The sequence below is a fragment of the Micropterus salmoides genome, unplaced genomic scaffold (genome assembly GCF_014851395.1).
Source record: "Micropterus salmoides isolate LMB-PRFRI ecotype aquatic unplaced genomic scaffold, ASM1485139v1 Ms_hic_scaffold_11, whole genome shotgun sequence".
Taxonomy (NCBI): domain Eukaryota; kingdom Metazoa; phylum Chordata; class Actinopteri; order Centrarchiformes; family Centrarchidae; genus Micropterus; species Micropterus salmoides.
This window is the reverse complement of record NW_024040152.1, coordinates 8319544-8893873: the sequence shown is the minus strand read 5'-3', so window position 1 is coordinate 8893873 and position 574330 is coordinate 8319544. Positions and strand designations below refer to the sequence as shown.

The window sequence follows — 574330 nt, the reverse complement described above, 5'->3', positions numbered from 1 at the left end:
TTGTTAGTGGGAGTGCTTACACGATTCCGTAAAGAACCTGTAGTGCTCATGGGAGATATTGAGGCCATGTATCATCAGGTCAGAGTGCCGGCTGAAGACTCTGATCTGTTAAGATTCTTGTGGTGGCCTGATGGAGATTGCAGTCGGGAGCTGGTGGAGTATAGAATGACGGTACACCTGTTTGGTGCTACTTCCTCTCCCAGTTGTGCCTGTTTTGCCCTGAGGAAGTGTGCTGAAGACAATCAAAAGTGCTTCAGTTCTAATGCAGTTAACACGGTCTTGCACCATTTCTACGTTGATGATTGTCTGGTGTCTGTTGGCTCTGAAGAGGAAGCAGTTTCTTTATGTCGAGAGCTTAGTGCCTTGTGTGCGGAAGGTGGTTTTAAGCTCACAAAATGGGTTAGTAACCGACGCTCTGTTCTCGCTACTATTCCTCAGGATGAGCTCGCCAAGGAGGTGAAAGATCTGGATTTAAATAGTGACGCTCTGCCTGTAGAGTATGTTTTGGGTGTACAGTGGTGTGTCCAATCTGACTCATTCAAGTTTAAAATTACGCTTAAAACACACCCACTCACAAGAAGAGGAATCTTGTCTGTGACTAGTTCGATCTATGACCCTCTTGGTTTCTTGGCACCTGTTGTTTTGTCTGCCAAGAAAATCCTTCAAGACCTCTGTAGGAGACGTTTGGGATGGGACGAACCTTTGCCCTCTTCAGTGATTAGAGAATGGACGGCTTGGTTGGAAGAGCTTCATGAGCTTGAAAGTTGGGAAGTTAGTAGATGTTTAAAACCTGTGGACTTTGGTTTTCTTGTCTCTGCTCAACTTCATCACTTTGCAGACGCAAGTGAGGAAGGGTTTGGGACTGTGACTTACCTGTTGCTCCATGATGATAGCGGGCGAACTCACAGTGTATTCATAATGGGAAAGGCACGAGTAGCTCCTTTAAAACTTGTCACCATTCCTCGGATGGAGCTGACTGCCGCGGTGATGGCTAGCAGAATGGACAAGTTGTGGAGGAAGGAGTTGCAAATGGACCTTCAAGAGTCTGTCTTTTGGACAGACAGCACTTCTGTTTTGAAATACATAAACAACGAGACGTCCAGATTTAAAATCTTCGTATCAAACAGAGTGTCTGAAATATTGAAAATATCTAATGTATCCCAATGGAGGTACGTGAATACGTTAGCCAACCCTGCAGATCTAGCCTCCAGAGGCGTTAAAGTTCAGTTATTTCTAAAGACTGGTGCATGGCTCGTGGTCCTGACTTCCTTCATGAGCCTGAGAGCAGTTGGCCCCAAATCCTGAGACCTTGGAAAACACTCTGATTGGAGACCCGGAGGTCAAGGCTGTGATGGTGAATGCGGCTCAGGTTGAGCAGGTCAGTCCAGTGGAGAGGCTCATTGATTACTTTTCCTCCTGGTTCCGTCTTAAAAGGGCTGTTGGTTGGCTTCTCAAGTTTAAGACCTTACTTCTGTCTCTGGTGCGACATCGAAAGCTGCTGAGAGGACCCTTTCTGAATCGGAACAAAGTGCTGAGCAGTGGAAAAACAGCTACAGGTCCAGATGAAAGCTTTAAGGCTCAAGTGCCAAAGGATTTTCTGTCTATGGAGGATATGGTTGTAGCGGAGTCAAATATTATCTGTTTTTGTCAAAAAACAATGTTTCCGGAGGAACTGGCCAACTTGAAGAAAGGAGAGTGTGTAAGGAGGACGAGCCACCTCTACAAGCTCAACCCGATCCTGGATGGTGATCTCATTAGGGTCGGAGGACGGCTTAGTAGAGCAGCTATGCCAGTTGAAGCAAAACATCCAGTTATACTGGCTAAAGATAAACACATCTCCAATCTTATTCTCTGTCATGTACACAAAGTAACAGGCCATGGTGGACGAAACCACATGCTTTCTCACCTACGTCAGAAATATTGGATTCCTGGTGCTTGCGCCGCCATCAGAAGGGTTTTGGCCAAGTGTGTCATCTGTTGTAGATTGTCCGCTTCACCTGGACATCAGAAAATGGCTGACCTTCCTTACAACAGAATAACTCCTGATGAGCCTCCTTTCAGTCGAGTTGGTTTGGACTGTTTTGGACCATTTGAAGTTAAACGTGGAAGAGCTGTGGTCAAGAGTATGGGCTAATTTTTACGTGCTTAGCGATGCGAGCCATACATCTTGAAGTTCTGTCTTCTTTGGACACAGACTCCTTCATTAATGGTTTCAGAAGGTTTTTGGCGAGACGTGGTCAAGTTTTGGAAATCCATTCGGATAATGGCACTAACTTTGTGGCGCTGAGCGTGAATTGAGGAACGCCATTGAGAATCTGAATCTGAACCTCATCAATGACATGCTGTTACAAAAGAATGTGAAATGGGTTTTTAATCCCCCAACAGCATCCCACCATGGAGGTGCTTGGGAAAGGCTAATTCGGTCAGTCCGTAAGGTGCTAAACTCTATTTTGAAGACTCAGACCCTGGATGAAGAAGGCTTGGTGACAGTGTTCTGTGAGGCTGAAGCTATTGTTAATAGCCGCCCTTTAACAAAGGCATCAACAGATCCTCAAGACTTGGAGGCATTGACTCCTAACCATCTTCTTCTGCTTAAGTTGCAACCTTCGTTGCCACCAGGATTGTTCGAGAAGGAGGATGTTTACAGTCGTCGTCGCTGGAAACAAGTGCAGTATATGTCGGATTTGTTCTGGAAGCGCTGGGTGAAGGAATATCTTCCTGGACTTCAGGAGCGCCAGAAGTGGAATACTGCCAAGAAACTTTGTCCCAGGAGATCTTGTGGTGCTAGTGGATGAGATGGCACCTCGTAATGCTTGGATTATAGGAAGAATTGTGGATACTGTTCCGGACAAAAATGGACTGGTGCGAAGTGTACGGATTAAACTAAAACCAGCTATTTGACAAGGCCAATAACCAAAGTCTGCCTTCTGCAGGAAGCAGAGGAGCAGTGAAGATCCTTGGATATAGCAGACTTGAACTTTGGCATTAACAGACCTTTTAAGGGAATATTTCACTTTGCATTTCTAACTGGTGTTTGTCTCCCACAAGAGGGTTGTAGTGGTGGTCAATTATTACTATAAAATAATTGGGGGCCGGAATGTAGGAGCCATACACTGGGTTTGTTTGGGTTTTTATTGGGTTTCCTCTCTTTTCTTTGCACTGTAGTGTACATGCACGCGCATCGTCACGTCATCAGTTACTGTGGGTGTGACCGGGGGCGTGGTGTCTGTATTAATGTGTGTGTGTGTGTGTGCTCACCTGTGAGGAATCTTGGGTTGATCATGGCTGCAGGGTGAGCATGGGAAGAACTTTCTGTTGACCGTTACCATCGTCGTCAACATCTTTCACTGATGTCTCTGAGGTACCTTTTGCACTACTTAAACATGCATCACTCAAAGTAAGTGATTGGTTTTCTATGTATGTGAAAGCGTAATAAGAGACTCAATATGTACGATGGTTCAGCGTGACGCGTCTTCAGTGTAAATCCTCATGTTTCAGCCTGCTGTGGCGTTTTAGTTGTTTTGGTGGGTCTGGTCTGTTTGTTTTACTGGTATACGCCGCAATAGTTGGTGTTGAGGAAAAAAGTTGTTGCTGTCTTGTGAAGAGAATAGGCATCTTGTTTCATGAGCCAGTTTTCTATATCTGAATCTGCACACTGAACTCCAGTACTGGCAGTTATGGCCTTTTTAAGTTTTTGCTTGCCTCCATAACCCCCTGCATTGTCATATAGTATATATTTCGTATCACCACCCCATGATCTTTGTTACAAACACTGACCCTTCAATGTCTGTGCTCAAGTATTTTATTTCCAAGGACATACACAACATATCCGTCAGTGAGGATATATACACTTTTATATACAGTATAAGCTTTTCAGAAAATCGATACAAGCATCTATGTTTTTACAAATCAAAGACTCAGTTAAGCAATGCATCACATCATCAACATGTTGGTTTCTGGTTACCATTAAACACACAAATCAATACTAAAAGTACAAAAACAAAACACATGACCCATATGAAATTCATTATCAGGTAGCCTTTTTGTTGCTCTGGGGTCCCCATCCTTGCATTATGAATGACAGAATCGTCCTTGCATGATCTACAAAAAAGATGTAGGATTCTGGATCGTAGACTTCAAGGTCTGTCTCTACTCGGTAGAGCTCTCCAAGCAGACCCACACCATCGTGTGGTGTAGGCACTTTTTGAAGCACTCAAATCTTTAGACTTTGTTTCTCAGTCTTTGGCTGAAAAACTAATGTGCGGTGTGCTTTAACATTGAAAATTTTACCAAGCTCTCTTGTATAAAGATGAACTGATCCTTACTCAAACAAGAATCCTGACAATCTAAAATCTTCCACTGCCCATTCAAACTGAGGCGCCAGAGCCTTTTGGTCCAGAAAATCGGCCATTGTTGTTGGGGGAGTCTTCTTTCTAGGAGCCATACTCATTGCAACAGGATCTATAATTATACATTGTTTTGGAGTCATTACTCCCAATTGATTACCTGTGGTGTCCATGATTGTGATGCAGCAAAGATGGCGCTGTTGTTCTGCACGAAGATAGCTCTGTCCGATGCGGATTCACCCAAAAATCGTTCAGTCACCCCGTTCCGCGCTCTCGGCCAGCACAACTGACTGCCAAAGCCACTCCCAAACCTCAACCACCACTTTTAGAGGATAAGATCGGACATGCCCAAATACAAAGCCCCTTTTCACACCCCTCTTCACCTTTTGTTGTTCAACCTCACTATGACCCCCAACTTTTTTTTTTGTTTTTAAATACAATAATTAAAATCAAGGTAGTTGGTTCCTTAAACAGCATTTGCAGGAAACATTCAGGACTACTACATTCTTGCAGGCATGTGAAAAAATCCTGCGATACGCAGGCATCAATTTATACTTGAATATTTCCCTATTGACACAAATAATTGTGGTCAATGTGCACATTTTAGAAAACCTAGAGAGAAAGACGAGCACATGATTTCTAAACTCTCACATAATACAATAATACAATTTTTAAGACACTCCCTTCACTCATAGTGTAAGAACAACACATAGCAATCAGAAGATTTAATTCAATTTATGTAAATTTCAAAAATATAAAACATTTTCAGTGACCTTCCAAATATAAACTAAATCTTATTGGGCAGAATAAAAGTGATAAAACAATCTTTTAGCATCTGTTATAATTTACATAAAATAATTAGGTTAAAAACAGACTCTTAATCCATTTGCTATTTGTTGGATAAAAACATTACATGTCTAGGGAGATCCTTAATTAATTTCTGACATGATTATCTGATAACCATTAGCTGAATCTGGTTTTAAACCGTACATGAAATCACATCTCATTTAAATGAAGCAAGTAAATGAGCCTCACTGATCAGGGCAGGCAAGGCACCACATACCATACAAATTTCAAGTAATTTAAGAGGGGGCAATAATTAGGGGCAGCTTAAACATAAACATGCATGGAAATATATTTTAAAGAAAACCCCCACATAGAATTAGCATTAACAATAAAATTTCCACAGAGTTAATGTATAAAAACATTTTGTGTTCAGGTAGACTAAAAATGTTATGAAATCTGAAAATGGATTTCTACGGAAGAGAAAAAAAATTGGAAGCCTTATCTCATAATTACGAGAAAAGATGTCATAATTACGAGATAAGATCTCGAAATTATGAGATCCGGATCTCGTAATTACTAGATAATGGTAAAGTTGGAAATAGCCTATATTTACAGATTCAAGCTTCCGGGATCAATAACTCATAAGCAAAGTGACGCCTCTTTATTATCGTAGTTAAGTAGACAACAAGCACAAGTACATTGTCACATAAATGAGTCTTCCTCGGAGCTGCATAAATAACATTGGTTTCTATGTGCAGCCAGCTGTGAGAAGTGCGCAGGGACCGTCTACAAAGTGCACATTTTATCACATCTGCAGAATTAACACATTCTGCAGAGATATTCAATAACTTCACACTTATACAATATAGTGCCCCCCAAACCACCTTACACATTAATGATATACTGCTGGTTATACTACAACACTTAATTTAGGGTAAAAAAGACTTTTGCATACCCATATTTTTAATATTCAATAACTTCGCTGTTAAAGGCTGTAGAGTCTCAAAAATCACCCCACAAATCATTGATATCCTGCTTGTGATACTACACACTTAGTTTATAGAATATAGTTTTGCATGATTTGGGGAATTTTAATATTCAATACTTCACTGGTACTGCTAAGGGGTGGTGATGGGGCAGTGGATAAGACAAATGCCTTTGATGTGAGAGACCCAGGTTCAAACCCCTAGTTGCTCCAGAGGCGTGCGACCTCTGACATATATAGCGATTGTAAGTCGCTTTGGATAAAAGTGTGTGCTAAATGAATAACTTTCATGTTATAAGCAGTAGTGTCTCCAAAATCACTTCAATCATCAGTGGTCTTCTATTGATGATACTACAACACTTAGTTTGAAAAACTTTTCTTTGAGGTAATTTTGGGGGATTTTAATAATATGACTTCACTGTTATACAGATACCCAGCTAGACATTTTACTTTCCTAGAACATTTTGATAACTTTCCTGCTGGTGTCAAGGACATTGCCTTATAATGTTCCCAGATTGTTCCCAAACAGACACGATGTAAAGTTCTTTAAAGTGTTGGGGGATGTTATTTGGCAGACCTTCAGGGGAAGTTGTCCGTCTGCCTTATTGGTGGCACCTGTTCTCAACATGAGACCATTGATGATTGTAGTATCACAAGCATTAGATCACTGACATGTAGGGTGATTTTGGAGACAATACAGCTTATAATAGTAAAGTTACTGAAGATAGAAATTCTCCAAAATTATGCAAAACTATATTTCTACAAGTGTTGAACTATCACAAGCAGAATATCAATGATTTGTGGGGTGATTTTTGAGACACTAAAACTCTTAAAAGTGAAGTTAAACAATATTTCTACAAATTAAGTTTGTAATCATCAACATGAGATCACTATACCTGGGGTGATTTTTGAGACTCTACAGCCTTTAACATTGTAGTTATTGAATATTAAAAATCGACTACCTAATATTAGGTATGCAAAAGTCTTTTTCCCCCCCAAACTAAGTGTTGTAGTAAAACCAGCAGTATATCATTAATGTGTAAGGTGATTTTGGGGGCACTATATTGTATAAGTGTGAAGTTATTGAATATCTCTGCAGAATGTGTTTTCGGTGTTGCACTTTGTAGACGGTCCCTGCGCACTCGTCTCACAGCCGGCTGCACGTAGAGACCAATGTTATTTGTGCCGATCCTAGGAAGACTCTTTATGTGAAAATGTACTTGTAGCTTGTTGTCTACTTAACTACGATAGTAAAGAGGCGTCGTTTGTGTTTTTAACACGTTTTGCTTACGAGTTATTGATCCTGGAAGCTCGAATCTGTGAATATTTCCAACTTTACTGAACTCAGTAATAAATGGCACCTTTCTAGTCATCTCTAATTACGAGATCTTTTCTCATAATTACGACATCTTTTCTCATAATTACGACATCAGGATCTCGTAATTATGAGATAAGGCTTCCAATTTTTTTTTCTTTGTGAATGCAATGTGCTTCCGTAGATTTCACCACAACATTTACTTCTTTTCCTTGAGGTCAGCAATTAGATATGGCTCATTTCTCTCAAGGATTTCATATAAGATGTTTTTGCAGGCTTCACCACCTTTCAGGCAACATAGGTAGATTTCTCTCATCTTCGCCTGAGAGGTAGGCAGAGCCCTGATTGTTTCATAAATCTCTGGTTGGAGGACATTTTTGTCGAATAGCTCATCCAGAATGGGTGCAATGTTGCTCACTCTCTGAAACAACTCCACTTTATGTTTCTCCACAAACTGTAAAGAGGCTGAGGAAAGAGGATAAAATTACTACAGTGACTAACTGGATTTGTAGATAACATGAAGCTGATATAACATTTCTTTTGAAAACTAGGGATGCACCAAATGTTCGGCCACCGAAATTAATTGGCGTAATAAGTCAAAAGACCGAATAAATATTACCGAACAATTATGTTGCTAATCGGCAGTGTGGAAGCATTTTAAAGTGTAAAGTCTCCTAGAAAGACCTAAAAATCTCTGTTTGCAGACACGGTTCTGCTGAATTGTCTCCTAGCACATCCACTCCATCTGTGGCTGACTTTTTAGGAAAGGTAACAAACGGTCTGACTCACTTTGAGTGTATCAGTCACTCGTTTCTGAGAAGGCGATTAAGCTAGCCGCACCTAAATTTGGAGTGCACACGTATTCAAGCCTTTATGGTAAGTGAAACGGACCAGTGCGAGCTGACAGACAGGTGAGCGACTTTATCCTGTCATTTTCTCTTTACAAAGACAAGTGTTTCAGTATGAGTGTCCTACCTGAAGAGAGGCTATGAAGTCTGTATGTTACGCCATACGAGAACCACCTACAATGTTGTTTATCAAATTGGGTCGGACTTAGCGCGAGGATACACATGACAACGTCCGTTTTTCAATATAAGATGTTTATACTGTATGGAAATAAGATTAGGCTAATTGGATTATATTCACAAAAAGTATAAAACATTTTACATGTGTACATTAAAAGTAAATGGACACATGTAATTTACTTTACCGCACCCACCCACCATAGTCTCTCCAAATCATGTGGGAAACACTGGGTAAAAAGCACATTTTGACTATTTAATTTATGGTAAAAAAAGGCCAAATAAATGAAACAATGTAAATGTACTTGTTCGGTGATTTTTTTAATTATATTCGGTTTCAGCTTCAGCCAAGAATTTTCATTTTAGTGCATCCCTGTTGAAAACAGTTTCATAACAAGATTCTATATCTTTTACTCACTATATTCAAAAATAGATGACTGAGATTCATCAAATGTTAAAAACACAGACAACACAATCCTTGGATTTTTCTGAGAAAAGGACTTAAGATTCTCTAACAGTGATTTCTATGTGCATTAAAATCCACAGAAGCATTTAAACTGCATGTGGGTCCCAGGACAAGTACTTACTGTTGTTACAGTTGCTAATGAAGATTAAATAAAACACAAACATGACTCATACAACAGTGTTTTAGAGGAAAATTGACGCATCAGGTATTAATTTTGATGTTTTTGAAAAGAATTTAACATTTTCATATAGTGGATTTATAACTTTAGAATTAATCTGAAAGACTAAGGTCTACATTTTACAGTTATGACGCATTCTCCAAATGCCATTTAAAGCTCTGACAATTTGGGAAACACACTGGCTTTCTTGAGCTGAACTGAGATGACAAGATTGATACTAGATCAGTACACTAAAAATTAAGCTAGAGACAGAAAACATGGGGGAACAGTTGGCCTGTCCAAATTTTCAAGTTTTTGAAGGGATTAAACAAAAAGATAATGTGTAAATTAGTGAGCTTTAGAGGTGGCGGTAGAATTAAAATTTGGACAGAGCCAGGCTAGCCGATTCCCTTGCTTCCAGACTTTATGATAACCATCTCCTGGCTCTAGCTCTATTTTTAACGCACAGACATGAGTGGTATCGATCTTCTCATCTAAAGGTAAAAACACAAAAAGGCATATTTTCTCAAAATGTCAAACTAATAATTTAAATCCAACACACCTACAGCGCTTATCAGTGGCCACTGTTTCTTTCACTACTCTGGAGCCTGTAGTCTGTAGAACAGGTTAGGCCTGTTCTTAATAGAGTACATGGCATTTACAGAGAAGACATCAACTACTGTCTGCCATGGTATTTACACTAGTTGCTCCAGCTGAGGGTCTTGCTGCTGAAATCAATTTAGTATATTGGTCTCAAGACTAGTGTTTATGCATAGATTGTGTTTCCATACACATGGCAAAAAAAAGGCTTTCTTTCATGGTAAAAAATTAAAAGTTAATGATGATGTTAAATTTTTTTCTTATTATCATTGAAATGACTAAAATGAACATTTCTTTCATTTATACTGCAATTATGTTTTGTTACTATTTCTTCAATATCTAAAGACGTTCTTGCGCTGCTTTAATATTTTGATGAGCCTAAGACTCTCTGTCAAAGTTGTATTCTATTCTAGTCTTGTATAGTACTGTAGATAGATAACCTATTGTTGATGTACTTGTCTGACGGCTTAACGTTTACATCGTACAACTTTGAAGGATAAAGCTTAAAGTTAAATAAAAAAAACAATGCAACTCATCTACAATGGAAAATCTGTAAAAAAAATCTGTAATCTGGTTTAAAAAAGAAAACTAAGAAAACAACTCACTGTCACTGGGACCAGGTTGTGAGGGTGGTGGGGTTTCTTCACATACATCATCCTCTGCAAAAATAGGAAGAAAAAAAAAAAGGATAATTATGATGTAATAATAATTTGAGATACAGGATTAATGTGGGACACATTAACTCTGGACTAACATTCATCCCTCCCAAATGAACCACTGAGTGTCAAACACATGGTCTCTTGGTGACTTGGTAATGTGTGTAATATTATCTGTATTAATATTCTTCTTCAATATTCTCTGCTTCAATAGGCCTACTCTGGTTACTCTGTCCCAATACTGTAGTTTTTAAGATTGTATCCATTCCATATCAGCTCTACCAGTTCGCTACTCATTATTATTATTGGTATTTAATTCACTATTACTATTACGCTATTAATCTGCAAATAATCGTTGAATGCATGAACACATATGCACAGGTTTGAACGCCTGTAATACAGACTGGCAATTCCTACTGCAGAGCAGAGCAGAAATGTGGTCGCCATACGTGCTTGAAAGTGAAAGTAAAAAAAAAGCAGGAAAGGTAAAATGTTTCAGTTTGATGTTCAACTTCATCAATAGGCCTATACAAAAAATAGCCATTTCGATGAAATGCTGACAATTAGCCTATTGCTAATTTGCATGCAAGCGGACATAAATAGTTTAATGTTCTGCATCAAACAAGTAGGCTAGCTGTAAGATATTTACCGAGTGAGTCTGCTTCACAGTGGCAATCAATCTGTTTCAACAGCTCGGTGGTAACGGTGACAGCTCTGCGTTCGGTAAAAGTGGAAACCAGGATGTCTGCGATGTCTAAAAAGCTTTTACCCTCCACCTTATTTCTTCTGACCCGGGGTTCTTCTCTGCGGTCCAAGAGCTGGCGGCAGAACTTATCAAAGTTATCTTTTGATAAGTCCTCCAGCGCGTCTGCTATTGCCTTTCTTATGGTTTTGGGGGCCATTTCTCACCCAGAGATCCCAAACTGACCGTCCTAGTAATCAAAAGTCTTTCTTCTAGACCAGCTCTCGAAGAAAACGCCCAGAGCTCACTTCTTCTAAACCTGGTTTAAAAAGGAAGAAAAATATGGTGCATTCAAATGCTGTGGGAAATGATACAATTCATACTGTGGCTGGACCTACATTTTCCCCAGTCCCCATTGGTTAGTGTGCATTCAGGTTAAAGTCCCCTCCGGAATATAAAAACATGCAACGCACACACGCACGCACACACACAAATATACACATCGTACACTTATCAGCCACAACATTATGACCACCTGGTGGGCTCCCAGCTAAAGACCCGTGAAGGAATGGATTCCACTATGACTCGTGCGTTCTGACACCTTTCTATCAGAAAACCTTTTCAACACAGTTCACAGCTTTTCCTTCTTCGGACCACTTTTAATAGGTTTTGACCACTCCAGACCTTAGGTTCTTTGACCCAGTGGTGTAGTCTACTTTTTTGTAGTGAGTATACTGTGCCTCATACCCGTCCCAGAGTGCATCCCATAAGCACCACTACGCTCACTATGTAATAGAGAGCATTCTGATGGACTGCTTAGGCTATGTGTTATGAACACTGCAAAGACTTTAACAGCCAATGACAGTTACAGGTGGGCAGGGCGTCACTTTGTGTTGAAAAGTGGTGGGGACATTTTAGGGCTCAGATAAGAGTTTACACTTAGCAATCAAGACGCGGCAATCCAGAATATTGGGGTCACGAAAACAAGACTTTAAGATATTTTACTATTTTAATAAATATTCCTTGATGAAATGTACGATCGGGGGATCTGGGAGTCCTCCCCTGTAAAAGCATTTGAGCATTAAACACTTAATTTTCTGTATTCTGGAGACATTATTGCACCAATTTATGATGGAAATGTCTTTTTTTCTACAAAGGTGAACAAAGTTCAGGTGGCAGGTGTTCAGAATATAATTATATAATGCAGTAATCAGTTAATTGTTGTTTTTTTTTACTTAAGTAATTGTTTTTTGTACAATGCAGATCTGTTTCTTTTCTATATTTACATTGTGTTGCACGTTTTCTTATTGTGCCAAAAAAAAACCTCTCATAGCACTCACATTTATTTAACATTTCTTGTTTTGTTTCAGAACATTTATAACAAATGCTTTCAAAAATGTCTCCAGTGTCCCCAGTTTAAATGACACCTGCAGGTGGGGAGAATAGACTAATTTTCTAAAGTTTAGTATTACTCAGTTAGGAGCTACATTTAACCTTAGATGTTATATGAATCTGGTTTTATCAGCTTGCAATTTTCAATGCACATTTATGTAACTTGCAACTATTATTCTAATTAAACTCATTCATTACAGAATATTATGAACAGTGAGGACCCAAAAAGTGGTCCACATCATCTCAAGCACATCTTCCAAAACCATTGTCAAACTTAATTAGCTACTGTATCAGCTTAAATGCATGAGCAAGCTTCCAGGAACTGCTACTTCTACTACTGCGAATAAATTAAGATGAACATCAAAATAAGTGGGTTTATAGTTTGACAAACAGGACAATATAATATAGCATAATATACAGTTTGTAACTCACTAGCAACTGGAGCAGGAACGCTTTCCTGAGAATCCTCCGGTTTTTAAGATTTCTTCAGTTTAAAATTAATTCACTGATAGTGGTCAGTACATCCAATGGTACACAGCAAACATGAGCTATTATTAGTTAATTCGGCGAGCTTGTATATTAACCAATCATACATGGATTAAAAGGTTCGGGTAATTTTCTTTTCGTTCAGCCTCTCTAGGCTACACTGTTTCAACCTGACCTTTATTTTCCACTGGCAACACAACCCATTGGTCTACCACCGGAGAGGGAGCGGGCCGGGCGAGAGAGAGGAGGTCGCGGGGATCACTCTGGCTGGACGAAGCCTGGCGCTACTGATTTACGCATGATCCATGATTATAGGCTACAGAAAATGAATGGCAAAAACAGCATATTGTCGATATTTTAGAGACCCCCCAAAATATTACAAATCATGTTTTCAGGGGAGCTCATGTCTTAATAAGAGGAGTAAAGCTCCCCGTAGTTCACACCCTGGCTGTAGCCTCGAGAAAAAGCCTTGATAAGCATATTCGGGCCCTGTAATTGGGCATAATCAAACCCTGTAATTGGGTATTTTCTTAGATCGCTCAGGTAACCAGCTGCTTCAGATCAGCCCAAAACAAAATGCTTCTTTGATGCTGATGTACTTAATCTAGAAATGGGAGGCTTTTGAGTGCTTGAGTGGCTCCTCCAGCTTGACGCGATCTTGCAAAACAAGTAGCCTACATTCTCATATTTCTTTTTTCTTATGTGGCTATAATGGGCCTATAGTGCTCACTGCTACAATCATGTAATATTGACTTTGTTTCACACTGTACACGCACAACGTTCTCCTGGTTCAAAGTCCGTTTTCTGGCCCTCCATTCACCCCAACCACGATCTTACTTTGTCTTTTCTATAAATATCATATAGGCCTAACAGCCTTTACCGTCACAAACTGACGCTATAGGGATCCCCAGTGCATTACAGACAGACATGATGGGCCTTGACGATGCCATAAGTCACGAGTCGGGGAGTGAGAAGGAGTTGTAGGGATACAACAACGGTCAAAGATCAAACAAAACGCAGCTCCTTTGTTCTCAGCTGTGGGTTTACATAAAAAACATATTTTCCGTTTTTTCCGATATGGTTTTGAAACGAAATAATGAAAGAACGAACCATACATGGATTGGAGAAGTGCTGGAAAGGCAACGGTCCTCCCAGCAGGGAGATGAGGAGAAAGCATAGGGAGCAAGAGAAAGCCATCTTCTTCTTCGAGTTTTAATGGGGGTTGGCATCCAGAAAAGTTGCATTACATTACGTTTCCCAGTGCAACAAATGTGTCCACCCAAGTATTCCCATTCAAAACCTTGTCCATTATATAGGCTAACCCAGACTCAATAGTCTGATATGGTGCAAATCCTTCCATCACTCTAATGTCCATCTCTTCTCCCGATATGTCAACAATGTCTAGGAATCGGTTTGCAGCATCCAATTCCATCTTAATCCTCTCCGATTGACTCTTTATTTCAACAGCACAATTTACTACCATAGCAGTGATTGCCAAAAATCGTTTCGTAGCCATGCAGGTATTCTGATCGCCTCTATTCCTTTTCGGCTCCTGCACCCTGTAGCGTAATATACAGTAGCCTATATAGTCCAAATAAATCCTTTCTGGCAATTCCCCCTCAAAGGCCAGACACACCTCCTCCTTCTCCCCTTGTCGAAATCGTGTCAGTCTTCTTGCCTCACAAACATCTTCAATAGGCCTACTCCAAAATGATTTCAGTGGTCTTTTTACACACGTATAGGCTACACTTTCATCCTCGGTGCATTATCTCTCTCCACCTTGACACACAATCAATGATAACCATACCACTTCTTGTTATCGTGATCGACCGATGAAAGTTTCCCACCTTGTGTAAATATATGAAGATCCCTGGCCTACAACCTGGCCAAGATAGATCAGTCTTACTTCTAGCAAACCTCGGCTCGGTTCAATAAAACTGCTCTTTTTAAGGGGGCGCTGCTGAGGGTTCAATTGTGTGCAGACTTGACAAATAAACATCAATTTGTCCAAACCATTTTCGTTTACTTTTGGCGTCATACACCCATCATGCACCTGTAACTCTTTGAGGTTGGAATTTTCAACTGGGAAAGTTCCCAGGTGTCTCAAACGCAGCATTGGGTCTCATGAGGCGGAAGGAAGGCACGGACTTTTTAGGCGCGTAATTTAACCTGGATCTATACGTGCTGAGCCCCACTGAGTAGCCTACTAAGCAGACTATGGTACTCAGCCACCACTATTACCATAAACCTGTAATCGGCTGTAATCCGATGAGAAATAATGGACCCGACAATCAAACTGGCTATAGTGCATGTGCTGGAGGATCTGAGTGAGATACATTTTCAGAAGTTTTGTCACCAGCTGAGAGACCGCAGAGAAGAGCCGCGGGTTAGACTTAGAGCCGTGGAGGGTAAAACTGTATGCCATATCGCAGACCTCCTGGTTTCAACCTTCACCAAGATTAAAGCCCCTGAAGTGGCTGTGGAGATATTGAAGCAGATTAACTGCCACGAGGAGGCAGAGACACTGTGTGAGTGAACACTGATGAAAATATCCGATAGAAACGTTTAGGATTCAAGTGTAATTTAGCTGTGGTCGAAAACGCCAACAATTAATCCACCTTTGGATTAGACATTGTCTGCCCTTTTTATGTATTATCTGCAGCCTGTTTTCCTGGTCTACTGTGATGACCCTGTTATTTGCCTGTAAGTAGACCTATCCGGTCTAGCCTGCAGCCTGGTGGACTCTGCCCCTCTAGATAAGATATATAATAAACATGGTAATATATAAAACTTCAGGATGTGTTAAAGTAGCCTTCTCACTAATCTTTCATGTGGTCATGACCATGGCACATGAAACAATAAACACAACTCGTCATTCAAAAAAAATAAAATAAAAGATCGCTTGAGTGAATTTTCTTTCCGTGACTGAAAACAGCTTCTTTCGTATAACTCCGTGAAAGCGTGACGTATCCACCTGATTTTTCCCGGTATTGTGGACTGTATGTGCTGAGGTAGTTTGGCATATCAGACTTGTAGGGAAAAATCGCTGTGTTTCATTCGTCCCGCTTTTCAATCGTCCCGGCTCTCCCCCTGCTTTACGGTTTAGTTACTTTACACTTTAAATTATATTGGTATGGTAGGTCAACACAGACTACTGGCGAACTAGGCCTACTGTAGATGCGAAGTTATGGAGTAACGTTAACTATTTGATCTTACAAAGACCTTATAGCCTACTGCAGTTTTTTAATTATCATAGGGCATGTAGGTCTATGACATAGCCTACAGAGAAATAGTCTGAACGTTTGGGAAGAACTTAGAGAAAGAATTTATAGCCTATCTATTTCACTACTGGGTACTTATCCTATAACTATTACAGGTTACAGTATAACCATAAACTGAGCTAAAATCTGGACATTTCAGGAAAGGAGGAGTCATAACTTCAGCATCATTTTATAACATTACATTTAGTCATTTAGGCTAATTGATGCTTTTATCCAAAGCAACTTACAATTGCTATAATTACATGTCAGAGGTCACACCACTCTGGAGCAACTAGAGGTTAAGTGTCTTGCTCAGGGACACTTTGGTGGATGTGTCACAGTGAGAATCGAACGTTTATGTGATTTTATTTTATTTATTTTTTTATTTTACTTATTACCAACAAACAGCAAACTGCATTGTTCCTTTCTAATTTAGGAGTGCTTAACCCTCGTATTGTGTTCGAAAAGGGTTTACACTGTTCACAAGTCAAATTTGACTTGGTTAAAATGTATTACCAAACACTAAAAAAAATGTTTAATCTGCTAAGTAACTTATTATTCATTCATAACCATAATAGCCACAGCTGTGGCCATAGATATTTTAAGTGCTCTAAAATGATAAAGGAACAATGTAGTTTAAAAGTCTAAAAAAGTCAATACTGCAGGGCATTAATGTTCATACTGGTGGAGTGTATAATGTTCCACTGTGTCTTATATTAGCCTTTGACCATACTGTTATCTTATTCTACAGATTCAAAAACCAAAGCCTGTGTGGATGTAAGTTTAACTTTACACAATGAAATTCAAATATTCACATTGACATGTGGCTGGTCGTTAAAAATTATACTGGCAGTGGTGTGTTTATTTTTGTTCCTTAGAGAGGTGACCCTATCTTCCCCAAGACCTCGACTGGAGAGTTGGAGACAAAGCCCTCAGAGGAGGCTCGGAAACAAGCAGCCGGCCAGCGGATCTTACGAGCTACTCGAAGTGGTGTGAAGAAGCCAGAAGAAGTGAAGGCTGAAGCGAAGGCCCGCGTCATATCTGAGGGAGGGGACCCTTCCAATGATTGGCTCGTACTGAGCAGGTTTATGATTCAGTTTGGCCAGTACAAAGGTCAAACCTTCAAATGGCTGTTGGAGAATGATGTGGGGTACACTGCTTACATAGTGGCTGGCCACCAAAAGCAGCGAGAGCCCACTATGTATCAGAGCCCACTGATGGCTAACCAGGTACTGCAATGCAGAGGCTGCCTGCATGCTGAAATTCGCAAGTTTCCAAAAGTTTTTAATAATGCAGCCTTTTCCACCTTCAAGTTCCCCTCGTTATTTTTAGATTGTTTGTTTATTTGTATTTACCTTAAATTTCCCCTTGTGGGACAAATGAACTGTTTTGAATTTAATTGAATTAAATATGAACAGGTGCAAAGAGTAAACAATTCTTTTCATTGAAGGATTCCTTGACTCAGTACGCGTCTGCTTACTGTGAGCTTAAAAAAGAGGTCAGATTTCATCGTGGGTACAACAGATCTCTCCAGTCAGGCCAAGAAGGAAAGGCCCTGGTTGGCTTTGGTCTTCACCGACTGGACACGCTGCAGGATCTGTACGAATCGAAGGACCCAAACAAAATTAGGTATAACAGAATGCATTAGTGAATTGCAGTGGATTTAGGTGTAGGTACACTAGCAGACATTAAAGGCCACCACTATATCCTTTGTACATAGCTATGTCAGTTTCCTCCGGACCAAGAAGTCAACCTGCGATCCAGGGTCCAAAATGGAGGTCGCCATCAGGTACATTTTGAAGCGTGACCAAAGGCGGGGTGCAGCTGCCACCAGGAGGCCAACCCCCAGCTTTGCCCCTAGAGCAGCCAGAAAACACACTAGAGGCCAGCCTACCACTGCCTCAAGGTATGGGTTGTGTATTGAAAAAGTTAACTTGTACTGACTAGTAACGCTGTATGTAGTGCAAGACCTGTGCTGTTGAAGACCTCTGTGTCCTTCACATGTTTACTGCAGGCTCGCTAAAGATTTGATATTTGCTTTGATATTTTATACATTTACAAAAAAAAAGCTGACTGGTACCTTGATGCATCTCACCACCAGACATTAAATACTTACATACATACTTTTAAACTTAACATTACAACACATATAACCGTAGATATACAGCATATCCATCTCCTCAAGGATTAGGTAAATATAACTGTAGTTTACTCCACACACATTTCTTATTTATTTCATTCTCTGGCATTTTGATTAATCAAAGAGCCCATGTATCCCTGTGTTGCCTATAGACTATAGAAAGAATATATAGCTTTATAGCATCTTATAAAGTTTGCAATTACTGAACTCATTGTGTAAGTTAGAGTGCCCATTTAACAGTGTCATTTGTAGATAATTTGGTGATGCATTAATGTTTCCTCTGCCTCCCCTCCAGACCCATAGTGAGGAAGCAGAAAAGGAGCTTGACAGGGAAATCATTCCGCCCTCGATAAAGACAAAAACCTTCTTTCTCTTTGGAATACAGTGGCCTGTCCTCCTGTGGCACCCATGGAAAAATAATGAAGGTGCTAAAAGTTTGTACACATTTTCCCAATTATCAATAAAAAACATGGATTAAGAGGTTTTTCAGTAGTAGTTTCTGTCATAGTTTCTCCTTATCCAAATGAAGGGTCTAAGAATAGAGGCTGTCATACACTCTACTGGTTGTGTAACCCCTTGAGGTAATGATTTTGTGCTATATCAGTAAAATTGACCTCACTTGACTAATACATTATTTATCAACAATAATATACCCCTTTAAATACAACTCTTATAATGTAAATGATGCCTAATAATTATAATAACAATATATACACTAACAATAACACTCATACAGCTATTTGTTGACAGAGCATTTTCTACGGGCATATGCAAAGGCCTCTTCCTAGGATAAGAATATGTAAAAAATGCATAAACAGGTCAAACAAATGAATGTGTTAGCATCTAAATATAGTCTGCAGTTAAATATGACGAGATCAACCATGTCTCAATGGGTTCAAATGCTCTCTAGTTGAACTTTAATTTACAACCTCTGATTTAAACACATTCTAGCACCACTTGCAATTAGGCTTAACAGTTAACACACTATTGACACATTCATACCCAAGTACCCAAATTAATGCCGATAATAAATCTTTGAGGCAAAATATCACAATAAAAGGTCAATTTATGTAGACAAATGTATTGTGGAAATATACAGTATGCCCACATATCTATTATTTCAAATCCCTGCCAGGACTAATACTGATAAATTCTTATGTTCTGCTTTTGAAACTGTCTGAAGTGACTGAGGTTATTCACGTATTAAAGATGGTGAGTCACAGAGGAAAAGTAACCCAAGAAAGTTTATTAAGATGACAAAATATAAAACACTGACTCCCTTAGTCTTTCATCTCGGGTTCAGCAGCTAATCCCCTTTTTGCTGGGCAGTTCATTTGAGATGATGGATGCAACAATTTTCACATCCTGAATGACAGCACACGTGTCGAGTGTTTCCCTGAGGAGAAAGAGAGCAACATTGATGAACTCATTAATGAATAATCTTGGAGTTGATGGTTTACGTCTTTTATCTGGATTTATTGCTCTTTGAATGGTTATGCAGCAATTTTCTTCATCTAAAATGTTGTTTTGTGAAACATATTGAAGATATGAATACTGATAATTTAACCCTTGGAACTGAAACAAAAAATTTTGAGGTATTACATGCTGCATCTTTTCCTGTGAATCCCTTGTTCTTGTTCAGGGGATTTAAATTCAGCAGGGAAGTGGTGGACCCCACCATAAACAAGCAAAATTGCTATACAGGTAAGCTATATAAGTACTGAATGTTTATACATAAAATGGCTGTTGCAGAAATAAAATTGTATCAAAAGTGGTTTTGACTAGTATAGCTTTAATGTGACAAAATGAACAATGAACAATGAACTGACTATGAAATAAACTAGATACCATTAAAAACAAAATAATAGCCAACATCCGGCCTCCAGGCACTAAAATATATTCTCAGAAGGAGCATTTCTATCAATGTGTACCTTTTCCCACCATGATGGCTCCTGCTGATGGTCTTGCAGCTGTAAAACATTTAAGAAAACTTTTATTTGCATAACAGCTGTACTCTTTACATGTTGACATCTTCATAGCATGCAGGAAAAAAAAACAATACTTGGTAGGTCAACTCACTGTCAAGGAGATGTCTAACATTCTCCAGCTGTCTCTTTGACTGTAAAAACAGAAACACATAGGTTGAATAGCACTGACACATTTTCTACATAGACAATAGCGTACAGTTTCCACTTTAGTAGCTAAAACATTAGTTTGGGCCTCAAACAGGGTGTTGGAGTGTGGGTTAATTTTACAACTGAAAAGATTAGGCATGTTGGGTTGAAATAATTGTGATTTCTGTGTAACTGATATCTAACAATAATTTGTCTTAATGATTGTCAAAGAATTATGTGTATTTTGATGATGTACAGTATGTATATTGCTGTTGCTACTGTTTCAGTCTTGTGTTTAAATCAAAATAACCTACAATGTTTCAGGTGAATGGATGATGGTACTAACATGTTTCTCCAATAGAAAAGGTAGGGTATATGCTATATAAGAAGCCTAGTCAACTATATGTTTGAGGTAAATTAGAAACAGTGTTACACACATTTGGTTTGTGCACTTGAGAGCACTTTTAAGTTAATTTTTGGTACCTTAATAGTTTGCTGTCCTCTATAGCATGTTATAGCCTAGGCCTTCTGTATGTATTCCAATGTCGAAATAAACCGCGGAAATTAAAGTAGCCTATGCAGAAGGTGATCTCACCGAGTGTCTGTGCCTCCTCGTTGCAGCCGATTTGTCTCAGTATTTCCACAGCCACCCGAAGAGCTCCGGACTCGGTAAAGGTTGAAACCAGCACGTCTGTGACATCTAAAAAGTTTTTATCTTCCACCATATTGCGTCTGACCCGCGGCTGTTCTCTGCGGTCCAGAAGCTGGTGGCGGAACTTTTCAAAGTCCTGCTTACTCAGGTCTTCCAGTGTGTTTGCTATATACATCTTAACAGTCCTGGGGGGCATTTCTTAGCAAATCAACAGCTGAAAGACCTAAAAAAAAAAAGTTTGTGTTTGTGTTGCAGGTAGTCGTATTTCCCCTCCCTTTATAAGAAAGTTACAGCAAAGAGTACAGTACTGATTCAATACAGGAAGGAGGCATTCAGGGCCGCTGGAAATGATCGAAATCACGAGTTGCTCGTGTATTCAACAAAGTAGGCAAATACAGCACTGACAGGTGGATTTTGTTTTACGCTCCAATGAACACAGGTGGCAATGTAACATCTGACACACAAAAAACACACGCACCAAAAATGCAAAAATGAAACTAATCCTGTAGCCTTTCCAGTATTACCCATAAATTTGAATAACACAAAAATCTCTCTATTGAATGAACATAATTATTGTGTGCATATACTGTTTTCAACAAAATAAAATGGTATGCATACCATCTACTGTAGATACGAGTATCACTCGAAAGCAGCACCAGATAAGGAAGTAAAGCCTGTAGCCCATACATTATGCAATATGCTTAACAATTCACTCACTACTGCCGGATTCATACCCCTAAAAGCACCAAAATAACTATGATAAATGTACATTAACTATAAATCCTTCAGGCAAAATATCACAGCATGCAGCAGTTTCACACTTATTGATTGTATCAGTAAATGGAAATTGTCTGTTTAATTTGATTAAACACTAAAATTATTCATTTATATCATACCTTTGTTAATAAGTTTCTTTTTTAGGCTTTTATTTCTTTTTCAATATTAAATATGTCTCATCTAATTCTTCCAAATATGTGTCTAATATAAAACTTAAATATATAAAACCTATAGTAATACCTTAGCTATTACAAATAATATAACCCAAACTGAACACATTTTAATATTTTCATAATCAAAGCCAGATACCAGATGGAGTACTACTAAACAAATTTTGCCTAGAATGAAAACATATTTATGGATTGAGACACTTCACACAGATCCATGTTTATATACAGTTTATTTACACATAATCACCACACAGGCTAAAACTTTCACAGCGAGTGACTGAAAATCATCTCAGTTTATGTTATTCTGATTAACAAGGGAGGTAGACATGAGTTTTGCATAGAAAAAATATATATATATAAATGCAAAAAATTCTACATGGAAATAATATACACACTATTTACAAATCAATTCCTTCTTAGAAACACAACACATGAAAAAATGGCCCCAGAAATTGCAGAAAGTATCTATTGATATAGTGCTTAAAATGCCCCGAGCTAGTTCCTGTGCAGCAGTTATTTAGCCCTGAGGTTAAGGAGCTATATGTTTTTGGGTCAGGTATTGGAAGTACTGGACGTATTAAGTATGATCTATTATTTAAGAAAAAGCAACATATTCTCTTTAAAAACTGGTTACTTTTTCTCCCTGAAATTCTGCATTTATAAATGGACTCCTGGTCTGCCTGCAGCAACATCCCCCTGTGAGGATACTCTTCAGCCGGGGCTTGAGGAGTCAGTGTTGACTTTGTAGGCTGTAGTACTCCTTTAAAATGTGCTGATCACTCTCAGCCAGCAGCACTAAGAGTCCTGGCACCCTTTCTCTACTGTGACGCCCACGTTTCACTGCTGAGCTCCGACGCCGCACCTCCAGGACACTGCCATGTCTCTGTGTTTGTGGGCAAAACGTTCAGACTGGTCAGGACCTCCTGCGCTGTCTTTCCCAGCATGCCCTGCACGTCACAGACAAATCGGTAGACGTAGCGTTTGCCTGCAGTCTTGTGGATGATGTTCTTGTGGTAGTAGTAACGCAGGCCACGGCTCAGCTTCTCATAGTTCATCTTGGGTTTGTTCTTGCACTGGCCCCAGCGCTTGGCCACCTGTGGGATCAACAAGAACCATCAAGAGTTGAACTGTGTTTTTAAATCTAAATAAACCCTCCATGTAGCAACTGTGGAAGAAGTAGTCAGATCCTTTACTTGGGTTAAAGTACCAATATGGCAATGTAAAGTATCAAAATATGTAGAATGTAGTACTTTACTGTTGTAGTTGGTTGGCTAGTTTTAACTGCTTTATATACTGTTTGGTAGTTTAGTTCAGTGGTTCTAGGGGTCAGGCCCCTCCAAAGGGTCACAAGAGAAATCTGTCATGAGACGGAAAGAGACTAACTAAGTAAGGCTTGTTTTTGCTGACCTCCAGTGGTTGAACTTTTCACCTAGCTGCAGAGAAGTACAAGTGGACTCCAGACCCCGACATCATCACTGGGCGTGGTTACAGGTGCAACAGAGCACATTTCTGTCCACACCAAGTTGATGCTGAGTAAAGGTACAAGGTACGAGGTTGTTTGTTTGTCATTATACGGCTGCATAACGAAACCAATTTTGTAGTTTGTTCGAGCTACACACAACAAATATTTAAGTATAGGTCTATATTAAAATTGGGTCAAAGGTGAAACAGGCTTAATACTTTAACACAAAGCTCTGCTACAAATGTTGCTCTTTCTGTTTAGAATTTTTGTCTAATCTTTGCTTTTTGTGAATTATTTAGGCCTCAAATGGTTATTTACATGTAACCATTTGAGAAGTTCAGTGGGGAAATGTCTCTTTTGGTGGACCTGCTAAAAACTCTGAAATGTGACCTGGGGCCCCAACTAGTATTTTATAAGCTTATATGTGTTTCCCTCTGAAATGAGACCCCCACACCAGACTGTGGACTTTTGGGGACAGAGCCTTCAGTGTCGCAGCCCCCACCCTCTGGAACTCCATCCCCACAGAGATCCGAAATGCTCCCTCTCTGGACACTCCTAAAACTCCTAAAAACCCACCTCTTCACAAAGGCATTCAACCCTGAATGACTTTTTATTGCTCTGTCTCTGCAATTATGTGTAAAGCGTCCTTGGGTCTTGTGAAAGGCGCTACTAAGTTATTAAATGTCATGGTACAAGTATAAAGTAGCATAAAATGGAAATACTCAAGTCTAATTCTGTAAAATTGAAAAGTACCTTTAAAATTAAAAGAACCTGAGTATATGTTTTTAGTTACTTTCCACCACTGCCATGTAGTACTCAGCAGGCACCCAAATCCAAAACAAGATATTTCCTTACCTCTGTAGGGTCAGACATCTTAAACTCCCAGCCATCTCCCGTCCAGGAGATGAAGGTTCGGCAGGCAGAGTCCAGAAGTAACTCCAGTAAAAACTGCCACAGCTGGATTGGACCAGAACCTGAATGAATGAATGAATAAATACAATGATTTATTCGGTTACAGAAGGCAACCTAGTTTTTATTAACTTGTAATCATCAGTAAACAGAGGTAGTTTGTCAGAAATGTCAACTCTTTTTAAATAATCCAACTGGGATTTTAATACATTTTAATATTCTTATTCTCATCCTGTAAAGACCAATCAGAGTTAAAGAGCAACTCAGACAAGATAAGAGAGCAAATTCTAACCTGGATACGCTGACATTCCTGGCATCTGGCCCTCCCTGTCTGGCCTCTGCGGGTGTGTGTTTTTGCGTTTGGCCACACGGGGGCAGTACTGCTCTGAGGACAGAGGGCCGTGGTTTGAGGGGCAGGAGGACAGAGGCGGGTGTGGTATGGGGGCAGTGAAGCTGGGAGAGGAATATTCAGGCCAGAAGGAGGACGACTGCCTCTGTCTGTCAGAGTCGTACAGTTCAGCCGAGTGGCACGAGTAGCTCTGATCTGTCTCACCTGGAACAAAGAGAAGAATTATACACTGAAACAAAACAAAACTCAAAATTAGGCCACCGGGACTATACTTTAATATCCATAGCCTAGGTGAAATGTCTTACTTTGTAATGTATTTGATCCTTTTCCAGTTAGAAAAGGGCTGTGGCTGCTTTCTACGGCCGGACTGAACTGTCCGTTCTGGGTCACCAGGCTCTGGTATGTCTGTGGAGACTCCTGGTATCCAGTTCGCGACTGGTCTACAGTCAGCCCATCTGCTAATAAAACAGAAAGTTAGTCACAAAAAGAAATTCCTTTAAAAAGGTCTTTAACACAAAGAATGATTAAGACTACAGAGTCAGAGGCTCACCATGTGGATATGAGGCCCACCAGTTGAACTCCTGGTATGAGTCCAGGTTGAAGAGGCCAGTGTCGCTAGCACTCACTGAGGAGGGAAAAGAACAAAAATTGTGATATGGCAAAAACATCATCATGTGATTCATTAGTCAATTGGTGTTTTCTTATATTTTTAAGTTTCACCTTTAATGTCATAAGAGTGAGACACTTTTGGTGGCTGACAGTAGCTGCTCTCTGTAATGTTCTGTCCGGGTGTTTTGCTGTCTAACAGAAAAGACAGGTCTTCACCAGGGTAGTCTGGAGGTTAAACACAATACAGACAGATGGAGTTAGTAAATGATGATGAAGGCAGGATAGAGGCAAAGTTTGTGCTTGTAAAGGACCACACCAGTGGTTTTATCTGACATATTTTACATTAGTGCTTAACATTTTCCAAAACAAAGTTGTTCTTTAATGATTTCATCTCTACTGGGCAGCTGTTGGTTACCATTAATTTCAGTTCAGTATTAAAATTCACTTGCAGAGACTTGAAGAAATAATTCATGGCATTAAACACATGTCCACCTGTTCTTTAATTAGTTTTTGCAGGTTTCATACAGTTTACATCTGTGTGGAGGGCCTATTTAGAAAAAATCTTCATTTTGATGCATTTAGGTGCTGTGGGGAAAGTCAGCCATGACAATCATGAAAGTAGGCTGCTGCACAGCATCAACTTAAATGTACATGAACTTTTCCCAGATGTTGATGTTTGATTACCATCTGTCTTTTTAGTTTGATTCAGTGTATTCAGTGTCAGATTTTAGGAACATCATTGAATGCACCAACCAGCTCCTGTTCACAGTTATATTACAGAATATTAAGATCATATAACTTTGACAAACAATAAAAGCTATCTACAGCATCCCATTTCAAGTCTGCAAGTTGATTTTATTACCGTGCTGACCAGAGGCTGTTTTTAGGGTAGAAAATCTAAAGATGCAAAATCATTGGTATGGTCCTTTAAGCAGGAGGTTAATTACAGCTCAGCAAAAAAAGACATTAAAAAGGAAAAATGGGATGAATTTGTAAGTTTTGGTTTTAAATCTTGACAGTGGATGTTAACAATAAAAAGGCGTTTGTTTACTGTTGAATCACTGAAACCCATGCACCTCTGATTTTTTTTTCACTTCAATGGATGGAGGTATACTTGGAGGAAACAAGGGAGGGAGGGGGAGGAAGAGAGAGGAGGAAACGCCAGCGGAGGGAGTGTGACAGAGTAGTGATGGAGGGATGGGGAGGGGGGACTCTAAATCTGTTGGAGGAGGAAGTCTGGAGGAAAGGATTAGGGAAGACAGAGATGGGAGTGTCTTTAACCTGACCACCCTGTTTCTCTCTGTCTTTGCCTACCTCAGCCCATTCAACCATGCATTCCCAGCAGCTCCACATTATCATGACGCAGCCCCTCTGCATTTGAGCGAGACCCCCCCCCCCCCCCCCCTGCACACACACACACCACCAGAGTGTCAAGGTCTTATTGAGAAAGTTCTGACAGATGTGATGATACTGTCTGCGCAAATATTTCCTCTGTCCTTCAGCTGCTCAGGTTCAGCGGAAACAGATCGCACACTAGTACAAAAAAAGTTTAAACCTTGTACCATCACCAGGAGTCATGAGGTTTAACTTGTGATGGAGAAAACATCAGTCAAGTGATTCTCTAAACTCACCATAAGATGCAAAGTCAAAGCCAGCTGGCACTTCCTGTGTCCTGAAGTCTTCTGTGTAATATCCAGTCTGACAAACCTCCATCTGTGTTGAAAAGGGTAGTGATTACAACTTTTCATCTTTGTTGCAATTTTAACCCAACCCTCATCCTTGAACAACAACATACGGAGCAAACACAAAAAGCCTTGCACTTTGTTATTTTGCAATGAAAACTAACTGTACTGTCACAGAAATAAGATGCAACTTACAATTTCATTATTTTTCTTATTAAACAATTATTTACTTTTGGAGACAATGTCAGAAAACAATGAAAGTCTATGTTATTTCCCAGAGCCAACCAAAACTCTGCAATATTTTTTTTTTAAGCTATTCAGTGAAATAATCTGTTAGAGATAACTTTGGCTAACAGACTCTGAATGAATGACATGATTTTCTTTATTGTGTATAAATTACCAAATAAAAGCCAAGTGAAAAACCTACCTTTATTTTCGAGTCTTTGCGGTCTGTGTTTCTGTCTCCGGGTTTGATGACAGTCTCCCAGTGCATCTCCTTCTTTCCTGCTCTCTTTGTTTGTCGCTCTTTCCCAGATGCAGAGACTTTGTTTACCGTTTCAAACCGCACAACAAGAGTGGTCAGTCTCCGGCCGAAACGGTCCCGTTATAAACGCAGCGGAGGGTGGGAGGGGCGCGTGCCAACTCTGCGTCGTGACAAGGTTTGTTTGAAACAACGTGACGTCAGACGGCGCCCCCACCCCTCAGTAACAAGAGACTAAACATTCATTCATAAAAGACTCACTGACTGACGACATAGTCCTCTGGTAAAATATCACGAGTTTAAATCGAGTGTAGATACCTTAAAGATTCATTTAGCCTTAGAGTAGGCTATAGAAAAATATGCACTGCAGGGTAGGATTCATTACTAACAAAAAGGAAAATTATAAAAGGAAAATACAAACCCCAATATCAACTCACAAGGTTTCCTATGTTATAATAGCCTATCTTAAAAAGAACACAGTTTAAAACATAACAAAGTCATGAATTTACTATTGAGTAGGTTACCACAGTCACTACTAAATCTTACACGTGTAATTGGGATGCTGAATAAATCCCAAACCAAACCAATAATGTCACAAGGCCTATTAGGTCCCACTGTAGGCTATATAGGCCCACAGTTTGAGTCCCGCAAGTAAAACTGTAGGCCTACCTTCATAATATTTCTGATTATTTTTAGTTAGTTTTATTTTAGGCTACAAGTTATTTTGTCTGGCACAATGCTGAGTGAAGGCCCTGAATGGCATCTGTTGTCCCTCAGTTGTTAAAGAGCTTCTTTTGGCAAACATCGGACAGTCGATCTGACAAACAAGACATCTGAAGAGGAGGCTTGACTTGATTATCCAATGGGCCTTTATTTTCAGACTTTTCAATTGTTTGATAAGGAATAAAATGCTTAATGCAAATAATCGTTAGTTGCAGTCCTTAAAACAGTCTAGCCTGTGAGATTACAACATGATAACATCATTCACAAGACAGTAGGCTATAGCCAACAGGCTTAGCCTACACATTCAACATGCACAGTAGCCTCTAACACGTGTTAATCAGCTCTAACATATCATACAACTTTTTTTATAGACCAGGTCTAGAGGCTACTCTTTGTAATATTATAAATATTATAATATTTCTGGCTAGCCTACATCTTTAAACCTATTGAGGCTGATATACAAAACTATATGAATAGGCCTATTGATTAAGTGGCTGAATATTGGCAGCCGAACCAATAAGCAGCCTATTTTAAATCTATCGCTGAATGACCTTAACATATTTCAAAGCTGCGGTCATTCTGATTGTCTGACAGGCGGGACTAAATAACTGAGCCGCAGTTTGGGTGGGGATGAAGTGCAGGCTTTTGAAATCAGAGTAGTCGGCTTCTAATGAGTTGGGAGGAAGAAAAAAAATATCTCTGTATCTTTAGAAACCATTCGACAAAACAATGGCCCTTAAAAAAACACACAAGTGCTCGCCGAAGAAAGTCTGAAATCACGGCGTGAGTGGCTGCAGCAGATAAGGCCGAGCCCAGGGCCTTGTGTAAACAAACATCTCTGCTATTCTCCTCCAACTGCGAAGAAAACACACGCACACACACGCGCGCGCGCGCGCACACACACACACACACACACACACACACACAGTGAGGGCCAACTCCATCTGGAAAAGTGGAGCTGGGTGAAATCGTGCGCGTCGGAGGGAGACGGGAGTCGTGATTGGGAGCCCCACCTCAAGACAAGGGACACAACCAGGATAAAGTTACACAACACGAGGTGATTAACAACCGTCTGCAGTAAACTATCAGGAATCCACCTGGGATAATCACACAGGGGGTCGCAGATAAAGTAAACTGCCATGGAGCAACACAAAAGCACCAAATTTGCCAGAAATTAAAATGATAAAAAAGAATTTTAACGGCACTCTAGGGTGCCTGTGTCTGTATGTAGGCCTATGTATCAAGATTTTCAAGAAATCAGCATTATGGCAGTTCAGCAGACAACTCAGTGGGAAGTAACAAATGATATTTAGTCTTGATATCCAAACTGTTTTTTTTAAACCACTTAGGCTACTACTTACTTATCAACTTATTTTATTCATTTCTGCATGAACTTGTGTGGCCTGTTATTTCACAAAGACCCAAACATTGTCAGCTCTTCCTAGGCACTCCACTCCCAACAATTGTTGGCTAAAAATGTTTTAATTAAATTGTTTTGGCAGAATCAAAGGTCCGTTGCTAACCCTTTAAGTGCCTTTACTTGTCTGTTCCCTCTTTCTACCACTGATGTAAGCACTGAATGAAACAGGAATTCTCATTAACTGGTTGAAATAATAATAATAATAATAATAATAATAATAACAATAACAACGACCTTGCTGATGTATTCTTTATTAAAAGGCAAAAGGAACCAGAAGACTTGAGCAGCAATAAAATAGTTACTTGATGAAAAGCCTGTAGTATTAAGCTATTTTCATAAACATTCAGGAAGCTGAAAGATATGTTCACAAAGTCTGTCTTAAAATCATAATCCCTTGTGAAGAGACAGGTTTTACTTGCTGTCATAATTCATCTTGTTTACACTGGTCATTCATTAATGCACTTTCAGTGTGAGTGATTGGGGATAAAATCCACAGTCCTTGTTTTGTGCACAAATGTCTTTGTGAATGAAAGCTTATGAGGCTTCAGCAGTCGGAGCTAGACAAATCAAATATTTTTTAGGATAAAATCCTTTTTGTGTGTCCCTGCTGAGCTGCAGATAAAACAAAAAAGGAAATTTTGTACTAAAAAGGCTGTAACTTTGAGAGCTCTCCGCTTGATTTGACTAACAGCGGACGTCTCATAAGAAGGGATGTTTTAGAGGCCAGCATCAACAGGAGGAATAATTACAGCAAGCAAAGCCTGTTTCAAGGTTCATATCGAGACCTGATTGTTGCTATAGGGTAGACTTGACAAATTGTGAACCTGTCCTTTAGAGCTGAGTGGGGAACATCCTGGTTGTCCATGAAGGAAAGGCTATTGGACAATAACCTATCATTTAGTAGTTTGAGGATGAGGTGCTCACACAATTTTGATTAAGGTGATAAAAGGATAACAGTTAAACAACAATTTTGCTTGGGGCCCAGACAGCATAAAAGCATGGCTGCAGTTTGTGAACCTCAGATCTCTTGTGTCAGAGGATCAGAGCCACAACAAGAAACACAGATTCAATCCTAGACCGACAAAACCATAGTCTAAAACAATACATAATCTATATAATAATACATGTGCTGAGAGAAAGCTGTTACATACAGGCCTCATTTTAACACATGCTACCCATCCCTTAAATTTCCATTTCCTTCAATAAAAAGTGTTTACACCTACACACTGTCTACACTGTAATAAACTCTGAGTATCTCACTTTATCTGAAGCAGTTCCAAATGTTTGCCCCAGCACAATGGTGAAGGACCATGTTTATGAATTTTGACCTTTTTTTTTATATATATACAAGGGTATGTTATAATATGCTGAAAGACCTCAAACAAAGATATAATATGCTGAAACAACATGGTGCCTGGCATGTTTCCAAAAGCACACATTTTGTAGAGCTTTTTACAGTGTTTTTAACCACAAAAGCTATTTTTGTTATGACACTTTACACTCTTTCATTTTCACTGTGGTTAACCTACAGCAAAAGGCTGAAGAATCTGATGTTTTAGATGAAACTCTACACCTGAATCTAAAGCACACAAACTACAGAGCTTTTTGTTTTTCCTTCTGAGCAGTAGCCAAAGTGTTGGTTTCATGAGAAGCAGCTTCTATGTTAAAGAGTGACTTCACTTCCCAATTTAGAGAGCGAGAGCGAGAGAGAGAGCGAGCTAGAGCGCGCAAGAGAGAGAGGGAGAGAAAAAAACTTGCCATCCGGTTATGGTCTGTGAGCAAAAAATTGTAACTGCAATGGTTTGCGACATATAGAGCCAATGCACCCCTGCATGTATTGAAGTGAGGTTAGAAGGCTACATTAACGTTAACATTTACAAAATCGACTAAATGACAAAGACCGCGAGGCTGCTGCAATGGACTGTACGATAAAGGTATGTATTTGAATTGTTTTTTAACGCTGCTGCTGGTGGTGAAAATGACAGGCGGCCACCCACATCAGCCCTGAGTCTGCTGAGTGAGAGAGTCAAGGCGGTGATGCGAGCTCCCCACTCTTTCCTTCTTGTACAAAATTTCCTCTTCCTTCCCGTTCGTGGTTGTATGTCGGCTCTATAATAACACAACTAACCACTACATCTTTACACTCAGATAAAAACACTAATTGGTGGCCGGCTATACGCGTAAAAGAGGATTTCTAAACGCACGCGTTTCATTTTTTTCCCCTTAATTGCTGCGTTTAATCGAGTTCAGTCCGCGCTATCCACGGAGCCGCAAAAGCAACACCAAAAGTAACGCACGGAGAGTGAAATTACTTAACATTTAACAGGTTTACAAACTGCTTTCTTTTTCTTTAACGACGTTAATGAGGGGATGCAGGACTTTATTGGTGCGCACCAGGCAGGTGTCCCTGAAGGCGCCATGGATCAACTTGGATACGTGAGCCCGTTTTTAAACAGCAGGAGGATCCATTTCCATCAGATGACTGGTATTTCACATTTCATACTGTTACAGCTGTACCTGTTGACCTTCTCCGGAAGACCATGCAGTAATTCTTTCAATTCTTAACTTCTAAAAAATGCAGAAATGAAGGCCTTCATGTCAGGAATTCAAATCGAAAAAGCACGTTTTCATGACATTCACATTGAAAACGGATGATTGCGCAATGAGAAAAAGAGAAAACTTTACCCGATGATGTGGCCTAGGCCACAAAGATGCAAAATCGCGATATTTTTTAACGAATGTGTGTCTAATATTCAGCACTGGCCTGTAGGCTTTTCTTATTTATGCTATAAAATATTCTTGGTAACTCACGAACCATCTCTCCAAATTAAACGCAATATCAATACTGACATTCCTAATTTGTTACAAACGATTTACTATAACAAATGTCTTTATCTTTTATAATTCAGCCAGTTTAAAACTAGAAAAGGGCCTTTGACCATATTAGATTGAGGAGCTCATTTCTCATTTCTCTGTTATTAAAAATGTAACCTATGGATAGCCTATATGTAGGCTACAGTAGGCCCACATTAATGCATTTTGGACGGTAAAGTCTGGCGAGTTACATTATTTTCGTTATGCCATAAAAAAAGAGTGATTTATTAAAGAGCCAGTGCAGGAAATGAGGATATGCTGAAACGAAACTTGCTTCAATATATAAAGTAGTCTGCTATGTTTTATTTTTGGTTAGGAAATATTTTAGTTTCTTTCTTTCTCTGTTTAAAATGCTGGCACACATAGTCCTAGGGGATTATTCGTTGATAAAAGGTAATTAGGACTATTATTATTCAGATATGATTATTCTCTTCTGCTGTGTCGCAGCAGATTGTGTGTTTGAGGTTATTTTAAGTATAATTTATGGCTGCAAACGGGAGCACTTGTCAGGTGTCGTTATCTGAACTCAGCAGGCTTCCTGTCTCAAACCTCAGACTTTCCGCACACATTTCCGCTCCGTGGACTAGAAAAAATGTAAAAAAGCAACAAAGCCTCGCCAGAAAGAAACTAAGTGGACAAACTGCATTGTTTTAACTTTACAGTGTCCGCTCACATAGGCATGGGAGGTGAAGGAGAACCGGGCCTGGCTCTGTGTTCGGGGCCTGCAGAGGCCTGCGCGCTGCCAGGCTCATAGCTGTGAAAACCGCACCGTTGTTTGTGTGGCAGAAAGCGCAGCTGCTCAGGCCTTTGCAAAATCAGCTTGCCTCAACTTTTACTTCTGCTTTCTGCCACTTGCCTCAGACATGGCGAGCACACACAGGGCTGTGCCTTTGCACAACTTGATCTCTGGCCTGTTATTTTAGGCTACATCTTGTTTTGTGTGATTGTAGTGCTTTTAATATCCTCAGGCCTTGACAGGAGCAAACACTCATTTAGCATATTTACTAAAATATTCGTAAAGTATCTGGATGGCAATTGTGGTGTAGGCCTAAACAGGAGCTCAGTAACACCTTAAACTGATTTGATTTTGAGAAACACACAGTGAAGAACATGATAAGAAATAAAAGACCCATAAATCAAGTTTCTTATTTTTAAAGACCTTTACTATAAATCATTGTGAATGGGGCTACTGTTAATAGTCAAATAATTTCAGTACCAATCTCAGAAGTTTAAAATCTGAGATTTCACTTCCACAAGTTTTAAGAGGATCAAAACAACCTGAATGAAATGAGGATTGTTTATCAGCCTACAGTGCACTTTGCTGCAGGAGGATGATGAAGGCCCCAAAACATGTCATCAGATCAGCTTATTTTCTCTAACACATTACAAAAAAAGAAATTCATTGGCATTTCAAAAATGGTCTTAAATGATATAACTGCTTAATGCAACAAAGTAGTTGTTAACCACATCCTTGGTTGAAGTTTTGGGCAGTGGTTGCCAAACTTTTTCGGCTTGTAACCCCATTCAACAAAGCAATATCTTCTTGCAACCCCACAGGCTGCATGCAGTATGTCTACTTGTTGTTACAAGTTCAAACAAAGAGCTCTGGAGGTCCAGAGAGGTCCAAAAAGATTGGATAAAGATGATTTCTGTGCAGCTTTGTGCTTTCTTATGTTTCTAATAATTGTGTGATGCCTCAGATTTATCCTGGGACCTATTGGAAACCACTGGTTTTGGGTTACCAGTAGAGCTGAAATGATTAGTAACTACTGTCATAATCAATTATCCATTTTCCAGCAAAAATGCCAAATGAATAGATGTTCCAGCTTCTCAAATGAGATAATTGGTTGCCTCATCTTACATCCTAAACCACATATCTTGGTGTTTTCTGACTGTTTTTAAGACTAACGCCACCTTGGCCTCGAGAAGATTTTTCACTGACACGGAAGTTACAGACCAAATGATTAATAGAGAAAATAATCAACACATGAACCGATTATGAAAATAATCAGTAGTGCTAGTTACTAGATGTGGCTCTTAAAGTGCCCAGACAGCACAAATAAAATATTTAATGATTGATTATTGATGAATTGATGAAAATTAGTAAAATCACTAAGGCTGCTGCTGACTACATTGAGTATAAAATCATATCCAACATGGAGAAAAATATATTAGCTAAATTAAGTCTCTGGCATTGAAGAGCCCTTGGTAACAGTATACCAAAACCCTCCATGTCTGATTCATAAGATGACTACTTTATTTTATCACATGCAGGCTGTGTTGCAATATCCCTTTTGATTTTCCACCAAAAAGTACTTAGAAACAGGTACATGATGGAGCTATTCAACTGCATCTTGGGTTAAAGAATCCAAGTCAAACACGCTTGTGGTGGTGGTGTTCTTTTTATTTGTTGCCATTTCCTGTGGTTAAACTGTTAATCTAAAATGTTATTCCATAAAGATATAAGAAGTATGAACGTTTATTTCGTAAACAGCCTGTGATCATGCTCTCTTCAAGCTCTTGGTTTGGGCAAGACTGCATGATGCAACCTGCAAAGCTGCTGACTTAAAGCCATGTCAAAAGTTTCCACGCAGGACTTGTTTGTGCTCTCGCAGCAAGGGAGGAGGTTGAAGTGTTTACTATAAAATTGAACACAAACGGTGTAAATTTTAGGACATCGAGGCACAAGGTAGCGTTAGCCTCAAGAAGGTCATGTTTTTAAAAGTTGTTTTGTATCACTGAGCAACAGGCTGAAACACATTGAACAGGAAGTCAGTTGTGGCATTAGCGGTCAGGCCACATTTTAGTATATTTGTATCACTGTGCAGAGGAGAGAGAGAAAGAGAGGGAGAGAGCGCAAGGGGAAGATAAAGAAAGAGCGGGAGTGTGTGTTTGTGGTTGTGAAAGCATCAGCTTGTCACTTAATGTACGGTGCTGAAAACTGAACGTGATGATTGGCAGTGTGTCACGATAACATCAACGGTTGGAGTGTTAAGCACCGAAAAACTTTAAAAAATCCTACTTAACCACAGAGTTCAACTATTTACTATTCTTTTTTATTCCTCTCATGAGAATCTGTTGTCAGCCGTTTGTTTTATCCTACTTTCAGCCAACTGTTTCACTTCTGCACAGAGAAAAGGGCCTCTGAAGGCACTTAGTGTGAGAGAGGAAGACCGGAGAGAAGGGACAACAGCAACAGAAGTAAAACAGAGCAATCAGCTGAAGAAGAAAACAGGGAGTGCGGTCAAAAGAAAGCTGAGCAGGAAAATATGAAGCCCTGCAAAGCACTTCTGTCACGTGCAAAAAAGCACATTTTTTACTTTATAAATATAATTTAGCTTTTAGTTAGCATGCAAAATTAGATATCGATCATCTAAAAATGAGAAACCTTTATTTACAGCCCTAAAATTTGCAACATAATGTTTTTATTAATTTACAGCTCTTAACATTTAAAGGGGACTCCCCCACATTTTACACATCAAAGTCTGTTTCCAGGTCTTGTGGAGTACAATTGCATATTTAAAATAAGTGTTTTTTGTGGCTCCAGAGTCTGATAAATTGTATCGGTTGGGGCTGAAGACTACAAGTTTCAAAACTATAAAAATATGTGGGTGTTGAGTGAAAAAGAAGTGAGGTCACCAGACCTCAGCCCGCTGTAGCCCGCTCCTCATATGTGCCTACATTAGCCGCTATTAGCATAACACACCCTCAGACCAAACTGTCAGCAATCGAGTTGCATTATGGGTAATGTAGGCACCAGGTTTTGATAAGACAAATGACTATATCTCTTATTCCGCTGCATCGCTTTTGATCCTTTTATTTAAACTGTCCGTCACAAATTTGACAACAGCCTATTATAGGAGTACAATCTTTTAATTCACAACATAACATTTTATGTTTTTTTCACCTGTGTCTATTGGTCTTGAACAATCAATATTGGGTAATATTGTTTGATGTGAATTCAAACAGTGTGTGCAATACTAAAACCTTTTGCCTGTGTGTGCATAAAAAAAGGGCGTATCCAGTGCTCAATGCAACAGCAGCAGCAGGTTGCTGAAATCCCGCACACTGCTTGTGTATCGGTTTGTCTGCAGCTTCGAGGAAATGCCAAACTGTGTGCCATGCATTAAAATGTGGTTCACAATGCTCAGGCAACAATTGAGCTAAAAAAAACACAGAGGCAAAAGCACAATTCAAAGGCGGCACTTCAATCAAGGCTGTACTCTTCTTCTCTTCTCTTCATCCCCTAACCACAGGCCTTTAGGGTTGTTTTCCAGCTTTAAAATGACCCACATTTTTACACTGTGCCCCCCTCCTCCACCATTTCCTCTCCCTTGGCCTGTGCCAAAAGGTTCCTCTGCACATGGCGGCCAGGTTTCCTGTAGGCCACTGAAAAAGCACGCCACTGACGTACAAGGTCCAAAGACAATGCTCAACTCCTCTAAACAAACACGCACTTACACCCACTCAAGCTGCCGTGGTCGCATCCCACATGCACACACTTAATTTGAGCAGACAGAACAACAGGTCCGGCGCTTGTGCTCCCAAATGCGTGGGATGAAAATGCCATCTTGGGGTGGTTTTGAGGCCTTGCTGTAGGTGATGAACCCAGGAAGGCGACGGACTAAATCTCGATTAGACTCCACCTTGAGCAACCCCCACCCACCAACCCCAATCCTAACGACAAAATAAGGTGGTTAAGGTTGCTGATGTTCTTCAAAGATTAGAACGCCTACTGACTGCCTATACACCATTTCTGTGCAGTTTACATGTCATTTTTCTAAGTGGATTGTCCTCCTGTCTCTGATTGTTTAGATTAAACACACACTTAGTTTAAATCAATCCAGGGCAATATCACTGAATTTCAAACAAATCAATATGCAATATTTTGTGGAAGCGAAAATTTGAAGGCTAGAAAGTAAAGTACGTGACCAGAGGATTGCCAGTTTGGATCTCGACAGAAGAGAAAGAAGAAAAACTTGAGGTGGAGAAAACTGAACGTGAAATGGTCCCAGCTCTCAAAATCTCCTGCTGAAGTACCTCATAGCAAGTCACTAAACCCTAAAGAGGACTGGCTCATTAGCACTGCTAAAAACAAGTCCGTACATCCAATAATAATTACATCTGAATAAAATGAAATGGAATACAAACACAACAACACATTCACAGTCACAAAACAAGAAACAGCAAATCTTTATGTAGCTCTGAACATGTATAATATATCCAATAAATGAAAAAGTAAAGTACATAGAAATCAACTTTGTCAATTTGTTTAACAGCTCATTTCTCAGTCAAAGTATTAAAGCCAGTCGTTATAATTCTTGTATCTTTTTAACAATTTCAAGACAATTATCTATTGTTGGTGAATTATTCTGTTGCCACTTATGGAGACTTTTTTGTGTTTTTTTGTTGTTGCAGTGAATATTTTTGACTGATTTGATAATGATATATTATCTCCTGTAATTTCTTTTGTGATAACTTCTGTAAACTATGGTAATTGATTTTGTTGATTCACAACCAAGTTCTATAAGAAAAAGGAACAAAATGTAGTCAATAGAAATTCTGGATGATACTTACTTTGAATGATACTGTTTTACAAAGAGTGACCTTTAAAAATGTTAGTTATGTCTACTGTTTAAACTTCAGATAAAAATCTGAAAATTTCTGCTGTGCTGTTGTTACACCTATATTTTACTAAAGCATCCTAGGTGGGGTCTTTATGTGGAAAAAGAGTTTCCACAGGTTGTGACCTGACACATTAATGGCAGACACTGACTGCTGTGGCTCTGTTGGACAGGAAGCGCTGTCAGTGGTGAGTGAGGATCAGCCCATATTCGAGCCGCCCTACACCGCAGCCCCGGCCATGCACATGAAGACCGAAATGACGTCACCCGGCGGGTATAGCCAGGCCTCCAAGCAGAGTCCCGAGCACACCGAGTCTGAGTGGGTGGGGTCAGCGGCACAGAACCCTGGGAAAAGAGGCGAACACGTCAATGGAACCAGGTGAGTCAGGACGGGCCAAGGCCACAGGGGAGTGCAGGTTCCCGGATTATCTGACTCTAGCTTTGTCACGATCCATGTCAACATTTCGGTTTTTCCCAGTCCCTAAAAATGTTTATTGTTCACCATTGTATTGTTGTTGCCAAACGCAGCCCAGTGTCCCTTATTGTTTTCCACCACTGATGGAAAAGTCTGAATTCCAAACGTGGTAATTTGTGTCTCAACTTTAATTGAAGTGTTATAAAGTATTGTAACTGGTGAAAAAGTCACCAAGTACTTTTACTCAACTGCTACACTTAAGTAACATTTCAAGGTATTTACTTGAGTATTTCCATTGTTTGCTACTTTAAACCACTACATTTCAGAGGGAAATTTGGTACTTTTTACGCCACCATATTTACGTGACAGCTGTAGTTACTAGTAAGGTTTCAGAGTAAAATTTTACATTTAAAAAATTATATGAGTGACTTATAAAATACAACACACAATGTTAAAGATTAAACCAGTGGTTGGTGTATCATAACTTTGATTTCAATGCTTTCCTGTCTCATTAATCATCTCTTGACCCATAGGAGTGGTCCAACACCTAGGTTGGGAACCACTGGACTAAACTGCCAAACAATGTATATAAAGTAGTTACAACTAGCTCCATATTAACCAGCTTTAACAGTAACATGCTTTATGAGCATTAATGCATCAGTATCAACAATTTAATATTGTAATTTAATATATAATGTTATGTCAGTCACAGGGGACATATTTCTGCAGAATCAGTATTTTTACTTTTTTTAGTTAGTTTACATTTTGCTGATAATTCTTCTGTACTTTTACTTAAGTAGGGTTTTGAATGCAGGACTTTTTCTCCTTACTTTGTAATTGTAAATTGTTGTATTGGTCATTTCTTCTACCACTATTAGAAGGTTTTTCATTGTTTATCTGTTGATTAAATGAAAGTGTAATAACACTTACAAGGTTACAAGATATTTTAATTATCAAATAACCCCTCTACTTTTCCAGCCATGTGAAGACAACCATGACCAAATGCTTTCTCCTCTGTCTGTTGTAGCCGTGAGTCCCCTGTGGATTGCAGTGTCACCAAACGCTCTAGACACATGAGCAACGACAGCGCCCCAATGCCATACCAGGCCTCATATCCGGAGCCTCGCGTCAGCCCCCAGACGGCAACCCCACCCAGCAACGCCACAGAGGAGAAGAGGGTCATCGTGCCGGCAGGTGAGCTAAGTCACTCTATCACCCCCCATCCTCACACAAGACCCTCACTATCACAAGTCAGTTTCCCAAGAGCCGGGACACTGGTGTAATATCGATAACTGAACCCTTCTTTCCCAAACTACCACAACCACCACCACCAGTCACTACTCTCCAGTGCCACAGATAAGCAACAACAAGTTTCTGGTTGTCTGGTTGTTCAGGGTTTAAAATGAATTCTATTTAAAATGTGTGAAGTAAGTGTAAATTTAGCACTCATGACTGTGACGTTAACAAGAAAAAGAGCAAGCAGGAATAGATGTGTTATGACTTGGTGAGATCATTACAATTTTTTACCATTATTTAATCATCCTGCTTCCTGTTTTTTATATATATATGTTTCTAATTGTCAAAAAATCCCAGTATACAGTAAGCTTACGTTATTCCTGTTCCATAGAGCTCCATTGTTGTCCAAAAGCACAGCAATAGAGCCACACCGTTTTACCTGTAAACATGGACACTGTAGTCTATTGTGACTCAATCCCACATACACCTCTGCTGTAAATACTCACTAATCTGTATGTTTCCACAGCTGAAAACAGTCCCCAACAAATGCACTATTTTCAGTTGTTTTAGGAAGTTATTAAGCCTTTAAGAAAAAAAAAAATGGAACTATGTATTTGTACCCAAGCACAGGACAGGGAAGTCATTTAGTAATGAGCGGTTTGGTCTTTTCATGGGATTTTTTGATTATATGAAAAGTATAGAATAACACAGTCTCATCCTTTAAAACATAGAAGACACAGAATATCCTTCAATATGAATGTGACAACAACACAAAAACAGGAAGTAGATGTGTAATTGCTTCATAGACATTAAAAAGGTAACATTTGTCCAAAATGACACCATGACATTCGAGTTCAAGTGTTGTTAAAGTTACACACCCTTATACCCTAATATCAGCAATGCTGGCACTTGTGTGTTTCACTCAGCAATATGTAGAGCGAGAGTTGTCCCATATTTGATACTTACCTACATATTACTTTGTTGAATGTTTATCATAGAAGACTCCAAGCTTTTTAACTTTTGCTACAGCTCTTTTTCTTTGCTCTAAAATCACTAATTAAAGACAGTGATGTGTCACTACAATCAGAGTAGTCGTAGTCAAGGTTTAGACAAGCTACAGTAATTAGGTCCATTTCATCTTCGCTATGAATCCGTGGTCCAGACATCTAAAAACATTTTTTTGCACAGTTCCCAGACATTTATCATCCTGTGAGAATCATAAGCGTGTTTGTGTGCACGTTTCGGTGAGTCAGTCTATGGAGGGTTCCCACAAGAGATGATGGGATCCCTCCAAACGGGCAGTGATTTCAAAATTCAGCTCTGAGGCGTCCAGCGAGATTTTTCAATGAGTCACAAGCGCAAAGTTATTCTGCTTCATAATACACGGACGTTGCATCACAGTGGCATGTGTTAAATAAGGACAATCAGGACCTGAGGGTGTGGCAACTAAAACTCCTGCCTACTGTTACAGGCAATTCACGGTCATAGTTTAATACTGGAAATGAGCTTACCTTCCTAAATCAGACAAAGTACTGTACCAAGACAATGAGATCAAATACAACCTTCAGTTATCATTAAAAGCATACAAATGACTATTTCTTAGGATAAGAAACTATACAAAATAAAATTTTAAAAAATACAATGTCTTTATTAATTACTTATAAAACTTGAGTGTATAAGAATGTTTTTAAAGAAGAGCAAAGTTTTAATATTGTTCCTGGAAAAAGTTATATAGTGCCTCGGATCTAGTAAGTAATCTACAAAGCATGCAAATGTAGAAATGTAAAAGTATTCAATTTAAACCCTGTCTCCCAGAAATTCTGATTATTTAAACACTATTAATAGAATCTTTACCTAACCTGAACCAATTCCTGAGAGTTGCCTTAACATAACCATAAAAACATGCTTTGGTTGAAATGTACATATATTGTATTGCAAGCAGAAATTTCAAAGAAAACAAATGATGTTGTTAAAATGTAATCTTTTTCTAACATATTTGCTGTTACCAATTAGTAAAATGTAAACGTAATTTATATTAGACAAGGTAAATGTGTAAAGGATTTCTAATGTAATATGATTTGCGATACAAATTGTATATCAACAGAATATAATGCAACTGCAAATTGTTTATTTACATTATTTATTTGTTGTTTATTTTGATTTTTGGTGCCTTACATGAAACAAAAACCTTCCATGACAACCCCAGATGGGGCTCACTTTAGCTTAGCATTTTCGGTAATTATTTGCTTACTTCCTGAATCCTGCTACCTTTAGGGAAATCGCGAGAGCAGGTGGCTGCCTGTGGAGAAGCGGGGTAAACGTACAATAAGCTGCAATAAAATAAGAAAAACACTAGATTTGTTGATATGTAACTTTAAAGTGTCCTAGGCATCATTTTATAATTGAAGACCTATCATAATTTTAAAAAAGCCTTTTAAGACTTTTAAGATTTGCTGATACCCTGACAATAGGCCCACAGTTCAGCAACCAGAGGACTTTAAAACTTTTGAAAGACACACATAAGGAGCACACGTGTCAAAAAAAGTAAGAACTGGTAAACTTGTATTCACTTCAACTAAAACTAGCAGGGTTATACACCACCCACCACCCGTTTCAAAATTAGTATCACAATTGGTATTCATATCAAAGTAGTTTCCGGTGTTACTCAGCCCTTTTACGTCCTACAAAAAAATCATGTTTGCCCCAGGGTTGTTCAGACTATTTTTGTGTGACACTCCTCCCTCCATCCCCTCAACTTTTTTCTTGTAAGAAACCAGAAAAATAGCACCTCTCACCATGTGAAAGACTAGATAAAATGTCCTAAAACTTGAAAGCTAAAACATCATTTACCTTTTTTCATCAAACGGTTTTAAACAGTCAAAGCACTCCCATCTCATATTTGGTAGTATTACAGTCAGCCACAACTGGTACATGAAGATAAAGTTTAACTGCTAGTCACAAGATGTCTCATACTCCCATACTCTCCAAAGTCAGTTCGCGGTATGTGTGCGCGCACTGGAGCTTTCAAGTTGCATATTGGGCAACGACTTAACTATTTTTGTGCATGTCTTAAACTGAGATTTAAGGTAAGCACAGAGATGCCTTCCTCTGCACACACACCAATCTGCACAATGAAGCTCTAATAAAGTGAAGCAACAACAAGAAAAATACATTTGAGTGTAGGGGGACATATTTGCACTGGAAATCCGTTATGTAAATAAATCCGTTTGAGCAGAGTAATTTATGATCATTTCTGTATGACTCCTTGCCCTGCAACTTCTATAACTTCCTGTTTGTGACTTTCTGAAAGCCACAACAGCATCTACTTCAAATAAAAGTCCAGATAGTGTGTAGCAAACTCTAGCCAGCTAAAAGATTTTCATAAAATCCAACAAAAAACACAAAAACACTGTGTTATAATTCAAGACAGATTATTCTTCTCTCCTCCCTACACCCTCTTGATGCCAGATCCTGAGGTTTGGACACAGGACCACGTGCGGCAGTGGTTGGACTGGGCCATTAAGGAGTACGTCCTAGAGGAGGTGGATGTCATGCTCTTCCAAGCACTGGATGGCAAGGCCCTGTGCAAGATGACCAAGGACGACATGATGCGTCTCACGTCGGCCTACAACGCAGACATCCTGCTCTCACACCTCAGTTACCTCCGGCAGAGTAAGGCTCGCCTCGTGTTGAGATCATTCTCTCTCCAGCTGATAATATTGTTTGGTTTCGACAACGTAAAAAGTTTTCATTGTTTTGCAGCTACCAAATATTTAACCTGTATGTTAGCAGGATCAGAAATAAAATCAAAACATAAACCTCTCTGGAATTTTCACTGGGAAGCATGTAGCCCTGAAACGATTCAACAATAAACCAACTAGTTCTTTTTTTTTTGATAAATGACTAAAACAGTTATTTGATTAAACAAAAAACCCAATCATTTGCTGGTTTCCAGCTTCTCAAATGTGGGATTTGCTGCTTTTTCCCTTTTTATCATGGCAAAAATGTTTTGAACTGGTATTTTCTTTATTGTCACTTTGGCCTCTTGGAAATTGTGATGGGGCATTTTCACTATTGTCTGAAAGTAAACAAACTTGATGATTAATCTATTACTCAGACAAATATTCTAATATAGAAAAATCAGTAATTGCAGCACTAAAAATATTTCTGCATGTGAATTTGTTGTTCCCTATACTTTATATTAAAATAAAGTATCTAATCATAAATTGATTTATGATATCTACATCCCACCCAGGTACTGAGGTCAGGTCAGAACAAAATAATACAAACACCTTGCAATACAGGGGCACTTAGGAGTTCCTCATAATGTAATTTGTTGAGGCTGGAAGAACGTCGCTTGAGGCTGAAGTTTGTAGTGTTGTTTACCGAATTTGCATTCTTCATTAACTTTGCAGTGTATGTGACTGTAGCTGCAGCTGTTTAGTTTCTGCAAACACATGACAACATATGGGGAAAATGTTTTTATATATTTTATCGATTTTTTTTTCAAACTTTACTACCAGTTCGCCGTGGATAGCTAACATTTTATTTTCTGTCCTTTAAAAAAAAGTGCACTGAAACCACCACCTAGCCTATTTGCACTACTGACATTACTGTAGACAAACAGCACAGTACTGTTTTAGGCTGTAGCCTAATTACAGTTTCAACTACAGTAAGCCGTTTTTTATTTACTTTACTGCATTATTTTATAATGTATTTGAATTATACACAGTACAAGCCGTAATGTATTTTGATGCTGTCTGTAATATTACTTTATATTTACATAATAAACACAAATATCAATTAGATGGTAATCTGCATGAAAAAATGAAATTTTATCGTAATAATCATCCACATATAGTGATCAATTTAAGCCAGACAGACGTGATTATTGTTAGAGATTTCCACTTTAGAAAGGATGGACAAAATTACACCAAGATTACAATAGTATGCGATCCAGTACTACAGCATCACCACAAACTGAGTTCTCAAAGGTCCTCACAATATCTTTGATGTCTAGGTTTTACTATTCACAGCTCTCAGAATCTACCCTGGTATGATTGATCTAAGGAGAAAGTAATATTGACTTCTTTTCGGTCTCTGCTTCAGGTAGCCCTACGTTCACATACTCCACAACTCCTACCAGCAACACACCACCACAACAACCCAGACTACAGGTGAAAGCAGGTAAGATCATCCACTCTCCTCCATCACCTCCTTTTCTCAATCAGCTTCTTGTGATAGGGTCCAACATGAGCACACAATTTTTGCTAAAGTTGGAACAGTTTTGGTTGTTTTACATGACAGATTTGTTTATTTGTTTTACTTTTTTGGTACTACTTTTCACACAAGTTGTGAGTGGACTACGTGCTGTCACATAATTATGCACCAATCAGGATTTAGCATTTAACATTTAAATTAAAACATGACAACAGTTGGCTTCCTTTGTGGAATTATTTGCCTCAAACTATTTGGTTGTTACTTATTTAATAATTAACATTTAATGCTATGGAGAAATACGGATTGTTTGGCTACTGTTTGGGCAGCGAAAACAAGTTGAGAACATTGACATATTGTCACATTTTTAAGTTGATATGGCTAATTTATTAGCAAACTTTTGCTTATTTGTACATCCAGCAGTTATAGAGCAATAACAGCATTCCTTTGGAGTTGTGTTTCTGGCAACCTGGTGAATGGAAGTCTTATATTTACTCATTTAGCTCTATTTTTGGTCTTTACCAATTCCTGAAGGAAATAGAGTTCATTGCCACTTCTAGATGGGGCTTCTATGCTTTAAAAATGTATACCCAGTTTAGACAGGAAGAAGGGGAGCTATAAGCTTGTCAATGTTTTTTTTTGTTGGAATTTATACATAACTACATTGATTTGACAGCTGGAGTTACAAGTTACTTTTCAGATTAAGATTTTACATAACATATGTTAAGTGTATAAAAACACAAAGCATTGTAAACTTAACCAGTGGTTCCCAACCTTTCTGGCTTACAAAAGAAAAAGTAACTGTGTTAATGGGGCCCCTTGTCACATTTCACATGTTTGTTAACAGTTCCACCAGAGAGATTTCCCCTCTAAACCTTGCACATGGTTTCATTTAAATAACTTAAGATTTGAAAAAAAGTCTAATAAATTAAGATAATATTGGATATCAGAACTTTTTTTGCCTCTGTCCTATCTCATTAATCATCACATGATACCTGTAGGATGGGGCCTGAACCCTAGATAGCAACCACCTTGACCAGCTATAACAGTAAAATGATACTTGCATGTTGATGCAACAGTATTAACGATCTAATCATGTTAAATTAATCACACAGGGTTAATTTTTCTTTTGATATTTAAAGGACTTTTTGCTGATAATACTACTGTACTTTTACTTTTAAATTTATGTGAATATTTCTCCTACCTGCCACATGATACACAACCCCTAAAAAATGGTGAAGGCCACTTTTCATTTAATTATGACTTCAATAATTTACTCTACATGTTTTAAATAGATGAAACAACAATTTATTGAAAGAAACACTTTTATTTTAGTCATGTTTGATTGCCTCAATTTCCCATTATTAATATCTAAATCAACCTTGTACTAAAATTGTCAAGATCTGTTTGAGTGTTTCTGGGTGTGCCTCAAAGCTCAGAATTCAAGGTCACATTCTCATACCTTTCAGAAAAGAGTAAACTCCTTGAATGATTTAGGGATTCAAAAAGAATGTGTTGAGTTTCAGAAACATATTACATAGTTTCAAGAGTCTAAAAAGGTTCCATAGCACAACACTAACCTCAGTTGACAAACTTTGACAAGTCCAAAAGTCTCAACAGCCAGTTTCAGACAGGAAACAGCTGCACCGACACAGGAAATGGGGGGTATGGGTCCTGCTCCTGGGACACAATTCACAATCTTGTGGCAACAGGGGTGGCCTGAACAAAAGAATGCTTGCCCAAGAAACTCTGGGTCATCTTCAGACCTGCAAACTCTTATCGTGTCGGTCTCCATTTAGTGACTTCCTTCCCACTATAGCTGTACTGTCCACTTCAAAGCCTTTTTATGCCACGTGCCTGTCAATGTCTAGTCTCATCCTTGTTTTTTTTGTGCAGAGAGCAGCTTTGATGAGATCAGCCGCAGGAACAGCTGGCCGGCAAACACCATGAACACAGTGCCCAAAGGTATGACAGCAGACACAAGGAAGATATGAAACCAAACCATGAGTAACTTTTCATGCATGAACAACTACTGGTTTGCATACAAATTGGCTCTTTGTAAATTAAAAACCAGGTCATACCTGAGGTTCAATCAAAGATTTTTGTTTTTTTAATATTTGTAGGTCCCTCCATGGAGCACCAACACAGCACAAGAGTTACCGAGCCTTCTCCAAGAATTGGACCAGGTAGGAAGGCCACTCGTACCAAATATTTTCCTAATCAATCAATCACTACAAACTCACATCGTATTAGAAAGGATTGTTCAAAACTCAGGAGCTTTATTTGAAATTCCAGTCAAGATCCCCATGTTTCCAAAGATCGGTTAAGATATTAGGAGATATGTAAACAATAAGAGATACAACCACAATAACCGCTCTGTGAGTCAGTACAATGCTAACGTACTTATGTCACTTACGTCAAGCAGTTATAATGTTCACAATCTTATGTTAGCATCTTAGCATGACAACCTTTTCTGATTAGCTCTAAACACAAAGTTGAGGCTGAGGGGAATGTCACAAATCTTGGAGGTATTTAGTCAAACACTGAAGTATTATGACATGATGGTGTTAGATGAAAAGTTAAGGGATCACCAAAGTTGTTACAACTCATCCTGAGCATGAATGACTGTACAAAATGTCATATTTTGTATTGACCTAACCCATCAGTAGAGTGTGGCAAATTTGTCCCTCTGACTTCATCTTCTGCCAATGCAGAAGCTGTGGTAGCAATTGCTAGGTCCAGCCAGTATATTTCATAGTTTTCATGACAATCAAAGACATTATAGAGGTTGATATTTTTAAGTCCATTCACATAGGCTTTCTTGATTCCATCTAGATAGCAGATTGGGTGACTGTTTATCTAACCGTTGGTTATGGCAATCAATGCACAACACCAGAGCTACTGAACAAACGAGAGATGTGGGATGTGATTTAAATACTTCACTCCATCAAAATTAATGGAACAACAGATACAGACTCATGATGAATGTGATGTCAAAAACATGGAAATACGTTTTATCTAATCTTGAAGGCACAAAAGATGGAATTTAGGAGGGGATTTACAAACATCTATGCTCTACAGATTAATATAAGTAACATCTACAAAAAGATATTAAAATCATCATATGCTTTTTCTTTGTTACAGACCCGTATCAGACATTAGGGCCCATTAGCAGTCGGCTAGCCAACCCAGGTAAGAAATGTAACTACTACAAGATAAACCAACAAGGATGATACAAATGAGGCCTTTACACTGTCTGCTTTGGGAACATAAGGGAAAGCAAGCATCATCTTGCACACATGCACTTAATTTCCAAAATGGAGTAACCGTCAAGCAACACCTGTTGTGTCAGCAGAATTGCATCACGCTTACACTGAGACAAAATCTGGCTTCCCTCTCACCAAAATGACTATTTGCCCTGCTGTTTCCTCACAGAAGGCCAAGCCCTCAGCTCATCCAAGAACCGAACAGGCAAACAAAGTCCATACAAGCTCCCTGACCCCAGCGCTCACAGGCCTGTGGGTAGGTTTTGCCCCGATGTCTGTCACTTCCTCCAAGCCACACAGTGAAAAGGTCACATTTGGTGGGAAAAAAATTAAGCTGACTGAGAAGTTGTGTGTGTCATACTACTACTATGAAAGAAACCCACACAAAACTCTTAGTAGTTTGTACTTTGTAAGAGTATTTTGTTAATATAAAAACTAAGGAGCTGTCCAAGGTCCTGGATCCATTGGGAGGAGTTTAATGTTTTGGATCTTTTCCTTTTTATGCAAAATTCTAATGCTAATTTTAAAAGTCTACCTGGTGCTCATTTCTTGATATTGATACACAAATGATTACATCCAAATTGTTCTAATATTACCAGTAAAAGTATAAAGATGCTATGACACAAACATTTCACACATTTACTACTTGTAATTCTGTATATTTTCTGTCTTGTTTTGTGTCACCAACCAATGAAGTCAGCACCCGATTCCTTAACTCTTCATTTCTCCTCCAAGGTTCGGGGCAGATCCAGCTGTGGCAGTTCCTGCTGGAGCTGCTGTCTGACAGCAGCAATGCCAACATCATCACCTGGGAGGGCACCAACGGCGAGTTCAAGATGACTGACCCAGACGAGGTGGCAAAGCGCTGGGGAGAGCGCAAGAGTAAGCCCAACATGAACTATGACAAGCTGAGCCGCGCCCTGCGCTACTACTACGACAAGAACATCATGACTAAGGTGCACGGCAAGCGCTACGCCTACAAATTTGACTTCCAAGGTATCTCGCAGGCACACCAGAATCACTCAGCAGAAGGGGGACTTGTTAAGTACCAGACTGAGATGTCTTACGTCCAGTCCTACCACAGCCACCAGCCCAAAATGAACTTCATGAGTGGCCATCCTGCATCTATGCCTGTCTCCCCTGGCAACTTTTTCAGCCCTCCGTCGACGTACTGGAACTCACCCAACAGCCCCATCTATCCTGGGTCAGCCATGACCAGACATCCCACCTCCCACTCCCACCTTAGCTCATACTACTGAGGACGCCGCCGTTCAAACCTGAATGGGATAACACAGGAAGGGAACCTAAACGTGCTATAAAAAAAACAAAACATGCACATTCCATCGAGGATGCACCTGAGCTGAACCCTGTCTGAAATGAAGGTGATATGACGCTACGGTCTGTTTTTATAAGGGCATTATGGTGTCTTTGTCGCATTCCTTCTTAAAACGGACACAATGTGGAGGGTAAATTAACTCTGATGAATGCAGAAGATTGGTATTGTACTCTTCCAAAGGTTTTAAATAAATGTACTTAAGACAATGTATTCATTGATATGTGATTACGATGTTATGAAACCAAGTTTATTTTGTAAAGTACTACTAAAGTAGTTTGATAGTACTTGTTGTAAAGACCAAAGTCATAACCTTTACTGTCTGAGTAGCATAACCGTTTTAAAACTGTTCTTTTTACTTCATAGGTCAAAACTGCAGTTATTACATTCAATGACCTGACATTTGTAAAAGTGGAATTGTACAGAATGATTGTCATGTAGCAATATACCATTTACTCACAATGTAAAGCTAATAAATGATGCTTGTACCTGAAGATGAACTCATGAGTTTTATCATTTACAGATTCTGTATAGAAACTTGGCTTTTTGAGATTTAATCCATGTAGCGCATTATATATTATTAAGTAATTCGTAGCAACAGTTAGTACTAACAAGAGCTTTCTCAAACAATACAGACATCATGTGCACACAAAAATATACATGAACCTTTTGATTATTGCTTTGAGCTTTTTAGGAATCATGTAATGAGCCACCCAGATTTAACTACACTGTACAAACATCAGCTTTATTTGTCCAAACCAAAGATATCTTCAAATATTGAGTGAGATTCTGGGTCCTCCTTCTCCTCCTCAACAACAGCAGATCCCTTCACCTGCATCTCCTCACCTTCCTCCTCAACCCACGTCACTCCACCTCCGAACGGCAATTCCAACTCCTTCGCTGCGTCACCCACTGGTGTCGCTGCTATCGCTTCAGGTTGTAAATAGGTCTTCCATTCAGTCACCTCTCTGGTCGTCTCTCGTTGTGGTGATGCTGTCGTTGTGGTGGAGGAGACAGTCTTCCTCTTGGGGGCTGTGGTATGTTTCACTTCAGGCTCTATTATCCATGGCCTGCTGCTGATCATTTTGGTCACTGGAAAATGTTTATTAGAACATATTTGTATGCGTTTTTTTTTCCTTCTTCTTCACCAAAATGAATTTAAAAAGACTGGGATTAAAAATACATAACAGTATCAATCCAGTGTCTTTTAGTAATGGCACAGTTATATTTAATAGGGTGGCTTATTTTTTTCATATTGTTCCCATGAAGAGACTAAAAACAATGTGTTAGTTGGTGCCTCTATACTTTGCATTTTGACTTATCTACCCAGGTCACAAATGGTCACAGTATGGCTTGATTTTCTTTTGCCAATAATAACTAGCTATATCCTATAAAAAACGTGTTTTATTATGGAAAATGAGGAAGCATTGACTCACCTGTGGATGCAGCAGAGCTGCAGGTGGAGTCGCAGCAGTTGCACACAGAGTCTGATCCATAGAGCTCAACCCATCTGAGAAAGTGAGGAAGACGTGATCCATTGTGTGTCAATTGTACAGCATGTTTGAACTTTATTTCTCATTCAATTTCTTAAAGAAAAAAAAAAAAGAAAGAAAGGCAAACCTTCTTGCTTGCGTGTTGTAGTTGCAGGACTTTTCTGTAGGTGTTGGGACAGAACTGCTCACAGACATGGCGCAGTGCATGTAGAGCTCCTACAAGAAATCAGATCACAAGATCTCCCTTCATTTAAATGTTTTGCACTCTTTCAGTGTATTCAAACCTGAAACTCAATTTATAGCAAAGAAATTAGCAAAGGCTGCAGAAACTTTTTTCTCAAACTTTGCTCAGGTAATGAAGCATCTTTGCTCACTTGGCCAATCATTCCCTCGAACAAGAAGGCATCCACAGAGAATCTCACAGAATTGTTTTTGTATGGGATGAACCTGGAGCGATTGTCCTTGCTTTCAACCATACACCTTAATCAGAAGGAGAGAAAGTTATCATAAGCGTATACATAGTTACATTTTTAAAAACAGAGTTAAAATAAATCTGACGCTCATGAGTTGTTTATTACCCAAAGTTTTTCACAACTGTATACTGAGGAGTGGAGGTATGGGACCTCTCAGGAGTCGCGTAACACAAGTGGACATACAGTCTTTCGTCTTGGGACACAGATGCGGCCTCAGCCTCAAAGAACATGGGCTTCCCTAGCATGTAGTGAGCTGGATGAAAAATCCTTTCCCACTGAGCTAAAAGACAGAAGAAAGCAGTCAAGCATCAAGCACATCAACAGCTTTAAGAATCCCCCTCATCCATGCAGTCAAAAGAAATCCAGATTCAAATACAAGGACTCAAAGGCTGAGACACAAGATACTGACCAGAATTGCTGTCAACCCTAATTTATGTTGACATTTTTTAGTTTGAGAGGATTTAGCCAACATAATAATGTAAATGTATGCCCAACAAAAAATAAATAAATTCAGACAACTTTGTCATAATTTTCTAAAAACATGATAAATCAATTGAGACATCAATTGTAATTAAATTGTTTTCCAAAAGCAGAATATTTCCCAATTCTAAATGTTTTTATATTAATACAAATTATATTGGCATGCATTTATATTTATATATATATATATATATATATGATTTTTTGTTTGCAATGACAAATCAGATACTAATCAGGTAAATCTAGGGTGATACTGTTTATTAGTAATGATTTGAAGAAAAAAAAAATTCTTAGCGGCTATAGGAAATAAGAAATGCAAAATAGTTCATTGCATTACACTGGGTGGGACCATTGGGCTAAAGCCACAAGTCAATTTCCTGTACGTTCTAAATACATTACCTGTATTTGAAAACAGCCTACTATACCGGTATAGTACTAGACTGTTTCTTCAGTTCTCAAACTAACTCTTAAAGACTTATAAGAGTTCACAGAAATCAGTTGGGGGCTGATAGATTCATTTTGCAGGTTTTACCATTTCGTGGAGTCAGAATGAATTCTGCTCTGTTCTTCATTGCTTTGAAGACCTTGCGCATCCGCATCTTTGGTGTGTAGCCAATTTTGTAGGAGTACTGGTACCTAAACCATTAAAACACATTGATCATATGTATAAAGTGTTAATAAATGATTTCCGTTAGAAAGAACTTCCAGTGCCAGTCTTACCTGTTATAGTAACATCTAATGGGAACGACGAAGGGCACAGCTCGCCTGATTGGTCCTTGGAGACTTGGCGGGTCATATCGTAGTATGTTTGAATAGACGACTTGGTTATTACTTATCTGCCAAGAAACAGATCAGTTATAAATTTTGCTTCAACAAGACTCAGAGTCTACAGCCATGCTAGTGGCTCTGCAAGGCCAAGTTGCTTTGTGCTAAATGCTAACATACTATGCTGGCATGCAGATGTTTAGTACATGTTTACCATGTCATCTTATTTAGCATGTTAGCACACTACTATTCTCTAATTAGCAAAGTACAGCTGATAGAAATGTCATTACTTTTGTTAAGTCATGAATTTATGTTGCACAAAGTGAAATTTTGACCTAATGATGGCACTAGATGAAAAGTTAAGGAGTTACGAAAGTTATTGTGAACTCAATTAAATGTCAATCCATGTAACAGTGGTTGAGAGATGTTGCAAATAGTAGACAAAGCGTTTAAATTAAAACCACAACTGGCATTAGAGGTCAGGGGATCATCAGAGTCAGTAGGATTCATCCTCTGGCAATCATGAATGTCTGTACAAAATTTTGGGCCAATCCATCAAACAGATGTTGAGACATAACGTTACTTTATTACAGGATAAATGAAAACACTGACCTGTCAGGGCGCCTGGCTACCGTGGATGTCTGTCCAACATTTCATGTCAATCATACTGAGATTCTTTAGTTTGGACCACAGGGTGGAGCACCCAGCAAACAGAGGTCACCATCAATCGAGAGAGGCCGCTATCATTTCTAAAAACTGTTAGCATGGCTAAAACTTACCGTCCGTTTGGTTCCACACATGTCGAGGTCATATTCAAAATAAAGGTAACCCTTTGTGGATTTACTGACTTGGCATGTCCCCAGTTTGAGCTGAGACTGTGGGTCACCGCTACCAAAAACGCTCCTCTGCACCTGCACGCGTATTTTTCTTTGCTTGCACGAAGTCTTCACAGAAACGTCCGAAACGCGGTGCGGACTAGTCTTAGGCCGAACGGGGTGCAAGATTTTCCTAACAAGCTCAGGGACAGGCTTCAGTCCGGTGCCTCTGGCTGGAGACAAAAACTCCTTCTTCACCAGCGGCAGCCTCGAGTCCACAAACACGGGGAGGTGGAGGTACGGCGGCGGCAGAATCGTTGTTTCCGTCCGGGAAACCTTTCTTATCACCTGGGATGTCTGATTCAAAGTCTCAAACCTCGGTATTGTTCCTCCATCAGTGGACAACAGCAGCAACGCAGTAAACAGTAAAAGGTAATCCATGCCTGGAACTCTTGATCAAAAATAAAGTCTAATTTGTGTTTTGAGTTTTAGTCACGGTACAGAGTATCATCTCTAATGTTCTCTTTAGTTGGGGCCAAATCAACTGCACCTGCTGGTTAAAAAGACGCAGACAGAAACAAAATGGCGCCACGCCCTGGTTGTTTCACGAAAAACAGCCTCATCGTAACGTTACAAGTTGTCCTAAAAAAACACCTGTGGAAGGTGTTTTTTATTTACTTATCCAAGGCTCAATCAATTTAACGAGTAAAACAGCAGGTGGGATGATTGTGTTATTCTGTACAGACCACTTTAACCCATGTCATATGAAGAACAAGTGGAACTAATAGCGTCAATGATACCTGATGGTTTTAGCTACTGCAATTAATGTTAACACCTGTGCATTTTATGACAGGTCAAAACACCTGCTGCGGAAAAAAAGATCCAAAGACATTATATTAAAAAAAAAAAACTTTGTATACTGCATATGTTCTTTATTTATTTATTGTTTTTTTATTAGTCATATTTAGAAAAATTTCTGATGGGCTCCTGGTTAGTTGACTTTTGACTTGAAAACAAAATACTTTCATATGCTCAAATAAAAACCATGGTCCAAACAATGTTCCTTATACAATTCTGTCAACACAATAAAAATACTAATAAACAGCATGTTAATAGCCCAACATTTTCAGGCAAATATGCAACATATGACACACTCTGTACCTATAAATAAAACTATTATTTAAGTTAGGTTAAATTTTACAAAGATCCGTTTTGACACGGTAGTGCCAGTGCCACATGAGCGCACACACATTGTTCAGATGGTGTACTACGTAACCTATGTGATGATAGGAGAAATTTAAATGTATGTTAAAGTTTTAATGTTTGTATACAGTTGGTGAACAATCGATTAATTTAGTTGATTGTTTGCTTCCCCCACTTTCATCATACTTTTTAAAATAATTTCTTCTTAGTCTGTCACTTCCATCACTTTGATGTGTGTTCATAACACTGGACATAATTTTTTTGTCTAGTCAATCCAAGTACATGAGACACCTTAAAATACAAATCAAGCTGATGCATCATATACCTAAGAACCTGATATTTTCTCTTACTACAAATAATTGAAGCGCTGCCTGCAGGTCATATACTGGTCAGGTCAGGGTAGGAGTTCCTCACTCAAAGCAAAGCTTTCACGTCTGTTCATGTAGAGGGTCTTAGTGATACATTATCCACCACGTAGTCTGAGGTCTGAAGTGATACTATTTCAACTTTTGTCACATGAATACAGCTAAAACAGCATTTGATTTCATTTGTTAAAATCACTGAAAAATACAGTTCTGCTTCTTTACACTGAATTCTACTTCTGCTGCTACGACCTACTCTGTACACTCACCTAAAGGATTATTAGGAACACCTGTTCAATTTCTCATTAATGCAATTATCTAATCAACCAATCACATGGCAGTTGCTTCAATGCATTTAGGGGTGTGGTCCTGGTCAAGACAATCTCCTGAACTCCAAACTGAATGTCAGAATGGGAAAGAAAGGTGATTTAAGCAATTTTGAGCATGGCATTTCACAATCTGCGCAGTTAATGGGATTTTCACGCACAACCATTTCTAGGGTTTACAAAGAATGGTGTGAAAAGGGAAAAACATCCAGTATGCGGCAGTCCTGTGGGCGAAAATGCCTTGTTGATGCTAGAGGTCAGAGGAGAATGGGCCGACTGATTCAAGCTGATAGAAGAGCAACTTTGACTGAAATAACCACTCGTTACAACCGAGGTATGCAGCAAAGCATTTGTGAAGCCACAACACGCACAACCTTGAGGCGGATGGGCTACAACAGCAGAAGACCCCACCGGGCACCACTCATCTCCACTACAAATAGGAAAAAGAGGCTACAATTTGCAAGAGCTCACCAAAATTGGACAGTTGAAGACTGGAAAAATGTTGCCTGGTCTGATGAGTCTCGATTTCTGTTGAGACATTCAGATGGTAGAGTGAGATGTTTTCTTGGCACACTTTAGGCCCCTTAGTGCCAACTGGGCATCGTTTAAATGCCACGGCCTACCTGAGCATTGTTTCTGACCATGTCCATCCCTTTATGGCCACCATGTACCCATCCTCTGATGGCTACTTCCAGCAGGATAATGCACCATGTCACTAAACTCCATCGATTGATATATCTATTATATTGTAGGGTAATGTATTCCCCTGCACGCTCCTCTTGATGAAGAGGTAGTGACCCCGTCGTTAGTCCTTACCAATTTTGAGACCAAACCTACCAACACATTCTCATCCCAGGGCAGGAAATACTGACACAAGGAACATATCGTTTTGGTTAGGCTTAGGAAAACATTGTTTGTGTTGAAATAAGTACATTACATGACAGCGGATGAGTTACATCGGAGTGAGATGAAAGGCCAGGCATCTCATACAGATGCTGTAGGGTAACTTGTGCGTCAAATACAAACAGTTTGCAGGCTTTTTCAAAGTGTCTGGATTTTAAGCTCTGGGATGAGACTGGACTAAACCTGCAACCTTGAATCAAATACTTGACTGATAAGTGGATAGAGGTAGTTTCTTTGATCACAGTTTGTATCAAGATGCTAAACCATGGGAATATAAGCTAAACTACACTTACACCGATCCCCACTCCAGAAAACCAGTCATGTCTTTAGATGTTGTTAGAAATAATCAGAGAAATATATTCATGGTAAAACAAACCTTGGTTTAGCACTGATTAGTAAACCGTTACTAAAAGGAAGTTGAGTGCATCCTTATGCAAGAACATTTGTCTTTTTATGTCAACTTTCTCTTAATTATTTCATACATTGGGCTCGAATTAGTGTGCCTCACCAGATTCAGCAAACGCTACTAACTTCAGATAACTGTGTAAGTGACCCACGTTAACATAATGAATGCCTTCTTTACGTAATTGAGGTTATGTTCATGAGATTTGTAAATTAGCATAATTAGCACCCCAATTATAAGGCTATGCATCTCGCCCAATATGTCAGGACATGTTCATTCATGTAAAAGACATTGAAGAGTAAAAAGAATTCCTGCTGTTGGAGAAGGAAAGTTTTACATTTGCAACAGTGTCAGCAGTGGAATTAAGGGAATAAGGTTGGATCGGTCTGTCGGTCTGTGGAGTTGTGGCTCTAACAATTTCACATTTGCAGAAGCACAGCACGTGGTAATCTAAACTGTGACAACAACCATTTATCTGTCCCTGCCAAAATATCAGCTCACTGTCACTCTCTTCCACTGGACTGATGCGCTAAGGCATCCAAAAGATTACACTTCCAGTTGACCTTATTATATACAGAGACAAGTTAACCTTCAGTTTGTGCATAATAAGTCATTTTGCAGTTTGAGATGTTCATATTCATATTGTAGTGTTCTACAATAGCCAATTTAAATGAATGAGGATTAAAATTATATTAGATATTGAATTGTACAGTCAAACAGGATAATATCATCAACATAATTATGAAGTGTAATTCATACAGGAATAATTGCACGAGTCCTACAACAGGTCTGGACCACTCCTAAATTGTGTTTTTGTCTAAGAGAAAATTGGCAAGTTCTCCTAAATCACTCATACAAGCCACTTAAGAATCCTAAGTAATCTGTTCGTAAGAGTGGTTCTTGCATAAAACCCAATGTCAGTCCATTAGAAGGTGGAAAAGCCAACTCATGGCACTTCATGTTTGTCAAACTACTTCTCTTTCACATTGCTGTAATATTTTTCTAGTCGCTAAACTGAATAGGAAATAAGTACTGTGAGTAATGTGGCAGTCCAGTAGGAGGTAGCAGGTGTTGCAGCTCCGTTGCACAGGTGTGTGTTGCAGCATTCATTGGTGAAGGTGAAGTTGAGTCCCATGGTGTATTTTTCACCCGTGAGTCCACACAGGGAGGAAAGGACGCAGCTCTTCTCATACAACACCACGCGGAAGTCTCCTGAAAATCAAGAGTTCATTAGAAACATAACTCTGGGAGAGACTCAAAGTAAACCACACTGACTCATCTCCCTCCTTGGCACTGCCTTTCTCAGTTGTTTTTCTCAGTTTTGAATCATTTAAATATCTTTAAGTGACTTGAGGCGCCCTCACCTTTCTCGCCTACAGCTCTGCTGGACAGACAGACCTGCCCAGGTGGACACATGAGAGGAAATTTGATGCAGTCCAGAGGTGAGATGGCGGGGAACACACAGGTGTAACAGAAGAGGGGAACTGAAGGACAGACATGTTTGTTAAAACCACTAAATTGCTTTTAAAAGTTTAGTTTTGAAGAGGAGCTGTGTTACACCATGAATATGATACAAAATGTGGTGAACCATTGCTCTGAATTTAAAAATAGACAATGAAACTGTGTTGACATTTTTTTAATTGATGAGCTATAAGGTATTTTAGTGAAAGCTAAAACAATGTAGCTGATTTTCCTTGTCTTATATTGGTTTTTACTGTAAGTCAAACAAAACGACATTTGAAGACTATCTTAGGCTCTGGGAAGTTGAGATGCTCAATTTTCACTATTTTTGAACTTTTTATAGACAAACAATTAATGATGAAAATAATCATGAGTTGCAGTCAGACTATAGTATTAGCAAAAGCGAAAGAATTTATGTTGCATGCGTGTTTTTTTACATTCATATGCACAAGCAAACACAAACACACACTTGCGTTCTGTTCACTTACCCACAGCTGGAAGTAAACCAAGGACAATCAGAGGGCAGACCAGCTTCGACATTACTGACTCTTTCTGTCTCACAAGGAGAAAATATTCTTGCAGCTTGACTGTTCAGCTCTTCACTTAGTCTCTTTCTTGTTATTTTCTAGAACAAAACAGCCATTTTCATCTAAAAAAAACAAAAGTCTCCCTCTTTGTGACTCAAGTCAGTTTCAGATTACCTTTATCCAGGCTTCCTCAGCCAGCCCAGCTGCAGAGATCTGAAGGTAAATCTCTTCTGGTTTCTCTTGATATTGTGTCAGTTAACTCCTGGAATCTGCACAGTACTTCAGATTCAATTAGGCTGTTAGCTTCCCAGTGACAGCCAAGATTTTACAGCGCTACCCGCACTGCAGAGAATAGCCTCATTCAGATTTAAGAGAATCAATAGAGCTTTGTGAGGAAACCGCTCACTAGGTTAAAATCTATAGAAAATGGGTCATTTGAAGCCAACTTGTCATTTATTTCTTTTACAGAACGAGAAGACATGTGGCGCATACTAAGGTTAAACAGGTCAGGTTTATTAAATTTTGTCTTGGCTAATGAAAGACGTTGAGTTTGGTGGGAGGGCTGTCAAGTGACCTGCAGTCCCATGACTAGAAGTCGTAGGATATAGAAATAGTGTTAACTCAAAATATTGAAAATATGTTGAATTCACAGGTATTTTAAGTGGTTTTGGTTCATAAAGAATGCAGTCGGTCAGTTTCTATCTTAAAATAAACAAATACCTTAGTTTAATAAGTAACCCATTTTTTATGAGAAATTTGATTGTCTTGTGGATAAGATAATTATATTAGACACTACTATATCTCTATCCAGTCTTTTTTTCTGTTTCTATTTTCCAGCCATATAGAAGGCTATTGTTCCTATCATGGTCATGTTTTACTGCAGTAAAGATAACAAAATTAAACCATGATGAAATGGTTACAGCACATAAATCTTAGCATTTATTTTAACATTGAACTGACAGTTGCCTGGGTTTGCTGCATGAGGAAAGTTCAGATTGTGTCTGTAACAAATAAATACAGGCCATCAAAAGTGATTTTCTAATACTTTATTGCATTTGTCTATGTATTTTGGTGGCGATGGGCAGAGGATGACATGTGCCTTTGGTATGAGAGACCTAGTTTGATTCCCACTGTGACATCACCAATGTGTCCCTGAGCAAGACACTTAACCCCTAGCTGCTCCAGAGGCTTGCAAAATCTGACATATATAGCAATTGTAAGTTGCTTTGGATTAAAAAAAGCATCAGCTAATTGAGTAAATGTCTAAGCTTTCCTATGTTACATTAGACAAATCCTCAGTTTGCTTTCTTCATGAACAGGAAGATTTTAACACAAGAGTCTTGCACATTGTTTTGTAACTCGTTAAGAATTTGTTTGAATTTGTATTTCGGTGTTTAAAATGTTGCTGCACAAAGGGAAAAAAACTGTGTGCAGCTCAGTGTAGGAACATACTCTATCTGACAAAGTATGTGGACACCTGAACATTCTACCCTTATGTGGTGGTTGAGTTCCTTCTGAAACGGTGGGCATTAGTCTTTGCTATCACAGCCTCCACTCTTCTGTGAAGGCTTTTCACACTGCAGGGATTTGCTCCAGTTCAGCCAGAAGAGCATACGGCCTGGATCATGATCTGCATTTCAGTTTATCTCAAAGGTGTTGCATGGGTTTGAGGTCAGGGGTCTATACAGGCCAGTCAAGTTGGTCAAAACCAATTCTTTATAGACCTGACCTTGTGCATGGGGTAATTGAAATAGGAAAGGGCTCCACAAACTCTTGCCACAAAGCTAGAAACCCCACTATTCCCTTAAATAGCATTAATTCTTCTTAATCCAGCACATTTTGCACACAGCTTCTCCCTCTTTCTCAAAAAACACTTAACACTATCATCCCTCTCTACTTGCATGCTTGCTTCACCCCTACCGAACACAAGACAATGTGAGTTGGCTCCTGCACGCCCCTGCTGGAGGAAAGAAGGCATGGCTCGCACGTCGACCTGCTGGCGCCTCATGCGGACAACAGCTGCGTCCACCTGAGCTGCTGCTGTCTTGCCATGCTGGTCGTCCAGCATCTGTAGAAAGGCACGCTGCAGCCTCGCCAGCTCACCCTCAGAGGACATGAGACATCGCCTCAGCACTGCACTGCCCTGAGAGACACACAGGAAACCCTTTTAGCCTGGTTTGGTTTGTTTGAGACACTCAACAGGTGACAAAAGGGGAGGCAAACCAGGTTAAACCACTGCATGCTTTTTTGAATAAATGGTGAGGAAATGTTGCCAGCATATTTGAATATGAAGAAATCATTTTACCCACTTTTAGTTATAAGTTTAGATTAGTCATGAAGATGGAATTTCTGTTTTCCTCAGATCCCTATTTAGCAGTGTTTTAAAATTTCAGTACCACTTTCTAACAAGGCGTACTTTACATACAATTTATGAGTTGAAACTAATGGCTTTACGAATGCTCAACACATAATTTCTTTATTAAAACTTTATACATCAGTAATAAATTGTTATTGTTAAAATATACTAGGCTGCAGTTGTAAATATTAAAGCTGCACTAATCAATATTTTTATTTTATCACTGTGTCAAATAGCTATATGTAATGTGAAAGGTGCAAAAAGCCCACAGAAAATTAGTGTTTTAGCATCTTTTAGCAAATTGTTTTGGTTTCATGGCCTGTAGCTTTACAGTTTTGGCTCACTGTCATAGCTGATCAGCTCATCAGTGTTAATTCCAGGCACAGCAGGCTCCAAAAAACTCACTGTACACTACCTGCTCAGCAGATAGACTAGCTGGTGAACATAATGGAGCATCTGTTTTTTCCAGAAGTTAAGGTGTTGGAGGGTTCTTCCTCATTAATTAAAGAGCTAAAGGATAAAAAGACAAAATATGTTTTACCTAATGTCAATATACACCAGCTAAATGGTATATTCATTATTACTGAAAAAAGCATTGATACTTTTGCCTTCTGCCATTAGTTCCAACTCAGAACCCTGTTATGAAATATGAAGAAGAGGGAGGTAGCCAAATGTCTGTCACCTTCATTTATGAGTGTATTTGAACATGTATGGATAGACATTTGGAAAGCAGTAGATACCTGTATGAGATGAGCAGCCTCAGGTAACTGTGTCCCTGGGTGTCTCTGATAAACCTGCACCAGAGGCCTGTTGAGTTTCTCTCTGGACAGAATGTCACCGCTGTACTCTGGACCCTGTAAACAGAATAACACAGAATAACACTTTGTGCACATTGTCACTGACTCAAATAAAGTAACTGATCATGTTCCACATACACACTAACCTGCACTCTGTCGTGGCTGTGCCGAATACAGTTAATTTCCCTCTGCTTGCGAAACATGGCCTGTCTGGTGGCTGCTGACATCAAAGTTAGGTTTTGCTACAAAAGAGATAACAAAATGGAAACTATGTTTTGTTATTCTGATATCAAAATGATTAACATGTTGTTTTTGTGTCTACCTGCAGACCGATTGTCTCACTGATTTTCTTCACCAGGCCATCATTGACTGTATGGTGAACAGCTTTCTGCCTGGAGATGGCACTGGTTAGCATCTGTCTGATGTTTTCCCTCAGTAGCTGTGACTGGTTGACTGTCAAACTGGACGACTCTAAAATCTGTTTACATTCTGCAAGAAGACAAATCAGTGATGTTAAACATTGTGTCATTTAAACAGGATATACTGCACTGTTTTTTCAAACATCAAGAGGTCACAAGATCAGTTTAACAAGTGGAGATCATCCTAAAATAACCTTTACTGCATTTTCTGTTACCATTTACAATACTACACCCATTTTACCTCTGAGCACACTGTGGGTCACCAGGAAGGTCAGCAGTACCAGATAGGATCTTTTTCTGAGTGTAAGCAGGTACGTTAGAGTAAATTAAACTGTTACAGTAATGCTCACATACAGTATTTGCACTCTGTACTTTGCCTATTGTAAGACATATTAATGGACAACTACTTATGCACATACCAAAATTACATTTTCAGTGAGCAATTAAGTGAAAGCCTCCAGTCTTGCACAGTTTTTAGCCATGTCCGGAGTGTGCCTCCTAGGAATGTCAATGTACTTTGTGTTTAGTGCTAATTCGTAAATGTTAGAATGCAAAAACATGGTAAAGATGGTGAACATTATACCTACTAAACACTATCATGTTACTTTTTCAAGTTCCATTATTCGTATACATTTTTCGTAATTTATTTAATTTTTTGTTTGTGTGTTATTTGTTCATACACACAGCATCAACATTGGATGTGTGTAAAATGACGCCCCATTTGTGCTTTGTGTAATTTGTCTTTTCTCCAAGTGAGCTGCTACAGCGGCATGACTGCCTGCGGGGACTGATACAGTTTTACTTTGTGTCCTGAGTGTACCTGGTGTAAAGGGGCTGACGGGATCTGCTTTGGTGAAGGTCTGAGCAGCGCAGCGGTGTCCTCCAGCAGAGCTGCTATGAGGCAGCAGCTCCAGGACACGAGCCCTTTCACTGGCGCAGTCCAACAGGTGTTTGCTGCTCTGACCCAGGGCCTGGAAGAGACAGAGGTGAGGCTTAAAAAGCACACATTAGGACTGCAACTAACGATTATTTCCAATGTTGATTAATCTGCAGATTATTTTCCAAATTGATCGATTCAATGTTTTTCTCAAAAAAATGCCAGAAAGTCAAAAAATGTCCACCTAAAGCCCAACGTAACATCTTGAAATGTTTGGTCCAAAACCCAAACAAGTTAAATTTGATTACATCTGTAAGACAAAGAAAACCAGCAAATTCTCACAGTGAAAAGGCTGGTGTGTTAAAAAAAAAACAAACACTTAAATGATTAATCAGTTTCCACAGTAGTTAGAACTATAGTTTAATTGATTTACTGACTAATCGTTTCCGCTCTGGTACAGGTGGTGATATGAGATGATTATAGGATTCTTAAAAAGGAAAATGAGTCAACAGGTGAAGACAAAACAGTGACACTGTATATCACCTGTAGCTGGGTCAGTGTGTTTCTCAGCGCTCCTTCCAGATCCTGTTTCAACTGGGCCAGCTCTTTTCTCTCACACAACAACAAGTAATCAGCTCCATCTCTCTCCTGCAGCAGAGCAGACCTGTCAGTCAACACATCTCCTCTCCTTGACAAATGAAATTCGCAATACAGAGCTTCATGAATTAATCCGTAGGCTGTTGTATCACTTACAACACGTCTGGTGTTGGATTTAAGCTGTAATGACTGTGAAAACGCAACATACTTCTCAGACATTATTGAAAGGATTTAAGAAGCATTTGAAATTAGCAGTATTTAGTAATATAGTGTTATTGTGTTTAATAATGATTTTAACAAAGTTATTACATGCATGTTCCTGCAGGTGAAATCACTAAACATGTCCTGTGCAGAAAATAAACAAAAAAACTGGCTGGTTTTTTTTCTCCTTAGATAAACATTAAAAAGTCAGATTCTAGACATTGAGACCAAATGTCCAAACATTTAAGACAAGTGCAAATGTCATCCCTGTGGAGAAGTTCAGAAGTCAGTAAGAAACAGCAGTCCCAAGTGATAAATATTCTGTGTTTTCCTCAAGGATTTCCTGGTTTATCACACGATGGCCCAAAAAAAAAACAAAGCACAGTGTAGAGAAGTCACTGTTTATAATATGCATTTTGCCTCTTTGGGTAAATGCGATAACAGCCAAGATGTGTAAACTTACTGTCTCAGCAGTGGACGGCCTCCTAGTCCTCCCCTCTGAGCTCCTCCTGTTGACGGTCAGATCAGTCCTGAGGCTGCGCAGCATCCTCTCAAGGTGACCCCTCTCCCTCTCCAGCTTGATGCCCTCCTGGGTCACCCTGCCGGCTTGCCTGCGCAGCTGGCCCTCCACCTCCCGCACCCTTCGCATGTACTCACCGGCCACGGCAATGCTGGCCCCAGCACACCGCTCACGCAAGCTGGTAGGTGGGAACGGGGCCACAGACATCCTCTGGGAGCCACTTGGAAACTTAGGAAAATTAAGAATAATAAGTTAGATTGGAATTTCCAAATGCCTGAGTCAGTGGTGGAAAGTTACAAACGACATTTACTTACAACTTTATACTTTTCAGAGGAAAATATTGTGTATTTTACTCTACAGCTTTAGGTAATAGTTTACATTTGATCAGCTTCTAAAATATGTTTAGCAACATACTGCCCAACAGTAAAGTAGTTAAAATCATCTTTTTTAATAATTTTATTTTAAATGATTTTACATTTATACTGTGCTATAGCCTACTTTTGCTTAAGGAGATGAATTCTTCTTACACCACTGTTTGTCAAAACAAAATAGTCTTTGTTGTATTGCAGTCTAATATAGCCTATAAGATGTTCAAATTGGTCAGGACATTTGTAAGTTTTAGTGTTAGTTTTATTTCGTTTGAAAACATCTCACCTGGTCTCAAGTAACGTTAGCCTGCTTAGATCTCAACACAAATATTTTTGGTGTTTTTTTCTTTTTATCGTTGAGGTGAATAATCTGCAAATGTTTAACCTACTTGTATTACATATTGTTCTTTATCTTTATCACGTTGTTTCGTCAGTTATCAGTCAATTGTCCTCAGTTCGGGTTCTGTCTGCAAGCCTGTGTGTCTCTCACCATCGCTCCTGTTGTCTGGGGCCTCGACATCTTATTTTTGCAGATGGAGTCACGATTCTCTCCGCATTCCTCCTCTGTGATCTTATCTTCGGTTGTTTCCGCTGTGCAGTCTGTGCGCTTTGGGGTAAAACTGGCGGCGGCGCTGCAGCTAGGGGGCCGGCTGGAAGTCCCGGACAGCCCGGCCCGAGTCTGCCGCACCAGGCGCTCAGCCCGCCGGATGGAGCGGACCGTCCCATCGTGCCAAGACTGCGGACCGATGGTGACAGAGCCGAGGGGCACCGACTGGATCTGCATTAGGCTACTTTCACATGCACTTCCCCCCTAATTTCTTTTTTGCTATCAGCTGTTTTTACCTCACTGAATATGATGAACCCCAAAGCTATTTTGTGTCCACTGTGAAGCAAACAGTGGTTAACTTTGTGTTAAGTGTTATCAACCCCTTAGCAACAGTTCCTTAAGTAACTACAAACTCAAAGCTATTTGATGATTGGACAGTGAGGAGGTGAGGGACACTGTCATTCAACACTGGCTTTTACAGAGTTGAGACTCAGGTTCCCGGAAGTTAATTCCCACGTATTTTTATTCTCAGCTGAATCACATGCTAGAGTGTTAACAACTGCGTTAAAATACATTTTACAAGCATATGAATGTTAACACTTCAAGATAAGTTAACTACTACTCCCAAGGTGCATTTCGGCAAAAAAAGAAATTACATTAACAACCATCCAATCACAAAGCTTAAAATGACACGCAACCGCAGCAGTCTCTGTGAGTAACACAATGCAACATAAATTTATTTCTGTGTGACTATTACTGGACGAGTTCGGCAACTGTGGCACTGTTTTTGTTCACTAACTCTGCTACGAAGCGTTTTCAATTCACCATCGCTCTGATTCGTGCCTCGGCCTGACATTGCAACGGCGGCAGAGGCTCATGGGTATTGTAGTAGTTAGAGCCGTACGCCATGCAAAAAAAATGGGACAAAACATCAACTCTGAAACGAAGTTAAAATAAATTAGAAGTGGTGGTCATAAAACAAATCTGTATGATACATTATTATTACTATTAATCTACTGATCGACTCCAGACTGTCCAGAACTCAGCTGCCAGGCTTTTAACCAGAACAAAGAAATATGACCACATTACTCCTATTTTAGCTTCATTACACTGGCTCCCAGTATGTTTTAGAATTGACTTTAAAATTTTATTGATCACTTTTAAAGCTCTTCATGGCCTCTCGCCCTGTTATATTTCTGACCTTTTAGTCCCATACGCACCAGCACGTACCTTGAGATCCTCGGGCAGAGGTCTGCTGTCTGTTCCAGAGTCTCGACTGAAAACTAAAGGGGACAGAGCGTTTGCTGTCAGGGCCCCGAGGCTCTGGAACAGCCTGCCCGAGGAAATCAGGTCGGCTGAGTCAGTGAACTCTTTTAAGTCCCTTCTTAAAACATACTTTTATAGGAGAGCCTTTCCCGATCTTATTTGACTTTATTTTATCCTTTTTATTTCATTGTATTTCACTAGTTTTATATTCATCTTAAACGTGTATTTTAGTGTTTTCATGTTTTTCATGCTTTTATCTTGTATTGTTTTTGTATTATTGTCTCTTGGGTATTATTGTCTTTACACTTGTTAAAGCACTTTGTAACTTGTTTTTGAAAAGTGCTCTACAAATAAAGATTATTATTATTATTATTATTATTATCATCCCCGGGAGTCTTGAGATATTGATATTGTCAAAAGTGGAAATCTTAGATATTGTTTAAAGCAGTGGTTCCCAGAATGTATTTTCACTATAATTCCATCCATAAATAACACAATGACAGAATGTATGGAGGGTTTCATCCACTTTCTGTAATCCTATTAGGGACAAAAAGAAAATCAGTTTAAGGGTCCATGACATAAACATTTGAGAACCATTGGTTTAAAGAAAGTTATTAAATGGGAATACCATGGGGAATACAGAATTGGAAAACATTTAATGAACTTCGGCCCTCCGACTTTGATGGTCATATTTCATCAGGAAGCATGAATGATGTTTAATAAAATAACAGCATCTGTAGATATATTGTAATTTGGATCAGAGTGTTTAATTCTCTTGAGCTAAAAGAAAGAAAATGTCTCCAATAACAAGTCCAAGTCTAATAAGACATGTAAACATTAAAGATAACTGAAAATACTTCAAAAAAAAATTTGAGACAAAAGCAGAAAATGATCCTACATATTCCCCTCCTCAAGTGCTAAGATAGTACAAAAACTTGGCAGATCTGTACTGAGAAAGTAAAGAAAAACACAAGACACCACTCATAGACCTTCACAGAATAGAGACAACAAATTTAGATGGAAAGCACCATCGTACCCAAATCACACACAAATGTTAGATCCACTAACAATACCATTCAAAAATGTTGTATCAGCAAAAATCCCACTGCATAAAATTATATCACTGACTAACCATTAGGCCTGTTACATTCAAAAAATTAACTAATTACAGTAATCTGGTGATTTTTAAATAATGTATTAAATATCCAGATAGAAGATGCTAGACCCGACGCTGTCTGACTCTCTAAATATGAATTTACTGATTCACTCCAGAGTTCAGTAGTAATTGTGGAAATTAAACCTTTCTTCAGCCAATGCCAGAACAAGACAAGTAGACATATAAATAAAAACAGACTTAATGTACACCACAATAAATACGCTGAAGTGTCAAAAAGGTGGTGCAGAAAGTGCAAAAGTAATCTTCCGCCTGTGCAGTTAGTTTGCGTTGTGTCAGTACATCAGCCCTGTTGTCTTATCACAGTGTGTGTTTAATGGCGGTCAGAGGTTCACGTTTGTTCTGCAGATTCTGCTGCAGCTCTGTGAATAGATGGTCCCGCTCCTCAGCATCCAACAGGATTTGCTTTATTATAGAAAAATAAAAGATGTCAGTCAGTCAAGTATTCATAATGGAGCTCAGATTATCACACTCTAAAAAAGGGATTCTGTTACATATGTCACACAGAATATTCAAGTCATTTTTATTTATATAGCACCAATTCATTACAGAAGTTATCTCAGGGAATTTTCCAGGTCTAGACTGTACTCTGTAATATTATTTACATAGACCCAAAAATTCCCACCATGAGCAAGCAGTTGGCAACACTGGCAAGGAAAAACTCCCTTTTAATAACAGGCAGAAACCTCAAGCAAAACCTAAACTCGGGTGGGCGGCCAACTCTCGACTCTCTGGTTGAGTGAGAGAGGGTGAGAGTGAAAGCACAAGAAAAGAGGACACTCAGTAGCACAACTTGTTAGGAGGATCAAACATATAATGTCCACAACCTCTAAGCTTGGCACTTTACTTTTTTGTTGATCAACTTTTCTCTTTTTAGAATTAACTTCTCACTTTAATCAGAATACACCTTGTGGCTGCATTGCATTATGGTCTACAGAAGCACTGCTGGTGAGAAATTAATCACCGTTTTCCACAATATATTTTTCTTGGTATGACTGAGTCTATAAAAAGTGCTTCAGGGGTGTATTACTTTGTGCTCAGTTGCTCTTTTGTCCCCCCTTTTGTTGTCTTCCTAAAGTAATTGTTTTCAGACAGGTCAGCGTGGTATGTGGAAGTATGACACTGTGCACAAAAGTAACTTGATAAATTATCTAGCTACTGTTCTGATCACTAAAGGCAGAGCAAACCAAACTGGCATGACAACATTTGTACTTTGAGCTCCTTGGACCCGTGACAAATGTCAACTGATATATTCTCAACAAAACAATCTGTTACTTTCACTCTACGTCAGCGTTTAAGCAACTTCACACCAGTGCAATTTTTCAGTTGTTAACAAATTAATGTAGATAATTTTACTGTAACATTTACTTGGTGTTGATAAGTGTTTGGCCTTCAAATTAATCATGTTTAACAAAATAAATCTGCCTTTTTTGATAAATATTGGAGTGACTGTAAGACAGTAAGTAGCATATTCTAGCACTTTACCTCTATAAGTTTGTCTCTCTTCTCCAGGCTCTCTCTGAGTTTCCTCTCCTCTCTCTCTCTGTCCTCTCTGTTGTTCTGCCAGGCTCTATGAGTCTCCTTCTTCTCCTTCTCCTTCTCCCTCAGCTCCTGCCGAGTGTCTCTGAGTTGAGCTGTCAGAGAAGACACCGTCTGACTGTGACTCTCCTGCTGGTTCTGGTGAAAAAGCAAAAGAAATAGTTAGAAAGGCTGAGATTTGTTTTTGCTATGTTGTGTGTGTTGTCTTTCAGCGTTATGAAAAATCTACGAAATGTTAAAACATCCAACTTCCCAGATCTCAATAACACATCTTCAAATGTCTCGTTTTATTTGAACAAAAGCCCAAAATCCCAAAATATACCCTTGTTCATGTTTGGCATTTTTCACTTTATTGTTAAGTGAAAAATTACTGAAACACTGAATCGATTATAAAAATAGATTATTTTTCTGTCGATTGACTAATTGATTAACAGACTAATTGCTTCAGCTCTACTCCAAACAATGCAATCATGGCCTTGAGTCTAAATAAATCTGATCCATTTTTATATTTCCTAAAAGTTATCTAAAATCAAAGTGTAAATTTTTTATCAAAGTGTGTTTAAAATACTTAGCAGGCGAGTTTCAGTTTTTTCTTTAATGTATTCAACTTTTAATGCTAATAGCTCACCTGCACCATGTCCTGGTATTCCTGCAGGGCTGTGGTGAGTTTGGTGACCTCCTTGCACAAGGTTGCGCTGTTTTCCTCTCTGTCCCTCAACAGGACTGCCAGCTCAGCCCTGCCTCCTGCCAACCCCTGACCAGTCACAGTGTCAGAGACAGCCTGGAGGAAAATGACATGTGAGCAAAAAGCAGTGGTAAAATTCAGTATTTACTGACAAACCTCATCTGAGGCCAGAAGGAATGAAGACTCATTCAATAATACACAGAGAATGAAAGCTCTGCAGCTTTCTTTTAAAAAGGTAGTAGAAGTTCAACTTTCACTTAGTCACTTTAAACCCTGTCACACTGCAGCTATCAGAAAGATTAAAAAAATATTTTTTATATATATATATATATAAACCAGAACAGTGTCCAACAGCTAGCACCCTAATATTATAAAACCCCACCAGATATCTTCAACTGTGTGTTTATGATTCACCTATTATTACATATAAGTACTTCTCAAAAATGTTGGTGTTTTTAAAATCAGATAGCTTATCTTATTTTTTGTTCAAATAGTAGATCATAATATTGTAGACTGATTTGTAGAATGGACTGTGTTCATCATCTCTCCGTAGAATTTCTTGCACTTAGTTTTTATTATATAAAGTGAAGTGCCGTTCATATTTATCATAATGATATATTTACCTCAAAAATAGAGCAGCTAGCATTTTAAGAGACAAGTAAAAGATTACAAGATTTCCACTTTTGACAGTTCGACAGTTTAATTTATAATCTTTAAAATGAACTACCCCATCCCCAGATGAAATTACTCCCAGGTGTACATATGTTACCTGCACATCTTTCTGATGGCTCTCCAGCTCCTCTTTGAGGTAGTGGATCAGAACCTCCTTCTCCTGCAGGACAGTTGTGAGGGCCTGGTCCCTCTGTCTCCACATCTCCTTCTCTTTCTCCGCCTCCTTCAGTAGTCTCTCCTTCTCCCCCAGAGCTACTCGCAGGTCCTGGAGCAAAAATGAAAGACAAGTCTATTTAAATAAAACTTTAAGTACATGTAGAGTGAACTGTGCAAGGGACGTACAAATGTACACAGTGCCTAAATGTAGTAAGATTTGTGTGTTAAACTAAACCACAATGTTTGTAATACCATCCCTGGTTCACTGTGTGTGTTCTCTTACGTTGATAACATCCTGGTTGCACTGCAGCACAGTGTTGAGTGTGTCAAGGTCTCTCTCTCGGTCTCTTCCAGCCTTCCTTAGACCCTCGATCTCTTTCTCCATCTCCTCCTCTTTCTCAGTCATTTCAGTCCTCAAAGTCTGCAGGGCTGCCTGCACATCACAAAACATATTACATGTTAGATTTAAATACATATGTAAAGTTGAACCAATCAGTTGACTGGGATTTGATACTTTGTTGTCATGCATGATAGTAAACTGAATATATTTCAGTTTTGGAATACTGATCAAGTCAAAAGGACAGACGACACCAAGGGGAACTGGTGTTTTCATTAAGAGTCCAAACAATTAATTTTAATAATATTCGGCCAATTAATTGAAAAATGAATATAATCATAAGTTGCAGGCCAACATGGTTTGATTTTCAGCTGTATTAAAAGGTGTTTGCAACAGTCTGTCTGAAAAGACAAATTCAAACATTATCAATGTGACTAGAGAGTCATGATGTCAGTAGATTTGTAAAATTTTAGTCTCTACTCATCTTTATTTGCCTTCTGAGAGGCACCGGATCAGTACTTAAATCAAGTAAACCTCACCTAACCCCATTTTACAAGCTAAACTGTCTCTATGACTATAGCATTAAAGGCCTTTGAATATAACATGTCAAGGTGGTCAAGTCAAAATCTCCATGAAACACAAGATGATGATATGTGTGATTTAATGACAGAAACAACAGAGTTAACTCAAAACAGTGTTTGTAATTTCAGCCATGTTTCCAAAGAACTAGAGGAAATTGCTGACATGCTACTGCTAGACTGTTAAAATGTCCTGCAGGCGGGAGGAAGAAAAAATTCCTCATCACAAGACCAACACTGCTAACGTAAAAGCCTTCGGGGACACAACAACTGAGTCTGATGACTATCAGCAAAAAAGTCTGTCTGCTCATGTTGATAACTGCTATGCTTCAGTGAGTCATACTCGTCATCATAAGCAGACCCAGCATTACTTATAACTTATCACTTAATGTCAATACTCAGGACAGTGTCAGCTCTAACCTTGTTGTTAGAGAGAATTTCCTTCAGATTCTCTGTCAGTTTCTCAATCAGCTCGTTGGCCAGCTCAGTCCCTGCTCCCTCCTCCACACACAGTCTTCTGATCAGACCCATGTACTCCTGGAAGAGAGGAAATATCTGTCTTCTCAGTGCAAAATTAGAAACCTACGCATCTAAAAGCACTGTTAGGGCATCTTTTTTTGACATCTTTACTTGAGTTTAAAGATTTAAGGTTTATCTAAGTGCAGATTTTTAGAGAGTTTATGAAGCAATTTCAAGCATGAATATTACACAGGTTCATAATAACTAGAGCCAAGTGTTCATATAGTGTAATTAAAGCTGATATTTATGAAAATAAGAACCACTGCAAACATCAGAAAGTGTATTCACAAATCTACAGATCCATTAAAACAAAATAAATTATACAAAATAAATTTGCTATCTAACTCAATATTTACTGCCTATAAACAGCTTATCCATGATGTAAGCATACTGCATTGATAATCTTTAATAGGTTGTATTCCATTCAAGCACCCTTTGGTTCAGATAAGGAAGCCTTGGCTCATCTTTCTGATGGACAATCCTATTTGCTTTAGCCATTTAGCTGTCGCGTCTCTGCTGTGTATCATCAGCGTAACAAGCACCTAATAAAAAAGTGCTGTCCTGATCAAAGCTTAATAAAACATACTTCAGCGTCACTGGTACAGTGTGGTGAACAGACAAAAGCAAATGCAGTTCTGGCACTGCCACTTTAAGAGCGTGCAATGCCTTCAAAGACAAACAACATTCCAGTGAACTCCCCGGCAGCAGCAGAAGATCCAACTGCTGTGTGCATGACTGAGTCTTGTCTCCATCACCTCACCCACCTGGATCAGACGCTCCCTGCTGTGCAGGGAGTGACCAAGGCTCTGCAGCACGGAACTGCCACCCTCCTGCTGGACCAGCTGGAGGAAAGAGGAAAACAAATGACAATGGTTTCTTTTAAAAGTCAGAGCAGTAGATCAAACTGTGGTGTTAACTATTCTTGGTTATGGCTGAGGAAATATACTCCATATACTAAGAGTTTTAGGGTTTATTTTTATTAATCGTTCAATCGGTAGATTATTTTATCGATTAGTAGTCTATAAAACACCAGAGAATTGTAACAAATATGTGCAATATATCCACATCATCCCAGAGCATGAGGTGACATAAAATGTTTGTTTTTTTTTCTAACAAACAGTCCAAAACCTAAATATATTGCATTTACTACAACAAATCCCAAAAAGCTACAAATTTGATAACCTGAAACATTTGACATTTTCGTTTAAGAACAGTTTAAACAATTAATCAATAACCCTAAAACACTTTAGTTAAAATAGAATATTTAAATTAAGCTAGGGTAGGCAATTTATTTTATAAGCATTTCGTTATATTTTTTGAAGTTCTATTTACATCCCAACACCAATCAATAAATGAAATGCTCCGACTGTGCATGAAAATGTGTTTTGGAGGGAGAAGGTGGGATCTTTTCTCTTGCTAGTTCTTCAACGTTGACTACCCCAGTTTTAAAGCTGATCTGATTAGTCAATCAGTGGAAAATGAATTAGCAACTATTTCAATACTTGTCTAATCGTCAGCCAAGCAAAAACATCAATCATTCTCTGGTTACAGTTTCTCAAACATGAGGATTTGAAGCTTCTCATAGTTTCATATCATAATAAAGACAAAATAAGACATCTGAAAGTCAAGTTTAAAAAAATATTTTCTGACATTTTATAGAGAAAGCAATTAACTGGCAAATTGATTAGAATAGGTATAAATAGTTGAATAATGAGGGGATTTATACAACTTTACTTCAATTACTTACTACAGTAGGTGAACGCACCACTGTTCAAAGGCACTTCAGTGCATACAACAGTAGGTGAACACATCATTGTTCATACAGTGTGACAGTCTTCAGTTCAGTGGTACGTTTAGTCTGTTGCTTGTTCAAGCGGTCACATTCAGAAAAAGCCTAAACAAGCACTGCATATAAGGTTAATAGCTCAGCATCTTATTTACGGTTACCAAATTATGATTGTTTCTGTGGCTTTCACTGTCTTTTAATAAGTTTACAAGGAAATAACATAGTGGGAATCACAGCTGAGCTGACAACAGCGCTCTCAATCACTACTGAGGAGCTCCACTGATTCAATCAGTGACAATGGTGATTTAGTATAGTCAGTTCATTTTGAAAATGTGTTGATATAGATTTGTTCGTACATGTACTGAACTACTCCCACAGATTTCACATGAATTCTTACTAATATTCAAAACAGTGGCCCTCATTGTGACAGAGATGAGGTCATGTGGACTCTACAAAGCAGCTGGGAGGTTTTTTAATGATATCCTCCATCATAAGACTACAGGGCCTGGGGCAAACTCCACTGGTGGGGTAGATTCCAGAGAGAGTGTGTTTGTGTGTCTTTATCTGCACCTGTAAATGAGAAACTGGACACACCCTTCCACAGGCACAAAACACAGTACACCCACCCCTGAATCCTTTCATAATCCTATATTTGCACTCAGTCAACATTCACATAGTGGTTTATGGAGCTGTTTGGACATGTGACTGAGGAGCTGCTGTGCAACGTTGCAAACCTGTTTTTCTTGGGTAAAAAAATGGTTAGAAGTAATACCTCTTATGTGATAACCTACATCGCAATTCAATCTTCATTGATTTTATTCATTTATGATTATTTTTTTATTAATAAATTGTAGGGCTGAAACGATTCATCGATTAAATTGATTAATTCGAGTACTAAAATGCATCGACGCAAATTCTTTGCATCAACGCTTCATTTAATCCATACTACATAGCACAGCAGTGTTTTGGACACTGTCGCACATCGCGCTTACCTGAGTGAAAATGACGTGATTATGATGGCGCTGTTTGCAAAGTGGAGGAAGAGTGAGAAAATAGTGAGGGACGAAGAAGAAAGTGTATAAAGTATGTGATTATTTCAAGCTAAAAGAAATAGAAAAAGAAAAGAAATTCTGTAATGTTACAGTCCGTCCACCGTAAAACAAAACTTATGTCGCCTCGGCATCTGATCAGAAAGCATCCGGTGTTCTGACAGCGGACCACAGACAAGGTAACAGTAACAACAACTTTAGCATTTAACTGAAATCATGATTGATTGTTGAGCTGAAGGCTAGCCAAAGTAAGCCGCAATCCTCAGCTGAAAATGTACACATGTGTTTGTTGTTCTCCTGATTGGGCCTCGAGTTTGGGTTGTAACGTCACAGTCATGAGTTAACTGGGTGTCGGGGAACTGCACCTTAGTATAACTTGTATAGCACTCGGGTGATGTTTGTGTTTGTATGCAGCTGTCTGGTTGTCGGTCAGTTGATATTGTTGGTCTGATGTTTGCTGTATGACACACTATGAATTTCCAGAGGGACGAATATATATCTATCATCTATCAACGTACATAGCAGATCCTGTTACCGGGGAGGGGGCACTGCCGGCAAGCAAAATTACTTTTTAAACGATGCATAGACGAATCGATAAATAATCTATAGAAGCTTCGAGTACTAAAATCATCATTAGCTGCAGCCCTAATAAACTGATACCACTCTCTTCAATCATCTATCTCAAATAGGATGCTTCAGCTAGCAGCCAGTTAGCTTAGCTTAGAAAAAAAGACTGAAAACAGTTCACTTATGATCACATTATATCTATATCATGACAAATTAGGGTTTTACTAAATGTCATGAGCTGGACTATTTCTTGTTACTATTTGTCCAGGATTAAACAAGTTATAACTTGTTTAAGTTTAGGTTCACATTTTGTCTGTCTTATAATTGTTAGGTGTCCAAAGGTACAATGAAACAGGTTTAGTTTGCTGTAATCATTCTTCCTGTTTGACCATTACGAAAATACTTCCTAATGTGGCATCAGTGCAAGTGATGGGAGACAAAATCCACAGCCCTGATTCTACAATACATCCTAAAGTTTATTTAATGCTAATGTGATGCTCCAGCAGCCGGCGTGAGACAAATCAAGAGGGTAACAGTTATAATCTTTTTAGTACTAAATTCCCTATTTTTGTTTCTTGGACAGTGTTTCTGTGTTGAGATGCAGTGGAGAGACAGAACCACAAAGAGGTTAATTTAATACTACAAAAACTAACTGTGGAAAATACGTACTTTGACTATTTGACTAACTGAAGCCTCATATTAGCTTTCCATATCTTTATGCTAAGCTAAGCTAACTGGCTGACAAGAAAGTGAATAAACATACTTTCCAAAATGTCAATCTAATCTTTCTGCATTTAACTGTTCCAAAAGAGTGTGGGAGACAACAAACTGAATACTTACAGGGGTCCAGTCTTCTGATCCGTTGACTTCCATTGGTTTGCTCTTCCCATGTTTCAGCTCGGCCTCCAGAGTCCTGATGCGGGACATAGCTTGGTCCAGCTGGCCTCGCAGGTGCCTGACAGCTTGGTGAATCCTGCCAGTAGTGCTCTGAAATCACAAATTATTCTATAGTAAACATTCATTGTGAAATTTTTTTAGTACAAATATCAAGAGAAATGTGCAGTTCTAATCTTGTTGGACACCTGGACTCTGTTGCTCCTGGATTATCAACTACAGTACATTGTGTCAATATTTGCAGCCAATAGCACACACAGAGCATCTTGTCAGAGTTCTTCTCAAATATACAGACGTTACAGTTTAATTGTCTATAGCATGCTCAGACAGGAATGAAAACACTCACCTCTCGTTGAAGAGGCATGTACTCGTCCCTCAGCTCTGTTAGCTCGTCCCCATCCTCTTCATTCATTTCATCGCCCCCGTTCTCCACATCACCAAAGTTCAGCACCCTGTTCACTGAGGGTGACGCCACCTCTCCAACTTTTCCTGAATACCTCCCGTCCTTCCTGCCCAGAACTGGGATCCTACTCCCTGATGGCGAACTGACCGGCTTCCCCTCAATACTTCTCAGCTCCTTTAGCACAAAGTTGGCTGACTGCACACCCGGCGAGTCAAACGGGTCGTTGTCATTAAGAGAATCCAGAGACTGAATGGACTCAGTGCGGTAAGACGCTTGTAAAGAGAGAGTGGACCCTGCCGGTGAAGACAGGCTGGAGCTGATGGATGGCACTCTCTGCCAGTGGAGGGGCATGCTCCGGGATTTGTCCCGTGACAATGCCAACGGGGAGAAGGGTTGGACAGGCAATCGGCGAGGAACCCCACAAACTGACTCATAATCCGAGTCGGACACTCGTAAGGAATCGCAGCCTTCACATCCTTTGCTCTTGCTGCATCTTTTACCCGTTCTTATAAAATACGGACACGTGTCCCACTTCTCGGACCAGCACTCATACTCTGAGAGTGCCATATTCTCTTTAAGCATCTCCCTGTAGCCCTCCCGCTCGGCTTCTCCATCCTCCTCGCTGGTGCTGCCCCTGCTCTGGAGTCCTGTAGGTGTCTCTGGTGGTACTTTTGGCGCACCCACTGTCTGATCTTGTCCCTCTCCTGCATCAGCTTCTGAAGCCTCTCGGATGAAAGCACCCTCACCCTGGCTATCACCGAGTCGAACTTGAATACCCGCTCGAGGATGCATACGCATTTGCCACAAACAAACTCCCCTTGCCCACTGCCACGTGGTACGGACTGCCCCAGTATGTGAGTCAACACAGAGAGCAGATCCATCCCTTTGGACGGGGAGTTCAGGGACACCTGGGACTTGGAAAGAGACACTGAGGAACCCAGTGATAATGTGCTGCCTGTGAAGAATAAAAAAAAAGGTTACTTCAGACCCAAGAGGCATAAAGTATGTGACCAAAGTTTCTTTATTTCCTTATGCTCCAGACTGACCCCAGGGGCTGCTCTGCGAGGACCGGGACAGGCTTCCTCCTCTCAGGGACTCTGTTGGGGTCTGAGGCTGACCGGTCTTCTTATTTTGGACCCCAAACAGCCACCTCCTTTGGTTTCCCTGGAGACCTCCGCCACATATTCGGCACAAGTCAGTTTTCCCTCTGTAGGACATTGTGGACAGAAGGCCGATACAATCCCCCTTGTTGTCAGCCAGATGTTGGAAATTCTCTGTGAATTAAAGCAGAACATTTTATTTACAGCAGTTATTCTTATCTGGGAGTCAGAAACCCACGACTTAAAACTTTTGTCTTTGTTTTTTTTACTCATGCCAGCAGCGTGGCTCCAGGGATGGTAATGTCAGTCGGTGCACCACTTTAGTCAAGACAGAAATACTCAACAACTGCTGATATGGTTTCCCATAAAATTTTGTACTACTGACTTAAGTGATCCCCTGACTTCTCCTCTGGCAGAATCAGCAGGTACACATATTATCCATGTCCCCTTCAGGATGAATTAGTAAACCTTTCACTTTCATCAGCGCCCATCATCAGATAAATATTTTACTTTGTACAGTATACGCATGCACATGCGCAGAACGAAAAGCATTTAGAATAAATCATGATGTTATGTCAGACCAACTGTCCAAAAATGTAATTTTTAATGCAATGATTCACCTTTTTTGAAAGGAATTACTGGCATTATTGGTAAAAAAAAAAAATAAATAAAAAAACAGATACTCAAACGATTAATCAATTATCAACAATGGATTATTGGGCAGAACAAAACAAGACATCACCTTTGCTCATCGATTAATCAGATTAATCAATACTGAACATATTGATTAGTAATATTATCGATTAGTATCGTTAGTTGCTGCCCTAACATGAAGCAACTTCTCTTTGTTTGACCGTCATCACAAGGTTAATATGTTTACAGGTTGTGAGCAGTTCAAGTCACTTTGTTCCAACACTGTCTGTACTTCAGAAGAAAAGGGGGGATTATTAACTACGCGTTTGAGTAAGCAAGATGGCTGCCACGCGTATCCTGCCTTCCTTTGGAGCGTAGGTTGTGCACGTCCCCAGGAATTAACGCTTCACGTCCGCGAGATGCAATTCTACACATGAACGCGGGGGCAGTATGTCGATCTGACCAGCACGTCAGCAGCAATTTTAAAAAAGGAGATTTATGGCGGGATGTTTCCAATAAAACTCCTGGAGCTAGTCCGCAATTACCGAAATCGTTATGATGTCTAATTAAAATCACAACCTGCTCGAGTGTCGCAATGTTTGGTTTGTTGACAACGTGCAAATTCGGAGGAAGATAATCCGGTGTCTGCGAGGGATGACCCGATCCTAGTCTGCCCCCTAGCGGATACAGGTTTAATCCTCCAGGTACACGCAGAGTACGAAGGCAAGTATGTGAACAATGCCGTTTGCATCGTCTACGCCTGCACATTGTTAAAGAGCAAGTATATCCAGGGCTTCACAGTCAGAAAAGTGACCCTGCAGATTTACCTTGTGACCACTTTGGTGGGTCCCAACCCTTAGATTGAGAACCACTGGTTTGACACCTTTATTGTCACAGTATTCATTATAGCAAAGTCAGCATGGCTTGTAGCCTAAGAGCTGGCTTCATTTTCCAGCTCTAATCACAGTGAACAGGAGGGAGGAAGTTTATTTGAGCCATCTAATCTGACCAGTTTGGCGTTGACATTTTCTCCCTGGTGCTTTGAGTAGTGATTTTGTTGCATTTCTTCCCTGCATGAGTGTTTTGGCCGGTTTATTGCAGCCTACAGCTGCTGTGTGTTTACAGTAGCTCCCCACAGGGCGGGACACGTCGACCTTGAGCCACGCTCACAGTGAATTCAGTCAGACTGTCAATGAATGAAACTTTCTCTTCAATATTTAGTCTCTCCTTTAACCTTTGCCACTCATAGGACGCCCGCAAATGTTTTTATATCAAATGTAACACATTCTTCAGTCATTTCAGCCTATGTAAGAAGAAATAAGTAAGACTGCGTTGGCAAATTGTGCTCTTTTTTCTTTTTCACATATGGAAATCCTGAATTACAACCACAAACGTGATACATTGCCTGTGTCCTTGACCTTTGCTGTTTAAAAACAACAGTTTAAAGCAGTGATCTTTTTTCGGGATCCACAAACAGCACGCCACATGTTTCCAAAAGGGAAACTCCTCATCATCCAGTGGAAAACAGTTCGTCAATCTGATGCTATTTTAAGAAACTGACGTTCAGCGATTCAACGTGAAATAACGCCAGCCTGTGAAAGTGGAGCTGCAGTCGTTTTTCACTATGCACACAAGGATACCGCCAGCTTTCACCGCTTACTTCAGTCTGACTTAAGGTAGCTTCACAAACACACAATTAGCTTTCCTGAAGTATTTTGAAGCGCAGTCTTACGTTTGAGTCTCCCCGGGCTTCACGCGCTGAACAGGATAAAAGTTAAAGTCCGTCAAGCGAGGAAGAAATCTTCATTGTCGTCTCCCAACAGGCGGCTGAATGAGGCGAAGTTACCAAAAAAAAAAGACATGGAAGCGTAAGGTAGGTAACAACCTTCTTACAGGAAAAAATCTCCACCGGGAACTGAGGTTGCAACACGGAGCAGAAGAAGAGAGGTGGGTGTCACCTTGCTTGCGTCATCAGTCATACCTGTTTGGAGCGGCGCGAGCGAGAGGGAGGAGGTCTGCAAACATTGAGAGACTGTTTTTTTTTTTTTCTTTAAACAGCACACAGTTCATCAGCACAGAAAGGGAGACCTGTCATGTTGTCACTCCGCACTGCACAGCAGATTGTTTATTAACAGCTTTTCAGAACAAAACACTAAGCTAACAAACATATTAGAGTAATTTCTGCTACTAAAATAATCACAACCTCACAATTATGACTTGTTTTTTCCCATTATTATGAGAATGAGAAAGTGCCATTCAGGCTGGAGGTGATTTGATAGATGGGTGATTTTGCTGGGTCAGTGATTTATCAACTACCGGTATGTAGTCTACTATTTTGAGCCCGGTGTTTTTAGCCTATATTTGTTTACATTTTGGCAAATTAGCATCATTAAAATAATGCCGAACTAGCTTTTAGGAGTTCCCACTTGCATTGCACCCATGAATGTACAGACAACGATCACAGGATCACTTTGATCATGAAGACGACGTAGAAAGGTGATGATTCTCAAGTTATGAAGCGTCTTTTCTCAATCACAGTGGATATATGGACGTTTATTCGCGATGGACGTCGCAGATAACGACATATTCAGCAAGTATAGGTTACATTCAATGATGTCAATATGTTTTTTATGTCTGTGTGTTCAGATTTGACTGAGTTATAATGAAGAACTTTATATAATTATGAAAGCGATGAATGTGATTAATAAGTCATTTGATGAGATAATTATTGTATGTTCATATTATTTTGTTGTGTTTTAAGAATCAGGAACAAGGGAAAATAATGGCATAATGAATATTATTAATAATTACAGTTTGTGGCACACTAATTAAGTTTTGCATTGAACACATTTTCTTACCAAATATTATGCCAAGAATTTAAATTAGAAATGATAAGAACCAGAATTAATTTGGGAAATACATCATATGCACATGTTTTAAAGTCCCCTTTTTTCTATTATCTCTGAATCCATAATTCAACCCCTGTGGATCAGTTCAATGAGGGAAATCAATTTGTTTAATTGATTGATTGCTGCTTTAATCCAATCATGTGTAAAGGAGTCAACATGCATACTCTACAGTCAGGAGCTGATGCATGCAATACAGGTTATCAGGACAAGCTGCATAAACAGCTTAACTCTCAATAATGAAACAGGATAGACATAAATCAATGAAAATATTTATCAAAACAAAAGGCATAAACATGTACAGACAATCACTAAAAATGACTGACTTATAGTTAAAAATGTTCTGTTTCTGTGTTGACTCAATTCTGTGGTCAATTTTGAGGCTGTACTTAAAAGGTACAAAGCAGATTTATTTGTCACAGTACAACAGGTTGTAAAATCTTCTTTTTCCTAAAGTCAACGATTAGCTCCTTTGTTTTGCTGACATTGAGCAGCAGGTTATTCTCTGTGCAACACTCTGGAAGATTTTCAATTTCCTCCCAAGATGAAGTCTTATCTTTGTTTGAAATCCGGTCAATGATGGCGGTGTCATCTGCAAACTTCATAACAGAGTTCTCTCCGTTTCGGGGACTGCAGTCGTGGGTGTACAGCATGAACAGGAGGTGAGGGGCGATTTATATTATATTATATTATTATTATTATATTATTATATATTTATATATATTATTTTGTTTCATGGGGGAGATTGTGTTGAATGCTGATCTGAAAATCACAAACAGTATTCTGATTTTGTTTCTCTATGGTGTGTGATGGCTGAGTGGAGGGCAGTGGAGATGGCATCCTCTGTGGATCTGTACTTCGTGGTACTGTTTGTATTTGACTGTATAATATTTACATTTCAGGGTTCTAGTTAAAATCTTATCTTGAAGGTTAGCGCCACAAAAAAGTGCCTTTTGGAATGACTTAATTTTTTGAAAGGAACAAGTGAAAATTAGACATATATATATTATTTGGTTTGGGCAAAAGTGTAAGTGTAAAATTGTCAAAGGATCACTTAACACCAAATCACATACATATCACATACCACTAAGCTTCTCTCTGTGGGTTTAAACTCTCCAACCTGTTGCATTTGTATCAGAAGAGCAACCAAAGTTTCATCCCAAAGCATGGAGAAATCTAGTAAAGGGACTAAGACTAAAGGGCAGAACTGAACTCAGGTCAGTTTTTGTTTTGTATATTGTTGTTTCACATGCTGATTCTGTAACAGTGGAGACCCACTAGAAGGAACGAATCGCCTCCACCTCTACTCTCTTATTAATGCGGGTGTGTCAAATCAAGCAAGCTCGCCAGTAGCTTGCTTATTTTCAAAACATTGTGTAAATAAGCAAGGTGCACTTTATCCAACAATTTGCGTGAAGTTATGCAACACTTCTGTTTGTATCTGTGGAGGCCAAGGACATAGAAAAGAGGGACTGCAGAATGCACAATAATGGTCTTCTTCTCCACAGACATCTCTCCACAGCAGGTAAAGACTAAACTTCCTGACCCACCATTGCAATGCTTTTTGTCAAAAAAACTGCATAGCGGTTGAAAACTTGGTTTAGTTTTCAAGTTTATGCAATTGAGAATGAATGGGGGCAAAGTCTGTGTCGCATCATGCTGCCTTCAGTGTGTCTATACCTTAGGCACAGGTGCTTTGAGCTAAATTAAACATCAGCATGCTAACATGCCCACAATGATAATAACATGCTAATGCTAAAAATGTTTACAATCTTGTTTGGCTTGTTAGCATGCAACATTTGCTAATTGGCAATAAACACAAAGTACAACTGAGGCTGATGGTAATGTCATGAAATGATTTTGGCCTACTAAAAGTGGTCCGCACCCCGCCACACAACACTGTTTCAGCCAGCAAAACCACTAAGCGACCTTTGCGGTAGTATAGACCCCATGACCAGCATAGGGGCCCCGTGGCCAGCATAGGGGCCCCTACAGTCACTGCTTGCCAGTGGCGGAAAAATTCACTGAAAAAACAAACATTAAATAATAAAATAAAATGAAAGACAGCCCTCTATATTACCATAACCACCATAATAAGCATAGCATTAGTGATTTTTTAAATTTAGTATACTATGGAAAATCAGATGAGACTAAAAGGCTATGACCTCTGACTCCTGCTGGGTCAGTCAGGCTTGTTTGATCATATTTGTCTGGACTTGTAAAAAGACAACAGAAGAGCCTCAAAGACGAGAGGAAGCAAGAAGATAAAGGTATGTAAGCCCACGGGCTCAGTTTTCCTATGCCTGTATTTTTAGATAATCTGAACATTAACTAGCCTTGGTTAGCCGCGCTGGTATTAACAATGCTAACGCTATACTTGCTAACCGCGATTAGCATCACAACTTTTACAAATTGCATAAAATTGGTATAGTATTAGTATTATACCATAGTTTAGGATTGGGCAGTTGATTTAATAGTGTCATTAGGAAATGGGTCTTAATTCAGTTTAAACCATTATCTTTTATCTATCTAACGTTAACATTATCTATGGAGCTGTGCTGTTCACTTCTGGAGTTACAAAGCACAAACTGCCAGATTGTCTTGCATTATAAAATCCTCCAGATCTAAGCTAAGAACACAAGTCATTTCAATTCAGTCAATTTATTTATTTTGTTTTATTATTTGATAGCAGGTCCATCAGCCTCCAACTCTACCTCCATCATTGCTATCATCCAAGAAGCTGACAATGCTGGTAAGTTTAGGCCTACATCAACAATAAATGAACTTCTAGGAACACCCAGTGTATGAACATGTCAACTTACTAAAATTAATTATTTTCTGTGTTAATCTGACTCATAGGTCTACCTGTGCCTACTGTAGTGGAGAGCAGTACTATCGTGCTTACTACCACACCTGGCTCTCCAGTTTGTACTCCTCCAGTGGATCCAGCTGACTGAATAATAAAGATTATAGTCCAGTTATTGTTTTTAATCAGAACCAACTTTATTGCCAAGTAGATTCAAGAAATTTGCTTTGGTGAATTTGTGCTAAACAAGCATGGCAGGTTTAAGAATGTAAAAAAGATTCGTCGGGTCTTATTTAAAAACAAGAGATGTTGTTTCTGTGTCATATATGGGGACAACGCCCGACAGTCAGAGGGGCCTTCCAACTAAATTTTGATTAGGGTCCCCGAAGGCCCTGGGCCGGCTCTGCGTTCCAGCGATGATTTGTGTGTCAGGTATCTTTAAATGACTTGCCCACAAACTTTCAGCTTACTTTCCTGTTTGCCAAGACATGCTTAGAGTTGTGATTGGTTGTGATGTTTGCTATATAGCAGGAGAGTTGTGAGTTTCATTGATCTGGTGTGCTGGCTCCGGGACCTCCTCGTCCTCTCTGCGTGTTAGCTAAACAGCAGTAACTGTAGCGACAGTGTGCTAACACACAACTTAGCTAATGTTCGTTACAGTACTTGCTGTGTCATTTTTCACTCTGTATCATTGTAGGCCATTTGTCATGGTACTGGATTTCTCAGGAATCGCATACCCAACCTTTACACACCAAAGGTATTGTACTGTCATTAATTCTGTGGGAATTAATAGTTGTTGCAACATTTCACTCAAAACTAAAATTGTGAACCTCATGGTAGCGCTAGAGGAAAATTCAGGGTCATCACGTTTCTTCTCTAAGGGAATGTGAATGTTTGTATTTCATGGGTAAATATTCCTTTTTTCTTCTGTTTCTAAAATGCACACCTTTGCACAAACGTGAGCTATTTCTGCAGTATTCACAAGGTGTGTGTGTAACCAGTTTTGATTATATAGTTTATTTCAGTTAAGTAATGTAGCACAGTAATTAACATCTCTCACACTCTGTAGTAAGGTAAGTTGGTTTTTTTATGTGAGCCACTTCTCTATGCAGCTCTCGAACACTGTGAAGTTGGAGTGCCAGTGAACGTGCTTCACTCCAGAGTGAATGCACACAGACACGTCCCCACGAGCGTCCAGCATCTTCAGCCCAAACGTATCGTTCCTGTAAAACTTTCGAAAGAAGAGAAGGACAGATTATTTCAAAATAGGAGGAGAGACAGATGTCTACCACTTGACAGAGGGCCTGAAGTAAAAATGAAGATTTGTTTCCATGTGATGTAGAAGTGGTACAATTTACCATAGATGTGTGGTTTGACAGATTTGAAATAGACACATTAGTTGGCAACTCACCTCCTGGTTCCTCATTTCTACAACATTTTCGTTGCTGTCATAGAATCCAAAGTGGCTGTGCAGAAAAGAGGAAACAGTCAGTTCAGGTAAACAGGTCTTGAAACCTCTGCTGCTGTTTTGACCAGAAACAGTTCACTCAACACACAGAAGAAGTTAGTAACTACTTCATTGTCTTGCACCTGAGTATCTATCGAAGCAGTGTATATTCCACTGGAGATGACTTTTTATATATATAATGATTTTTTTTTTTTTAGTGTATTACAGTATTATTAGACTACTGTTAATTTAAAAACATTATGACATGTTATTGTCTTGACTGATATGCAGGAAAAAGTATTCACATATTTAAAAGTTTTGAATTTCTCTTTTTTTGCGGAAGAACCTCTGACTTCATGTGCCACCCCTCTCCCCACTTCTGAAACCGAACCTACAGCCTTGATCTAAGCTGAAGGATATCCTGATGTGTACACTGTAGTTCTCTTTTTCTGTCTTTACACTGGCACATCACAAAATGCTTATCATGTAAACAATACATTTGTTGTAGTGATTGCATCGTTATATGTGAGGAACATATATAACAAGAAGGCTGTTATATCCACCACTGATTAATTAGGCTTTTTATGACAGATACAATAAGATAACAGAGAATCAATAGTGTTTATATGAATTATAAAACTTGATGACAGTGAAACCTGGACTGCCATGGTGTGATGACGCCATCATCTGGTCCTCCAATTAGCACAAGCTTCTTGATGCGCAGGAAGTTTCCCCTCCATGCTGAGGAGGTGAAATGGAGAATTTTGTTTTGTTTAACAATGCACATTTTTACTGTACATCCACAAGTACATAATGACCAGGATAGTTAATGATTCCATTACCTTTCATGTTGCTGTGAGGTTTTTCACCATTAAGGACCGGCAGAAAGCTGTTGCTCTGCAGGTAGCGGGACCTGTGGTGAGGGTCTACGGAGAAAAGATAAATAAATATTTGTTTTTGTATGTTTTCAAGTGGAATTGTAATTTCATGTTTGCTGCCTTTCAAATTTTTGTCGCAAATCATTCTCACCGTTCCAGTAGTCGCAAATAGATACTTTCTGTCCCAGCTTGCTGTAGCAAATACAAAACAGTGTCTTCTTCATGGAGCCTGGAAATATATGCCTCAGGTACTCTGTGTCTGTAGAGTAAGACAGTGAGAAATCCAGACTTTTGCAATGTAGGATCTCAAATCAATGCTGTTTGTTGCTGTATATTAAAGGTTCTGGTGAATTAACTGAGAGTTGTAAAATATCCTCATTCCCTGAATGGCAAGGGATATTTAGACACGCTTAAAACATCTGACCTCCATACTGCCCAGCCAGTGGTGAAGACAGCGAAATGAAGGTGTGCACTTTGTGGTCTGGAGTCGTGGAGAGAAGTGCTCGACAAATTAGACCACCTTAGAAAAAAGGAAGAGGACAACGATGTCAAAACACAAGAGTTCTGACAAACCAATACGTAGTATGTGATCTGCTGCGTTATTAGCAGATACAGGCCTAATATTGTATGTATGCTAAGAGTGGAGAAGAAATGACAGTGGTTACCAAGTGGGTGACTCCCTCTGAATGTAAAGCATCAAATTAGACATGTTCTAACAAGACTGTTTGTTTCCCTGCCAATATTACAGCTATGCTAGCAGCTGTGAGACTGACAGCAATGCTTTTTAGATAAATGCTAACATTAACATGCTAAAATTCTTGTTTACCGGATATGAAGTTTACCCTGTTCACTTTCTGAGTTTTGCGTGTTAGGATGCAAAGCTTTGCTAATTAGCATTAAAAGCAGCGGAGGTTGATGGGAATGTCATTAGTTTTGCAGGTATTTGGTCATAAATCAAAGGACAAACTGATTTTGTGATCTAATGATGGTTAGAGGAAATGCATCACTAAAGTGATTACAGTTCATCCTGAGGGGTACACCTAATTTCATTTCAATCCAATAATTTGCAATCTTCATTCCAGCTGTTGTTCAGACATTTCACCGGAAACCACAACCTCAGGCGGCATCAGAGGAAAAGTCGGAGATCACCAAAGTCATTATCTGACAACCATGAATATCTGTAATACATTTTGAGCCAATATATCTAGTAGATGTTGAGCTATTTCACAGGATTAGTGGAAAATGTCAGTAGGATTTATGTTCTAGGGACTATGAATGGCTATAAAAAATGCAATGGCAATCCATCCAATAATTGTTGAGATATTTCCACATGGACCAAAGTGGTGGATTGACAAAGCAGCCTACAATGGGATCCATATTGCATGTCACTAGCATGGCTAGTAAACACATCATCATTGTCGGTTGAGAGTCTCATGTATTTCATACATTGAAAAATGTTTTTTTCAAAGTGATGTTTTCAAAATGTCTGCTATGAAAAAGACTTACTGGAGGAGAGTATTTGAATTAATAAACATACATGAAGATCTATTTTTGCTGATGAAAATTAGAAAATGTGTACACAGCTGTATGTCCAACCTCAGGTTAAAAGTTTTGACATTCCTGTTTTTAATTTGTTTTCTGATTTGAAACTTTTGAGTACATAAGTACATTAACTGCAGAATTGTAAGAAATGCGATACACTTATCTCAGTATGCTAGAAATGTGGAAGTGTGTGTGTGTGCACGTGTGTGTGTGGGTGATTGGTGTGCATGTACTTGAAGAGATATGTGTGTGTGTGTCAATGTGGTTTTTATAATTTGCATTGCATTGTGCAGCTATATGTGTGAATTCAGTCTTTGTGAATAAACATTTGGCCACAATTTTATCAGCTGTATTGCTTTATATAGGCTGTATGTGTAGTGTGTGTGTATGAATGTATGAATGTGAGACCTTGTGAAAGACAGACAGATTAAACATCATGCCATGAACAGCCTTTTCACAAAACCGTAACAACTGTACTGTAAGTTATTTAGTTAAATAAACCTTCAGTGTCCTTTCACTTTGGAGTGCTCTGCGTGAACTTTGGTTGTCCTTGTAGTCAGCATGCACAAATTATACATATTCATCATTATATCAACATCCACGGTCTAACATCATCTCACAGTGAGAATTTATCTTGGTCTCTGACAGACTAACTGACGCCTCTTCTCATTCACCACATTATTGGTTTTTAAGTATGAATGCAGTCTAATACAACAATCCTGCAATAAATCCTACTGTCATGTTCTTCTGTCATTATAATGTTCTGTTTTTGTTGAAACTGTTTTAGAGTCGTGTTGATTCAATTAAATTGTTCATTTTGCAGGATGTAGTTTGTGGTGCTGTTTAACTGTATTGCATTGACCTGCATGTGTTTGGACTGTGGTAAGAACCCGTAGCATCTTGAGCAGCCATTGCGTAGTTCTCCCTGTTTCATGCAAACATGTAAAGTTCCACCAGCTTATTTGGCATTATTCGGCAATAGTGTTAACCACTGAACCACTGCGCCCCTGTGCAGTGAGTGCATTCATTATATTAAGACATTAAAAAGACCCAGAAACCAACCAGTACAGTTTGTGGTAATTAATTAATTAAACACATTTTCATTTAGGAATATGTACCAAGTGAAACAAAAAAATATTTGATTTGTCTAAGATTTGTTTAAATTTTAGATTTTGTCACTTGGGAAGACAGAATCACAAGATTGCACAATAATGCAGGATCATGTTGACATTGCACTTAAGTGGTGCAAATTCCCAGACAAATTTGAAAGTCAAATAACCAAAAAGCAAATGAAACATGGTGAACCTGGGGCTTCTGGGTTCAACCACTGCAAACTTTCACATATCTGTGTCTCTTTAGTGCTTTAATCATTAGATAAATGTATTTCACCTTGGTCCTTATGAGCTCCTATTTTTTCCAAGCTCCTCAGTCTTGAACTGGCAAGACATTTTAACTCACAGACTTTTTGTTACATGGCGAAAGTATTCGCAGTGTTCGACGTGTGTGTATGTTTAAAAGTGTGCACATGTGTGCATACAGCGTCTATGTGGGTGTGTGAGTGGGAGAGAGGACCTTGTGAGAAGCACAGAAGATGGACGCCATCAGGGGCCTTTTGCATTATGGAGTCGATGGCTTTCTTGAAGCCTTGGACCTGCTTCCACAATGGCTTGAGACTGGCCATGTCGTCAAACAAGTCAATCACTGTCACCTCAGTGCCTGGATGCACCTGGGAATAACATACAAAAGAAATTGAGTAGCAGAGGAGGAACAGATTACACAAATCAATGTAGTAACGACTGATTAAATCAACTGAGGAAAGTATCAGCCTGATGACTGATAATGTTATCAGTCAGTCAGATGTGGGTGCTGATTCCAAAACAAAACTGATCCTGAGGAATAGAAAATGACAGGGGAACAGAAATCATTACCTTGAAACCGCTTTCTGATTTTCACTTCACTGGAAACTGACTGCCTTTAAAATTATCTATAAGGTCAGCTTCAGTAGATCTAAAGTCCAAAATAATTAATGGCTAAGTCAAATGGGAGGTTTGACAGCTTGTGAATATGAAAAACAGGTTTTAAATACATTTCTTTAAATAAAATGTGTAAAGTTTCAGCAAAAACAGACAGACCAAACTTACAATGTTCATTATATTTTAATAATTTTGAGGTATTTGTACTTTACTTGATCATAACCATTTTATGCTACTTTATACTTTTACTCCACTACATGTCAAGGAGAAATATTGGAGCCTACTTTTTACTCCACTACATTTGTTTGATGACTTTATAGTTACATGTAACTTTGCAGATTTAGATTATTAATATACAATATAATCAAAGAATAAATGATGATTATTAGATTAGATTACATAATCAGTTTAAATCAGCACCATGCTTACACCTAATGCATTCATTTTAATAATCCAATAGTGTAATATAAAATGAGCCATTCTACATAAGGAGTACATTTACTTTAGTTAAATTAAGTGCTTTTTATGGTAATACGTTTGGAGTTTGATTTATGTAACATTTAGAAAGCAGGACGTTGTTAGGTTTACTTCAGTAAAATATCTGCTATTTCTCCCACCACTGATTTTAAAACTGATGGGCTACAAAGAATGACGTAGCTTCATAAAGAAGTCACTTCTACCTTGTCCTACCTTAGTTATGAAATTAGACAGGTTTTCGAACTGTTTTGGTCCATCGAAGATCCCATGCACGATGATGACTGGCTTGTACCCGTTGGCGTAAACCCCTTTCAGCAGCAGCAGCAGCAGCAGCACCGGTGATCCTCGAAAGGTCTGCGGAGTCTTCATCTCTACCCGGTCACAGGTGACACCTCTAGCCGAGCAGAATGGGGGATTGAGACCGCAGAGAGCCTCATGAGATCTTTATAGTGCTGATGAGCAGCCCAGTAATCGATTTCATTCAAAGTTAGTTTGTAGACCTGGAGACCTTGTGTGCGCTTCCTTCCTGATCTAGCAATGTAGCCTATCTTATGTTTACTCTTCAGTGGTGTTTAATTTCACATCCGTTTTTAACATACAGTTTGTGTGACCTCGAGCCTCGCCATCCTACCTAACACTCACCAGCTTTTAAAACGACATCATTATTAAGTTACAGGCCTAATCTAAATGTAAAAATTGCATCACTTATTCATTTAACATTTTACTTAAATGCTAATACCCTACCACGAATAACAATAATAATGTATAAGCTTATCATATTTGTTTTTAATGTAAAAAGTACAAAGTAGCATAGAAGAGAAATACACACATAGCCTAAAATACATGTATGTAAAAATTAAGTAGTAAGTGTAGGCCTACTTAATTACATTCTATCACTGACAACATAAGCTTACAATGCAAGTTATCTCTGCAGCAACACTTCTTTAGCCTACTTCTCTAGGCTACTATGTGTGGAAATGTGAAGTTAAAGGATTGTATTCTTTTTTTAAACGCTATTTTTCACGTGTTTATGGTTTGTCATTGGGTGGAAAAGTGAACATAGTGTATTACAATACTGTGATGTTGCTGTATTCCTCAAAATGTGTAGCCTAAATGTATAATGTGTCCTAAAAACAGTCAGCAGGAAACAACACACAGCCGGTGTTATAGGCAGCCTATAGATAACTCATATATGGTGAGAAAAGAGGTGGATTCAAATCTCTGCAGGTAGCCTATACATCTGTTCTGCCGAATAATACATCCATCTCTTTCAGATCAAATTTTTTGCTGAATCTCAAGGAACTAAAATATTGATGACTCTAAACATTCATAAAATATATACTTAGAATCATTGATCACCATTGATGAACCCCACAAAGAATATTATAGCCTATCTTTTTTTTTTTTTTTAAGTACTGTGAGAACTCGGCACAAGTTGTTGTTTTTCAGATAACCGCACGGGGGCAGAAAGCGCTGCAGGCTCTGATGCAGCTCTGCTCCTCGGTAATTTGAAATGACGTATTTCCGCTTTCGACGTCAGCGTGCGTTAAGCTAAGTTAGCACAACATGGATTGATAATTTCTTATTTGTGTGGTGTTTTTTCTGGAGAAATAAAGCCACAAATACATGTCTAAGCACCTACGGAGGGATGTTCGTATCCATTAAGTGTCCTTGAGAGACAGCTGAAGTTAACACCTCATTTGTAGCTGTAGTTAGCTGAGTTAGCTAACTCACAGCCTGCTACTTCTAGCATAACAACAACGTTGTTTGAGCGTTTTTATAAGCGGTAAGTGAAGTTCATGAGGGTTTTATGTCTCAACGAAAGTATAGGAGCGCCTTTCTTTACAATGCTCAATCTGAATTAAGAAATGTAAGATTACAAAAAAAGTAGTCCACGAAATTACCTTGCGTATCACATGTTAATCTGGCAGAATATAAAGTTAACTGCCAAAAAGTATTAACGTTATATATTAACAACCAAGTTTGTATAGTAACTTAATGTGTCGCCTTTTTACTTTCCAGGATGTGACCCAACTTTATTGACTAACTAACTGTTCTCAATAGCTCTTAGTATTCACACAGTGCAGATGAAACAGTTGAAGTATGACACCGATATATGTAACGTTGCAGGGTTGTGGTACATGCAGTAGTACGAGAGTTCATGGTATGGCGGGGCAGCTTGTACTGTACTCTGGTTGTACACAACAGCTTGGGTGACTGTAGTCTGGCTGTGATTCCCAGGTCGAGAAAACGAAGCAACGTCTCTCATTCAGATAACGTATTTATTTCCAATGTATTCATTTTGTAATTTATCATAAAATGCAGCAACTCAATATATGCAAGGCATTAAATACAAATATTACTAAATATTGTACTGTATATAGCTTTTGAATGTTTCTTATTTTTTCATGTCTTTATTTATTAATTTCAAGTAGTTCTTTAATGTGTTTCCCTTCTTGGGCTGGGCGATATGGCCAAAAATATTATCATGAATTTTTTTCCCACGTCATTTGATATTGATTATTATCACAACAAATGTCTAATTGTTATTTCTTTGAAGTTTAAAGGCAAAGAAACTAGATGGTTAATTGTAAATTAAATTAAATTATTCTTTATGGTTATAACATGATAAACACTTGCCAGTCTGTGGATCTGAGGTAGAACATTCAAAACAAATATGATGAAATATTTTTTAAACAAATATGCATGAGTAAAATTAAGTGAAATCTTTTTCAGTCCCTTTTCCTCAACAAAATAAATATCTTAATAGATTAGTGCTAATTCTTTCTTGATTCAGATTAATTAAATCAAACATTTATTGAACAGTTTTTATATTGTTATTGAGGAAAATTATATCGCATTCATTATTTTTATTGTTTTTTTGCCAAGCACTATTTCCTACTTAGTTTCTTTCTTTTCTCTAGAAATGTTGAAAAGGCCAACCAAAGTGATCAGGTCCTGAAGTAATGTCTCCTCATCTCTTACATAGTCTGTAGAAAATGCAAAAGAAAAGAACGTATTATGCAATAATAATATGACACAGATGGGAACAGTATATGAGAAGCTTTAACCAGTTTTAATATCAACAATTTTTTTTCATTAAACAATAAATCCTCAGTTTTTAAAAACTGAAACCAACTCTATGTTAACTCACAAGCTTGCAAAAAGTTTGGTTGTCGCCTGCATTTCTGCAACTACATGGCTTAAATCTAAAAAATCTAAACCTGGATTGCTGATAATCATGTTTTGTGTTATGACTGCTCCCTCAATAGGCGCCATGGCCAATCTAGAGCAGTGGGTGAATGACCGTCTCCATGACATCCTCGGGTTAAGTGACCGATATGTGTCTCAATTCATGATCGGCACTGCACGGAAAGCATCGAGTTCTCAAGACTTTGTGACTCGTCTCGAGCAGACAGGCACGATTGACATCGACCAGAGTGTGATTGCTTTTGCGGAAGAGCTCTTTGACAAGGTATATTCGTAAAATTTGTCTTTCCTTGTGAAAACTTGCCACAACATATTTACATAAACTTTAAATCATACATCTAACAGTACAGTTGTAACGTTTTAAGTTTTTGGTGGGAATGACACCCTTAACAATCTTTTACATCTGTGTGTTATAGATTCCTCGTAAGCAGGTTATTGAGAAACCGTCCCGTGCGATAGAGAGGGAAGCCATTGAAATGGACAGGAAGAATCGGACGTACACGTTACTGGAGGACAGCGACAGCGATGGAGACGCAGTGAAGGAGAAGCAGAAAGGGAAAAAGAAAAGCAAAGACAAGGACAGAGGAAACAAGAGGAAGCACATCAGACAGAAGAAAGTGAGCGAGTCGTCCAGTGAGGAGGAAACACCTAAAAGGTAGTCCAAATATTTTGCACTTGCTTTATTTTGCTTGCTTGGTTTTTGCTTACCATTTGTTGTTTGTTTCATATTGTTCCATGAAATAACGTTTGTGTATTGTGTAGAGCATGACAGGCTGTCTCATAGCATTTGCTGATAACAGTTATAGCTGAATGATTTTCCAATTTATTTTGAGTTTATCATATTTGTAAATGCTGTTTCGGTTGCAGTTATATCTTGTTCTGTGTACCAGTTTTTGCACGGTGGGTGGTCATATTCAAACAGTGTTGAAAATTGGGACAATTACAGCCACCCTTTTCATGCAGTCTCCCCGATAATGAAACAGTCAGTTAAAATAGGAGTAGAACTTCCACCACACATAGAAAGGAATTGTATTTTTGCATATGAAAAGACCAGACATGTTAAAAGCCATAATATGAGTACCATGTACCATAGCTGGTCATGTAAAATCTGAGAGTAATCGCAGAGAAAAGAGTAGCAACCTGTAAATAATCATCATCACAGTACCACTCAGTTAACCTTTGGTACTTTTAATAATTTGGTGCTTGATTGATTAAGGCAGCGATTGGGAGAACAGAAGGAGAGATAGTCAACCAAGTGTGGAAGTGCTGAATCATTCTTTATTGGTCACCAGAGTCTTAAACTTGTAATAAAAACTTTTTTCTAATATCAGGGGTAATTCAGGCCAAAGGGAACCGATGTCTGCCAAGAAAGAAGAGGAGGAAGAGGAAGAGTGGGAGAAAGAAGAGAGAGAACGACAGCAGGACATTGATGAGAGAGATGCTTTTGCAGAGCGAGTGAAGCAGAAAGACAAAGACAAGACCCGCAACATAACAGAGAGGACTGACAAAAAGGTGGGAGACCAGGCAACTACAACACCTTTTTTTAAGAATGAGCCATTATGTCAAGAAGTTAAACACCTTTGCCTTTTGTTTGTTTTTCTGCAGGCTTATGAGGAAGCTCAAAAGAGGCTGAAGATGGCTGAAGATGATCAGAAGAACATGGTAGGTGCTCAAAGTTGGGAGACAAGTTTCGGTTTGTGCTTAATCATACCATGTGTGTCAGAATATGTTTGGGGGTGGGGGGATACAGTAAAAATCAGTTTCCAGAGTTCTAACTGTGTTTTTACGTTATGTTCCTTTTCTAGGTGCCAGAGTTGAGGAAGCGCTCTCGCTGGGAGTATCTAAAGAAGAGAGAGGAAGAGAAGCTGGAGGACCTAGAGGCAGAGATCAAAGACGACGAGTACCTTTTTTCCACTGAAGAGCTGACGGAGAGGGAGAAAAAGGAGTTGGAATACAAACGCACACTTCGGGACCTGGCTAAAGATTACAAAAAGGCCGGTGCCAAGGAACAGGAGGAGAGGAAGAACAGATACTATATGCCAGAAGAGAAGAGAAGCAAAGTAGGAACAATGGATGTCACACACTGACACAATGTGTAGAGACAGTCTCCTACTAAAGTGTGCATAGGTTCAGTTGTTCAACTTGTTCCCCTCCTTCTACCCGCTGACCAGGAGGTGCCCCAGAAGGACCTGGAGCTGGAGGAAACTCCTATGGAGCTGGGTGGAGAGCAAGGCCGCTGGGAAGAGGAGAGGCTGAAGACGGCCTCCCTCAGCTTCGGTGCCAAGAGGGAGCGAGAGCAAGGGATGAGGCAGGAGCAGGAGAAGTACCAGCTGATCCTCGAGGAGGATGAGATGATAGACTTTGTCAGCACTGCCATCACCATGAAAGGAACTCGGGCGGAAAAGGTGGGGTTCATGTGGTACCTTCTACTTTTTTATTATTAATATTTGTATCTCAAATTTCTTTTAACTTTCCTAATGATGAAAACCTGATGAAACACTTTGACTAGTATTTATTGAGTCTAGGGATGCAACGATTACAGATTTTGTTGGTACGATTATTGTCAGAGAAATAATCACGGGTTCACGGTTATTACAATTATTATGCATTAATTAATTTCACAACACTAGTAATGACTTAAGTTGATTTTTAATATTTAATTACATTAACAATTATATTTCTATAATATGTAAGTATTATTAATATAAGAGGAATATTAACTTCTATCCACCAGGGGAAATTGTTATAAAGGAGGGGAATAAACTGTACTGTTAATGTCATCAACTCTGATCCATACATATGTTTTAGTGAAAATGAGAGAAAGAAATTGAGTGCAATGTTAACTGAAATGCAGTTAATTGGTAGCCTATAGTCCCGAAAGTCTATAAGCTCCTGATGTATGTTAAGCTGATGATACACCGGGCAATTTTTTGAGCAATGTTGCTGGGCAATCTTGTTGGTGGCATGTCCGACTATGTTTCGAACGGATAGCGGCGGGGTGGGGCGGGTGACGGAGTGATGACGGAAGGGGATTACGGTAGTAATCTTTACTCATGACCAGTGACCGCAACATTGCCCAGCACCATTGCTCTAAAAGTTGCTCCATGTATCATCAGCTTTAGTGTCTTAAACCTGGCAACATTTTCTCAACACAGACCGAAGGATGTAACGATAAATGTTCTGTGACTGAAGGTCTTGAGAGAACTACGTTCTGTCTTCCATAAAGGCCCTTTCAGAAAGGAAGCAATTTGCACCGCGTGGAAGCTGTTCAGCGCAAAAGTATATCCATATGTCTTGTCAATACGTCTTGGAGCATCTCCTTCCCGCTTCTCATTGCAGACCACAGTGGAAAAAGATAATCTGGTCAAAGAAATTTGTGAAATTTGCTTTGTGTTCTGACCTTAATGTGTTTAGGATCAGGAGACCCCGGCTCTGTCTCAGGCGGAGCTTAACAAACAGTCCATGCAGGAAGTCCGACGCAGCCTGCCCATCTTCCCCTACAGAGAGGACCTGCTTGCTGCCATCCAAGAGCACCAGATCCTGGTCATTGAGGGGGAGACGGGCTCCGGAAAGACCACCCAGATCCCACAGTACCTCTTGGAAGATGTGAGTGCAGAATCTAAGAATAGCATTATACACTCACATATTAAACATGTTATACTCACTATGGAACATTGAGCAGTCTAACAAAAGTCCAACAAAAGACAACAGAATTTGCTGCAGTAGAGCATGACTGCATTGTAACAAAAGTAAAGGTTAAAAAGCTTCACATTTTTCTTAAATTTTCTATTTTCAATTCATTTTTAATTAAATAGCGTTGATTTATAACAGAAGTTATCTCATTGCACTTTTCAGATAGAGCAGGTCTAGACTGTACTCCTTTTAATTTACAGAACTTCTTAGGCTCTACAGATTAACCTTACACAGACACTCTTTTCTCATAATCTTTACTTGATCCTTTTGTAATTGTGATCATCGGTTGACATCAAGAAGTCAATGTGGCTTAAACCAACATGTGGAACTGACTCATACAAACTAAAGATGTGGGTGGGGGGCTTTGTCTGAGGGGAGGCCTGCAGTCTCAGACTTTGAAAACCTCTGTTTTAGTACATTTAAATTTTGTAACCTTTGGACAAAGCCAGGCTACCAGTTTCCTCCCTTTTATCAGTCTTTATGCTAAGGTAAGCTAACAAGCTGCTGGCTGTAGCTGCATATTTACCGTATAGACATGAGAGTGGTATTGATTTTCTTATCTAAACTCTTGGCAAGAAAGCGAATAAGTGTTTCCCAAAATGTCTATTCCTTTGACTTTCACTGTAGCTCCTTAAGACTATTGCCTATTATTTATGGATTTTCCTGAGTAACCAGGACAATGAGTCTCTGGAAAGACGTTCTGCTGTTGGATATTTGGGAAAAAAATCAATTTGTCCCCATTGTACAAGCATGGTGGCAGCAGTCTCAAAACCTCTGCAATTAAAACTAAAATGATCTGCACAACAAGATGACGCTAGTTGGGGAACTGTATGAAAATAATCTATCTTTCTCTCTCAGGGCTACACTGAAGGAGGCATGAAGATTGGATGTACACAGCCTCGCAGAGTTGCAGCTATGTCAGTAGCAGCAAGAGTGGCACAGGAAATGAGCGTTAAGCTTGGGAATGAGGTGAGTTGGACAAATTATCATACAGATCCCATTTCATATTTACCTTATTACAAACAATTTTATTTATTGGGACTAAAGGATGCAATGTAAGAATGAATTCTGTATTACACTGCATCATGGTTTTGTATACCACTACTGGCTAGTATTAAACATCTTTTTTTTTAGCATTCTTTATTTATTAAGTATTGTTGACTGTTTCTTAAAACCATTTGAAGTGGTTGAAAATTCTTGAATCAGTATTTTCAGATTAACTTTATTGCTTCATCCAGGTGGGTTACAGTATTCGTTTTGAGGACTGCACATCAGAGAGAACAGTGCTCAAGTACATGACAGATGGCATGCTGCTCAGAGAGTTTCTCACCGAGCCAGACCTAGCCAGCTACAGGTAATGCAAAGAAGGGAAACACTAAAAGCTGAGTAGCTCTTTAACCTGTTATTAAGCAGGTAATACACAGGTATAAGATGATTTCTTTATGTTTTCATTTGATCATTCATTTTTTCAGACAGAAATTCATTATATTTTCTTGAAAAATTAGTGGCTTTCTACTTTTTCCCACATTTTTGTGTTCCTGATCACACTTTACAAGTTCAACTTTCAATTTGGTTAAGTTGTCTTTGAATTATCAGGTACCATATTTATTTTATTAAGACTTCTACTGCCTGACACCCTAATGTCTCATGCCATTTGTCATTTGTATACTCCTCTTTGCAGTTTCACATTTCAGATGAATATGTTCATGTACATTTATTGAATTCCTGTAGGTATTACCTGTTCAATCGGCCCCTATACCCATTCTCTCTCTCCCTCCAGTGTGATCATCATAGATGAGGCCCATGAGCGAACCCTCCACACAGACATCCTGTTTGGTCTGATTAAGGACATCGCCAGGTTCAGACCGGACCTGAAGGTGCTAGTGGCCAGCGCCACTCTGGACACAGAGCGCTTCTCCTGCTTCTTTGATGATGCCCCTGTCTTCAGGATCCCCGGCAGGAGGTTCCCCGTCGATATCTTCTACACTAAAGTAGGAACTAGCATGCTATTTGAATGCTTAATAAAGGGTCTCAGGTTCAAGTGAGTGTAGACGACCCCTGTCCCAAAAATCTAACTCTACTGTTGATGTACATATTTGTATGTTGTGTTGTCAAGGCTCCAGAGGCAGACTACCTGGAAGCTTGTGTGGTGTCGGTGCTACAGATCCATGTCACCCAGCCTCCGGGAGACATTCTGGTTTTCCTCACTGGACAGGTATTGATTGTTTATATCAACCATGGCATGTTCAAGATTTATGTCAAAGTTTTGGACACAATTGTAATGGGAGATTGTTGGTCTCCTTATTTTGTGCAATACGATTTTGGATGAGATCACTTAAAGATAATTTTGTACAGCTCATAATTTCTTAGCATGTATGTTGGAGACAAGTGTTTACCTTGTAATTACATTTAAGAAGTGGGTGTAACCACAATGTTGTCTAAGGGTGCTTTAGCTCCTGACCTGTTTGATTCGGTTCAAAACAACTCTGGTGCGTTCACCATTCAAGTTCACTTTGTTTAGGCTGAGGGGTAAGTTGCCTAACAAATACATTTGTGCAAATCATTTGGTTACCATGGTAGCATGGAGTGTTCCTGATCAATCAAAGAGGAGTTTTGTGCTTTCATCCTACTTTGTGTATTTTGACAGTTGCTCATTAAGCATAGCATCTTTTACCATACTGTTACGCTAAATAATTTCTCTCTTGCGGCACTTGCGCCATGTAACACCAAAACTGTTCAACTGCTGAGTTACCTGTCAATCCTTAAGCTTTATTTACCGCTCAGTGTTTATATACATATTTTATGTTTAAAAAGCCAGAAGAATCAGGATCATCTTTATTGGTCAAGTATGTGTACACGTACAAGAAATTTGACTGCAGTTTCTAGTTGCTGTCAATGTACCTACACACAGTTCAAAGAACATTGTCTAGGAAGATAAAAAATTTACATTAAAACAAGGACAACAAAGCTGAACGAAAATAAGTAAACATATAACCACTATGTAGCCCTTCAAGTAAGCGAAAGAATAGATGCCTATTGTTGCCTATTTTTAAAGGCAACAAGGAACAACAACATACAGTGTCTACAAATGCAACAGTGTGTCTTTTTTTTACTGAACTACAGGTGTGAAAGCGGCCCAAGTAACCTTGTTTTCTTCAACGGTATTCCCTGAAGGATATTGCGACAGGGGTAAATGTATCCGTGTGTGATGGCTGACTCTTTAACCTCTTGTCTTTGTGTGTCTTGCAGGAGGAGATCGAAGCATGTTGCGAGATGCTCCAAGAGAGATGCAGGCGCCTTGGATCGAAGATAGCAGAGCTGCTGGTCCTTCCTATCTACGCCAACCTGCCGTCTGACATGCAGGCAAAGATCTTCAACCCTACTCCGCCCGGAGCCCGTAAGGTGAGATGATGTCTTATTTGTGTGCAGAATACATGAGAAACTGTTATTGTTTCCTAATACAATTGCCCTGGATGTAGTAGGTCACTGTAGGATTAATGTTTCAACTTGGCAGACACAAAATGCGCAGTGTAGACTATGACTACAACTTTATTTCTTGAGCAATATAAATGAAGACAACAGCTTGCTGCTATCTATTTACTGTATCAGTTATGTAAAAAGCAAGAGCCTTCTCATATTTAAACAGATTAAATGTCCATGCACCAATAGAGGCTGCTGTAGTACAATGAGATTAGTAGAGCGGATTCGTATTTGTTTTTAACACTATTGAACGGAATAAAGCCTTGTTTTGATCTTTTGGTGTATTTCTTCCCATTGTTTAACTGCTTGATTTAATCTGCATTTAATCTGCATTCTACTTTGGACAGTGCTTCCTCACTTTAACTCTTGGCACCGTGATCTCTGTCTGTCAATCCCAGGTGGTGGTGGCTACCAATATAGCAGAAACCTCTCTGACCATAGATGGCATCATCTACGTCATTGACCCAGGCTTCTGCAAACAGAAGAGTTACAATGCCCGCACCGGCATGGAGTCACTCATCGTCACGCCCTGTTCACGGGTGACTGCTCACTGTTTTTCTTAATGTTTAACAAGCTGGGTGCCAGCGTTGACGTGTAAAAGTAATTTTATCCAGGAGCGGAGAAATCGCATGTTTTCAAAACGCCAATATTCAAAAACTCTGGCACAATCATTGACATTTTATTGGTGCAGTCGATGAGGCAGCTATTACTGTTAAACTATATGTGTGAATTGTTAGTGGCTGAATTGATTTATATAAATGTTTGCCAACTCGCGCTGTGTGTTTGTTTCACTTTTCAGGCTTCTGCCAACCAGAGAGCAGGCCGTGCAGGTAGAGTTGCTGCTGGGAAATGTTTCAGGCTTTACACAGCCTGGGCATTTAAACATGAGATGGAGGAAACGACTGTGCCTGAGATTCAGAGGACCAACTTGGGAAATGTAGTCCTGCTGCTGAAGAGTCTTGGTGAGGGGATGAAGCGCTCTTGGGTGGGATATTAAAATGATGATATTTCATACACTTAAGTCATTAAGTTGGAGCACATTAAATCACTGTTTGGTGGCCGTGACTGTGCAGTAAGCTAATAGTTTTTGCTTCCAGGAATCAATGACCTGATTCACTTTGACTTCATGGACCCACCTCCTCATGAGACTTTGGTCTTAGCGCTGGAGCAGCTCTATGCCCTGGGAGCACTGAACCACATGGGAGAGCTCACCAAGGTACAAACTCAGGGCCTGCATTCATCAAACTACACTTTATTCTTTTTTTACTTTAGCATTATAATTGATGTTTTTATAATAACAACATATCAAATGACAATGTGAAAACATTGTGGAAGAGGTTGTTTGTACTGATTATGTACTGAATTATCATCTGAATCTGCAAAATGTCCCCAGCTTTACAAATAGATTGATAGATAGATAAAAATACAACAATAAAATAAAAGACAGTTTATTTCATGTTTAAGACTTACAATGCTTTACAGTCTTAACATTTTGGTGGGATCGCACTGCCATGAAGACTCCTCTGAAAGAGTGAGTGAGAGTGTGTTTCAGCAAATTTTTTAGCTGTCCAGCCCACAACTTTATTGTTTACGTTCACTCTCACTGCTCTCATAGCATCGTTTCCAGCCACTGCCGGCAGCTGTTTCCAGCCAACAAAGACTAAAAACCCCACTGTACACTACCAGTTAGCGACACTGATGAACACAGTGGAGCATGCAGCAACATGAATGAAGTCAGTCATTTGTTTAACACCTGTTTCTTCTTTTTTGTCTGGGTTCAGCTGGGTCGCAGGATGGCTGAGCTACCGGTGGACCCCATGCTGAGCAAGATGATACTGGCCTCTGAGCAGTAAGTCTCCAGTGTTATATTAGCACGAGCCCTTCAAATATATGTCCGTATTACAGGATGCATCACCTACTGTAATAATACTGTAGCATAAGATGTATTGAATCAGTTGGAGACATTGGTTTTCTTGCGTATACCAAACTCATCCAGGATGGTGTTTGTCCAGTTTTGATTATGCAGCTGGGGTTTGAGGTCAAAGAAGCATAGAGGAGTGAAACTATTCTTAATCGAGCTATCCAATACGGGTTGATAGATCAATTCTTCAAGCAGGAGAAGATTGATAGCTTATCTATATAGTAGAGGGTGAATCACAAGGTCAAACATGCCTGGCCTAACGAGATCTGGAGTAAACCAAAAAGGGGTATTTGTGCTCAGATTTGAGCTGATATACAGTACTTCTTCTTAATATTGACACGGGTCAGTATGCTGCTTTGGAAGCAGGAAGTCAAGTCTGTCCAGTATCTGAGCTGGGAGAAATACAAAATGAATATGATTAAATTTTTTCACTGCCCTCTCCTCTTTTGTGTGATGATATAAAGGATACAAATGTGTTGCTCATATAGACCTTCATATTGTCAACTTATTTAGTGAATGGCAACTTTCTCAGCATAGCTCTTGCTTCATAGCTCTTTCTCTGCATCTTTGTAGATTTCCTTTGTATTATTTCCCTCTCTGTCTGCTTCCAGGTACAAGTGTTCAGAAGAAGTGTTGACGATAGCGGCCATGTTGTCAGTAAACAACTCTATTTTTTACCGGCCCAAAGACAAGGTGGTTCATGCTGACAACGCCAGGATGAACTTTGTGGTGCCAGGGGGAGACCACCTGGTGCTTCTCAATGTCTACACACAGGTATAAACACAACAGCTAGAGTTAAAGATACCCTGAGTTACAATCGATTCACAGTTCAGTTTACAGTTCCCAACCTCTTTGATTTGTGACCCCTGAAAACGAAGCTATAGCATCTCGCGTCACAGGTTGTAAGTTTACAAATTGAGACTGTCAACCAAAGAGTGATTAAAACCACCCGCCCTTCCTACAAATTAAACGGCTGACCCAATGATGGTGCTAGAGATAACATCAGAGGATCGTCAGAGTTATTACATTTCATCCTGCTGTGAACTTAAATGTACCAAATTTCAGTCCATCCAAAACTTGTTGAGACATATGTCAATCCGCTGGTGGCGCTAGAGGAAAAGACAGAGGATCACCAAAGTCAGTATGATTGATCCTCAGGGGACAATGAATGTCTGGGCAAAATTTAATCTAATCCATCAGGAGTCCAGATATTTCACTCTGAACCAAAATGGTGGACCGACTGACCAACATTGCCATCCTTAGAGGAAAGACAAAACCGCTTTCCTCTCCTGTCATGCATCAAACCCTCTGATTTATCTTACGACCCCTTGTGGGGTCCAGACCCCCAGGCTGGGAACCACTTTTTCACAGCTATGACCTGCAGACAGCTATTTCCTGGATCCCAGGTGTCGTACTAACTGCAGTCATGATGTCTGTCTCCCTCAGTGGTTGGAGAGCGGTTACTCCACACAGTGGTGCTATGAGAATTTCATCCAGTTCCGCTCCATGAGAAGAGCCCGAGACGTCAGGGAGCAGCTGGAGGGTCTGATGGATCGTATTGAGGTAGAGGTTGTAAGTTCCCATGGAGACAGCTTGCCAATTCGCAAGGTTAGTGACACTGAGAAATTCACCCAGAGTTTTAGCACAGTTTCCTGATGAAAACATGGAATCTGAAAGTTGGTTCCTGATATTAATAGAGTGGAAATGTTATACTGTACAAGTATGTGTTTGTGGCTCCATGTGAACTTGGGTATTTGGTTTGTCTAAGTCTGATGGGCTATGAAGTCATAGCAACTACAAATACAAGAATAGAAAGCAGAAGTAAGAACACTGAAGAGCTAAACCTGCGGCAGACAAGACCCACAGAAAAATACCATTTTCTAAATAAAATAAACACAGCTGGCATTCAGTATTTGCTTTTTTTTGAAAATGTTGTTCAACCACAGGTGTAACAGTGGGTTCAAGATAAACAACTTTAGAGATAAGTGGCAAGTGTTTGAAACTTGACCCAGTAGAAGGCATGAAATACATGGAAGCCCTCAAGGTGCTTAATTTAGCATTTTTTGGAATAGCCTGCTCCTGCTCAAGAACACTTCAGGTGAATGGATGCTTAACCAGGCTCTAGATAAAGTATACAGTTCTGCGAATTTGAAAGTCTAAGAAAATGAAAGAGGAAACCTCAGATCCTCACTGAACGTAGGCTGTGTGATAATTCTTCCCATATCACGGTCTACGTGTGTTGTGAGCACACCCATAAACCACTTGAGATAGCGGCAAGGGCGTTATTAGTTGGGTTACACCTTTTTTCATCACTTGATGCCTTTGTCTGTGTCAAAACTGCAGCCAAAAAGCAATCCCATTACTTATTTTCTTATTATGAATTAATGTTCAGTAAATAATTGACAATAAATGTCCTATAATATTTACTTATAAAGTGGCTTTAGTAGCATTATGTGAATTCCTTGTTGTAAACCGGGGGGGAGTGAATTAGTCATTTGAAGATGTTTATTATATTTTAATGTGAAATGACAGACATTTGTAGATTTACTTTTCCCATGGCATGACTAGTGTGTGACAGATGCTGTCTGTCAGTATTAATTCTGTCCATTCTAGCGTTAGTATTGTGAACACACCCAACACCACTTGGCCTCGATTACAGAAGGTGTGAACAGTCTGTGTGCATCTGTGACAACAAGAAAAGCAGGTCTGGATGTTGATGTTTGGAATGGTACCTGTTGGCAAATCCTTCATAAAATCTACCCTCAGTTTAAAACTTCTGACTAGTTATATTCTCAGGAGTCAATGCTGATATTTAAATTACAGTGTGAGTTATCTGATTTCCCTGCTTTAATTGTAGTTTCCTTGAGTAATACACTGATTTCTACCAGCACCACATTAGAAAATACAATATATTATTTCTGCATTGTCATAGTGATGAAAGCTGAAAACACTTTTTTCCTTAGTCTCTCCAGTTAATACAAAATGCTGCTGCACGTATACTAACTAGAACTAGCAGGAGAGATCACATCAGCCCTGTTTTAGTAACTTTGCAATGGCTCCCGGTAAAATTGAGAATTGATTTTAAAATACTTCTTCTTACATACAAAGCCCTTAATGGTCAGGAACCATCTTATTTAAATAACTCCTTACACCATACTGCCCCACTAGAACACTGCTAACACTCCCAAAATGCAGGGCTACTTGTAGTGCCTAGGTTCTCTAGACGTAGAATGGGAGCCAGAGCACCTTAGCTGTGGAATCAGACCCCTGTTTGGGTTTGGGAATTAACCAACATTTCCATATTTAAGAGTAGGCTAAAAACCTTTCTTTTCAGTAAAGCTAGTAGTTAGGGATGGTGTTTCTTTATTTTGTGTGGAGGCTTATAGTTGGGGCTAGGGTGTTTTATGAATTTTAAATGATTTATTTTATTTATTATTAGTTTTATAATTATGTATTGTATTGTTTTTTTAATATGTGTATCTTGTTATGTGTTCTCAGCCTTTTTATCCAATTCTGCGATCTTTATGTGTCTGTTTTGCACTGGGACCACGCAGCTGGTGATTTTACACTTTAAATAAATTTGACTTGACTTGAGTTGGCCTTGAGTTGGTCATTAAGAGAGGAGAATTTGGAAATGCGTGGTTTCCACGGGACAGTAAAATATGCAGTACATAATGGACTGAAAACAAGCGAGTTACAGCATGTTAGTGCAATCTCTCTTTAAAAAAAGTTATATCTCATTTATATGTCATTATATTGCATTTACAACCAAACTGAACTTCCACAGTGTCTAATTTATACAAAGCTCTGAGTGGCTGATTGACGCTATATAATGTGCAGCATGCAGGAGAAGAGGTCCATCTTAGAATTCTTCTTGTTCCTGTGAACTTAACTTGACTGAGTTCTCCTCCAAATAGTTTCCACTTACGGCTTATTAATCAATTTCTTTGGTTTAGTAATTACTTCACACAAATTTCCACATCAATATATGTATATGATATGTACATATTCTCTTATTATTATATTGCTCTTTATTCTTACAATGATCTTTCTGTCACTACTTGAGGTCTTCTATAGCTATTAATCACCGAACACCCTGTCCCATCTCCTAGGCGGTGACTGCTGGATATTTTTATCACACGGCACGACTGAGCAAAGGTGGCTACAAGACGGTGAAGCACCAGCAGACAGTCTACGTCCACCCCAACAGCTCTCTGTTCGAGGAGCAGCCTCGCTGGCTCATCTATCACGAGCTTGTCTTCACCACCAAGGAGTTCATGAGACAGGTCTGCCTGCTCGGGATGTGATACTGTTTACTTTTAAAGAGTCTAAATCTCTGCAAATATTTGCAGCGTTAGCAGTCGTAGTCTGTCTTTCAGCAGCTAGTCTGCTGATGTGGAAGACTCGTTAAACAGAAAAACTATTGTTTAAAGTGTAAATAACATAATCACACATTTCAGTCCAGTATGAAGGTCTCAGAATTACTGCTTGTGAGAATAAGACAGCACACTAATGAGGAAGTATGACGAGTGTTCCTGTAAAATGTTTTAACTGTATCCCTCCCTGTATGTTGACACATTAATTACCATCTCTCTTCCGGCAGGTGATTGAGATAGAGAGCGGCTGGCTGCTTGAAGTGGCTCCTCACTACTACAAGAGCAAAGAGCTGGAGGACAGCAGCAGTAAGAAAATGCCCCGCAAGCAGGGTAAAACAAAAGAGGAGCTGGGCTGAAGAGAAGACCTAGGCTCCAGGGGACAGATGGCCAAAATAAACATTCCCTTCCTCTCTCAGGGCAGGCTAAAAGTAGAAAAAGGACTGAAAGTTTGGAAATTGTGTAATAATAAAGAGGAAAGGTGTGGAAAAGTACATAAACAGCTTCATGGTTCCAACCTGTTTTCACATGTGAAATTGTTTTGTGCTGTAGCTTGATATGGCAGTTTTGAGTTTGGACCACATTAGCCTGAACACATGACACATGGAGCAGAGAGACGTGGATCACAAACTTACTGATTTAATCATAAATCAGCCGTGTCAGCTGGGCCATAAGAGAACATTAATGTACTTGGATTGGAGTTTCATTGCATCAGTGCAGACTCACTGGGTGGGTTTTTCAGCTCATTAATAAACATGAGACTGTTGGTTTGTTTTTCAGGTGCTTTCTGTTGACTTTCCCTAAATAAATAGGCTTTGTCAAATCATGCATTTGTGTTGAAGTGTAAAATGTGCAAATTGACTATAACAGACTGATATCCAAATAATCTTTTTAATTAAAATTTGAGGCTCCTGGTTTATTTTCATTTTTTTATGACAATAAAGTTTTACAACCACTTGTTTTTGTCATTTGGTTTGTAGCTCAATAATTATTTAGCACATTATTTACTATCTGTAAAGATCTACTCATTTCTTTCTGGTTTTGATTTCACTTGGATGTTCACTCTAGTTCAACAAGTTATATTTAGATGTATTTGGATAGCCTCCTAACTTCTCGTCATGCTCGTTTAGTTTTACAACAAAGGGACTGTGAGTTTGTTGACTTTAGAAATATTTGATAAAAAACGTATTTGTGCATAAAAAAGCAGATGTACCCAGATACAGATGTGTCATCTTTTCTTTTTTTTTAGTTTGGAATACCTCCACTATTTTAATTAGCAAATAAACTTTTAGCAACAAAGCTTTTGTGTTGTTTGATGACATTGTATTGTTAAACACTGTGGTGTATTCTCAGATACTCAAAAAAGCCCAGATGAAAAGGAGTAACCAGTGAGAAAACATAGCTGATCTTGTGTGGGTGGTAAACTCAGTGGTGAAGGTATTACAGGTATGAGGTGCTTATACATGCAATGTTGACAGAACTGTACCCGTCTGTCTGTTTATGCATTGACAGTGTTTTTTTTTTCTCACCATTTCATAATTCACATTACAGATACATATCATTCCATATTGTCATACCTTCATGCCACTGACATCATATGTGATAGTGAATACTTTCTTGAACAACAACAGCTGACAGATATTTCTTTGATTCTTAGTAGAATTTATTAATCAATTCAGCTGTGATCAGTGGCAGAGCTGCCTCTGAGTCAAACTATGATACCAGATTGATATGTGTTCTGCTGTGTGTGCAGACAGACATGAGATTTATCCATATATCACACAGACGGTAAAAAGCACTGACTCACTACTCCTGGACTAACTGGTTTGACGAGAGGAGAGGAAAAGCGATTGGGGTGGGAGGTGGAGGCAGACAGGAGGAGGGTTCAGAGGAGGCAGTGCTGTGTTAGTATTAGAAAACAAGATATGACAGGAAGGATAACAGAAGAGGAGGACGCGGACTGCAGACAGACCAAAGAAGTTCCAGAGTAAAGTTTTTAGTTGTTTTGTTAGTAACCTAATGAAGTTTGGCGATGTTAAGGATAAAAGGATTATTGTACTTACATCATTTTGTGGTTTCGGCGTGATTCGACATTCATCTACCTCAGCAGGTCAGTGCGTGTGTGTACAAATTATCTCTGCTGCTCTTGGCTGCCAAACTTGCAAATTGTACACTTATAACTAAACTTTTACTTAAGCAATTTCTACACTTGAAGGAACTCTGCTGCTTCACTGTTTATTGTGTGCCTCCGATGGGTTAAAAACTGAGTTAATGGCTGACTATGTAAAATGGAATGTTTGCTATGAAATTTCAAAACAATGAAGCTGTGTCACACACCGATGACACCCTAGATTTAGTTTTATTTAACAGGTCTCAGCCCACTAAGACAGCAAGATCATACAAATTCCCATTACGTCAAAAATATTTGAAGCAGTTCTGCAGTTCTCACATTAGCAGATAATTTCTGTGCAGAAAAGCCTATTAAACAAATACAGGAAGTCAATATCAAGGTACAAGCATCACATGAAAGTTTATTAGGCTTAAATGAAAAAAAAACACATAGCATTTTAATACAATAGAGATGTTAGATAGCAAGAGATTAGAAATTATTGCTTCATCATCATGAAACAGCAGTGGTGACTGTGCAGGTAAACTCCAACAGTCTGTTTCCTGCTCTCTACTTTCTGGGAGCCAGTGAACCCATCTCATCTTTTATTTTCCACAGCTCCTGTTGAAAACTTGTGAAAAAGGATCCCAGCTGGCACTCTAACATCATCCGTCCAACATGAGCGAAGACGGGGAGAGACGCAGGCCCGAAGGGAGCCAGGGCCATGGAGCCAGACAGACCCCCAATGTCAAGCCGAAACTCAGCCAGATAGGGACAAACAGAAAGGAGGACCAGCAGAAGAAGAAGCCTGCAAAAGTGAGGAGATCAAAGAGTACAGACTCAGAGAGGGGCAGGAGGAGGGAACAAGACAGGCACCAGGGAGAGAGGAGGCAACGGGGGAGGAGTGAAGAGGGCCGGGGGGGTGACAGGAAAGACAGAGGGAGCGACCGGAGAAAGGTGAAGTCCCCTGTAGATGATGTGGAGGACACTGAGTGCGCTGTGTGTTTCTGCACCTACGATAACGTCTTCAAGACCCCAAAGCTGCTGGCGTGCGGACACACCTTTTGCCTGGAGTGCCTTGCTCGTATCAACGTGACCTCTCCTGAGCTCAAGACCCTGTCCTGCCCTGTATGTCGTAAGCTGACCGAGCTCCCCCACGGCAGGGACCTGCCCCGCCTGGGAAACAATCAGGACATCATAGGCAAACTCCCACAAGACATGCAGAGGGCACTGTCCATCCGCTTCAAGCGTAGTAAGGGAAAACTTCTCCTTAAGAACCCTCCTCCTAATAGCCTGACCAAGCCTAATGTCCTCACTCTGCCCAAAAGGAGTCAGGATGCCCAGGTGACAGCTGGTGGTGACCTTCACTTGAGTGCAATGGAGCAGGGAATAGTCCCAGCCACAGTGGTAAACGTTGGCAGGCCTCCAAACAGGGTCAGAGGTCACCTATGTAATTTGTTCCGCTCAAACCAGTGCTACTACGCCGCAGTGGCGTCCATCATCACCATTACTGTGGCACTCATGCTGGTGGGGATTCTGGCCTTTGTGATCGTACCAAATGTGGTGATTCACAGACCAATGAACCAAACGTCACCGCATCCCCAAGGTGAATACGGCAGCGCTGAGACCCCTTAAAGGGGGCCGGGGATGGACGGGCAGTAGCAATGAAACAAAAGTGGAGATCGAGAATATCACACAAAACTTGTTACGATTCTCAGCGATCTTTTTACCTCCCTTTTCCTCTTGGTGAGCAATGGTGAAGGACAAACTAAGCACTGGGACACTTTCAAGCTGGTTCGGATGCCAAATGGGGAGAACAAGGAGAGCAACATTTTTAAAACAAAGGACACACAGGCTCCAAGTTACTGCATACGGAAACAGGGGAAACTTGTATGTTTGGATTCTTCTCTTAATGTGTTTGTGATTACTGTGAAAGCCAGAAATAGTGTGTATGTAAAGTAACTGTTCATAATGATTAACAAGCTGCAAAAGCTGAAATGCACTAAACTCTGTGAAGAGTATCTTTTGATTGGATCAGGTTGATTTCTATAGCTAGTTCAGGGTTTCTAGTTCTTATAAATTGTGTTTATAGACCAACCCATTGTACATAGCCATTAACAATTTATATATGTGTAAAATATTTTCTCTTTTCCCTCTAAAGAATGGACGTTTCCCCCATAACATCAACAAATAAAGCATTACTTGAGACATTCAAAGATCATTGCTCAGTATTTCCAAAACACATGATGAGAATACCTATACCTATAAACTAATTTGAAAAGTCAACTTGCTTTAACCTGTCCAGAGTTCTTAATATTTGCCAGATTACAGTATAGTAGGAGCGTCCTGTCCATTTTCTGCACAGGTGTCCTCTGAGTCAGAACAGGTCTGTTGCCTATTTCCTTTCAAAAACCTGCATGGCTTCTTTAGACACTCGATACCCTCTAGTGGTGTTAGCAGACCAGTTAACAGGGTGGCTTGAATATTATGAAGACTGGTGCAATGCAACTGGGGACCTGTGACAGTTCAATTTGTACACATATGTGTGTCAGTAAATTCTAAGTCACAGAGAAAAATACCTTAGGAGTAGCAAACTTTTTATGTAAAATACATTAATCTCCAAAGTAACTCCAGCTGTCAGATAAATGCAGTGGTATGCATTATTTCTCTCATGCTGAGGCTGACTCCTGTGTCGGGCTTTGAGCAGAGCAAATGGTGGCTGCAGTTTTCTGAGTCTCTCAGCTCCCTCCGACTTAGCCCAGTGCCAGCTTCGGAGGGTGGGATGGCTTGATCCAAGCTGTAGGCCGACTCTATACTACTACTACTCATATGCCTCACAGAGGTTTGGTCCGCTGCCTACCTTTTTCAGACCCTCAGCAACCTGTTTTCTAAAAAACAACAACACAAATCTGGTGAGTTATTGAGATCATCAGGGGGAAAGTGAGAAATATAAAAAATGCTATTATATTGTAGGCTAATTTATTTTCATGCATCTCAGTCAGTAGCTTATTTGGCAGCAGCACAGCTTCGCTCAGTCTCCTCTCGCACCGAGCAAACGCAGGCAGGATTAAGTTACTATGCTTATGGGGACGTACTGAGTCTCTGTCCTCTGAAACTTTGCATCAACCCAGGATGAGAACAAGCAGACAATAAAAAAGGAAAACAGGGTTCAAGCTTTGCAGTAATAAGATAGTTTCCACCACTCCTCCTGCTGGGAGAAGTTTTTATTGTCCCCACCAACTGTTACATGAAATATCTGCCCTTGGCGATGAGACTATAGTGGAGGAAGAGAATATCACAAAAAACTTGTTATGATTCTCAGTAATCCTTTTGCCTCCTTTTTCTCTTTGTGAGTAACGGTGAAGGACAAATAAGCACTGGAACACATTCAAGCTGGTTCAAATGCAAAATGGGGAAATGAAGAAAAACAAGGAGAGCAACATTTTTAAAACAAAGGACACACAGGCTCCAAGTTGCACATAAAGAAACAGGGAAACGTGTATTTTTGGATTCTTCTCTTAATATGTTTGTGATTACTGTGAAAGTCAGAAATAGTGTGTATGTAAAGTGACTTTTCATAATGATTAATAAGCTGTAAATGCTGAAATGCATTAAACTCTGTTAAGAGAATCTTTTGATTGGATCAGGTTGATTTACATAGCCAGTTCAGGGTTTCTAGTTCTTACAAATTGTGTTTTTAGACCAATCCATTGCACATAGCCAGTAGTAGTAGTTGATTTATACATTTGTAAAATATTTTCTCTTTTCTGTAATGAGAATGGACTTTATTTTCCATACCATCATCGAATAAAGCATTATTTGAGACATTGAAATGTCCTTGCTCAGTATTTCCAAAACACATGATGACAATAATATTTCTATAAACTAATTTGGATTTTGTTTAAAATTTAAATTTAAAATGATGGTCAGCTTGCTTTAACCCGTCCTGAGTTCTTAATATATGCCCTATTACAGAGTAGCTGGGGCATCCTGTTAATGTTTATGACACGTGTCCTCTAAAAAAAACAGGTCTGTTGCCTAATTCCTTTCAGAAACCTGCATGGTGTCTTTATACAACCTATACTTTCTAGTACTGTAAACAGGCCTGTAAACAAGGTGGCTTGAAAACTTTAAAGGTATCATTGAGAAAAATAGTAGTCAGACTTGTATGTAGGTGACATAAAGGGGAAAGCAGACAGTGGACCAAACCACAATGGACTCACAGTGTTGTTGCCCCTTTTGCGTTTGTATTGTTTTACTACTTACACAATTATTTTAATGTGTCATTATAATATTTAATATAATTTTTTTTTCAACCCCCAGATGGGGTAGATCCTGAACCCCTGACCCCCTTGCGATTTCTGCCTATGGGTGGGGGATAAGTGGTATAGCAGACCTCCTCCCCTGCTAGTTTCTCTACTTTGGTGTAGACAGCTTCTTTCACTCCTCTTTCATACTATCTGTCCTGCCTTTGCAAATATGTACATTGTTTTCATCGAAAGAGTGTCCTGTATATTGACCTGAGGAGTTGGCCCTTCTGTGTTAAGCCGTGAGTTTTTGTAGTGGTTGTTTAGTTTCCCCAATATAGGCTACAGGTCTGAACATTCCTCACTGCATTGGACAGCATGTACTAGATTGCTTTTCTTGTGTTTGGGTGTGCAGTCTTTCGGGTGATAAATGATTAAATACGAAGCATTTGCAAAAAACATCAAAATATAAATTGTTAAGGAAACCAGTGAATTCCCAGCTGGCATTCTGATAGTGTCCACAATGTCCCCATGATTAATGAGAAATGCAGGACAAATACTGTCTTTTGTGTTAACTGGCTGGTCATCACTGAAGAGCACCTGCTTATGTTTGACTGCTCTGGTGTAATTAGATATTTTCGACGATGTCAGTGTTGTAAAAATCAAGAAGCCCTGATGATGCACTATAGTATCTGCTGAGCAAACAGGATCAGAAAAATGTCTAAAATGTTGCCCTGCAGGTGAGCGTTATAAGACTTAATTGGATTCTTCTAAATTGAGCACACGCAATTTATGTTTAAGTTATTACAAAACGTCCTCTTTCAGACAAATCCCACTGATCTAACCTGCACAAAGGACAACTCCGGCTCTGGACAATGGATTACAGAGGACAGACATGACTGAGAGAGTCCAAGGCCTCAGCACCAAAAATACACACTGTGATCTAACCTTTACTTGGCTTTCACAAAACACAACCCACATTTGGACTTTAACCCGGTGATATAAGACAACTGGTTGATTTTAGAGCATTTTTAGTGTGCTTTAGTACTTGAGGATAAGCAATGCTGTGACAAGAAATACCAGTAAAACATGAAAAACAAGCAGTGTTCATAGTCTCACATTTATGTAAGGTATTCTAGGCCTCCAGGAGGATAGTTAAAATAATGGAAGTCCATTTCATTTGCTAACCCTTCTGTTTTCCCCAAAACTTATTTTGCCAAAATTGTGGAATAGACTTCCATTTGTAATGGTGGCTATAAAACCTCACAAAATGGAAATATCCAATTGCACGTTTGTTTAACTGTGAAATATATATATAATAAATAAGTATTCAGAGCTAGTATGAGGACACTTGCATCAATCCAGCTTTCTTTTATATTTTCCAGTTGTATGAAAGGCATGACTGCTCTCTGCTGAAACAGTGGTGGAAGAAGTAATTCAGATCTTTTAATTAAGTATAGCAGCAGTACAACAATCTAAAAATAATCTCTTGCATTCGAAATTCATCTTCATCTTCAAAGTGAGAGTACATACATTTTATCAGCAAAATTCACTTAAAGTATCACACGTAAAAGTACCCATTATGCAGCAGAACTGTGCCCGTCAGTGTTACATTAATATATTATATATATATAGTATTTAATATTTTTATACTTCTACTCCACTACATTTTGGAGGCAAATACTGTACTTCACTTCATTTACTTTTACCGGTTTGAGCATCTCAAACATGTATGTTAAGGTAATTCACCTGTCAGTCCGGGCACCAAGGCACTGGCTAGAAGGACTTGTTCACTGGGCTCTGCACAAACTAGATTTTATTTTGAAATGGGCCATTTGGCATATTGAGTAGGATACTTTTGGTAATTTCAGTATATATAAGTACATAACAGTAATTTTGTGGGCTATGACCTACTTTTACTAATGTTTTCAATGCAGGACTTTTACTTTTAATAGAGTATTTCTGCGCTATGCGTAAAAGATTTTAGCAATGGTGACCAGCTGATTAATTAACTAAGCTTAAAGACTGGAAACAGGGGGAAACAGCGATCTGTCCAAAGATAAAAACCCACCTGTCTGCATTTCTAAAGCTCACTGAAGCTAACACATTTTATCTCTTTTGTGTACAAACGTTATAGCCTACATTAAAACCTTGCCATTTAAATCTGTGCCCAACTGGATGGACCCAGTTACTTCCGTAGCTGCTAGTTAAATGGTAAATTGTCCTTGTTACACTTACACAAGTTAAAATGTGTAGTGAGTTTAAAGTTCAGACATGTGATTGGCAAAGGGCAAAAAAGCAGGAAAATATATAGCAGCAGGACCCATATCAACAACTTATTTGGTGGATGTGTTGCAGTGGAATCAAAGACAAGTGTCTAATCCACTGCGCCATCGCAACCTCTCAACAGCTAAATGTGCAACATGAAATAATTGAGTCTATAACTAAATAATATAACTACTAACTTTCAAATTAGTTCAGTAAAGGTTAATAGGTTATTTTTAATGAATAAGAGACAGCAGCAAAGGTTGTCACCTGTTAAAACCTGGTGGCCTAACTGTTAAAGAAACACTTATATTATTCAGGAAACTCTGATCAAACAGTCAGATCAGTCTCTGTCTGTTGATAAACTGTAGGAAAAAGTTTGACATTTCAACTCTGGCAGCGTATAGATAGCCTATAACAAGCAATAATCAAAACATAGGCCAACCCAATTTATCCGATCCTTATTGTCAACTCCGTTTTGGGTGTTGAGTTTTAAAAGGTTACAACAAACTTAATGTATTCCAGTGTTGTCCTTCAAATGTAAAACTGCAGGGTTTTAAGCCAGACAATTGCATTAGAAAGTTAATTAAACCATTGTTTATCTCCTCTTTGTAATGTGAAGGAAACTGACACCTCTTTGTTTAGTGTCAGAAGGATCCTTTTGTCTAACTTCTTCATAGACTCCTAAGATTGGGAGTCGACCGTTTTGGAGACAACCCCTGTTGCGCTGTATGACTAGTTGGTAGAGCAAGGACTGTGTATTCCTGTAGATCAAAAGGGGTTCTAAGTCTGGGGTCAGCGCTCTTTTGTTCGACCAAAAGCAACGTAGAACAGTAAGGTACACCCTTCCTAATTGGGTGACGAAGAAGTAAAAGTAGGTGGTGGCGCATGGTGCAACCGGCTCCAGATGTTCAAATTCAGATGTGTGGGAGACCTGGGTTCGATTCCCACTGTGAGACATCCACCATTGTGTCCCTGAGCAAGACACTTAACCCCTAGTTGCTCCAGAGGCGTGCGACCTCTGACATGTATAGCAATTGTAAGTGGCTTTGGATAAAAGCGTCAGATAAATGTAAATGTAACCAAACGACCAATGGCTACGGTCCTGAGCCATTTGGAGGAAAAAGGACCCGCCCACATACCTGGAGGATATTAACAACCTATTTGATAGAATGGACTGTAAGCTGTGAATTTGTGAGGAAAAGCAACTTTCCGGTCCACTGCTGGGGGCGGCAGTAACCTCATGACTGGAAACTGTACATCTTTACAGAGAAACTTCTTCTGTAATGTCATCTCTTTATTCACTAATTTTGTAATTAAATATTTTTGTTAATTTTAATTTGGACCCAGTTTCTCCTTTCTCAAAATCTGAAAACGCAACATGGGCAAGGTACTCTGAAATAATGTAGTTATTACCAACTAGTTACTTAGCATATACTCCTTAAAAAAGTAATATTAGCTACTCTACTTATTACTGGGTGATATAACGCAACTCTCTCCCGATGAGTCCAAGCATCACTGGCAGCAGCGGCCGTAGTTTCATTCTAAGTTTCACGTTGCTGTTGCTTTAGCTGATGCTTCAATAAGCCTAAGTAGAAATGTGGAACTGTTCGCGGTCAAAAACATTTTTGCTGGTCGCACAAAGTTTACAACGGACGACAATGTTCTTTACTGGGACACAATAATGGCGTTACTTACGTTAACGTTACTTACAGCTGTTGAAAAACAGACTGTGACTGTGGTACACACTGCGCAGGTGTGGAATTGGCAGCTGAACACAAAGGAACATCCTTGTTGATACTTGGAAAGGAAGAAAACTTTACACACGTCAGCCTATAGATGTCCTTTCCATTTCACTCGGCCAGCTCCTGTACCACCCACCCTTCTTTTTTTAAAATTACAGATCTGCATGATTCACGTGGGTTAGATTTTCAGGTCGTAAAAACTGGAATTCCGGATTGCTGAAATAGTGTAGGTTACATTACAGATAATATTATGCAAAAACAGGATCACAGTTCCTATTCGTTTGTCCTACTTCAACCTACCAAACCAAAAACCAAATACACATTTGCCTATCCACACTCCCTGAAACCAATGCAAATTACATGCACTTCCTCTGCAAGGTGAAGCTGAAAAACATATTGTCGCATTAGCTAGGTCTCTATTAAATTAAAATCCACATCTGAAAAACTCTCTGTCTCTTCATTACAATATTTCAAACAGCCACAGTGTGTAAAAGCGGAAAAATAACTCTTTACAAAGACACCAAAGGCAGCTTAATTACATAGCTTAATTAGCTCAGCAGAGAGCAGTTCAGACGAAAGTGTTGTGTAATTTCTCAAGGTGACAGTTAGGGCGGGACTTCCCGTGACTGCCTGCTAACCAGGAAGTCGTCGTGTTAGTTTATCTCCTCCTCCTCTTCCAGTTTTGCGAGAAACGGGAAAAACTAAGGGGCGTTAAGTTGTTTTAATAGCGGGGAAACTAGCCGGAGAATAGTTTTATTCTGGCTCCACAAGGCCTCACGACCCCTGTCGTTTAACTTTGCCGGTTGTCATCGAAGAAACGGCGGAGAAATGGCCACAAGAGGAAGAAGTAGTCACGCTGTCAAGGTATGGGCTAATTTCAACACTCTCCTTCTCAAGCTACAGTATTTACAGTCTGTCGAGTATAACCTGTCTGACGAGCAGCAGCGAGGGCTGCAGTCAGCGTTGGTAGATGTTTTTCAGTCTTACTAAAACGCTGTTTGGCTTATTTGACGAGACAGCCACAGGTGATAAGAGAAAAATCGATCAGAGACAGTTGGGTGAATCAGCACTCCAGTTTATACAAAGCAACTTCCTACGAAATAGAAATTAACGCACACTTGCATGATTTCTTGATTTCATTAAAAAATAAATGTGGCTCAGTATTATTTCCACTTTGTAGTCACCTTTATTGCAATCTCTATTTTATTTTAAGTGTGTTCTTATTATTTCAGGTGGAAGTTAAAAGTTGAGGATCTGCCAGAATCACCACTTTTCTCCAAGATGAGTCCTGCCCTTCCTCATATTTCATCCATTTTAGTCTTCTTTGACACTGTATTGTGTCCTTATAACTTTAGTTACAGCCCAGTTTGCAAACAAGGTACAACCTCAGATCTTTGATTATGCGCTTGTGATGATACACAGGTTGCCCTTAGCAAATCCCATACCTATTGTCTGTAGCAAGGACACGTCTTTCTACTCAGACCCTGTCCTCTTGAACCCACCTCCCTCCCTTTGAGTTACTGGGCCATGATCCGTAAGAAAGGCTCTCTCATTCTCTGTGGTACGTTCCTGTTTGTCACCTGGAATGCCATACTGGTGCTTCTGCTCTGGGGCAGACCCCTGCCTGGCCAGTTGGGCGAGTCTGGCCAAGTGGAAAGACCAACCAGTGATATTTTGGGAGATCTGCTCCAAATGGCAAAGTCGTTCGAAACAGAGCTTGAAATGCAGAAAGAAATCCTGGAGGAGATCCAGAATCATCAGTCACTGTGGCAGCCATCAAACAGAGACAGACCAAAGGTCGTCGCCCCCCCTCAGCCTGTCATTCCTATCCTTGTAATCGCCTGTAACAGGGTCACGGTGCGGCGCTGCTTGGACAAACTCCTGCAGCACCGTCCTTCATCAGAGCTTTACCCAATCATAGTGAGTCAGGACTGTGGACATGCAGAGACTGCTGAGGTGATTCGTTCGTATGGAAATCAAGTAACTCATCTGAAACAGCCGGACTTGTCAGATATCTCTGTGCAGCCACAGCACAAGAAGTTTCAGGGTTACTACAAAATATCCAGGCATTACCGATGGGCTCTCAATCAAGTGTTCAAGACCCTTTCTCATTCCTCTGTTGTGATTGTAGAAGATGACCTGGAGGTAATCACATCATCAATTAATAAATTATTTTTTTTAATAATTCAATAACACATAGGTTCTATATTTCACAGCCTTTAAGTTATTGTATCATTAAAACAGCTGATTTGATTTGGTGAGAGGGGTCATGTAAACTGAAATTAAATTATTTATCTCCTACTCTAGGTGGCGCCAGACTTCTTTGAGTACTTCAGAGCCTTGCTGCCACTCCTGAAATCTGACTCCAGTCTGTGGTGTGTGTCAGCGTGGAATGACAATGGCAGGGATGGCTACGTGGATCCAGGAAAGGCTGACCTCCTCTACCGAACAGATTTCTTTCCCGGTCTAGGGTGGATGCTCCTCAAGGAGGTCTGGGAGGAGCTCGAGCCCAAGTGGCCTGCTTCCTTCTGGGACGACTGGATGCGTCAGCCAGAGCAGCGCCAAAACCGTGCTTGTATACGCCCAGAGATCTCCCGAACTTTAACCTTTGGCCGGCAAGGAGTGAGTCTTGGTCAGTTTTATGACAAGTACCTACGTTACATTAAACTGAATACCGAATTTGTGCCTTTCACCAAGTTAAACCTGAGTTACCTGCAGGAGGTGACATATAGAAACGCTTTTGAGAAGGAAGTTTACAATGCTCCTGTGGTTTCGTATGAAGATGTTAAGCAGGGGCAGCTAAAAGGACCTGGGCCCTTCCGCCTGCAATACTCAAGTAAGGACAGTTTCAAAGTGATGTCCAGAAACCTGGGAATCATGGATGACTTGAAGTCTGGAGTCCCGAGGACAGGATACAGAGGGGTTGTCAGTTTCATCTCAAGAGGACGGAGAATCTACTTAGCCCCTCCTCCAGGATGGACCCAGTATGACACCACCTGGAGCTGATGATCCAGAAGACAGCCTATGTGCAGTTGCCTTTTTGTAATCTCTAAATGTCAGTTCGGGAAAGCATTCCAGACCAAAGACTGATGTTTTTTGTCCTTTTTGATTAAATGATATGTGCTCTAGTTTATTGTCCTTGACAATGCGGAATGGTTTGCCGCTCTTTATGGTTTAGGGTTATTGCCAATGCCACTCAGGTCTTTTTCATTATTCCAAAACATTTAATACAGTGTTGGATACAGCCTAAACATTTTGTGAGACATAACTGCTGAGACTGCAAAATCTATTTTTATATTATGCTAATTGTGCACATGACAATTTATTAATGCATTCAATGCAATCACCTGCATTTTCTGGTAGCCTGTATGTTTGTCTTGTACAAAGATGAAAACATCTGTGGTATGATTGCTTATGGTGGTAGTGACTGGTCATTACTGAAGCATAATCTTTCATTTCATTCTCAGTGTTTATGTTGCGTTTATGAAAATCATTTCTTGCTTACATTTAAATGTCAAATAATTTTGTTTGATGATTCTCCAATGTAGTACTTGTTGCAGGTGTTACCTTGCAAACTATGGCATTTGTGTGTTTGTATATTTTCAGAATAAAAAACAATATACAATTTTGCTTTTTAATGAGTTGCTTAATTCAATTTTACAGAAAGCCTTTATCTAATACACTACAGTATTACCCAGCAATTTATGCCCACTTAGGAAGTTATTACAAACTTAATCTGTGCAGCAAACGTTAAAACCCACTGAACACTATATGTGAGGCTGAATTTGGGGAAATTTGTAATTATAATCCACAATTTTCATAATGGAATGGTGCAACCATAAAAATATGGAGTCGGATCAAGCAGACATAATATACGTGGGTGATACTGTCGGACAGTGTGGAATAAAGGAGAATTTTGTGCTACGTGGGGGGGAAACAAAATGGAAATGAGACACTAGATTTATAAGAAGATGGTGATAACACGGCGTTTTCATAAGTCATCCATGACAGGAATGTTTAATTTTACATATGAGCGTGTTGGTGGTCGCTACGGTAGCCGCCCTGGGCCAAACGTAGCGCTTCCTTTCACCAAACTCGTCTGTTTACTTCATTTGTAATGATGGTGTGAGACCGAAACCGCTAGCTAGCTAGCCTAGCTAAAGTATTGGAGAACCCGGTAAGAGATGGGGGAAAAGACACATGTGATGGGTGGACATACTGATTGGCCACCTTTTACTTTTGATCCCATGACAGTTATTTGTTCTAACCTGTTTGCTATCAACAAAGCAACCGTTCAATTCTAACTGACGGTGTTTAGCGTGCTAGCTGCAGGCGAGGCTAGCTTCAGTGGGTTCGTGTTTCGGGGTGATTTTGATATGGCAGATTGCACAACAGTCGCCACCACTGGAATTATTTTCTAATTTAACCCTGTAAAATAAGTCTCAATTGTTGTAAATAGGATTTTTGGGTTAATTAGCCTTCACGTCTGCTGGGGTAGCTAACGCTGCTGCTAGCGAAACTGTCCGGCCTGGAATGGAGCCAGGCGACTTGCGAGAGAGCCCCGCCGGGTCCGGGGAGTCAGATGCTGGGGATTGGAGGGAGGTTATTCCCGGTGGGGATGAGGAGGTCAAAGCTGCCGAAAGTAATGGAAACACACTAGAGACGGCCCTTAGGGACACCTGCGAGGAAGTCGAAAATGACAAACAAAAAAATGTGGGAGAGCAATTGCACAGTCCATACGAGGAGGAACTGGACCCCAGAATCCAGGTATGAAAGCCAACGTCTGATTTCTGCGCTGGTAGTAACGGTAGTCATTTAACCTGCCCAACCTTAAAATAGACTGACATATTAATTAGCCGGCCTGTATAATCATTGTTAACGGTACCTGGGTAGGTAATACTGGATTGCTTTTGGTTAAGCCTAACTGAGAGGTAGCTATGAATAAGAACATTTGATGATTTGTTTTTGTGGTAAGTGTTAATACTATAATCTGAGCAAATCCGGTTGTCAGATCATAAGTGATTATCTTGTCAGTTGACACAAAACTGCCCAAACATGTCCTTTGCATCATGGTTAACATATATGTGAAGTACATGTCATTCCAGTTCTTCACATACATTACAGTAAAACAATTATATACAAACTGGAGCTAATTTCACCCAGACCATATATGTTAGAGGAGTTAAAAGTTAATAAAAGCCTAAAGCAGTATATTATTTTTTATTTTTTCCCACAGGAGGAGTTGGAGCATCTCAATGAAGCCAGTGCAGAAATAAACAGACTAGAACTGCAGTTGGATGTAAGTAAAAATACACTTTCCACCCAATTAGGTACGATTGTTTAGTCTTTGTTCAGCACATGACAGAAAAATATGGAAAACAGATTGAAAAAAATTGCTTTGATTTTGAAACAAAACTCATGGGAAATATGCAAGAACATGTACTAACACTGTGGGAATTGCTGGAGTCTGACTCTGTTGTTAAATATTTTAGTAGTCTACCCAGAAGCTGCTAATCAATATGATAATTTTGTTTTCTCTAAGCATAAGCTCTCTAAAATGGAAAATGTATCGGTGCTCATAGTGTGATACTCAGTGAAGTGATTGCTCACTTGCAGCCATACTTGTGTGTGAAACCTAATCAGTCATAAATCTAATCTTGTCATTTTTATGCATTAACCATTAAGGATGCCAGATCAGGGTACCGGAAGATCCTCACAGAGTCTGCCAGGAAGCTTAATGCTCAGAGCTCTCAGCTTGGTGGCTGCATAGAGAAGGCAAGACCCTACTACGAAGCTCGTCGCCTTGCGAAAGAGGTACACACAAATAATTTGTATATAAAAATTTTTACATACATTTATGTACCCCACATGTTTAAAATATTGTTCAAAGGGTAAACTTGAGTATGTGTGCCTCATAGAAATATTCTCTGTCAGAAATATAGTTTATTATATTGAGACACAAGAGTTTACAATACTTAAATTAATGTATTGCCAAGACATGCTGTCATTTATCCTGGTACCAAAAAAATTCTAGCCTCTGTAAGCAAGGCCTTCTGAAGTCTTCTTAGAGTAGGTACTTTGTTAGTACCAGATCCAGGAGTTCTGCTCCGAGCAAGAGAATTATTTTACTTGTTTTAATTTGGAATTAACTAGCGCAAATCATTATGAGCCAAATATAAACATGCATTAACGAGAATTTTATGTACAGCTGCTCGACGTTCTCCCGGATCTATTCTTCATATGTGTTAAATTCTATTTATAGCTTTGTCATCATGATTGTCCATGCTGTAATTTTGTGTTAGTCTATTCTGTACACATCACCACTATTGTGTGTCTGTCCTTGCTGGAAGAGAGATTCCTCCTCTGTTGCTCTTCCTGTGGTTTCTTCCATTCTTTCCCCACCACGTTAAGTTTTTTGGGGGCAGTTTTTCCTTCTCCGAATGGATGAGGACAGAGGATGTCGTATCCTGTACAGACTGCAAAGCCCCTTGCGGAAGATTTGTGCTGTTGGGCTATATAAATAAAATTGACATAGCTATTTTATTGCTTTGGTTTGGACCTGCAAAAGCAACCTTTGGTCCTCTTCCTAATTCATCTTGGGTTGCGCTGATCACAAGTGGAAAGCTCCCAAATACAGGAGTAGCTCGTAGTCGTTTTCATTGTGCATATAGCCTTAGAAAATCCTGTATACATTGTTCTTTACATATGCCAAGCAACATAGACACAATGTTGATTGTTCTCCATATTGCTGTGATTTCAGTTGCAGTGTTTCCCCTAGGGTGGAGTTGTAGCAGCAGAGTTGAAATTTTGTTTGTGCACGTAGTATGTCTGAATATAAAACCCTAACACAACATGTCGGGAGCATCGTTCTTGTGTCCAGGAGCATGCGATGCACATTGGAATAGCTTAGGGCTGAACGATGAATTGCTTTTGCAATATCGCAATATTATGCTTGCCTATTAAACACGAGAAGCGTCACTTGGTTTTATTCTCATTGGCCTACTTTTGAATTGAACCTCAAACTGAATATCTTTTGAGTTTTTTGTTGAGAAATGGACTCATAGGAGATTTGAACTGAGATAAAGATGCATTAATTGGTGGTTAAACTGTGGGTTTTGTATTGAGCGCTGTATAATACACTGTGGTGAACTTTGTTTTTCTTGTGGTCTGTAGGTAGGCCTACCTGATGATATAATATATTTAATGCCATGACTTGACTCTCAAATTATTTTTCTTATATTATTATAATTAGATTTTTTTTTCTCCACCATTGCTTATAATAATAATTCATGCGTCACCTAATTTCATCATAACACAGGCCTGACCCACAAGAAAGAACAGTGTATGTGTATATCAATATTGTTTTAGTCGTGCACTTGATTTATTCCTTTTTCCGTTTTGAATAATACAGAAGGTAAGGAGCTTAAAAATGAATCGCATAATAAATCGCAATATGTGGGGGGGGGATTCACAGGTTGATTATCTTCCAAAATCAGCCCTAGAATAGCTTAAAATTTAAGTGTTTTCCCTTTTTTATGTGAGCTTTACATGAATGTTTAGGTGGTGGTGGTTGTAGTCATGGTTTGGTTACGTTTTCCAATGAAAATTCATCATATTGGGCCATTATTTTCACCATATCTCTGAACAAATACTTGGAAAAGCTAGAGCAGATAATAAACAACACCCAAAAATCAGTCTGCTGGGGAGGAACTACAACCATTAGATTTGGGGAAAGTCATTTGGTTGGTTGTGATGTTCTCCACAGTGATTTTACATTTATGGCACAGCATGTTTTGGGCAACACCCCCTAAACCCTGTTAATATGACCTCAGAATCATTATAGATAGGATTGTTCATGTTTGCCTTTTGTGTCTTCATTTTACTGCTTTAGACATTTATCTGTATAGACATAAATATAGGCAACATGAAAAACCTCCTCCCTCCTGAGGTGCATTTTATTTGCACATCAAAATCGCAAAAGAAACGTCTCCCCATTAACTTAAAAGCATTAGTTTGTATCACTGATTAACTTTTGCTAACCTCAGCTCCTCCAGTCACCACCGTCCTTTCTTTTCCTAACAACCACTCTAAAGTATTTTTCACCTGAAAAATACTTTTGGATGAACTAGTCTGTACAGGACAGAGCTGTAGGCTGAACTAGTTTAGTCTAAGTGTGTACCTGATGTTCTCAACATTGGACCAGTGGGTAGTAAAACAGCTACCAGTTACTTTCTGTATATTGAGCTAATGTTAAGTTACATAGCAGCTAAAGACGCAGTCTACTGTAGAAGTGTTCCTGCTCAGCTGCGCAGTCTAAAGGGGAGGGGAGATGTTAGCTAGCACAAACAGGCTTCACTTTTCCAGCAGGTGGGGAAACATCAAACAGACTTTTCTTGGTCTTGAGAAGCTGGCACACCGTAACAGGCAAAGAAATTTACTGCCAGAATATTTTCCTCTGTTCGCGTTCACCGTCAGTTTCTGCTGATCGGAAATCAAAGTTCGAAGTTACGCTGCTCTTTTAACAGCACCTGTCACGTAGATGTCTTTTGAAGAATGAGAAGAGGAAGCAAGCCAAGCGATGAGTGTTACTGTGCTCACATAGTGTGTGAGTGAAAATTAGTAGCGCATTGATATAATAATGAATGAGTGAAATTTTAGTAGCGGTGCGTCGCTGCCCGTGAATGCACATAGGGGATACACTGAGTTTTCAACATCTTAGTCATCTAAGTAAAGCTGAGGGAAGGGGACTCATTCAATATGCTTGTGAAATTCTTTCTGAACTGTGACCCATCTCGATGTAAACCTGCACACAATTTGGATACAAGATACTTGTTTTGTTCCTTCAGGAGCTCTAGTTGTGTGATATTTGCCTCATGGGAAATTGTTAACAATTTATACAAATTTAAATACAATTTGTAAGGCAATTAATTGTTTTTTGCATTTACCTTACCTGTTCTTATATTTATTTTCCTAATGACTTAATTACATTAAACATCAAGTTTCAAATCAAGTATGATGGTATTACAAATACAGTTTGACAGAGATCTGATTGTAATTGGACTTAACAGAACACAGGGTCATGTCCCTGTCATATTCCACTTCTGTAGGCTGCAAAAGTTTTGTCTGCTCTCTGTAGGCACAGCAGGAGACCCAAAAGGCAGCTTTGAGCTATGAGAGAGCGGTTTCTATGCATACAGCTGCCAGGGAGATGGTCTATGTGGCAGAGCAGGGCCTGATGGCTGATGGCAAGAACACCCTGGATCCCACCTGGCAGGAGATGCTCAATCACGCTACCTCCAAGGTAACACAGAGGAGGCGGCACACATGAGGTTATATGACATCAGACCTGGGTTTAGTTGGCCACGTACAGTAGGTGCAGGATAGTTCTGGTGTCCCAAATTGGATGATACATAATTTCCAGGAAGGTTGAACACTCACTGGAATGTACAAAAAATGAGAGTGCGTCTAAACTGTGGTGGATAGTGACCATAGAAATAAAACGTGCAACTTAATCAGTGTAAGTTCATTATCTTGTTTATTTGAGCATTTTTACATTCAAGAGCACGCCACCGATTTAGCATTGCATTCCTATAACACAGACTTACAATTGATATTTATTAAAGGATAAAAGTCAATGCAGCAGGACCAGAGATATCATCTTTTTTTCCTCACACATTCTTCATTGACAAAATCTGCCACCGACATTTCTTTCAATGCAACTTGACTGCCGACAGTTTAGTCGGGGATTGGGGTGTGCGGCTTATGTAGTCTTGAGCAAATTTTCCCGTACTCCCCAAGAATTGTAAACAAACTTTGATGTATAAAATCGGTGGAGTTCCCCTTTAGATTCAACAGCTTTGCAGAGAGGTGACATGGAACTCGGGGGGGGGGCCTAAACACCCTGCTGCTGCATGTCTCTCACAGGTGAACGAAGCCGAAGAAGAGCGACTACGCAGTGAGAGGGAGCACATGCGTGTCACACACGCTTGTCAGGAGGCTGAGGCCCGGGTTCAGATGCTGCAAAAGTCCCTCAAAAGAGTCATTGTGAAATCCAAACCTTACTTTGAACTCAAGGCCCAGTTCAACCACATACTGGAGGTAATGCATACATACAGAGTGCACATGTTCTGTGCAGTGGACCATGTCCTCTCTCATTTACAGTTTCCTATTCTCACAAGAAGAATCCCGTTCTGCTTGTTGTGAATATGCTGCTGAGTTGGCAAACAATGCTGTAATATAATCTGTATCTTATGGATTTACGGGAGGTCACTGGTAGGTTGTGGCATAAAATCAATATTGAAATTGATGATGTGCCTTCTGTGTGACTCCAGGAGAACAAGGCCAAAGTGCTGCAGCTGGAACAACACGTAGCCAAAGTGAAGACCCGCTATTCCATCGCCCTACGAAACTTGGAACAAATTAGCGAGCAGATCCACGCTCAGAGGGGAAGGGACCAGGCCGAGGGAGGATGCCCCACGTCTGTGGTGGGCGGAGTTCCCCCATTGGAGCCGAGTCCGACATCAAAGTTAAACGAGAAGGTGGAGCCTGCAGCGGTGGTGCGACGGGGACAAGTCGAGTGGATGGAGCCATCGACCTGGTGGAGAAATACAAGGAGAAGGAGAATGAAAAGGAGAGGGAGCGGGCGGGGTCTGATTCCCTTTCAGTGTTCAGCCTGCAGACAATCGCTTCCGACTTGGAGAAATATGACTCCATTGAGCATCTCGGGAACCTCAGCGATGTAGGCAGCATGACTGGGGATGAGGGGGAGAAAGAGAGAGGCCCAGTAATTGATAGAAGAGACAAGCTGACGGAAACATCCGCCAAGGAGCGCCAGCAGCAGTTCTACAAGCAGCACCACCGAAGCTTCAGTTTGTGAGGCTGTTACAGGTGTAACGGCTATAAACAGCGCAAAAGTACAGTGTGAGTGATCAATAAAGTACAAGTTAGGGTAAACATCCCTAAAACATGGGTACCAACCAAAGTATAAGACAGCGGATTAGCTGCAAAAATAAAACTGCAGCGATGCAGTTCTAGGTGTAAATAAGCACACATAAGTTAACTGACAATTCTAAAGCGGGCACTGATCTATAGTTAACATTGCAGCATAGTTAGAACACTACTTGAATCTAAAGAGCTTTCAACCCTTCAGGACAAGTATACTGTATATTCACCCCCCTGTGAGGGATTCTGAGTAGAATTTGTTCCTCGAGCGCGAAGCATGAAAATTCAAACGCCCCGTTTGAACAGACATATTTAGAGAAGGTGTCATTTCTTACTTTGATACGTTGATTTAATTTGGTGAGACTGGTGAAACAAGTTCTGCTATTGTTTCTACTCCAGTCGTGTCGAGTCTTATCAGCGATTGCTTCAAGGTAGAGAGGGGTGGCAGGGTCTCTCCATACACACACTGTATGTAGATCCACACTCATGTCCACCATCAAGTTAGTGTGTAGGGAAAAATGACAAAAACGATTCTTTCAGCGGAGAGTGAAAGCATGTTCGTATTTACATTTCATATATTTATTTCCGGTAACATGCTGAAAGTAGTGCTTAAATTATTTTTGGCACGAGAGAATGCGTTTTTTGAAAATTCCTGAAAAGATGAATGGAATCAATAGAGTCTGAATATTGATAAGAGTCTATTTGACTCTCCACTCCGAGAGCATGCACTCCTGTGTGGCTATTAACGCGGACATTTATGACGTGTATTCAGGGCTATATGCTGAAACAAACACTGACACCATTAAAGCTAAGATGATGAAGCTCAGCCAATGTGTATAATTTGGATATTGTTTACATTTGTAGAAGTGGATTGCATTGGCAGCTAATGCATTTCCTCCTTGTTTTGCCTTTTTAAAGAAATTGCCCTGTAATTTGAAGTGTGCCTTGACACAGAACAAGTAACACATTTAGCATGAGTAGTACTTTGTTGTAAACTCATCTGTAGTTCTGTTTAGAACAATTTAAAGAACAAGTGTGTGCCCTTTCATGGTTTGTTTTTAAAATATATCTTTTAATAATCACCCAGGCACTGTTCCCGACAAGACTTGAAGAGTTATGATTTCTTTTTTGTGTTGATTTCTGTATTTTCTTTTATGATATTGTACTTTGATTGTCAAAGTGTATGATGCAAAACAATGAAGTCAAGAAATGACTTGTAAATGTATGTAATTATTACAAAGCTGGAAAATATTGACATGTACAGTTACACGTGTCACTGATTTGAATATTTGACAAGATTGTTGTACAGATGTTCTGGATACCCACAGGTTGTCGTATGTATTTAAATCATTGTTGTTGCAGTTTATCTGAAACACCTCACCATTACTTTTTTCTTAACAATTAGTCTTCACCATTTTAATTGCATTTGTGAATTAGCCAGAATGCCATTGTTTCCAATTAATGCATCTTCATACCTAACAATCAATAAACCTCATCATACTTCTTGGGCTTATACTTCCTATATTTTGATATTTATGTGATATTTTGTAGGGCTTATTGTAGAATTGTATGTCAACAGGCAGGGTAGGATGTGAGTTTCTGTTTTACTGACTCAGGAATAGGGATGGTAGGAGACAGAGGGAGAGGTTATGTCTTCCCCAGCCTTCCTTCAATTATTCAGCAGATGTATAAATATGAAGCAGGATGCTGATCTCAGAATAGATGGCAGAAGAGGAGCAGAGAATGGTGGGAAAGGCACAAAAGGGGGACATGGAGGAGTCCATGGACTTTGATTTAATAGATGGCCAGTGTTGTAGAAATGACTGACAACTGCTTGGTTGACTTAACTCCAAAGAGCTTTAGAAAAAGGCTTAACAAAGTAGTCACTATTAATACCACAGCACCATATCTGCACCTCCATCCGTGTCTAGTCCTCCTGTCGCGATATAATTATTCACCGTGGGATAAATCCTCAAGCTTATCATAAACCCTATGCCTCCTCGTAAGATTCATTATGATATTTTCTGTTGTGGGCCTGCACGTTAACGTGTTTCATCTGGGGTGTGTGTGTGTGTGTGTGGGGGGGGGGGGCTGTTACGCACGGTGCGTCTCCATCATGACGTCGTGAATTAGCTCAAGATCGTAGAGGGGGAGAGAAAAAAAGGAGGGGAGTGTGTGGTGTATCGGTGTTTCGTCGCTTATGGGGATGCGTTTGTATATAGTGCATGTATATTTTTTTGTATGGACCTGTCATTTCTTACCTTTGCCATGCCTAACTGCAATACCTGGAAAAACCCCGAATAAGATACGTTTTGTTTTTGTAACATTCTGTTTTACGAACGGAGCAGCTTGCACATTTATAGCCATATTAATACAGCCATAAAAATCGTTGCAAAGATGCATATTTTTACCAAATAATCCGACACCGGGCTTTCCCTGGCGGGTCCCATCCGGAGGACGCACTGTTATCTTGACCGAGCGCTTCGATACTAATAGTAAGTACACATGCTACGGCTTTGCTTCAGGGGGCTATATGCTACTGTTACTGTAGGTTGCAATATTAGACTACATCTATTCAGAAAATGCCCCATTTCCCATGAAATAATGTAGACTATGCCAAATCCGTTCTTCATTGAGTATGCAAAGGCCATACATTCTCGATGGGCACAGGCCAGATTTGTTTTGAGTTCCTTAAACCATCACCATCCAGTCTGCATTTACCTTTTTGTGCGTTACGAAGAGAGGATAGCGGGATGAGATTTTACACCTTTTTGAACAACACGCCGCCGGTTTAAGCAAATGACATGTTTTTCTAGACGCTAGTTTTGAGATCCATCATATGGGGACCATACGGGCTTGTTAATATGGTCGGCCTTCCTCTACAGGCCATGACGGATTCTCTTGTCAACAGCCGACAAGTAACTACCGGCTGCATACGGTTGGTGGCACCCTTACTGTGACCCTCACGTCTCAACAGTTCATGCTCAGCCATGCACAAATGTACAGCATCTGGGTCTATGTGCAAGTACCCCGTGTGGAAATAGCCACTACATGCATTTCAGTAAATGTGAGTTCGGTGCTGCAATGGACAGGTACATCCCTTTCCATCGCAGCTTCCGGCATTATGAACACACAGGGAAGTAGGCAGCAGTGACATTAGAGGAGGAAGTGAACGTGGATGGGCTGTAGGTGTTTTTGTAATATGGCGTTTTTACAAGGCTGCAATGTTTGGGAGCGGTGAAGACGCTGTCCGTGGTGCTGAAGCCTTAATTGCATTTAAAGCTTGAGGCTAGTTGACGGCCCCCTTCCCCCCTGTCTGCTTGGTGCTGCTGCAGCCACAGTGCTGATGGAGTTAGCTGGCTTCGTGCTGGTCAGGCTGCCTCGCCTGTGCTACACTCACTCACGTATAGTTTGCTTTTATCCGGCTCAGTGTGTGTTCGCTGATATTAATGACTCCTGCTGGGCTGTCCTTTTTCTCCCCCATTTCTCTCTACTGCCTCCCCTCCCTCCTTCCCACACAGGACAAAAGCACACACTGTACGCTGCCAACACACACACACACACACACACACACACACACACACACACACAGACGTAATACACACTCTCTGGTGGTGTCTACCTCCTGCATGCTTCTTGTCAGTGAACTCTAAAAATACACTGGATAATGCTAATGAAGTATCCAGCCGAGTTTGTCTGTCTTCCACAAGCAAGCCTCGCTGCCATCTGTCTCCCTCACTGCCTCAATGTGGGCCCCAAACTTCACCACACAAGTGTGAGAGTGTATGGATATGTTTATGTTTGTGCATGTGTGACAACCTCATAAAGCAACATTTATTATTCAAAACTGCAAATGAGCAGCTAAATACAGTAGTGTGTTTATCATTGATACTACCAGCACTGGATGTTCTGTGGCCTAAAGGACTAAATGGTGTTTTGATGTTTTGCTTGTTAGCATAGCACACTCATTCTGTGCTCATGAAATGTGCACATTAGTCAGTGAGATGGCTAAGTGGCCTGTCGTTTCACCTTCCTTGTAAAGCAGATGGAGTCCTTGTACTATTGAGTTAATGTAATAGTTTGCTCTATTTGCTATTTGTTGATATGGCAGATATTATTTATTGATATAATTGTAGATCCACTCTTCATTTAAAGGGTGATGTTGCCCAAAGTGTGTTTACAGGTGGAACACTGTTGCATATGTGGCTAATAAAGTTATGTTATGCCTTTTGTGGCTCCAAAGGGAGCTGTGTGAAGTCTGATAAATTGCCTTAACTGATGTCACTTGAGGCGGTGTCGGTTGGGGCTGAAGACTACAAGTTAGACAATAAAAAAATGTGTGGAGTTAGAACATGTGTTAGCTTACCAGACCTCTGTAGCCCACTCCTCATCTCTGCTTGCGGCTAGAGATTCGAGACTACATTAGCCACTACTAGCATAACACACCCAAATCTCCAGACAAACTGTCGGTGGCTGAGTTGCATTGTGGGTAATGTAGGCACCATGTTTTGACAATGAAGACAAATGCTTGGAATTAAAAAGATGATGTATCTGGTTCAGCTGCATGGATTTTGATTTATAAAATATATGACACTTTACACCATGAGTCTGACAAGGTTTTAGGAGTGCAATGCTAAATTGGTGGAGTACACTTTCAGAGAAAGTCTCAAGAGTTTTCTTGCGTCCGATTAGGTGGAGTAGGTCATTGCCTGAAAAAGCTATGAAGATACCTAAAAACACATTTTTTTGTAACCATAGTTTATAAGCTGTTCCAAATACTTTTCTAACATGGCATAAAGAAAACTATTCTAAGCTAAGTCTGCCCTGGTGTGAAATGTTTCCATGGGCAGCTACTTAAAATAATAAAAACCATCAAAAACTCGGCTGAAACCTTGTATACATGGCCTTTGAAATTAAGCCAAGCTGGCAATCAATGGAGCCCGGGCTGTCTGCACTGTAAATACAAATAGAAGCAGAGAGAGAAAAGTGGACTCATCTTGATTCTCATCCTCTCTATGCACAGTCAGGCATGCTGAAAAGGGAGCTATTTTGCCAAAAAGTTGATGCATCTCTTTTAGAAGGACAGACAGCAGTGGACCGAAAGTGACTGTATCTGAGGACTGAGAGTGTAGCATTAATACTGTAAGAATATTTTCTCAGTAACCTTTTTCTTTTTGTCTCTTGTTTCCTCTTCTGTCTTTCTCCCAAACCCCAAACTCCTGTCACACATTCCCACTTTCTTTTTAAAACCTTCTCTCCCTCTCTCACCCTTCTCTTTAGATCCAGAGATGGCACGCCTATTGCTTCTGATTATTCTCTATGCTCTTCCATCTCTTGTTGTGCCCATACATAATTCATCAACTGGAGGTAATTTTGTGTGTATTTGTGACTGAATCCGTGTGGGATATCTGTCTGTGTGTATGCTGTCTGTGTGTGTTTATAATATGCATTAATGGACAGATGTAACGCTGCAGAAATTGCTAAGTGACCCGAATGAAACACTGTAATCTGTGCAGCAAGGAAGGTGTCAATTAATTGACAATATATCATGTTGTTGTTATATATCTACATTATCTGGAGACAGAGCTTTCCCTCTCTGCTCTTGTCATCTTCCTTTTTTCATACTTCTTCCTCTTCTCTTGTTTTCAGGCTGTGCCATAATCCGGCCTCCAAGGGATGGGGGGATCCGCTACAGAGGCCTGACACAAGAACAGGTACAGAGAGAACTGTTACTGTGCTGGATCTAAAGATTCAACATTGAATAATTTATTATCATATCAACCGCAGAAATTGTTTCAGTGCGCTCAGAAACAACAAAGCACAACATATAAAACGTATAATCACCATTAAAAATGACACCATTATTAATGAATTACAGAACCTCACCTGTCAAACACCTCAAACACATTAAACACAGTTGGCTTGAAGATTTTCCAAATAAAAAACACAGAATTGGAAGTATTAAGCAGCTATCCTTGTATCTGCTAACTGGAATGTAATTATTTCTTCCTTATTATTATTATTATTATTATTATTATTATTATTATCATCATCATCATCATCATCATCATCATTATTATTATTATTATTATTATTATCGTTGTTGTTGTTGTTATTGAAAATATAAAACATGTCAGCCTGAGATAAAGTGGTGCCATTACATTAATTCAAATTAGTTGGTGATGATTACTCCATATGATGAGGGATATGTTAGTTAATTATATAATAAAAATAATAAATAATAATAATAATATTGACAAATTATGTAACAACGTCTAAGAAGGGTATGTTGAGTTGTCACAATATCAGCTGACATTATTACTGCACCATCAGTAGAAATGTAAGTTGCATTAGTGCATGTTAAACTACTGTAACTAAAGGAACAGTTGGACATTTTGGAAATTTGCTTTCTTGGTGAGACGAGAGGACTGATGCCATCATGTCCTGTAAATATGAAGCTACAACCAACATCCAGTTAGCTTAGCTTAGCATAAAGACTGAAAACAGGGGGAAACAGCAAGCCTGGTTCTGTCCAAAGGTAACAAAATCTGCATATCAGCATCTCTAAATAAATGACATGTGTGTGAGAATGACATGATAAGTTGAGGTTTTATGGGCTGTGTACAAACAGTCCACCACATAACCCCCTTTAAAACACAGTTTCTATACGGATTAAAAAAAGTAATATAGATAGATACCATCTGCCCGATGGTAACAGCTAGTGCAGGCTAAATAGGGGATGTGATACATCTCTAATAATTGCCTGCCTTTTCCTCACCAATCAGGACTCACAGGTCATCGTCATGCAGTTTTGCTGCTGTCCAGCAATCTTACAGAACATCTTGACTTGCAGTTTATCTTTATTATTCACTCACAATGTAAAATACCAGGCAATGGAACAAAAGGTTAATACGTTCTCCGTGAAGGAGCGATAGAAGAGGACCAATATATCTCTGTCCACACCAAACTGTCTCAGTTTCAGACCTGTGTTAAAATTTCCTGACAGTTTCACATCTATTATTGTTCCTAAGTATTTGTGATCATCCACCAGTTCAACATTCCTGAAGCCAAACAAATATTTCTTTAGTTTTCTTTGTGTTCAACTGAAACTTGACCTACACCAACCAACAAACTGCTCTACCCACCACCGGTAGCTAGTTTTATCGTCATCTTGAACCAAACCAACGACTGCCATATTGTAGCAAATTTAATAGTAACATGCTCAGAGGTGTTGCTTCTACATTCTACCATATTTTGTTAAGTGAGCTTTAGAGGTGCTGGTAGGCAGATTTTTTTCTACCGTTGGACAAAGCCAGGTTACATGTTTTAACCTGGTTTCCAGTCTTTATGCTAAGCTGATTGACAAACATGACTATGGTTATCAGTCTTGTCATCTAAATGTGTTTCCCAAAATATCTATTGCATTAATTAAAGGCACATTTAATTATGGAGTGACATTGGACTAAAAATTAACATAAATGTATATTACATGATTTACAAATGTGTACAACAATTTGTGCGCGATTTGAGGTACTCACAAATGCATGTCCAATCCACACACAAATACCAAGCAATTTGAACACATGTAGTTTTACAAATGCACAACATCATGCATCAGGTTACATTTGTGTATGGAGCTTTGAGACTCCTTTGGTGGTCTCCAGCTCCACAGATCCACAAATGCATGTAAAACTGGGACATCTGGGCTTTCAGTGAATTCATGTGTGTCAAGTGGGAAAGATGTTTTAATAAATAAATGTGTTACATGCAATTAGTTGCTACAGATCAATCTGTTGGCTCTGATGGCTCATGTGCTTACCAAAACCATGTCTCAGGATCAGCTAAAACCTTTGACCTTTGTCACATGACATCCAGCTCTCTCCCTCTAATCTTTCCATGTCTCATTCAGCTGTGAGCTGAATAAAGCAGATATGTCAAACAAACACCACAGGATTAACAGATCAGACGAAAAGAGATTCACAAAAATTTGAACAAGCATGCAAACAGAGCATGAAATTAAAGAGGCAATTCTAATTGTTCTGATTCTAATCTAAGATTCTAAACATGAACATCGGTTAACTAGACTTGGGGAGTACTGGTCTGTGTAAACAGTTGCACAATGTCTCCTGTGGCTCTCAGTGGAGCTTTGTCAAGTCTGGGGGGGGATAAAACCCCAGTGATGTCATCAGGGTATTTCAGATTGGGCTTGGAGACAGCACATTTTAACAGAAACCCTGTGTTACAAACTGAGGGCGCTGAGTGAAATGGGTGCTTCCCAGGCAGGAAGGGTCTAATGAAGCAACACTATAGAGTTGTACCATGGGAAATGTAGGACGTTTTGGAGCTTGACTGATGTTTGGGACTTTAATCAAGATGTCTTGGCATCTTCTGCATCAATTTTAACCTTGGAAATGTTAAATTTAAATCAAGGTTCAATTATTAGCTTTTTCCTGTGTTTTCTGTGTTTATGTTTCAAGTTTGTTTTGATGCTCTTGTGGGACAATAAACATCTGAACTGAAATGAAGCACAGTGAGAGAAAAAGTGCCAGAAGAAGTAACCAAATACACGTAACAGAGTTTTTGCAATGAACAGTTTTACAGGTGGAAAAATATTGTATCCATATACTGTATATACACCTGCACCAGTGCATCAAATGTAAATGATATAAACATGTGTTTGGAAACTTTGGGATCTCAGTTAGAATTTAAATTAAATGTTCTGTGGGTTTAAAACAAAGTTTGAACAATGTTTAAATGACCCAATGGCAGGCAATATTATAAACAACTTTGTCCTTTGCAAATCCCCTAACTTTATGGATGTGCTGGAGTACCCCTTCATTTTTTGGCTCGCCTTGGCTCACCAAGTTGTAATACAACAAACAAGAGAGATTGATGTAGTTTCAAAGTGTAAGAACCATCAAAACCTCCAAAACCAAGCAATTTAATATCTGAATCTCTGGATGTATCCACACACGAGTCCATCACACATACAGTACACGCAACACAACATTACATTGAAACATAAAGCCTGGGCCTATTTGCTTCCTCTCCCAACCAGAGTGAGGGTTTAATTCAGAGTGTGAGAGCCCATCAATTCAGACAAGATTGCCATAAAATGCTCTTCCTAGTAGAGCTATATTGTCACAACCATATGGCACAAGAGTGTACGGCACTGAGTGTACTGCACTGAGACGGAATAAAGAGGGTCCCTAAGTGAATAGGAAATACAAGTATGAGGGCATCAATCACACTTTAATGGCTGTCTCTCCTCCCAATCTCTTTCTCTTCTGTGGTTCTCTTACAGATTCGCAGTGTGCAGATCCTGCCAGTGGATTATGAGATAGAGTATATCTGCAGAGGAAACCGGGTGATTGTGGGACCCAAGGTCAGGAAGTGCTTACCCGACGGCACATGGACAGACATAACGCACCACAGCAGATGTTGTAAGTCCTTTTGGTCTAATTGTCAGACTCTTTTTATCCTTACCTCCACCCATTTCTTATCTTATCACATTTTACAGACAGTTCTTGTGTATAATAATCAGTTCTTACGCGTTCTGTCTGGTTAATCAACATATAAAAAAGCCACCGTTAATAATATAAAATGTCAGTTGTTTTGACAGCATGTTACCGCTTTCCCCATTTATACTACACACAAAGGAAAGTGTAAAACATTGTGCAACCTTCTCACTTTTTTAAGCACTGGTATTACAGTCGTTTTTATCATCTACAGTACTAATATGAAAATCCACAGTGAAGAGCTAACATGAAATCAAACCACAGTTTTTATTGTTATGGTTTCCTACATTACCGGCTCCCATCACTGTTTGAGGGGGTAAAAACAAGTCATTAACACAACATTGACATATTGTCTCTTTTAAGTTGATACGGTAAACTCGAGCAAACATCCAACATTTACTGAGCAATATTATCAATCATTTGGTGTTGTTTTTCTGTCCACCTGACGAATGTAAATCCAATATTCACTCTATTTTAGTTCAGTTTTTGGTCTCCTGAACGAATAGTGCGTTTTTAGAGCTTTTTTGCTAAAAACAGCTAGCTGCTGTTGCTGCTTAAACGGTGCTATGAAAGCAGTGAGACAGAGTGAACCCAAACAGAAAAGATGCTGGCCGTATAGCTAAACAATGAGCTAAACAAACTCGCTTTAAAGCTCTGTAAAGCCGAGGGAAGATGCAGATTCAGGTGAAAATTCTTTGTAGGTTCATAACTACAAGCAACCCTTTTTGCATTATCACTGTTTACATTGTCATTTGACACATTGTTATTGTAAAGATATTGATTATATCTGCTTTGAAAGGAATTAAAGTAAATCTTGTAAATGAACATTACCGACATTAACACGTTATCTGATCAATTACAGTTCGATAATTAAATTTGAACTTTATTCTTGACCTTATGAACAGTATAGGTAACAAAATCTCAACTCAAAGATTTGTTAACTAGCTTTTTGGGAGCTTTCAACCACATCTCATGGTCCCTGCAATAAACACAATTTACACAGAGAATTAATAGATGGCCAAAAAAAGATCAAGGAGGCTGTTCACAATTAACCAGAAAGACCACTATTGAACAGTGACATGGGTTACGATCTCCCTCCCATTTATGACCACTTGTTTTCATGCGACGGCAGCTGAGCCATTTGCTGATGAAGATTGTGAGATGCAGTTTAAAGTTGTAAAAAAGATTGATTTTGACACACATTTTGGTTGAAATTCGTCTCTTACTGTGCTGGTAATATGTTGCAAAACCAGAGCTTGTAAACATAACCTTGTTTTGTTGAATTCTGATCTATGAATAGGTTTTTTATTTTACTGTGTCCTGTTGATTGCTGATTAGCTTTTTTGTATGTATCCTCTGAGATATGTGTGCCTAAAGAGGGGCTATATAAATAAATAAATGTAAATGTGAAATTATTTGTGACACTTCCATAGAGAATAGTTCAGGCTGATGCTGGGTATTGCTTGCATTTAGATCTAGGTTAAAGAATAAATGAGATAGCTTGTTTAGCTTCCACGTGTATTAATTTTGTTTGTATGATATTCAATTTATTATACAGCATTAAATTGTTTTACTTAACTTTGCCTGCAAACCAAAATGTAATCTTATTGGACAGTGCGGCCTGAATGTAATTTCTACTCAGATCACATCCACAGTGCCTCTGCAAATACTGAAAATAAGGCCAGCGATCCAATCAAATCACAGTTACATCTCTGTTTTTGTTCTTTCAGTTCACATCTAACATCAGTGGAATTTATTTTTCCCAAGAGTACATTCTCTAAAGCCGGGTTTTTGTTTTCTCTGGCTTATGTAAGAGCACAAGCTGCAATGTGCAGATTTGAGCTTTATAATGTGCTCCCAATGCTGGAAGGAAGATTCACAAAACTTGGCAGCTAAACAAATTATATTCAAGAGCTTGGCCATTTTGTCAGGAAATCAAACCAAGAGGAAAACGCTAAACCATATGGAGGCTGTAGCATTGCAAGCTAACATCACACATGTGGGCTAAAGTGTAGTATAATGTATTTCTTACTGGTAACTAACACAAAATTGGCAGAAGTAATGACGTTGGCAAAGCACTTTTACCGTTTTGCTCATTTGTATCCAGTTTGTTACCTAGTGCTTGTTCAGCTGTTGGAGAAACATGTTAGGCCAACATCATCCATTAATTTGTACACTGTAGAAAAGCTCTGTATTTTCTCAGTAGCCAATGTCAGCAGCAGCAATAACCAGAAGTTACGAAAAACCTTGAAAAATAGGAATCTTTTTAACCTATTGCCTTAGTAACTGAGGCTGGAGTGTGTGATTGCTTTGTTAAAAGACATATTATTTAAAGACATAATATTTTACTTGTGAACTATAATGACTAATAGTTGACAAACTATGTTTGACAACTTTGGTCATGGTTAAAGATAACTAGAGGCTTAGCTGGAATAATTACATACCAGTTTGTTAGTAGCATGATTGTAATTGAGTCCAGCAACAACTTTTCACGATAGTGTAGGTACAGTAGGTCTGGTATGTATTTTTCCATGTTTCAGTTGGCCATTTGTTTGGATTAATGGATTTCATTCCCGCAGTTCTGATAAACCCACTGTACACTACCTGATGAGAAAGTTAGCGACTAGCTGGTGAACACGGTGGGGAATTTAGTAGCTAAAGTAGCTAAAGAGCTAGTTACGTCCCTCTGTTGGTTGAGTTGGTGGTGACCAAAACAGAGCTAAAAGAGAATGAACACTGAACATATATTAATCAGAAACATGACTTAAAAATGAATGCTAATGTTCTTTGCTATGCTGGACTGCAACTGCTTTCTAACATGTTTAACTACTTTATAATATGTGTTAACACTTCGTTCTGCTGCCCTCAAGCTGCCACCACCAACAGTTAGGTAGTTAACTTGCTAGCCAGTTAACTAACATAATGCTGGTTCTTTGGCCACTGAGCATTTGGACAACCAGTAACATTATCCATCCAAAGCACGTTTACCTCTGAGAAATGTGTAACGGTATGAATGCATGGATTCACCTTTTCTAAATTCTCCTTCTCTTTTGTGGTCCTTGTGGTTCCCAGTGCTGCTGTGCCCACGGGTGTGGACTTCCCTGGAGAATGGTCGAGTGATGGTGAAGCCCCCCGGGCAGCCAGTGGAAGGGACAGTGCTCCATTACAGCTGCCATGCCGGCTTCATCCTGGAGGGCAGAAACATCAGCCATTGCACTAAACTGGGAAAGTGGGACGCGCCTAAACCCACCTGCCTCTGTAAGTGTCAAGCAAGTCTGACTAAATGACATTTTACATTAAGCTTCCAGTTATGGTAGGTTTAAGAAAATGATGTTGTTTGGTGGGAGGATTCAGTCAGTTATCTCAACAGGCTAACTGACAACACAGATGGTAATTAATAAGATTTACATCATTATATCATTGCAGCCAGTCCAGCAGAGATGCTAGTAAAGAAAATTGGTGCACAGTCAGACATACAACATTGATACCATAAATGTTTCTGATATAAATTAATAATATCCATCATAACAAGTAGTAGCAAGTAAATCTACTCAAATATTAAAATGTTTCTAAAAATGAGGATTCATTGCGTTATGAGAATCACAACTGGAGGTTATAATTTACGTACTTTTTTGCTTACCATGATTTTTCTTTTTAAGATTTACTATAAATTGTAGAGTGTTAACGTCTAATCCATTAATAGACAGGCACTTAATCAGCAATTATTTTGATAATCAATTAAGTGTCAACTTTTCAAGCAAAAATACCAGTCATTATCTGGTAGCAGCTTCCCAAATGTCAGGATTAGATGCTTTTCTTTGTCATATATGATACTAAACTGAGTATGACTTTGAGTTGATGATACATTAGCCTCTGGTACTATTATAGGCATATTTTATGACATTTAACTGTCAAAATAAATGAATCTTAATCTAATCTGTAATCAAATAAACAGAAAACATCCTATCCCATTTCAGCATATAGCCACAACCCACTTCAGCTTTAGCAGCCTGCCTTACAAAAATGGGAACATAAGGCCTTTAAGATGACAGATAATTACAAACACCTGCTCTCCCAAGGGTGAAGCACAGTTGCTAAGCAATAAATGATCCAACCAATCACAGTGTAATCCATAGAGGGCAATCTGCACTGTTGGCACAGGCAGGTAAAATGAATCATGAGCACAAGTTAAAACCTTATGTCCCGTACATTAAACTGTACACAGGGTAAACACTCAATGACTATAATATCACAGCATCAGTGGATATTTGTGATATCACTGACACCCAAAAGTGTTGTTATGAGTTGGCATGTTTACAGTTTGAAAAGATTTGTCCAAATGAGTGCAAATATTGGAGGATTTAAGAAACAAAACACACACAGATGAATCAAAGAACTGAAAGAAATGAGACTCGTTATCAAAGGAGTTGGCATGGCAACCAATAAAGTTGCTATGGGAATGGTAGTATTAAAATGGATGAAAGTGGGAATTATCAGCACAGTTAGACTGGGCAACTAAAAGTAGGCTACTTGTTGTGTAATGAAAACATCTCGAAGATCAGTAAAAAGCTTTGTGGTTCATTCATATTTGTAAATAATTGCTTATAATGTACTCTGATTATATTTACAACTCTACATGTTGTTACTAACAGATTTTTTGTGGTACCTACACTATGTAGGCCTAACTATATGAAATTTAAAGGTAACTATCTATTTTTATGGCATGCTGGTAAAACATCAAAGCATTACATAATATTTCCCACAATTACTGCTCAGCATCCAACCAACAGTGCATCACTCAATACAACTACAATGTTGTGTCACTGCCATCTAGTGGAGGGAAATTATTAGACTTTTGAGCTTAACTGCACCAAGTTTTTACAAATTATACATTATAAAGGTAAATAATTTACTTGGAAAACACCAAAGCTGTTTTTGTGAAATGCTGAAACCTTCTAGTTAACTGTCCTGTTTCCACTTGAATTTCATCTGTTTTCTGTTCTTCTCTTTTTTGTGTTTGCTGGACAAAGATGACAGAAACTATACAGGTAGGAATTTTTCATTTGTATTATCGTGTCCATGCTAACCAAATCATCACAATAGTGTATATATATTTATATATATCTCAACAAAACTCAACAAATAAAATCTGCCACAAGCAAGGGTCCCTTCCCAAAGTTTCCATCAGAAATGAAAGGTGTAGCCCTTAAATCATTACATATATGTACTATAGCAACAACCACTCTCCCTGGGGCCCATACCTAATTATTATTAATAGAACATGAAATCACTCGCCTCACATAACAAACAGTCTTCTGTCTTCAGGGAGACCATTAAACCTGCCTGTTTCTTTAGCTAATGGTAATGCACCTGAATGTAACTGTGCAGAGATCTTTGATCTTTTAATTAAATTCTGCTGCACAGAAGGCTTTGCAACACTGTGCTGCAGATGTAATGTGTACTGTCGCCACAAGAGAGCAGCAGTAGCCTAAAGCACTGACAAGTGGTTGTTCTGCACATCCAAATCCCCACAACAGCTGGGGAAATCTGACTTCTTGGGGAAAAGGAAACTTCTTCTACCTACAACTTGTCCAATTAGAGAAACAAGATTATAGTTTATTATAGTTGCATTTGAAGCTGTAAACTCAATTAAAGAAGTTAAAGAAATTAGTTTCCATTTCTAATATTAGAACACATACATATTACAGGGCTGACAGCGTTTCCCCAGTTCCTTACCAGCCCATTACAAGAGGAACATTATTTTTCTATCCCTGAGTATCACGCAAATGCTTCTTTCATGAATCAAAGAACTGAGAGAGAAGATTAAAACTATTTACTTTGCTCATAAGCATCATTAGTAGCATTTTCAACTCAACTCCAAACTTACCCCTGTGTGTCTTATCTGAATGAAAATTGTGCATTCTTATTGGTTTGGTGCTAATTGTTTTTACGATGCTCCTGCCCTAAGATGGATTTTGAAAAAGGCGAGGGTTAATAGCATTACAAGAGCAGCTGCAGGTATAAATATAATCAGGTGTGGGATATTCTGCTCACTTACCCCAGTCCTACATACAGTGCTATTAGAACTGTGGTGCTGTTGCTGTGAGTGTAAAACTGCATGAGTTTGCAGCAGGTCATTTCTGAAAATGAACTAATGTGCTTAGCCAGCCTTCCCTAGGAAAATAAAGGTTCAAAACATCTACTAGTACAGCCATTTTATCTGATCCCTGGCAAGGATGATGAATACATGGGTTACTGTTGCAGGATGGCTCATCCTCTTGCACAGTTATGTCACCACGTTAGAAATTGGCCAGATATTGAATCATACGCTTGCTACAACCCTTGGAAGGCTCACAACACTGCACAGTTACTCTAATGAATTAGACATAGACCTACGCTAGCCTTTCATAAGCCAAATACTGTTCACACACACAGACACTTGTGTGTGCTCACGCAGTATGCAACACTAAACTCGATACATAGTTATAAAGCAAGTAATCCCATAAAACTTTCCAAATGTCACTGACAGACTTGACAAACACATAATTAACAAAGCAGGAGAGAACACGGGTTCCTCAAATAGATATTCCCATTTACTGTCACAATACTGACCTCCTTATGGCTCTGCTCTCTCTCTCTCTCTCCTCTCCATGTGCCATCACCACCCACTTACTGCCTCCTCAGCAGGAGAAAGGTTAATACCCTGCCCCCGTCTGTGTCTGCTCTACCCTGTGTATGTGTGGTGTGTGTATGTGTGTGTGTGTGTGTGTGTGTGTGTGTGTGTGTGTGTGTGTGTGCACATATATGCAGTAGGAGTGCATCTCTCGTTTCTGTTTTCTTCAAGTACAGTATAACAAAACCAGGTACACAGTGAATACAAGCAGCAAACAACCGGGACATAACAAGCTAACACAGTACCAACAACACACATCTAAACTCTGTATGTATGCACATGTACATATGTACATACTAAGTATTACATTTTTACATTATAATATTTAATAATGGATTTCATCCTTTAAAGATTATTGTATTTTTGAAGTAGGAGGTCGATCAGGCATTAAAACAAAGGGGAGGCATTATTCTATATATTTTTTTATCTTTCTATCCAAAACCAAAAATTCATTCATTTAATGTTAATAGATTAATTTAATAAAAGACAGTTTTCCCTTTTTCATAGCTGCCTTCCTAATAATACACTATAGGTTACCAAATGCTGTCCCTCATGCCCTAGTGACAGGACATAGTTGAACAATGAACTTATTATTCTTAACTCCCATCCACCCTTACACTTAGCCATGATATATTAGCCTAGCAACTGCTATGCTGCACAATATTGCAAACAAGCAAGTGTGTAGTGGACAAATTATGTAATGATCATACTGAACCGAAGTTGCATTTATTAACTGTATGTTCTTGCATGCTGGCCACATTCACACTCCTATAAATGGCTGTTGTTCAAATAATACCATCCCTGTAATATATAAATGAGGTTTTCAACTTGCCCATCTGGTACTACATGCAAAGTAAAAAACCCCACAAAGAATGGACTTTAAAATTCACTTTGACCAAAGTCTGATCTCTGCACAAAAAATTAGATGCGACTTCTATTGTCAGCATTCTAGAAAAACCTTACGTCTACAAAATATATGCGTCTTGGGAATTGAAACAGTCTGATTGATTTTACACAATATATTTAGGTACAGCATTTTCACAATGTTTTGGATTGCTCCTTGAATAAAATGTGCTCTGCAGGTGGAGGACAATGTAATCTGGTGATGTGTAAAAAAGGGAACATTCAAAACAGTATTTTTCCACTAACGCATCTGCCAAGAGAAAAACAGGCCATTATCCTGAAGGATGCCCAGCGTGCATACTGCAGACACACACACATACAGTACAAGACCCTCATTAAAGCAGCTCAGCAACATGTTACAGCACACTGTCTCCACTGCATCTTTTCCAGGCTGTTCCACAGCTAACGTTTTCTCTGAATGTGGCATTTGCCACCATGGGGGATGTTAACACTGCAATGCCCAATGCTCGTGCGTCTTTCCTGTGTTGGCTGCAGGCTTATGGAGCGAAACAGCACATAAAGTTCACGGCTGAATAATTGATTGTGCGTTGGATGGGTCATGGGGTGGCAGCGAGGATGAGGAGGTGGAAGTGGAAGTCAAATGCCAGCCATGATGCCAGCAGATGATCACTACACTCACCTCAGCCTGTGAGGGCTTGTTAGCAGCTGGATCTGAATAGCTCTCTGCTACATGGAGATATCCAGATAATGAGATTTGGGTAATGAACCAGGGTTATATAATAGTCATATTCCATCGCACAACTACAGAGGGTTTTTAATTTAGACTGGAGAAATAATGGTCTTCTTCTCAATTGCCGCAATAAGTAATTTTCAAAAGGGAACTTTAACACAGACATTACATTGCAATTAAAGCGCTTACACAGGAACTGCAAAAACATGAGCATAAAATGGAATAAAAGTGTAGTCAATAATCCAAATAGGCTGCATTGAAAATGGCAAAAAGTATTGGCACCCCTGTGACTTTCTATTTTGTTTTTAGATAACGAGCTTTACTTTAACATTCCTCAAAGAATTCATTGATATCAAATGATGTTGGCAGATGTATCTCCAAAAATATCAAAAGTTTATTTTAGAAAAGGACACAAATGAAAAACAGCTTTATGATCAGTGTATGAATACATGGTGCATGTGTGTCAGAGTTACAGATAAGGGCTGTGCTGCATGTGAGGGTTCGGAGGGGCACAGTGGGAGTCCAGTATCTCTCACTACATTTCTCTCTTGAAATGGACGCAAATAAAAAACAGCCATGACTGATACTGCCTGCCATATTTTTTTGCTGATTTCTCAAAGCAGCTTCTGTAGCATTTTATATACTTAGCCGTGGAGGGAAGTAGAAATGAAATGGTCTATGGATTAGCAGAGGTGGTTACAGAGTAGAGCTGCATACTGCTGGTGTGTGCTAGCACAGTAAGCATGGAGTTATTGATTTGCAGGTCAAACAGCATCTAGGTATCTAGGTTAAAACCAGGCTAAATCTGGTTTAATTTGAAAATGTACATGTGACTGTTGTTTCAGCAGCATTTAAAAAGCATTACAGTTGATTGTGCAGGTCCTAAGAGAGAAACCAGTGTTTGATGATGATCAATTTATATAAGATTATAGATTAAACTACCCATGAAGTTGTTGTTGTTGGAGTATTGCTACTGGTACACTTAAGTAAATGATCTCAGTACTTCTTCTACTACTGTTGGTTGCAGGTCCACCTCTTTGGTCCAGACTAAAATATCTGAACACATACTGGATGGGTTGGCATGAAATTCTGTACAGACATTCATGGTCCCCAATGGTTGAACCCCTATGATGTTGTTGATCTCTGGACTTTTCCAATGAAGTCTATGAATGTCTGTACAGAATTTCATTGTCTTCATGGATCAGTTTGCAACCCTGCTCTAGTGCCACCATGAGGTTTACATTTGTGCTTTTTAGTGAAATGTTTCAATAACTGTTGAATGGATTGTCCTATCATTTGAACAGTCATGCCCCCTCATAATTAATTGTAAAAATGTTTCTTATTATTTAGCTTTTCCTCTAGCGCCACCATCAGGTCAAAATTCTAATTTGTTCAATACTTTGATTTATGACAAAATACGAAAAAACTATTGACATTTCCATCAACCTCAACTGTACATTGGATTCAGTGGTAATTAGCATATGTTAGCATCATAACACGGAGAACATAGCAAACTTTCTACCTGCTAAACATCAACATTAACATTCTAACTGTGAGCATGTTTTTTCTCAAAGTACCGTTGTGCCTATGTGCAGCCTCACAGAGCTGCTAACATTTATTTACATACTAGCTTGATGTTTAACCTTGCTGCATTCACTCATACTGTACATTTTGTATATCGGTTTATTGTTCAATTTCTACACATCACAGTTATATCCCTTTTCATTATACTACCTCCTTGGGTTATTTTACATGTTGTACATTCATTAATCCTTATATATAATATAAAGTGTATAGGGCCTAACCCTATCCACTTTGCGCTTGGTTACACTGATCTGATAAGAGGCTACACATGTTGTGCACAAATATAGTCGACACAGAACACGTGCACAATTGTCATTTGATAACTGGTTGAAATAGATCTAAAGGTGGGATTTGCCAGTCCCACACCCCATGCACTATAATCACAACAGCAACAAAATACCACAGATATATCTTAAAGTTACAAAGATTGAGTAAAAAATGTACAAGTAATGCACCAATCAAGTGCAATGAATTAGAGGAAACATGACATATTCAGTTATTCAAATAGGTTAACAGGCTCAAATGTGTTAAAAGTATGAATCCAATATGTCTCTCTGCGGTGGAGTGAATTGACTATGTCACCACAGTCGAAACATTGGTCTGTTTGCACTATTAAAGGCTGCAATCAATCAGTGTGCTCCAATCCCTTCTTTCCCCTTTGGAAATATATTGGCACCTATTATAACAGTGGAGTTTATTTTCAAGTTTAAATGCTAAACATTACCTAATTTGAGCTGACTTCTTTTCTTTGTCCTAAACTGAATATCTTTAGATTTTGGACTGTTGGTTTGACAAAACAAACAATTTGAAGATGTCAGTGAGCTTTAGGAAATTGTGATGGAAGATTGTTTGATTATGAAAAAATGCAGTTATTGAAATTACATGAAGCATTCATTATATGTACCCTATCTGAAACACATTTATTTCTCAAGAGAATTCAGTCCAGTTTTAATGTAGAGAGGAAGGGCTGAGCCATTAGTTTACTATTCATTTATTTATTCTATTCATTTATTTTTTAATAACATTTAGTGAAACTGAATTGGGACAGCACTGTAGGCTATATGATCATATTGCATTACTGAAAACTAATCAAAGGAGTTACTGAACCTTCTGTTGTTTAGAGTTGAGTCATAACACAGAACAGTGGGACAGATTCATGCATTGCATCATTGCTTTGAACATCAGTTTGATTATTTTGTGTTACTTACCATACAGTTTTAAAAATCCTAATAACAATAAATATTTAAAAAAAAGTCTTCATTATTGATGTTTTTACCACATGGCCCAGCTCAATGCTTACTTAGAGAAAACAAATCAGACTCTCTGGGTAATTTATAGTTTTCATAGTTTGCCTTTAAGGTCAGTATTTAGCCTCTTGTACAGATGCATTGGTCAGAAATGAATTGTGAATGCTGTAGCCAGCAGTGTAAGCCGGAAGCTGCAGCAAGTGATGAGAGTAAGAAGAAGAAAATGTGACAAAATGAGGTTGTGTGGGACTCTTGTGGAATGGATGTACTGTATAAGTTAAGCTCAGCGTGTAACTCATTAGAAAATCTTTGAGGAGATTTTGCCCAGAGCCCCCTCCAAACCACTCATCTCTCTCCCTCTCCATCTCTCTCTCTCTCTCTAGCGGCATACATTTCAGACGTGTCCTGGCACTCTCTCTCTCTCTCTCTCTCACACACACACACACATACACACACACACACACACACACACTCTCGGTGCTGCAGTGGATCAGACGCAGAGCTCTGGCGCGCCTGCTTTTCCGCGGCAAATCGTTTCATCTGTTGGAATACGGCAGCGTTAAAGAGGGGAGATGTTGCCTGCTATTTCCGCTGCTCCATCTCTCAGTTCACACTCCCGTCGTTTTTTTTTAATAGCTGCAGCTCCCAATCCACGCTCATTTGACCCGGTTGACGTGTTCTGCGCGGACTCCAGCGTCTAATTCTCGCGTCCTGTTTGCGTAAAAGTCGTGAGTAAGGGACGCGCTGTCCAATATGCATGCTTTATTGCAGGCATGATCTATGATTTATTGCAGGATTTAGTCACGCCGAATGTGTGGAATTGCAAATAAACGAGTTGGACTGCAGGACTGTGGTTCGTTTGAAACTTGACTGATCTCGAGGCGAGCAGCAACTTGTCCTCGCATGAGCGCTACGCTGTCTGCAAAGTAAAGGCTGCCTGAACTGTGTTTGACTCTGTCCCCGAAAATATCCATCATGCCATGTATAATTAACCATGCATTATGCTAAAGTATAGGCCTCCGCTGACTAAATTATTTACTCGATTCGCTAAACACTTGCAATTAAAAGTAAATAGGCTAGTTGGTTTAGGCTACACAATATCTGCAGCATAAAATCCAAAGACAGTCCTGCCTAAAGGAGTCGGACACGTGTCGACTTCACTTAAATTTAAGTTGCAAAATTCGCACATAAAATAACCTTTTCCCCGAATTGACTCCGCTGCGGCACCGGGGCCAACCTGTTCAGCTCACCTTGAACCATGCTGGTAATTTGCAGAAGACCTCCGCGGGTAACTCGCGCAGCCCGCGGGCATGCGATGTTCCTCCGGGCATCTCTCATCGTCCTTCTCCTCCTCTGGCCACGGCCGTCCGCAGGCAAGAAGAAGCTGTACATCGGAGCGCTGTTCCCCATGAGCGGAGGCTGGCCGGGTGGTCAGGCGTGTATGCCCTCCGCTCAGATGGCTCTGGACCTCGTGAACAACAGGAGCGACATCCTGCCCGACTACGAGCTGGAGCTCATCCACTTCGACAGCATGGTGAGTGCATGTGGAGGAGAGTCAGAGGAGGTGCGCACTTAAGTGATGTGAGGTGTCAGTCAGTGAGGGATCTAATGATCTGCCTCTCAAGTTATCAAGAGGAGTAACTGCCTCTGTTGTGTCATTTTCAGTGTGCTGAGTATTATTTGTCATCACTGTTTTGTTTCATTTTGATATTTACTCTTGCAACCAAACAATGTTTTCTGACTGTATGGAGCTTATTTTATTTCCCACTCTGGATTCTGAAGAGTCATGGCAGGTATATTACATTTTACTTTGCCACAACAACAGCACAGTTCCTCACCGACACCTGCCTTGTCTCGCAGTCCGAGATCTCTAAGAAGAGCTTTCCTAAAAGGTCACCCCCATAAAAACTAACCCTCAGGTCCTCACGCCGCTGAACAAAAGAGGCTGCCATGCCATGTACTGTGATGGTTTGTGCTAAATGAACAAACACACCTCCTGCTTGTTGCTCATCAATCATTAATCATGGCGGTATTTTAAAATGTCAGCATTATCAACCACTAGAAGTCCAATATCCGCCCCCTGACTGGTTTCATTCCCCCCGCTGCCCCAGTTTACCACCCCCTACACTGACATAGACTTTAATCAAAAAACACATTATTTATCTTTGTAAAAAAACGGTTCTATTTGGGCCTTGTTGCTGCACGTCCCAATTGTTACTCTGACAGTTTTTACCCAAAAGGAACCATTTTTCCCAACAATGGGATGAGTGGAGACACATGAAAACAATTACTGGATATCCCCACTGCCTCTTCTTCTGAGGGTTATTATCAATCATGCTGCAAGACAGATGCCTGCAGAGTGGCCGGGGACCCAAACAGTTAAGTGTACTGGGACTGGTTAGAAATTTGCTTCAAGCTTTATTCTGATTGGTGTACAAGGCTCTGCATTGGAATCCTGTTAAACAGAATAGCAGGGAGAGAGAGTGAGTAAGTGTGTGTGTGTGTGTGTGTGTGTGTGTGTGTGTGTGCCCGCACGGCTGTGTGTGAGAGAGAGGGAGAGTTGGCATGGCAACACAGTTACTCTTGAAGCAAACCACAGAAACAAATAAGGCTTCAGCTCTGTGAAAATATGTGTGCAAATTCATATGCTGGATGTATGCAGAGACGATAGTACAGTGCATGCTTATTCACATTCTGTTATTCATAAACCTTGTTCTTTGCAATCAAATGCTTAACAGATGTAAATGTATGTCTGTGCATCCTATGATTACAATTGTAGTGAAGCAGGCGGCTGCAGATGTAGCAGCCATAAACATAAAGCTAAAGCTGTTGCATGAACAGATTTCATAGGGATTGGAAAAAATCACTCCTCGTGCTTCAGGAGTCGCTTGCGCCTCCGGCTCGAGAAATAGATGCAGATCCTTTGAATAGAGCAGCTCAAGGAGGCTGGTATAACATTGTCTGAGTGACGCTGGCTAATTCCTTGAATTAAGTGAAGGGGGGATGCTATTGCTCCTGCTCTGGGTACAGTGTGTCTGGAATGTGGTTTTCTTACCTCCTGATTGCAAGCGTTCTTCACCTGGCTGGAATAGTAATGAGGCTCTTACCCTTTGAGAGGGAGAGAAAAGCAAACATAAGAAAAGACATTAATTAGCGATCATTTTTACATCCAGTTATTACTACTCACTCGTCAATCTTGTTTGGTCAGAGAACAAATCTCCACCTTCTCTTTGTTTAGCTGTGAGATTAAGACAAGGGCGTAACCGGCCCTTTGTTTGCTTGCGTCTTAAGATCCAGGCTGGAGTAGCGTGATTATACAGCTGACTCTATTGACCTGAATTTATTATGATGACAAACTTTTAGTGCGTCTTTAAAGTCAAACAGCAGCATTGAATACAAGATATGCATGCAAGTTGGCAAACAGGTGCCTAAACACACACAGACACACGCTCATACACACACACACACACACACACACACACACACACACACACACACACACACACACACACACACCAGTTTGTGACCATAGAGTCGGGAGTATCAAGCTATGTCCTCAGCTTGTTCAACATCATACAATATTCATGAAGCTCAACACTTAATCCCAGCCTGTCCTTTTAATGGATGCAGATACCCTGTGGTAGCAGAACGGCTTGTTTCTATGGCTATTCTGGCGACAGCATCAGACTATTTACAGCCTTCTGAGATCTACACACGAACAGACGCGCACACACACTCGCACAGTATGTGCAGACACACACTCTCTGCGCAGGCCGTTGCCATGGATATATCAAAGCCGAGACTGCAAACTTTGATCAATTATTAACAGTGATGGAGTGAGACAGTGGAGATACAGAGAAGTGGCGAAACAAGGTGCTTTCCTCACTTCCGCCCTTTACTTTAATTGGCAGCCGTGCCACAATTCCTCATCCACTGTGGCATAACCAGTATTCGTCACTGGTTCCTCATGCATGTCCATTGGCATATGAGACCGGAGTAGGGTGCCAGATGTAATTATGAGGAAATTAGGAGATGTAGCTGAGCGTGCTTTGAGATTCAATACATAGGCTGTCCCCCAGGCCCTTATCTTATCCCCTCCTCACACTTTTTATATCATTCAATCTGGAGTGTAATTAGAGTGTATTATGAGGAGTCAGTGTCTTCTCCCGTTCTTCCCAGCCCAGGGAACCTTCACTTGCTTTCAGAAAGTTCTCTCATGCTGGGTTTGACTGATTGAAAAGGCTACGTAGGCATGTTACCATCAACACTGATGTTGGCTCAGGGAATTTCAGCACCGATGACAGTGACAGAAGTGGTGGTACAATGTCATGTATGTGTAGCTGTATGTATTTTTATGACTGTGTACACACACTTGCACTAATCTGTATGTGTGTGTGTGTGTGTGTGTCCGTGAACATGAATGGCATCGGGGGCCATCAACCCAGGCACTCTCATGAGCCGAGGAGGGCTAGAAATGAAAGTGGAAATACTGATGACCCCAGGGGGTTATAGAAGACAGACCTCTAAGAATAGCACAGATTCCTCAGCCTTTATTGCACACCTGCCAACACCCCTATTTTCTTTTAATATTTTTCATAACGGAGACTGTGTGCTTTTTCACCTCTTACTGCACCGTGTTCCCATTTTGTTACCAAAGGTTTAATTTCTTACGCATGTTGAAACATGAATGACTGAAAGGTTCAACTATAGAGTCTGAAGCTGTTTTGCAGTGGTGTTCAATAATAGACCACCTTCATTATATACCTTAACAGCCTGTTAACCTTTTCATTTTTAGGTTAAGGTGGGAACATGGCATAAGTAACTGTAAGGGGTAAAACAACTGCTCGTTGAAAGACAAAGTCAAGTTCAAGTTCAGTTGTTGCTTTTGCTCCGAGCTGCAATGGATGGTATTAATGGCAAAAAAAGTCTTTGTTTTAGCATAATGTTCCACATTTAGAATTCTGAAACACCCTTATTTTATACGGGATGATTAAGGCACATTTAAGCTTTTTAAGGGATGTTTATCTGCTAGTGATTTGCAATGATTATAACCCAATTAAACTATCTGACTGTGCTTTTTCACCTCTTAATGCACCGTGTTCCCATGTTGTTACTGTTAAACCAAAGGTTTAATTTATTATCCTCATAGAAACACATGACTGATTAAAAGGAATGCTAACTATGGCATCTCATACGGTTTTGCAATTGTGTTCAAGAATAGAACCTCTTCATTAACACTGTATAACATAACAGCCTGTAAGTAATTGTAACAACCTAATTGATTCCTTGAAACACCAAAACCAATTTTAAGCTGTTGCTTTTGCTCTTCTTGTTGCTGTGACATAAACGATAAAAGGGTTTAATTGCAATATTTAAGGCTGTGTCTGAAATCACCCACTACTCGCCCTTTTGTAGTGCTGTCCGAATGTATAGTGAGAATTATTATGCCCTATATAGTCCACTCAATGTATCCCAGAATGCATTTTGCAAAGCAGTGTACAACCGATGGTCACTAACCAAGCCCTATATACCATCATGCATCGTGATGATAGAAAAAACTGATTAACAGCGCCGAAGTAATGGGAAAGTGTTGTTTTAATAATGCGAGTGAGCTCATAGGGGGTAGGGAGTATTGAATTAGTGGGGATTTCGGGCACAGCCTAGGTCTTTATTTGAACGGCCTGTTCCGTAATCTTACAAATTAAAGAAAATGTTAGCCATTACATTCAAACATCTAATGGAGACTTATACAGGAGGGATTTTAAAGCTTTTTGTGGGTGTTTGTCCACTAGTGATTGGATTTGGCGTTACTTAACCAATCAATAAAACAGTTTTTCTCAGTAACGCATGCACTTACCTATAATACTATTTTTTTTAATTGAACCTCTGCGCCAAGCTGCTTCTGTGACTATATTAAATCTTAGAAAAACATTAATCAAAATATATAAAACATTCTAAAATATTTCTGTCTAATGGCAAAATTATCTGTAGAAAATAACACTGACCGAACAAGTCAAGGGATAACATTTTGTCTTGGTGAAAATACTTGCAATTTGTTCTATGTCTGTTTTTTGTCATGTTTGTTGAAATACTCAACAATCAATAAATCAAATGCTCTGGCACAAAAACGAAAAAATACGGCATCTGTGGCTGTAGGACTGTAATAAGAACAGCTTTATCTGGTCTGAATGAAATTAATGACTTGCCTATGTTCCTGTCTACTGCCCTGCCTACCTACCTGTGTGCACTTTGTGCACTCCAGGCACATGAAAATGTGTTTTGGGGGAGTGGCTTTGGAGTGAGGCCTAAAGGGATTTTTTTCAGTTGAATACTTTAAATATTTAGCTGTGTCTAGTTTCTCCAACCTTGCATACCCTAGCTTTAAATAACCATCTCAAGGTCAGAATCTGCCCTTTTTAAAAATTCTAATTTCTACATGTTATAAGTAGCGCATAATGTATTAATCAAGCTGTTATTAAAAGCTGTGATGTTTGGTGGTAATGATAGATTGATTGTGTGATTCAAAGATAATCAGCATAGGCAATGAATTACCACTCATCAGGGTATGGTTAAAAACACTGTTAACACCAGAAAGCTAACAACCTTCTTGTCAGCATGCACCCAGCCCACAGCCACAGTGACAGAGAACACAAACAACCTTCCGGAAAGACAGTATTTAAAAAGGTCTGTTTATCAGTCTGCATCCCCCTCATACGAAGATAACACAGCTAATCGTTTTATGAGGAATAGGCAACTGTGTTGTGTGGATGCTCAACAGGCTGCAGGTTTGAATCCAGCTGAACACTACAGCGGCTGATTTTTCCCAGGATCACCAGAGAGGAGGAAGTGATCCATAAGATCCGCTTGTGTTGTGATTGATTGTAAGAAAAATCTGCAGCCTCTCAGATCTGCTATTCCTAAGTGACATAAATATTGTGGCGCTGCATTCCCAGTCAATATTAATGCTATTAACACAGTGAATTGAAAATGGTCAGCAGTGCATGGAGATAGACTTGATGTCAACGACTAATGGGATTCCCTTACAGATTTGTTTTGTAGGTGGTCATTGAGTTCAAAGACATAAAAGCCAGCTTTTTGTAAAGATTTATTACACTGTTGGACTGCCAGACAGCTTTGAAGGTACAGAGCTAATATATATTCATTTGTATATTCTGCTATGCATTGAATATTGTAGAGTTTTTTTTATAGTAAAAGGCATTCTTGTTTGAAATGAACACAGTGACCAAAAAGAGACTGTAATTTATTGATATGTACATGACATGCTCATGATCATGTAACTTGCTATGGTACTGATAGTCCATGAATGTTCTGCTTGGAGCTATTGTCCCAAGGGTCAGTGGTTTATTCATCGAAACTTCTCAAACTTCTCCTGCCGCGTAATCCAGCGCAATTTTGCACTATCCAGCTGACCAAATTGAATACTTACTACTAGGGCTGTGGGATATGGCAAAAAATTCAGATCCTGATACATGTTATTTCATATCCCAATAACGATACATATCCTGATATAGAACATTAGAACGTTTTTCTAGAGGTTTTTCTATCGTCAAACGATAGATATCGTCATATCGTGTGTCCCTTTAATCAAATGTAGAGTGGAGATTCATTCTTGACCTTGGAAAGACAAAATATTCTAAAGGCCACCATTAAATCAAGCTGACCAAAGTCACAATTTTTGGTGAAGGAGTAAACTGCCATCTTTTAACAGCCACCTTTAAACATATCAAGAGTGAATATTTGATTGTAAAACGTAGAATAGCACTTAAGATACAGTTCCACTGATCACTACTAGATGCTGGACTCACACAATAATCAGACTCAGTCAAAACCCCAGAATCCCGATTGTTTTTGTTCCACTGCTTGACTGTTGCTTCACCTTAACTCCAACTAGGCTTAACCCTGTAGGCCAAATGTAGCTCTAATCAATGACTAGAGTAGTAAGCCAATAAAAAGGATGGGTTATACTGGTTCCACCGGTTACTGGTTTTTGGTTTGAAAGGTATTGTACGCTTGTAGGGCCATGGAGCGAATTAGTCAGATGCAAGCTGTCCACAAATACTTTAGAACTGTACTATAAGAAATCCCTAAGGGATCAAATTTAAAGTGGACTGTCAGGTCACCAAAAAAGATTAATAAAGGAATGGATGCAGGTTCAGCTCAATTAAAACTCTGCTATGCCTTTTTTCTCCTGATATGGTCACATCACAGTATTCCTTCCCTGTGGGTGCTCACAATTGCCCGAGCTCCTGATTACCCACCGAAATGGTGCCTATGCAGGAGACATTACAGATGCAATGACCTTGTAGTTTTCTGCAGTCTACAGTGATCTCCATGATGACATGCACAGTTTAAATAAACATGTCCTAAAGATCTTTATATGGCTGAATAAGAGTCAAAAATATAAGTGATAGAATTTCTTACATGCTTTGGACCAATGAAGAAAACTATGTAGACACTTTTATGTGGGGAAGTCAACAGTTGGAGTTCTACTTTAATGGGGTTCAGAATAAATTATCTAGTGCATGTAACATCCTGATTTTTCCTGTGATGGCATGACACCTCTATAATTCCACCCATTCTTGAGTTAATGGAAAACATATCAATCAATAAGAAGCCCAGCAATTGAGTGGTGAGTACCTCCTCAGAAAAATCACAGGACTGCCTCAAAGAGACAAATCAGCCGTTGAGATGAACACCCTAATTAGGAGCCATATTGGTCATCAACATCATCGGCCGCCGTGCGATTGTTTGTGACACTCATCTGTAGTGTAGTTTTTTTTTTTTAAATGAGCATGTGTGTGTATGTTTTTGTGAGCCGTATCTCCTCTTCCATGCTGACTCATTACATGTGTCAGGCCAGTTTATCTGTGACTCTGATGAGCAGTGCGGTGGTGACGGCCTGTCGGTAATCTGGCTGACAGAGCAGTGATAGATCATTCCAGCCACACTTTCGCCACCTAGACATGCTGTAAATGACTTTATTGGGGGGTTGTAATGACTTGTGATGGCTGCTGTTTTGCTCGTCAGGCTCACTTTTGTTTGGTTTCTGCCTGTCTTTCTGTTTTTATGTCTTGATCTGTGGACAGCGTGTTGGTTTTTGATGATACATTCTGGCTGTGTTTGGACGTGAACTCTTCTGGGGATAATTTTTTATTTTCTTCTCCCAGCGTGTCTTTTCTATTCACATTTGCATCTGCTTTTTTGCTGCTCCCTGTTGCTTTTGTGCTATTATCCTTTACTTCATCTTGACCCCGTCTGTTTTGTTCTTTCCATTTTCCCTTCCTCGTCCTTTTCTTTCTCCTACTTGTCCTTTCGCTTCACATTTGCATTGGCCTTTGTGCTGCTCCCTTCCACTTCTATGTCATTTCACTTTCCTTTATCAGTTCTTTTCTATTTTCTTCTTTCTGTTTCTGTTTACAGTCACGTCCATCTCCTGCACTTCGTTGCTTATTTGTTTCTTTTCCTCACCCTCTGTTCTCAGTCCATCTGTCTCACTCACCCCTATCCTTTCCATTTTCTCCCTCCCCCCCTTTTCTCTCTCACCTCGATTAATTTCTCATTCTTCCTTATTATCTAGCCACCCATCCATCTGTTCATCTGTCCATCCATTAAACACTTTATCATTTTGTCCTTTCAGTGTGACCCAGGGGAAGCCACCAAGTTACTGTATGACCTTCTGTACACCGAGCCCATCAAGATTGTCCTGATGCCCGGCTGCAGCGGCGTGTCCACGTTGGTGGCCGAAGCTGCTCGCATGTGGAACCTAATAGTGGTGAGTGTATTTTACTGTTTGTCCCCAAGTATTTTTTTTTCAATCTCCAGTCACTTTAACCCAGAGGTCTTGAGAGACGTGAGCCACAATTTGCTTCATAATTCAGTCAAATCCGAATACACAGACTTGATACACATACATTGTACTTTTAGATTCAGCTTGGCTTACACTTCCTGAGGACATCATTTTATTTCATCTCTAATCTACATTGCGAATAAACATCTATAAATCAGCTTAGAAATCTTAGAATTTTTAAATGTTCTTCAGAATCAACTATAAAAATAATCCAGTGCTTATTGTGTTTACCTCCATAGGTACATTGCAAATATGAACTCCTAATAGCTAATTCAGCAGATTATCAATTATCAAAAACGTATACAAATATAACCTATAGCTAACTAACTAGGGCGGTCTTGGGCGTACCCCTGTGTAAACCCAACTGTACTGCTTGAAAAGCAAGTGATCATCTTGAAGGATCAGTTCACCCTGATTTTTACTTAACTTTGGTAGTATCCAGTTATGCAGATAGTTTTGGTTTTGTGGGTTCATCTTTTGAGATTTCTATCTGCCGCTACCCCAAAACAATGGAGGTAAACTGAATTTAGTTTTCAGGATTCACAGCATTGAGAAATGACATTTAGAAATTCAACATCTCTTTCCAGTGTGTCTCTTCTTCTGGAAAAACCACAGAGCACACTGTCATTCCATTTATAAAGATCTTAAAACCTGAACACATGAAATATCTGCAGTGCTAGACATCACTAGGGTTAAATGAGCAAATACAATATTTTTGTAATTTGGGTAAACTGATCATTTAAGTCAAATAAGATTACCAGACTAGCTGATATGAGATAAAACAGAGCAAACAAACTCACCAAAAGCACATCTGACCATTTTGAATCTGACTTGGTTAAATGTATTTAACAATCTTGAAGCAACACTATTAGACACACATTCATCTTTTACAAATAAAATGTTTAAGCCGTAAGCAATAAAATGCACACTTAATTTAATACACTCACAGGGGTTTTGCTGCTACAGCTTGACTTGATCATACATCATCATACAGTATTTTGTGCAGGCAAACAATATAAAATGTACTTTAGATGCAGTTGGAAGCTGACATTAATCTAAATGATGATGTTTTGTACTTTGTGCCCAAAATCAATGCTGTAGTTGTTTATTGATTTTCAAATATTTCATGCAGCACTTTTAATAAGTGATGACACTATACAAGGCAGTTTCACAAGACTGTATTGACAGCGACACTACGTGCAGGACAAAACATATTGTTTGACCTCACATACTGCATGATAATACATTGATAAGCACAAACACATCCCAGATCTCTAAATCAGCAAGATGCTGTCTGATGCTGTCTTATGCTGCTGTTTTTTTTCGAAAATATTTCAGCTTTTTACGCCTTCATCAGTTGATTTATTTTGTTTATCTCATTCTCTGTCATCTCTTGATCTGCCTCTCTGTCACTCACAGTGCTCTGCTTATTAGCTTCGTCGTATAATTGAAGTTTCATCCAGAGATTAGTCATCGAGAACAATCAGTTCTAGTGGTTGGCATAAGCCCCGCTTTCTCATTTCTGGTCTTTCTCTCTTTGTCACCCTTTCTTTCCTCATCATTAAAAACTCTTTTCCACTTTTTGACTCTTTGCCTTCCTCTTTTCTCTGTCTGCTGTCACTGCCTGGAGCTGGTCTGCTCTATTTCAGCCCCTTTTTCTTTCCTTCCTTCCTTCCTTCCTTCCTCCTTTCCATCTCTGCCGTCTTTCTCTCCCACTCTTCATTTCCACCTCGCTTCCTCAACTCCAGCAGTCGATTCTCCCCACACACAAAGAGATCTGTCTCTCTTTACTACACGCCACCACTGGCACACCCTCGTAACCGCCACACTCAATTATTTCTGTATGCTGCCTGCCTGCAGGAGCCTCCTCACATGTCAAACAGCCTCATCAGAGTGCCGGGGAGCAAATGCAACCTCCATTTCTGGACGCTGATCAAGGAGGGGCTCACAATTGGCTCTTCTTGGCACAGTGTTAATTTGATCCCCCATCTTCCTTTCTAAAAGCACTGTAAGCCACAGACGGCATTGATGTACTACTGCTTCGGGAGAACTGACGAACTGAGAATCAAGAGATATTGTTTGTGGTTTTTGGGAAGCTTCGATGTGGAACTTTGCCCGTCTGTTGCAGAGTGCTGCTACATTGGTCTATTTCTGCCACAGCAGCTTTTTGCTCCGTTTTAGTTTTGTCACTGTTTTATTGTCTTGTAAAGGTTTATAGTAGTGTTACCATGGGGATAGCTTGCAGCTCCTAGTTTGATTTTCATAATTTGACTTAAATTATTACATTCTACCAGGCATGTAGCTAATGAAACCCTTGCAAAAAAACAGATTGGACAGACTATACAATGTGTTTTTTTTTCTCTAGTGGTGTCTTGCCATTTTGGTTTTTTCTTCGGCCTCTGCTTAAAATTGAGTTTACTGGAGTTACATTTGTTATGTAACATGAACATGTCAAAAGACATGTGTGTCTGAAATTACTCCCTATAGAATAAACAACAATTTACTCTATTTCTATTACTGAAATTTTGGACTTTTACGAATTTATGTCCCCAGCTCCTAGTCAAACTACTACAGCAGGACTTACAACACATTGCATTGTGGGATTTTAAGCATATCAGTGTCACTCACTTATTCTCACAATGTGATGGCACTACTTGTTTTCATTCCGTTGTGTCAATTTTGAGGGTACTATATAGACCATACATTTCTCACTCAAAATACTGACACTCAAATAAAGTGGTGAACTGTAACTATAGTTCACTAGAAGCTAGTATTATATGGATTATCTAGATTAACCAGGACACAGTTGGAAAAATAAGTTATTACAGAATTTTACAACTGTTATTTTTAGTCACGCTGTGGCAATCTCCTGACTTTTCCTCTTGCACCACTAGCAGGTGAAAGTTTTCACCCATACAGTTAAATAGCTTGACATGCAATAGATGGATCGGCACAAGATTTTGTACATATATTCATGGTTCCCAGACAACATATCCTAATGACCATGGTGATCCCAGGCTTAATCTAGTGCCAGCATCAGGTCAAACTTTCAATCAGGAAAGACTTCCTCTGAGTGAATGATGAATAATTTCTTCATCATTTGTCATTTCTACAATGAATATGAGAAATGTGAAAAGTCTTTGGTGATAAGACCCCATTCTAATGACATGGTATTTCAAGTGGGTGGTGAAGCTGTAGAGGTGTTGAAAATCCCTCCGATGGAGTTTAGACACTGGTGATGAAGAGATGAAGAAAATGCTGACGATCTGGATGTGATAGGGAGAAGACTTCTGCTGAGCTTGAACTGGACCTGGTTCTGATGAGCTGGAGGTGAATAGGGGGCAGGAGGTCCGCAGCGATTTTTTTACTAAAATGACAGCTGAAAGGAACGGATTTTAAGGTTTGATAGTGACTACGTGATTGGCTGTGATGATTGTGGCAGCAACTGAATGAATGAAGCATAAAGATCGTCTTCCTGGTTGAACTTACACTGAGCTTCATTTCAATTAATCCAATACTTTGGTTTATGTCCAAATATTTACAAAGCTAATGTCATTCCCATTATTTCTAATTAGCAAATGTTAGCATGAGAACATGCTAGACTAAGATGGCGAACCTGGTAATTATTAACTGCTAAACATCAGCATATTAGCATTGTAATCATGAGCATGTTATGCTGACATTTAGCGGCCCTGACAATAGCTCTTTCCAAGCTTTGCCTGCCCCATGCCTACTTAGTTTACCCTTGGTGACTGATTACCAGTTGCCAAACTCTGCCATGAACTCTTACCAGGTAAATGATTGATTGCTTTCAACTTCTCTGCTTCTGAGTCCTGCTTCTGAGTCCACATCTCTGTGTGCAGAACTGTTATAGTTGAGCACAGGCGCAGGAATAAGCTATAAGGCTTGTCTACACAGGCAATACTTATTAGTAGGATGAATTCATTTTTAGTTTTGTTCATTCCGTGTGATGAGGTAAATAAAATAATATAGAATATAGCTAGCCTTAGCCTGTCATTTGACCCCCGCCGCATGTCTGCATGTGCTCATGGATGTTATGAACACCTATCACATTTATTATTGATCATGCGTGATCTACTAAAGCTGCATCTGGTTTCTCCAGATCTTTTCACTACTACGCCCAGATCAGCTGTCCCTTTTTGTTTCCCTTCTTTCGTTTTGATGCCTTCGTCTACCTGCCTTTTCCCACAGGGATTTGTTATTGTGGGGAGCCCACATTGTACATGACATTTGACATCCATCATCAAGCTCCCTCTCACTCCCAGTGGTGAACATCCCAGAATTGTATAGGTAATGGGTCTGAGATGAGGGCTGGGGAACAGGATAGGCTGTCTCTATCGGTAATGGTTCCCTAAACGCCAGGTTCCTCATTTTAAAGGAGGATTTTTTCGTCAGTTGTCACTGAAAGTAATTGTTAGAGGAACAGTGTTCTCCCTGTTTCTGCTGGCATTTTCCACCATCCGTCTTCCCTGCTGATTTGGACATACATCTTAGCAGTCTGCCTCTTTGGGAATTGTGCCTGAGAATTAAAATTATGTTGGTCCAAGTGAAAGAAGCAGATGATCACGGGGGCTACTATTTGCAACAGCAATAATTAGTTAATGTTTTTGTATTTGTTCTGTTTGTAATTGTAGAATATGTCATCACAATTTCATGGCAATGTCTGCATGGAAAATCCTGCATGCAGTGTTTTGTGTTTTTGTTGAAATTACAGAGTTTATCGGCATACCTGATAAGCCGGAGGGAAGCTACAAGGAGCTAGGGAGGGAGGGGGTGTGGATGAAAATGAGAAAATGGCAACAAAGATTGTTTCTCTGGTTCTCTGTCTTTTTGCTGGCTTTTCTCTGTGTTGTTTGCTGTTTGAACCAGTCACCATCAAAGAACACTGTGTACAGGGGAAGAACAAGAGAGTCCTGATTACGATACATTTTGATTGAAGTCTGTTTTCTACTGATGCCTTGAAGGACCTTCAGAAGTATATTTTTCTCTGTTTCTGTATTTCCTTCCCCCCTAAACTTCTATATCCTTTATTCCTTCCTGCTTTAGTCACTGTTTTCCTCCTATTTTTCTCTTTTTCTCTCTTATGTTTCCCAGCTGTCCTATGGCTCCAGCTCGCCAGCCCTGTCAAATCGCCAGCGCTTTCCCACCTTCTTCCGCACGCACCCGTCGGCCACCCTTCACAACCCCACCAGGGTGCAGCTCTTCCAGAAGTGGAAGTGGACCCGCATTGCCACCATCCAGCAGACCACCGAAGTCTTCACCTCAGTCAGTACTTTTAATCTTCTTCATCTCTCCTTCAATTTTACACCATCGTTTTATCTCCAACTCTCCATTTTCTTTTATCTCACACACTTTTATCACTTTCTCCATGTCCTTACTTTGGCCCCATTACTTTTGGTAAAGTGTGGTTTGCTGGATTGCCTGCCGGCCTCTGTGTGTTTGTTTATGAGAGCTGTTGTGTTCTACTCCTTCAAGAAATCCCTGCTGGCGATTGATGGAGGATTTTTGAAGTAATTTGTTGAGTATTGGTTGTGAGAAATATTGATCAAGCAATACATCTCTCCCAGGCACGGCGGTCGATACCATGACACTTGGATTGGTTCCTGTAATGGAGGTTAATGGTCCCGCTCTCACATTCTTTCCTCTCCCATCTCCCATTCTTCTTTTCTTCTTTCCACTCCTCTCTCTCTAAAAATCTATTCTCTCGCATGCTGCCTTTTTTGTTTATCATACATCCCCACACTGTCCATCCCACTCTTGACGTTTCTCATATGCACTTCAGATTTTCTTTATTCGTTTTTTTTTAAGTCTCTTTGGACATGGTTGCTTTTCTTTTGTCTTTCTTATAATCTCAACCTCACACACTCTCTGTCCCTCTTTGTTCAGCTGCCTCTCTGACCTCCTCCTCTCTCCCCCCTCTCCCTGTCTGTCTCCTTCTGTCCCTCCCTTTCATCTTGCAGACTCTGGACGATCTGGAGCAGAGGACGAAGGAGGCAGGCATCGAGATCAGCGTTCGCCAGAGTTTCCTCACCGACCCGGCTGTCGCTGTCAAGAACCTCAAGGTGCTTTGATTAAAAATTCAACTCAGCTGCTGGTCGTCTCTCTCTCCTCCTTTCCTTCCTTCTCCGGCTCACAGCTGCACATGATACCATTAGCATAGAGGCGATTTGATAGAGGAAATTAATGCGCCATGCTAATTAGCAACTCCTGAACAGCAGTACGTGCCGTCCTGCAAAGCAGCAGGAACTTTGGCACGCTGCGCTGCCACATCAAGCTGTGCTATAGTGAAGTTATATTGTTGCTGCTGATATAACTAAGCAATGTATTGTTTTGTTTTCATGTTTTGACGCAGCGCCAGGATGCAAGGATCATTGTGGGGCTCTTTTATGAGACTGAAGCCAGGAAGGTGTTTTGTGAGGTTAGTACCATTTCCCGCTCAATTGATCCCAATAGGCTGAACCTGACTGGCTATTAGTAGAAATTGAGCTCTGTAATGAGCTGGTTGAATTTCCTTGTTTGGCAGTGGTACAACACATTCAACACATCTCTGGGAATAATTCTCCTCATGCTTATTTATCATTCTCTCCCTCCCTTCAACCACCTTCCATATCTGCCTCCCTCCCTCCCTGCTGCAGGTGTTCAAGGAGAAGCTCTATGGGAAGAAGTATGTATGGTTCCTGATAGGATGGTACGCTGACAACTGGTTCAAAATCAAAGACCCAGCTATCAACTGTACAGTGGAGAACATGACAGAGGCCGTGGAGGGACATGTAACAACCGAGATTGTCATGCTGAATCCTGAGACTGTCCGCGGCGTCTCCAACATGGTGGGAACACACAAAACACTATGTTTCTCCCACTGTAATAATTATATTAAAGATAATTAAGTCAGCTTTGATGTTAATCAGAAACAAGGAATTGCAACATCAACAGCTTGAAACAACCGCTGATGTGTCCTGTAATTGACAGTTAATAAGTAACATTAGAGAGTAAAGTGAGTAAAACGTCTCGGGAAGAATACATCACAGTGCAAAATACTTCCAATGCAAGTGTTTAATGAGCTTATAACAATTTTTTATTATATGTCCCAAAGACCCCCTGTACGCAGGATAAGAGGTTGACGATGGATGAATGGATGCATGTCCCAAAGACCAAATACAACATAAAAAAAACTGAGGATAAATCAATACAGAACGCAATCGTAAATCAGAATAATTATGTTTTGAGAAGTAATAAAAGGGAAAAAAATATTGCAGAAACACCTGTAAGTCCATCATGAAGTGCAGTACATACAACCCACAAAATATTCAGATACAGGAGGAACATTTTGGTTTGCGCCAAATAATCACCTGTATTTTGCACCAAAAGATGAAAAGAAAAATTGGGAGAAAGTGCGAACGTGACACTGATTATGTACTAGAGTCTCTCTAATTAACACCCCCCAACGAAATATTGTTTGCAGCTTTATTTTGTACTTTTAAAATCAGTTTTGATCAAAACTGAATAAAATGTTTTTGTGTTTGTATCATTCTAATATGCTCATAATGACAATGTTGTCATTGTCATTATATTAGATATAATATTACATATTAGAATGATGATGTTAGCACTTTTAGTCTTGTTCAATGATTAAAATATAATAATAATTACAATGACAATGACCTAGACTTTTTCCTAAAATAATTTCTGTGGTGTTCCTGCATTGCATTTTCCAGTGATCACTGGTTAGTCAGTTAAAAGAATGTACCGGTAGTGTAGTTTGAGTTTTTTGTCTTTTTATCAATCATGGTTATGGCTACTCTTTTCAAACTATTCAGCTCTTCTTCCCTAACAAACGTTTTCTACCATGCATGTAAAATGGACAAATCGTTTTTTTTTTCAGGAAAGACAAAAGACTGAGAACAATAATGTCATAGCTTCAATGAACTGCGTATGACCTGAATCAATATTATGTTTCATAAACCGCTGATGTGTAAAACTGTCACACTCTTCTTAGGAGCTTCTCAGTACCAGTCGTTCTCTGCTTCTCTTTTGCCCATTGCTCTCTTCTGTTCACCTTCTCTAATCCTCTTAAACTGTCTCTTCCTCTCTCCATTTCTCACATTGTTCGACCTTCTCTGACTCTGCTGGTCTACGGTGGATCATCCTTTTATTCTTCTTGTTTACCCACCTCTCTTCCCCTTCTCCTTATCATTTCCTCACCCCCACCTTTTTTTACCATACTCCCTCCCCCCGTGACCCTCCTTCCCTCTCTCGCACTTCATCAGCAGCTGTTGTTTATTTTCATACAGCACCTGCCTCTACCTGCTGATTTAGCTGTTGACGTGCTGCTCACCGGGTGATAAGAATTACAGCAGAACTCCTGCTCATAGTCAATCTATTTAAATTCAATTTCCAAGTTTGAAATTGACATATTTCATGTATATAGAGCACTCAAATTAAGCTGGTGTGTCGATACTGCAGGGTCTGCAATAGCACATTGTCAGCTAGTTCAGTAGGTAGTGGCAGATTCAAATGCCAAATGCCAAGGTGGAATTTCAATAAGATGATTTTGACATAACTGAATTGGGGGCGTGTAGGCCTAATTGGCCTCAGAGAATCTACAGGGACACCACGGTGATTAGCAATAATCTCCAGCTACACATTTATCCCCGCTTTCACAGGAAGATAATTTTTATTGGTGTTTAATTAAACAGTTCTAAACAGCTAAATAGTGCACTTCTGAGAAAATGAATATGTTGGTATAAAGTTGAAAATAACCTACCTAATATGACTTATATTATTTAGCCAAAGCAAAGAGATGATTAGATTGTGTCAGTAATAGGTATCAGTTAAAAGCAAGAAAATAATCATCTCCAAAAGAGCCAATATTGAAACAGCACTTTTAACTGTAATCCAAGGACCTCACTTAGGTTAATTTCCTAAAATAAAGTATTATTAGAAGAAAACTGCCTCTGTATATAAAAAAATGTTCTGTCAAATATTTTTGATCCCTCCTTAGGTCAGTCAAAAATATTTAAAGTAATACTTTTACATATTCTGAAACCCGCTTATTTGCTTTCTTGCTGAGATTTTGATGAAAAGATGAATACCACCCTCATGTAGCTACAGCCAGCAGGTGATTAGCTTAGCTTTACGGGGGAAAACACCAAGCCTGGCTCTGTTGAAAGGTGTCCCAGCACCTCTCACATTATATCTTGTTTGTTTAATCTGTATTAAAACCAAAGTGCAGGTATAATTATTTGTGGTTTTACGGGGAGTTACGTTTAGGGACTGCCAAGGTGACTGCCTGGACAAATGGAAATGTGACTTTGGATACAGCTGGCTAGCTGTTTTCCCGTTTTTTCCAGTGTTTATATGCTAAGCTAAGCTAGTCACCTGCCACCTCCAGCTTCACATTTAGCATACAGGCATAAGAGTGATATCAGTCCTTTCATCTAACTCTCAGCAAGAAAGCAAACAAGTGTATTTAACAAAATGTCTGAACTTTCAAAAATGTCACATTGCAGCAGTTAGCTTAGCAGGCACAGCTCTATATGCTAAAGGGATCTTTCGTTAAAGAAATAACCGTTATTCAGGATATGTTCTAATAGGACATACTGTCCACATGAGGGGCACTTCAGTGGTCCAAGTGTTGGCATCTGGTCAGCTCGACTATCCCTCAATCACCCCTCAGGCTGGCCCAAGAGCCCTCTAGTCAGCTCAAGACGTCCTGTGGCCCAAAAGCCCCTAATCTGGTGTGACCTTGAGTCAAACCTAACCCTAACTTTAAATTTAGAAACTGTGCCCCCTCCTGACATGGTGCTATTTTCTATGCACCATTTTCCTTCTTGGTTTTGTCAAGATTTGTATATATTTTGGTAAACAAGATACTGTTCATGAACTGTGAATTGTGTGTTCATAAAAGACTTACCCCACTGATGAATCATATGGAGGATGTGGGTCCATATGATTCACCAGAGCTTCCTTTTTACAGTCTCCTCCTCTTTGGTATTGAATAAGAGACATATTAATCTAATAATAGAAATATGAAAATGTCCATAATATTATCCTTGTTCACAGCATTGCATTTCTTCAGGACTTCTCTTTGATCCTTTCTGTCCTGTTTCTATCAGACATCACAGGAGTTTATAGCCGCCTTGATGTCTCGTCTGGGTGGGAAGAACCCAGAGGAAACCGGTGGGTTTCAGGAGGCCCCTCTTGCATATGATGCAGTGTGGGCTCTGGCCCTTGCCCTCAATAAGACAGTGGCACCACTGAAAGCCAAGGGTCGACGACTGGAGGATTTCAACTATAACAACCATGACATCACCTCTGAAATCTACAGGGCGCTCAACACAAGCTCCTTTGAAGGTGTTTCGGTAAGTGAGAGGGCAGATGAGAAAAAAATATGGGAAAACATCTACAGATAATAATGTTTATGTGCTAATTTTAGTGCCCCATAATTATTTATCATTTATCAATATTCAGTGTTTCGTACTGTCTTTTGACTGCTGTGTTTTTGACCCTTACACTTCCAGTTGTTGATTTTCATGGTGATCAAACTATGCTTACACACTTCAAATCTCTGTGCAAAAGCCTGAAATGTATATCTGTGGAGGGGAATGAACAAATGAAAAATAGTGTTTGATATCACAAAGTCACTGATATAGCAGTTAACGAAAATTTTCACAAGAGTATAAATCTTTCTGATAGAAATATATAATGTTAACTATTCCAAATTAAATAATTATTTTTATTGGAGATAATAACAATAATAATATGGGGACCAGTGAGAGCAGATCATGGGTCTTTGTGCTAAGATGAGATAACTGGCTACAGGCTGTAGCTTTATATTTAGCATACAGGCATGAGGTGGTATCAATCTTCTCATGCAACTTTTGGCAAGAAAGCAAAAAAGTGTATTAATCAAAATGTCTGTTCCTTAATGGAAGGAGTTTAGCTTGTGCAGTAAAAAAAAAACACTCCTCCCGTGTGTGTCTCAGGGCCAGGTGGTGTTTGACGCCCAGGGCTCCAGGATGGCAATGACTCTTATCGAGCAACTGCAAGGTAAAACACTCCCACACAATCCTCCCACAGATGTTGTATTGCAGAATCAGGTCCAAAAAGTAAAATGTCACTCATTCATCAAAAAAATCACTGCTGACTGCACTCACACATGTATCGATTGTTGCTTTCAGCTCCATTCAGAGCAAAGCCACGGGTTGTTGCTGGCTTCACTGCCATTGGTCTCAATGTCCTTTAACTGCACATGTGAATGGGCTTCATGCAGGAATGTGTTGACTCTAGGCTTTGCTCTAATTGGGCACAAGCCTTCGGTTTAAGCTGTTTCTGGAAATGGCATCCTATTTGTCACCAGTGACTTAATGAGTTTCCCCGCACAGGATAAGGTTGAGGATTATTTTCTACCTCTGTTCTCTTTGGCGTCCTAAAGGATGAGAATTTATAATCCTGCCCCTTTCCCCTCACAGTCTGTCTCATATTTCCTGTTGTGGTGTCGAGGTAATTTGACATCCACAATGAGACGACCTGACTTGCATCCCTGAATCACTGTGGGACCTCATCAGTATTCCTGGTCAAGACCGCCACATAAGACCTTTTTTTTTCTCTTCCTTTTCTCCTTCTTCTCCCCTTGGTACTTCTTTGTTTGTGCTTCTTCATGCACCTTTCTATCCCTCATTTCTTTTATCTATTTATTGTGTGTATATTTCCCACACATTCCATTAATATGAAAGCACAGGAATGATAGAAAAATAGCTTAGTAGTGGTTGTAGTGTAGTGGTTGTGAATATGAATGTTAATCAGTTCTCTCATGTTTTGTTGTATTGTTTGAAAATGTGATCCCCCACAAAACACCAGGGAAGGAACTTAAGTACGCAAGCAATACTAATTAAGATTTATTTTTCTCTCTGACTTTTGTGCTTTTATTTCACTCTCTCACTGCAGTTTTCTTCTCCTTCAATCATATACTGTAGGAGGCAGTTACAAGAAGATTGGTTACTATGACAGCTCTCAGAAGAACCTCTCCTGGTTCGGCAATGATGTTTGGATAGGTAAGATGGAGTTCATGACACTGTCTTCCCCCAGCTTCCTGTGTCTGTATTTGTGTCCTGTCTGTCGTGCTGTGAGTCAACAGGGTCACACATGTTTGTGCTTTGACATTAGACCTCCTCAGTGTGGCTTAATTTAGACTTTCTTACTGTCTAAACAATATATAATCATGCTGGATTTTCTCTAACCGCTAGTTTGGGTGAAGCTTGTTATTTGGATGCTGACGCTCACCCAAAATTGGCTGCCAGCACACTCACTGTCTAACATGTGTTAAAATGTTGGCGCAGCAGATGCACTGTAATCAAACCGGGCAACAACTAGGTTTGATTGGCTAACCCAGGAGTTTTCAGAGTCTAACATACAATAACTTCCTGTTGATTTAAGAACACTGTCAGGCGCCTGTCTCTTTCGCCTCATCTTTGCCTCACATCTCTCAAGCCTCGCCTCAAGCCTCACAGTTTAAATACGCCTCTGGTCCAGCCAACCAAACTAGTTTGTTTTTCCATCATTCTGCTACATGAAGAATGTCAAGCTTACGTTACACAAACCAGAACCTACTCTCTAACTTCTGCTGCCCATATCCTAGATTGCTGTGAAAACCTATTGCTGCTGATTTGCTTTAGACACCAAGACCAACTCTTCGGTTGTTTACTGCCCGTCTCTCCCTGGAGAGGTGACATACTTGTGCCTGGACAGAGTGTGCCACTAATCAATCCTGCATGCCTCAGTGGACCGTAGAGAAACGCCTTTTTTAGGCTTTTATAGAAATTATCTGTTGCCAAGGCTTAAATGAACCCAGAAGAGGTAGTGATTCCAGGTCAGCATCAGTGGCAAGGGACGGGTGACCTGTATGCATGTAGGCAACATGTTCTTCACCAGGCTGGCTGCCAGCTCTTTAGTTTGGCTTGTTGCAATGTGACAGGCTCGATGTTAGCCCAGTTAAAACCCACTGAGTTGAAACTAACTTGCTCTCCAGTTTGTCAGAGGTGAGTTTTCTTGACTTGGTTATTTATCCTTGCTTCCTCTTCTGGAGCCCGTTTGTTCTGTTTTTATTACTGTTTACAAAATATAGACATCTACTTGTTGAGAGGAAATGAGTAATTTACTGCTCTCTGGAGCTTACTCAGTTCGGGGTTTCTTTTGACAGGGGTGGTGCGCTTAATTTGCTCCTCACTGGGTGGAGTATACATGGGGTTGTCAACTTAACCTCTCCGCTTGTTTTCCTGTGTGTTTACCATGCGCCTTCCTGCCTCACTTTCTCACTCTCTTCACGGTTGCCCTAACAACCACTTCAGCTTAGCTCTTCTTCTAATCGCTGTGGCAACTGTTATAGAGATGGGTCTCCATGGCAACACCCTGTCCCGATTCCCTGATCAAGGACGGAGGAGGGTATAAATGGTTCAAAAGCATTGACTGAATGGACATGCACACGCATATGTACACACACACACACACACACAAACACACACAAACACACACAAACACATACACGCACACACTGTTCTATATTGTCCATTCATTCATTCATATATACTATCTTTAATAACCTTTTTTTATGCATTTATAAACTTGTGCTTTACATCACATTGTATATAACATTGAAATACAACAAAACAGGATGGAACAATAATAAGACATTTTTAAATGAGATTAAATCAAGGGCGGCATGGTGGTCAGTGGTTAGCACTGCAAGAAGGTCGTGGGTTCGAACCTTGGTCGTCCCAGACATTTCTCCCACTGCCAAAGACATGCAGGCACCTCACAATTTACCTTAAGTGTGAGTGGTTGTTTGTATATGCGATGGGCTGGCAACCTGTCCAGGGTGTACCCGCCTTTCGCCTGATGTCAGCTGGGATTGGTTTCAGCCCCCCCGACCCTGTACACGGTAAGCGGTAGATGGAAGATTAAATCAAATAAAAATAGATCTTTAAAGGTTCAGTCTGTAATATTTCTGAGCATCTATTGACATAAATGCACTATAATAAATATATATATATATATTTATGTTTTCAGTGGTGCATAAAGACCTTACATAATTACCCGTTATGTTTTTATTACCTTAGAATGAGCCATTTGAATCTATATACACGACGGATCCTCTTACATGGACGTCGCCATGTTGTGCCGTCATGTTTCTACAGTAGCCCTAAAGGACAAACGGCTCTACAGAACACGTTGTCACTATGTTGAATACGTACTAAGAAGAAGGAAGAAATAGTAGAAGCAGTAGTAGTCATCTGGTTAATTAAAATTCAGGACCACACGTATTATTTAGCACAAGAGCCAACAGAGCGTGTCGGACACCGTAACTTCTCCGTGCTTGGAAAGGGAGGGGAAAGGCGGGCACTGAATGATTGCATTCATGTGGTATCGGAAAAATTTGATTTTTTTTCCTCCTCTTTAAATCTTATCTTTATTGCAAAAAGAGGCATAAACTGTACATGGGACATAAAGAAGTATACAGAACAGTATACAAATATATATGAAGACACAAACAATAAAATCTTTGCCAGGAATAGTATTTATTATATAAAGATATTAAAGCTGTTTTCACAGCCTGTTGGATTTAGAAAAATTATTTTGATAATTGATCAATAAATTAATATAATGTACAACCTCATGGAGAAAAGGTAAAAAGTTAGTTTTTTTACAACTGCCATTAGAATTAATACATTTATTATAAAGTAATTATTTCTTCAAAGGAGCAAGTGAATGCACAGTGAACCGTTTTTTGCAATTCGCAAACTTTACCGCAAGATGCAACTAAAACTTACCCATTTTAAGTCAAAAAGCAATGATACAGAAAATATTTTAAATGTAAGACATTTCTTGAAAGAGTACTTTAGTGATTTAGGATTGCACATAATATTTTTTTTATTACTTTATTATCAAAACCTCATGCCTACGTCACCCACAATGCAACTGTACTGACAACAGTTGGGCTCAAATATTGAAAAAACAATTTTAGATTTTCAAAAAACGGCCGCCCTTACTTAAACATATGAAGGGGCTCACACAACATACTGTTGAGAAAGGCTGTCAACATGTAAACTCCATTTTCACTTTGGCTCTCTGTATGCTCTCTTTTTCTTGTTTTTGTTAAAATAAATAATTCTTGGCCATATTGTCTCTACTGTTTTTCCATCAAACTTTCATACTTTGGCCGATATGAACAGTGGCAAACACCTCAGAAACCCTCTTATATTATCATTCCTCAGTCAGATGTTACCAGATACACAGTATCGGTTGTGTGACTGCAGTGACAAGCATCCAAACATCCCAAGATTGGCGCCTTGACACCCTGCGACCCTCGAGGGGGCGGCACTCTGACACTTTCCTCTGACATCTGACACATCAGCTTCATGCAGTGCTGACACTCCTGCTCTGCTTCCCCTCTGACATGCACACACTCTGTCTCCCTCTATTTCTCACAAACACACACACACACACACAGACACACACTGTATTTAAATGCTCACCTGCCTCCATATGCACCCTCTTGAGCATATTCACGCTCATGCTTAATGTATAGGTCAACATGCATATCATGCCTACAGTATACAGTCCTTATGGCATATGCATAGTTGGGAGTGCACGCACACACGGACACACAAACCTACAAGCATTACCAGATTCACAGAGACAGATAGTCAGAAGCTGTTTAGGGAGAAAAAGAGTCTCCCTGCCCATCTGCTGCTCTTTGAACCCTCCTCACTGAGGAATTCTCCTTGTTTAAAGCTACAATAGCATGAATAATTGGGTTAGTGTATAAACATACACTTCCTAAAACCTTAAAGCTTCAACTCTTAACACCAAAATTGTCTAATTGCTTAAAGTACTACATTACATTATAGTATATGATAACTACTGAAATTTAAATGTAAGTATAAATCATTGTCAACAGATTATCAATTTTTTATGACGGTCATGGAGTTCATACGCTAATAAAATTCGGGTTATGCTGGAACAGAAATAGTTGCAATGATGTGTTATGTGCTGTCTGAAATCAAAAGTGTTTATAGTTATAGTTTATAGGTGGTGAAAAGCTGGCTGTCATAGAGACAGGGGAGGGTGTGTAATATTGTTTAAATATGGGGATAAAAGAGCACATTTTCAGACAGCCTCTACTGAAAGACAGTCTTGGTGTTGCGTTTGGTTGCAGCTAGCTAGAGAAGTTCAAACACTGGCTCCTTTCTCACCTCCGCAGATGGTTTTGGTAAAAGTTACAGAGATGGCAGTCACTTCTGAACAAGCATACAGGCTTGTTCAAAGTGTTGTTCAATGTGTACAGAGCAGTTTGCACAGGTTCATGTAAATTGTGTTATGTTTGTATCATGAATCCCTTTCAGCCTAGATTCACGACCCTCCTACTGACCTGGGTTAAATGCATGACACACTGAACAGGCATTTTTTGACAGCAATTTCATTTAATGATATTAATATTAAAACAACATTTAACCAACTCCCTGACTTGTTTGAAAAAGTAGCAAGTGAGAGAGGAGAGAGAACACGAATGCAGCTTATGACTTTATGTGGAACTGACATTATCTAATGTAAATCTGTGTAATTCTGTGCTTAAGCATTGTGTATATTGTGCTACAGTTGCAGGCTTGAGTCTCTGTGAACTGTGATAACCAGATATTGCATGCATCAGTCTCTTATGAATCAGACAAATGTGCATCAGATCAGATGAGCGTCTGCTGAAGCCTCAAAGGGCTCAATGCCTGAATCATTATGAAAAGTTATGTGGAGTCATGCAGTTTCTACTTAATTGCAGTAATTGGTAATCTCATAATTAGATGCTAATTCCTTATATTTAACATTTTTTACTCCTGAGCAGTCATATAGAGAGAGATTCATTCAGTAATGTTAGTCAGAAGGCGGAAGGTTGCTGGTGTGATCCGTGGACCAGCAAGATGAACATGGGTGGGTAAAGTGAAACAGCAGCACTCGCCCCTGCCTCATACTCCCTAACTGCTCCAGTGGCACTGCTTAGTGTCCGACAGATAGGATTGTGTGAGTGTGAACAAGGCGTTGCTGAAAAAGATGGACTGCCTCTAAGCGACACTTTCCTAGTTAAATAAAAAATTCTGTATATTCAGCTGCAAAACGTGGTTACTCTCTTGGCTAGTACTGATTTGCCTCATACCAGTCTTGTTCAAAGTAGGGCTGCAACTAGGGATTATTTTTGTTATCAATGTCCACATTATTTTCTTGATCAATTTATTAAACGTTTAGTTGATAAAATCATACATTTTTGCTTGAAAAATGACTGAACCGATTAGTGGATTATCAAAAATATAGTAACAGATACATTTACTTTCAGTCGATTGATTAATTGACTAATCATTGCAGCTTCTAGAAGACAGAACACTTCCCATTCCAATCTAATTTAATCTTGATTAATTAAGTTAACTCTAATGATAGATAACCCACCTTTTATTACATACTATATACATACTGTATACTGTACATAATATATATACATTCTTTTTGTCAACAAATTCCACCAAAACATGAAATATGTTCTGACTAAGAAGTACTGTCTATGTTGCCACAGCCTGATACATGTTACTCCCCTTTTCCGTAGAGTTCCTTTGTTGACCAAAGAATGCTACAAACACATCAGAGAGCCACATTGTTGCATCGGGTGACTTGTTCCTTCATTACCACGAACACACGCAATGTTCTTTGTTTTGAGTCAATCCCATCCTGCTGCTGGAAACACCAATGTGTATTAATCTGCTGCAGAAAATAGCAACAAATCAGCAAAGCAGTACTCTCTCATGTTTAAGTAAAGTTTGCAAAAAAGTACAGTGACCAGCTGTTTTAGGAAATAATGTCTTTAACAGACTTTTTGGCTGGGGAAGCTGGAAAGTATTGAGAGGCCAGTTAAGACATTTTTGTTTTTGGTCTTTTCATGGGAGTTGTTTACAATAACAAAAAATCACCAGCATTAATCTCATAACCTTATTGTAGTTTTGGCCAGTGTATGCTAGCATACCATTGTATCCATTATCACAATTCAGCCCTCACTTGTCACTTGTAGATCTCTTATTGTGTTGATGCTTTATTGATGCTTGCATTTTGTTCCTTAAATGTAATTCACTTTGGATAAAAGCGTCTGCCAAATGAGTAAAAGTAGAGACGATGGCACCAGAAGCGTTTTCTCTTTTAACAATTCTTTCTCTGACTGTGTCCGTTTAGGTGCTGAACCTCCGGCTGATCGGACAGTTGTGATTGAAGAGTACAGGTTCTTGTCTCGAAAGCTGTTTGCTGCTGTGTCCGTCTTCGCTGGCCTCGGCATCCTGCTCGGCATCGTCTGCCTAACCTTCAACATCTACAATGGCAATGTCCGGTGAGTTCGCTAACACTGAAAGAGAATGAACGCATACTTACTCATTTAATTCCCAGGCCCACACTGATGAATGTACAATACTGTCTTGTGCATTCATTAGAGCTGCAACAATTAGCTGATTAACCAATTAGTTGATTGACAGAAGATTAATTAGCATGTATTTGAAATTATTATGAAAATTAAATTTTTAAGCAAGATGCCAAAAAGTTAATAGTTTCAGCTTCTCAAATGTAACAATATGACTCTTTTCATACAAAATTTACATTGTTGTAATTGAATATCTTTGGCTTTTGGACTGTTGGTTGGACAAAAGAAGACATGATGACACGATCTTGGGTTCCAGGAATCAACTAATCAACTAATTGAGAAAATAATTGGCAGATTAAAATGGAAATAATGAGTAGTTGCAGCCCTAGTACTCATTATTATATTCTGAAATTTTGTTGTCATATTTTATATTTCAGTGGGTGTTTACTGTATGTTTTTGTCAACACATTGTAGATGGATTCTATTTATTTTTTTGCTGTTCCACTCTTCATGTTTGGCCTACCAAGAGGCAAGGGTGATGAGTGATATCTCAGACAACTGTGAAAATAAAGTTGCCCTCCAAAAAGGGAGGTCATGGTTAAAAGGATTGATAGATGGACTAAAAGGGGGTGGCAAAAGTTAAAGACACGGTTTTGTTACATGAAGGTCAATTGTTTGAGGAGCTACATTTGCTCTGAAAATCTGAGCAGAGAGTGGAAATGACTTCCTGTAACAACCTCCAGATGCTCCGGCAGAGCTGATCATTCGCTGTGGTTGCACTCCAAGTGTGAATGTAAGTATTTGTAGGATGTGAGGAAAAAATAAGTTCAAAAAGATATCCTTCCCCCGTTTGAGGTTAATGTAAACGCTAATGGCACTGCTGCTTCTCGAGTTTAGGGACTACAAAGTTAGTGATTGGGGTGTTGCTTTTCTCACTCTAGCAGCAGGTTTCATTGTCACAGCTTAAGCACAGCTCTAGACCAAATGCAAATAGACTTCCTTTAAAAAATGCCTTTTGATCTTGGATTTCTAAGCTTAATGCATGTCTGTGAACCCGGCGCAGCATATCTCTGATGTCTTTTTAACATAGTATTTTTATGTTTGACCTGGGTCAAAGTGATTTAAAGTCCCATAAGTCCATGAGCTTATCAGGAGTTTTTCAGAAAGCTGGAAAGGTTTGTTCTTTTGGGGATCTCTGGCTGACTCCAGTGTGCCAGTCAGTCCCTCCTCTAGCTTTGATTATATTTCAAACACAGTTTTACCGAAGGCTGCTCTTAGCAGCCAAAACACTGTGAGTCAGATCAAATCAAATTTATTCAGTAAGCTGTTTTTACAAAACAAGTTTGCCACCAACTGCCTTGTTAGTAGACAAAAATACATAACAGATCCACTTTTAAAACAAGAAAAAGTCAAACGCAATCAGTCTCAAAGGAGCAATCCTTTGGAAACTGAGACACTGTGACACAAGGAATTTCCCTCCCTCCACGGAGAACTGAGTGGAATATCCCTGACCTTTGTTTTTATAAGACATCTGGGTAAAGAGACAGAGTCTGTAGGACTCACGGAGGATGAACAACGAAACCCAACCATTAAAGGTGCAGTAAGCGATTCTGGAGAAATCCAACACTATGACATATACTATGATATAGAACGAATAACAACACAGCAACTAATGTAATTAACATTAGATAAGTTGTGGGTAAGTATATTGTTGTTACATTTGCTGCTGTGAAGCTAACATTAAGCCAACAGGCAGAGATGACGAGAGGGTCCCAGAGCCAGCACAACAGCTCCAAACAGCAATATTCACAGCTCCCCTGCTGTTATAGCTAACATCACAACAACAGCATGTCTTGGTAAACTAGAAAGTAAGCTGAATGTCCGTGGGCAAGTCATTTAACATTACCTGAAACACAAATCATGGCTGTAACGGCTGGAATAGTGTTGTGTGACTCGTTGTGAGCCACTTTGTTTCCCATATATATAGCCAGGGCTGTGGACAAACTTTTTTTCAACACACACAGAATAGACAGCTTGTGGACCCTGAGGAGATATTCGTTTAATTTAACACAAAAATTGTATTTTGGATTAGAATTGCTTTCTCCACCTTTAAAGGACCAGTTTACCACGGTCAAAGATTTGCTCTGGAATCCATCAAGTCACTTCTCGGACACAAAGGCACTGACTATATAATGCAAAATTGGAAGTACACTACCTCATATGCGATATTTAGTTAACAATACAGGAAAAATGGGAAGTTTTGCTGGAACAATAGAAACTGAACCAATAGGAAAAGTTTACACATATCCACTAATGTATGAAAGATACAGACAATGTGTTTAGTCTTGTTCAGTAGATAATAATCTCTATAAACTGATCTCTGCATATAAATGCATGGAATGGACAATATTTTGGTATCGGAACCGACCTGCTAAGCACCAAACAGCAGACAGACACAGTTATTGACTAGCTGGTGAACATAGTGGAGCATTTAGCAGCTGAAGAGCCAGATATTTCCCTCAGGAGTTTTTGGAGACAAACAACAGCTAAAAGAGAGTGCTGTGACTTAAATTCACCAGGTGGCCAGAAACACAACTTAATGTTAATAATGTTGTTCTGCAACTGCTGGATGTGTAAATAAGCAACTCTTCGCTAACAAGTTCGCCAAATCAACTTAAAAGGTGGCCGAAACAATCTGTTGTTTCAGATTCAAGGATCAGCTATTGTTATTTTTGGTCAGTGAGGTGACATTTTGATGTCTCCAGTGATGCTACAGGAAAGTTTCATCACAGTATATCTTCCGGTGATCTAAAACAGTACTAGCACACATCAGATTTTGGTCCCTCAGAATCACACAAAAACTCATTTTATTTAAAAAATATTCAACAACCATTTAGGGAGAAATCATAATCAGAAATTCACATCCACATACAAGAGATAAAAATGCCAATTATTCTTTGAATATTAGCCTCAATCAACCATAATTCAAAGCAATCACAAGACATGGTGCATAATAAGGGAAGAAAGCAGCACTTCACCTCACCTCACATCATATTCATGGTATGTGACCTTCTTATATACAGTCTATGTATGTAACAGCATTAAAGGTTTTTCAGAGGTATCTAAGGTTGGATTGGGGCCAGTGTGCATGTGTGAGTGTGTGTATATGTTAATGTGTGTTTGCATTCTGCATGATTGTGTGGTTGTACAGTAAATAGGCAATGTGGCCTCAGGGCAACACAAGGTCAGGTCAACTGGATGAAAGAATAAAAGACACACCTACTGCTGCAGGAAGACCGTGAGCTGGAGAGCAGAGGAAAGCTTTGTGGGTGGCTGTCATGGTTCAGTGCAGATTATGTTAAAGTCTTAAATCTCGAGTTTTTGAGAATATTACTGAGATTGTCTCTAACGTAGCATTTATACAAACACATTGTCTTAACTGGATAGAAATCTCTGTACTTATTTTTTCTTATTATAGTAAGTACTTTTTGCTTTAATATCCTTTAAGCTAATGTCTTTACTTCCACATACAGCACTGTGATTACCACAGCTGTGCTTTAGTTTAATGACAAGATCAATCAAAACTTCCATCTGATGTCAAATATGTAGGCAGCAGAGCAATGTGAGAATGAAATATCTCAACAATTATTGGATTCATTGCAACATGAAATTTGCTACCAATATGTTCCTGTTAGGATGAGTTGTAATAACTTTGGTATGGCCTTAATTTTTCATCAAGTATCATCATCAACTCATGTTTTACCTGTATTTTGGATTATGACAAAAAACCTGCAAAAGAAATTTATGTATTATTGATAATATTCCCTTCAACTTTGTTTTTAATGCTATTTAGCAAATGTTAGCATGCTTAAACCCTAAACTATGATGCTCATGAGCAGTGGTGGGCAAGTTACTGAGAAATTGTAATAACTTACTTTTTACTGATTACTTCTTAATAAAATAATATTAAAGCTTTTATAACTTTTACTTATTACTAGGGATTAATAATAATAATAATAATAATAATAATAATAATAATGATCTTTATTTGTAGAGCACTTTTCAAAAACAAGTTACAAAGTGCTTTAAGAAGTGTAAAGACAATAATACCCAAAAACAATAATACAGAAACAATACAAGATAAAAGCAAGAAAACATTGAAAAGACTAAAATACACATTTAAGATAAATATAAAATAAGTAAAATAGAATAAAATAAAAGGGATAAAATGAAGTCAAATAAGTTCGGGAAAGGCTCTCCTATAAAAGTGTGTTTTAAGAAGGGACTTAAAAGAGTTCACTGACTCAGCCGACCTGATTTCCTCGGGCAGGCTGTTCCAGAGCCTCGGGGCCCTGACAGCAAATGCTCTGTCCCCTTTAGTTTTCAGTCGAGACTCTGGAACAGACAGCAGACCTCTGCCTGAAGATCTCAAGGTACGTGCTGGTGCGTATGGGACTAAAAGGTCAGAAATATAACAAGGTGAGAGGCCATGAAGAGCTTTAAAAGTGATCAATAAAATTTTAAAGTCAATTCTAAAACATACTGGGAGCCAGTGTAATGAAGCTAAAATAGGGGTGATGTGGTCATGTTTCTTTGTTCTGGTTAAAAGCCTGGCAGCTGAGTTCTGGACAGTCTGGAGTCGATCAGTAGATTTTTGCGTTAAACAAGTGAAAAGGCTGTTGCAATAATCCAGGCGTGATGAGATGAAGGCGTGTAAAATGGTCTGTGTCCTTAAAATTTTAACATAGATTGAATTTTTGCTATATTTCTAAGTTGATAAAAACATGATTGAACAAGCTTTGTGGTGTGTGCTCGAAATTTAAATTACTATCAAACCAGACACCAAAGTTCTTTGCCACAGGCTTAATGTGATTTACTAGGGAACCAGCAGATGGCAGTATTTGTTTTGCCATCTGCTGGGACCCGATGACCAGGATTTCTGTTTTGTCTGAGTTCAGCTGGAGGAAATTATTTGACATCCATTTTTTAACTTCACAAAGGCAGTTGTTAAGTGAACTCAGCATTCCAGGGTCTGAGGATCTGACGGGCAAGTATATTTGTGTCATCAGCATAAATATGAAAAGAAATGCCATGTTTATGGATAATATGTCCAAGGGAAGCAGATACAAGGAAAACAAAATGGGTCCTAAGACCGACCCCTGAGGCACACCATATTTAACTGGACAGAACAAAGAGACATAGTTGTTTACAGACACGCAAAACTTCCTATTTCACAGGTAGGATGAAAACCATTCTTGGGCAGTACCAGAGATCCCCACCCAGTGCCTCAGTCTGTCTAACATGATGTTGTGATCAATGGTGTCAAAAGCAGCGCTAAGGTCCAGGAGTACCAGGACTGAGCACATACCTTCATCAGCAGACATTAAAAGGTCATTGGTGACTTTAAGCAGGGCAGTCTCGGTGCTGTGGTACTTCCTAAAACCAGTAAAACCAACTTTTCAAATATTTTGTTATTTTCCAGTACAGTGAGCAGCTTTTGGACACAATTCTTTCTAGAATCTTTGCAATAAAAGGCAGTTTTGAAATTGGTCTATAATTTTGATGAAGGGAGGGATCTAAACCAGGTTTCTTTAAAAGTGGTTTCACGTAAGCCGCTTTAAAATACTCAGGGACACAACCAGTAGATAGGGAGCTGTTAAAAACAGAGATCAAATGGGGCCCAACAGAATCCATTACTTTCAGTAAAAACTTTGTAGATATTACATCAAGTGGGCTGGAGGACACTCTCATTTGTGGTACTGTTTTTAAAAGCTCAGACAAGTCGATGGGATAAAACTGGTTAAAACTCTCTTGTTGCTGGTGAGGAACCTCTGAGTAAGAGGCCATGGGGGTAATAGAGGCTTTGATTGACACCCCCTTATTGGTAAAATAAGATAAAAACAATTCACAGTCATGATTACTTCCAGCTGAGGCACAAGGAGGGGTTGGGTTTACCAGCTGATCCACAGTCTTAAACAGAAAACTGGGATTGTGTTTATGTAGTAATGAGTTCAGAAAAATAGTGTGTTCTCGCATCCTTAACCATGTTATTGTAGTTAATTAATAAATCCTTCAGACTGTGGTAATGGACTTGGAGACTGGATTTTTTCCATCTGCGCTCTGCTTTCCTGCATTCCCTTTTTAGGCTGCAAATGCTGTCATTTATCCAGGGTTGCTTACTAGCTTTAGACGTAGGCCTAACCTTTAGAGGAGCAGTAATATTTAGTGACGACAAGCAGATATGATTGAAGTGATCGACCAGATTGTTGGTGTTGGAATCAGACAGGTGCTGGCTTTGGCTCTGAAAGAATGTGCAAAACTTTGAAACACTTGGTTGGAGCTTGGTGAGGCGGCATGAGTAATAGGGGAATCGCAGCTAAAAACAATACATCTGTGGTCAGATATGGTCATGTCCACTAATTCCACCGAGGAAATGCTGACACCCAGGGTAAAAACCAAGTCCAGTGTATGACCACGGTTATGTGTTTGCCCTTTGACATGTTGTTTGAAGTTAAAAGAAGTGGCCATATTTAAAAAGTCAGTTGCATTAACATTGGTGGGGTCATCAACATGAATATTAAAATCGCCACAAAGAACAATTCTGTCATAATTTAAAACCAGAGTAGATAAAAATTCAGGAAGTTCTGATAAAAATCCTCCAGGCGGTTTTGAGGGGGCGATAAATTATAACAACTATGACAGGTTGCAGCCCTCCAACTTTAAGAGTGAGAACTTCAAAGGAGTTCAATTCATCACAGCGTACTTGATGACATTTAAAATTTTTCCTATACACGCTGACCCTCGGTTGACTAAAACAATCATATTGAGGCGGACACAGTTCAGCTAGCTGGCTATAGTCATTCATTTGTAACCAGGATTCAGTTAAAAACATAAAATCTAGATTTGCAGACAAGATAAAATCATTTAAGATAAAAGTATTACTTGAAAGTGATCTCACATTGAAGAGAGCCATTTTAAATGAGTTTATTCTGGGTGCTGGAGTTGGTGCAGTTGTCCTAATCCTTAAGAGATTACTATTATTTCTGTGTGGGTTGTGCACATTTCGATTTACTGGTCTATGCGTGATGATGACAGGAATAGAAGTCTGTGGAACAGCGCTGGGAGCAGACGGCTTTACATGCCAGCAGGTGGAGACAGTTGTTTGTGGCAGTGAGGCAGATATTATGTTCAGTGACCGGTGGTGTGTCCAGGTGTGCTGCATGAATGATTAGTCATTAAAAGTAATGAGTTACCCAGCCCCATCCTTTTCTAAAAAGTGATGGACAACCTTTTCATCAGCCAAACTGAAAACATTGCAGCCTCTCAAACCAGATGATGCTAAACAGTAAAGGGGAAAAAACAAAGAAAGTCTCTCCTAACTTTTTAACTAATGTTTGAGCAGTGTTCAATAAATTAAATTAATTTTTCACAACACTGGTCGTGAGTGAACATGGTAAACATTAGCGCTGTGTGCTCCAAATCCATGCTACATACTAATTCTATAAGTAAAGCATTCAATCAGTACATAATAGATACTAATTGTCAGACTGTTTAAGTAGTATCCAAAAGAATCAACATACTTTATTGTTTTATAGCACTAGGAAAATATAGAATACATGCCACATCACATTACATACATTAAACTTCTTCTCCTGTCTTCCTTAAGATTTAATTCTTGGTTGTTGTTGTTGTTTTTGTTTTTTGTTTTTTTTAAGCATTTAGCTTAAAGCAACGGTGTGCCTATGTATGGCTGTAGACTCTTAGATTTGTTATCCCGAAATTAGTAAATACTGCTAAAACCTTTGACTGCATGATCAGTCCAAAGAAATCAGCACATTGTTTTTATGCACTTTTTGGTATTCCCAATTAATTAGAACTCACCTGCTGTTTGACTTCACAGAACTGAGCAATGGTTTCACCTGCACTTAATTGTACTCCAGTTGTTTTGTATTCAGTTCTGCTGAAATTTACACTACACACAAATTTCCTTTCTTTTTTGTCACTTGAAATTTTTGCACTGTTCAGCGCTTCACACTAATTAGACTAATGAATGTCAATCACTCATCAAAGGAGATCCCAAGGAAGAGCAGTGTTCCATATTTTGAGCCTTTTATTTATCAGTGTGACGAAACACTGCCAGACATTCTCAACCAGGAGATAAAGATGATAAGGTTTAAATTAAAAACCAACAGGAGAGCAATTAACAACAATTGATGACATTTGTAAGAGCTAACAGCAAGACCACCGCCACATTTAACGCCTATTTACCTACAAATACACCAATTATACCTTTAAGCATACATAAATAATAACAGATAATTGCCAGTGTTTTTCTAAATGTGTTTGTTTTTTGTTTTTATATGTGTATCTGTCACTGTTTCAGCTACATCCAGAACTCTCAGCCGTACCTGAACAACATGACAGCGGTGGCTGCATGATGGCTCTGGCTGCAGTGTTCCCGCTGGGGATTGATGGTCACCACGTCCACAGATCCCAGTTCCCTGTCGTCTGCCAGGTAACAGGAGAAAGAGACACACACAGGGAGAGAGACAGAGAAGAGCCAGAGGGCAGGATGAGGAGTAGGGTTGGGTACTGTCTGCAAATATTTGGTTTCAGTGATTTGATGTGAGTATTATTATTATATTATTTGCAATATGTGTTGAAATGAATCTTATTAAAGCTGGGGTGGGCAGAAGCATTTTTTGTTATTTGTTGAATTTTCTTTACATCCCGACAGCAATCAATAAATGAAATGGCCTGGCACCGAAAATGAAAAATCTAGTATGTATAGCTTTTGCAGGACTATAATAAGCATTGCCAATCATTTCATTCGGATGAAATTATTGCCTAGCCCGCTATCTACCTGCACGCACTCTTCCTGTGCACTCTTTCCCATGAAAATGTGATTTGAGGGAGGCGTGTAGTTAGGGGGTGAGATTTTTCCAGTTGGACACTTTCAAAATCTAGTTGTTTCTTGCTGGTTTCCCATCATTATTCATAATTTCTCAACATTAGCTACCTCAGTTTTATGTATAGAATAAATTAAATTCAAATTTTTTTTAAAGTGTATTCATTGTTCTTTTTCTTTACCTTAAAAGTTGTAGTTAGAAAGAAAATAATAATTTCAGACCTTGGTTTGATGAAGCTAACTAGCCTGAAAACTAAGCTAATGTGGGTTGTTGTCTTTGGCTCTTTTGTTGTGTAGCAGGCTGCTGTCTGGCTGTTAGTCAGTGTGACACCTGCTCTGCTCATGATATACTACTGACGTTACTGCTTTATGCAAATATGGCTTAAAATGAAGTGGTGTGATTGGCTGTATGGATGGAAAACTTGGGGGTGCCATCATAAAACCAAAAATATAAAATATATCTTTCTATCTTTCGGTCTGTTGCAGTTTAATTTAGTTGGACATTATTCCTCTTCTTTTTGTTGTAATTATCTTAAAGGTTGGGCATATTATCTTATTCCACAGTGTCACATTCTGTACATAATGCGTTTCATCTTGTTCTAGTTTTTAATTTAATCTATGTGATGTGTACGGAGTGAAATACATATAAACCCATGTTATTTATGGCTGTAATTATTCTTGATATCTTGTGCATCATATTATACACATTTCCCAAAAATTCCTCACAATATATTTGCTGTCTTTGGAAAATTCTGGACCTCAACTAGTCTCTAAAATAAAGATCTGTGGGTTTTAAACAATGTTTAGCTGCACAGCATGAATATGTTATTACTGATCCACCTACAGGTCAATTACAGGTTCAAGTTTACTATATATGTTGTTCTCATTAACTCATTGTATTTGATTTACAGTGTTGCAGTTAGTTCTTTGCCACAAATATTGCAGTTTGCAGTTACTGTAGTCAGTTTTACTAAAGCGCTACCCTACTGAGAAATTATGTACCTACTTTAGGCAAAACTACATTCAGGTGTTGTGAAGCTCTGACAGTTTTGATGTTTCTGCCTGTGGCAAGCAGACACCTGCAAACCAATCAGCCATTTCAGGATTTTTATCACGTACACTTAGTGGATGAAAGACGAAGAACATAAACATGAAAAAAATCTGACATTCTTCAATAGCTATTTTAAAGTATTTTGGTATTCTGTTGTACAGACATGATTTGCTGGGTGCTAGAATAGCACAGATGATGGGATCCCAGCACTAATGAGTGGGAGTACTTTTCTGTCACCCATATTGAGGTTTTTTGGTGTGGAGGCAAGAGGGAGATTTCCATTTCTGTCGCTTCTTTGCTGTTTGTCCCTGTCCAGTTATTCTCTGCCATCTATATATCTACACTGAAAAAAAATATAAATGCACAACATTTTTGTTTTTGCCCCCATTCATCATGAGCAAAACTCAAATATCGAAGACTTTCTGTATGTACACAAAAGGCCTATTTCTCTAAAGTAATTTTCACAAATCTGTCAAAATCTGTGTTAGTGAGCACTTCTTCTTTGTTGAGATAATCCATCCACCTCACAGGTGTTTCATATCAAGATGCTGATCAGACAGCATGGGTATTGCACAGGTGTGCCTTAGGCTGGCCACAATAAAAGGCCTCTCGAAAATGTGCAGTTCCATCACACAGCACAATTCCACATAGGTTGCAAGTTTTGAGGGAGCGTGCAATTGGCATGCTGACTGCAGGAATGTCCACCAGAACTGTTGGCCATGAATTGAAGGTTCATTTCTCTACTATAAGCCGTCTCCAAAGGATTTTCAGAGATTTGGCAGTACATCCAACCGGCCTCACAACCACACCAGCCCAGGACCTCCACATCCAGCATCTTCACCTCCAAGATCCAGCCAGCCACCCGGACAGCTGCTGCAACAATCACTTTGCATAACCAAAGAATTTCTGCACAAACTGTCGGGAACCATCTCAGGGTAGCTCGTGTGCATGCTCGTCGTCCTCATCGGGGTCTCGACCTGACTGCAACTTCGCACAGCCGTTGAAGAGGAGTGCACCAACATTCCTCAGGCCACAATCAACAACCTATACAACTCAATGCGAAGGAGATGTGTTGCACTACGTGAGGCAAATGGTGGTCACATTAGAAACTGACTGGTTTCCTGACTTCCCCCGGACCCACCCAATACAGTGAAACTGCACATTTTAGAGGGGCCTTTTATTGTGGCCAGCCTAAGACACACCTGTGCAATACCCATGCTGTCTGCTCAGCATCTTGATATGCCACACCTGTGAGGTGGATGGATTATCTTGGCAAAGGAGAAGTGCTCACTAACACAGATTGTGACAGATTTGTGGACAGTATTTGAGAGAAATAGGCCTTTTGTGTACACAGAGAAAGCCTGAGAAAGATCTTTGAGTTCAGCTCATGATGAATGGAGGCAAAAACAAAAGTGTTGCCTTCATAATTTTGTTCAGTCTATCTATCTATCTATCTATCTATCTATCTATCTATCTATCTATCTATCTATCTATCTATCTATCTATCTATCTATCTATCTATCTATCTATCTATCTGTCTGTCTGTCTGTCTGTCTGTCTGTCTGTCTGTCTGTCTATCTGGCTGTCTTTCTATTCGTCTGTCTATCTGGCTGTCTTTCTATTCGTCTGTCTATCTGGCTGTCTTTCTATTCGTCTGTCTATCTGGCTGTCTTTCTATTCGTCTGTCTATCTGGCTGTCTTTCTATTCGTCTGTCTATCTTTCTATCTGTCTGTCTTTCTATTCGTCTGTCTATCTTTCTATCTGTCGGTAATTATCTGGGTGAATGGAAGAAATTAGCATATTGTTTTTTTTCTGAATTTGTTGTAGTTTAATAATGGCAAGAGCTTAATTTGCTCTTGGGAAAACTTTTTTTCAAAGTCTATTTCTGTCCCCCTCACTTTTACAGTTTCAAATTGATTTTCTTACTGAAATCTCCTTAAACTCTTAGTGTCTAGCCACCACAGACCAGATGAGAAAAGAGAGGAGTTGATAAAAATGTTGGCATTTTCATCTCAGTCACCTTCAGTTATTACTGTGCACTCAGATCAATAAGTTTAAGGAGCTGCAACGAGTGGTGCAGCGAATGATTTGTGGACTGTTTTTTGCATCAGGTTTCACCTCTAAGGCTACTTACAGGCTGCCCTAGCTTGTTGGTGGAGGTTCAAATAATCCATGTAATCTTCATTTTTATTTACAGTAAATATTCTCTTCTAAAAAGTGTTTCAATAAAATACAAGTTAAAGAAAGGCAGTAAATCACAGGGCTCCTCCTGGTAAAAATGCAAATACAACATAATAACTATTCTATAGGGAAACTAAACTCAATTTTTAGTAGGGTTACTACTACAGTTTTCAATATAACACTCTGCACTCTGTGTTTTCTGATGTAAACTATGGCTAACATTTTGATGACAAAGACTGAAAATGCACAAGGCTGCACTTTTTCAATATGTCATATCAATTTCTATAGTATAAAGTTAAACATGGCAAGAGATTGGACAGGATTCAGTTACGTTTTTACTGTTTGTACTATAATTTGTTGACAGACCATGTCATTGTGATGCAGAAAAGGAAAAAGAAAGGACTGTTTTACAGCACTGTAAATCTCCCTCTCTCTCTCTCTATATATATATATATACTGTATATACACACGTGCGCACACACACAAGCAAATATAAGTATACATCTACTGCGGTATATGCACTATTCACTGCTCACTGTGTATTGTGTTACTGTTCACTGTGTATGGTATTGTGTGTATCGGGTGAATGGTCTGAGGGCTGTGTTGCTACTGTAGTATATTGTGATTTGTTGTTGTCTATTCTTACTTTGTTTATGCACCATGGTCTATACGAAACAACATTTCGTTCAGCTGTATACTTGAATGTGAAGAATGACAATAAAGTTTGACTTTATTTAACTTTGATTTTGACAACGTGTTCAGCCATTTTGCATAAAGTGACTTATGCAATGAACTTGTGCCTAGATGTTTTGGGGGGTAAGACTATTCCACAAAGAACTGGTATAATTCATTGTGATCAGCATGACATAACCAATTGATAATGGAGGAAATAGCAGACAATTGTACATTTGCTTCACTGTGTTAAAGCATTTGCAATATGTTCAAAACAATGAGAAATTGCTTTTATGATGTGCACAAGTAACGAGATGATGTGAAGGTTGAACAAGTAGTTATGAGTATTTCAATTCTGATGTGAGAAATGCACCAAAGCGAGTGAGAAAAACTGTAATAATGGCAAGGGCTTCATTTCCACTTGGGGAAACTTTATTTCAAAATCTATTTCTGTCCCCCTCACTTTTACAGTTTCAAATTGATTTTCTTACTGAAATCTCCTTAAACTCTTAGTGTCTAGCCACCACAGACCAGATGAGAAAAGAGGAGTTGATAAAAATGTTGGTATTTTCATCTCAGTCACTTGCAGTTATTACTGTGCGCTCAGAGCAATAAGCTTTAGGAGCTGCAACGAGTGGTGCAGCAATGAATTTTGGACAGTTTTTTGCATCAGGTTTCACCTCTAAGGCTACTTACAGGCTGCCCTAGCATGTTGGTGGAGGTTCAAAAAATTAATGTAATCTTCATTTTTATTTACAGTAAATATTCTCTTCTAAAAAGAACACAAATTAAAGAAAGGCAGTAAATCTACTGTAGTGTACTGTAATACAATACAAGTTAAATTAATTTTTTATGTACTGAGAAATTAGGTTGATAGATGATATACATTTATATTTACACATAACAAAACACCTATGAAACAAAACCCACACATTGAGTAAAGTTATTTTTTAATTAAAATTCTCCTCTCCTTCACACCTTATCCCCTCCTCTCTCTCTTTTTCTTTCTCCTCCCCTCTCCTGCAGTTCCGCCTGTGGCTCCTTGGCCTTGGCTTCAGCCTGGCGTACGGCAGCATGTTCACGAAGATCTGGTGGGTCCACACTCTCTTCACGAAGAAGGACGAAAAGAAGGAGAAGAAGAAGGTAGGCAGAGTCAGGGGGAGGGATAAGCCTCTCAGCGGTCTCAGGAGAGTAGAGAAAGGATGGGAGAGGGAGGCTGGGCCGCGCAGCATGTGTGGCGCCGGCTGATAAAAAAGTTCCGTTAAAAACTTCCTAGTAAAATAAGCTTCTAAGAGGCCAGCTCGGCATCATTCACTGCAGGAGGGTTGTAGCAAGAGTGCATGGTGTTGGACACACACTGGCATAGATACTGTACTTTACACACACATGCAACATTTATGCATAGAAACATGCAGGTGCATATTTTGAGCACACAAACACACATAACCACCCCTGATACCTCCGTCATCAGCTTTATTTGCATGCTGGTGTGTTTAAGAGTGGATGTGTGCGTGTGTGTTTGTGTGTGTTCCACCCCTTGAAGATAGTGTATCCTGGAGCCAGCAAGATACTGCCAGTTTGCGTGTTGTGGGAATTTCTAAGACCTAATCAGTAGAATAAGAGATTAAGCCATTTATGGAATATTTATGAATATGGATGAGTATTAAAGTTCTATGCAGAAATCCATCCTTTAGGGGGTTTATTATTTGAGCCAAAGCACAACGAATCGGGTTGACTTTCAACTCTCTTCATGTCCACAGAAGGGCATTTTGCCAGAGAGCTCTGTGAGTATTTAACGAAACTTTCATAAATCGAGGGAAGAATGAGCGCTGTTCAGATCATTTTTCATGCAACTCAAGTGAAGAGGAACCCAGGACTGTGTAATGTGTTTTCTTCTTTATTTTATTTTTCAGTTTTAGTCATTGCACGCTTGAATGGCTGTTACTATGTTGGAGGTGCTAGTTATAATCCAGAGTGGTCAAATGAAATAAAAAAAGATGTGTGGAAAGAGAGAAGGGGAGCCCAGTAGGAGAGCTCATTTTGGTTGCTTGTTTTCGGTTACGGCTGCATTGCTTCCATTATAACTTAATTTAAGGATAATAAAAGTGATATCAGCCGCCTCAGAAACTGTCCACACAAAATCGGTGTCATCTCAGTGTGTATAAATGATGATTTCAGGTGGCAGCACAAATATAGCTACTACAACTCTCTGTGTGCAGACACACACACACACGCAAACTCCTACTGCTCCTAAAATATACTTGGACACACACACACTGAGAGAGACACACACTCACACTATTCGCGGCCAGTCATCCAGAAATCACAAGGACGCCTGTCATATTATTTGTCCTGGTTGTTTGTCTTTGTTTGTGGAGTAGCTTGTGATGCCCTTGGATAGTGATGACTTGTGTGTGTGTGTGTGTGTGTGTGTGTGTGTGTGTGTGTGTGTGTGTGTGTCTTTGCTCAAACTCACACAGCAACACTTGGAGCCATGGAAACTCTACGCAACAGTTGGAGTGCTGCTGGCTATTGACTTCCTGTCACTCATGATCTGGCAGATTGTGGATCCTCTGCACATTACGGTTGAGGTAGAGTATGAAAGACAGATGAGATCATTTGTGTGTCATGGCCCATTTGGCTGTGCAGCCACTATCATCAGTCAGTAACACAGTAATGAGACACTGGGCCTCATTTGTCGAAATGTTCTTTCATTTTGATTCATCTTACACTTAAAGAGCACAATCTAAAACAAGGATAAATACCATGTCATTTCACAAAGCACAGCTCAACAGCAGCACTGTAACTCTGACATTTTTAACTTGAATACCTCCTCCTCCTTAAGCTCATTGTTTTGTTTTGTTTTAGCATATTTACTGTATGGTTCAGTCAAAGCTAAAGTCAAACTTTATATGCAGTAATTTCCCAAAAAAAGAAAAATAGTCACTCCTTTTAGCTCTGTTTTTGGTCTCCTCCTCCACTACTGCTAAATGCCTCAGTCTGTTAACTAGTTAGTGGCTAACTTTAACTGTCAGCTGTTTGATTCTGACCAGGTAGTGTACAGTGGATTTTTGATGCTTTTTTTCACTGAAAACAGCTGCCTGCTGTAGCCGAAAGGGGCAGTATGCGGTGGAGTGAACCAAAACAGTAAAGCTGTGGTGCTGGAAAACAAAAATAATAAGCTGAAAGATGCTAAAGTACTTTGCTGCTGAAACAGGTGAGAATTCTCTCTGCGTCCATAGTACACAAGAAGTGACGCTTTTCATGTATAAGTAGACATGTGGTCTCTTATTTGTTGACTTGAAAATATTTAGATATAGTTGCTTTAAAGTTCTAAAAATTGCATTGTTTACATCAGTTTGCGCTCCTCTTCTTCTTCTGTTTTTTACCATTTAATTTCTACATTTTACTGCCACCAACATTGAGTGCGTTTTCGTGTGCACAAGTATCCTGGTTAGGTGTTACAGTGTGGTTTCAGAAACCATGATAAGCATGTATCCTGGTTTTGAGATGCTAGCTGGTTAGAAACTGTGGCATGTAAACACCTCATCCAGGTTTCTGACCATTCTCTGCTATGTTTGCAGGTGTGACAGTTAACTCAAATTGCATAGTTGTTAGTTGTAAAATACTATATCATGATAAATGAGGAAGTGATGACTTCAGTAATGCAGATCATGAATTAAATTATCACGCTTGTTTTCCATTACCAGTGATCAGATGTAGAAGCTTCATCAAGCGAAGTGGTAAAAAAATAATCATCAGCCCTAATCTGCATAGCATTTACTTTAACTACAGTTACGGTCACCTTATATGGAGTTTTTAAATTGCCAAATTTCATATTTATTGAATATCTGATAGTATTTTAATTCAGTCTTCTATATCGGACTTATGGGAAAGACCTATTTACCCGAGGGGATCAACCGTGCAGTCTCTGGGGCTTATGCTTACTGTGCATTTTTGCCTCCTTCTCCAGTCTGCTGCTGCCTCATCGTTTCTTATTATCTCCACTTCTCTCTTTTCTCTCTCTTTATCTCTATCTCTTTATCCTTCCATTCCTCTCCCCCCTTCTTCGGTCTGCCATGTGAGTAGAAGTTCACTAAAGAAGACCCTAAAGAAGATTTGGATGTCCTGATTCAGCCCTTGTTGGAGCACTGCAGCTCAGAGAAGATGAACACGTGGCTCGGTATTGGTCCTGTCTTCTTTTATAAAAAATCTCAATCTGTTTCTCTTTCACTCTTTACCCTGCTATGGTTTTGAATATTTTTGTCACACATGGACATATGCAGACACACACCCACACACACACACCCACACACTCACACACTCACACACACGCCATTCACTCTGAATTAAACAGGTCTCATATCACAGCCGCCTCCCTCAGCCCCCACCACCCCCTTACGTTTGATTCCTTTTTTCTCCCTATTTTCTTTTTGTTGGCCCACGCAGTCCCTCTCTCTCCCTGTCTATTTCTCTTCTGTCTTTCGTAGCGTGGCAGCTCTCATGAAAGTATAATGGTGCTGAAATTCAAATAATGTGGGTCACAAACTGGGCCATTGCCCCATAGCATTTCCTTTCTCAGAGAAGAAAACATGGTGCTTTAATATCAGGGGGTATAAAGAAACAATGGACAGTCTGAAGAAGTGTCGAACTTACTCAGTCACAGATTCTCTTTTCTTCACTGCTTTACTCTCTTTCACAGTTATATTCTCTTTTCTCTGTCAGTCTGCCTGGCTCTGACTGTCTTTCAACATATTCAACCGTTTTGCCACTGTATCTATTTTTGTATCTACATTTGTGGTTTTCTACCTCTGCACAGCTCTGTCATACTCAGGTACTCCCTCAATGGCCACACTGAGCTGTTCACAATGTTACTATCTCCTACGCTAGAAGCAAACAATAGTCATGTTAAGCCATTTACTTGATTCCATTATTTGACAAATTCCCACAATGAGTTTGTTTTATATGTTTAAAAACTAAAGAAATAAGTTGCAAGTTTATTTAGTGTTACACTTTCATCGTCAACAGCCATGCTAGCAGTTCGGTGAAGCTGTACTTAGCTACAATGATGCTTTGTTAAATTCAGCAGCATGCTACACTGCTTGTGAAAATGCTATAATGCTGATTTTAAGCAGGCATAATGTTTACCATGTTTACCATGTTAGATTAGCATTTCAGCCAGCTAAAACTTGATAATTAGCACTAAAAACAGCTGAAGCTGATGTGAATATCACAAGTTTTGCCAGTAGTCAGACCAAATGAAATTTTGACCTGATGAGGGTTTGTACTGGGGGTGCATTGAATGTCTACACCAATTTTCATGGCAATCCAACTGCTAAACCTAGAGCCATGCCAATTCTTTTAGGAATGCTCACAATTGATGTAAAGCCAAAGCCAAGAAATCCAGACTTTTAGTCCCTAATATGGTTCAAGCTCCAAGAACAACCCTACAATTCCCATAATGCAACTCCCTCTGTATGCCAAATGCCCACATCTTTGAAACTTAACAGTTTGAAATGCAGACTTTCTGTAATGAATTTGTCTCCAAGCCAATTATTTAACCATTTTCACAGGATGTGTAGTTCTCCCTCATATCTTCTGTTGTCCCTCAATATGTCACTAAGGTTGCTATCACTAGATCCTACAATATGCTCAGCATATTCTGTGGTTCTTCAAAGACTTGGTCCAAAATATTATTAAGAACACTCTCTGTCTGCATAAAAAACGTGGTGCTGAGCACACAAGCAACTAGACCAGAATTTAAAAAATACAACCAAAGTGTTAATGCTGTGTGTCCTAACAGGTGTGTGTTTGTCTGCTGTTACAGTTTGATTATGCTCACTTTAATTAAGATCTGGTTTACATAAATGGAAACACATGAAGCCAAATGTTTTGTCAATTTAAAAGACAAAATTGTAAATGAAAAGCTAAAACTAAATGCCAAAGTATAGAATAACAAAATAACAAAACATACACTTATTTATAGTTTGGTTAATTTCTGGATCAATTCTTTAGCTTTAGCTTTCAGTTTCAGATTTTAACTTGCCATCAATAATTTTGTCTTTCAGAACTACAAAACATGTGGCTTCCATTTGTTTCCATACACCATTATATACATGGGCTCTGCATTACTTAAATTAGTGCCTCAGTAGCATTGTACAAATCATATTATATTATTTTCATGTTCATGCAAACATGGCTGCATACTCACCTACATTCTCCCACTGTGTCCCTCTTTCTGTAGGTGTGGTTTATGGCTACAAGGGTCTGCTGCTGCTGCTGGGCATATTTCTGGCTTACGAGACCAAGTCTGTCTCCACAGAAAAGATCAATGACCATCGGGCCGTGGGGATGGCTATTTACAACGTTGCTGTGAGTCCAAAAAAGAAATGACACCGTCACGCCTGAACTCCTGTTTCTTGGTGCTGCTGTCTGCTGTTTTGCTTTCTCTGCAAAGACCAATCTGTAGCACACTGAATAACATTCAAGTGGCAATAAGTACAATTTTTATTACCCCCTAGCACAAAATGGAGTATATCTGTGGGGAGTTAATCAACGCCAAGGCCTCCATGATTACTTTGCTTGGTGCTGAGATTTCTGGCTTCCAGAAGCCACTTTCCTGCTCATTTCAGTGCAAAACAGGCAACAGAACAGCATGTAAAGACATTTTAGCTGCAAGGGCTTAAAAACCACATTCTCAAGGGGCTGCTCTTTGCAGCTTATAAAAGTTAATAGAGTTCATAAATAACTTGATGCTCCCTTAGTGCCTCTGTGGTGTATTTTCCTTATTTGAGTAGATGACTGGCTAAACCTGACAGAACCTTGCATTGAAATACTTACCGTGCAGCTACAATGGAGTGTAAAAATTATGTAGTTTCAAGGTTTCTTGATTCACCGTTTAGCATCAATCTTCAAAAATCATTCAACAATAAGTCCATTGTGGGCACAGTGGAAAGAAATTACAACTTTTTCTCTCCAAACAACCTTTGGGATGTGATGAATATCACAGATTGATGATCTAGTAGAAAATACTGAAAAGTACATGTTGGTACAACGATTGGTTGGAGCAGACACACAGACAGACTTTTATATAAAATATTCAAGGTTTTCCGCAAGTACCTCTTGAGATTTTATACTCTAAAATGCAGATCCCTGGACGCATATCTGTGCCAATCATAAAACTGCCAGCAAAAGCTGCTGCTTGTATAAATTATATATTTGATGCTTATAGTGTTGTTGTGCCATGATACCAACAGTCATATTTCAGGTCTCCTTCATAAAATGAAAACTTCTTGTCAGTGGGATGTACTTGTGAAATTCAATAAAATAGGGGCGCCCTGGTAGCTCACCTGGTAGAGCGCATATCACATATCAAGGCTGAGTCCTCACCTCAGTGGTTTGAGATTGGGCCCTTTGCTGCATGTCATCCCCTCCCTCTCCCCTGCCTTTCTGTCTCTCTCTAGTGTCACTGTCAGTAAAGGCAAAATGCCACTAAAAAAATATCCATAAAATATGAAAGGGTACATCACAAATTATTATTGTGGCACCATCTAATGCAACTCAAGGATACCTTAGTTTTGTAGTTGAGTGCTTTGTACTTTAGCTTTAATACTGACCATATATAGACTATGGGATGCAATCTGTGACCAATATGAGTTATGCATTTGTTTGTATGCATTTTTGTGTCTGGATCACAGATATGATATACACAGTGTTTTGTATGAAGCTTTTACCTTGCGCTATAGCAGGAATAGGTTTACCCATGTAGACCCTAAAGTACAGTGGTGAACGCTGCTGTCAGTCATAAACATTTTTCTGTGGCTGTTAACAGCAAGTGAATCATCCTAAACTGAGGCCCCTAGGATGCACTTTACACTGAAATGGCTGTCATTATGTTCGCTTTAGCCACTTTCACGTTCGCTTTGCTGCCATTTCCTGATATGCTTGACACAGGGTAACTTTGTAATTGATGTAATATGTCTGAAAAAAGTGGTTTGTGTCACTGCCAGAGGAGTTTTTCTGTTTTGATCAAAATCAGGAAAACATTTTTTTTAGTCTTTAACAGCCATTTTACTAAAATCTCCTTTGCTTTCATGGATTCCTAATAATAAATAAAAGATGAAGCATCTTAATGAGCATTCTAACATTTATTAGCTTATACTTTGTGGATATGTAATTAGTAAATGGATTGATCTCGCCTCCTCCATCAAGGAGAGGATTTATCATTGATCATTATTCATGGTTATTTATGAGAGCGTTAAATGCAGTTTGCATGCTCATTTCATCACATAGTTCCATAATGTGAGACAAGTCTAATGTTATTATTTAATGTTATGATATACACATCACAGTTTTATGATGATTTCAATAGTTAATGGCATCTGTAAAGGGACCTCCTTCCTCTTTGCTAAGCTGCGAGCTCTAGGCCCTGATGAGACGACAATGTGGTGATTGTCAGCGCGCTGTTGCCACTTCAGTCATGACTTTTTAATGCTGTTTTCACATGGGAGCCCTACCCGGAATGATAAACAGATGCCTAATGCTTTTATGGATGTGATTTTCCTCCCCTCTCGTTCTCTGGATCTCTCGTTCTCACACTTTGCTTTATTCTGCACCTCCACTCCTCTAACCCCTCCTGCCTCCTTCTTTCTCTTTACTTTAAACCTCACTTTTCCTTTTCCTTATCCTTTGTTCCAACTCTCTTTCTTTCCGTTTCTCTCTCTCTGTATTGGTCTTTCTCTCTCTCTACAGGTGTTGTGCCTGATCACGGCTCCAGTGACTATGATCCTGTCTTCACAGCAGGACGCCGCCTTTGCCTTTGCCTCTCTAGCAATCGTCTTTTCTGCCTATATCACTCTGGTGGTGCTTTTTGTACCCAAGGTACTCGTCAGAAACACCTTTAGGAACTGTTGCACACACTGAAAAGTTCACTCATATTGCAGTTAAACCAAAGGTCAAACCTGCCAGTCTCACTGTCTATAGGAAGAAAGTCCAGCCTGTAGTGCATGTTGCATGAAAAGTTGTTCTGCATTTTAAAAACCGACAAAACTTGCTTTTATTTTTGTGTGCAGTGGAATATTGGATTGGCTGTGACATCAAATAAGACGGCTACTAAAATGATCAAATATTTAATCTGTGATTCCGCCATTACAACAATAATCTGTTAAGTTAGATAGTTAATATAACAAGTTTTTATATGTTTAGCTGCTGTAAACTGCTGTTTCGTGTTGTTAAAAAAAATACTCTAGCACAAACAAAGTGAGACATTTTACATGTCTGGCAGCACCTACAATGAGTTGTTTGAATAAATAGTGCACATGAGCACTGCTGCACACTGTGCAGACAGAGGAAAGAGTGCCACCTACAGAAATTCAAACTTCATTTGCTGAAAATCCAAGGAAATAAACATTACCCCCTATTTCTGGGAGCGCAGTGCAGAAACCTAACAGGAGTGAGCATTAAGTGCCAAGGATTTCGCCATTGTAATGAACATATAATTTCAGTCATGAAAACATCTTGAAGCCTGCAGACATGGCTAAAAGGGCTGCAGATTTTAAAAATGCGTTCTCAATAAGTGTATAATTGTATATAGCTGCAATATTCATTCAGCACGCCAATACACTCAGGCCTGATTTTGCTCTTTACTGACTTCCTGTCCCTGTGATGGTCCAGATGCGGCGTCTCATCACTCGTGGCGAGTGGCAGTCGGAGCAGCAGGACACTCTGAAGACCGGCTCGTCCACCAACAACAATGACGAGGAAAAATCCAGGCAGCTGGAGAGAGAGAACAGGGAGCTGCAAAAGATCATTCAGGAGGTGAAGACATTATATATGCTACATTATAGAGACACATACACATTAGTAAGTGCCAGACACATTAAGTACATTTAAATTCATTTAGGAGGCAGATGTTGTATAATACATATATTAATGGACATATAGGTAAGGTAGGTAGGTTTTCCATCGCATAGTACCCAGAGATGGCACCCCTCTATGTAGCTAGTCGTCATAGCGACGCCACACACAACTGCCGCGACGAAATGTTCAATGCGACACACACACCAGAGACCCACAAACAGCTGTCTCTTGATCTAAGTTAAAACGTTTCAACATTACTCAGAATGTTAAGACAGATAAGACGGAGGTGATACGAAAAAAAAAGGCGAGGCAAGTCGAGCTCGTACCTTGCAGACGGTTTTACCGTCTCTCTCTCCCTGTATGTCCGCTTCGGTGACTTCTCCATCAGTAGTAGGCTAGGCTGTATAAAGTCACTAAAAAACCGAATAACATCTGACTGGTGTGTTCACTGTCTCTTTACCTGGTCCGCTCTTGTAAAATATCCACATTGTCGAAACCATAGACTTTTTATAAAAAGGTCGCGACTTGTAATGTCACACTCATTTGTGCTAGGAGATCCTTCTGCTCTAAAACCGTGAATGGCTTCATAAAGCTATTGTGCTAGGCAGGAAGTTGGTGTATGTGCCATTGTTGGCCACATATGAAAAGGATTTCATGCAATATTTTCTTCCAAGGAAGGTAGTGGAAAAGGGTTTTGCTCATATTAGGAACATTTCTGGTTGTTTATTTCTAACTGCAATGCACTACAGGAAGTGCTGGGGGCAGTATCGCTTCCATTGTCTGCCATGACTGCTTGACTGTAAAACTACTCAGGAGGAAGAAGCTTTCCTGCAAGAAGCGTAAAGCAACGGAGAAAGACGCGAACAGCAGGACAGCTTTCGTTTTTACAAGTTTTGTATGCTATTTAATCACTAAGTACACTTTCGAGCAGTTTTGAGGTGAGAAATCAACTTTGTAGAATTTGAATATGGGGAGTTCTACCAAAGTTGATGGCGAATCGAAAATGTGCTCAAACGTTTTCGGGCTGTGAATCTGTGACTAAACCCAAACGACAATGTTTTCCTGACCATAACCAAGTACTTTTAGTACCTAAACCCAACCAAGTACTTTTAGTACCTAAACCCAACCAAGTATTTTTGGAGGCTAAACCTAACCAAACTGCAGCTGCTTCACATCGTCAACAAGTTTGTGTAAATCTGTGAATTATAGTAGTAGCCTACGCTGTCTTGTCTACTTCCCTGGTTTCCCCCTGGCGTTGATACTGGTGTTCATTCTGAATAGTTAGCTAGTTAGGCCGTGTGTTAGAGATCAGTAATTCACTTGAAATATATTTAATTAGTTAAATGGGTTAATTAAGGTTGGGGGGTGACAAAAATAATCGTGACTAGTCGACTAATCCAATAAAAAATTAACAGATTAGTCGACAACAAAAATAGTCATTAGTTGCAGCCCTACTGTTGTGGCACACAGATTTTCTCATCTTAGATGGGTAACACTTTACTTCAACCCCCTATTAGCGTTTCTACAGTACGCACTATATAAACATTTAATACATGGTTTATTATAACACACCATAATGTAGTTGTAGTTGATATAAGGATATAGTGTTTATTAATGTCCAGTATTTGGTTATAACTTCTCCTATGAAGACATATATTATTACAACTGTGTTTTACTATATTGTCATTCACTATCTGTTTATACACTAGCCTCCACCTATGGGTGACCAGAGAAGGAGGTCTTGTTGTTGTCAAATACATTAATAAACACTTATATCTGCTTACAACCACATTATAGTGCCTATCCAACCACATTAAAGTGTGTATATATAAACCCTATAAACCCATATATGTGTTACATACTGCTTATTAGGTCTGCAACTAGCTATCATTATTGATTAATCTGCAGATTATTTTCCAGATTAATTGACTAATTATTTATTCTATACAATGTTTAAAAATTGCTCATCATAGTTTTTAAGTGGCATCTTCAGATGTCTTGTTTCATCTGACCAACTGTCTAAACCCCAAATATATTTATTTACTAACATATTTGGCCTGAAAACTCTGGAACTCAAAATGATCAAAATGGTATTTCGATCAACATGCTGCTAAAAATGCTTATGTGTTAAATGTGCATGTGTTAAAAAAAGTGTGTTAAGTGTTACCCTTGCGTTATTTTAATGTGCGGACCGACATCGCTACAACAATCTCCCTCTCCTCTTGTGTCTTTAGAAAGAAGAGAGGGTATCGGCGCTCCGCAACCAGCTGGCTGAGCGACAGGCTCTACGCAACCGCCGCCGACCATCCACGGGCCAGAATCAGAACCACAACGCTCCACCACCCTCGTCCCAGCCAGATCCCAAGTCCCTGCTTCCCCCGCCCGGCTACCCCAACCCCACCACGGACAATCACTCCCTCCCGCCTTCCTTCTCCAACTCCTCCAACCTGTATCCGGCCGACAGCAAGATGAGCCGCAACCACTGTCACAACAGCCAGATCCCACTGCTGTACAAATAGGCAAGACATGGGTTTGGGGTGGTGGGATGGGGGGGTGGGGATTTTTGCGAAATGCACATGGGGGACACAAAGCACAAGGAGACACTGTGACTTTCACTTGTTTCTGTGATGAGCACAGCTGTGTTGTGACACTGTTTTAAAAAGAAAACAGCGTGGAAGCACAAATAAGTAGAGGGGAGTGTGTCTCACTTGGCAGCTTCGGGGAGAGTCACGCAGGTAACACCTGTCCTCATAGTTTTGATCTCACTGTGTTCATCCCAGCAACGACGCGGCAACAAGCACATCTCAGATTAACACCACTTGAGGTTCTTTTCAAAGGTCAAGTGAACGGATAGATCCCTTAATCATTCCTCTCCCTCATTCGTTATCTCGTTCTGTTGTGGAGACGCCGCGTCAACGATCTCTAAAGGAAACGTTTGTGTTTATGTCTTTGCTATATCGTCTCCACCTTTTGTCTCTCGAGTTTGTTGACTAGGCAAGCACATACAGTAGTGATTTATATTGTTCTGTAATATCTGATCTGTTTTGTCATGGAGTTGTTAAATTATTTGTTTACTTTTCAGGAGAGTTGTAAAAACTGAAATTTATAAAGGGACAAAACTATGTACAGTTTATTTCCAATGAGTCCTCTCAAGAGCAGCTGAGCTCAACTGTGTGGAACACTGGTTTCACTGAAAAGTGATAATGTGCATTATTAAAGAGCCATAATTTAGAAAGGCCAGTGAGCTTGGCATGTATGGATGTCTGTTGTCAGGACTGTGTATTCAAGTACAACACTGCATCTTAAAAATCCAGTCCTTTGCTGATGTACGAATATTAGACCCATTTTAAAGGAGAAAATGATCAACACTTGCTGATGTGTAAGAAAGATTTTGATAGTTTTCCCATTTGAAATAATGTTTTACAATGTATTTTTTAAGATTTGGGTTGTATCTTTTTAGTAGTATAGTACAGTAGTAGCCATCAAATAAATCCCTCATCCTGAATCTAATGCAGACCGCTGTAGGTGATTGATCACAGTTTGTAGGTAGTAAGTGTTAGGGGATATTTTAATTCAAAACTGGAAAACTCCAACTTTTCAAAGTTTGTACTTTCTCCTGAAAATAAAAGCCAAATAATATTTCTACAGCAGCAGTGCGGTGTGGGGCTTCTACGATGGCTATTTCTGTAGATATTCAGAGAAAGCACAGTTTTTTCCTCAAGATTTTTGTATATGTGAATCTGTTACACATCATTCTTGTAAACCTTTTTTATTTTATGAGGATTATTTGTTATGTTTTAACAGACAATCTGAATGGATGCTATTTTTTAAATTATTTTTCTTTCCCATTTTGCCTTTGGATAAGTTGTAAATGAATCAAAGAAGGATATATGGAAAGTAATGTGACATTTATTCAGCAGTTAATCTGGACTATTTCATTCATGAGCTATTTCTAGGTAGCTACAGCACAACCCTGCTATAAAACAATGATACCACAGCTTTACCATCAGGTAAAACAATACTTTGTCAAATATTTTTAAACATATATATTTCAGTGTGCACTTTAAACTGAAGAAACTATGGTTATTCCACTTTATGTTTCTGTTATTCTAATACGTTTTAGCTCAGGGTATGGAGAGTCACAGGACATAAATGAATGAAATAGGCCATATTTATTAACTGTACAGTACCTGGATCAGACAGTGTAACATATGAATGCAGAAATAATTTAGGATGTGTTCTATTATCTTGCACATATATGACAATATACATGGATTTGATGATATTTGTATTCACCATATCTAAGATCTTAAATGTTAATATATTTATGTCTATGAGTATGAAAGTATGTGTATGCAAATATATGAGTACCATAAATAAAATAACTGTTTTTTCATTGGGAATTTTTGTTTGTTTCAGTGGTACCTTTTGCTTCAGTGTAAGGACAGGTTCAATAAACAATAGGGAATTACAGGGTTAATTTCCAAAACACTGCACTCTTGAACAAAAGTGATACTTACTTACTAATTACCTGAAAATCTAAAATATATTTGTGGACTTTTCATCAGCTTTTTTCAGCCCAGGTAACTCCTGATATAATATATATGGAAATTATATATAAACCCACTATTCCATGATTAATTTTCCAGCATTTTATCTTTTTAGAATTTTTTTTTTCAAACAGCTTCCTTATCTTGTGTCTCAGTATCCCATGGCTACCACAGCTGAGCATGTTTACATTATCCACTAGATGTCACCAGCTATTTATTGCTTTTCTGACTCACAATGACCTTTTGAGCAATTAACTCTGTCAGGTTGAGTTTATTAAGAAGAGATCATTAAATGAATGTGGGTAGTGGTTTTCAACACAATAACCAGCTGTGAAGGCCTGCGGGAACCATGTTACTGAGACAATAAGTGGATGTTTGTAGATAAAAAGACAAATTCCTCCCAAGTACATCTGACATTTGTATAACGTGTTTTTAGATGTGGCAAAACCAGCTGTGCTACAGTCTCATGATCCCGCAATACACACACACACACACACATATATATATATATATATATATATTCACTAAATGCAGTCACATAAACACTGCAGTCTCTCTCACACACAGACAGACACAAACTATCTCCCATGTCATGCCTCTTTCCAGCTGACTGAAGATGAAGAATGAGGTAACAGAGTGAAGGGGCTGGTGGTGTGGAAGAGGAGGGAGGATGTAGGGTGTTTGTGTGTGTGTGGGTGAGAGGGTGTGAGGGGTGGGGGTGGGGGGTGTCACTGGGGAAATCCCGCTCTGGGCTGAGGCTTCTGTGGGCCTCCACCTGACCAAGCTTTCAGCAAGACTTAAAAAGTAGGAAATTCCCCTCGTCTTGTCTTTTCTAACAAAGGAAGTATTTGCTGTCTGGGGAGGAATTTCAAGAAACGTTTGCCAAATCATAGAAGGAGCCAGATGCAGTATGTGTGTGTGAGCTACTGCCCTGGATGGCTGGAGCTGTTTGCCAGCTCAACTGTAAAATTCTATTTGGTATGAAATAAGTCCATTCCTCGAGGTAGCACAACATTTTTGTTTGTGGTCTTGCATTTTAATTAAGTATATAAATATCATCTTTAACCCAAAGATTTAAATATAAATAAATACAAATAAATACATACAAGTTGTAAAAGTACATGATAGTAGCTCTGACCATTATCATCATAACCCTTGAACTAAACTGTGTCATGATCTGATAGAGCAGAAAAAGTCCAGCATACTACAATCTCAGGTCAGCATAAATAATGTACAAAAAGTGCTCAAAGTAGAAATAATGTTGCAAACTGTTACAGTTTATAGGACTTTTTAAAAATCCGCAGCGCCTGCTTGGCTACAAGCTTTATCTCCTTTGAGATTTAAACATTTCTACTTCACCATGAAGATGAATAATAATAAACAAAAAAAAAACAATGTTTTAAAAAAAGCCAAAATGAATGGCACTGTGCAGAGTTTTGTATCTTTCCTGTTAGTATCACATAGATACAAGAGTCATTTCATAGTGCAAACGCACCGAAGAAAGTCTCGCCCTCTTCGGTCTCCAGCTCTGGTGACTGGTTGGTTTCCGTCCACAGTTTGTCTCCTTTATTTAGCTGAAACACTGCACCCAGATAAATTGCGTTGTACCAGCCGTGTCCGGATGTGTTGTCCTCCTTAGCTGTGTTTTGGCACACCGACCTCACCGCGCTCATCAGAGAGGCGTTGCCTCCTATGGAGTCTGAGTAACGCGAGACCCTGTGGCTGAGAGGAGTGAGGCGTTTTCCCGCTCTTTCCTCGTCGCCATTGCTGCAGGAGACTCTGAACGATGCCTGGCTGTAGACGAAGTAGAGGCCAGTTTGTGGGATAACAATCTGGTTCTTCACTAGTTGGAAACCTCCCTGAGCAAACGCCTGGCCTTGATCGTTTCTCCACTCCAGCTCGTTTTCCGAACTCTCATCGTTGTAGGTACCTGGAAAAAGAGCAAGAAAGCGCTGTTACAGCCTTGACTCATCTTGGTTCTGCTCTCCACAGGAGGGAATAATTAACAGGTATGTTGTTGGAATGCGTGAAATGAAAGATTGTCTGAAGCCAATAAATAACTTAAGCAACAACCTCCTTATTTTGCTTTTAAAACAGAAACTCCAAGTATCACACAAGTGGAAGAAAGAGTCTGAAAAGTTCTTCTGAAAGCCGAGATCATGAGCCCATTGTTTGCTGAGGATCAAATCAAGGTTGGCTATGACTCACCTTCTAAATGGATGGCTGCCTTGGCTTTGCTGCTGATTCGGCTCAGCGTGTAGTGGGGATCTGAGAAGAGGAAGACAAATGTGAGCTTGTCTTAAAACATCTACAAATACTCAAATATGTCTCACAAAACCAGCCTGTTAAAAAAATTAACACCCATGCATGTAATCACCTGTTTTCTTCGATGTGTCCTCCTTTATTTGTGCTTCTGTTTGGCCTGATTGCATCTGTATGGAGAGAATAAAACAGATTACAGAAAGAAACACAGACATTTCCTTTTTTTCTCAGAAAATACAGGGTTTTAAAAGATTCCTTACCATAATTTCTGGCCTTCCATTCCAGCACCAAGCAAACAGCAGGACCCCTCCCAAACAAAGGGCCACAATGAGAAGGGCCCCTGACGCCTTCCATATCTGCCCTGTACATGACTTCTTTTCTACCAAAACCACCGTCCTGTCCTCAAGACCCATCTCCACGTCACCCAGTGTGGTTGTGTACGCAGCCATGCTGTTCACAACTGCTTGCTGTTTTAAAATATCTACGAACTAAAAACTTTACTGGATGCTGTGTCTGTGTCCTCAAGTGCTTCTAGAGCTCTTTGGTGGTACTTCTCTCTTTGTGTTGCTATTGTGTTAGAGTGAACCTCTGCGAGAGAGCTTGTAGTATTTATGCAGTGGAAGCTGCTTCTGCAGAGGGAAACTCCAGTGATGTCACTCTGAAAGTGGAGACAGTGCAAAAGGCAGCAGCAGCGCAACCTAAGGGAAAGAGAAGTCACAGAATTTTTAGTGGAGTTTTACCAGAGCGCAGAACCCAACAGGAGCTGTGGTTTCAGGATAGGAAAGTGATATGCACACACACACACATTGTTTTACAGACACAAAAACTGTACACACACACTGAGGCAGACACAAAGTCATGAAACCATAAACACATATTGAGTTCATTACTGACTTGAGCCACCCACCGAATGTAAGCTCTGTCTGTAACTGCTGAGATTCACACATGAATCCACGGCTCACCAACATTTTGAGGTCACCTCAGACCAGATGTTTTGAAATACCACAAAAATGTGAAATTGAGTAAACAATCCACCTGTTCATGAGCTTTTTTGACTTGTCTAAGCACTGTATAAACCTTTAATAAGTGGTTTATAATCCCATATAATGTAATTGTAAACAGATACAAGTACATTTTAAGTGTTTATGGTATGTGTATGGTATTTGTGAACAGTTATAACGTCTCCTATGAGGACATATTTCATGTTATTACAGTTGTGTATTACTATATTATCATTCATACTATTCATTTTAGTACAAGCAGAGGTTCAGTAGCCACATACCTAAACTGTAAACCCATCTGCCTTACACAGGTGATATACAACATTACCTAAAATAGTATACATACAACCTTTAATTTATATGTCATATTTGTAAATTGTAAATATTTCAGTCAAGGAAACATTTACACGACAAGATACCTAGAAACAAAATATATACATTAAAAGATATGGTCATCAAGTAAGAAATTATAAAAATATAAAATGTCAATAAATTACTGATCATTGCAATTTAATATATTATTCCTAAAAGCATTGATGTACCATAGTGGGGATTTAGGATATTGTTCCATTTTCCTTATGACATCTTTGAATTTACATAAAAACACAGATTACTTCTGAAAACTACCTCGGCAGCTCTGGTCTTTCTGTTTCAGAACTGGGAGATGAGGCAACTCACTCGACAAACAGGTTTTTAAACTTCTCCTTATTGGCCACTGTCTATACCTTGGTTCCTCCTTTTCACTTTCACCTTACTTTTTTTGGTTTGAGATGGTATGTTGTAATACGTGGACTTTTCGTCTCACACATGCCTGAAATGTCCAGAATGTTCTGTTATTATTTGGCAGTTATTTTTAGCAACACTTAAGCATCCCTTTCTCATTCTGTTTCCCTTTTTTATTGATTGCTCTTTTTGCTCAGAGTGCAGAGTGGCTTTGAGTGAATTGTGTGTTTGTGTCTCTTGGAAACATGTCAAGTACTGCGGCGTTGAATATGAGCACTGTAGTTTTAAGTGTGTGTGTGTGTGTGTGTGTGTGTGTGTGTGTACGAGTGTGAAAATAGCAGTGAAATCGCACCTCCCGGCTTTGACTGTTTTATTCCAACTTGTAAACACTAACTGAGCAAGATGCAGGATGATTTCATTGTCACAATGATCATATGCACTCACATGACACACAAACAAATACCTACATCACTTCCTTGAAGTTCGTCTCACCCATCACCTCTCAATTAATCATAAGAAGATTCACTAAATGAAGTTCTTGGTAATGATAGCCTTTGAACTCAGACTGTACTCCAAGCTCATACACAAGCTACATTCCCAACTTTATTCTTTCAAAAATAACCATGATAGGGTTTACAGATCCATAAAGACATTAGTTTTCTTTATGTAAAAGTAAAGTGGAAATCGGACCTAAATGTAGAAATAAAAGAGGATTGGCATTCTACATGCGTAACACAACACACATCTACAAACTCCAGGAAATGGAAGAAATCTGGTTGAATTAAATTTACTTTTCATCACACCTCACGTTAAAAGCAGCATTAATGCTAATGATTCCCACATTTTCATGTTAAAGGATTACCATATTTTAGAAGAAAAAATCTTTAACCCTTAGAGTCATTTTAGGTTATGAAATTCTCAAGGACAGTAAGATATTCCAACTTGAATTGATAACAGAATAAATGATCTGTATCTCTGTAAAATTCTTCTGCAAAAAGTGATAACAATAATAATAATATCAAAAGGAAGCCTTACAGTCTTAAACAACAGATGGAGGTAGTAAAGGATATACAGTATATGTAATGGAAAAACTAAAGTAATGTGATTTCCCTGATAAAAAGGGAGAGACTTTACCTAGAAAATGGGAGAAATGGATCACCTTCTCTGCAAATAACAAAGACTTTGTCTGGTTCTTACCACCTCTTATACTGTAATGTTTATCATGGTGTACAATCTGTTGAACCTTTCCAAGCGGATAATAAAAAACAAATTTTCCCAGTCAGAGGTCATATGTAACCATAGATGTAACTCACAAACTCCCACTGGATTCCTCCATGAGACAAATACCTCTCTTCATGGAGCCAGAAACTAAAACTCCCCCTTTTGATCCATCATATCTAAGTGCCCTTGCCCTTTCCCTGTGCTTGAATCATTATTGGTCCTCTCCTAATCATATGGTGACATATTCCCCACATGTAACTCCCCCTGTGATATCTGGAACACTTTGAAAAAGCCCTCTTTTGTTCTTTGCTGATTTTGCTCATGGGTTGCATCATGAAATCCCAGGATTGTGTGGCCCCCACGCAGTGGAGCTCAACCACAATGCCGACAAAGATTACCTCGGGGCAGGAGGGGGAGGAAGGGAAGAGGAAGGGTGGAAGGAGGGTGGGAGGCGAAGGAGAGAGGAAGTGGAGGAAGGAAGCTGTTGTATACAAACAAAGTGCCGCGTTTATGTGAGGAGCTTCATTTTTAGATTTGTCTGGTGACACAATCACAGGTGCCAGTTTTGAAGAAGCAAAAACTCAACATCACATGCTTTTGGTTTCCATCTCATCATTCACTCTTGTTGCCATGTGTGGGCTCAGAGTGAGATATGTAAGGGAATAAACTGGGCCGGAATGAGGTTTAACCACAAATGCAAAGTGGCTTCCGCTGTCACTAGAATGTATAGTATGGTGGCCTGTAAACCTCCGGTATGCCTGCAAGAAACTACGCTTTAGCTTTACTTACTATTAGGCGTTTAACTTTTTTGTTTCCTACTGTATGTGTCTGGAGCTTATTTAAAAAACCAATAGATCACTACTGCTACTGTTATATTATCATATATTACAACTTGGGTCTTATTTTTGTATTTTTGGCCATCATTCTTATCAGCAATAATGAAATATTCAACAAGTTAATTTCTGATGTCAGAGAACATGGAAACTGCTTATGTCTGAAGGGGCAAGAATTTCAAGTAGTCAGACAATCATACAGGTTTAAAAATATATCTGTAGTCAAACCTATTTGAGAAAATGAAGGTCAATTGTAAAATTGTTTCTCAGGTGTATACTGTCAACACTCATTACAACAGACATCTGACGCATACTAACTTCCTGCTTCAACTTTTACCTACAGTGCTTGCTGTAGTTATGCATGCATTGCACACGTTTTTTATGTACAATAAGGGATCAATACCAACATTTTGGGTGCTCTTACATTCGATTTTACCTCCAAATAAAGTGGTTAAGATGATCTGAGTCATCTCCTGACTTGTTTCCAACTTCTCTGATCTTGTTGGCCTTTGTTCGGCGATTCAGTGGAGATCTCAACTTTGGTAAGTACAATGTTACCATAACAAGGAGAAATTATGATAATAATTTAACAGACATGAATGGCTATAGTGCATTAAGCCTATAGGCATATTGATGTGGCCACTTGGGGGCAGTGCAGTAAGGTTTATACAACTGTGAAATATTATCACCTTATAAAGTTGCTATGGTAAACGTATTAGCTTCCGTTTTACACATAGTTATGGAGAAACTTTAGCTTTGGAATGTTGTGACACATTTAAGTCCAGCATTCACACTCTTATTAGCTCTAATTACATCCCTGCCAACTCTGTCTCTTTAGCATTTAAATGCTATGTTCACCATCTAATGCTAACGTTGTGTGAACGCTATGTCATGTACCAACAAGTGAGATTAGCGGGTTAGCCACATGGATGTATTATTACAACTGGATTCCAGACCCAAAGATGGCTGTTCAGTTTAACAAGAATTGCTCGCCTGGTCCATGGTACTACAGGACACGCCTACTACCCCCTTAAATGGTCGCACGGTTTAGGCACCAAAAACTACTTGGTTAGGTTGAGGAAAACATCATGGTTTAGGTTAAAATAAGTACACTAATCCAGGAAGTTATCACAGGGGGCGTGTCAGGTAGTAAGGTGGGTGTGTCATGTAGTTTGCAAGACTGCCATGGCTGTATTATTAGAAGTGGATACCGGATCCAAAATAGAATAGATAGAAAATTTAAAAGATAAGTTTGTCCTAAAACTGTCCTAAAAATATGACGTAGTTGAACTCTCGTGATATAAGCACCTGGAAGGCAAGGGTCGGTCGCGTGACAAACGGGGGGCTAGCAAAATTGCAAGCAAGCTAAAGCTAAAGCTAACCTGTCTACTCCAGGTTGACCACTACTAGCCATGACAGCAATGTTATCACAATGTTGTTTTATGAGTTGTTATTAGAAAAAATTATGCAATGGCCACAGTTCAGTAGGAAAAAATTATTGAAAATACTTTTGTTTTCTTTTACTAGTTATTGAGCTGTTCACTTTTCATTATCTGATGTATTCCCCAGACATTTTGTGAATTTGAGAAAAAATATTTGTTAGTAGAACTGTAAAACAAAATCGAAAAGTAACTTGATTTAAAGGGATTTTTGTGTGTTTTTTCAAAATCCGATTAAGCAGACGTTTGCAGCAATAATCATGTATATAATGTCATATTTTGACCCTCTCCTTTCAGGTAGTAGCTGTTTGATGCTGGCCAGGAAGGGTAAAGTAGGTTTATCAGAGCTTTGTCAATAAAAAACTAAGTAGATGAGAACTGAGAGACCTGTCAAAAGAAACAATGTTTCCCTAATCCTTACCAAACCTCAAGCATAGATTTGTCAGATCATAAAACAGATTTTATTATTATTTATTATTATAAATGGGGTTGTCTTGCTGACGTCAGATGAGAAAATCCTTCTATGTGTTGCTCTAAAGGGCACTTACAAACTACATATTTTGTCATGCAATTTCAAGGACTTGCTAGAATCAAATAAACATTACACCTTTCACATTACCCAGTCATTTGATCCATTGTTCATATAAAAATATTGATAAGAGCATTAAAGCAGCTTTGATATATCATAATAACACTAGACTCAAGTTTCAAAACCAGAAAGAACATGACAAAGCCCAGATAACCATTACTGTAGATAACCTTGGATTAAAACTGCAAATTAAATCTGTCCAGACTGTGTGTGTGAGACAGCTGCAGTTTGCTGACAAATGCAGTCCACTGTGACTAAGAGATGCAGTACTGTTACAGTAGAGTTTACTCTCGTTGATCTATATATGGGCACTTGCAGAGCATGCAAGCTCTTCTTCAGTTTCACATATTGTGCTTTTAGCAGAAGTTGGAGGTACAGTGGCTAGCTAAAGGGCAGTATTTTTTGAGAGAGGCAGAAAGCAATGTTTTCAGATCTTCCCAGTTGCTGGGGAATTAAATGTCACAGTCCAGTCCTAGGTCTACTTCTCTAATCTTCAGGGAATCAATTCCCACATTTCATACCTTTCATGTTTGTCTGTGGATTCCTCCTAAACTTGTTACCTTGACCTTTGTTGCTGCAAAGCAAAAACAGCTGTAGTTGACTTTGCAAATGATGCAGTGTCTGAAATGAGTGAAACTTAATTTCCACATACTGGAAACTCAAAAAAGCACAATTTAAAAAAACAACAACAACAAAAAAAGTTTTCCCCACAAGGCCAGCTATTAGTATTTGGCCGCTCAACATTAGCATGCACATGTGACCAAAGCTACAATTCCACAGCACAAACCTCAAACATATATACAGAAAAAATAATCACACTGGAATATAGGAAGTACACAGTCAAGTGACTGACATTTGATAATATATCATCACTGCCAAGACAGAGGAAGTAATGATCATGTTTTTCCCCATTTGTTGTATTATTACATAAAAACACATAATCACATATAATAACAGCTAATTTCATCTAATGGTGGCATGCATGAGACAGGAAGTGTGAGTGACACATCAGGAAGTGTCATTTTTTTGTGTTTACTCTCTTTGCAGAAAAGCAATAAGGTATCTTAACTTTTAATATTATTACCTACCTGTAAATACACTGATGAGATTAGATAGCTTAATGCTGAGAGGGAATTTTCTTAATGGTGATTTGCATTTTCATGAAATTTATATGCAAAATACTTTTACATATTTGTTTTATCTTCTGGATGGTTTCAAAGCATTCATACTGTAGATCACAACTTAAACCCACATATATGGTGGAATGTAACTAAGTACATTTATACAAGTACTATACTTAAGTGCATGTTTGAGGACTCACTTACTTTGCAGATAAGGACGTCACATACAAAACATGACTGAGATGATAAAATATGATGCATTAAAATGAATTGAAACCAACCACCAGTTTGTAAAGCAGTCATTTAGCTCTACCTTGATAATTAATCTGCCTGTATAATCCAAAAATTATTAAACAATGGTAAGTACTCTGAGAGGGGCTATTCAGCCACAGAATAACTGCCTCTTTCTTTTGATAGTTTAAGTACAATTTGTCAATAATATGCCTGTTCTTCTCCTTTAGTAAATTTCTGAATATAGGACTTTTACTTGTAATGGGGTATTTAGATGTGAAAATATTGTGGTTTTTAACCATTCAACTTGGTAAGGAGATTTTGGAAACAAACATGTATATATATTAATATACTAATCTCCCCCATATTTCCACAAGATGTGCCTTAACTTTGTCTTTATTACTTGTCTTGTTCTCAAATCTTTTAGGCAAATATATTTCTACACTCAGACAAAAACCTTTCTATTTCTCTGTAAAACTCAAAATGTCGTCAGAGGAAACACACAGAAATGACAAGCCTGACAAACAATCCCTAAAGAACTACAAAGGTGCAAGGGAACAAAGGAAGTGTTGTAGAAAATGTTTGAGGAAGTCAGCAGCCTACCTATTGAAGGTGATGTCATGCTGCCTGCTTTCTCTAAATACTGATCTTAAAGTGGCCCACATGTTCACAAATTGTGTGAACACAGATAAGATGACTAGTAATTGCCTCATGCAAAGGGAATGTTTGCCACATCACATAAAGTGAAGTCAATCCTATCTTTAAAGTATTGGTAGTGGTAATGTTAATATGCTAACACACTAAACTAAGGTGGTGAACAATGTTAACATTATACCTGCTAAACACCATGGCTGTGTCTGAAATCGCTCCATCTGTCATTCACTCATTCCTTCCTGTACAAGACACACTCAGTAAAGTAAATTGAGATTTCACACATTTACTATGCCATGGACTTACTTACTTACTACTCTACGTAAATAAGGAGTGATTTTAGACAAAGCCCATATTAGCATTGTCATTTAGAGCATGTTAGCATATAGCTCAAAGCATGACTCTGCCTGAGATAAGCCTCACAGAGCTGCTAGTATGGCTGTAGACTATTAGTCTTGATAAATCTGTGTTCTCCCACATTTTACCAGTTATTTGCATTAAGAAAAGTAAAAATAGTGCTAACATGGGCTTTTGGGCTTATGAGCTGTTTCAAAGTCTTAATGTTTGCTGGATTGATTTCTCTTGTTCAGTTTAGCAAATGAATCACAATCAGGTTGTAATATAGTCGTTAATTTTTTGCTGTGACATATCAGCAGTTTAGTGTGTTGTTGAAGGACCGCAGTGCTAAGGTCAGACTTACAGACAGACAAGTTACATTGTGAGTAACATTATGATTTATTATACTTATCATATACAGCCTACTCAACTTTGAGTCTAAGAGTAGTTTTAGCACTTAATGCATGAGTGGAACCAAACTTCCTCCAACGAGTTTGATCAGAGGGTGTTTCAAGTTCAAACATGTCTGTGGATGTGTTGTAAAAGGGGAAGTAGCAAACTGATGTCAAATATGTGGTTTCCTTTTTGCACCTGTTGCTCATGCCTGCTCTACATAATGTCTAATTAAAGTTGGTCTACTGTATGTGTGTAGGCTACAGTATTAGCCTTGGGCAAGTAAGATGAGTAACACCAAGTTTTGTCTTGGCATGTTTTTTAAACAATACTCAGGTTTCTCAGGCATCCATGAAATATATTTGTGGTACAGTGGAATGTTTTTTTAAACTGATAGATGATTAGAGTGTGTTACCAGGTTGTGTAATGTGATCTGTGAAAATAATGGTTAGTGGGTAACAGATTTGATACATGGTACATGCAGTCTTTCATGTTACCTATTATTTGGAGGAAAGTGGCACCACCATGTGGTCAGCTACCACACAGCACAAGTCAGTAAATTGATTCAATGGCTTTGAAATAATATATTTTTTATTCTGCTTTCATGTCCCCCACCCCCCCAAAATCAAACCACAACAATATAATATTCCATTTCATAAATTACACAATAACATAGCAGTGAAAACAAACATAGTCATGCCCCAGACAGTCACACTTTACTTTAATTTAAAATGCAGCTAGCTTAAATATTTACAAGACCAAATGCCACTCAACTTCAGGAGTCAGAGCCAGCTGGTTCTGAAGAGTAGAGATACTGCTAAGGTTGGACTGATGCAGTATGTTGTTTTGCCAACAGGATTTGGTCAGTAAAATCTTCCTCACAGTGCCTGATGGAGCTTTTAGCATTTTAGTGTTCCGTGTTGGCCACAAAGATGATTAAAAGGCTTCACTACCCTGCAAAAAATAACTTGTAATAATTGTTCGTCACTAGATCCCTGCGAATTTGAGTAGTTTTGAGTTAAACATCAATCAAAATACAGGTGATGAACAGCTTTTGTTAAACATATTACTATAGGCCTCCTAATAACATACCACTACAACCCCAAATGATTCTCTCTTGTACAGTAACAAAAAATGGAGAGCAGCAGTGCTAATGAAGCTGATAGGCCCCCCAGAATGTGTTGTCATTTCGGTATTTAGCTTTGTCTGTGATATCTAAGCTGACACTGTCTCCATTTTGGAGGTTGACAATCTTGGCAACCCACACAGAGCCCTCTGTTGTGTTTGGGAAGATCCCCTCAACCAGTGTCTTTGTACTTCTACCATTACTGGCATTTCTTTTCAAAATCACAGATTTTATTGGATTATTGTTCGGGCTGCTTTCAGAGGGCTTGATGAAGTTGACCTGGGCGTAGATGAAGTAGAAGCTGTTCTCCTTGCAGTGGATAGAGTTGTTATGCAGGACAAGGGAGCAGGAGTGACATTTGGGTAAGTTCTCCCAAGAGTCTCCATCCGCAGCTGTAGGAGATTTGCAAATTTATTATATATCCCTCTATTAAAACACTTCCCCCACACCCATGAAACTTTAGGCACTGACACACTGACAGACTCTTTGGCTCAAATTGCAGTTCTATAATATACCAAGGCCCTTTCAAACATTCACACTCAGATTGTATTGTGTTAAGTTGAAGTTGAAGACATCAAGTAAACAAAGTAGATAAATTACTAATGGATAATTTCCTTCAATTTGTCAGACTAAGCATCCCCTTACAAACTGATGTCTGTTGCTGTGGGCTGTAATTATGTTTTAAGTCGGTGCAGCCCACATTACAGCTCTGACTCGGGTTAGTTGAGGTTTTAGGAACCCACTTCATAGAGGAAAAAGGCAGTGTGGTGGGAGGAACACAATGCATGAGGCTGGAAACATGACAAGGCTATATGTCTCTCTTAGTCAGTGGTTTAGCTTGACAGTGTGCATGCAGATGAACTGTATGTGAATGTAGTATACGTTTATCCCTTAAATATACTGTAGTAGTTGTCCAACTTGAGAGTGATAACTATATATATAGATATACTGTATACTGTCTGTTTTTGTCAATCTGAATTTCTCCCTCAAAAATAACAGCTAAATAATTAAAATTCAAGAGTTACTTTGTTGTTATTTACTCTCACTTCCCCTAAATCTGCACTATCTTCATCTGCTTCACTTAAAGACTTCCCACGGTTCTCAGAATGACTCAACTCTCAAAGAGCATGTATGAATGCAGTGCACTCTGCATCTGTAGGTGTCAAGTGTGGCAGCAGGTTTTTTTGCAATAGAAACATGATGACAGCAAGAGATATCAGTAAAAAGTGAGAATCCTGTACTCAAAACACATTTTGTATTATTTTTAGCTGTAAAAATAAGTACTCGCTCTTTGAAATCCTGACTGCAAAATCTGACACTGACTGTTGCTGTTTTAGCAAGCTGATGAAATGTTTCTGCTGTCATTGAAAAACTTAACATGACATCCCATCCATGCTTGACCAGTACTTCATAGAGATAATGTATCATACGTAGTCCTACGTCATCAATGGAGCTCTTGTTACTTCACATTTTAGATTTGCCCTCAAGCTCATAACAAATAGAACCACAGACTGCAGTAGACGTTTAAACACATGCTCTCGACAACTATCTAAAACACTCAAAATTTATGTGAAAATATGATTTTTTCTGTAAACTCACCATCATTAAAACACATAATTTTACCCCACAAGATGAAGCGATGATAATGAATCTGAACACTAACCAGAAGAGAAAGTGTACTTACACTTGATTAGCTGGATGAATGAGACGGAGGATCCTGAAAAGCAACATCATTTAAAGGTTAGCTGCTGATGCAGTAACTGTGGAAATGTTCACAGTGCGTTTTACTTGTTAGTATCTTTCAGTTTGTTTTTATGTTCAGGACATTGGTAGTAAAACATTACCTCCAGACTTTAGTGGGGCCACAAAAGTGGTGACTGCAAAAGAAAAGATTTGAGTTAAATCCAACGTTATTCATGTAAATGTGGCATGTTTTAATGTTTTTATTAAAATACTCATAAGCCCTTAATTTTGTTTAAAATGCATTGTTTGAAGTGAACACAGTGACTAATCAATGTACCTGTTGAAGTGACATTATCTGACTTCAATGCAGAGACTTCATCCTTTAAAACATAGAAAACAAACCGTCATCATCTGCATCCTCATCATAATAACCTTCTTGTCTCACTCTCAATAGAGAGTGAAAACCATGTATCTCCAAAATATGAACTTTCCGTGAACTACGTTTTAAACATGCTGCTTTTTAGATGATTCAATGGGTTTTTGGAGGGTTTTATGAAGCAGGAGAATCTTCTCAACCAATGTATCCTTTAATTTACGTGAAAAATATAAAAATGAGTCCATGATCAGATTTGAAATGGGAACTATTCTTGGTTTACACAATAAATACAGCAAATACCGGAGAAGAACACGATGACAGACAATCCCATACAATATCCTGTCAATCATGATGTAGTTGCCAACTATAGGCTCGTACTGGAAATCCCAGGACTTTACGACTGGCAAAAAAAGAGAGGATCTGCTTTGTGATAGCATAGAACACATTTAAAAGCCACTTCGTTTTTGCATGTAGTAAAGTCTTATTATAATTTTACAACTTGCGGTTTTTATGTGACATCATGTGAAGTGGAATTTTACAAGCACAGCTGGGATGTGATTTTACATGTTTTGGAATTTCACACACGTTGTTCTGTCATGTGACATGCATCAACTACATGAGAGTCACACATGAAATATGGAGTCCTACATAATACTGGCTATTCAGTCACTGCAATGCCGCTATATTGTAAACTGTCAGGTAATAGTTGACACTTAAAGCAGGGAATATGAATCTAAAGGTAATTTCCTCTTCTTGTGGCAGATGTACTGACCTCAGTGGACTTTGGTTTGATGGAAGGAAGAAGTGCAGCCATAACCACCATGGCCACGGTGAGGAGACCACACCACACCTGCAGCAGCAGGTACTTATGAGAGGACCTTGACTGGCACTCCATTCTGTCAAATACACACACATTAGTTTTCTCATATATTTGAGGAGATTGTAATTATTTTAATTACTTCCTTGGAGGTTTAATCTAACACCAAGTCTGAGGGTACATACCCATATTATATTATATAATAATATATCACTCAAAATGGCCATTTAACTCCAGATATTTAGAATCAAAATACTTTCACTTGCATGGTATTATGTGACTAAAATAATAAGATGACTCAGAGAACTAAAAACCCTTATGCATAAAAGACACTTTAAGTTGCTGTCCTGCCAATGTTTTATGAAAGAGTTTGATGTGACAAGTACAACTAAACTAGACTACACACAACAACTGGGCCAAGTGTTTCACTGCGCTGCACACATTGCATCATGGGTATGTACCCTCAGCTCATAGCCACCATGCTGTTCTTCTCTGGGATTTTACCTCAGTAGGTCCTGTACAGAGTTAGGTAGTCTATGGTTTGTGGTTTGGTTACTTATTTGTCATGACATAGACTGAAACTAATCAGTGATCTCTAAAATGCCACTGACCCCGAATTGTGTTGATGCCAGTCAAGAATGTTACAGTGGTCTCTGGGTGTTTTTCAATAGCATACTTTCCATACTTACATTCCAGTGTATATGATATATGATTCACATATTTCAGGTGATTTGAGTTAGACAGTGAAAGGGCTAGTCGCAAGTTAATCCCTTAATGTACCATAAAGACATATAGGCTAAAAATAACAAATTGTATTTTGCCTCTTTCTGATGAATTATAAGAAAAAAATCTGAACTGGAAAACTATATTTCTGACCTGATATCTGGCGTCTGCAGTGGGAAAAAAAAAATCTTTACATCTATCTAGTTTTCTAAATTCATCAAGTATGTGATTCTACATCAGCTCCTAATTTGTACTGATTGTCCCATAAATGTTGAGCACTATTTGGTTAATTACTGTAAATACATCCAGACAGTACCCCAACAAATCTTACAATCTGTTTTTCTGCACTGATATGAATGGTAAATTTTACTTTGACCACTGTCTATGAGATGTATGTTTTTGAGAACTCAAAATTTCAATTTCTTCTGGACTGAGATTGAGGAAAAGATGATCTTATCCACAGACCATTGCACAAAAACACAAATTTGGCTAGTTTTTTCAGAGATATCACAGCTAAAAAATATATTTTGAAACACCTTTAACAGAAGAACAAAATTCATCACACATAAACCTTGACTCACCCAGTGTGTGTTGTACTGTCAGTGTCCAAATTCATCTGCTGCTTCTCTCTGAGAGACATGACAGGTTGACAGGGCTTTCCCTTTGACATGGGGTTGTAGTGAAGATGAAAGTTTTTTTCCCCTCTGTAACGAGAGTTGTGGTTAGACATAGAAGAGGAAGGAGGCTGTGGTGTAGGTGGCTCCACTTGTGGATGGCAAAGCATATTGCATTTGAGGCAAAACTGATAAGCACTGCTTAAGAACTGGTGTGAAACGTTAATCAGATTAATCAAACCAAAATGCAGTTTCACATAGTACAACTTTGATACGGAACAACAAGTCACTCTTAATTCCCCTGAAATGAGAGTAAGAGTGAAATATTTAACAACAAATTGGTTATATATGTTGAATCAGATGAAGAAGAAGATATGTAGTATTTGAGTTAAATGTGTCTGTGGTGCGGCCCCTGACTGACAGTAATGTTTGTTGTGGGTGGTTTGTGTTTTTTTTACCACGCTTATAGGTCACTGTCAGAGTTTAACACCAAACAAATATGACAGGGACTTTTTCTTCACCCAATGCTTTTGATCTGAATTGACTTGATTTGTGATGAGGAAATACACTTTTATTTATGTGTAATGCGGCATATTATGGCATCCCTTCTGACACGCTATAGCCTCATTCTGTCTCTATCCAAATTCTATTCTATTTAAAAGACTCAGTATGTACTGTAAGTATAAGTATTGTATGTAGTCAGTGGGGGGAGAAGTGTTCAGACCTTTGACTTAAAAGAGTAAAAGTACCATAGTTTAAAGGTTAGTCCATTACAAGTAAAAGTCCTGAATTCAAAATGTTACTTAGTAAAAGTATAGAATATGATCTTGTTTGTACAAAATGTACTTAAAGTATCTAAAATAAAAGTACTCATTTCACATAATAGCTCCTGGTATATTATATACTAATATATTATTCTGTTTTCATCACTAATGAGCAGATTTAAGAGCACTTCCTTTTTCTAGTTTGTCTATTTGGAGCAAATTATAGTGTTATTTTTGTATACTACAGGGTAGATTAGTAGTATAGTGCTACATCACATCATATGAGCATATCATATGTCCTTCCATATAAAAAGTAATTAGGACTACATAACACTTTGTACGTTGCCTGTGGAGTCAGTAATTGTTAAGGTAGGGTGACACCCCATAAGTTACAAACATGAAGTGAGACATTACATTTGTGGTTGTGTTTTCCAACTGTTGTTGCAATCATTAAAGGATATGTTCGCACTTCTTCAAGTCTGTTGTTAAACAACAGTCAGGCACCAATGTGAACATAGGAACAGTGATTGCTTGCTGCAATCATTACTCCTGGTTTTATTAGCCAGGAAACGATGCCTTCTTAATGAGCTTTTAAAGTAAGCGATTGGAGACAAAATCCCCTGTCCTCATTCTGTAAGCAAATACAATATGAGGTTTCAGCAGTCTGATTTAGAAAACTCAAGTGGGTATAATCCAAAGATACATTTGTTTAGTATAAAAATTCCCTTGTTGTGTTTCTTTGTTGAGCTGCAGTGGAGGGATACTAACACAAAGAGGGAATTTCTGTCACGCTTCAGATAAGACCCAGGAATAGACTGGAGACAAGAGCTGGTTCTCAGAGATTTATTGAGTCAAGGAGCTGGCGGTGGCTGCGGGGATCGGGGCAGGCAGAGCAGGCAGTGGAAGGAAGCTGATGGGGTCCAGGCAGAGAGGCAAACAGGTAACAGGCGGGAGAGTGAGATCCAGGTGGCTGGGAAGGTGAGTTGGTCACGGACGGGTCCGGTAGAGATCCTGAGCACAGGAAAAACAGGTTAGTTGTCAGCTTAACAAACAGAGTACAGGTATGGTTCCTAACCAAACGTGCTGGTAGCCAAGACGTACTGAGACGACTTAACAATCCAGCAAGGACAGGATGTCAGGCCGCTGCTTAAGTAGAGCAGGAACCCGAGGGAGTGCAAATCCAAACCAAAAACCGCAAACACAAGGCAGTCTTCCACAAGTCAGGGTTAGGTCGCAGCAGGGGGGGGCATGACAGTTTCAAACAAAAATAATTGATTTGAGACTGCTGAAGCCTCATATTATTATTTTTTACACAGAGTGAGAACTTTTGATTTTATTCCCCATCACTTTCATTGAAAGCTCATTAGTAAAGGATCTTGCAATGCAACCATGTCCCTGAGGAATTTCTTTTATACTGACTACTTTGCAACTGCAGAAATATTTTGAAAGGAAATATAATATTCACCTGCCCCGGTCACCTGTTGTATTAACACAATGAGTAAATGTTGTAAATTAAAACATCCGACAGTACACATAAATTCCATTTGTTTTCCGCTTTGCAATACAATATCTGCTTGTAGTGACTACAGCATTGTTTAACTTTTTATGGTTATGTTTAGGCCTGCACAGCACTTACGGTTAACGTTAAGGACGTGTTCTTGGTTTAAGACAGAAAAGGTCAGAATTGAAACAATGTGTTCATTAAAACTGAACTAAAATCACAACTTTTTCCTAACCTTACCCTTAACCATAGTCAGGACTCTTTAGGTGAACTCCAAATCATGGTGGCACAGTCCTGTTACTCCGATGCGGTTCATGATTCACTCAAGAAAACAACAACGCAATTGGGGAAACAGTTTAGTACTGTATAAACATAATCACTAGGAGACAGGGTTGTTTGATGGTTAATATGAACACAAGGAGTGATTACAGCAAGCAGCATACATAAGGGCACCACTATAATTTAAGACGAGCTTGAAATTTGTAAAAAGCAGTTGTAAACAGTTAAGAGAAAACTAGAATTCCCATAAGATAAGACATGCTGGAATGCTGTCTTGACTCATAAGTGGAATGGATTGATGGTAAGAAGATTAAATTTACAGTATTTGAAATGTAAATGTAGAAATGAGCATGAGAAATCTTGGTATGAAAACAGTAGTGAAAGTTGCTGTTGGGTTTTAAAGAATGCAGTGTGAGACAGAGAGTGAGGGTCACTTTCCATTGTACTTTATTGTGTTTGGTTTCATGCTCCATGGGACATCCCCAATCAACCAGACTATGTTCTCCTGGATTATGTAAATGTCACCAACTTTCTCCTGCCATATTGTGTCAAGCACACACACAAAACAAACAAACACATGCACACACACACCTACACATACAGCATGAAAGACAGGTGTACTTGATGTGGGCTTTTGGGTGCTGCCCCCACTCAAAAAAAGGGAACAGTTATTGAACACTATCGTGCACTGTGTGTCCTACCGCAGGTATGAGTTCTTATTAGCAAATGTTTCCACAGATTTTCCTATAGGGTTCAATAGACCAATGAGTGTGAATAGAGGTCAAACAGAACTCTGATCAAATTAAGATCTGAAAAAACACAAAATGAATCAATATGGTCTGAGTTGACTGAAATGAACTACTGTGTGCCCCATCAGGAACCCATAGAAAACCAAGCTGTTATGGGTAATTAGTCATTAGTTATCATGTCAAAGTTCAACTCTGCATAATGAGAACATTATGTCCAGCCAGACAGGGAGACCACGTCCACTCACACAAACCATACACAGAAATGGAGACACAAACAAACAGGGTATCACTGGGAACATTGGGAAGGGGAAAACACAAGACAACACTGAAGGCAAAGCCATTGCCATAACACAGTTCTGCTTTTTGAGACATTGCTGGCATAAGTATGTGCTTTATTATAAGAACCATAAATAGAGCTTAAAGCTCGTGCAAACTTGGTTTTCAGTTATGAACTTTTCTCTTTAACATGTAAAATTCTTTGTTAAAACGGCAACGATCAGAGTTAAAGTTTGGATAATTTGAGTGTAATTTGATGATAAATCCTGATTGGTGCAGGGATAACATGATGTTTTTGGTCTGTGCACTTCAAACCAGTGAGAAGAGCATGTGAAAAAACCAAAACTGTTCTAACTTTGTAACTTTGGCATAAAGCTTTGTGTATATGTAGCATCCCATTGCTTATAGTAATTGAGAAAAAATAACAGTTTTGAGCGATTCATTATATATGAGTATGATAAACAAGATGTGTGTGGAGCATGCGGCAAATGTGTAAAGACTGAAAGTGAGGATTTTTGAGTTTTGGTTCACTTCAAGTCAACAATGCCAAAACAAGAACAAACACAATCTTCTAACTGTTTTAAAATATTTTTATATTTCCTAATAATTAGATGTAAAGACCAAATGCTTTCATCTTGGACAGAACAAGTTAGAGTCATGTTTGACATTTTTTTAAAGCTCCCCTCCACTCAAGCATGTTTTTTTCTTATTGTTACTTCACTCGGTTGTTTGACCTTTAGTGTGTAGAATGATGCATGTGCATGAGTTTGACACTAGAAGGCTGTTTTTACATTCATCTGCTAAAGGAGGAAAGAGTGTTGTGGCCTGTACATACAAGCATGATTTTGTAACATCATAGCTAGTTGGGAAGCCAACCATGCTCCAATATGCAACTTGCACAAGTGTGATGAGGACATTGACACTTCCAGCACACATACAATACACAATTTTTAAAATCAAATTTTGAATTAATAAATTTTGATTTTTCAGTAAGGGCAAAGGAGTTTATGCAAGTAGTTAACTGAACTATATATGAGTATTTTAACATGTCATAAAACATGCCTGCAGACATGTTTTATGACAAGTTAAAATACTCAATGGAGGGGATCGTTAACATAATACTACTAAGTATAATTCAGAGATACTTGTACTTTACTTGAGTATACCATTTGAAGCTACTTTGAACTTAACTACACTTCAGAGGGAAATGTTGTACTTTTTACTCCACTACATTTTTGAAAGCTAGAACTAAGAACATAGGATTAGCATACACTATCAAATACAATGCAATTTTAAAGATAAAACCAATTAAACCACCAGTCTTTTTGAAGTTCATACTTCATAGGGCCCCTTGTCATGTTTCAGATGTCTATGAGTTGTTGGCACATCCAGCAGAGAAATTTGCCCTCTACACTTCTCATGTAGTTTCAGCTAAATTACTCTCCAGTATTTCATTAAAACAGCAAAGAGTGGACTTTGTTTTTTCTTCTTTCCTCTCCCATTACTGAAATCATCTCACAACCCTTCAGATTCATCTTCTGACCCTTTGGAAGGACGCAACCGCAAGATTGGTAACTAAGAGACTCAAGTGTGCGTTGTTAACACTAGCTCAACTTCAACCAGCTACAACAGCAACATGGTGTATATGAGTCAGTATTTCCAATCTAATAATATATATATCACTCACAGGGGCCATTTTTCTCATCTTTTACTTATGATATTTGCAGTACATTTTAATGAAAACACTTCTATAGTCTTAAGTGGACTTTTACATTGTGGCATTGTTACTAGTACTTAAGTAAAGATGGCACACTGGAGTGCGTTGACCAAGCAGATACCAATAAAGGGAAACCAGTCTGAAGTTGATGGGGGGAATTGAACTTCTGTTTTTTTGTACTTCTGTACTATCATGTTTTCATGACCATAAGCCTTTCCACCACCCTTGCCAATCTCACAAATAAGTTTGTTACTAAGTGACTATGTTTTGTTTTCTAAATACATGTTTGAAGACATGTATTACAGTTGGGATGTGTCAATCTTACACATTCATTGGCAGAGCAGAACATTGCACAATCATGCTGTCTTTTGTGTGGCCCAGAGCAAGGTGAGGTACAAAGAGTACAAGGTATAAGGTGGATAGGGCAATATTGGTTGTTGTATAGCAACCAACATACAATAGCATAAACACATTACTGCTTCAATATTTTTCCTTCTGTTTAGTCTTAGTGAACTGTTGTTTGTTTTTGTTGTTTGATTTGGAAATGTAACTGGGTGTTTAATTTATTTTTATGAAACTACATAAAAATAATCTACATGGTACTTTAATCGAGTCTTAATGAACATACATTTTCTTGGCAGAACTGCATCACATTTACCCCACCACTTTCAGTTTTTAAAATAATATTACTTTAATGTTTTGTAATCCCTCGAACTGAATAATTATGTAATCAGCGTGTAACCAGTACGCAAATGTGCTGGCTTAATTCAAGTTATGTGAACAGGTATTTCTGTTCAGTGGCATCATAGGAATTCCCCAGTTTTTGCTATAGGTGGATGTGGGTGGATCCTCCCCCAGGTGTTTTTCTTTTCTCAACTCAAGCTACTGCACTTGTGGTTGCTTGGACTGAAAGTGATAGGAATAATGGGTGGATGAGCAAACAATCAAAACAACATCATGGCTGCCTTCACTTTTTATCCTAGCATTATATTTTTGACACTATAAATCATTGCTTTTTGTGATATAATTGGATGTATGAAAAATGTTGGTACTCATTCTCAGTCTATGATAAAAGGAGAATACATCAACATATTTCCTTAAGGAGAAACTGCTTTATTTGTTTCACTATTACACAAGGAAAACATGAAATAATCCTGTTATTATCCACGATGTTCCATGGCTCTAGCAACATCCTGTAAGAAATTATGTAGAACCAAGAGCCTGTTATTAGGACAGACCAAGTTAAATATAATATGAAAAATCATTAAAATGATGATGGTAAGTAGTGGAAGTAAGATGATTTATGCCTACCTCCATGATAATCTTTAGGTGCAAAACTCTGTAAATTAAAGCACAATTGTTATATTATCTTAAAAGAAACACTTTGAAATTCAGAAGCATCATCTCCTCAAAAAAAGAAAAAGTAAATAATCTAAACAACAAACCTTTCTCTTGGGGTGGTCTAATACTTGCCAACATTTTATGACAAGCTGCATTTTTCAGAAATACTGTCACCACCTCAGGGTCCACATCACTCTGGCGAGCTACAGTGAAAGACAATCGACAAAAAGAAGGAACTTTCATGTGTATGCGGTGTGCAGTAGAAAGCAATCATATTTAGTGTTTGAACCTTAGTTGTTATTTCAAGAAATAGTCACCTTCATGTATAGTATGATCTAAATACTTTCTAGTTAAATAAAACCAAAGAGATCATTTTTAATGATTTCCTGAATTTTTCTGCAGTTTCCTGTAGGTTAGCCTATAGGTTAAAGAATGCAAGTTGGGCCCTCAGAGTATAAGAGCATTTGTTTAATTATAAACATCATTGTTATAGAAATCCAATCGTGAATTGCTCCTTCTAAAGATAACTAGCTTAGCAGAGTAGCTGTAGCTAACTGCTCTTGACTCCTGTAGAATTCACATGACCTTTCCAGTGTTTTGAATTGTGGATATATTTCAATATACTGTAAATTAAATTTATAGAAGGGCAGACAGACCCTAGCAACCAAGCAAATTACTTTACTGTAAAACTTCTATTAAAAGCCTTGTCCCAATTAGACGCCTGTCCCTTTTACTGGCTTGGTGTGGCTACATGTTTTGATAAATAAACGCAGGTGTCAATTAGAAGCCTGGTCTGTTTTTTATAGAAGTTCTTTAGATGTATAAAGCCTCACAAACCCACTGGGTCACCAGCTTGAGCTGCTTCTGAGCTGCTTAGATTGTGCATACCAATATAAATGTTTAAACTAGGGCTGTCAGCATTAACATGTTAATCGCAATGAGATTAAGGATCGATCATAACATGTTTTAATTGCGTTAATCGTGTGTCAAATATTCTTATTTTACACTGGTGCTGTTACCAAAGAGTCTTTGCTAAAAAGGTCTTTGACTGCTACTGTTTTGACCCTTCGATGCACCCTTATTGTTGTCATGCTGCCACAGACACCTCCTGCTGCAGCCATGGAGATAGTCCTGACTGGCGCATTTTACTTCAAGAAACTCCCAGATGGCTCCATTGACAAGTCAAAAGCCATTGATGGTTTTACCTCAGTCTTGTTGCGCATCTTCTGATTTGAAATAATCAAATAAATCTTAAAGTCAAGTTCATAAACTAACTTTCTTTGCATTAATTTGATTTCCAATCAAGATACACTGGTAAGAATTGTTATCATTGTTAATACAGACTTAAAAATGCGATTAATCACAATTAATTATTGAAATTCAGCTCTGGTTTAAACCTTTGTCACTATGGACATGCTACACATTGTTAGCTTGGTTAGATTCTCCACAAAAAGTTTAGTTAATTTTACAGAAACAATAAGCACAAAAGTATTATTCATTTAGATAGGCATGGTAAAGGAATTAAAAGCCTGTCCCATATAGATGCCTGACCCAAATATAGGCAGGGTGAGTACAGTGATTTAAGCTAATAAAAGGCCGGGCTATTAATTGAGGTTTGCGGTAAATAAGTTAGAAAGCTTATTTTATTTATAGGAAATGAGTGTAGAATCTTCATTTGTTAGGTCTTATGTAGGTACGATGGCACTGGACAAGTTTTCTGTAAAGTCAACTTTTTTATTTCAGTTTTGGCTACTGCTTTTTGATTCTTATGTAGTTACTGCTCTCTGCCTTTTGTAAGACAGTACAAGACGTATGCAGGACAAGCTATTAGAAGATGTTTTATGGGTATCCGACTGTACTTTGGGGGGTATCAGGTATTATTTGAAATGTTCCTTTTAGGATGGCTTACCATACAGCATGTATCTGTTGAGGGAGTCCTCTGTGTCTGTCTTGCTTAGAGGTGGCTCTACTTCCTGGAAAATTATGCACTCGGAGCAGTTGACCCACTTGCCGCTCCAGAGCAGGTTCTTCCGCTCCGGCCTTCCTGGATCAAAACAACAAGAAACCAGGAAGGCAGCAACATCATCGAAAAGATGAGGCCAACATGTGTTTGGCAGTGTACTCCCAAAAGGCTACAAGACTAATCATTCATAGAGCTGTCTTTATTCTAAGGCTGCTTTCTCATGGTTGACCATAGATTGGGCAAAGTAGACAGCTCAAGATTGGATGTCAACTGGTTTCTACTCATTTATTAAACATTTCAGAGGATTTGCCACAAAAGCACAGCATCAACTGACTTTAAGGCCTTATGGTGGATCTTGCTTTACTTCTTGATCTTGAGGATGTGTTTTAAAGGAACAGTTCAACATTTTGGAGAATACTCTAATTTTCTTTCCGGTAGAGAGTTGGATAAGAAAAATATCATTTTCACATTTGTTTGTTGCTCAGCTTGGCACAAAGACTGGACCTCTAAAGTTCACCAATTAACACATTATGTCTCATTATTTTTGTTTCTGAATGAGCTACTCTTTGCCCTGTTGGTAAACTGCTGAAATTCCTATTGTAGTTCACCATAGCAATAAAAGCTGTAAATTTCAGAAATAATCTTTGGGAAGCTGTAGCTATGTGTGCAGTCAGCATAATGATTTATGTCCTTTTCCTCACACTACTACTTGTTCTTCATGAGACAACTTGAGTATAGAAGAATCATATTTGCCAAGTGTGGGACTATATTGATTTCATGTTTTTGAGAGTTAATTATATTCAGGGGCCTATGTTTTTAAAGCTGGAAATCCAACGAAAAAGTAGTTTCTGTGGTGAGCTTACAGATGGTCTAACAGAAATGCTCTGGGGTTTTCCCACCCTGCTCTGGGAAAATTATTGAATTCTTTTACTGTTTTAGTGTGAGGTTGTTTTTATTTTAACACAAAATTCCTATCTGCTTTGGCCTCAGAAACCCATACCTATTGATCACTGTTGTGTGCATGTGTGGGTGTTTTAAGCATCTGTGACTGTAAATGGTACTATAGTTACCTTCCACTTTCAAATCATCCGTCTCAGGATGCATACTATAGGTCCAGGTCTGTTTTATGCAGTTATCTCCTCTAAAAACATTTCAAAAATAAACACACATTTAGTATGAAGCAGTTTTACATTTTATGAAAATATTACATGGCATCAAGACTTTTAGTTTTAAAACATAAATTCTCACCTTTTAGGCTTTCTAAACATCACTTCCCTAATTCTGGCATCTATTTATGATCTTGGGTTTTCTTGTTTCTGTTTTTGTCATGGTAGTGCCAGTGTCATACATTCTACTTCTAATCCACTACAATTCAGATGAAAATTCTGTACTTTTTTATTACACTACATTTGACAGGTGTTGTTCCAAGTTGCTTTTCAGAATAACATTTTACATTTAAAAACATTTGATAAGCTTATAAAGTACAATTCATTCTTTAAAGATTAAAACAGTGGACCCCTCACAAAAAAAGCAGGATCTACTTGGGACCCTTTGTCATGTTTCGGAGGTCTGTGAGTCAAAACATTTTCCCTCTAAACTTCTCACATGGTTTCATTTAAGTAACTGTTCAAGGCCCTAAGATGTGAAATCCACAAAAAGGCCAAAAAAGTATTTTGTGTCACAGAACTTTGTTCCCTCTTTGTCTACCCTATTAATCATACCACAACCCCATAGTTTTATCTTGTGACCCTTAAGAGGGGGCCAAGCCCTAGATTGTATGCTGTACTATATGAACTACTGTACAAAGTAGTTGAAACAACGATCACAATAGGTCTTCCACCTCTGGATACTGTTAATGAATACAATTATGACCCAATCCAAGCTTAAACATGTTGTTAATGTGAGTTCAAGAAGTCACACAAAATGTACATAATAATTAAAGCAAACTACCTCTGAAAAAGACAACAACTGACAAGACTTAATAAAAATGTACACTTCACTCTAACAGCTCTGTATGAATTCACCAAAAAAGTGTATACCTGATCAGTTATCGCCATCATGTCAAAAGCCTTATATTTCAACATTATAATATTCTTGCTGCATCTCATACTAATTTTGGAGAATGGTCCTTTGTTCTCATTATCAGCGGCATCACAAAAGATGAAGCAGAAGTGATTGTGTTAAAGCCAACCCATGTGTTTGCTCGTTGTGTAGTGATCAGTACAACATATAGATGGGCTTTGAATTGGAATGCCTGCACTATTAGAAACCAGTTGAACTTACTTTCATTTCTTATTGTTTAGACTTTCAGAGGTTGGGATTTGTTTCCTATAAGGCAGTGTTTGTGTATTTTCTTGTGTGTATTTGATGCCTCACATGCGCATATGTCCAGTCAGCAGCAGTGTGTCATTGGCTGTCTCCTCCATGGTGAACCAAATGTTGTCCAATGCTTTGAACCTCTGGATGTCAGCCTCTCTGTGACTGACTGCTGCTTTAAAGTACCATTTCCCCAGAAACTGAAATAGACGGAGATACAGAGAGGTGTCATAACAGTGTGGGGTTTTAACAGTATGGGAACAGAATGAAATGAGCCTACGACTTGCGGCAAAGACCACTTACGGAAAGAACAGAGGGAGTGGAAAATGTGTCTGTGTGGCCGCATCTTATCTTGGTTAATCTCTGTGTATTTGCATTAACTGAAATGCCAGCGCATTACACACATGCACAACCAGAGGGTATATATTAATTAAAATGAGGTTAAATGCATATATCACAAATTAGCCTACAAAATGTGTCATACAATTCACTTTCCCTTGAAAGTCATCCAAATCAAATTGCCAGTGACAGAAATAAAACAATGTTTTTGCTCTGACTGTCATATTGGTTATGATATGTGAGTGTTTGCATTTGGATAAACAGAAAATCTAAATTTAGTTTCTCACCTTCTGGCGGTCCACAGTGTTGGCAGGAAACAGTTCAGGAACTGAGCATGGTACTATGGCCTGATACAACAAACTATAAAAATAGAGAAAATATGACACTGCTTCTTTTAACATAACTGCAACCTAAGAGCTAATCCTTGACAACGAACCTGATCAAAATGTCAGTTAATCCTCAGGACACTCATGTGGGTGAGTGTGGGTGTAAGTAAATAATTAACAAGTATAGCTGCAATACCCCTGATAAAAGAGTTGAATAATAGTGTAAATATAGTGTCCCTGTGTCCTTTAATGTACAGACTCGACTTTAAGATAACACATTTATAGTAAAAAGTTTTACTCATGTTCCAAAATCTGCTCACAAAAAAGAAAAGCACTCTCCCAGAGGCCTACTGAGTCATCAGCATCATGTAGGAGGTGTTTTTTTTTCAATCACTTCAACTAAGCTATACCTAATTATAGATAGTTTCTCACCATTGGGAAGCAAACTAATATCATACTACAACCCCAAGTAGGCCTACCCATTTTGAAATATACTTGAAAAACAGAGTATTACTAATTTGTTTGAGTAGCCTATGGTCTGTCCTGACTGAAGAAGTCCCACACACTCTGTGTCAACACACATCGACTAGGAATGATTAACTAGGATACTTGTTTGAAGTTAACTGTGACTTTTTATCATCCTATACACTGGCAGGTTTTTGTCTGTATTTATCGGGTTTTGAGAAACATACCAGCTGTCACAATATGTTGATTATTATTTTTCAGTTAATCATTCAATCTTCTCATGAAGTGAACATATAGACTGAGATAAGGTTATTGTGTATGTATTTTCATAAGATGGTGACAAACAACAAGCCTGTCTGCATACATTATTCATATAAGCACAAATGTTGATGCCATGAGCTTCAAACATGGAACTGTGATTTCCAGGAGATAGGATTTTATGCAGATGAATCACATCTGCAAATGTTTTTGTTGCTATCTTGATGGAAATGTGTTGCCTATTGCAAACACAGATCATGCATAGGCTATGCAGTGACATAAATAATAGCCTACAATGCAGAATAATCACATTTAGATTTTTGTTTCATTTCAATCTGTTCCTCCCTATATTCTATGACTGCTTATCGTTCCTGCACTTAATTGTAAATAGTGTAGCCTACTAAAATTAGGTTAGCAGGGGTATTCTAAAAAACGGATCGAGTAAAAAATCAGAATAAGATAACCCTGAAATGAGGTACCGTGGTAGGCTGGCGAACTCTGTGAACCTCAACTGCTCGGTGGCAGGTTCTCTTCAAACTAATCCCAAGTTTCTCTCTGGGCCTTTCCGAAGTTACTTGCTACTCCCTCTCCCTATACTTCCACTCCGTTTGCGCATTCTTGCGGAAGGTCCGCCACATTGAGTGCCTTCTGAAACCAATGAGGGCAGAGTAGAAGTGAGTTGCTAAACCCTCCAATGCCAAGTGAGCATCATGGGTGAGCACCGTGCTGGTGTAACACCATAACCAAGTACTTTTAGTACCTAAACCCAACCAAGTACTTTTAGTACCTAAACCCAACCAAGTACTTTTAGTACCTAAACCCAACCAAGTAGGGGAGACCGGGGGCAATTGTAACACACTCAAGTTCTCCAAACAGAAACAAGCTAGAGTGATGACACTTAATCTGCACATGCTCAGTAGGATTCTCTCTCTGCCTGTGGAAAAGGAGCAGGATCATTTCAACTCAGCAGAAGTTTTTAACAAAATACTGATTTTGAGGTATGAATGTAGTTTTTGGATGTACAGTATTTTTCTTCTGGTGTCTAAAGTTTAAATTACTACAAATTTATACAAACATAGATTTCATCTCTAGGTTACTGATTAACAATTAACACTAACAAACTATGCTAGTATAGTTGTGGCTAACGGGCATACAAGATTTTATCATGGCTGCAACATTGGGGGCAATTGTAACACTGTGTTCACTGATGTTCCAAGCCACATGGCCCAATGTAAGCAGCTTGTTTGTCTGTGTTGACTACTTTTGTTAGAAAGTGGACATATTTCACTAACTGTAAATGTAAAACTACATTAAAAAAGGGTGTATTAAAAGAAATGGATTTTTTTCTAGTATAAACAAATCATCAGTTAACATAGGTCAACGTTCTTTGTATAAAATGATGTGTGTTTTATATGTGTTTAACAGAAAGTGTGAATGTTATATAAGCCTAAGTCTGCAATTTCAGTTTTTCTATATAGTGGATTTAAAGTAGTTGATTGTATAAGACCCAGAAAAACCAAAGAGAATGACTAGTTCACTTGTGAAAAGCAATTTTATGACAGAGAACTTAGCAGAGGTTGTCAGACATCTAAAATAATTTGAACCATATAAAAACCCTCTCAAGTAACATTAGCAGTTAAGTAATTACTTTGAGGTAGCCCTAGGCTTTTACTTGACATACAGTGGGTTAATAAGACTTGCCCCCTTGCCGAGGCAATTGTAACACTCTGACTTCTTGCATTTAATCAAATATTATAGTATTTTTCTTATAAGTGAAAATATATCAATTATATTATTAATTAGTGCACATATATGTGTTTCTTGTATCAAGAGATGACTTGTAAATGAAAATGTAAAAAATGTTACAATTGCCCCAGGTCTCCCCTACTTTTGGTACCTAAACCTAACTAAACTGCAGCCGCTTCACATCATCAACAAAGCCTCTGGCGCTTAACTTCCCATTGGGGTCACAGAATAGGTCACACATTTTGGTGTCACACCAGCTTGTTGAACATCCTTTGCTATAGACTCTTCTTCCAAATGTGGGGATTTTTAAATTCTGAAACTACAATAACGTTGCACCATTCACAGGTTAACAACGTAGCCCAAAGGTTATATTGTGTTAAATAAAAAAAAATGCTGTTAGGCTATCTGATAATAGCCTACAACTTTTGTTTAAGTCAGATTCATACGCTGGGGAGAGAGTAGCCTAGTTCGTCTGAAAGTTGTCCGCTGTATGTGAAGGCTACACTGCGCGGATTATGGGAACTCGATTTGGCTGTGAGGGGGACTCCGACCAGAGTTCACTCTCTATCAGAGTGGAAGTGGCGAGGGTCCAGTTTCGGAAAAAAAGGCGCTCTGTCTCCTCCCTCCTTTCAGGGCCAGACACGCTGTTTCATTTCCTCAGCGATTCATTCGGTCCGTATCACAGCGCGTATCAAAGCGCCTTAGCCGATGTTTAGCACACTGTGTGTCAGATCAAAATCCTCGTTGGATATAGCTAGGTTATTACCGGTAGTTTGTTACTCTGGACTATTATATAAAGTTACTGCTTTTACTTTTCAGTCCTTTCTTTGATAACCGGGTTTTGGCCTCACATTCACAACATCAAGTCACAATGAACCTCTGCATGTGCACACAAGACATCTGTCAGTTTGTTAGAGCAGTTCCACTATGTTTATTGCACATAATGCGAAATCTCAGTTTTATTGTAAAAAATTGGTATGACGGTTTAGATATGTAGGATCAATGAATAGGCCTAATTATCTTTATCACTCATGATGTGATTGGTTCACTGATGGAACATATTTCATGTCATAGTACTCCAGATTATATAGCCTATTTCTGAGGTTAACTAACAAATAAAAATGCTTTAAGAAAGGTTTATTTGCACAATAAGGAAACATGCAATGTAATTTAAATATAGAAGAAAGAAATGTGCGTTGTCCAAAAAGAGTAACTTAAATTAAAAAACAAGCAGCTGATTTCTGCATTATATTCTGTTATATTTTGAATTGTCACCTGCCAGCTGAATTTTTTGTTTCCCTTTGCAGAAATACAGACATTTTCACTGTAAACTGGAGGAGAAAATGTCTCCAGAATGCAGGAAATTAAATGTTTAATGCTCCAATTTTCAGCATTTCATATTTCCTCAAAATAGTGTTAAAAATCTTCTTCTTGTTCAAGTGTATCATCACACCCCTAATCTGAGCTATATATCCCCACCGTTCTTCAACAAAAAGTGATGCCCTTGATCTCAAGGTTCATCAACTCAGAGTTCAGGGTCAATCTTAGAGTCTATTAAAACTGCTGTCAGGAATAGACCCCAGGGCAACCTTTTCCCCCTCATGACATGCACATCACTACACAATTAAAGAATCCCTATTACTATGTTTGTGAAGCTCTGTCTAAAAACTGTTAATTCAACACTACTTAAATCTTTGGTGCAGCTGTTTGCAGTGCTGTTGTGTTAGATAAGTTTTTTCTGTAGGCAACCTGTGACTTTGTTCACTCTCTGTTGTCAATTACCAGTTTGAATTTAGCAGCACTGTATTTTTGGTTACAGAGCCATTAATATTATTCTACAGCTAAATCAATGAAATTTCAACAACTTTCCGTATTACATAAATGGCCCCTGTTTTTGTCATTTGTTTTGCCCATGAACTTAACTGATCTTCTCACACATTAAATAGTCAATGGAAGTAGCACCAAAACAAAGGAGACCAAAAGTTTTTTTTTTTTTGTTTAATCATGTTATTGATGAACAAAGTATTAATAATTTCCACATGAAGCTAGTTCCAAGTATTTAAACCAGAGTGATTTTTGGATATAGTTAATATGTGGACAGCAGATGGACAGGACGGCATGACAAGTCAGAGGCTGGGCTGGTCAGCAATAATGTTTCACTGAATATAAAGTTCCAGTTCTTAGGCGCGAGGTTATGCATACTGGAAGGACAGATGTAACACAAAACAATGCAGACACTAGATAATATCAGCTGTTCTCAGTAGGCTGTATTTTCCCAGAGACAAGGATGTATAAAACTAGGCCAAGCACAGGAATCGCTTAACTTTCACTTTAAACATTTCTTAAGATGCATTTTCAAAATGTCAGAATGAAAACCAAAAATCAATTTTCACAAAACTGCAATATCATTTTTTCTTCTTTACTTTAAATAGAATGTGATCCTATCCAAGTGCTACTAGTGAACAATTTGATTATTAAATCTAATTTCTAAATCATAACTTCTTTCTTTTACTGCCTGGCACTCCTGTAATGTTACATTAGTGACAGAGGGACGATCTGGTCATGTATGGAAGCTTCTTGTTCCCCCTGGCATGACACATCCATCTACGACTCCCCCTTCAGCACTGACACCAGGTCTCCACTCTCCTTCAGCTCCTTAAGTATGTCCAAACCCCCGATCAGCTCTCCTTTCACGTAGAGCTGGGGGTAGGTTGGCCAGTTAGAATAAGTTTTGAGCCCCTGACGCACCTCTTCATCCTCCAGAATATCAAAGGTGTCATAATCCACCCCGGTGGCGTTCAAAATCTCCAGCGTCTGCCTGCTGAAGCCACATCGTGCAGCCTCCTTGTTGCCCTTCATGAACAGCATGACTGGTTTTTGGTTGATGAGGGTCTTCAGACGGTGCTCCAAGGGGACAGCCTTTGGGCAAGTGTTCTCCAGCTCTCCAGACTCGGCCAGCTCCTTCACTATGTCCAGTCCTCCCACCAGCTCCCCATTCACATACAGCTGAGGGTAGGTGGGCCAGTTGGAGTAGGTCTTCAGCTCCCTTCGGACCTCCTCGTCGGACAGGATGTCGAAGCTGCTAAACTGGATGTTGTTCTCCTTCAGCAGGGCCACTATCTGCCGGCTGAAGCCGCAGCGAGGCTCCTGGGGGGACCCCTTCATGAAGAGCATACAGGGGGCCGCGTTGATCAGCTTCTTCAGCCGCTGGTTCAGGTCTGCGGTGCTACTTTGCGCAGCTCCACTCGGACTCCCGGTGACTGCCAAGCGCTGTACCTTCTTGGTCAACTCAGGAGCATGGGCCCCGTCCAGGCGGTCCACCTTCTCCCCTCCCTTGAAGAAAAGGAAAGTAGGGACAGAGGCGATTTCATACTTTTCCGATACCTCCGGCACAGTTTCCGCCTCCAGCTTGACAAACGTGGTGTGCGCGTGTTCCTTGGCCAACTCGGCCATCACTTCGTTCATGTGGCCGCACTGAGGAGCCCATGACGCCTGGAAATGCACAACGGTCAGGCATTTTCCAGCTTTGGCTAGGAAATCTTCAAACTGCTGGCGAGTTGTTGCTTCCACGACATTCGCCATTTTTGCTTTCCCCTGTGCAGCGGTTCCGGTGTCGGCCTGACGTCACATCCGTGCAGCCTGGTGGCTTCTAGCAAGTACCAGAGCTTGTACTTGGAAATTATTTGCATGGTTTTTGATGATAAGGAACAGCTGCATACACTGGATAGGTTGAAAAGGATAGTTTGACTTTTAAGGTAACCGTTGAACACCAAACTGGGGTCTTTATGAAAACGAAATGTTGTCTCTGGTATAAGCTTATTGTAACGTGTGGTTTATTTAGCATTAGCTTAGCCTCCTTACTAGCTAGCATAGCAAGTCAAAGTTAGCTTCGTTGCAAATGTAACGTTATGACTTGTTTCCAAATTAATCCTGCTAGCAAGCCAATGCAACCGAACAGTTGCTGGCCAACGTAATCCGCAATTAACTTTACAGTTAGCGTTAAACTACAGATCACTGCTGAAATTGTTGAATTAATGGAAAGAATTCAAATGTCCGTGCCGATTGGCCTAGCAGGATACAGCTAACCTACGCTAACTTAACTTAGCTAACGATAACCCTCTTAGCTATTAGTTAACTAGGTTAACATTATGATGCTACTTAGCAAGCGAACTTCACTGTTAACATTGACGACATAGTCCAGCGTTAGCTTCTCAGCCTCTGCTACTTTTTTCTGTTTAACATCTATTGTTTGGGTTAACGACATTCAACGTTACACATGCGATTTCCTTGATCGTTCACCAACTGCTTTGTTATTGTTAGTGATGTTAAGGAAGCATCCATTTGGCAGTTTCATGGATATGTAGTTATTTTCTCTGCATGGTTTTAATATTATTGTGCATGTTTGTGAAACTGACGTTTTTTGAAGGTGTAAGTTAATGATGTGTGGATTATTCATCTAGCCCAAGGATGGTCATCGAGTATATTCAGTGTCTTCAAACTCCTCGTTTTGTTCAAATGGAGTCCAAAACCAAAGACATGTTTGTTTGTTTTTTTTACAGTGATTTCAAAGAGGAAAGAGAAGCAAGTACTCGCACTTTAATAGCTGGAACCACTGAATGTTTGGAGGTTCTAATTTCTGCTTTTCTCATCTTTGTTTTTATAAAGTGAATATTTTGGAACTGTTTGTCCTACAAAACAAGCAATGTGAATACATAATCATGATGTTTCAGAAATTGTGATGGGCATTTTTGTTATTTATTTATACTCTAGCTTTAGTGGCTTCATGAAAAAATAGAGATTGATTGAGACTGGAAATAACTGTTGTAGTCTTTCATTCACATTTTCAGCTGGAGCTGTACCATTTAATCAGTTTGCCGTATGTATTGGCCAATATTAGCTTATTACAGACATATCATATCGGCATATATATCAGTCTTGGTCACAATTTTTAATAAGATTTTAAACTGTTATTATAGATGTCAAAAATGTTAATTGGCCTCAATAATCCAAATATCAGTTGGGATATAATTGCTTAAACACAATGTTTGCATGATACAGGAACGCCATGGAAGAACAAACTGCAGACATAGAGGTGACAGTCAAAACATTAGACTCCCAAAGCAGAACCTACACTGTTGGTGCTCAGGTAAAGTCATCAGTTCATTCTGCAAACTCTGGAGTTGAATCTCATTTTCAGTTGGTCATTTTGTAGTCTTACTCATGTCTTCCATCTTTTTTGTAGTTGACAGTGAAGGAGTTCAAGGAACACATTGCCTCTTCAGTGGGTATCCCCGTGGACAAACAGAGGCTGATCTACCAGGGCAGAGTCTTACAGGATGAAAGGACTCTGGCAGATTACAGTGAGTAATCAAGGGGTTCATTAAAGCAACACAGAACACTTTAATTTGGTTTCAAGGGCAATTTTAGATTTGTTTTTGCACTCCTTACTGTTTTGTTATTTCAGATATATATTACAAGTGCATGTTCATAAAACATGTTTTCTTATTTATATATCATTATTTGTACATTGATTCTTAACATTTGGGCTATACCCGTAAGTAAGCAGGGATTTTATTTTAGGGATGCTGTTATTCTGTTGGTAGATTTGTGTTGCTTTGGTGTTATTTTGCTGTTGCCACTATTGTGGAGGAAACTAATGACTGTGTTTTGCAGTCAGTAAGTTAGCTCTAAAGTTCCCACTTGAGCTCCAAGAATCCTTTTAAACAACTGTGCTCTGAGCTCACTTCACTTGTGTCTGTCAATATTTATTATATTGCCAGCAAAATTAATTGGACAAAATTGAACAGCCATTATCAACGTAGAATACAGCTAGGATTTCTTTTCTCAATAGAAAAGTGTGAAGTCAACACTATCATGTGTACAGATGTAACTGCAGTTCTCTGTTGTTGTCCCAGATGTGGGTGGCAAGGTGATACACCTTGTGGAGCGGGCGCCTCCTCCGCCCTCCCAGCCTGGCTCAGGGTCAGGTGTGACTTCAACCGACAGTGGACCCACTTCGTCCTCCCAGGGAACATCACAAGTGCCTCCACATGATCGCAACGCTAACAGCTATGTAATGCTTGGCACCTTCAACCTTCCTGTTAACATCATGGACCCCCAGCAGATACAGGTATTTCTGCTTTGTGACCTGTTTAGGGAACAAACTGGGGCAGTTATGTTGCATTGTGTTGGAAGAGAATATGGAATAAAAAAGTCCAACCATAATATAGGACTGCAATGTGGAATTAGCGGACAATATTTATCTTTTAGCCTAATCGTAATAGTATATTTTCATCATTTATTGTACAATTCCAACATACTACATAAGAATTACTATGTCAGATTTCTCCCATGGATCTCTGATTTCTGACGTGCCTGATCATAACGAACGTCTGGATTTTATCAGGCACAGCTCTGTACCGCGACCTGGTTTTGTTCTGTCCTCTGAATGGGTACGTTACCCCACAGGGAGCATTTAAGAAGCGGAGTGTTCTGCCTTCTTGATTTTGTTGACTTGCTCTGATTTTGTTGACTTTGTATTTGGAATCCAGCAGAAAGGGTAGTTTGAGTTCCATCTTCTCATCTTTCAAGCTGTAGTTGCTCATTCCATTCCTGAACAGATATCATAACATTTATATAGTGGAAGAATGTCATCTGGTTTGAGTATGTTGTCCAGCCTTAGTCATGTTTAATTTTATAATCTTCAGAAGATTTGTCTTGCATGTTAAGCGTTGTTCCCAAAGGTGCCTTAATTCGGTGTTGTTCTTCTTGTTTAGATGTCAGTTCAGCAGATGGTGTCTGGCATGGGAGAAAATGCCAGGAATGCCAGAGTCACAACCAGTACTGGGGTAAGATGCCTTCTGATAGCATACAATCCCATATAACCAGGGCTTGACATTAACACCCGCCAGATGTGGGTGGATTTCAGCCCTGGCGTGTAACACAATCACTGCCAGTAGCCACTTTGGGCATGTTGAAAAATTGTAGTCTTTTCAAAAGGCATCTGAAATAACAAACAAATTGCAATTTGACACTAAGACACTGCAACTCCTATGAGTATGCTACTACCAGTGTTTGCTCATTGGTCCATTGTGAAGCCTATTGTCTTGACCGACAACACTGTAAACACAGTCAGAGGGTTGTTTTAGCCGTTAATTATCAACTTAACCAGCGGCAGCGATAATATAGTGATCTTTTTTAATAGCAGGAGAATCCACACAACAGGTGCGTCTCTCTCTCTCTCCTGCAGTACCGCGGTGCCAGGGTGCACCAAATATGACATCCAGACTTTGGCAAACGAGAATATAAAAGTTAAATCTGTCACAGGGCAGCCACAGTCCCTTAGACCTGTAGACTGTCAGCCTGCTGCCTGCCTTTAACCTGATGGTATGATCTGTCATCACACATGACTGGTCGCATGCACACACACTTTAGTACAGCGGTAAGTCCGTGCGTGAGTGTGTGTGGCCGAACAGTTTGGAAAAAAATGCACAAGAGAATGAGAAAAGGCAGAGCTGAGGCGGATGAAAAGGCAGGAGGAAAGAGTTGTTAAATGCGGTAAAATTGAAGATATCTTCATTCCAGAGTTAAATTCTATTTTTTAATTATAGCAATCATGCCATGTAAGAAAGCAGGAGATGCGTTTGTATGGGAATAATCTGGAAAAGAAAGACCTGTGTACTCGTTTCAGGTGGACGTATCTCCAGTTACTCAGAGCAACCAGGGCTTCATGATGAGAAACATAAATCCAGTCAGAGCTCTGAGGAAATGCAGAATCCAAAGTGCCCAAAAATGATATAGGCCTACATAAAGCTTTAATACTGTTGCATTAGTTGTGGATTTTTTCTTAGACAGTAATTTATTCTTTGCTCTTTGTTTCTAATGCAGATAATTTTTCTGCTCTTTATTACAGTATTACTGCTGTTAAAATAAATAAGCCGTGTTCTGATGATTTGTTTTCAGTTTAGTTTTTATCTTTTCAATTATTCATTAAGACCCATGCAGCACTTTTAGTATATACAATAAGAAGCTACTCTTTTCATTTGTTCATCTTAGTAGACTACGTTTTCAAAAAAAGGAGCTTCACACACAACATTATCAGAGCTAATGATAATGTTAGTGCTTTTTAGCACGGCGATTTAAGCATGCTATTGTCAACTTTAATCATATAAAACTTTTTTTCCAACAGCAAAAATGTGGCTAATGAAAATGCTGCGTGGCTAGTAAAAGTTTGGGTCAAGCCCTGCACATAACATTATCCAGTGTTTTGTTGATCGTCAGCTTTTCTATTTCAGAGCAATGGGTCTGTGAATGTGCACATTGATATGGACCAACCAGTGCAGAGCGAGCCTAGGCTGAGGCTAGTGCTGGCTGAAAACCTGCTGAGGGACATCAATGATGTTGTCCACAGAATGGAGGTGAGAGCACAACCTTCAAATTACTCCAGTTGCAAGGAAGAGAAACGTCTGCCTCATCAGTAACAAATTTGCTTCAATTTTCAGGCTCGGCCGAGCGACTCATCCTCCCAAACAGAGACAACTTCTGCTGCTTCTGCTCCCCCTCCTCCCTCATCTTCGTCTACCACCTCCACTCCCTCTCCTTCTGCGCAGCCCATGGACACCTCTCCACCTCCAACAACTCCCCACCTCCACCCACCTCTTCAACACAATCTGAGGGACCAACACCCCAACCTGGACCCAAGTAAGAAATGTTCTCTTTCAGTCACTCAGATTGTTACATATGCCACATACACCACACAAGCAAGTCTGTGTTGTTGTTTTTCGCCACACCTTTTAAAGTCAGGTGAATTTGAAAAGGACATGAAATAATTTAGAATAGTATCAACAAGTGCAGATCACATCTCCCCATATTATAATGCTTTATTGAAACGAACATATGAATATCTTTCTGTCCCTATACATGGTGTGATGCTGTGTCTGCCAATTTTGTGAACAGTTGTTTTGTTTGAGTGTAATCTGATTTGCCCTGCTTTCTTTCCCTAGTCATCCCAGCCCAGCTGAGTTGGCGGAGATGTTGTCTGAGCTGCGGAGGGTGGAGGAGAGGCTGCAGCCCTTTATTCAGAGAGCTCATACCATCCTGGAGACAGCCACCACCGCAGAATACAACAATAATACAGTAGGATTTAAACATCTAAATAATGATTAACTGGTGACTTCTTGGAGATTTCTGAAAAATCTTCTCTTGTTTATGTAATATTTTTATCTTTTAAAGGAAAAGTTGTAACTTCCTGGAACTTTCGCTAGTTTCCTGGCAGCTGGTCCTGCCCCAGAAATACTTTAACACCCCTGTAAAACAGGAAATTATTGTTTTTACACTTCTGTTTTTGTACAAAGTAAAAGACTGTTTACAAAATAAGTTGTAAAGATTCAGTTATGAGATTTGTGTTAATTAGTGAGCTTTAGAGGTGCTTGTAGATGTTTTTTGTTATTGTTGGACAGAGCCAGGCTAGCTGTTTCCTCTCTGTTTCCAGTCTTTGGGTTCATCCAAGTCTCTTTTTGGAAATTGTCTTGCTTCTTAATCTTCGCTTAAACCAAGGAGTGATACATAAAAGCAGCCTTCACCACTGTCTTTTACTGGCCGGCATGGCCCCTTATTGGATGCTGCATGTGTCACTCGAAAGTTTAGATTTCTATCTATTCGATCTAGTTAAACATCTGTGTGCATTGTAGGTCTGAACAACAGAATGACCACAAACAACTTTCTTCATTCATTAGAAAGAGTTTTTTTCATTATCTGATTTACTATATCTATTACAAAAGTTAAAGTCAGAGTCTGTCTGTCAGCATGAAACACTTTTTACATAATTTATCATTTCTTATTATATCATTCAGGCAGATTATTCCTGAGCGTCGACTTTGAGTTGAGTTACATAATTACAATTTTTTTCTGTTCATGTTCAGGTGTTAAACATGTAACAGCGACAGAGAGAAAACATGCTGCTCTGGCAGTGATAACTATGCCTTTTTATTAGTATTAGTACAGTGCACATGTGACAAAACCTCCATCAAAAGGCTCTACAGTTCATAGGCCCCATCCACACTACTCCGTTTTAGTTTACAAACTAAACTAAACTAAGAAACTAACGGAGAATAGAAGAGTTGATCTCTGTCTCCATTAAAACGACTGAAAACGCATTTATTGGCCGTTCAGGTACACTGGGCATGCGCGTGTTGGTGTAAACATGAAGCAGATGGTCTCTTCCTGGTAACAGAAGATCTGGCGAAAGAAAAATTTTTTTTTGCCATGTACCAATAAGGAGCTGGGACTGTTACGGAATTAACACAGGAGTGTGGCGTCGGAAAACTGACTGGGAGTCGTTGCAAAGTAAATAAAGCGACATGCACAGTACAAGTGTAGGCAGATAAGTGTTATTTGCATGGTACATAATATTTTAATAAAAATACCATGTCAAAAACCTGGTCAGAGAGCCGAGCGTGAGCTGCTGCGTCATCGTTTCTAAAGTCCTCCATTTTGGCCGTCATCAGAAACGGATGTTGCTTCATGTGACGCTTCAGAGGAAAGTTAGCTACTGGCGGAAGCTATATATAAGACACACACACAAGAAATGTTGTCCATTATTGGTCAGAATCCTGGGTATTTAGTTTTCATTCAAAAAGTTGCCCCAGCTGTATTTTTTTATTTAATTTAAATTATTGCCACAGGAGAGAGAAGAGGACCAGCGCACTCTTATCCTGACGTGGGAGTGTCTCCGTCTTCTTGGCAATGCCCTTGTGGCCCTCAGTGACCTGCGATTGAACCTCATGAGCCCTGTGCCCCGCCACCTACATGTGGTCCGGCCGTTCTCCCACTATGCCACCCCAGTCACTCTGCCTGGAGCTGTGCACCACCATATCCCAGTCCAAGTAAGTGAATGCAATTGTATTTTAGTTAAAACTTATTAAAATGAACCTTTTTGAATAGACTGAATTTACTTGAATCTTCACCGACAGATGAACCTGGGTGCCACAGTCACTGCTGCTGCTAACAGCACTGAGGGACATGCCCCGCCCAACCAAACAGCCAACCAGTCGGAGCAGGCAGGTCAGGGACAGACCTCCCCCCCACAGACTTCCCCGTCCAATCAGCAGGCTGGACAGGGACAGGCTGGCCCCCGGGTCATCAGGATCAGCCACCAGGCAGTCCCGGTGGTCATGATGCAGATGAACACGGACGGTGTGTTGTCCCCTACCCGCCACTGATTGAATGCCCCACTACATCAAAGCTGTTTGTGTGTCATATTGCTGGGCGACAGTGCATTGGAGTTAAATGATCGCACACTACTGCATCCTCTATGCACTGCTGCCACAAGCATTTGATCTGATGAATGGAACTTCTACTTCTCATTCACAAGCTCAACTTTCAATGTTTGTTATTATTACTATTGCATATGCATTTCTGTAGAGAGTAATAAATTGGCAAATACTTTAGGATTTTACAAGGGAGATGAAACTATCTGTGTATCATTGTTTTTTGTGTGTATTTGCAGGCCCAAGTGCAAACCCTGCTGCAGCTGGACAGCAAATGCCTGGACAACCAGGTAAAGGCCAATTGATCATATGTTTGCCATAATACTTCTTACCTAACACAGTCTATACATGTAAAACCCTTTAAGTTGAATTAAATACTGGATATTGGTTTGTATCAGAAACGACACCCTTTTCTAACTCCTGAAAATCCTTTTCATTTTCTGCTGATAACAGAAGTAACTCGTGGTATTCTAATTCATTGGTCTGTGTTTCCCACTTCAGGTGCCCTCCCCCCTGACTTTATGCGGAATCTCATGCAACAGATCAGCCAATATGCCGCTGCTGTAGCTACTAGCGCTGCTGCCGCCACCGCAACTGGCCAACCAGTCCCACCTCAGCCCACCCCTCCTGGCTACAGCTCCACAGCCAACTCCTCAACTACCACCACGGGTCCTAACACACCCACCACCACCCCTACTGCACCCCCACCACCACCCCACACTGGCCCCCAGCCCCAGGCCAGGGTTGTGTTCACCAGACCCCCATTTGCACCTAACATGCCCCCTCCAGCCTTCGCCACCCGGGGAACCACCATCAATGTGAGGGCTGCCATGCCAGGCCAGCAGCCAGGACAGGTAGGATTAATGTGTTCTGATTTGGTTCCTGTTTTGAAACGTATTGACAACACAATTAAAATTTGAGACTAATTAAAGAATCTTGCTCCACAGGCTTTTAACCCTGCTGCTCTCAACCAGATGATTAGTGGACTGGTTGGACAACTTTTGCTGCCAGGACAAATGGGTAAGCTTTTCCAGTTGTTCAATTTAGATTTGGACTAGCAGCATTTTTCTGTAATTATAAAAGCTAAACATTTTAATTATTAGTCAGGGATTGTTGTCAATCAGTGATATTTCAATCTGTTTTTTACAGCTGGTCAAACCGTCACATCCTCCTCCTCCACATCCACGTCCTCTTCTTCTTCCTTTTCCTCCTTTTCCTCTCAAACCTCCTCATCCCCCTCCTCCTTTTCTTTCTCCACCTCTGGTCCAACACCTCCGCCTACCACAAGCACAACCAGCCAATCTGAGACCAACACCAGTGAGCCCCAGTCCCAGGAGATGCCCCCAGACCTCAGCCAGCTTCTGGGTTCTCTCTTGGGGGTAGCCGGTGGGGGCGGTGCAGGCCCTGTAGGGGCCCCTTCAATTACTGTCTCCACATCTGGTGTCCCAGCCTTCATCCAGGGAGTGAGTGAATTTATGCAGCAGGTCAGTATTTGAATGTTCGACTTGAGTGCACTTAATAGACTTAAATAGACTGAAAATTGCATGTGGATTTGGATATTGCTTGCACCTGAATTTACATCACGTAAAAAGGATCTAAAAATCTAATTATAATATAAATACAAGTATTTTACCTCAAGTGCACACTATTCACAATTTTATTTGGAGACACTGCAATCTTAAAAAAAGTCCTATAACTAGTCAGCACTGATATGTATGACCTAAAATCAGAGTAACAGATGTGAAAATTCATTGTGGTTATTTTTATGGGATTCAGCATGTTTTGAAAATCTGTATCTCTTTGTGACTTTCCAAAGCATCTTCTTTTTGTCTGCCTTGTCAGAGAGTAGTGACAAAGCACCCTACAATTAACAGGATGTCATGTGTTTGTGGTTTACAGGTACAAATTGTATTCTCCAGATGTAAGGGAACATGGTTGTTTGGTACAGAGCCCAGCAAAACTCAAATCATTTTAATATTTTTTTTCATTGAAAATTAAATGCAAAAATGACCATTCCCATTATAATCATGACTCGTATCACGATAGCTGTCAAAGTAATCGCAACACATTTTGCATATTGTTCTGTCCTATTGGCACCCTTGTTGTACTTTTTCTTTGTTGAGATTGCTTATTTAAATACTATTTTTGCCAGTCTGAGACTGTATTTTATTTAGTTCTCGTACAACTGCTTGTGTTTGAAAAATGCGACTTTTGTTAAGCTAGCTAACATCTCCCCGCCCCTTTAGACTGCGCAGCTGAGCAGGAAAGCTACAGTAGGCTGCGTCTTTAGCTGCTATGTAACTTAACATTAGCTCAATATACAGAAAGTAACTGGTAGCTGTATTTTTTTACTACCTACTGGTCCAATGTTGAGAACATCAGGTACACACTTAGACTAAACTAGTTCAGCCTACAGCTCTGTCCTGTACAGACTAGTTCATCCAAAAGTATTTTTTCAGGTGAAAAATACTTTAGAGTGGTTGTTAGGAAAAGAAAGGACGGTGGTGACTGGAGGAGCTGAGGTTAGCAAAAGTTAATCAGTGATACAAACTAATGCTTTTAAGTTAATGGGGAGACGTTTTTTTTTGGAGTTTGATGTGCAAATAAAATGCACCTCAGGAGGGAGGAGGTTTTTCATGTTGCCTATATTTATGTCTATACAGATAAATGTCTAAAGCAGTAAAATGAAGACACAAAAGGCAAACATGAACAATCCTATCTATAATGATTCTGAGGTCATATTAACAGGGTTTAGGGGGTGTTGCCCAAAACATGCTGTGCCATAAATGTAAAATCACTGTGGAGAACATCACAACCAACCAAATGACTTTCCCCAAATCTAATGGTTGTAGTTCCTCCCCAGTAGACTGATTTTTTGGGTGTTGTTTATTATCTGCTCTAGATTTTCCAAGTATTTGTTCAGAGATATGGTGAAAATAATGGCCCAATATGATGTGAAATTACACATTTTTCATTGGAAAACGTAAAATTTTCTTGGGGGAGGATCCCACCACCCCACCCCCCTGAACATGACTACCACGACCACCACCAAAACATTGAACAAACCTCAAATAAAACTATGGGAAACACTGAAATTTTAAACTATTGTAATGTGTATTGCATGCAGAGGGCAGATGAGTGAGTTAACTGTGTTATTCCTGTAGTGCTTTCTAAGGGTGCTCTGATCGATCGGTCACCAATCGTAATCAGCCAATAATGGCTTTAACTAGTTTCATCGGTGGTCGCTAAAAAGGCTGATCAGATTGTTTGAAAATGCTGCTGACCCAATGGACTATAAAAGGATGACACAGACACTCACATTTGGTTTTCTGATTCGGGCTTATCAGTCATGCAAAGCAAAACACGATACTACTGACAGAGTTTTAGTATTTTTAATCTTTATAAAATCAAATAAAAACCTTCTGTCCGTACGTAAGTGTTTGCTAATCTCTCCTCTGGTAAAGCCGGTGGCAGTAATTCCATGTAAAAGATGTAGACTGTGCTTAGTGCACAAGGATTAAATAAATAAAAACAACCCACTGAAATGATAAAAGGCCTATAGCCTGTAAACCATATGAAATTATAATGAATATAGAAACATAAGTAATATTAACAATATACTGCCAGTATAATATGGAATTAACATTGTACTTTTATTTAAATGTCCCTTATTTTCAAATCTCAATGATAACAGTTATGACTCCTCTCTGTAGCCCACTCTCCGCCCCCTAAAGCCCACTGAACCTGCCTGAGTTTTCCAGAACAAAAGCAGCTACTTCAGAGTTTGTCATTGACTCATGATGCCTTTGCTTCTTTATCTCCCAAATATTTTGGCTACAGCCTTTTTTGTTGCAGTTTTTTTAGTTGAAGTAAATTTATTAAGATGCTGTTTGTTCCGTTTTTGTGGTTTAGTCCACAGGAAAGCTATATTTGTTAAGCTATATGATGTTTGCAGTAACCAGGCAAAGGCTGCTATGGTTTAAGACTCTAAGACGGATAGACCGGAATTGATTGCCCATGTTTCCTGGCAATAAAATTAACAGTTGTCATTTCATGATACTTTATCATCTGTTAATTTTAATACTTAATACATTGTTTTTAGGACTAATTAAATGAATATACAGTATACTGTATAATGCTACATGATAAATAAAAGGCTTCAAATAGAGCCAGTGATTGGTGATCGGTATCGGCCCAAGAAATACTGATCGGAGATCCTCTAGTGCTTTACATTTAAAAAATCCACTTGCATTTGCAAGTAAAGCAAAGTAATGTTAACAAATCCTCACTCCTCATTTCCATTTCATTTTTAGGCCTCCCAACCCATCTTCTCTCCACCTCCACCTCCCTCTGGTACCACTCCCGCTCAAGCTGCAGGCCCCAACCCCACACCCATACCCCCGGGGGCAGCTGAGGCCCTCAACCCGGAGCTCTTCACAGGCATCGTTCGTGGCGTCTTGAGCACCATGATGGGCTCTCTGGGCCAAGCCCAGAACGACACAGAGAGTATTGCCCAGTTCATGCAGAGGCTGTCCCAGGCAACCAATATCTTCATCAGCCCTGAGGATCCTACAGGTAAAGAATGACCATACTAGTACATTATGTTGAAAGTAACAGACTATGCTGTCATTCTGTCAGAGCAGAAAAGCATCAGAGCATCAGAAAATTCACCACTCTGGATGATGTAATTTCAAAATTGATTGTGGTTCCCAGGGTTTTTTGGAGAGCTGCTGATGTTGGTGTGCCAGACGTTCACCATGTCAGACTTGGTGATGCTGCTTCATGGCCAGCACCAGCCCCTTGGCCGTATCCAGCCTCAACTGTCCCAGTTCTTCACCCAGAACTACCTCAACGGCAGAGAGCCCACTGATGAGAACATTGCTGTCAGTACTTAATTTCAGATGGATTACTCATCTCATAATACTCAAGCTTAGATAAAAGTAGATAGAGCTCATTTACTTTCCCATGTTTGATGGTTTGTCTTCTTGTCCTTCTATGTGTTTGTCCTGATGTCGTCTGTTTCCATTCCCCAGGCTGCGGCTGACAGCCTTGTTAACGAACTGGAGGAGTATATCACTGAGAGCTTTGTAAGTCCTTGATGTCCGCTACAGTATCCCTAAAATACAGAATGATTAAATGTAGGGCTGCCACCAAGTCATCAGTGGGGAATCCCCTGAGACAACTCTCATTTTGTCAGTTAAATCACTGCACTTTTTAATCGGAGCATAGAAGTAATGCAGGAACAGCATGGCAGGCTGTAAACCACAAGCACATGACAAATTAACTGTTCAATTGTAATGGAAACTTGAACTCAAGCAAATGCACGTTATTAGACTGTTTTGCAGAAATGAAGACATAGTCCAATAATGAATTATAAATACATTATATTTCCGCTCTACTGATTACATTTTAAAGCTAGTTTAAGTTTAACATTTTTAACAAGTTTAAAATGCTGTGCTACCTGTTTAGTTTTAAATGTATTGATGGCACCTCGTTGTTCAACTCCCACAGAGAGAGTCTTCAGTCACAGTGTTGGAGGGCGTTGATGTCACTCAGACCAACATGTCCTTCTTCAGACAGCAGCTGATGCACATTGCCACACATATTCTGCGTTGCACTGGTAAACTTTTTAAAAACAGTATAACTCAGTGGGTCTTGTGATTTAAGTAGTGATTATACTGTCTGTGTAGGACATGTAGTATTGTTATTTGTTTTGCTAATTATGTAACATCAACATTTTTGTCATCCAGATGACTCATTTGGGCCCCGACTGCTACAGATGTGTAACCAAGCACTGTTTGAGTGTCTTGCCCTGAACCTGCACTGCTTGAGAGGAGACCAGAGAGCCCTCACTGCAGTTATCAACCACCGAATAGTCAGTACACAATCTCTCACTATTTCACTTACTGTTTGTTTTTGCTTGGATTCTGGTCTCTGTTCAGCTGTAGACTCCAGATGAAACTGAATTCGGCATGTTGGGCATAGGATATCAAATTTTAGTTATTTGTGCAAATGGAAGAACACACGTCTACTTGCAGAGAGCATCAATTCCAGATAGCGGCGCTTGTGGCAGGAAATTACAAACAAACCAGCCACATAAAAAATCTTTGTCATGAAATTGTCAACCATTATATGTCACTGCAGCAAGCGAACTTTGTATAGAAAACAAATCCACATTCTACAACCAGGGAGTTACAATAAGTGAATTAGTTATTAAAACCTTATTACACACTGTCTGATGAGATTTCAGAAGTGTTAATTAAACTGAACTTTATTCTCAGAGATGACATTACATTGTAGATTTTGACAGTTTATTCAGCGTGACTCAACAAGAGCAAGCCTCAAGTACAAAATGGCAACATTACAAGCAAAAAGACTACAGCAGTCAATTATTGCGTCTTTGCAAGGTTCTTGTGGCGCTTGAAGGAACGACTAAGAGAAAAAGGAGACTCAAAAAATGCTGCTAAACGTTTAAGCAATCCAAACAAGAATGATGCCAAAAAGACTAAATACAGAATAAACAGCTGTTTGCCTGTAAAGTAAAAACTATTTTCTCTTGTTGTTCCAGCGGAGGATGTCCAGTGACATCAGCCCCAGCCTGGTCAACTGGATGACCAGTATGATGACGATGAGGCTGCAGGTCATTCTGGAGCACATCCCCATCACACAGGAGCAGATCCAGAACTACATAGTTCACACACAGGTAACGTTTATTTTTGAACATTTACATTACATTTCAGCTCAGTATCTGTGGTTTCCCCCCAGAGTATGGATGGACACGTTGCCTGTTGGAGGAAATCAAACCTGCAAGCCTCACTTGCATGATATAACCGCTCAGGCCTGAGGCTGTCAGTTACACTCCCAAGTTTTCCCAAACTGTGTTTCTGTAATTTGAGACTTAAGATTTTTTACTGAGGAACGAAATGCAGAGGAAGCAATCTGTCTTATCTGATGGCTGTGACATATCCTCTTACTTTGGACGGCACGTCTGAAATGGCTAATAAATATTAGATGACATTCTTTCACAGAGAGATCAGTCTTCTGCAACTGGCACACAAGAGCCTGAACGAGCACAAAGTGCAACGGTAAGCATGGTGTGTCTTTAATGTCCTTTTAAGTTTGACATTTTAGGTACTGCTTTGCCTTTTTAGTTCCCTTATGTTCACTGTTCTCTACTTTGAAAGATTGGGGACACCCTCTCACCAGCTGCAGCAACCACAGCAGAGGAGGCCATGTCGGTGTCACACGACACGAGGGCATCGTCACGGGAAACCAGGGTGTTGCCTGGGGACTTGGGAGCCTCGGGAGGAGCCGCACCATTAGGTGGCGAAATGGCAGCAGCAGGAGCTGAGGGAGGGAGTGAGGAGTCTGCTCGAGAGTCAGAGGCCTGGGCGGCTGCTGTTCCCCCTGTAAGAGCCCCCACAGTCTGATTACTGCTTCAACATTTATCTTTTTGTTTGTTGTCCAAGGAAGGGCACTACACATGCTCTTTTGTAGCACCGCCCTACTTCACATTACAGTGTCCTCATTACTCTGGATAATCCAGTGAACAAACTAAACTGTCCATGTAGAAAATTGTTCCATTGAAAACTCTTTGATGTTGATTTTAAATTTTACAAATAAGATCTTTATCAGTCTGATTTTTATGATTTTCTCTCTAGTACTTTAAAGGATAGTTTAAAAATTGTTTAGCCAAGTCTGGCTTAAACAGTACTCATACTTGTCCATTTGGCGTTTTTAGTACAACATTCGCTCTTTTTTCCCTGCTGAGCTGTAGGGACAAAGTTTTGAGCATTAATTTGACACACTTGAAAACATGTGAATCCATCTTGTAAAATATACAGCAGGTAATTCGTAAATCCCTGTTTTCCCTCGTTAAATAGATAAACTTCATTGATCCTGAGGGAAATTTTGTTTAAATTTGTTTTTTTTACTGTCTGTCTTGTAGGAATGGGTGCCCATTATCAGGTGTGATATGATCACTCAGAGGAAGATGAAGGCTCAGCCTCCATTGTCGGACGCTTATTTGCATGGCATGCCAGCTAAACGCAGAAAGGTAATCAGATCAGCTGTAAATTTACTTATTACATATTAATGTCACTTGTCCACACTTTGTTCAAGGTTTCTGTGTGTTTCTAGACAGGACAGGCTGGTGGAAGCCTCCTCTCCCTCTCAGATGCAGTGAATCAAGCTGCCAGGACAGCAGGAGTGAAGCCCATCACTTCTGCTGAGCAGTTACAAGATGATTTGGAGACCCAAGAGCTGAAAGAAGCGTATGCAGAACAGGTAACTAACCCTTACCATGTAGATTAATAGCAAACAGGAACACAGTGCAGATAATATAGGCTAATAATGACCACAGTTTGGCCATGATTTGTATTGTTGAATCATGAACGTAACATTTTCTCAACAGCGCAAAGACTAACGCCATAATTTAATGACAATTCATAATACATTTATTCATTAAGCGTCAGCTAAATTAATAAATTATCCAAAGCGACTTACAATTGCTATTCATGTCAGAGGTCGTACGCCTCTGGAGCAACTAGGGGTTAAGTGTCTTGCTCAGGGACACAATGGTGGATAGGTCACAGTGGGGGATTGAACCTGGGTCTCTCACACCAAAGGCAGGCATCTTATCCATTGCACCATCACTACCCAATAATTTCCTCCCAGCCCTGTACTCTGCTGCATTACATTATTGCTCTGCTGGTAATATCCCCTTCAGACCGTCTGACTGACAGAAAAACCTGTTTGGGACTGCTTGTTAGGATGACTGACGAGGAGGTGGAAAACGAAACTAACTGAAAACACTGCTAATCAGGAAGATAATCTCACCTTAAATCCACGTTAACTTCAGCACCTTCGATAAAATGCAGCTCATAGTCGCAGACAGAGTAAGGTTGCGCCTCAGTTTTTAGATGTTTATATTGCAAACCTCTACCAGCTACGTTACCACTCATCACAACTGTCTGGACTCAGAGCAAGAGCGAGTTAACTTGATTACTATCACAGCGTACGGTAGTTTTGCATCAGCGGGGCTGAGTTGGTTCGCTCTGCGAGTTGACCTTATCACTTATACATTTGTTTTAAACTGCGTGAGAAAAATTATGTGCGTGGCAGGAGATCTCATCACACCCCTACTGCTAGGCGTACTTTAAAAACACAAGTGGTCAGACAGGTTACAAGTCTGAATTAAGCAATTTGTGTAATTTATCTATGTATTAAGTAATTGTTTGAAAGTGAGCATCAAATTTCAATTCAATTTTGAAAATAAACATACTGGTTTGTCTTTGAACCAAACTTAACTGTAGTTGTAAATGTGGACAGTTTTACAATGTAATATACATAGCTGCATCTGTTATGTTTCTTTTCACTTTCATACAAGCAGAAGAGGTAATTGTAGAGGTCAAACAATTCGTTAATTTATCAGTTAGTCAACAGAAAAATAATCAGCAGCGATTATTTCATTGTAATTTTTCCAGCTAAAAGAATTTTACTTTTTAGTCTTATCACTGTTGGACTAAGTAAGATGTTTGAAAATGTCACCTTGGATCCGAGGTAGCCTCTGTTCCACTCGCTGCGGTAAATCAGCATCATCTCTCTTTCAGTATTTCTGACAAAACAAAGCATGTTCCTGTTTACTTTCTACATTTTACGATGAATAGGCATTCACTACAGCAGGTGCTATTAGAAGTTGAAACCTTAACAAAGTTTACAAGAGTGGCTGTGCATGTACTGACTTCATCTTAAGTTGGTTTCGTCCATATACATAAAATTCACCAAATGTTTAGCTGTAATTTCTGCTGTCTATACATTTCTACACTGTTTACTCCTCCTTGTCCTGTTGTTTAGCCCGCAAAGGTCTGGCTTATGGAAAACAGCAAATTTTATAAAGCCAGCCATACGACAGACTGTTGAGAAAGGAAAGGCTATCCTAAACTATATTTTTAGCAGAGATGTTCTAAGAGTCTTATAAGGACTTTGACTTTTAGTTATTAGTGCTGACAAATTTCAATGACATAGGGAACAAACCTGTGGTCACATGACTCGTGCCTCTAACCACCAAGTCACCTTCTGACATACTACTTGTACGTCACACCATGAATAATCACATCTTTTTCCTCTCAGGTTAAAGCAGACATCAAGAAACGAGTGAGGGACGACCCAGATTTTAACTCCCAGCAATTCCCCAGCGCACACGGAGCTTTCTCGTCAGACTCAAGTTCATCTGATAAGAAACCTGCAAGACTCTAACCGTTTCCATCTTCATCTTTATTATTTCTTGGATCTTCATTCAACCACCACTCAACGCAGCTTCACCCTCAAAACTGTCTTCATGCCTTTTAAGCAGTTAGCAGTTCTTTAGACTAATTGCCTAATGCTAATGTGACTACTTCCCCAGTGCCTATTTATTTCTTTTTTTAATTTTGGTCCAACATTGCGAAGAGAATATTCCTTGTTAAAAATGTAGTTAAGTTTGACTAAATCAGGTCACTTTTATTTTGTTTGGATACATGTGTATGTCTGTATTTTTTTGGCCTCTTATCCTCATGTTGCTTGGTTAATATGGAGCCTAAATGCTCGTTACTTAGTGGACTTTTGCTTCCTCTCAATACTCTCAAGCGCAAGAGTACACTTTCATGTGATGAACATGCTGTTTGGTACATGAATGTACAGTAAGCTTAATAAAAATCTTGATACAATACAAGAGTACTTTTTTAGTCTTTTAGAAAGTTTGAAAGAAGACCAAGATGATCAGCTGATATTAGCTTATCACAGATATCAGAATTGGTCTTTATGTCTGATGTATGAAAGTGTTGCTATTACATAGTTTGTCCACCAGAGAGCACCAACATGTTCATAATTCTATAAAATTCAGTCGCAATTCTGTATTATCAAATTTAAGGGATGTTTATCAAAATGTTTTATGTGAAACAAAATTTTGCAATAATTTGTCAGGCTCCAGTTGAAACCACATGAAAGGCATTTCTTTCATTTTTCGAAAAATACGTAAAAACAAGATTGTATTTGGAGATTTCTGAATGTTTCTAGTTGTCAATCATCTCCACCTATAAATGTAATGATCATATTGCTCTGCTCTTTATATTAATCATATCAAACAAACACAATTTAGTCACATGTTGCACTTTATTTATTTTTTTTTTAAACCTGTCCTGCCAAGCAGCCTGGTATAGAGTATAATGACCTGGATACCATATTGTGCCAGACACTATAACAAGAGAGTATTAAAATACTCCTTTGTCTGTTTTATTATTTATTTAATTATGTATTGATTTGTCACCGGGCCGGGGGGGCACAAACAGACAGCACAGAGAAAGGACAACACCTGTAAGAGAAGGGGGATGGAGGGTGGGGACAACAGGGAAAAGCTGTGGGAAACACCAATTGCAGAAAGCAACGAAACCTGCAATAGAACAGAGAGGGGGGCTTGGGGAGGAGAAAAAGAGACTCCCAGATGCACTGCGATGCAAACGCAGAAGACCCCGACCCAAACGCCAGTTGACAACATAATGCCGACGGAACGCAAAAAGCGTAACCCGCGAAAGAGCAGCGCCCGGACCGACCGCAGCGCGCACACAACATAGACCAGTGCTCCCCCCACCCAGCACCCCACCGCCGCGCAGCAAACAACCAAAATGCCCAAATGCCACGCAATCATCAACACCAATGCACAAGTGACGAGCCCAACGCGCATACTGCGCGAGCACGGCGACACCCATGCCCAGCAGCCCCCCGCGAATCCCGCGTGCGAGGTCGGGCAAACGAGAGAGAGCAAACGGAACAACACGACAGCGAAAGCCAGCGGAGAGAAACACCAGCAGCAAGTCCCAGCCCGGCAGCAAACACAGGTCACCATGCACCCGCCAATTAAAGTCCGCCGTCCCCCCAACCGCCGGAAAAAACTGAGGCCGTCGGCGCCAGCCGACATCCCCCTGCCCAGCACGCCCCCCTGCCGCCGTGCAACACCAGCCAAACCAGCAACGAGGCAAAATCAACTCGCTCAGCTGCATGCCACAACAACCCACCCACCCGTCAAGGGCCGAGAACTCCAGGCACAAACCCAGAACAAACCAGAGCACAGCCCTGCCCCGCACCCACACTGCACATCCCGAAAACTAACTATATACCCTCAGTATCCAGAGGGGTCCAACAACTGGCCGACAGAGAAATGGGCAAGCACGGATCCGAGGCCAACGAAGCAAAACCGGGACGCAAACAGGTCCCTCCAAGCCAACGAGGAGATGTTGCACCGAGTAACACTTAGGCAGACTGATCCAACTATTTCTCTCTCAATGCAGATTCCTATACCTTAATTCAGGGTATCAGCCGATACCAGTGGTCTTTTAAAATTTTAAAAATGTATACCAGACTATAGAATTCACTTTTATATAAACAGCTTAGGATTGCTACATAAAAATGAATGATGGCGGAAACACTGAATTTTACAAAAGACATAGACAAAGAAACTATTAAATATGATTGGTCACATGATGCAATACCCAGTCCATTTAATGTCAGTATGGGGGCTGGAAACAGTGCTTAGGTAGCCAAATAAAGCAATGCTATTTTAAAAAATATTGCACAAACCTAATCATTCTATATTGTTAAAACATTCATGATACATTATGTAAAAGTGAATTTCTCAAAGTAGAATTTACTTCTACAACTTCCAAAATAGTTTTTTAAATTCTTTCAAAGTACTTCTAAATCCATTTTTACTATTATTTTTGTTTTATATGCTGTTCCTTAATTCTAATTGTGGAATAACACCCTACCCCCACCCCACGCAGTTGATGTTGACTAACCTTTATTGTTCTGCTTCCTTTGCTACATCTCTTTCTTGAGGAACGAAGCAACACATCATCTTAGCAGACTCTGATCACTTGGTGCTAAAAATGAAAATGCAATATCAGTTTACTACTAGGCCTATGTAAAATACTCCATTACAAGTAAAAGGCCTGCATTTAAAATCCTAATAAACGTAAAGTATTATCAGCTACATTTATTTTTTAAAAACCTGTCCTGCCCAGCAGCCTGTTAGTATGATGAGTTGGATACCATACAGTGGGGGAAAAGTATTTGACCCCTTGCTGATTTTGCAGGTTTGCCCACTTACAAAGAATGCAACAATCTACAATTTTAATCATATGTACATTCTAACAGTGAAAGACAGAATCCCAAAGAAAATTCCAGAAAATCACATCATATGAATTTATAAAAATTGATAACCATCTGATGAGGAAAAACAAGTATTTGACCCCTGGACAAACAGCATGTTAATATTTTGTAGAAAAGCCATTATTGGCCAGCACAGATGTCAAACGGTTTTTATAGTTGGTGACAAGGTTTGTGCACATTTCGGCAGGGATGTTGGCCCACTCCTCCCTGCAGACAGCCTCCAAATCATTCAGGTTCCGAGGTTGTCGCCTGGCAACTCGAATTTTAAGCTCCCTCCAAAGATTTTCAATTGGATTCAGGTCTGGAGACTGGCTAGGCCACTCCAGAACCTTGATGTGCTTCTTCTTCAGCCACTCTTTTGTTGCTTTGGCGGTGTGCTTAGGGTCGTTGTCGTGCTGAAACACCCATCCTCGACCCATCTTCAGCTCTCTCACTGAGGGAAGGAGATGTTGGTCCAGAATTCCACGATACATGGCCCCGTCCATCCTCCCCTCAATACGATGGAGTTGTCCCGTCCCCTTGGCTGAAAAGCACCCCCAAAGCATGATGTTGCCACCACCATGCTTGACGGTGGGGATGGTGTTCTTTGGGTTGTACTCGGTGTTCTTTGCCCTCCAAACACGACGAGTTGAGTTGAGGCCAGAAAGTTCTATTTTGGTCTCATCTGACCACATCACCTTCTTCCAGGCCTCTTCTGAGTCGTCCAGGTAGTGAATGGCGAACTTCATGCGGGCCTGTACATGTTTCTTCTTGAGCAGGGGGACCTTGCGTGCGCTGCAGGATTTCAATCCATGACGGCGTAGTGTGTTACCAACCGTTTCTTTTGTAACTGTGGTCCCAGCTGCCTTCAGTTGATTCATCAGTTCCCCCCTTGTGGTTTTGGGATGATTCCTCACCGTTCGCATGATCAGGGACACCCCACGAGGCGAGATCTTGTGTGGAGGCCCAGACCGAGGGAGGTTGGCGGTGGTGTGGTGCTTCTTCCATTTCCTGATAACTGCACCGACAGTTGATCTTTTCTCTCCAAGTTGCGTTCCGATTCTCTTGTAGCCCATCCCAGCCTTGTGCAGATCAACAATCTTGTCCCTGATGTCCGTAGAAAGCTCTTTGGTCTTGCCCATGGTGGTGATGTTGGATGCTGGTTGTTTGGGTGTTGACAGGTGTCTTTTATACAGGTAACGAGGTGAGGCAGGTGTATTTGATGTAGATAATTGGTTGGGATTGGAGCTGTGTCTTAAAGAAAGACTAACTGGCTTGTAGGAGCCAGAATACTTGCTGTTTGGTAGGGGGTCATATACTTGTTTTTCCTCATCAGATGGTTATCAATTTTTATAAATTCATATGATGTGATTTTCTGGAATTTTCTTTGGGATTCTGTCTTTCACTGTTAGAATGTACATAAGATTAAAATTGTAGATTGTTGCATTCTTTGTAAGTGGGCAAACCTGCAAAATCAGCAAGGGGTCAAATACTTATTTCCCCCACTGTATATGCATGTAACATGATGTGCCAGACAGATTTTACTTTAACAAAAGTACTCCTTTGTCTGTTTTATTATTTATTTAATTATTGATTTTTCATCGACCCCCCCCGCACGAACATGCAAAAATAGACAGCACAGAGAAAGCACGACGCCTGCAAGAGAACGGGGATGGGGACAACAGGAAATAGCAGAGGGAAACACCAATTGCAGAAAGCAGCAAAACCTGCAAGAGAACGTGGAGGGGGGCTTGGGCGGGGAAAAAACAACAACAAACAAAGACGAACAGCAGCAATAAACAGCTGACATACTATTAAGAGAGAAATTAAAACAAGCCTGTTGGCCGCGCCAGCTAACATCCCCCATGCACAGCACGCCCCCAGGCTGCCATGCAACACCAGCCAAACCAACAACGAGGCAAAATCAACTAGCCCAGCTGCATGTCACCACCAACCCACCCACACATCCAGGGCCGGGAATTCCAGGCCCAGAATAAACCGGAGCACAGCCCTGCCCCGCTCCCACACTGCACATCCCGAAAACTAACTTTATACTTCAGTCTCCAAGAGGAGTCCGATAACCGTCCGACAGAGAAATGGGGAAGTATGGATCTGACGAAGCAAACGAGGGACGCAAACTGGTCCCTCCAAGCCAACAACGAAATATGTCCCACGTATTCCAATGCACAAACCAATGCCCAGCAGCCATCCAGAGACCCTGAGCCCTCTGAACCGCAACCAGATCGACCCGCGCCATGCCCAGATACCACCAGCCCCAGGAGTCAGAGCACCCCGTGACCCCCCAAAGCGCAAAGGACCCCAGACCACATGTCCCGAGGGAGAACAGCAGAAAGCTGTGCCGGGGAGCTCCCCACCGCCAGGGAACGATAACGCGGGAGAACCAGTGCAGACAGTCCCCCAGCCCAGCCGGAGGCATGCCCCCCCAGAGTGCAGGCAAAGCCAACAGCCCCCAAGCCCCGTGAACCTGAGGCCGGTCCTGTCCCCTGAAGGGGGGCCCAGCCCTCCCAATCAACCACCCCAAGGAAGAGGGCCAAAACCCACCCCGACAACACCGGCCTTGTGCCCCAGGGACTCCTGAATGTGAGAGAGCCGGCAGGGGGAAGAAGCGGGAGCCCCACCCCTGCCGATGCCCCCACCCCTGCCGATGCCCCCACCTCACCCCTCCCACACAATCAGGAGCACCAGAGGGTTGCGACGTGACCACAAAACAACCATCGTCACACTCCAAAGCACAATCCTTCCCCACACAGGATCCCTGTACAACCACCAAGCATCCAATCCGAGCACCAAAATCCCTAGAAAACACCCCCCAACCAGCTTAAAAAGGAACAGCCTGCATACCCAACCCACCCTGTCAACCCCATCTCCACGGTCCCCCACCCCTCCAACAACCCGCTGCCAAACCCCTCAGAAAACCTAAACACAATTATCAGGATGCACAGCATGCACACAGGACAGAGCCGCACACCAGCCCAGTCCAGGCCCGCACCTGACGCCCCCAACATGCACGCAAGCTAATCGCGACATACAGGTGAGCCAACCAACATCACCCCACTACCAATCTAACCAACGCCACACAACAGCCAAATAACGCGCTGCACAGGGGCAATTACATTATTAATTCTGATGCATCAATGTGCAGCATTTTACTGTTATAGTTGCTCGAGGTGGAACTAGTTTTATGTACTTCATTCCAGTGGTTCCCAACCTAGGGGTCACCAGAGAAATCTGACGGCGTGGGAGATGGTTAATGGGAGAGGGAAGAAGAAAAAACAAAGTTCTGCTTCATAAATTTTAATGACATTTTCAGAATTTTCTCTGATCTTTTTTTGTGAAATATTGGATCATTTTAATGTCCTCTGGCCTCTAACAGTTATTTAAATGAAGATCTTTCAAGGGGAACGATCTCTTTGGTGAAACTGCTAACTAATAGACATCTGAAATGTTTCAAGGGGCCACAACTACACATCGATGTTTTGTAAGAGGTCACAAGCAAAAACAGAAATCTTAATATTTATAAATGTGTTGAATTTTATGAAGTGATCATACCTTAACTTGTATGTAAAATCTTAATTCAAAAAGTAACAAAAGCTGTCAAATAATTGTAGGAGTATAATACTCAAATGCAGTACAGTACTTAGTTACATTCCACTACTGTGACCATGTTATCCTGAAATGTATTACATTGATGAAAAACAAAAAATACTGTTGCATTACCTAAACCCCCTGCAAGCTCATATTTATTGTAGTGTTTTTCTTTAGCCCTTGTTCAAACAAAGATTAACTCATGTCTACTCAGACTACAAGGCGAATAAACCTTATAGCAGGACTATCTTTACTACATAAGGAGACAAGAGATGTGGGGATGTAGAGCTGATCAAAAGGGATCTGTCTGCAAGAAATAAGATCTCTGGGGACACCAAACAATGACGCATGGTCATAAAGCATCTTGTACAGACACACAGAAAAAAAGGATGAGAACATTTTTGAACTTTTCTGGGGTTGCCAAGTTCTCTCACAAGCTACCAAAGTTAGAGAGCTTGATCAGAACAGGAGACTCACTGCAGAGACTGACTAGACATCATATATTAAAAACCGCCAGTCACAAAGACATGCAAAGGGCTTTGTAGAAGTTTCAGCCTAGATGATGTGTAGTAATGTTTTCTTTATCTGGATGAAAAATAGCCGAAGAGGAAAATGAGAAGATCTCAGCAGATAAAAAAATGTGCCCATGCCCACACTTCAGTTATGATCAACAGTATGCAGACAATTTGAGGTGACGATGTGATAAAAGCTCCCCAGATAAACTCAGAGTGCTGCACATGCTTCAGACACCATTTCACTGAAAACAGCCTCAGAACGAGAGCAGATTTATGGCCTTGCATACAAAAAGATCTGGCTTTGAAGCTACCAAGCTGAGGGGCACAATTGCAAGTGTTCTGACAAGAGGTTGCCATATTTGCTTGAACAAATACAAAGAAACATGAGTTTGATGGAACACAAAATGTCTTGATCCCTGCAGAAGGAGACAGAAGACATAAGGAACCAAAAATGATTTTTCTTGAGATGTAAGTTACTTTAGTCCAATCTCAAAGTCAGACATTACTTAAGCAATTTTATCCCTCTAGTGATCAAATTGTACATTTTACATGCCAACTCAATTATTTTCTTATCCTTTAACCATCTGTGCTAATTTTCATTTCATTATTAATTGTTGATCCTGCTGCATCAAATTACAAATAACAAACTTTGGCACGAACAACATACTTACCATGTGCTTCCTCTCTGTGTATGCGCACCCGCCCAACCTTTGACCCTGGAAGTACTTCCAAGCTTTTACTGCCCAGAATAGTGGGTATTACAGTATTTTACAAATGCTTTGGGCTCAGTTTCCACTTGTAAAACTCTTCACATAAAATGCTTTGCTAGGCTACTTTTTTCCTTAAAGTCTCACATAGTGAGGTAATACACACAATTTTAATCATTGCTGCAAATAAAATAAAATAGTAAACATCTTTCTTTTCTGTGAAGCACATTGTAATCTCTGGTTTTGATAAGTGCGATATAAATAAACTTTATTATTAAGTCTGCAGAGGTTTTATCTCTTGAACATATTCCATTACTGTAAATAAAGATGATGTAGTCTACAATCTGACTTTACACCACAGTAAATCCTGCATTCATACAAGATGAAATGATGATTGTGGCTGTATTTTACACCACTTTAGTCCAGACGGAAATGTCTCAACATCTAGTGGTTGGACAGAATTCTCTAGACATTCAATGGCTAGTTTCAGAGGATGAATCATAATGACTCCGACAATATCCTGACTTCTCCTCTAATGATCCCATGAGATTGATATCCTGAGCCTTAAGTCAAATGTCTCAACAACTATTGGATGGCTTGCCGTAAAATTTGGTTCACACACCCCTTGAGACTTCATTTTGTGGTTGAAATTTCCATTTGTTCAATAATCTGATTTATGACTAAATACTTAATGACATTCCCAACAGTCCTAGCTGTTTTTACTGGTAATTAGCAAATGTTAGCGTGCTAAACTAAGATGGCGATCATGGCAAACATAACATTTTACATGCTTAGTATCAGCATGTTATTGCATGGATGGGGTGAACATGCTAAAATTAGCATTTAGCTCAAAGCACCACTGTGGCAACGTACAACCTCACACAGTCCCTAGTGTAGCTGTAGACTCTGTCTGTTCTGGTTCGACCACAAAGCTGGTCTTTCTTCAAAACACCAAACTTGAGATATTATTACTAGTAAATATCCAGTAAAGTACACAAAGACTGTAATGCTGGAAATTATACAGCATTAAAACACAGACAGTCAAAACAAACCGCATTTACTGTTCCTTTGTTCCCTTTTCCACAAGTCTTAAATCTGAAATGTATGGCAGTGGTGGTAAAGTAATTATTAAGATTGCAGTGCTACCCACTAGAGTAATGTTGTTGAAGTAAAACATTTTTTACACATGTTGCATTGATTCAGTGATCTGTACACTTTGTAAAAAGCCTAACATTTTGCACAACGAAACTATATTGTGAAACTGAGCCATAGCATTTGCTACACACGGTTATAGAATTAAGAGCAATAATACAATTAATAAAACAAAAAACAAACACTTAATCTTTCAGTCATAAATCTATACACCAATATATTTTTACAATCCTTACTAGGCCTCATTCAACAGCCTAAGCAACAGGCCTATAAAATCCATGTGTTAAAAATTAAGCCCATGTAACAAGCTCTACCCTGCAATGCTGGGACAGTACAGAATTGTGATTATAAAATTATCATTAATTTTGAATGCAGTTAATTATGGTGAACACACATTTACTTTATTTTATAAGTTGGCAGTACTGCTGCTGAGCTATTAGTTTCCACAGTGACCTTGGTGAACAGGTTGGACTGCCTGAGAAGTCTAAACAGCGAGTGCAGTTCCTGGTTGGCATCCTGTTTGGGACGGCGAATGTGAGCAAGTCAACATGCCTTTCCATCATCACTGCATCTGACAATTACTGTGTCACCTGTACTGCAACGCTGAATGTTTATTTTTGACAATTGAGGAAAATGACATTAAGTATGAAACAGTATTAAAACAGGAAACAGAAAAATACATATTTTTCATAACAATATGTATGTCAAGCAGCAACAGGTTTGAATTTAATTTGAATCATTTCCTGCTGTTTAGACATCCAACACCAAAATTCACTGGCTGCAAAAAACGTAAATGTTTGTGGTCACCCATGAATAGTTATTCTAGCAGTGGTGAGTACAGTCATCCAGCAATCATGCTAATCACCTGGACTTTATTTGCACAAGGTGTGTGTATGGTGAGCACACACAGATGATACACAGCAAAATTTGAATAATTTCAATGAAAGTAATTGAGCAGCAAATACTAAGTGAGACTATAACTTCTGAAAGATAAAATAACACCTCATTCTTTTTACGCACAAAAAGTTGAATTACTAACTAATAACTTGAATAAGTAATAATAATAAACTTTGCAAAGTTCAATACACAGGGGTGTTGTAGTTACAGCCTGACTCAGTCTGGTGTGACTAGTAGCTAATGTTAGCTGTGAGCAAACTTTACTGAGACGGTTTGTTGATTTTAACGCTGACTTTTCTTTACTTGTGTTACTGTTATACTTTAGCCATCATTATTCTGTAATGGTCACTTGTGGCTACAGTGGTATTTATAGAGCAAAAGTTACAGTCTCGCTTTAAGATGTGTGGTTTACAAAGTTAAGAGGAAAAACAATTATATAGAAGTGCAATTATTCAGGTTTATTAAATTGGGAGTGGTTATAGAAAGGCTCCAGGATTTGATCGAGGATCTTTGATATTTCTGTATCTGTGGGCGAGCCAAACTCCAAGGATCTAAAAGGAGACATACATGAAAAAATGTCAGTTTTCTAAATTTACAACAAACTTCATCCCAGTGCAATCTAGCTTCATGTTTGCAACAATATCACACAAATTCCACATTTCTAAAAACACATTAGCTTTGTTGCTATGAGATGTTATTGACCTCTGTAAAACTGAAGAAGAGGCCGATACCACCCACAGACTGAAGCACCTCTCCTGCATACTGCTGGATGATGTTTGAGCATTTGTCACAAGACTGGGAAGAGTTTTGAAAACACATCTAGAGAAGGGGGAGTAAAGGAGAACATTTAAAAACTGCCATAGGTATGATCACGCAAATCAACATTCAGCTGACAAGAAAAATAAATGGAGAATATTCTAGATGGTTTACTTACAGCAGCACACGAGCCATTGTAGTTAATGTTAGAGAAGCCACAACAGTTGAGTGTTTTCTCTACATCCCTTTGAGTTGCCTCAGATTTGTTCCATCCAACCTCGAGCAAACGGTTCTGTAAATAATGAAAATCACCTGGTTGTGTCACTATAGGTATAAAAGTTGCATAGATTTTTGCAAATATAGAATTGCGTAAAACTGAAAAAATGGTATTCACGTTTATCTGAGGTAAACTATATATGTAGGCCAAAATAACTATTATTGAATTGTATGTTCAGCCTAAACAAACAAAAAAAAAAAAACGACATAAAAACATGCCTGTTGTTCTTTGTTCAGGGCCAGACAAGCACAGGATACCGAAAACTGCACGACAAACACCATGAACAGGATCATCATGTACTGGACCAAGTTTAGGAAGTTTACATTGGATTAAATAAAAATCATGAAAATCTGAAATCTTAGCCCAACATGTGAAGAAATTTTTGGGGTACTATGACATGGGTTTCCCAAGGGTCAATTGCTGTGCTAAAAGTAATTGAAAGGTGACAGCTGGTGACTCAAGAAGTAGGTGAGACTCCTCTCTGCAAGCTTGGTCGACTGACTGACGCAGCTGTCTTGACAAGGATGCACTGTTATCCATTTCCTAGGTAACCCAAGGTCAAGATTATCTTTATTTTGTTTCATTCACACACACACACACACACACACTGTGACTTTAGGTTAACTTAGGTAAACAGGAAGGATAAGTACAGACAGGAAGTACCCTTCAGCATTGTTCACTTTGGATGCTGGCAGTGTGTCTCTGTGGTTGGTCTCAGTAAACAATGCTGTGTAAGCCTTCAGTCTTCATCACACAGGAACCTGGCTTACTTACTTCTTACTATTTTCATAACACAATAGAAAAATAAAATCCACCAACAGCTCTGGGCTATTGGACATTTAATCTATCACTTTTTTATCTATCATTTTCAACTATCAGAATGTATGGGGTGACTCCCTGTGCTCCTAAAAACACTACAGATGTACTAAAGGATACAAAGAAGAGCAGGACTTGGTGGTGCTTCAGGGCGCCACACAGCCCCACAAAGGCAACCAGGAACAGGAAGATGCCCACGCCGATGACTACCGCCACCACCCTGATGCTGGAGACCATGCCAAACCATTTCCCCCAGGCTGCCACTGCAATCAGCAGCAGACTCACCAGCTGAGGAGGAAGAAAACATTGTTCACATGAGACGAGGAGGAAGTACAATCAATGAACCTTTGTTAAGGAAGTCTCTAATTTTCGCATACGGCACATGGTGAGACATGGCACATGAGATACTATACAGTCCCCTCCAGAAGTATTGGAACAGTAAGGCAACCTCCTTTGTTTTTGTTGTTCACTGAAGACATTTGGGTTTAAGATCAAAAGATGAGTATGAGACAAGAGTTCAGAATTTCAGCTCTCATTTCCTGGTATTCACATCTAGATGTGTTCAACAACTCAGGACATATCTCCCTTTGTATTAGACCACAGCATTCTTAGGTGAGCAAAAGTAATGAAACAACTAATCTTAGAGTAGATAACATTTAATATTTGGTGGCATAACCCTTGCTTGCAATAACTGCTTCAAGCCTGCGACCCATCGACATCACCAAACTGTTGCATTCTTCATTTGTGATGCTATTCCAGGCTTTTACCGCAGCTTCTTTCAGTTCGTGTTTGTTTCGTGGTGTTTCTCCCTTCAGTCTGCTCTTAAGTAGGTGATGCTGTATTGGGTTAAGGTCAGGTGACTGACTCGGCCAGTCTAAAACCTTCCACTTTTCCCCCTGATGAAGTCCTTTGTTTTGTTGGCAGTGTGCTTTGGGTCATTGTCCTGCTGCATGATAAACTTCCTCCAGATTAGTTTCAATGCATTTCTCCGTAAATTGGCAGACAAAATGTTTCTGTCCACTTCTGAATTCATTCTGCTGCTACCATCATCAGTTACATCATCAATAAATATTAATGAGCCTGTTCCAGAAGCAGCCATGCAGCCCAAGCCATGACATTACCTCCACCATGCTTCACAGATGAGCTTGTATGCTTGGATCATAAGCGGTTCCTTTCTTTCTCCACACTTTGGCACACTTTAATGTTTGGACAATCAACCTAAAAGGCAACACCTGGGCAACAAGAAACATCTGTCAGTCACATGTTCCAATAGTTTTGCTCACTTGAAAAATGGGTGGGTTCAAACAAAGGGTGATATGTCCTGAGTTGTTTAACACATCTAGATGTGAATACCAGGAAATGAGAGCTGAAATTCTGAACTCTTGTCTCGTACTCATCTTTTGATCTTAAACCCAAATGTCTTCAGTGAACAACAAAAACAAAGGAATTTGCCTTACTGTTCCAATACATTTGGAGGGGACTGCATGTCACTGTCCAGACTAAAATGACATTCTTCTCCCTCCAAAACATTGTTTCCAGAGCATCTAAATCTTAAAGTGCTGGTGTCAGTTCCAACATTTAAAGTTTCAGGTTATTACCAATATCGCTTGGTTTTCAGGCTACATAAAGGCACCCTTTCCTTAATGGTGGAGGTTGTTTGGGCTGTATGCAGACTGAGAGACCAGCCTGTTTAGGTGCTAAAAAACACAAAGGGCTGTGGCTCAGATAGTAGTGTGAGAGAGAATCAGAAGGTCAGTGGTTTGATTCCCAGGGTGTCCAATCTGCATGTCAAAGTGCCCTTGAGCTAGATGTTGAACCCAAAATTGTGTTGCCCTTTCTGATGAGCAGTTGAGTTTTCTGATCATGAAGACACGAGTGGTCGAAAGGTGCTATGTAAGTGCAGTCCGTTTACAACTATTGATGGTATACAATCAAGATGTGGCAGTTAAGATCAGTGTTTTGTTTTAAAGATGCAAACACAAAATTATCTAACATAAAGGGTATATTAACATTAAGGTTAGTGCACAAACAAACTGATTTACATGATGTATTTTGTTTGCTACTATTAGGGGAACCACACCAATTTATTTTCAGTGAACAAATGCCTGTTAGAACTTCCCTTAGCCCGCGGTGACGACAATGTTGTTTTGTCCAAACAGTCCAAAACCAGCTATTCAGATATCATGTATGACAAAGAAAAGCATCAAATCCTCATGTGAGAAGATAAAACCTGTTTAAAAATCAGAGGTTTTAGTTGCAGTTTAATTTTCCATTGACTAATTGACACAAGAGCTTTATTCAAATATAAATTTAAAATCCAATTATTGGCTCCCCCCCCCCCCTTTTTTTTTTTTAAAAGAAACACAAAGTTATTTGTCTCCAAGGCAAGTGACTAGATATTTATAGTCCTAAGTGAGTTAGAAATTTAGGTTTCATTTTTTCATAACCTTAAGCATGCAGAACAGGAGATAGCAGAAATCTATGCATACAACACTCCCAGAGTTACTAGAAAACGGGCTAAATCAAGGGCTTGAACAGATTAACGAAATAAAGTGAATTACTGGTATAAAGAAATTAAGAGTTGATTAAACACCAACGTCTTTCAGTAGATCAGCAGTTTCTTTCCTGCATTTTATTTCCAAAGAATGTTTAGGGACGATCCAAGTCTTCCACTATAGTGAGGGGAAAAATTCTTACATTGAGTCAGAAATTGTTTGTTGATTTATGAATGTGATATTTCCCTGGCAGAGAAATAAGTATGTAGGCCTATGCATTAATGTAACACTAAGCCTCTCTTTTTTTAAATAACGGCGTAAAGCTATACAAACATTGGCCAAAGCAACTGGCGCACATAAACTCAGCCTAATTATTTACTACAAACACCTGCCTGTGGCATTTCTTCAGCAAGGAAAGTGACTAGAAAAGCACGCATGCCTTCAGGGCTTTCTGGTAGAACTCCCCTTTTCTTAAACTTAACCAAGTAGTTAGGCTTTCTGAAAAGAGTTTCTGACTGATAGCCCAGAGGGCAAACGTCTCCCATGTGAGTCAGAAAACAACCTAAAAAATTTTCTCTCTTTCCTATTAAACTAACAGGTGCGGTGAATTTCCGAGTAACAGTCAAGACAGAAGCAGAACGTGTTGCCTTTTTAACCTTTTTAGTAACACCTCTCTTTGGGTTATATTCCCATAACAGGAATAGCCTAATTTCCTACTTACAACATAAAGTATATTGAGAGCGCAGAGAGCGTTCTTGGTGCAAATGAATCCGCCGCAAACCATCGCTGCTCGTCGGGACAGTCCTTACAATATATTTATACTTCTCCAGCCTTTTCAATGAGACTGTGTCAGTGTTGAGACTCTGTGGCTCCTTGTGACTTCTTTGCCGCAGGTAGAATACCCGGAAAGCGTTTCCTGAAGAGATCCTGCTCGCTGATTTGTCAGTTAGCTCTGATACACATGCGTCATTTCTTGTTCTTCATGCAGATTATTACTTTATTATAGCCAGATAGGCAACAAAATTACTTGTTGGGCCGCTATAGGTAAATGGTTAGGCTAGGCTGTTTAAGATTAGGTTACTTCTTCATGTTGGTCTTACACTTCTTTTTACAAAGGTAGCCTGTGTTTAAATTAATCTAGAAGTGAAAACACCGGATATCAAACACAGCTGACTAATACGTTTTTCAAAGTGTTTACTTCAGTAGGTCAAGCAAATATGTTTCAGTGTTAATATTGTGCCATTAATTGAGCCATTTATCAATTCTTTCAATTTTACTTTACATTTCTTTCAATGTTAACTATAAGTGTATAAGTATAATTATTTAGCCTACCCTTATTGATATAAACGGGATGGACAAAATAATAAAACAATATCTGTCACTACAAGGCAATGAAGGCAACAGCACCACAAACTACAGTCTCCAAAATTATCTCTAAAACAGTTTCAATAAAAAGTGACCATAATAATTTTCATGAAAGTAGGATTTATACAGTGGTGGAATTAGAACAAGTACTATTAAGTACAAAACTTAGTACTTCTACACCACAACATTTCAGAGGCAAATATTTTACTTTCACCACCACGTTTGTCTGACATCTTACTAATTCATTTTCAGATCACATTTTATATACCCTTCCTGTCTAGTGAACACCATTTATCTCCAAATCTGGAGATTATTATCATTCATTTTAATCTGGTGACTTTCTGCAGGATAAAAAGTAGTTAAATTAGATGCAGATAATTGCCAGCAAAATGCAAGATACACATCAATGCAGTAATATTAATCCTAAAACATTATACATAATAGATAATATAGAGTTTTACTTAAGGAAGAGTTTTAATGCAGTCTATAAATAGAGACTTAGCTTGCCATCTGCTGGGCAAACAGTTTTACAACATATTAGGTTAAAATGGATCAGGTCTATTGATTTATGAATTACTACTTTTTAAAAGTCTGTCAGGTCTCTCACTCATTCAGTCATTCAGATAATCTCTTCCAGTTAGATCACCTTCACAAATCTTTGCTTTTGACTTTTGAAAAACACAAAAACAATTGATTGATTACAGGTAGTGCTGGCCTGGGTTGGCAAATTCAAATCCCAACGTGAGTTATCAGAATAAACTTCATCTGTTTTGGGAAAATAATGTTGATTAAAATTAATCACAACACAGAAAAGTAGTTGATTTGCATGAATGTGGAAAAACCATGCTCATATATGTTAACTGCTTTACTCAACCTTGGGATTATTATAACACATTGTGATTAACATTTTTATTAGAAAAAGAACAATGAAATTGTTGTGTTTCTGTAAAATTTTCTAAAAGTAATAAGGTTATTGACAGACAGGTTACCCTTTAAGACATATCAATATAGGAACAACATGTTGGCACTTAAACAACAAACCAGTAAATAAACCACAGATTACTGTAAAGCTACATAATGTCTACTTTGATATGTGAAATGTTTCAACATGCTGAGAGTTCTTACAAAACAAAGGAAGCAGTCAAAAGAACAACCACCTGATGTAGTAAAGAGAAAATTTCACTGCCAACTCTGTTAACAATTTAGTTATGCTAACTTTTTTTTGTTTAGACACATAAAAATAAGACCTGTTATGGCCTGGCCTTTGTCCAATGTATGCTGAACTTTGCTCCTGCCCACCAAACAAACAAACAAAAAAACCCAATTCCCCATAACTACCACTTGTCTGTCTTATGACATTCTGCCAAAAAGAAGAACTGAATGCCATTGACTCACAGCTGGATGGACTGTCTCTGAAACCAAACCAAAGTGCACTCACAATGACCTTACATTTAGACCTCTGAGGCGGTTTGAGTTTCAAACTGAGACAAGGTGAACACTGTCTACAATAGACCTGATAAAATAATGGAGGAAGAACTGAATTATGCAACAGTGACTTTCAACAATAATGGCACTTTTATAAATGGTAAGTCATCCAGTCATTTTTTTTGGATCACAGCCTGCATTGTTTGTTGTACTTTGGCGTCTGCTGTACTGAACTCAGAGCTGTCAAACTTACCTTTTCACTGTGGTGGAAGTACATTTGCTCCAGTGACTACTTTAATGTAATGACTACTTATACTCTTGATACTTAAACAACATTTAACTTATAATATTTGTACTCTAGTACGATTGTGAATGCACAACTTGGACACTACTTTTAATGCAGTATTTTATATTGTGGGATTGCAACCTTAGTAAAGAATCTGAATACTTCTCCCACCACTGACTCTTGAGGAGGTCACTCTGCTTGTACCAGGTAGCTCCCAGACATACTTTAGAATATATTTATGTATGATTGCACACACATTATGTTTACCTTTAGTAAACCTGCTCTCTATGTAAAAATACAGTATTTGTGAAAAAGTAATTCTTCTAAACCGATTAAAATCCTAATTGTCATCTTATATTTACCCTTAAGTTTCTTTAAATTTAGAATAATGTTTTTCTCACTTCAAGACTTTGAAGCTGAACTATGATATATGATGTTTCTGGCTGCAACATTCCAGCATTGCAGCATTTTAAATTGCCTAACAGCATATGGTATCTTTGGAAACTTTAGGATCTCAACAAAAAGTTAAAATAAAGCTCTGTGGGTTTTAACAGTGCTTGGCCTGACAAAAGAAAAGAAAACACTATATATTTTAACAATTAGAAGGCTGCTATTTGTCTGTGTTATAGTTTAATTTTGTGTAGTTTTAAAATTTCCATGGATAATCAGTTAACACACAGCGTTTTCAGAGTACCTACATGTTGTCTGATAGAAATAGAATAGAAATAAACTCAGTATTATGGTAAACATCAGGTTTTGCTATCAGAAAAGAAAGCACATGTTCCTCTGTTTACAAGTGTCTTGAAATGCCAGATTTGGAAATGCCAGATGATGGACCAGGATCTTTAAAAATCACAAATATTCAATTACCTTTAAGCTCCTTTGCTTTTACAGACAAACCAAACAACCTGGAAGTAATCTATGATGAGGTGAAGACTGGGGAGCAAGCACGGGATACGAATCCTGATTTTCCAGGTAGTAGTTTTCCAGGATGAAAAAAAATGATTTATGTAACTTTTTGATATAAACTAGTATAATGAGTTGTGTTGTGTTGAGTTGCGTTGTTTGGTGTTCTTGGTAGAAAATGAAAAGAAAGCTCTGGTGCAATGGCCTACTCTGCTCCATCTGGTGGCAGCAAGTTTGGGGATTATTTGTGTCATCTTGGTGTCAGTCGTCATTGCCCTCAGTATACACTGTAAGTCTATCCGTCTATACCTGCTTTGAAGGACTTTCAAGGCAAAGAGACAGTAAGAAGTGAGTCCAACAGTAACAGTTTCTTCCCTGTCTGCAGTCAGCACAATCATGTCAGAGCAGTACAGAGAAAACATCAACTTAACAGCAATGAACCAGCAGCTGTGGACTGAAAAGACCGACTTAGAGAAACAGACAGCAGAGCTGACAAGAGAGAAAGACGGACTCAACTGGACCATCGGTGTCATCCTGGAATATAAGAACTTCCCAGTTAATACCCACTGCCCACAGAAAGGTGAAACCTTAGTTAAGTTGGGGTCAATTTGGGTTTTGCCACTGCTCCTGGACTTCTACTCACTTACTTTTGAGCACCCATCATTGCAACTGCAGTAATTGCACTTAACTATTATGGCATTTTCATTTTTATTTTTTTATTTTTTATTTTACATTATTTCATGTCATGATTCATCTTCAAAAGTTTGAACATTCTGTCACAAAATGTTCAATTCATCAATGTTTTTTAATTACCTGGTCAAAGATAAAAGGGATAAAAGAAAATGTCTTAAAGGATATAAAGAGAATATACTGTATATATTCTTTAATTTTATAATATGTATTTTACATGTGACAGAAAATTATGATGATTATGATTGTGTTGTCTTGTTCTTGTTTAACAGTGTGTAAACCTTGTCTAGACGGCTGGGTGCTGTTTCAGTCGAACTGTTACCTGTTTTCGAAATCGAATTATTACCCTGAATCGATGGGTTGGCAGGGAAGCCGTGATCAATGCAAACAAAAGATGGCAGATCTGGTGGTGATCGAAAGCCAGGAGGAACAGGCAAGACTTACTTCATTTGATTAAATTTGCATTTTCATGCTGAAACAAAGGGTATCCATCGCTACCTTACTAGACAGAGATGGAAATGCATGGTATCCAAAAGTTTGAACATGAAACTGACAGTAATTTAGACGCAAAAGATGATGTGTTTGAATATTTTTAATTAATCCGTCTATTATAATTGTTCTGAAATCCTACCTAAGATTTATAGCTAAATTCCACACTTTAAATCTCTTTTATGTGTCTCGATTCCTTTCTGCTGTTTTTAATTTTCCATTTTCTTTCATCTGTCTTTTCATGTGTATTTTTCTTCTTTGGTGAGAACATTATTGTATTGGATATTTCTGTTTGAAATGTGCTGTAGAATTAATTTGAAAAACATCATTATTAGTATTATATTATAGCAGAGACAAGGAGTTACATTTTTCTTAATTAACGCACGTATTGCAATTTCAGGAATTCATCAATAACCATACAAAAGACTACAAAGATGAAATGCATGGTTATTGGATTGGTTTGAGCTACAGGAATACAATGGACACTTGGATGTGGGTAGATGGAAGCAATTTCACTTTGATGTAAGTCCAAAAACACATTACTTTATCATTTCTAAATAAACCAGACCATAAGCAAGAAGATTGTCAGACTCCTGTATGCTTCATTTTGTGTCACTGCGTTGTAGAGATATGTATTGAAAGCAAAAATCTTCCAGTTTCTTAAATTGTAAAATGAGTAAAAAGTAGATCAAATCACATGTCCATCTCCCTCAGTAATGCCAAAGAGAAAAACTTTGCCAAAAGAAGTAAAGAGGGCCAAGAGGAAGGAAACGACAAATTTTCTTCTTTTAGCACAAACACTGCTGCTGGTCTAATGTGTTTACTCTAACAGTTAACCATTAGTCTAACACACTTGTACAGAGTATTTACTCACAGTGTGACACAGTGTTGAGACTCACACATTACCTCCCTCTCATCAGAAACCGGACTTTCACTCAGGAGAACATTGTTTGTATTTTATTCTTGCTAACTTGACTGCGGACAAATACACATGCAAAAACGTGCGTTTTAGCTTAGCATAAAAACTGGAAACATTAGTATTAAACAGTATAGCCTGGCTCTGTCCAAAGGTGACAAATCCACCAACAGCACCTCTGATGCTCACATACTGACACTTTTTTGCTTGTTTGTTTAATGTACAAAACGGAGGTTATGTGCCGGAGTGTTTCTTGACTGTGACTTCCTGGAGAATACAAAACTCCAAACTTCAACCAAATTGCTGGTAGCAACAGAGCCAGGCTAGCTGTTTCCCCCTGTTTCCAGTCTTTGTGCTAAGCTAATCGTCTGCTGGCATAAGATGAACATGTAATGGACAGATTTTAGCGTAGTATCAATCTTCTCATCTAATTCGTTTTTCTTCACTAGGTACTGGGTAACACAACAACCAGGAAACCAGGGATATTGTGCTCTAACTCTGCCACGTGCAGATCCTCTCGCCAACTGGCACAAAGTGAACTGTAATTTGAGGAACCGGTGGATCTGTGAAACTAGAGCCTTGATCAAACCAGACGAGGAATCAGCTTCATTATCCAAATAGATTATGTCACATTTATTTATTAATCTATTGGCCTACCAGGACAAGTTTTTTTGTGTGGTGTTTTTCCAGATTTTTAAATTTTTTAAATTATGTTGCAATTATTATGCATGTTTTCTTTTTGTTGTCTTTTTCTAATTTATTGCAAGTATCCATTTCTACAAATGTTGCAGTGTACATCACCTTTGAGTTATATTTAGCATGCTTGAATGCACTTTATATCAAAGAGATAAGAATGCAAACTGAACGTCATCTATCATCTATCTACTACAATCTAATGCAATCCAATATCACGGCTTTGCAACTGAAGTTTATAATGTATAGGTGTTTAGGATAAAAGAATTGTTAATTCAATTATATGTTTTAGCATTGAGGCCATAGTAATGTTGTACTGGAATTTAATTGAGAGAATTGTTGTATTGCATTCCAATAGACTTAATAAAGTATCCACTAAGTGTCAATTACCAACATTTCCTAAGAATTGAAAGCTACTTTTTAGAAAGAAAGATAATTCTGGTTATATTCTATATTTTTCTTGTTGTCAGCAAACCCCATGAAAAGAACAAAACAAACATCCTACTGTCATTTATTCCTCTGTGCCATAGACCTCCAATGTTGTCCAAATTCACACATATGTCGTACTGCCATAAATGCTCTTTAGTGTAGTCCCTCTTTAGTCCCCATCAAATACACTATTTACTCCTGTTTGAGTAATGTTTTCTAAAATCTACCATATCCTGCTTCTTTTAGGAAACTACAGAGCGTTAAGATTTATGCCTTCAGTAAAAACAAATAGGCGTGGGGCTGAGTGCTACAGACAGGGGAGGACGTACTGTCAAACATGCAGACTGACCAACACATTGTAGGTAGAATTTGTTAACAATAACAATAATATAAAATCTCACACACATCAGTGTCGACCCTTAACCAGACAGTATTTTACAACTAGTCTGATCATCAGTTAAGAAACTAAATACGTAACCCTCCAGAAATCACAGGTGAAATGAGCGTACTTCTTCTATTGTGTACCGGAAGAGAGGAAACAGGGAAGAGGAACTTACCACTGTTCTTTATGATGAGTTCTGTTTGTTCTGTCACACCTTTCACGCAACGGCACCAGTGTATGTTATAGCCCGCACTCATTTTCTGCACTGAATCAAGTACTGCAATGTATGTCTTTTAAGGATGGAGGAAGAAATCAATTATTCTACAGTGTTGTTTAAAAATGGTGGTCCAGCTCCAAAGGGTAAGTGACTACTGTTTTTTTAAGATTAAGAATAGTTTGTCAACATATTTCTAAGGGTTGTTCTTACCTTGTTTGCAAAATTTCCCAGCTATGATGTACAGTACACTCCAATTTAACATGACTTTTCCCCCCAAATAATAATTTCCAGTAATTACCCATGTTCTCACTGTCTTACAGAGAAAAAAGAGGACCTCGCAATTTATTCTGAAGTAAAACATAAAGGTCCTGCTAATACTGTACCAGGTAAGTTATCCAATCTGTTGATTATCTTATTTTCATTTCATCAGTTAATAAGCTCTACAACATTCTAGTTTTATACAATATGCTTTACCTTAAGTACAAATTCACACTTTATGATGATTAATTAAGCTACACAACATACAATAAACAATACAAAATGCTTTATTCATGTAACATGTACAAATTCACACTATATGATGATGAGGAATTATTATTATTTTGAGTAGATTTCTCAAAAATAGTTACAAAGGAGAAAATAAAAGCAAATAAACGCTGAATCTCCTCTTTTTGTTTGGCTTGGAGCCTTTTGAACCAGAGCTGCCCCCCATCTGTCATTGTGATCACTGCATTTGCAGTCTTGGAAAACAGTTGGCAGAAATGCATCAAATCATTGGGGAAAAAATTATAATTCATCCAGCACCGCAAGCATAAAAAATCCTAATGTTTGACCCCTATATACTTCCCATCCAAAAACACTTTCATTCCCATAAATGATCACTATTTCATGTCCCTTCCCGTTCAACAGGAGGTACTCTACACCAAACAATTTAATTTCAGTCATCACTATAAATTCATGTCTCATACAATTTCCCCATGTTGTTATTACATTCAGAGAAAAAAGAGGACCTAGCAATTGATTCCGAAGTAAAACCTAAAGGTCCTGCTGCTCCTGTACCAGGTAAGTTATAAAGTCATTTAATCAGTTAAGCTACACAGCATACAATAAACAATACAAAATGCTTTATTCATGTAACATGTACAAATTCACACTTTATGATGATGAGGAATTATTATTTTTATTTAAATTATTATTTTAAGTAGATTGCTAAAACAGTTACAAAGTACTTCACAAAGGAGAAAATACAACTAAATAAGGCTAAATCTCCTCTTTTTGTTGGGCTTGGAGCCTTCTGAAAACTTAAATGTTGGGTATTCCTGGTACTTACAATTTTGCCAAATGTATTCCTGAAGAAACATCAATAATTTTCATTAATATGTCCTGTGTGATTATAGAAGTGATGATAGTTGTATGTCAGAATATATTTTGGTCTTGCAACCATAATAATTGTGTTAATGAAAAAGCTGATTATAATTACAATCCTGATTGGAATATGAGCTTTCACATTTCAAGCAGATGGTGAAGCACCTGCAAACCATCACTTTCGTATGTTGGCTGTGTGTGTGGGGATACTCTGCGTACTCCTGGTGGCGAGCATAAGTAGCATCATCTACAGTGAGTTTCATTTCAACAAGTAAATTTCAGTGAACTATCAGAGTAGCTAACATAAAATCTTTTACAACCGTCAGCCTGGGATGTGTTTTACTAACAGAATAAAATAGTTACATAATCCAAGTTCAGCTTTGTGTGATCGGACCTGCTTGCTGTCCTTTAGAAGTGAGTCTGTATTTTACGCTTTATTCCGATTTGAAGTTTCCAGTGGTCTACTTTTTGGTTAGTTTAATCAATTTAATGATCCAGTTTGACATTGAAGGACCATACATAAAACATTTTCACAGGATACTATACGTTTTTAGATTAATTTCTCGGCAGTTCTCTCATTGCAGTACGCTATTTGAATTAACTTACAGAGACCTGAAAGTTGCTTAAGACAGATTGTTAATAAAACATGGTGACATTTTATCACCTTTTTGTTTAAAGTTTGGTTATCATCATATGGTAATGCAACAGTAAGAAGGAACCTTTTTAAAAGTTCTACCTGTTGTTGTGTTTAAGGGCAATCTGATATCAGTGATTTGAGAGATGATGCTAAAGAGCAACCTTTTTAAAGCAAGAAACTAAGGGTTGTGTTATGCTCGAACAGAACTAGTTTGAACTTCATGTTGCCCAAATCTACATCTGTTAGTTTATTTTCTGACAACATACTCTAATGGATGCTGTTCAACAGCTAACTTTCTGGTTGTTAGAAACGGTTTTTAAAATGGCCCTGTCAGATTGGACAAATTGAAAGCAATTTTAGGTGGGGAAGAAAAGGTCAGGAGTAAAGCTTATGGCAAATAATGCTTCTCTGATAATACCAAATGCATCCATTGATTGCCATCTCATTCTTATTGTCACCATAGTCAGTGTGGTAATGACCGAACAGAAAGCAAACTTAATGGCCCTCACAGCAGCGAATCAGCAGCTGCTCACTGAGAGGAACATCTTAGGCAGAGAGGCAGAGGAGCTGAGCAAAGTCACAGACAATCTCAACTGGACATTGAGAGTCATCCTGAAATTCAGCAACTTTCCAGTAAATGAATACTGCCCAGAAAAGAGTAAGTGTGTCTTGTTATGTTGACGATACAGTATGTCTAGTTCTTAACTCACAAATATAAATTTACTGTGTATAGATACATTTATTAAAAAGAAGTAGCCTCTGGATGATCAAGAGTATAGTACCCCTGCATGTGTTTTAATAATTTAACAAAGATAGTTTGTCAATGTTGCCCAACTTCTAAAATTGAAGGTGATGTTCTGTTGTTGTATTTGTCATCCCAAGAGCACTTGTTAATTTCTCTTTTGTCATGACTGCAGAGTGTCAGCCATGTAAGAACAACTGGATTATGTTCCAGGGAAAGTGCTACCTGTTTTACAATGAAGACGCTCCTTGGAAGACATGGGGACAAAGCCGAACGTATTGCCAACAAACAGCAGCAGCAGCAGCAGATCTTGTTGTAGTTGATAGTCTACAAGAACAGGTAAACTCCAACACCATAAAGACACACGAAACTCAAATAGTTTTTACTTGTTTTTCAATTTAGATATAGAGATTATATGCCAATTCAGAGAACCAAGGTAACCTAAAAACATTTCCAACTTTCCAAATTTATTTATTCCGGAGGCAGAGTGTGAAAATGCATGTTTTTGATGATCTGCCACGTTGTGACTTACAGGAATTCATCAATAATCACACCAAATACTACTATGATAAATACCATGGATACTGGATCGGATTAAATGAAACAAACAAAAACTGGCTCTGGGTTGATGGACGAAATGACACTCTAAGGTAAGAAAGTTTTTTCCTTTCAATGAACATTTAAACTCATCTCAGCCTGAATATTATCCATCCAGTCTTGATAGCTCTCCAACAAATCTTTTTTTAAATAAACTTAGAATATATTAAAGGCTGTTCAGGAACATAAAGCGTGGTGCATTTAAGCAAGGCAGTGAACGTCCTACAAGTCGGATTGTGTGTATGTTGTCTATGAGAAGTACAGCTTTGTGTAAATTTACTTTGTGTGAGTAAAGTTGCAGTACTTGCTTGTACGTGTACGTTTTAAAATGAGGACATCTTCTACTGGGGAGTGTTTTGACCAAAACAACATGGATACGTACATATAACTTTGTAGTAAATTTAAATGGTATTATAGGATTTAAAATAGTCTCTTCAGCCTAATACCACTCCAAATAAAAGTGTCCACAGAGAATTGTCCCTTTAGAAATAGGTTGACATTTTGGGAAATGGGCTTTGTTGCCAAGATTTAGATGAGAAGATTGATTCCACTCTCATGCATACGGTAAATATAAAGCTACAGCTAGCATATAGCTAACTTAGCTTAGCACAAAGTCAAAGGTCTGTCCAAAGGAAACCATATTCACATACTAGCACACCGTAAACTATTTTTCAGCCAGTCGCTAGGCAACGAGTGAAGACTGGTCCCGGTCAAGAAATGGTTTGGTACATAAACTCCCCCTATAACTACAAATTGCTGTTTTTACACAAAAACAAATATACATATATGATATACTGCACACACAAGGGGGTCTTCCCTTATTTAGTCAGTGGTGGAATGTAACTCAAGGACTGTAAGTACAGTTTTGTGGTACTTGAATTATCTTATAGGATAGGATACACTGCTATAAATTACTACTTACTACTACTTAATGTTGTTAAAATTAGCTTCACATCATCTAGCTACATCATTACTGCTTAAATGTTAATTCACAAGTAATAATACTACACTTTGTAGCACATAATTCTCTGATAGGGGCCATGTAGCCTAGATTTTGATAATGATACACATGTAGTTTCACTTAAAGTTGTGAATGCAAGACTTACTTGTAACAGAGTCTTTGTACATTGAGGTATTACTACTTTTTTTGTTTTGTTTTGAGGGTTTTTTTAGCCTTCATTTGGATAGGATGGAGAGAGATGCTGGAAATTAGTAAGAGAGAGAGGAAGACGCGCTGCACAGGGCCCTACGTAGGATTTAAACCCAAGGCCACAGCTATGAGGATTGAGTCTAAGTCTTGCATGTAGGGCGGGCACTCAACAGACTGTGGCACCTGCGGTCTGCATTACTACTTTTACCTAAAGATCTGAGCACTCACGAGATTGATCATTTTAATCTCAAGCTTTAAACCAACATGGAGGAGAAGTCCTTGAAATGCTCAGAAATAAGAAAATATAATTGAATGTTGAAAATCCATGACAACAGGACAAATTTTATCTGCTAAGGAATATTGTGTGATACAGTTAAAAACTCCAAAACAGCTTATGGACATTGTGATGAGATTGTTTCATCCAAACTGCTGTTTTCAATGTCGAGAATGTCAGTCTCAAATGAATAAATAAACTGGTGAATGAACTACATGAACAGGTTGAATGAGAATCTTCATAAAATTCATGCAAATTATATATATTTTATTCTCATTATATTTGCATGTTATCTGCCATTTTTTGTTCTTCAACACATTTTATTTGTCTGCTTTATTAGTTGTATTAGCAGCAGTAGAAATGTTACTAAAGGTACTGATATTCGTGTTCTGTGAATGAAGGTACTGGATTAAAGAGGACCTTGGTACACTTGGTCCATGTGCACTGATGATCCCGTGGAAGAATGCTACAGACAGCTGGGACCCAGCAGACTGTGAAATGAATAACAAATTCATCTGTGAGAGTGAAGTTCTGATAAAGTCTAATTAGTTAGCGCTTATGCTGCATGCAAAACTGCATTTCCAAAACTGTCACTAATTTTGGAAAATTCAAACAAATATATAACAATAATATGAGGAATGTTTCTGAAATAGATTTAGGACAAATTAATTTGTAAGTGTTTTGTCTACTTGTAATATTGTTTAAAAAGTTGTATGAATATGTATTTTATTAGCTACTTTCATGTGTTGTTTTGAACAGATGTCTAGTATCTAGTATCAAGAAATGATGACAAAACAATTTCTTCCACATCTGTTTGTATTCACACTCACTGGAGCAGATTTCCATTGGAGATTAGGATTCTCAATATAAACGAAAAGCCCAGCTACCTCCGATTTGTAATCATCTTTGAATTATGGCTAGATATCAGCGACCTTTGCTGGCGAGATACTGTACAATGTACATCCACAATATCAATATTTATTCAAGGTAGTACGATTGAATACAAGTCAGTGGAAAATGTACTCACTGCTCACTCTTTCTTATGATCATCCAAAATTCAAAATCCTTTTTGCAAGCAAGTACATTTACACCAAATATTTACAAACTTATGCAACAAAGTTCTGTTCCTGTGGCAAGTTGCTGTACGCAAGTCCAGAAGTCCCTGCTGTTACATAATGACCAATGTGTCTGAATGTGTTGTGCAAAAAAAGACAAAAAAGGTCATGGACCTGGGCTCTTACACTCCTTGACATTTACTTTTGGCCTATACTCAATCATAATCACATTTTATATTGTTTTATATTATTATATCCTGTATTTCACTATTTCTTTGTTTTTATTGCTATTACTTGTCATTACTATTTTACCTTTCTTATTATAATTTAGATCATTATTCTACTTTTCATTATTTTTGTCCCGTCTTCTTTGTTTTGTATAAACACTAAGCTGCATTTATGTCATAAATTGTGCTATATAAAAACCAATTATTTTCATTACTTTTGTGAGTCATGAAGATGGTGGTATTATATGAAAATGAATCCGGTGTATACCTTTTCTGTTACATTTTCACTCTTCTTGGGAGTACACCAGTCTTTGTTGCACTTTAGCTTAAAATTATTATGGAACAAAACATGCTGTTATGAGGTAATTCACCTCCAGGTTCATTGCTTGCATCGAATACATCAGTTGAGTCAATCTGTTGTAAAGTATTGAGACAAACTGTTAGCAGAGTTTGACCTTCCCGTCACAAACTTTCTCCATTTCTGTGATTTATGTAATCTGTTGCAACTGAGGTTATAGAAAGTTCAGTTATTAGTTGTGAAAAAACAAAGAAAAAAATAAATAAGCATCTGAAGTACTCATCTCTAATTTAAATGAGGAGCATTAACAATGTCAGCTTTTTAAATTATTTATTCAAGGAGGTTGCTCAGAAATGTTCTTCACGATCTATCTATAAAATGTAAAGTCTGTACATCTGAAAGAATTACAAGTGCAGTTTGATGTGTCACGTCATTTAATTTGTATATAAAGTTCAGAATCTCATGTGCTCTTCCATGTTTTACCTCCTTTGAATAAAATAATGACCCTTGTCAAACACTTTCAAGAATAGTTATTCATGATGCAGAAACAACACTGAATTTCATATTGTGTTTGGAAAAGCTGGCTTTGGGTTGCACCTTGTGGATTAGCTGAGAATGGAGACTCGTCAAATCAATGATCAATCAAATACACCGACTGATTCAGCCGAACACATTTCCTGTTGTATACAGTACAATCCACAATTTAAAGGTCTGCATCACAAAAAAATAACTAAACTGATTTCTTTAGTCACTTGAAAATCTGACATTCGTAATATTCAACAGCTCAGACAATATTGATTGCAACATCTATTTGACAGTATTCACTTAAGGTTGTTTAACAGGCAGAAGTGGCACGACTGTCGGATTGTTTGGCTACTGGTCTGAATTAATAAATAAAGATACTCTCCAATCAGTGGAAAACATCTAAATTAATTTACCGCCCCTTCAAACCAGACAGCACAGCCTCCATAAAGTCAATGTTTGGCACATAACTCACCAGGGCTGATTCACGGTAATGCTAACTTTCAGCTAAGAAAAAACAGCTTATCAATGTCCAAAGCATTTGACTTTAAATTCTACTCTTTGGACGACTTCCTTTTCTTCTTTGAAGGAAGTCCTTCCTCATTAATATTGTCATCTACATATGTTTTGTCCTTTTTACACTTTTTCCTTTTCTGCTTTACTGTTGATTTCTCCTCTGTAACTTCTGCTTCCTCAAAAGTAATTGCAGCTTTTTTCTTTTTTTCAGCACAGTCCCGGACCGGCTCTGATTGGCTGGATTCACTATCATTACGCTCTTCGTCAGCAGCTTCACTATGGCGTTTGGAGGATTTCATCTTCTTTTTCTTCACTTTTGTGTCAGAGTGCAGCTCAGCAGCCAGACTGTTGCTCTCTGCTGCAGGTGAAGGTGTCTTTTCTTCTTCATGCTGCTCTGCATTGTTTTTCTTCTTTTTATGTTTCCTCTTAGTTTTGTGAGAACGGTCTGCTTCACCGTTTTCCACACAGCTCACATCCCCCTCAGGGGAAACTGCATTAGTTATTTCCTCACTGTCCACACTAGCTTTCTTTTTCTTTTTTTTCTTTTTGGGTTTAACATCCATTTCAGGACTTTTAGATACTTCGCCATTTAGCGCCATAATGCTCCCAGTGGATCTCTTCTTGGAGTCCTCAGCTGTCTCCTCCTGTCTCTCAGCTTTCTGATCAGCTGACTGGGAGGTCTGTGGAGTCGGTGTTGCTGGTTTGCTCTTTTTCCCATACTTAGCCATGAACTCAGCCTCCTGCTGCTCTAGCCTGGCTAACTTGGCGCTCATGGTCAAGCCGTGCCTGGCTCCTCTAAATAACAGAAATAAATTACATTTATTAATTTAGCTTACATTTCATCCAATGCAACTTACAATTGCTATGTGTCAGAGGTTGTACGCCTCTGAAGCAACTAGAGGTCAAGTGTCTTGCTCAGGGACACACTGGTTTCTCACACTGGATTCAAACCCGGTTCTCTCACACCAAAGGCATGTGTCGTATCCACTGCTGCATCACCCCCCACCAGAAATCCTTTCCCCCAAACTTCACTTATTCTGAAATATTATAATATACTTGTATACTAAAAACAGGTTTTAAGCAACATGGAAATTTTATGAATAAAAACTTACTTGTGAGCTGTGCGTCCTCCACAAGCCTTCATTATATCAGCGTCAGAAAGCCTGTCAAGCATCAATAAATAACTTAAATTCTACAGCACTGTTCAAAACAGAGTTATAAGTTACAGAGAACTTTTGCACTTAGGGCTGTCACGGTGGAAATATGTTAGGACTCAACAACGCGGTAGTCGGTATTATCGCATCTTTCATTAATGAAGTAATTTGGTGCCATATAGCAGAGTAAGACTGTGTCTGAGCAAGCTAGCTGCTGGGTGCTATTCAACAACATTGCCAAGCAAACTACTTGTAGTTTGGCCGTATCTTTTTCACATGTAGCCATTTCATTACCTTCAGGGCATGTCTATCAAGTCAATTTACATATGCAGCAACACACACGCCGCGCGCGCGCCGCCGAATGGCTGTCCGCAATTAACCACTGCGCTGTAGTAACGTTATAACTTGAACTTCCACAGAAAGCAACATGAAAAACAGCTGCAGGCATCCGACACACTACGCTCCTTAGTGAGTTTCAAATGAGGCTTACTGTCCACAGTTTCTCTGGACTGTCCTTCAGGATCACAATGTTAGTCCAACATCGCCGAGCCTGCTAGCCACATTAGCCGCGCAATATGCTAACGCCAAGTTAGCTAACCTTTAAAATGAACAGTAAAACACAACACAACTTCAGAGTTTGAAGTCGGTCACGTACAGCCCCATGGCGATCCATCCCTGAACCGTTACGGAGCTTGTTACAGTTGGGGAACTTTTGAAGCACTCATTTATTTAACACGCACTGAAGTGTACAGTATGAACATTGCGGTGACTGCCATCCTCCGCGGTAGGCTTGACCAATAGCGCGGTATTTCAATTTTGCGGTTATCGCGACAGCCCTATTTACATTTAAATTAAGGCAATTTAAATAATATTTAACAAAAATCAGTAACGAAAACATGATTAATACATCTAGAATGAAATAGGATGGTAAATAAATAATACAGAAGTGCTCTGTAGTTGTAATCATGTTGATGGTGATAAAATATTAGGAGCTTTTGAGAAGAGCTTATAAATCTGAACAGAGACTACTTCAGGAGAAGTTCTTACATAATGGTGCTGGAGAGATCCAATTTCTGGTCGTCCTCCTCCTCCTCTGAACTACTGCTGTCGTCTGACCTAGAAGACTTTGGCTCTGGCTGCTCCTGACCAGACAGCAGTGTGGCAGACTGGAAATAAAAACAAACACAATGACAGTCATCATCAGTTCAGACCTGAATCAGTCATATTTGAATATACAATAAAGTACAGAAATGTGTCTTCCTTGTTTGTTTGAGAAGTCTGGTGGTTCTACTCCCCCCCCCCCATACTGTCAACCGATTCCATGAAAAGGCCAAAACCAACAATGAGCTGATCCTAATCTCAAGTATCGCTTAATCACCTTCTCAGAAACGAGTGACAGAAAACACTCAAAGCGGATCAGACCGTTTGTTGCCTTTAAGAAGTCAGCCACAGATGGAGTGGATGTGCTAGGAGACAATTCAGCAGAACTGTCTGCAAACAGCGATTTTAAAATGCTTCCACACAGCCGACATGTTACCGTAATTGTTCGTTAAAATTTAAATCAATCTTTTGACTTATTAGGCCAAACACCGAAAGTGCTATTTTTGGCCGATTCATTTCGGTGGCCGAAGATTCGGTGCATCCCTACTCTGTGCCGTAGACCTTCACTTCAACCTTCTTTGGGTTCACTTTCATATATCCATTGATATTCACCCAATAAATAAGAACAAATGAACAGATTACCTTGACAAAGCATCCATAAAGTTTGGCTTTAGCCAGTGTGGCTTTCCGTGGCTTTTTATTGGAAATCATTCCATTCTCTTCATCTTCCTCCACGGTCTTCTTCAACTGAATGCCGTTCTGGATCACACAGAAAAAAAACCCACATGACTTTCTGTCAAACATAGCTGATTTCACTTATTAACAAGAGAGGAGGAACAAATCAGTGTAATCAGCTGCTGTTTCAGCCGAGTTTTTAGTTCAAACGACCTGAAAAGTTAGTTTAGGAGTATAAAGTTAAAATTAATCTTAATAGACACTTCAAAGTTGTTGCTTTGACCTCTCAAATGGCTCCTAAAAATAATCCCACATTGACCAAACAAAGTAGTTAAATACAGCTACAATCAGCGAGTGTTAAGTTTTCACAGTCATGAATCAGCTGGTAACCTTTGCAAATGTTTGACTAATAAATGAGCTGAATCTCATAAGTGATTACTTCTTTATTCTAAAATATGTCATCCCATTACCACAAAAAAATCAAATGTACACAACATTTTAAAATACAGCAAGACTGCATCACTCACTGCCTTTAGATAAACATGTCGAGTCCCCTGATCATGTTATGTTGAGTACAGGTGCTTGTACATTCAGCTATGTGAAGGTCGGACTTACCTGATCAGATTCCACCTGCAGACTGGAAGAGGCCTTATTGAAGACATGATCCCACCAGTGGAAGGTGAACTGCTCCCCTTCCTTGTGACCGACCTGGTGGAGAAGAGCAACATGTGAGTCAACCAACAACAGCTTTCTCCAGAAGACAAACAGTTCAGAACAAAACAGTGATAGATGTGGTACCAAAACAGTTACAGCTGTGCATTATTAATCAATTCAAATGAAAGCAAATGCTGCATAAAACCAAATGTCACGCACCCCTCCTTTGTCACATTTCACTTTGACCTTGATAGCTTCTGATATGCCGTTCTCAGCTCGCCCCAGTCCTTTACCTGAGGACAGAGTGGACTGAGTATGAAATCTGAGCTGAAATATTCATTGTTGAATTGTTGCACAAATGAGATCAGAGTATCTTACCGTGTTCCCAGCCATGACGCAGGAGCTGCTGCTCTGCAAACTTCAAGCCACGACTTTTCTCTTGCACAACTTCTGCCATCTGTATAAAAGACAGTTTGCAGGATATCAGGCAGGACCACTCACTGACTACCGAACACTAACACAAATGAACTGATTGTATTATTTCTAGTGCATACAAGCATTTGTATAGGAAATCATATTTTACTAACAACAGTATGGCATCTGACGTGATGTGTTTCGACAATGGTTTCCAACCTGGGGTTTGGGACCCCACCAAAACTATGTATGTAAATTTATTTTCTCAGACCTAACGCTTTATTGTTTTTCCATGTGAATTACTGAATAGTTTCACCTCCTCATGCCGTTCCAATACATCAATATGAGAAGGACAATTTAGGTTTTGGCTAACCGGACACAGCTTAAACTTTATACTCGAACGCATCATGAAGCATCACCTGTGATTTCAGGGGTCCCAAGCCAAAGAGATCGGGAGCCACTGCTAAAACACTTATGGTACAATTAAAATGTTTAACGTGCTGCTTAGTTTAAACAGACAGTGATTATGTCACAATATGTTATTGGTTCAAACGAAAAAAACAAACTATCAAAACGTACACGGACCTTTGTAACGTTAGTTTTCTGAAGTTGACAGGACTGAGTTGATGCTAACAGCTAAAATAAAAGCACCTCACATCTATTTGGCTAACAACATTTCGTCGGTTGACGATTTACACACGACGCTTATCCATTAGAAGTAAAAAAAATAAAAAATAAAAACAAAACTTTACCTCTTGTTTCACTAAAACCTCCAGACGGGATAAAAACACATTTAAATGCGGCAAGTGTCACTGGCACTAGCCATGCGGTCTCAGCAGAAGGCTGACATGAGACCGGAAATACGGCTTCTTCTTCTTCTTCTTCTGTTCCCTCCGGCAGAGTAGTCACTGTTAGTGCATTGCTGCCTCCCACTGGTGAGAGAGACAATACATAAAGGCTCCTCCTGGCCTATATTTTCCAATACAGGGATTCAATTAGGAATTGAATTAGTTCCAATGCTCTCTTTTCTTGATTAGGTCCTTCACCCATTAGAGTTTTAAAAGACATTTGTTCAGCTCCCAGGTCGTTTAGACCCATGAATAATCTCCTTTCCTCAGCATCTCTCGGACAGTGCGTGATATGTTTAACCGACTCCTCTACTCCACATTCTTGACACTTGCCGTCCCTGTGATTCCCCACCAGAAATAGTTCACTTGCCAGCCTGCAATGACCCAATCTTAATCTGGCCAATTTAATTTGATCCATCCGAGGCAAGTTCATTATATTCCCAATGTTAACTGATGGTTTGATGTCATGTAACTTCCTCCCTCTGGTGTCTTTACTCCACTCGTGCTGCCATTTTTGGGTCAGTCTTTCTTTGATGATGCTACGGCACTCCAGTCTGTCAAATGCCACCTCCACATTTTCCCTACCTAAACTTTCCCTAGCAGCCTCATCAGCAGCCTCATTACCCTCAACCCCACATGTGCCGGAATCCACAGGAAATCCACACTTCACCCCCGCCTCTCTAGCCTATAGACCACTGTTAAAATTTCCCTGACTAAGTCTAAGCTAGCCCCATCTCTTTCTCCCTCTATTGCCATCAAGCCAGACAGTGAATCAGAGCAAATAATGGCTTTCTCCTCCCCACCTTCTTCCAACCAGTGCAGAGCCCATAGTATTGCTACTAGTTCAGCTGTAAAGATTGAAAGGCCATCAGGCAGCCTACAACACTGTCTTAAATGAATATGGGGAACATATAGACCAAAGCCTACTTTCCTACTCTCAGGGTCTCTAGATCCATCTGTATACATTTCTAATAACTATTTCATTAATTCCAAAGACGCTCTTGTACATACTGTGTAACATTTCCTATTCTCCCTTCCTTTATTAAATAATTAATAGTTATGTCTACATCAGCCTCAGGCAATAACCAATGAGGGCTAGATGGCCAGTAGACAGAAGGCGCTGTTTTCCTTTCATTAGGTTTCTGCATATGTCTTAACAGAATGTAATATCTATTAAGCCTGCTCTCTTTCTAAATTCCAAACACTCTGCTGAGACTGTACTAAGAGCTGATCCAAAACTTTTTTTTTTTTAAAACAATTTAATGCCAATTTTGCACAAACCTCCCCTGCTTCCACATACAGCGACAGAATTGGCGTTGTCTGGAATGCCCCAGTGCATATCCTCAAAGCCCTAGCTCACACCACATCTAATTTATTAAGGGTGGATCTTGCTGCCGATCCATATGCAAGACACCCATAATCAAAAACTGATCTTATCATAGCTTTATAAATCATCAGCATAAGCTTCCTGTCTGCACCCCAAGAACACCCAGAACACCTCATAATATTGATAACACTTATTTACCATTCTACTTACATGTTCTTTATACATTAACTTTTCATCCATCCAGACACCAAGAAACTTGAAGATCCTGACTCTCTCAAGAGGTTCCCAATACAACTTAAGGCTTATATAAACTTATGTTCCTCTTCCTGCCAAAAACTATAGACTTTTGTTTTTGTCAATAATAACCTAAAGCCCCACTTTTCACTTCAAGCCTGCACCTTATCCAAAGCCCACTGCATCTGTTTAAATAAATACCCAGTATTACGGCCTCTTTTCCGCATTGCTCCATCATCTGCGAACAAAGATTGCTGAAATCCACTTCCTACCTCATCGAACATATATTGAACAGGACTGGACTGATGACACTACCCTGTGGAGTCCCATTATCTACAATCACAGTCAGAAAAGCTCCCTCCCACTCTTACCTGAATACTCTGTAGCCTTAGAAAGTCCTTCATCCAGTTAATCATTCTACCCCGAATCCCTGCATCATACAGCTTAATGACTACTCCTTCTTTCCACAGCATATCATAAGACTTCTCTATATCAAGAAACACACCTACCACCACCTCTTTATTTACAAGGGCTTTCTTGATATCATCGTCCAACACTAGTAGGACGAGTAGTTCCACGACCAAGTCTAAAGTCATTCTGATATGTGGAGAAAAAAACTTTCTTTTCTAATCTATATACCAACCTGTCAGTAACCATCCTTTCCATAATCTTACAAATGACAGCTGTGAGTGCAATTGGCCTATATGATCCAGGGCTTTCAGCTTCCTTACCGGGTTTTAAAATTGGCACAATAACGGCATGTTTCCCTTCAGCTGGAATTGATCCTTCCTCCCACATTGTATTTATCAATGCCAGCACCTCCTCCAATGCAAACTCATCCATATGCTGAAAGATATCATATCCCAAGCCATCTCTCCCAAGAGTAGCGTGTCGCCCTCGTCTTATTACCCTCTTTAGTTTATGCGTTCACGTTATTCCTGTCAAGTGCCCTTCCAGCTCAAGTATTAGCTCCCTCCTAATCAAACCTTCTCTACCAACATTCCTACCAGTATGCACTTGCTGGAAACTCCTAACCAACGGATCAGCCTTGTCCTTATTACTTACCACTTCACTACTCCCTTCTACCAAAACAGGAATAGAGAAACCTCTATGAATTCCAGCCATCTGATGAATCATATTCCAAACCTGTTTAACAGTAGTCTCAGAACCTAAAGTACCACAGAACTTCTGCCAACTCTTTCTCTTCACACATTTTATATCCTTTCTAACGTCAGCTCGCCGTTTCTTATATTCAATAACAAGACTCTCAACAGGACATTTGCGAAGCTGCCTATAAGCTCTATTTCGAACCCTCACAGCCTCATCACAAGCCCGGTTCCACCACGGCACTACTTTGCTCTCTTCAACTAAATTATCTATTTCTAGCCGTAGACAAGGATTATAGAAGTTAATCAATGAAAACCTACCTGCTGAGCACCATACCTCAATTGCTACACACTCAAGTCCTGAGGTTACATTGACTTGCCTATACTGAACACCTTTTTTAACAAAAATTGCACACCCTCCTCCAGATGTATTTCTGTCCTTACGTAAACAAATGTAACCTGGTATCACAAAATCTAAAGTTGGTTTAAGCCATGTCTCCTATATGCATATTAGCTGTGCTTTTTATTTGAAACCATGCACAAATTTCTTAAAATTCCTGTCTATTAGCTACCAGACTTCTGGCATTCCACTGCAGGATACAAAACTAACTCATCATCATCATCTTCCATTTGGTTTCCATTATTCTTTCCCCTTCTGTCTGTTGAGAACACCTATCTATGGAGGGTAGCTGGCTCAATCCCTACAACCCCAAGACTTCTCTCAGCAGGCCTTCACCACACTTCACACTACAATCTGATTTGTTCTTAGTCTGCTTCATGTCACACATTACTTCCACAATGAAAGCCAGGAATTCCATCTTACTCACCACTGCTGAATATTCTGTTACACAGGCTGGCGGACGGCATTCCCCTTCTCTCCTCCTTATCTCCCTCACCTCCCCACTTGTTGCAACCTTTTTAACAGCCTCAGCATTAGACACCCCTTTGTTGAGCTCCCTATATTGCTGCACCCTCATAGCCTGCTTATATTGCTCACATTCACGATTTCCAGCAATGTGCCCTCCACTGCATGAACCACACTTTACCACCTTCTCCGTACACTCAGAAATCTTGTGTTCACCTCCACATTTCCCACATCTTCTACTTCCTCTACAAGCAGCTGCAATATGTCCATACCTCTGCCATTTAAAGCACCTCAAAGGTGGCCTTCTGTGTGGATGCACTTTAAATGACAAGCATCTTAGGAACGCTCATTCTGGGAGGGTTCTTTTAAATACTGCATTAAAATCCTGTTTACTTTATATACTATTCCCCTCTTGTTATAATACGGACCTAAAGTTGGACTATATTTTCATATAAGCTATTAATGTTAAGTCCAGTGGTAGTATAGGCTACTTAGGCCCAGTGTAAAAATGAGGAAAATGGAGAAAGTAAAAAAAAAAAAAGAAAATTATCTATAGTATGTTTTACTATAACATTACAAGAAGCTGGTTGAGGTGGAGCTTACCATAATATTACTATTTGGTAGTTCAACCCAGAAACATTTCTGTAATTATGTAGAGGTGTAAAAAAAAAAAAAAAAGTACAATATTCCCTGTGAAATGTAGTGGAGTAGAGGGGAAAAGTAGCTTTTTATTGCTGTACTATTCCATCAAATGGAAATATTCTATAGGTCCCCAAATTCACCCTGACATATCTTAAGTCTTTGAAAATGTTTGGATCTCCACTAGAATTTAAAATAAAATTACGCAGGATTGAACATGGTTTGGATGCTCAGCATGCATTTTTAATGGATAGTAAAACACTCAGATGGCAGTAGATGGCAGTATTTCACACCAGAAAAAAATTAATATATTATGAATATTCAAGTGATTATCTCAAAAGCATCCCAGGTGCAAACATCTAATGCTATTTATTAAAAGCATTTATTTATCCCTAAAATACGTTAAATGAGCCATTATGCAAAACAATTGTGTTAATAAGGGGATGTTTACTGGTTTAGACACAGAAGCTCATCTGATCCTGGCAATTCAACCCGCAACAGCCAACAGTTCATTCATTTCAGCCACAAATTGCCAGACTCTTGATTGCAAATGCTAATGTCATGTTTCTAGGAAGAACTCAAGGTGAATGTTAGGAATGATGTTTGTTTGGGTGTAATAGAAAGTTTCATCTTGGACTGTTCACTGAATACCTTTTCTGACGTTATCAGGACAACTAAAAGCGAATTTAAAATGATAGCACCCCCTCTCTGTCTCCAGAGCATGGGACTCCTACTTAGCCCCTATGCAGCCTGCAGGAAACTATTTTATTTCCCACTGCTCTTGGTTTCCGTGCAGTGAGGATGTTTGCTGCACCATCCATGAGTTATTTATCTGTGTCAGCACTCAGCAGGGGGGTGGGATACCCATTCTGAACAGGCTGGTCATCACGGCTGGCTGTTCGGGAGGAAGCTCTCCAACTGCTGGCTGCAAAGGCTGACTGTCAGTTATCTCAGAGGAGGTTATTATTACACAGATGACAATAAAGAATTTTTGTCAGAGGAAGAGTGTAAGGCAGAAAGAGAAAGAAACAACATGACAATGGCCCCATGCATAAATCCAGCTCCATAAAGAAATGTATTTCTAAATAAGTGTGGAAGAACTGGACTGGTCTGCAAAGAGCCCCCACCCCTACCTCATCCAACATCTTCGGATTTGAACTGGAAGGACTACAAGCCAGGCCTTCTCACCCAACACCAGCGCTGGATCTCACTAATGCTCTTGTGGTTGAATCGGAGCAAATCCCTACAGCCAGGGTCCAAAATCTTGTGGAAACATTGTAACCAGAAGAGCGACGGCTAGTATAGAAGCAGATTAATGCTAATGGTTATTGGTAATGAGATGTTCACAAATAAGTTTAAAGTGTCCACATACTTTAACATATAGTTTAATATAAACCTTGTAATGCGTTATTAGTTTCCTCTTAAAATCAATAATACCCCCCCCCCCAAAAAAATAACAATACATAATAACATACAGATGTTGGTAAATATTTCAGACTACCTATTTATCTCCATAGAGGTGAAATGAGACGTATTTTTCCACCTGCAAGACTTTGACAAAAGTTCCTCTGTTTTCCATCAGATTTTATCCCACTGGACCACTTATCCCCAACAATTCCAAAACAGATCAAGGTCTGCAGGCCTGCTGTAGACAGAAACAACCTCCCCCCCCCCCACACACACACACACACACCTCCCATGACCTCCCCAAATCTACTATTTTCCCCATCCCTTTTTTTCTCTTTTCCTTCTTCCTCCTCCACCAGTCCCCTCGCTGTCACAGTTTTTCCAGTTTCTTTGGCTTCAGGACCCTCCCCCGTTAGATGCGACTGGTCTCTTTCTCTTTCTTTGCACTGTTTATACTGCTTGAAGATTAGAAGTGTGTGAACCCCTATTTTCTTCTGAATTTCGTCCTTGGGAAGTTGGTTTCTAACTGCAATACTAGAGCGACACATAATCTGGGAGTTCTTGGCCGGCAAGGTGAGTAAAATGCTGTAAATAAATAAAAAAAAAAAAACCCGCGACTGTCACGGAGGCATTGATGGTTTATTTGAAAGCCGACGATTTTATGACAATTACGATGACACCTTAGTGGTTATCGACTGGACAGACCCAGTTTACTGTGTATACTGTATGGGAATGTGTTGTTATGGAAAATAGTGCAGCGTGTGTTAACGCATTCCCAAAAATGGTGATGCAACTTAGACCATTTCGAGTGCAGTTATTTATACTTACACGAATGTTTCGTTTGCTGTGGACGCAATGTGCTAAAATGCCTACAATTTAGCACATTTCTTCTAATATTAAAATCCATTTAAAATGCAGACACTATAGGAAAACTTTAGTTGTTTTGTATGAGTAATTTTTTAAAGCATGATTTCCTTGCACATAACTGGGAACAATAATGGAAGACGTCCTTTACTTAAGTAACAGTAGCAGGCTTCTACAATTAATCAGAGTCTTACATTGAAAATTTTCCTATGGAGCAGTGGTGGAAAGTAGACTATTAAAAGTACATTAATTCAAGTATTTTAAATACAACATAACTTAATTATTTAAATCTTATCCTTCTTTATACTTCTAATGCCCTACAGTTCAGAAGTAAGTATCATACTTTGACATATGAGGAGCTCATCAAATGCGATAACAATATAGAAAATAGTTCAAATGAGCTCCATCTAGACCAACTACAACAGTAAAATGCTAATGAAATGTATAACAGTAACTGTATAACACTCACATTTTTCTTCCAGTATATTTTAACAATACCTACATACTTTTCCTTAAGTGACATGTTCATTGATACTTTACTTGTAATGGAGTGTTTTTGTATTGCTGTCTGGCTACCTTTACTGAGTACCTTCTCCACCACTGATTAAGTAAAAGTACAGTATTATCATCAAAATATACTTCAAGTAACAGTAAAAGTGTATTTATTATGCAGAATGACCCATATGAAACAGTATTATATAGTAATATAGTATTATATTATAATATTGTTTTATTATTACTGGTTTACCTGCTGTTTGCAAACATAAACTACTTTACAAACTGTTGGGTGACAATTTGTCATAACACAGAAGACAATCATATATTTTGTCTGTAAAATCTTAGTTTGCAAGGGAGACAGTAACTATAGCTGTCAAAAAATGTGGGGTAGAAGTATGAAGTGTAGCATACAATGGAAAGTACCAGTACCTCATAATTTGTTACAGCACTTGATTAAATGTACTTAGTGAAAGTGTGTAAATAACATTTCATTACCATTATACAGATTTCTCAACAGTTTTGTGTTTTGCTGCTATGTTGATCATAAATGCTCTGTGTGAATGGACCTCCAGTTGCCACGCTCTGACAATAAAAGCATCTGTCTGTTCATCAACAAGTGCACAGACTATTATAAGTAGGTATACAAACACATAACACCCGGCACTTATCAGTGAGTGAATTGAACCACTTGTTCAAGTGAGTTCCTGGCATTGTGGAACCACTTTATGCACTTGCTATATTTTTCCTGCCTGACTGCTTTTTATTTTGGCATCTCTGGCTTTGCTTGAAAACTTCTCCAGCTACTATCAAGCGAGTATGACTCAGAAAAGCTGTGCTCCTCTGGCATGTCTCCGCTATCGATTCATTGCAGAGGAAGTTGCTGGGAGTATGTCTGCTGTTTCCTCAGTGCTCACCTCCTCCTCCTCCTCCTCTGCCTCTGTTGTGTTTGATTTTCATTAAGTTCATCTTTTGGTCTGTGTTCGGGTCACAGAGGAGCTGTGACTCAAGCCAATGAAACGTGGCAGCAAAGTGACTGCAGTCCATACAACTGTGCAACATCCTGAGTTTGATGGTGTGACTCAACTTTCATGTCCTGTTAGTGGAGTTAATCAGGTGAAGCAGGTGGAGATAGTGTTTTTTTTTATATGAGAGGCTCCAGTGGGTTGTTGATGCTTGTTTTGTGCGCAAGAGGACTGTGTGTGATGCTGTGAATAAGACTGATATATAAGGGTCCACTGAAGGAAATATGATGAACTAAAACTGCTTTCATACACTGACTGTGTGCGCATTATTTTCTTGAGCCGGCGCAGCTTCTGGGAAGCAGTAAAAGATCTGCAGAGTTTTGGTAAAAAGACAAATTGAATAGAAGCACCACATTTAAATAAAACTACTGCACTTCACCAGGTTGTTCAGAGTCACTTGTTGACAAATTGACTGACACTTTTACAGTCTTGAGCCTCTGTAAGTTTAAAGCTATAAAATGATAAATTGTTGTACAGTGAAGCGTACTGTCTTGGACACAAACTCCTCATTTCTTTCCCCCGGTGGAGCTGTAAAATCACCCTATAAATTCAGCATTTTTGCACTTTGCACTTAATGTCTGTGACTTGTGAATGAAGGCTTTTTGATTAAAGAGACCCTGGCACCATTTGAGGCATAAAAACATCTGTGAGGAAGGCAAGATATGATTCATTATCAGAGTAAATCTCAGCCACCTGGTTTGGACTCCTGACCTCACATCTGCTCTGGCAACCAAAAATCGCCAGGAAATCTCTCTGACTGCAGACTGAACTTTCTTTTTTCCTTCTCCAAGTATTCCTAAAGCACTGTGCCATTTATATGTGCCATTATTTATATATTGGTTTCATGAGTTGAATTCTACATGCGAAAGATAACACAACTGAAATTATCCTTGTTTTTCTTCAGTGTCTTGTTCAAATGAGATCATCACATTAGTGGAAAATAGCATCTCCCCCTTGAAACGTGTCTGCCCTCCTCCAGACTGTTACAGCTATCAGTGGTATAATGGTGACCCATTTTTTTTTGTCTGGTGAAGAAACAAATCCGTCTGACAGCTGGAGATCTGGCTGACTTACCATATGTTTGTCCAGCAGAGGACTCAGGCGCAGGCGAGCTATTGGATATGTTTTGGTTGGAGATGACACTGAACAGAGACACAAAGAGATGAGGTAGAAGTAGAAAAAGTAGAACTGAAGCTAGAGGCCACAGTTTAATTTGATCCCCCTGTCCCGGACGTTTTATAAATTTACACCACGCAGAGTCACCAGAGTGTCTGCATGTTGTCTTTTGAAGGCCACAATTCTTCTTGACAAGTTTATACCCACTGGCCACACACCATTTGTGTGTTCTTTAAGTGAGATCACAGCCTGAGCTCTTTGTTTGTATTATACTTTGAAGCTCGGACTGAGGCATGGTTGTATGGATTGGTCGATCCACCACTTTGGTCCAGACTGAAACATCTCAGTACATCTATTGATCTAATGGATCCTATTGACTTTGGTGATTCCTTTACTTTTCATGTAGTAAATTTATCCAGTGAAATATCTCAACATCAACATCACACCTAAGGACAAGTTTGGGTCACTAATCAACCTAGTTTGTATGTCTTTGGACGGTGGGAGGAAGCTGGAGCACCCAGAGAGAACTCCACAGAAAGGCTGGGACGACCGGGGTTTGATCCCGGGACCTTCTTGCTGTGAGGCAACAGTGATGCCCCTCATGACTTTCATGAATCCCAAATTTTTCCTCTACACCACCATGAGGTTCATATTTGAGGTTAATTTAGCAGTACGATGAGATTGAGGTAGGTGGAAACAACCGCCTGTAGTGTTTCGTACATGGTATGGTATGGGTGTTGAGGATTGGAGGTAGCTGGGAGCTGCGGAGGCAGCCACCAATTCAAAATATAGAACACTGAAGCTGTCTGAGAGCATCTTTAGTCTTGTTTGTTTTCTTTTATTCTTGGTAAACACTGTAGAGTTTCTCCATTTTACTTGTCAATCATATTGGTGGTACTGGGTGGCACGCAGGAAAAGTTACTTTTATTTGTGTGTAAAATGCTGCATAATGTCACTGGAAATTCAGTTCACTCATCTCACACTTTTTATACATCGGTGACAAAGTTGTCCTTATGAATCCATCTTGCAATGTAACAAATTACCTACTACTCCCCAAGCTGCTATTTTTGATGCCAAAAGAGTTGTGTTGAAAAAGACAAAGAGCACAGGGAATTTAAAAGAAGGTGACACGGATTGAATATTCCTACCACAGGCTTATATAAGCCTTTCAACCCCATGTGCTCTGCAGCCGTGCAAGTAATTTGGAGCAGATTCGACTGCAGCCCTCCAGCTCGGGGGTTTTGGGTAGCTCACTCTGCTCTGGCTGTGGAACATGTACAGTTTCATTGGGCTCTGGCTCAAATAACCGATCATAAAAAACAGAGGTCGGGGGGTTTGGGGGTGGAAGAGAAGGAGGAGCCTGCAGTGGCTTGATGAAGTGACCACAGACTACTTGTACTGTGGTGAGGGTCTTTCCTGAACTTGCTTATGCTGGTGGTTGGTGGGTGGTGTTTGGGGTGGAGGGTGGAGCAGCAGTGGAGACATTGTTCATTAAGATTTCACTGGTGTCTATGTCTCACTGTGGCGTATGCAGGATAACTGGAACCAAGTTAAACCTATGTAGAATTAGAGGAAATATAGCACCAAAGTCAAAGCCCAGAAGGCTTCTCGTTTTTTGTTTCCATCTCTGTGATAAAAATAGGGTTATGTTTATGTTTTTGTTTGTTTACAATAGTTCACCCAAGTGAAATCAGTTGTGCAGATAAAGCGCAGAATGTTTATTTTGTCATTTATAAGATGAAATATCATGTGTTTACCATACAAGATGTGAGTTTCGCATGTGAAAAACAAATGGCCTTTGTGTCATGCTTGGCACCACGCGGACATGAACTGTTAGAACTCTTGATGTTTTTCTGAGCTCAGACCCAGATCCACTCCACCAGCTGTGTTAAGCTATGACTCTCAGAGTCGTCCATCTTGGATTTTATGAGAGGACTTTTTTTTGTACACCATTTTCCAGGCCACTTCTGAAAGACAAACCTAGTCTCAGGAAAGGCAGGATGACAGATCATCACTATTTTTCAGCGTCCCCATTACTCAAAACAACACAAGCTCGGTTTGGAGAAAAGGATTCTTTGTTAAAATGGACATAGAAGCCCAAAAGAGGTTTGCTGTTGGAAAAAAGTGTTAGAGAGTGAGAAAGAGAAAGAGTGTTAGAGCCTGCTTAGGTCTGATGGCGTCGTTGAAGGACTTTTCCTTTTACGCGGCTGATTTTATTCCCAACTCACTTCTGTTTACATGTCAGAGGAAGAGAATGTTGAGATGCAAACCTGGATGTACATGCAAGATGTTTCCTATCGGCTTCCTATTGTTTGTCCCAGTTTTCATTCCCCTGGTGCTCTGCAAAGATGAGTGAAACACAGATGAGAGAGCATGGACCTGAGAGACTGTGGGGCCAGGGTTTGATTTGGTTGAAAACTTGTTTTGCCATGTAAAAGATAACTGAAAGAAACTCAGCTGAAGAGATGAAATTATTTGTCGGAGACAGACAACAATGAAACAGGGAGTTGTACTCAATTAAAAAGTAATGAGAAAAGCATGTTATCTTCAAAGACATCGTCAATAAAGTGCTGACAAGATACTCTGTGGTAACTTGTGCTTTTGCAATGTGTTAACAACAAAATTGCTTACTTGCTTATTAAGTGGTAAATAGTTGACACTAATTTGCAGCAGTTTTTGAAAAGCCTGGACAAGCCTCGCTGTGATAAAAAAGTATTCCTCCATGACTCACAGAAGACCTGCTGTGTTTCCCGCTGCTTCTGTTTGCCTCTGGGCATTCAGAAAAAGAAAAGTGTTAACAGTCTCCCCTCCACTTGGTTTCCTTTAGATGGAATATCATACCCAAACAAGATGACAAGTCCCTGTACCCATTTTGCGCTTTCCTACCATGGCCAGTGTTTGCCCTCCCACAGTGTTGCCCAGGATGTCCTGTGTGGTGACTTGTATCTGGCTCTTGTCTTCTCTGTGCCCCCCGTCTTCCTGTTGTGCTGGACAGATAAGCAGGTGTCATACCAAAAAGCCCCTAGAGGCTAACGTGTTGTGCAATGCAGACGACCATGCCAGGGTTTTCAATTAACTTGACCAGATTCTATAGGGCCTACTTTCATCTGTCTTCAGCCACGAGGTGGTCCAACAAAGTGAATTAACGGCACCACCTATGGGGTTTGAAACTGTTTCAGTCTACTGACGCTGCTGGGAAAAGCATGGAGAATGAGACGGAGTAAAGGAACATCTATGAGGGTTCACCTTCAGGGTAGCACACGTGGCTGCAGTTTTTAAGTGAAGAAAATAAGGTTTTAACTTCCAGATGCTTGCAGGATGAGGCCCATCTGGAGAGAGGGAGGGAGAAGGAGCTTTTGGGGCTATGTGTTAAAAAAAAGCTCTAAAATGATCACTTTAATAAGTTGCAGGTTTCCACCTTGTCCTCCAGAAAGGCAGCACACCATGTGCCAGAGGTAGGCCTGTAAATCAATGGGGTTTAACTTTTAGGAATTTACTGGCCCAGGCTGGACTTCCTGGAAATAGAGATAGAGAAGGAAAGCCAATAGAGATAATAACTGATAACTGTTCTCTACCTGTCTTGCTGGTACTCTGCAGCTGCTGTGGTTGCTTGTGTTAATGTTATGCCAAGCTTTTCCTGGTTATCTAGGTACCTAAGTTACAACAGACACTTGACATGGCATTTATTGAGACGCACATCTGTCTCCCAGTGTGTAGCTCCCACTGTCCTCGGAAAATGGCTGTAGCACCCTGCAGGCAGGAACACTTGAAAATCACCCAGATGTCACATCGTTTTTTCCTTGGAGAAGAAATGGTTCTATAGGTTCATCCTGGAAACAAATGACAGAAAAGCATCATCAACAACAACAGAAAAAGATGGCCACACCAGCTGAAATGGTTCCCAGCTCGCTGTAGCGTAGCAGCTGCTAAGAGAAAAAAAAAGCTGCCATCCTGTCACATAAGAAGTGCTGTCTTAATCGAAACCAGATGAAGCATGGTTAAAGTCTGTTACTGTAAATTGCTCTCTCTTTCATACAGGCGTGACTTGAAGACTCACATTAAAGCTGTTGCATGGGAATGTTATCCGCAGTATGAAATATGTCGCTTTTAAAACTTGGGTCTCAGTAAAGGATGATGCTTCCCTTGCGATTATTCAGACACCGCAGACAGACAGAAATGATCAGTACAATGTTGTCAGTCGCCATAGACCCCCCAAGAAACCCATATTTTACCCAACATTTATCAACAAAAAACAGAATTGCTACAACTGTTTTTATACAGAAGGTCTCAGTCATTTCAGAAAAGAAACAATTCTTAATAAGTGTGGCATAAATTATTTCAAATAATTGGGTTTTTCAGACGCTGAAGCTTATTCAGCTTCTGTGCTGGTGGTAGGTTTTGCCAAAGCAGATGGGATTTGATTTCACACCTCTCCAGCAGGGTTTGGACAGCAGCTCCCCTACCATGAGGGTCAATACCACAAGAGTAAGCAATTCGCACAGTTTTTAGCCAAAGGAAGGGTTATAATGGAAAGAAAAGAAAGCAGTGTGCCTGTGTGTTAGTGTGTGTGTGTGTGTGTGTGTGTGTGTGTGTGTGTGTGTGTGTGTGTGTGTGTGTGTGTGTGTGTGTGTTGAGGTACATGGAACAGGCAAGTTCTGTGAGTGCACATCTGTGTTTATGTCGATGTTCGATACAGAGTTTTGTGATGACTTGGCAGTTTTGGCTGCCTCCAGTGGTACAGTGTTTCCCCTTTAGTGGCTGCAGTCTGATCGCCTGTTTCCCTTCGTATGACACTACAGGTCAAACAAGCGATTGGAGAACTGCACACCAGTGATCAACCAACCTTTGAGGGACGGACTGTAAAGTTTGGAAAAGCTGTGAAATAGATTCAGACATTTCTTGCATATGTCACCACACTTTAAGAACATCCAGATGTTCTCAATGCATAATGACATCCTACAGTCATAATATGTAGAGGTATTTGCGCCAACAGTGGAGATATGTAACAGAGAAGCTACTGTATATCAGGCTTTGACCACACAGGCAACACTTGTTAGAAACAAACAGAATATCGCCAGACTTATTCTTTAGCTACTATATTTTCAAATTTTGCTGATAGAAATATCAGCCAACGAGAATTAAGTTTCCCCCTGACTATGCCACAAATGTTCAGTGCAAGTTGAAACCGTGTCAACTTCAAAACCAGGTCCAATTAGAGTTCCTGACTGTTTCAAGATCAATTTGAGACCAGAAACAGAACTGCTCAAGTTGATTTCACCTATTATGATTCTAGAAAACAATAATAAAAGAAGACAGAGGATAAACCACAGTTAAACAGGGATGTTGATCTGGCTGCATATAACCTCTATACAGGCACAACTGTATTGCATACAGAGGTTTCTACATGTGAGATGTCATATTATTTGCATGGTCTTGGAATTTGGCACCAAACATTCAAGACTGCGTCCAGTATTGACCAAGATCAACACACGACTAGGACAAAATAAGTATTAGAGAAAGGACCGAACCAAAACAGCATACACATGGTCTTTCACTCAGTTCACTAGCCGCTTTCTTAATATAATTACTCGCTTTTTTCTCTTTAACCAAGAGTTATTCTGCGCAGAGACAACACTAGCATCAACAGTTTGTGATTGTTGTAAGAGTTCAGTGGAGGTTGTTTCTGTTTTCTTAAGCTCCTCTGAAGATTTCAAAGGCTCTTGACTCTGTGGCCTGTTCTGTTTTGTACTAATAAATATGGATGAATAAGTGCTGGTCTTTGCATAGTTTTGTCCAGGGAAGATCAGCTAAAGACACAGTGACTAAAGGTCCTTTTTTAAAGCAGCGTTTCCCACAACTGACTGACCCTGAAAGGGGAGGACAGTAATAATTTGTTTTTTAAGCGATATTAAGCATAGAGAAAGGCATTATGATTAAAGAAATTAGCTTGTCATGGTGGGAAAACGAGCAAGAGGATGATGCTCTCATGTGTAAAAAGAATTAGGACCACATCAGAGAGGGTAATTAAATGGTACTGACATGTTTGAGGGCAGACTACAGCCTCAGGATACTTTCAAAGGCATTTTTCTCCGTATTATTCACGCAGATGGTTGCAAAAAAACACATGCTTTTAAATAAATAATTTCACCTTGGGCTCAAGGACATGATTTTATTTGTTTTATAATGTTCTACACATGATAAAAGTCCATCCATCCATCGTCAACCGCTTATCCTGCGTACAGGGTCACAGGGGGGCTGGAGCCAATCCCTGCTGACTTTGACCCTGGACAGGTCGCCAGTCCATCGCAGGGCCACACATAGACAAACAACCACTCACACCTAAGGAAAATTTTGGAGACACCAATTAACCTAGCCAGCATGTCTTTGGATGGTGAGAGGAAGCCGGAGCACCTGGAGAGAACCCACGCAGACACGGGGTGAACATGCAAACTCCACACAGAAAGGCCGGGGCAACCGGGGTATGAACCCACGACCTTCTTGCTGTGAGGCAACAGTGCCACTAACCACTGCACCACCACGCCACCCACATGAAAAAAAATATGAATTATTCATTGATTGTGAAAATGATTGCCCTAAATGGGAGGGAGCTTTTCTCACTCGCCATATAATATAAAAAGTAGTCAGAGAAATCATAGAAAGCTTCCTGATTGGCAGTGTCGAATTAGACAGTAAAGCACAGGAAGAGTTGAGGAGGAAGCGTGCGTCTGAATCAACAACTCAACTGTGATTCAAGCTAAAACAATGGCACAAAGGACATTCCAACAGACCAATCACTTGCCACAGTCATTAGAAATATCCTGCTTATAGAATCATTAGGGCAGACATTTTTTTCAAATAGTATGATTCAGTGAAGTTTTAAATTCTTGCGCTATTATGTTGTCAATGTGTTTTTCTTTGGTCCACCTCTTTGGCCCAGATTAAAATAGCTCAACAACTAACGGATGGATCGGCATGAAATTTGATACAGACGTTGATGGTGCTTTGGGGATGAGTTGTAATGAGTCTGATGATCCCCTGACTTTTCATTCAGTGCCACCAGCAGGTCGCATTTTCTCATATTCTCAACATCTGGAAGGTAGATTGGCTCAAACCTTTCTCCAAGGATTTATGGTCCCCAGACAATGTATCCGTCTGACTTTGCTGATCCCTAGACTTCTCCTCCTGCTCCACCATGACATTTGCGGAATTGAGTGAAAAATGTGGGTTGCCATGCTGTATTATAATAACTTTGGTGATTAATATTGCCACTAACTAAAATTCCCAATTCATTGGTTTATGACCAAGTACCTACAAAAAAAATATAAATATTTTTAAGTACTCAGGTGTTTATTTTATGGCACTACAATCTGTCTATGACAAGTGCAAATGTATTTTTATAACGCTGTCATTAAGTGCAAAAGGAGGAATCTGCTATACGTGAGATGACATGAAACATGGTATGACCAGCAAATAGGAGGGCAAATGACAGAAAATGTTAAATTCATGTTATTATATGTCTGAATCTCAAAACTGAAATATACAAATTTGAATCCTGTCACTATGTGATAAAGCCAATGGTTCATGTGATTAATTGCTCGAACATAAAACGGAACTATTTTCTGGTGAGTCTACATGCTATGAATTATAAAATGCTACACGTCTTTCTTACAAGCTGCTGCCTTCTAATGTTGTGGACTGAGAGGTTTTTCGCCTATGAGAGTTTACAATGAAAAGCTATGTTTTTTGGTCACGGTTTGTGGAAAGGCTGTGTTTTTTATAAGGACTCAATGTGTCTCTGCACCAGTATGATCAACAGAGCATTACAGCACATATAATTACAGCTCTGTATGGTCATGTCCATCTGAAACCTCAGCGAGAGCCTCCATTTTGGGTTTTCCACCATTTCACTCACTAAAGTTTGTATAAAACACTTGTTTAAAGAGACCAGACATGATTTCAATCCAAGGTGTTTAAGTCTGTGCTTTTGTTTATTCTGCTCCATAGAGGTGAGTTTATCACAGTGTCTTAGTGTTTAAGTTTGTTTTTGTGGACCCCTCTGCTTTCTCTGACCTCGAAGCCACAGTCATCCTGCCTGTGGTTTTGGTCTGGAGTGTGGAGGACCAGGCGGCAGTTTGCACTGTGGGTCTGTGTGCGAGAGCGCACGAGCCTCAAATGTGTCAGAGTAATACAACAGGGAGAGCAAAGGCTTCCAACTGGCAAGAAGCCCGGCTCAACAAGAGAATTTTAGAGTACGCCACATCAGATCCCACACATCTGCAAAAAGTAAATATTTCGTGAAAGAAGAAAACAAGCATTATTTATTTGTTTTCATCAATGTCCCCAAAGACTGCAACTATAACATTTGTTTTAATTTTATTCCCTGTACAGTTATACTGTTGCAGCATAATAAATATTTGGTCATAGGGATAGATGCATAACATTGTTCTTGTGTGAGTTGATTGGTATGGTAATTCGCAACAGCACAGAATAAGTTTGTGTGCCTTATAGGGAGGTTATACAGTGGGCTTGTTGAGGAAAAACCCCTCAGTGAATACTTAGCTAGAAGATATCTGTTCTTTAAAACTCAGTTTTTGCCTTGAACTTTGTTTCTAGCCATTACAAGCATTTACAACTGCTGGTGCAGGACAGTGCTAACTATATCTGATCACAAGACATTTTCATGACAAATGCAGAGTAAAACCCAAGACCACTAATTTGACTTTGCACCTGTGGTCTGTCATGGATCAGTATGCATTCGTTCCTTGGGTAGGGGGCATCATTAATGGGTGTAGACCTGAACTTTAGGCAACTGGATGAAGCCTCAATTAAATGACAGATGATAGAAAAAGATACAAATAGTGGAAAAGTAGACAAATCTTGCATCTGTTTGGGAAACATTGTCAAACTTCACCAGAATTATCGACCAAAAAGTTTGGGTCAGGAAGATGCTGTTCTCCCAAGCAAAATGACAGAAATAGTTGTTTCAGCAACTGTCCCAAAGCGACATCTGTTTACATTCAAGTGACAAAGCCCAAATTAGGACTCTTGTTTGTCTGGAGCAAAGTAGGAGTTCAGGTGACAGTAAACACTGACAAAGTACATGAGGACTTTGAGAAAGAAATTAATCACACACACCGACGGCACAGCCTTCAAGATAAATGTAGGGTTCAGTATTTTGCTAAGGACACTTTGACATGCAGGATGGAGGAGCCAGGGATCGAACCACAGATCTTCAGATTAGTGACCCTCTCTACCGAACGGAACTTCAGGCCTGTCAGGTCTTATACTGGATCTTATACTGGATTTGTGAAGTTAACAGTATTCAAGTATTTTGCAACAGAATACTGTTGTATGAGTTTTGTTGCAGTACCTCCTAGTTGCAGATACGGTCAATATAAAATCAGCCTGGCCTTGGCTCTATGTTGAACTCGATGTCCTCAAGTGGTCCAAAACAACAACGTCACCATGGTGACCTAATCACTCCAGCCATTGTTATCCACACTCTGTTCTCCATCACCGTGGGGACAGAGCTCCAGTACCTTCTGATCTCACTCATAAAGACACTCTCCAACATAAACACACACACACACACACACACACACACACACACACACACACGCTTATCTAACCATTAGCTTAGCTATTTATCACTACAGGAAAAGGTGTGGTCATTGCACATAGCATCCTCTTGGTTCCTGTCATTTTAAATGTTCTGCTTTCATGTTCACGTAGCTGAAGTTAATTTTTAAGTTGCTAAGTGAAATTTGTTGTCTCCTGCCTTGATGTCTGTTGTTTTTGATGCTTGCTGCATTTTGGGGCTTTGTCAATAAGTATACATTTTACTAATTATAGATAGATTGCATTTCTTAACATTTATTTTTATTAGCTGCTGCAAGGTGACATGAAGGGACAATGAAGTGAAGTGAAGAAAAGTAGAGTGATGTTCAAGGCAGCTAACTGACCTCAGATCTGCTGCCTGATGAAGCTGTACTACTCATAGTCATTGGTTCCCCCTGGAACCTAAACTTGAATGAATACAACAGGAGGACCAGGAAGGGGGGACACACACTGTATCCTGTTTTTCTCAGTTAAATGAAGGATCCCAGACCACAATGCTTGAGACTGCCAGAAGCTGGCCTGACATTGCCGTACAGATGACATAGAGTTGACATGAGGTGATTTCATTAGTTTTTCCATTGCAGCTCCACTAATTAACAGAGCTTTAAAACGACTTGAACCCAAGGACAGATTGGCAGGCTGCACTGGGCATCTGTCGTTGTATTTAAGAGCCTGTTGGTAAGAAGTCTTTTGTTGAGAAGGATCCAAATGACTTATTCCAATGTTATTACTGGAAACTCTAGCAAAACTGTGGGGCAAATCTGCTGACATAATTATAAGATACAGTTGCAGAGTGAGGGGTCAAATTAAGACAATTTAACTGTCTGAAAAAGAATACTGAGGGAAACAGACTTTGCAAAGTCCAAAGGTGTGCAGTGTTGCTTACAGTTCAAAGGGTCAAACATTCAATGGTTCTAACCTCACTTGCATCAATCTTATAGATAGCAAACACTGTAGAGCTCACTCAGCGAAATTCAGGCTTCCAAGATCTGTGCAAAGCCTCCCCCTTGTCTCTCCCTCGCTAGATCATCCTTTTGTCACGCAACTCCCCTGAGAACCGTCAACTGCATTTGAGCTGCCAAGAGTTTTCCACTCAAAAGCTTTTTCCAGTGTGGGGGTTCAGATTTTGTGGCAGAGTACCACCTTTTACCGTATATGATGGCTTTACTGTAAACAGAGTAAAACGTGTTGATGTAGGCACTGTGATTTTTCACAGGATAAGGTTCATAATGTGGCAAAATTGATGAACACCATGAAATGTGTGGGAGTGTTTTTCTGGAAAAACTTATGTACTCACATTACATTTTTGGGTGTGGCATGTCATTGTTTCTCAGAGTCCCCAGTGTGTTGTTAAGGGTCTCTGCCCCCCAAAACCACCCACCCAACATGAGGCATAGCAGCAACTGGGGAGTGTGTGCCAGCCTAACTGCGGTCTAGCAGCCAAACCCGTCCCGTGCACCAAGATGAGGACCCAGATGCAAAGGATTATGGGTTTTATATTCAGTTTACAGTAACTCTGGTTTAATGTGAGGGATAGGGAGGTGGGGGAGAGGGGACTGCGGTCGATGTGTCACATGGACGACTCTGGCTAATTTATTTCAGTTTCTGCCCTCTAGCAGTTTTATAGATTTGTTATTCTAAGAGCTGAGCTGTAAGTTTGCGATGCAAACCTTTGGCTCTAGTCTCCTGTTGAGGACATTTTTGATACCCTTGCTGATCACAATCAAGGGTGATCATTTAAATCTCCTTAAACTGTGATACACACCGCAGCTTTATAGGCCCACTTTTAAGTGTAATGGTGCACAGCAATGCTTTAATCATGTGCATTTTGACCATCTTGTTGCCAGGAAACATTTGAGTTCAGTTTGTCCTTTGGTCTCCCTTTCTTTGTCTGTTGCTGGAAGTTTTTACCAATTTACCATTTTGTGTGCACTGGTTTCCCAATTAATCTTTCATGTCAAGGGCCCTTAAAGGGCCTGCAGTTAGCTACAGACTCAAGTCTGATATTGAGGAGATTTTACATTGTACAGAGCTCACTTTGGGTGTGCAGAGCACTTGGGAGTAAAATCTGTTACAAAAGCAATGATTCTTAATTTCTGGTCTCTCATTGTTTTAATGGCATAATAATAAAGCTTACCACTCCTTATTCCTCCTGTTGGGAACCACTGGTCAATTAAATCACTCCCTAATGTTCAGCTATATGCTGATGGGTTAGAGAGTTTTATTTATGTATTTTGTGTGTTTATTTAGTCTTTAAAACTGTAATCATCAGGCATTACAAAAACTCAAAAATCTATTCTGATTAATGTAATTTTCCACATTTTTATTTGCACTCCTATGATGAAGTTTAGGAAATTGATAACATGTTTAAAATACAATTTTATAAAGAACACCTGCCTTCATTTAAATGGGCTTCCAAGTTTCCAAGTTCAAGTAATCCTTTTAATGTTTTTCAAAACATTTATAATTGAATGCATCTGATTTTTTGCATTATTCAACAATATCCAGTTCCAGTTTTGTTTTCTATTAAATACTCTCTCAATAAGAAACAAGATTTCTTCTCAAACTTTGCATCTATCATTGTCAAGTTAGTCTGTTTTATTTGTGACCTTATTATGAACATTTTTAAACCAGACATTAAACTGTAGTTGGATTCTGGTGCTGATATTCAAGTTATTTATTACCAGGATAGCATGAAACAAGACATAAATTATGTACAGTTTGATTAACACTTCTAAGCCATACAAGTATGCATTGCACCTGCAGGATCATGTGTCATAACTCAAGAGCAGAAAGTCTGCAAGAAAACCTACAGTATTTTCCAATGTTGACTTACTTTGGTACCCTCGTTGACTTTGATTGCCGTTTTAAAGTGCTGCACAGAATAAAGGCATTTAAAAATTTTATGTTATTGATTCTGTAGAAACATGCTGGAGTCTGCAACACCATGAGAAGCTCAGAAACAGCTTTGAAAAAAGAGAAATGAATCTAGAAAATGGAGACAGTTTCTGTGTCTGACTTTGTCATCAGAGCACTTTAACATGAAAATGAACTTGTATTTGGCAGGACTGTCTCTGTTACTCTCTCTTTTATTTTCCCCATGAGTTTCCCTTCCAGTGGGTGACTAATATGTTCTACCTTAATTAGCACTGCAACTGCAGAGAAAAGAAGAGACAGAAATCTGACGATAGATTGAAATTAAACAGGTCGATCAGTGCTATGTGCTTTCTTACAGTTTCACCAGAATAAAAAAACCAAAATGTTATTTTTCTACTGAACTGTTTTTAAACTACTCATAGAAAAAGTTGAGAAATGTACGGTATGATGTACAGTATTTTGGGTCATACCACCACAACGATTGGATGGATTTCCATGAAATCAAGTACAGTTGGGATGTGTATCTTCATCTCTGAGGCCGATGCAATATGCATGATGCATTACCATGATCCTATACATTCAAGACACGATTTAACGTCAAGACAGTGTGAGAATGCACTGTGATTCAATGTGATAGAAGGCTATTTGACTCGATGCAAAAGAATATGATGCCATGCAGTTTACTATGGTACAAAATATTTCATATCGCGATTATAGTGACCAAAATTATCATGGTTATCAGTGTTATCTTGGTATTGTAAAAATGTGCCAAAAAATATTAAAATGTACTGATACACACACTGAAACCCTTTCAACAAGTTTTATATTGAAAACTACAAATACAATTGCCATTTTGTTTGCATAAAAAATAAAATAACATGAAAATCATCTAAGTGTGCATTATCAAGATTTTATATTATATAGGTAATACAATGACCCTGTGGACAATTACATGAAAACAAATAAGTCTTTAGAAGACAGTGATAGTAACTGCAATGAGCCCAAAAACAAAAAAGACATGAGACACAGGAGTCTGTAACATTTCTAGATATGCTGGTTGGTTGACTAAGCTGCATAACATGTTATCATGTGCAGTGGACGAATACACTCTGCACGACGCACACAGCAACAGAACAACGTGTAGCTTTTTTACAAGAGCAGCAACACTGACAGCTTCAGTTTACACGCTGTTAGCAGGTCAGAGAGACAAACCAAAGCTAAAAGTTAACTCACCCTGCGTTCACTATAAGGTTATTTTCTTCAGTCAAGTTTCCCTCAGCACTCTCATAAAAACTAAAATATGACTGACTTCAGACTGACTGAAAAATCTCCACAGCATTGTCTTCCGCCGTGTTGTCATTGACCCAAACAAACCCACTTTGCATTCTGCACATGCGCGCCTGCCTCTGGGAGACACTGGACCGTGTTGCTGTGAGATTATAACAGCGCGGTTAACCGTACCCGGTTATCATGGTAATTAAAATGTATACGGTAATAATAATCGTCGGGAATTTTACCATGGTTTACCGTTAAACTGGTAATCATTTCATCCCTAGTAGATGTCTCCACACTAACACCATGTCACTGCTTCAGGTGAGGTTTTTTTGCATGTGTCTTGTCAAGTTATGTGTAACCAAATCATTTGATTTGTAGGAATTCGGAGGAACGTGTAGCTCTTCCTCCTCCAGGTTAATCTCTAATGTGACACACCTCGGCCTCCGTAGCTGACAAGCATAGGGCCTATACTAATATATAAATAAATTGATTTTACAGATGTTCTCATGTTCATCCCAAATTGTTACCAATACACACTTTTTGTAGCTATTAAACAAACATAATATAACAGAATAATTAGTAAACATTAAAAATGCTGGTAGGCGGATTTTGTTACCTTTGGGCAGAACCATGCTAGCTGTTTCCCCCGGCTTCCAGTCTTTATGCTAAGCTAATCTAAACATCCCCAGGCTCCAACTACATATTTGAAAGCATTTCGGGTAGGCTACTTGATGGAAACAATAAACGTTGACAGACAAGACAAAAATAATATGTTTTGCATTTTGTGACTTTCAGTTGTAAAAAAATACTATTTTTCCAGTCATATATTTTGTCATTGAAGATTTCTTCAAAATAGTGTTCAAATATTGTCACGACCCATTCTTATGAACCCAATATCATGTATCGTACAGACATGAGTGGAATCAATCAACTAATTTAATACTCAGCAAGAAAGCAAATAAGCTTTATTTCCCAAAACTATTCCCCTGACAGGTTGTTGTTACTTCATGCAATGTGTAATCACATTAGAGAAGGAAGTGGAAGTCTTGTTTCTACATGGGTGTAGCATTTGTCCTGACTGTTTAACAATATGAACATGCAGTCCGATGAGAACACTCATCTGTCAAGAAAATGGCTGTCTTGCATGAAATCGAATCAAAAGTATTTTTTAAGTTCTCAGCACTTATACGTCCAGAAGGGCCCTTGATTGAAACAGAATATGGTAATAACATGGGTACAAGTGTCTAGCGAGATTAATATAAAACCAGTGCATCTGTTTTCATTTGGGCTTTGTTTTCACTGAAGCCCCTGTGCGGTTCTGGAAATAGCATTGCGGGGCCCTAAAACAGCTCACAGCATTCCTCAGTTGGTGGCCATGTATGCGTGGGCCAGTGCTTTGGTCCTTGACAGTATGTCAAGAGAAGCTAAGTGAATTAGCAAAATGTCCTCAGATACTAAAAATAGTTTCTCTCTGAACTCGTTTCAGCGTATGGGACTCATTTGATGAGTGTGTGTAATGACTCCAGAACATGAAAACACTTGATCAGTCCTTAAAGCGTTACAAACTGTGTAGTGGGTGTTGGACTGTGCATGTGCATGCATGTGGACACTGTGTGTGTGTGTGTGTGTGTGGGTGTGTGTGTCTGGGTGTGTGGTATTTTGCCTATTTTCTATTGGTTTATAGAGCCACATGAAAGTTTCTTTGCGCTGGATGAGATTGTCTGCTTTATTCATTACAAACAAGACCAAAAATATGTTGGAGCAATCTCTACTATTGTGGTTTTTGACTGATCTTGGTCCAGACTTTACCTCCTTGACCACTGGATGTGAACTGTGGAGGTGTGCATACATTACTGCCAGTTAGCTGTTAGCTAAATGCATCAAAGCTGAATGGAAAAACTGTTCCAATACATCATGCTACTGGTGCTTTTCTGCTGCATAGCCAAGCCTGTCCAAGTGAAAAGGTTCAGGGCTGCAGTCTGGAAAAAGCTCAAAGAAAATAATGATAACTTAGGGCTGAATGTAATGGAGTAGATGGCTATTATGCGAAAAGGAGAAAAAGGGGAGAATCAATCAGTCCACAGTTGTGGTGGAGTTTCGTGAAAAAAACACAATTTTTAGAACACCTGCCCTCCTTTATTCCACTAAAACGCAGGATTGCTTCCTTGAATCCAATATACAGATGATGATACTACCACCTGGAGCTCCAGAAGTCTACATGCCCCTCCTCCCACTGTAGGTAACCCAAACATGCAATGCAAACTACGGTTGAGCTTGACTTCAAAACAACTCCGTCTGCACTCATAACACTCTCTTTCTCAGCATTTAAGAATTCCCATGCGGTTTGAAGCCTTTCTCTAATGAAGCGCAATTAAAATGAAAAGAAGGTAATGAAAAATATTTACCCCCAGTCCAATGAAGTGGCTGGTGAAGTTGATGACTGCTCTTACTAAAAGCCATATGCCTGTTCTCATAAAATGCTGCTTTTGTGGCACAGATTTCATAGGCGTTAGCATTTGTGCCAGCAAGTGAATTAACTCCTGACAGTTGGTAGAAGAGTAGTAAGAGGCAGTTTATGAGAAGCAGAAGATCTGCGCACTCACAATGGTTTGTGCTCCAGTCCTCACCATGCCAATTCTCCAGCAGTGATAACCAGCCACTGGACGGAGTTAATGTAGATTTAAATCTGTTAAATGAGCTTCTGATTGATTGCAGAGGTGTTAATAGTAGACTGCTTCTACAAACCCATCAATTAATCCTTATTCTGAGGTATCTTATTCTCCAAAGCACTATAAAGAGCTCATTTTGTAAACATACATGAAATGGCTCTGGTGGGAGTTGAACCACTGACCTTGGCAGTATTAGAGGCATGTATTATTCACCAAACCACAGGCAAATCTTTTCCTCACCTCAGGAAATTTCCCGAGCACAGTGACTTAAAACGCAAAAATGTGCATGAAAATGAGGGAAATATATTTCTCCACCACAAATACATTACATGACAGTGAAGTGATGCAATGGAAACTACTGCCAGAAAGCAGGGTTAAATCTGTAAATCATAAAGTTTATTTTTTACTGATTCAGTTTATATTACTTAGCTTTATCCTAATTCTTATCAAAGTTTTAGTCACCTAAACTCTTACTAACATTTTCATGTGACAACAGCCAGATGAAAATGCTCATACAATTCACAAGACACAATCTGCTTTGGCGAATTCATGTTTAATTTTGCAAAAAGTCAAAGGCGAATCTTTGTTTGCATGTGTCAGTATTTAACAGTCTTAAATGCAAATATGTGCATTGAAAGTGAAATAAATACATTTCTCCACCACAAATCAATGACAGGAAGAAGACAGGGCAAGAAACAGGATGCAGTTTGACAGTGAAGTGAGGCAATCACCTAAACTTAAAGCAGCTATGATATTTTTAGTCAGTCCACCAATTTGGTCCAGACTGAAATATCTTGCTAACAATATTGGATTGCCATAAATGTTTGGACAGACATTCGTGGAGGATGAATCCTCTTGATCATCATCATTCTGTCTTGATTTCTGTAAAATTAATGACATTACTATAAGGCTGTAGGCCTACTTCAAAATGTTAGCATGCTTGCAGGCTGAGACACTAAGACAGCAAAGATTGTGAACATTACCTGCTAAAGATCAGCATTTTAGCATTGTAATTGTCACAGAGCACAGTATTTAGCTGAAAGCACAGTTTTGCCTAAGTACAGCCCCACAGAGTCTGTTAACATGGCTGTAGACTGTTGATAACGTTTTGGAAGTAGTTTTAGTTGCCTAAACTTAACTCCATGTGATGACAGCCTGGTAAATACAATACTTAAAAGACAAAAAAAAGTGACATTTCATAAAACTTTGTTATGGAATGACCGACATTTGAACCATAAGAGACATTTGTTTTTGAGATCTGAGATGTTTTTTCATCGAGTCGCTTGACTGTAGATAAAAGTGACTGCGATGTCACTGTCCCAACATATCAGAAATTGAAACTGTGGTACAATAATTCTGTCAGACGGGACTTGTTGAGAAAACAGAGGCGAACAGGCCTGACCAATCCTATGTCAACATGACGTTCCCGTTATCTAGAAATGCCATTCCCACGATGCTTTTACCAGAGGGCTAACACCACTACCCTGTTGAACTTCTGTTCATGGGATATTTTTAAGGGGGAAAATTGCCTCCCTTTTGCTCCCTGAGAGCCCAACAGGGTCCCCGTGCTGAGGCGCTCTCTTGGGTCGGTGCACTGATCAGATCCAGATGCTGCTGGAGTGTGGAAGGGAACAGCAGAGGAGCATGGAGGCTTCACTGCAGCACTGATTGATAGGAGGTCAGGATGAAGTTGGGAGTCACATTTCTTGACTCTGATCCCCCTTTCATTTTCTTTCTTTCTTATGCACTCACTCTACCCCATCTATTCTGTCTGCTGTCAGGTTGTCTCCTGATGCCTGTGTTTTATGTACCCTGTTGAGACGGTGTGGAGCTCAGCGGGGAGCAGACAGCTTTATGCTTTAAGTCTGGTTCTTTGCCTCACCTCTGCTGAGCTTTTAATGAACTCTTTTACAGTTAGAGACTGTTAATCATAACCACAATTTATAGTATAGAGAACTAGTTTTCAATGAATCTTTCTATCTGCCATGGTGTGAAATGGTAATTATAGTAAATGAAAACAAAAATTAATTAATGTAAATCTCTCGCTGAGTGCAGGAATGGAACGTTTTTGTATATTTTCCATCTGTGTGTGCAACATTTTCCACTTTATGTTCGCTTCAAAGAGTACAGAGTTATTGCCATGTTTCAAGACTGCTATTTGTCACTTAGTAACAAACTTCAAACTTTTGTTTTAATTTTTGTTTTTCAAAATGGTATATGAAAAAATGGGCAGCACCATGTGGTGGATAAAATACTGTTAATAATTTCCAATATAATCAAACACAATTAAACACCCTCAGAAATGATCAAGTTAAAGCATTACTTCTCAGGGATAGCATAAACAAAACATTAAAACACTTATGTATTTGTTGCAGAACCACATAGCTTTGTTGCATTGTAAAAAAGTTGCTTTTATTGTGTCCCCCGTCTATATTTCCCCACCCCCTAATATAACAGGAAAATGTTTTGGGTCTGTACCATCCTTGTTAAAGTGTTTGGGTTCATGCATCCCTCTGTAAATGTCTGTCCTTTTCCCCCTCAGGACCATGCAGACTCTGCAGAGCTCGGCTGTCCTTCTGCTTTGTAGCTTCCTGATTGGTCTGAGTTACTCTCTGAACCCAAGAGACCCCAATGTGTGCAGCCTGTGGGAGAGGTGAGGCCTGTTTGACTGTGATAAACAAATAAATGTCACTGTTTTTATATCCAACTGAGCATATTTTCTCATACAGTGTTGCATACATATTGCTGAAGGTTCACTTTATGGTTTTAACAGCATTCATGAGGAAGTTGATCAAGACAGTCTTTTATCAAATAAACTTTTAAGAAATAGAAAACTGCATTTATGTGTGTGCATACTTGCCGTAGTTTTATGATTTCTCAACAAGCAGACTAAGAGAGTGAATATAACTTTTGATGTGACTATGTGTTTTGAATAAAGTCTAAGAGTCCACAGCTTTGCTAGCTCACGATGACAATGTTAGCATGCTGATGTTTAGTAGGTACACAGTAATGTTTATCATGTTCACCATCTTAGTTTAGTGTGTAGGCATGCTAACATTTGCTTATTAGCAAAGTACAGCTGAGGCTAATGGGAGTGTCATCAGGTTTTCAGGTATTTGGTAATAAACTGAAATACTGGTCAGGTTTAAATTTTGTCCTGATGGTGGCGCTGTAAGGAAAGTCAGTGCTGCATTTAATTTCAAACAATCCAATAGTTGTTGAAACATGTGCGTTCGAGAGGACTGCGACTGACTTTCACCGACTTGATAATCTAACGTAAACTGCAGGTGACTGCAGGGGCGGGGAATAAACACAAGGCCGTCAAGTCGGACACATTCTACCTGAGTTAGCTTACTGTGAGCTGAGATCAATGGCTGATCAGCCAAAAGAGATCAGGCAAAAGGTGGTTCCAACTTTGTGCAGCAACTGCAGCCGCTTACAGCTGCCTTGCTCCTGCAAGGTTTTAATGTCATGTGACATTACGTGCACTGCGCAGCACCGCGCCGCATGAAGTCAAACGCACCTATTGACTCAAAACCACAAATGTCAACCTCATGGTGGTGCTAGAAAATTGTTTAAAATGCCTGTAATAATTTCCCACAAGTCAAGGTGATGCATCCACATTGCTTGTTTTATTCGACTATCAGTCCAAAAAAAAAAAAAGCATCAAATCCTCACATTTGAGAAGGGGCTATGACTGTACAAAATGTTGTGGCAATACATCTAATAGTCATTAAGATATTTCAGTCTGGACTAAAGTGGTCAACTGACATTGCCCAGAGCCACTACACCACTAGCATGGCTAAAATATAATCCTACCTTTTCAGGCAAATAACATTGTCCTAAAGTTAAACTAATCTATTTTGTTTCAAATAAACTTTTCTATTTCCTCTGACTGTGAATGTGTTCTGCTTTTCAGCTTCACCACCTCAGTGAAAGAGTCCTACTCACATCCTTACGACGCTGTGACAGAGGAACCCTGCTCGGACCCTCGGACCTCCTACAGATGCACACGCCACAGGTAGCAGTAGCTTGATGACTCATTTCCTGTTGTGCTGACTTCCTGTTCCTGTTAGTGGAGGGTCAAAGCCTCCTGTTTGACTGTTCTTCCAGGATCACCTACAAGACAGCCTACAGGCAGGCAGTGAAGACAGACTACCGCAAGAGGTACCAGTGCTGTCCAGGCTATTACGAGAGCAGAGACATATGTGTCCGTAAGTAGTTATGGAAACCTTTTAACAATCCACTCGCCTACATACTTATTATGATACTGAGACAGACACTAGGAAGGTTAACAGAGAAGTGAAACAGAGGAGGTGGAGAAGAAAAGATTTGACAAGATTCAATCCTGGGCCAGCAGGGAATCATCAGAGTTCAGAGAGGTTTTAATCTATGGTTTTATACACCATCACCACAATAGAACATTGATCCACAGGCCTGAGCTCACTTATAATAAGCACGCAGAGCAATCTTTCTTTTCCCGGTCTAAATGTAGTCAAATCTAAATATATAGATTCTAAAAAATACTGGAATCCACATTAAATGTCTCAAAGTCGTGTATAAACAGCATTATCAAGCACTACCACAACAAAGGCATTAGCAATATATGAATAATAATATAAATAAGGTTGTAAAAAAAACAAAACATGTGTATATATATATATATCTGTATTTTAGCCAGGCCTGAGTCTGTTTGATTGATCTGTATCTGACAAAGAATGTAATAAAATAGATATTGAAAGGGAGCTTTTAACAACACTGTAAATCTTTGGGAGACTGAATCTGATTATTTACTATTTATAGCAGTATTCTGGTTCCATGTAAGCCATCACAAAATTGATGTGGAAACCCAGTACTGGACAGTATAGCCAGGTGCACATGTGGTGGACCCTACCTAAACAATGATGTTATGTTATGAGTAATACTATTGGCAGTAATCAAAATGGCTGCTTAGGTTGTTTACAAGTTAAACAATGTTAGAAAGAATACAGTCATCACATTTCTCACTCAAATTATTATTACTCGCAGTAAGTTTTGTTTTTTTGTGTTTTTTTCCATGTAATGTTCACGTTAAATATAAGTAGCAATGACACTGGAATTACCACAATTATGGGTTCTATTCTAACTGGGGCTTTTCATGCTGAAAATGCACATCATATATGGCTCTACAAGCTGGAAACTAAACTTTGTGTTGCTGTCACTCTGAAAACCCTTAATAAACCCATCTTAGTAATTTTCATATTTTCATTTCAGTTCAAGAATTTCACATCATAACTAACCATCTGTTACTGATGAAATCAGAGGTTTGGCAGTGCTGTGTGGGCATGATCCTGAATACTAGCAGATAACTATGGTCGACACTCAGTTTGACTAAAACAACCGGGCCAGTGTGCCTTTATGTAATCAAGTTCCATTAAATATCATGTTCTCCAAAACAAGAGGGCTGTTTAGATGTCAGATCATCCCATCTGGTTAGGTTTTTTGATGAGGATATTTATTTAGTTTTGGTTTGTAAGGTAGAAAAAATAAAGCATGACAATGAACAAATTACACTTACACTAATTACTTTTACTCATTGAAATATACAGTGTCTGTATAGAGTTGTGTAATTATTTAATAACAATACCATTTAATTTTTATTAGTTGGGTGTTATTTTGATATACAACTGGGATAGTTATTCTTGACATATCACACTTTGCAACCATCAATATTACAGAATATTTCAATGTATTGTATATGAAGCTTGCATATTTATTTCTTGCAACAAATAAAAATGTAACTTAGAAATGGTACTAAATGAAGAGCTGTTTTGAGCATTTGAGACCCTCTTGATGTTGATTTATCGTACCTATGCTTGTTTCCACCCTATTTGTTATAAGAACTAGGTGCTTTGCGCTGTATCTTTAGGTTTTGGTATGATTGTGTCCAAGCATACATGCTATACCAAGGCTTCTTTTAGTAATCTTCAAGTGACGATCGACATTAGTATGAGTTTTCTTCATCACTAACAAACTGAGCTTTTTATGGGACTTAGGTAATGATAAAACCTCTAACCTCAATGCTAATCTTAACATTAAGTAGGCCTACTTTAGCATAAAATGAATTGTGAATTAGTTATGTATCACAATAAACAGGGCAGTATTTATAATTAAAATACGTATTTGAAATATAAAAAGGGATTTTGTCATTTGTATTTGGGTTGATGAAAATGGCTTCATATTTTGTATCAAAATTAGTGTAAATTTTTAATCATGCTCAAAAAACTATGTGAAATTGTGTAATTACCTCTGACACTAGTATTAAATTATACTGTAAATAGAATATTACACACTGTAGTTTACAGCAGCAGCCATAGGCCTGGACAAGACTGAATTCATGACAGAGTATATACAGTCTTATACCGTTGGCATGTAGTATGTTAGTAGATACAAACACACACACACACACACACACACTACATCATACAGTTATTAATTAAGTTCGGCAACAAGGGCAGTAGACAAATAAGCTTGTAATTCATTTGTAATTGCAAGGAGGAATGTGTTTTTGAAGGAAGGAAGAAAATTATCATCAGAAGACAGAGAATGGCAGCACCCCACCTGACATAATGTTAAAGGCAGTCAGGCAGGTGAAGTTGAAGAACAAATCAATCAGAAGTACAGCTAAGGATTTTGACATGAGCTGCTGACATCTCTTTTGGCCTCATCTATGTGGAGCCATTTTCATACAGTATTGCAAAGGAGACATGGTTTAAGTGTGTGAAATGCAACAAATGGGCCTGCGATGCTTGCATTAGTCATATACATATGTACGTTACAAAAATGCAGATTGTTGCATTAGTGTTTTTAAACACCACATCTGTTTAGTTAAGAAGTTATACATTTAAGCAAGTTATCTGCAGCATTACATTCATTTACCATAGATCTATTTGCACTCCAGAGAACATTTGATTTGAAAGTTCAAAAAAAGAGGTTGTGCCACTTAATGTGTGCTCTGCCAACATTTTTGTTTTGAATTAAATTTTTTACTTTCCAAATTCTCTAGGCTTGATTGTTGATTGATTTTATTTTTAGTTCTGGTTACAATTTGAAATTGAAATCAGTGTTCACAATTAAGTTTACTAACTGTTTGATAATCCAGTCTGACTGCCAATGGGGCAAATTGTCACATGTGAGCACTCTCTATTCAACAGTCTACAGCTCCATAATGAGATAAGATAGGAAGATGTAATGAATACAAAACTTCTGCCCAAGACTTCAGTCTTTCATTTGGTTTGACATTTGTATTGTTGTGATGTACGGTGCTCAGTAAATATTAGACAGTGTGAAAAGTGTGACAACATACCCCGCTCTCACCTATTCAGAGCCAGTGAGCAAGGGACTTTCAAACTAATAATGTGCGATAAAATAATTGTCGGCGATAACGCGTTAACGTGCCCAGCCCTAATCAAAATGTTTTAGTGTTTTGTATTTTGTAGTTTCAAAATACTGTAAAATACTTTGTGAGAAGTCTATGTGATGACATCATTAAAATGCTGCCTCTGATAGGTGCCTTTCCATCTATTTTTAGCATAAATTGCTACAGTTCTTTACAGTTCCTGATTTTAGTACCTTAACTGTCATTCTAACAGGGCTCACAATTTTGTCTAACGAACAAGTCTTAAAACCAAATGTACTCACCAGAGAAAGTGAACAGTCAACTGCTAAGAATTAAGTAGAATTAAAATGGCGAGATTAGAAACAGGATAATGTGTTCTTTAAAATACTTTCAATTATAATATAACTAATATACAACTAACATAGCGATACGCCTGTGTGTGAGGTTAATACCATAGCTCTACGTTGTTTTGGGTTTCCACAAAATCGTTTTGCGCATTAGGCCTATGATGTTAACAGGCAGATTAGTTGGCTTGCTGCAGTTAAATATCTAAGTAAGAGAAACCTCTATGTAGGCAACACAAGTTGATTAGGATAATATGGCCCTGTGAACCTAAGTCATATTTGAACAACTATTGCTTTGTGTTGTTGGCCACAAATGACAGAGAAAAGAAAAACAAGTCAAACATCACAGTCTACATGCTACACTAAGAATAGTAGTAATGGTGCTTTCAGACCAAAAGCAAAGCAAGCGTTCGGGGCAGTGAGTTTACATACATACATACACACAAAGTCAATGCAAAGATGTGTAGAGCCGTGATTTTCTGTCGGGCGGGCATGAAGCGACGCAAAGGGGGCGGTGCCGGCGACGCAATGGCGAAGCGAAGGAATTCGCATGAGTTGAATATTTTCAACTCAAGCGAGAAATTCGCATGAGGCTGAGTCATGATAGCCTATCAACGTAGAGATTGTCCGTAAGTCACCGACGGCTTTAGAGTGTTGTGTGGAGAGGGCCAGGCAGAGCGGGAGATTGAAAATCTGCTGGCCGACTGAGAGCTGCTAAACTTGGGCTTTGGACAAATAAACACCCGTGGTCAGACTGGATTATGCTCTGACAACTACACCATTTGCTCGAGGGAGGAGCTCGGAGTAAACTGCTTTTATTAAATTAGCTTTTTACTTTAGTTTTTGTGATTACAACGTTGATTTACCTTCACTCGAGCTTCTCAGCAGCTAGATTCCGTGCACATCTGGTTCCAGTGTTAGCGTCGTTTGGCACTAACTTCATATTTATATAAAAACCGGACAAAGCTGGACATTACTTGGAGAAAAGAAAGCGAGGAGGTTGATCTTCCTGGTGAGTTCAGAAAACACGTGTATGGAACTTTATTCCAGCTATCGTTGTACTTTACTGGGACCAAGTTAGCATAGCATAGCCCTGATCGATCCAAACTCATTCCACACTCATTCAGAAAACAAACATTTTAGAAGTTGTTGTCGTGCTGTCTTGCTGACAGACCTGACAGACCTGACAAAGCATGAATTCATATGTTTAACAAATCTGCATCATATTGTAGTTATTTCGGCATCAGTTTGATCCGTTTATTTCCATTTAATCACAGCAACATGTTTACTTTGGGTTCATACAGCTGTAGTAATGGCGAGTTGTGTTTATTCGCGTTATTGCGTTGTGTGTGCACACTCAGAAGTTGTCCAGCAATAAAACCCCTGCGAGGAAAGCGTTGCGTGGATTAAATTCGTGTTTAGTCTGAGTACCGCATAAGACTCCCCTTTATGTACATGTATCCCCATACAAGTACAATTTTTGCCAGGGGCAGACTGGTGGCCTGCATACTAATTTAGCCTGCCATTGATAATCCTGAACAAGTATTTAACATCATCTAGCAACTTGTGTCAGCATATACTTCACTTCACTTTCTACAAGTGCAACTCTGCTGACAGCTGCTGTGCTCATCTCATCTTATCAAATGAAACAGTCCCTTCACTCATGGTTTCAGTGGTAAACCACCACATCAATAACAATTACCTACAAAAAACATTATATTCTAAGCAGACACGTTTTAAGAATACATCAGTCATGAAGTAACATTTGTATTTCAAACAAATGGCAAACTTATTAGCAAATTTGAACAAAACTCCCTTCACTGCTATGCATCATGGAAAGTCTGAGGGGCGGACGTCACCAGAGTCAGAAACTAATAAATGGCTTAGGACAGACCTTTTTTAAAACTATTTGGTACAGTAAGAAGTTAAGTTCAAACAGCAATATTAGGCTATTTTGGCTCAAATGTTGAGTGTCTATAGGATAAGATAATACAATCATGAGGTAAATTAAAGCTTTGTATGATGAGAGGCCCGCAGTCTCTCAGACATTGAAAACCCCTGCCATAGACCTGGTAAAAGGTTAGTCCACAAAAAAGTTGCGGTTTGGTGGTTTGTGTGGCCTGGGATTGAGTCAGATTCCCGGCCTAAATTCTTGTGCCAGTCCGCTCCTGATTTTGGCTGTATTATTTGTGCCCCCTTCAAAAATTGCTTTTGAGAAATTTTATGTTTATTTTCCCCCCTAAATGTTAGATGAAATTTACGCCCATGCCCATCCCTGACGACGGGTGCAGTAGTTAAAAACAGATTAAAATGAAACCATACATGGCCTCAAAATTCTACCTTAGCTTTACAAACCTTCTCATACATCACTGTATTATCTCAGAAATGCATGATGGTAATAACAAGGTCTCTGTGCTTTGAGCTTGAAAAACTGACATTTTGAAGACGTTCAGCAGAAATAATATGCATTTTGGGTTGCTTGTTGTTGAGCCACCTTTCATAGCCTTGGTGTGTATTTATGTGTGTAGGTTTTCTTTTGTAGTCAAACACAAAAGCCTTAGTTTTTTCTGAAATCTGAAAAGCCAAGACGGAGCCCACTGATGGCTGTTTTGAGTTTTATAATAATAATCTTTAACGTGTCATCAATGACTCCTCCAAAACCCACTTTCTGTGCAATATTTTTTTATTTTAAAAAACATATAATTAGATATAATTATGCTTACCTCCTTCATTTGATGACATGTTAGCCTTTTCTTTTCCAGCCTCTAGTATTCACACACACCTTCAACTAGAAAGGAAAATAATCAAGGAGAGTATTGTTTGGATGGAAAGAGAAAAAAAGTGCATATACAGCACGTGGTTCTCTGTGGCATGTGGTTAGAAAACACTTGTCTAGTGTAACAAAAAATGAAGAGATCTCTGGCAGAATCATTAGCCTTCAGTCATAAATGCATGTTTGAATTAACTTAATTAATAGCTGAACCATTTATGATGCTGGCAAGCACACAACTCAAAGACTTTCTTTCTAAGAGGAAGCTCCTTGACAGTATGAATGGCATCTAACACTGGTGCTTTCAATTTTATGGTTGAGCCCAGCTGTTGGGCTGTTCATGATGGGTGTAATACATTTAGAGGGAAAGAATGCAATTCAGTTGAATAGCCTTTTGACTGAATAATAAACACCCATGAAATAGTGCACATTTGAAATAGAGATAACAGGCACATTAATAGGCAATGTTAATAATAATAATAAACATTTCTGTAGCAGTCGTCTTATACAAAGTGCTTTGCATTTGAGAGAACCAAAAACGCAAACACATTATACAAACAGGAAACACATAGTCTGTAAAAGGAAATGTATTTTATTACATATATAAAATGTTGTGGTTGATACCTAGTATGTATCTGTTTAATATGTCCTACGCCAGTGATTCCCAACCAAAAGGTACATCTGCAGTTACTTGGGTGTACGTTTAAAGATCGTCGGCCTTTCTGTGTGGAGTTTGCATGTTCTCCCTGTGTCTGCGTGCGTTTCCTCCGGGTGCTCTGGTTTCCCCCACCATCAAAAACATGTTAGGTACTCCAGTCAGTGCCACTGACTAGACACTGACATATACATCTGGAGTTGGACCCCGGGCGCTGCACAGTGCCTGGCCACTGCTCCCTTGACGGATGGGTTAAATGCAGAGAATGAATTTCACAACATGTATGTGACAATAAAGGTATATTCTCTTCTCTCTTCTCAAATTGTTGTAAGACCAATCTTCAGTATATTCATTGCCACACTAACAAATAAACAAAAAGCTACACTAGGGTCAGTTGCACAGGACATACCTCCTACCAACTTGAGGCAGTTGTAACACCATGTGCTGCAATTGAGATTGTGTGAAAACTAGTTAACACATGAATAGCATTTGTTTTCACTTAGAGATAATAATACCACTTAAAGATGGGAGTAACACAGTACAAAGCTGTTTGTGTTCCATCTTCAACAGACTTTCATCAGATTTTTAGTGTAAAATAACATCCGGTCTGATTCAAATGAACACACCTGAAACATGACAGGTGCTGTTGACAGGAATCATCTGACTGGGCGGTGACAGAACAAGTTTGCAACAACCGCTGCCCTGTACAATCTGATCTGTACTTCCAATCCTGTGCTGCAGCTTCAGATGGCTGCACGCCTTGCACAATGTCATCCATTGCATACTCAACATCTTCAATTGACTAATCTCCACAAAGCTGGTTCTATTATAGTGTGTTTCTCATCAACAGCTCGCTGCACCAAGGAGTGTGTCCACGGTCGATGTGTTGCTCCAGACCGTTGCCAGTGTGAGGGTGGCTGGCGAGGTGACGACTGCTCCAGCGGTATGAATCAGCCTTTTCCCCTCACTCAGACATTTCCTCACACTCGTTTGCTTTTTTCTCCCATTGCTTTCTCTTTTTCCCTGTTTCTTCAGGTGCACACACACACACACACACACACACACACACACACACACACACACAAATAAACTTCACATACACAACAGGAAATGACAAATGGCCATTAGTCAAGTGGCTGATCTTCACATACACGATCCATCACAAACTGAAGGCCTTTCCAATGGAAACAGCAAGGGAGCATTACCGCATGCACAGCAATGAGTCATTGATGTCAACGTTAGTCCAGAAACCAGTTTACTAGACCAGAGGGACACCGAGCTGCACCTCCACCTCTCACTCACAGTTACTATTCAAAATTAATAATAGCTCAAATTTTGAGCAACTTTTCATTAACAACATCGAGGTGCTCTAAAGTCAAAGGAATAAAACAATCAAATGTAATAAAAGTGAAAAGTCAAAGGCAAACGTGTAACAAAATAGCAAGTAAGAGCAAAATACTGAAAGGAGCCACAGTCAATAAAGAAGAATTAAGAGAGAGACATTAAACCTGTGCCTTCTACCCATTAGGACTTCTTTTACAAAACAACAGTCAGCAGAAATGGTTATATAATAGTTATTCAAGGCACCAGCTCAGAACAGTGAGTCTAACCCTGTTTGTCTTGACTGAAATCTCCTTAAATTTGATCGTTCAAACAATGTGGAGTGTGAAACCAGAACCACATTTTGCAGGGCTGCTGGTGCCCTCACTAAACTTAAGTTTTCCACTACCTTCAGCCTATTTCATCGCAGTCAGCTGGGTCAATAGTACACAGCCCCCACCCCCCAACCCCATTCCTCTGCAGAGAAGAGGAATTAGCTCTAACGGGTAGTGGCTGATGTCTTGACAGGGGGATGATGGGAAGGGGAAATGGAAAATGTTACCCCACTCTCTCTCTCTCTCTCTCTCTCGCATGGCCCAGTTCTCTCCGTCTCTCCTTACACTCCCTCCCTCCCCTAACCCTCACTTTATTTTCCCCCCTTTGTTTTCACTTGTTCACTCTTCTCTTCTTTTCTCCTCCTCCTCCTCTTCTCTCCAGCCTTGGCTCCACTGTCCTACAATGGAGTCTTTTTGGCAGAATGAGCCCTGACACTTCCTGGATGCCGGTTTGTTGAGCTATCTAACTATGGGAAAGAGGAGAGGGACCTGAGGTTTTCATACTGAGCACTCTTAGGACTGTTTGCCCATGAATATGGAGAATAGAAGAGAGGAGGGGGAAGTGTACCCAATACTCTTTGCTCTATACATGAAATAGGGTAACAAAAAGAGAGAAGGGATGGGAGAGAATGGAAAAACAGGAATATGGTGGTAATGACAATGAAAAGCAGGAAAGTGGCTCATTGTAAGCTAGAAAATGTCATGTCAAAGTATTTTATGCTTTATGTAAGCCTTGTTTTAGAGCATATTTTGATCGAGGAAACCAGAGAGCTGAAATCAAAAATGAACAGCGAGGGTCGGTTAGATGTCCAAGAGATTACGTGGAGTTTGGACGCAAAGCAAAACCCAAACCATTGCTTTGACAATTCTCAGGGGAAAAGGAAGAATTTTCCCACCATATCAGTGTGCATTCCTCATAAAGGACAGTTAAAAGATGCCAATTCTGAAGTGTGTGTCAATCAGTGGGTTTACATGTACACAGTGTTACAGATGCCGGTTAATTAAAAGAGGTCTGCATGTTGTCAAAAGTATACTGTAACCTGGAGGAGGCCTGGCTTGCAGTAGAGCCAATGGCATACAGGATGATATCAGCAATAAAAATACACTGCAGTGCTAAATGGGAAAATAAATATATATTTAAATAGGTAGTAAGTAGCAGAGGCCTAATTCTGATCCTCGTTAAGAGAATAGTCTAGAAATTGTAATGGATTTTTTTTAATTACACGGCAAAGGCCAACATTAAGAGTTAGTCCCCAGAATTCAGCAGTATTTTGATTTCAGGATTATCTGGATAAATACTTGACTGTTGGAAAATAATGTTAGAGTGAACTAATCACCCCATCTCTGAATATTATTTGTCAAAATAATTTCAAAACAGCTAAATGCATGGTGACAATATACTACAGTGATTACATATCTAATGCTCACTGACAAAATATTTTTGTGGTCTGAAAGTGCAAATCTCAACAACATTTCAGAGAAATCGCAAGAACAAGTAACAAAACAAACTGACAAACCAACAGAATGCGCTGCTCTAGTCTGGTTGGAAGTTAAGGTTGATGAACACCAGTCTAGCCCCATGGATGAGAGTGGGTGTTTAAATTTAAAATCTACTATCCTGGGACCAAGGGTCAAGATGAAGTTAGCCTGACATATAACTTATTTATTTTAGGGCATCAGTTGCCAGTTGCCAGCATTCATAGACCTCCAGTGCTTGCTGATTCTGGAACAGGGGGTTTTCTTTGAAAACAGACTTTTCCTTAAAAACTTTGTTTGGTACTTAGAAATAACCCTACATATTCATGACTAAATAAGCAACAATCAAAGTAAAACTTTTGAGTGAGAAAGTGAGAAAAATTTGAACTTTGTGACTATGTGACCTCTTCCCCTCTCAACTAGTAAGAAGAGCACAGACAAAAACACAAATACAGAAATCTGTGTAATCATAGTAATAATCAAACATGATTTATACATGTCATTGAAGTCCCACATTTTAGGGATGGGTATTGCTACTGGATACCTTTATGGTATCGACCTAAACAGCTCAGTATTGAGTAGCGAAACGTCTCCAGTCAAACCAGTACTTCAATCTATACTTTTTGTAACCAGATCGAGGCAAATAAATTACTATTTGTATGGTTTTGCTCGCAGCCAAACACGCAAGCAACACACTGAAAGAAAGAGAGCACGCCTTTTATTTTTCCTTATGTGCCTGCACCATAAACTGTATTAAAAAAAGGCCTGCACACGCCGAGTCCATGTGTGATTTTAACAGCTGCTCATCTGTTGCTGAGCTTGGCTTTCCGTTGGTTTCATCTTCTGGTATCATTTCAATCAAGCGCTTTTGTGCGCAGCAGCGATCAGCTGATTTTACTCATGGAGGCTCAGATGTAGTTGGCTTAATCGGCTGGACGTGCAGCCTCTTTTCCTCCGTTTAGTGTAGTTTAGTGACTTGTTTAAACAGACTCCTTACTTGTTTTATACTTGACTGTCGTTTTTGGAGGAGGTTGTTTGCGACTCACCAATAAAGGAAAAAGCACCCACGGAGATCTTTCAATTTAGTTTATTGATCGAAAGTTAACAAAATAATTTTCTGTTGTTTACTTTCAACACACATCAAAAAATACCTTAAATTCATTTCCCACAACTTATTTGGTCACTAAACTATTTCACTCCTCTCTCATTCAAATATAAAAAAATGCACAAGCTGTAGTCTTTCCCCATATAATACTACCTGTGATGATGAACTAATTAGAGGAGCGATCGGATACAATTTCCCAATACTTTTATGCAACAGTTTGAAATTTGAAATAATAAAAAAAAAAAAAAAGATAACCTTGCTTGTCCATAACAAGAATAAAAATAATAGGCTACCAATCAACTACTATGACTTCAACAGGTGGCATTTTATGCAAGGTATCAAATGAAGTACTCCATTGTTATCGGTATCATATTAAGGGTACTGGTTTTGGTATCGTCAAATTTTAAATGATACCCAACCCTACCACACTAACAGGAAAAATTGGCCATGAATCCTCCTTTCATGTAAGACAATTTTGGGTTGATCAGTGCTTAAAATGATTAAATCAAAGTTAGACAGACTTAAAAGGGATAGTATTGCAACCCAATAGAAAAAAAAAATCTGTTTTCCTACACAGCCCTGGCTCTGTAAATAGAAACCAGAGACAGTGGTATGAACCTTGCTGCACAACTTTGCCAATCAGCAATAGTGGCGTTAGTGCTTGCGCACAGGACTGATGGGAGGAGGGAGCCAGCCGGAGAGAGAGTTCCATACACCAGCACTTTTGAACGTGCTGGAATCCAGGCACTGTGATGAAGGAGAGGAGAGATGGCTGAGATACAGCCAAAGAGAAAAAGGGTATGAAGAGTCTAAACTGAGAAGAAAGTTGTATGACAAGGCACAGGCGAAGGCGTTTCAACACTGGAGCAACCTCAGAGATTTTAAATTTGGGGGGCGGAGCTTCTGAAGGGAGGGGTGTATTTGTTTGCCAGTTGAGTTAGTTGAGTTCAAATATCTACAATCCTTCTGCAGAATCACTTACACTCCCTTCAAGCTAAGGTACCGGTAAGTGTATTTGAAGGTAACAAAAGTCAGCAACACTGTTAGAGAATGCTGTATGTTTATATGCAGATAAACAAACAGATGGAAAGAGTTTTGATGTTTGTAAGTTGAGGGCTTGAACTCAGCCAGCTGGTTGCAGTAGTCAAAAATCACACTTCCAAATCTGGTAAATTTTCACCCATTCACTCATCTACCGTCTGGATGCATCACTCCTGCAGACCTTTCAGTAAATCTCCCCTGCTGTCCTGCTGTGAGAATGTCTGTGTAAACATAATCTCTGCTCCAGATGAGTTTCTCATTACTCAACGTGACACACTCCGGCAGGACCCCTCTCCAATGCCCACACAGAAAACAAGAGAAGTTATGATTCATTTAAACAAAAAGAGTGAAGGGTCCTGCTCCAAGTTAGTGCAATAAACATTACAGTCCATGGCAGTGTGCTCCAGGCCATATTTGGCTCTACTCTACCTTCTCTGTAATTATTGTCAAAGCAGTGCTTGTACTTTTCAAAGCTGTGGCAGGGTGGATTTGCAGCAGAGGTAAAGGTAGGGGGGAAAGTGGAAACATGGACATATAACATTTGACGTGTAGCTCAGGCCTTTGGTGCACAGTTGATTATTTGCATGAATGCCTGCTGCTTACAAAAAGAAAGATGATTCACAGAGGTCAGCATGAAATTGTTGGAATCGTTTTGAGTTTGAGGGAAGATAACTGAAGCCCATCCATGTGTTACGTCAGTGCTATTGGATATCACAGTTTCTTGATGATGTCCAATGTCCCAGACAGTTGAAGTTATTGATGAGAAATTTGAAGAATGCACCCTTGACCAATCTGGGTTCTCACAAAACGACCCAGTGAACTGAGATCTTCATCATGAATTGAAATCCAAACCTTGTGTGAATCGGCATGCTAACCCCCCAGAGCCAACTCTTGGGCTTCTGTAAAATGAACCATTTAAAACTCCTTCGTCCTGTGAGCTCCATGCAAATCTCCCTGCCAATTTGAAATTACTTATTGGTAATAGAACACTTCTGGGCTAAAGGGTTGGATTTGGATGTGGAAGCATGGTGGAGATCCAGTTATGTGTGGAAGAGCTAGTATTTTATGTCATCCCTAAGCACTTTTCCTCTCTTGTTTCTGTTCTGTTATTCATTGCATGTTCTGTTGAATTTAATCAGATTTGTTTCTCCATGACATGATATTACTGTAAATGTACACCATGGTGTATGGGAGGAAAATTTAATGAGGAAAAACAGAACTGACTAAATGATCATACTTGCACCGTATGCAAGTTACAATAATCATGCGTAATCTTATTTTGCTTCACTGTTTTTATTTCATTTCCATCATTACAGGCTAGGTTTGACTCAATGTTTAGAGTAGAAGGCGTATTTCTGGAAGCTGACTGGTTGGAATTACTGGAAAATGTGGGCAATTAAAGTGAAACCTCCCTAGGTGTGAAATTTTAGATAAGTTTTAAAAAAGTGAGCAAATTCAGTAAATTCCATTTCATTGCATACATTTCTCCCACGTAGCCAGAATGAAATAAGTCACAGTAAATTTTTAAAGACAATTCTGCATGGCTTTCCAGAAGAATTAGAGGTTGTGTTTCAGTTTGACTAAATAGAGATTGATTATATATATATATAAATAAACACTTTGTCCTGTTACCTTTCAGCCTGTGATGACAAACACTGGGGACCAGGCTGTAGTCAGCAGTGTAAGTGTGAGAACGGAGCTCTCTGCGATCCTACCAAGGGGGCATGTCAGTGTCCTCCTGGGTTCATAGGACGCTACTGCGAGGAGTCCTGTCCAGCAGGCACTTTCGGGAAGGGCTGTCTGCAGAGGTGCAGGTGTGGGACTGGAGGATCCTGCGATAAAGCAACCGGAGAGTGCTTATGTCGGGACGGATTCACTGGGACTTTGTAAGTGTACAAAAATAGATAAATATTAAATTGTAAATGTAGAAAAACATTGTTTACTTTATTTCCCAAACAAATATAGCATTTTGTAGTGATTCCCATTTCCACTGTTTTAATTTAAGTCAAAATATTAGTACAAACACACAAATAAGTTAAACCTAGCGTCAACAGCCACGCTAGCAGCACTGTGAGGCTGTAACGGTTACTTAAACGCAGTGGTGCTTTGAGCTCAATGCTAACAACATGCTACCATGCTCACCTTGACAAGGAACATGCTGCTGGTTAACAAGTATATTGTTTACCGTGTTCACCGAAAGATTAGTGTGTTAGCATGCTAACATGTGATAGGAATGCCTTTTGTTTTTCCAGGTAAACCAAACAATTGGACAAAGTTTTGCATAACAGTAGATGCTAAGAGATCACCAAAGTTATTACAATTCATCCCTGAGAGGAACATGGACGTCTGTACCAAATGTCATGGCAATGGATCCAATAGTTGAGAAATTTTACTAAATACCAAAAATGTTCATATTATGTTGGTGCTAATGGAAAACGTAAGGGATCATAAAAGTCATTAGGACTGATGCCCAGGGAGATAATGAATGTACAGAATTTCATGGCATACTGAAGTTTAAGATATTTATGTCTGAACCAAACTGGTGGACCAACTGCATCCGTACAGTCATTTTTGGTATGAGCCAGTTAGAGTATGTACAGTTGATTATTTCATTTCATCTGAGACACTTTCTAACTCAGTTCATTACACAACACTTAATTACACTTTACTCCATTATCTTAAATTTTCTTAGGAGGTCTGTCAGACACAGATCTGTCAGTTCATACCAAGTTATTTGTCTCAACTTAATTTTTAGAAGGAAAAAAAGACCCTGCGGTACTATAGTATAATCCATGAGTCATCTATTACACCCTGTTTTTAGATGCCCCTGAGGATGAGCAATGAAAATTCTTCCCCACTACATATTAGTGGAAACTCTTATACTGCCAGAGTGAAAGAACAACACATCACTTTGAGCTAAATAAAAATAGGGGCTTGGCAACTGATTATGGGATAAAGCTCCTTGATGAATTTTGTATTTGAGGTCTGTCCATGTTATTTCACCTCAAGGGTGTATTAGAAAATATACAATCCCAACATTGAATTGTACAACAGGTAGTTTCAGCCAAGTAACCTGATTAGTCGAAAAACACAGTCCAACTGTGCTGATGATAAAGTCTTATATTACATAAATATCTCAACATTTGTGTTCAATAATGGAAGAAGTAGTCAGTTTTAAAAGTAATAATACCACACTGTAGAAATACTCTTTTACGCAACAAGTCCTCCAAGCTAAACGACAGAACAGGTTGCTTGTCAATGTTTCCTAAAACGGCGTTTTAGGCAACCAGACTTTAACTATATTATGTATGTCACTTGACGTAAGTTACATGACAGTAAACTGTTGCAGTTTGCTTAGATTTAGGCAACAAAACTACTTTTTTAGATTAGGGAATGCACTGTGGTTGGTTGGTTTGGGTTACGTAAGTCACTTAAAACTCAAAATAACTCAACATTTACTTGGTTTCACATGAGACTAACACTGTTAGTCATTGTTATTGTGTCATTGTGTGATAGTCCAGGGTTTGACCCATCCACCTCCTTTTTACTTAAAAGTATCAGCTTCAAAATGTAGTTAAAATGCCAAAAGTAAAAGTAGTCATAAGCTGGTAAAAATTACTTTATTTACTGCTGGGTAGCTTGTGAATTTCCCCTGGGGATCAATAAAATCTTTTACTATAGTAATACATCATAATTTGTTGTTGATGATAGTTTGTATTTTTAAGCTGAATCTGCAAAGTAATGAGAAAGTAAAGTTACGTTATCAAAAAAATGTAGTGAATAATATTTGCCTCTGAATTGTAGTGGAGTAGATGTATAAACTAGAAGAATTTTTCTTTAACACCATGGGAATGTCCTGGGAGACATGGAGTTAGGGTTGGTCGTCTCTATTTTTATATCATCTGATCATGGCTACTTGAGACCATCGATTAGCTATCTGATCGCCAGGGGGCGGGGTTACGTTGCTGCAAGTCAGTGAAATGCCAGCATGGAAGAAACAGACTTACTAGCTTTATGGTAAACCACCAGAAACATCTGTGTGTTTTAGACTAAAGCATCCTTTCCCCGCAGCTGTGAGAAAGCGTGTCCCAGGAAATGCCAGGCACGATGCTCCTGCCAGAATGGTGGGATCTGTAAAGGCAAAGGGATCTGCGCGTGTCCGCATGGATGGACGGTACGTTTTCAAGTTTGCACTGACACCATCGGTTGCCAGATTTTAAATAATTTCTTGGATTCCAGCTGGATCCAAACAGACAAGCAGTCTCTTCTTCTTAATACTGACTTACTGGTATTTCTAAACACATTTTGAAGGCAACCTGTCATCTCTGGAGACATGCAGATGCGAGCTTTTCCACTAATGTGAAAAATTCATTATGCGGTTTCTTTTTTAGATGACATGCATGAGACACATGATTGCGATCTCATCAGAGAGAGTAGAGTGGCAATTTTGGAGTCTCACTCCTGTTTTTGCAATGGCGCATGTGCATTTACGTTGCAAATCTTTCTGCCTCATGAATTTGTTGTTACTCTGCAGGGTGCAGTTTGCACAGAGCGATGTCCCGAGGGAAAGTTTGGACCAAACTGTGCTGAGGAGTGTGTATGCCACAACAGCGGCAAATGTGACCCTAAAAATGGACAGTGCCAGTGTGCTGAAGGTTTTACTGGTATCAGGTGTGTACGTGCAAGTGTTTTATGTGACTGTCCTTGGGCATGGGGCAGTCGTATAGGTTCATTCATGTCAAAGGACATCTTTCTCCATTGTGAGTTAAGAACACAAAACTCTTGTTTTAAAACTGCTGACTGCTCAGTTTGTTAAGCCATGTCATCTTAACACAATAGAAAATTGAAGTTTAGATTCAGTTTGTGGTTTGCGGGGGAAACAGATGTGCATTACTTTCCACTTGTCCAGCTTTTTTGTGCATCTAGAACCTTCTGTGTTACTTCCTGCAGGTGTAATGAGGAGTGTGCTGCAGGTACTTATGGTGAGGACTGTAAAGGTGTGTGTGACTGTGCTAATGGTGCGCGCTGCTACAACATTGATGGAGGCTGCCTATGCGAGCCAGGCTTCAGCGGTACACACTGCAGGGAGAGGATGTGTGAACCCGGCAAATACGGCATGCACTGTGAACGCTCGTGTCTCTGCCAAGACAAACACACACTCAGGTGAGTGGGTGCTGTCAGAAGAAGAAGGATGAGTTTTACTGTTTAAGTCATGGAAACATTTCTCTGAGGCAGTGCTTCTCTGGAGGCAAAAATGTTCCTGTTTTGGTTCAGCTAAGCCTCAGTGAGCAGAGCCAAAGAGACAATTTGGGGCAAGATAGCTAGCTACTGGCAGCCATATTTAGACCTTAGCTCATCCACTCCTTAGAATCAAGTCCTGGTTGGTTCGCCCAGTGTGGGGTTTCAGATTTGTGCTGCTTTTTGTGGAAGGTGTTTTACAAACTCAGTTACTCACAAAGACTTTTCTTGTAAACATGAAAACATACTGTTTTAGTAAGTTGGCTCTGTTAACTGTTGAAGACACAGTTTTGCCTTCTAGACAGGGCTAACGCTAGCCACCTAACTGGAAAAGAAGAAACCTTCTTGATAACTGAAGGCCTGCAAGTTTGATAACTAGATTGGCAGGTAGTTTGAGCATGTTAGCTAACTGTTAGCAGTAGACTGAAGGTTCTCTTAGTTAATTAGTTTAGTTTAGTCAGTTTGGTTTCATAATACCATAGCTAGCTCCATTCCTAGCTCCTATCTGTTTTCACTAGGCTTTGCCATAGCCTACTGAGGTTGAATGGCTCCACACAGTCTGTGGTCATTAAAGGCACTACATATCCATGCTAAACCCACAACTGTGTTTTTATTTTACCTGATTAGACCTCTCCGGTTGCACCTGCCTAGGTGGAGCAACTTACACCTTCATCATTCTTATATTTGTACCTTTAGTTTGGTGACCTCATGTAAATTCAGCCTAAGAGGTCTAATCAACCTGAATAATTGAAAACACCTGTGTTAGTGTGCATGTTCTCTAGTTAGCTTAGTTATATTGCTTCATTGGCTCCACCTGCACCATTTCTGCACCTGTCAAAAATAACTGTATAAATAAATGTGGTAGTGAAAACACCAAAGTACTAGTTTTCAGTACATGTATGAACAAATCAAATATTTTTTAAATGAACTACTGAATCACCATTGTCACTCACAGAATTGTCTTTCTGTGAATTTTTGTTGTTGCTTTTTCATATTTACCTCTGTCTTCATTATGCAGCTGCCACCCAATGAAAGGAGAATGCACATGCCAGCCAGGGTGGGCAGGACTGTTCTGTAACGAGACCTGCGCTCATGGTTTCTTCGGTCATGGTTGCCTGGAGCCATGTCTGTGTGTGAATGGAGGGGTGTGTGATAGTGCCACTGGTCATTGCCGGTGTGCCCCCGGGTTCACGGTGAGATTAGCATGATTTATCTGTTCAAGCTTATGAATCAATTACATTTTCTTTTCAAGTTCTGTGTTGGTATGTTTAGCTCTCAAACCTAATGACCTATTTTTACCAGATTCTCATCTTTTTTTTATTAAAGTTAATATTAGTATTTATTATTGCAGGGAGTTCACTGTGAGAGTCCATGTAAAAGTGGCACCTACGGCAAGAACTGCTCCCTGGAGTGCTCCTGTAAAAACTTTGTTGACTGCTCGCCAGTTGACGGGACCTGCTTCTGCAAAGAAGGTAAAACAATTCACACAGAGAGGGTCACTGTTAAAAAGGAAATGCTTGACAGTCAGTGCTTGACCTGTTGACAGACTGACGAATGCATGACTGGAGCAAAATTTGTGAAATAACTTTCTATCAATTATGGTACCATTCAAAAATGGCTGACAGTCCTTTGTGTGTCTGCAGGCTGGCGAGCGCCTGACTGTTCCACCCCCTGCTCTATGGGAACCTGGGGCCCAGGATGCAACGCCACCTGCCACTGCGCCAACAAGGCAAAATGTAATCCTGTAGATGGATCCTGCACCTGTACAGCCGGGTGGCAGGGGGCGCGCTGTGACCAACCGTGCCCGGTAAATGTCTTGAAATGAGACTTCAAAGATTGTCTTATTTGTTTATGAAGTGATAAAGAGGTGGGCAAACTGTTAATAAAAGATCCATAAGATAACATGAAATCAGTCTTTTTATGCAGTAATTCCATTAGTCCAAGACAGGATACAAGGATACAATAAAAGCAGCCTTGAATAAAAATACAAAAAAACCACTAGTTTGTTGAAAGGTTGGTAAACACCTCTAGCGAGTTATATTTGAAAAATGCACACAACCACCAATACAGAAAGTAATTTGTTTAATTTCATGAAACTTGCATCATTTTGCTGTATACTCCAGTAAGAATTTTAAAATTTTATCAGTCAGAAATGGGTAAAAGGCAAATAAAAAGGTAGATAAGATCAGATAGAACTTTATTCATCCTGGAAGACATGTTGTGGCCAAGTTGCTCGCTACAAATTAGGGTGCAATGCTTTAATGGAAATATCCATTAAATCATTTCTTCTCTGTCCTGGACTCGAGCCACAGCATTGCATGAAAACACATGCTACTTAAAATCAAACTGTAGAAGATATGAAAAATGCACTATATGTTTATTTGATGTCAAGCAGAGTAGATAAATGAACCGTAATCGTTGATAAGACTAATACATACATCATAAAGCTAATAATTATATAAAAAATGTCAGTTTTGATTGTACAGTCTGTAGAAATGTTGTCCAGCTTTTCATCCCATACCTCACCCTCTGTATGCTTTAATCTGAGTTTTGGACATGTGCCCCTCTTGTCTTTGCCATGCCAACCCTCCAGGCTGTCTATACAACAACACATTGCCAGTGTAGTATTTTGTCTGACTCTGACTGAGCTGGCTGAATGTTGAAGAGATTCCCCTGACAATTCTTTGCCCGTTGGCATTTGTTCACATGTGCAGATGGACACATTTGGGCCAGGCTGCCTGAAGAGGTGTGATTGTGTTCATGCCGACGGCTGCCAAGCTACCACTGGGAAGTGCCACTGTCGGCCAGGTTGGTGGGGTAAGTGATGACGTCCTCCTGGTGTCGCTGCCAGCTTGGCTTTGGTACCACAGATAAGTCTGGTCCAACAGAACTAAGTGAGCCACAGGTTTTAAACCACTCTGTCTCTCTTTGATTATGATTGTACTATTCTCTGACTTAAAGGACCACCATTGCATATGTCTGACCATTAACCTCGGATCACCTATATTTTACATAACTAACCATTTGTTATTTTTATGTTTACACCATTACAAATAAAAGTCCTGCATCAAAAATTTGTTAAAACAGTAATTAAAACTTTAAAAGTACTGAAGTACTATGGGGGGGGGACTTTGCTGTGCTCATTGATCAAACAGGGTAATCACCACATGTTTTAGCTGAATCTCAATGAATGCTACTTCTGCTAAGTGTAATAAACTATTAAGGACTCTAAACGTTCAAAAAATATATACTTTGAATCATCTATCACCATTGATGAAGCTCACGAAGGATATTATAGCGTTTAAAAGCATAATTTGGAGGTGCATGCAATTCTCGCCAGGCATGCAAAACTCGGCATAACACCAGCTGCTACTGCCAGTGATGCTTGAACTCATCGGGAGAAAGTTGCGTAGTAAAGTAGAGTAGGTAATATTACCTTTTTAAGGAGTATATGCTGAGTAACTAGTTGGTAATAACTATATTATTTCTGAGTAACTTGCCCAACACGGAGTTGACAATAAGGATCGGATAAATTGGGTTGGCCTATGTTTTGATTATTGCTTGTTATAGGCTATCCAATGTTTACTTTGACTTTGCTGTCGATTCATCAATCATATAAGCTAAATAGGCTACACTTTGCCAGTTTAATCAGTTTGTCGGGGGGTCTCTATATATTTTCCTGCTTTTTTGCCCTTTGCCAATCACATGCCTGCATTTTATGTGTTAAAACCAAACCTGTAAATGAACTATTAACTAACTTACTTAATTAAAAGTACAATATTTCCCTCTCAAATGTCGTCGAGTAGAAGTATAAAGTTGCATAAAATGGAAATAGTCAAGTAAAGTGTAAGTACCTCAAAATTGTACTTGTACAGTACTTAGTTACAGCTGCACGCAAGGGCTGTCATGAAAACGCTCCCTGTTGCTTTGGAAAATGCTCTAGAAATGGGTTGTTATAACAAATCAGTCTGTGTAAAGTATACACAATGTTTGGTTAATTGACTAAAATATGCAACACCACTAGTTATTTCAGGACACTTACAGATTATATATACTTTAAACTCTGAAAGGAATCTTTCTTTACCTGGACTACTTTAATTTTACTGATTATATTTGCTTACATTTATGAATGCAAGACTTTCACTTGGATGGAATATGGGGCAGTAGATTATATCTCCACTGTAGTATTTCTAATTTTACTTAAGTAAATGATATCAATACTTCTTTTAACACACTGAGAGTGGGCCTACACTGCTTCATTCATCCATTCTCCATTTTATTTCTTAAGGTTCTCGCTGTAACGAGCCATGTCCAGAGGGCCTGTGGGGGCGCCACTGTAACCAAACCTGTTTCACGCGTTGCCCCAACAGTGACACGTGCTTGAGGGAAACAGGAGAATGTGTGTGTCGCCCCGGCTACTGGGGAGTTACCTGTCAGAACAGTGAGTGTTGTTGTTAGTCAGCTGACACGGAGCAAAAATCAGATCAGCTCAGTGTACTGGTTTTACTGTGTAACTGACTCGGCTCACTCTTTAACGCTCTGTCTCCCAGAATGCAGAGCTGGTATGTATGGTGACCAGTGCAGCATGTCATGCCCATCCTGTGGCCAGTCGTACCGCTGCAACCATGTGACAGGAGAGTGTGATTGCCTACCTGGACACACTGGAACCAACTGTGATCAAGGTTGGCATTAACAATAATAACAATCAATAATCATACACCTATGTGCACATCATCTAAAACTCATTTAACATATGAGCAAGTTCAATCTCAGTATAAGCTACTGCTGGTAATTTTATATATTGTGTGTTTTACAGTTTGCCCAGCTGGCTTTTATGGCAAACAGTGTTCTGAAGTGTGTGTTAACTGTGCCAACAACTCCACATGCGACCACAGGGATGGTCACTGTGAATGCTTGCCTGGCTGGACTGCTACTGACTGCTCCATCCGTGAGTGGGGAAAAAAAAAAAAAAAAAAAATTATATATATATATACACATCATATAGCAACTACAAAAATGCATTTTCTGGAGTAAAGTGTCCCTGATTGCTCACAACAAACATCCAAGAGGGTCCTCTAGTGTTAGCATTGCACCCTGTGAAGGAAAGGCAAGAGCAGGGGTTCAAATCCGGGTCTACAGGGTACCAAACTTGCAACTTGACCGCAACGCCAAAGAGCAAGGCTCGTTGGTATGGCAGTCAGCGCATACTCAACCGTAGTGACGGTGGTCGGTCACACACCCACTTTCACTATTTATCCCAAAGCTGGTGAAATATGACCACACATGTAGAGCATTTATTATCTTTGCGCTGTAGTTAAATACTTGTATGGTTGTGAAATGTACCTTGTGTTTTCCAGCCTGTAGTCCAGGACGCTTTGGCCCGTTCTGTACTCAGACCTGCTCCTGTCCGACCAACCTCATCTGTGACCGGTTCACTGGAGACTGTGTGTGTGAAAGTGGAGGAGATGACTGTAAACTAGGTAAAGATACAAAACAGGTTTTCCCATGAATATAGGAGCACTGCCTTTCACTGCACACAGCAATCTGCCTCTTTCTGTAAAGAGGTGGTATTATGCTTTTTGGCTCTTTCCTTCCCCTTTATTGTGTTATATATCTTTTTTGTGCATGTAATAGGTTTGCAAAGTGAAAAGGCCCAAAGTCCAGCTCAAAGGGAGTTCCCATCTCCCACAGAAAACTCTGCTCTGAACTGCCTGAAAACGCTTGTTTTTAGTCCAGCCTTTTCGCTTTCATTCCTGTGACATCACACGGATGAAAGCTAAATGCGCCTCATATAACATTTGCCAAGCAGCTACTCGAACACGCCCTCAAAAACACCGGTGGAAAAACACTGAGCTGCAGCACACCTCTCCTCTCCCTTCCAAACACTAGCTACCCTCCAGGCAGTCAATGGACATAAAGTTGTTACTGTGATGTAGAGACAGAGCTCAGTTAAAACTTTATGGATGAAAGATACTTTTGTTACAGATTAATAACTCACCACTCTGAAACTCTTGCTCCAGTTGATCCATGGCTCACCTGCCAAACACCAACGCAGCGTCACTGATGGCCAAATAGTTGTTTTAGATTAACTGAACGTTGGAAAAAGGTTTGGATGATTCCTCACAGATACTTGAAAGTACTTGAAGTGTCGTTCAGAATAATTCACAGATATTGCCCTGCTAATCATTACATGTTTAAATTTAAAAGAGACATCAATACAAACTGTTCTTTTTGTGAAGACCACCCAGAAACTGTTTTGCACCTCTTTTGGTATTGCGCACACACCAGAACATTTTTGCAAAACCTCAGCAGATTCATCATTGACCATATTTATAAAGACTTTTCCTTATTGTGGAAGAATGTTGTATTTTACTTTTATAGAAGTAAAGAAAAAGAAAAGATTTACTTCATTATAAATTTATTAATTGTTTTGGCAAAATTTCACATTCATTCAAGTTGTACATTATATTAATCTGATCTCTGGCTCCAACAACAAAAAGGCAGTTAAAATTGTCAACATATGGTCCTCTCTCTCTTTGTAATGACCTATAGGCTTCCCCTGGCAAAACTGTATTGTATTCTGTCTATATCTGTTTGTATATTGTTGTGTATATTTTGGTAAGTCACTTATGATTTGTATCATCCATCCATCCTTCGTCAACCGCTTATCCTGCGTACAGGGTCGCGGGGGGCTGGAGCCAATCCCTGGACAGGTCGATGATTTGTATAATTGTTTTTGCAATAAAGATGACTGAAAAAATAACAGATTCACTGAAAGTTTATAATGTAAGCAATACAGTTACATCTCTCGTGTGCGACTTGATGTCACAGGGTTTTGACGTAATTTTTCGGCCTACATGGAACCGTCCGTGCAGGCTTTGGTCGGCTTCACTGTTTCAACTGTGGCACCCCCTTGGGAACTGCGCAGGTGCAACTCCCAACAAAGATCATTTAGAGACCAGATGTATCACTCCATAGCTAAAACGAAGCCTTCAAGAGGAGCTGCAGCAATGTGCAGTATGGGAAAAAAATATGATGTTTTTTGAATATTAAACCATGTAAACCTGTTCTGGCACAACCCCTAAATAGGATTTTGAACCTGAAAGTGGGTATAATATCACCTCTTTAACCTGGTGTGATTGAAGTCAGCCTTTTTTTTGAAAAGTAGAGGACAAAATCTTCATGTCACTGCCTTGATATTCCATTTGTAAATGATGTGGCTTCCATGGGCTGTCCTTGTTCCATCTCAGAAGTTGAAAGTTAATGAAAGCTGCTTTAGTTGTTGTACTTGACTTCTGTTTCCATCTCTTGTTTGACAGATTTGTCTAAGCAGTCAGGGAGTGTTATGGTTCCTCTTCCTCCTGGTGAGAGGGAGTCGTGGGGAGCCATTGGCGGCATCGTCGTGCTCGTCATCCTGGTGGTCTTGCTGCTTACTCTGCTGCTGCTCTACCGCCGCAGGCAGAAGGAAAAGCAGAACAACACGCCGAGTATCCTTCTCCACCAGAAGCACAGTCAACTCTGAATACGCCATTCCAGGTACAGTACACAGCATATTAATATCAGTGTAAGTACATATGAATTTGTTTGATGTTAGAAAAAAGACACACAGCAGGTCAATGATTGTATTGTATTTGTATATTCTGTACCTGTTCTAACACAACTCCAAAGTAAATTCAATACCATTAGGTCTATGTAGATGGATAACTTGTTTCCATACAGCAAAACAAATACTCGCAGAAAGCACTAACCTGGTATCACACTGACTGCCACAACTAGACAGCTGCCTGCTACACAATGCAAGAGCCACAAACTTTAAACAACAGCCCGTGCTAGCCTTCCCTCTTATCTAACTTACATACATGAACACATGTCTTGTCCACATGCGCCCACACAAACAATCATCAGGAAAAAGTGCACTGCTGATGTCACTTTGCAACTAATTAGCTGGTCTGCTGTAGAACATTAAACAACACATAAACTTGCCTGCAAATGCCACTTTGGTCTGATTAGTTGCCGGTATGGTCCTTTTACTTAAATACCACTGATAAAAAACACACTCTCTGTCCATGACTCATAAGCTGCAGCCAAGTTTGTTTACTTTGTCTCTTGTTCCCATGCTGGGGCTGAGCCTGCGAGCTGCTGTCAATCAAACAAAGACACCAACACGCCCCAAATGGTAACATGCGGACTGATATGCTTGCAAAAGACAGAAATCAAATTCAGTGCAAAGCAGTGAATGTTAAGTAACATTTAGTTTTCTTTGGGAGATGTTTAGCTTTTTCAAAATAAATCATCATAGCAGTATATTCTGATGTTTTTATGGTTGTTCTTGGTCATAATGTGGTTTTGTTTGTGTCTCACTGTCATGTTTTTGTAATTAGTGTTCCACAGAGATTCATTTTATTGACCTTGAGGTAATTTAACTGCAACAGATGTGATTCCATGTGTTTGTTTTGGCCTACAGATGTTCCTCACAGTTACCACCACTACTACTCCAACCCGAGCTACCACACACTGAGCCAAAACAGGCCTCCACTGCCACACCTCCCCAACAACCATGACCGCACTATCAAGGTGAATGTCAGCTCTGTTACATCACTTCAGTGATCTGATACTTTAGGCAGCTTTCAGGCCATACATCAACTGTAGTGCAGTACTGGGGCAAATATGTCATTTATCACAGTCATCAAGGGCTGGCCATGTTTTCAGGGCCATGAAATCATAAATCATTAAATGTTGACCCATTAAGTCACAGCTCATTAGTGATACATATAATTGCCCTTACTCCATGTCAAAAGCATATTTTAACTTGGTACATTTTCTTTGCACTGATGATTTCTGATTTGGTTTATTATTCTGTCTGTCATACAGAACACCAATAACCAGCTGTTCTGCAGTGTGAAAAACATGGAGAGGGAGCGGCGGGGCTTGTTTGGGGTTGAGAGCAACGCCACACTACCTGCAGACTGGAAACACCACGAGCCCCGCAAAGACTCAGGTCCGTCTGGGTGACTTTCACATCCAGGATCACTCAACAGTTTCTCCATTTAGAGGAGACACGTAGAGTAAAATGAAATGAGTGGAAATAACATTTACAAGCCAATAAAAATGAGTAGTTGGTTTCCTGACCTTCTGACCACAGTTACATAAAAATAATCTGTTAAACCTGCAATTTACTGTTAATTTAACCTTCTGCTAACACACCTAAAAGTAATTCCTTATTCTTGGTGTCAGTGGAAGAATTTGTCTAATGCATTTAACAATAAAATAGTCATTCTTAAAGACATTAAATACCAGCAGAAAATATCAGCTATCAGTGGCTTTGGTGTACAAAAACCTGTAAAGAGTGTAAATGTTGAGAAATTCGGGGCTTAGACATGCAGACAACAGCTGAAAAGGTTCTCTTTTTATAAATTCTACACCAAAGTTTATTGACCATCACATTTCCTTTGGACAGTTTTTTTTTTAGTCAATAATGCACATTTAATATGAGACTATAAAAACAATAAGGAGTTCATAAAAAGTGATAGCTGCATTGCCAGCTTTTACTCACCTGGTATTGATTTTGCAGATTTCCTAAGCGGCTTATCTGCTTTTGATTAGTTTGCCATGAAGAAAATGAAGATGCCAGATTTGTCTTTTATTGTTTACAGGAGCTTTTGGAATCGACCGGAGCTACAGCTACAGTGCCAGCCTTGGAAAATATTACAACAAAGGTAGTTTCTCACCCTTTGTCACCACCCCACCAGAAATCTTTTACCAATTGGATTGCCATTCAATTTGATGCACACATTGAATTGTAATAACTTTGGTCATCTTCTGGCTTTTCATCTAGCACAATCATCAGGGTAAACCTCTTTTTTGTTGTATGACCTGCAAAACTAATGACATTCCCATCAGACTCAGCTGTAGTTTGTGTTTGGTGTTAATGTTAATGTGGGGAACATTATATATGTGCCTCAAGAGATGAGCAAGAGATATAGAAGTTTCTGCTGCCGCACCACCAGACAGCAGAGCAGCCAAGCCAAGCCATCAGACTCTTAACCTCTAGTTCATCCTCAGCACTGCTCCAGTGATTATAGTTTATTTCTGTTACCATTTTTCATAATTGAATCTTTATTAATGTTTATTGTCTGCTATGTAGCAGAAGGGAGTTACAAAACTCAATTTGACTCTTAAACTTGTTGTATTGTGACGATAAAACCTACCTACCGACCATCTGTCCAAAATATGGGTTTCATAAAAATTATTTAGATTATTCACAGGTCTTGAAAATAAACTGTCATTAGGTTTTCTTTAAACCATCTCAACCCATAAAATGAAAAAGGTCTTTCCTCTGTCAGTCTCTGGAAATCGCAAGTCATAAAAAACTTTTAAAAAATGTTTTAAACTTAAAACCCAAACTAGAGTTGCTGCGACCACATGCACATGTTCACATGTGTTTTAACTTCTCTCTCTTTGCTTCCGGTGTGGTGACAGAGCTGAAGGACACTGTGGCGGTGAGCAGCAGCTCTCTGAACAGCGAGAATCCTTATGCTACCATCAAAGACCTGCCCGGCCTGCCTTTCTGCCCCCCAGAGAGCAGCTACATGGAGATGAAGTCAGCCGTGCCCAGAGAGCGAGCATACACTGAGATCAGCCCGCCACCGTTCAACACAGCCACCTTACGCAGAGGTGAGCAACATTTCAGACCTCCTTTAGCAAAAACATTATTATAATGTGGGGATGTGGGCTGCAGCGCATCAGAAACCTGCGTTGATATTCATGTTTTTACTGTTCATTTTTTAGACATTTTATTTTTCAACCAGTGTGACTAAATAAAATCAACTTCACATCATCAGTTTTTGAAGAAAAGATCAGGTTGTTAGACAGAGTCAGGGTCACAATGCATAACACTATGAGCCAATCACATGATGGAAGGTACAAGCACATGGGTTTTTTTTTTTTTTTTACCTCAATAAAGACCCAGAAAGAAGGATATAACATGCTGATGCCCTGATAAACATGTATTGTTGAGTTTCATCAAAATAACAAGTTTCAAAATAGCAACTTAAATCATTGCACCCATGCAGGGCTTACACTAACATTTATTATTGATTTATCTGCATGATGATATTCTTGACACTTTTTCTGTCGATAGACTAATCAATTAATAGGCTGTTTCAGCTCTAAACCCTGTCAGGTCAATCAGTGTAATTCTAGTGAACAGCTGAACATGCAAAAATGCATCATCCTTCCACTGTTAATCAAAATCAGACTATGCACACGTGTCGATTCATCTGAGAAAGCTGAGACTTGATCTTCACATCAAAATGAAAAACTCGCGATCATTCAAACATTACAACAGGATTTGAGCTCTGACACATGGGAAGGATGGGCTTCCTTATGGCAGAGCCTGATAGATGAACAACTGTTTACATGGAAGTGAAGAAAAGATACTGAAGGGAAGAGGAAGAGCAGGAGAGAGGAAAAGGGTGGCTGATCTTTTATTAGTCCTGCGTTTTATTACAGTGTAGACACCAGTGATACATCAACATGAAGTCAGACTAATAAATGAGAGTCAAATCCTTAGATTTATGGAAATATTGGCTTGATATCAGTCCTTCTCCCTTTAGTGAAGTAGAATATCATCATCCGGGTTGTCTGCAACAATTTGGGTGAGGATGCCAAGTGAGAGAAAATGACAATCCGCTCCATCAATAACTGTTATTTACACTCGCTCTATTGGAAGCCGAAGACTGTGGTTAATGATAGAAAAACATACACATTAAGTCAGCTTTGCCTGTGTAATTTAAAGAGTACACATTTTGGGTAATTATTAACCCAGTGATATTAACGATGTTATCTTTGCCTATTTGAACTTGTATATGCAAAGTGAGCTCCACGAGACAAACTTAATTTAATGAACTTAAAGTCAGTGAAATTGAAGTTAAAAAGTTGGTTCTTGTGAACATAATGTGTTCAGTTTGTAATTTGTTCAGTGAGCTGGGGTCCTTTTTATCCGTTTCTAAGACTTTTAACATTGTGATAAAACATAGCAGAAAAATACCACAAAACATTACCCTGAGTCTGACTCAAGACTGTTGAGTCAACTGTTTTTTCTTTTGTCACCCTGTTCAAGTGAAAATTAAATGGACTAAAACCAAAACATCCAAAAGATGATCAGGAAACGAGGCATTTTTAGTGTATTTCATGTAGTGAAATAAGAGTTGGGATATTTGCCTTTAGAAGTATGAAAAGGGCACCTCTCGTTCTTAGTGTCTGTTCATCTCCACCCCCCAGAGCGTCAGAGTTCCCTCGGTCATGCTCCACACGAAGACCCCCAGAGCCACTACGACCTCCCAGTGAACAGCCACATCCCGGGACACTACGACCTGCCACCAGTCCGCCGACCCCCCTCTCCCAGGAGAACTCCTCAGTGACAGTCACAACAGCAGAGGAAGTTTCCCTCCTCCTTACTTTGGGGATGATTTTAAGCGAAGAGCAAACTTTACACTCTTCTCTGACAATCAGAGCTGTAGACCACCCACAGAGCAGCAGCGAGGCGCCTGTCCCACCAACTAACTGTTGTTTACAGTGGATGCTCCCCTTTCAACTCTCAACACTGCCCCTCTGTGGCCTAAAGTGGTACTTGCTTCACCATGACAGACTTGTCATCCAGACTGGGGAGCCAGCAGGCTGCGGTGAGGAAGGCTGGATTGTGGCGACGCCAGCGGGGCTTCAGCTGCATTTGCCTCCCATGGGAAAAATAACCCAGAAGACTTCATGGTTAAAAGCAGCAACTTGGGAATTCTTATGTGTTTGAACTCATCTTGACATACTGCAATTGAAGTTTTCCACATATTTTGTTTGCTACTGATCAGCTGGTGTGCATGTTTAAAAGGCCCCTTTTCATCAGAATTCAAATTTTCTTCTGTCTTCATCATCAACAGTGACTTATGTTTACATTGTTTTTAGTTTTTGTTTTATATTCTATCACTTCAGAATCCAAACTTTTTTAACAGGCAGCTTTGGATGAACAGATCACAGCTGGACTTCCTTTTGATTTGCTCTTCAAAAAACCTTGTCAACCTTAAAAAAGGGAAAGAGACAAAGTTCATGGGACCTTTTTTTGAAAACATGTGCTCTTATACATGAGGTATATTTTCTACAGCGAATGAAGTAGTGCAAAAAAAAAAATCCTGCCAGCGTTTAAGACACGTTATTAAAACATTGTTTCTCTATTGGTGATATTCGGGTTTCTGGAATCTGGAGAAGTCAGGTTGTTTCACAAAAGTACCAAATATTTGTTTACCACCTGAAGGCCACGATGAACAGCTTTTCTTTTTAAATTCACATCACTGTCTTCTCCAGATGCTGCATTTAGACACACAATGATACACGTGTCCCCTGTTTGTTTAAGCCGCGTTTGTTAGTCTATGGTTTACACAAATGTGGCTCGCTTATTGCTGCTGTCAGGAAAAAAAAAAACCTTTGTAAATACAGAAAGATATTGTTAGCTTCACTGTAATGTAGAATATCCCTATTTTAAGATGATCATGTCTTTAAGGGGTTTGTGTGACCAAAGCATTGACTGTGGACCAAAGATACGCATAACATAAGCACAAACTAAAATAAACCATCATCAAACAGGGAATTACAAGCCAAATCAAAGCAGCATTATGAATGTCAGTGTAGTGTCCTACAGCAACCGATTGGTCATTGCAGCTCTGTAATTGTCAGACCCACAATGGGCACTTAAAAACAAAATCATAAAACTTGGCGCCTACATTACTCATAATGCAACTACAGCACAGATAGTCAGGATGGAGTTGTGTGTTATGTTGGTAGGAGCTAATGTAACCTTGAGCTGGCAACATAAAGCAGAGATGAGGACTACAGAGGTCTGGTAGCTCACTTATTTCCAACTCCGTACCCCCAGATATTTTCTGTCTGACTTGTGTTCAGCCCCAACCACTGCAAACGTATTATTTTGGGGTAATTTTCAATACTGTGAGTACCACAAATATACAGAATAACCAAAACTATGTGTAAGGCCAAATACCAGTAAAGGTGATAAAATGTTTGTTTTGTAATGTAACTTTTTGTAATTTTCAACTGTCAACCAAAGTTTTGCCTCTATAAATATTTTTGGAAATATGCGCTCATTTTGTATCAAATCTGGATGAAATCAGTTACATAATAGAACCCCAGGGTACCACAAAAAAATGTACATTGTGCTTTTAAATGCTATAGTTTCTGGGTAGGGCTTCATCTTTTTTTTTTTTTATGAATGGCCAAATATTTAACCTAACTATGGGAACATGTGTGTATATAATGTAAATAAAAATGGATGCACTTTTCATCACTGGTTTTGAATGACAATGTTCTATATACAGGAAATAACCACAATAGTCTGTCATTGGAAAAAAAAAAAAAAAAAGAATTTTACTCATTATTTTAGAAAAGAAAACAAATCATTACATCAACTGAATGCATGGCTTTTCCATAATTTTAACAGAATCGTTATGATAGAAATGACAAAACTTCAAGCAAATTATAACTTTGGCATTAAATGCTCAAAACAAATCCCTTTCTGTAACATTTTAAATCCTCAGGTCCTTAAAATGATTCAGGAGGCCTCCAACAAGACTTTAAAAAGGGAGGGTTCAGGATTTCACAAAGGCCTTTCAAGAGGTTTTGTTACATCTGTGGTTTGAATCTGATTTTATAAGTGTCTTGGTTGTTCATTAACTTGAACCACCATTGCATACTCAAGTTAAAGAGCAGCTGTATGTTTCTTAAGAAAACACAAACAAAAGGAAGAAGGTTCTTTCTGGTTTAAATTCAGACAGGCCTCTGAAAAACTCTGACCACACCCTTTGGGTGATCTGTTCTGAGAGGGATGATTCATTTAATAGTTGCATATATTATTACACACAGTAAGCTTGTCTCAAATGTACATATGACATAAATGCTATGTCTTTGTCTATTATAAATGTGTCACAGAGGCCAAATACTAAACATCTTTGGAGCTGGCCATTTCTTTTAACTAACAACTGTCATGGACTTTAAGGCACTTTAGCAATCATAGTGTCAAAATCAAATATCTACTTGAGGCAAAAAAGAAGAATCTAATGTGGCACAAATAAAAAAAAAAGTAACAAAACAAAATATCAAAAACAGCTATCAAGTATTTTCTGTAAATTATGCTTTTCACTGTAGTATGAATGACTTAAGCTGCCAGACTAATGTACAGATCTACCTGCTGTGCGTATTCCTGCAGTGCATGAAGCCAAAGTATACAAAACCCCACAATCCTACTCAGATCCCAAAATCATGCCTAGAGATTTGCAAAGCCAGTAAGCTTAGAGGAAAGGGAAAATAAGCCCTTATGACCAGGACAAACCTCAACACAAACCAGAGGACAGCTGACAGTCACAAGACTGCAATATGAGGCATGTGCTCAAAGAACACGGATTGATTATGGGTTTTTTTCTGTCCTCCAAAGGCACATTTGTATTTATAATCTCTAAAAAAGCTTGTTAAAATGTTTCCAAAAAAATCTGTTGCACTCTGTTAATAGCTGCAATTAGTTCTATATTAGAATAGTGTTCATTTAGTTGAATAAGCTGAGAAATCCTATAAATATAAACTGTATATATGGCACCAAATTTATCAGTCAAAACTCAATAGATATTTTCCCAACGTAGAAAATAAATTCTACATTTTCCTTTGATCACGACAAAACCTCTTTGGAATTACTACAACAAAAAAACAATTAAGGCAACCCATCTACATGTACATCAATCTGAGCTACATATGGGATTCATTTAACCAGGTACAATCAACTTATCCAGCAAAGAATAATTCCCTATTTATATACACGTTCGAAAACATAATACATTTCTCTGGGGTCGAGCTGGGAATTACAGAAAAATATACATTCATCTCAAGTAATTACTTTCTCTGTGTACCACAGCTGTCCAACCATCTAAATCCACATAGGAAATGTATTATAACATGTTTGTCTAAGGCTAAGGTGAAAAAAAACAGCTGCTGAACACCCTGAGCTTACAGCACTTTGGCTTTCCTTGACTTTTCTAATGTAGATTTGAAAAAAAAGTTTTCTTTTCTCTGTAGCATATAAAGTTAGCACAATACTGTTCCAAAGAAACAAGGAAAATAAATTTCAACATCACCAACATCTTAAATAAATCTATTTGATGGGCGATAAACATGATTAACAAACCCCACAGGATTCATTCTCCTGATGTCTGTATGGCTGTAGAGACTTATTCCTGTCAGGGTTCACTAGCTGTGCGTGTTGAGTGATGACAGCTTGGCCATTAAATGTGAAACCCCGGCTTGGATCGAAGCACTGGTCAATGGAGCTCTATGTCTGTGTGTCAATGTGTGAGTGTGAGAGGGCGCAAGAAGAGGAGGATACAGTACAAGCATTAGCGAGGCACACATGCAATAACATAACTTGAATATATAAAAAAAAAAACTCAAAGGTTGATTATGAAAATCCTGTGCCCTTTGCCAAAACCTCAAAGCAAATTTAACATGCAGATAAATTTGAATACAAAATCTGACGAGATCATATAAAAAAATAAAGATACATCCCAACAGTAGAAAATATTTTTTGTGGGCTACAGGTGGTGGTGGGTTCACGTGAGGTGCTGTTTGGTTTTACATGATGGAGCAGTTCTCCGGCTTGGCACGGCCCTGAAGGAAGAAGTGACACAGTGCAGAATTAAATGTGGTGAAAATAAGAAAACTGGTCAGCTGTTATACTTAGTTTTTAATGTGATAACGTTTTATCCAATAATAAACCATACAATATAATCAACAGAAAATTGCAATGCACTGCTTTTTTAAAATAGTCTTTAAAAGTTAAGGTTGGATCTAAAGTAACTAAGTATTTACTGATGTAAGTTGATTAGTGTAGATGTGTCTGGTGTCTTCAGCATACATTTGCACATTTACTCCATGACATACAGAGGGGAGATCATTGATGTAAAGAAGCGTAAGGGCCAAGAATTGATTTCTGCTGTTCATGTAACACAACAACAGTAATGTACCTGTCTGGGCTCGTTGGTGCCCATGAAAAAGGAATGTCCCACGAGGCCTTCAGGTAGACCCCCGCTGCTGCAAACACCTGAGCCACGCTCTGACGGCTGCCCACAGGAGTCACAGATCACCTTGCGGCTCCGCAAGTTGTACTCGTTCTCTGCACCGCTCGTGCTGTGAGCTCCCTGCAGGGGGCGACGCAACACACACACACACACACACACACACACACACAGGGTGAATTACTTAACACTGCTGTTCGACTGGGAGACGCTGCAGTCACGGCAGGCTGAGAGTTGTGTTTTTCCTGATGCATGATGATAGTGTTTTCAGATTTGGTGGATTATTTAAGAGTTGCCTAAACAGAAGAGGAATGTACCATGTCATCATCTTCATCATCATGGAACAAGGTCCGTGTTACTTTCCTCATGGCCATTTCCTGATGGTGGGTAAAGTAACAACAAACTGATTAATTTATTGCAGTTAAAAGGAACAGAAATGTAAGACAAGCTCAAAGAAACACAGGTGAAGTCAGACCTCTCCGTTGGCATTGATGAGGATGGTCTGCAGGAGCTCGCCGGTGCCCCAGGAGTTCTGGCTCTTCCACACCAGGTCAGTTGGGGGGTTGTGGGTTCCACCGCCAGATGCAGCCCAGATCTGCAAAGGTCAGAGAGTGGAAGAGATTATAAATCTACTGACATACAGAAAAAAAGAAACAGATGATTAAAGATTTCAAAAGGTGCCCTGTAGAGTTTTCTAAAAATAATTTTTACATTCTGGGTTTCTCATCAAAAAGCATTGTGTGCATCCTTCAGACCTGTTCAATGCATTTGCTTCCATATAAAACATTTTCATTAAGCCGTTTAAAAAAATATATTTATATCCATGTTTGCTAGCTGGCAGTCTTCTTTCCTGTATTTTGGCACATAATTACTGCCACCTGTCAATCAGTGAAAAAGTGTGAAGACATTTGCAGCAATGAGTCACCTACATGCTCCTGGCATTACTAGTGGTCAGATACTCAGAATGCCTTTATGAACATGCACATAATGGTCAAATTAACAAAGGAAACACCAACAGACAGACAGACACATATAGAAAACTCTAACTTACAGTGACAGTTCCTCCAGCCTTCAGGGTGAACTTGTGGGGAAACTTGTAGATGATGGGGGTGGCACTACCTACTTGTCTCTTCACCTGCCAGTTGCCCAGAGATTGGTCCTGCATGAGAGAAATGGAAAATGAGATGAAGGACAGAAAAATGTCTTTCAGACCGAAAACATCTTTCTTAGAATACATTCTCTGCCATCTATGATCATCCATTGTTTATTTAAATTATTAAAAAAATGTTAGTTGCTTATTATTATGTAACAAGTCATTTTTGTAGCTTTCAAAGAAGTCACAGGTTAGCAGCATGTCATTATCACCTTTTTGAGTGCAGTCTCAGTACCGTGAAACTTAAACTTAAACCAGTTTAAAATGGTCTGAAAAGCCAGCTGACAGACAGAGTCACTTACCTCGTCGGCCTTGTTGCTGAGACGGATGAACTTGCCCTCCAGGTCAACTTCGTCCACTGTGATGCGGCCGCTGGCGGAGGCGTGCTGACTAATGCGAGTCTTGGTCACAGTGCCTCCCACCATGCTGGAGGTCTCACTGTCATTGTCGTTCAGGCGGCGCTTCTTGGTGCTGCCGTGCCGGAGGAGTTGCGGCTGCTGGAGGCAGTGGCAGCGGAATGGACCAGGCGGCTGGTGTGGCTGTGGCCTGAGCCAGAGGTCCGCGCCACTGTGACCTTGGTGGGTTGAGGACTGGGTGACAGACGCAGCCTGAGGAAAGAGGGAGATGATTTAGATGATAGATATAGACCAAGGCAGTCAGTGTAGCATACAGATATAGTCTCACATTCTTGGTAAAGTGCCTTTTTATATCACATCCTTATGGCTCTGGGACTCTTACCCATAGCTACTATAACCACCTGCTCCTTTGAGTGGTTGATGCTCCAAAACCCCCAAACCAGAACTGGTCTAGAAAGAACTGACTTTACAGTTACTGCAATAGTCTCTGCATTAAAAAAAACTTGTACTTTCACACTATTTATAATAACCACTCTCGGCCTCACTGTGAGTGCTTTCATTGAGCCTATACCTTGTTTTCTGTGATATTAAAAACAACTCTGTCTGTTCCTGTTAATTTGTTTATATTTTTGTTCCTCACTGTTAACAGGCTGTTTTATAAAAGGTTAAATAAATGAAAATGAATTGCTAATAGCTTGACAAATGCTGCGCAGGTAGAGAGAAAGCTAATTATTTATATATTTATGAATGTGGTGAAGACAAATATATCTTTAGGTTTTAAAAATATGAGAAAAAGCGTCTAAAGCCCCTGTTATAGTTCATAACAGAGTTGCATATAACAGCAGCACAGACAGCAAATAAGCACATATAACTTGAGCCTCACCATTTAAGCAGACATTTGTGGCATAAAACAAGATTTTCTCAGAGAAAATACAGTCAGAGTGAATAATAACTGTTTGTATTCTGACTTGTGAGGGATTCGTCCCTTCTAGTAACAACATGTAAACCATCAATTTGCCTCAAGGTGGCTATGTTTTTCATTGGTCTAGCTCTGTTTTACAATCGACAATCTCACCTCTCCTCCTCTCCCTCCAGCAGCTTCCTGTAAGCATTAATCTCCATGTCCAGGGCCAGTTTGATGTCCAGCAGCTCCTGGTACTCCTCGAGCTGCTGCAACATCCGAGCTCGGATGTCAGCCATCTCCCGCTCTTTATCCTCCAGACGCCGGCGCATCATGTCCCGCTCTCTTGACAGAGACTCCTCCAGTTCACGCACCTTGGCCTCGCTTGCCGACAGCTGATTTAGGGAGAACACGCATACAAAGATCAGTCAATTAGTGGCCAATTAAGCAGTCTGTACACTACTGCTTGACACATCAGGTAAAGCTTAATGTAAAATGTATCACTGGTGCTTGGTGGTGAACAGTTATAGTCTGTGTTTTGGAGCATTCATGACAATATCAGTCCTCCGCACAGTTTGGCCAGTAAAAACCCGCACAGATCAACAAACCAGTGTATGAGTGTGAGTACCTGTTTCTGCAGCAGGCCGAGCTGGCTTGACATGCTCTCTATTCGAACACGGCTCTGCTGCAGCTCTTCATGGGCAGCTCCCGCCATATGGCTGTTCCTTTCAGCTGAATGACGGGCGTTCTCCAACTGACAGACAGAGAGATGGTACAGTCAGCTATCAGCAGTGGTTAAGTGCTGTTAAAAATACATGCTGTTTACTATATTTCAGGTGACATCATCATTATCATGAATTACATCTTTAACTTATTTGAAGATCAAACACCACAATAGAAATAACTCTTAGCTTGTTATTAATAAATTAATAAATAATAAATTAACTAATTTAGAAACAGTAATTCTCACAATTGACTATACAAAGGGGTCTGGTAAAACAAAGAACACTTTAGCTAAGGTTTCATTTACAAGAAAATTCCACTGGAAGAAACTGCTGTTTATCCACATTCCTCTTTAACATTCCCACAAGACAGTGGTTATTTATGTTCAATAAATTGTGTGGATGTGAGACTATTTGTAGCTTATTAAAGATATTTGCAAATGAAAAACAACTAGACACTAAGCTGAACTATAATTAAGTTCGTGTTCACATCTAAAAGGTATGGCTCCTGAATCGAACCAATGCGAGGATGATACATTGTTTAAATTTGTCGGGTTTGCATTCACAAAGGCAAAACTCAAACAATCCAGAAATTGTAAACATAAGCCATGTGGTGGAAATGTCATTCAGTGCCTTTCTGTTTATATACCCTTAATATGTTTATTGTATGTACCAAACACAAAGGCAAAGTATTAACTACTTGATAATAAAATGTTTTCTGATAAATACGAAATAATATAAATAGCTATAAGACATTTAATAGTGCAGCAATAATAAATATGTACTATTTTAAATGACATATACAATGGTAGCTTCACGTGATTGGTTCGAATGGTGTTCACACCAGAAATGAACCGCTCCAGAGTTCACTTGATGGCGGTCAGAGACCACCTCTTCGAGGTAGACCAGAGAGCAGAGAGAACAACCCAAACGAAACCGCACCAAATTAAAGAAAGAGTCTCTTCTTGACTCTAGGTGTCAGCAGTGTGCCTCCTGCAGCATCCAGACATACCTTAGAGTTGTAGGTCTTCTCAATCTCCTCCTTGTAGAGGCGGACCTGTTCCTCGTGTTGGGCTCTCATTTCAGCCAGGGCCTCCGACAGCTTGCTCTCAAATTCCCGCTGACGCCCGCTGTCGATCTCCACGACGTTAGACTCGTACCGACGCTTAGACTCACGCAGCTCCTACAGACAGACAAGTTGGTGATTGTTATCAGTCTCAATAGCGCTTACTTTTAGTTTCCTGTATTTTCCTTTGCCTCATGACTAGTCTAATTTGGACTTGTGCTCATTAGAAGCTGAATTGACTTTGTCAATTCTTTTATTACTTTATTAAACTAGAAAAAGAGTAATTTGTCTTGATGTTTGGTTTATTTTCTTTTAGGCACTACAAACTATTAAAAAAAGACTCCACCTGTAGAAATATGCTATGCTCAATGAACTTAAATGCATTGATTAGTCAGTCACTGTGCAGTAATTGTTTGTTCAGAAGTGGTCCCTGGTGACCTTTTAGCAACTCCTAATCATTATGTTTACATTTGGAAAACACACATCTGTTGGCAGAATTTGGTCAGGAAATAACTATGACTAGAACAATGTGAAACATGTGACTTAATTATGGCTATAACTATTAAATTTACTTGTAGCCTAGTCTTATCATTTCTGTGAAAATAAACTTAAAATAAAATAAAGAAAAATGTGCGTCTGTGACACAGATCTGCATCAGGAATGCAAAACATACAAGCTGATGGTTGGAAGCAAATCAATATCCTGTGGAAAAGATGAAAAGTAGGACAGATGAATAAATATAGAAGGGTTAAGGTGAAGAGTGGGAACCTCGTTGTAGATGTTCTTCTGGAACTCCAGTTCCTCCTTCACGGTCTGCAGGCGGTTCTCTGCATCCACTCTCCTCAGCATCTCATCCTGCAACTGCCTCTTGGCATCAGCTAAGTTACTCTCCAACTGCGAGGGTGGAGGAGGAGGAAAGAGAAGATGAGGAGAGAAATGAGAAATGTTCTTTAAGGTTTCAAATGCAGCTCAAGGTGTGATCTGTGCAGCATGGTTTGAGTTTTGAACTATTCTTTTAAGAGAAAAGCTATAGTTTCTCAGGGTGGCCAGTAGGTGGAGCAAGGCCACAACCGTATCTACGTCAATCCTATGGCAAAATTCATTGATAAAACAAACAGCAGAGAAGGCAACCTTGTCTGCCCCACCACCTTGTCCTCATTCATAATTAACTGCCTTAAGGGTTTACATAAAATTACTACTTCCACTGAGGCATTTCTGCACTTACAAGGTAGAGAGCACACTGAGACAATCATTTCAAATGTCACTCAGCAGCTTTGCACTCCAACTGCTAACTGCTTTTCTAACAGGTGGCAACCAGTGCTTTTAAAGGTTTTCTCCTATTACAATCAATGCAAGGTTAATCAGATGTAAACAGCAATAGCACCACACCATTTTCCATATGCAATTTAGAGTGATGTGTCATGGGCAGGACTAAGCTAAAATTATTCTGATACTAATGCAGGCGCCACAATGGTATATTAAAAAAAAAAAGCTTTCCATGGTTTCTGAATGGGTTTGTTTTTGCTCTGAGCCATGCCCTTCCGGTCAACAACAAACAAGTAAGAGTTCAGTTCTAATAAAACTGTTTTTACCTTGGCCAGCTGGGCCTTGAGGTCCTTCACCTCAGCCTCCAGGGTTCGCTTCTCCCCCATGGCAGTGTTGAGAGAAGCATCTTTAGAGTTGAGCAGGGCCTCAAGGTCCCTCAGCCTGAGCAGAGCCGCCTCCAGGTCAGACTCCTTTTTACTATTCCTGTCAAGATACGAGACAGGGAAGATGTAGATGTTAGTTTCCTGTCCCTTTGATACTGTATGTGTTATTATGATCCCCGCTGTATCTGTCTATCATTTCCCGGTTAGTGGGTTCAATTGTGGCCTCTCTTCCTCTTTGGCAATGCAGCTTGTCTGTGTTTTTCAAGGACTATTCTCTAACATATTACATTATTTCGCTCCATTTGACTACCGATGATTTTGCCTCTTCAGAGTTGTATAGTTCATCTCATGTTGCTTTAAAAACTCACACCAAAGTGCTGATTGCTAGACTTCTGTTGAGGCTGATAAATTAGTGGCATTAAATCTAAGATGAACAACCTCTTAATGCATTTTATTTCATTCTCACCATTTTGTGTTTTAAATGTCATTCTAATGCATTTCTTTGTCTCATGTAAAGAACTTTGAATTTAACTCTGTATTAGAAAGTTGTTCAAATTACGTTGCCTTGCAGCACGCATGTTTTACATGTAATTAATGCACTAATAGTAGTTTGCTGTGACAGGTTTACATGACAGTTTGTTCAACCTCACTCAGTTAATATGTCTCCCTAGGTCTACAGTTGTGCTAATAATAATAATAAATAATAATAATAATGAGAACCCGTTCCTTTATTTCTGCTTAAAGTGAAACTTGATAAGCGGTGGATAACTGTGCTGCAGTTGACAAACTACCATTGCATAGTGCAGTGATTGCAGCAGTTGTCCACAGTTGATGTGAAATGAACTTAGGCCAACACATCAGTACCAGTATCAGTACTGTTACTAGCCTTCAGTACTGAATAAGAGCCCATTCAACTCTGTCTCAAGGGGATCTGTGTTGAATTAGGAGAATTCACGTTTGTTGTACATGTGCTTTTGCATGTGTGCACCGCCTATCCTGTAACATCTCTACAGGAAACAATTTAGAGTTTGAGCTGGAAAAAAAAAAAGACTTGGATACAGTGATGGAAAAACAATACATTCCCAGCAGAAGATGTGAACAGTGTGTGTGTGTCGGGGGGGGGGGGGGGATAGGTGGTTCATACACAGTCAATAAGGATATGGGCTCCCTGTTATTCTATTTGGCCCTGTGGGCTAGTCTTCATTGTCACTAATAATGGCCATCTGCTGGGGGAGATGGCTTCCAGGCTGCTTACGCAAACCTCAGAGTCCTCCGGTCACTGCCAGCTGGGTGTTAGGACAAGCAGGCAGAGTGATACACTTTTAACTCTGGCACAAACACGCTTAAGTTTCTCCACAGAAAAGATTGAGTCCATTCACAAGCTATTACCTCAGATGTGAAACTGTAATTTATTGGTTTATGATACAGCAATCACTATCGATTACTGTATTCAATAAACACCAATAAGGCTTTAGAAGAGCTGGAAAATGCAATTCTCATTCCTGAAAAGAGCTGGGACAAAGAGACAAGTGGCAGAAAAGCACAACTTCACTATATCCCTGAAGCAGGCAACCGAACAGAAAAAGCATAAAGAGGAAAAGTCTGCAAAATGAGTGAGTCTATTATGTCCTGAAAATGTCTGAAATTAAATCCAGAGAAAACGTATCCATGATGCTTTACAGATGTACAATCACGCTTAGAGAACATGAATGGGTAATTATATAAACGCCTCCCAGACTTCTCATTGTTCCGATAAAAAAAAAAAAAAAAGGGAGGCACAGCCCAGTGTTTCAGTGGGTCCAAACAAATAAGCCTCATGGCCTCCCATGTGCGTACACACAGCTCTGGGAAGGAGGCACAGACATCCTACATCGGCCATCCACAGTCTAGCTAAAACAATAAATCCTACCTTTCTGAAGGTTATAATTAAGTTTTTGCGGAGCAGCTATGTGGTCATTTTGGAAGCTGTAGTTTGTGATGCTGTTGAATTGTATAGTGTTATAGTGAGCAGTGTTTCTAATATTTAAGTTACCCTCTTTGTACTACACTGCATTGGTTTTTGCTAACTAATAAAATGGCAGCTAAATATGTGTGTGTATATATTCTATGGTAACTAACCTTTTCCAGAGCACTTAACCAAATATGAACGACCAGATGTTGGGACCAGATGTTCATACATTCCTTTTTTGCAGCAATGCACCAATTCATGTTTATAAACTTCACAAGTAATTTAAACACAGTCTTCTACAATTTAACAGCTGGTTGTACAAGCTTTGCTCGAGGGCAGATTGTTTGACAGCATTTCAGTGAATAATGTATGGACGTTACATTTGACACATACACTCCTTGGCCACCCCACGACCCTGTACGCAGGATAAGTGGTTGATGATGAATGGATGGATGGATGGACTCCCTGGCCAGTTTATTAGGTCCACCTAGCTACAACTAATGCAGTCTAATACAACAGTCCTGCAATACATCCTACCGTCATGAAGGTTATAATGTAAAATTTTTGTTGAAACAGTTTTGGAGCGGTGTTGATTTAATTGTATGATCATTTTACAAGCTGCAGTTTGTGGTGCTGTTAAATTGTAATGCGTTACGCTGACAGGTGTTTCTATTATTTTGTCCACCCCATTTATATATCAATGACTAAAGACTCAATAACGGAAACATCTCTCTCTACATACAGACTGAACAGACCGGAGCAATTCTGAATAGATCACATAGCTAGTGGGAAAATTTTTCCAGTCAACCTTTGTCGTAAAGAGTCACATTCTTGTGTCTGTGAGTCAAAGTGTTCAGAGAAAAACATGAATGCTATAAAAACACATACAGTATAAACAACTACAAACATTCCCTGAATTGCTGAAGCTACAAAAACTGGAGCCTACAGTAACAGTCACCCCATGCAAACATGTTGGCCAACAATTGTCAAAATGCCTGTAAAATGTTTTAATGACTATTATCTTGTTGTAACCATAACGAGATAATACAGTTTAACTACCTCTGTTTGGGCCATGTTCCCTAAGGCTTGAATAACTCTAGGTGTGATGACAACTCTTTTTCCAAGACTGCTGCCGTTACTGTAGTTATAGTGCTTAAATTCATCACAACCCAAATTAACCCAAACAAGTCTGTGTAATGGGAGAGAGACAAAGAAAGAAGTGTTTTGTTTTTATTTAACCTGGTTGTAAAGTGTAAATGCATTACACACATTTTCAACATTAATTTACAACTTCATATAAGCATTACTTGAAACTATACAGCTCTTTGTCTAGACATGAATACTGTTTTCAAGGAAACATTTCAATAGTCTGATTCTGCGGGCAGATGAAAGCTTGTGAATGTGTGTGTAGGTGGCTGCTGTGATGTTCATTAGTGCTAATGGACCCAGTGGATCAGCACCAGCAGTGAATTAATGGACAGAAGTGGGTTTGGCATATCGACATGCTGCTTGACTATTTGTGTTCTCTTCATACACAAATATAACGGAAAGACAGAGAGGCTCCCTGACAGCAGAATGGCAAGCAGTGTAACGATTTGATGACTGCTTTAAATAGATAACCCTTATACTACTGCGGCTTCAGCACAAGCGGCAACTGTGAAATGTACCACTTACACTACACTTCAATGGAAAAAATACTCCAAAGGAAAAAAATAAAACATACACTAAGAGTGTACTGCCATGATGGCGGCTCTGTGAGGTTGAACTTAGACACAGTGGTGCTTTCAGCTAAAGGCTAACACCAGCATGCCAATATTATTCTCACAATGACACTGCTAATATGCGGATTTTTAGCAAGTATAATGTTTACAATGTTCACCATCTTAGTTTAGTATGCTAGCATGCTAACATTTGCTAATAAGCACTAAATACAAACATCTTAGTTTGGGTGTGGGTATTAGATCACAAACAAAAGTATGGACAAATTAACATGTTGACTTGATGATGGCAGCAATTTTTCTAGCGTGCTTCTGGTCTGATTCCCTAATCACATTCAATGTGAGGTGTTCTCAGGCTTTTGTCAAGAAGACTGTTATCAAGGGCTTTAACAAGGTTGTGCAAAAATTTAGAAAAGATCAGCTGGCTAGTCTGCAAACACTGCAGCTACTGAGCCCAAATACACCAAATTCAATACAATGTACAGTGTAGTTGCAGCATATGTTAGCTGCTCTTCAGGCTCTGAAGTGGTGAATGCTGACGTGCACTGCTGTGAATTTACATATCAGGAAGGTATAATTCTGAGCAGCAACAGCAGTTTGGAATCAGTTGACCACCAAAGCACGGCATAGCTTTTCTGACCAAACAAGAGCTGCCAAATGCATACTTTTTTCGTAAAATTGTAATTTGTAGTTAATAGTTTAGGACCATTTAGCCATTACAGCTACTGAGATGCAAGATCCTGGCTTAGTCTGATGGCAATTGATTAAAATGATTAAACCGTTAACACATAAGATATTTAAAATGTCATGGTGTTACTGTACTGACAAAATCATCTGTAAAGAGAAATCAGAAATAAATAAAATGTCACAACAGTGACCATTGGCCACAATAACAATAATTTAGTTCCAACATGTATAACAAAGAGGTATGACGGTCTATACTGTTCTTTAACATGTTGTCTTTGCCTCTGGCTTCTCCAGGATGCTGTTCATGGATATGGGCTAAAACTGTGTGTGGGGTCTGGTTTTCTAATGTCCCTCCGTTGTGTTCAAAGTGTGTGTGTATGTCTGTTCTGCACTGTACGTGTCTGGGAGTGGTGGCTGCAAAAACTGTGCATCCGTACACAATGTGTGTGTGAGTATGTATGTTTATTTTTTTATACGACATCAACTCTTAATGTGTTGTGAAATGTGCATTCTAGCACATACAGTACATATGCATGTATGTTTCTGCAGACATTTGTTCTTATATACCATTTACATAATTTAGTGGAGGGTGTGTAAGGGTTCTTCATGCAGCCGTTTGCTTGGGACTACCTGTTTATATAATCCAGTAGGAATTGTGTAATTAGAGAGTCTCAGCATAAATATCCTCATACTTGGGTAACATTTTGTTCCATCAAAGCTCTGAAGCCTCGCAGCCAGTACTCAGAGCACGTGTGGAGTCATTCTGCAGTTACTTTTTAAGAATTACACTATTAATATTTACAATAAAATCAGCATGAAACTAACAAATGTGGTACAGAGAATGGCTGAGAGCCAATAGATGAGCAAACAAATGCAGATTACATTTGGGAAATTAGGTAAATAAAGCACAAATATACCAGCTTGTTTCATCAGGATAAGGGAAATCTGTTGCAAGTAAAAGAAGGCGGCCGAGTTGTTTCTAAGCTTGCAAAGGATCTTCGTGCCAGTGCTGCACGTTTGCAATTATTACACTTTCTAGTGTAACTTCGGCAAAATATATTATTTTTTGAGTCTAGACCACTTGCCTTCTTTCCTCTCTCCCATGAATGTCTGCACTCTTCAAAAAAAAAAAAATCTTACTGAAAAATAATAAAAGGTTTAACGTTACACATTCCACCCACGTCAGCTGCAATATCAAAGCTTTTTAAGGCATTTTGTTACAGAGCATATAGAGTAAATGACACATTTTGAGGCGCAGAGACAAAATGGGAGCTATTGGACAGAGACAGTGTGAGATGGGGGAGAGAAGAGGCTGGTGGGGGGGTGAAATGGAAATGCAAAGAGAAAGAGACAAAAAGAAAAAGAGAGGGAATAATAGAGACAAGAAATCTGAGGAGTAGGAGGAGGAATGTGTTGGCTCGGCTCCCAGCCTCAAGGATGACTCACAGCTATCTTTGTCCACCCCAGTAACGAGAAACGAACCCCGCCTCGTAGAGTGAAAGAGAGAGAAAAATGCGCACCTCCCCCCTTACCTCCCCCGCTTTGCTATGCCATTGCCGTGGCAACCAAGACTTCATCGTCAGACCTGCTAGTATGCCATTTCCACCACACTGTGCACGCAATTGAATAATAATAATAATAAAAAAGGTTTGGACTTTTTTTGTGCAGATTTTCCGAATATTTTAGAATATCTAAAGACTGAGAGGATGTACTTTATGTACGCTCCTGAAGGAAATTCTAATCTAGAACTTCTACGGGATATGGCAGCCAAATTACTGCAGCCACATAGCCACCCAAAACAGCTTTATATTACCTTGGCAACACTGATGCCAAGTTGTTACAGTCCGCATTAAATATAAGTTATATAAGTCATTGTAGAGGAAATGCACTATTAAATCAAAGAAAAAAGCAAACTACAAAGCAATGAAGAAGTTAAATCTGTGTGCAGGATATTTTTCAAGGCAACTTTACCAGGCTTCCAAATTTAAAACACAAGCTTACACAGCACAAGTGTTTTAGTCTGACCTTTGCACTAATAGAACAGCCTCCCCGTTCTTCCTAAAAAAAAGAAGGAAAAATCCATGCTCTGACTACGGAGGGTCAACATGGTGTCCTGCACTGATCACATTGTTTCATACATAGGCATAATATTGGCTACACTTGATCCCGTATAAAAAAGGGGTAGTTCACCAAAGTTACAAAAAAATTATATTGCCTTCCTTACCTCTGGTGCTCTCTACCCATACAGATTGATTTAAAATGTTTGCCTCGTCTGAGATTTCTGCTGCCATTATAAATGATGTTGTTTTAATGTTTAATTAAATTACAATTTCTCCATTACTCTGGATAATTCACAGAACTCACTGTCCACAGTTTTCATAGCAACCAGCAGAAACTATTGATAGAATGCTCACTAGTTTATTATTTTATTATTTCGTATAATTCTCCTTCATTTACCGGGATGGCAGCAGAAATCTCAGAAAGTGATATTTAAAACCCTGGGCAAATAAATGATGAATGAAGTACTAAGATTTTAAATTTGTATTTTTTAAGGAAAGTTGACTAAAATTCCCATTTATGGCAGGTGCATGGAAAGTAGCTAGAAGGGTTTGAGATACCTACATACACACACTGACACCTGGGAGCTGCCCACTAGAGCTGCAGCCTTGTGCTGTTTACCACAGAGCAGCTCCCCTGCAGCAATAGGGGTTCAGCGCTTTGCACATGGGCACATCTGCTGGAGCTGTGAAGAAACAGGGGGGTGCATCTTATTCATTTCACCCATGAGGTTTTCCCTTCCAGGTTGTTTAAACCAGTGACTCTCTGCAAAATGCTGCTATAGTTACAAACAATTCATCTCATTCACCTCATTCATTTCCTTTAGTACCATTCAAATAACTCATCTGACATGCATTACAAGTGTCCATTGATCCATATGTTATGTTACTATACAAACACACACCCACAAACCCCTTCTGGCAAGCATGTGTGGTCACGTGTGGGCAGGGTTTCCTGATGACTCACTGCTCAACCTGTTGAGAAGAAAACAGGGGTTCTCCCAAATTCCCCATAGATTGTCTAAAATGTTCCCTTCTCCAATTATAGCTGACCTTTCCTCTTTCCATCCTCACTACATTTAGTTTAGCCATTCACAAAAGCTGCTTTCTGTGGACAACACTGGTGGGAAAAGGTGACTAAGAGGAAGGCTGTTGAATAATGGGGTTTAAGTAAACAAACACAGGGATCCAGAAATAGAACTGGCACCAAGAAAACATGCTGGAGTACAATATAATACAGTGGGCCATTACAATAAAACACCTGATTTGATGCAGGCTGCAACAAATTATCATTTTCATTACTGTATTATTTTATATTTTTTTTCTGTCAATTAATACTTTGGACAATACAAATCAAACCTTACTTGGGATGGCATCCGATTCGTCCGCACTCAACTTTGACCATATATAATACATAATTTGAAAGCAAACTGCAAATTCATTCCAGTATCTCTGACTAATTCAGACTTTTTGAAATTAAACTCCAAAAACCAGACCAGGATGAGGACTCTAAAGAGTTCAAATTCTTTAAATTTACAGGAATGCCATTTTTAGACTTGTGCACAACAATTAATAGTGAAAGAATTTAAAATCAATAACGCAAAATCCTCTTAGAGCCTTGTAGCTCAAGTCAACTGTGCCTTTTCAAGGGTGTTGTGCAGTAAAACACAGGGTGGCACATGACTGTTTCCTGGGTCTCTTCAGGGATGAGGGACACAAATACAGGGATTGTGTCTTTATATGCGTGTTTGATAGATCACCAGAAACCGCCAACAATGCAGCTTTTGCCAGGGGCCACCCGTACACATCCACATGTGGCAGATGGAAACAGAGTTCCTAGTGTTTCAGTCTGAAAGCAGAGCAAAAGCCGACCGTGTCTGATAGGTTTCAGGGAGCCGACTCCTGACAAGACAACCACAGAGGGAGGGGGAAAAACCGAGGAAAGGCAATGTTCTTTCATGTCAAACTCATGGTTTTGTTTAAGCTGTCCCCAAAACAAACTCTTTAAACTGAAAAGAATTATATGTATTCTCTTTGTTCCGTTCATGCCTGCAGAAAATTTGTTAATACAGTTCTTCAAACACAGTATCAGTCAACAAGTGAAAAAAAAGAGACTGCCGGTTCACAATGGCTGTTTGAAAAAGTGTACGCACATGTCCACAGACACTAAAAGGCACATGAAACAACCCTTGTTCCTCCCTACATGATTGGTTGATGATTCATCAGACAGTGAGTCAGACGCCGGTTGCCTGATTGTCTTTGTGTTAGTTTATGCGCTATATTTCACTGGTACTGAATTGGTTTATCTGCGATGATAAAGAGCAGTGCAAGAACTCAGAGCTTGCTTCTTCACCCTTTTAGTTTTCATTTTGCAGTGTTGTAAAGCAGGCAATAGAACACATGAATGCAGGAACAGAGATAACAAATTTAATTACCTTAATTTAATTTGTAAGAATTGTTACTGTTACTATACCAATGAGCTTCCTGTTCATCTTCTTTTTTTAAAATCATCTTGACAAACATACATGTGTACAAATCTGACAATTAAACAGAAACCATCTCTTATTTTGTTCCAAATGCAACCTTGCAGGGCCTGTAGACACTAAAAAACTCTTGATAACAGGTTCAACTACATTATCTTAACACTTTTGCTTTATTAAAACAGGAATATCTTGCTGCCAGAAGAGACTTCTGCCAATAAGCAATTACTCTTTGCATGTATGTGCTACTGCACATCAATTGTCCTTCTTAAAAAGGTGGGCTGTGAGACTAATTCAATACACTTCTTTTTGTCAAATTTAGCAAATATCTCCTCAAGGTCTGCTAGCTGTGTGTTCTGTGTGCGCGCTGAAAATAAATCTGGTGTTTGTACACAGCCCTGGCTCTCTAAATGGGAAACAAACAAATTGGCTTGGGTCAAGCCACACAACACTATTCCAGCCACGATGTGTGTGTCAGGTAGCATTGAATGACTTGTCTATGAACATTCAGCTTACTTTTTAGCTTGCCAAGACATGCTGTTGTTTAGATGTTAGCTATAGTAGCAGAAGAGTTGTGAGTTTCGCTGTCTGGAGCTGCTGTGCTGGCTCTGGAAAACTGTCTCTGTATGTTAGCTTCGCAGTTCTCAATTTGCATCCTAGCATCTCATTAGTAGTACAGAACAGATTGTGTTATCCTCCTCTCAAGTGAGGTACAGCATTCTTTCCAGCTGCTCTGAGTTACAATGAAAACTCCATGGGTAGAAAACAGAGAGTGCAGCTAATGTTAGCTTTAAAGTTAAACAAAACCCATGAGGAGTTTAACAGACTGTGATAAGTTTTGGTCAGCATTCTTTAGCTTGTGCTAGCGTATGAGGGGGAAAAAAGGGATTTGAAGCTTGGAGTATAACCAAGTTGTGGTTGTGGAACGAGCCTGATGATTGGGTGCTCTCACTCATTGCCAAAATGGACTGGCATCAAATTCAGACATACAGGAAATACACTGGTGTGTATAGGATAGACCAAACAGAAAGAGAAAAGCACACATCCAGAGCAAAAGGTGAGTTTTGCATCAGGACAATTCACCTAGTGTCAGATGAGCTGTAAAACACTGGAAAAACACATTGCATTGACTTTCCTATGCTTTCCTGTGATTGTCTGAATTCTGGCACTCTGTGTACTGTTCTTTGTGGCAAACCCCACCCATCTGGCAAAAGTATAAAAAAAAGAAAAAGACCTGTTAAGTATTTTCCAAAAACATACTGAGCCAGAAGAGTGTGTGGGGAAACAAATTGTTTTCAAATGGAAACTATCATTTTAGTTGTAGTAAACCCATTTTTTTTATTTTAGTTTTATTTGTTTGTTTTTTAACCCAATTTTATGTGAGTCTATTATGTGATAGATTTGAATCTCAAATCTTGATGCAACAGTAAAATAGCCTAGCAGTGCAATACTCATTGATACTGATTTTAAATTAAACTAATCAGCATCTCCAATTATTTTACCAAAGTACAACAAAAGACGACTGCTGTAACTGATGAGAAACTGCATCAAGACGTAAAAACTAGGCTCCAAACCACGTTTCCTCAGTCCTAATAAACAAGAGCAACAGTAATGCAGAACATCTGAGATCTCATCTCAGACTGAAAGGGTTTCCTTATAAACTCACTGCCCTGTTTAGATTATATAATACTGCTCCAAACATCCAGTTAAACTTAAACTTATTTCAGAGAAAATGAGCATTTACAGATCTGGAAACGGAATACTTGTTATATAACTTAGCAGATAGGAGGGGATGGTGGAGGTTACAGCACCCATCTTGCCCCTTTCCCAATGGGAAGGTCCTTGGGCAGAAAGAAAGAGTGAGCGTGAGAGAGCACAAGCGACAGAGAAAGAAAGGGTGACTCTGTGGAGTCCCACCATCTTAAAGTGATTTACCCTGTCCACGTGCGAGTGAGTCATCGAGGGCTTGGCTGGCTTTGAAGGCTTTATGGAAACTGCTATTCTATAAAGTCCACACACACACACACTCTCTCAATACAGCAGCCTGCCAAATCCTTTGCTCTGTACCAAGTTCTGGTCCGCTGAAGTCCAAGACCAACTCTCTCATTACTCGCATACCAATAAACCCAACAGAGACGGCTCCATACAGCAGCCATCCAGCACATTTACAGGCCTGCCACATCTGTTTTCCATTGCAAAGTATTCTGTTAGGGGCTAAAAGAACAAACAGTCACCAGCCATACTTTAGCCAGGCCTTATAGCACCTACTGACATTATCTAAAGGACATCTGCTCAAAGAAACATTTACCCAAAAAACTGTGAGAAAATAGGCAGATTAATTGATGATCACTTTCACTATTTCTGGTTGAATAGCGAAGTTACAGCTACTGTTGCTACATAATATTACAAAGCACTGTAGACAAACTGCATTTGGTAAGAAAAACAGTCTAAGATAATTCAGGTATAAATAATTTATGTATCACTCTCATATGCAAAGACACCAGAAGAGATTATTTTTTGTACTTCTGAACAAGTTATTCAATAATATTGGGATGCTTAGAAAGAGCTACATGATCAAATTTACATCACTGCTGCATAACACTCTCTTCTCTGAGCCCTTATCTGCCCTGGAATGACTCAATGTGACAGACAATTGTCTGCTGTCACATAATACAAGCTGAGATCATCGTAGGGGAACACAGGGTTTCCCCCGTGAGGCAGCCAGAAGAACAGAGGAGAATGTGATCAAACAGCATGAAAAAAGATGTACAGCAGCACGATGAAATCTGCGGCTGGTGGTTTGCTGCCCGTTTCTGGACTCAGGGAAAAGGGCGCATGATACTGAGCTTAAACTGAATCCACAAAATGCCAGTGTGGTGGGGAAAATGCAGCTTGTTTAATTTTGTTTGACATTCAAACTTGAGACGGCGCCAATGACAAGACACAGATCCATTTGAGAAAGTAAAACATTTTTCACATCAAACATTAGATTGATATTTTTTTCCATGAAAAACACTGGTGTAATTAACAACATTAATGAAGAAAGTTCTAGGCTCTCGGTATTGTGCGTGCTGGCACTTGCATGGAATGAAGCCATTGTTCATTTAATTAGTTCTGTGTGCGCTTTTTTTCCTGATAAGACAAGTCAAAATGTCTGCTGTGAAAAAGATATATTAAGCCAGGATTAATTCAATTTTATTTATATAGCGCCAAATCACAACAACAGTTATCTCAGAGCGCTTTAAATGCAGCCAGAAGATGTTTTCTAATGTCTGCTGGCTTTGTATTATGGTGATGCAGTGAATGAAGTGGTCAGACTTTGAGCCTCCACAAGTGAATTTTAAAACAGTGTCAAGGTGGACATTTAAACAATGATATGCCAGGATTATAGGACCTGGCAAGTTCCATTTTTTATCCCATTAATTACACTGACCTAATAACAGCATGTTACAGTTATTCATGTTTTTACCAGGTCTGCATAATCAGTCATTTAGATGTTGGAAGGAAAACACTAACATTTATATATTCACATTTTTGTTTTATTTGCCAAATTTTGTTTTACTTTTTACTTGTAGAGCTAAAACAACTAATTGATTAATCGCTCGACAGAAAATTAATCAGTAAATATTTTGATGATCAGTTAATCTTTTTTCTCTCCGATTCCAAAATGTTAAGATTTGCAGCCTTTTTTGTATTTTGTGATAGTAAATTCAGTCTCTTTGGGTTCTGGACTCATGGTAAGACAAAATAGGCAATCTGAAGATGTCATCTTGGGGTTTTACAAAATTGCGATGAGCATTACACTATTGCATTACATTTTATAGACCAAGGGTTTTCACTGAAAAATGAATCTGCAGATTAATCAAAAGTGAGAGTCATTTTTAGGTACTGCCCAATAAATAGGGCATTTTTACACCCACCCACCCCCGAGTTTCCTAAATATACATTTTCAGTCTGTCAAATGGAGTCTGTTGTCTTTTTCAGTATAATGACAGTCAGAGTTAGTCTGAGATGCTCTAGTACACTGACAGCTTCCCATGCAGTCAGAGGTACTTCCGTAATCGCTTAAGAAAAAAAAAAGTATACTGATGCACTGTTCTCAATGACAATTTGAATTGAAAGAAAGCTTCACTTTTAAAAATCAGCAGCATTTCAAAGGCCTGACTGCATGATCAGAAGTGGAGCACAGGCTTGCTCTTGTCCATTTTAGGAAGAGACTTTGAAGACAAACATTTCATCTCAACAAACTTGACATAAGCTGTTTAAATGAGTCCTCTTGTTATTCATAACAAGGCCCTATAATAGCACAGATGTATAATGTATTATTCATCTTAAGTTTCCCTCGGGTTAAATATAGAAACCTTACTCACTGAAACTAAAGCTATGACTAATATTAGACCATTTCTTATGACGTCCACCTCTTCGCCCTCTCCATCAGAAGCTCCCCCTTTTACTTCCCCTTTTTCCTCACAGGATCCAGGTTGGTTGATTATTAAAAGCTATGCATCGCTTAGTATGTAATGTCCATTTCCTTTGTACCATTAATGTCAGTGCCTAACGCGTCGTCCTAAAATTACATTAAAAATATGTAACAAGACAAATTAAGTCTCCAGATAGTAAAAAGTAGAGGTGAGAATACAGCTTTACATCTGTATGAGCTATGATGAGGAAATGTAGTTGATGGGGAAACAAACACTTAACCAAAACAAAAGAGAAATGTCAGTGATCATTAGCAACACAAAAGTGACATCACTCCCAAACTGCAAAAATGCATGGACTATATTTATCGGCAATGCAGACGGAATGCAAATATTCCAAAGAAAGGAAATGGGAATGTGCAATATGATAACGGCACTTCCTGCTGTGTTCTCTGATAGTTGCGAATATAACAAGTTGGTGTCAACACTGCATATCAGTCCATGAACACAGTATAAGAACATGCACAATATAGCACTAGATCTTTGTATCATATTCAGTTTCAGTCAGTGCTTCACCTGGACATGTTCTACCATGTTCTCTCTATCACAGCACCTTTTTAATCCATTTTTGAAAATACTGTTCCAACAGACTGACTGCAAGAAAATGTCTGGGAGCTTAATGTACCAGCTGACACACCCTAAACCACACCATGCCAACAGGTGGGGCAAAGTCAGACGAGATAAATCCCTACTTTGTGTTTGTAAAGTAGATCTGATCCTGAAAAGGGTATGGCTGTTTACTTTACAACCTCTACAGTTTAATCACATCCTTATCAGACAAACTTTGATCAAAAGGAGCAGTTCAAAGTATAATATTTTACAACGAAAAGGTGCGTTGATTCTAGAGTGTGTGTGTGTGTGTAGCAGGTATACAGACATATATACAATAGTTTACTAGGGTTTCAACCACTTATTTTTATTATTTTCTCGATTAAACATTTGATTTAGAGAACGAATCCTGCCAGTGACACCAATGAGCCACTTCCCCTACACAGGCTCATGTTTCACAGCCAGCAGCACAGCTAGAGGTTAGACTGGGCAAAAGACACCAGACAGACGCACTGTTTCAGTATTAAGGAAAGATGACAAAACAAGGTCTTAACAAACCTGTGAACTCAGTTCTGTTGCTCCTGCTGCAGCACAGGGGCTCATATCTAGTGTTTTCTGATCTGTATTTTCTCCCCCAATTTGTATACCTGGCTCCAAGCTTTAGTTTTAGAATTCATTTTACAGCACCCCATTTGACCCACACCTGCGTTTCTCTACAGTTTGAATTATTTACAAGTCGAACAGTGCTGTAGGGAACACGAGTGGCATTTTGCCCCAGCAGCTTGAGGTTTTGCCTCAGGGGGGAGAGCATGTGTTGCTTGTAGTAGTTACGCATACAAAAGACGTGTGTGTGAAAAGACGCAGTGTCAAGCCTCTGGGCTAAACAGGTGTGTCCTGTCAACTGAACTGTAGAGATAGCGCCACCTGTTGCTGTGTTTTCTGTCAAACTTGAGAGGAATAACCAAGGACACCAACAAAAAGTCAACATATTGTGAGAAGTAGCTGGACAGTGTTTGTTGCGCCGCCATCTGCTGCTGTCGCCACCTGACGCTCAGCGTCGAGTCAAAGCAGCCCGTCAGTGAGTATTAATAAACCTGACTTCCCGTTACAGTGAGCCCACAGTCAGCCCATTCCAGAGGCTATGAAAAAAAAACTCTGAGTCACCACCCCGTCACACAGCTACAAGACTCCCAGAGTGCCATGGCAACCAAACACCAAACACTGTCTAAAGTATATGAGATAAAGCCGGCCCAGGCTGGAGTGAGTTATTCTTTTTAACCACACATTGCGTCAAAAGATCTGCTTCCTTTGGAAAACAATATATCTGCAGGAGCTGTTGCTGCTTTTCTTGCCAAGTAGCTGGAGAATTAGAAGCAGCACAGTGACATGGGGGATACTGTGGAGGTGAACACAAAATGTTATAATACTGTTCACTTACTGATTCCACATGGCCTTTTATCTGCTGCTCGCAACAAAGTAAACATCCTCATCCACCTACAGTAAGAGCAAATTTACACACCTTAGATTGATGAGCTTGGGACAGTGTCACCACTGACACCACAATGAAGGTCAACACGTCTGCAGAGTATAAATGAGCCACAATAAAAGGCACATTTCCTGCAGAATCTTTAAAAATGTTTTCTACTTTCTACACCCAGCTCTGAGCTACACCCCGTGTTTGTTCCTACTGTGCACACATACTGCTGTTTCAACACTGAAAATATGCCTTGTTGAAATTCAGGCATGTGTTGAACGTTTCTGTCCCTCCTCTACTCTCTAAAAAGAGAATCTAAATAAGCACATGTGGTCTGGAATCTAAGTAAATAAACTGGAGGGAGTACAGATACTTAGTTTAATTTTCTCCCTTGAGGTGCCACAACATTAACACATTCCTCGGCAGCCCTCACTACTGCAGTAGTCTGTTCTGCAGACATTCATCTTAGTATCTGAACACAGCTGAGGATATTTCATCATCAACAAACTGTCAACCTAAAGGTGAGACTGCTATTTATTTTTATATATATAGTTAGTAGAAAAATATAATTACACACCAGTATCTGCCTTTAACTCACAATACAATCACAATTTTTCCCAGCTTGAAGGTCTAGCTGCCTTCTTTGTGACTTTTTCCTAGTAAAATATTACCTTTATTGATGCAATTGAGTCCTACAGGATCTAACAAAGCATTGAGTTTAAGACATCTGTGGTACTATAAAGTGATTTTTTCCTTTGTTTATAATAAATAGAGATGATTTGTAAAATGTTACTACTCTGGGTGTTTCTGGATCCATGATCTGTGTGTGCACATTTATTAATTATCTAACAGCATCAAAAGTGCAACAGACTACATACGTGAATTCTAAGCTTCTGTCCATAGTGTCAATACAAGTTATCGCATGGAGCTTTAAGCAGTTCAGTTGTGTCAAACACTATAATGAAAGACATTCTGTCATTAGGGCAGTACTTATACCTTAAAAGAGCAGGCTGTGTGTTAAAGGTGGAGCCTGTTTCGCTGGAAGTGTGTAATTCCCAACATCCCCAGGGGCTTAAAGTGACATAACTGTATTTGCTAACGGACAGGCCATGCACACTTAACCACTAGGAATGTTATCTACAGTACTAATGTCAGGTATGTCTCCACACTGCATTCCTAGTAGAAAATTAAGGTGTAGCACCACCTCAGCTGTACTGAACAGAAGCAGGTGTGAAAAGGAGGCATAACAACACAAAAGGTACAATTATAGCATTCGGAACACGTTTTCAGTTTTGGTGACTGAATTGCCAACTTGTTTCATACTGTGGCACAAAGTAAACATTATTGGTGAATGTGAAGAGCACATAATCCACATGCATCAAGGCCACAGGACTATTGTGGGATCACTTGCAACAGACAACAACAAATAAATGTTATGTCTTCAACGCTGCCACACAAGATTTATGGGTGGCTCCTGGTGGTTCTGCTGATTTTGAAGTACAACTGCATGAAAGCATGAATTATTCTAATGCATTTATCAGTGCATTAAGATAAATGATATGTTTAGAGACATGCACAGAATGCTAACTACATGTTGTGTACTGTATGGTTAATATATTATCATACTATAAATATAATAACATGTACTGTATGAGTAGTCACATCCACTTTGTGACATCACAGTTATAACAATGCCACTCCCCCCCGAAGCTCCTCCCCCACATGGTCCTCTTACCTGGCTTTGAGCTCCTTGTGCTCCTCCCTTATCTTTCCCAGCTCCAGCTGCAGGCGTGCTCGCTCCTTGGCCACCTGGTCCAGGGTCTTGCGGGCGTCGGCCAGCTCTGCTTCATAGGTAGCCTTCATGCCCGACACATCACGAGTGACCGAGGACTCCGACTCAGTAATACGCAGTCGCAGAACAGCGTTCTCCGACTCCAGTGAGCGCACCTTATCAATGTAGACAGCCAGGCGGTCATTGAGGTTACACAGGTCCTCCTTCTCCTGCAGCCTGGTGATGCGGGCCGGGGAGGTGGCACCACGGCTGGTGCGTTTCTGGCTCGGGGTTTCCATGGTAATAATGGCTCAGCAAGAGGTACAGAGGGGGTGAGTCACTGGCTGTGGGGGAGGAGGGCGAGGGAAGAATAGTTAATGAAAACAGTACAGTATCTCAGTATCTTTATTTGCTAAGCTGTCTTGCTTAGAAACGCAGTGCACCAAATCATGGGCTGACTCACACATTAAACTTTAATAGAGTTAAACTGAAGAAACGTTCTAGTCTTTCATAACCCTGATCCCTGTGAGCAGTCCGCCTTCAGTGCTGGGTCTGTTCACAGTTCTGCATGATAATAAGGATCATTTTTCCACAGTCAGTAAGCACATCTATAAAACTTCATTTAATAACTATCCTCTACTGCATTTTCACTGTGTGGGGTTAAAAGTAATTTGCTGAGGCAGAGCTCGTTGACAGGAATGTGATTTCTGTTTTGCTAGCTTTTTCTTGTTTTTTTAAGAATGGATACAAACCCCTAGTGTTTTATAAAAGAACGTGTTCCTACATTTTTCCTGCTTTTAGTGCTCCTGATAACCCTTATTCACACTGGTATTTTCACTGCAAAGTGTAGCACACTATCATAACATAAGCCTTGCTGTTCTCTCATTTGGCTCGATTAAATTGTTTTAGGGGTAGTTAAGCCTCTTTATGCAGTTCAATCATGAGCAAACATAATTCCCACAAACACCAACCCCAACCTTCAAGTCACACACAAAAGCCAATTAACCATTTTTACAATTACTCTTAAAATATACAGCTACAGCCAGTGCCACCAAAAATAAAGACAAACATTCCCTTTGTTAAAATGGAGGCAAACTACAAACAAGCTTCTAATTACTTCGACTAGTCTGCATTGTTCTGCAGTGATCATCTCACCCACAACCACACACACCATACCAGAGTACTGACTCATAATATAAACAAATACTGCAAGATGCCCCGATAAGGACATGTATCCATGTTTCAATGTGTTAAATGAATAAAAGAGCAGTTTTTTTTCCACAGATGATACAATCCAGAATTTTCTTTTTATCTTTGTATCAGAGAGCTCTATACTGCAATTATGGATGAGACTTAACAATATTAATAAACGTATCAGTACAGTTATTATCAAATGCCACTGTGACCAAACAGGTGTGACTTAAGAACTGTTTTACTTTTCAGCAGCTGCTCCACTCCCAACCTAATAGCCCTTTCCAACTAAATGGCGGGAAAGCCTACTCGAATTTTGTTCAGCAGTGGGTGGACGCACCTTGCCATCCATCCCCTCACCGCCCCATTACCAAAAGTACACGCAAGGACATGCACGCCCATGTGGGCGGGATGGCGCACGCATACATTCACATGATGCGAGCACAAGCCCACAGGAGCAAACCCATACACTCATAAGCACTCTCTGGACTAACTTTGAATAATGAAGCATCCATTTAAGCTCCCAAAATGTGGCAAGCATTAACAGGTGCTGTCTGAAGTTCCACTCTTCAATAACAGCATGCAGTAAAATGAGCTATAACTTCTAAAAGTTACAAAGTTGTTCCACACCACTCCCTGACAAAATGAAAATAACTTTGAGCTGACTAAACAAGTAAAACAAACACCATATTATGAACATATTTTTGCACAACAGTGACACTGTCTGTCAGTGAAACCAACACAAGTCTTACAGGGAGACAAAAAGCTGTGGAAACTCTCAAAACCTTACCTCGGTTAAGTGAGAACCTCTCGACTGCAGCCTGCTGAAAGTGAATGTACAGGACCTTTCCAGAAGTTTATCTACTGGTTTGAGTGTATGTGAGCTGGTATGAGTGTGTGTACCGTACCCCAGAGGAGCGTAGAGAAGAGGATCCTTGAATAATGCAGCCTTGCTCTCTGCTAGTGGGTGTGTGTGCCTTTGGCTCGTGCCCTGAACTGCTCTCCTAGCTGTCGCTCACTGCACATGTACCTACTGCTGAAGAGGGAGAGAGAGGGCGGGAGCACAAGAGAAGGGAGGGTGGGGCAGTGAGGAGGAGCCAGGCTAGACAGAACGTGTGTATATGTGGACACAGAGCAGCTGCTGAGCTTTCTCTCTCCCTGCACTGGTACTATCTTTTCCTTTCTCGTTTCACTCAGAGCCCCCACAGACTGACCTCAGCAACTGGTCTGTCAATAAAATCCGGTGACACCGACAATACAGAACAGATCCCAGGTGGGTGAAAGTGTGTGAATGTGCGGATTTGACCCTGCTCGTCCCTGCTGCTATGAAGAATATATTCTTAACCCACTTTTCTGGTTGACAACAGCTTTGACAGCCGACTCTAAAGCAAATACATGGAATTTTATAAAGCAAACAGAAAATCCTCTCTGCTTCAGAAGGGAAAATAGATGACCTTGGAACACACACACAAACACTAAAACACAGCACTGCAAGGTAATCAAATAAGTCCAAAGTACATAGAAATCATTCATCACCTCATTGCAGGATTCTGGTGTTATCCATGGCAGAAAAATAACCTGTCCACTGAATCCAAGGAGGGAAGAGTCCACAAATCTCTTGCATTACATTCCCAGTGAATGATAGAAGAATTCTCACAAGTCATCTTGAAAGTCGAAAGGTCTGACAGTCAGAACCAAGTTGTTTCTGGTTTTATATTTTTTCTGTCAGGGTGGAGTTAATGGAATGACAGGTCCAATCCACTTCTGATGGAAGGAAAAAAGATGTTTTGTGTGTGAGTGTGTCTCCTCACCATGGAAATTAAAGTTATACTATTCATGTGTGCGTGTGTCTGTGTATGTGCATGTGGTTAAACAAGGGGCAAGACAGAATCTCTGTTTTTGGTCTTGGGGCAGGCTCAGTGGCTAAGGGAGTATCCTAGCTTCAGTGTGGCCTTCCAGTGGAAAGGAACAGTCAGTCCCTGAAGCTGCCTCTCTGAGTCACATATCCTTACACAAACAGCTCACTTGTTCAGTCTCCACCTCCTCTCTACCTCCCTCTTTCAGTTTCCTTTATCTTTCCATCTTATGTTTTGTGTTTCCATGGAAGTCACACTAAGACAAGAATTCCTGGCTGGCAGCCCAAACATCTCACTTCAACAAGCTTTTCAACATCCCTCCAAATCTTCTGTCCTTTTCCTGTCTGTGTGCACAAACAATAATTAAATCACTTCTACAAGCAAGGGACTACCAGAGCAAAACATTTCACCTAAAACAATGCTGACATGCTATAATGGCAATAGGGCTGCAAGTAATGATCATTTTCATTCATCAATCATTTTGTTGTCAGAAAATTGACAAAACAAAAACAACAACTAATTTCCCAGTGCCCAGCAAGACATTTTCAAATTGCTCATTTTGTCCGACCAAAAATGCACAACCCAAAGGTATTCAGTTTACAATGACAGTAAAACTGAGAAAAGCTTGTACCAGCAAATTTTTGCTTGAAAAGTGAGTCAATTGATTAATCAATTATAAAAATAGTTGCGGATTAATTTTTATGTCGAACAACTAGTCCATTTACAGTGCACAGTGATGCATTTCCAACGGCTGGATCTGTGCTCTTATTAGTCAGGGTACTTTTCTGTAAAATTACTATCCTACATACACATTGTAAACCGTGAGACCGACACCGAGAGAGAGTTAAGAGTTAAATAATGAGATGTGGGAAATTTAAAAAGTGGATCATTTTTCTAACAATACACTACTACCAATGCATTAAAGGCCACCAGTCTGGCACACAGTTGGGGTCTCAAAGTTGGAGCACTCATCCAGTGCAAAGACAGGAGCGGGCATGACCGAATGTTACGCAACTCACCAGACAAGTCAAGTACTGAACAATGTGTTAGTAGTTACTTTTTACTGTCCCCGTTTCACTCCTCGTCTTTCTCGCCCTCTCTCTCTCTCTCTGCCCTCACAGCATTCCAAGCAGGCAGCAAAAAGCAAGGCGTGCCCATTGTGTAATTTAGAGGTTATATTTCTCCATTAGGAGCTACTGGCTTAGCAAAGAAGAATTTCAGCATGAGAAGATTTGGTGAGGGAGGGAAATCTCTTCTTTTTTTTTTTTCAGAGGCAAGCAGGCCACAATAAACAGTGCACTCATTCCAGTTTCACAACCTGAGGGACAGCTTGCACACACACTGCAGTACATATAAAAGCTCCTCCTTTTATCCCTTATCAACTTTTCTCCATTTCCTGCACAGACGTACAGTATAACTCGTGTCTTGATTATTTTTCAGATAAAGAGGCGAAACAACAATGACTAATTTATATAATTTAACAATTCACAAAATTTTTCATTTGACACACCACTACAGTAACTTACTCAGAAACACGTTAACTGCCCTTAAGTGTGCTTCTGCGTTTGCTTTGTATCTCAGCAGCAGATATAATTCTGAAGCAGTCTCTCACTGTGTTATCTCTGTGCTGTTCAAGAGACCATTGTTCACACATGTGCATTAATCATTAATAAAAGACTGTTGCCATATCTCTGTCCAAGAGTTCTGAACAAGAGCCTGATATGCTTTGGAGAGAGCTTTGTTTGATTTTTAAAGTAAAGCTAAATAATAGTTTGATATGCTGTCCATTTCTAAATGTATAACATGTCAAGCAGTTGTTGTTTTGTGAGCCTTTGTTTTGCTTACCATGCAAATTATATTCAGCATGGCTTTCATTTTATATTTTTTTCATAATTGTGCAGGGAATGTGGAACAACTATTGCTGAGAAAGGCAACACAATGTCTTATCTTTCATGTTTTCCTGGGTGGGTCTGAACAGATAAAAACCATGACAGAGGAAGGATCAGACGCTTGTCTCATTACTTAAATCAGCAACCTGAGGAAGTAAGTGCTTTCAGGGAGAAAATATTGCCCTTTTCACTCCACCACATGTATTTAACAGCTACAAGTTGCTTTCAGATTAAGATTTTAAACACATGAGCATATAACTGATAACTTCAACCATCCAACAGTATTTATAAAATGGGTAGAATAACCTATATGTGTTGTTTTATTTATTAAATTTCCCAATGGATTAGGGAGGTGATGCTATGGTGGAAAAGTCGGTGAATAAGTTTCCTGTCCTTTTTGAGACATTTTGTGACTGCTCCTAATAATTCTTCTTAACCTTTATTTAACTAGGAAAGTCACATTGAGGTTAAAGCCTCTTTTACAAGTGAGGCCTAGTCAAGACAGGGTCAGATAGCAGGATCAAACAGATAACCAAGCAACAATAAGAAACCAATCACAACAACATCATTAGGTACAACATAAAACACAGCAAAACAAGTCTCCACAACATAATTTTGTACAACACGAGAGACAGCACAACAACACAAACATTTATGTATTACATAATACCCTACATAGTACTGTTCACAAAAACATTTTGTATGTGTGTTTTGTTATTTGTTTTTCCTATTTTTAGCATTGTGACTATATTTATGTATTAAAGTTTCATGTACAACCTTGTTGGTAATGGCCATTAGTGGTTTTATATACGTCTGTGTGTGCAGGTTTAAGTTGTACAAGTGTGTGTTCTTATGCCAGCTGGATGGCGTGGTTATGGGTTAACAGGGGAAAATACAACTTCAGCCAGATGTTTATTTGTACTGTTCCACTCTGACATACATTAACAAACCTAAAGAAAATAGTTTGCACTAACCTGTATACACTATACAAATAAAGTTTGATTGATTGAGCACAGCCAGTTTCAAATGCTTCTTTCATGTTCATGCAACACTGACAGATTGGATGGGATTACTGATCCAAATTGTACTCACTAATGTTGCAGCTGGTAAATGCAGGGGTAATTTTATTATTTACTGCAGAGAAATAAAAATAAAAAATAATAATATAATAATAATAATAATAATGTCTTGTAATACTACATCATAACTTATGTGTTTTAATATATTTTGTATTATCAACCTGAAAGTGCAAAGTAACTAGTAACTGAGGTTATCAAACGCATGTAGTGGAGTTAAAAATACAATATTTACCTCTGAATTGAAGTGGAGTGGAAGTATAAAATAGCAGAAAATGGAAGTACTAAGTACAGTACTTCAGCAAATATATTTCTGGCTGGGTGTACATTATAAACTGGCAACTGAGTGTGTATGTCTGTCTGCTTTCCTCATGAATGATGCGGCAGCTCTTTCACAGTGCCTCTCTGGCGCCCCCTGTCTCCCCTGCAGTCACATGTCAAGCCATTCACAAGCACAGAGAAGATGCTAAGCGCCATCCACTGGCTGACAGACAGCATGAAAACTCCTGGGATGTCTCTCAACGTGGGTCACAGAGTTCACGAATTGGCTCAACACCCTGTCTGCCATTCTTGTCTAAAAAATAAATAAGGGCCCAAAACACAACATGTTGCCCACCAACTTAAAGCTTGTTAGGCTACACTGCGACATATACTGACTCAACAGTCTTAACGTCTTACCTTCTCTCTTTGGAAAGGAATTAAATGTTTCTCCAGTCGTTTTAAACATGTCCCGCCTTTCCACGGTCACTATTGACCTTTCAAAATGTCGGCAGTCCAGTTAATCCTGATATTATCCACTGGCCCGGCTTTGCTTTGAACAAATCGGTGAGAGCGAACTCCTCTGAGCCGAGCCAGCAACAAACCGCCACCTGCAAATCAGCACACTTGATTAGGCTGCCAATCTCTGCTAATTACAATGCAGCCTACAGGCGCCACCTGGCGACCATAATTAACGCTTTGGTCGGCTTCGTATTATTTTTAGCTGGTGAAAGCAGGTGAAGTTTGTATGTAATCTCAAGGCTACATAAATCTAAATTAATTCCTCACAGATCCTGTCACAGAAAATGTGGTTAATTCACATCACTATGCAGATACCTGCTATCACAACAATTATCAATACACTTGGCTGTCAGTATCTTGTAGTGACTACAACTACAAATAGTGGTATGAATTGTGCTCTGGGCCCCCTGGAGAGCCCTCAGGGGCCCCCGCCATGGACCCCACTTTGGCAATGATTGATATGCTGACCTGAGCTGGGTTTCACATGAATTGATAATTTAATTAAACTGGACAACCATTCCTCAAGGCAACTATACCAGCAGGACTGCCACTATCAAGCTGTACAGATGGTCCAGTTAAATAGTGCAGACAGTTTAATTCCCTGTGATACGAAAGTCATTCTAAATACAAACAAAAAACACAAATTAACAACTGAAGAGTGCTGCTGGAGATATTTTACAGAGCTCTTCCTGGGGATGCTTATCATTATGTAACAGCTGAACATGAATTTTACATGAAGCATGTTACTGAGCTGAGTAAATTGTTTGTTTACATTCATAATGTTCAAATATTTTGGAACCAGACTGTGGGTCACTTGGAGGCATGATGATCTCTGAGAGAATAAGGCCCAAGAATGTACCCATGCTGGCCGTTACTCTGGTACTAAAACTGCACCTTCAGGGCAGTATTAATTTGTCATTTGAAACTCTGCAATTATTGCATAATCTAACTCACAAAGATGTAGTCTACATGTTTTGATGCGTTGGTACAAAACTGTACCCTTCAAAATGTCCTGTTGGGGCGAACAAACCCACAGAAGGTACCTTAAGAACCACATGTGCAGCTTTCAGAGCACATTTGTCTACAGAAATTGGTCCCAATAGTAAATATATTTCTGACACCACTGGTGTGGTCCAAAATACTAAACTACTTCAAAACAAGTAAAATTTACAAAAGTATCAGTATTATAAGTAGTATCAGCAAAACAGAATTTCCCCTTGGGGATCAATAAAGTATTTCTGATTCTGATTCTGAAAATGTACTTAAAGTATCCGAAGTAAAGGTACTTGTTGGGCTAAATTACTCTTTCAGAGTTTTATGGTATGATATATAAAACATTTAAGATATCATATTTATTAAGTTAGTTCAATTTAATTAAAGTTATTTAATTCTGTTTATTCAAAGGTGTTACACAGGATGCATGCTGGTGGCAATGTGGTAAAAAAAAAATATTTTCATATTTTCTGGACTTTCGTTTATTTGTTCCATTGTAACTCACGCCTCAGGTTTAAAATACTACTGGCTGCTATGAAGAAAGCCATCAGATGGAAATTGCTGCAGCAGAACCCTCCAACAAAGGACAAATGGAGTTCAATTGTCAAAGAAACTGTATGGAGAAAATAATCAATATGTAAAATACTGGACAAAATGGACAACATATATGTGGCTATAGCCCATTACACATGTCATTGAAATACCCTTTTCTTCAAGCATAATGTTGCCCATATCAACCCATTCTTAATGCCTGAAAATATCAAAATGAAAGTTTACTTCGCCAGAATAATCCACTCAGTATCAGTACTGACTTCCATGGACTCCTGAGTACATATAAAAGGAAACAATAAAAATAAGACAATAGAAAAACATCAAACACTTGGTACAGCATGTTCATTAAGAGTACTGGTGTCCAGATTTCAGTGTCTGTTTGAAAGCCTGTAGACTAGTTTTTCCCTGGTAGACCTGTTAAGCTTATTCTAGATAGTCGCACCATGATACTGCAGGCTGCTCAGGAATGCAGCATTCCTTGATACTTAGTGACTTTAAGTAAGGGAGAATGTCTCACCACAAAGGATTAAAAACAACACAAGACAGACAATATTTTACTTTATATACTGTTGGACTATTTAATTGATCCCAATGCATCACATGCTATAAGATAATTGCATGTTTTTATGTAAAATCTGAATCTGCAAAGTAACTGTTAAATATTGCCATTTGGTAAATATAGCACAAGAGTATAAAGTACAAGAGTTCCCTCTCAGATGGGGCAGAATGGCCCCTTTCAGAGTGTTACACTTTTGTCTTACTATGCATTAACGTGTATTTAAATGTTGCAGTTGGAAAAAGTGGAGATTTTTTAAATTACTTTATACACAGATATTTTGAATGTAAAATCTACAAAATAAATGATTTGGGAAAAAAGCACAGTATTTTTCTGTGACATGGTGGAGTAGAATTGAAAAGAAGCATAAAATTAAAATACTGACATACAGTACAAATACCTCAGAATTGTACTTAAGAACAGCAACTGAGTAAATGTATTGAGTGATTTTCCAGCACTGGTATTACAATGTAAGTACTTATGTAAAGCAGATCATCATCATTGTCTAAAGTTGTACTTAAGTACAATACTTGCCTAAATGTACTCACTTTCCATTACTGATGATACATGTCTGAAAATGACATTAAAGAGTATCTACTTAGTATTTTATCCATGATATTTAAAAAAAAAAAAAAAAAAAAAAAGGTAAAGTGCATTAGAGCTGCATCATGTGCAATCAGGTTTGAGAGGGTTTCATTCTAACGAGCAATTCAGTGACATTTTCTTAATTCAAATGTGACCCAATCAGTAATTTTGCAGTGTTGCCAACCCTGAGACTTTTGCAGATTAAAAAATGTAATCTTTCACTGTGTACAGTAAAAGCAATATCTGAATCAACTGACTGTGACATTGTCTACAATACATTCACAATACATTAAAATGACAAATGAATGCCAAGAAGAAAGTGAAGATCAAGCAGGACTCTAGACTTGTAAGGTCTTTGTGACGTTTGTGAGATCACCACCATACGGGAAAGCAAGCAGTGAGGTGAGCCTTACTCATCACTAGGCGTGTCACTGGCTGTACAGCATCAATGTGATTAGAGAGACGAGGGTGGGGGTGGGGAGTGAGAAGAGAGATGACCTAATACCCGTAAAAAGCAATGAAGTCATACTACCTGACTCATATTCCCAGCTGACATCAGCTCTCCCAATCACAACATCTCAGTGCATGTGGATGTGTGTGTGTGTTTGAGTGTTTGTTGTGAAGGGTGAGGTGAGAGTGCGTGTGTGTGTGTGTGTGTGTGAGTGTGTGTGTGGGTCAACAGCTTCATATGCATGTGAGTATTTCACAGCAGGTGACGAGAGACTGTACTTGCCTCTGTGTTTGTGTGTGCGGGGGAAACAAAATCACACACTGTTGTGTGTAAAGTTTAAAGATGGAAAAAGTGCCGACATGTTCATCACACCCAGTAGGGCTGAAACAATAAGCTAGTTATCACAAAATTCATCGACAATGATTTTATAACTGATAATTAATTTATCAAGAAAACGTGTCAAACATTTTCCTGTTCTGGCTTCTCAAATGTGAGGGTGTATTTCTTTTCATATAATTTTAAATTTCATATAATTTTCAATTGCCCTGCGCTGGACTGGCGACCTGTCCAGGGTGTACCCCACCTTTCGCCCAATGTCAGCTGGGATAGGCTCAAGGAACCTGTGATTAGCATTTTTTACGAGTTTATAGACTACACAATTAATTGACTAATTGACAACTGATATATCAATAAATAATAATCAAGAAAATAATCACTAGTTTTAGACCTAAAAACAGCTAATTTTGGGGATAAGACAACACTTTTAGCTGCCTCACTCACACAGACACTCTGGTCACACTGCTCACTGAGCCAATCCCAAAGCATTGTAAAAAGTGAAAAAGCATACCCAATAGGATTGACTCCAATGTCGAATGAAAACCTAGACCTTTGATTAATTAGTGTAATTTTACCACTTTTAATCCATGTAAAGTCTTGTCAAACATCATTCAAAGAAAGGGCAGTTTTAAATCTGTGAGCATAACATACACACTGAGCTTCACTTTTTTTGTAATAAAAGTGATTTTGCTTACTTATTCCAAAAATGGATCAGAGGCCTCAATATCTGAAAAAAAAGAAACTGGTGATTCTATATGAGGTTAAAGAAACACTCAGCTGCTGTGTGATGAGGTTTCTTGCATTTTAATTGTACTCCACCACAACCACAACCTCTCCATCCCCTCTATGTCTCTGTTTTCTTAAATCATTTTGTTTGTTTGTTTGTTTTTGTCATCTTTGCCTATAAGTACCTGTGATGCTGCTGCCCTGTTGAAAAAAATTACAACAAATAAAAACAAACACAAATGAGCAAACAAATAAACAAAATAAAGTTTTTCAAAATACAGGAGGGAAAACCCAACACACCAAGTGACCTTTGCATTTAGCGTTTCATTTCAGCTGATCGACTTCAGGGCTCTCGTCAGCACAATGAGCACAAGATGTGGTATCATTTGCATGAGGTCTTACATCATCGCTGAGAGCCCGTTCACTATGGCATCAGCACGTGGTGCTTAGCCAACATATCCCTTTGTGCTTGCAGAAGCCTCATTCAAGTGACAGCGGGGCAGCAGAAAAGTCTTGAAAAGGACATCTGGCCATGGAAGTCAAAGGGATTCTCAGACATGTCTTTACAGCCTATTAAGCCGGTTCTCTTTGAAAGACAAATACTGTCCATAGGTGACAGCAATATTTGCATGGGCTCTTGGACAAAGAGATTGGTATGTGTCTCTGCGGCATAGTAAACCACAGCATCTCCCCAAAGATGCCAGTCAGTCTTTCATCAGGGGGAGAAAAAGAGAAACAACACTACTGTGATGACCAGATGGTCAAAATCATTGAGTTTTTTTATGTGCAAGTAACATGACCTCAGCAGTATCCTGTAGCGAACACACACACATGCATGCAGAAACACAACAGTCCAAATGACAATTGTAGCCCACAGCTACAGGCAACGAGGTCTGAATGAAAACCAGACCTGCTGTGGTCCATTCAGAGCCAGGGAAGGTTTGGTTCAGAGTCTCAAAGGTTATGTGGTACAACAGCATCAGCGATCAGGCCTCCAACAGGCAACGCCAAAAAACTCACACATCCAGGCAGAGAGGGGTGTGTCGTCGGGGGGAAACACTATCCCAGATCCATGATTTTTATTGATTGGGGGTCTGGACTCCCAGCAGACAGCTTTTAATGGAGCCAGACGAACTCTTGGACACACTGACATACTGGCCTGTGTATGGTGCTTGTGCCCATCCCAACCATCCTCACCCAATCCTCTGGCCTCTCCGCTGGGTGGGGTGGGGATTGGGGTCCTTCATGCATCACGCCATCCTGCACTCTTCCTGCTGCTGTTTTTTATCCATGTTATTGGCTGGAGTGGGGATGTTTTAATCCTGGAATCATATCAGGAGTCTCCCTGTGAGTTCTCATCTGCAACTCACCCTTGGGGATTGAACCCCTTACTGATTGGCACCCAGAGAGCATGTCTAGACTATGATTGTGCATGTAAATACACCTGCTCTATATTTCTGGTACCATTTTATCACAACATTTATATTGTTTCTATTTTCAAAGCTGGTGTTTGGAAATTTTGCGATTAAATTGTTGTTTCGTTCGATGTGTTTTTAAAAGGCAGAAGGCGTTCTCACAAGAAATGCTAAAATATTCATGTTGACGAGTCACATGCCACACTCAGTCTGTCATATAAGCCCAAACCAAAGGCCGTGTGTGTTTTTGTTTTTATTATCACAGTTATGCAGTAACAGTGTGGGAAAACACCACATATGACGGAGAACACTAAATTGAAATTAATGGATTGGGTTAAAATGCACAAGTAATCTGCAGAGTGAACACCTCCCGTGGGAGCACAGAGCACACACACCAAGAGATTTCACAGAAATCTCATCTAACAGCAGTTCATACATGTACATCAGTGAACATAAAATCTGTGTTTTTCTAAACATATGTATGTAAAGGTGGCTTTATTTTGTGGTGGGTTGGGGAAATAATATGGATGGTGAAGCAGCGGAGCATCTAATGTTTTCCCAGAGTAAACATCCCCGGAGTTTGCCTTGTCATTCAGGTAGCCTTACGCAACACATACTCACTGTACATCCCACCATGCATATGCACAGATGGTAACTACAGGCTAAGCTTGAGTTAGACTGACACTTGGAGGAAGCTGAAAACATGGAGAGTTGTTGCATAGCACTGGAAATGTATTTATGTTGGTGACCCAAGTGTAATAATAAAATACAACTCAATAATAAAACAATTATATTATATGAGAAATCTGCCAACTTTTTTTCTGATCGTACTAATTTATTTATTGTGAATAAATAAATAAAAAATACAAGGTTCTGATGACAATACATTTAAGTTGCAGGTACTTTACTACCTGTTTAAAACCTAAAAAATCTCCAAAAATGAAAAAAGTGTATTGTCTGTATGAAAATGTATTTTATTAATATTATTATGGATATTATTATTATTACTGCAGTTTGAGTCTTTGTGTTGTAGGTTACTACAACCATGCCGTCAGGCGTGGCTTCTGTCGAGGACATCTTGGGGAGTCTGTGCGCGAAACGAACGGCGCGGTTCTTTGTTCACCTCGGCTGCTGCAAAACCCTTGTTTTTTTTTAAACGTGAAATGTGCGAGGGCTTTTCTGATGTTCCCCCGCTGCATAAGGTCTGCAGCGCCTGTCTGACAACTCCCTTTCTCTTCTCCTCCTCGCATACAGCCCCCACCGCCCCCTCCAGACACCCTCTCTCTCTCCTATACATAACATCCTCATGCGCAACGGCGCCGGAGACAACAACGCGGTGACCTGCCGCAAAGCACGGCTAGAGGTGGGCGGACCCCCCCCCCCCCCCTAAAAAAAAAGAAAATGACACTAACTCCTTTACTCCCCAAATTCATGTCAGATGGTCCTCGATCCCCCTCATAATATGCAGGAGCTGCTCTTGTCTCTGAAAGATAAAGTTGACATAATCTTTTCAGCAGCACCAGATGACCATGTGCGCACTGTACTTGCACCTTTTGATATGCAACTGTTTACATCCTGGATGGCTATTCTTACATAAGTCGCCGATGCGGTTTTCAGGCTACACTGCAGTTCTAGAGCCGCGAACGAGTCTGCGTTAAGACGAGAGCGGCGCAGGAAGTAAACGATGAGGTATTTTCTTCTTTTCTATAGGCGACGGGAGGAAGCTTGATTTGAGATGCCACAGGCTTGGGAACCTGAGACGGAATGATACAACGGGAGGGCGGCTCGTTTTGTCTCGGCGAGGAGGGGAGCTGGGTAAACCAGACTGGGTGGAGCAACACATCGCCCGCCCCATCCATCGTGCAGACGGCCTTGTGTCCCGTTTGCCTGGAGCTCGGAGAGAGACTATTGTACTGAAAGTCTGGCGGATAGAGAGAGAGGGGGCCGGTCTATGGGAGGGACTAGCGCAAAGGGGGGAATTGGAAGGAGGAGGGGGCGAGGAGGAGGCGGCACGGGTGCTGTTTCTCCAGTCTCTTTCCCCTGTCTTTGTCTCACACACTCTTTTGTTAGCCATGCCTAGCCTGCTGGTTCTAGCAGGGATCATGGAGAAAAATGGGGGCTACGGCGGGGATCTGGCCGGCTCCGGCTTCGGAAGCGAAGGTCTCCTCGTGCCGCCCGATGAGGAGGAAGACGACTCCCGTGCCCTCAGGGTCGCGCTGGGCCAGTTGTCTCTACTGGGGCTCGGGGAAGGCGAGGACGGCGGCGGAGCCCCAACAACAGGAGTACAGGACCGGAGTAACAATAACAACAACCACCACAACCACACGAACAGCGTCGGTGGTGGCGGGGACACGGCGATTCTGCAAGGGAAAAGCAAGTTGTGCGCCCTGTATGAGAGCTCCTCAAGTGAGACGAAAGGACGAGGCTGCAACATAACAGAATGCGTCCCAGTGCCCAGCTCTGAACATGTGGCCGAAATAGTGGGAAGACAAGGTAAACCGCTGGCTTGCAAATTATTTCCCCTCAAACTTATGCTTTTATCCCACTAACCGTGCTGCATTATCCCCGCCGTGGTTTCCTGTGTGCTTAGTTTTTTGTTCTCTAACTGTTACCTGGTGTTATTTGACAAAGAAAAGGGAGTGGTGTGTGTCTGTGCTCGCGTGTTTTTTTGTACTCCCCCGAGACATCAGCCTCCCACTTTTTCTGCTACAACGTTGTAAGTTCTCGTGTACTCATCATAACACTCATACATTGAAACAAGGCGTTCGCCGCTTTGTGTCGATTTTGCTTTTGAGTGAATTTGCACAGAGGGAGGGAGAGCCTCGCTCCCTACTGGGCGAATTATTCTACATCCACGCCATCAATGTCAGCGCACAGACACACACTGGAGCACGGAGAGCACTTGCTTCCTTTGTCGTCTGAGACGCGCCAGACTGTTCAAAAAGGCAACGTGCAGCAGGAGAAGAGGGGAATGTCTTTCACTTCGAATCGATTGCTAAGAAAATAAGCACATTTACACATTTGCTCTCAATGGTGGAAGATGTTTAGCCTCTTTCCAAATTTATTCAGCTCGTTGTTTATGTTGCGCACTGCCCCAGTGACACAATTGGACAATAGAGCGAGCGTGGTCCACTTGTTTTTTTGTTTGTTTTTTTTCAAACGAGGGAGTTGGAAAGTTCAATTCCAGACACAATATAGATTCTGCCCGTATTTCTTCCAGTTAAGAGTTTTTTTTATTGAACAAAGACCTGAAGTTGAATGACAGCAGCTGTCAAACAAAGGTGTGAAAGTCGGGGGATAAGGGGAGGGGCGCATACAGACAGTGTTGCTGCTTGGCACACGGGATGGCCTTAAAGGGTGACTCAGCGAGAAGTTGCACCAGGAGGTGGGAATCCTTTTTTAAAAACAGAATATTCTGTTGTTTGTGCTCATTTGCAGTAAAACTGTTGTCAGGAGATTTTTCACTTTATCTAAGTTCCATATTTATGTACAAACGAGCTGCGGACAAGCTTGAACCAAAGTTGGTTTTGAGGCAGGGAATCCAGAAGTGGGGTTTTTTGTCTTCTTTCTTGTGCTTGGTGGTGGTGTTTATGTGGCTGCACCCATTGTTAACTGTTGTGATGAACCCATGGTTGAGAGGGGCAGGAAAAAAAACAAGGAAGGGCAGTATAGCATCTAAAAGCTGAATGGGAGTCACGCCTTGGAGCTCAAGACAAGGGGCTCCTCATGAGCCCCACTTCACTGCACACTCTCAATACCACATGGTTGTCTGTCAGGAAAGGGAGTAATATGCGGTTGGACAGAGAGAAGTACAAAGACTGCAGGGTGTGTAAGGGACCATTAGCAAATCCTGATTTATCTTGCAACAAAAACAAACAGGTATCGGAGAATGTCAAAAGGGGGTTCAGAGGAGTTCAGATGGCTTATTTTACCAACACTCCCCTTTCTTGCTCCACTGCTGCGGTAATGTGGATTTAGTTTGTGCTGCTAAGTGCCCCTTGTCTCCCATCGCGGGTCCTGTTCTTTACTCTGAAGTGTAAGTTATGAATTTAAATGGGGGTAAACGAAGGCAGCCCGAGGTGTACAGCCCTTTTGCCATGACCGAGAAGAAGTGCTGATATGGGGGGATTTGATTTGGGCCCTTCATTGGCACTGCATACACACCCACTTCTCGGCAACGTGCATCCCGCCTGGTGAAACTGGCAAACAGAGCAACCCATCATAAGAAAAGGATTGGATATGATTGTTTTCTCCTATCAGAGACACAGGCATTGATTCCCGAGGATGCTCTTGTACCTTCCTCTGGAGCTCTTCAGATCAAGGGTGGCTTTGTTATGAATCACAGGCACAGCTTACACCACAGTTTAACAGTTGGGAAATAAAATTGTCTCCAGTGACCTTAATTTCTGGTTTTGATTAATTAATCTTTGCCTATTTTGTTTGCAGATAATTCTTTAATTGAGACATTAATTTGGATTAATTGAAATGTGCGATGTAGTTAGTGAAAAGGAATTTGGCAACTGCTCTTTGATCCCTGTGGCATGAACAGGTCTATTAGCTTAATACCAGGCAATGGCCTCAAAGGGCATTTTCAGATTTTGGGAATGAGCAATACTTAACCTTCAGAGTATCCCTATCCTTCTGTCCGTACCACTGGTCCCTGAGAAAGAAGTGTTCCTGAACAAAGTGGTTCTATTTATTAGTATTAGAGCAACATTTGTCTTCACCTTAAGGAGTCTACAAAGCTTTTGATACCTGCTGACTTCAGATACGTAATGCAATGATGTGTTGTGTGATCTGAAGTACCTGGAGTCTGGTAAGATGAGGTCAGATGTGTTCATTGAATAGATGCCTGATGATTCTTGCTTGTCCAAAGAGACACGCCAGTCTCTTTAAGACACGGCCGAGACAAGAAAAGCGAAACGTTTGAGTCTGCAATAAATGTGGATGTCTTAATGAGGAAGGTGCCTGAATTTCTGAATGACTGAACTCAAACTGACCAGTGTAGTGCCTAATTGTTTCTTCATGGAGTGTAATATAAACAAAATTGCTGTGTGTCTCTTGGCCTCAAAATAAACCCGGCAATCCTCCAAAATAATGACTGATTTATTGTATGTCCTTTTAGGTCCCATTATAATGTCAGGTAATTTGTCATTAAATAACATTAATCTGCACTCTCTCACATCAAGATGCTGCCTTAAAAGCACTCAATAGAGTAAACTGTTACACAGTGATCAGAAACAGGGCAGATGTAGAGCAATAAATGGCCCAAAAACAAAGCATGCGTGGGTTGACTGTATTGTCTTGTAAGTTCAAGGAGAGGTCAGAAAGTGATTGCTTGCCAGCATAGTGGAAATGTATTGCATCTGCTGAAGCTCCTACAACCCTCCAAAACAGTCATGTCCATGCTGGCTAATACCTCTGGACCATCCATGTATCTCAGTTAGTGTTAATAAATAAGTACACTGAATAAGAACACTAATGCTTAGGTGCAGGAAACCTCATAAATCATGGTAATTACTCTGTGTATCATCTGCCAGTAAAAACCTGCAACATATTAAATTAGATTGGTCATAATGGTGAATTTAAACAGAACAAAGGAGAGTTGGGAGTGTGTTAGCTGAGGGTGATTTTTAAAAAAGTGTTATCACTTTTAACCATTTTGTAACCTGTAACTACTTGATTTGTGTGTCACAAAATTTAACCAATGTATCATATTTACTTATTTTAAAATGTATGTTGGTGTCTCTGCAGGTTGCAAGATCAAAGCCCTGCGGGCCAAGACCAACACCTACATCAAAACCCCCGTTAGAGGAGAGGAGCCGGTGTTCTTAATCACTGGCCGGAAGGAGGATGTTGCACTGGCCCGCCGTGAAATCATCTCTGCTGCAGAGCACTTCTCCATGCTCCGGGCATCCCGCAACAAGCTAGGAGTGTCCTTTAGCGGCTCCCCACCCACACCGTTGCCCGGTCAGACCACCATTCAGGTGAGAGTGCCATACCGTGTTGTGGGGCTAGTTGTGGGGCCTAAAGGCTCCACCATCAAACGCATCCAGCAGCAAACCTGTACTTACATCGTCACTCCCAGTCGAGACCGCGATCCTGTCTTTGAAATCACAGGGTCACCAAGCAACGCCGAGCGGGCCCGCGAGGAGATTGAAGCTCACATCGCTTTCCGAACAGGAGGCCTGCATGACCACAATAATGAGAATGACTGTCTGGGGCCGAATGGTGGAAGCAGCCCAGCGGGCAGCAGCGGTGGTCTGGAGAGCCGGCTACAGCAGGTGTGGGGGCTGCAGGGGGGCCAGCGCAAGCCTCTCACCAGCAGCTACCGCCAGAACTTCTCAGATGCCATGGTTGGAGGGGGAGGAGGAGGTGAGGGAGGGGGAATCTACAACAAGAGTAACTTCTCCAACTCCGGAGAGAAGCCATGCTCTTATTTTGGATCAGATGGTACCCAGAGCTGGGGCGACCCCGACTACCCCAAACAGGTGGCCTTCTACGCCCAGCAGCGTTCCAAGAGCTTTGGAGGCCTCCCACTCCCCCTGACCAGACTCTCCCCTGGCTTAACCGAGCCCTGCGGAGGTGGAAGCACCAACAACTCTTCAGTCACCAGCATTGTGCCCGTAGCCGGCTCACCTCATGCCCAGGCTCGCCGTGCCCACAGTGAGCCCACCTCAGCCGGCGAGGGTTTCCCAGGCCGTCTGCCAGTGCCGGACTCGCCGCCGGCCACTGTGCGGGACTGCATGACCTGCTTTGAAAGCAAAGTGACGGCTGCCTTGGTGCCCTGTGGCCATAACCTCTTCTGCATGGAGTGTGCCATCCGAATCTGTGAGCTCAACCACCCGGAGTGCCCAGTGTGCCACACCCAGGTCACACAGGCCATCCGAATATTCTCTTAAGGAACCCCATCAGTTTTTATCATTAGTTTTGTCAGTGTTTGTTCAATAATTATTTACTGTTATTATGATTATTATTATAATACACATTTTTGTTTTTCAGAAAATTTAAAAACAATCAAGCAGATATTTTAGAAGGCACTGCTTGCTTTACTAAAAAGTATAAGAAATATTTTTAAGTTTTTCTTTTATATATATATGCATATATATTTATAAAAGTTTTGTTTATAAGAGAAGTATAGTACCTTGCATTTTCAGTTTTTTGACTGCTGCTGTTTTTCTTTCATGAATCACAGTGTAGGCAGAGGTAGACAGTAATGTGAACATTTTATTATTCAAATTTTTATTTTACCATGAAGTGGGTTTATATGGAAGGAAGAAGATGATTGTTGAGGTACCCAATCTGCACCTGACTGAGCTAGAAATACAATGTTGTTATTAGAAGGAAAAAAAACGTAGAATTTTCATTGCACCTTACAATCATCTTGGTCTGAAATAAGATTTTCAATCATACCTTGAAATTTCTGGAGCTGATGTGAAGGTGAATTCAGCCTTTTCAGTTTTACTCATGTTGATTGTGGTTTGATACAATTGGTTCATAATAGATATTAATTTTAGCTAAATGAAAATGTGAATAGATTGGTTCTAGTCAAAGCCTGACAAGCTTTACGAGAAAACAAAAGATGGCCCCTTATTTCATTCTTATACATTAAAGTCTTATAAACCAGATTAATCCTAAAAAGGGATAGGATATTACATCATTTATTTATAGTAATTTGTTACATTTTATTGGTCTCATTATTCACAGAGATAGATGAAAGTTGTGTATCAGTAAAATCTTCTTTCCAGTAGCCATTGATTACACTTTGGCCACTACAGTTTGTTGAAAAAATTCAGTAATGCTTGCTCCTCGTGGCACTTGAAAAGCATGTGGTTCCTCGGTTGGCTTAAAGCACTGATTTAATTTGTGAGGCCGAAAGCCTTGGAATTCATCCAGTTGGCTAGTTCTCGATATCTGTCTCCCCAATGGACTTGTTTCAAAGCCACCTTTTACCGCGCTTTATTGTCTTGTGTGGTCATTTGGCCACAGTCGCTGAACGATATAGGACACAGCAAGAGCCCCAGTCAACAGGCATTTCTCTGAGCTGTGCACTGTAAATAAAGAGGAGAATTAGTATGTGGACAGAAGCCGAGTAAAACTGTAAAATGTTTTTTGAATCAGCAGCAGACTCCGATTAAAATAGTTGACACTGTAAAATAAGTCCCAAATCAGTAATCCTTACTCCACGTCCCCAATACTAACAGCATTATGTGTGAGCACCGAGGGGCCAGCTGTCTCCCCTGTAATTAGCAAAGCTGTACAGGAGCAGGTGTTTCATGGCACACTGTGGCTGTGACCCCGAGTTGGAGGTCTCGCCTAGCCCCCTTTCTTTCTCTCTTTTCTGTGGCTTTTATGTCTCCCCCTGCTTACAGTTCGATCGCTTGCTTTCGAAGGCCTCTCTGAGTGGGGCGTATTGTCTGGGCCCGGTAGCGGCGTGGGCTGCAGAGTGCTCGGACACGGCCTGGATCTACTCATTCATAATTAGGCAAATGGGTTGGTCCAGGTGCGGACCGTGTGGGGACTCTGGAGCTGTATGAGGGGTAAAACAGGGTCCCGCAGCGAGCCCCTTACTGCCCCACCCCACTGTTACAAGCACAGAGGGGGCTGGATGCAGCTGGGCGAATAGGGCCCCCTCCCTCTTCCACTCCCTCTTGGCCCTTCCACCCCCCTTTTCCTCTCCTTTTCTGCTGCTCTGAGCTATCCCTACTGGGGGGGGGGGCTTTTGTCCCAAAACACACACACGCACACAAAATTTGAAAGACACTAGCTGAAATTGGCAGCGCCTGTGAAATGAGGGGAGGCTTAGGAGCAAAATAAATTATCTACAGTTATCAGGAGATACACCAGTCACCTTTCAACGTTAATGTCACACATTTGCCGTATACCCTTTGCAAATTATGAAAATGTATGCATTTACCTACAAAAAGAAAGATTGCGTGATATTATCACACGGGGTGCAGCATTAACTCTCACTCCGCTCCCCAAGTGCACCGCCCAGAAATTTGGATGGGGTTCTGTTTTTGTGACAGCGCCAGTGCAGATCGTGTCAGCTCACTACTATATGGGACATCCTGCAGCTGCCCCTTCACTATGGACCCCCTCGCTTTGAGCTTCCAGAATGAAATCAGACAATTGTAATTGACAGGAAAGCAGAGGAAACGCCCCATTTAACCAGCACTCATGCTGAATCGAATTACACACCCTCTGCGTCTGCCTTAGCCCCAGCCTGGGGATTTTAGAGGGCTAGAGGAGAGGGAATGGGGGTAGGGATTAAAGCTGTTGAATGATAGGGGGGGGGGTCATTTTGGCTGGAGAAAGAGAGAAGTATGCTCCAAAAACAAACCTTGTACATCTACCAATTTTATCAATCATTCAAGTCTTGCAGTGAGTTTTGAGTTCTCACATGTGGTCCAGTAGTGGGGGGAAAAAATGGAACACTGGTGATCCAGCAGGTTGTATTGGATAACAATTCAACTCGGCTTCTGTCTCAATAAAGAATAAACAATTACAAATTGTGTCTTCTGGGACACAGGCCCCTCCTTTAAAAACAAACAACAACATATAAAGCAGACCACTCACATTACGTGTGGACTGCAGGGAAAGCACTGTACTTGCAAAAAGTACACTGAAATCTATCAGATGTAGGAATAAATAAGAGTTATGATTTTATGGATGGAGAAATTGCACAGTGGTTTGGCTTAAGCTTTCAACATCAAATTCAAGGCAGTGCGACACTGTCCTTTGAACTTAGTATTTTTATTTTGTTTTCTGCCTTAATATTTTTTATTAAAATACTTCCATTACTTTTGCATACAAGGTAGCAACTTTGGCCTTTGATAGTACCCCACAAAACAACTTTTAAAGTACTTATTTTTGGAGAAAAGAATGTGAATCGAACTGCTTGGGTGGGGATTAGAGGGATTCAGGAAATTAGGCTCTTAAAACACTTTTCTTAAAATATAAAGTAGAGCACCTTATTACAGAACATGCGCATTTGATTAATACCAAACCGACCATTGATGGTGAAATACATTTCATAGAATTTGAAAGACATGCACATAAGGATTCCCTATCATTTTTTTTATATTACGGTGGTTCCTGTTCTTCTTATACTACAGTAGTACTAGTGGTAATTTGGGAGACCTCTCAGCCATTTAGTCAATGCTGATGACTTGGTTGAGTTTTGCACTGGTTTAATGAAGAGAGGGCTTATTGGAGATTCTCCCTGTTTAGACGCTGTATAAGTTAATGAGTATTGTACTTTATGGGAAAGCACTCGGAGCATCTATGTAAATACAGTATGTGTATCAGTTCTGAACATCCAGACGAAGGCCCGCTTGAAGTGAGGTTTTGGTTATTTTTACAAACTGAAGGTGTCATTGTCAGTGTTTTAGCATATGGAATTCAAAATGTTTCTGAGTTTTAGGGAGAGTAAATCTTTTATATATGCGCCCCATCATCCTTTTGACAATAATAGTATATTAGATAGATCCATACATTTAAGAAATATTATTTAAACTGATTAACTTAGTATTTCGTCCAAATATATAGATAAGAAATTAACCAGACACTACTATAAACTGTAATAATAAATATCGTTTATGAAGCCGCTGATGTATAAATCCAATCTCAAATAAAAACTCAAATGAATAGTATGTGTAATAACCTAACCCTTAATGAATACATCACATTCTATATATATTAGGATCAAAAGCAATAATAGGACTATACTGGGACAATAAACAGAGAAGCCTGCTTAGTCAGTTCTTTACATAATATTCTATTCACAAGTTGACCTTGATTATTAGGATAATACCGTTGAATTCTGTCTCATATCTACTTAAAATTCATTATGGATACATGCCAGTGTAGAAACGGAGATATAATTAATTAGTAACGGTTTGAGAATAAGTAATTGTTCTTGTTGTGTTCATCAGGGTCTTTTGATTGCTTAATTTTTATTTTACATTGAATATCAATCAGATCACAGAGTGGGTCATGGCAAACTTAAGGATTCCTTCTCTGGAGTGGCACTGTAACGATCTAACTGCAATTTCTGTGACTTGGAGGAAGTCTCATTGCGCTGTAAAAGTGATCCCTCAATTGTAAACAAACAAGACCAGAGCATAAGCACCAAGGTCTGTCCTGTTTGTTAAAAAGCAGGAGCTGGTGACTTCACTTATGACAGACTGATGTCTCGAAGGCGTTGGTCAAAAAACGTACACACAGCAGTGAGGAGTAGAGGGTAGTGCAACATGATATGATGTACTGTACCAGTCATTCTCTTATAGCGGTCATGCTTATGTGAAGAGCTTTGATTCTTTACACTCATTATTCTTTATTAAATTACATACAGGGGCAGGCGTGTTACTTATAGCATATCTTAAGATGATTTCTGTTTACATAGTAATACTAAATGTCTGATTTCATGGCTCTATTCGATACTTGTTTTGCACCTACTTTTTCATCTGTATTGTTTTTGAAAGAAAAAGGTCAGACATAGCCAAAGAACAAAATAGAAGGAGAGGACATGAGCTAACTTATCACTTGAGTTAACTTATTTTAGCATCAAAATCAGCATGGTTTAGAGTTTATTGAATCAGGATTATTAAGAAATAATCTCATAGCTAGAATTACTCTGTTTACCCCAAAGTCTTAGAGGCCACTCAATCGATATCTGTGAAATAAAGGCATATCATGTTTCAGTGTTGTAAGATTAGTTTAATACTACAGAGGCGCCGGTAACAGACTTACTTCTCCCCAAAGAGATCAGCTTAAAGCACATCCTGGCACTTACAGTCCTTTGAGTAGTTTTCTATTGTCCTGTGAGGCTGGTGGAAGAAAAACAGTCCAGGGAATGTCTTAATCTTTCTGGAAAACTTGACCAATGAGATAAAAAGGGACATCCCAAGGAATTTTAAAAATAATTGACGGAAGGAGCAAAGGAATCGTGAGTGAAAATTTAAAATTTTTAAGACCCTCAGAGTAAACCACAAGGGATCACGTTTAGGTGTAAACAAGGTGACAGTGTAACAGTAACAAAACAACACTGTGGTTTTGGTTAATATCGTTTAGCGAGCCGTTAACTGTGTCCTTAAGTTTAACTGCATGTTAGTAAAATATAGTACAGTAGGTAAGATTTATCAGAAAAAAGTTAAGATCGCATAAAGAATTCATCAGCATGATACCATAAGTGTATAAAAAGCTTTAAGACCTTAAAGTGAACATCGGTTTAAAATCATATTTACCGTGTAGTTTAACTAATTGATACATAAAGTTTAATTATGACTCTTAAGAATATGCTAAGATGTAAGTTTCATTTGTCCAACTCACCCAGTATGAAATACGTTTCAATTCAGTGGTGCAACAAAGGGGTGGGGTGACTCTCACAGTGACATTTGATTCATTAAGTTCTTGTTAGTATTATTTACAATATTGTATTAAGCTTACTATTATAGTAATGGTAGAAACTGTTGATGTTTTTCTTCTCTTGATATGAAAAGGTCTTTATGCATTTATGTAGAATCCCTTTTAAGGAGTGATAGGAAATCCTTATTTTCAATGGATGCACTTAAGCAATTTTACCAACCTGTTTAAATCACACATTGAGCAAGTAATGCATTTGAATGTAAAAAAGAAAAAAGAAAAAAAAAAGACCACTCAACTCAATGCACTCCTTATGCTTATTGTTTTGTCAATTTACAAGTGAGCTTTAAGTTTTTTGTTTGTTTTTTGGAAAGAATTTGCGACAGGTTTTCAACGTAGACTATATTTGAGTTCTTCCACATACATTTATAGAAAGTAACTTAAAATGAATTAAAAAAAAAACATATTACAATTTCTCAAATCTATTTTGCTAACATTGGTTATTATTTCATAGAAAGCAGAGGAAAAAAGTCAGTATCTGGATGTTATTTATGAAAAGTAAAAAAAAAAATGAAGCAACATATTTATGAGTAACCTCAAGACATTTTGTTTTTTAATTAAAATTACAAGAAGTTAATATATTTCTAAACACAGGGAAGTCAGTTTCTACTAATAAGAAAAATGAGAAAATAAGTTTAGAAGTTTTATTTATGAAAGTTATGGACGCTTGCCTTTTCCATATGCTTCATGGTAAATGAAGTAAATGGGACGAGAGTTCCCCATAGCTTAAATTTTAACTTCAGACATGCACAACTTCAACATTGGTGCATTCACAATGGAATAATTACAGAAAATAATATAATATTTTTTAGAATTTGGAGATATTTTAGTCACAGAGCATCAATTTTGTGCCTCAATTATATATTTTTCCTGCATCAGCATTCTTTGTGCAGTGCTGCTTGCTGTAACCCCTTTCCCCCCTTCAACTAACCCCATGTTACTGACTGAAACACATAACCCATTTCCTCTGTAATCTAAACTCGCTTTTACTTATCAAACGTATAAAACATGTTACGACTGCAATGCTTGGAATGAATGAGGCAGCTGTGACCCTCCTGCCAATAGGGCCACACAAAACTTGTACACACTTTCATTCATACATTTTCTACATCTACTACTCAGTTTGGGAACACTAGCAACAGAGCATAATCAGCTTAAAGAAAGCCTTTATGAGAGAATTTCCCTAATGTGTTAATTAGGTGAAGAGTGCAAATCGAGCGGAGGCATCTGGGACAGGACAACAGCGCACTGTGTAGTAGATCTATGTAACTAGATGCACACATATACACACAACAGATTCATTACCGTACTAGTTTGCATGTATGTTGTATGGTCACTTAGACAGGAGGAACGGTGCAGGTTCTGTGTTATCCTTTAACATCAGTACACTTGGGCTGTTTCTCCTCTGTAGATTTTCATAGTTGGAGTCTCTTTGGAAACTGGAAAGTTGACATGAGTTTGGAGCCAGGCAAAGATACCATTTCAGTCCCCACATCAAAGTCCGATTTTGTATTCTGTCACCTGTTAGTGATGAAAGACTGTTTGCACCTCATATGAATTAACTTGAAGTTTGTGTAAGAGTTGATAGGGATCAAAAAAACTTGACAAAAACACTACAATGGCACATTTTCTGCATGTAAAGGATGGGGACTAAAGCGGCGCTCACTGGTGAAACTCGCAACCTTTTCCAAAGAGACGAATACAGTCTGACAGTTTGTCTTTGGTAGCATTTCCAATTTTTCCAGCACAGTAGAGGTGTTTCATACCGGTCTAATAGTGGTCGTAGTGCATTAGTTTTTGGGCCAGGATCACCTGGCGTTAGTTTCTGGTTTCTCTGTGAACAGTGAAAGAGGGTTGCCAATGTGGCCCTCTGAGGCTGACCGTCAACTTTGATGGATGGAATAAAAAAAATAAAAAAAAGTCTTTGAACTCTGTTACAGTATGCCATGCCCTTACAAGGCATGTGATATTGCAGGTTTATTTGTTATAGCACATGTTTTTTTGTGAATTACATTTTTTGGAGACATTTTTATTATTATTATTGTATCTGCGCCATGTTAGTTCTGGTTCTTTGTTATTTTTCCAAGATTCAAGATGTATTGTAAATGTTTCTAATAAAACAAAAATGAAATGATCTCCAATTGAAACAAATTGTTTTTTGTTTGTTTGAAGGGAGAGTCTTTATGGCTAAATTGATCCTTTTAAAATGATGTCTATTTGTGTTTGATCTTAGTTCAGAGGAAAAGTTATTTTGCAGCAAATATTGTTATTTTCTAACAGTGGACATTCAGAATTAAATTATAATATATCCATGTCAATATTCTGTGATCATCTAACCTCATGTCTCATTCAATTAAGCCCTCTACCAGATTCACTAATGAAGAAGCCAGCTATTTGCAGCCTTTTATTGTTTAAAAACATCTTAAAAGAGACATGAGAAGAGGCAGGCTATAACAAATGAGATTTATTTATACATATGCAGTCCAAATATACATATATTAGAATAAATGTTAAAAAAAGCCCTAACCTACACCACCCAGTTTAAGATCTGTGAAGTCAACAGAAGCCAGTGTTGAACACATCAGCAGGATAAACACCATCTGTGTGCATAACCTTTGGATTTAATTAAGCCCCTCCTAACTCTACCATACCATCTCCATCTATTTCTTCATCTATTAAACTATTAAGATACTAACAACCCAATCTTGGCTCCTCAATACAACCCCCTGCCCCCTCCACAGGAAATAAAGACAAGTGAGAGCGAGGGCAGACCTTAGGGAGATCCCAGAAGAGTCCTGTTCCAGTTACATACAGTGTGGAGAGAGACAGAAAGGAGTAGGTGAGCAGGCAGTGGAGGATTTCACTTACAGTAAAACAAGCCATCTCGGGTACATCAGAGACCACAGGAGCAGGGCAGGGCTGAGTGCCCTCACTACCTCATCCCCTGAAACATTATCCATCCATCTATCTATCCATCCCAGCTAGCAGGCAGCAGCAACAGCAGAGGGTTGTCCATGCATTTAAACCCATTAATCTCTCCCACTACACCCAAAGGTTCAGGGCAGGGGTGAAATAGTCATCAGCAGAGCAAATGCTGCTATTCCACCAACATGTGACGCAGTTAACCCATTCACTAGTGATGCAGCTATCCCATTTCATTTAGAGTTAACGCTGTTCAAAGCTTGCAAAAGCATGACTCATCCATAGAGTACCAAGTGTGCACAGAGCAGGAAAGCCTTCAAAACAAACATCAAAAGCAATCAAAAAGAAATTACATGTCACTGTTGGGGGGGGGGTGGGGGGGGGGGTTATTGCTCTGAGTGGTCTGGTGGAACACAACTTGAACCAACCAACGTCGACCAAATTCCAGCATGTGCATTTAAGAAAAGTGACTTAAGCCCTTGCTCCTCCATTAGTGAGGAGTAGTTGCCCTTACAAGTTTCTTCACATAGAGATATTGTTGTGGGCAAACACAAAAGCATCAAAAAGAAACAAAGCTCCCTTCGCTGTGAAGCGAACAGTATGGAATCTAACCAGTATGGAATCTAAGCAACTAGTGTTAAATTGTAAACCCTTTGGCCAATGAGACCTTAGTCTAGTGTTCAATAAATATCGTAAGGGACATTACTTTCTAAATATACATTTAGGGAAAATGGGAATGACAGTGGCGAGGGGATGCAGTTTAGTCTTTTGGATGTGAATTTTTATTGCCAAATATCCTGGAAGTGGGAAACTGAGGGAAAGAATTTACTGGCTTATAAAATAGAGCTTTCAAATGGGAGACAGTTTGCAAAGACAGAAATCGGGATGAGATACAAAAGGGACCTTTTATAATGTGTTAAGTTTTTCTTTAGATTATCAATCAGTTCTGATCATGTACCTCTTAATGCACAGTGCGTCTCAACTGTTTTCTTTCCAGTGATACTAATCCTCCCCCCCTCTTTACTATCTATTCTTCACTGGCCCCCCTCTTCATACTGTATTAAGTTTTCTTAACCAGACATATAAAAAAAATCAACCTCGATACAAGTGTCCTTGTGTGAAATGGTTATCTCTACCTGTCTCTCAATTTCCCTTTTCCATTTGTCTGTCCCTGTTGTCTATCTGGCTGTTTCTCCAATTGCCTGGAGGTGAAGGAGGTCAGTGGTAAGGTCTCAGTTGGACTGGCAGCAGACACCCTTACTGGCTGCGTTTTGAGTGGGCTCAACCGTGATGGGCACTACGTTGGAGGCTGGTGAGAAGTCTGAGTCGCTTCGCCCCGACATCTGCCGCTGTGACACAATGTTGTAGATGGCTGTGATGGAGAGAAGGGTGAAAGGGAATGAATTACGTGTAGATGCCTATAAATCCAGCCAACAGTGGGACATATTGTGATAAGGACAAAAAGCATGGCAAAACTGAACAACAACTGTTCTATCTAGACTCCTGGCAGCAGCGAAGGATTCTTTCCATCCTAAACTGGCACCGTTATGTCATGTGGCAGAACCAAGTCTCATTTTAGACATTCCCCAATGCTACAATATGCAATACATTTTTTATTTAAATTGTAAAACCTAAATAATAATTACATATAATAAATACATATTATACATTGTGGGTTCTGCTTCTGCATGCTCATGCTGGTAACCATACAATACAATAACATTTAACAGACAAGAGCTGTTCAAACACCCAGGTGAACTTCAGTGTGTTTTTTTCATTGCAGTTACCCGTCATCGACATTTTCTTCGTCAATACTTCGATACATTACTGAATGTCATTTACCTAAACTTTAGCTTAGTTGCCTTTGGGGTGGTCAACTTGAGAGAGGAGAGCAGGACTAGTGCAAACACCCCTCTGACTTACTGTTGCATACTGCCGCTTTAACTCTAAACTACAGCCAGATGTGGAACAAAACAGTCCTGAAATAAAAACTGCCTATGAAGCAAGAAGGCTTAAAGGAAAATAAGACTCCTAGTCGACTGTAACGTGACACGTCAGTTGGTGAAACTATGACTCATTACTACAGACCCTACACAGCACCAGCTGCTGTGCCTATATAGACATTAATCCACCAGGATGACCCTATCAGCCTACTAACATCTGAAGAATACATCAAGGATTGACTTATGTTTCAGCAGGATTTGGAAAAACTTGCCCACGCATTTATCTTCAGTCGACTCGACTACTGTAACAGTGTCTTTACAGGTCTCCCTAAAAAAAAATAAATAAATAAAAAAAATCGATGACACAGCTGCAGCTGATTCAGAACTCTGCTGCTCGAGTCCTCACCAAGACCAAAAAAAGAGGATCACATCACTCCAGTTCTGGAGTTCTTTACACTGGCTTCCTGACCGTCAAAGAAAGGATTTTAAAATATTACTGTTTTAAAGCATTGAATGGTTTAGGGCCAAAATACATTTCTGATTTTCACTGACATCGTCTGGGAAAGGCCTGTTTTCTGTCCCCAAGGTCAAAACTAGACATGGAGAGGTCGCCTTTCAGTTTTTATGCACCATATATCTGGAATAAACTCCAAGCTGAATCTCTCAGTTCTTTTAAATCCAGGTTGAAGACGTTTCTTTTTGCCACTTCCTTTTATTAACTCAAATTTAAGGCTTTTGATTAATATCTTAAACTGTACTGTAACTTTTACTCTCTGATTTGATCTTGTTTTTGTTTTCTATTAAACTCTTTTTAATTGTATATAAATGTGTTTTTATATTTACGTATCTTTAATGTTTTATGTAAAGCACTTTGAATTGCTTTGTTGTTGAAATGCGCTATACAAATAAACTTGCCTTACGATTTGTCTGCAGCTGATCTACACATGTGGCGTCTTCTCTGCTCCACTGGGTCTAAAGCTCTGTTCTTACAGGCCTGCTAATGCACTGCTAACTTCCTCTCTTTTCCTCCCTTAATGAGCTAATTAGCTACGTTAGCTCAATAGGCCTTGTTGGTTTGAAGTTTTTATGAATTACAAAGTACTGATAAAGCTGTGGTGTGGGCAGAATGGCTCAAACGGCTCAAGCAGAGGCGTCTGGGAATTGAACATGGAGAATACAAACAGCACATGCTTGCAGACTGATAGCCCCTGGAGCAATTGAAGTGGCAGCACCACTCACTGTTGGATTGTCCCTTTAGGCACTCCAGGAGTTGACTCAGTCACAACAATTGCTTTTTTTCTCCATGTTACCAAATCTCCAACATCAAATGCACGTGTTTGTGTGGCTTTATGCCTCCTGAGGAAACTGTTCATAGACATTTACTTAAGAAAGCACATCTGTACACCAGTATCAGAATTCATTCTTGAACAGATGCATCTTGTACAGTGGGTTAAAGTGGATTTGTGACTACAAACAAAGACCTATTCTTAGTGATTTGCTGGCGAGTGGCTATCTTCATGGCACCTCTCACCAGGACTGATTGTCTGAGTAGTCTTTCTGTGTTCCAATTACCCATGCTTTTGACCTTAAAAACAAGATTCAGGTGGTATTCTTGCCACAGACTGCACATCAGTAATGGGCATGGAGAACTGATAGGATGGATTTTGCTGCCATCTAGTGGCAGAAGTTGGGTGTTGTTATGTAAACCATACAATTCTTGATGAAAATGTTAACACTTTTGTATCAATTAACAGTATATATAAAGCATTATCATTCGGAATAGGAGCTTAGACATCAGTGTCCTTCAGAATCAAATGCATGTTTATTCTATTATTTGATATAAATACAAAAAATGGCGAGAAATATACACGAATGGGAAACTTACCTGTGAGAATAGTCTGAAAAGCCAGCTCCACATTAGAGGAGTCTAACGCTGATGTCTCCAGGAAAGACAAGCCATGCTTCTCTGTAAAACACACATGCACACATAATGCCAAAAGCACATAAAGTCTTGCATTATTTTCCACTTTCATAACTATACTGAGCTAAGGTGTACTGTGCTGTTTTTCTGTACTGGCATTAACACTGCACTGATTTAGGGATTGACTTCTTCTGCATAATGCACTCACTCCAGAGTTCTCCCTAGAAATGCAGTCATTTCAACCGCTTCCTGTTTGACTGCTCACTGTGAACTGCTCTGTAATTATAGAAAATGTAATGGGTTATGTGACACCTGACTGTTCTGCTCAGTAACGTAGATTTAGAATCTGATTAAATGTAATGATGTTGCTCACAAAGACAGAGTAAAACATATAATGATTTACATTCTTAATAACAAATCTTCTGTAAGTAAATCTGTAGGCAAAGAATATGGTCTGCCAGGATGTACACTTTCCATTTTAAAATGTTATACTACTGTATTGCATATATAAACTAAGGCACAACTAATCTGTAATTTCAATAAAATAGTAAGTTTACTGTTTACTCTATAATAATTCCCTTTTCACAGCAGACATTTAAACCTCAAAGCTCAGGTGTTACTATTAACGCTGACTTTGTTTCATTCATGTGTCCCAGTAAGTCGTGAGAGTGTGACAATGATCCAGCATGCATAATACAAAGACCCTGAAACTGAAGCAGCTAAATGGAATTCAGCCATCATTCATTTTTAACAATTATGATGCTTTTCGTACTGCGACATGTATGACATGGAACATTTGTGGAGATGTAACCAGCAAATATTTGGTGCTTTTAATTACAGATTCAATTGGTTAATTAATTGATTAGTCGATCGACTGAATATTAATCGGCTATTTTGATAAATCGATTAAGACTGTTTAAGTCAGTATTCAAGCAAAAATGCTGACCACGTGCTGCTTTTCCCTACCTTAACATTACAGTAAACTGAATAAGTTTTGGTTTTTGACTGTTGGTTAGACAAGACATTTGATAACATCACTATCCATTATGAAAACTGAAATCGATACATTAATCAAATAGGTCATATGTCAAGTGATTTATTGGTTAATCTTTTTTTTTTTTTTTTATTAAAATTTTAATTGGTTAATTTCCGCACTTATCATATATCACTGCCATTTTTCTTGATTTGTTCCTTCATTGTAATTTGTACATAATAACAATTACATAACAACTAAAATGAAATTTTGTATAAAATTATTACCATCATAGTTAAGGGGATAATAATGTCACACAGTAGTGCAAATGACACATCAGATTGGTACACTGTTGCTGTTGTGTTGTTGAGGAGAATCTTCAGCATTAAAATACACTTTGCATGGACGTGTCAGCCACATGGTCTTTACGTAAATGAGGTAGCATAAATTAGGCGAGTGGTATATAAAAACAATAAGTTGAAACAGGAAGCACTTATAGGTAAAAACATTATTTATCTAGCAACGACAATTAATTTCCTCACTCTAATATGGATGAACAGGGCCTTATATGTTTGACTTTCTTACAGGCAGTCCTATCAAGTGTCATTTACAAATCAAAGCAGGGGCAACACTCAGACACAAGCCAATAAACTCGAGGTCAAGAGTGAACACGCGGTCAAACCACTCTTAGGTTAGTGTCAAATAGTTGTCAAAAAGTGAACTAAAAGGCTGAAAAATAAAAATAAACTTGGTCCGAAACAAAGCTGTCGAGATATTTGGAAGTTTTAATTAAATTCGTCAAATCATAGAGCCCCCCCGCGACCCTGTACGGAGGATAAGCGGTTGACGATGGATGGATGGATGGATCATAGAACCTAGCCTATACAGGCTAATAACTAACTGTGTGTGCTCATACAATGCACACACAATGCCTTCACTGAGACCATACCTGCAAAGGCCTTGGCCTCATCTGTGGGTACCGCCCTTAGGTGGCGTAGATCACTTTTGTTGCCCACTAGCATGATGACTATGTTGCTGTCAGCGTGGTCCTGCAGTTCCTTCAGCCAGCGCTCAGCATTTTCATATGTCAGGTGCTTGGCAATGTCATAAACCAAGAGAGCTCCAACTGCTCCACGGTAGTACCTGGACAAGATGAGAGGGAATGGACATAATATAAACTGGAGTCAAGTTTTTCTCGTCACAGCCTGTTGATTTTATAATTCCTTGTGGGTGTGTTATATGGGCTGAGTAGAACAGTGAACACAGTGGTAGAAACTGAGAAACACTAGAAATAAAACAGTAGAGCCAAAATATATGAGCTTTGTGTGCACATATAAACAGTTACAAATGTTGACATGGGAAATTAACCAAGAGATAAGTAGGAAGCTGTGATTAACTAAACACTTCCTCCCCCAAGCAAAAAGGTTAATTTAGTAGCCTTAATCACTTCCAAATATCTCTTTCTAACTATTTTAGGATTGACAAAGCAGTAATTGATTGAATCTAAATGTAAGTCATGGATGGCCCTTGGTTGGAAGTTATAGTGCTTGCACTATAATGCCAGCCATTTATAATGCAGCCAAACTTCATGTGACTGTGAATCATGTTTTGACAAAAAGAAAAATGGTACTATGCGATTGAGTGAGGAAGGAAAAGAGGTGCTTTGAAGTTCCTGTGCTTAGAATGTAAGAACATGCTCGTTTTAACCAGTGCGTGTGGAACTGTGGAACTGCAGGTGTGCTGGACTTAAAAAGACCCGCTACTGTCTTCAAAGGAGCATGTATTTCTGTAAAGTGGGTGTCTCTGCTTTTGTGTGGAAGTGTGATCATGGTTCCACAAAAGCTTAAATGCTGTACTCACGCAGAAGTGATTGCACGGTATCGCTCCTGTCCAGCTGTGTCCCAGATCTGAGCCTTGACGGTCTTGCCTTCTACCTGGATGCTACGGGTGGCAAACTCCACCCCGATGGTGCTCTTGCTCTCCAGGTTGAACTCATTCCGGGTGAAACGAGACAGCAGGTTACTCTTCCCTACACCTGAATCTCCGATCAGCACCACTACAGGGAAAAGAAGGGGATTTTTAGCCAAAGACAGAGGAATCATCAGTACGGTCACATGTTGTCTTGTAGACAATCTGCAAAATAAATGTTTTTTTTTTTCCTTTTTTAAATTGAACTCTTTTCACTGATGAGTACAACACAATCTCATTTGCAAGAATGAAAAATACAAATGGAGAATAGACTACACATACATGTGTTTGTGTTTGAGCAGCACAGCTTAAATTATGGCTGCAGCTGTAAAGGCAAATTCATTGTAGACCTTTGGTGCAACCGTCCATTAAAACAAAGAGAAGAAACTGAACAAGAAGCATTTTAAATACATTTTTAATCCTCATTACTATTAGATAGCCTGCCTCGCCTGTGACACACTTGTGCTGCTCCCAGTCGCGGTAGAGCAGAAATTCAGGGGACTCCCATTGAGTATACAAACTTTTAGAACCATTAGAACCACCTGCTCTTTTCAGGAAATACATGCAGACTGAGCACATTAATGTTGGTTAAAGCGGTTATCCACTGCAGATTTCACCAATCAAATTCACTTCAGACATGACAGGATTTGACTGAAGGGAAGTTAAATGTTTGTTTTTTTTCCCCTCTAGAGAACTGAGAAGTACATTATATCACAATGTCAAATCAATTTGTATAAATAACTTGTCCTGCTGTTTTAAGTGTATAGAATCTAAATATTTACTGCAAAAAAAATGTTTAGACATCTGCTACTAAAACTGAGCGCTCACTCTAGTCTCAGACAACTCTGCTGAAGTCTGTGCAAATGCCAAGCACAAAATGCAGTGGGGCCTTAAGTTATAGCTAAACCTTCCTCCAAACTGCTTTAGTTAACAGGGCCACAATTTTACACTTCCCAAACAAAGCATAAAAATCCATCAAATCTGCTAACACCTCTAATGATGACTACACTTGGAAAAATGCCTATGAGTTTTCACTAAGAAGGGGTGAGAGAAGTAAATGACTACATTTGCAATTTAGAGTGAGCTATTCTATTAATGCTTAGTGTGTGATTATGATGACAAAAACAGATGCTTAAATCGGATTACTCTACTGGATCTTCTCCTAAAATGTACTTAAACAGATTTTATTAGGGCGAGTGTTTGAAAGAAACCTACTTCCACAATTATCAGGTGAGTCAGTCTGTCAGAAGGAACCTACCACACCAGCACACCACCCCTCTATTAGGAAATAGGAACTTGTTAAAGAATGTGGAAACTGCATTAACAAACCGATCACAGTGTCTACACATGCATTTAAGCAACGCTGCTCACTCTTAACGCAAACTGCATAAAGTGTCTCAGTGTTCCTATGGTGTAACAGAAACAAGTAGAAACCTGTCCACATTAAGGCCTGGCTTTGAAACAATCAAAATACCTTGAACCTATGGGGACTGTACATCCTAACAGTGTGGTTCTCCTACATGCCAAAAAGGTAACTATGAATGACAGTATTACCCTCCATTTCATCTAACACAAAAGATCTTGGGCAGAACACAAAAACCATTATGCAACCATTTCCAGATCCTCTGCCATCAGACAGGTATTATCACGGCTGCATTACACACCCATTCACTAACCTATTGTTGGGGTTGCATTCTTCAGCTAAAAAGATATGACACCTCTCTATTATATTATACAACCCTGCATCCAGTGATGTAGCCTAGCCTATGACTGTCTGAATGCAGAAATGAAGAATGAAACTAAATAATACTGACAATCAGAGCCCAGTTCAGTGAGCTTAATTGATATACTGATACCTCCAGAATACCTATCAATAGAACAAAAGCTCACCATCTTATGTCCAATTCCATCATTTCCATTTATGTTAAACTAAAGCAGTTTATAAAGCTGGTTAAGGCTGGTAAACTCCTTATATTTGAGCAGGATTATTTTCTCATCAGCACTGATTGTATGGCATCTAAATGCATCAATAAATATATTTGTATATCAGGCAGTTGTCTTTAACATAATTCACTCAGTTGGGTAATGGAATCAATGCGCTTTTAACCTAAGCGATGTAATGGGAAAACGACCAGAAGTGAAGCAGTTAGGATGACAAAAGTTTCTAAACAAAAGCCAGTATTGAGGCTCATACACAGCACTAACATTACAATAAGCAGTACATGGGCAGAAGTATGGCTTCAGCAGGACAGCAGGATGACTTCCTGCGCTGATGTCTCCACCAATAGGGAAAGGTTTATGTGACTCACTAAGAGCTCACCCAACTTGACTCATGCTATCCAACAGCGAGGGACAAAAGGAGGCTATAACAATGTTAGCCCTTTCCTGGTTTAAGCAAAAGACTGAATGGCAGCCGATACCTTATCAGTGTCCTTGCACCGCTGCACATGATTCTGATAACTTTGCTATTTGGTCGCCAGAAATCATGTAATTGTGAGTAAATCTCATCTTCTTTATGCTAGGGACAGAGCTTCGCTGTGGCTACACACACACACTTCATGCAGGTATTTCCAGTTTGACAGCATGAGCTTGTTTAGCGTTTGATATTTGAACAGACCATGGGCACAACATTTCCCCTTTCTGAAGAACTTACAGTCCGTACCACATATCCATATGGTGATATCCCGCCAAACAATACTGTGTCTTTTTCATCAGATGACATATGGGATAGAGTTTCTGCATGTTATGGAGACTGTTAAAATATCTGGTCACCTGGCAAGTTTGCTGATACCTAAAAAGAAGGGGTTTTTTTGTTTGTTTGACCAAATTACAAATAGAGATGTAGCAGTATGTGATTTTCACAGTATGGTAATGTCTCAGAAAATAAAAAGGTCTCACGGTATATGGTATTACACAATTACTACTTTTATTATTATTATTATTATTAGTTGGAATGACTCTTAAATGGATGAAAACAGAAGGTTATTTTTTGGTTGAACAAATGTAACGTTACTTAACCGTCAATTTTAATACTATAACGTTAGCTTACCATGAGACCTGTATACCGCCGCAACCCTTTTTGCAACGGTTATTAAAATGAATGTGGTGTAATATTTGAAGCAAGTATTAACTGTTTTTTCCCAAAGTGTCAAGAGTTGTATGTGCGTTCAAACAGACACAGACTGATTTGATGAAAATCACTCAGGAACAAAAAGACCAAGCTCTATTTCTTCTCTAAGCAAGTCTGGATGGACCCCCCAACACAGCATCCTATCATGATTGCATCATCGGCCTGCAAGATGATGATGACTCTCCCGCAGATGCTACAAAACGCGATACAAAAAACTCCTTGTCAAGATGGCAATCATGTGGCTGGGCGGCTGTAACAACATGTCGTAACGTTAACGTTACGTCTAAACTAACAAGAGTAAAAGTTAATGTTACAGCTCATAGCAGGTGCCTTTGTCTCTGACGTGAAGTCTGATCAATGTCGTTACACCTTGTTGTCAGGAATGCGGGTCAACACCTCGGCATCAAATGACACTTGCTCACAGGTGAGTGCTTGGTGTCGAAAATGAGCTAACTAGCTTAAATATAAACAGCGACTCACCTTTAAAAAGATAGTCGTATTCGTCTTCTCTGTTTGTCATAGCTTCTCCTCTTCGGCGACTCTACGTATTTACTCGAAGTCGAACAAACTTCTGGTGTACTCAGCTACTTCGAGACCGACAGACCACCGTTCACGACTTTAGCCTCACACGAAACACGGTCTCACTCAGACGACAACAACGCTGAATCACTGTCAAGTTGGGAGAATGTGATACTGGTGTTGTTGTCAAGCATAAAAAATACCAACAGCAACTAGCAGCTGAAAAAGTTTCCCCTCTTCTTCCTCAACCTCTGTCACTTGCCATAACCGAGGCGGCTGCGACGTAACGTCAGTTTATTTGTCCCACCTCTTGTTCGCTCCTACTGGTCGACAGCTGATTGACACCTGTCACGAGCATTAACGTGATTGGCTCGCTGTGCTGCCGTTCATGATTTGACCGCTGGTGGTTAACTTTGATGACGTCTGCGGCCCCAAGCCTGAACAGGTAATATCGAGCTTCAGGTTAGTTAGTTAGCAGCAGAAAACCCCAGCTGGCAAACAGTGGTATCACAAATAATCAGCCTAACAGTACAGACACAGTGTTATAACACAGTGTGGACCCCCCCCCCCCCCTCAAGAAGACAAAAGAAGCCTTACCGAGAATTTAAAGCCGTCTGGTGTCCATGGAGACCCTGGGTCACACACTTAACATTGCTTCACTTTATGCCTTTCCCTAAATGTATGAGAATTGCTTATAAGTTTTTGTATTGTTAAGTACACTGAATTTTCATGTGATGTGATTGATTATATAGACTCATTACATTCAAAGTGAGATATTTCAAGCCTTTATTTGACATAATTTCAATGATTATTGCGTACAGCTTATGAAAACCCCAAATTCAAAATCTCAGAAAATTAGAATATTACATGAAAGGATTTTAAATACAGAAATGTCAGCCCTCTGAAAAGTATAATCATGCATATGTACTCAGTACTTGGTTTGGGCCCCTTTTGCATGAATTACTGCCTCAGTGCGGCGTAGGCATGGATGCTATCAGCCTGTGGCACTGCTGAGGTGTTATGGAAGACCAGGATGCTTCAATAGCGGCCTTCAGCTCTTCTGAATTGTTCGGTCTCATGTCTTTCATCTTTCTCTTGGCAATGCCCCATAGATTCTCTATGGGGTTCAGGTCAGGCGAGTTTGCTGGCCAATCAAGCACAGTAATCCCATGGTCATTGAACCAGGTTTTGGTACTTTTGGCAGTGTGGGCAGGTGCCAAGTCCTTCTGGAAAATGAAGTCAGCATCTCCATAAAGCTCGTCTGCTGAAAGAAGCATAAAGTGCTCTAAAATGTCCTGGTAGATGGCTGCGCTTACTCTGGACTTAATAAAGCACAGAGGACCAACACCAGCAGATGACATGGCTCCCCAAACCAGACTGTGGAAACTTCACACTGGACTTCAAGCATCTTGGATTGTGTGCCTCTCCATTCTTCCTCCAGACTCTGGGACCTTGGTTTCCAAATGAGATGCAAAATTTCATCTCAAAAAATCTCATCAGAAAAGAGGACTTTGGACCCCTGAGAAACAGACCCGTTCTTTTTTTTTTCCCTTAGCCAGACGCTTCTGACGTTGTTTGTTGTTCAGGAGCGGCTTGACAAGAGGAATACGACATTTGAAGCCGTGTCCAGGACCCGTCTGTGTGTGGTGGCTCTTGATGCAGTAACTCCAGCCTCAGTCCACTCCTTGTGAAGCTCCCCCACACATTTGAATGGCCTTTACCTGACAATCCTCTCCAGGCTACTATCATCCCTGCTGCTTGTGCACCTTTTTCTTCCACACTTTTCCCTCCCACTTAACTTTCTATTAATGTGCCTTGATACAGCACTTTGAGAACATCCAACTTCTTTTGCAATTACCTTTTGAGGCTTTCCCTCCTTGTGGAGGGTGTCAATGATGGTTTTCTGCACAACTGTCAGGTCAGCAGTCTTCCCCATGATTGTGAATTCCACTGAACCAGACTGAGAGACCAATTAAAGGCTCAGGAACCCTTTGCAGGTGTTTTGGATTAATTAGCTGATTATAGTTTGACACTTTGAGCCTACAATACTGAACCTTTTCACAATATTCTAATATTCTGAGATTTTGAATTTGGGGTTTTCATAAGCTGTACGCAATAATCATCAAAATTATATCAAATAAAGGCTTGAAATATCTCACTTTGCATGTAATGAGTCTATATAATATATTAGTTGAATTACTGAAATAAATGTACTTTTGCACGATATGCTATTTTTCGAGTTTCACCTGTACATGGTGGTAAACTGAATATCTTTGGGTCTTGGTCCAACAAAACAAGACATTTGATGACATGACAATGATATTTATGGTATTTCCAAATTTTGTCTTCTTCATATATGCAAAATAGCAATAGCCAGTTTTATTCAAAAATATTTAAATGTAACATCTAAGTATTACTTTAAAGTAAACTAAGATGCTAATAGTAGAATCTAAGTTGAAAATGCGGAACATAAATGCATGAGATACAAACAAATGTACCATCTTTATGATCTGAAAACAATTCTTTGCATTAAAATCATTGTAGAGTAAAAACTGAATAATAACATGTCATCTAAACAGAAATTTTATACATTATGTTGAACAGCTTTTGTCATTTCCCACAAAAAACTTGGCAGAATGGGAAGTCCCTGAAACAACGTTCAGCCTTTGATGAGTCAGTGTTTAAACTTAAATTTCACTGCAGGTTTTACTCACTGTTTTCAGGTTGTTGTGGTCAGAGAGGAACTGTCCTCATATCAGACATGGAGAATACAGAACCGCTGATACATTGTTTGATAAAAGATCATTATTGGTTTAACTTTCTTTGTCTCTATCAGGCAGTCCACTGTTTTCCCATAAAACTGAAAGCTGGTTTGGTTTTATTATGATTAAATTTGCAGCAGGAAGGAAAACATATCTCCCTAGCCCTTTAAAGAGGCCTGTGCACTCATTCACTACATACAGTATATCGTCATTCTGCCTGGGTTGAACCAACATTAATTGGGCTAGTTAATTATCGCAGCACAGTCAGAGGACAAAGAGATCTTATGCTTGAAAAGGTTGCCCACTCCTGACCTATTCTGCTCGACGGACACAGTACATCTGAAACTTATTTTCTGTTTGTTCTCAGAACATTTTTCTACATCTTTGCACTTTCATATCTTTTAATGTTTATCTTCAGACCAATTTCCTGTAAGGTTATGGACCTTTGATGTTGCTAAGCATTTGATGTGAAATAGTTTGAAAAAGGCCTGGATCGGAAACAGACCATGGCCAAATATGGTTTAATACTGGACTTTGACTCATAAAACAGTGTTTCCTACAAATATGAGCTTATCGTTTAAATTATTTGTCAGTTTAGTAGAGTGTGTTATTATTATTGAAAAAAAGCATTTCACTTGAACTGAATCACTTCTGAGGTAATAATCATAGGCCTTCGTCACAGTTGACATTTTGATTTGTCATAGTGGGAAAAGCACAGGTGTTACTGATAACAAAAGCGATGGCTCTGTTCTGTTCAGGTTTTCCAGTGTGCCTTGACAGTGAGCCAGCATGCACAATACCAGGACCCTGAAACCGAAGCAGCGAAACGGAATTCAGCCATCAGTCAATATTATTGTTTACACATGTGACACGTCAAAATGTCTTCTGTGAAAAAGGCCTCTATTTTGCTATAAGTCACAAATAACATGCAATAGGTCATTGTCTCCATAAATTGTTTATTTCTCAACAGAAATGATATCAGACTCATCCTAGATCATATGCTGGAGCACATGCACAGCAGTAACAGAAACACTCATAGTCCATACATACGTACCACCAACTAAACGGTTGATTTTAAGAAAACAACAGTCATGTGTCACTTAAATTTAAAACATCATACATGCAATGATGCATACGTTCCTCCAATTCCGTGCATGGATTATAAATATATCATCTTACAGCTAACACGGTAAAGTGTTTTACTTTTGACCTATGTTCAATAGTCAGCAAGGACTCCTAAAAGATAGATGTTGGTCTCCACGTACATTCATTCACATTTAATATGAATCATCTTTTGAATGCATCATCCCACCATGCAGCTTGTACAACTTGTAAATCAGTCATTTCAAAGTGGCATCACATAAGAAAGGGCCGATAAAATTGGCACCCACTGTTTCTGTGTGGCCCGCCTCTCACTCAGTTCTAGTACAGGGTTGTGGGTGGAAGCAGTAATTCACCCTGAGGCCCCTGGGCTCCTGAAGGTCTTCGTGATCAGATGTTCCTGCAGCAGGGCTTCTTCTCCTCTGTGTTTTCTGCTTTGGAGCTGTTTAAGGATACAGCACTGATAGAGCCACGGACCACTTCCTTACTGCTCACCTTTTTATGAATCGCTATGGCAGAGAATGAATATATATTATACATTTAACATTGTGCTAGCATAAAAAGAAGCTGCCCAGGCTTTGAGAAGAAAAAGTGCTCTAGTACCAAAACAACATAAGACATGCCTCGGACCTCCTTGATGCACAAACACTTATATGAAAAGTACAGCAACACTTCAAACTAAATGAAGGTAACGTTGTTCATTTCCAACCAAAAGACAACTGGAGATGTTTCCTCCCAAAGCAGTCAATCAAATGGCTGTCTCAGGACTACCAAAGGTCAAGTTATGCTGACCTTTTCCAGAGTTAGACTTTCTCTGACCCTCTCTGAGCTAAGGAGATGGAGGATGGAGGTCTGGCTATATGAGGTCAAATTAAGGGTCACAAGATGGAGCCTTATCCCAGCATGTTCATGGGAAAATGTGTGTGTCCAGTCCACATCATTTATATGTCTTTGGAGGGGTTGGGGCTGGAGGGGGGGTATTCAAGAGAGCAAAATGGAGGGGAACCCACATGCACACAGAAAGGACTGGGGCTGGGGATGCTGTGAGGCAGTCAACCATGCCAGAATATGCTTCTCTTTGTATCTCTGCAGGTTTGGACATGAACACCAGATTCGCATAACAGCTTTTAACAGAGTAAAAACAAAAAAAACATAAATACATTCAAACAAGTTACCTGCTAGGACACTGTTGAAAGCTGCTTCCACATTAGTTGACTCCAAAGCAGAGGTCTCCAGAAACAAAAGACCATTCTTTTCTAGATAATACAAATAGGCTATGTTAGTTTACATAAATCCCCTCTAATACAGTACTAACATCATGTAATATATCTTTAATCACTGATATCACCATGAGGAATCAATAAATAGGAATTGGACTTTTGTTTTATTTTAAGATTTTGTGCAGAGACACATTAACAGTTTGGTGAGCAGGCTAATTTACATTCTCTACAATCATCATAAAATCAGTTTCCACAAACCAATTGTAACGATGGACATGCAAACCGTATGCAGTGATTTTCAGCACAAAGGTAACACTTGCTGACTTTGTACCTGCAAAGTCTTTGGCCTCCTCGTTGGGCACAGATCTTTCTGACTCCAGGTCAGTCTTGTTGCCCACCAGCATGACCACGATGTGGGGGTCAGCGTGGTCGTACAGCTCCTTCAGCCAGCGCTCCACGCTCTCATACGTGAGGTGTTTTGTTATGTCATAGACCAGAAGGGCTCCCACAGCACCTCTGTAATACCTGTTTGGAGAAGATTTACTTCACATTTAAACTTTATGTGACTCTGAAGTGTCTTTTTTTTTTTCATAATCCTACTTATGGGGCCAGTGTGGCACTATAGTTTCAGTAAATGAAGGTTAACAATCTACACACACTCATACTAAAACCTGTAATAACTATTTTTTTGGACACTTAGGGACAAGGGAAAAATCTGTAAACACAAAAATGTATTAGTTTATCATCACCTTTTCAGTTGATATGGCAAACTGCTGTCACCACCAACTCCTGAGGGAAATATCTTTCTCTTTAGCTGGTAAATGCCTCACTTTGTTCCCCAGCACCAACTTGTCTGTGCTGGGCAGCGAACATACAGTGGGCTTTTAGCTTCTGCAACCGCAAACAACTCGACAGCAGTCACAGCGTACCAAAACATTAAAGTTGCGGGTCAGAAAACCAAAACAATGAGTTGAAAGATGCCATAAAGCTCTGCAGAGAGGAACTGCAGAGTCTGGTGATAATTCTCTGTGAGTTCATCACTAAGAGTGACCCCTTTCACAATACACAGTCATTTGATCCAAAAGTATTATAAAAAATATCAATGATGGCCACTTTAAACATTGTCCTAGCTTCATTGACAACAGCTTCATTGAGCAGTTTCTCCTGTCATGACCCAATCAATCCTTCCTTCACAATTACATTTCTGCTCGCCTCTTCCAGTAGCATAATTAATTCCACTTTAATAGGTTTTAGCTGCTTGTTACAGCACAAATGGGGGATTCCATTGGGAGTGAGAATTTTCATACTGGAATAAATCTGCAAGTAATTACTCAAAAAGCCAAGCTATCAGAAAAGAACTAATCCAGTGGTGTAGCATATCCTCAGATTTTTCCACATCTTAAAAATAAAATTGACATGGTTCTATTGTTTTAAAACCAGTTTCCACAATATTAATTCTTCTAGTTTAATTTTAAAAAGAATAAATACGGAGCACCCTCCGATAGAACAGAGACCCGCTGAGGGCTGAGTATTCAAACTAAGGTCTCTGCTCTATCCAATTGGATTTTGACAGGAGAGGAGAATAATGCTGATTGTTTTTCAGGTAATGTGGAAGGAAACTCAGGATAAGTGCCTGTCCTTGCATGTGCTTTGGCTGATAACAGCACCACCTTCAGATGCCGACATACAGGTTGCTCAACAACTACAAAGCAAGAAAACAAGCATGAAATGTTGATTTAAAAAAACTGTGCTTTTTGTGTGCCTGCTTAAAGAGTGGGCATGTTTAAAAGGAAGTGCAATATTCAAATCAGTGCATCTACTAGCACAACATACATTTATGTTACTTCAGTACTAATTCATACGTTAAGGAATTGCACACATTGTTACTGAAATTAGGTGGGTTCTTTATAAACAAACACGTATATGAGTCACAAAGAAATTATGCAATGTGGGACTTCTCCCGCTAATTGAGACTTTTAGGCTTAGTTACCCAGTGTTGCATTAGTACATTGACAAGTGGGACAATAGAGAGTCAAGCAGTTGTGCATACAGAGATGGTTTGATTTACCAATCATGGCTGTACCTGTTGTTTGAATTGTGCTACTACTTGCTACTTAAAAAAATAGTTTTGGGAATTTGGCCATTCGGTTACTTGCTGAGAGTTAGATAAGAAGATTAAATAAAGTAATATGGAGCTACAGCCAGCAGCAGGTTAGCTTAGCTTCACCTAAGCTTAACATGTATATCCGACATGTGGACATGACATACATCTTTCTTGTAATATAGAAGCCGAAATTCTTTTCCATGAGGTATTTATTGTTGAGAACCTGTTTGTCTAACACAGCCACAATGCAGCTTAATGGAATATAATTAATCATAAAATAACTGTAGGAATGCCTTGAAAATCAGCTGAAAATATATGCAGATTTGGGCAACAAGAACCAGATGAACAGAAAGAACATAAAAAAACATAACATTAATTCTATACAGTGTGTTTCTGTGTACACATGCATATACTAATGGATCTATAAAAACTGTGATGGTTCTTGACACTCACGCAGAAGTGATGGCCCGGTATCGTTCCAGCCCGGCCGTGTCCCAGATCTGGGCCTTGATGGTGAAGCCGCTGAGCTGCACTGTCCGTGTGCTGAACTCCACCCCGATGGTAGTGCGACTGTCATGGCTGAACTCATTTTTGGTGAAACGGGAGAGCAGATTGCTCTTTCCTACACCAGATTCTCCTATCAAAACCACTTCAGAAAACACACAATGCAGAAAGTGCAAGTATTTTAATTAGAGTTCAGAATTTTGGGTTCGGTTGTGAAACTAAATTCAGTATTTCTAGGGTAAAGGAGACAAACCCATATTCTCAGGGCCTAATATGAGCCAATCCTCTAATGTCCACTTCATCCTCTACAGCCCTTCTTAATTAAAGCCTTTAGTCTAGGTGTGTCTTTCTTGATTGCCTGAGAAATCCTCAGTCTTAGTTGTGTAAGAATAGGGGCCTATAGCTACACCTTCAGGGATGTCCTCTTTTAAAAACTGCACCACACCCTTGTGGTAAATTAGTTCATTGTTTTAACTCAAGTAGAGGCATAATGCAGAGCGAGGACATCAGTAAAATGCTGGGGAACAATGTAGGGTGTTGGTTGATTTTGTGTTGGCTGTACGCTAATTCAGTATGTGCTGGTGAGATATCAATTCTAAAATACATAATGTTTTGCAATTTTTTTATTTAAACAGCGAGGATTGAAGGTGACAGGTGAAGGAAGACTGAAGTACAAATGTACTGTAATTTGCATTTTCTTCCATGTGTCAACTTTTCTTGAGGGGGGGCGACCACTGGTATAAAACAGTTGTTGCTGTTTTATATCTATGGAGGAGGACACACTTCCCCCTTTGAAAAACTGAGAACCTTAGAGTTACAAACCTCAAGTGAGCCTTTGTTTTTGGAAAATAAATCTAGAGTGTAAGGTGATTCAAATTCAGGTGGAACAAGTTAAACTGCTACTTCCTTTTATCTTGGTCAGAGGAACCTACCTACTGGGTAAACAGGCACAACACAGACACCCCCTATGTACATTTCAGTGAGTAATGTTTGGGTTTCAGCTGTTAGTAGCTGACTCAGAGAGAAAAAAGGCTTGGCCTAATTGGCAGAGATAGGAAAGTATGACCACTCTATGAAACACAGTTGCAGCTTATTGCTGAGGCATGTGAGCTTGTGAACACTGAGATGATAATCCAGGTTATTGTGACATCTCCACAGCAATTAAACATGGAGTTAGAATGGTGAGTTAAAAAGAACAGTCGAACATTTTAGGAAAAACACTGATTCGCTTTTTGCTAAGAGTTAGAAGAGAAGGTTGATACCACTCCAATGTCTGTATGTTAAATAATGTTCTTCCTTTGTTTAAGTAATATTTGCTGTTTTTTGTTTACCAAGCAGTATACCGTCATCATGTCACTTTGTCTTTTTTTTTATTTATATTTTATTTATATATAACTAGTGAGCTTTAGAGGTGCTGATAGGTAGACTTTTTTTTTTTTTACATTTGGACAGCTATCTGTTTCCCCTCTGCTTCCGATCTTTTGCAAAGCGAAGCTAATCGTCTGCTAGTTCTAGCTTCATATTCAGCATACACATAAGAGTGGTACTGAGTGGTTCTGGGCCCCTTACACAGCTTTTGCAGACACAGTTTGACAGAAAAGGCTGAAAAGGAACAACATCTACCCAGATGATTTGCATTGAATACAGGTTAGAGTTACTATCAACACACAATAATCAAGATTTAGTTGACACAATACACACAACCTTTTTAGAGACAGTGGGAAAATGGAACACCAGAGGCCGTTAGTGGTGGCCTATTTACTCCAGTACTGAACTTTAGTAGAATTTTGAGTTACTTTTGCTGTAGTTAAGAGTCACTCTGCAGTTAAAGATTGTATGCATTTTAGAGATTGTTTTATGTTTTTAATGTGTTTTTAGTGTACTGTATGTAGTGGTCACATTGGTAATATTTGTTTGTTTTTTGTACTTGTGTTGTTTATCTGATCCTTGTATAATTTGATTGTGTCCCCTGACTGCAAGTGAAGGTGGGATAAAAAATAAATGAATTGAACTGATTACATCCATTATGACAATGTTAAAATGCAGCTTACACATGCTCATTAATGACTCAGTAATAATATGTGTGTGATAGTGAGTACTTTTCTTTGGATAATAAAAGTAGATTTTACTTATAATACTACTTACTTACTTACTTAATTGAGATTTTGAATGTTTTTACTTAAACAAAGGACCTAAATACATTTCCGTTGACAAAACAATCTCACCACAAGGTCCATTTTACCAAGGAGCTTTCAATCATATCACACAATCTTCATCAGCAGATGGAGTTTGCCCAGTCATGGAACTGTGGATTTTCAAATTCTCTGATGTTCACCATCTGCTGATGAAACTCCTATGATGCAATTTAGAGTGCCAGAACAGCTTCTAAATGAACATTGTAGTGAGAGTTTTCTTAACTTTTTTTCTTTTCCAAGGTCAAGAATGAACTTTGAACCTCAACTTTTAAGCCAACATGGATGTGAAGTTCCTAAAATGCTCCAAATAATGCAAATTTGAACATCAACACTTGATTGTGCCAGAACAGCTACTAAATGGACCTTGTGGTGAGATTGTTTTCTCAATCTGTTTCTAAGGCCTAGAATAAATTTCAATTTGAGTTTACAAATCACTATTTAGTAACTAGTCACAGCAGAAACACAGATATAAAATGCTGACACTGCTTTCCTGAACACCAGCTGACTCCCATAACAGTACACTGCACAAATGACTTGGCCCCAGTTCTTGACTTACCTGAAGTCTAAGCCTGAGGCAAAGAATGTTTCACAAGTTGTTCTACTTTTGCTTGTTTTAGGTAATTGTTCACTCTGCAACCAGATCACTGTACTGATTCCCCCCCCCCCCCAGTGCGTGAGGTGAGAATGGCTGATTTCCCCTCTTCTCCACGACTGAGTAACTTCTTATGCAAACAGTACCCCTGGTTTCTATGGCAATTGAGGACAATAGGCCTCCAAGCTTTCCAGCAGCCTGGTTTGTTGATTCTGGGGGAGCTGGGAAGAACTGATGCGTTGCAATTAGGATAAAATTTTCATTTTGTTTGTTTTCATGACCTTCAGGACTGGAAATGTAACTACTGTTACTACTGCTTACAGGCCTGAAATGCTGGTGGAGTATATTCAACATGATCTTTTCTGGCATGCTATATTCCCCCATGTTTAATGGCCAATATTAAAACAAATTACAGTATTTTAAATGTGCGTTATTGTACATGAGCATATGTGTATTAGTTTAACTTCAAATTCCCAGTTACCTAATTGTATACAATAGGATAATGACAAATGTAAGGCTACAGCCAGCAGGTACTTAGGGTAGCATAAAGTGACTTCCTGGAGTACTGTCGTTTACAACACAGACATTACAGTATCATCGTTCTGATCTAACTCTCAGTAAGACAGTGAAGAAGCGCATTTGTTTTTTCTTATCCAAAGTGAGTGGAGGGTATCATATGCTATACAGATTGTAAATCTTTCAGCATTCAGCCACGTTTCTAATAGTTTACAGTGTAGAGATAAACAGGAAATGTGGGGAGAGAGATGGGATGAGCAAATCTGTTATGAGTGATTTTGTGCTGTATGAATTAAAGACTTGACTGTCATATCTCATTTTGCAGTGGAACTCATTAACACAGTAAGAACAGAATATAATTCCACTACAGATGCAACACTTTTGTAGACTGAATGTTTTGAAAACGATTGTATGAGTGATTACTTCGCCTTTTGGCACTGATATGCTGCTTCAAACAGACATTCTTTGTTACAATGTTGTTCTGCGGGAAATGCTACTGATAAGGGGAAATAAAACTACGTATCCTGGTTTCAACAGTAAACTGTATTATGCATGCATCCTGCTTACTTACCCAGGGACAAAAGTGCTGAGATGGTAATGTGGTTGTAATGTCACTCAACTTTGTAATAATGCAACTCACCCGAAGTGTTTTGAGATTTGCAAAATACCTACATACAATATTTACCTAAACAGCTGACTGAACAGCTAAGACCCCAGCACAAATAGGTTCAGGCTGTGTGTATATCTGTGTGTTACTTCTGTTACTCAGTACTGTATAATATACTCAGCTGTTTATTACTAATAATCTTTTTTTCTGTTTGTGCACAACACACGTTCCTGTTCTTAGAAATCTAGAAAAACGCCAAGTTATTAATATACAATTATAATTTGAAAGACAAAGGAACGTTGCAAAATAACACCTTTAAGGATGTACCTGGAGTTCGAATCAAGTAAGCAGGAGAACATGTACTCACCCTTAAAGACAAAATTGTAAGCCTCATCTGACCCCATAGTCTGTCCATTCAATGTTGCCGCCCCACAGTTTACTACCGTGTTGCCAGCCCTCACAGACTGACTGCCGGATGTAAGGTGACACTCAGTCACACCACAACCAGCCTGCCCCTCAGATCCTCAGGCTTCAGAAAAGAAAATGGCTGCAAAAACGTTTTGACACAGGAATTCCAGTCACCAACATTCTGCCCTTCACTACCCTTCCCAATCTGAGTTAATAAAAAGCTGGCTTGTTTGAACAAGACATGCAGAGTGTATACAGGTTGTTCTGCTGCAGCAGGCGGGGTTTGTATCAGGGAGTGGTGGGGCAGCGGTGGAGGTGTGTCTTTAGTAACGGAGTAAATGCAGGGCAGGTTAAACAGGTGGAGCGACTGGCAGGTAAAGCTGAGAGGGATTGTCAGGCGCCTTCTGCTGGACCGATCAAATTACTGCATGCAGGAAGCAGGAAGCAAGTTTTCCTGCTTCATCACTACAAGAGAAAAACCACCTTTAAAAAGAGTTTGTATGGTTTTTCTAAGATATTGTATTGCAGTGTTTTTATTTGTGAAATAAGCTGATCATCACAGAAAATGCAGCGCCTTGGACGCCACACCGCCCGAGCATATTTTGATGTATTTAATCAGACGTCTTTCATATTCCTTTAATTTCTTCTTTCCAAGAGGTAAAGATCCCTGAAACTGAAGGGAGTTTTAGATTTTGTTTTCTGGGCCATAAATACACTGCAGCAACATATTAATAAGCCTTTTTAGCCCTGTGTGCTTCAGATTGTTACTATGTTTAAAGAGAAAACTCTTTTAACTTTGGAATTTGGAGCTCCTAGTATTACATTTTTACCACTAAGTCATCAAACTGTTAATTATTGCCCATGCTTTTCTCTAAACACTGATATTCAGTTTGCAACAAAGACACCAGAAAGAGAAATTTTGTTTTAATCAATCGGATTTAAATCTCCAACTAACTTCAAGTGAACTTTAAAAAAATGTGCAAGTCTTGGGCTGTGATTAAACTGCACTTTTTTCCCAATCATAACACTACTCAAATGATTTTTATTAATATTCATTTCAGATTATAAAGCAAGTGAGCAAGCAAAGAGTGAGACAAAAGTCTGATATTATGAAATACATATATCCTATGATTATCTACAGGAAAATGTCAGAGAGCTTTTGATCCCAGCTTCTTGAATGTGAATATTTTCTGGTTTCTTTCCTCCTATATAACAGTAAACTAAATATCTTTGAGTTGTGGACAAAACAAGACATTTGAGGATGTAATCACTGGCTTTGGGAAACAGATGGGCAATTAAAATCATCTTTAGCTGCAGCCCTAAATGTAGCTAATACTAAAAGCATCTTACCTGCTTCATATTGATTTCTTTCAAGCTTTCTTTACGGGGCCTTTCTAATTTGATATTAACAACACTCATACAATTAAATTTGTATCAGAGAATACTGATATTACAGCTAATTTCAATACAAAATCCTCGTAAGAATCCTGGTAAACCTGATATCCTACCTGAACTAATCTATGTGTAATCTCCATCTTTGAGCCTACTTAATGTCACACTAAGCACTCAGTTCTGAGCATTAAAAACCCCAAATAAGATTTTGTGAATTTTAATCCAAAAATTGTTTATTGACAGCTTTGAAACAAAAAGTAGCAGATAATGTTGACTGCATTTTATCAGATGGAAATTCTTATAAATGTTTCCACAATACTAAACATTACATGCACATTTTAGTCCTCAGATATGATTAAAAATGTTCAATTTCCTGCTTAACTGTGCCTCCACTAAAACTGCAAATAAATGAGTAAATTGTGGTACCAGTGGTTTGAATCAATCAGCCTTTTAATGACAAATTATGTGGAGAACAGGTCATTTATTACATAAACGGAGTCACAAGGAAGGGCAAATAGTTTATATATAGATTATAAATACACTGCCCATCCCCCACCCCACACACGTTTACTCACTCACACTAAATATATGCATGTACACAAAATGTTACAGTAGCCCATGAATGACCTGGATCTTGTGATGCTTTTGCGACAGGCAGAGCTTCCGTCACATCTCTGCTATGATGCTGCCACTTGGGTTAATGGTTCCTCCAGGTACTGCACCAGGGCTTCTGCCTATAAATACAACATACAGAGAACGGAATTAACATAAGGCATTAGTTTAAGCCATTGTTTTATGTGTGGTATCTCACTATGGCATCCAAGCTGGACTATCAGACTTCCTTTAAAACTGAACTCTGAGGAAAATCTATTATGAAACATGCCAAGTCAGTATGATACAATTTGTATGAAATGACTTCTAGCTGAACAATACAGTAGAGTTGCATCAGGAACTTTTTTGATTATTAATTCATCATTTAAAGTAATTTTTAAAGCACAAATGCCAAATATTTGATCGCTTTAGCATCTTCAATGTGAGTATTTGCTGCTTCTCCTTGTTGTCATATATCAGAGTAAACTAAACATCTTTGGGTTTTGGGTTGTTGGTTGGACAAAACTAGACATTGTATGACATCGCCTTGTGCTCTAAAAAAATTGCAATGGGAATTTTTCACTGTTTTATGATGTCTTATAAACCAAATAATCAAACAATTCAGGAGCTAATCTACAGATATAGTGATAATGAAAATAACTGTTAGTTGCAACCCTTGTACAGTAAACTGGTACACATGTCTACTATATTGTTGAAAACAGTTATGCCATCAAGTTATTTTTAAAGAACATTTAAGGATAAACTATTTGGGATTGTGTCAGCATACCACAGTGTCAGCTGGAGTGACATCTTAACTGAAATCTACAACATCAAAAAGCTACAGGTGTGAACACTTATTTTCTAAACCCATAATTCAAACGTCGACTTAAATATTCTGTCTGCCTGCAGTGAAAAAAGAGTATTGAAGGGTTCATTAAAAGTTAGCCTATGTATGTAAATTAATCGAAACATTCTGCCAAAGTTAACAGTAAAACAGCTGTAAGTTAAATTCTGAAGATTTCCACTTGGTTTGAAATCTGCTTTTTGTCACGCTGTGAGCAAATGGGATCAGAATCGGTGCTACAGAAACATTACCAACCATGCTTCTATATTAAATGATGGGAAAATATACTGCTTACATTGATCACATCTTGGACATTTGAGGCTTACAAACTCCCACATGCACCCATCACCTGCTTGCTTTTGTCTCACTTCTCCCCTTGTGACTGTATCTTGTTATTTCACATTCCTCTCATATAATACTAGTATCTAATCTGTTGTCAGTCCCAACAATGTCAAATGAGGACCAAATCTATATGCAGACCAATTCTTTAGCTAGAAGTGTGACGGCAACCTTGGTGACTGAATTAAGGTACATTTAAGTTATTAATATATAAATGAGCTTGGCAAGTACAGGAAACCCTGGTGAATGTATGAAATACCATGCCAATGAAAGCAGGACATTGGTTGTGTGTAGAACAAATGAGAATAGCATTTAAAGTCTTAAAACTCACCTTGGCTTTAAGCATTCCAAATCCCACTGTCTCTTTGGCATACATACACAGTAGTAGGTTGGCTACACGAGTAATGGCCACTCTTCCCTCCTGAGAGAGAAAACAAGAGAGAGGGACAGTCCCAGTATAAAGTGTCTATATTCACTGATTAATAATCAGAATCCAAAATTTGTAATAGTTCACTATTACAAATGCAAACTGTTCTTATCACAATCGCTCATCATATACCTGAAAACAACTGCAATGTTTCTGGAAGAGCTACACTTCCTCTTACCATACAATCCATCAGTATGAATTTTAGTTTGTCTTCGTTAAAGGCTTGGTGGCCGTTCTTGTCGTAGGCTGCCCAGATGTTGCTAGCGATGGCGGCTGTCACTCGTGCATCAGTATCCCCGTACCCAGAGTAAGCCAGAAGTGAACCTTCATTATTCAGCAAGCTGGTGAAAATGTAAAGTTGGGTGTTTCAGTATCCAGCAAATTAACATGTAAAATTATTATATTCCTTGCCAACTCTATGGTATCTCAAAGGAAGAGAGGATTCAAATGACAATTATTATTATTATAATATCGACATGGTGGCCCACTTGAACCCAAGTGTACTAATATAATTATAGCATAGAGACCTACTGTCTATGTCAACCAATAAAAATTGCAAATAGTTAAATAGTTATGAATTATGTTGCTTGTTTGCTACAAGTTAAAATGATCATGTGGTGGTTTAAAGACACTTTTTAATGACAATTTGAATTGACAATTATACCATATTTATTCTAAAAATAACTACAATGAACTCATCTATAGAAACGCAGGAAGTTTGAATTAATTTTCTTTACTGAACTTGGACATTATAATTTTAGTACAGCTGAAATGATTTGTTATTATAAAGAATGAATCGGCAGCTTTATGGATAATTGATTTATCATTTCAGTAATTTTTCAAGCCAAAAATTCACTAACATTACTTCCATCTTCTCAAATGTGAGACATTTATGGGTATTTGGAATTTTTAACTGAATATCTTCGGTATTTGGACTGTAGGTCGGTCAACTCCAGCAAATTGAACACATCAACTTGTACAAAACGACTGCAATAATTAGCAGATTAGTCGACAATAACAATTACTAACATGTACATTTTACATGTAGAGTTACTAAAACACCATGTTGCAAAGAGCTATTATTAACGTTACTGTAAAATAAGCTTTGGTTAATTTTACATATCTTCGCCTACTCGAGCTGCAGCATTCGTCGCGATATTTAACGTTAACAGACTCTTTATATTTCCATGGACACAAAAAGCCCACAGTTGTAATAATTACTACAACAAACTCTATAACGTTAATGGTAAAAAAATTATATATTAGCTGGTGTCCCAAGTAGCATTTCGCTAGCATGCTACGAGCTAGCTAACTGTACTCACAGTGTGCTTTGGACTCCGTTTGTGTTCGCTTGGCTGAGAACCTGCGTTAACGCCTTTGGTCGTAGCATAGCTAAAACTCCCTAACTTATGATAATGCAATAAACGAAATGACCAAACAACTGCCTTTAAACTGTCAAAAACTACTCAACACAAACAGTCAAGTCAGCTGACTGTTGTCTTCTTTTTCCGGGTGCCTTCTCAATGCATTGTGGGAGTTGTAGGCATCGAATTCATCCACTCCATTCATCATGCACTCCAGTTTCATGTTATTATTTATAATATAAACTATCCAACCTTTCAGAATACATTCAAAACTATGAAAAAATACACCTTAAAACGGAGCAATAATAAATAGCCAATTTACTTTTAATACTTAAAATAATTATATACTTAGCTTTGATAAAGATACAATACAGACTTTTACAATTCCTGGAATAATATTTGTAAATATTCAAGTAAATATTGCTACATTTACTTAATTAACAGAACAGTACAGTGACTGTATGACAAATAGATTATTTAAATTTTGATTTCTTAGGAGTAATATACTTTAAGATATAAACAACAATTTGTCATAAGCTATGGCGAGAACACATTGCAAGGACAAGTGAAAATTTCAATCAAGGATTAAATTCAATACAGCCACATTGCCAAAGAATATTATGCACACATATTTAGAACAGACAAGACATACAGTGCAAATAATTTATTGTTTTGAAAAACAAATTGTCTAATTATCTGTCCATAGGTAGACTCACAACAAGAGATTTCATGGTTAAATTTCAATTTATTGCAGAACTCAACATTACATTTAGGCACTATATTTCTTCTATGGAAATTCACATGTGTTATTGTGAAAGGATTTGATACATCTGTGATTGGCTTTCTCAATTTCCATTTAGTAATCCATAACCACACTTATTATAGTATCACCAGAGAACTGACACATGAGGCCATTTTATAGTTTATTTTATAGTTCAGAACAAAAAATTCAAGTCCAAGTTTATTACTTTTACACTGTTATTTTTCAGGAATCACCCCGAACCAAAGCCATTTGCTAAGAAAGTTAATTCCAATGAATATCTACAATAGGGGTGGCTAATGTCGATAAACCTGTCAAGTTAATGTAATATTTAGGGTGATATTACGATTCTGGGACTGTAACTGCAGAACAATTTAGAGATTAAAACAATCAGATGGAAATTACAGTTTTGGCTAATTCTGCAAATGAAAAACCTGACAAATATACTTGAGGAAAATCCTGTATTACACTTTGGCAACACAATGAGAGAAATTAAAGGGATATCTACCTCAACATAGAACAATCTCTACCAGTTGAAAAGCCTCTAGCCCCTCACTGTATATAATGTCACACTGTCCAACCCCCATCCGCACACAGTATTGCCTTGGTCCTACAACATGAAAACTTTCACTTTCTACTCCTCCGAAAACATTTAGGCAGCAGTGCCAACTATACACACAAGATTCAGTTCAGTTTTAGGGGGAAAAACAAAGCATCAAGAACCTGTCAGGGTTAACTTAGGGAAAACCTAAGTGAAGGGATAACTTAAATAAATACAAGTCAACCAGGAAAGTGGATGAAAAAAAAGACAAGAAAAGCTGGTTCTCCAGACAGAGAGCACAGATCCAACCTATTACAACACCACCATGATCCAGAACTCTTCATCTAAACTCCTAAATACAATCTGTTAAAATTAAATAATGTAAAAATAAGTAACTACAGTATTACAAATTAATTCATTGGTAACCTCATTTAGACATCCAGTGAATGAGCACTGAATCAGAAATCATCTCCGGCTGCACTGGCAGGAGTAACTCAGTGGGCGAGGCAGTGCTAGTGGTGGTGTCATTTCATAGCAGCAGTACTGCCACAGCATGTACCACAAGACCAAGTCTGTTAGAAACTGGCAACATCCCTCCTCAACCTCTCCCACTATGATTCCCCAGTTCCCTGTTCATCCTTCCTATGATTTACAGATCAGCTGAAGAGATAACAAGTGACTGGAACACCACTGCGTCTAACTGGGGGTCAGGTCAGACTTGTATATGATGGAGGACTGTGTTCACTTATTAATTTTCCAATTTCCAACGCAAGTCCCCAAAGATATTAGTCTTCCACCCTCAACCCCAGAATGAATTCAGTGAGTTAGGCCAGCAGTCTCTCAATGGCAGCATTGACATCCCCTCCTGTAGCAATGAGTGCCTGGAGGTTGGCTTCGCGGTTGATAAAGCCCATGGCGTTGAGCTGGTCGAGCTGCTGCTGGAAGCGAACCTCCGGGGTCTGAGAAGGAAGACACAATGGTTAAGATAGTACTTTTTTTTTTAAACAGAGGTGGACATCTTTTTTTTGAGATTCTGATTACAGGCTTTATATAGGAAGTTTTTATATTTACGCCACCTGATTTTGACACAATATTTTAACACATTTCCATCCATAATTAGGCATCAAAATACAGACAAACTCATCCTCTCACACAATATCACATTTTAAAGTGGTCATATTTTGCTGATTTTAAGGTTCATAATTTTATTTAGGGGTTGTACCAGAACAGGTTTACATGGTTTCATTTTCAAAAAAAACATACTGCACATTGCTGCAGCTCCTCTTTTCATCCTTAGCTGTGGAGTGATGCATCTCACTTCTAAAAGATCGAGGTTGGGAGTTGCACATACGCAGTTCCTGGTTAAGGACTACCAGCCAATCAGAAGCAGAGAAGGGCGGGTCGTGAGAAGCCGGTAAACACGGCTCAGCTGTATATCTCCTTACCAGTTTAGCAACATGGTCTGGAGCAAGAATTTCAGAGAGGTGAGTTATTAATCTGTAACAAATGTGTCTTTCATCCATAAAGTTTTAACTGAGCTCTGTCTCTACATCACAGTAACAACTTTATGACCATCGACTGCCTGGAGGGTAGCTAGTGTTTGAAAGGGAGAGGAGAGGCAGCCAGCAGAAGTCTTGTCACTGTGTGCTGCAGCTCAGAGTGTTTTTTGTGACGTAGGCATATAGCGGAAGAAAAGGCTGGACTATAGATGAGTTGTTTTCAGACAGTTCAGAGCAGAGTTTTCTGTGGGAGATGGGAACTCCCCTTTGGGCTGGACTTTGGGCTTTTTCACTTTGCAAACCTATTACATGCACCAAAAAGGTATCGAACTCAATAAAGGAGAGGGAAAAAGCCAAAAGGCCTCTTTAAGCGTCAGGACAAATTTAGGAAATTATATGAAACATACTGATGGCCCTCCGCCTCCAAACATCTGTAACATCTGCTGCATGAGCTGTTGCTGAGCAGGACTGGTGGCTGAGAAGAGACTGGATCCTGATGCCATGGCAGGAGGGTGAGGGTTCTCTGGAGGGATGTTGCCTCCTGTGGTTGGAGGAACTGCAAGACCTCCGGGAGGCAATCTAGAAAAGGGAAAAGAAATGTCATATATCCAGACTACTGTAGCAATTCCTGTGACTTTTAGCTAAATATACGGTGACTTCAAATAACCAGAATTCATACAGTATATGGATATCTGTTGGGTTTACTGTTTCTTTACATAAATAAACAACTACATTTATAAAAGCAAGACACCATAGCTTTACAAGGTAGTGTTGAAGAGTGGCAGCTTTAAAAGCTTGTGAGAGTAACTCCAGTTTGGCTTAAATGCCTACAAATCATAATAATCTATTTTAAACTGAACACATTATTGTGTCATGATATCAATTTCATTTGGGAAAATATAGCAAATCTATGGGGTCTGAGTTAGGGGGAGGGACTTTATTATTCCACCTCTGCTTTGTGATTTAGTAAAATGGGTAGATTCTTTACACAAACATCTTGTAAACTGTAAACCTTATAAATACTTTCTTTTCACGATTCAGATGATTGAAACAATTCTGATTAATTCTGAGTGGACCGCAAGATTAAAAAAAATTATACAGGGTTGAAGTATTTGATTTAATAGCAACTTGCTGGTACCTGGACATGAATCCCGGGACTTCTGTCTGTAAGGTCTGCAGGCCCTGTTGGATCTGTATGAGGGCCTGCATGGCTCTGGGGTTGGTCAGCATTGAGAGTGTTTCGGGACTCTGCATCTGCTCAATGACAAACATGACACAAGTGAACTCCAAAAGAGTCCTGAAAGATGATACTCTTTTTTTATCTTGTGCTAACAAGATAACAATTTGGATGTCTGCATAAATTCTCCGCAGAGCATTATAAACCCAGAGGGTGCTCTCAGGGTTTGTTAGTGCCCACTCCTGTTTATGGATCATCTCTCGCGTCATGCTGGATTCCTTGCCAACTCTATGGTATCTCAAAGGAAGAGAGGATTCAAATGACAAAAATAAAACCGTGAGAGCTGAGGTGGCCTAGGAGGAGAAGCAAGCTTCTGACTGGAATGATGGCTATCCTCAAGCCAGATTTGGGGACTCGAATTTGAGAATCTGACTCGAGTCCGACTTAAGTCACACATACAGTGACTTGAGACTTGTCCTCAAAAGACTTCAGACTTGACCTCGAGGTGCGGGACTTGTGAACAATGTTTATTTTTAGGAAACGTCTGATGAGCTTGCCGTTACTCCCCTCCCGGAGTTACCTATAACCTGCATACGTAACACGTAGTATCAGCTGCACGTGGCCACACGTGAGAGAGTACAACAAACACCAGCAGCTGATGTACCACTCATCACAAACTTTGGCTTTAAAACTTGATAAAACAAGATCCAAACAAAGAAGCGCTGAACGCAAAATAGGTTTGTAACCTGTGGTGAGTAAACAGGTTTAGCTCAGCACTGGCCATCTAACATTAGCTTGCTTCTTGCTTTAGCCACGACCTACGGGAGTTTGGGTCCGACTGTCGTTCGTTATGAAAAGATGATTGAGCATTTGTTTGCTTGCCAAACTTGTGGTGGTCGATTAATGTACTCATTTACATGTTAATTATTAATGTTGGCTGCAAACAGGTTACAGGTATATTTAGTTAACGTTACACTGGGTTTGAGAGTCTGGGGAATGTGTTGACTTACAGTCATTAATTGCTGTCATTAATTGCATTGCAGATTACATGGTTGTGCTCTGTAAGTGAAAAACAGGTTACAGGTTTATTGTTTATCATTTAACGTTAATGTTACAGTTTTATTTAATTAACGTTACACTGGGTTTGAGAGTCTGCGGGGTGTGTTGACTTACAGTAGTTAATAAGCTGTCATTAATTGCAGTTACAGAATTCCTTATAGGTATGCAGTTTTATATGCAGCAGGTGATACAACATTCATTATAACCGCGAGAGAATTGAGACTTGACTTAGACTCTAGTTCAGAGACTTATACTATATATTACTATATAGCAAATGACAAATTACACAAAAATAACATTATGCAAACTTAATTTTGTACATCACCAACATATGCAGCAAGCAAATGGTTGAGGACACCAGGCGTCCAAACCGCAGCAGAAGAACAGATGAAACCAATATTTTTGTATCCTTAGAATGGTCAATGAAAAAGGACAACTGCTACGTCAGGACATAAACCCAGGTAGAAGTGGTAAAAGAAAGGAACTAGGTCAGCATCAAAGAGTGTGTTACAGTAGGAGAATAGATAACTAAAATATATAGCAGTGGTCGGCAATAGGCGGAATCGGCCCGACAGCAATAATATCTTGCCCGCGGCAGATATAAAAAATAAATAAATTGATAGCGGCTGGTGCTGAAATAGATCTCAGTCATGATGATTGTGCTTCCAAAATAAAAACGCGAGAACTTTTTTTGCAGCAAAGCTTTATGACAAGTTTTTTGAAAAGTTCTGAACGACATTCAAAAGAGTCTCTGGCTTGCTTGACACACCTCTGAAAAAGCAGTCAATAAACGTGTGATTGGATTCCCCTGAATTTCCTCACGGAAATGAAAATATGCGTCCGCAGGTTTATGAATGCAGATGAAATGCTGGGACGCACACACACACACACACACACACACACACACACACTACAGCACATGCTTTATTGTGAGCATGTGCAAAAGTGTCCTTATAATCAATTTGTTTAACGAGGGAGAAAAAAAAGCATCTGCACTTAGGTGGAATTGATCCTAAAACCTTCCTATAAAGAGTCCCGCACTATACCGACTGAGCTAAACGTGCACATAGTGCGCAAGGATTTTAAATAATTTGACCTTGGTCTGGCCCGCCATGTAACGTCTTGAAAAAATTTTGCCCATACATATATACATACACCAATCACACATAATCACAAATCACATATTTGTCCCATCAAAATCGCGATTTTGCAGCTATAACAGAAAACAGTAAACAACAAGCAAGGTGGGGCAAAACCTGTATCAAAACACAGACTGCCTAACTACTGTAACTTTTAACACAAGACTTTATCTTGATGAGTGGACATTTATCAGCACTAGCTCTCTTTAAGATTGACTAATATGAAAGCTCTGCACTGACCTGTCTCATAAGCTCAGGGTTGTTGAACATGCGGGAGACGTCCGGATTCTGTTCCATGAGCTGCTGCATCTGAGGATTGCCTGTGAACATCTGTCTCATCAAGTCTGGGTTGGACATCATGTTCTGGACCAGCGGGTTCCCCATGATCTGCGACATCATCTGTGGGTTGGACATCAGCTGACTCTGCACCTGTTGCTGCATCTCCATGAAGTTTGATGAACGCGCGCCCAGACCTAACAAGCCGGACAGGTCACCAAGCCCACCTGAGGAGAGGAGTAGAGCTGGAGATTAGTTCCTTGTGTTGATATTTGGATGTGGCATTTTAATCATATTTTGCTCCTCCTAAATGTGTGTGCTGTCACCCAAATATAGTTTAAAATATCTACATATATGATTGTTTTCTTTTTAAATATCTGTGTGAAGGTGGTCATGTCTGCAGTAACGCTGCATTCATGTTCAGTCATATAAATAATAAGAATAACATCCCTAATGAAATGTCAACTTGTGAGTGCAAACGTGTTTTGCAACTAGCTTTCAAGCATTGAATATTAAAGAGGTCATATTATGCCTTTCCCCCTCTCCTTTATTGAGTTACATATCTTCTTTGTGCATGTAATAGGTTTGCAAAGTGTAAAAGCCCAAAGTCCACCCCAAATGGAGTTCCCATCTCCTACAGAGAACACGGCTCTGAACTGCATGAAAAGAGCTTGTTTGTAGTCCAGCCTTTACATCCGCTTTCTTGTGACATCACAAGAAAACACGTGGAAAAATACACTGAGCTGCAGCACACAGTGACAAGAAGTCTGCCCGCTGCCTCCCTTCTCCCTTCCAGATTATCTACCCTGCAGATAGTCAACAGATATAAAGTTGTTAAAGTGAAATGAATATCTCACCACTCTGAAACTCTTGCTCCAGTCTATGTTGCTAAGCTGGTAAGGGGATATACAGCTGAACCGAAGCCGTGTTTACCGGCATCTCACGACCCGCTCTACTCTGCTTCTGACTGGCTAGTAGTCCTTAACTAGGTACATGGGCGTAAATTTCATCTCACAGTAGGGGGGGACAATAAACATAAAATTTCTCTAGAGGAATTTTTAAAGGGGACACAAATAATAAAGCCAAAATTGTACGTGTAGGCCTAAAGGATACGTGTACACAGAGAGAAGTCTTAGTACTATTTATCTGTCCAACAGCACAAAGCAATAGTTGTTTAAATATGACTTTATATAATATACTAATATAAAAATAATAATAATAATAATAACAACAACAACAATAATCCTTATTTGTAGAGCACTTTTCAAAAACAAGTTACAAAGTGCTTTAACAAGTGTAAAGAATAATACAAAAAAACAAGATAAGAGCATGAAAACATTGAAAAGACTAAAATACAGATTAATGTAAAATTAGTAAAATACAATAAAATAAAAGGGATAAAATAAAGTCAAATAAGTTCGGGAAAGGCTCTCCTATAAAAGTGTGTTTTAAGAAGGGACTTAAAAGAGTTCACTGACTCAGCTGACCTGATTTCCTCGGGCAGGCTGTTCCAGAGCCTCGGGGCCCTGACAGCAAACGCTCTGTCCCCTTTAGTTTTCAGTCGAGACTCTGGAACAGACAACAGACCTCTGCCTGAAGATCTCAAGGTACGTGCTGCTGCGTATGGGACTAAAAGGTCAGAAATATAACAAGGCGAGAGGCCATGAAGAGCTTTAAAAGTGATCAATAGAATTTTAAAGTCAATTCTAAAACATACTGGGAGCCAGTGTAATGAAGCTAAAATAGGAGTAATGTGGTCATATTTCTTTGTTCTGGTTAAAAGCCTGGCAGCTGAGTTCTGGACAGTCTGGAGTCGATCAATAGATTTTTGGGTTAAACAGGTGAAAAGGCTGTTGCAATAATCCAGGCATGATGAGATGAAGGCGTGTAAAATGGTTTCGGTGTCCTTAAAAGTTAACATAGATCGAATTTTAGCTATATTTCTAAGTTGATAAAAACATGATTGAACAAGCTTTGTGGTGTGCTGCTCGAAATTTAAATTACTATCAAACCAAACACCAAGGTTCTTTGCAACAGGCTTAATGTGATTTACTAGGGAACCAGCAGATGGCAGTATTTGTTTTGCCATCTGCTGAGACCCGATGACCAGGATTTCTGTTTTGTCTGAGTTCAGCTGGAGGAAATTATTTGACATCCATTTTCACAAAGGCAGTTGTTAAGTGAACTCAGCATTCCAGGGTCTGTGGATCTGACGGGCAAGTATATTTGTGTGTCATCAGCATAAATATGAAAAGAAATACCATGTTTATGGATAATATGTCCAAGGGGAAGCAGATACAAGGAAAACAAAATGGGTCCTAGTTGTTTACAGACACACAAAACTTCCTATTTGACAGGCAGGATGAAAACCATTCTAGGGCAGTACCAGAGATCCCCACCCAGTGCCTCAGTCTGTCTAACATGATGTTGTGATCAATGGTGTCAAAAGCAGCGCTAAGGTCCAGGAGTACAAGGACTGAGCACATGCCTTCATCAGCAGACATTAAAAGGTCATTGGTGACTTTAAGCAGGGCAGTCTCAGTGCTGTGGTACTTCCTAAAACCAGACCAGAAACTTTTCAAATAATTTGTTATTTTCCAGCACAGTGAGCAGCTGTTTGGACACAATTCTTTCTAGAATCTTTGCAATAAAAGGCAGTTTTGAAATTGGTCTAAAATTATGTGGGAGGGAGGGATCTAAACCAGGTTTCACGCAAGCCGTTTTAAAATAATCAGGAACACAACCAGTAGATCGGGAGCGCATATATATATATATATATATATATATATATATATGCAAAAAAACCAACACATGGATCTACGGTATCAGCCTAATATCGGTTCACACACAGGGTTATCGCTGTAGTAAGAGATACACAGATTACATTTTTCCTGGCTGATTCCAGTTACTGATTTTTTAAGAGGTCTGACCTGCCGATTCCGATTTTATTTATTTCTAAGATCTACAACTGACAGCATACACAAACATTTTTTTAACTATTTATTGAAAGATCTATTTTTATTAGGATCCCCACCAGCACCAGTATAAATGTTGGCTGTTCTCACTGGTCTCAATTGTATGGTCCTATTGAAACACTGATTATAAAATAACATCAGCATTTTCACTGGAATAAGCTGAAAATAAATTGCACACCATTTTAATTCTACCTAATTCTCCAATTCATTTTTGTGTTTAATCACAAACTAAAGTAATCTGCTCACCTTTCCTTTCCCGTCAGACACACAAGCACACACATACACCTGTCGTATCTCTCTCTTTATTTGTCAGCAGTTTTATTTAAAAGAACAACTTGTTTTGGTTTTTCACCCGCGAATCCGTTTTCACAGCAGCAGATAAGCCGCGTGTTAGGGAGGCTTGTTGTTAATTACCAATAGAGCCCACCGTGGCATGAATGACATCGTCACCAACAGCTGCGTTCACTGTTGCTTTACCTGCTCCCTGCTTTACAATATCCACAGCGTCTCTTTCTGTGAGTTTCTCTGCAGATGTAGTGAGCGCCGAGTCTTCTTCACTCTCGTGAATAACTTCCACACACCTAAGACATGTTTTAGCCTGTATGTTTGTAGCTGTGACATGAGGTTACTGTCTGTGCACACGTGAAACACGGCGCAGCCAGTTTTTAACGTTCAATGTGAGCGTTTGTACTGTTTTACTATTTACACAATTGTTTCAATTATATATCATTATATTATTTGATGGTTTTTAAGGGGGGGGGGGGCACATGACCCCCCTGTGATTTCAGCCTATGACTAGGTACTGCGCATGTGCAACTCCCAACAAAGATCTTTTAGAAGTGAGATGCATCACTCGATAGCTAAAATAGAGCATTCAACACACAGGGTGAAAAGAGGAGCTGCAGCAATGTGCAGTATGACAATAATATGGTGTGTTTTGAAACTGAAATCATGTAAACCTATTCTGGAACAAACCCTAAATAAAATGATACGCCTATGGCTTCATGTATTCAGTTGATGTTTTGACTTATTAATGTTTAATTCATTCATGTTTATAATGTTTACAGTGTCTGTACATTTTATATGCATATCTATGTGATAGGAATCAGGAAGATTCAACACACTGTGGTGCAAAAAACAAGCAAGCAATTTTAAAAAAAAGTATGCATTCTTACTTATCGCATTAGCAGGTTGTGTTGGTGTCTGGCTTGTGCCACCTCCTGTTCTGTCTGGTACAGAGGTGTTGGTGCTGCCACTGTTATTTTGAGGAGTTGCAGAACTGGCACTTGTCTGAGATCTGCTGCCACCTGTTGATCTTGAGAGAAAAGGCCACTATCAAATTAAACTCTTACCAGGCTTGAGGTTTTTCTCTTTAGCTACACAGATCACATCATGAGTTGTACTTACTTTGTCTTGATAACAAGATGAACAGTCAACCCGTCTTTGATACCATGCTGGTTTAAAGTATCACCATCCTTCAGAATCTTTCCAGCAAATATCAACACCAGCTGGTCCTGCTGGGCCTCAAACTTTCTGGATACCTCCTGTTTAAACTGGACAAATGAGACAAGAGCAAGTGTACATTATCAGCTGGGCATAGTGTGAAAGTGCCTAGAGGTCCCAAAGAGGTACAGATTCACTGTGTGCAAAAACTGTGTTTTTGATAATTTGAGTAGTTGAAAATTTGTTTGAGAAAAGTACAATCTCATCTGAATTCTCTGTTACTATGTAATCTTGTTGCCCACTTTTGAAGAGAGGTGTTGTGCCAGAATCTAGTTCTAAAACCATATAATAATAAAAATTATAATATATGCATCCGTAACTGACGCATTTATCCAAAGCGACTTAGATTTACTATAGATCTCAGAGGTCGCACGCCTCTGGAGCAACTAGGGGTTACGTGTCTTGCTCGGGGACACATTTTGGAGGTCACAGTGGGAATTGAACCCATGTGGTGCTTTATTCCTAAATAAAGTTGTTTTCATCAAATTACCACAGAGTAACATACAGAAAACCTGGAGTCCAACACAAGAAGGAGGAGACTGGTTGGTTTCTTGGTCTCCTTGCAAAATCTGATGAATGACATCTACTGTAAGTTACAGTGTGAACTTGGTAGGCAAACGACTAGACAGCAAACTTCGAGGACCCTTGCACGGTTGACCAGGTTATTGCACAAGAGGGGTTGAGCCCATCTAGTTAGCAGTGTAAATAGTTTCACAGATAATATTTATTATCAGTTCTTACATTAGCTTAGTCATGTTGTTCAACAGTCACTCAGATGTGTAACTATCGGCGGCTGGTCACTCTGAACGGTGGGCCGATAACAGGATAATGGCTATCTTAGAGTCGTTATCGATTCAGGGCAAAGTGAACAAACACTATTTTCACTGCAGTTTCATCAACCCAAAATGATGTAACTGTTAGTTAACGTCAGCGTCACACTTAAATGTCGCGATATCCCACAAATGCAAAGCTAACGTTAGCTCTCATGAGCGAACTTCTCTGCTATTTCCGTAATCACACAGCTGCCTACTGTCTTTCCAAATATTGGGTCTAAAAGTTAGTTTCGCCCCGGGCAAACATTTTATTATTGCGGAAAGAAATTAGACATATGTGGGACAACGAAAATGCATTTGACGACGCAAGCCGCTGTTGAAAACATTTTTTAAAATGTACGTTTTTACCTTTCCCCTAAGGTTTGCGAAGGGTCGCTCTGTAACATTAATCGTAGCATGATTTTCGCTGCCAGATGTTGAAAAAAAGGTCAGTTAACGCACCTGGGCGACAGAAGAATCCTCCGAAATCGTAATTTCCTCTTTCCCATTCGGGGTTTTGACGGTGACCACCATCATTGATGCTCCGGGAGAAACATTTTTATCTACGTTGGTATCCCCAGTATGGTCCGTGCTGTTATTCTCCGCCATCTTACTTCACCCTCTTCTTCGTTGGTATTTCCGGTAGAGTTGACGCTTCATCGGCGTGTAGCTGCCATCCATCGCGCGTTAGTTAAAGGACAGCTTTAAATTTTGGGACAAAGTCAGGTCTTGAACATAAACTGTATGAGCCCGTTGTCATCTCAGGGCGTCCAACACCGATAAAACATGAATCACTTTCATTTTGATGTTATCCTTACACGCATTTATATTTCATACTATACTATTTAATGGAATTTATTCAGAAACGTACCGGCCTAACTTACCTGAATTAGTCTACTATAGGCTAATTTTCGTTTAAACATAAGATATCTCTCATTGTCTATTTTAAATAGCGTTTTACTAGTAACAATTGATTAGAAACTAGCCTAACGTTACTTAATTTTTAGTTAGCCTTCTAAAAAATAGTTACTAGTAACTAATGGAATAGTTAGGCTACTAGTAACTAAAAATTAAGTAAGCTACTAGTATCTAATCAATTGTTACTACTAAAACAGGAATGGTTAGGTTAGATTTTAATTAGCAACTAATAGGCTATAAGTTTTAAGGAATTAATGTTAAAACGGCTTGCCATACATTTTTTCCATTTAAATATATGGGGCTCTGCAGTTCCGATTTTAGTTACTAGTAATTATTTACATTTTACTAGTAGCCTATCTATTATTTAGATAGTGCTTATTTTTTTACTTACTATTGCTTATTTTTTAGAAAGAGAATAGATAGTAGTAAAATAGAAATAGTTACTATTAACTAGTGTTGTAGTCAAGACCGCCCAAACCGAGACCAAGTCAAGACCAAGACCAGAGTTTATCAAGACCGAGACAAGACCAAGACTTTTATGGGCTGAGAGCAGTCAAGACCAAGACCGAGGGAGGGCGAGACCGAGTCAAGAACAAGACCAGTTCCCTGCATTGCATGGCACACAATAAAATGTGGAACGAGATCATAGGTAGGCCTACTTCTCAAAGTGATGTGAAAGATCCACTTTCCCATTAAAACATCCACATACAAACACTAAGAGCTGAAATCAACTTAAGCATTGGGGGGAGGGGTGACAGTCGTTAACGGGAACAACACATGTTTAATTAGGGTTTTTGGTTGCATTTGAAGCAATACGTTTTACTTCCAGTCAGAGTTAGGATGTTAACAGACAATGCAAAAGCAATTTATTGATATTCCCAAAGTTATGGTCCTGACTGGTCTTGAAATAAAATCCCGAGTCCTCAATGTCCGAGACCGAGACAAGACCGGTCTCGAGTACTAAAACAACTAACTAGTAACTATTCAAATAGTTTTTAGTAACTAATGAATAGGTGATATATAAACTGCAGAGCACCAAGTCCTCCTAGCTGACATACAGAAACATAAGAATAGAAACATTTAGCCTATTGCATAGCAGTGCCTCAGTTTTGCCCTGCTTTCACTGAGTGATAAGGTTTTGTTTATTTATTGTTGGCAAAAGAAATTGGCATAATTTTGGCACAAATTTTTACAAATGGTTTAGTCATTGTTTAGCTGCACTGGTGTGGCTGCTTGCTTTGGAGATAATGCCTGTTAGAAATCTGATCTTTTTCCACTAAAGGGACACACCTCTCAAACACCACAATCTGTAAACATGTTTGATTGTCCAACATCAAGAACAATCAGTCTGAATCATGCAACTGATATTTATGACCCACACCTAGAATTTTCCAGATAACCAAGCAATATAAATTATGGGTGTTCTGTTGAGTTTTCACATTCTGACCATCAGAGTGGTTTGCTGTGAAATCCTCCTGGCTGTAAGGTACAGTAAAAAAAAAGTAATAATAAATCATTTTAGCTGACACTGTTAATTAAAACCTTTCAACTGTATGCTTACCTTGGATAATTAATTAGTACATTTTCTATACATGTCTTTTATTCAAAGTTAATGAGTTTGATGTGATAGATGCATAATTTTAATTTTACAAATTATTTGCTAGGTTGCTCATATCTCTGGAAGAATGAAGGCTGGTCACAGGTGTCTGCTTTTCCACTGCGTTTTGTTGTCTGTCACGTAAGTAGGCTATAATTTAAAAGTTTTTCAAGTTAAATAAATGGTTAGATTGTTTTTAAGCTGCAACCTCATGGCATTGGAGTTATTGTAACATCTCAAAATCTTGTTCTAAATCATCAGTTTTATGTGCCATGGAAAAGACCTGTTCTTCAATGACAATGGAAACCTCATACTCCCGGGGTCCTACAATATTCCATGGATGTCAGGCATCGAGGATTTCCGCGCCCTCTCTCTCCTCACCATCCCTGGCACCCATGATAGCATGGCCCTGTACGGAGGTCCAGAGCTCGAATGCCAGTCCTTGTCCCTGAAGGATCAGCTCAGGGCTGGCATTCGTTTCCTGGATCTCAAAGTGTTTGGACTGGGTAACACCCTCTATGTCATGCATGGAGTGATGTACCAACACAGCACTCTCAAGGACGTCATAGACACTGTCCAGGCTTTCCTGTCAGAGTTTAAGACCGAGGCTGTGCTCATTAGAGTGCAACCAGAGTCTTTTGAGAAGACCACTGTAAATGAAATGGTGCAGAGTCTGATTGGCAATGACCAGCGTTTCTGGGTGTCCTCTGCAATGCCAACTATGGGTCAGATTAGGGGGAAAATTGTCTTTTTGCAGATGAACACCTTCACACTTGGAATTCCCCTTATTGATACAAATGGGAAAGGTAACTCCAAAGTCACCAACGTTAACGATAAAGACAACAAAATAATCAAGCAGCTGAGCCAAGCCACTCTAGCCTGTGGAGGTGATAATGCTGTTGTGACTTACACTAGCGGCACTGGCTTTGGTACTTTCTGGGGAATGTTTCTGACTCCAAAAAGAGTGGCTGAAAAGGTAAATCCATGGCTCAATCAATACCTGAGACAGTTTTACCCTAATCAGCCCAGACCATGTTTTGGTATCATTGCCATGAACTTCCCTGGCATTGACCTCATTCAAACTGTTGCCAACTTAAACATAAATGGGTGGTGATGGCGCAGCGGATAAGACGCATGCAGTAATTTAAACTGGTAGAGGTTCAATAATTATGTGCACCATTCATTTGAAAGGTTGAGGGTTTGGATCTGATGGACCACTATGAAGTTCCTGTATCTTTCCTATCTGTACACACTCTGATACAGATGAAATATCTGGAACTCCAAAATGTAATCTAAAAAATAATCTCATTGTCTTTGTCAGTTGTATCCACTGTGTAATTTTGGAAGCAAATGGAAGCAAAATGTTTTGCCCATAATTATGACAAAAATAAATTTCATTTTATCCTCACCTGAAGTTGTGTTGCTCAATGATGTTGCATCTCATTTACTTTCCATGAAGTTTAATACTCCCTTATGAAATGATCTTTGTAATAACAGTGTTGGAATAAGTGCTCAGATGTTTTATCTTAGTTAAAGTAGCAATACATTTGTGTAAAATTCTTTATATCATTACAAGTAGAAGTACTGCATTCAAAGTTTTACTAAATTACTTGCTTATGTAGCCAAGTGACTGCTGTCAGTGTTATTTTATTATTACTGTTGCATTTATAGGTAAGAATATTTTATATAAAAAACATTTGAAAAGTAGTATTTGACAACAGAGAGATGGAGCAGGAATATGTTATGTCTTAGATAAAGAAGTGCTTGATTCTAGAACAAACAGGTTTATTAAGAATTAATAGTTTTCATTAGGGCCATCAAGGTTTTTAAGTTACATAATAATAATATTAATAATAATAATAAATAATAATGCAAGCCTTTCATAGACTCAACAGGGGCTTTACAACAAATCCACAATGCTTAAATATTTAAAAATCTAGCTGCATTAGGCAGGTTCCAATAATGCAGGGAAGACTGAATGTCTCCTGCTGACATTACAGCTTGAAGTTGCTTATGGTCCATATTGTCATTGTGAATTGCAGCAGTATGTTCAGTATTAGATTGGCTATATAATACTGGCATTTATGTTAGCCGACAAGTTACATGAAACTGTAGTAAAAGGGAAAAAAAGAAAATCACAAGACATATTTGAGGTATTACTGTGTTGCTGTTACAGAGTTTGTCCTTCAGAGATCATTGTTATGTTTCTTTTCAACTGTTGCAGGTCTGTACATATGATCACGGTTCTTAAATAAACAAATGTAATGGATCGTTATAAATAATGTAAAAATGTAATTTAATATTAAAACAATCATTCATCAAACATTTACCGTAAAAAATAAAGCAATAACGTTCCATTTAAATAAAATCGAGCTATTTCACCAATTGGACTAATAAAAATCAAAGCAGAATTATGCACATGAACCCTAGATTGGCTGAAGGACCCGCAAAGGGTTATTTTTCCGCTTCTAAATAGGAGGAGGCTACTTCTGGGAACAGATTGAAACCAGTTCCCTTTTCCCGTCAACTGCGCAACAAAGAGACACATCGGTCTGTCGGGTGGCTTTTTCTTCTCCCATAAACACAACCAGGTAAGGCGTTGTTCTGTTTCATACGGTTTGTAAAAGTAGGTAAACACAAATAAATGTTTGCTAACCCTAGATTATGCACATGGTCCGTTAGGCTACTGAATTTACCCATAAAGTCTGTCGATGGATGAATATTTCAAAGTCGAACTCACCAGAGGACAAGTGAACTTATCAGGAGAGAACAACATGTTTGTCAGACGGGTTTTATCGCCACAAGCTTTGTAAAAAATACACAGCACTAAAGGGGAAGATGCAGCAGGCTGCATTTAATGGCGCATATCCGTGGGAATTGAGATGTTGTATCGCGTTTCAGACAACTCGTAACTCGAATATTTCCGACCTATAAAGAGAAAAACGCCACTCAAATTTCGGGGGTTCCTACTCCTAAACTCGGTCTACAAGAAGAAGCAGCTGTAGAACGTCACAATAGCAGCAGCACCCATGGAAGCGCTTGTTGTAACTGCTAAACCATCAACCATCAACAAAAGCCTGTATTTAATTAAAATAATAGCCTAGTCAAACCTGTTCTGCATCAACTATAACTTAGCTGGTTATGGTAAACAATCACTGAAAGTCATCTCTGCAAAAGAGGTATTCAGGAAAACCTTGAAAATAAACGTGAAAACATTAGAAAATATACAACATTTACTTATTTAGACTAACGTATAGTCTATTTTTCATTAAAACTGGCATGTTTTTAATGAACACCGGGAGAAATGTTGAAGGTTCAATTGTCTGTAGACAAAGTTTGTCACGGTTATCCATGTTTTCACGTTTGGCATCATGTGCCTGAAACGCTTTGAGGAAATGTCGACCTCCTTGTGTCTGAAAGGCAGCATACTGTATCTGATTCCAGTCAGGATAATACATCGAAAAGTCCTTTCATCTGAACTGACGCCATGACACCTTTTTACTTACAGTAACATTAATAACTGTGAGCAGGCTTGACTCCATCATCATGATTTGTGTCCTGCACTTCATGTACACTCAGTAACATTAGGCACTTTATTAGGTAGGCCTACACCTACAGGTAAAACAAATACAAGTCTAATACAACAGTCTATAAATAAATCTTACCTTCATGAGGTAACTGGTCCTGGTCAAACTGTTTTAGAGAGGTGCTGAATCAACTTCATGATCAATTTTGAGGTGTAGGAGAAGTGATTCTGTTATTCTATTTTTTATATATAAAAAATAGAATAACAGAATCACTGTATATATATATAAAGCCACCATCTAGATACTCCGGCCATGTAGAACTGTTTTGTACTAAATCTAGCCTACATAAAACTGACAGTCACTGTGCACAACTGGCAGTTTGATCACATTTCAGGCAATGATGAGGATTCAGTACTTTAACGATAATAATCAGCAACTGTTTAGTTTAAGGTTACAGAAACAGAAAAAATAACCTTAATTTCGCAGATTCAAAGTTTACAAACTCTCTTTCTCCCTTTCAGTCCACAGGAGCAGGCAGGATGTCACTGACCATGACCAAGAGTGATGGGGTCACTGTATTCACTATGACCTCTGACCCCAAAAGTCCATGGCCTCCCCTTTGCCAAATCCTCAAGAGCCTTTGTTGCAGCCCTGTGTGCTGCTCTGTGTCTCAGCACCTGAAGAAGGTCCAGACGTCTCAGTTAGTACTGGGGGTGAGTTACAACCTTGTGTGTTTCGAGTTAATGTCCTCACTCAATACTGATTTAAACTTTGAGCAAATATGCAAATTGTTGGAGTAAATCAACTGAAAACTAATTGTTGATCTGTTGACTAAATATACTGCTCTATGCTCAAAGTTGCATGTTATTATCTTAAAATATTATCACATTTTTGTTGTGTGTCCATGTCACTCTCTAAAAGAGTTGTTTAAAAAAGTTTTAAGTAAGAGCTTTAAACAACTGAAGTGTTCACAATGTCACCTGAGGCGGCTCTGGAGGTAGAGCAGGCCAGTCAGTGTATGAATGTGTGATTTTGAAATGTGTAAAGTGCTTTTGAGTGGTCGGAAGACTAAAAAGGCGCTACATATAAGGGCATTCCATTTGCTTAACTGCAGTTATGCTGTACAGCTGTCTGTTGTTATCCTGTTTTTCCTCCACAGGCTCTGCAGATTATGGTCGGGTTGCTCAACATTGGCTTTGGGGTGATCGTCGTTAGCAGTCTTGGTGGCCCTTGGTGGTTTATGAATGAAAACCTGTTTCCTGTTTGGTTCGGAGTATTGGTAAGCAAGCTAATGTAGTTTTTGTTTGTTCTTTTGTGTCATAACCAAGATATTTAATTCATATTATAGCAATAATTTAAGCACCAAACCTATTAGGTTACACCTATTATTTAAATGTGCCAGATACATTTTTAATCAATATCTTATATTTTATTGCTATTTTAACATAAGTATCGGACTGTAATATTGGATATTGGCAGGTAACCAGTATTAAAGGGCTTCGATCAGGGCTATAAAACTTGATCAGGGAATTCCTAAAAATCCCACACATATTTGGTGAGCTACAGCAGGGAGTGGTTTCCACTCTTTTTTTCCCATGGCACTTTTGCCAACTTGAATTGAGTTGATGGCTCTACGCAGCAAGTACAGTGCAGTTGTTACCACATGTACCAACAGCATTGTAAACAAAGACGTCCTCTACTATCTATGCCAACAAGGACTGAATTAAAGTTTAATTCAGCATCTTAACTACCTGCTGCTGTTTTTTTTATGAGCTGGTAGAGATTTTCATCCAGCTCCATCAGCAAGTTTTCACTAATTCGTGAATATCTTCTTTCATGGTTTCCAGATGATGCATCTTAATGAACTGACTTTTCATTTAGCGCCACCAGCAAATTGACATTTTGGGTTGTGAGTGAAATATCTCAACATGGACGAGGTTGGATGTATAACCATGGAATTTTTCAGATATTCATGTCCCCTTCAGGATGAACAGATCAGACATGTTTACCTGTCATAGCAGGAAAAAGCACCGGTGGATCTAATGACATTAATGATGTTTCATGCTCAGCTTCATTCAGATGTTAAAGAAAGCCATTACAGTGAACTATCATGTACTGTACCAAGGTCACAAATAAAAATACAGTTCAGCCATCATTAATGCTACTAATTGCAAATGTGCCTCCCCTGCTACATTGCAGATTTCTGTCTTAACGCAATTTTTTTTTTGTTATTGGACATTTTAATCTCTTAGTCCTCAGATGACAGTAATAAGAACAGGTGTCTTTGTCTCTTGTCCGCTAGTGTGAGCGCATGATGAGTGTTTCTTAGTTTCCCTCTCTGTGCTCAAAATGCTGTTCACTCAGTCAATGATTCTAGAAATTACATGTGAATTTTAGTGTGGAAGTTTAATTTTTTTTGTCTTTTCTCTAGTTTATGTTATTTGGCACCCTGAGCATTTTGTCTGAGAAGTATCCCAGCCCATGTCTGGTGAGTAGTTCGACATCCTCATATTATCTTTAAATGACTTGTCGTATTTCAAAAGGCATTTAGGCATTTGTACTTGTAACGTCACATGGAGAGTTGCAGGGGCTTCCTAATGTAAATACCAGCCACCCAGCTGTTTCCACTGCAGGGATACAGACCTATCAGTGTAAATGGATGATACAGTCTGTGGTCTTTTAAATTCTGTTAGTGTACTGTATGCTGTTTACTGCCTGGTGTGGTTTTTCTGCTTGGTTGTACGTAAACTGACAAATCTTATTATTATTAAATTTTAGGTCACCGTCAGTGTGGTTCTGAATCTATCAGGAGTTGCTTTTGCCATTACAGCCATCGTACTCTACAGCATCAATGTGGCAAGCATCTATTTGTGGTGGTTGTGTAATCAAGACTATTATTATGGCTACACTACCCCAAGTCCATCTTCTAAGGAGAAGGCCCTGATGGAGAGCTGCTTGGCAAGCAAAGCAATGGTTCTGGTAAGTCTGGAAACTATCACCTCAGCAGTAAAAATAAAGGTTGGACGACTGATGTTGTGTACTGCATAAATCATGGGCATTCCATTAAAATTCAAAGAGGTCCAGTTAGAGAAAATGTCCCTAAGCAAAGGTCCAGAACATCATAACGACTAACTTGCATTATCATTCAGTACCATAACGTATACTTGTATCAACATATGTCAATTACTTTTTTTATTTTATTTATATATTTTGCAAAATTATGTTAGTCATTACCCACCCTGCAGCAGGCGTCCCCACTGCTGTCTTCAGGTGCAAAAAGAACTGCACAAAATAAACGTAATATTGATGCACTTTGCTGCACCTGCCTCCAGCAAACTCCCTTTTCTCCCTTAACTTTTCAGCACCACCTTTGCATTGGTGGCATGTTTTCTATAGGCCTTCATAATTTTTGTCCCAGTTTCAACTGTTTAATTGTTTCTTGATGTGAAGTTGGGCGACATGTCCCCCTCATGTTTAATGGTTCCTACGCGTATGCACGTTTCTGTTCATTAGTTGCAAACAGATACGTTCTGTTCAATTCAATTTTATTTATATAGCGCCAAATCACAACAACAGTTATCTCTGAGTGCTTTTCATAAAAGAGCAGGTCTAGACCGTACTCTGTGTTGATATTTACAGAAACCCAACTATTCCCACCAAGAGCAGCACTAGGTGACAGAGGCAAGGAAAAACTTCCTTTTAAGAGGCAGAAACCTCGAGCAGAACCATGGCTCGGGGTGGGCGGCCATCTGCCTTGACCGGTTGGGGAAAAGAGAGGAACAGAGAGAAAGAGGGAGGGGGATGGAAGGAGAGAGAGAGGGGAGGGAGGCAGCCTACACAAGATACACACAGAGGTACAGACAGTAAAGGTGATGTTGCTATAGACTAAATGAAAAAATGGTACAGATATTTATAGTAGTGTTAATGGTAACAGTCGTAATGTTAATTATTATAATAACAAAAATAATAATAGGACTAGTAACAATAGTCGTTGCAGCAGAGGGTGTCGAGCAGGAACACGGGGGCAGCAGGTGACCCGCAGCCACAGATCCAGACTCCACAGCTCCAGAGCCAGAAACACCTGCAGGAAGTGATAGGAGGAGAGAGGAGAGGGACAAGAAAGCACAAGACTACCAGAAAGGGGAGAAGTTGTGTTAGTAACATGCAATAATGGGATGAGGTTGCATACAGAGGGAGAGAAAGTAGAGGAGAGAGGAGCTCAGTGCATCATGGGAAATCCCCCGGCAGTCTAGGCCTATAGCAGCATAACTAAGGGATGGTTCAGGACTCACCTGAGCCAGCCCTAACTATAAGCTTTATCAAAGAGGAAAGTCTTAAGCCTACTCTTAAATGTGGAGATGGTGTCTGCCTCCTGAACCCAAACTGGAACCTGGTTCCACAGGAGAGGAGCTTGATAGCTGAACGCTCTGGCTCCTAGTCTACTTTTGGAGACTCTAGGAACCACAAGTAACCCTGCATTCTGGGAGCACAGTGCTCTGGTGGGGTAGTAAGGTACTATGAGCTCTTAAGATAAGATGGTGCCTGATCATTAAGAGCTTTGTAGGTAAGAAGAATGATTTTAAATTCTATTCTGGATTTTACTGGAAGCCAATGCAGAGAAGCTAAGACAGGAAAAATGTGATCTCTTTTCCTGGTTCCTATCAGAACACGTGCTGCAGCATTCTGGATCAGCTGAAGAGTCTTAATGCACTTTTTCGAGCAACCTGATAATAAGGAATTGCAGTAATCCAGCCTAGAAGTAACAAATAAATGGACTAGTTTTTCTGAATCATTATTAGACAGGATGTTCCTGATTTTTTGTAATATTACGTAGGTGAAAAAAGGCGTTCCTTGAAATTTGCTTAATGTGAGACTTAAAGTACATGGCACATTTGAAGTTTAGCTAACTGATGAGTTTCATCTGGAGTTATTCCTGATAATATTGCCTACAGGAAGCATATATATATATATATATATATATATATATATATATATATATATATAATATATATATATATATATATATATAATATATATATATATAATATATATATATATATATATATATATATATATATATATATATATATATATATATATATATATATATATATATATATATATATATATATATATATATATATATATATATATATATATATATATATATATATATATATAAATAAATAAAGTGAACATGCTGTACACTAACTGCAATTCCCGACATTGAGAGAACTGTGTTGTGAAGTTTTTGGATGACATTACCATCATCGCCCAGATAACAAACAATGAGACTTCATAACAGGAGGAAATCATCAATATTGCAAAGTGGTGCAGAAAGAACGGCCTACTGCTCAATGTCAGCAAAACCAAGGAGCACATAGTTGATTTCAGAAAAAAGGAGGCACAGACATACACAATCCAGTCAATAGAAATCATACTGACTGGAAACATCACAAATTGGTATGGTTTGTGCAGTCCAGGACGGGACCGACTCTGCAGCCGGTGATTAAAACTGGCCAGAACGTAAATGCTGCCCATCTACCTAACATCAGTGAGTGAGGTGCCTGCACAGAACCAAAGGAAACTAAAAGACAGTAGGCCTACCCTGCAGCCACAGTATGCTCACCCTGCTTCCATCTGGCAAGAGATACAGAATTTGAATCTGCTGCCATTACCACCAGGCTCTTTCCCCAGTTCATCACCCTCACTTCATCAAAACAGAACAGTTTTTTGTTATGTTTTGTTCTGTGTTCTTTGTGTGTGTAGCATAAAGGGCCTACAAATATGAACGTTGTTAAACAACCTTGTCTTGTAAAATGACTATTAAATGAACACTTGAATTATGATATACGGAAGTCATAATTCGATAATGTCTCAATTGTTACATTCAACAAATTGTTTATTTGGTAATACTAGATGCAGCTTTATATAAATGTCTATCAGAGATACACAAAGTCACATTTGAAGGAACTGGATCACATAACAAATTCTACCAATTTGAAGAAATCTAAATGAAATAAACAAATGTGTCCAAAGATTCTAAAGTTAACGCTCTTTGTTGTGTCCCACCAGATGCTTATAAGAAGCATCAATGCTGTGCTGATTGTCCTGTCAGCCCTGGAGCTCTGCCTCGTCATCAGCTCGACTGTTTTGGGGATCAAGGCTCTGAGGAGCAGTGAGAAGACAGAAAACAAGGTAGAGTGTGAATAATATCTTACTGTCAAACCCAGTGTGGTGGATCAACTACTTTGATTTATTCTCTCTCTCTCTCTCTCTCTCTCTCTCTCTATATATATATATATATATATATATATATATATATATATATATATATATATATATATATATATATATATATATATATATATATATATATATATATTACTTTAAATCTGTATTTTATTCTCTTGTTGTGAAGTGTTTTCTTGCATTTATCATACATTTGTTTTTATTCGGGCTGGGCACATTATTAATTAATTAACGCCGACAATTATTTTATCGCACGTTAATGCAAATTTTATTTTATTGTTATTAGTATGAAAGTCCCTTGCTCACTGGCTCTGAATACATATACAGTCAAACCATGGGTCACAGGAGGGGCGTCAGCCTGCAAATCACCCACCCAAATAAGCGGTGGAGAGAGGCCTCGGCAGACTATGCAGTCCTCTTTTTTCCATACTTTTCCACCCGCGATCCGTTATCACGGCAGCAGGTGAGCCGCTTGCTTGTTAATGACGCAGACTATCAAACAACTCAAACAGCCGAAACAAACATCTGCACCCTGTGTTCAATGTTGCTTTACGTTACCTGGTCTGTGCTTGTAAAATATCCACCGCAAGTCTGTGCGAGTGAACACACGCACCGATCCCGCTACATCACCCCCCACCCACCATGCCATCATCCATCCCGATGTTTCAATGTAGATTTGTAGACATCGTCCCAACAATACTGAACAGTTTCTGCTGCTCCCTGATAAAAGATACCTGGTGCTGATACCTGTATAGAACCCCCCCCCCCCCCCCCAAGAAAACTGGACTCTGATGGTAACTTGTTTTAACAAGCTAGATAAAAGGTAATGCCCTGGCAGTGGCAAATAGCTTTGGTTTAATATTTGATTTGATTACATTAATTTTTAAGTTGAGATTTACAAGAAATATATTATTGCTACTGTGTAAAGGGAATACTTATGGTAAAAAGCACCCTATTTGTTTAAAGTGTTTGCAAACCACGTTATTACACTTTTGTGTACACAGCAGTACATTTATTTAATAATAATTAAAAATATTTAAAATTACGCAATACACTACTTTAGAATTCATTATTCAATTTTATGCGTAACAATGCGATTAAGCGATTAAAAAGTTTAATTGTTGCCCAGCACTAAGTTTTTGTGTTTTATTGTCTTTACACTTGTTAAAGCACTTTGTAACTTGTTTTTGTGCTCTACAAATAAAGATGATTATTATTATTATTATCATTATTGATATTAAAAAGTTACACTTATTCAATGAGACACCACCCTGGAAACAGGGAAAACAAATAATCTGAATTTATGAATAACTGTCGTTAAAATGATCAGTCTGTTATGAGAAATTATTTTCGATAGATTGACCTTTGTTTCTCCTTAAAATAAAACACAAACTTCTTACTGATTAAATGAGGACATTTATTAATAGCTATATGCCTAATAAATGAAGGATAAATGAGGTGTAACATTATGATAAAGAAAACAAACGCAACAGATGAATGGCAGAAATTAAGTGATGAAATTAACCTGATGAGGTGAAGAAATGTAAATTTGTTATTTAAACTTAAAATGTATGAAGTTAACATAACACTGAGGTATTCGAATCATCTAAATGGAATTTTATTAATTTCATACAAAACCAACTCTTCATCAAAGCAAGAGCTGTGGTTTTGCCTTATGTTTTGACAAGACGTCGTTGGCACTGGTCTCATGGAGATGTAGGATTAAAAGTTTCTTCAGTTCAAACTTTTATGTTAGAGCACAGATGCTGAGTAGGCATCTTTCAGAACGTTCTAACTTTCAAAGTAGGCTGGGTTAAATGTATCTGGCTACTAGGGCTGACCCCAAATAGTCGAAGATTTGATGCTTCGATGGGCGGAGCCTGATTCTACTGTCAATCTCACAGTCGAAGCATCGCAGTGAAACAAGGTCATGCCATTTTGCCGATATGGGAGTGCTCAGTAACCCTAACCCTGGATCATCAGTGCGCATGTGTAGGCGTAGCGTTTATGTGTGCAGTGGCAGTGGAGGAACACTTGCTGAAGAGACCGAGCTTCACTGGTGTTGTGCCAAGTTGTTCGCACCTCGCGGGACTTTCGGATAATTTATCACCGTTGATGAACCACATAAAGAATATTTTATCGTTTTTAAACAGCCGGCTACTTGAAATAGAGCCACGAGAAACCGCGATGTGCTTTCAGTTGTCGGCAGCACGACATGCACGTAAGGACTGCCGTGCACAAAAAAACACGTGATTCGACTATCAGTCGACTATAAGCAGGACTTGACGGTTCTGATTCGACTATGTAAGTCCTTAGTCAGGGACAGCCCTACTGGCTACACTAACTTCTTTAGGCTTGAGTAATTCCATACAGCAAAACAGGAAATAACATGCAATGAAAATAGTGAGGCTTAGTGGTACAAAAAGTCAAAAGGAAACAAATCGCCAGTTTAACACTGAGCAACCCAAAGGTTTGTTTAAGAAAAAGGTAAAATTGTGACATTAATAATAAGATACAGTATAATATCTACAAAATTTTTGAGGGTCAAGACTTGATTTTAGGGCTCAGGTTAGAATTGGTTATGGTAAGGGTTAAGATAGATAGTTGTGATGGTTAAGATTAGTGTGAAAGAAAGAAAGGGTTACAAAAATAGACTAAAATGATCCCTGCTGGTTTGAGTATATCTGCACTTTTTTAATATGCTTTTCTAATATTGTTTTTCTCTTAGAGCATCAATGACCCAGAACTCTACAAACCACTGCTGGAGGAAGTCACCATTAACCCTACAGCCTGAATGAAACTCTCTCTCTGCTTTGTGATATTAGATACCAGGAACTATAATCCTGTGCATTTATACCATTGACTATATGTACTGTAATGTCAATGATTTACACACATTCTGCTGGTAGGGTCTAACTTCTGGTCTTTTCCTACAAGGATTGCTTAAAAGTATTAGCACGTTTATATTGTATATGCTGCTGTCTACTTCATTCTGGGTTGTTAGTGATTTTCTATCTAGCAATGTGCCTTATGTTTGTAGGTAAAAGTGAGGTTTATTTGCATGTCTGTGACATTGATTGACTGTTTGCTATATTACAATATTAAGGTATCTGAAGATATATTAAAGTTTAGCTCTGTCTACAAATAGGAAAGATTACTATTGTAAGCTTTTTTGCATATTCATTTTCTTCATTTGTATTGGCACCCTGCATTGGCACTTGGGTAGTGGGTGTGTAGGACGCGGTTAGAAGTAGGCTAAGTGCACTCACTTGTTCACCTCACTTGGCTGGAGTGATTTTTGGGGGTAGGGTGAGCTCTTGAGTAAAATTTTCTGTTGACCACATTTTTTATCTACAGTGGTGCATTTGTGTTGTCTGGTGCTGTTGCGTTTTCTTTGCATGGATGTATGAAAACCACAGTTAAGTGGAACCGTTGTGCATCGCTGTGAGATGGAAAATAAATGGGATAAATGGTGTGTGCGAAATGTAGTGGAGTATCCTTGTGTGTGCGTCAGCAATTTTCTCCTGTGTTTAGACTACTGCTGATGTTTTTCCTTTATCGACAGCCAGTTGCAATAACATACAAATAGGCTATATTTCTTTATTATCACACACACACACACTGATTAAACAAAACACAGTGAATGACAAAGCCAAACTAAATAAACTCTTCAATAAATAACTACTTCCCACATAAACCTTCCCCGCACACACATAATCATACACAGTACAAACCATATTTACAATTAAGTTAAATTAGCATGCAAGCAACCAGAGCAAACATTTCCACCCTTCATACAGCATGAACAACTCCATACACACAGCACCCGCAGCAAAGCAATTAATACAATTTATGCACCTCGATCATACCGAGGGCGTTGAAACCAGGACTTAGTTTCTTTCATCTTTCGCCTCAATATAGGCCTACTCTTTCAATGGCCTCTCTGGTGTGTACTCCCTGACAGCTTGCCATGCTACTGTATTGATCATAGGTATTGATTTGTGATGTGACGGCTGTAGGATTACACAAAATTACATCTTAAAAGTGAAAATAGACATTTACAAAAAAAATACCATGACTTAAACATGCTTCTAAACAATTGTAAAATAATTAAAAACAATTCCGTTATGGTTTCTGATAAATTTGCTCTGCTGAACACTGACATTTTGTTATTGCAGATATATTGTCCTGGAATTTCAGTTGGCCGACAAGTTAAGGCATGAGGCATTACAGTAACAGTGTTGCTTTTACAGAGGTTGTCCATCAGAGCTGTTTTTTTACAACTGTTGCGAGTACATACAGTAGGCTAAGATCAGAGTTCAAATGTAATGAATCCTTAAAAAAAAGTATGTAGCCAAATATTAAACAAAAAAAACATTTCAGACATCAATTACATTTTCTGTGTTGCAACCTCACACAGCCATTTAAGAAAGTGGACCAACATCGCAGGCCACAATCTGATCAACTCTAGGCTATGCGAAGGAGATGTGTTGCACACCAGATACTGACTGGTTTCCGGACCCCACAGAACCCCACAATACTGTTTTCCAGTGGCCTTTTATTGTGGCCAGACTAAGGCACACCTGTGCAATACCCATGCTGTCTGCTCAGCATCTTGATATGCCACACTGTGAGGTGGATGCTGTGCTGTGATGTGGATGGATTATCTCGGGAAAGGAGAAGTGCTCACTAACACAGATTTTGACAGATTTGTGGACAGTATTTGAGAGAAATAGGCCTTTTGTGTACATAGAGAAAGCCTTAGATCTTTGAGTTCAGCTCATGATCAATGGGGCAAAAACAAATGTGATGCGTTTATAATTTTGTTCAGTGTATTGTTGCATGTAATGATCAGAGTTCATAAATAAAAAAATTAATGGATCGTTGTAAAAAAAAAATGTGTATGTTAGGCCTAATTAATATGACAACAACCTTTCGTCTCAGTTTCATTTTATGCCATAAAGTAATAAAGAAATAAAATGGAGCTATTTCACCACTTTGAGTATTACAAATCAAAATGCACATGTAGCTAAAGGATCCGCAAAGGGTTACTTTTCAGCGAACTAGGAGGAGGCTACCTGGCACCAGTTCCCTTTTCCCGTCAACTGCGCAACAAAGAGACACATCGGTCTGTCGGGTGGCTTTTTCTTCTCCCATAAACACAACCAGGTAAGGCGTTGTTCTGTTTCATACGGTTTGTAATAGTAGGTAAACACAAATAAATGTTTGCTAACCCTAGATTATGCACATGGTCCGTTAGGCTACTGAATTTACCCATAAAGTCTGTCGATGGATGAATATTTCAAAGTCGAACTCACCAGAGGACAAGTGAACTTATCAGGAGAGAACAACATGTTTGTCAGACGGGTTTTATCGCCACAAGCTTTGTAAAAAATGACGAAATACACAGCACTAAAGGGGAATATGCAGCAGGCTGCATTTAATGGCGCATATCCGTGGTAGTTGAGATGTTGTATCGCGTTCAGACAACTCGTAACTCGAATATTTCCGACCTATAAAGAGAAAAACGCCACTCAAATTTCGGGGGTTCCTACTTCTAAACTCGGTCTACAAGAAGAAGCAGCTGTCCAACGTCACAATAGCAGCAGCACCCATGGAAGCGCTTGTTGTAACTGCTAAACCATCAACCATCAACAAAAGCCTGTATTTAATTAAAATAATAGCCTAGTCAAACCTGTTCTGCATCAACTATAACTTAGCTGGTTATGGTAAACAATCATTGAAAGTCATCTCTGCAAAAGAGGTATTCAGGAAAACCTTTAAAAATACCAAAACGTGAAAACATTAGAAAATATACAACATTTACTTATTTAGACTAACGTATAGTCTATTTGTCACTCGTTTTCATTAAAACTGGCATGTTTTTAATGAACACCGGGAGAAATGTTGAAGGTTCAGTTGTCTGTAGACAAAGTTTGACATGCACTGTACACTCAGTAACATTAAGCACTTTATTAGGTAGGCCTACACCTACAGGTAAAACAAATACAAGTCTAATACAACAGTCTATAAATAAATCTTACCTTCATGAGGTAACTGGTCCTGGTGAAACTGTTTTAGAGAGGTGCTGAATCAACTTTATGATCAATTTTGAGGTGTAGGAGAAGTGATTCTGTTATTCTATTTTTATATATATAAAAAATAGAATAACAGAATCACTGTGTGTGTGTGTGTATGTATGTATGTATGTATGTATGTATGTATATATATATATATATATATATATATATAAAAAGCCACCATCTAGATACTCCGGCCATGTAGAACTGTTTTGTACTAAATATAACCTACATAAAACTGACAGTCACTGTGCACAACTGGCAGTTTGATCACATTTCAGGCAATGATGAGGATTCAGTACTTTAACGATAATAATCAGCAACTGTTTAGTTTAAGGTTACAGAAACAGAAAAAATAACCTTAATTTCGAAGATTCAAAGTTTACAAACTCTCTTTCTCCCTTTCAGTCCACAGGAGCAGGCAGGATGTCACTGACCATGACCAAGAGTGATGGGGTCACTGTATTCACTATGACCTCTGACCCCAAAAGTCCATGGCCTCCCCTTTGCCAAATCCTCAAGAGCCTTTGTTGCAGCCCTGTGTGCTGCTCTGTGTCTCAGCACCTGAAGAAGGTCCAGACGTCTCAGTTAGTACTGGGGTGAGTTACAACCTTGTGTGTTTCGAGTTAATGTCCTCACTCAATACTGATTTAAACTTTGAGCAAATATGCAAATTGTTGGAGTAAATCAACTGAAAACGAATTGTTGATCTGTTGACTAAATATACTGCTCTATGCTCAAAGCTGCATGTTATTATCTTAAAATATTATCACATTTTTGTTGTGTGTCCATGTCACTCTCTAAAAGAGTTGTTTAAAAAAGTTTTAAGTAAGAGCTTTAAACAACCGACTGGGTTGCTCTCCATTTAAGTTTCACAATGTCACCTGAGGCGGCTCAGGAGGTAGAGCAGGCCAGTCAGTGTATGAATGTGTGATTGTGTAAAGTGCTTTTGAGTGGTCGGAAGACTAAAAAGGCGCTACATATAAGGGCATTCCATTTGCTTAACTGCAGTTATGCTGTACAGCTGTCTGTTGTTATCCTGTTTTTCCTCCACAGGCTCTGCAGATTATGGTCGGGTTGCTCAACATTGGCCTTGGAGTGATCCTCCTTAGCAGTCGCGCTGGCTCTTGGTATCAAATGGATGTAACCTGGTTTCCTGTTTGGCTCGGAGTATTGGTAAGCAAGCTAATGTAGCTTTTGTTTGTTCTTTTGTGTCATAACCAAGATATTTAATTCATATTAGGCTATAGCAATAATTTATAAACTTAGTAGTTTTGAACCAAGGCCTCTGTAGTTGGGTCAAGGAGCTTGTGAAAAAGAAGATGCACCAAACCTACCAGGTCAGATTACACCTATTATTTCATTGTGCCAGATGCATATTTAATCAATATCTTATTTTTTTATTGCTATCTAAGTATCTGGCTGGAATATTATGGAAGATTAAATGGACTTTAATATTTGTAACCCACAGAAGACAATCTACAAATGTGTACAATGATGTGCAAATATTTCACTATCTGCAAATGTGTATTTTACATTTGTGATGTGTAAAATCATATCCACAAAAATACAGGGTGATGTGTACTTATGTACTATTACTTTGTGTGAATTCGTGGGTCATGTTACATTTGTAACTTCCTTTTTACACATTTGTGTAATTATGTCCAATGTGTACTGCGGAGATCTGTAAAAAAAAATATATACACAAATATCACACGATTTGCAAATTTAATTCACAAAATTAAATCTGTACAAACATCATCACATACAAAGTGTGATTTATGCATATTTGGATCTATTTCTACACACAAAACTGTTTTTACACATTAGCAGAGTACTTCCTGTCAATTTGCAGGTCATGTGACATTTGTAACTTCCTTTTTACACATTTGTGGAATTTTGTCCACTCCGTCCCGCTGAGATCTGTAAACAGAGATGTGTAAGTTTGAGAGCAATTTACTAGCTACACCAGCAGGTGGCGACAGCGACATCCCCTCCTGTGAATTGAAAGGATATTCATGGCACCAGAGCCCTCTGCTCTGCACGGCACTAGCTAGCGTACCTGCTGCTGTTTTTTATGAGCCATCAGCAGGTCAAAGTTTTCACTTATTCATGAATATCTTCATTCATGGTTTCCAGATGATGCATCTTAATGAACTGACTTTTCATTTAGCGCCACCAGCAAGTTGACATTTTGGGTTGTGAGTGAAATATCTCAACATGGACGAAGTTGGATGTATAACCATGGAATTTTTCAGATATTCATGTCCCCTTCAGGATGAACAGATCAGACATGTTTACCTGTCATAGCAGGAAAAAGCACCGGTGGATCTAATGACATTAATGATGTTTCATGCTCAGCTTCATTCAGATGTTAAAGAAAGCCATTACAGTGAACTATCATCAAATACAGTTCAGCCATCATTAATGCTACTAATTGCAAATGTGCCTCCCCTGCTACATTGCAGATTTCTGTCTTAACGCAATTTTTTTTTATTGGACATTTTAATCTCTTAGTCCTCAGATGACAGTAATAAGAACAGGTGTCTTTGTCTCTTGTCTGCTAGTGTGAGCGCATGATGAGTGTTTCTTAGTTTCCCTCTCTGTGCTCAAAATGCTGTTCACTCAGTCAATGATTCTAGAAATGACATGTGAATTTTAGTGTGGAAGTTTAATTTTTTTTGTCTTTTCTCTAGTTTATGTTATTTGGCACCCTGAGCATTTTGTCTGAGAAGTATCCCAGCCCATGTCTGGTGAGTAGTTCGACATCCTCATATTATCTTTAAATGACTTGTCGTATTTCAAAAGGCATTTAGGCATTTGTACTTGTAACGTCACATGGAGAGTTGCAGGGGCTTCCTAATGTAAATACCAGCCACCCAGCTGTTTCCACTGCAGGGATACAGACCTATCAGTGTAAATGGATGATACAGTCTGTGGCCTTTTAAATTCTGTTAGTGTACTGTATGCTGTTTACTGCCTGGTGTGGTTTTTCTGCTTGGTTGTACGTAAACTGACAAATCTTATTATTATTAAATTTTAGGTCACCGTCAGTGTGGTTCTGAATCTAGCAGGAGTTGCTTTTGCCATTACAGCCATCGTACTCTACAGCATCAATGTGGCAAACATCTATTTGTGGTGGTTGTGTAATCAAGACTATTATTATGGCTACACTACCCCAAGTCCATCTTCTAAGGAGAAGGCCCTGATGGAGAGCTGCTTGGCAAGCAAAGCAATGGTTCTGGTAAGTCTGGAAACTATCACCTGATGTTGTGTACTGTATAAATGATGAATGCTAAATAGAGGGCTTTAATTGTTTCACAAATGTTGTCTTAAATGTTACCATCAGTAATTTACATCTGCAAACTAATAAGTTCATTATGAAGAACTTTTAAAAAAGATTTTACAATGATGTAACACATGCCATCATGTAAGTTTGAGAACTGATTGTACAACACACCAAAACAACATCCCAGTCAGCCTGAACCATCACCAGTTTGCATTGAGAACGAACAGATCCACAGAGGATGCTACCCCCACTAACCTCTACTCAATGTTCACACACAAATTACACTGTCATCAGAATGCTGTTTGTTGATTTTAGCTCAGCATTCAGCACAATCTCCCCCATGAAACTGATTGGCTAACTTAGCACTCTGGGCTTGAGTAGCACACTCTGCAACTGGATATTGGACTTCCTCACTAACAGAGCCCAGACAGTTCGGATGGGTTGCCACTGGTTGCCACACCTCCTCCACTCAGTGCTGAACACCGGAGGCCCCAGGGCTGTGTGCTCGGCCGTGTTCAGTTCACACAGATAATTCATGTTAATAGTTCATTATTTAGAATTTTTTACAGTCCCAAAAAATAAACTAGCTCACATTAATTTCTTTTCCTTTGCTTTACAAAATACTGTGAATTTGAATTGGGTGGAGGAACTTTGCGGCTGCTGGCTAGTGGTCTTATTCTTTATTTACAAAAAAAAGATCTGCTTTTCTGCTAGAAAGGCTTTTGTAACACGTAGTTAACATTGTGAAATAGTTGCAGTTTTGTTGGTTACCTACTTGGTTAGGTTTAGGAAAAAGGTGGTGGGATTACACACAGAATCTGAGGGGTCAAAGAATTTGGTGCAGCACTTAGTTGACATACCGGGTGCCGGAAAAACACACTGCACGTTCCCGTTCATTAGTTGCAAACAGATACGTTCAGTTCACTGTTCACCAAAAACATGAGCTCGTTCTGTGAACTCTTCTACTGTGTTCATGTACAACACTGTTCAGTACTGTACACCAACAACTGCAATTCCCGACATTAAGACAACTGTGTTGTAAAGTTTTTGGTTATTACCAAGTTTTTATGATATTACCATCATCGGCCAGATAACAAACAACAAGACTTCATAACGGGAGGAAATCATCAGTATTGCAAAGTGGTGCACAAAGAACGGCCTACTGCTCAATGTCAGCAAAACCAAGAAGCACATAGTTGATTTCAGAAAGAAGGAGGCAGTAGAAATCATACTGACTGGAAACATCACAAATTGGTATGGTTTGTGCACAGTCTAGGTGTCTCATTTATAAAACTGTGCGTAGAAACCTGACTAAAAGTGTACGTGCGTCCAAAAGCGAAAACTCGCGTACGCCAAAAAATATTTAGACTTATAAAAACCATGCATTCGCACACTTGTAAGCAATTTCCCTTTTTAAATCACAATCAACTTGAAATGAGGCGCATGTGAAGGAGCGCCATGTCTGACCCTTCAAACGCCCATAGTTGCCTATAAATGGTCAGTGAAACGCCCCTCATTAATATTAATACGTACTGACTGCATGAAGAAAAGGAGGCAAATTCTGACGGAAAAGCTACAAAACGAAATTTAACTCTGACATTCCTTTCGGTGAAGCTGAAGCAGGTTGTTTGGTGGGTAAAAAACGTACTTTCATACAATGCTTGTACAGAGGAAAGGGGGCACCAGAGCTCCACCCCTTTATAACTGATCTGCAGGAAGGGGCATCCCTCTTGAGTAGTGACGTCACTGGCTGGAGGGACACACACACATGCAAGACCGGATGACCCAGGTACTAATTTGGATTCCCCCGTTTATAAAGAGAGTAAACCAAAAGCATTCCACCTGTGTTTTTTCACCATGTATTTAGGCAACACAAACACTCCACTCACTTAACGAGGCTGACGATGAGTTAAAAGAAATATCCTGTGACTTGTTGTAAATGACAATAAAATAGTGTTATTTTTTTGCAAGCAGCGCATCACATCCACACGCTGCGCACACTCGATAAGGAAACAAACATGTGATAACAATATATGAAACTATGCTCATGTATTTGCGCGACTGACATTGAAAACGGCATCAATGTAAATGTAATTTGTCCTGTTCACGTTATTTATGAGAATAAATTTCAATACATGCATGTAGGCCTATGAATTAATATGATTCCTGATTAAACTGTCCAGCATATTTGAGGTGTTCTTTTGCAGAAACAGATATCTCCATTTGTGTTTATTATCCTCAGTCATGGCTCTTTTTGTGCGCTGCAAATCATCTTATAAATTAAGTTTTTTTTATTGCGCACTTCAGGGAAAATCAATCAAACGAGTGTCTGATTATTTAGAAAGGCTTTAAGCCTAAACTACTCAGAGGTAATATTTCAATATATTTTACACAATAGTAGGCCTATTCATTTCAAACAGTTCATCCTGTTGTTTCCTCTGCCATGTGAGTCGCCATTTCTCCTCTTTATGTGCGTACGCATTGTTCAGCGTTTACTTACAGGACGCACATTTTCCCATCAAGTTTGTTTTTTTTATAGACCACAACCTTGGCTTGGTAAGTGGCATACGCACGTTTCCAGCACTGTTTTATACGTACGCACCGTTTATAGATGAGACCCCAGGGCAGGAGGACTCTGCAGCCGGTGATTAAAACTGGCCAGAACGTAAATGCTGCCCATCTACCTAACATCAGTGAGTGAGGTGCCTGCACAGAACCAAAGGAAACTAAAAGACAGTAGGCCTACCCTGCAGCCACAGTCTATTCACCCTGCTTCCATCTGGCAAGAGATACAGAATTTGAATCTGCTGCCATTACCACCAGGCTCTTTCCCCCTGTTCATCCCCCTCACTTCATCAAAACAGAACAGTTTTTGTTATGTTTTGTTCTTTGTGTGTGTAGCATGAAGGGCCTACAAACGTAATGTTTTGTGAAATGACTATTAAATGAACAATTGAATCCTTGAATTATGATATACGGAAGTCATAATTACAAGACAATGTCTCAATTGTTCTTTCTTTGGTGAATGCAATGTGCTTCCATAATAATTAGATGCAGCTTTATATAAAATTCAAACACATTTGAAGGAAATGGATCACATAACAAATTCTACCAATTTGAAGAAATCTAAATGAAATAAACAAATGTGTCCAATGATTTTATTAGATTTTTTTTTTTATTTTTTAAACCTGTCCTGCCCAGCAGCCTGGTATAGAGTATAATGACCTGGATACCGTATTGTGCCAGACAGATTTTAGTTTAACAAGAGAGTATTAAAATACTCCTTTGTCTGTTTTATTATTTATTTAATTAAGTATTGAATTGTCACCGGGACGGACAGGGGGGCAGACACGGGGATGGGGGGGCACAAACAGACAGCACAGAGAAAGGACAACACCTGTAAGAGAAGGGGGATGGAAGGTGGGGACAACAGGGAAAAGCTGTGGGAAACACCAATTGCAGAAAGCAACGAAACCTGCAATAGAACAGAGAGGGGGGCTTGGGGAGGAGAAAAACAACAACAAACACAAACAATAAAAATAATAATAATAGTAAAATACAACCAGCCGAACAGCAGCAATAAACAGCTGACATATTAAGACAACTAAGAGAAAAATGAAAACAAGAAACAGTCACACACACTAAATAAGCAACACAACACAGCCACGAGAGCTGGAATAATAATTAATTTAAATAACTGAGAAAAGCATCAGGAATAATTCTACCAAATTTGTTTGTGTCTGTGTGTGTGAATGTGTGTGTGTGTACATGTGTGGGCGCATAAGCCAGTTAAAGAATGTAGTTGTTAGTGAGAGTGGGACGCCACGACTGTAACAGGCAGACAAGAACCCCAGTAGCCAATAGGGGTGGGTGAAAGAAAAAGAATAAATCAAATAAAAAAAAAACAAAGACTCACTCACGCACAAGACCCCGACCCAAATGCCAGTTGACAACGTAATGCCGATGGAACACAAAAAGCGTAACCCGCGGAAGAGCAGCGCCCGGACCGACCGCAGCGCGCACACAACATAGACCAGTGCCCCCCCCGCCCCGCACCCACACTGCACATCCCGAAAACTTCATCAAGATGCAGCGACAATCGCCCCACAATCCCACCGCAGCCCACCAAACCGCAATCGGATCAACCTGCGCAGAGACCCCCACCCCCAGAAGCCAGGGCACCCTGCGACCCCCCCAAAGCGCAAAGGACCCCAGACCGCATGTCCCGGGGGAAGCTGTACACCGCCCCAAGGAAGAACAGCAGAAAGCCGTGCCGGGAAGCTCCCTGCCGCCAGGGAGAGATAATGCGGGAGAACCAGGCCAACGGTCCCCCAGCCCAGCCAGAGGCATCCCTCCCTATAGTGCAGGCAGTGACAGCAGCCCCCGAGGCCGATCTCATCCCCGGACAGGGGCCCAGCCCCCCCGGTCAAGCACCCCCAAGGAGGAGCACCAAAACCTACCCCGACAAAGCCGGCCATGCGCCCCAGAGACTCCCGAATACCCCCAATGTGAGAGAGCTGGCAGGGGGAAGCAGCGGGAGCCTCACCTCTGCCGAAGAGGGCCCAGGCGAGGAGAGGAGACAACGGGCCCCCAGGCCCATAGACACACCACCCGCCCAGAAATGAGCAAAGGCCACAAGCCCGAGTCCCCAGAACCCTAGGTCAAGGGTGGGCCCCCACGCCAGGGGAGCCCCGACCCCCCCCAGCCCACCCCAGATCAGGCAAGGCCGTCACCAACCCCACAGCACCCCCGACGCCCGGGGCTCCAGGGGTAGGACACGAGGCCAATGAGAATCTCCCCCACTCCTTCAACCCCTCTGCCTGCCTCTGTAAATGTATTGTTTTGTGTTGGATGCATGTCATGGATTGTGAAGTGTTGTATGGTGGAGTAAAGATAAGGTGTGTGGTAACTAAGGTGCCCAAAGATTTTAAAATTAACGCTATTTGTTGTGTCCCACCAGATGCTTATAAGAAGCATCAATGCTGTGCTGATTGTCCTGTCAGCCCTGGAGCTCTGCCTCGTCATCAGCTCGGCTGTCTTGGGGATCAAGGCTCTGAGGAGCAGTGAGAAGACAGAAAACAAGGTAGAGTGTGAATAATATCTTACTGTCAAACTAAATTAAGTTAAATGAAATAAACCTGATGAGGTGAAGAAATGTAAATTGGTTATTTAAACAAAATGTATGAAGCTAACATAACACTGGGGCAATCAAATCAGGGTTGAGACCACCGTGCCGCAGGAGGGCTCTGTTGTTTATCTCTCTCTCCCAGGTGACTCCTTGAGAGCAGTTGATGCCAGTATGGCAGTCTCATTTCAGTGCGACAGCAGAAGTCCCGGCAAAGACGTTGTTGGCACTGGTCTCATGGAGATGTAGGATTAAAAGTTTCTTCAGTTCAAACTTTTATGTTAGAGCACAGATGCTGAGTAGGCATCTTTCAGAACGTTCTTATTTCAAAGTTGGCTGGATTTTTGAGTTAAATGTATCTGGCTACACTAACTTCTTCAGGCTTGAGTAATTCCATTGGCTACAGCAAAACTTTAAAAAGGAAATAACAAGGAAACAACTCATCCATATAACACTGAGCCACTCAAATGCTTGTTGTGTAATGTGACATTACTAATAAGATACAGTATAATAGCTACAAAATTTCCCAGGGGTGCTTTTCTTTGGGTTCAGGTTAGAATTGGTTATGGTAAGGGTTAAGGTATATAGTTGTGATGGTTAATGTTAGGGAAAGAAAGAAAGGGTTACAAAAAGTAATGGTCCCTGCTGGTTTGAGTATATCTGCACTTTTTAAATATGCTTTTCTGATATTTTTCTCTTTTAGAGCATCAATGACCCAGAACTCTACAAACCACTGCTGGAGGAAGTCACCATTAACCCTACAGCCTGAATGAAACTCTCTCTCTGCTTTGTGATATTAGATACCAGGAACTATAATCCCGTGCATTTATACCATTGACTATATGTACTGTAACGTCAATGATTTACACACATTCTGCTGGTAGGGTCTAACTTCTGGTCTTTTTTTACAAGGGTTCCACTTATATTGTTTTTGTTGTTTTTTGTGGAATAATTTGCATTTGCTGTCTATTATTTGTAAGCAGACAGTTCCTGTTGATTATGATTTCTAAATAGAGAAATATGTGAGTCTATGTTTAGGTAAATGGGAGGCTTATACATGTGTCTGACATTAAATGACTGATTGTTTGCTATTTTATGATATTAAGCCATAAAAAAACTGTTTGTGCTCTTTGTGTACAAAAGGGAAAAATAACTAAAGAGATGCTTAAGTATGATTGAAGACAATATAATTTGAAAATATCATTTAAATGTTTCTATGTACAGTTTCCAGCCTAAATGAAAGTTAAATAAAATGATTAAAGCTAGTGTTAATCCAGTTGATGTGGACATCCTGTTAATTAATAGAACTGATATACTGTATGTATGTGCTGGTAACCTTGAGTTGGTGTAATGACCAAAGTCTTACCCAGTGGTGGAAAGTAATGTACATTTATTATACTTTAATTATGTACAGTATGAAGTATTTTGTTTGTAAGGTATTTGTACTTCACTCCATTTCAGAGGGTAATATTATACTTTGTTTACTCCACTACATTTATTTGACAGCTAGTTACTGGTTACTTCATTTTGCCAAAACAATTCATACAAAACCTATTAGCAGCTTCTAAAATGTGAAGAACTGTTCTGTGAAAATAATCTTCAAAAGATGTTATTTCAGCCTGGACTTGAGGCCTGAAAGTTTTGGTTTCTAATAAAAGGTGAAAAACATGTTTAGTAGGAACATTTTAACCTGTTTTCATTGCAAATCAACATCTTTCAAGTTTATTTTTCTGAAGTCAACTTTGATGTATGGCGCTATTTGCTTATTCTTCATGTTTCAAGATAGACATCCTTTTTCTAAAACATTTTTAAACAACTTTATAATTTAAAAATAAGAGGTTATGTATTACACAAATGGTTTTAGGGCAGAAATGTATATAAGAATGTACTTTAAAATACTTATTATGGTAGTTAACTAAAACAATTATGCTGTTCAGGCAACTATGTAAAAACAAAACAAGTATTTGCTGAGCAGCTGAGTATAGAAAAACTTCCCCCCTTCAAAAACCATGAATAGTGGTGCAAAGGATCAGTAGGACTACGGATCATCTCCACACGGATCGGCACGCAGATTGGTGCAAAGTTTAACTATCAGAGTATAGTACTAAAGTAATAAATACGTAACGTTACATATTATCTTTTTAAATAAATTTTACCCCAACAAAATCACGGATCGATCCGAGCCGACCAGAAAGGGTTGACCCCCCCCCCGGCAAATCCCAACCTGTTTTTTGAAGGACCTCATTGACTGGACTGGAAAATTGATGTAATGGAGAAAGAAACCTGAAGGTGGCAGTAATGCAATATCGGGGATGCCAACTGCTATAAAACCTCAAAGAAGGAGAAACATAACAGATAGACTTGTGTGAGTCCAGTCGTTTAGGTTTGGACTTTACTCCAACAAACGCAAACAGGTAAGTTTAGTCTTTGATTCAGTTTGTAAAGTGACCTAATAAAGTGCTTGCCAGTCCTGTGCACTGGTAACTATCGAAATTAACTAAGTTTGTTAAGAACTTCTTGCTATTTATCAAGGTGAAACACAGAAAACAAACTAATAAAAAAATAATCAGTAGAGCCTATAAAAAAAATATAAACTTGCGCAATACAATTCACTTAACAGGAAGACATAACAGCTAGCTTTAGGTAATGTCGAAGTTTCTATATCGTTTCTTTATCAGATTCTAGTCCGGTGAATACCACCAGAACAATCGTGTGTAGACTGTACATGTAAGTCTGATTTCCTACTTGTGAAAAATATTCACCCCGACTTTGAGTAAAGTAGTAGAATGAAGTCACGCAAAAATGGCAGCTCCCATGGAAGCACACATTGTAAATAGTAAACCATAAACTAAAACAAAGCAACTAAGTATATTTCCATTTATTTAAATTAAAACACTTCATGCTATCATAGTAAAACCAGTTCTGCATGTAACGTTAATTGATTTAGATTTAGTCATCTTCTCTGCACAAAAGTTATTCAGTAAAATGTTAAACGCCAAAACATAGGAAGTATAATCTACAACATTTAGTGACTTTTGAGGATTACCAACTGGTGTAGCTAGACGGGTTTATGAGTAACGTCTGTTTGTCATTTTTCATTAGAAGGGCCATCCTTTTAATTAACACCAAGGGCGCTACTGATGGTGCAACTGTGTGCACACCTGACAAAGAGTTTGCCACTGTCCGCCATGTTTTTCGTGCACTTTTGGGTGTCCTGCACCATTAGGCTTTAAGGTCGGAAGTCGGGAAATTTCAAATGTTAGATTTCTGAGTAGTCTGGAATGAAGCATAACACCTGTTCTGCATCTAAAACGATGAAGAAACATGGGGCCAGGTACACCAGGGGCACTGCTGAGGCTTCAACCGTGTGCACAATTGACAAAGAAACATTAGTTTGTCGAGGTCAGGAATGTTTTTTTTTTTTTGTTCATTTTCGGCCGCATAAACTCGGAGCAGGATTTTCCCACTTCCCATGTCAAAGGGAACGCAGCATCTACCTATCTTTTTTTTTTTTTTCTTTCTCAAAACTTTATTCAAAATTAGGACATACAGCAGGAAAACAACATCCGTACATCAATAAAGTCTATGGACAAATCACAAATGGAGATCAAGGGGTTATCAAAAAAAAGTATCACTAAACAAAGGCAAAAGAAATATCTTGCTTAAAGAGGTCACATGATTTAACGGCTTTTTTGTTTGTACACTCAGATATTGAGAGAACATAGTGTTTAATGTTAGCAGATTGTTTTTATAATATGTTAGTATAGGCTACTACTTTTAACCCCCCCCCCCAAAATACATTTTAAAATTAATAGTTAATTAATAGGCTGCCTCTGTTTTATATTGTTTGCTGCTGACTTTATCCATTGCCAGCATCATAATTTGTTAACCGTTAATGTCCGTAAATCTTCTAATTAAGTGGGGAAAATCCACTAACAGGCAACATGTTAACTTGATTCAATTGTCCTAACATAATCTTATTTATTTTTACACGTCTTACCTTTTTAAAACGTGCATCCCAGATAGCATTTTCTATTGCAGCTGTGCTGCACTGCTAGTATTTGATGCTAACTTCTGGGAACTATTCAGACGCTCCATGACCCGCCATTGCTGTAAAGAGATGACGTGACTCTCTCTATCTATCAATCTCTGAAACTTCCCTTTTCTGCAAAGAAGTTATTAAGGAAAATGTAAAAAATGTGCAAACATTAGGAAATATACTTTTGCAGATCAACGTTACCTACTGATAGCTAGATGGGAACATGGGGGGGGGGGTTGTCACTCATTGTCATTAAAATTACATTATCATGCACCTTGAACCTGGAGGTCAGAAGTTGGAAATTTTAGCTGGTAAATTCTGACCTTCAACTTTGACTGGACCTGTACTTGCCAAAAAAACCCCACCAACTAACCTGTCAGTGTCTAGAGACTCTGGCAGTTTAGTGTTGTACTTGTTGGGTTTTTTTTTATTTGGCACCGTGGTTACATTTGAGGCAGTGATGGGGATTCAGCATTTAGTTTAAGGTGAAAGTTTAACCTGACTTAGCAGATTCAAAGTTTACAAACTCTTTTCTCTTTCAGTCTACAGGAGCAGGCAGGATGTCCCTGACCATGACCAAGGGTGATGGAGTCACTGTATTCACTATGACCTCTGACCCACATAGTCCATGGCCTCCACTGTGCCAAATCCTCAAGGGCCTTTGCTACAGCCTTGAGTGCTGCTCTGTGTCTCAGCACCTGAGGAGGGTCCAGACTTCTCAGTCAGTACTGGGGGTGAGTGACAACTTTATGTGTCTTTCAGTTAATTTCCTCACTTAATACTGATTTGAACTATTAATAAAAAAATGTTTGATCAAAAACAAATTGTTGATCTGTGTCCATGCCACTCTCTAAGTTTAGTGTTCTCATTATGCTGTCACATTGCATGGCAGCTACTGCAGAGAGGTTGGGTGACCAGACGTCCTGAAAAATTCAGGATGGTCATTGTGAAACATTATCTTGGTGTTGCCCACAGATGGGCACTGTTCTGTCTCTCCATTGGCTACAGCAGGGACTGCATGATATCTGGTCAACAGAGTTATTATAGCCACCTTTTTATTTTCTAGTGTATATATCGGAAGTTACGGTCATGAAGACAGGACAAGTGTAGGTGCAGGCAGCCACAGAGTAGGAGAGATCTGACACGCTCTTTACACAGTTGACACAGGCACTGCACTGATGAAAGTAATAAAAAAAATTAAATGGTTATGTAACCGATCATAATTTACATACAACATAATGACAGATGTACTGGAGGCACACCCATTCCCAACTCCCTTGTCCTGAAATTCTCTTATACTCATCTGGTCACCCTGTGAATGGGTGATTGTGACATGGAAAGTGCTTTGAGTGGTTGAAGACTAGAAAGGTGGTTTATAAATACACTCCATTTACCTGGTAAATGCAATTATAGTACTGTACGTGTGTGTTATGCATCCTATTATTTATACTGTGTTTCCTTCACAGGCTGTACAGATTATGGTCGGGTTACTCAACATCGGCCTTGGAGCGATCCTCTGTAGCAGTCATGGTGGCTTTTCATGGCCGATGAATGAAGTCTACTTTCCTTTTTGGCTCGGAGGATTGGTAAGCAAACAAATTTTGTTTTTGTTTTTTTTATGCTCTTAAGTGTCAAAACCAAGATGCAACGGAATATTCCGCACAAAATTTACATCTGTATTAGAGCTGTAATGATTTAACAAATTAGACCACTGAAAGAAAATTGTCAACTACTTTGTTTTCTAATCGACTTTTCAGTTCAGTAATCTTTCAAGCAAAAACATCAAACATTTGCTGTTTTGCTTTTCTTTATTTATGGAGCCTTTGGGTTTTGGATGGTTGGTTGGACAATAGAAGGAAATTGATGTCACTTTGGGCTCTGGGAACTTTTTTGACATTTTATAAACGATTAATCGATTTGGTTATGAAAACTACTGTCAAATTAATCGATAATGAAAATAATAGTTGGTTGCAGCCCTTATCTTTATACTCCCAAGTTTCTCCAAAAGCTCAGACAAATGCAACTTTATTGGGGATGTTCAGCTAACAGCTTTTCTCATACACACTCTGAGATGTCCTGAACCAACTGTGAAAAGATTGAATGAAAGTTTAACTCAGCATCTTCACTACCTGCTGCTGTTTTAGTATGACCTGGTGGAGATTTTTCTCCTGCTCCACCAGCAAATTTTCACTTATTTATCAAAACAATTTCATACATGGTTTCCAAATGAGGTATGCTAATAAATTAACTTGACTTTTCACTTGGCGAAACATTTTGGTTCATTCATTGACTGTCATGTCCCCTTCAGTGTAAATAAATCCTTTTCACAAGACATGTTTACTTGACACAAATGGAAAAAACTAAAGGAATTGCACATATTGTGCTTTGACTGCATGTTACTGGACATGTTACTCTATAAGTTCTGTTCTTTCACTGTTGTCTGCTAGTGTGAGCACATGATGAGGGGTTACCTAGTTTCCCTCTTCATGCTCAAAATGCTGTTCACTCAGTCACAGATTCTAGAAAAGTGTTTGTGTTGAAGAGTGGAAGTTTAAAGATTTTGTTTTTTGTTTTCAGTTTATATTATTTGGTACCATGAGCATTTTGTCTGAGAAGTTTCCCAGTCCATGTCTGGTGAGTAGTTCAGCTTTATAACATCCTCATATTATCTGAAAAGGACTTGTTTTATTATATTGTCATCTCTTGTCACTGTTTTATTTAAAGACACAAGTAAATTTGAGGAGAATTTTGTACTTGGTACTAGGTCTGTGCTAATAATCGAATTTTAATCACGATTTCAATTTTGTCTTTCAGCGATTATTTAAAAACAACTTTATGCTGTTTACTGCCCGGTGTGTTTTTTGTCTTTGGTCGTACATAAACTGACAAATCTTATATTTCAGGTCCTCCTCAGTGTGATTCTGAATCTGGCAGGAGTTGCTTTTGCCATTGCAGCCATCGTACTCTACAGCATCAGTGTAGCAAACAACTATTTGTGGTGGTTGTGTGATCGTAACTATTATTATGACTACACTACACCAAGTCCAGCTTCTGAGGAGAAGGCCCTGATAGATAAATGCTTGGAGGGCAAAGCATTGGTTCTGGTAAGTGTGGAAAGTCAGCAGTCAAAAAGTTAAGTTGTACAACAAGTATTATTTTTCTTGTATGCCAGTCACCTTTTGAAATGCTAGTCACATTTAACGTTCACTATATTTACACAAACATTACATGCATGTTTGCATGTAAAAAGGACTGATGTATTTCAGTACATGACATCTGTCCACCTCACTTACCAACCAGGTGTTTCAAAGGTACCTACACAGAACAGGTTTACCACAGTGTGGGTCTGTCCCCGACTAAGGATTTACATAGTCGAATGTGTGTTTTTGTGCAGGGCGTTTGGGAGCCGAAGCTAAACTGAGGCTTCTTGTTGACCATTGTCTCACTCTCCTGCGATTCACCACTCTTGTGCAGAGTTTTTGCCGTGGAGCCGACAACTGCGTGCACGTCTTGGTTCCTCGCAGGTCTATTTCAAGTAGCAGCTCTTTAAAAACGACAAAATATTCTTTGTGCGGTGATAAATGTCCCGCGAGGTGCAGACAACTCTGCACAACACTGGTGAAGCTGTGGCTCCGTCTCTTCGGCAAGTTTTCCTCCTGCCACTACACACACGCGCACACACGCTACGCCTACACATGCTCACTGACGACCCACAGTTAGGATTACAATTTTGGATTTATTCACGCACTTTAAAAACCATTTATTGGAAGTTATTTTTTTAAAATTCTTTTTACATGTTTGTTTACAGCATTAAACATTGAAGTGTTATTGTAATAGTCTGTATATTAACTTATTGGGAGAAAACTGGTAATTCTATGTAAAATCAGACATTAAGCACCCCCATATCGCCAAAATGGCATGATCCTTGTTTCACTGCAAAGCTTCGACTGTGAGATTGACAGTTGAATCAGGCTCTGCCCATCGACGCATCAAATCTTCAACTATTTGGGTCAGCCCTACCACAGCGTATTATTTATTTTTTTGGGGGGGGAATTATGTGATTTTAAGTATCTTATAGATAGGATCTGATAAAGTGCATTTGAGAAACTGCTTGGCCAGCACATCAAAAACAACTTCCTAGTCAACCTGGGCCCTCACAGTGTTCACACACAAATGACCCCTACATCAGAATGCTGTTTGTTGCTATCTGCTCACCATTTAACTAGGGCTGGGCGATATGGCCAAAAATGTTATCATGATAAACATTTTATATCGATAATTATCACGAAATGTCAAATCATTATTTCTTTCAAGTTTAAGGGATGATTTTTGCTCCTGTGTAAATACAAGAAACTAGATCGTTAATTGTGTGACACTTTATCTTTATGGTCAGAATGTGACAACACTTGATGCTTTACAGTGGATCACTTAAAAAATCTGAGGTAGAACAGTTAAAACTATTATAATAAAACAAAGTCCCTTTTCCTCAACAGAATAAATATTTAAATAGAAAAATTAAGTGCTAATTTGTTCAGATTCAAATTAATAAAACCAAATATTTATTGACAATATATTGAACATTTATTATATTGTTATTGAGGAAAATTTATATTGCGATAATTATCATTATTGTTTTATTGCCCAGCTCTACATCTAACACAATCTCCCCCTTGAAACTGACTGGCAAACTCACCACTCTGGGCTTAAGTACTACTCTGCAATTGGATATTTGACTTCCTCACTAACAGACCCCAGACAGTTTGGATGGGCGGCCACGTCTTCCATTCTAGTGCTCAACACTAAAAATAGTTCACACTCGGTTCCTGTTCAGCTTTCTTTCCTTTACCAAATGCTTTGACTTGGGTCGATGAACTTTGCTGCTGTTGGCTTATGGTCTTTAATGAGTTCTTGTGATAATCATTCACTCGCAGGTCTGATGCTTCAACTTGATGTGTTGAAAAGTTAACACTGTTGTGTCCCACCAGATGCTTGTAAGAAGTATTGATGCTGTGCTGGTTGTCCTGTCAGCCCTGGAGCTCTGCGTTGTCATTAGCTCTGCCGTCTTGGGGCTCAAAGCGCTGAGGAGCAGTGAGAAGACAGAAAACAAGGTAGAGCGTGCATAAACACATTTCACTGTTAAACCCAGTGTAGCGGATCACCTACTTTAATATTAAAAATTACACTTGTTCCTTGGTACACCACCCTGAAAACAGCTACAACACGATATACAATAGCTACAATATAACCCAGATGATGTTTTTAACGATCTGTCCTTTTGTCACTAATTACAATGTTGTTACATGGTAAGCAAGAGGTCAATAAAAATTGCATTAAACATCTACACAATGTTTTCTGGATAATGTTAGCTGGGTTACTGATTGATTTTAGATGGCTAATTGACATTCATTCCAACTTGGGTTATAAAGAAAGATTACCGCAGTGTTACTTCCTAAGACTGCACTTTGAACGATATATGATAAGCATCTGTCAAACCTTACTTCAGACATCAGGGCGTGAGGAAAGAGAGAGTTCTTGTAGTGTGCTTTTCTTAAAGGTTTGACTGTCTGCAGCTTTTCTCATATTTCTTTCATAATTTTTCTCTTAGAGCGTCGGGGACCCAGAACACTACCAACCACTGCTAGAGGAAGTTACCACTAACCCTGTAGCCTGAATGAAAATCTCTCACTTTCAGTTAGCAGGAGCTATAATCCTGTGGAATTTATATCATTTATCGTGTGTACTGTAACTTCAGTGATTCTCACAATTTCTTCTGGCATGGTCTAACTTCTGGTCTTTTCCTACAAGGGTTGCTCTTATATTTTTGAGTATTTTTGGTAATAATATGTGTTAATTTGTATATGCTACTTTCATTCTTGGTTGTTTTTTTAAAAACAGTTCCTGTTGATTGGGATTTTCTGTCAAAATGTGCCTTACAGTCCATTTGTAGATAGAAGGGCAGTTCCTGTAATTGTCTGTGACATTGATTGACTGTTTGCTATTGTACAAAATTAAGCCAATAAATAAATAAATAAATGAGAAATGAACTGTTTGTGCTATTTGTGTACAAATATAGTAAAGGAAAGAAAAGTCAAAAGGAAAGCTGAAGTATGAGGTGAAGAGTACTACAATTTGAAAATGCGTTGTGTATTTTTCTAAATGCCGATGCGTTCCTGTTGTCATTGGAAATCAACATCTTTCAGTAGTTTTCTAAAATCATGTTGTTCTTTCAAGATACACTCTTTATTATATAACATTTTAAACAAGTTTATTCAAATTAAAGACAAGTTAAGTATTCTTACTGCACAGAGGGTTTTAGGACTAAAATGTCTGAATTTTTTATTTTTTTTTTAAAGATTGAATTGCGACTACACCAGGCCTGTTTTAACTTGATCATCATGTTGAAAACATTTGCTGCAAGGCTTTAGTTTATATTGAGCCATTTGAATCTGTTCATCTGGTATGAATTTTGATTGATTTTTGGGTCTGGATCGATTTTTATACTAATTTAGTGAATTAACTTTTAAGCAGAAATCAGTATTTCCTAGTATGGGTGACTTTGAATTATAATCTAATAATTTAAACATCTGTGGCTGAAAACAGATTCATCAAGGCCACAATTAAAGGACAACATTATGTCACAAGGAACATTATTGGTAGTTAATATTGTTGACATCCGACAGTGTCTTTTGTAATTGGTTCATGATTATGAGATTGAGATGAGCTGTCTTGAATATCTGTTGTTTGAGAAGCTTTTTTTTCTCTGATACATGTGCAGCAAGATTGACATTGTCCAGCCTCCCAGTAACAAGTGAACTGCAGTCTTTATTTGAAGAGACGGGTTTTATTAAATTCATGCCAAGTCAAAAGGTTGTGAATGTAAAAGAAAAAAAAAAGGTGTTTACAAAACACAGGATTAGCCACTGATTCTTTGCTATTTTATCGCATGAATTCAAAGAAAAAATGAGACCTCAGTCTGAAATAATAAAACTACTGATCAGCAGACCTTTGTGTTGTCTGAATTAAACATTAAAATTTTGTACGCAAATTAGATTTTTCCAAGGACCGAATCTCAAGTTGTCAATGACTGCAGTCAAAAATGTGAAAATGACAGCGTACACCGTAACGGCTGACTCAGCTAACCTCTGCTATGTCATGATAGTGGGCATACTGTAACACACACAATGTACATTATAACTTATTGGTCATGATTTGTGCATTTCCTCCACTACAATTACTCACTTTGATGCTGAGAGGTTCTTCCAGCAACACTGTTTGCTTTTTGTGGACATGGGGCTTTTATTCTGAAAATAACTGAACAGTCTTACAGGAACTTAACTTTTTGTTGCTGCCAAATTAACTGTTGGTGCTGACAGAGGATTCATATTGTAGCAATAACAGCATCAGGTCATTAACAGGTGAGTTTTCTACACAAACGCACTCATGACTGACAATAATGTGAGCTTTACATGGAGACACCATGCTGAGTGAGCTCTGAATTGTTTTGTTTTTTTGCGTTGAAATTGAACTTGAATTAGCCTGTGTTTTATTGGTTCTGTTGTTTGCAGAGAGGTTAGTTTTGAGATATCTGTGAGAGTGGTTCTGGTGAAAAACGCTTACATGCAAAGTGCAGCAGTGTGTGAAGGAGAACTTTTCCCTAAAAACTAAAAAAGACATCCAGCCTCCGGATGAAAACTAATGTTTGCAAAAGGTTCAATAGTGCTAAATATTAACGTCAGAAAAGTACACCTTATGACAATGTGACATACTGTTTGATGTAGTAAAGACTCCTCGGAAAAAAAGCATTTTGCAGGTTGAAAACTGAATCAAATGATGCTTTTAGTCAGGCAGCTGAAACATCTGCAGCATATTTTTGAGTTACTAAATAACAAACTTCAAGCAATGTGGTTTTGTGTAAGGGACAATAAGTTTAATCTCACTGCCTCATGGTATAACCCACGGCCTTAATACACATGCATATTTGGATTTGATAGGGTTGTTGGTCGATACCAGTGACTCTGTTTACTTTGGCAGGTGCTGAGACTTTAACGCAGTCATACGCTGACCCATTCTCCTCTGCAAATACCCACCTCTCTCTCTCTCTCTCACACACACACACAAGCAAAACAAAATGAGCGATTTAAGAGCTTCAACCTTGAGTCAAAAGTAGCCTACCATAATTCAAGAGTACTTGGTGTGGAGGAGGACACACATTCACAACAACAAAATAAAATCTCCCATTTTTTGTTTCAGGTGTGTGTGCAGGAGTCAAATACAAGGGAGTGACAGTCATCACTGTAGCAGCTGACTGTAAGAGCATGTTTCCATTACTGTGCCAAATCCTGAAGGCTCTTTTCTACAGTCCAGAGCGCTCGGTGTACCAGGGGGTGTTGCAGACTAGCGTCACTACAGCTCTCGGGGTGAGAGAAATTAAAATAAATGTATTTCACATACATCTATTAAGTGGTGGTCTTTAGATATCCAGTGTAAGATAAAGAGATTTAATTGTTTCCAATCTTTTACAGACTATACAGATCATGGCAGGTCTGTTCAACATTGGACTTGGGCCAGGACGAACAAGCACAAATCCTGGAGATTTGACAAGTTTAGGAGCTGCTTACTGGCTGGGTGCTGTGGTAAAATAGTCCAATGTTGTGATAAAATTACCATGACAGCTTAGTAATGTAATGTATCTTGAGCTATTATGTTAAGTGTTGTGTTACCAAAATATTTACACATGCAGGGAATTCTAGATTACGTTTTTTGAGGTTCTCTTGACAATTACATCATAACAGTTTCTGTTTAGTTTCTGCTTGATTATCCCTGATGTGAGCTATCTGTTTGACCCTTCATCAGTTCATTGTAACTGGAATCATGTCCATTTTGGCCGGACAGTTCCCTTCTCCCTGCTTGGTAAGTAGAGTACACCAAAGTCCATGGACTAATTAAAGGAAATGTGCACAAATATGATAGTATGGTAATTGTTTTTACTTTTTCTTTTAAATTATTTCCATCAGATTATTTTATCATGTAATCTCTATTTTTATGCAAAGCACATTTAATTGCACATATGAAATTGCCTTGCCTAATGTGTCTTCAAATCTTAGCTGAAATACAAAACGCAATCAAATACTGCTTGAACTGGAATTGTAATTGAAGGGATATTTCCTCTTAGGTGGGCTTCACTGTGTTCATGAACATTGCTGGAGCTATCTTTGCCATTACTGGCATTGTGCTGTATGCCATAGACCTGGGAGATGCATCTCTACTCTGGATGTGTGACAGCAGAAGGAACAGTACTGATCATTACGGTGATAACTGCAGAAATGTGGCGCTCTTTGCCCAGGTAAGCATACTTCTAAAGTTAAACTGGAAAACACAACCATACAGTGGTAAAAGAAGGATTCAGAGCCGTTACATAAGTACCATACTGTACTAATATTCTATTACAGTGCAACCAATAATTGTTTGCATTATGGATTAAACTGCTTAGTATTTTCTCCATTAATTGATTGATTGTTTGGTTTGTAAAAATTGTGACCTTCACAATGCTTTTTTGTCCAACCAATAGTCCAGGGCCTGTATTTATCAAGCTTCTCAGAATTACTCATAAGAACACTGCTAAGAACTGACTTAAGAGTAAAAAAATTCTTGGCTCAAAGCTGTGCTTAAAAGTTAGTTATCGAGCATCATTGTCCTAATCTGAGTGAAGTGTAGGACTAAATCTTAAGTGTCAGTCTTAGTGCTGATTCACATTGAATGGTGAAATTCCGAAGAGGAGTTTACGTTCAACACACATTTAACAATAAAGAATTTTCTCCTGTATTGCCGGCTACATGAACTATGTTTGCTTCTGTCGGATTACGGGGGTTGTTGTTAGGAAGTCGATGAAACGCGTGACAGTGTGTGGAGCTGTAAGTGCTAAAATTATTTCCATGTCTATTCGGCTTATTTGTGGTTGTGACGAGCCACAATCTTTGCTTTGCTGCGTTTGTCCTGTGGCAAACGAACGAAGCGTCATCTCCACCTTCAGTTTCACTGAATACGCATTACTGCGTAAAGTCAGTGATGAGATGACGTCCCTCACCAACTCGCTGACAAAGTTTATGCCTGCGCTGTCCGAGCCCGGCTGCGTTCGAAAAGTCTTTTTCGCTCAGGAAGGTTCCTAACTGAGTGAAGTGAACCGGAAGTATTTCAGTGGCAGACATGATAAGAGCTGTTCGAATTCTAAAATGGCACTTTGAGAAGCTTGATAAATAACAGCCCAGATCTCAAAAAAAACAAATTAAAATCAATAACATAATTACAAGGAAAAGCAGCAAATCTTCACCATTGTGAAGCTGGAACAATATCCAAATTGACTAATCAATTAATCAACTATTAATTTCAGCATAATTTGTGAAGTAACTAGTATCTAAAGCTGTCAAATAATAATAGTGGAATAAAAAGTGCAGGATTTCCCAATGAAATGTTGAGGAGTAGACGTATGAAGTAGCATTTACAGGAAACAACAGGCTGAACAAAACATGTGGGCTGGCCCAAGTTAATTCTCGATTAATTCGAGAAAGGCAAAGAGACATTAAAACTACAGGCTCCCAAGATGTGTATTCTGTGTCAGCCCCAGCCCTGAAAGACACAGCAAGATGGTTCAAATAGCTTATCAATGTCTTTACAGAGAATGGAAATGACATTTGTCTCACAGCCTCATGTTAAACAAGTGGATGAAAGGAAAATATCTACAGGGGTTATTTTAGGAAACTTTGCACCTTAATTAACAATAAAGTGTTAAATTAAGCTAATTTCTCAGGTAGGGAAATACATTGTGAAACACATGCTGGTTCAGTTCTGCATTTACAAATGACTATCTGGAGAGTACAACTGGATAAATAGAGCAACTAGTTTGGCAGTATGAAAACGTCTCTGCACTGAATTGCAAGTGTGAAACTTAGTTCACATATTAGTTTGATTAAAAAAAAATAAATTCAAAATTAAATTCAAAAAATGTTTTTTTCATCTATCAGAATTTGTTGACATCCATGGACGTGACGCTGATCGCCCTGGCTGTTCTTCAGCTCTGTGTCAATATTAGGTTGGCTATATTGGGCATCAGAGCTTTGACCAGTGAGATGAAAAAGGAACAGGTATGAACAAAGAAGACAATGCACATGTGCACATGAATTAGAGGACAGCTAGGTGGTATATTCAGAAAAGTGAAGCCAAGTATTTCAGTAGATTGAACTGTAACAGCAGCAATAACAGCTATAGTTGTTGTAGTAGGCATAAAAGTAGCACCTGCATTTCTGGTGCAGTATTTAATACTTGCAGTGTTAAATTCAGTAAAGAGTCACATTGTAGAATTCTCAGATTATTTTTTTTACTTTATCATCTTTTTTTTCTTCTGTGCAAACAGGATGTTGAAGATCAGCTGCCACAGATGAAGGAAGTCATCCTGAGCAGTACTGGTGCTTATCTCATTTAAGCTAAACACATGGATGCATGGTTAATAATCAGAACCTCATTATAATACTTGTGCTATTTACACACACTTGCTGAAAGTGAACTGCTTTATATTACAAGGACACTATCATTGTTTTTATCATTATTTTTAAATTAAACTTTCTTGAATAAAAACACGTCAAATTGTGAAAATGGTCCAAAGAGACACTGATGTGGAGTTTTTCAGATGTCATTTTTTACAGACGAAATTCCATTCACTTCAGTTGGATTGGGATTCCTCAAAATCTCATCAGATAAAACAAAGCTATGTGCACTGGTACCACCAGGGGTAACTGAAAGTGTAGGTTTTTATGTTTTAGATGTACCTACCATTTGAATCACCAGAGCTTTTAGGGTATTTCATGTTCAAGGTGGTGGATGTACAAGCAACACTTTAGACATCCTTAACCCTTTAATCCCACCAGTCACATTTGTGACAGTGTCTTTATGTTATTTCTGAAGCTCTAAAAGTTGTATTGTTGACTTTGGGCAAGAAATTCAACTTTTAAATGAAAAAATAGATTGTCTTGATTAAAATTGATCTACATCATGTGAATAGTGTGAAAAGGTCACATGACCAGATTAGTTTACTTCCTGCTTGCACACCTGGAAGAAGATGTCTTCACCTTAATTAACAGATAGCATTGTCATATTTTGTACAGATATTGTTTTAAGTGTCTACTACTGATATGTTTTGAGAAGTATACTCCTACATATATATTTTGCTCGTAAGAGGTGTAAATTTGTTAACGGTCACAAATGTGACCGTTAGTATAACACAGGGCTTCAATTGAAAACACAGGCTTTGGCTGTGATCCTAGTTATCATCTGTTTATTTTCACACATTTTAAAACTATCAGATGTGTTGGACCTCCTAGACATACGAGACCACCCCCAAGTGCTGTGTGCAGCATCATGATCATTTCTACATTTGAAAAAGTAGGATTTGAAAATGACAGTGATGGCTCAGATAGGTAGACTGCCAATTGAAAGAGAACCAATTGGTTTGAGATGTCAATAGAGAGGTGGTGACAGAGCAGTGGCTGAGGCACATGCCTGTGGTGAGAGATCACAGGCATGTGCCTGTGCCAATGTGTTGCTGAGCAAGACACTTAACCAGTGTCTAGTTGCTCCCGAGGCGTGTGACCTCTGACATATATAGCAATTGAAAGTAGTTGAGGATAATAATTATTAATTGTGTCAAATACCTATATAGTGCCAACCAATCTGAACATGGATGAGTTTCTATAGGGTTCTTCTCACATCACTTGTCTTGGTCATATAACTGTGATATTTACAATGAAGCAAGGCCTACAGGTCTTTGAGGGGTGAAAGACTGATTGGTATGTTTGATTGGTTTAGATTGGTAGATGTTTTATTACAGAAAGTGTATGAAACCCATGATTGAAATAGTTGTTACTTATGGATGGAATTATAGTGGAAAAAAAAACTATTCCCCTTTTTGCTGAGGACCCCTGGGAGTCCCCGGAGCCCACTTTGAGAACCACTGTTCTTGGGATTAAACAGGTTAAACACACTGAGCCGCAGTTATGACATTTTTTCCAATGAAAGGAAACATCACTCTTGTTGTATAAGTATCTCATACTACATACAAGAAACCTGCTTAGAATAAGAATGTAGTGTACACCGCAAGTAATTCACCATGGTTTGACTTTATATAGTAGGCTACACAGGAAAAATGTTAAATATGTCTGTTATCAAACATGACAAAATACTTTTGAGTTTTTATATTTTCTTAGGCTTTTTTTTTTCCAAGATTAGATTAGATTGGCCTTTGATATGAATATACAGTGTTTGTAATAGCTAATATAAAAACCCTTTTGTATTTTCTTAAATTCTAAGAGCTGACATGAGTGCATGCAGCTTTGACATGTCCCTTTGAAATTGTTAAAAATGCGCAAAATTTAAAGATGGGTAATTTTGTTTATGAGGCTTTTATTTTGAAGCAATCAAACCGGTGACAGGAAGCAACAGTTTTCTTGCAGCTATAGCTGCGACCTGAACTCACCATCGGCAAACCAGACTGTTGCAGTTACACGAACCAGGTAAGTTCTCTGCACACAATAAAACAGCGCATAATTCATAATAATTAGAACTTTACAATTAAACCTGTTGAGCTCTAAACTGGGTGATATGGAAATTTTGTTATTGATAAACAGGATTGTAAGTTCTGCAAGATAGAGGTGAACTTTCATCAAAAAGTTGGAAAGACCGTTATTAAATGAATATTGTCATTGTTTTATTTAATCATTTTGAACATTTTTGTTGCAAAATTCTCCTTTTTTTTGTGAAAGCTTTATTTGTGTGTGTTAGCTTTTGATAAGAGGTTGAGGTAACAAACACAATACACTGTCTGGGAAACAATACTTTCTCCCTCCTAAGGACAAATCCCTTTTTTATTTTTAATGAATTTTGTTTATGAATCTAAAACCTCTTATTTTTTACATACTGGCCTCAAGACATAATAAATGTCTTGAGGCCCATAAGAAATCTTTTATGGTATAATTCATACAATATAATCTAATGGATAAATCATATGGTCTATAAAATGTCAGAAATGGCCAATTAGATTACATTTTTAAATCATTATTTTCAATATATTACTGTTGATCTCAGTATTATACCTGTATTTTACGTACCTGTACATATATATTCCTGTGTCTTTACATTTCTGTGTGGGTGTGTATTTATAGATACCTTGCAAGTACCTTGCAACTAAGAACTTTTTTGAAACTCAGTTCAATTATCATCTGCCAAGAAAATAATTCATGCTTCAACATTGATTCATGCATTCATTTCATGTAGGCCTATGCATTCAAAATTACTGGAATGCACTCTTCCTGCCTCACACAACAAAACCTCGATCAACTTGCTGACTCAAAATGCTGCAGCCAGGCTCATAACCAGTTCCAACAGGAGAGAACACATCTCACTGGTTTCATTGGCTCCCTGTCCATCTTAGAATAGATTTTTAAATTTTAATGACTCTATAGTTTTTACTGTTTGTTTGATTGATTTCGCAGTTTTATTTTCTTTTGTTATATTTTATCATAATATTTTACTTATCGTTTGCTTTTTTTGAAAGTGCTACATAAATAAAGGTATTATTATTAATAATACTAGACTATATACAATATATACTAAACTTGCATCAATCATGTACGTACATAATATTAGCAGGTGTGGTGTTTATTTAGAATGAAAGAGTAGTTTCTAGTTAAATCTTATGTTAAAATGATTTATGTTTTTATTTCTTTAATTATCTACATCTGTAGTTTGCTTCGTGATTTATGTGTAACAGTGCAATTCATAAAGTACTGTATCTATCCATCTATCTAGCCAGTCATCTCCATGTCATGTTGCAGGTGTGAGACATGTCCATCACTGTTGTCAAAGACAAGGGAGTGACAGTGGTCACGGTGGCGGATGATGGTCAGAGCATGTTCCCACCACTGTGCCAAATCCTCAGGGGTCTTTGCTGCAGTCCGATGTGCTGCTCAGTGTACAAGAGGCTGTTGCAGAGCAATGTGGTTTCAGCTCTTGGGGTGAGAAAAATTTTAATGTATTTAGTCAGTTGCGGTGACAAGTGGTGGTCTTAAGCTGTTAAGTTGTAAGACAATGAGATGTAAATGCTTTGAATTTTTTACAGACTATACAAATCATGGTGGGCCTTTTCAACATTGGACTTGGGCCAGGACGAACAAGCACAGCCTTTAAGGATTTTTATTTGGGAGCTGCTTACTGGCTGGGTGTTGTGGTAAAGTAATATTGTTGTGTTAATATTAGCTTAAGAGCATATTTATTTATTTATTATTTCTTTTAAACTGTTTTCCTAATGTTTTTGTAGTGCTTAACCAAACAGACACAATTACCAGAATGTTTTAAAATTAAATAACAACTGAAATAATATTATTAATTTTAATGGATTTTACTGAGCTGTCTGCTGTTCTCTCTTCAGTTCATCGCAGCCGGAATTATGTCTGTTCTTGCCGGCCGGTACTCCTCTCTTTGCTTAGTAAGTAAAGACTTAAGGCTCTTTCAAACATGCACTCATGTCCTCATATCTGAACAAGCACCCTTAGTCACATACTGCCTTCTAAGATCAATGTAATGGATTTGACATCTTCACCATAATCAGTTGAATAAAGCATGAAACACTGTGGCAAAGAGGCAATTTTAAGCTGTTGAGGTTATTCTTCATTGATTGTGTGAAAACATACATCTTTCCTCTCAGGTGGGCTTCGCTGTGTTTGTGAACATAGTCGGGTCCATCTCCGCCATCGTTGGCGTTGTGCTATATGCCATAGACCTGGGCGATGTGTCTGTCACCAATATGTGTGACGGGAGCAGATACAATGCTGATGACTGCAGACTTGTGGCGTACCTTGCCCAGGTAAGCATACTTTTAAAGGAAAAGCTGGTTTTATGATCTATTTTTCTCATTGTCAACAAATCTTGTGAAAAAAACAACAATGTGTTGTCCATTTCTCAATACTTTCCATCTTCTCTACCCTCATGCAATCAAGGATTTTCGTTCCTATACTGACAGCTCACAAACACGTAGTTTCATTTTTATTTATTTTCATTTTTCTTAAAACAGCTGGACACTGTAGATTTTAGCAAAAATTACTCAAAGAGGAGTTAATCGAGCGTTTGTTGGGGACTATTTTCAGCTGCGAATTAATATCCATATAATGCTTCGGTAGTGAGTAGGCCTATGTTCTGCAGCAGGATGGTGTATGTGGGATTGAGTCACAATAAAATGCAGTGTGTGAGTTCATGGTAATGAAGGAGCATGTCATCTATGTAACAGTGTGGCTCATTGACGTGTTTTTAATGATTTATGGACAACAATGGAGCTCTATGGCACAGAGGAATAAGATACAGTATACACAGTTGAATTCATTGTTGTGAATAATGAATACTTACACTTTAAATTTAAGTTTATTTTAAGTCCTATTTGAATCAAAATGAACTCTTTCTGTTGTTTTATTTTTTATTTCTTGTGTGTATCAGCGTTTGTTGACCGCCATGGACATTACGCTGATCGTCTTGGCTGTTCTCCAGCTGTGTGTCTGCATAAGTTTTGCTGTTCTGGGCATCAAGGCTCTGGTCAATAGGAAGACGGAAGAGGTATGAACCAAGACAAACACGCAAGACAACAATCCAAGTAAAGTATTTGTTAATAGTACTTGTCACAGTTTTCCTATTCACTGCTGGACAATCAACATCTATGCCGTAGTGGTCATGGTAGGAGTACAGTTTAAGTGGTAATTGGATTAGTGATTACTGTAGTGTTTGTACAGCAGTAGGGACACTATTATTAGGTATAACGTTTATATTTAGTAAAGACTCACACTGTAGAATTCTCGACTTTGTTGTGTTTTATAAAAGTTTAGGCTACTTTGTCTTGTTTCAACAGGATGGCAGAGATGTTGAGCTTACCCAGCCAGTGTTGAAGGAAGTCCTTGCCTAAAATAAATACATCCAATCAAAAAGATGAATAAGTATGAATAAGCAACACATCTTTGTAATCCTTGTAATAATTTTTTAAAACATATATCAGCTGAAAATGACAAAAAAAAACTACTTCAGTAAGACACTACAATTCATGTTAAAAAGAAAATTCACTCTGGAGTTTGTGAATGGAAATGTATGAAACATTTTTTCTATTGGTGGTGAATGTTGCAAAGCAAACACGATTGAATAAATAGTGGTAAGAATGGTGAAAACTGTACATTGTTTATTCACTTCACTGAAGAAATATCTGGGCAAATACACTTTCTTTCTGAGAGTGAGATGAAAACGTTGATATGTCTGTCTCGGGGAAGTGAGTATAGCCTAACTTAGCATAAAGCCTGCAGGGGGAAAAGGCTAGCCAAATGCACACCTACCAACACCTCTAAAGCTCAGTAATTAACATGTTGAATGTCATTTGTTTAATTGGTGCACAAGCAAAGATGTAAAAATGTTGATGTTAGGCTCCTATTTGTAATTCCGAGGGACGGATATCAAGAATTTTCATTGGTAATTTCTAACATCAGTAAACAAAGTATTAGCAGACAGCTTGAAAAAAATGCTGGTAAGCCACCAACACTGATCTAAATAAAGTCCACAATACAACTAAATTAGCTAATCTTGGCTATTATAATTGTTTGACTTTTGGTTCAGGTCTTTTCATTCATTTGATTCATTATCTCTGTTTTTCAGTATTTTCTCTTGAGAGTAAAATCTTTGAAAGCTGCCCAAATATACAATACATGGGTTAGGCTGTTGAATTTTCTGTGAATTACATTGTTTTTCTGGTCCACTGTTGTGGTCCTGACTAAAATATCTCAACTATTAAATGGATTGTCATGAAGTTTTGTACAAGAGGCTGCAGTTTGTGGTGCTGTTGAGTTGTATTGCATTATACAGAGATGTGTTTCTGTTATTTAGCCTACCCTCATTGAAATGAAGATGGTGGACAAAATAATAAAAACTGCACGTGGTTTCATTCGATTAATTGCCTCACCCTGTGATGAAACTGTGTGCCACTAGGTGGTGCTCATTCTTTTAAATTCACACACATCCCTGTACATTAACTGCTGAACTATTACCTTATTTGTGTCTGTACACTGTTTCATTATTTTGTGAATCTCCTTACAGTCACTCTGAACAAACAATCCCATCCTCAAACTTGACTTGCATGCAATATGAATGTTAAATGAGAGGAATGTTGGAGGTGGATGTGTTGACAGAGCATTAAATTTAATTAAAGACAAAAAAATGTATTATAGGATTTGCAACAACTCAAAGTGTGCCAAAATCATAAAGAATACCAGATCACGTCATTCTATCTATCCTTACAAAAGAAAACAATAAATGCTAACAGTTATTATCAGTTTGTTATGGCTGAGAGAAGGATTAGTCTGTGTGTACCAAGTGGCCTTGCATATTATCCTTGTTCAACTGTGTCTGAGGTTACTGTAGCTGTATGGCCTGTATTGTATTTGGTGAATTTAGAGCACTCAAATTCAAATTCCATCCTAGATTATTCTAATACTTTTAGTTTTAATACGGCAACACTGAGCTGAGATGAAATTGTGGGATTCTGGGAAACTATTGGGCACTCAAAGACAAACAAAATCTTTAATGTGTCTGTAACTTCCTGTACACATAAGAATAGAAGTTAACTTTTATGTAGTCCGACTTTTTTCAGAATTGAGTTTTATTCGAGTTGAATCTTTTGACCCATAAATATTTGAACATGACAGAGGCACCTGTCCTATTTTTGTGCGTCCTACAGCAGGTGCCTCGAATGTACTTGTTGATTCATGTTAAATTCTTGTTACACAATACACAAACAGTGGCTTAAGGCAGAGCCACAGGTATGTCTGTGTTTTCATGTATTATCAATCCTGAATGATGAGGCGTAAGATGTCTACGTAACCTGTATTTAAAGGTACAACTCCCAATGCCACAAATTCAAAACACAGGATTGAGAAACAAAGGAAATCTAAAAGTTGAACTTCCTTCAAGCACTTATTATTATTTGACTTTTAAGCAGTGTTGGCCAAAATGTATAGCTGCTGACTTGTGAACTGAAGGTTGCTGGTTCAAACCCAGTAGGATGAATCTATGTTCATTACCACCACTAATGGGCCCATGACTAGGCACTTAATCCCCAACTCCCTAAGTGTGAAATAGATGAAATATGATATTTACATACTGTGGAAATACCTCAAATGCATATATGTAAATTCATCACATGAGAAATGCTATTTCACATTAGATATTATATGTAAAATAGTTTTTACATTTGATTTCTTACTTTTCACTTCCAAACAAAACAAGAAAAATCCTAAGTGTTGGTATGATGTGAAAGGATGTGTGATAAACATGTTAAATTAGCTTCACATGTGATAGATTCAAATGTGCAAGTGCTAAAAGTGTTTCTGTAAAAGAAAGCTTGCTCTTGTTAAATAAAATAAAGTTTAAAAATACTAATTAATTAACCAGAACAGCACTAGTTAACTGTTAGCCACAGATAAACTGCATCAGAAAAGGTGCTCAAGAGCACTTTGGCAAAAATTTTACGAGCGACTTATTCCATGTTTTCCTGGAAATCAAATGGGCCACCTTCAAGTCACAGTGTGTCTTCTTTTTTTTTTCATTTTGGTTGGCTGCATAATGGAAGAGAAACCAGTCAGGAGTTATTTTAAATACTAAAGAGGTGGAGATGATGACTGAAGGCTTTGCATAGTTTGTGTTGGTGTCATTGTTTCTTATTATATTGCAAAACAGATAAAGGAGTCATTGCTCGTACATTGTTTAAAGCAGTATGAAAGGATCTAAAAGACGCCTCAGGTTACATTTAAAAAACAATACCAGACCAAAGTGTGAAACCACCTCTAAAGTAGAGTATTTTCTTTGACACCTAGTCCAATGGCAATGCCACATAAGCTTGTTAGGTCTTGCCCAGACACTGGTATGTGAAGAGGGAGGACAGAGGATCAGAGGTGCAGAGTGAAAACATGGTGTTTGAGAACATAGATTAGAAGTCAAAAAGTTTGTGGTTTAAGAGTTTTTGTGTTTTTTCAAAATTCAGACTGAAACTCTGTAATGGTCAAGACCCCTTGGTGAATCATTGCTTTTTGGCCACATAGTGGCAGTGCAGCAAACTGTAGACAGCAGTGACATATTTCTACATAAAAACCAAAACAATGAGCTGAAAGATGCCAAGATGCACTGTAGAACAGCTTTAGGTGTAGCCAACTTCAAAACTGTATGGAAATATAAACAAAGTATTGGCACCGTGTGTTCCTTGTAGTGCATAGCAAGGTCATTGCTTGTTCGAGCAAGTTGTGGATCAGCTTTATGACTTGTTTTGCGTAAGATATCAGGGCATTTAAATGAAGGACAGACGTTGATTACCACATTTTTACTAGTCAAGAGCATTATCCAATAAAGCTAAAAGCTCCACTTTTCCGCTTTCAAGCAACATTGATGCAACAGCTGGAAAGACAAAGTATGCAACAGCTAACTACCACAGTTTGTGGTAACAAAGGAAGTGTGCTTTTTATTTTTTATTTTAGGAATACTCTCTGAGGTGTAATTCTGACATGGGCAGCTGATCTCTCTTCCACTGGAAACTCTTTCATAATATAAAACACAACCCACAAAACAATTCCCAGCATACAGTATTTATTGGTCAAAATTAAAATAATCAAGTATAAGTTTGGATGTAGGCTACAGTAGCTGACCCACAAAGAAGTCCTTCAAAGAACGATCAAAGATTCAAACATGGGCTCTACAAGGGAGCAACTAACTTCATTGGGTTTTCTTTGAAGTCTTCTTCAGCATTAACAGACTATTTTGAGTTCCTCATGATAAAAATGCAACATCTTCCTAATCTTAAAGGAAGCTGCTGAGCAGATGATGCATCTCATAAACTTAGCCCCTCCCACGCATCATCTGACCTGCACCATCTGATTAAAATATGTGACTACCTTTTTTAACCAAAATGACTGCTCTTTCCATTGAGACTGAATTAAGGAAGAGTTGAGGGTTACACTGAGGTGACGGGTGGCAGTACAATGTATTCCTGCAAGGCGGCCGAATCTTTTCGTTGCCACGTGATGTTTTTCTGCGTTCCTGAGGTCACCTGATGGGCCGGGCTCAATGCAGGGCTGTGTGGCCAAATCATATTCATGGAAGAGTAATTCTGGTCTGATTAAAAGCATCACTTCCCCTATTCAAATGTTTTGTGTCAGCAACCCCTTTAACGTACCTGGGTGTAGGCAGAAAGCGGCCTGTAGTAGCCTTTGCGTACAGAAGGGGAACAGAGCTAGGATCACAGCAAAAACTGGAACATATTTGACTCTTTTAGTTCTATTCTATATTTTGTTCTGTAACTTTACTCCTACATAGATGTTTTCTTTAAATTCACATTGTTTGCAGCATACATTTAGATGAGTATGGGTTCAATTTGGCTCATTAGTTGCGTTATTTTTTCCTCATTTTTTCCTCATTTTTTCCTCATTTCTGTGTGTCTTTACGATAGCCTTTGTTATTTTTTGCTTACTTTGAAATAGTCAAGGTCTTGATATTGTCTATTGTTCTCTTTATGGATCCCATTGACTCTATTATCATTCCTGCAAGGTCGATGTCAAGGAACAGTGTTAAATCATGGGCATTTTGGTTCACTCCCTGCTCTCATAGTGTGGATGTCTGTCAGTGGGCAGCTGTTTTCAGAGAATAAGCTCTCAAAACCCACAGAATATTACCTGCTCAGCACCAAACACCAGACAGACACAGTTAGCAACAGGCTGGTGAACATAGTGGGGCATTTATTAGCTAAAAATTAGCTACAGATGTTTTCCCTGAGGAGTGGTAGTGACCAAAAACTGAGCTAAAAGAGAGTGAATAATGGACTTACATTGATCATGTGGATACAAACACAACTCCATATTACTTATGTTTCTCTTTAACGGCTGGATGTGCTAATAAACAACTGTTTACCAACGGGGTAGCCATATTTATCAACCTAAAGGGTGATAATCTCAGGTTAGAAATATATCCCGTATATTCTTAAAAGTCTGCCCATATCGCAAATGTTTGCCAATGTTTGACAGTGTTGATAATTTTCAGGCTCATTTTCTGTAATCTTTTTTTCTCAAAGTTGCAGATGAAGCAGTGTGTGGGTCTTAGCTCAGTGAGCATTGATGTAACTGGGTCACTTGCCAGTGGAAATTTGGAAAGCACTTGTGAGAGATTTGCTTCGTTAGGAAGCAAAGGGAAACTTTGAATTCCTTCTGCCTCAGTCTTGTTCCATTGGCACACAGGTATCCAGACAACAAGGTCTGTCTCTGCAAGCCAAATTTGGTAAATCAACTGCATTTATATAGCGTTTGATCACTCAAAGTGCTTTACAACACATGCCAACATTTACACACACACACATTCATACACTGATGGCAGAGTCTGCTCATCAAGAGTGGTTAGGGGTTCAGTGTCTTGTTTAAGGAAACTTAGAACTAGGAACCTTCCCATTACTAGAAGGCCGCTCTGCCTCCTGAGCCTTACATTTTTTATGCTGGCATGGGCCAAAATCCCACGTCTCCTTTGGGTTTCTGTTCTCCTGCCGGATTAGCTTTAATTCCATGTCATTCCATGTGATTGTTCATTTTGATTTTTCTGCATCTATTGCATTTCTTTCAGGGAATTTCCTTAAGGGATTTATTAGTTATTCCAGTCAAGTTTTTCTTTTCTTTGTGTACTGGTCTCTTTTCTCTTTTTAAAAGAAAATCTAATTTGAGTCTGTTGAGACTTGTATGTGATAAAAGGTATAAAAAAATTAAATGACCTTGAACATGAACTCCTGTGGGAGGATGCAGATACAGAGAGGACTATGGCACTAGACCACAGGTTCCTAGACTTTGTGGCTTAACACCTTCATAAACAAGGCAAATCAACTCATGACTGTTTGTCAGAAGTTATATGTCTCGATGAGCTGTGAGCATTTTAAACGAATAGTGAGTTTTACCTCCTCAGAGTAAATAATTTAGGCCTTAAAAAGTACAACTAACCAGTATTTCACAAGAAAAAAGAAAAGGCAAGATAAACCTGTTTTTTGTCTTTCCTAACTAGTTTTTTCTCTCAACCCATTCTCTCCCTCAAATTGCCACATGTGGGTATGTACCCCTTTAGAGTAATTTTTCAACACTACAAGCATATGCCAGGTCAGCATCAGGTGCAACAAAGTCCACGTATGTAGATGGTCATGGAGGACGGGTGGATCAAGTGCCTAAACCTATCCAAACTGTGAGCGTTTCAAGTTTTACTGGACATTGCGTATTTATTATTTTGACCACGGAGCCTAGAGCGTCCAGCAGCGGTGCTAAAGGGTAACCAGTGCGTTAAAAAGTGACACCAAGGGGTCTTGACCAAGCATCCATATGTGATGACTTGGAAGAGATAATGTGTCTGTCTTGTGACCCAACATGTCGATCTCTTGAGCTGTTGGGGGATGCAGACGAGCAGGCTTGGGTCGGGTCGGGTTGGGAACAATGAAGAAGACTAACATCTCTTTATATGGTTTGTGATGAACTGTAAAAATACCTCTTTCACTGTAAATGTGATTTATTTGACTTTTTATTTTACCGAGAAAGGTCAAAGGTCACATTTAGCTTGAGTTCACTGTGTTGGCCTTTATAGAGGCTTGAGTGATCACATATCCATATAGGTAGGAGATGTTGCCTTCTTTGATCAAAACGAAAGTCAACATAGTAAAATACAAATATTGCAATTTGAACGTTTATACATCCATGTTGATTCACAGCCTTTGGTGACTTTTCCTTCTCTTTATGTCCAATCCAAGAAATCTATATCTAAATCTAATGAAAAATAAAACTAGACAACAATCTTTGACCCACTTGTTTTCCTTTGCACTTGTTCATTTCGGTTGAGACACTTGACCCGCCAGTGTGATGTACTGCCGGGACATGAGTCTTTATACGCCGAAGATAGAAAAGCCACAACCACATAATTATAGAGCACTATGGGTGTTTCCAAACTTGCTAACCATACTATCCTTTTCTCTTTTTATTCCAAGCTGTAAGTTTTCTTCACAGAAGAGTTCGGTGTTAACTCGGTGGTACCTTGCTCAACGCAACATCAGTAGACGGAATTTGATGTAGTACTTATTTCTTCTTTCGATTTCTGGTAACTAAACAAATGTCAGCTGTTTATCTGTGAAAGTGACCCTTGACGGGTGTCATACTGTAACCACAAATAATTGCACCCGCATGTCACATGTTCTTCTTTTAACCATAGAAAGATTTAGACAAAACGCACTGAACTTACAATTAGACCTCAAAGATTTGATGGTGGATCCTTTATGTAGTAATAATAAAAAATTAAGACTAGCACAGCACTCAAATTTGACTTTTTAATATTGCAACATGGATGATTCAGCAAGACACCCATCTTCATCATGTGGAAAGGCTTAGTGGTGTCCTAGTCTTTCTTTTTATTCAACCTTTTTTTGACCACTCATAATATAATACATAATAAATAAATAACACTGCAATTTAGTAGTTTTGAATGTATTTTAAATCAGTTGGGGTCATTTCAGGTGTTTTGGTTATTTCTTGATTTCACCTCTCAAACTGCAAAACATTCACAAAAATACACAGATGATGTACGAGTTTAAAGTGAAGATTTATTACATTGATTGCTTTGATTTACCAACAAGATTTTGAATTTGGAACACTAACAACCCAAATATACTGTTTGGAAATACATATAATATAAAACAAAAGTGCAACACTTTCTTTCATTAATTTTAGAGTAAATATGGGGAAAGTTTTGGTAAGATAATGACATTTTCAAATAGTTAATAACACAAACACAACACATACACAAACAAAAAAAGAAACACAGATTACAGTGGCGTACAACAACAACACAAATGATCAAAACAGGTGAGGGGGCATCTAAGATTATAAACAGAATCTTTCTGCACAGTCAACTTAGCTATTAAAATGTAGTGTCAATGTCATTGTCAGTTTGTACAAATTTATATCAAAATGTCAAAAACAGATCCCTAAATTTACGTAGTCCTAAATACCACTAACTGTTTATTCTTGTTTAAAAGTAAATCCTGTGTAAAAGTACAACATAATGTATAAAGTTTTGATGCTAAAGTTTTGAGCAAGTACAACTGTCTGGTTTGTGTGACACAACCACACAGGTAAAGATGAAACACAAGAATATCTATGCTAGGCATCTGTATGTAAACAAAGTGTTGCTGTCACTAAGCCTTGGCATGTTTATGGTGAGGTGTGTAAATAAAGCTTCATGGGTACCAGTTCACTATGCAAATAAGGCCTTGTCTCTTGTGCTTTCTTTGCACAAGAGACAAAAGTCTTTGTGCTGCACAGCAGGCAGTAACAAGGTTTACTATTTTTGTCAAATGAAAATTTTCTCTCTCATGACTTTGGTATATATGTCGTCAACAGGGCGAGGTCAACGCTTATCACTACCGGCAAAACATAATCTCTGTCTGCAGCCGGATTCTAAGCTCTCAACAACTTTCCCAACGTGTCCCACTGAAACAAAACAACCACGTCCCCCTGAAATTTATAGCGACAGTAGAAAATATAGATCAGAAGAAAATATAGATCTTACACCAGAATTTCTCTGCAACCCTCAAGTTGTAGATTATTACAATAAACAGTTTACTAATTTCATTACAAAAAGAGATACTGAGATAAAATACAGCCTAAAAAAGGAGTAAGCTCTTCTTTCTGTTCTGAGAAATAAGCAAATCACAGCTGCATGGGATCAAAAAGGCCATTATACTTTAAGAATGCAGTTATGTTACTTTCTTTCTAGTGTAAGTCTGCACACATGACATCTGTTGTGTCTGTTCATCCTGGAAGAGGGATCCCTCCTATTTTTCTCTTCCTGAGTTTCTCCTTACCGGAATTGAGGATCTGAGGATAGAGGGTGTCGTATGCTGCACAGATTTTAAAGGCCCTTTTTTCAAACTTGTGATTTTTTTTTTGTTGGGCTGTATTAATAAAATTGACTTGACTTCACTTTGATGCACCCCCACGTCTGCAAGAAACTAACAGTAAACATTCTTAGAAAAAGAAAATAATTCAGTTTTAAAAAAGACTACAAGAGAGGTGAAATTAAGGCATATAATATTTCAGTGCTAAGGCCACGCAGACAGGCAGCGGTAGACTGTGATTAACCGTGTAATATGAAGTAGCCTACAAACATAGAATGACTGACTTTGGAGAGTTTTTTTAGTGTCCAAAACTTCAAGCCGAGTGAACGCAGACGTAGAAGTTTTTGTGCTCCTCCCAGTAGTGGAGCTCATCTGTGAAGCTCCAGCAGCAGGCCAGGTCTTTGCTGGTTTTGATCGTGTGGACAATGCAGTCGCCGGGCAACTTCTCAAACAGGAGCTCTGCTACGCCCACCACCGTGGGTTTCTTCTGACTCTGGATCAGCTGCTCGATGTGATTCTTATCTACAGGCTCAGCCGAGGAGCTGTAGGACACCCAGACGTTAAGTTTCTCATCTGATGAAGGGACCTGGAAGCGACTCTTCCCTGTCGAGCAGTGGTAATCCTTCTTGTTGGCGAACAGGCCTGAAGGAGACTTGAATATACGCACTGACCAGCCCACCCAGTCATATTTCTTCTTTAGTTTCTCTATGATAGCATCAGCTAGCTGCTGGCTGGTTAAGTCCGACTGGTCTCTCACCAGTCGACGGGAATCCAGCTCAGCCTGTTTGGGGAAGCTGACGATGCAGTCTTCAATGACAGCATTCATTTTATTCTGGACAACTTTCATCTTCTCACCCCACTCTTTCAGAAGCGCCTCCTCCTCATCATATCCCTTCAGAGCGGCGTGGCCCAACAGCGCGATAAGCCCGATGCAGAAGAGATTCTTCAACCTGGCACAGAAGTCCTCCATCGGCCGGCGACTTTTCTCCTCGTAGTTCAGGGTGATCTCAAGCACAGATTCCCCAGAGAAGTTTTCTCCGGTCACAGAGTTGTAGAGGGTGTTAATGTTTTTGTCACCGCCGGTCTTGGCAAAATGCTCCAGGAAAAGCTTCTTCTTGACTTCCCTAAACTTGGGCTTGGCATTAAGGATGTCCATGTACTTCCTGAACTGGTTGGTGATGTTCTCTTCCAGTGGGAAATACACAGCATCCAGTCCGCTCTTCTTGATCTCATCGTTGATCCGCTGAATCTCCTCTGAGACCACCTCCAGGCGCTCTCGGACCTTCTGGAACTGCTCCTTCATGAATACCGCCTCTTTGCTTTCCACATTGTCCAGAGCCAGTTTAACAATTGGAGCAGCAATGGAGAAAACGGGGAAGAGGTCACCGGCGATACTGGCCACCACTTCAGCTCCCTGTTCAAACAATTCCATCACAGTCTCCACCATATCCTTCTTCTCTGCTACAAGCTGCTGGAGCTGGTTTGCCATCTTTGCATATGTCTCTCAGTCTGATTCTAGCAAGAAAAAAATATTGATATGGTTAGAAATACTCAAAATTGGTCCTGATTTTTAAACGTTTACTTGCTTAAAAATCCCTTTAACAAAGTGAACAACAAAGTGAAAATACAGACTAAAAAAACTGAACAATAATAAGGCAGAAAGTATCAGCCATTTCAGTTTTACTGATAGTAGACAGTTTTCTTAACTTACTTACAGTTCTTTACCAGTGCTGTTGGACTGTGGCCTACTCGCTGGCTCCTCTTAAAACACAGCAAAAACTGATAAGGAAAGACAGAAACAGCCAAGTGAGCTTCAGTGCTAGCTGCTGGCCACACCCAGTGAGCAATGAGTCAACAATGCAAAGAGAATTCAGCAGTGACAGAAGGCCGCAATTGGTTGAACTGTTTGTATTTATTATTATTTATTAAATGAACAGTTTTTAGGGATCACCTAAATTTTGAAGTTTACATTGTGGGCATTACGAGATTGCCAAAGGGGAGTAGCTATTCTTAAACAAGCAATGCACCATTTCTCTTAGTACAGAATGACTAGTTGGAAGACAAAATGGAGGAGAACTGACTGACTTCAAACCAAACTAGAAAAAATTAAGTTACGGTCAAATAATGTCCTGCAAAAGATAAATTATGTGGATTAAATGATAAGTGCCACTATCTCTCCTAACTCCCTCTCAGGCAATCTGTCTATACTAGGTATAGGTCAATAATGAACTTTCACGCTTAAAGGAATAGTTTTCTGACATTTTGGGAAAAACACTTCTTTGGTTTTTGCACAGAGTTAGATGAGAATATACAAAAGTCAGCCTACCAGCACCTATAAAACCAAAAATCATAGTTTAAAAATGATAATGAATGTTTTTTATGCATCAGATTTTGTTACCTTTGGACTGAGTCAGACTAGGTGTTTTCCCTGTGTCCAGTCTTTATGCTAAGCTAAGCTAACTGACCACTGGCTGTGGCTTCATATTTAACAGGCAGACAAGAGTGTAGTATCAGTCTTTTCATATACCTCTCTTTAAGAAGCGAATAAGCATAGTCAAAACATTTAACTTTAAGCCAACATGGGATCACCCAATGCTTCTGAGCTCACATCAACAGATTACTCTCCTAACAACTGAGCCAACTCTATCTGCAGATGAAGATGGGTGTTAAATGGTTAAAAGGTCTGGGAAAGGCTATTAAGTGGACTTTGAGTTAGGATTGTTTTCTCAAACTGTCTCTTGTTATTCTGTAAATAATTGCTGCATCCTAACATAATACAAATGTTTAGAAGCAAATATACAGTAATTTTAGATGATTATTGGTATGAAAGAAAATACTTGCTGTCTTTCATTTTGCACGGAGAAACTTAATCTTACACAAACATCTCTTCCCAAAAGCGGGGAAACATAAAAGCTGACTGTAAGAGCAGCCCAGACTTTTTTCCTGGGCATGTTCAGACATGTCCTTTTGAAAAACTGGACATGTGTAATTTGGGTGGAAATCAAATTTTGGTTACAGTCATCCACTGGCTTCACACACACTGTCTCAAATTCATGGTCTATGAGGCAGATCAAGATACTGAACCTGTCTTCACATGTTTAAATCCAGGTTTCTGGCCTTCAGACAGTTGCTCACATTCAGTTTTTAATCTGTGGCTGAAGGAGAAGCAGCAGTGTTGTTTCTCCCTGCCCAGTCAATATTGGAGCAGCATGCGTGGGAAGTGATTAAGTGTAAGATGTTAAACTTGCTGGGCAAGGGTGCGTTTTGCAGTGAAACTCAGCAAGTTACCACGGCAACAAGCCAATGGAAACTAATCTGTCAGCTCGTTCATCTCTCTGCTGAGGTCTGCTCTGTGGGGTTTATCTAGCTAGACTGCAGAGGATTGCAGAAGATGAAGATAGCAACCATTTCTCAGCCTGATGCACCACACACTTCTGCAGTGGTCAGACACATCTGCAGGCATCCAAATACAAGAAGGATGTCCTCAATGGTGAATGCATTGCAACATGGATCTACAGATCTGAACAAAGGTCTGTCTGATGTCTCCAAAATTAAAGGAATAGGTCGATATTTTGGGAAATGCCCTTATTTACTGTTTTTTGCTGAGAGTTGTGTTGTCTTTCCAAGTGTTAGCTTAGCATAAAGAGTGGATACAACTCATCAAAATTAACATGCTCTTTTGTTGAATTTGACAAAAATAAATTTTATAAGCTCGTTGAGGTTATGGGGGTTATGTGCAACACGGAACAGTTTTCATTTTACCCTCCGGTTCTGTACAGATAAAACAAACTAGATATCATTAGTAAGAGTTAATGGTGCTGTTGGTAGGTGTTTTTTTGTTTTTGACAGAGCCAGGCTAGCTGTTTCTGCTCGTTTCCAGTCTATAACCTAAGCTAACAGGCTGCTGGTTGTAGCTTCATATTTAATGGACAGACATCAGAGTGGTGTGAATCACGGCAAGAAAGCAAACAAGTTTTTTCAAATTGGCCGATCTATACCTTTAAATGAGCACCATTAAGCTCTATATCTGCTATGACCCTGATATAAAATATGTAATATCTGCATAATTTCCTTGTAAGACTTGAGAATAAAAACAACAAAGAACAGGAAATTCCAGCAGGATGTATCTTATTTGATTTGACTGTGCTAAAATTGTGATTCCTGTTTTCCATTTGTGTTCTCTATCTCTCTCAGGCTCCCAAGGGTTATGTAACTGCAGTCTGAGTGCATCTTCACAGACAATTCAAACATAAAAGTGCTACAAGAAATCATATTTTCAAAACTGGAGGTGTAGCTACAGTTGCAGAGATATGAATGCCAGGCTACAGAAAAGCATAACAAGTCTTGTTTTCACTAATATTTCCACTAATATTCAGTATAAAGTAATAAGTGGTGGAAAGAAGCTAAAGTAGGCTACATTTACTCTAACTGTGGGTACTTCTTCCACCTCTGGTAATAAAAAAAGTAAAGAAACGTACAGACCCTAAATAAACTGAAGTGAAACAAGTCACGTGCATGCTGCCATCTACGGCAAAAAGAACACACAGAATTACTCTGAAAGAGTTCAAATAGTTCATGTTTCATTTATGTTATGGGCCTAGAGCTTCCTCTGAACGCAAAGACGACCAACCCCCTCGCTCTGACAGCTGACCACTGGCCACTGAGAGAAAAAACTAAACGCTCTGTTAATGCGTTCTCTTAATGGAAAATGTATTGATCAGTCCCTGTACGAGGGCTCTAATTGTATCATTTTACAGCCGACATGCTAAACAAACATCGCAGGTTAACGCCACAGATTAGGTTTTTGTTACAACACAACACAAACGCCTGTAAAAAGTTTGACACTTCCTGGAATAAATGAAGCGGTGGCACCGAAGCTGGCAACCAACGCCCATAAAAGTAGACACTTTTTGTTTAAACTGCATTGCATTTTGCAGATTCATCTAATGACCCACTTCACTTTATTAAATGAGGCTGCGTTAACAAAATCTGTAAGCGTAGGCTATTTGACATTTTAACAGCAACATAGTGCGACAAAAAGTTTAAAAAAAATAGAAGCTCGATTATGTAACGAGAGACTGGAATGAAGTCGATTCGATCACTTCCTATTACAGTGTCCATAACCACCATGCAGTTAGACTTAATGTGGCATGTGCCCATGTCCACTATGAATGTCCACTATGAAGTATTTTGAACAGAAATGGACTCACCTTTTAAAGTTTGCGGAAGAAATACACTAACTTCCAGACTGTTTGTCTTCCTATTGGTCATGTGGCTCTCATGTTACAGAGGAGTGGCACACCCAGTCATACAGAAATAAAAAAACAAAAAGAAACTTGGGTGGTGGAGGGGAAAAAAAGTTGTGAGCATAATAGGTTGTTACTGTGGTGGCGATATTATTACAGCTCAACCTCCACCCATTTAATAAACAATGTCATGTTTTATGAAAGCAGTATTACCATTGATGGAGACTGTTTGAATTTGTTCTGAGTAGAAATACAGTCACTAGAATATTATACATGATGCTTAATTATGCTTTCAATAATTGTTGTAAGTTTTAGGCTACCTCAAAAGTGCGTTGAAATAATGCAACAATAATGACAAAAACATTTATATTTTTATTACAAATTAAAGTAAAATATACATAAGTATCTTGATTAAGTGATTGTACACTAAGGATTTTAGCAATAGCTTGCACCAAAAGCAGCAAAAATATTAGAATAGATTTTTCTTTATAAGCATTTATGTCTAGGAGTGGACGATATGAAAATAATCCTCGACCAGAGTATATATCATTAATTTGTCTTGTGATATAGATGTTGTGTAGATCAACTGAGAAACTTGATAAAATAACTAAATGGCAAAACAATCTCAGCTCAAGGTCCAATTACTTGCTTGTTCTAGAGCTTTTGACCATATCACGCTGTCCTCATCAGCAGATTGAGTTGGCTCTCAAATGGCCAAAAATGAACTGCTCATATATATTTGTTTATTTTAGGCAAATCCAAACTGACAAATCTGGCTACTGCACCCCATCTAATAACAGCATAAAGTAGTCCCGCTCATTGATTTACAGCATTTCCCACAATGGTCTGACACAGCAATGTTGAAAGGGTTAAATAGGACATGTACTTTGGTATAAAAGTATGGCAAAGTCTCTGGCAGCTAACAGATTAATATCATCATATCGCCCAACCCTAATATTATCCCAGAATTATTATAATTTTCATAAGGCTAAGTCAAAGCTGGCATTGAGATGTATGGCTCGGAAATTTCTTTAACACCCTGAAGCTGCTGTATGATCAACAGAGGGAAGATCTATATGTAAAAGAATAAAAATCAATACAAGTAAGACAATGAATCACCGGAAACCAGACATAGCAGATTATGCTTCAACACTGACAATATTTATGAATACATTTCTATATTTAATGCAAATATTTCCAGGTTTCTGGCAATGACAATCATGAATTTATCTGTAGCTCATTTCTTCCTGTATGCAGCTAGACTTCATGTTTTTCTGTAAGCCTACTCGGGATGGATACACAGGTAGGCTCTTTTGTGTTTTCCATAGTAGTAACAATCCTCATGGAAGTTGTTGATCTCCACCACCTCCTTGTAATGGCTGACAGCATGGACCAGGCAGTTGGGGAAGCTCTTACTCAAAGACAGAGCCACTCCCATCATGTTCCCCTTTAGCTTCTGGCTCTCAATCTGCTCTTGGATCTGACTCTTGTTGATGGGCGTGGGGTTAACACAGAAAGAGACCACCACTTTGATCTTGTTGTCGGTCAAAATGTCGAACCAGTTGGCCCCTCCACTTCCATGGTACTTCTTTCCTGCCAGCCAGTTGAAAAAGAAAATGCGCTCCCTGTCGCTGAAGGCCCTGATGGACCAGTTCACCCAGTCGTATTTCTTAATTAGTGAATCCAGAAGGGATTTGGTGAAGTCGCGGTTGACAGTGCCAGGATTCTCCCGAAGCAGGTGCTCCATGTCCAGCTTGGCTTGATCTGCAAAGTTCTCTGTACAGTCATCCACAGCCGCTTTCATACGTTTCTCCACATCCTCCATCCGTCCCTGCCACTTCTTCACCATCTCCTCCCCCACCGCTCCTTCCTTGAGGGCGGCATGGCCCATGACGGCAATAATCCCAACCACAAAGAGCTTCTTCAGCCGTGCGCAGAAATCCTCTACTGCCCTTCTGCTTCTCTGCTCTGTGGTGACTACAGTTTCCAGCATAGGGTCTCCTGAGGTGTTCTCCCCAGTGACAGCATTGTAGAGGGCGTCCAAGTTCAAGTCACCATCAGTGTTCTCATAATGGCTGATGAACTTCTTCATCTTCTTCTCTTTGAACTTTGGCTTGGCGTTGACAAAGTCCTGGAACTTTTCATACTGGCTGAGCATCTGCGCCTCTCGATCAAAGTTCTGCTTGTTCACGGACGTCTTCTGTAGCTCCAGAGCAATTTTATCAATCTCATCTTGGATTCCCTCAAGTTGCTGGTTGACCAGTTCGAATTGCTGAGTCAGGTAGCGGGCCTCTTTGCCCTCCGGGTTGCTGAGTATCTCGGCTGAAGCCACGAACACAGCCTCCAAGACAGGGTGAAGCTGGCCCACAGTGGCAGCTAGTACCTCAGAGGCTTGCCCCATGATCTCCACACCTTTCTCGATCTTGTCCCTGTTCTGTACGAGCCAATCTGCCACACTGTTCATCTTTGTAATATATATTTCACACTAATTACTCTAATTTGTTTTCCACGGCCAGAGACCTTGCTGGTGCCTGAAAGAAGAAGAAACATGAAACCCTTGTAAAGTTCATTGTACTGGGATTTTATGACATTTCAGAAAACAGGGCCCTTTTTCTTTTTTCAGGTACATTTGGCAAAGCCAGTGTAATCAGCTGACATTAAGTAATTTTTTTCTCACAGGACATTTTCCTGATGAGCAAAACCCTACAGTAAAGCAAACAGCAGGTCATGTCAGCACATGTAGGCATCCAGTTTCATGCCGCGCCCTTAGAGCCTAAGTTAATGACAGGGACTCTTTTTTTAAGCCTTGGTGGCATTGACACTTATCAAACAGGCTCATGGAAGTACATAAATGAGGCACACATGGATGGAAATTCAGAACAAATATCAAACATGGTGTGTGTACTCATGAATTATGACGTGAAGTATTGTGCAACGTTGCAGTATTGGCCTTTTGGGATGTCATTTTTACTGCTTTAACAATAGCCAAGACCCAAAGCAAACACAGATTTTCACAACATGGGAAAAGATGGGGATTTACAAGTAACGATAGTACGGTTTTCAGTGTAAAATACGCAAAAGAGATGACCTAACTACTTTGTCGTTCCCTGGAGCCCATATCCGTTCAGAAAAGGGCACACCCTGGTTTGAAAGAAGAAAATCCTCACCACTGCACTTGTTCAATAATGAAATCACACTTCCCTCATCATTACAGCCCTTGTGTAATCAGAACCAATCAAATACAATTATCATGTTTTTGAAGGTTTGGTATGAAAAAAGAGACATTTACAAGTTCACATGTAACCACAGAACATAGCCTCACCAATAACTGCTGCAGAGATGAGATCAGTGGTGTCATTTTACAGCCTTTTCTATCACCGCACTAATTAGATTCACTTTATATAGACACATGCCATCAGTGCGTTTACAATTTTTCCACATTGCTGTGTGAACCAGCTGATGAAAATAACAAAAGTGCACCATTCAAAATTTGATTTACACAACAGAATTAATTCCATTCTAAGAAAGTAAAAGAATAAAAGTGAAAGAAAATACTTACTGAGTCTTGGTTTGTGCTAGAAAATATCTTCCTTTGTAAACACCCCCCAAAAAGTTTGTCTTCTTTTAACACAAAAAGTAAAATGTAATTTTGTGAAGGGAAAAAAAGGCGAGTCCTACACAGCACTTGATCAAACACTGCTCTCCTCTTGACATGCTTTGCTACAGAACTACAGAGCTTTTAAAGAGACCACATACGAAAGTCCTTAACAAGACCACATCCCCCAAAGACTCATCTCTAGCCCTGGCATTTCATTTGAATTTGGGGTTTTTCTGGAGAAAAAAAACTATAACTTTTAAGGAAATTGAGGATTTAAAAAAAATCTCACTTCCTCAAAGCTTCTAATCAAGGCCAGCTTTAGGAATTGTGAGAAAAATTGCACAATTGATCATTTAAATAATAAATATCCCCCCCCCCACCCCCTCAGGTTTACATCTTATAGAAAACTACCAATGATGGTAAAGTGGTAAAGGAGATGATGGAGATGCAAAAATTAGAGCAGAAGAAGAAGAACTCACCTTTCTAGCTAAATATCCAGTGGGCTACAGTCCAGTTATCCAGCAGTCCAGCTGTGCCTGTGAGCACCAGCCTCCTTGGGATGTATATATAGACTCTCTCTCTCCCTCTCTCCCTCTCCCTCTCTCTCTCTTTCTCTCCCGGTGTCTGTCTGTCTCTCTATCGTCACTCCCCCCTTTGGAACTCCTCCATCCTGTTCCAACATTCCTCAGAAACCCACTCAGAGGGATGAGGGGCCGGCATTGACATAGATAACGTCCTGTAAACACTCCCCATGCAGGGACACCATGCACCCTGGGAAAAGTTTAAAACAGACTGGATTCTCTCTCCGTGTGTGTGTGTGTGTGTGTGTGTGTGTGTGCTTGCATGTTTGTGTAGTAGGGTTCAGCAAAGTGACCCATCAGGACAAAACCCTTCTTGTTGTGGCTTGAATAAGGTTGCCATGGTCACTGCATTGGTTCCTCAGACTTCTGTGAGACTATGCACACTCGAGAGACGAATTTAGTTCCTTCTGTATGCAACAAGTTTCGATTCATAGCGAGTTTAAGCCTCAATAACAAAATGAGACATTATTTATAAGATGTTGGCTGTTTCCTGAATAATTCTTTTTTAGAAAAGCCTTCTGAGATGATTTAGTAAATGTTGACCTACTTCACTCTGAATCTGATAATTAGTGATGGAAAGCTATTGGCTACTGGATTCAAGCATATCAATGAGGGGTGACATTTGCCCCGTCACAGTGCCGCCCAGTGAAAGAGAGTCTGTGTTTCTGAGTATACACCATGACAGTCACAGCTCACTCATGGCCTTTGTGCTTTATAAATGAGGCTGTGACACACGCCTCCTGATGTAACTGTCAACTACGGTCCTTATCATAAAGAGGCGGGGACAGGAAGAGGAGGGAAGGATGTCTGCAGCAAATTGATGCTGGTCAGCCGGGTAGAGGAGGAGGGTTAGGCGAGTATGTCCGCCACTGCTTTGTTCCTGTGTCGTCCCACTGTCAGATCTCACACTTGACTATCTTGTAACCATCAGAAAGTGGACATCAGCTTTCGCAGGGACTCAACAGTATGTGGCGTGATGGGTGGTACAGGCTGATGGTAATCACACACTGTAGAGGTCTGCATGTGACGCCACTCAGCTGGAGGACCTCACTGGCTCTGTATGGGTGCTTCGTGTTTGTTTTCCAGGCAAATCTTTCTATAGATCTAAATGTCTTTCATGTTGGCAAAGAAAATCTGCAGAACACACGCTCCCACACACATACTATGCCCTCACATTTGGAGTTTGTAACTGAACAAAAAGCACGTCCTATTAAAAAGGGCTCTGGCTCCTGCATCAATAGAAAGTGTTGAACTTGTAGAAAAGTTCTGCCTTTGTTGTTTGTGGTTTCACGCTCGTCAGGTGGAAACATGGGTGAAATATTTGAGATAATGATAGCCAGCTGAGGAAAGAAGGGGCAGAAAGCTTTGTGTGCGTGTAGCTGTTTTGTCTGGCTTTACTCAGCATGCATCCACTCAGCATGTTAGACAGGCAGAATGTTAAACAAGCAGAACTAAAGGGGATCTCATCTTGGTGTAATCCAGATGCTTGAGAGTATTATGTCCACTTTTTGATGCACCAATTTATTACAATAGTGCTTGCACATTTTTTTTCAGTATCATATAAATATATGCACAAATTGTACCATAATAAGATGTCGTGGATCCAAGTGCAACATTTATTCATTAAATGAACAACACAAGAAAGTAAAAAGCCACAAGATTCATCCATTCAGTCAAATAATTATCTCAAGTGCAACTGCATCATAACCATATATTCTTTAAAAAAAGACTTTTTTTTAGACATTTACGTCATTTTATGTGAAGTTCATGTTTCGTCTAATGGCAATTATTTTAAAAACAAAATCCAGTAACAGATATTGTGCCTTCTTTGTTGTTTGTGTCTGAAAGATGAAATGTTAAATTACTTCCTTGTCCGAGGAAGCTATTGACCATGTTTTATCTTTTTGACCTTGGCCAATGACTAGTGTTTCCTCCTCACCACAAGATGTCTCTTCAGCTCACAGGAAAAACGCCCATTGGCTCATCCCATGGCAGAATACACACATCATTTTCTGGAAAGGACTGATGTTTGAAAAAATGTCAATAGCACTAATTGTGAGACAAAAAAACACTTCTACATAAGAGGATATTTGAACATTTGTATGTAGGATACTAAGAAAAGAGAGAGCATAAATATGACAAAAGACAGAACACAGAGAAGATAAAGATTCTAAGCCTGGAATACAAGACATGGATACAGTGGCAATTTATTGCACACACTGGACAACCTAATTAGTGAAGCATTTTGGTTATAGGCACATTGTGATCTATATTTATTTTTATATAGGTTTAGGTTTATATATCCACTCCTCACTATTACATCAGTGTATGGATATGCTTCACAAATAGAAAGTTGTAAGTGGGAAAGATGGGATTTAGTAACCGTCATGCTGGATTTATCCGACTTCCATGGGAAAATTAATGTGGACCGGTTTGACAGGTCCTGCAGTTGAGCTGTAAAAATGAAAATATTTTACTGACGTAATGGGTGCCTGACTGTGGGATATTGCCAGAGGCCCCGCACAGCAGACAGAAGGTTGGTCCATTCCCAGATTATCATTTATAAACATCTTGCATCGATTTGAATAGCAGGAAGGGACGTGTTCAAACGTGCTTCGTGTAAATAGAACAGAGATGTTCTGATGAACATGTAAATGTGGCCTCCATCTGCTTTTAAAGTTGTAAATATTTCACTGTTGCATTGCTGCCACAATGGAAGAGTTGATGGTGAACATTACATACCATGTCAAATGCTCACATCACATTGGAGATGTGACATTTTTTAATGGAAGATGTAAATGCTTGTAGAACACATGTGGACTGGAATGTCCTCAAATCAGCCTGACTGCATTTGTGGGTGGTCAAGCTGATTCTGATCTGGATACATTATCCAGAAAATGTATGCTGCTGTGCCAGTGGTGATAGATGAAAAGCAAGAGGATCGTTAAAGTCATTAATAAAAATCTCATGGTAGCCATGAATGTCTGTACAAAACTACAAATAAATCCAGTAGTTGTTGAGAAAAATTCAAAAGTCCAAAGTGGTCGTCTGGCTAACACTGCCGTCTCTGTAGAGCCACACCGCTAGTGTGGATGGCTAGGGCTGACCCCGAATAGTCGAAGATTCGATGCTTCGATGGGCGGAGCCTGATTCGACTGTCAATCTCACAGTAGAAGCTTCGCAGCGAAACAAGGATCATGCCAATTTGGCGATATGGGGGTGCTCAACGTCTGATCTTAGATAGAATTACCAGTTTTCTCCCCAAAAGTTAATAAACAGCCTATTACAATACACATTCCAACGTTTAATGCTTTAAATAAACATGTAAAAACAACAGAGCTTTCAATAAATGTTTTTAAAGTGTGTGAATAAATCCAAAATTGTTTCCCTAACCCTGGGTTTCAGTGCGCATGTGTAGGCGTATGTATGTGGTGAAAGAAGAGGAACACCTGCTGAAGAGACGGAGCCCCAGCTTCACCGGTATTGTGCCGAGTTGTCCGCACCTCGCGGGACTTTCAGATAATGAGAAAGAGAGAGAGAGAGAGAAAAGGGTCAACAAAAAGCCCACAAAAACAAATTAGTCATTAGGCAGGACTTGACGATTCTGATTCGACTATGTAAATCCTTGGTCGGGGACAGCCCTGGATGGCACACATACTTTTCATACGAGACTGAAATTTCGGCAATTCTTCTTTGTGTCTGAATTTGTCCTTCGGGGATTTTTTGTTATGAAGTAACACAACTGATTCTGAGTAACCCTGGCCTTCCCCCTTCCCTCTCCAGATGTTTCCAGGTCACAGAGAACATGGCGTTCGGTGACAGACTAAAGTTTCACTTGGTCTAAAAAAGTCAAGGGAGAGGCAATCTGCTTCCTTAGTTTATTTCAAGGTTGGTTTCATGGAAAAAAAATTAAATGACAGAACTGCTATCAGCTCCTTTTTGCTGATTGTTCACTTCTTATCATGTACTGTAACGTGAGCACGGTGTTGAAAGTGCTTATTTAAATGACAACAAATTTCAACATGGTTTGTCTGCTTTTTTGTTTGTTTGTAGGAAGTGCATGTGGGTTATTTTTTTTACCTCAATGTGGCTTGAAAATGATTAAGGAGGCACTTTTAAGGGAAAAGAAATCCATTACATACATTTAGCTGATGCTTTCATCCAAAGCGACTTATTATTGCTATATATGTCAGAGGTCGCCTCTGAAGCAACTAGGGGTTAAGTGTCTTGCTCAGGGACACATGGGTGTCTCAGAGTGGATTCGAACATGGGTCTCACACCAAAGGCATGTGTCTTATCCACTGCGCCATCACCACCACCCTCACATTATTATTATTAAGTTACCCCCCCTCCCAAAAATTGTTTAAGATATCAATAGTGTTACGCACAATAGCTGATTCTCAGTAATTGTTAATTTTACAGTATCATGGACCAACACTTTGTAACTTACCTCTTCCTAATCCTCTTTTTATTGAGCAGTTTGCTCATGATACATAATACAACTGAACTTTGACCAGTCTGAGTCACGCACGATTGCTCAGTATGCGCAACAATGACTCCAGCAGCGAAAGGCTGAGAGACAGCCTTGATACAAGCCAATCTGTCACTTCCTCAAATCAATACAAACTTCAGTTAGATCTGAGGAAACAGATAAAGGTTCACTGTCTGGGAGAAGGCGACTTATTGATTGCAGGCAAATTCACCCCTGAGTCCATCTTTGCATTTACACAAGTGAGTCAAACCACCTTGAAGCTCCAAGTAAATTGCAAATCCAATTACTCTTGCTGGCAGACATTTTGTTTAATCATATACTCTTGATTTACCGAAAGCCTCCAAAAAAGGCCTGTGTGTACTAATTTAATGTCAGACTGTTATTACAGAAGTTATAGTAATCCAAGATTCTCTAATTATATTAATAAACTTCATGATATATTATTTTAGGTCAGTTTATTTCCACAGTAAAGGTTATAGTAGTGACATGCTTCAATTTTGCCCTTTATGTAGAGGAAGCGGCTCTGGTTATTCACAGAGACAGAGCATGTGACAGCACTGACTGCAGAAATCCTACACAGTAATGATAGGTAGTCACAAGAAAACATATTAATGAATCTTTTGGGGAAAAGTGTCACATGTACTGCTGCATGTAAATACTGCTAGGAGAATCTGGTGCAGGGGATTGAAGATGTTTCACAGAACAGATCAATATAGCAATTACAACTGTAATTCACTAATGCTTTTGTGGACAGACAAATAAGCCTAGGGGACTATTTGTACTTTAGCTTGAGGGGGAAACTCCCAGAACTTCCCTGAATGTTGAGGTTACACTTCGTCCTCCCCCATCCTCCTAAAATTATACAGTTTCTTCTTTAGGAAACCACACTACTGTGTTAGTTACAAAGTGGACTCCTACACAAAATTCAAATGAAAAAAAAAGTCTGATACAGGACTTGGTCTTTCAAAACTAAATCCCTGCTTTATCTTGGCGGTTCCCAACCTGGGGTCACATGAGATTGCAAGATGAATCCAAGGGGTTGTGACTGGATCGCTTACAAGAAAGAAACTATTTTCTGCTGCTAAAAACCATGTTTATTTTCAGACTTTGTGATTTACTATTCAGGCATCTAAATATTATTCAAATTCTAGAAGATATTTGTTACAAGCAAAAACAAAGTAGTGAATCACTAACCCTCTAACTAACTTCCCTTTCTTCTTACATCCACCTCAGGTATCAGGCCTGACTCTGAACAGAATAAATACATGTTACATTTCATCACAGGTGAAATCAGGCATTACAATCAGGCAAAGGTATCTATCTACTGTATATTGGGTAATGGCAACAAGATGTTACAATGAAGTACAGGAATAAAACTTAAATCACATGTATTTTCATCCAGAGTCAATACCCCACTTCAGTAAGTGTGTAGTTAACCTGCTACTTTGAGCATCATAGTGAAATGTAACCTTCCTTTGGGTTGTGTTCAAATTTATTTTCAACAATAAATTCACTGTAGCACATCTGCTGGCAGATCTGCTTAACAAACATTAGCTCCGTTTAAACTGTTACTGATGACCAAAGTCAAATAATGCAAGAAATACTGATAAGAAAATATGAAGGAAAGAAGGTGATGATCAGCATTGAGAAATGGTGAATGATATTTTTCTAATTGAGGATTTTATATGTATAATACAGAATATATATACAGAAAAGAAGAGGTGAAGGTGAAGAGGTGCACTGAATTTCAGTATTGTGTTCACTCCCGCATCTGATCCTCTGTATTTGCTGATGTTCCCATGAGGATTTGATGCAGATTGTGAGGGATTAACCCAGTGAAGGACTCTCTGTGACGTGGCATTTCCTGGTTCTCCTCTCTTTCATTTCCTCTTTCTCACGCTTTTATTCGTTTACCTCCCACTCCCTTGGGATCATTATCCACAACTTCACCTCCCCCATTAGTGTTGAGCAACAACACTCGCTTATTTACTAGTGGCTGTTACCGATTTAAGAAAGGGGATTTTTTTTCACCTAATGATTGGCAGCATTTCTTTTAAAATATAAAATCATTCCTGCTTTCAGTTACCAGATTGAAACCAGCAGCATAATCCAAGGAATTCTCAAACTCACTGACAGTCTGCAATCTGAATTTACTTAATTCCTGGTCATTCCAATATATTAGAATTTTTGTTTCTTTTGCAGAACATTGTTGTTAGGCTTTTGGGAGGCTTTTAGCTGTTCTGCTAAATAAAGCTTAACAGAATGAGAGGAGACAGGTAAGAGCTGTAGACTATAAATGAGAAAAGACAGATGGGTTAGTGGAAAGACGGAGAGAGGGAGAAAAAGAACACAGATTCACTTTTCTGAGATTCTTCAGTGCTAACAGAGCTGACGACCTGCTGCAAACAAAGGAGAGAGGAATCTGACTGTGTGTGTGTGTGTAGGGGGGTTAGACTACAACAGCACTGGGGGTTTGAGTGAGACAACATGGGGCCTCAAAGAGGGAAGACAGACTGTGATGGCATCAGAGGAGAAAAGGAAATGTTGGAAAACATGAGGGAAATTTTGAGGCACTGCAGATGGAAGACACGTGTTTACCACCCAGTGGATTTTCACTTAAAAGCTTTACTGACAGATGGATTCCCCAGACATTCCAGATGCATTCAGGCACATAAAGACCCTCTTTAGATATATACGGCAGGTAAAACTGCAGAAATATGTAATGTTTTCAATTTACCTGCATCTGTAAAGTTCAAATCCATCATAACATTACAAGGTGTATATTATACAATTACACATTATATTTACATTCATGTGACCAGGTCAATTAATGATTTTATTTGCTGCATACCATATGCCATCAATGAATAAAAGTACAAACCCCATAAATATCTGTTTTATTAGATAACTATGTGCTTAATGTAACACTACAATATTCTGTAATACTTGACAATAATTACAAATCAAGAATATTTTCAGAAAGGGGCTCTGGATCAGTTATTAATAAAAATAAAAATTTTAAATATTTATATAAGTTCTGAATTAATAAATTAAAACAATTCTTAATTCTTTGATTGTATCTTGTGAATGTGTGGTACATTTTAATGTTTATGTAACATTTAATTATGTGCTTTTAGTTTGAAATGTCTGTGTTTGGGGGTGCTGCATCCTTTGGATGTGGATAACTGGCAAAGAATCAGCCATCTTGTTGTGTATATAAAAGCTGTTTTGTTACACATTCTGTAAAACAGCCTAAAAAGTATTGTGCTAAAATGTGTTTGTAGACGTGGTCACACTTCTTCAGTAAGCCAGTTCAAGTTATTTTTCACATTTAGTTCTTTGAGCAACTAGTTGGCTGCTGAAGTAGCAACAGTGAACTCTACTCCCTCTGCTACTATGTATAACCGTGTGGTGGCCATATTGGACGACCTCTAGCCTTGTGTCAACTGCACTTTTGAACAACTGGTTGCATTTCTAAAGGTAAAATCCATCTAAACACTATTCAGTATGCACACCTACTTTCTGTCCTGTTTTTGATTAAGAATGATAACTAATCATTTCAAAACTGAAAGCCCACATAGATTTTTCTTGAACCATACACTAAATCACAGAAGCTAATAGTGGGTAGAAGTTGCAAACTAACCAGTTTGGCAGAAGTAGTATCCCCATGTGATAAGCTGTTCCCTAGATCCTATAATTACCAACACATATAGTTGATTGTGTAACTTAAAATGTCACCTATATGTGGTTCTAAAACAGTCCACTACACCTTGGGAGGAGTGTAGAGTGAGTAGATGCTATTCCTGTTTACTGTTTATTTTTCTTTCCAGCATCTATGAGCATTTGGTATGTAGTTAAAATATTTCTCACTTGTATGTTACCATAAATAAATACTGTTATATCCTGATTTTTAATTAAACAACATTATGTCCATGATATAACATGTCATGTACCTAAAACAATCAGCCTTCAGCCAGGTGGTGTCGTCTGTCCTGAGTTCTGGGCTTGGACCTGCAGCCAGTGTGTCACTGAACAAATGTTTTAATGCTTTTTATTGGATTAGTCCACTCAAAGAGCAGCAGGCTGGTCGATGGTCCACTCGGACTGATGGGTAATAGCATTATCCTGTGTGGGCCAGGATTGGCAGACACCAGCGGACAGAGCTATCCTACCATTGATCGACTTTATCCTCCAGGGGCACTCTGATGCTAGCCTCCATGCAGTGTTTCATTTGTTTATGAAATATTGATATTGGCTGCTATCTCCTCTTGGAGATGGGGCAATTCAGCTTGATGGAAAGGAGAGCATTTGGGGATGCTGGGGATGTTTTTTATTTGTATAGGATGTAATCAGTTAATTATTCCCAGAATTACATAATGCCGTCTTTTTGCTTTTTGTGCCATATTTCATATTAAGTTCTACTGCGCCACAGCCTAAAGTCCCAACAGAGAAAGGGAAACATCTGTACCTGCTTCCTGTAGGTTTTCTGGTAAATGGTAAAAATCAGGTCAACAGTCTAATGTGACACTGTGCACTTTCATCTTGTATAGAAGTTCTAAAGGGATGTGACTCTTCTAACTCTAAATCAATTAGCAAAACATGAAACAGCTGAAAAAGCTGTACAAACTTTAACACTTTTAACTTATCCTCTAAAATGTAATTCTACATATGTTAATCACGAAGGCCCATAGCAACCGGCATCATTCCTAGGGATGTCTTTCTTAAAAACATGTTTATGCTTCAGATCTGTATGTTGATAGCGCCCTCTGTCTGCGGACCACCTGTGTTACCATTTCCTCATCAGATTTCACTCTTTCATTCAGAAAACCTTACTTTAACATTCCCTCAACCGCAAAACAAGCTAACTCTGGCTCCTGCGGCTTCAGATGGATGCAGTAGATCTAGTCAGTAAACAGATGCTTTAGTCTTCCCATAATGACAGTCAGGATTGACGGGCTACCACAGCCAAAGCCTTTTATGCAGGGGTAGAGCCTCTTGGATCAATAGTTGTTACCTAGGCAAAGCCCACACAACCACTAATGAATCCCCTGGCTTACAGTACAGGCTGCCAATGCTCTTTAGGTCTATACAGCAGAAAAACCTGGGAAATACTTAACACTCTGGTAATAATGTAAAAATGAACACCTGAATACATCTACCACATTGGATTAAAAGATGATAATGAAGAGATTGGGATGTGTTTTAATTAAATCAGCTGTAAATGTGTCAAAGTAAGTGAACAGGCCTAACAGCAGGTGCAGGTGTCACACCAGGTAGTTTCCGGTTTTGTTTGTGTTGCAACATTTTAGTGGTCTGCTCTCTGGGACTGGTTCTGCGGTTTGTAGACTGAGCTGTTGTCTGGCACACCCATCCGTCTGTCTGCTCCGCATTTCTGTTTTTTCACTGCAGGATTAAAGTATTGGTATATCAAAGGTGGTAAAGCCTTTAGAAAGTAGTCACCTGTCTGGGATTTCTAATTATAAGAAGGCTTTGTGCCAACAAGGTAGCAGGTGCAATGTTGTGGTGACGTCTGTCTTTGAACAGTGACACATTTAGCTTTGTTTTGGTTTTGTATTCCAGCATATTTGTTTTAGAATGGGGAAAAAAAGAGTGTAAAGCTCCGAGTTCAAGAAGTAAGATTGTTTTCAGGCTGCAACTCATGCTGATTTAATACAGTTCCCCAGCTTTTTGACAATGCAGGAGGGCAATAACAGGGTTACTTTGTATTATATACATGGTTGATTTGTACACTCTTCACATAATTTGGATGTCAACACCCTCAAATAAAGTATTAGTCCAAAATTTTGGGGACTTTTGTTTCAGCAAGTGAGATGAGCAGATTCATATCACATTCATCTATGTTAAGTGAGGAGCTGGAGTCAGCAAACGATTCATTTAGCAAAAAACTGCAAGCATTGGGAAACAGCTAGCCTGGCTCTGTCCAAAGTTCAAAAACACACTTACCAGCACAGCTAAAGCTCACTAATTAAAGGAATAGTTTGAAATGGGCTATATTATATTTTGCTTCCTAAATGAGAGTTAAATGAGAAGGCTGATACATTTATATGTCTGTATGCTAAATATAGCTGCTTAGCTTAGCATAAAGACTAAAGAAATAAGGGAAAACAGCTAGCCTCTTTCTGTCCAAAGATAACAAAATCTGCCTACCAGCACCTCTAAAGCTTATTAATTTAAACATTATATTTCATTTAATCCTCAGAAATTGAAGTGTAAATGACAATTGACTATTTCTTGGTTGGTAAACTAACTAGATACATTAAAAGTGAGCTTTAGAGGTGCTGGTACTGTAGGTGTATTTTTGAGCTTTTGATAGAGCCAGACAACCAATCAAAAATCTTTCCACTGAAACATAACAACCTCGTCTTCCCACCAGCGGCTATTTTCCACTGCACACAGACAAACCACAGTCCACCTCCTCCTGCACTGCACTGTATTACAGACAACACTTGATGGATTCTGACAGGCTTGATTTACGTCAGAGAAGCCTAGCAGCTAAAGACCCTCCAGATCCACTGAGATATGAAATGATGGCCGTCTCCACCAGCTCTGCACCTACACCACGCATTATGACTGATACCATCCTGCTAAACCAAGCACTTTGCTGCTCATCTGCAGGGTATTAGCTCAGCCAAAGGTTATTCATAGACTATCAAACTAGAGCTGTGTTGCGGAAATGCTGACTTATGTGTAAATATCAATTCAATTAGTCAGAGTCCCTGTTGCTGAGGGTGCACTACCTCGTTTTAATGGGCGCAGACACTAACAGTGCTGCGTAAATCACGTTTGTACAAGAAAAGAGAGGCAGATATTAGATTATACTTGTTTATACATCCATTAACTATTTGTGTTCTGTCATAAAGCATAAAGATTACGCTGGCCATTAGTCATGCACTGATTTCATTAAGATTATTTGGTTTGAATATAGATGTGGCTGTGGTGCAAGTTATAATACAAAACATTTTGATATAAATAAATGCCCAGTTACATCATTGATCGGTATAACACAATGGATTTAAACCTACCCGGTACATAGTGGTTCATTTGTTGTCACAGATAGTTCTTTCCTTGGGAAGATTTTGTGATGCCCAGTTAGTGAAATGATTTAAAATTTCACAGTGGTGTGTTTGAAATAAGCACAAAATAAGTTTGAGTGCTTAGAATGAGCTGGGATATAACAAAGAACCACCCACATCAACAGAAAATCATACATAAACCAAAACAATTGGCTGGCAAGTGCAAAACAAAGCACTTATCATTTATCACCACATGTTACAGAAAATACAAAAATCTTGCAGACAAAATCACTTCTCATGCAGGCTGAATCAACTGACATGAACCATAATATAATTGTAGGCACAACACTGGTAAGCAGTGGGGTTCGGTTGTTTTGGTTCGAGGGGTTTGAATGTGTTTAGAACACAAGGCACATTGTCGCATCTCCAGTGCCAAACTCCAAGCCTCTTTTTTTTCACGGCTGAAAAAGTAACCTCTGCCCCCCTCCCAACCCCCGTCCCACTTATGTAGGCCAGCCTGCTGAATAGAGACAAAATGGGAGCACAGCTCAGTAGATGCCACCTCAGCAAAACCATCTCTTTAGAGCTGTAGGTGCAGAAGCCATTTCCCATGGGAGACTAGATTATTACTGTATGCAGCTGAGGTAAAAGCGTAGACACTTCCTATTATATACAGTAGTGTTAGTGTAACATTTCTTCAGTAAGTGCTGCTTTTCTACCCAATTTAAAATCGTTATACTATACTATATGGACCTGATGTGTAAAGTAACATGAGGATATAACTATACACAGTGGTGGACAGCAATTAAGTACACGATTCACTTAATAACATCAGTATCGACACACTCAATTTAAATACACATCTCTGCTTTTAAATCCTAAAATCCTAAACATGTGTCAGCTTTACTCAGAGTGCACACATACTGCAACGTTCTTGTGTCTCTCCCAGTAGTGACACTCTTCTGGAAAGTTCCACGCAGCTGCAGACTCCTTGTGGCGACTGACGGCGTGCACAACAAACCCGCACAGCTGCTTCTCCAACACCTCCACCACTGCCGGGGCGTTTCCCTTCTTCCCCTGGCCCTCCATCACCTGCCGGATGCAGTCACGGGGCACCGGCTGGGGTTTGGTGCTGTACGACACCACCAGGTTGATGTTGTTTACCTGGAGCACCTCGAACCAGTTCTGTCCCGCCACGTGATGAAAGTGCTCCCCTGCTCTCCAGTTCCGGTAGGTGCTCCCTGAATGGTTGATTAGCCGCACTGACCAGCTGACCCAGTCATACTTTTTCACCAAGAACTCAAGAAGCTGCTGAGTTGTATCTTGCAGGTTCTCTTCTTCCTTTTCTTGCAGGAGGCGCTGGGCGTCTAATTTTGCTTGCTCTGGGAAGGCAGCGATACAGGACTCAATGGTTGTCTTCATCCTGGACTCTACTTCTTCAATTTTGCTGTTCCACTCTTGGATTTTGACGTCTTCTTCCTCTTGGCCCTGGGTCAAGGCACAATGACCCAGCAGAGAAATCAGGCCCAAACAGAAGAGCTCTTTCATCCGGACACAGAAATCTTCAAGGAGACGGCGGTTCCTTGCTACATACCTGTAAAACAGACGAACCATTTACATTTAAGGAATTTTTCTGATGCTCAAATCCAGAGAAACTTGCAATGATAATGGTGTCAAAGACATGAGAGCTGCAATGAACCCAGAAACATTTGATGAAATCCAACAATTTACCTTTCGACCAACTCTAAAACCGACTCTCCAAAGCTGTTTGTCCCCATCAGAGCATCATACAGCACAAAAAGGTTCTTCTCTCCTCCAGTTTTAGCAAAGTGCTCCAGGAAAAGTCTGGTCTTCACATCCCTGAACTGCTGTTTTGCATCTAAGATGTCCATATATTTCCGAAACTGGTTCCGAATGTTCTCCTCCACTGAGAAGTACTGGGAATCCAGTCTCCCCTTCTTGATCTCGCAGTCGATGTCTTCTAGTTGGCTGGAGAGCACATCAAGCTTGTTCCTCACCGTCAGGAATTGCTCTTTGACATAAAAGACCTCTTTGCTCTGGACATTGTCTAAGGCCAGACGGAGAACCGGAGCGGCAGCCTCACAGAGGGGGAAAAGCTCACCCACAGCACTGGCCAGCACCTCGGCCCCTCTCTCAAACATATCCATCACTGCCTCGATGGCCTCCTTCTTCTGGGCTACAACCCTCTCCAATGAACTGGTCATGTTCTGAGACTCAGGCACAAAATCTGGTGTCAAATATAAATAAACCTTTTGTGAGAAAGATATGAAGTGCACTGTTACAGTGTTCGTGAAAGTCTTGTGTTTTTGGTCCAAAAACAATTTAATTCAATTTCTCTAATTGTTTCATTGGAATACTTGATAGATTTCCAAAGATTAGATAAAAAGGAGACCCTTTTTTCATAAATCACATTACTACTATTAACATTAGAATAAGTGTTATATAATAATAAGGTTATAAAATACATTGGTGGACAGTCTTCTGGATAGATGGACACACTATCTGCAACTTTAGATAATCAAATAATTGTTTCAGACAATTTTCCATCAAAAATCTTCAATCACTCTCTGGTTGCTGCTTCTCTGATGTTAGGATTTTGTAAGTTTTATTTGTCTTATGTGATAGTAAACTAAATATATTTGCATATAGGAGTTAGTTGGACAAAACAAGACAATCAAAGCTGACAAAGTCAAAACACTTATAATGTGAATTTCACAACAGTAAATCAGGAAAATAATCTACAGATATGAATTGATGACGAAAATAATTGTTAGTTGCAGTAAAAAATACATGACACAAGTTGGTCAAATGTCCAAATCTCTGCAGAAAAACCTACTGACCCCAAAGGATGCAGGTAATGATGTCATATAAACAAAATGGGGGCCTGAGATACTTGAATGCTAAAATGACACAAATGCCCTTGGGTTTGCATAAGACTCATTCCAGAGGAAGGCCAAAGTAACCATGTTTAAAAATTCCCTTACATCCTTTTTTAAAACCTGACATACATAAATTACCATGTCCTCTCTGTTCAGATGTTTGTCTGTGGATAGACACCAGATGCTGCGTCACGCAACATTAATTTTGTTTTGTTTATTCATAACTGAAAATGCCTTGCTATTTTCTATATTAAAATGAAGGACAAGTAAGCAAACATCTGAGATTTGAATTATTAAAGTAATACAGTGTATGAGCAAAAAGCATCCTTTAAGTAAATACATGAAAAAACGGTTTGTCATGTGTCCACACTGCACCATGTTTAACTGTCATGCGCACCCAAAAGAAATGCGCAACTGCAGGATTTTTTTACGCACAAATCCCTTGAGAGCATCGGACACACCTTACAGTATATTTACCCCTTCTGAAGGAAGATGAAGACGTTCAGCACATTCTTATAATAACAGCGCTTTTTCTGTACCTGAGTGAAACTGGTCTGATGATTCTTCACGCCTGATGAGCTCCAACAGCTGCAAACAAGTTTCAGAAAATTCTCACGGTCCTCTGATCCACTATGGAGCTGATGAGGGGTCCAAAAACAGGTTCCAGAGAGGAAAAAGAGATGCGCACTCAATATCTGCAAAAGAGAGAGAGAGAGAGGGAGGGAGAGGGAAGGAGAGAGGGAAGGAGAGAGGGAGAGACTGTCAGACAGAGCGCAAACCGCAAAAGGTGAAATATTTGGTAGGTGCCATTTTCTTCTCGGTCTTTAAGTCATCGTGAAAGGACGATTCAGTCTGTTTGCAACAAAACAGAACTGAATTTAATTATTTCTTTCTGTGCATTATTTCCCACATATTTTTTATTAGTTTTTTGTTTTTCCAGAAGGAGATCTCCTGCGCACTTGGTGCTAATGCAAATGTCTCATCACCATTATGCGCTGCAGCTGCTGTGAATGTTAAATGATTCAAACTTGAGGTAAGACAATCGGAAACTAATGTTGTTGTTGTTGTTTGGATACGATAACTTGGTGTAATTATATATTTTTTTCATTGTTACCACATCTCAGGTCAAAATGCTGTTGTTGCTGTGGTATGAAATTCGACCATACGTTTGAATTTGTAATAAGATCAAGAATCTGTTTTATTTATGGAGATTAGCTATATCTTATATAATGTGCCGGGAGGGAACTGGTCATCCACACAATGTTTATTTATAACTAACAGACGTCGTCTCTCTCTATTCAGATTTGTCCCAAACATAAATACATCAGGGTAAAACCTGCATTTAAAACAAATAAAAATGTTTGATCAGAAGACTTTATTATAATCATATCAAACAACCTCACATCCTCCTTATCTGTGCGCTCACGACGCGCCCAGTGAGCGCCCAAGCTGAACCTCCCTCACCAAAAAAACAAACAAACAAAAAAAGACTAATCAGACGCAAACTGTTTCTCCCCCAAACCCTGAAGAGCTTCACGTCATGTATGAAGGTCTGTCTTCGTCTTCGATGTATGGCCAAGACTTTTATCTTAATTTCTAAAATAATACAAATTTCTTCAGGTGAAAATGGATTCTCCGAAACGAGCTCATGTCATGGAGAGAAAAATGAGCTCCATCGCATCATAAACGTCTGTCGGTGGCTCAAAGACACTCGTCATGCAGAGCAGGTAAGAACCTCAAATATCTGTGTCTCACTAATCTGCATTTCAAACGCCTGCAATGCACATTTTCCTGTTTAGGTTCCCCAACTCTAAGCTGTCAGTCAAACCTGTTAAGCTGGATAATGATGCACGAGGGCCATTCTGTTCTTAACCTAGGTCATGCACCCATTTTACCCCACTTATAGCCTAGGTACATTATTTCCACCAATTTTGATTCTCTCCATCACGCAGGTCATGTAGCAGGTCTGTTTTGATCCTAAAAGGAAAGCCGACTTTAATGATTCGTCAATTTGGAGACGCAGATGTTATGCTTTAGTCCTGTGGGCCCTCGGGGGAGTTTATTGAAAAAGGATGTAATGGTGAAAGTGAAGTGAAGCGAATTAAAGTAGCCTACTCACGCCCTCTTGCGTTCAAATCAGTAAATAGCACATTCACGCCTTGCAGACATTTCATGCCAACAAATTAGTCTTATTTTCCAAATAGGTACCAAATAGGCTTAATTTTGGGCAAAAAAAGTATGTACATGACCCTAAAATATTTCAATTCAAGGCTTGGGATTGAATATTTTACTATATACCTAGCATATAACTTGAATTAAAGTGTTGGAACAAGCAAAAACTAAATATAGCCTATATATGACCTTGTCAAAGCAAAAAAAGCCAATTCAGTAAATTATTTCATACGTTTCTGTTTCAGAAAGATACTTCCAGCACAAATAGTCTGCTGTAAATGTTTGGAATTAGAGTTCCTATGATTATAATTCTTAAAATGTCAAACAAAACACATACTGTAAAACATATGCAAATTAACACATTTAATGACAATATTCTCCACTTGCGTTTCACTGCTCTGATGTCATCTCAGTGCATGAGTGCTATTTGACATTATAGCCTGTATACATGTCGGAGGTGAGAAAGCACATATGATATTGTACCCTTTATTCCACTATATTTTCTAGCGGAAAATGCACACTATCATGCACACTTTAGTTATAAAAAATGTATATTTTCTAGTTCCAAACCATGGGCATTAATCTGCTTTAGTAACTTCCTCCACCCCCATGCAGTGAATCTCACAGAAATTAGAACATATGAACGTGTTAGTTCAGTATAACAGTCTTGGGGCTCACTGGATATAGAGGTATCTTTTTGGATTTGGATCACAGTTTACATTAAAACACTATTTAACATAAACCCTAATAGTTTAATGCTCTGAAAAGTCTCCTTATACGTCCAAAGTCCTTCAACTTTAACACTATAAAATACTTTTCTTCAAATTGCTGTTGTTCATAAAATAAATAATTGACTACTCCATATCAGTATTATTCACTCATGTTTATTTATAGTGGTACATGTACACCCAGGCATCAAGGATTCATAACAAAAAAGGCAACATATTCACATATATGACATTTCAAAAAAGCCTTTAAGAGGTTCATATAATATTCCTCCATATCAACAGCATTTTCACTATTTGTATACAGAATCTGTTGTAACAATAAAATATATGGCACAATGCCGCAGAACCAGAAACACGTTTAAGACGGAGTTATGTATTCAAAGGAATAGAGTTAAATGGGCTAGGCCTGTGTAGAAAAGGAAAAACATATAAACTGATTGATTTTAAAGCTGTCTGAATTTACAATCAATTTTGCTGACTGAACTGTCCTGGTGCAACAATCCAAACCCACCTGGTACTACTGTTACCACCTGTTTGCTAAAAAAAATAAAAATAAACACATATACACTTACAAAACAATAATACAAAACTAATGGAACGTTTAGGCACTGTTGGTCAGATGAGGAAGTGTATGAGAAGAACGTGGAGAGCCAAAATTTATCTTGATGCTGAGGCTTAACTATTAAAAAAGACCCTCAAATAATGGACATTAAATGTTTTATAGGCTCTAAATGGCCACATACCAAAGAAATCCATGACTTCCCCTTCATTACTATTAGGCAATAGGATGTAGTCAAATGGAAAATAAAAAGAGTGACCAATTTGTCAGAAGTGGAAGGATTCATCCAGTGACATTATGGCTTGCTCCGATACCACATTTAAAACCTCAGTTGTGTATAGAATAAAGGTCAAACAATCACGGGTAATGAAAATGGAAGCACATATTAAGCCATTTCTACTTTAACCTTTATTAATGGAATATTATGTTTAGTGTATCCTCCTGTGGTGAAGTGTTTCTTTTTTTCTGCCAGAGCAGAGTAGTGTTACAGCAAATCAGATTTTATGTGTAGGCTACTTTTAGTTTTCAATGTTTTCAGTTCTTTAACTGCAAATCTTCAAAAATAAAGAACAGCAGCATCAGAAATTTGTGTAAACTTAATATTCAATTTGGTTCTGGGCAGCAAGTATGTGTAGTGTATCATGACCTCCATACAAAAGAAAGGTAAGATCATTATGTAGTACATGATAATGATTGATGATTTGGGACAAATATATTGTAGACTATATTTATAACTTCACTGACAAATAAATGTCTTCTTTTTCGCAAACAAAGTCTGTCTTAAAGCAGTTATAACATCAATGGCATAACACATGATATAGGATATAGACTAGGAGGCCCTCTAGTGGAGCTACACTTGTATGGCAGCCGTCTCAGCTTGCTTTCTGCTCCACTTGAAACTGTAGCAAGGCTAATTGCAACAAACTGATTTACTTGTAGTGTAATACATGTTATTTCAGAGCAGATATTCTCCTAAGGTGCATAACGGGCAGGATACATTGCAACACACTGAAGCTGGGACTGAGGTACATTTATGTTAAAGCCTGATTTATAGCTAATGTTTAGATCTGAACAGATTATACTGGCGTGTTATTTTAGAAGATTTATAGTATGTCATTTCCTTACATTGCTGGCTCAAATTGAGCTTTTAGGATAGATTTCTGAGTAATTGTAAAGGGTTCTGAATCAATTGAAACCACTGCAGTCTTATCCAGATTTATGAAATAACTAGGCAAATATTGTAATAATTTAGTTGTTTTTACCTCAACCTGGACAGACTGAATCTATGCCTGTGTCTTAAAGACCGCCTGCATATGAAGCAAGTTAGTGTTTTGAAAATAATGAGACATATTGTTGCTCATTATAATCACTGGGCTTTCATGCAGTGGAAGTAGTGCCTACAAAGTGCTTATGGGGAGAGAAAAAGCTAAGAGGAAGGCGTTACAGAGGGAATATGGGCATGGGAGTGCTGAATATGAAGAAAAAAAAGCTCTTCTTCATGCTTGTTCTTCATTTGCATTTGCGAAGAGCCTCCTGCATCTTCTCTTGCACATGCTCCATCTTCTCGGCCCACTCCTCACTCAGACCCTCCTCGTCATCTCCGATGATGGCGGCGTAGCCCATGAGGGCGATGAGGCCAATGCAGAATAGGTAGGTGAGGCGTGTGCAGAGTCGCTCCATAGTGGGCCGGTCGCCCTGCGAGTGCTTCAGGTAAACCTCCAGGATGGGTCTGCTGAAGAGCTTTGGCTTGCCCACCACGCCGTCGTACAGTGTGTGCAGGTTCTGGTCTCCCAAGTCATTGGAATAGCTCTCCTCAAAGTCCTCCTTCTTGCGTGCGCGGTGCTCTGGCCGTGCCTCCACCATCTCCATGAACTTTCTGAACTGGTTCTTCAGGTTCTCTTCCACGCGGCAGTACTGGCCATCCAGCGTTTCCTTCTTGATCTGGACCAGCGTGTTGCGATTCATCTGGGACAGCTGGTCCAGCGCCCGGTTGACTGAGCCGAACTCGCGCTTCAAGGTGCGGATGTCCTCGTCATCAACCTGGTGCAGCACAACCCGGATCAGGGAACCAGCCACGCCAAAAATGGGGTTAACTACAGCTGCTGCTGAGGAGATGGTGGCTACACACTCGAGCACTTTGATCAGGCCTTGCTTCAGCTTGGCACGGTCCTCCATGATGTCCTCTTCCATCATGATTTTCCGTGCAGATGTGGACGTCTTTGAGAGAGACGGGAAGAGAAAAAGATCACAGTTTACTATAACTGATGGTCTTTAGGATGCTGCAGCCACATATATTAAACGAGGCATTCTGTTTGTTTACAGATCAAACTATATGACCTGCAAAGCATTCAGTTTCAAGTGTAGTATTAAAGGGACATTCCAACAATTGTACACATAAAATTCAGTTATCACAAGGGGTATGACAGCCTGTGAAAACAGACGTATAATGTCTTCTGGGGGTGTGGAGGGTGCTTTCCAAAGTTCAAAAAATAACCCTGATGAGGCTTAAATTTTATTAACCGAGTCTGTATCACAAACTGTGGATGTGTGGTTTGAAAGATGTTTCTAATGAAAGACACTGTTGATTTGCATTATGTCAAATGTAGAATCCAATGATGAGGACTAAAAGTCAGGATAACTCAGCCTCTGCTGCTCTGATTTAGATTTTTATTTTATCTGTCTGTCACAAGACCCTCAACCTCAGAAAACATTATTGGGAAATTATGGACACTGGTAAAATAAAGTGTTACCAAAATGTTTTTTAGACTTATACTTTTTAGAGTTTCTTGCAGTGGGAGAACCAGATTATACAGCCGCAATAATACATCATGTATAATCCTTTAAGTCATGTTCTTTTTAATCTCTGTAATAATACACCACTGGTTTTTATTCATATTGATGATATTTATTACAGTTAAAAAAATCTAGCAATTATGATCGGTTTCATTAATTTTCAAAACCTCCATTTGCTTTGCTTCCAACCTTTCAAATGTGAGGATTTCGTGCTTTTTCTTGTCACATATGATATTATATTGAATGTCTTTGGGATCTGGACTTTTTGTCAGATACAACAAGCAATTTTGGAGGACACCAACTTGGGTTCTGTGAAATTATAATGGCCTATTTACCGACATTTTATAGCCAAAATAATTAGCGGATTAACTGACAATGAAAATAAGTTAAGCCGTAATAATGAGATTCGTGTATAAAATCCATATGTAGAAGTTATTTGACAGCCATGAAAAAGGAAAAATGATTCCACTTCTCAGCTGCTCAATAAATCAGCTACAAACCACAAGCAAAACTAATCTAATTGTGACATTTCTATTATGCTGACGTCCGGCTGACACTCTTTACACAGAGCAACTTGTATTCAGTTCAGATCTACAGCAGCTTCTCATTATTAACTGATTATTTCAGCTCCTTTCAGCCTGACAGCCACAGAGATTACACATTTCATGAGAATTATCCAACAAAATAGACAAATGGTTGGGATCTGAATCTGTTGTTTAACTGTTAGAGGACAGTTGTAGCTCCTTACATCAATTTTCTTCTCTTGAAGCTCTCACAGGAACCTCGTCCTAGGTTGTTAAAGGAAGAAAGGGACTCTGATCCTGATCAGGATGATTCCTGAAACAACAGACATTCAGAGATTCAGACACAAAATTCAAATATATCCACCATAGAAGTTGCATAGTGAGGATTTTGCTTCATACTGTCATACTGAACCAGGAAGTGAGTTTTGTCCCTTGCTGGTTGCAGTTTTCAGCAGTGAAGGAGTTAACAGCCTCTCTGCTTCAGTATGACACGGCTCCATTCAGCACTCCAGCCTTTCAGCACCAGGCTGCTCTCTATGTGTTTCTATGGACCAAGCTGATAGCTCCTCAGCAGCAGCGAGCTAAATAAGGAATGCATGCTGAGACGCTACCAGCAGCTAATGGGCGAGACAATACTGTGGGAAAACAAATAATGTGACGGCTGACTGAGCTGTAAAACTTGTTTATTACATAATAGGAACAACATATTATATGGTTTCAAGCTAGTTTAGAGGCAGGGTTTACAAGTTTTAAGTAGAATATTTGTGAGCAGTAAAAGCTCTGTTGACACCTAACAGTTATGTTTATTAAAACAGGATTATACAGGGGTGTTTTTCCATATACACAAGCATTAGTAGTGACAGGGCTGTTATCTTTCTACTACACCTCAGTGTGTCAGTTATGGCTAGGCATGCGTGCCATGGTACTACAGACACACACCTCACCACTCTGAGATTACAACATAGTCTCAAAGATAATCACGACACCCCTGTTGTGCTGACACTTGGGACCCACACAGCTGATGACCACAAGGCTGTGCATGCTTGAACAGGCCCTGAGAGACACACACACGCGCACACACACACACAGTAATGGACAGGGTGGTGCGTGTTTTGTTTTGTTGTTAAATACCCGTGTCCACCAGAGGGGGCAGTAATTTACCTATAATGACAAAGACGCCCAAAATTTCCACCGTCTGATTTCAGCACCACCACTGTGGACTAAAAGCAGAGGATGTCAGGAGCAGGACTTAACCCTTTAGCTTCAGGTCAGCTTTAGATGATGTGTTTAAATGGACGGATTGAACAAAAACATGAGCAAATGTTTCACTTTCTTTATATATTTTTGAAACCTACACAAGATGCATCTTAAATGTCGCTTTTCCAGAATTTTTTTTATAATAAATTCTCATCTTCCCTGCATTTGTTTCGCTTTTTCCTATTATGACAGCTGATAAAGAGCTCGTTCCTCTATAGATTTACAATAAAATTACATTCATCCAGTTTTATATTTCTATTGTTTTGTCCTTGTTTCCACAGATGATGTGAAAAACCCTCCATGTCTCAAGGCAATACGGCAACTGCAACAGGAGACAGGTAATGAAAGGGTTAATAACGGTTTTTAGACACCCTCTGAAACAAACCCACCATAAAATTTAAGATATTTTTTTAAGTAATGGATTAACTGAGCCATATTCGTCACAAATTGGATTCATTTGACAGCTTCCTGCGATTTAATCTGAAACAGCAAATTAACCCTTTGAGCAAAATAAATTATTCCTAGATCGACTCTGCACCTTCTAAGAGATGTTTTAACGAGTGAGCTTGATCAATTTGAGTAATTTTCTACTCAATGTGAAGACAGCTGATGATTGATGAGACATATGATCATATGGGTTTTATATGTTAATAAAAATGCAAATTAAGGGTCAATAAATGAGACCTGTTATAGCTTCCTGGTTAAAAGCACCTCCATGGGTTAACCAATCACTGCTCTATGGCAGCATGGCCTTCAGAGAAAGCAGAGAGCACAGCACTCCCACTTCCCAGTCTGAAAGTCTTGGCCTAAAGTTGTGGCTTGGTGACTCAGCTTCTGTATTACTGTACAGCAACTAGTTATTGGAAACATAAAGTTTAAGTCATTGCCAGGGAGAAACATCTGACTACGCGTTGGCTATAAACAAAGTCTGTCTAACCAGGAAGTGACAGGCTGCTCTCACCTGTTTCCCTGCAGTGGAGTGGCCATCTTGAATGTTTTCTATCACCACAGCATTGCTAATGCTAATCCAACTTTACACGTTATATCCTATTACAAAAAGATTCCTAAAGTGCATAAATGACATGTTCATGACATATTTGAATGCTTGTCTTCATGTCACATGACAGTTTGCTCTCTGTCTTTGCAGATTAAAGCCTGTGTGGCAGTTGAGACACTTTCTGAAGATGTAGACACCCTTGAGGCTAATGCTGTTTAAACAATAACTATATTAATGAAGACTAACATGCAGCAATGAAGTGTCTTCTGGAGTTCTTCTATGTTTGTGAGTAGTAAAATAAGCAAAACATCCCCTCTCCAGCTCAGGGCCAGACAGCAGCCTCCCTGCCCAGCTATGGCTCCCCCTAGCCGTGCCTCCATATTTCCTTGTTAATGCACACCATAATGCCCTGACCCTCCCTGATCTATCACACTGTAAAGACATCAAAATACATCTGAAAACCTCAATTTTTCAGTCTAAATGTGAAATATACAGTCTCTACTGCCTCCCAGTAAGTATTTGGCACCATTGGCCTCAGCAGAAGAGAGGATTTCTTACCTTTTGAGAGTGGCTATGTCTATGCCTCTCTCTCCAATGTCCCAACCTCGGCAGCCTTCGTCTTCTTCCCAGCAATCCCTGCAAAAAAGGACACTTCCATGTATGTTGAATATGCAGGGGTGATCAAATTCGACTAAACCATTTCTAAAGAGGCCAGAGAACCCCTAAATCCCAGAAATTGCCCTATTGGCCTTAGATAGACATAAGCTCCAATATTAAATTTTAAAATGGCATTTTAGTGGTCTTAAACAGCAAAGCCCACTCCTCAAATACACCAAGTCATACCCCTATGATTTCAACTTATTGTGGTCCATCCAGTAGTCATACAGTTGATACTGAAGAGCAATTGTCAGTAAGTGCGCAGCTGAACTCTCAGGCGCTTTCTGCAGCCTTTTGTGCGTTTGCCAAGCCCTGGAGCATCTTTGAGAGGCTACAAATAGTCCATTCGTGGTATTTATGAGTCAAAGAGACCCCTTTCTTGTGGACTGGACCACAAAAACGGGAAGAAATATATTCGCATGTGCGTTGAATCCAACAACGCAAAAAGAGAACCATGGATCCAAATGGACCTCTCCAAAAGTGCACAAGTGTATCCAAAGGCACAGAGAGAACTCCAAAGGCTCCAAGCGGGAAAAAAGGAGTTTAACCAGCTTAAAAGGTAATTATAATAATAATTCTGTTAAAACTTTACGAAGTGTACAAATAAAATTCCAACTACACTCAAATAATGTAAATTTAAAGTTCATTTGAAAACCGTGCAACGAGAAAATGTACCAGATGGCGCAATTGGCACTGCTGACAGTAAAGTTATTAATTTAACGTGTTTAAAGATATACTTTACTTAAATATATAGTTACTAATACGGACAGCGCTATAGCACTGCACACAAATGAAAATTACCTACGGTAGCTATGAGGCAGGCAAAAACTGGAGCTGTAAACGCAGCCAGTCATTGCGTCAAAGTAGTCCTGCTGCGAGCCACAGTCTGGTCCTTCTTCAGACTTGAATTAGCATAAATTTAGTCCTGTAGCACAAAGAAATCATTATACGAAAAACTCTGCTGACAAATCCAATGGATTCTTAGGTTGGGAAATGGCTGCGCCGGCGGTTGAAGATGTTTTCCTCAAAATAAACCCATATGCAAACTATGTTGGCAGCTGTCGGTAAAGCGTTAAAGGACAAGCCTGTTCCCTTCAAAGCCTGTAAGTTTACGTCGTAGGCCTATATTACAACAACTCAGTCACAAATAGGATGGGCGTTTGTCTCTCTGCGTGTCCAGACCTGAGCATCCGCAGGTTAAAGACCCCGCATCCCCTCTCTGAGACAGCAAGCCTCAGGCAACAGCAACACAAGTGAAGCCGTGTCCTCCCTGCTGTGGAAACTGAAGACAAAAATAGAAATAAAAAGACGAGTGTCCGTTAGAAATGACAAAGCCTTCCTTATCTGCTGTGAAAGGACTGTTCGCATCAGCGCTCAGGTAAAAACAGGCGCATGTGTCGTGTTTATTCAGCACTAAAGCACCAGCAGCACAGCCGGAGCTCCAGCCGGACGCGCGCCTGTCCTCATTGTGCGTTTGCCGCAGCAGCTGTCAAACAGATCATATTTCAGACTGAAGTCACAGAGCCATGAATACTCACAGGTCCTATATGATACCACACTTGTGCAAGATCAGCTGTGCATCGGACTGCGGTCAAAATGCGTAATATTTGTGCTCCAGTGTGGCAAACAGCCGCTGTTGCAAGACGTTCTTGTTTTTTCCAGCTGGGGGGGCAGAAGGAGCGCTCTGTTGACAGGTTATAAGCCACAATCCTGAGGCAGGGACTAAACCTAACAAAAGTGCTGTACCGTGGGTACAAGTCAACCGAAATATATAGACTCTGGGATTACCCATTTCTCTTATTGCAAGCAGGCCTACACAATGCTGTATTGTATAACTTCAGCGAATATAAGATTCTTGTTTTGCATATACTGTGACAAACAACCTTATGTGGTATTAAAATTAAACAGAAAAAAATACATGCAAATCTTGTTTTTCTTTTATTGTGTATGATTTACCAGAGAAAAATGACATTTTGGAACAAAGAAAGCTTTCTTCACTCAGGGGGCAGTAAGTTTATAAGAAGAAAATTATAACAATAGAAAGTGTTTTTACTACAATCAAAACATACATTCATTAAAACAAAGACCATAGAGACAAATACCACAGTGGTATTTAAATTATATTATCTTTATTATTTAACATGTTAAGAAAAAAGAACAAAAAAAATACATTAAGTCTTACTAGTTAAGATTCAACTGGTAATTCTTCATGTATTTCATTAACACAGATGCTGAGCTCAATACTATCAAATGTCTTGATTGTAGTTACAGACGTTGGACTCCAGGGGCGCTGTATTGACAGTCGTTATCACATGAATAAAACTGTACAACGGCTTTACTTTGCCTCAGAATACATTTATTCAATCCTTATTTGCAGTTAGCAGTTTGTACAGGCCATGCAATGCAGTATACAAAATCAGACTGAAATGAGAAAAAGAATAAGAGTGTGAAATTAAAACCGAAGTGATATGAATGTGCTGTGTTGTTCTCGGATTAATTGCATATTTCAACTGTGAAGAAACACAAATGACAGACTAAACTATTCTGATCATATCAAAAGACCTGAGACAAATGTCAATACAAACATTCACACACAATGAAATCAACCTTTAAATATGCAGAATAAAAAACCTCAAAGTGCTGCTGTCCATCAGTTGCACATTATTCCTCCACTCTTGGTCTGGGACCCTCCCCTGTTAGGTTCCAGTGTTTCTTCAGACGGCTCTATGTTCTGGAGCAGGTGTACATACTGTGTGGGTCTGGTCTGGTGGCGAGCGATTTTTCGAGCGTAGTACCTCTTGGAAGCAGCTCTCCACGCCTCCCTCTGCAGCGTCTGAGAGTCTTCAGGTAACTCCGATATCAGCGTCCTCTTTCTCTTATCCACAAAAGAGATGGGTTGAGAATACCGGGAGTCTGTAATGTGGGGAAAGGTACCGGAGCGTGAGGGGTTTCCCTGTTGGCGGGCTATTTTTCGGGCGTAATACCGCCTGGAAGCTGCTCTCCAGGCTGCCCTCTTTAGTCTCTGAGCCTCCTCCGGCAGCTCGGATGTCGGCACGCTCTTCTTCCTGTTCCTGAGGAGGTCAAGAAGTGAGAAAGGATCACACAGATTAGTAGGTATGTAGTTCACCAAGTGCTTAAAATTTAGATTGTCTTAGGCCATTGTGCTGATTTAAGAAGCTAGGTATAGGCAAATACACTACTTTATTCTCAATTAAGGCCACTAAATTAACCAATACATTTGTACATGTTTTACAAAAGGTAGCAATGTCTGCCGTTACATATTTCCCACTTTCAGCTGGTTGTTAAATGGTGTTGAAGTAGTGTGAGTCAGGTGTGATGAAGTTTCAGATACATAGCAAGACTGAAATGAGGAGATACAGTGCCAGCACACAACATGTGAACACATCAAATGCCAACATCTGAAGGATAATTCCTGTCTGGGAATATTTCTCCTAGATTTACAGAGATTCAGTAAGTGTCTAAATAAGGCTATTGTTTCCCCCTCTATCCATGTGTGAAGAGTCTGTTGGTTTAAAACATGACACGCTGTGTGTCCTTCAAGCCACATGCAACACTGATGGTTAGACTCCAATGCTACGTCAGAGTATAATCTATTGCTATCCATGAGTTGCACTCTAATCTCTGGAGCCAGTAAGTTCTCGTAAAAATTCTTTTAACATTCAACCTTGTAAGATTCCCAGAGAACACCGATATCTGCTAGCCTGATGCTTGAGCTTCTGTCTCTCCCTTATCAGTCTAACTGTCGTCACCCTAACAAGGACAGTTATGAGAGAAAGAACTAGAGCTGGAAGGTCAGTAGACACACACTTGTGGGGGTCAGCTACTGACTCCAAGCTAGACCGGTCTTACCTTTCCCTTTTACATCTATTAAGCCCCCTAAGAAATGTATTTAACAAATGGCAATATTTGCCAATTTTGCAATTCTAATAGGCACCAAAGGTAAAATCAGATCAGTGGGGATGCCATCACACCACTGCCCTTACAAATCAGATACTCTAAAACTACTAAGCTGTATTTAAACCCCCCCCCTGCACATATATAGCTACAGTTCCCGTTAATATAACTATGCAGTGCTGAATAGCTACAGTTGTTACCAACTGGCGCATAGTGTTGCTTTGAAGTATGTCATGTCACCAAGTGTTGCTAAACAATTAAATGGTGTTTCATGCAAGATCTTCTCAATTTCCACCATTTGAGCGGATTGTGAAAAAATACAAAGTCAAAAACAGATCATCGATTATAAAGAGCTGGTGACAAAACCTGATGCCAACAATTTCATATAGTTCAAAATTTCCTGTGGAGAACATGTCTTCCCACAATGTCACATTATCTACATTTGATTAATTATCCACAGAAAACATAAATACAGGGTTTTTGGGTGGATTTTCTCTTAGAGGTAGAAACTCTAATGACCTAAAGCATTGAATTGGCTCATTTAGATCTATGAAATAACCCACCTAAAGTGTCCTTCTTCAGTGACGAGGTGTCCGTCTGTGTCTGCATGAGGTTTCTCTCTGTTCTCCAGTTTTTCTGAAGGGAGCAGAAGAAATGAGCATTGTCTTAGTCATACACCCCCACTGCCACACTAATACAATTTACAATGACAGCATTCAGACAAGGCTTTTCTCTTTCTAAGGCAGGCCGGGTATTGTTTAATAATGTGTGATAGAGGTGCCAAAACGATACCAGGAGTTTCAGCTTTAACCCTGCTTTGTTGAATATAACCATGTTTTTTTTCCTGTTGGACACAAACCAAAGTTCTCATATGCAACTGTGATCAAATCTGACTCAGCACAAAGCAGCCAATCAGGATTTTTTCCTATTTAAAATAAAGTCTGAAATGAGCAAATTTAAATCAGAAAATGTCTGTTGAAAGACTGAGTCAACAAGTCGAAGAATCTGAACAATGCCAAACATTTGATACTTGACAATTTTTGATCCTCTGTCAGGATTGATACCAAGCTCTGGTATTACAGAACATGTGCAACTTAATAAAAGCTTAAATTGATGTCCTTGTAATGTTATGAATATGCGTGTAACAGGAATTAAAAGGCAGCATATATTACTTTTTACACTGGGGCTCTCTCTGTCCTGACAGGGACTACTTGTGTTCTCCTGATGCTCCCCGAATCTCTCTTCACTCTTTTCCCACTTGATTAAAACTGTGTCACATGGCTCCTCTTTGACAACGAAGCTGCTGGGAGATTTAGGCAGATTGCTGGCTGCCTCTGATATGCCTGAGGACTCTGAGGAGTGGGAGGTGCAGGTCTGGTCAAGACCCATCCTGCGTGGGGATGAAGGAAGAATGGACTCCTGGCTTTGGGAGGAAACATGTGAGGGGGGTCTTGCAAAAAGGCCGACTGTGGAGAAAAGAGACAAAAATGGCATTCTTTTAATTACATTTACTTCTTTTTACTGTTAAATTGTAAAATATTTAAGTACTCTTCCGGCCCTAGGCATTCTTGTATGTCTAGACGATATAGATGTTTTTTTTCCTTTGGCCTCATTTTTACTTACAAGAGATACTCATTTCACACTCCTGCTGCCCTGCTGTCATCTCAGTGTCAATGCAGCTTGGTTCAAACCCTCTCTGCTCTCCCTGTGGGTCACCGGTGGTCTGCGATCCGATGAGGCTAAGCTCTTTTCCAAACAGCCCACAGGTGCATCCCTGTCGCTGCAGCACCTGCAGCTCGTGCTCTATCTCTCCCAGCCTGCACTCGAGCCGCCGGATCTCTTTGTCCCTGTCGGCCACCATCCGCTGGTACTCATGAGTCCTGGCACTGTTGACGCCGTACAGCACATTTATTATCGAGTCTATCGCCAGCCGGATGGCGTTTTCCACCACGAGAGCTTCCTCGTCGCGCAGGTGTGGGTGCAAAGTCCTGTTTTTGACCAAATTCATCTTCAAAAATCAACCTGTTTTGATGTTAGCAAGCTATGTGGAAAGCGGCTAGCTACAAGGATGCAAGGCTGTCAGTCGCGCACACACGATAGAAACAATATCATCACATTGAACACACAAACCCAACACTTTACTGTAATGTAAAAGCAAACAAAACAGAATGAGAGACTTAAATTTAGCTAAAGTTGAATCTACCACACCAGAGCTGCAGGTTTGCTTCCTGCGTCGTTCATTTCTTCTGCAAAGGCTCCAGTCAGTGGACGTTGGTTCTGGAGGCCACAGCGCCACCTGGTGGCTCGTATGACTGCTCACACTGACATTACATGTATTATTGATTATAAGGCCATCACTGCTATTCGGGCTGCATAAAAGATTTTATAAATAAATAAAATATAATAATTTTATAAATAAAAAATAGATAAAGATAAATAAAGATTTTTTTAAATGATTGACTGATCTAACTGACCGAATTGATTGATGATAATTGTTTAGTCTATAAAATTTCATAAAATAATAATGAAAAAAAGCTCATTACTATTTCCCATTGCATAAAATGAAAAATCTTCTTTTGTCCAACCAATAGTCCAAATTGTTAAGATGTTACATTTATTTCAATTTACACTGATATAAAAAAAAGGAGCAAAGCAGAAAAACGTCACATTTTAGAAGCTGGAATCAGTGAATTTTTGGTCCAAATGAAATGATTGGCCCTGCTTATTACTGTCCTGCAACAGCTACAGATAATGGCTTTTTGTCATTTTGGTATCAGAGCATTTGATTTATTAATTGTGGTCCGGATAAAAAAAAGAAAATTTTTACTTTAACTCCTGCTATTTTTTTCTTCAGCTCTGGTTGAGTGGAGAGCCTCTACTCCAAACTTCTCAAGGACTGTACTGACTGAAGTGGAAGGTGAAGGATCCTGACGTCTGGAGGTTCACAGAGCGACGCTCCAGATGAGTTTCCTTACTGCAATATTTGAAGAACAGTAGTGGTCTGTTGTTTGGTGGTCTCTGTCGTGGAAATTATATTCCTGGTGAAGGGTTGAGCAAATAGTTGAGTTACAACAAACCGTTGTCTTTGAAGAATTTATTTAACAAAAGAGAAAAAACAGAGAAGTACTACAACACAAATCAGCTCGACCAGAGGAATTCACTGAGTCTCCAGCAATATGAGGACCTTTAGAAGTATTGCTTCTTTGCATCCACCAAGGCTGTCTGTGTGTTTGTGCATGTCTCTTTCTCTCTGTTAGTCTGCAGATTAATGAAATTAATGGTAGGAAGCACTGCCAGCTGTGACTGATGGGTGGCAGCAGGCAGCATTCTTGCGTCTGAACTGTATTTGTTGGATTAAGACTAAAGTGTGAGAAGTGGCTCTGGAAACTCTATTAATGCCAGTTCTTTAAATATACATTTGAAAGACATTCAGAAGTGGAACGAAACCTCTAAGGATTTAATTTAAGACTTAACGGGGATTTAAAGGTGGGCTATGCGATTCTAATCCAACACACATCTTTTTGTCAAAGTAAGCGAATATCTCCTCACAGTCCGCTAGTTGTCCATTCTGTGTGTGAAAAGACTTTCAATTCTTATGGTCACTCGTGGATGGTGGAGCTGACATATTGATGTATCTCTGCTGCTGACATGCCAAGGGGGTGTTGTGCATTTACTTTTGAAGCTAGGGAGCCATTCAAGCACTGCCTCTGTGTCTGTGGAAAGCTGTTATCTCCCAGGCTGCCTTTTGGAGCAGTTATTTTAGGTGCAGACGACTGGGTCACACAAGCTTTCTTTACAACATCCTCCTCCCTCTCAGGCAGGTGGCATTTGTTTCTTTCCCTGGATTCAAAATAAAGAATTTGAAACAGATAATGTCTCGATCAGTGACATGTCACTTTTTTCTCTCCAAGCACATCATCAGACCTTCAAGAATAAGATTCAGACATGATATTACTGAACATTCACTGCAAACACATTTTCTCTCTACACCCTCAAACACTTTGGTTATTTCCAAAAAAGAGGTGCTTTTTTCTATAAAAAAGGCATTCAGGGTTTCATAACACAAACCATTCGATTGTGTTGATTATTAAAATGTAAAAAACTATAACCCCTTTCCTTTTTAGATGGGCAGCATGTTCGTCTTCATGCTCTGTTGCCATTAACTTGTTCATCGGGGGATTTGCTGTTTTTGCTTTCATTCTTCAGTCTTTGCATTCAGTCTCTTGGTCTGCAAAGTCAGGTTTCAACATTGTTCAAATTAGCACTCAATAGTAAATTGTTCATAAGAACAGATAGCTTGATAATATAGTAATTAATAGCACAAATTTAATCCACCCCCTGCTTAGTTTCACTCAATTCCTGGACATCTATGGGATCATGATTAAGTTATTTGATCCCATAGACATTCAACAATTGAGCCAAGATATCCCAATATTGCTGTTCGACAAAACTTCAGATTAAACCAAATACATTCACAAACGTCTGTCCTAGCTTAGTTTCTGACTCTGATGAAGTTGGAAAAACAGTTCCCCAAAACTACTGTATCTCTGAACTTGTCTTTAACCAGATCACACACATGTACACATGTATTCTATATGATCTCATTTTGAATAGCCTACTTTTTCACTTCCATTCACTGAGCCTCCCTTGAAACTGTCTGGAGCCCCTCTGGTGAGGATGCCTCTCACTTTGAAAACCTCTGGTTTATTTGACTCTAAACTATAATTTACTAAATGAACATCATGCTGTATTAAAAAAGACTTGAAACTAGCGATTGAGACTCATTGGGAAAGTGTTTGCAGAGGAAATAAATAAAGTGTGAAGCAGGATCATTTATTCATAAATTTACACACAACTGAACTTCTTTTTGCAACCGGTGGAGATGCCCCCTGCTGGCCATTAGAAAGAATGCAGATTTAAGGGAATTGTGTGTGGATAGTCTGCACAGGTGTACTTGTGTGTTCAAGAACTTTGGCTTCTTTTGTTAAGTTAAGGGTTTGTAGAAAAACATGTTTATATTCCTCAATGTATGTAATTGTTTTGGTATGGGAACCAAAACTCAGGCATTTTATCGCTACTAGTAAAAAAATGTTCAAATGCCTAATTAACGCCAGATGAATACAATATCAGTATAACCAATTTCACTAATTAATTTGACTTGATTGATTTGTATTAGAATGCATTATATTGAAAGGTCTTATATTTTTTCCACCCCACACATTATGTGCAGTAACTATCCAGTCTCAAAATATGGTGATTTTGAATTTTTCATAAAACTTTAACATTTACATACCCACTGGATTATCGTAATAATGCTGACACAAAACTGAAACGATGACTGCTCATAAAAAAAATTATGTTTTGGAGATACGTACATGGTTTTCACAGCAGAGTAGCACAAATCCTCCTCTGTATTATGCAAGTCAAATATAAAACCACAATACCCAAAAATGACTTCTGAGTTTTATCAACAATTCATAACAGGTTTAAAAGGTTGACCATTTTTAATCATTCACAACATATATGGTAATGGCCACTGCAATATGACGTTCCATCTCTGTGAAATTTGAATAAAATATACCACCTTATAACCACAGCCATTTCTCATTACAGGTCTTGATACTGAAATCACAGATTCCTCACACAGGAAATGGCAACTTGCTACTTGAAGAGGAAGGAAGTTGTTACCTCACAGTCAGTAAAGTCACATGTAGAGAAATATTTTTGGAGCTTTTCTTTATGTCATGCACAGAAGCACTGCATCATAATAAAGGAAATAAACAGGAAGTACTACTACTGCTACTTTCTACACACAAATGGCTTTTCTGGATTCAGCAAAGGTGTGTTTCACAGCCTGTTGATCTGTTGCTTTAGAAAATGTTGTGACATTATTCCTTACAGTAGAATCCCAAATCATCATACCTGCGTAATTATGTCTAATATTGCATGCAGTCTTTGGTTGATAATGGAAAAAACAAAACAAAAAACCCCCAGAAAAGATGACAGACTTCTATTCCACATTCACCATCCGGTTGCTGTTAATACTCAATAGAGCAACAAATGTGTATAAATCCGCAGCTGAAAACAGTCCACAACGAATGCACTATTACCTTCAGTTTGAGTAACGTTTGCTTGATAGCAACAGTAGCTAAAAACCTGATACAACAGGTATGAATTCAGAGTATCTTTTCAACTGTGACTAAATACTCTTTAGCTGATTATGATCGCTTTCAAACAAAAATCTTACAATGTATCAGACCAAAAACTATATTTTCTTGATCATCAAAAAAAAAAAAAAAAAAAAAAAAAACCCAGACAGACAGTTTAAATGAATTTCATATTTGAACACTTTAGGGACTTTAAATCCATTCAAGAACTTTCACCAAAACATTGGACAGCATAAAGACAGGATCATTTAAAATTTAAAAAACACCTTCTGGTGTTGTGCGTGTTGGACAGAGAGGAAAAGCAACGCTCAGACGAAACAGGTTTTATTAAGGGAACAAAGGGGTTGAGGAAGAGGTGGATGGCGGGGGAACACGGGCACGAGGGACCGAGGAGCAAGTAGGGCAGAGGGGGCTGAGGCAAGGTAGCCGATGAGCACCGGGGGCCGAGGAAGAGAGGAGGCACGGGAGAACTGACCGGGGATCAGTGGAGGAGTGTGGTGGCAGGCTGACTGCAAGGCACGAGGGGGAGCCGAGAGGATGCCGTGGAAGACGCACGAGGGAAGAAGGCAGGTAGGCGAGCCCAGCTGACTCGACGGTGGACGGAGGTGAGTGCCTGGGGAAAGACAGACAGGGTTAATAATGGGAAACCAGAGGAAGGGGAACAGAGATGTTTCAAGATCAAAAGCTTGAGGCAAGCAATGGCATCAGGTCAGGAGCAGCGACAATCAAGCAGAGATTGGGTGGAAAACCGGAGTTGATTGCTGGCAGGGGTGGCAGGCAAAGGAGGCTACTGACTACAGGCTACACAGAGAGGCAGGCAGAATGCAGAGAGAAAAAAAAAGGAAAAATAAATGGGACACTCACCGTCAGCCGGTGCTGCCACCACAACATAGGGTCCTACTTCTGGACTCGGCCTTAACTCTGTTTTGTTTCTCAACAGGTTGTTACTTTTGCATGCAATCATGAGGGACTGCAGTAATTAGGCTGTTTGCAGCTTTACAAAAGGAATGCTGAAACGGTACTTCTCCTGCAAATATTAAATCAAATTAGCATAAATTCACTGTGTCTACAAAAAAAAACATTGTTGAGTGCAAAGTCCAATGCAGGGAGCGGGTTTGTCAGAGTGGGACAGAAATACAAACCATTGGTGGTGTAACGGATTGTTGTTGACTGTCAGGTCAGGTCAGGTAAACCTTGGATTGATTACAGTCTTTTTATTTATTTTTAATAAATAAAATTATGTTTAATCATCATAGTGTGGAAAACTGTTTTACTGCCGCTGTTGCTTTAGTAATACATCCTTAAATTGCTTTCTTGCCATAGCATGAGTTTTGTGATCCCTTCAAACCACACACCCACTTACAGTTCATTGAAGAAGAAACAAACGAAAGCCACTCACAGTTCTAAGAAAAACTAAAAAGTCATCTTTCAAGTTTGAAATTAACACACACACACACACACACACACACACACACACACACACACACACACACACACACACACACACACACACACACACACACACAGGGGTCCACCAACCCTGGGGGTCCTTAATAATGATAATAATAATTTAGTCCTGCATCCTTTCCACTCTGCTCACTGCACTATTTGTCAATCTGTCTATATTGTTTTTGTTTATAGTGTGTATATTGGTGTTCTCTATACTGTAGCCTGTGTTTGATTTTATTATTGTGTTATTCTTTTATTATTGTATAAGTAAGCACATCGTGAGCAATGTACAATCCTGAGTCAAATTCCTCGTATGTGTACACATACCAAATAAATCTAAATCTGATATGGATTATGTAGTAAACAAAAAAGTTTTACATGTTTGATTCTTCAAAGTAACCACCTTTTACTTTGATGACACTCTAGGCATTCTCTCAGTCAGCTTCATGAGATAGTCACCTCAAAATGTGGTTACTTAAAATATAAAACACATTCTGCACTCAAAAAAATGATTCAAGGCCTTCTTAGAGGTGATACATTTAAATATAATTTGCTTTATTTAAATATATCTATTTAAGATCGTATGTATATATATTTAAGTGGTTTAACTAAAAATGTATTAATAGCTCCACCTATGAGATTGATTTACGTTGGATCGACAAAAAAAAAAGTGTCATACGGGACCGCCCTTTGCGCATGTGCGGGACAGCGCGCTCTTTTCTCCCATCTCTCCATCCTCTGGGTGCAACGCCAAAGCAACGTTTGGTGGACAAGACTACATTAAAGGCGAATATCTACTTCTTGGTAAGTACTCATTAGTTGTAATTGATTAGAAAGTATTTTGCTGTCAAATATCGTTAATACAGTAATATTGACCGAAATGTGTGCAAAAGTTATTTCACTCTTCAAAGTTGAAGGGAGTTGGCTGGCTAACGTTAACTTATGGTGGTTAGCTACGTTAGTGCTACTTTTGTACTTTTAACGTTAGTCACTTTGACTGCTTTGGTTAATGTGTTGCTCTTCGTCGCCGCAATTTTGGACCGGGCAAAACTGGCCTGTAGACAAATAAAAGTAAAAGAAGAGATGCCGAATTTCTGTCGTGTCTGTGTCTAAAATGGCAGCGAAAAGCGTTAGCAGCCAAGGAGTGAAGCTGTCAATACCACAACGTTAACGCTAGTTTAACGTTAAATATCTATTGCTCCTACGGTATTTATGCATTTAGGCTGTAGGTGGACTAGTTATGGCGACCTGCCGAGACCGGGCTACACAAATGTTAGCTGCGTTTTTTCTGCCATGTGTCATTAATGGCGGCCAGTGTTAGGACTATTTGTCATTATTTTCGTCAACGACATTTTTTCACAGGCGAAACCGAGACGATAACTAACGTTAAATAAAACCTATTTTTGAATGAACAAAACTATGACGAACATCTATTGACATTTTCGTCAACTAACGTTAATAAAAACTAGACGAAAATGTTAAATAGTGACTATTTGGGAAGCGATTCAGTCAGAACTGATGTCCTGCGTTTGTGCTAGATGGCACATGTGTACTGTAACGTGCTGATCTACCCAGCGGTCTCATAAAACTAAAAAGTGTAAACGTCTGGGAGAATGAGTAGAGCAGACATATAGATCTGAATAAGAGTGACGACGCAAAAAAGAGCTCTATTCAGTACGGTTTTCTGGGCGCACACACAGCGTGCAGCCATGCACATAGACACACAGCGCCCGAGTACTAAACTGAGCTCTCTTTTGGCCTGAATGGACAAATACACACAACATTATGTCTAAATGTCCGGTTTGGAGAGTATTCATGTAAACTATATTGGTTATGTCTTAAACGGTTGTGAGTGTATCGGATGTGCATCAGTGCAATTGGATCCGCATGTCATTGGACATGATCCAATGTCTTAAAGTGACAGTGGGTAATAAACCTAATGCGGTCGGTGTCCTTAATTTTGATCAAGCAACAAAAGAAAAAGAGAAAAGCATTCACTGTTTGTTAATAGCTTTAATAAGGATTAATTCTATTTAATTCCTACAAATAAATATGTCTGCTTGAAAGAATCTATGCATGTAGTTATAAGGAATGCATATATTATTAATTGAAAAGAAGACTGTTTTACTTTAGGAAAAGTGTTTTTATTTAATTTTAAGATTTTTTAAAGTCACAGCAGTTAAATATGTACAGTATCTGTATTGCATGTTAAAACTTAAAAATTCATTCATATTAATATGTGCTTTACGTCAGCCTACAATATTAACCTATGTACTAACGTGTTTGACTAATTAATAATTACTTTTATTTGGATACATCACCTGAGTATTTCCTTCATTGCTCACACCTCTAATATATGCATCTCATCTTTTGCAGTTTAAGTTGAAAAGCAGTTTGTGGCAACCTCCTATTAATGGTAGGTATAAGACTAACATTACTTGCTCAATGCTAGCAAAAACTGATTTGCATCATTGTCATGTGATATGTGCTAATGGTCTTTATTCTCCTTTTAAGGATTATGAATGTGGCAGTGCAAAGAATACAGTCTGCAATTAGCTAGCAGGTATTTGTTATTGCAACATTTTAGGCAGGTTCATGGGCACTTGAGGGGAAGTTATCTCTATCCATGTCCATACACCGATTGCCCCTGTACCTTTAATACATGGAGTAAGCTATTAAATGACACATACAAAAGTCACGGAAAACATCAAGGTCCAAACCCAGTAGAAGGGTCTACATTCCAGTGTCACGTGTGCTCATGCAGAGAATTAGCAACTGAAAGAGCTTTTTTCCAACACATAAATGGACATCTCGGGCATGATGAAACCGTTCCTTGTATGTTTGTAGGATGCACATTTAAAACTAATGTTTATAGTACATTCAACAAACACAAAAACAGGAAACCAACCAACAAACATTCATTGAAAGATTTTAAAGCCAATGTCATCAGGACAAGTCCGTTACGTCAATCAATTAATCTTTGTGGTTCATCAATGGTGATAAATGATTGGAACATCCTGCAAGGTGCACACAGCCATGCACAACTCAGCACAACACCGGCGTTGCTGGTGCTCGTTTTGTTTTCTTCTTCTTCAACACCCACACATGCAGACTGTACTATGTAAAATCAAACATTAAGCTCCCCCATAGAGCCACAATGGTGGTAATTAACAAATTTGAATGGCTGCATTTTGTTTATTTTTCAGGTAAATGCAGAGTTTATGAGGATCACCACCAAGCCACTGCAGTCAAAGTTCATGTCACAGCTGGACTACTTCTCAAACAAGCTGATGCAGATCTTCAAGAGCAAAGGAGGAGTGAAGGGGCAGAGGATTAAGGAAGTCCTGTCTATCACAGATTCTGTTAGTCGAAATACATCTAACATCCCTTTGCATGTATTGTGGTGGTTAATAGCCGCGTGGCCACTATCGGGCCAGTGCCGAGCCAGGGCTTTAAACGGGCCGTGCCAGGCTAATAGCCTCGGGCCAGTAGCACCTGGTCTGTGTTTCCACTGTCGGGCCAGAAGCTCTGCTGTGCTTCACTAAAACAAGCCCGTAACACGCCTCTCTGGAACAACGTCACACTAACCATCATTTCACCAACTAATGGAAGTTTTATCAGAAAACTAATCAGAAAGAAATCACTGGAAACAGCGTGCATTGCAAAACACACATGATAAAAGCGACCGGTTGCTGACATTTTTGTTGTTTGCTTGAATATTTAAAACCCAAGCATCAATGTTTTACCACAGATTTACAATAAAAAGTGATACATTGATCATGAATTAATGTATGTCAAAATTGCACATTAGTCACACAGAAATAAATTACCGTTAGGTTTCACAAAAGAAAAAGGACACTTCTTCAGTTGCGTCTGTTTATTTGGTAGTTACAGGACATATTTACATCACATTTAGAAAGAATGATAATTCCTACAAATATATGCAACCAAAAATATGACCTGAGGAGCTTTAGCACTCTCTCGACTCCCAGTAGGCTACAGATATTGGCCAGACAGTGGAAACGCGGCTATTATAAGGTTTTATTGTCCATAGTTGCTTATTTAAACACTTTATAAATGGCCTACTAGTATAGTGCTTTCATCCAAATATTAAGTGTTTTTTTTGGTTCATCCACTCACACAATGTAAAACATGCAAGAAAACTACCAACTTGCTTGTTGGGGGCATTAAGGGGATATGCTACCTGATTAGACTGAAATTACCCTCTGATCTTAATTAGACAGCCTGCTCCTTCCATGTGTCACCATAACAACCACATTTGGCTAAATTGTGTCTCATTTTTTACCCCTGCTTCAGCGTGACAACATCAACACCAGGAGGGAGTGTATCCTGAGATGCCTCATCATCTACCTCAATGAAGATCCAGAATATCTGGTAAATTCATCACAATATGTTTGTCATGTATAGTGTTGAACTGTTACTCCCTCTTACTTCTCCCATGGCACACTATTTATATTGACAGAGCCCTACAGAGGTGTTCTTATGTACTGGTGTAGACAAGTGATCGTACATGTTTTTGAGTTTAGGGGGGAGTGTGAGTGTGTGTGCTTGGAGTGGGGAGGTTGTTTAGAGTTCTGTTGGCCTGGGGGATGAAGTTGTGCTGTTGATAATTGACAAATGCTTTTCTAGATGTATTTTTGTGTCTGTCGCCATCACCTGTGGAGCCCTGCATCACTTTATGTCCCCTTATTTCTCTGTCCATCTTTATTAAACACTTGCTGTTTTTTCTGTGTTTGTGGTGTTCAGGCACCGGCGACCAAGGATGCAGAAAGGAACCTAGAAACCACAGTCATGGGGATTTATGTGATCCGAAGTGATGGGGATCAGGAGCCTGAAGACGTTGGAGTTGTGACTGAAGGCATCAAAGTCCTGAGCAACTTGGGCAGTGTCATCATGGGCTTTCATAATGAATTTGGATGGGCACAAGCTGAATGCAAAGATACAACAGTTGAAAATCAAGCTGTTTGCATAGGAGGACAAAACCATTGATGGAGGGTTTAAGACTGAGATTACTTGGGCTTGGACAAGTGTTTACACCCAGACAATTTAACCTCTCCATCATAATTTCTTGACTCTACCTCCTCCATACCATTCCTCTCTACTTATTTGACTTCATGACTGTTGAGAGGTATTCAAATTGATCTAAAAACTGCTCAGTGCGCTTTTTCTTGGATTGTTAGTGGCCAAATTAATTATTATATGAAAATCAAGCTGTTTGCATAAGAGGACAAAACCATGTGATGATCTCCTTTGATGGAGGGTTTAAGACTAAGATTATTTGAGATTGGACAAGTGTTTACACCCATAAAGTTTGCCCATTTCAACTCTCCTTCATAATTTCTTGACTCTACCTCAGTGTCACTTATACTTATTTGACTTCATGACTCGAGATGGATTGAAATTGATCTAAAAACAGCTCAGCTATTTTTCTTTTATTGCAAATAGCCAGAAGTCTTTTTATTTTTTTATGTTGCAAGTGACATTTACGTTAACATGTATTAGGATGCATGCAAATCTGCTTGGAACAATATATTCTCACTTATGTGTTTTTTTTTGTTTTTTTTTAATGCTGAAAAAGTATACTTTTCACATGTAAATTCTTAAAAGGGTAATTTATTCCTACCTCATTAGAATTTCCAGAATTTATGAATATGAACGCTTCTAAAGTTTCCTGCTGAACACAAGATGTCTCCTACTGCATCCCCATGTTCAGTGTATGTGCACTTTACAGCTTAAGTTTCTACATCACATTAATATTGATTGAATATTGGATCAGACTTGAATTCCAAATTAGTTGTGATATCACAAATCATGCCAGTAGGCATACCCGTTAAAACTGGATTTTCACTGAGTTAGAAGAAAATTCCCACTTTCAGCTAATGTGTGAAAACAGCATTTCATGTCTCCAACTCTGCACATGTTTGATTTTCACTGTGTAGAATAGATGGCACTTCAGTGATCTGTTTCGTGAGCTGTGATAATACTTAATTTCACCTGTGTGGATCAGTCAAGTTCATTCTATTTTACATCATTCAGCACAGTGAAATTCAAACATCCAACAGGAAGAAAGACATGTTTGAGTGGAGGGGCTCTAAGTAAATTAAGTTCAAATGTAAATGTATTTCAATAAAAATAAAACAAAATAAAAAAACAAATCAACCAGGTTTGTCTCATGTGTATGTTAATGGATCAAATAAAAAATTATTTATATATTCAATTGATGATAATAAATTCCTTTCCAATAATTATGTAAGTTTGAGTTGGACAAATGTAAATCAGTTTCATTTAGTTAATGTAATTATTGTATTTCAGCTGTATTTGGTAAAAGTTAGTTAGGCTTACTCAATTACATACTGTTGTAAGTATTTGATAAAAATAAGTTAGGCTAACTGATTTACATTCTGTTGAATGGATGTACTCAATTTGAGTTGGGACTACATATATTTATTGGATGGAAATCCTGCCCACAACAAAGTTCATCCAATTAATCATTTTTTTGAGTGTGGTTTGTTTACCACATAACTCCATATGTGCTCTTTCATAGCTTTGATGTCTTCAGTGTTCTACACTGTAGACAACACTGTAACAATAAGAGAAAACCATTGAACCATTTGGAAGGAGTTTCCAAACTTTTGACTGGTAGTGTATATACATCTACATCCAGTATAAATACATAGACATACATACATATACACATCAGCAGGAAGTTGTCGGCAAAACTTAACTACATGACTGTGCCAGACGTACAACACACATTTACCTAATGCCTTTTGATAAACAACAAAATTCGACTATCTCACACACCATCCTTCTTAATTGCCTATTTGAACTGATTGGCCTTACTGGCACAGCGCTCTCCTGGTTCCAGTTCCATCTCTGCAACAGAAAACAATATATCACCTTTACAGACTTCAGCTCCACGCTGGCAGCAGTTAACCATGGTGTGCACCAGGGATCTGTGCCTGGTCCCCTTCTTTTCAATATCTACATGCTACTCCTTGGCCAGCTAATCAGTCACCATGGATTAAATTTCGATGGATCCAATTTTTCATTTAAATGACACCCAGTTTTACAGCATCACCAAACCCTGAACACAGCTCCCACCCATGACACTTGTCAACTGCCTGCAAGACATTAAGACGTGGACAACTGCTAACTTTCTCAAACTCAACAACAATAAAACTGAACTCATGGTGGTGGCTCCAGGGTGGCTACTCAAGAAGGTTGGCGACATCCTCCTGGAAGTAGATAGCTGCTCCATCTCTGGGAACATGAGAGTCATCCTGGACTCCACCCTTTCATTCCAGTCTCATATTAAAAACATCACAAATTTTGCCTTCTACCATCTCAAAACATTTCTAGCCTCCAGCCCTCACTGACTCCGTGGCTAAGACCCTCATCCACTTTATCATCATGACCCGTCTTCATTACTGCAATTATATCCTATTCAGTGTGCCCTGCAAAGCCCTCGACAGGCTCCAATATGCCCAGAACTCAGCTGCTACAGAGTTTTAACATACACTAAATCCTGGCAGCACATCACCCCCACCCTAATGTGGCTTCACTGGCTGCCTATCAGGTCCTGCTTAACTTACAAAATCCTCATCTTCACCTACAAATCATCACTGTTTTAACATCACAATGCTATGAATGGGTGTTACTCCCTCAAGCCTGCAGAGTTGTGGAAAGTGTTCATAATGGGTCACAGTAAGACAGCCAAGAGCTATCTCAGATGCAAAATGCATCTGAAGACAAAAGTATTTATACAGTGAGGAAAATAAGTATTTGAACACCCTGCTATTTTGCAAGTTCTCCCACTTAAATCATGGAGGGGTCTGAAATTTTCATCGTAGGTGCATGTCCACTGTGAGAGACGTAATCCAAAAAAATAAAATAAAATCCAGAAATCACAATGTATGATTTTTTTAAGAAAATCAATGTTAATATTTGGGACAGTAGCCTTTGTTGAGGTCAACGTTTCCTGTAGTTTTTCACCAGGTTTGCACACACTGCAGGAGGGATTTTGGCCCACTCCTCCACACAGATCTTCTCTCAGATCAGTCAGGTTTCTGGGCTGTCGCTGAGAAACACGGAGTTTGAGCTCTCTATTGGGTTTAGGTCTGGAGACTGGCTAGGCCACGCCCGAACCTTGATATGCTTCTTACAGAGCCACTCCTTGGTTATCCTGGCTGTGTGCTTCGGGTCATTGTCATGTTGGAAGACCCGGCCTCGACCCATCTTCAATGCTCTAACTGAGAGAAGGAGGTTGTTCCCCAAAATTTCGCAATACACGGCCCCGGTCATCCTCTCCTTAATACAGTGCAGTCGCCCTGTCACCCCCAAAGCATGATGCTACCACCCCCATGCTTCACAGTAGGGATGGTGTTCTTGGGATGGTACTCATCATTCTTCTTCCTCCAAACACGGTTGGTGGAATTATGACCAAAAAGTTCTATTTTGGTCTCATCTGACCACATGACTTTCTCCCATGACTCCTCTGGATCATCCAAATGGTCATTGGCAAACTTAAGACGGGCCCTGACATGTGCTGGTTTAAGCAGGGGAACCTTCCGTGCCATGCATGATTTCAAACCATGACGTCTTAGTGTATTACCAACAGTAACCTTGGAAACGGTGGTCCCAGCTCTTCTCAGGTCATTGACCAGCTCCTCCCGTGTAGTTCTGGGCTGATTTCTCACCTTTCTTAGGATCATTGAGACCCCACGAGGTGAGATCTTGCATGGAGCCCCAGTCCGAGGGAGACTGACAGTCATGTTTAGCTTCTTCCATTTTCTAATGATTGCTCCAACAGTGGATCTTTTTTCACCAAGCTGCTTGGCAATTTCCCCGTAGCCCTTTCCAGCCTTGTGGAGGTGTACAATTTTGTCTCTAGTGTCTTTGGACAGCTCTTTGGTCTTGGCCATGTTAGTAGTTGGATTCTTACTGATTGTATGGGGTGGACAGGTGTCTTTATGCAGCTAAAGACCTCAAACAGGTGCATCTAATTTAGGATTATAAATGGAGTGGAGGTGGACATTTTGAAGGCAGACTAACAGGTCTTTGAGAGTCAGAATTCTAGCTGATAGACAAGTGTTCAAATACTTATTTGCAGCTGTATCATACAAATAAATAGTTAAAAAAAATCATACATTGTGATTTCTGGATTTTTTTTTTAGATTATGTCTCTCACAGTGGACATGCACCTACGATGACAATTTCAGACCCCTCCATGATTTCTAAGTGGGAGAACTTGCAAAATAGCAGGGTGTTCAAATACTTATTTTCCTCACTGCACCTGTTTACTTAGTAGTGCAGAAAGCCTCCTCCTTGCCTCAGTGATCTCTCTGTTGTGTTGTAGTCTCTTTCATCTTGATGTAATTAATCATACAAATGGGGATGATGGCTCACAATTTTAGTCTCTCCTCAAAGACTTTCATGGTGTTACCATAGGTGTCATTTACACTGGAAATGCTGGGGACATGTCCCCACCACTTTTTTAGAGCATAATTTGTTAAAACATTTTCTGAAACATAGTTTAATAACAAATGAAAATGCCTTTAGAAAGGTTTATTTGCACATTAAGAAAACATGTAAAGCAATTAAAATATAGAAAAAACAAATGTGCATTGTCGATAAAAGTAACTTAAGCTAAAAAAAAGCAAGCTACTGATTATAAGATGACCCAAAAACGTGCATGTACGAATCAGTAACTTCAACAATTTCTTTACAGTTTCTTTATGGCCAAGTTTTCTGTTCTCTCCCTTTGAACATGACAAAAGAGGAGGGAAGACTAAGTCATGCCTGCATATGCGTTACCTCAGCAGGGATTATATTACAGAAAAGTTGATTTACAGAAGAAACAGATCTAAAGCAACACCAAATGCCTGAGAGCTGCACTGCATTATATTCTATTTTTTAAAATATATTTTTAAATGTCACCTGCCACCTGAATTTTGTGTTTCCTTTTACATAAATAAAAAGCTTTCCACCATAAATTGTTGCAGAAACATTCACCAGAATGGAGGAAATGAAGTGTTTAAAGATCAAAATTTCCTGGGGGAGGTCCCCCCTAGACCTCTTCTCATATATCTTGGCATTGTCTCATTCTTGTGAACCTAATATTGCTAATTGTGATGTTTCGCGATCTAAGTGTCTCTTCACACCCCAAATCTGAGCCTCTATGTTCCCACCATTTTTCAACACAAAGTGACGCCCCTTGGGTGTTACACTCTCATGTAAACATGAGAGTGTAACACCCAAAACAAGTGGCGGAAGTAGTTGTGTGTAGAAAGAAAAAAAGAGATCAGACTTTTTTGAAGTTATTCTTGGGTAATACTTAGAGGGGAAATTTACCACTGTACCTACTGCATGTGACTTGAACCTGTAGCTGTTTTGGAGGGAGGTTGCACAACCTGTTATTTCTCTGTCTGTTGTGCTCATTTATTTCAGTGATGAAGATCTGGAGACTGCTATAGATCTATAGTAGCCCTTATGGCATTTTCTACTGCAACAGTAATTATACATCACTGTTTTTACTCACTCACCCAACACTGTAAGATGACAGCAGTGGGCTACCAGAGCTTATGTTTTTTTGCAGGCTTTTCTTTGTGCTGATATTCGGCGTCACATCCTGCTGATCCAGCAAACTCCTCTTACACACTTTCCATTTAATGAGAAGGTTCTTTTTTAATGCATTCAAAGGACTGGCCTCCAGCTGCTTCTCCATACCATGAAGGTTTCACAATGTAGGTGGGGAAAGGCCACACTGTGTCAATGCACTTGGAGGAAATCTGTGTGGGTGTTGCTGCACCTACACCTGATGAACAGATAAATGAATAGAAAACGAGTGGGTGGCTTCCTGACCACATGTACCTCTGCAGGGGAGATGTTATCCCTCCACATGTTGAACTCATTCATTTAATGTCACCTGATATTACTTACCACAAGGCTGCTGACAACTTCACCAGAGTTTTTTCCCCTTGCATAAGGACTGGAAAGTTCATCCCCAGTCTGCCCCCTACCTACCTCCATACGCAACATATGAAGCTTACTTTCACCTTTCCACTACTTGCCCTCCAGTCTCCTGATCTCCCAGGTACTCTGCGACTGCAGGCGCTGCATATGAGGTTCGTCACAGTGACTGCTGTCCTGAAGGCATTTTCAATGGCCAGAGCCTCGTCCTCGTGCAGTCTTTGGGGCAACCCAGACGGCTCGTGGTTACAATGAGTAATATTAAATTACTCGACAATGAGTAATATTAAATTACTCATTGTTACTCGGAGCCGAGACTGTAAAACTAGCACTGCTCTCACTGTTTTACTCACTTTCGAGCGACGAGTGGCCAAACATCGAAAAAACATTATGGAGAAATTCTCCGCGGTCACAATTTAGTATCTAAATGCTGCATAAAGGTTTATCTTGAATCCTGTTCAGACCAAATGAAACGATTAGCCTCTTCTTCTGCTGCTGTGTTTCGTCTGTGTCGTTGGCCGGCTAAAAAGCAGAACTACCACTAGATTCTGGATGATTGCGGAACTGCAGGTTTTGTTGCATGTCAATGTGGGTGTTCGAACTAAATATCTTAAACTATGTTAAGGCCAAAAACACATTCACCTGGCTTTCAGGTTGTTTTTTGATTAGAAGAGGGGTTATTAAGCAGAGCAAATCAAATGAGCTCACCAGTGAGTTTATTAGTACTGGAAGAAGTACTCAGCTCATTTACTTATTATTATTTAAGTAAAAGTAGTACTACCACAATGTATAAATATTTCATTACAGGTAAACCTGCATTTAAAATTCTACAAAAGTATTATGAGCAAAAGTAAAAGTACTGATATATTATCATACATTACATTATTAGATTATTAATATTGATGAATCAATGCATAAGCACCATTTTACTGTTGTAGCTGCAAGGTGTAGCTAGTTTTCACTTTTTTAATGCTCTTTCCTTGGGGTTCAGGACCAATTCAATGAAGATAAATGTTGTTTATATGAAAACATATAAGAAGAGGGGAAATCCTTGTTGAATTCAGACATCAAATAATTTTAATGGTACACTCACTTGTGTAAATGGCAGCTCTTACATTGGAATCCTGGGCAGTACATTTATCATGACAACAGTGTAATACTTTTTGGCACCAACACGACTCTTCAGCAGAATAAGCAAAAAGTATATAATGTGCAATGTAAGTTCTTCGGAAGAAGCTAGCTCTGTATTCTTAGTATGGATATCATGGCAAGGGCTGCAAACAGACCAAGCCGGAGCCATCTGAAAAGTGAGGCGAGTGCGGAAGTCCCTTAAACCTTCATTCTATCGAACGGCCAGCAGGGGACGACTCCACTGATTGCAAAAAGAAGTTCCTTCTCACCTGATTTGCTACCTCAGTAAATAGTTTCATATTGAGTTTATGGTCTTAGTTGCTAGTTTCATGTCTTCTTCAATACAGCATTGTTCATTTAGTAAATGATGGTCCAATTTAGAGGAAAATAGACCATAAAGCAGAGTATGCTTTAGGGTGGGACTATCTTGTGATTGACAAGTTGCTACCATGGCAACCATGTAAATCATTCTAGAGTGACTCGTACTCACATCACAGTGTAAATTTATCAAGCGCAGGTAAAAAAGCTTATTTGGAGTTGGCCTCCTAATTTCCTCTGGTGAGTACATTTTGTTTTAAACTTGTTTTTTGCTAAACAAAATGATCATCATGGTTAGTATGATGTGAATTACAGATGCACCTAGCTAACCAAGCGACCTAGTTGCGCTGGTTGCAAAGAATCAACATGGCAGCGGCCAAACTGCCAAATTTGAGGCTTCAAAGCCGCTGTCCACAAACATAAAAAAAAATCCACTTGCACAGCTGTCCTTATTAAAACATCTGTTGTAAGTGTTTTAGACAGTTGTTAAATTATCTTAATGGTCACTTTGGAGGATGTAGTTTGTGGTGCTGTCGAACTGTATTGTATTGTACTTGAGTGCAGTTTCTGATATTTAGTTCACCCTCACTGATATAATATATGCGGTGAGCAAACAATTTGAAAAGACATTTCAATTCAACAGCATTACTAACTACAGCCTTTCAAAATTTAGTCAGCATCTCACTAAAATAGTTAAAGAGGTCAAATTCATTCATGACATTGGAAACCATTTAGTAGTTGTTCTCATATCACATCACAGTCTGCCCAGTTGTCATGGAAATTTTACTTGATGCCACTTTACTTATTCTTCATTAAAAGGTGAAGGCAAAATACAAACACAGGCAAATGTAAAAACATTAGGCTTTGCAAAAGAAAAAACATGAAAGTTGATATGAAATGTTATCACATTCTGCAGTCAGTGTAAAATATGCAAGTTAGACAGTTGGCTGAAGCTTACCATATGTGTTATGTGTTGGTTTCTCTCATAAAAAGAGTGATTATGAAGCACATTTAAATGGTTCATAGATGTAGGGAATTCAAGGCATAAAAACACACAAAAACCTGCACTGGCTAAAGAAAAAGTGCTATATGGACCACATAACATACAGTGTGTGCAAGAAAAGTCTGATTATGACCATTTCCTGCAAATGCAATATACAGTGGTCAATTGTGGTCAGTGTCACCAGTTGCTTTCTTCTAACCAGCTGACATGATTATTTCTTATTTTTAGCTCTTATCCTCTTGCATGGAATCAGATGGAACATCTGGGCCACCTCCTTTGGACACTAAAACTGGAGCAAAACCTTCTGCTGTTTTGTTGAGAATGCAGTAATCATTACAGTAACATGGTGGTGGACTATCATCAACAGGACTGTTTGGTAAACTGCACTCTGGGCTTTGAGTCATGTCATCACAACTGCAGCCAGAGTCTGCTTGGCTGATGTTGAAGAAATCTTTAGGTGGAGAGAAGACAACCTCTACTTCTCCAATGCCAACCCCCCAGACAGAGCAAGGGAGCTGAGTGTAAGAGGTGTTCCCTGGACAGACCATAGTTAAGGGCGGGGAGGCCTCATCTATCCTAGGTAAGCCAACATAAGAGGTTTGACACTGAGGAAATGCCAGTTGTGGTACTGAAGGGTTGTGGAAGTCCTGGTTCTCCTCTGGGTCCTTTGTAATGGGTTTCGTCACAACAATCATAGCATCGGTTGTCAAGATCTCCTCAGTTTTGTATGTTAGCAAACATTTGCCTTGAGGTGAAAGCCATTCCTGCAAATTCAGTAGCATGGAGATGCATTTGGTGTGATGTAGTTGCATGACTCTCTGTAGCACATTACACACATAACTTATGTGAAAACTAACTATTGCTGCATATATGTTATTCACCACTCGATACAACAGATCATTCAAGCTGATCTTTTTTGTTGGTCTGTTGGTTGGTTAACCACTTCAACTATAGAATTAATGTATGAAATTTGGTACACATGATTTTCATGATGATATTCCCCGAGTCATCATCTAGTGTCACCATAAGTTCTCACTTATCCTGTGAAAAATCTGAATATCTACTTGATGCAAATATAAAAAATAGAAATTTGAAACATTTGGATGGTCATACTGGCCCCCAGACAGTATTTTTGACAACAGTCCTACAGTAGTAGCTGATGGTATTGTTATAAAAACAGCAGATAAGAAGAAACTTGGCTAAGTTTCCTAAAATAAGACAAAAAGACAGAATGGACAAGAAGACATTGTATTATAACCTCACCTGGAGATTGCCTTCATGCTGGTGAAACAGAGGTTGGAAGAAAGGGGCTGGCGATGGTGTGTGGGACAAAGTTTTTATCTTCATTCTGTCATACAAATCATGAGCAGATTCAGACGATTAAGACAATCTTAAATTTCCCCTTTCACCAACATTTCAAAGTACAGATGATGATTACCTTGCAGTGGGACTGCACAATACAAACAGCAGGAGTCCAACAGCCACACACACTGGGCCCAGGGATTTAGTCAAAATGACTAATATATTTTCTTGTTCTGAGAAAACTGCATGAAATAATACAGATTTAGTGAGTCATACTACAGAGATGACATGATGAAGTACATTATATTAGGTTGTATGATGTCCATGAATTATTGGTATAATTCTAAGAAGGTGGTGATAAAAAATACAAAGGGGGAGGGGGGGTGGGGATTTGTTTAGACTCAACTCAAGTCAGCTCTATTTACTGAGCACATTTAAAAACAGCAAACGTTTACCAAAGTGCGAACAGATTAAATATAACACAGGAAATATCAAATAAAAACTCAGACATAGATGAGAGGATATAAGTATGTTTCTAAGCCATTCATACAATATACACTTGTTCTTGATGACACCGTGACACATAATATATTGAGAGTCAGATCAATCTCAATATTAATGAACGAACATCTAATTAAAAAAATATATTTTTCTGATGCACACAAAATTTTCTGTATGTGTAGCCAATCAGATGGCTCCTTCCGTTTCAGCCAATCGCGAAAGCATAGATTCATCATTTAATGTGATCACGTAGCATTAAATCCATAGACATATACATGATGCACAATATTTATTATATTTATTTTATATAGAAACACTATACATTTGTGAATCCTTCTGTGTGAATTAATTAATATTGAGACTGATCTGACTCCATAAATTCAGGGACAACTAGACCTCAAATGCTGCAAGACAGAAGAAAGCAGACTTTACACATTCATGTATATCAGAAGATTTCCATGTATCATTGACAGCCAGTGCCACGAAGGGTTTGTACTAAAGAAAAACTGGCACTTTACCTTCACCTGCCTCATTTTTCCAGCATGTCAGTGGACTCCATTTACTCCAATTTCCTTTATATTCATCTAGAATAGGTTTAGATCTCACTTTAATACAAGCTGTAGCACCTGGTTTGAGATTTGATCTTTCAATCGATAGCCACTTCTTATCGCAATTAAGATTCTGAGGAAAGGTTGAAACAATCAAACAAAATGATTATTGTTAGATCTTATTATAGCACAATGTGTTGTCCAAGTATGGCTATTTATGACAGTGGATCTTACTTGCTCAGGTCTTTGCGATGTTTGAAGTAATAGCTGGTATTTAAGTTTTCCGGAGAAGAACTTATGATCTTCATACCCACTTTTCCAAGTGATGTTGAACGTTTCTGGTGCTTTCTGGACCTCAGCTTTATCCGGGGGTGTCAGCTGAACTGATTGCAAACATGTATCAAATCATATTTACATATACGAAAAGCTTTTTAATATGTACAGTAAATTTTGCAAAGACATTACCTAATGTTTTTTGTTCAGTTTCTAACGTGATTAAGAAAGTACTGTACTTTGGAAATATCCTAATTTTAAAGGTGCAATGCAGACACATGCGTGCAAAGAAACACAAACATCACACATCACACACACAAACACAATTAGTATGACTTCAAATTAATTCATACTTACTGTTCTGTGATGGTTCAAAACTATCTATTTTCTTATGGCAGCCAGATTTTTGACAAAGATGTATTTCATAACAATCATAACTAGAAAAGTTCTTGATTTTACAGTCACAGCTGTAATTGTAATTCATCTTCACAAATGGACAGGAATAGGACTCCTCTCCACTAAAAATTAAAAAAACAAAAACATTTACAGAACATTATTATGTGTTTGTGCCACAATCACAAATGTTAATAATTAGTAAGTCATTTATTCATGTTATTCTAAGAGAGGAGGTGCAATTACTTTCTACAATTAATAAACTTCAGGCTGTAGGTGGTGTTAGACTGTCCCACAGGATTACCAGGGATGTTACAAGTAATTGTGTCCCGATAGTCACTCACACACGAATCAACTACAAAAGGAGGAAGAAGATTATTGTCACATACATTTTGACTCAGTTTATGATATTGCAACATTTTTTAAAAGTCAGGCTGTCCCATACATCACATTTCTCCTCAGGGTCACAAGATAAATCTGAGATAGTGAAATGATTAAAGGGGTAGGACAGAAGAAAAAATGAAGTTGTGCTACACAAATTTGTATGTAAAAAATTTTCTTCTTTTTTATGAAACATTGGATAAGTTTACGTTACGCATAAGTTTAAGTTAAGAGGGTAAATGTCTCTTTAGTAGAACTGCCAGAGGCGTAGCACACAATTCTGGACCCTGTACAAAGGCATTCTCTATGGGCCCTTCCCCTTATACATGTCTGTTCATTATAAACTTGTGTTTTTTTTAATGTAAAATCTTAATTTGTAAAGTAACCAGCAACTCCAACTGTCAGATAAATGTAGAATAAATGTATAAATGTGGAGTAAAAAGTACATTTATCTTAAACTTGTGTAATAGAATTATGATGTTACAAAACATGGAAATACATAAAATGGAAATACTCAAGCAAAATACCTCAAAAGTACAGTACTTGGTTACTTTACACCACTTGAGTCATCAAAATGTTACTTAAATGTTAAAGGTAATTACGTATGACAGATAGATAATATGAGATGTGAATGTGAATTCATATGAATAACTACTTGACATTTCTATAGTTTAACATTTAATTTGAACCTCCTACTGTGGTTGATGACTGGAATGTATGACAGCAAAGTTAGTGCACAATTAATCATCCAGAGATAATTTGATGATGTGACTAACAGGCCACAAGATGAGATATCCCCGAAGCTGCCTTATTAAATAAGTTCACACAGATTAAGTTCTGAGGACAACATCAGTGTGGCCAGACAAGTGAGCAGTACCTCTGATGGAGCTGGTCACTGCAAGGATGCTGGAGCACCAACACACCAAGAGGAGCTGCAGACACTTCATGTCTCTGTGGATATGAAACATTTCTTCTTACAGTCTCTTTCTTGAATGTCTTATTATATCTACTGATTCAGGAATACATACATTTATCATTACAGTCTACCCCAACATTTACAGGAATATATCTTTCTGTAATATACAGTATAAATATGAAAAATTCACAAATATACCTCAAGTTTACATTATTTGAAAAAGTAAAGAAAGATAATCAACAGTTGTCATGTGTGCTATGATAAGTAGTGGATAGAAAAGCTCTATTACCTCGGGGGCTGCCCTGCTGCTGTTGATGTCTCAGACAGTGAATGAGCGATGGAACTGAGGTTGAATTTATCACTGGTTGCATCACAGGAAGTTAAACCTTTTTTTTTTTCTTTTACCTTTGGTTTTGGGCACGTGCTTTTGATTTTTTTCATAGGTAAACAATTTAGGCTCTTTTAGACTGGAGGCAATTCTGTGTCTTTTCTATTTAATATCCATGTAGTATTACCCTTGTGATTACAGTTTTTCACAAGTGTATATCTATCTATCTATCTATATATATATATATATATATATTCTTTCATATATATATCCATTCTTTCAAAGAACATGTCGTCACTGGTTTCTTGATGATGTTGGCAAAGAATCCGGTCGAAAGATCCCATATTGTGTGTTCAGCTGGGAACTGGTGACAGTCAAGTGCAAAACATATGATTCATTATGTCTCATCAAATCATTCAGTGAGTCCTTATGCCTTGTACACAAGCATGTGTATTCACTTCTCCAGACAGCAGAAAGAAGTAAACATCCCAAAAATAATACCTCAACATAAAAACCCAACTCAACATTTACAACTACAATTAGAGGAAATAAAAGAAAAGCCACGCCGTATATCATCCCAATATTATCAAACAATATACAGTCCCCTCCAAATGTATTGGAACAGTAAGGCAAATTCCTTTGTTTTTGTTGTTCACTGAAGACATTTGGGTTTAAGATCAAAAGATGAGTATGAGACAAGAGTTCAGAATTTCAGCTCTCATTTCCTGGTATTCATATCTAGATGTGTTAAACAACTCAGGACATACCAACCTTTGTTTGAACCCATCCATTTGTCAAGTGAGCAAAACTATTGGAACATGTGACTGACAGATGTTTCTTGTTGCCCAGGTGTTGCCTTTTAGGCTGATTGTCCAAACATTAAATAGCTCTGCATGACTAGGCTAAGTTTTCATCCTTGGTTCAAACCTATAAAGACTGCATTTCCTGTTAAAGAGGATAAACCAACATGACGACCAGAGAGCTCGTCTATGGGAGAAAAGCAAGCCATTGTCAAGCTGAGAAAAGAAGGAACATCGACCAGAGCCATTGGACAAACATTGGGCATAGCAAGCACAACAATTTAAAATGTCCAGAAAAAGAAAGAAACTACTGGTGTACTGAGCAACAGATGTCAAGCGGGTCGGCCAAGGAAAACAACAGTAGTTGATGACAGAAATATCGTGAGAGCTGTGAAGAAAACCCCAAAAACATCAGTAAGTGACATCACCAACGACCTCCACAGTGCAGGGGTGAAGGTATCACAATCCACTGTTGGAAGAAGACTCAGAGAGCAGAAATATAGAGGCCACACCACAAGATGCAAACCATTCATCAGCAGGAAGAATCGCAAGGCCAGACTGAAATTTGCAAAGAAGTACAGAGATGAGCTGCAAAAGTCCTTGGAACACAATCTTATGGACTGATGAGACCAAGATTAATCAAGTGGATTAAGTGTGGAGAAAGAATGAAGAATGCAACAGTTTGATGATGTCGATGGGTCGCAGGCTTGAAGCAGTTATTGCAAGCAAGGGTTATGCCACCAAATATTAAATGTTATTTACTTTAAGATTAGTTGCTGTGGTCTAATACAAACTGTGATATGTCCTAAGTTGTTTAACACATCTAGATGTGAATACCAGGAAATAAAAGCTGAAATTCTGAACTCTTGTCTCATACTCATCTTTTGATCTTAAACCCAAATGTCTTCAGAGAACAACTAAAACAAAGGAATTTGCCTTAACGTTCCAGTACTTTTGGAGGGGACGGTACATACTGTCAGGGGCGGATTGGCCATTGGGAACATTCCTGAATGCTGGTCTTTTTCCGGCCAAACCGGCTGGTGTTGTTCAGTTTTTTATGTTTAATGGACCACGACCGAGCTGGCCGGTTGGCTGGTCAGCTGCAGGTGATGCAGAGAGACAGGGTGATAATGACCCCAGTCATGTTGATGAGGAGGAAGAGAAAGAACTGGAGATGTCAATGGAACCAGACAAAACAGTGACAGGTCCAGGGGCAGTGTGCAGGGCTGGGTAGACAATCATATTATGCATCGATAGAATTAGAAAATGGATTATATCTTGGTCTCGACTCGGACTCAACCGCATTTGTACTCAGTCTTGTCTCGGTCTCGGACTTTGAGGACTCAGGATTTTATTTCAAGACCAGTCAAGACCATAAATTGCTTTTGCATTGTTTGATTTATTTGTTAACATCCTAACTTTGATTGAATGTAAAGCTTATTGCTTCAAATGCAACCAGTTACGCTAATTAAAAATGTGTTTTTAGTGTTAACGGCTGTCAACTTAGAGATGTGACAGCAGAGAGTGGAGACTGAGTAACGCGCCTCCCCTTCTATGAAATATGTTGCTCTGTATAGCCATAAGCACATGGCACTTTACGTCAAGAGAGCTGAAAGATGCATGGACACAAACTTTCCTAAGATCATGTGTGTAATGACCAGTGCATAAAGTGGAAAAAATAGGTGCCAGTACACAACATTTCTTGCTGCAAGTTGGGTTTCAGAACATTTTCAACAAAAGCTTTCAAAAAGTAATGGAGACATTCTGATTCTGACCTGTCTCCAGCGTCCCCAGTGTGAATGACTTTTAGCACACGGCTGTTTGAAAGGCTTGAAAGAAAATGTCCCGGTACGCCAAAGGGTAAAATGTCGAGGTGTTGGTACTGGGGCGTTCCGGCCCACTTCAAGCACTGGTAATGACTGTATATCAAAAAACCATATGCAACGTCAGTAGAGTTTACATATAAAACAATAATTAATAATATAACACGCATATGCAAAATACATACAGTAACCATTATCTTTAGTCAGCAATTATATCTGCAGTAGCATTTCCCACTTTTAACTACGTTAAATCTACGAGTAAATACGGCAATACATAAGATTTACAAAACATAATTATAATGATAACATATAGCACTCACAATTACACCCTTTAACAGTACTCTGTACTTTTCAGAAACGTAAATACGGAACACACCACGACAAATATAATGTCTGCCACTCTTTCATCTACGATGCCGCGGTTAGCATTGCTAAAGCCTAATGTGGCAAGCTTACTCGTCGTCGCGTAAAGGTAATTAACTTCATTACTTCACAATGTGTGAACATACTGTGTTATAAAAACTCTTCTCGGCACATATACACATTCACATAACACTCGGGTTAAACATTAACACATATCATATGAAACTCATACCTGCTATGGCAACCAGCAGCGCTTGTAGAAGCAGCAGCCGGTAGCTCCTTCAAAACTTTGCTACACTTTTGTTTTTTATCTGTTGTTTTCCGGCTTTCTTGCAGAAACACGGGTTACCTTTGACATATGTACAGTCATTGGAAGATGAAGACGGGGTTTTTGTATTAAAGAGCAGCAGACCACGATCCACCCGGCCCAAACAACCGGACCAGGCGCTTGGATCGCTCAGAGGAGAGGAAAGAGAGCCAGGAGAGGAGCCATGCTGGCCCAGCTTGGATTTAATTCTGCTCCTAGAGATCCGGCCTGGACAAAATGGGACTCATACTGACCAGATAACAGAATTCAGAGACTGTTGTGCCCACATCGTTACAGAGACCTGCCCCATCAACATCCCGGATCAAGCACTTGGCCATGTTCCGAGCCTATGGTTCTGAGCTTTGAGCGCAAGACTCAGGCAAGATGAGAGGGAGTGGACTCTGTGTTCTACATCGATGATGCTTGGTGCTCAAACGCAGTCAAGATGGACTCTGTTTCCCAAATGTCAGACTGTTTATTGTGAAGATGAAACTTTCATGTTATCATCTCAGCCGTCTGTGTATGTCACTGTTGCTGCTGTGTTTCCCCTACATGATAATGAGGCTGTGAAATTTCCGGCGGGGGATATTGGCTGGTTTTTGAGGAAGTTCTGGCTGCTCCCGCCTCCCACATTAGAGGTCCCCGATTGGAGCGGCGCAACAACCCTAGGCTGGCCTGCTGCTGTGTCGGGGCAGATACCATTTCCCATGTAGTTTACCTCTGTGCTGGTCATTATACATAACCCTGTTAGTTGTGTCAGTGTGTTACTGAGAGTCGGTAACACATCCTGTTTTGAACTAAGTGTTGGTCTGCAGAATTGGGCCAGGGCGAAGCTTGTTACTGATATTGCTTACACCTGTTAGTAATTACCTGTTGAGTTACACTAGGTTTAGGGGTGCTGCGCTCCCTGTGTTTCAATTTTTAACGACGACTAGAGAGGTTTTTGTTTGTTCTTTTCGTGGTAGTTTAGTAATCCCTCATTTAGGGGGGATCTCTTATGGTTATATTTTGTTCTTTGTTTTACGCAGCACCCGCTTGCCCAATTTCTGTTTTGACTTTTGTTGTTACCTCTGTTTAATAAATCTTTCCACCCATACCAAAAAAATCTGGTCTCCCCTACCCCTTAGCGAGCGGGGACGTAACAATTTGGTTGCTGCTGTTTACATTCACCCAGATACAAATTCAAAAAATGTACTGTGGAATGTTTGGGGTGTATACATGTAGCTTATGTTTAACTGTATATACTGTTTTATTTTATTTTATATGTTACCATATATATTCAATATAGGCCTACACTTAATATGTTGTGTGTGTAGCATGAAGGAACTACAAATCATGTGTGTAATGACTGAAGGAAGGAAAGCGACGTGCACCGTAACATAGCTCAAGAGTTTTACATTCCCCCTGCTAGAGCCTGCTTGTAAGTACAACACTCTTGTTCACAGTTACTGCTGCTGGTATTGGAATGACATTTTGCACATGAAAAATAAGAAAACAGAAAAGTACTGTAACTACTGCAACTAACAATAACAACTTTAACCATAATATAGGCCTACCATTAATTGTTTCTCTACTGCTTGCTCTGACTTACTGGTAGGTAATACACATTACTCTTTGCTGTGACCTACTGGTAATACACATTATTCCATCTGTCACAGTTGCAGATCAAAAATGAATGATCAAATATGGAATAACGTTACATATTTGTTAAGAGTCAGCCAGAAAACCTAATGCTTTCAGAAAAAAATATTGTGTAATAAATCAATAATGATAACAGTGATATAATTATCCCCAATAACAATATAACAATATTACAACAATATAATGTTTAATAAATGTTTCAATTAATTAATTTGAATCATAAATTAATTAGCACGGTGTATCAATATATTTTGTTGAGGAAAAGGGACTGAATTATGATTTTACTTAAAGAGGTGGTATTATGCTTTTTGGCTTTTTCCCTCTTCTTTATTGAGTTATATATCTTTTTTGTGCATGGAATAGGTTTGCAAAGTGAAAAGGCCCAAAGTCCAGCCCAAAGGGAGTTCCCATCTCCCACAGAAAACACTGCTCTGAACTGCCTGAAAACAGCTTGTTTATAGTCCAGCCTTTACTTCCCTTTCTTGTGATGTCACAATGAAAATACGTGTCATAATACTTGCTGAGCGGCTAGTCCGACACGCCCTCAAAAACACCGGTGGAAAAACACTGAGCTGCAGCACACACCTCCTCTCCCTTCCAAACACTAGCTACCGTCCAGGCAGTCAATGGACATAAAGTTGTTACTGTGATGTAGAGACAGAGCTCAGTTATAACTTTATGGATGAAAGATACTTTTGTTACAGATTAATAACTCACCACTCTGAAACTCTTGCTCCAGTCCAAATTGCCAACCTGGTTGGCAACACCTAACCTACAGCTGAATCGAATTTCTTTTCGCTGACCCGCCTTTCTCTGCTTCTGATTGGCTAGTAGTCCTTAACTACGAACTGTGCATGTGCAACTCCCAACAAAGATCATTTAGAGACGAGATGTATTACTCCACAGCTAAAACGAAGCCTTCAATACAGGGTGAAAAGAGGAGCTGCAGCAATGTGCAGTATGGTCTCGGTTTGTGCGGTCTTGACTACATCACTAGATAGGCCTACTCAGAGCTGGACATGAGGAATTTTTTATTTTTATTTATTTTTATGCACACACATACACACACTGCTCTATCTAATAGGACTGCATTGTTTTGATTATATTTAAGTATTTTAGCATTCTGACTGAATCAGGCTTGCCTGACTTTGTCTTGTTCAGTTGGCTGCCTTGCTTATACAAACTGAGAAGGCAGGTGCCATCCTAAAGTAATCCTTAAAGTCTTCAGCATAATGTGATTGACTGTATACAACACTAATATGTATTAAAATAACTGCAAAAAATATTTCTCCGTGCCCCCAAAGGCCCCTCGCATAAAATGTTTATTAATTTAATTAATTTGTTTATTAATTTATAAAAAATTTGAAATTTTATTATATATTTTATTCATAAACACACGTTCAAAAAGGGCACCACTCAGCTTTTGGGAAGAAAATGAGAAACTTTGGGTATTATTATTAAATTTTCAATTTATTAATCAATCAGTCAATCATTTCATTTCTGAAATAGAGTTTTCAAATCATGGATTTGGACCCTGGAAAGTAGCATACACACAACAACCAAGTGATAAGGTGAAACAACAACAAATACAACAAATGGCAGTTTGAACAGAGGTAAACAACAGGGTTTAATTGATGGTTTTTTGGCCAAAGTGAAAAGAGTGGCTTTCAAATGATAGAAGATAAACTGATGGATGCAAGTTATAAATATACAGGTGCTGGTCATATAATTACAATATCATCAAAAAGTTGATTTATTTCAGTAATTCCATTAAAAAAGTGAAACTTGTATAATGTGTACATTCATTCCACACAGACCGATATATTTCAAGTGTTCATTCCTTTTAATTTTGATGATTATTACTGACAACTAATGAAAACCCCAAAATCAGAATCTCAGAAAATTAGAATATTGTGAAAAAATTCAATATTGAAGACACCTGGTACCACACTCTAATCAGCTAATTAACTCAATTAGCTGAGCTGGAGGGCAAGACACAAAAGGTAATTGCAAAAGAGGCTGGCTGTTCTCAGAGCTCTGTGTCCAAGCACATTAATAGAGAGGCGAAGGGAAGGAAAAGATGTGGTAGAAAAAAGTGTACAAGCAATAGGGATAACCGCACCCTGGAGAGGATTGTGAAACAAAACCCATTCAAAAATGTGGGGGAGATTCACAAAGAGTGGACTGCAGCTGGAGTCAGTGCTTCAAGAACCACCACGCACAGACGTATGCAAGACATTGGTTTCAGCTGTCGCATTCCTTGTGTCAAGCCACTCTTGAACAAGACACAGCATCAGAAGCGTCTCGCCTGGGCTAAAGACAAAAAGGACTGGACTGCTGCTGAGTGGTCCAAAGTTATCTTCTCTGATGAAAGTAAATTTTGCATTTCCTTTGGAAATCAAGGTCCCAGAGTCTGGAGGAAGAGAGGAGAGGCACAGAATCCACGTTGCTTGAAGTCCAATGTAAAGTTTCCAGAGTCAGTGATGGTTTGGGGTGCCATGTCATCTGCTGGTGTTGGTCCACTGTGTTTTCTGAGGTCCAAGGTCAACGCAGCCGTCTCCTAGGAAGTTTTAGAGCACTTCATGCTTCCTGCTGGTGACCAACTTTATGGAGATGCAGATTGGTTTTAGGACCATCGTATCCCTGTTCTTAATTGGCCAGCAAACTCGCATGACCTTTACCCTATAGAAAATCTATGGGGTATTGTGAAGAGGAAGATGCGACACGCCAGACCCAACAATGCAGAAGAGCTGAAGGCCACTATCAGAGCAACCTGGGCTCTCATAACACCTGAGCAGTGCCACAGACTGATCGACTCCATGCCACGCCGCATTGCTGCAGTAATTCAGGCAAAAGGAGCCCCAACTAAGTATTGAGTGCTGTATATGCTCATACTTTTCATGTTCATACTTTTCAGTTGGCCAACATTTCTAAAAATCCTTTTTTTGTATTGGTCTTAAGTAATTAACTGAATTTGGGATTTTCATTTGTTGTCAGTTTTAATCATCACAATTAAATGAAATAAACATTTGAAATATATCAGTCTGTGTGTAATGAATGAATATAATATCCAAGTTTAACTTTTTGAATGGAATTACTAAAATAAAACAACTTTTTGATGATATTCTAATTATATGACCAGCACCTGTATAAAGGAGATTTGAAGGTAATGTCTATGATTTAAAAGATAATTACATCAATTTAACATCAATTTATCTGACCATAGAGGAGTGCTTTGCCTCACTTTTGTGGTTTCCTCAGGAACTCTGTCAAGGTCCCACAACAAAAATGTTTCTCTCACAGTTCTCAGCAGGCTTTTGTTACTTTAGTCCATCAATCAAAGTTTATTGTCTGATGTCAGTCTGTAATGCTTGTTCGGTACCCACAGGGTTAACCAACGAGACGGAGGAAATACGAAAAATATTTCAATACATTGGGCCGGTGTGTTCTCGGGCGTGAGTTTAGCTCAAGAGAATGAACAACTGACAAACTCTTTGTTTTAAAGAGATCTGGGATGACAGGAGAGTTTTTGTTCAAGATCCGCTCCCACTCTTGTTAAATGTCTTTGTCCTTGAGAAATTTATTTGCAGTTCCTGAATTTTGTAACATGTGTCATAATGCTCGCCTAGTGTGGCACACCCTCGAAAACACTGGTGAAGAAACACACTGAGCTGCAACACACACAGACAGTGCTCAGGTAAAACATTAAGTATGAGAGATGAATTTGTTACAAATGAAAACCTCACCACTAAGAAAACTCTTGCTCCAGTCTATGTTGCAAAGCTGGTTAGGGAATATGTATAGCTGAATCAAAGTCCTGGTTACCACTTGTCAGGACCTGCCCTACTGCTTCTAATTGGCTAGTAGTCCTTAACTAGGTATTGCGCATGCGGGACTCCAAACAAAGAGATGCTTCATTTGGTAGCTAAAAAAGAGCTCAACACACAGGGTGAAAAGAGGAGCTGCAGCAATGTGCAGTATGAGAAAAATATGGTGTTTTTTGAAAATGAAGCCATGTAAACCTACTCTGGTACCAACCCTAAATACAATTATGAACCTGAAAATTAGCATAATATGACCACTTTAAGACATTTCTAACACTTACCATCCTAGTTCTTGGGGTCCAATATAAAAACACTCTTAATAAAGAAAATGAGAAATAAGATCAACTAACAAACTAAAGCAAGGTTAGCAAGAATTTACATGTAATGGCAATAATATTTTATCTAGGAGTCTGGTAATTCCTATTTCTTTCACATTAGGAGGTGAAACAG

General features: G+C 39.3%; 40 protein-coding genes, 7 long non-coding RNA genes and 1 pseudogene across 63 annotated transcripts; 21 read left to right on the top strand and 27 right to left on the bottom strand.

Annotated features, from left to right (window-relative positions):
* Nucleotides 1-7590: 7590 nt before the first annotated feature.
* On the bottom strand, nt 7591-11295 carry LOC119897170 (apoptosis-associated speck-like protein containing a CARD). Its single transcript, XM_038710754.1, has 3 exons — nt 10983-11295; nt 10283-10336; nt 7591-7897 (listed from the first exon to the last, which is right to left on the bottom strand). Exons 1-3 carry the CDS (start codon nt 11233-11235, stop codon nt 7632-7634), a joined length of 573 nt encoding a protein of 190 aa, XP_038566682.1. The 5' UTR covers nt 11236-11295; the 3' UTR covers nt 7591-7631.
* Nucleotides 11296-15064: 3769 nt separating this feature from the next.
* On the top strand, nt 15065-18777 carry LOC119897167. The gene is made up of 6 exons (XM_038710751.1): nt 15065-15421; nt 16905-16930; nt 17032-17382; nt 17604-17782; nt 17874-18059; nt 18589-18777. Exons 1-6 carry the CDS (start codon nt 15172-15174, stop codon nt 18644-18646), a joined length of 1050 nt encoding a protein of 349 aa, XP_038566679.1. The 5' UTR covers nt 15065-15171; the 3' UTR covers nt 18647-18777.
* A 740-nt stretch (nt 18778-19517) lies between these two features.
* Nucleotides 19518-20269, bottom strand: LOC119897173. Its single transcript, XR_005443360.1, has 2 exons — nt 20225-20269; nt 19518-19689 (listed from the first exon to the last, which is right to left on the bottom strand). It is a non-coding gene; the product is annotated as an uncharacterized LOC119897173 (long non-coding RNA).
* Nucleotides 20270-22217: 1948 nt separating this feature from the next.
* LOC119897163 (ETS1-related protein) lies at nt 22218-27602 on the bottom strand. Of its 2 annotated transcripts, none has more exons than XM_038710746.1 (8): nt 27445-27602; nt 26967-27048; nt 25447-25560; nt 25277-25351; nt 25032-25184; nt 24670-24930; nt 24324-24442; nt 22218-23100 (listed from the first exon to the last, which is right to left on the bottom strand). In XM_038710746.1, exons 1-8 carry the CDS (start codon nt 27508-27510, stop codon nt 22825-22827), a joined length of 1146 nt encoding a protein of 381 aa, XP_038566674.1. In that variant the 5' UTR covers nt 27511-27602; the 3' UTR covers nt 22218-22824. The 2 variants fall into 2 exon arrangements, with proteins under 2 accessions (XP_038566674.1, XP_038566675.1); XM_038710747.1 differs by having other exon boundaries at nt 25032-25181.
* A 3799-nt stretch (nt 27603-31401) lies between these two features.
* fli1rs (Fli-1 proto-oncogene, ETS transcription factor-related sequence) lies at nt 31402-50100 on the top strand. Of its 3 annotated transcripts, none has more exons than XM_038710743.1 (10): nt 31403-31575; nt 38313-38518; nt 39582-39748; nt 43259-43462; nt 44900-44977; nt 46904-46972; nt 47131-47193; nt 48152-48199; nt 48443-48529; nt 49009-50100. In XM_038710743.1, the coding sequence occupies exons 1-10, from the start codon at nt 31558-31560 to the stop codon at nt 49530-49532; spliced, it is 1464 nt and encodes a 487-aa protein (XP_038566671.1). In that variant the 5' UTR covers nt 31403-31557; the 3' UTR covers nt 49533-50100. The 3 variants fall into 3 exon arrangements, with proteins under 3 accessions (XP_038566673.1, XP_038566671.1, XP_038566672.1); XM_038710744.1 differs by lacking the exon at nt 31403-31575 and adding an exon at nt 31725-32126; XM_038710745.1 differs by lacking the exon at nt 48443-48529 and having other exon boundaries at nt 31402-31575.
* Nucleotides 50101-50324: 224 nt separating this feature from the next.
* zp3d.2 (zona pellucida glycoprotein 3d tandem duplicate 2) lies at nt 50325-54301 on the bottom strand. The gene is made up of 8 exons (XM_038710742.1): nt 53597-54301; nt 52773-52888; nt 52585-52688; nt 51678-51852; nt 51474-51579; nt 51227-51315; nt 51043-51116; nt 50325-50698 (listed from the first exon to the last, which is right to left on the bottom strand). The coding sequence occupies exons 1-8, from the start codon at nt 54071-54073 to the stop codon at nt 50352-50354; spliced, it is 1488 nt and encodes a 495-aa protein (XP_038566670.1). The 5' UTR covers nt 54074-54301; the 3' UTR covers nt 50325-50351.
* A 1886-nt stretch (nt 54302-56187) lies between these two features.
* LOC119897158 (sperm acrosome membrane-associated protein 4-like) lies at nt 56188-59714 on the bottom strand. The gene is made up of 3 exons (XM_038710741.1): nt 58779-59714; nt 58194-58313; nt 56188-58041 (listed from the first exon to the last, which is right to left on the bottom strand). Exons 1-3 carry the CDS (start codon nt 58828-58830, stop codon nt 57839-57841), a joined length of 375 nt encoding a protein of 124 aa, XP_038566669.1. The 5' UTR covers nt 58831-59714; the 3' UTR covers nt 56188-57838.
* A 134-nt stretch (nt 59715-59848) lies between these two features.
* ccdc105 (coiled-coil domain containing 105) lies at nt 59849-66614 on the bottom strand. Its single transcript, XM_038710740.1, has 8 exons — nt 65443-66614; nt 64528-64812; nt 63810-63914; nt 63210-63360; nt 62293-62459; nt 62117-62212; nt 61914-62027; nt 59849-60960 (listed from the first exon to the last, which is right to left on the bottom strand). The coding sequence occupies exons 1-8, from the start codon at nt 65734-65736 to the stop codon at nt 60622-60624; spliced, it is 1551 nt and encodes a 516-aa protein (XP_038566668.1). The 5' UTR covers nt 65737-66614; the 3' UTR covers nt 59849-60621.
* Nucleotides 62458-65617, top strand: LOC119897159. Its single transcript, XR_005443358.1, has 4 exons — nt 62458-62700; nt 63143-63375; nt 64536-64765; nt 65486-65617. It is a non-coding gene; the product is annotated as an uncharacterized LOC119897159 (long non-coding RNA).
* Nucleotides 66615-67510: 896 nt separating the features above from the next.
* On the bottom strand, nt 67511-80797 carry si:ch73-95l15.5 (centrosomal protein of 164 kDa). Its single transcript, XM_038710737.1, has 11 exons — nt 80590-80797; nt 78171-78398; nt 77068-78079; nt 76668-76814; nt 73190-73267; nt 72327-72443; nt 71275-71424; nt 70933-71100; nt 70107-70259; nt 69425-69616; nt 67511-68344 (listed from the first exon to the last, which is right to left on the bottom strand). Exons 3-11 carry the CDS (start codon nt 77920-77922, stop codon nt 68240-68242), a joined length of 1965 nt encoding a protein of 654 aa, XP_038566665.1. The 5' UTR covers nt 77923-78079; nt 78171-78398; nt 80590-80797; the 3' UTR covers nt 67511-68239.
* Nucleotides 80798-83974: 3177 nt separating this feature from the next.
* Nucleotides 83975-84760, top strand: LOC119897156. The gene is made up of 3 exons (XR_005443357.1): nt 83975-84033; nt 84453-84515; nt 84623-84760. It is a non-coding gene; the product is annotated as an uncharacterized LOC119897156 (long non-coding RNA).
* LOC119897155 (lysosomal thioesterase PPT2-A-like) lies at nt 84416-91434 on the bottom strand. Its single transcript, XM_038710739.1, has 8 exons — nt 91100-91434; nt 90009-90162; nt 87319-87414; nt 87046-87153; nt 86859-86942; nt 86673-86757; nt 85981-86035; nt 84416-85800 (listed from the first exon to the last, which is right to left on the bottom strand). The coding sequence occupies exons 1-8, from the start codon at nt 91253-91255 to the stop codon at nt 85657-85659; spliced, it is 882 nt and encodes a 293-aa protein (XP_038566667.1). The 5' UTR covers nt 91256-91434; the 3' UTR covers nt 84416-85656.
* Nucleotides 91435-92395: 961 nt separating this feature from the next.
* Nucleotides 92396-108779, top strand: dhx16 (DEAH (Asp-Glu-Ala-His) box polypeptide 16). Of its 2 annotated transcripts, none has more exons than XM_038710735.1 (21): nt 92396-92672; nt 94159-94361; nt 94513-94751; nt 95428-95608; nt 95702-95758; nt 95902-96156; nt 96268-96501; nt 97511-97702; nt 98648-98758; nt 99028-99143; nt 99570-99780; nt 99906-100004; nt 101039-101191; nt 101668-101808; nt 102069-102231; nt 102367-102485; nt 103051-103118; nt 103802-103964; nt 104637-104798; nt 107303-107476; nt 107794-108779. In XM_038710735.1, the coding sequence occupies exons 2-21, from the start codon at nt 94164-94166 to the stop codon at nt 107920-107922; spliced, it is 3165 nt and encodes a 1054-aa protein (XP_038566663.1). In that variant the 5' UTR covers nt 92396-92672; nt 94159-94163; the 3' UTR covers nt 107923-108779. The 2 variants fall into 2 exon arrangements, with proteins under 2 accessions (XP_038566663.1, XP_038566664.1); XM_038710736.1 differs by lacking the exon at nt 92396-92672 and adding an exon at nt 92770-93164.
* A 729-nt stretch (nt 108780-109508) lies between these two features.
* LOC119897151 (E3 ubiquitin-protein ligase RNF183-like) lies at nt 109509-111880 on the top strand. Its single transcript, XM_038710734.1, has 2 exons — nt 109509-109673; nt 110289-111880. Exon 2 carries the CDS (start codon nt 110349-110351, stop codon nt 111303-111305), a length of 957 nt encoding a protein of 318 aa, XP_038566662.1. The 5' UTR covers nt 109509-109673; nt 110289-110348; the 3' UTR covers nt 111306-111880.
* A 6713-nt stretch (nt 111881-118593) lies between these two features.
* On the top strand, nt 118594-121556 carry LOC119897150 (alpha-1,3-mannosyl-glycoprotein 2-beta-N-acetylglucosaminyltransferase-like). The gene is made up of 3 exons (XM_038710733.1): nt 118594-118791; nt 119160-120072; nt 120235-121556. The coding sequence occupies exons 2-3, from the start codon at nt 119455-119457 to the stop codon at nt 120931-120933; spliced, it is 1317 nt and encodes a 438-aa protein (XP_038566661.1). The 5' UTR covers nt 118594-118791; nt 119160-119454; the 3' UTR covers nt 120934-121556.
* A 463-nt stretch (nt 121557-122019) lies between these two features.
* Nucleotides 122020-130372, top strand: LOC119897147 (annotated as a pseudogene).
* On the bottom strand, nt 129967-150858 carry LOC119897148. Its single transcript, XR_005443355.1, has 3 exons — nt 150735-150858; nt 141414-141574; nt 129967-134567 (listed from the first exon to the last, which is right to left on the bottom strand). It is a non-coding gene; the product is annotated as an uncharacterized LOC119897148 (long non-coding RNA).
* gabbr1a (gamma-aminobutyric acid (GABA) B receptor, 1a) lies at nt 131227-204883 on the top strand. The gene is given in 25 exon segments (XM_038710732.1): nt 131227-131363; nt 134149-134235; nt 134518-134582; nt 138173-138311; nt 141459-141644; nt 143417-143434; nt 150858-151018; nt 159143-159277; nt 164468-164638; nt 165334-165435; nt 165726-165791; nt 166009-166200; nt 169489-169734; nt 170359-170422; nt 171349-171426; nt 177632-177782; nt 186193-186233; nt 186236-186324; nt 191649-191765; nt 193103-193213; nt 194712-194805; nt 196867-196994; nt 199374-199502; nt 200295-200438; nt 202715-204883. Coding segments are annotated over 24 exon segments (2991 nt in total). The 5' UTR covers nt 131227-131363; nt 134149-134156; the 3' UTR covers nt 203000-204883.
* Nucleotides 199739-201185, bottom strand: LOC119897149. The gene is made up of 2 exons (XR_005443356.1): nt 200807-201185; nt 199739-200396 (listed from the first exon to the last, which is right to left on the bottom strand). It is a non-coding gene; the product is annotated as an uncharacterized LOC119897149 (long non-coding RNA).
* A 1148-nt stretch (nt 204884-206031) lies between the features above and the next one.
* Nucleotides 206032-208223, bottom strand: LOC119897144 (tumor necrosis factor-like). The gene is made up of 4 exons (XM_038710731.1): nt 207553-208223; nt 207408-207462; nt 207239-207298; nt 206032-206960 (listed from the first exon to the last, which is right to left on the bottom strand). The coding sequence occupies exons 1-4, from the start codon at nt 207739-207741 to the stop codon at nt 206509-206511; spliced, it is 756 nt and encodes a 251-aa protein (XP_038566659.1). The 5' UTR covers nt 207742-208223; the 3' UTR covers nt 206032-206508.
* On the top strand, nt 206899-207500 carry LOC119897145. Its single transcript, XR_005443354.1, has 2 exons — nt 206899-207039; nt 207128-207500. It is a non-coding gene; the product is annotated as an uncharacterized LOC119897145 (long non-coding RNA).
* An 8233-nt stretch (nt 208224-216456) lies between the features above and the next one.
* Nucleotides 216457-221217, bottom strand: LOC119896850. The gene is made up of 6 exons (XM_038710282.1): nt 221137-221217; nt 219788-219911; nt 218977-219019; nt 218801-218833; nt 218641-218673; nt 216457-217348 (listed from the first exon to the last, which is right to left on the bottom strand). Exons 1-6 carry the CDS (start codon nt 221193-221195, stop codon nt 216981-216983), a joined length of 660 nt encoding a protein of 219 aa, XP_038566210.1. The 5' UTR covers nt 221196-221217; the 3' UTR covers nt 216457-216980.
* A 6330-nt stretch (nt 221218-227547) lies between these two features.
* On the bottom strand, nt 227548-232890 carry apom (apolipoprotein M). Its single transcript, XM_038710730.1, has 7 exons — nt 232702-232890; nt 232136-232275; nt 230830-230900; nt 229706-229840; nt 227901-227999; nt 227767-227794; nt 227548-227648 (listed from the first exon to the last, which is right to left on the bottom strand). Exons 1-6 carry the CDS (start codon nt 232813-232815, stop codon nt 227781-227783), a joined length of 573 nt encoding a protein of 190 aa, XP_038566658.1. The 5' UTR covers nt 232816-232890; the 3' UTR covers nt 227548-227648; nt 227767-227780.
* Nucleotides 232891-237192: 4302 nt separating this feature from the next.
* Nucleotides 237193-238829, bottom strand: glrx3 (glutaredoxin 3). The gene has a single exon (XM_038710729.1). It carries the CDS (start codon nt 238789-238791, stop codon nt 237814-237816), a length of 978 nt encoding a protein of 325 aa, XP_038566657.1. The 5' UTR covers nt 238792-238829; the 3' UTR covers nt 237193-237813.
* Nucleotides 238830-238990: 161 nt separating this feature from the next.
* Nucleotides 238991-257184, top strand: LOC119897141 (large proline-rich protein BAG6-like). Its single transcript, XM_038710728.1, is given in 26 exon segments — nt 238991-239873; nt 240268-240355; nt 240452-240569; nt 241125-241339; nt 241986-242057; nt 243504-243626; nt 243711-243848; nt 243851-243909; nt 244212-244344; nt 245892-246092; nt 246180-246402; nt 246716-246766; nt 246978-247330; nt 247424-247496; nt 247626-247960; nt 250790-251051; nt 251190-251359; nt 251510-251563; nt 251988-252096; nt 252227-252351; nt 253045-253179; nt 253505-253570; nt 253661-253885; nt 254425-254532; nt 254616-254762; nt 256608-257184. Coding segments are annotated over 26 exon segments (3906 nt in total). The 5' UTR covers nt 238991-239676; the 3' UTR covers nt 256734-257184.
* Nucleotides 257185-266490: 9306 nt separating this feature from the next.
* LOC119897140 (tetraspanin-13-like) lies at nt 266491-271771 on the bottom strand. Its single transcript, XM_038710727.1, has 6 exons — nt 271601-271771; nt 268505-268672; nt 267787-267867; nt 267470-267583; nt 267238-267354; nt 266491-267086 (listed from the first exon to the last, which is right to left on the bottom strand). The coding sequence occupies exons 1-6, from the start codon at nt 271661-271663 to the stop codon at nt 267012-267014; spliced, it is 618 nt and encodes a 205-aa protein (XP_038566655.1). The 5' UTR covers nt 271664-271771; the 3' UTR covers nt 266491-267011.
* Nucleotides 271772-272881: 1110 nt separating this feature from the next.
* Nucleotides 272882-278035, top strand: LOC119897139 (C-type lectin domain family 4 member M-like). 2 transcript variants are annotated; one of them, XM_038710725.1, is made up of 7 exons: nt 272891-273829; nt 274850-274930; nt 275037-275150; nt 275247-275441; nt 275824-275984; nt 276441-276562; nt 277406-278035. In XM_038710725.1, exons 1-7 carry the CDS (start codon nt 273769-273771, stop codon nt 277575-277577), a joined length of 906 nt encoding a protein of 301 aa, XP_038566653.1. In that variant the 5' UTR covers nt 272891-273768; the 3' UTR covers nt 277578-278035. The 2 variants fall into 2 exon arrangements, with proteins under 2 accessions (XP_038566654.1, XP_038566653.1); XM_038710726.1 differs by lacking the exon at nt 275037-275150 and having other exon boundaries at nt 272882-273829.
* A 610-nt stretch (nt 278036-278645) lies between these two features.
* Nucleotides 278646-285539, top strand: LOC119897138 (natural killer cells antigen CD94). 7 transcript variants are annotated; one of them, XM_038710720.1, is made up of 8 exons: nt 278648-278820; nt 278998-279063; nt 279674-279739; nt 280196-280294; nt 281143-281337; nt 281597-281760; nt 281956-282071; nt 283844-285539. In XM_038710720.1, exons 1-8 carry the CDS (start codon nt 278760-278762, stop codon nt 283989-283991), a joined length of 915 nt encoding a protein of 304 aa, XP_038566648.1. In that variant the 5' UTR covers nt 278648-278759; the 3' UTR covers nt 283992-285539. The 7 variants fall into 7 exon arrangements, with proteins under 7 accessions (XP_038566649.1, XP_038566651.1, XP_038566650.1 ...); XM_038710719.1 differs by having other exon boundaries at nt 280193-280294; XM_038710717.1 differs by having other exon boundaries at nt 280178-280294.
* On the bottom strand, nt 285339-290950 carry gpatch4 (G patch domain containing 4). Of its 2 annotated transcripts, none has more exons than XM_038710715.1 (8): nt 290811-290950; nt 290023-290101; nt 289864-289937; nt 289606-289698; nt 288958-289074; nt 288262-288380; nt 287173-287223; nt 285339-286855 (listed from the first exon to the last, which is right to left on the bottom strand). In XM_038710715.1, the coding sequence occupies exons 2-8, from the start codon at nt 290099-290101 to the stop codon at nt 286099-286101; spliced, it is 1290 nt and encodes a 429-aa protein (XP_038566643.1). In that variant the 5' UTR covers nt 290811-290950; the 3' UTR covers nt 285339-286098. The 2 variants fall into 2 exon arrangements, with proteins under 2 accessions (XP_038566643.1, XP_038566644.1); XM_038710716.1 differs by lacking the exon at nt 290811-290950 and adding an exon at nt 290644-290768.
* Nucleotides 290951-296854: 5904 nt separating this feature from the next.
* LOC119897135 (platelet endothelial aggregation receptor 1-like) lies at nt 296855-352427 on the top strand. The gene is given in 24 exon segments (XM_038710713.1): nt 296855-297057; nt 318966-319076; nt 320343-320444; nt 320537-320637; nt 328421-328513; nt 334487-334733; nt 336919-337021; nt 337382-337518; nt 337798-338010; nt 339104-339278; nt 339437-339557; nt 339729-339892; nt 340800-340902; nt 342374-342526; nt 342636-342767; nt 342902-343033; nt 343443-343565; nt 345405-345570; nt 345572-345621; nt 346550-346659; nt 346957-347083; nt 347739-347801; nt 348565-348759; nt 350368-352427. Coding segments are annotated over 23 exon segments (3057 nt in total). The 5' UTR covers nt 296855-297057; nt 318966-318969; the 3' UTR covers nt 350508-352427.
* A 138-nt stretch (nt 352428-352565) lies between these two features.
* LOC119897136 (lamin-A-like) lies at nt 352566-385047 on the bottom strand. The gene is given in 15 exon segments (XM_038710714.1): nt 352566-354795; nt 355152-355325; nt 355520-355579; nt 355678-355797; nt 356254-356361; nt 356658-356833; nt 356836-356963; nt 357787-358007; nt 358241-358366; nt 359347-359517; nt 360169-360294; nt 360993-361149; nt 378176-378555; nt 380311-380435; nt 384902-385047. Coding segments are annotated over 13 exon segments (1938 nt in total). The 5' UTR covers nt 378511-378555; nt 380311-380435; nt 384902-385047; the 3' UTR covers nt 352566-354759.
* Nucleotides 385048-392619: 7572 nt separating this feature from the next.
* On the top strand, nt 392620-405184 carry mex3a (mex-3 RNA binding family member A). The gene is made up of 2 exons (XM_038710711.1): nt 392620-393110; nt 396372-405184. Exons 1-2 carry the CDS (start codon nt 392690-392692, stop codon nt 397517-397519), a joined length of 1569 nt encoding a protein of 522 aa, XP_038566639.1. The 5' UTR covers nt 392620-392689; the 3' UTR covers nt 397520-405184.
* Nucleotides 405185-405441: 257 nt separating this feature from the next.
* Nucleotides 405442-416714, bottom strand: rab11al (RAB11a, member RAS oncogene family, like). Its single transcript, XM_038710712.1, has 5 exons — nt 416381-416714; nt 412663-412858; nt 411752-411945; nt 409794-409874; nt 405442-407337 (listed from the first exon to the last, which is right to left on the bottom strand). Exons 1-5 carry the CDS (start codon nt 416418-416420, stop codon nt 407198-407200), a joined length of 651 nt encoding a protein of 216 aa, XP_038566640.1. The 5' UTR covers nt 416421-416714; the 3' UTR covers nt 405442-407197.
* Nucleotides 416715-420117: 3403 nt separating this feature from the next.
* rab25b (RAB25, member RAS oncogene family b) lies at nt 420118-428722 on the bottom strand. The gene is made up of 5 exons (XM_038710710.1): nt 428388-428722; nt 424060-424255; nt 421834-422027; nt 421458-421538; nt 420118-420791 (listed from the first exon to the last, which is right to left on the bottom strand). The coding sequence occupies exons 1-5, from the start codon at nt 428422-428424 to the stop codon at nt 420673-420675; spliced, it is 627 nt and encodes a 208-aa protein (XP_038566638.1). The 5' UTR covers nt 428425-428722; the 3' UTR covers nt 420118-420672.
* Nucleotides 428723-430031: 1309 nt separating this feature from the next.
* On the bottom strand, nt 430032-433549 carry lamtor2 (late endosomal/lysosomal adaptor, MAPK and MTOR activator 2). The gene is made up of 4 exons (XM_038710709.1): nt 433344-433549; nt 432200-432362; nt 431926-432015; nt 430032-430554 (listed from the first exon to the last, which is right to left on the bottom strand). Exons 1-4 carry the CDS (start codon nt 433409-433411, stop codon nt 430498-430500), a joined length of 378 nt encoding a protein of 125 aa, XP_038566637.1. The 5' UTR covers nt 433412-433549; the 3' UTR covers nt 430032-430497.
* Nucleotides 433550-434034: 485 nt separating this feature from the next.
* Nucleotides 434035-445771, bottom strand: LOC119897130 (ubiquilin-4-like). The gene is made up of 7 exons (XM_038710708.1): nt 445589-445771; nt 444219-444364; nt 443987-444126; nt 439801-440063; nt 437324-437439; nt 436593-436764; nt 434035-435645 (listed from the first exon to the last, which is right to left on the bottom strand). Exons 1-7 carry the CDS (start codon nt 445733-445735, stop codon nt 435511-435513), a joined length of 1119 nt encoding a protein of 372 aa, XP_038566636.1. The 5' UTR covers nt 445736-445771; the 3' UTR covers nt 434035-435510.
* A 1203-nt stretch (nt 445772-446974) lies between these two features.
* si:dkey-152b24.7 (1-phosphatidylinositol phosphodiesterase-like) lies at nt 446975-449049 on the top strand. The gene is made up of 3 exons (XM_038710707.1): nt 446975-447530; nt 447709-447782; nt 447903-449049. The coding sequence occupies exons 2-3, from the start codon at nt 447730-447732 to the stop codon at nt 448753-448755; spliced, it is 906 nt and encodes a 301-aa protein (XP_038566635.1). The 5' UTR covers nt 446975-447530; nt 447709-447729; the 3' UTR covers nt 448756-449049.
* A 1033-nt stretch (nt 449050-450082) lies between these two features.
* On the top strand, nt 450083-460904 carry LOC119897128 (transmembrane protein 176B-like). Its single transcript, XM_038710706.1, has 7 exons — nt 450083-450232; nt 451690-451881; nt 452328-452447; nt 453600-453656; nt 453947-454147; nt 457244-457366; nt 460149-460904. Exons 2-7 carry the CDS (start codon nt 451708-451710, stop codon nt 460212-460214), a joined length of 741 nt encoding a protein of 246 aa, XP_038566634.1. The 5' UTR covers nt 450083-450232; nt 451690-451707; the 3' UTR covers nt 460215-460904.
* A 1569-nt stretch (nt 460905-462473) lies between these two features.
* LOC119897127 (B-lymphocyte antigen CD20-like) lies at nt 462474-473591 on the top strand. The gene is made up of 7 exons (XM_038710705.1): nt 462474-462589; nt 463909-464100; nt 464557-464676; nt 466197-466253; nt 466544-466744; nt 471750-471872; nt 472618-473591. Exons 2-7 carry the CDS (start codon nt 463927-463929, stop codon nt 472681-472683), a joined length of 741 nt encoding a protein of 246 aa, XP_038566633.1. The 5' UTR covers nt 462474-462589; nt 463909-463926; the 3' UTR covers nt 472684-473591.
* A 617-nt stretch (nt 473592-474208) lies between these two features.
* LOC119897126 (membrane-spanning 4-domains subfamily A member 8-like) lies at nt 474209-481997 on the top strand. Its single transcript, XM_038710704.1, has 7 exons — nt 474209-474328; nt 476496-476687; nt 477420-477539; nt 478531-478587; nt 478857-479057; nt 480939-481061; nt 481559-481997. Exons 2-7 carry the CDS (start codon nt 476514-476516, stop codon nt 481622-481624), a joined length of 741 nt encoding a protein of 246 aa, XP_038566632.1. The 5' UTR covers nt 474209-474328; nt 476496-476513; the 3' UTR covers nt 481625-481997.
* A 2190-nt stretch (nt 481998-484187) lies between these two features.
* On the top strand, nt 484188-493949 carry LOC119898139 (the record flags this gene model as incomplete). The annotated part of the gene is made up of 12 exons (XM_038712315.1): nt 484188-484370; nt 484476-484586; nt 484807-484863; nt 485126-485296; nt 486972-487091; nt 487361-487427; nt 490840-491012; nt 491117-491224; nt 491426-491482; nt 491702-491860; nt 492484-492600; nt 492890-493949. Coding segments are annotated over 12 exons (1377 nt in total), but the record flags the coding sequence as incomplete, so codon positions are not given.
* A 6702-nt stretch (nt 493950-500651) lies between these two features.
* Nucleotides 500652-507329, bottom strand: rpz4 (rapunzel 4). 2 transcript variants are annotated; one of them, XM_038710702.1, is made up of 3 exons: nt 507178-507329; nt 503679-503746; nt 500652-503482 (listed from the first exon to the last, which is right to left on the bottom strand). In XM_038710702.1, exon 3 carries the CDS (start codon nt 503454-503456, stop codon nt 502281-502283), a length of 1176 nt encoding a protein of 391 aa, XP_038566630.1. In that variant the 5' UTR covers nt 503457-503482; nt 503679-503746; nt 507178-507329; the 3' UTR covers nt 500652-502280. The 2 variants fall into 2 exon arrangements, with proteins under 2 accessions (XP_038566630.1, XP_038566629.1); XM_038710701.1 differs by having other exon boundaries at nt 503683-503746; nt 507178-507328.
* A 236-nt stretch (nt 507330-507565) lies between these two features.
* rpz5 (rapunzel 5) lies at nt 507566-511446 on the bottom strand. 2 transcript variants are annotated; one of them, XM_038710699.1, is made up of 2 exons: nt 511291-511446; nt 507566-509744 (listed from the first exon to the last, which is right to left on the bottom strand). In XM_038710699.1, the coding sequence occupies exon 2, from the start codon at nt 509675-509677 to the stop codon at nt 508496-508498; it is 1182 nt and encodes a 393-aa protein (XP_038566627.1). In that variant the 5' UTR covers nt 509678-509744; nt 511291-511446; the 3' UTR covers nt 507566-508495. The 2 variants fall into 2 exon arrangements, with proteins under 2 accessions (XP_038566627.1, XP_038566628.1); XM_038710700.1 differs by lacking the exon at nt 511291-511446 and adding an exon at nt 510773-511028.
* A 6871-nt stretch (nt 511447-518317) lies between these two features.
* On the bottom strand, nt 518318-526514 carry LOC119897119 (protein rapunzel-like). The gene is made up of 3 exons (XM_038710696.1): nt 526358-526514; nt 524650-525166; nt 518318-524512 (listed from the first exon to the last, which is right to left on the bottom strand). The coding sequence occupies exons 2-3, from the start codon at nt 525141-525143 to the stop codon at nt 523822-523824; spliced, it is 1185 nt and encodes a 394-aa protein (XP_038566624.1). The 5' UTR covers nt 525144-525166; nt 526358-526514; the 3' UTR covers nt 518318-523821.
* Nucleotides 526515-526529: 15 nt separating this feature from the next.
* Nucleotides 526530-543372, top strand: LOC119897122. Of its 2 annotated transcripts, XR_005443353.1 has the most exons (6): nt 526530-526617; nt 526759-526851; nt 527439-527545; nt 534133-534189; nt 534999-536064; nt 542275-543372. It is a non-coding gene; the product is annotated as an uncharacterized LOC119897122 (long non-coding RNA). The 2 variants fall into 2 exon arrangements; XR_005443352.1 differs by lacking the exon at nt 542275-543372 and having other exon boundaries at nt 534999-537430.
* LOC119897121 (protein rapunzel-like) lies at nt 529051-535455 on the bottom strand. The gene is made up of 3 exons (XM_038710698.1): nt 535407-535455; nt 532819-532907; nt 529051-531494 (listed from the first exon to the last, which is right to left on the bottom strand). Exon 3 carries the CDS (start codon nt 531468-531470, stop codon nt 530787-530789), a length of 684 nt encoding a protein of 227 aa, XP_038566626.1. The 5' UTR covers nt 531471-531494; nt 532819-532907; nt 535407-535455; the 3' UTR covers nt 529051-530786.
* Nucleotides 537840-541675, bottom strand: LOC119897120. The gene is made up of 4 exons (XM_038710697.1): nt 541044-541675; nt 540593-540886; nt 539984-540056; nt 537840-538576 (listed from the first exon to the last, which is right to left on the bottom strand). Exons 1-4 carry the CDS (start codon nt 541426-541428, stop codon nt 538156-538158), a joined length of 1173 nt encoding a protein of 390 aa, XP_038566625.1. The 5' UTR covers nt 541429-541675; the 3' UTR covers nt 537840-538155.
* A 15710-nt stretch (nt 543373-559082) lies between the features above and the next one.
* Nucleotides 559083-568109, bottom strand: LOC119897118. 2 transcript variants are annotated; one of them, XM_038710694.1, is made up of 9 exons: nt 567698-568109; nt 564756-564829; nt 563744-563852; nt 563462-563622; nt 563066-563214; nt 562802-562964; nt 561919-562024; nt 561744-561828; nt 559083-561244 (listed from the first exon to the last, which is right to left on the bottom strand). In XM_038710694.1, exons 1-9 carry the CDS (start codon nt 567937-567939, stop codon nt 560705-560707), a joined length of 1629 nt encoding a protein of 542 aa, XP_038566622.1. In that variant the 5' UTR covers nt 567940-568109; the 3' UTR covers nt 559083-560704. The 2 variants fall into 2 exon arrangements, with proteins under 2 accessions (XP_038566622.1, XP_038566623.1); XM_038710695.1 differs by lacking the exon at nt 567698-568109 and adding an exon at nt 565084-565736.
* Between the last annotated feature and the right edge of the window lie 6221 nt (nt 568110-574330).

What these genes read in the sequence shown, in the direction of transcription:
- LOC119897170 (XM_038710754.1), bottom strand. Translation starts at nt 11,235, where the DNA reads ATGGCCCCCAAAACCATAAGAAAGGCAATAGCAGACGCGCTGGAGGAC. An exon ending in CTGTGAAGCAGACTCACTCG is followed by an intron (nt 10,337 to 10,982) that starts GTAAATATCTTA and finishes CTATTTTTGCAG; the next exon opens with AGGATGATGTATGTGAAGAA. An exon ending in ACAACCTGGTCCCAGTGACA is followed by an intron (nt 7,898 to 10,282) that starts GTGAGTTGTTTT and finishes CTCTTTCCTCAG; the next exon opens with CCTCTTTACAGTTTGTGGAG.
- LOC119897167 (XM_038710751.1), top strand. Translation starts at nt 15,172, where the DNA reads ATGGACCCGACAATCAAACTGGCTATAGTGCATGTGCTGGAGGATCTG. An exon ending in CGAGGAGGCAGAGACACTGT is followed by an intron (nt 15,422 to 16,904) that starts GTGAGTGAACAC and finishes CTTATTCTACAG; the next exon opens with ATTCAAAAACCAAAGCCTGT. An exon ending in AAGGACCCAAACAAAATTAG is followed by an intron (nt 17,783 to 17,873) that starts GTATAACAGAAT and finishes CTTTGTACATAG; the next exon opens with CTATGTCAGTTTCCTCCGGA.
- LOC119897163 (XM_038710746.1), bottom strand. Translation starts at nt 27,510, where the DNA reads ATGCACTGGGAGACTGTCATCAAACCCGGAGACAGAAACACAGACCGC. An exon ending in AGGATCAAATACATTACAAA is followed by an intron (nt 24,931 to 25,031) that starts GTAAGACATTTC and finishes TCTTTGTTCCAG; the next exon opens with GTGAGACAGATCAGAGCTAC. An exon ending in AGATGTCTGACCCTACAGAG is followed by an intron (nt 23,101 to 24,323) that starts GTAAGGAAATAT and finishes TTGATCCCACAG; the next exon opens with GTGGCCAAGCGCTGGGGCCA.
- fli1rs (XM_038710743.1), top strand. An exon ending in CAGACTACAGGTGAAAGCAG is followed by an intron (nt 44,978 to 46,903) that starts GTAAGATCATCC and finishes TTTTTTGTGCAG; the next exon opens with AGAGCAGCTTTGATGAGATC. An exon ending in CATGAACACAGTGCCCAAAG is followed by an intron (nt 46,973 to 47,130) that starts GTATGACAGCAG and finishes TAATATTTGTAG; the next exon opens with GTCCCTCCATGGAGCACCAA.
- zp3d.2 (XM_038710742.1), bottom strand. Translation starts at nt 54,073, where the DNA reads ATGGATTACCTTTTACTGTTTACTGCGTTGCTGCTGTTGTCCACTGAT. An exon ending in TGTGTGGAACCAAACGGACG is followed by an intron (nt 52,889 to 53,596) that starts GTAAGTTTTAGC and finishes GTTTCTTGGCAG; the next exon opens with ATAAGTAATAACCAAGTCGT. An exon ending in CAGCTCTGCTGCATCCACAG is followed by an intron (nt 50,699 to 51,042) that starts GTGAGTCAATGC and finishes AACATTTTCCAG; the next exon opens with TGACCAAAATGATCAGCAGC.
- LOC119897158 (XM_038710741.1), bottom strand. Translation starts at nt 58,830, where the DNA reads ATGTCGAAGCTGGTCTGCCCTCTGATTGTCCTTGGTTTACTTCCAGCT. An exon ending in TGGTTTACTTCCAGCTGTGG is followed by an intron (nt 58,314 to 58,778) that starts GTAAGTGAACAG and finishes TCTGTCCTTCAG; the next exon opens with TTCCCCTCTTCTGTTACACC. An exon ending in CAGAGCTGTAGGCGAGAAAG is followed by an intron (nt 58,042 to 58,193) that starts GTGAGGGCGCCT and finishes CTTGATTTTCAG; the next exon opens with GAGACTTCCGCGTGGTGTTG.
- ccdc105 (XM_038710740.1), bottom strand. Translation starts at nt 65,736, where the DNA reads ATGCAGATCCAGTCGGTGCCCCTCGGCTCTGTCACCATCGGTCCGCAG. An exon ending in ACACACTGACCCAGCTACAG is followed by an intron (nt 63,361 to 63,809) that starts GTGATATACAGT and finishes TGTCTCTTCCAG; the next exon opens with GCCCTGGGTCAGAGCAGCAA. An exon ending in AGGCTGCTCATCTCATACAG is followed by an intron (nt 60,961 to 61,913) that starts GTATCTACTGCT and finishes TGTGTCTCTCAG; the next exon opens with GGCAGTGCAGTGCTGAGGCG.
- si:ch73-95l15.5 (XM_038710737.1), bottom strand. Translation starts at nt 77,922, where the DNA reads ATGCGTATGCATCCTCGAGCGGGTATTCAAGTTCGACTCGGTGATAGC. An exon ending in GCCATCAGAAAGATGTGCAG is followed by an intron (nt 70,260 to 70,932) that starts GTAACATATGTA and finishes ATTTTCCTCCAG; the next exon opens with GCTGTCTCTGACACTGTGAC. An exon ending in AGAGAGACAAACTTATAGAG is followed by an intron (nt 68,345 to 69,424) that starts GTAAAGTGCTAG and finishes TCTATAATAAAG; the next exon opens with CAAATCCTGTTGGATGCTGA.
- LOC119897155 (XM_038710739.1), bottom strand. Translation starts at nt 91,255, where the DNA reads ATGAAGACTCCGCAGACCTTTCGAGGATCACCGGTGCTGCTGCTGCTG. An exon ending in TGTCTAATTTCATAACTAAG is followed by an intron (nt 90,163 to 91,099) that starts GTAGGACAAGGT and finishes TGTTATTCCCAG; the next exon opens with GTGCATCCAGGCACTGAGGT. An exon ending in TATTTGCGACTACTGGAACG is followed by an intron (nt 86,943 to 87,045) that starts GTGAGAATGATT and finishes TTTTCTCCGTAG; the next exon opens with ACCCTCACCACAGGTCCCGC.
- dhx16 (XM_038710735.1), top strand. Translation starts at nt 94,164, where the DNA reads ATGGCCAATCTAGAGCAGTGGGTGAATGACCGTCTCCATGACATCCTC. An exon ending in GAGGAGGAAACACCTAAAAG is followed by an intron (nt 94,752 to 95,427) that starts GTAGTCCAAATA and finishes TTCTAATATCAG; the next exon opens with GGGTAATTCAGGCCAAAGGG. An exon ending in ACATGGGAGAGCTCACCAAG is followed by an intron (nt 102,486 to 103,050) that starts GTACAAACTCAG and finishes GTCTGGGTTCAG; the next exon opens with CTGGGTCGCAGGATGGCTGA.
- LOC119897151 (XM_038710734.1), top strand. Translation starts at nt 110,349, where the DNA reads ATGAGCGAAGACGGGGAGAGACGCAGGCCCGAAGGGAGCCAGGGCCAT.
- LOC119897150 (XM_038710733.1), top strand. Translation starts at nt 119,455, where the DNA reads ATGATCCGTAAGAAAGGCTCTCTCATTCTCTGTGGTACGTTCCTGTTT. An exon ending in TTGTAGAAGATGACCTGGAG is followed by an intron (nt 120,073 to 120,234) that starts GTAATCACATCA and finishes CTCCTACTCTAG; the next exon opens with GTGGCGCCAGACTTCTTTGA.
- LOC119897144 (XM_038710731.1), bottom strand. Translation starts at nt 207,741, where the DNA reads ATGGCTGCGTACACAACCACACTGGGTGACGTGGAGATGGGTCTTGAG. An exon ending in GGACACATCGAAGAAAACAG is followed by an intron (nt 207,299 to 207,407) that starts GTGATTACATGC and finishes TCCTCTTCTCAG; the next exon opens with ATCCCCACTACACGCTGAGC. An exon ending in GGCAGCCATCCATTTAGAAG is followed by an intron (nt 206,961 to 207,238) that starts GTGAGTCATAGC and finishes CTCTTTTTCCAG; the next exon opens with GTACCTACAACGATGAGAGT.
- LOC119896850 (XM_038710282.1), bottom strand. Translation starts at nt 221,195, where the DNA reads ATGTCTCTCAGAGAGAAGCAGCAGATGAATTTGGACACTGACAGTACA. An exon ending in TCAAACCAAAGTCCACTGAG is followed by an intron (nt 219,020 to 219,787) that starts GTCAGTACATCT and finishes TATGTTTTAAAG; the next exon opens with GATGAAGTCTCTGCATTGAA. An exon ending in GGCCCCACTAAAGTCTGGAG is followed by an intron (nt 218,674 to 218,800) that starts GTAATGTTTTAC and finishes GTTGCTTTTCAG; the next exon opens with GATCCTCCGTCTCATTCATC.
- apom (XM_038710730.1), bottom strand. Translation starts at nt 232,815, where the DNA reads ATGTTAAAAGAAGCAGTGTCATATTTTCTCTATTTTTATAGTTTGTTG. An exon ending in ACACTGTGGACCGCCAGAAG is followed by an intron (nt 232,276 to 232,701) that starts GTGAGAAACTAA and finishes CGTCTATTTCAG; the next exon opens with TTTCTGGGGAAATGGTACTT. An exon ending in CAACAGATACATGCTGTATG is followed by an intron (nt 228,000 to 229,705) that starts GTAAGCCATCCT and finishes CTTTCACTGTAG; the next exon opens with CTCGCCAGAGTGATGTGGAC.
- glrx3 (XM_038710729.1), bottom strand. Translation starts at nt 238,791, where the DNA reads ATGGCGAATGTCGTGGAAGCAACAACTCGCCAGCAGTTTGAAGATTTC.
- LOC119897140 (XM_038710727.1), bottom strand. Translation starts at nt 271,663, where the DNA reads ATGGTTTGCGGCGGATTCATTTGCACCAAGAACGCTCTCTGCGCTCTC. An exon ending in CCCTGAACAAAGAACAACAG is followed by an intron (nt 267,584 to 267,786) that starts GCATGTTTTTAT and finishes CATTATTTACAG; the next exon opens with AACCGTTTGCTCGAGGTTGG. An exon ending in ACAATGGCTCGTGTGCTGCT is followed by an intron (nt 267,355 to 267,469) that starts GTAAGTAAACCA and finishes CCCCTTCTCTAG; the next exon opens with ATGTGTTTTCAAAACTCTTC.
- LOC119897139 (XM_038710725.1), top strand. Translation starts at nt 273,769, where the DNA reads ATGGAGGAAGAACTGAATTATGCAACAGTGACTTTCAACAATAATGGC. An exon ending in TAATGGCACTTTTATAAATG is followed by an intron (nt 273,830 to 274,849) that starts GTAAGTCATCCA and finishes TTGCTTTTACAG; the next exon opens with ACAAACCAAACAACCTGGAA. An exon ending in CATTGCCCTCAGTATACACT is followed by an intron (nt 275,151 to 275,246) that starts GTAAGTCTATCC and finishes CCCTGTCTGCAG; the next exon opens with TCAGCACAATCATGTCAGAG.
- LOC119897138 (XM_038710717.1), top strand. Translation starts at nt 278,760, where the DNA reads ATGGAGGAAGAAATCAATTATTCTACAGTGTTGTTTAAAAATGGTGGT. An exon ending in TCCTGCTAATACTGTACCAG is followed by an intron (nt 279,064 to 279,673) that starts GTAAGTTATCCA and finishes TATTACATTCAG; the next exon opens with AGAAAAAAGAGGACCTAGCA. An exon ending in TCCTGCTGCTCCTGTACCAG is followed by an intron (nt 279,740 to 280,177) that starts GTAAGTTATAAA and finishes TTGGAATATGAG; the next exon opens with CTTTCACATTTCAAGCAGAT.
- gpatch4 (XM_038710715.1), bottom strand. Translation starts at nt 290,101, where the DNA reads ATGGCAGAAGTTGTGCAAGAGAAAAGTCGTGGCTTGAAGTTTGCAGAG. An exon ending in GATCTCTCCAGCACCATTAT is followed by an intron (nt 287,224 to 288,261) that starts GTAAGAACTTCT and finishes GATGCTTGACAG; the next exon opens with GCTTTCTGACGCTGATATAA. An exon ending in GGAGGACGCACAGCTCACAA is followed by an intron (nt 286,856 to 287,172) that starts GTAAGTTTTTAT and finishes TCTGTTATTTAG; the next exon opens with AGGAGCCAGGCACGGCTTGA.
- mex3a (XM_038710711.1), top strand. Translation starts at nt 392,690, where the DNA reads ATGCCTAGCCTGCTGGTTCTAGCAGGGATCATGGAGAAAAATGGGGGC. An exon ending in CGAAATAGTGGGAAGACAAG is followed by an intron (nt 393,111 to 396,371) that starts GTAAACCGCTGG and finishes GTGTCTCTGCAG; the next exon opens with GTTGCAAGATCAAAGCCCTG.
- rab11al (XM_038710712.1), bottom strand. Translation starts at nt 416,420, where the DNA reads ATGACAAACAGAGAAGACGAATACGACTATCTTTTTAAAG. An exon ending in ATACGACTATCTTTTTAAAG is followed by an intron (nt 412,859 to 416,380) that starts GTGAGTCGCTGT and finishes TTTTCCCTGTAG; the next exon opens with TGGTGCTGATCGGAGATTCA. An exon ending in TGAGGCCAAGGCCTTTGCAG is followed by an intron (nt 409,875 to 411,751) that starts GTATGGTCTCAG and finishes TGTGTTTTACAG; the next exon opens with AGAAGCATGGCTTGTCTTTC.
- rab25b (XM_038710710.1), bottom strand. Translation starts at nt 428,424, where the DNA reads ATGGGGTCAGATGAGGCTTACAATTTTGTCTTTAAGG. An exon ending in TTACAATTTTGTCTTTAAGG is followed by an intron (nt 424,256 to 428,387) that starts GTGAGTACATGT and finishes TGTTTTCTGAAG; the next exon opens with TGGTTTTGATAGGAGAATCT. An exon ending in TACCGGGCCATCACTTCTGC is followed by an intron (nt 422,028 to 424,059) that starts GTGAGTGTCAAG and finishes TTCTCCAAACAG; the next exon opens with GTATTACAGAGGTGCTGTGG.
- lamtor2 (XM_038710709.1), bottom strand. Translation starts at nt 433,411, where the DNA reads ATGCTACGACCAAAGGCGTTAACGCAGGTTCTCAGCCAAGCGAACACA. An exon ending in AACGGAGTCCAAAGCACACT is followed by an intron (nt 432,363 to 433,343) that starts GTGAGTACAGTT and finishes CATTTTCACCAG; the next exon opens with CTTGCTGAATAATGAAGGTT. An exon ending in TTGGAATGCTTAAAGCCAAG is followed by an intron (nt 430,555 to 431,925) that starts GTGAGTTTTAAG and finishes TTGTATTTATAG; the next exon opens with GCAGAAGCCCTGGTGCAGTA.
- LOC119897130 (XM_038710708.1), bottom strand. Translation starts at nt 445,735, where the DNA reads ATGGCGGAGAATAACAGCACGGACCATACTGGGGATACCAACGTAGAT. An exon ending in AGGATTCTTCTGTCGCCCAG is followed by an intron (nt 444,365 to 445,588) that starts GTGCGTTAACTG and finishes TCATTTGTCCAG; the next exon opens with TTTAAACAGGAGGTATCCAG. An exon ending in ACCCTGAGCTTATGAGACAG is followed by an intron (nt 437,440 to 439,800) that starts GTCAGTGCAGAG and finishes GTCATTGAGCAG; the next exon opens with ATGCAGAGTCCCGAAACACT.
- si:dkey-152b24.7 (XM_038710707.1), top strand. Translation starts at nt 447,730, where the DNA reads ATGAAGGCTGGTCACAGGTGTCTGCTTTTCCACTGCGTTTTGTTGTCT. An exon ending in TGCGTTTTGTTGTCTGTCAC is followed by an intron (nt 447,783 to 447,902) that starts GTAAGTAGGCTA and finishes CTAAATCATCAG; the next exon opens with TTTTATGTGCCATGGAAAAG.
- LOC119897128 (XM_038710706.1), top strand. Translation starts at nt 451,708, where the DNA reads ATGTCACTGACCATGACCAAGAGTGATGGGGTCACTGTATTCACTATG. An exon ending in CGTCTCAGTTAGTACTGGGG is followed by an intron (nt 451,882 to 452,327) that starts GTGAGTTACAAC and finishes TTTCCTCCACAG; the next exon opens with GCTCTGCAGATTATGGTCGG. An exon ending in GTGAGAAGACAGAAAACAAG is followed by an intron (nt 457,367 to 460,148) that starts GTAGAGTGTGAA and finishes TTTTTCTCTTAG; the next exon opens with AGCATCAATGACCCAGAACT.
- LOC119897127 (XM_038710705.1), top strand. Translation starts at nt 463,927, where the DNA reads ATGTCACTGACCATGACCAAGAGTGATGGGGTCACTGTATTCACTATG. An exon ending in AGTATCCCAGCCCATGTCTG is followed by an intron (nt 466,254 to 466,543) that starts GTGAGTAGTTCG and finishes ATTAAATTTTAG; the next exon opens with GTCACCGTCAGTGTGGTTCT. An exon ending in GTGAGAAGACAGAAAACAAG is followed by an intron (nt 471,873 to 472,617) that starts GTAGAGTGTGAA and finishes TTTCTCTTTTAG; the next exon opens with AGCATCAATGACCCAGAACT.
- LOC119897126 (XM_038710704.1), top strand. Translation starts at nt 476,514, where the DNA reads ATGTCCCTGACCATGACCAAGGGTGATGGAGTCACTGTATTCACTATG. An exon ending in CTTTTTGGCTCGGAGGATTG is followed by an intron (nt 477,540 to 478,530) that starts GTAAGCAAACAA and finishes TTTTGTTTTCAG; the next exon opens with TTTATATTATTTGGTACCAT. An exon ending in GTGAGAAGACAGAAAACAAG is followed by an intron (nt 481,062 to 481,558) that starts GTAGAGCGTGCA and finishes TTTTTCTCTTAG; the next exon opens with AGCGTCGGGGACCCAGAACA.
- rpz4 (XM_038710702.1), bottom strand. Translation starts at nt 503,456, where the DNA reads ATGGCAAACCAGCTCCAGCAGCTTGTAGCAGAGAAGAAGGATATGGTG.
- rpz5 (XM_038710699.1), bottom strand. Translation starts at nt 509,677, where the DNA reads ATGAACAGTGTGGCAGATTGGCTCGTACAGAACAGGGACAAGATCGAG.
- LOC119897119 (XM_038710696.1), bottom strand. Translation starts at nt 525,143, where the DNA reads ATGACCAGTTCATTGGAGAGGGTTGTAGCCCAGAAGAAGGAGGCCATC. An exon ending in GTTTTAGAGTTGGTCGAAAG is followed by an intron (nt 524,513 to 524,649) that starts GTAAATTGTTGG and finishes TCTGTTTTACAG; the next exon opens with GTATGTAGCAAGGAACCGCC.
- LOC119897121 (XM_038710698.1), bottom strand. Translation starts at nt 531,470, where the DNA reads ATGATGGAAGAGGACATCATGGAGGACCGTGCCAAGCTGAAGCAAGGC.
- LOC119897120 (XM_038710697.1), bottom strand. Translation starts at nt 541,428, where the DNA reads ATGAATTTGGTCAAAAACAGGACTTTGCACCCACACCTGCGCGACGAG. An exon ending in AGAGAGCCCCAGTGTAAAAA is followed by an intron (nt 540,057 to 540,592) that starts GTAATATATGCT and finishes TGCTCCCTTCAG; the next exon opens with AAAAACTGGAGAACAGAGAG. An exon ending in ACTGAAGAAGGACACTTTAG is followed by an intron (nt 538,577 to 539,983) that starts GTGGGTTATTTC and finishes TGACCTCCTCAG; the next exon opens with GAACAGGAAGAAGAGCGTGC.
- LOC119897118 (XM_038710694.1), bottom strand. Translation starts at nt 567,939, where the DNA reads ATGGTTACTGTATGTATTTTGCATATGCGTGTTATATTATTAATTATT. An exon ending in AGTGACCAGCTCCATCAGAG is followed by an intron (nt 563,853 to 564,755) that starts GTACTGCTCACT and finishes CTCCTTTTGTAG; the next exon opens with TTGATTCGTGTGTGAGTGAC. An exon ending in AAGTTTATTAATTGTAGAAA is followed by an intron (nt 563,623 to 563,743) that starts GTAATTGCACCT and finishes TTTAATTTTTAG; the next exon opens with TGGAGAGGAGTCCTATTCCT.